Below are 576,716 nucleotides of genomic sequence, written 5' to 3' on the forward strand. Positions count from 1 at the left end.
TTTAAATGAATGAGTGAACGAACATTCCCACATACATACCCCAGAAAAGTGAAAGCTGTTTTACCTGCCAAGAGTTAACCAGAATTTTTATAATGCCTATGGATTTAGAACAGGATAACATTTTGTAGGTGTTTTTACACATAGCAGTAGTGGTACTGTGCTGTGCCCATACATATACACAATATTAGTAGTACCATGCTATCTTTATGAATGCACTTGGAAAAAAAACATTTCTTTAATCCTTTTTAATTTATCCTCCATCACTGTGCCCTCTCTATATGACTATGCAAATACTTTACAGAGCAGTTGTGCAAAAACCACTGTTTTATAATGTTGATTCATACAAACATGGAATAAATGTTTTATATAAAATTTATATAGATAAATACTTAAACTCCCACTAAAAGAACAATTTTGTGGTCTGGTTTTCAAAAACCATGATGAGTTTTAAAATGAGAATAAGTGTTTGTTCTTGTTTATTGACTTTCTTTTTACCCTTTCTGCCTGTCAATAGCCTTAGGCAAATGCAATAAGAACACATCAAAAAGTTTTGGTATCACATATCAGTGATCATATGACAGGACCTCCTGGCATACATAGCTTTTTATGAGTGCAGGCAAATCAATTGGATAAGCAGTATTTCTAAAGCACTCATTGCATTGTACAGTACCTATTTGTCAATATTTACTAGGCTTTATGCAAACGAGTGGTAGCATTCCCTGTATGAATGATACTCGGGAAGCAATGATGATTCAGGCTATGTATTAGCACCCAGCTGCAGGGTAAGCCCTCAGTGATTAAAAATGCATGAGTAGTAAAAATGTATAGGAATATTATTCAAGGGGGATTGCAAACATCTATATTCTCACTCATCTGCATTTATATGGAGTCGGCTCCAGAAGCTTATTATTACATGTTATAGTCTTCAAGTCAGCTTTATGGTTATATTATGTATGATTGCTCAGAGAACTTTGCTTATATATATTATAGTGGATGCTGAAAGGTTTACTTAAATGGAAAGGCAATAGATGAAATGGCAGAGCTGAGGGAACGTCAGTTACTATGGCATACACTATGATTTTCCCCAATGCGGTCCAATATCATCAATGAATGGTATGTAATATACAAGTAATGATCCTCAGCTTTCTATCATATGCACTTTAAACATTCAACAGAGCCGCTATAAGAAGCGCCTTACTAGTCCAGGTTTGGGTTATGGCCTAAACTGTTGTTAGCATTTATAACAATATGGAAAGCTTAGGGAGCAATGGAATACTGGAAATAAGAGATTTACAGTAGGACACAAAATTTCAAGTTGACTGGTCAAATCCTTTTGTAGTAACCTAGTACATTGTTTATCCTGCTAAAAGAAAACTACCAGCAAAGCTGCCAAAAGCTACTGAACTTTAATCCCACCATTCGGCTTGGAGTGGAATTATACTCCCAGCTTCGGTGCGTATGTGGAAGTATGTCACACTATTGCTCATGTCCACAAATGTATATTTCTGTATATTTCGGACATATGCTAACCATTGTTTCCATGGCTAGCAATGGTCCCCATGTCTTTCTATGGGTGCACACACTGATGCTCTGCCATGCACTATTTCTGGTTTCTTTGGTGAAATCCTGCTGACAGGTATCTTTTATGGAAGTTTGTTTGATGACTTAAGCTTTTAGGTTTTTTGGCAATATACATACACTTTAGCATGTGCCTAATGATCGCTCTCTTAACACATCTATATTGATGGCAGTACAAATTTCCGAAAATCTCCATCTGTTCCTCAGCGTCGGTTTACAATTCAGTTGACAACATGAATTAGAGGTTTGTTAATATTTACTTTGCTATTGGCGTGGTGTAAATGATTAATTCACTTAGTGACAGGACCCTGCTGTTTGACAAAAGATGTCCTGTGGTAAGGTTGTTATGGAAACCTTCATGCCCGCTAACTATACATTTCAGCAACCAGTCCTGACTTTATATAGCATGTTCCCACTTATATTTATTCAGACTGAATACACAGAATGATCACAAAAGTGACTGTGACTTATATAGGTTGGGCATGTATTCAGAGTTATGACAGTAAGCTGTATTGGGAGGTTAATGTTATGCTTGTAAATGCTATATTTCCCACTCAGTAACAGGTCAGAAGTTTAGATGTGTCTGGGAGTTGAGACCCACATTGGCGGATAAATACAAATGGCGCATTTCCCTGCACTGTTCTCCTTATTAGTGTTGAGTGGACGCGAACCGAAAACTTGAGGTTGAGTTGAGGAAGTGCCAACTTCAATCATGTTATTACAAGCTCCCACTCCCTTAACCGAATTAACAAATAAGACACGGACATCATAAATGTGGATTACAATAGGTCACTGTGCTACACAAGCAATTTCCTTTAATAATTAATAACTAAATATATAATAAATACCCAATACGTGTAAAACAGACTCCAAAGCTAATCCATAAATGTTAAAAACTAAATAAATGAGTCTACTCAGCAATGACTGGGTGACACTAATAAACACAAGCAACAAAATAAACATGTAATATTTTAAAGGGGAGGGCAGGACACTGATCCACGAAGACGGCTTGACCACAAAGATCTTCCTAGTTATCTAGTTCACACCTGAATGACAGCTGCCAATCAACTTTTAGCCCCCAGATGTTTGCCCAGATACTAGAAGCTTCTAGAAATGGAGGAAACCACTTCACCTTCATAAATGGTAAGATTACGCAAAGACCGTACCATCCTAAAGCACAAGAAAGAGAGAGAACACACCACAGAACAAGAATAAAAAAATGTATCCTTTCATAATTAGTTTAGATAAAATCTGAAAAACTATAGTAGAAATAAGGAGGAAAGAGTGGCTGTGACCACATGTGGGGCATTTATGACCAGGGGCCCTTTGCAGAAGTTCAGATTCAGGCCTGCTCAACCCTCCCACCACCAATAACACTCTGTTATCACTTTAAATACCGTCAGCAGTGTCAGGATTCGGGATGTGTGGACCACCGCGGGAGGTGGTACTTGCCAACACCTGTAATCTAAGTGGCACCTGGTCTTCACCAGAGCCCGCCGCAAAGGGGGGTGGTCTTGCTGCGGTAGGGTACCATCAAGTCGTTCCACAGGTGAGACTAGCCCGCGGTGGCAGCCGAGGTCGAGGTACCTTAGCAGAAGACAGTCTCATGGTCAGGTCCAGGCACAAGGTCAGGGCAGATAGAAGAGATGCAATGTCAAGTCCAATCCGGGGTCAGCAACGGGAGGTCCAGGCAGATGGGAATCGGAACACGGGATACAGGCACACAGGAACGCAGGACACGGGAACTCAGGAGGAGGAACACACAGGAACACGGCAACACAGGACTCAGGAGCAGGAACACACAGGAACACAGGAATATCGCTTGGGAGCTTTCTCTAAGGCATAGGCACAAAGATCGGGTGGGGAAGGAAGGGAGGCGCTGATTAATAAAGGTGGAGGTGTTCAGCCAGCGCACCAATCAGTGGTGCGCTGGCCCTTTAAATTCCCTACAGCTGGCGCGCGCCCTAGGAGGCGGGAACACGCCAGAACGGCAGTCCGCTGGGGAGCAGGAACCAGGAGAGGTAAGCCCGGAGGAGTGGCAGCAGCGGGGGCACATGGAGGGATACGGGTGCTCCCGTGATCTGAGAAAGGGATCACAGGAGCACCCGTGACAGGCAGCATTTAAATCCCAACAATGCGTTCGCACCATTATCTTGGGGAGGATTGCGCCCCGATGAAGCCATAATGACTCCTCTCCAAAATGGAGGCCAGCACAGATCGCAGACGAGGGTAGATTTTTTGAGTTTGCACAAATCCAAACTTTCTTGGGTTTGCTCATCATTACTTAGCTGATGCCTGACCCTAATGAAACAAAATGATATAAACATATATTAAATGAGGGCTTTTATCAAGGAGAACCTTTATGAAATAACCACAGGTCCATGACCTGCCCCCACACAACACTGTTAGAGGTAACTGCACAGAACAGCTGACAGATCCATTGGACAAAGTTATGTGCACAAGCTGAGAAAAGCTCTTACTCAGCACTGCTTGTCAAGTTAGTTCAGCCTGAGTTATGACTCATAATTAGGAACTCAGCTCATTACTGTTCATTTCCTAAATCCCTCTTCACTCATTATATAATTTCAGTCCGTGAAAAGCCTTAGCATAAGGGCTCTTTCACATCCGTGGTTCAGTGATTTCCACAGATGCCTCACAAAGCCATTGATTTCTATAGGTGTTTACACATTGGATTGGATTTTCACTGATCCGTTTTCCGTGCCAAAAATTATGAAACATATTTTTTCACGGATATGGGTCCGCAGGAAAAAAAACTGATAAAACAACCGTTTTATTTCACTACTGAGGTTGAAAATCCAGCCTTGATGCTTTCAAAGCAATGTTAAACCTTCAGTTTTTTTTTGCGAACAAAACAGAAGAAAAACAGAGACACAACTGAGACAAAATGCAACAGATGCGCAACTGCAGCTGAGCACTAGCGAAAGAGCGATTATTCTGCACATTTTCAAGAGATCGGTGCACATTTACTAAGGTGATTACACAAAGTGTAAGTTGGCCCAAATATACTTTAGATAAATGTATCATGTATCTTCTCTAAAAAAAGAACTGATAGATACTTCAGGTAGACAAAGAGCCATGGATTTTGAAGCTTTAAAAAGCTGCAGATTTATAATTGGTGCCTTTTCGGACATTATTTTAAGTTTTTATAGGTAAATGTGGGCAAAGGTCTGGAAACATAAATTGGAGGATAAAAATATACTATTTAAACTTGACAAACAAGTTATTCAAATATTTTATATCACTGCTCAATTAAGTGATGTACACGTTGGGGCTTATTTACTAAGGGTCGCACTTTCGTCAGACTTTCTGACGTTTTCAGGTTTTGTGCAGGTTTGACAGGTATTTTACAGGGGTTTGTGGATTGTGTCGCAGCTGCGCTAGCTTTCATGCAACAGAAATCGGCTGGTGTGCCATCGGACGATCTGACTGATTCGGATTGAGCACGGAATGTCACTTTCAAATTGTGTCGCTAGACAATGCAATTACATGCACCAGGAAGAAGAACGTGAACTCCGGCGGACCTGAGCGGGGAAGTGACACATGCAGGAAATTGGCGCAAGTGAATCGCGGCACAGTGCATTATTGTCGGACAATCACCTTTGTGAACTCCGCAGGACCGGGTAAGTAAATGTGCCCCATTATTGTATTTTGTTCTCCACCTCTGCACAGGTGATTATGTCATCTTTACTTTATAATATATTTTGTAAAACAAATAAACTATTGTTTAAAGAAATATTGAATGGTAAATAAATGCTACAGTAACTTTAGTGACATATTCTCTTCATGATGGCATAACACAAGTGGCTGTCATTCAGCAGACACTGATACATTGCAGTGGGTTTGATCATGAGCTCCTAACCTCTATAGCTTAGTAGCTGAACAAGAGAAGTAGAAGGCAATGCAGGGCCCACATCATTGTATTTGTAGTAGACTGTTTAATACATATGCAGTTGCACTGCTTGAATATCCTTGGTGAATTAAATAAATTGAAATGCCAATGACACAGTGAATTGCCGATGCGGAAATAGCAGGCAAAGTGTTCAGATTATATTTCAAGAGGGACACAATTCAGTGCCGCTAAAAGGATATGGTTGTTTCTTTTGATCTGTGTGCGGGTTAGGTCTAAATGAAATGACAAATTTGCAGGCAAAGTCGAAATCTATTTTCTGAGATAGTGAACACTTCACACGAGCAGAGGTTCATTCAGTTCAATGTGTAATAATTTATTAGTATGTTTGTGTTTTTATTTCTTTACATCTACTCAAATAAGCAAATAGAAATCAACTATAGCCTATAGCTTCCCTTTGTACAGTCACTGTGACCACACAATGGTGGATAAATTACTAACCCCTTTCTATTGTTTTTTATGTCACTAAAACTGTACAGGTTCTCGTGTTTTGAAGTTTTTAATAGAACAATTTTGAGTTTCACATAACCTAGTGATGGACAGGGCCAGGACGTGGTATACAAAAACGCAGCAGAATCAGAGCCTTTCCTGAGGGAAAAATTCAATTTTGTTCAAATTATTAAACTAATAAATTTTTATTTTATACCAGCTGTAGCCCCCGCCGTTGCCTGGCATAGTAAATGACTGCTCTTAGCTATAACAAAATAGAATGAATTAACAAGAAGATATTTTGCAGATAAAGATCAGTCTGACCTGGCGGACTTTTCTACTACAGTGAATACGACTTGCCCAAAGTCACAGAGAGCGATTTGGTGATTGTAAACGTGATGGAGCAGATTCCTTTAGTGGACATACATACACACACATATACTCAGCTTTATGTATTAGATTATTATTATAATAATTATTATATTATGGCTCCCATTCACGGCGAGGTGAGCACTTGACATTGTCGGGTGGCTGTGTCACCAAGTACAGCATATGTCATAAATTTTGGCAGATTTGTGGCTCATCTGCCTATAGAGGGAGGAGGGGTGAGGTGTGCTCACCCCTCCCCTCTCCTCCTCCCAGACAGGTGCTCACCCATGTGAATGAGTCCTAATACTTATACTATCTCTAAAACGTCTGTATTATTATACTATTACTTTTATTATACTATACTTTATTATTATTTACTTTTATGCTTTCTGTTATTTCTGACTAGTGGCAGATTGGCCACAGCAGGATCTTCCAGATGTGCTTTCCCAGTGTGCAGGTGGAGTGCTGTCTGATCCTGTGTTTTCTTCGGCTCCTCTACTGAATCTTGATCTGGAGAATCTTTATCTTCTTTTTCTTCACTTACTTTTTTTTCCCATCTGTATCTAACCATCACACAGCAATCTCACCATGGCAGCTCTTGCTTGAAGGGTCTTATCCATGTTGCTGGGTCTTGGATGTTTTTCATGTGATAGCAGATGAGTTTTTGGGCCTCAGGGTTGGTCAGCATCAGACACTCCTTGAAGAGGGAAGATGGCAGCAGCGTCCTACAGAGGGGCAGATTTCTCTATGCAGGTGATATTGGCAAGAAAGCACAAAACAGAAAATGAGATTAGTAAAAAATGTACATAAAACATATGTTCCTTATGTGATAGGAGACCAATACCACAATTATCTATGTACTTGACCCAAAGCAGTAATGGTTCTTTATACATAACACAAGAGAATAAATATCAGTGAACCTTTCACTGATCACACAGAGCCCCAGCCCTTAACATGGCAGGTGATAGAGGAGCAGGTGACTTGTCCATCAGTGGCCTACAGTGAATAACACCGCACATGACATGGGAACTGACATAACAGCCGGGAACGTCCCAGAACCTGACCCTGGGGTAACTACACATCAGTGAGCGGATTATACTGATGTTTACAACACAATTAATAACATAAGTGAACCTATTATTCCCAATCTATGATATAAAATACATCTCCCATCATTTATATTTTATTCTGGTATCAGATCTTCAATATTGCAGAGACTCACAGTTCTCTGTCTTTATATGCCAATGACGTCCAACAGACAACTCAACTTTTTTATATTTTGAAGTAAAGCCTTGCAATCCTATTGGTTGTTTATCAGTACAATTGCTATATTGACAAATGCAGCAACAAATTTAAAGGGACAGGAGACGCGTATTTCAGTATAGGCAGTCCCTTACTTAAGGACACCCGACCCCTAGTTACAGATGGACCTCTCTGCCCACTGTGACGTCTGGTGAAGCTCTCTGGATGATCCCAGGCTGCAATGATAAGCTGTAAAGTGTCTGTTATAAAGCATGGGACTATCCATGGTCCCATTATAGCAACAAAAAAAATTGTCACTGTGTCAAAAAATGTTTTTGTCTGGAGTTACAATCATAAAAATTCTACTTAATTCTACTTAAGAACAAATCCAGACAACCTATCTTGTACGTAACCCAGGGACTTCCAGTATAGTCAAATCTAACGCTCATACCTTGCTTGCATCTGAAGAGCACATACCCGTCTTTTTCTGACTATGAGACGCTTCTTACTATTGGACGCACCCCAGATTTAGGCTTCCAAAAAAAGGAAAAATATATTTTACACCAATTAAAATATCCCTATACATTTACACACTCATCTCTGCATCATCTTTCCACATACACACTCAGCTCTGCATCATCCATCCACATATACACACAGCTCTGCATCATCCATCCACATACACACACAGCTCACCTATACACACTCACTCAGCTCACCTATACACTCACTCAGCTCACCTATACACACTCACCCAGCTCACCTATACACACTCACTCAGCTCACCTATACACACTCACTCAGCTCACCTATACACACTCACTCAGCTCACCTATACACACACTCACTCAGCTCACCTATAGACACTCACACAGAACCACACACATACACACTCCCTCAGCTCACCTATACACACTCACCCAGCTCACCTATACACACACACACAGCTCACCTATACACACACACACACAGAACCACACACATACACACACACACATACTTCCCCCATTCCTCTTCTTCTCACCCTGTCCCAGCGCAGCATGGCAGTATGAGACCTGCGGTGATGTAAGAAGCATGAGAGCAGATGAGAGCAGTATGGAGGTTCCTCTCTGGGAGATCGGGTGCAGCTCTGTATCAGGGCATCACCCGATCTCCCTTACAGTGGTCAGGAGGGTGTGGCAGTGCTGGATCCTCCTGACCTGCGGACTATAAGACGCAGGGACTTTTTAGCAAGATTTTTTCTTGCTAAAAAGTGCGTCTTTAATGTACTTTAGCCTTAGGCTACAATAAACAGCTTTAACAGTTACCAAAGATGTCTACAATGAAGATTTATTGTTAATTCTGCTTCTTATAACAATCCAACATTGTTAAAATCCAATTGTCACAGAGAACAAAAAAAATTTGGCTGGGGCTACAATTGTAAAATAAGAACAGAGTGCAAAAGCAGCTGGTTGATTCTAATCCAAGATATAGAAAAAGACTGCCTGTATAGTCGATTTGACTATATTTTCCTTTATTATTTAATAAAACATAGAAGGCATAAACATATATAGTATAAACCATAGTGGTACAGCAACAACATGCTGGTAGATGAGGTTTTCTTGATATTACGGTGTAGGGACATTTGTGGTGTATGGTGCAGTAATTCTACTTATAAAGTACATATAATGTAATGTTCAAGGTTTCTTGGTCCAACAGATCTATGATGTTTTCATTTATGACTCATGAATACAGAAGCACATTATAGATACCATAACTGTTATATACTATCTACTATGCTCAACAAAATCCTGGAGCAGACGGCACAGGAAAAATTTCTATGCCTAAGATGCAAGAAAAGATAAATTGGAAAAGTGATTTGCATGTTTTCCCAAAATTCCTTACATGTCTAGAAGTCTGCACACGCCTACATGGCTGCCTTATTGGTCTTACTTCCCGAACCTAATCACAAGCTTCTCACTCAGCCAAACCAGTTTCCTACACTGTACTGAAGAGACCAACCAACCAGTAGTTCTTTGACCTCTAGCATTGCTTGTATTGAGATCCGGAGAACCAGGACATTGTTTCCCATTGCTTTAATTCATATGTCATTGTGATTCAGGAGCTGTGATGTTGACTTTTCCTTTCTGGGCTGTGTTATACAAAGTTTCTATCCAACAATAGCAAACTGGGTGCTACCGTGCTACAATCGATACAGGTTATGATAATTACTATTATAACCTTTTTTCGTTGTTGGAAAGAGTCTATACATATGTCTAATAGAGTTTGTTGAGTTTGGAGTATTGCCTTTGGATTCAAGAGATGGACTTTGTAAGAAGGAGGAGGCATTGAGAGTCTAATGGGTTACTCTATCTTTTCATCAGGAATGTATCGAGCCCAAATTAAACACCCCCAACACGTGTGAACCGACTATTTTCAGGATGCTTTATTCCCAGGAGATGAATTAGTTGCAAACAAATACAAAGACCAAATGTTTCTCTGAATAGTTCCTATCTCACCAAGGGGACGGGTGCTTACCTTACTTATGCAGATAGACAGCTGAACTGATAAGCTAAAAAGCTATATATAAAATTGCACAGCCATACTAACCTATGTGTTTATAAAATTGTGACCCTTGTGGCTAATGTGACACTTCTCTGGTCTCATGCAAAAGTTTGCAAAAGCATTCCTCCAATATTATATTTTTTTCCAAAAACCAACTGCACTTTCCGTGTAGGGCAACGTTGCCTATTACGTTCATCTAATATATAACGTGTGAGTGTATGTGTGTTTGTGTGTGTATGTATGCATGTACACTCACCGGCCACTTTATTAGGTACACCATGCTAGTAACGGGTTGGACCCCCTTTTGCCTTCAGAACTGCCTCAATTCTTCGTGGCATAGATTCAACAAGGTGCTGGAAGCATTCCTCAGAGATTTTGGTCCATATTGACATGATGGCATCACACAGTTGCCGCAGATTTGACGGCTGCACATCCATGATGTGAATCTCCCGTTCCACCACATCCCAAAGATGCTCTATTGGATTGAGATCTGGTGACTGTGGAGGCCATTTGAGTACAGTGAACTCATTGTCATGTTCAAGAAACCAGTCTGAGATGATTCCAGCTTTATGACATGGCGCATTATCCTGCTGAAAGTATCCATCAGATGTTGGGTACATTGTGGTCATAAAGGGATGGACATGGTCAGCAACAATACTCAGGTAGGCTGTGGCGTTGCAACGATGCTCAATTGGTACCAAGGGGCCCAAAGAGTGCCAAGAAAATATTCCCCACACCATGACACCACCATGTTCACCAGCCTGAACCGTTGATACAAGGCAGGATGGATCCATGCTTTCATGTTGTTGACGCCAAATTCTGACCCTACCATCCGAATGTCGCAGCAGAAATCGAGACTCATCTGACCAGGCAACGTTTTTCCAATCTTCTACTGTCCAATTTTGATGAGCTTGTACAAATTGTAGCCTCAGTTTCCTGTTCTTAGCTGAAAGGAGTGGCACCCGGTGTGGTCTTCTGCTGCTGTAGCCCATCTGCCTCAAAGTTTGACGTACTGCACGTTCAGAGATGCTCTTCTGCCTACCTTGGTTGTAACGGGTGGCGATTTGAGTCACTGTTGCCTTTCTATCAGCTCGAACCAGTCTGCCCATTCTCCTCTGACCTCTGGCATCAACAAGGCATTTCCGCCCTCAGAACTGACGCTCACTGGATGTTTTTTCTTTTTCAGACCATTCTCTGTAAACCCTAGAGATGGTTGTGCGTGAAAATCCCAGTAGATCAGCAGTTTCTGAAAGACTCAGAACAGCCCTTCTGGCACCAACAACCATGCCACGTTCAAAGGCACTCAAATCACCTTTCTTCCCCATACTGATGCACGGTTTGAACTGCAGGAGATTGTCTTGACCATGTCTACATGCCTAAATGCACTGAGTTGCCGCCATGTGATTGGCTGATTAGAAATTAAGTGTTAACGAGCAGTTGGACAGGTGTACCTAATAAAGTGGCCGGTGAGTGTATGTCTGCTAAAGGAATCTGTACCGTCGTGTTTAAAATCACCAAATCTTGCACAGTCGCTGCCTGTGACTCAGGGAATGTCATAGACTCGGGTTTGAGCCAAAATTTTCACCCTGCGCTTTCCAAAATCCACTTATTACCCACCATATACAGGAGCCAATGTCTGCTGCTGCTGCGGCAGTCTGAAGCTGAACCGTGATTGGTTGCTTCTCTTCACAGGTCATTAATATGATGGAAAATGTGTTGCATGCCCTATGTTCAAGGTGCACCAGAAAAAAAATGGTGCACTCTGTCGGAGCAGTATCGGGGGTGCTAGATTCATGAAGAATGTGAGACACAGATCATGAATCTGGCGCACCCTGCACATTATACAGGCATTACACAGACATTTACTGTTTTTAGTAAATGTGCCCTATTATCTACACTTCAGGGAAACTTTATCCCTTAGGGGGCATTAGTCATAGTGGGTCTCAGGTGCGCCTATTTTTGCACCTGGTTTGTTCTTTTCTTTGGCTTGTGATTTATGATGGATATAGTTTTGCATTAGTAAATGAGTTTTTGAATTGTCGCATATCCAATTAATTTTCACCTAATTTTGCGCCAAATTCGTCTCAAATTATTACCCTACAAAGTAGATCTCATTTGTGACTAATAATGGAACAAGTTTGAAAAAAGGTGACAGAACATTCAGCGCTTTATTTTTGCACATAAAGTAAGTGCATGTACAGACTAAATTGTATTGTGAGTGCAGAGACTAAAAGTTGCTCAAATGAGTTTCTACCTCTCAAAGTGAAGATCCTATAGAAAATTATGAAGTCCTTACTTGAGAAATTTTACATTTTAAAACTGTGCAGTATTTTTTATGTTGCATAGAGTTAAGTTTTCATTTGGGAAGCGAAAACCTTTGTTTTCAGTAATGTAAAGGGAAGTTTTCTTCAAGGGCACCTGCTCAGAGTACGTGTATTTTTGTGACTTTTTGCAACTTTTTAGGTGCAAAATTGTGATAGATGCCATGCAAACATCTGTATAACAACCATTCACTATGTCAGGTAAGATGTAGATACTCAAAACCACTATGTGCCAGACTTTTGCTTGCTCCCAAAAAAAGTCGCATATTAGAGACAAATTTACTAACTGTGCCAAAAAATTGTGCAAAAAAAAAAATTTGGCAAAAACGGTCTAGAAAACTATACGTTTTTGCAACATAGACTACATACTTCATGCATCTATTTCAGTGTGTTTTCCTCCATGTGGTAGAAATCTGGCAGGCTAGATATTATATAGATACTATGAGGAGCTCAGTAGATTTATTGTTGAAATTTCATTGGATTTGTTGCTAAGTTCCTTTATGAGTCAACACAAGGCATCATGGGAAATAAGGGCTGTATACAATTAGCTCAATTCTCTACGTTATGGAAATGTCTTATTCCTGTTTGGTATATATTGCTTGCAGACCATACTATTTCAATAGGTGTTTATAACATAATGGGGGTCATTTACTAAGGGCCCGATTCGCGTTTTCCCGACGTGTTACCCGAATATTTCCGATGTGCGCCGATTTCCCCTATTTTGGCGCACGCGATCGGATTGTGGTGCATCGGCACCGGCATGCACGCAACGGAAATCGGGGGGCGTGGCCGAGCGAAAACCCGACGGATTCGGAAAAACCGCCGCATTTAAAAAAAGCTATGTGTCGCTTGGGACGTGCTTACCTTCACTCAGCCCGAGCCGGTGAACTCCAGAGCGTTCAGATGCTTTTCAGCGCAGCAGCACCACCTGTTGGACGGCGGAGGAACTACCTTGTTGAATCCCGGCCGGACCCGGATCCAGCGCAGAGAACGCGCTGCTGGATCGCGAACGGACCGGGTAAGTAAATCTGCCCCAATATGTGACCATTTTTTTGATGCAACAAATAATCCTTATCTCATAAGACCAGTAGTAGAGGTGTCAAGGGGCTCACATTGACCATTTAAAAAGGAAAAATAAAGAAATACACTGGATAAAACCAACATTGCAGTTCTGACCCAGTTAAACCTGTTTCTCTACAGCCAGGTCTCTTGGCAATCTATTTTAAGCAGCATGTTATTCCTTATTCTGTTTCTATTTTATTAATCATGTTATGAAATATGTTTTCTTGAGTATTAAATCTTAATCAATACATTTGTTCTTGCGGTTCTTAAACCTACTCAGAAGCCCAGAAGAAAAGTGCTAGAACAGCGTGTGCCATGCTAGAACAGTGTAGGCCTCTGTGTACATGTGCACTACCAGGAATAAGATCTTGTCAAGATTTACTTTGCTTTATAATCAGAAATCCTGCTCTTAATCATATACCCTATATGTCATAGGAATCAGCTTCCTTCAACCACATCAGTCTACATCATCAGAAAGCTTTGCTATTTAACCATTAATATAGAATTACAAGCGGTCCCCTACTTAAGAACACCCGACTTACAGACGACCCCTAGTTACAAACGAACCTCTGGATGTTGGTAATTTAATGTACTTTAGCCTTAGGCTACAATAAACAGCTTTAACAGTTACCAAAGATGTCTGCAATGAAGCTTTATTGTTAATTCTGGTTCTTATAACAATCCAACATTGTTAAAATCCAATTGTCACAGAGAACAATTGTAAAATGTAGAGGCTACAATTGTAAAATATACAGTTCCGACTTACATACAAATTCAACTTAAGAACAAACCTACAGATACCTATCTTGTACGTAACCAAGAGACTGGCTGAACAAGAGTTTTATATACAGTAGCATATAATATTCATGTGTCTTGTCTCCTCTTGCTAAAGACACAAATAATCTCAAACCAGCCGAACAGACAGCTGTGTAGAGGTTCTTGACCTTTATAAGCCCAAAGGTACCATAGACTCTCACTCAAAAGATGCTGATGGCTTGTATTCTAGGTGAGACCCACCAGATACACCTTTTGCAGTAGCCTTGAAATGACTAGTAAAGTTTGTAATAATCCTTCTTCCTTTGGAGGAACCTATGGATGACTGATACAGTACTTTTTTCTCCTCCAACACTGAAATATGCAATTAGGATTTTTTATTCTTTGTGATCAGCAATATATTCCAAGATTCCAATGCAAAGCAAGATTTAATCCAAGCATTTTGTCTTTCAGAACTGGTTTGTAGTTACATGAGCATAAATGCCAACAACTTATTTCAATTTCAGAGTAGGTGACATTTGATTCTGTTTTCTAGATGTAACAGCGCAGAAGGGACTTTCATTTATTGCTCTGCGGCAGAGAGACAAGTTTAATTATTAAAAGACTTAGTTGGCTACAAGCCAGGAAGTTGTATAAATAGACATGCTAAATAATTAAGATGTTGTCTCTCTACCTGTGACCTTCCTTTAGTAATCCCCTCCCAGACCTCCTGTCTCTTCTATGGCCTTTAAGTGCAAGATCTCTACGATTACTGGCATTACTGGTGTAATACAAAAGCCGCAGTCTTCATCACAAAAGCTACAATGCTGCAAATTAATTGCTGACTACATTCCATGAATTACATTTCCCCATACTTATTAATAATATTATCAGTAAGATATCAAAAGTTATAGTGGTAATAAAATGTGAATGAGCAGCATTGATTTGTACAGGCAGCTCTTAAAAACGCCTTCTGGGAGGATAATTAGCTTCCTATGTTGTTGGCTCTCATGTGTATATGTGATAGGAACGTTACTCTGTACAGTCATGGCCATAAGTTTTGAGGATGACACAAATATTATATTTTCACATGAGCTGTTGTGCTTGTCAGATGTTTTTATCACATGCAGAAATACAAGTGCAATCATATTATGAGTAACAAAAGCTTTTATTGACAGTTAGTATGAGTTAATGCAGCAAGTCAATATTTTCAGTGTTGACCCTTCTTCTTCAGGACCTCTGTAATTCTCCCTGTCAGCTCTCAATCAACTTCTGGACCAAATCCTGACTGATAGCAGTCCATTCTTGCACAATCAATGCTTGCATTTTGTCACAATTTGTTGGGTTTTGTTTGTTCACCGTCTCTTAATGATTGACCACAAGTTCTCAATGGGATTAAGATCTGGGGAGTTTCCATGGACCCAAAATCTCTATGTTTTGTTCCCTGAGCCATTTAGTTATCACCTTTGCTTTATGGCAAGGTGCTCCATCATGCCGGAAAGGCATTGTTGATCACCAAACTGCTCTTGGACGGTTGGGAGAAGTTGCTCTTGGAGGACATTCTGGTACCATTCTTTATTCATGGATGTGTTTTTAGGCAAGACTGTGAGAGAGCCGATTCCCTTGGCTGAGAAGCTGCCCCACACATGAATGGTTGCAGGATGCTTTACAGTTGGCATGAGACAAGACTGGTGGTATTGCTCACCTTGTCTTCTCCGAACAAGCTGTTTTCCAGATGTTCCAAACAGTCGGAAAGGGGATTCATCAGAGAAGATGACTTTACCCCAGTCCACAGCAGTCCACTCCCTGTACCTTTTTCAGAATATCAGTCTGTCTCTGATGTTTTTTCTGGAGAGAAGTGGCTCCTTTGCTGCCCTCCTTGACACTAGGACTTGCTCCAAGAGTTTCCGCCCCACAGTGTGTGCAGATGCTCTCACACCTGCCTGCTGCCATTCCTGAGCAAGCTCTCCACTGCGGGTAGCCCGATTCTGAAACACTTTTAAGAGACGGTTCTGGCGCTTGCTGGTCCTTCTTGGGCGCCCTGAAGCCTTTTTGGCAACAATGGAACCTCCCTCCTTGAATTCCTTGATGATGTGATAGATTGTTGACTGAGGTGCAATCTTTCTAGCTGCGAAACTATTCCCTGTTAGACCAGTTTTGTGCAGTGCAATGATGACTGCACGTGTTTCTTTAGAGATAACCATGGTTAACAGAAGAGAAACAATGATGCCAAGCACCAGCCTCCTTTTAAAGTGTCCAGTGGTGTGATTCTTAATCATGACAGATTGATCTCCAGCCCTGTCCTCATCAACACCCACACCTGTGTTACTGGAGCAATCACTGAAACGATGTTAGCTGCTCCTTTTAATGCAGGCCTGCAATGAGGTTGAAATGTGTTTTGGAGGAATAAGGTTCATTTTCTAGGCAAATATTGACTTTGCAATTAATTGCTGTTAAGCTGATAACTTCTAATAACATTCTGGAGTATATGCAAATTGCCATTATAAAACCTGATGCAGTAGACTTTGTAAAAATTAACATTTGTATCATTCTCACAACTTTTGGCCATGACTGTAGACTACACATGTAAACTTGATTACAGAGACAGTAGTTTCTGATCCATGCTCCCATGCAAAATAAATTGGTGCCATGAGAGCAATAGCTCATATTGAGGAATACATGTAAATACTTCATATGGGTATAACAATTTACTGTATTAGGGAACAATAAGTTATTATATATAGTTATAATATGTGGGCTATATATATAGTTATAGCGGGCTGTATATAGTTATAATAGGAGGGCTATATATAGTTATAGAGGTCCATATATAGTCATAATAGGGGGGCTGTATATAGTTACAGGGTTCTATATATAGTTATAGTGGGTTGTATAGGGGTCTGTATATAATTATAGGGGGCTGTATATAGTTATAATTGGAGATCTGTTATAGTTATAAAAGGAGGGCTGTATATAGTAGTATATATAGTTCTAGGGGGCTTTATATAACTAGAATAGGTGGGTTGTTTATAGTTATAGGGCTCTGTATATAGTTTTAATAAGAGGGCAGTATTTAGTTATAGGGGGTGTATATAGTTATAATAGGGGGGTTGGATATATTTATCACAGTGGGCAGTATAAAGTTCTTAAAGGAAGGCTGTATATAGTTCTTATAGGGGGTTGGATATAGGTTTTACATAGGGCTCTATACATTTATTATAATGTGGCTGTATATAGTTATATGGGATGTATATAGTTATTAGAGTGGGCTGTATATTTATTATAGGGGGCTGTATATATTAATTTTAGGGAGCTGAATATAATTATTAAGGGGGCTGTATTTAGTTATAACAGGGGTCGGTATATAGTTATTATAGGGGGCTGTATACATTTATCACAGTGTCTGTATATGTATATGTGTATATATATATTAATGGTACATTGAATATATACACTCACCGGCCACTTTATTAGGTACACCATGCTAGTAACAGGTCGGACCCCCTTTTGCCTTCAGAACTGCCTCAATTCTTCATGGCATAGATCCAACAAGATTTTGGTCCATATTGACATGATGGCATCACACAGTTGCCGCAGATTTGTCGGCTGCACATCCATGATGCGAATCTCCCGTTCCACCACATCCCAAAGATGCTCTATTGGATTGAGATCTGGTGACTGTGGAGGCCATTTGAGTACATGTTCAAGAAACCAGTCTGAGATGATTCCAGCTTTATGACATGGTGCATTATCCTGCTGAAAGTAGCCATCAGATGTTGGGTACATTGTGGTCATAAAGGGATGGACATGGTCAGCAACAATACTCAGGTAGGCTGTGGCGTCGCAATGATGCTCAATTGGTACCAAGGGGCCCAAAGAGTGCCAAGAAAATATTCCCCACACCATGACAACACCACCACCAGCCTGAACCGTTGATACAAGGCAGGATGGATCCATGCTTTCATGTTGTTAACGCCAAATTCTGACCCTACCATCCGAATGTTGCAGCAGAAATCGAGACTCATCAGACCAGGCAACATTTTTCCAATCTTCTACAGTCCAATTTCGATGAGCTTGTGCAAATTGTAGCCTCAGTTTCCTGTTCTTAGCTGAAAGGAGTGGCACCCGGTGTGGTCTTCTGCTGCTGTAGCCCATCTGCCTCAAAGTTCGACGTACTGTGCGTTCAGAGATGCTCTTCTGCCTACCTTGGTTGTAACGGGTGGCGATTTGAGTCACTGTTGCCTTTCTATCAGCTCGAACCAGTCTGCCCATTCTCCTCTGACCTCTGGCATCAACAAGGCATTTCCGCCCACAGAACTGCCGCTCACTGGATGTTTTTTCTTTTTCGGACCATTCTCTGTAAACCCTAGAGATGGTTGTGCGTGAAAATCCCAGTAGATCAGCAGTTTCTGAAATACTCAGACCAGCCCTTCTGGCACCAACAACCATGCCACGTTCAAAGGCACTCAAATCACCTTTCTTCCCCATACTGATGCTCGGTTTGAACTGCAGGAGATTGTCTTGACCATGTCTACATGCCTAAATGCACTGAGTTGCCGCCATGTGATTGGCTGATTAGAAATTAAGTGTTAACGAGCAGTTGGACAGGTGTACCTAATAAATTGGCCGGTGAGTGTATGTATTACTTGGGCAGTTCTATTAATTTATTTCTAACAACATTTACTAAAATTGCAGGGAGGGCCCCCAACAGTCTGTGCCTCAGGGACTCCACCACTATTAATTAGTTAGGATTACAAGTATGTGCTGCTTACCAATGAGACCACAGCTTGTGCATGTTAGACACACACACAGGCGAGTGTGGAGCTTGAAGCTAAGATAATGAACAACATACATATGTGAAAATGTGAAGGTTTATTCAATGCAGGGGGGCGCTAGGTCAAAAGATCTGGGTCTCATGCCCTGAATCTTTTGGCCGGACTCCCGGATCTCACCAGGTCAGCAGGTCATTTGTGCTGCTCCCCGGCATTCCTCCGCTCTCTCATCATGATCCGTGTCCTCAATACACAGATCGTTATGGAAACGTATGCATTACCTTCCCCGGTAGGTTCTAGCCTCCAGTAGAATAATTCTCCCCAAGGCTGCAGGACCTGTGATGTCATGATCACATGACCGGCAGGGGAAAGTAATGCACAGAGCTGCATCTGTGAGGTGATGAGGAAACATAATAGCAGCTAAGGGAAGAGGGAGAACATGGGGGGTAACTGTGTGGGCACATTACTTACTGGGTAGCTGTGTGGGAACATTACTTACTGGGAGATTGTGTGGGCACATTACTTACAAGGGGGCTGTGTGGGTACATTATTAATGTGGGGATATGCAGGGGACATTACTGGGTGGCTATTTGGGGAACATTCCTGAGGGGCTGTGTGGGGGCATTATTGGGGGGCTGTGTGGAGACATTACTGGGGGACTGTGTGGGTGCATTCCTAGGGGGCTGTGTAGGGGCATTCCTGGGGGGGGGCTGTGTGGGGGAATTCCTAGGGGGGCTGTGTGGGGACATTACTGGGAGATGTATGAGCACATAACTGGGGGGCTGTGTGGGGATATTACAGGGGGCTGTGTGGGGAACATTCCTGAGGGGCTGTGTGGGGAACATTCCTGGGGGGGTCTGTGTGGTGGACATTCCTGGGGGATTTGTGGTGGACATTCCTGGGGGGGCTGTTTGGGGGACATTAATGGGGGGCTGTGTGGGGGACATTACTGGGGGGCTGTGGGGCACATTACTGGGGAGAAGTGTGGGGGACATTTCTGGGGGTAGCTCTGTCGGTGCATTAATGGGAGAAGCTGTGTGGGAGACATTACTGGGGGACTGTTTAGGGCACATTACTGGGGGTAACAGTGTGGAGCACGTGACACTAGGACAGGTCTAGCCTCGGTTTGATCACATGTGATCGGTAACAAGCACCTGGTTTTATTTAAATGCAAGGCAAACTTGTGAAAGCAGCCTTACAGTATTTGGGGGAGATTGTTAGGGGCAGCAGCAGTATAACGCTGTCAGGAAACCAAGATGTTGGGACAATGAGGAACATAAGATGTGGTGATGCCTAATGGGGAAGGCAGAGGACATGTCACCTGCAGTCACTGGATGTAACAAGTAGGGATTTCTCCTGTGTTTTCTGGAGCTGTATATATCCTCAGTAAAGTTGTTATTGGCACAACCAATGTGAGGGGGTTATGTACAGGAGTGGGTATTACTTAAAGTGTGATACATATGCATTGGGGCCTGTGCCCCGGATCTTTTACTTCCTTAGCAATGGCCCTGATTCAATGACAAGAAAAGTTTCAATATTATAACTTTTGCAACAAGAGAAGCGTGAACACCGATAGAAGTAATAGGGGTCAGAGACACAATGTACCCCCACAGAGATATTTACTACATTAGTTAGGGTTTCTAGCAGCACATGACTGAGGAAATCGGCTGAGAGCAAGGAGAGAGGTTGTGTGTCCCAAATGTACATTCTCACTCTCTATTCATCCAAGTATGGAAGGGAAGGGAAAGAGCAAGATTCAGGTAACTAATACAATTGTAAAGGGGCTTAAAATTACTTGCCCTACAACAAGAGATGAGGGAACATACTCGTCCGAGCTTGATGCTCGTTTGAGCATTAGCGTACTCGAAACTGCTCGTTGCTCGGACGAATACTTCGCCCGCTCGAGAAAATGGCATCTCCCGCCGTTTTGCTTTTTGGCGGCCAGAAACAGAGCCAATCACAAGCCAGGAGACTCTGCACTCCACCCAGCATGACGTGGTACCCTTACACGTCGATAGCAGTGGTTGGCTGGCCAGATCAGGTGACCCTGGAATAGACTAGCCCCTGCCTGCGCTGCTCGGATCATTCTGTGTCTGGATGCCGCTAGGGAGAGAGCTGCTGCTGGTCAGGGAAAGCGTTAGGCTGTTCTATTAGAATAGTGTTAGGCAGGAGTGATTCTACAAGAACCCAACAGCCCTTCTTAGGGCTACAATAACGTTATACATTTTTTTTTTATTTGCAGCTAGTACCATATTGAGAGGAATTTGCAGGGGGACTTGCTACCGTTGTGTTTAGCTCTTAGTGACACACATATCCACCTCAAACACCAAAGTGGGACAATTTATTAGGGGTTTGATTTCAATTAGGCACAGTCTGCCAGTTTCTTTTTATTTTACGTTTATTTTTTCATAACTCAGCGTCATCTCATCTGGTATAGCAGTGTGCTTTCATACTTGGCTAGAAAATAGCCATAGGAGAATCCAAACGGCTTACTTAGGCCTACAATAGCGTTATATATTTTATTTCTGGTTGATCTGCTGGTGGCTGTCCTTGCTGTAGTGCATCTACTACCATATTGTGAGGAATTTGTAGTGAGACTTGCGACCGTTGTGTTTAGCGCTTAGTGACGCACATATCCATCGCAAAGACCGAAGTGGGACAATTTATTAGGGGTTTGATTTCAATTAGGCACAGTCTGCCAGTTTCTTTTTATTTTACGTTTATTTTTTCATAACTCAGCGTCATCTCATCTGGCATAGCAGTGTGCTTTCATACTTGGCTAGAAAATAGCCATAGGAGAATCCAAACGGCTTACTTAGGCCTACAATAGCGTTATATATTTTATTTCTGGTTGATCTGCTGGTGGCTGTCCTTGCTGTAGTGCATCTACTACCATATTGTGAGGAATTTGTAGTGAGACTTGCGACCGTTGTGTTTAGCGCTTAGTGACGCACATATCCATCGCAAAGACCGAAGTGGGACAATTTATTAGGGGTTGGATTTCAATTAGGCACAGTCTGCCATTTCCTTTTTATTTTACGTTTATTTTTTCATAACTCAGCGTCATCTCATCTGGCATAGCAGTGTTCTTTCATACTTGGCTAGAAAATAGCCATAGGAGAATCCAAACGGCTTACTTAGGCCTACAATAGCGTTATATATTTTATTTCTGGTTGATCTGCTGGTGGCTGTCCTTGCTGTAGTGCATCTACTACCATATTGTGAGGAATTTGTAGTGAGACTTGCGACCGTTGTGTTTAGCGCTTAGTGACGCACATATCCATCGCAAAGACCGAAGTGGGACAATTTATTAGGGGTTTGATTTCAATTAGGCACAGTCTGCCAGTTTCTTTTTATTTTACATTTATTTTTTTAATAACTCAGCGTCATCTCATCTGGCATAGCAGTGTGCTTTCATACTTGGCTAGAAAATAGCCATAGGAGAATCCAAACGGCTTACTTAGGCCTACAATAGCGTTATATATTTTATTTCTGGTTGATCTGCTGGTGGCTGTCCTTGCTGTAGTGCATCTACTACCATATTGTGAGGAATTTGTAGTGAGACTTGCGACCGTTGTGTTTAGCGCTTAGTGACGCACATATCCATCGCAAAGACCGAAGTGGGACAATTTATTAGGGGTTGGATTTCAATTAGGCACAGTCTGCCATTTACTTTTTATTTTACGTTTATTTTTTCATAACTCAGCGTCATCTCATCTGGCATAGCAGTGTGCTTTCATACTTGAAAAACCAATAGAAGAAAAAGAGCCTCATAGGGTGTCAATACAGCTCTCAACAAACAACACAATCAATGACCCAAAAAGGAGAGCCACAAAAATCGTCAAAAGTAAAATAAATAATGAATTTTATTCTGAAAATAATGCACAATATACAAAAAGAAATTCTATCACATAATAGGGAAAGACAATAAGGGGAAACAAGTGGCCCCTGTTGGAAAATGGGGCAGCCACGGAAAACATAAGCCCCTGCAGACACCCCAAAACCTATAAGTAATTAGTGGTATGAAGACAGAAATGCCTAATAAGTAATGGTAAGTAATGCAAACGGGAATATGGGTGAAGAAAAATCCCCTTAATTAGATCCTATGTACGATCGGGGCCGGAGGTACCTTCCGGCTCCCACTTTGCACACAATCAAATAGGGTTCTTACCCGTAAGCATAATGACAGGTGTGATGGGGGTCCACAGGAGGCCAATGAACTACACCCCGACGCGCGTTTCGCTGATGACGAAGCATCAGCGAAACGCGCGTCGGGGTGTAGTTCATTGGCCTCCTGTGGACCCCCATCACACCTGTCATTATGCTTACGGGTAAGAACCCTATTTGATTGTGTGCAAAGTGGGAGCCGGAAGGTACCTCCGGCACCGATCGTACATAGGATCTAATTAAGGGGATTTTTCTTCACCCATATTCCCGTTTGCATTACTTACCATTACTTATTAGGCATTTCTGTCTTCATACCACTAATTACTTATAGGTTTTGGGGTGTCTGCAGGGGCTTATGTTTTCCGTGGCTGCCCCATTTTCCAACAGGGGCCACTTGTTTCCCCTTATTGTCTTTCCCTATTATGTGATAGAATTTCTTTTTGTATATTGTGCATTATTTTCAGAATAAAATTCATTATTTATTTTACTTTTGACGATTTTTGTGGCTCTCCTTTTTGGGTCATTGCTTTCATACTTGGCTAGAAAATAGCCATAGCAATAGGATAGCATCGTTTGGTTTTAAAAACTAAAAAACACAAAAAAAATTAAAAAATTAAAGTTATAACTTTCATTTTCAAAATGTTTAACCCGAGGGCTAGGGGTAGAGGACGAGGGCAGGGACGTGGGCGTCCAACTACTGCAGGGGTCAGAGACCGTGGTCCTGGGCGGGGTGAGACACCACCTGCTGATGAGGGAGCAGGGGAACGCCGCAGAGCTACACTCCCTAGGTTCATGTCTGAAGTTACTGGGACTCGTGGTAGAGCACTGTTGAGGCCAGAACAGTGCGAACAGGTGATGTGGATTGCCGACAATGCTTCGAGCAATTTGTCCACCAGTCAGTCTTCCACGCAGTCCACCCATGTCACCGAAATCGGCACTCCTCCAGCTCCTGCACCTCAGCCTCCTCCCCCCCAGTCTGCCCCCTCCCAGGAAAATTTGGCATTTGAACCGGCATACTCTGAGGAACTGTTTTCTGGACCCTTCCCACAGTCACAAACCACTTGTCCGGTTGCTGCTGAGCAATTTTCCGATGCCCAGGTTTTCCACCAGTCGCAGTCTGTGGGTGATGATGACCTTCTTGACGTAGTGGAAGAAGTGTGTAAAGAGGTGTCCGACGATGAGGAGACACAGTTGTCAGACAGTGGTGAACTTGTTGTCAGGGCAGGAAGTCCGAGGGGGGAGCAGACTGAGGGATCGGAGGATGATGAGGTGACAGACCCAAGCTGGGTTGAGAGGCCGGGTGAACACAGTGCTTCTGAGACGGAGGAGAGTCCTCGACCAGAACAGGTTGGAAGAGGCAGTGGTGGGGCCAGACGGAGAGGCAGGGCCAAAGCAGGTGCATCAGCGCCAAATGTGTCACGTAGTGAAGCTCCCGTGGCGAGGGCTCCCGCGGCGAGGGCTAGATTTTCAGAAGTCTGGAGGTTCTTTAAGGAAACACCGGATGACCGACGGACTGTGGTGTGCAACCTTTGCCAAACCAGGATCAGCAGGGGTTCCACCACTACTAGCTTAACTACCACCAGTATGCGCAGGCATATGAATGCTAAACACCCCACTCAGTGGCACCAAGCCCGTTCACCTCCGGCCGTGCACACCACTGCTCCTTCCCCTGTGTCAGCTGATAGTCAGCCCCCTGCCCAGTACCCTGGCACAAAAACCCCATCGTCGCCTCCACGATCCTCCACAGCATCCACCAGCGTTCAGCTCTCCATACCCCAGACGCTGGAGCGGAAAAGGAAATATAGTGCAACCCACCCGCACGCCCAAGCCCTTAATGTCCACATCTCCAGATTGCTTAGCCTGGAGATGCTGCCCTATAGGCTAGTAGAGACCGAGGCCTTTCGCAACCTCATGGCGGCGGCCGCCCCTCGGTATTCGGTCCCCAGCCGCTACTACTTTTCCCGATGTGCCGTCCCAGCCCTGCACCAGCACGTGTCAGACAACATCATCCGTGCCCTGACCAACGCCGTTTCTGACAAGGTCCACCTGACCACGGACACGTGGACGAGTGCTGCCGGGCAGGGCCACTATATATCGCTGACGGCACATTGGGTTAACTTGGTGGAGGCTGGGACCGAGTCTGACCCTGCGGCTGGTCATATACTGCCGACGCCGAGGATTGTGGGGCCTACCTCGGTCCAGGTCTTTCAGGCCTACTATGCCTCCTCCCACCCCTCCTCCTCCTCCGAACTACCATCCGTGGGCATGGCGCCATCAGTCGCTAGCTCTAGGCACAGCAGCAGTGCCGTCGCTAAGCGACAGCAGGCGGTGCTGAAACTGCTGAGCCTAGGCGATAAAAGGCACACCGCCCAAGAACTATTACAGGGCATCATGGCGCAGACTGATCTGTCGCTGGCACCGCTGAACCTGAAGCCAGGCATGGTTGTGTGTGACAACGGCCGTAACCTGGTGGCGGCTCTGCAACTCGGCAGACTGACACATGTGCCATGCCTGGCCCATGTGTTAAATCTGATAGTTCAGCGTTTCCTCAAGACATACCCCAATCTGTCTGATTTGCTCACGAAGGTGCGCCGCATCTGTGCGCATTTCAGGAAGTCCAGCACAGATGCTGCCACTCTCAGGGCAGCGCAGCGCCGCCTCCAACTGCCCGCTCACCGACTGTTGTGCGACGTGCCCACGAGGTGGAATTCAACATTAACCATGTTATCCAGAGTTTACCAGCAGCGCAGAGCGATTGTAGACTGCCAGATGTCAACTTCCACCAGAACTGGTAGTCAGGTCAGTCAGCTTCCTCAAGTCTACAATGAGGAGTGGACATGGATGTCTGATATCTGTCAGGTGCTGAGTAACTTCGAGGAGTCAACACAGATGGTCAGTGGTGATGCCGCCATCATCAGCCTCACCATCCCGCTGCTTGTCCTGTTGAAAAACTCTCTGATCAGCATGAAGTCGGAAGCTTTGCGCTCGTCACAAGAGACGGGGGAAGAAGATTCCCTTGTTGATAGCCAAAGCACCCTCAGGTCTATTTCTCAGCGCATATCGGAGGAGGTGGAGGAGGATGAGGAGGAAGAGGAGGAGAATGTTGGCGAGACACAAGAGGGGACCATTGTTCAGTCCTTCACTGTTCAGCGTGTATGGGCAGAAGAAGAGGAGTTGGAGGAGTTGGAGGAGGAGGAAATGGACAGTCAGGCCAGTGAGGGGAGTGAATTCTTGCGCGTTGGTACTCTGGCGCATATGGCAGATTTCATGCTAGGCTGCCTATCCCGTGACCCCCGCGTTCAAAGAATTTATTCCAGCACCGATTACTGGGTATTCACTCTCCTGGACCCACGGTACAAGCAAAATCTTTCCACTCTCATCCCTGGAGAGGAAAGGAGTGTGAGAATGCATGAATACCAGCAGGCCCTGGTGCACAAGCTGAAACACTATTTCCCTTCTGACAGCGCTAGCGGCAGAGTGCGTAGTTCTGCGGGACAAGTAGCGAGGGAGAGTAGGCGAGCAGGCAGCTTGTCCAGCACTGGCAAGGGTACGCTTTACAAGGCTTTTGCCAGCTTTATGTCACCCCAGCAAGACACTGTCACCTGTCCCCAGTCTCGGCAGAGTAGGGCTGATCCCTACAACTACTGGGTTTCAAAGCTGGACATGTGGCACGAACTGGCGCTGTACGCCTTGGAGGTTCTTGCCTGCCCTGCCGCTAGCGTGTTGTCCGAGCGGGTTTTCAGTGCAGCTGGTGGCATCATCACCGATAAGCGTACACGCCTGTCGACTGACAGCGCTGACAGGCTGACGCTTATTAAGATGAATAAAGCCTGGATTTCTCATAATTTCCAATCTCCACCAGGTGAAGGAAGCTCAACCTGAATAATTTATGTACTCCTCCTCCTCATTTTCCTCCTTCTCCTCCTCTTTGTACACTAAAGCAGAGGAAACTGGCTATTTTTTGACAGGGCCCACTGGCTCTAGCTATAGTACTTTATGCATTTAATTTTTCTGGAGGGCCACCTACCCGGTCCTCTGTTTTAAACAATTTTTGGGAGTGCCACATACAGGCACTCAATCTATTCAATTTTTCTGGAGGGCCACCTACCTGCTCCTCTGGTTTGAAAACTTTTTTGGACTGCCACATACAGGCACTCAATCTATTTCATTTTTCTGGAGGGCCACCTACCTGCTCCTCTGGTTTGAAAACTTTTTTGGACTGCCACATACAGGCACTCAATCTATTTCATTTTTCTGGAGGGCCACCTACCTGCTCCTCTGGTTTGAAAACTTTTTTGGACTGCCACATACAGGCACTCAATCTATTCAATTTTTCTGGAGGGCCACCTACCTGCTCCTCTGGTTTGAAAACTTTTTTGGACTGCCACATACAGGCACTCAATCTATTTCATTTTTCTGGAGGGCCACCTACCTGCTCCTCTGGTTTGAAAACTTTTTTGGACTGCCACATACAGGCACTATCCAAATTAAATTGTCTCCATAGCAGCCTCCAAACGTTGTCTCCATTGCTACCTCCAAAAGTCGTCCATATAGCTGCCTCCATACATCGTCCCCTTATCAAACGAGGTGTGTCAGGCAGAAATTTGGGTTGTTTTCATGGATTCCACATCAAAGTTGTTAACTTTGTCGCCACCCTGCTGTGTTATCCACAAAATATACTGGCAAACTTTAATGATTAACCGATATTATTTCAGCTCTTCTTGCGCATCTGTTGATTACACTGCTGTGTAATCCACAAAATATACTGCCAAACTTTTACCATTTACGGATATTATTTCAGCGCTTCTTGCGCATCTGTTTACATTCCCCTCACCCGTCATATCCCAAACTTATAAGAACGCTACTACACTTGATCTTATACAAAAGGTTCTTAGAAGTGCTGTTTGGGGAGTAGCCTAGAGACAGGGGCTTGGATTGGCGAAAGCTCGCCTGGAAGCGGAGCGCCAGCTCCATCCCAAGATCCAACTAACATAGTTTTAACTGCAGCACCTTTAATCTACTACTAGTTCACTGCCTCCATAATAATAATAATAATCTTTATTTATATAGCGCCATCATATTCCGTAGCGCTTTACAAATCATAGGAAACAAATACAAATGTAATGTAACAGAGCACAACATTTGTATGGAACAACAGGAGTGAGGTCCCTGCTCGCCAGAGCTTACGGTTTATGAAGATGATGGCGTAACACGAGGTAAAAGAATATTTAATGGTCAAGCCATTCTTCTTAGGGAATAGAACAAAATATAATAAATGGAATTGCTGTCGCTTGAACCACTCAGCCGTCATCTTATATACCAGGTCCAGGGTGAATGGGACTGCAGAGAAGTCTGGTGCCTGTTGGTTGCTGGGTAACAGATGGGAGGACGACACAGGACGGGTTAGTAGAAGAGTTAAAACTTCATGCAGTTAATGAGTGTTATAGGCTTGCCTAAAGAAATGGGTTTTAAGAGCACGTTTGAAACTTTGGAGGTTAGGTATTAGTCTGATAGTCCGGGGCAGAGCATTCCATAGAATTGGTGCAGCTCTAGAGAAGTCTTGGAGACGCGAGTGGGAGGTCCGCACTAGGGTAGAGGTTAATCTAAGATCACTGGCGGATCTAAGAGCACGGGTTGGGCGATAGACTGAGATAAGAGAGGAGAGGTAGGGGGGTGCAGCATTATACAGAGCTTTATGGATGAGGGTTATTATTTTAAACTGTATTCGAAAGGAGACTGGCAGCCAGTGCAGCGACTGGCATGAACTGTAGGCATACATGGTCCCCTTATCAAACGAGCTGTGTCAGGCAGAATTTTGGGTTGTTTTCATGGCTTCCCCAACAAACTTGTTAACTTTGTCGCCACCCTGCTGTGTAATCCACAAAATATACTGGCAAACTTTTATCATTTACCAATATTATTTCAGCGCTTCTTGCGCATCTGTTTACATTCCCCTCACCCACCATATCCTAAACTTATTAGAACGCTACTACACTTGATCTTATACAAAAGGTTCTTAGAAGTGCTGTTTGGGGAGTAGCCTAGAGACAGGGGCTTGGATTGGCGAAAGCTCGCCTGGCAGCGGAGCGCCAGCTCCATCCCAAGATCCAACTAACATAGTTTTAACTGCAACACCTTTAATCTACTACTAGTTCACTGCCTCCATACATGGTCCCCTTATCAAACGAGCTGTGTCAGGCAGAATTTTGGGTTGTTTTCATGGCTTCCACATCAAACTTGTTAACTTTGTCGCCACCCTGCTGTGTAATCCACAAAATATACTGGCAAACTTTTATCATTTACCGATATTATTTGAGCGCTTCTTGCTCACCTCCTTTGGTTCCTCTCTGCCACCCATTGGTTTTAAGCCTGAGTCCATTTGGGGTATGTTGCCAAGACACTCTCTAGCCTGCCGCTGCTGCCGCTGCCTCTGCCTGCCGTCCCCTATAGTGTCAGGGTCAATTATTGGATGTTTTAGATGCTATCTAGCTTCATTCTGTCACTCTGTCATGGCCATGCTGTTGCCCATAATTTTGGCATAATGGTGCGTTTAAGCAGCCTCAGAGGCATCCATGCATGCTGCCCCTGCTGTTTTCTGTCCATTTCCGTGGTGTTTCCATCCTTTTCTGAGGTTTCCAGGTGTTTGGCCAAGCTTCCCTGTGCAGAGCCTTGGTCCCCTTGAAAAATGCTCGAGTCTCCCATTGACTTCAATGGGGCTCGTTATTCGAGACGAGCACTCGAGCATCGGGAAAAGTTCGTCTCGAATAACGAGTACCCGAGCATTTTAGTGCTCGCTCATCTCTACCTACAACATATCAGAAGTTTTTCTAAATGACGGTTACTCTTTAGGGAGCAGTGTAGTTGCCAAAGGATCACCACTGTTTTTTGATCATGAGCTTTTCACCACTCAGATGCCCCGTCAGAAGAAACCACAGCATCTCAGAGGACTTTTTTGACAGCTTTTTTTTTTTTAACTTTTTTGTAAAAAGTTAGTGAGCTAGGTCTCCCGATTCACCTCCGGTGGGAAAGATTTTTGTCAAACACTTTCAGAACAGAAAATACCATAACTTTGGAAAGAAAAGGGCGAGTATCGTTCTGCTTGTTTTTGTAAAGGGAGAATCACAAATGAGAATTGGTAAAATAATAATAACAGTTTAAAGTTGCACTTTAACCCCTAGGGGACTCAGCCTCTTTTGGCCTTAAGGACACAGCCCCATTTTTCAAATCTGGCCTGTGTCACTATAAGTGCTTATATCTTTGGGATGCTATAAGATATCCAGGGGATTTTGAGATTGTTTTCTGGTGACACATTGTACTTCAAATTAGTTTAAAAATTTGGATGAAATCTTTTGCGTTTAGTTATGAAAAAAAACAAAATTTGGAAAAAATTTGGAAAAATTCTTTATTTTCAACGTTCTAAATTCTCTACTTTTGATGCAGATAGTCATAGCACCCAAATAAATTCATAACTTATATTTCCCAAATGTCTGCGTTATGTTACCATGGTTTTTTAAGATTCCACATATTTTACTAGAATGTTATAAGGCTCAGAATTTAGGTATCCTTTTTCACATTTTTTGTAAAATCACCAATGGTAAACCGCCGAAAAACTATGCCTGAAATATCTGATAGGTCTCAATTGGTCTTAACTGGCTTGACCTTGGCCTGAGCCTCTATGTAAATCCAGTAAGCGATCCAAAAATAGGGAAGCAGCACTCCGTGAAACAAGTGTTTTATTCCACCTGTGTGAAGATACAACGTTTCAGCTAGCTCAATGTAGCCATTTTCAAGTACTGTACTTGAAAATGGCTACATTGAGCTAGCTGAAACGTTGTATCTTCACACAGGTGGAATAAAACACTTGTTCCACGGAGTGCTGCTTCCCTATTTTTGGATCGTAATTTGTGGGATCGTGAGTTGGGTCCTTAGAAGCTTTGCACCCATTTGGATTTAAATCCTATATCGCTGTGCCGCCCTTTCCTTTTTTCCTATCTAAATCCAGTACGCAATATGCCAGTGGGGGGAATCAAGACTTGCATTTAAGATGCCAGTCTTAATAAATTCAACTCAATGATTGTATCATACAGATCCAGTAACATCACTTTGTGCAATATGTATTACTGTAATCCTAATGTGATTATACTTCATTGAATTAATCATCCCCTTATAATTGACCATGTATATAGCCTCTTGGTAGCAACATCACTGAACCAACATACCATTTATAACAATTGGGCCTGTGGTCATCTATTATATGCCTGCAAAATACATAACTAGCTTGCAAATAAGATTAAATGCTATAATTGCCCATTGTTACAGACAACCTAAATTGCTGGTCAGGAATATTAACAGAAATGTATATGCTTATTTGATTTACACAGATTTTTTTGTAGGCTATGTTACCTAAAGTGAAACTGTCACCAGGAATGTAATTTTTAGCTGGTGACAGATTCTAATAACCCATCTTATGTTGATTTTGAAAAATGCTTTTGTCAGCATTCTGAATCATTTCAGCATGGGGGAGCACCATCAGAAGCCTGTGTGTGCCTGTGTCTCCTCCTGCATTCTTCCTCTACTCCACACCATCCTACACCCTCTCCTGCCTGCTCTATGCACATGACAGGAAGTGGGGGGGGAGTTGTATGAGTGTTGAGGAGTGGAAACTGACACAGGAACACACAGGCTGAAGCTGCCCTCCCCATTTACCTCTGGAATCCCCACACACTGCTGGCAGGGAGACAGGTAATGTGAATAACACTTATGTAAACTACTTCAGAATGCTGACAAAGACATTTTTATTCAGCATAGTATAAGCTATAGGAACCTGTCACCAGCTAAAAATGACATCCCTGGTGGCAGGTTTTCTTTAAATGTAATCTTTCAAGTAAGAAGAAGCATTAGTTGTCACTGTTTCAACAGGATCAGTTAGACAGATGCAAAATTCGAAATTGAATGAGATAAATTAAACCTTAAATTAAATAAAGTTTTTCATGAGTTGTTATTGTAGAGGAGTGAACTATTGAAGTTATATCAGTAGAAATATTGTCACAAACAAGCTTTCTCCAGGCTCCAGGGTGTTCCCCTACTCAGAGAATTAATGTTTCTCTTCTTTCTCCACTCCTGAAGGACATATTAATTCTCTGCTTGTTTGTTCCATGACTCCTTTGGAACTGAAGGGACTGCTTTGTATGTTTCCAAGTTTCTCCTTGGACAACTGCAACTTGTGTTCTGAGCAATTATTTTAAAAACCTTGTAATGTATCTTAGTAGGAAACATTTTCTAATTATTTTATCACAAAATCTAGACCTACAGTGGCAATGTTTGTACATACAAGCATTGCTGACTTGCTGGGATATACAATGGGGCACATTTACTTAGAAATTCGTAAAATGCACTAAAAGTCGATTCACTAAGATTGTGTGCCAAAAATCATGAATGTGTCGCTTCCCCGAACTGGTCCGACAAAGTTCACCATCTTTTTTGTGGTGCACCTTTAACATAGGGTGTGCAACATAATTTGAAAGTTAAATTTGGTGCTCATCTGATGGCACGTCCCCTAATTTGTGTCACATGGAAGCCAGCGCAGCTGCTCCACAAAAGGGTTGCGTGGGACACAATCCCAGCACAGACACTTCTTAAATACCTGCGCAAGCTGTTTTAGCCATGAAGAATGTGCATGGTCCGACAAAAATGCTCTGTGCGACCCTTAGTAAATGAGCCCAATTCTCTATACAAAGCAGCTTTAATATACCACTGCAATTATGCATTTTACACTTGCAACATCCCCCACCGGGGCCTAGCCTCTTCTTGGGGCCTGGAGACAGCCGGGGCCCGCAGTACCTGAGTGGCTGGCGGTTGCGGCCTAGGCACGCTAGTGTCACGGTGCTTGGTATGGGGAACTGGAGGGCTGTCCTACAGCCTGGCAGGTCTCCAGCAGGGTGGTGTTGGCAAGAAATGATGAGGGAGAGGCTGCTATAGCGGTTCTCCCTGGGGCAACCCTTTGGTGTCTAGAGTATGAGTCTCTGTGTAGTGGACAAGGTGCCCGTGATGGTGACAGCTGTAGTAGCAGGGACCAGATGGAGGCAGAGGTTGAACAAAAATTACAGTTCTTTATTGGAACCGACAGGAACTGTAGCAACGTGCCTTAACAAATGGTTGAATGCTGGAGATGTAGTTGGAGGGAGCCACAGGATGGATTGTCAGCCTGGATGCAATGGCAGGCTGGAAGATAGCTGTGTCCTAGTAGGATGCTTCAGCTTGTCCTGGGTTGCTTCAGATATCACCCTTGAAGGGAGGGTGATTTCCCTTTCCTCTCACTATCTAACTCACTACACTCAGGCAGGGAGCTGGGCTCACCTGCTTTGGTCTGGTGTGCTGGCTGCACTGACTTGCTTAGCTGTACTGAGCTGTGTCAGCTCTAGCCTAAGACTGACTTCTTCTTCTGCTGAGAGAGAACTGAACTCTAGAAGTTTCCTGACCAGGGGTTTTGTTACTCCCACTGGTCAGGTGGTGGCTACTCCTCCAACTACATCTCAGCTCACAAAAACAAAGTATAACACATGTGATTGGCTGCTGGAATTACATCACATGAAACACTTAACTCCTGCCTTACCAGGCAGGTTCTACCACTGCAGTGCTCATCCGTGTTATCTAGTGACTATGTAGTGACATGCTGTGGGGCTGATCAGACCCTTCACAGGCTGCAAGCTACATGGTGGGACGTATTCGCAAACACAGCTCTGCCTTGCATCGGCGAGGGTGTTGCACACTCATAATTCTTCTATTGCCAATGATGCCATTATGGATCATATAAAATGTAATTTCGCAATGAATAAACCAATATAATAGGCCTCTTTTCTCTGCATTACTGAATCTTGCTCTATGAGACTGTAATTGGTATACTGTATTCAGTTGGTCTGTGCTGCTGTATTTCTTTTAATACACTGAATACACTGAATGAGTAGACCCCATGCTAAGTTTTGACTTAGAGCTTAATCACACAACAATGAAAAAACGTCCATGTTTGGTGTATCACATGGATATACTATACACAGTTCTTTTTACAAATGGATCACTCAAAGACTACAGTTTACTGATCCGTGAAAAAGGAAGATACAGCTCATCTGTGAAGAATGGAAGAAAATGCCAGTTTTCCATGCCAGGGAATTGGTTTGGTCATGTGAAAATAGCCTTAGTCTTCCTCCCAGCAAAGTGCACGGAAGCTAATCCCACTTTCCACTGTTGGTTTAATGTCTCCCAGTCAAAAAGTTGTCACATAAGATTAATGTTACAAAACAGTTACAAAGAACACTCTTGACAAATGATATCATAGAAACATCATAGTATAAGGGCAAAATACTACCTATCAGGTACTTTGCTGGCATGACACTTAATACTTAATACTGCATCCTACATTGGAATTCCTTAACCAGGATCTGCAGTAATTAATAGACATGTTATGGATTCTAAACCCGTAGCAGAAATCAGTTTACACTGTAAGTAGATATGCTGCAGCCTTCTATATTATGCTGCTAATTACAAACATGATCCAGTTTTTTTTCTGTACCAAGTTACATTTGTATCTATATTTATATACATTTTAAGGGATTATGCTTGGGATTGTCATGTCCGGGGGTAGATGGGCACAATTCACCAGTACACAAGCAATTAACAATCTACAATGTGTGATTTGGGGACAACTGATCTCAGCCAGTTATTTTATATGTAGTTGGCTTTTGGTGCTGTAGAATCTGTTACCTTATTCTAGGTGTGAATGTATGCAGGGCATTTGCTCCATGTTCTGTTTACACTATTAACCCATTCCCGACATTTGATAGTACTGCATCGCGGGAGGTGCGTTCCCGCAAAATGCAGTACTATTACGTCAAACTTCTGGCCCCGGCTCCTAAACGGGGCAAGAAGCTGCGGGTGTCGGCTATATGTTATAGCCAACACCTGCCTCTAACACCCGTTAGGGGCATTTAAAGTTTACACATCTGTATTACACTGTGTAAAGTGAAGAAGAGCTTGAACAAGCGATCAGTGGATCACTTGTTCAAGCTAACCTGTAAAAGTTAATTAAAAAAGTTAAAAACATTACATAAAAACATTTTTTTAATAAAAAGAATTAAACACATGCAATAAAGTGAAAAAAAAAACACAAAAAATCATCAAAAAACCCCACATATTTGGTATCGCCGCGTCTATAACAATCCGTAAAATAAATTCTCTACACAAAAATGTTCTAAACAGTGATCAAAAAAAGTTATGTGCGCCAAAATGGTACCACTGAAAAGAACAACTCAACACGTAAAAAATAAGCCCTAAACTAACTCTGTCAACCAAAAAATATTAAAGTTACGTCTCCCAAAAGATGGCGATGCAAAAACAAATGAGATTTCCTCTATATTATAAATGAAAAACTATATAAATGAGGTATCACCGTAATCGTAGTGATCTGTAGAATAAAGATACCACATGAACCCAAAAAAATACAAAAAGAAAGTAAACCAAAATTGACAATTTTCTTTTCACCCATACATTCAAGAGTTAATAAAATCTCATCAATAAGCTAAGTGACCCACTAAAATGAAGTATTTGTAAAGTGCATCTCATGTCGCAAAAAATAAGCCCTTATATGTCCAAATTGCCAAAAAAAAAAAATTGTATAGCCAATAAAAAGTGACAATGCATAATCTGCTCCCTTCGATGCCCTGGTGTGTGCCCATACAGCAGGTTACCACCACATATGGGGTATTGTTATACGTGGAAGGAATTGGGTATCAAATTTTGTGGAGCGTTTTGGTATTTTATCCACTGAAAATTTGTGCATTTTTTGAATGATTTTTTTAATTTATGTATGGAAAAAGTAGAACATTTTGAAGTTCGAAAATCAAGAATTTTTCCAAATTTTCAGCAAATATCTGATTTTCTCATAAATAAATTCAACACATACCACCAAAATTTTTCAACTAACATGAAGTACAAAGTGTCATCAGAAAACAATTTTAAAATCACTTCGATATGTTAAAGCGTTCCAAAGTTATAACCATTTATAGTGACACAGGGCAGATTTGAAAAAATGGGCCATGTCAGGAAGGTGAAAAGTGGCTACGGCGTTAAGGGGTTAAGACTTTCAGTAGCTTGGTATGTGTTGTATGCTTAGCTACTAGTTCAAGTGCTGAGCAGAGAGCGACTGACAAGACTATGTACAATGTATTTCAATGCAGAGGTTGAACAGGGTGAGGGTGATCAAGTTTTCATGTAAACTAAAATCGGCTAAATCACGGGTGCACAACCCTTTTTGGGTCAGCGGGCTGGATGCCGCTAAATTACAAGGGGTTGCACCAGTTACCAGCACTCTCTATTTATCAACAACTACAAACAACACAAAAAGCCACTCCATAAATGATATAAACCATATATTTGTGGCTATAAATACAAACCCAAACACCAAATAATGCATTCAGACCCCCAGAACGGACAATATATAATAATACAGACCACAGACTATTCATTAAATACAAGTTAACCAGAAAATGAATAATAGAGACCCCAAAGCAGTCAAACAACAATAATGAAGAACCCCAGAGCATACACTAATGGAGACACTCATAGCAGACAATAATAAAAAAAAGAGTTCCCCGGTGCTTGATAACCTTATAGCCCCCTAATAATACAAGAGTCCCAGGGAGCCCCACTAATGATGCTAAAGACCACCTAGAAACTCCTATTAGTACTGGATACCACAAGATCCCCCCTAATAATGCTGAAGACCACTTAATAATGTTAAGACCCCCCAAAGCCCCCTAATAATATTGTAGACCCCAATAATTCATAAGACCCCTTATAGCCCCCTAATAATATTTGAGCCCCAAAGAGCTCTGCTAATAATGATGGCAACTCCTCAAAGCCCCTCTTAAAATACTTGAGACACACTCAACTAAGACCACCCCTACCCCCGTGCACTGCTCTCCTCTGAGTCCCGTCATCAGCTCATGCAACAGGAGCAAGAATCCGGCGCAAGAGGAGAGGCCTGGAGCAGTGAGTACTTGTCAGTTGTACTAACCACTACCCAGCCCCTTGCACCAACCATCGCTCTCTTTTAGGCGGAAGGTACAGCCTGCAGTGCGAGGCGCTGCATGTTGTGCACCTCTGGGTAAAAGGGAGTTTACTAGTAGTTTTGTCCTTACAAAGCTGCAGATGGTGTTAGGTGGCTGCTCAGTAGATCTGGATAAGCATACAGTACCTTTGTGTTTGTTGTTACAATTAACAAGTCTCTGTGTTCAGCATTTATATTCTGGGATTGTAGCTGGACTTTGTGCACTGGGTGAGTCTCATCATACTGCTGAATTCTTTGATGTCTGCTTTCAAACTGGTCTCCAGCCCTTCTTTTTGCTCTCTTATCTAACTGCTCTTTTTCAGAACAAAAGAGAGGGTTAGTACTGCATTCAGTGAAGAGATCTCACACATAAGTGCACCAGAGTGCTCCAAGTCCAGCTACAATCTTGAAATATAAATCCTTTTTTCCCCAGTCCTGGTGCTGTTACTAGCAACAAATAGTTCTCAAAGGCACTTTGTATGACCTAAACTTCTGATAGACTCCCTTTAATACATTTGTCACAGGTGCCCTGCAACCCATGTCTCGGGTCACAGGTGCACCGATGCTCCTCTGTGTGCTCCTCCAAGCCAGCAGTCTCTCTCACCTCTCCATGATCCAGCAGCGGATCCTGCTGTCCAACGCACGTCCCAACCTTCTGGTGTGCGGACGTGCTGGCTGTGCGAGATTTAAAGGGCCAGCGTCACTAATTGGCACTGGCCACCTGCTAATTTGATATAAAGCCAGCCTCTTCCCACATTCCCCGCTGGATATTTGTGCTCTCATGCCTTTGAAAAAGCTGTGACCCTTGCCTTGTGCGTTTAGACTGATTTCCCGCTGTGACCCCGGTACTGTTCCTGATTACACTTCTACGCTGCCAGCCCTGACCTACTGCTTTGCCCTTGAACTCGATTCTGTGCTGTCTGTCCCCGACCACAATTCTGCCTCTGTACCTCGCCTTGGCTGCCACCGTGAGCAAAGTGGCGCCTCTGTAGCGACCTGGTGGTATCCCGCTGTAGAATTTCCAACCCGCTTTGCGGAGGGCTCTGCTGAAAATCAGGTGTGACTTAGACTCCGCTCCCAGGTATCGGCTTATTTCTTCACTCGCGGTGGTTCAGTGGGTCCTCTACCCCTGAATCCTGACAACATTCAATGTAAAATATTGTATGTGACCTCATTAGATGTGAGGACTACAAAAAAATAGATGTCATTACAAAATGATTGTTGGAAAAGAAGCAGGATTACATTCCTTAAAGCATAATTTCTTTGAAGTATTCATAGGCCTGAGAGCTGAGCAACACTCTTGCCTGTAGCAAATCCGTTAGGGAATTTAGTTAGTGATGTGTTTGCAGACATTCCTCCAGCCTGAACTTCACCTGACCTACAAAACCTCATTCAACTCCCGTGCTATCCTTTTTGCTCTAAGAGACAACAGCTGTACTCAACTCATATGTTTTTTTTCCAGTACTAGTACATATGGGAGATTGTGTAACTGAGCTGTTTTATCCAGACTGACTATTAGATACTTCAAAATGTATGAGCAGAATTTAATCCATTAGCTAAATTAGGAAATAATAAATGTTAATGATAGAAATTCATAAAATCCACTGAAACTGCTCTTTCTAAAGTCTCCAATGATCTCCTCACTGCTAAATCCAAAGGTGACTCTTCTCTCCTCATTCTTCTGGATCTATCGGCAGCGTTCGATACTGTGGACCACCAGCTCCTCCTCAGGATGCTTCGCTCCATTGGCCTAAAGGACACGGCACCCTCTTGGTTTTCTTCCTATCTCTCTGACCGCACTTTCAGTGTCTCCTTTTCTGGATCTTTCTCTTCTCCTCTTCCTCTCAGTGTCGGGGTTCCTCAGGGCATGAGGAGATTTGGTTTCCACTATCATCTTTATGCTGATGACACCCAGCAATATACTTCCGCATATAACATCACCCCTGCCTTACTCCAGAACACTAGTGATTGTCTCCCTGCTGTCTCTAACATCATGGCCTCTCTCTTTTTGAAACTTAATCTTTCTAAGACTGAACTTCTTGTGACCTCTTCTTTTGACCATATATTCAATCTCTTGCTCGTTCTTGCCGGATGCACCTCTTAAACATCCCCAGAATCCGACCATTTCTGACAATTGAAACTTCTAACATGCTAATTGTTGCACTTATTCACTCTCGACTAGACTACTGTAATTCCCTACTAATCGGTCTTCCACTCAGTAAACTATCTCCACTACAATCTATTCTTGATACAGCAGCCAGGCTCGTCTTTCAGACCAAAAGCTACACGGATGCCTCTAGTTTGTGCCAATCACTACACTGGCTGCCCGTCTCCTTCCGTATTCACTTTAAAATAATATTATTCACAGTGATAATAGTGATAATAGATTAATCTCCACAAGCAGATAAGAGCCACGGCTCTCTTGTCATGCCTCACAGGTTTTCAGTGTGTGTATTGCCGTCCTGTTGTAAATAAGATGTCCCTGTATTTATCAATCTTTTGTTTTAAAGTTTTTTTTAAATATCCTTTGATGATCACTGCCTAGTGTGTATAAAATTTTCTGTTTCATGCATAACACCATGTCTGACAAAGAGAGCTAATATTCTCAAATGCTCACCATCAAATATACTCAGTTGGCCTCAAAAAGTTATCGCCTGATTTCTTCACTCATCTTTTGCACTCCATGGCAAAACACAGTACAAATCTACACTACTAGTAATCTCACTGCAGAAGAGGAAGTTTCAGCACACAATAGGAGGGGAAGAGCTTCTGCACAGTGTAAGTTCCAGCACAGAGGACCTCTGGTTACACCCCCAGAGCCCTTCTGGTTCTTTAGCATAATTCTAAAAGTTGACTTTAGAAGGCACGCAACCATGGATGACAAATATAAGAAAATTATCACAGTCACTGTGCTTGGAGCTATGAGTAAGTGCCCTTTGTTCATCATCCATGATTTTGATGCTCGATTCTAGAGCGATTCTCGCTTTCACACAAACCACTGAAGGCCAATCGATTCTTTCCAGCAAGCGTGATGCAGGCTGCATGACCAATCAAAGGACATAAATATATCCTGGCAAAAATGCTAAGTGATCCACCAGCCAGTGCACCGATAGGGACTGCAAAAAAAAAAAAAAAACAGACTCGACGCAATGGGGACTTGATCAGGAAGACAGCAGTAGTATGGCTGAAGTTCCTTGGGCTACCTCTCTAAAGTGTTGCTGGGTTTATAGGTCATCTAAGCCAAATTTAACTGTTTATATTTCAATCAACTCCATATATCAGAGTTAAGATGAATATGTTAGTGTTAACTGGAGCAATGAAATGCAAAACAATAACAAATTTCTTTGCTTGATTTGTGATTCCACAATGTTCTTATAAAATATAACAAGCAAAGAACATTGGAGACAATATGACTTACTGCAGAACAGAGATCCACCTGACTCATATTTAGACTACATAATCCTAGGCCTGACACACTCAAGGAGTTGATATAAATGACCGCTATTCTGGCTGCATATAATAGTGTAAGCAGCAATGTCCACATTCTGTATAATAGTTTACTTTACCATGAGCGAAGAAGCAGCAGTAATCTGGTGAGTATTCGCCTCTGGGAGATGGACAGTGACGCATTGTTAATGCAGGACAGGATATTTCATAGAGTTTGTTCTAGTCAATTGATGTGTCACACAGAGAATGAGAAATGGAGAAGGCCAGGATGTTGAACAGTTTGGCCCGGCTCTCACTTGATGTGCTTGCTTTATGTGAACATAAGACAGTTAATGCTTTCCATTGATTGATCATTCATTCCATCTCACACAACGTAACATACATTAGTCACACTAATAGATACCTCTGTCAATTTACTTTTCCATTAATCAAATCTCATACACAGCAATAACAATTGGTATACCCTACAAGTTTTGTTTTACTAAATTTGTGAAGTTTTTTTTGTAATTATATTTTACTAAACAGCTGACTAATTTTGAGATTGATAAGATATTAAATCATCTAGAACATCAAGATGATTATTTCAATTCTTTGAACATAGTGGCCCACATTTATAAAGTGTCTGGGCCAGTTTTGTGTTGAGCACTGTATCCGACAAGACAGAAAAAATGTGCACCAAAAGGGTCACTTTAGTGTTTAATCAGACCGTGTAGCACAATTCTGACCGACTGCACCACAATTCTGCAGCATGAACAAAGTGCTTAAAAAAAATGGTGCACCCTTCCAGAGCAGTGCAGGGGGCCGCCAGATTAATGAAGAACTACAATTCAGAAATCTGCGTACCCTGCACATTTCACAGGCAAACTGCACTTAGTGCACTTAGTGCTCTATTTTGAATAAATGTGGGCCACAGTATTTTCTTTTTTATGTGACAACAGCATGTCAAATTTTTGCTGCGGATTCCAAATTCCGAAAAATACGGCATAAAAATGGAACACAAACTGGCGATTTTTGCTAAATTACAGCTATATGGTAGCCACTTTGTATTATGTGCAGATAGCCTTATTGTTCAGACCCTGATTTTTACTGATATATTAAGGTGCTCCATTTACATCTTTTAAAAACCACCAATGGCCTGGGGACACACATATCAGTATTACCCTGCCAGCAAAAACATATAATAAACAGCTATTTCTCCTCCCTATTTTTCCAACCCATTCCACATTTTGGCTTCAAAAACTGCAGGCAAAAAGTTGATAGTGTACATAAAACTTTAAATAAACTTTTATGACTACAGGTAGAAGCAAACAGATCTCAGAATATTGGTTTTCCGTTTTTAAGATATTTTACAAGAAAAACAGAAACAAGCAAAAGCTTCAGATTTTCAAATTACGAGGTAAGATCTACAGTTGTGTGCACTGCATAGAAAATCTGTCCTGAGTTCTCCAGGATAATGACTGACAATTCTCAGTAATTTGGCAAACATAGTTACATGCGGTAATCACCTTTTAGCTGACAGTGTAATCACTACACATTATGCAGCAATCAAAAAGAAAATAAGAAACAATAGAAAAATGCTCAAAAGGCTCAATTTCCAGCGATTAAGCTTTTTAATCCTTTCTTACACTGTTAAAAATAAATGAGCTTTTCAGAATTTTCAAATCAGTGTAAATACATTTGTGGCATTTTATCCCATTTTTCTGTTTTTGGTAGGAAAGAATTGATTATAGGAGGAAACTAGACTTGAGGGAAAGTGCAGAATTTAGTACTAATCACTAAATACGGTAGATTCTTTTCTTACAAATTCAGTCTGTTTTTTCTTCTCTTCAAAAACGCTACTTAAAGAGAACCTGTCCCAAAGTACATAATGCAGAATAACATATCTCACGTTGCTGTTTCTTGATCAATTTGGTGGTTTTTTTCTCTTTATGTTTTCTGTTCAAGGGATATGGTCCAAAAAGTTTATATGTGAATAAGATCATATTAGCCAAGGCGGTAGAAACCTTTCAATCTTTATGGGGTTGTGTCTCTGTGTGCTCTATATAATAAAATAAAAAGTTACCTGCACATTGGCTAGTATGAATTAACTCCCCACCCCCTGGTAGCCACAGTATGCCCTCCCCACTCTAAAAAAAACATAAGCCGCCTTCTTGCTTCAGCATACGCCACTGTACGCACCGGCTCTGAAGCCGACACACGTGATTTGATTACATCATCATGTGTGCTGGCTTCCTAGCCATCACATACTGTTTGGAGCGAGGGAAGGTGAGTTTTCCAGATGAGCGCAGCATAGGGACAGAAAACAAGAGAAGCCAGAAGGTGATCATTTGTACCAGTGTCTTAAAGCGGCATGGGTACAATTGGTCCGGGGGCCAAATATTTTTTCAGTGCCTGAGTGTGCCCTTGGGACCTGGCACTTACCCGGGTAAGCTGGGTGTTGGCGTCGGGACAGATCCCAATCCCCAATCGGGCCTGCTTGACAATCTACCCAAAAAAATAATATCCATACTCTATGACTACATTCTCAAACAAGGGAAGGCAGAGGACTTAGCTTTTCTAAAACAATGGGAAAAGGACGTGTGTATTCATATTTCCAGGAAACAACTTAAGTACATACTTAAGAAGTCCCATGGGTTCTCTAGGTATGTAAGAATACAAAAAAATTCCTACGAGGTTATCACAGTTAGTATAGCACACCTGCAGATCTAAAAAGGAGAGGCTTGACAGATGATGACTATTGTCGGAGGTGTGGCAAACCAGAAGAAACCCTGAGTAGCAGCTATATCTAAAAGGCCAACCACCCTTACCCCTGAGATGGTGTGAGTTTGGTTACAGATCGCAAATGGAACCCTTCTAAAAACTACTTGACTACTTTACTTATAAAGACGACCAAACTCTTAATACCCCTGAAATGGTTACAAAAGGAATCTCCAACATAAGACGACTGACTAGGTAAAGTACACAAAATTAGCAGGATGGAGGAATTAAGTACTCTATACTAGGGGGCATTGGGCTGGCTATATACTAGGGGACATTGGGCTGGCTATATACTAGGGGACATTTGGTTGGCTGGCTATATACTACGGGGGCATTGGGATGGCTGGCTATATACTAGGAGACATTGGGCTGGTTGGCGCTATACTAGGGGTCATTGGGCTGGCTGGCTATATACTAGGGGGCATTTGGCTGGCTATATACTAGGGGGCATTGGGCTGGCTGGCTATATACTAGGGGGCATTGGGCTGGTTGGCTCTATACTAGGGGGCATTGGGCTGGCAGGCTATATACTAGGGGTCATTGGGCTGGCTGGCTATATACTAGGGGGCATTGGGCTGGCTGGCTATAAACTAGGGGGCATTGGGCTGGCTGGCTATATACTAGGGGGAATTGGGCTGGCAGGCTGAATACAAGGGGGCATGGGCTGGCAGGCTATATGCTAAAAGGCATGGGCTGGCTGGCTATGTCCTAGGGAGCAAAGTGTTAAATATCTATATACTGTGTGGAGGCAATGCATTCCCTACCCTAGGCTTATGCTTGAGCCAATGGGTTTTCACAGTTTTTTGTGTTAAAATTAGGTACCTTGGCTTATACTCGGGTCAGCTTATACTTTGTCAGACCCAAGGCTGTCTGGTTTCTGCAGTTTCGTTACAATGAGCCAGTGGCTCATTTTAATGAATACTATGCAAAAATGCCATATACTGCAGTACAGAAGTATTGCATTATATGGTAGGCATGATCAGACCATCTAGGGTTAAAGTACCCTAGAAGGTCTAAAAAATAGTTTAAAAACGAAAAAAATAAAAATTTAAATTACCCCTTTCTATTGAACTGTAGAAATTACAAACATGTTAGGTATTGCCGCTACTCATATGCTTGGTCCATCAAAATTTAAAAATGTTCATTGCTGGCGGAGAACCCCATAACTGAAAATAGCGGCCAAATGTCCGAAACCCTACTTTTTATTTCTTTTTTTAAAATGTACTAAAAAGTGATGAAAAAGTGATAAGGTCGCACAATTCTCAAAATGGTAGCAATGCAAAAAATAACAACTCATACTTTGGTGTACTGAGGTACTGATTTTTTTTTTTCATATACATTTGTTTAAGTTTTGCAAATATATTAAAACACAATAAAACTTATATAAATTTGGTATCACTGTGATAGTACTGTACCAAAGAATAAAGCAGAGGTGTTATTTGGAGTGCACAGTGAATGTCATAAAAACTTAGCCCACCACAAAGTGACGCAAATTAGTTTTTCTGCCAATTTCACCACATTTGGATTTTATTTCCAGCTTCCCAGTACACAGCATGGAATAATAAATAACATCACAGCGCTGTTCAAGGAAAAAATAAAGTTATGGATTTTTGAAGGTGGAGAACCAAAAAATAAGCAAAAAAACCCTGCATCCTTAAGGGGTTAAAGGAGAATCACACTTGAGTTACAGTTTATAACTAGAGATGAGCGAACATACTCGTCCGAGCTTGATGCTCGATCGAGCATTAGCGTACTCGTAACTGCTCGTTGCTCGGACGAGTATTTCGCCCGCTCGAGAAAATGGCAGCTCCCGCCGTTTTGCTTTTTGGCGTCCAGAAACAGAGCCAATCACAAGCCAGGAGACTCTGCACTCCACCCAGCATGAAGTGGTACCCTTACACGTCGATAGCAGTGGTTGGCTGGCCAGATCAGGTGACCCTGGGATAGACTAGCCGCTGCCCGCGCTGCTCGGATCATTCTCTGTCTGGATGCCGCTAGGGAGAGAGCTGCTGCTGGTCAGGGAAAGCGTTAGGGTGTTCTATTAGCTTACTGTTAGGCAGGAGTGATTCTACAACAACCCAACAGCCCTTCTTAGGGCTACAATAACGTTATACTTTTTTTTTTTATTTGCTTGTGGCTGGGCTTGCTGGCACTAGTAGGGCAGCTAGTACCATATTGTGAGGAATTAGCAGGGGGACTTGCTACCGTTGTGTTTAGCTCTTAGTGACACACATATCCACCTCAAACACCAAAGTGGGAAAATTTATTAGGGGTTTGATTTCAATTAGGCACAGTCTGCCAGTTTCTTTTTATTTTACGTTTATTTTTTTAATAACTCAGTGTCATCTCATCTTGCATAGTAGTGTGCTTTAATACTTGGCTAGAAAATAGCCATAGGAGAATCCAAACGGCTTACTTACGCCTACAGTAGCGTTATATATATTTGATTTCTGGTTGATCTGCTGGTGGCTGTAGTTGCTGCAGTGCATCTACTAGCAAATTGTGAGCAATTTGGAGTGAGACTTGCGACCACTGTGTTTTGCGCTTAGTGACGCACATATCCATCGCAAAGACCGAAGTGGGAAAATTTATTAGGGCCCGGGGTTGGATTTCAATTAGGCACAGTCTGCCATTTCCTTTTTTATTTTACGTTTATTTTTTTCATAACTCAGCGTCATCTCATCTGGCATAGTAGTGTGCTTTAATACTTGGCTAGAAAATAGCCATAGCAATAGGATAGCATCGTTTGGTTTTAAAAACTAAAAAACACACACAAAAAAAAAAAACACAAAAAAAAGTAAAAAAAAAAATTAAAGTTATAACTCTCATTTTCAAAATGTTTAACCCGAGGGCTAGGGGTAGAGGACGAGGGCGGGGACGTGGGCGTCCAACTACTGCAGGGGTCAGAGGCCGTGGTCCTGGGCGGGGTGAGACACCACCTGCTTATGAGGGAGCAGGGGAACGCCGCAGAGCTACACTCCCTAGGTTCATGTCTGAAGTTACTGGGACTCGTGGTAGAGCACTGTTGAGGCCAGAACAGTGCGAACAGGTGATGTCGTGGATTGCCGACAATGCTTCGAGCAATTTGTCCACCAGTCAGTCTTCCACGCAGTCCACTCATGTCACCGAAATCGGCACTCCTCCAGCTCCTGCACCTCAGCCTCCTCCCCCCCAGGCTGCCCCCTCCCAGCAAAATTTGCCATTTGAACCGGCATACTCTGAGGAACTGTTTTCTGGACCCTTCCCACAGTCACAAACCACTTGTCCGGTTGCTGATGAGCAATTTTCCGATGCCCAGGTTTTCCACCAGTCGCAGTCTGTGGGTGATGATGACCTTGTTGACGTACTGGAAGAAGTGTGTAAAGAGGTGTCCGACGATGAGGAGACACGGTTGTCAGACAGTGGGGAAGTTGTTGTCAGGGCAGGAAGTCCGAGGGGGGAGCAGACTGAGGGATCGGAGGATGATGAGGTGACAGACCCAAGCTGGGTTGAGAGGCCGGGTGAACACAGTGCTTCTGAGACGGAGGAGAGTCCTCGACCAGAACAGGTTGGAAGAGGAAGTGGTGGGGCCAGACGGAGAGGCAGCGCCAGAGCTGGTGCATCAGCGCCAAATGTGTCAACTAGTGAAGCTCCTGTGGCGAGGGCTCCTGCGGCGAGGGCTAGATTTTCAGAAGTCTGGAGGTTCTTTAAGGAAACACCGGATGACCGACGGACTGTGGTGTGCCACATTTGCCAAACCAGGATCAGCAGGGGTTCCACCACTAATAGCTTAACTACCACCAGTATGCGCAGGCATATGAATGCTAAACACCCCACTCAGTGGCAACAAGCGCGTTCACCTCCGGCCGTGCACACCACTGCTCCTTCCCCTGTGTCAGCCCCCTGCCCAGGACCCTGCCACAAAAACCCCATCGTCGCCTCCACGATCCTCCACAGCATCCACCAGCGTTCAGCTCTCCATACCCCAGACGCTGGAGCGGAAACGCAAATATAGTGCAACCCACCCGCACGCCCAAGCCCTTAATGTGCACATCTCCAGATTGCTAAGCCTGGAGATGCTGCCCTATAGGCTAGTAGAGACCGAGGCCTTTCGCAGCCTCATGGCGGCGGCCGCCCCTCGGTATTCGGTCCCCAGCCGCCACTACTTTTCCCGATGTGCCGTCCCAGCCCTGCACCAGCACGTGTTAGACAACATAATCCGTGCCCTGACCAACGCCGTTTCTGACAAGGTCCACCTGACCACGGACACGTGGACGAGTGCTGCCGGGCAGGGCCACTATATATCTCTGACGGCACATTGGGTTAACTTGGTGGAGGCTGGGACCGAGTGTGACCCTGCGGCTGGTCATATACTGCCGACGCCGAGGATTGCGGGGCCTACCTCGGTCCAGGTGTTTGAGGCCTACTATGCCTCCTCCTCCTCCCACCCCTCCTCCACCTCCTCCTCCGAACGACCATCCGTGGGCATGGCGCCATCAGTCGGTAGCTCTAGGCACAGCAGCAGTGCCGTCGCTAAGCGACAGCAGGCGGTGCTCAAACTGTTGAGCCTAGGCGATAAAAGGCACACCGCCCAAGAACTATTACAGGGCATCACGGCGCAGACTGATCTGTGGCTGGCACCGCTGAACCTGAAGCCAGGCATGGTTGTGTGTGACAACGGCCGTAACCTGGTGGCGGCTCTGCAACTCGGCAGACTGACACATGTGCCATGCCTGGCCCATGTGTTAAATCTGATAGTTCAGCGTTTCCTCAAGACATACCCCAATCTGTCTGATTTGCTCACGAAGGTGCGCCGCATCTGTGCGCATTTCAGGAAGTCCAGCACAGATGCTGCCACTCTCAGGGCAGCGCAGCGCCGCCTCCAACTGCCCGCTCACCGACTGTTGTGCGACGTGCCCACGAGGTGGAATTCAACACTGACCATGTTATCCAGAGTTTACCAGCAGCGCCGAGCGATTGTAGACTGCCAGATGTCAACTTCCACCAGAACTGGTAGTCAGGTCAGTCAGCTTCCTCAAGTCTACAATGAGGAGTGGACGTGGATGTCTGATATCTGTCAGGTGCTGAGTAACTTTGAGGAGTCAACACAGATGGTCAGTGGCGATGCCGCCATCATCAGCCTCACCATCCCGCTGCTTGGCCTGTTGAAAAACTCTCTGGTCAGCATGAAGTCGGAAGCTTTGCGCTCCTCACAAGAGACGGGGGAAGAAGATTCCCTTGTTGATAGCCAAAGCACCCTTAGGTCTGTTTCTCAGCGCATATCGGAGGAGGTGGAGGTGGATGAGGAGGAAGAGGAGGAGAATGTTGGCGAGACACAAGAGGGGACCATTGTTGAGTCCTTCACTGTTGAGCGTGTATGGGCAGAAGAAGAAGAGTTGGAGGAGTTGGAGGAGGAGGAAATGGACAGTCAGGCCAGTGAGGGGAGTGAATTCTTACGCGTTGGTACTCTGGCGCATATGGCAGATTTCATGCTAGGCTGCCTATCCCGTGACCCTCGCGTTCAAAGAATTTATTCCAGCACCGATTACTGGGTGTTCACTCTCCTGGACCCACGGTACAAGCAAAATCTTTCCACTCTCATCCCTGGAGAGGAAAGGGGTGTGAGAATGCATGAATACCAGCAGGCCCTGGTGCACAAGCTGAAACAGTATTTCCCTTCTGACAGCGCTAGCGGCAGAGTGCGTAGTTCTGCGGGACAAGTAGCGAGGGAGAGTAGGCGAGCAGGCAGCTTGTCCAGCACTGGCAAGGGTACGCTTTACAAGGCTTTTGCCAGCTTTATGTCACCCCAGCAAGACACTGTCACCTGTCCCCAGTCTCGGCAGAGTAGGGCTGATCTTTACAGAAAGATGGTGAGGGAGTACGTAGCTGACCATACCATCATCCTAAATGATCACACAGCTCCCTACAACTACTGGGTTTCAAAGCTGGACATGTGGCACGAACTGGCGCTGTACGCCTTGGAGGTTCTTGCCTGCCCTGCCGCTAGCGTCTTGTCCGAGCGGGTTTTCAGTGCGGGTTTTAAACAATTTTTGGGAGTGCCACATACAGGCACTCAATCTATTCAATTTTTCTGGAGGGCCACCTACCTGCTCCTCTGGTTTGAAAACTTTTTTGGACTGCCACATACAGGCACTCAATCTATTCAATTTTTCTGGAGGGCCACCTACCTGCTCCTCTGGTTTGAAAACTTTTTTGGACTGCCACATACAGGCACTCAATCTATTCAATTTTTCTGGAGGGCCACCTACCTGCTCCTCTGGTTTGAAAACTTTTTTGGACTGCCACATACAGGCACTCAATCTATTCAATTTTTCTGGAGGGCCACCTACCTGCTCCTCTGGTTTGAAAACTTTTTTGGACTGCCACATACAGGCACTCAATCTATTCCATTTTTCTGGAGGGCCACCTACCTGCTCCTCTGGTTTGAAAACTTTTTTGGACTGCCACATACAGGCACTCAATCTATTCCATTTTTCTGGAGGGCCACCTACCTGCTCCTCTGGTTTGAAAACTTTTTTGGACTGCCACATACAGGCACTCAATCTATTCCATTTTTCTGGAGGGCCACCTACCTGCTCCTCTGGTTTGAAAACTTTTTTGGACTGCCACATACAGGCACTATCCAAATTGAATTGTCTCCATAGCAGCCTCCACACGTTGTCTCCATTGCTACCTCCAAAAGTCGTCCATATAGCTGCCTCCATACATCGTCCCTTTATCAAACGAGGTGTGTCAGGCCGAAATTTGGGTTGTTTTCATGGATTCCACATCAAAGTTGTTAACTTTGTCGCCACCCTGCTGTGTTATCCACAAAATACACTGGCAAACTTTTACCATTTACGGATATTGTTTCAGCGCTTCTTGCGCATCTGTTTACATTCCCCTCACCCGCCATATCCTAAACTTATAAGAACGCTACTACACTTGATCTTATACAAAAGGTTCTTAGAAGTGCTGTTTGGGGAGTAGCCTAGAGACAGGGGCTTGGATTGGCGAAAGCTCGCCTGGCAGCGGAGCGCCAGCTCCATGCCAAGAACCAACTAACATAGTTTTAACTGCAGCACCTTTAATCTACTACTAGTTCACTGCCTCCATACATGGTCCCCTTATCAAACGAGCTGTGTCAGGCAGAATTTTGGATTGTTTTCATGGCTTCCATGTTAACTTTGTCGCCACCCTGCTGTGTAATCCACAAAATATACTGGCAAACCTTTATTATGTACCGATATTATTTGAGCGCTTCTTGCTCACCTCCTTTGGTTCCTCTCTGCCACCCATTGGTTTGAAGCCTGAGTCCATTTAGGGTATGTTGCCATGACACTCTCTAGCCTGCCGCTGCTGCCGCTGCCGCTGCCTCTGCATGCCGTCCCCTATAGTGTCAGGGTCAATTATTGCATGTTTTAGATGCTATCTAGCTTCATTCTGTCACTCTGTCATGGCCATGCTGTTGCCCATAATTTTGGCATAATGGTGCGATTAAGCAGCCTCAGAGGCATCCATGCATGCTGCCCCTGCTGTTTCCTGTCCATTTCCGTGGTGTTTCCATCCTTTTCTGAGGTTCCCAGGTGTTTGGCCAAGCTTCCCTGTGCAGAGCCTTGGTCCCCGTGAAAAATGCTCGAGTCTCCCATTGACTTCAATGGGGCTCGTTACTCGAAACGAGCACTCGAGCATCGGGAAAAGTTCGTCTCGAATAACGAGTACCCGAGCATTTTAGTGCTCGCTCATCTCTATTTATAACATTTCAACTTGGTACTTGCCTTTACATGTCTCTTACTGATGGTAAGATGCCTAAAGTTTCCTTTACCATTTTGTGTATAGCTGATGTCAGAATATTTAGTATTACCAAAGCAATGTAGTATAGTATTCATACGTTTACAAATGCATATTGGTCTGTGCACTATTCAAGGCCTCTTTCACATGGTCAAAAGTTGCAAAGTTTTTATTGTGCTTTTTTCTGCTTAATGTTTGCCATCTGATTTTGGCTTAAGAATGCTGATGGAAAATATTGATAAAAATACACTTGTGCAATAGTAGCTTAATTGCAAACAGTGATATTCAACATACTGTAATGGTTAAACTTTGTAGAATAAGGTAGTGATATCTGAAAACATATGTGCATTTTATAGCTAGGTACATAGTCTGTGAAATATGTAACAGTTAACAACTGATTTATTGCATAGATAGATAAAGCCCTGAGTGCCAGGATTCTATTACACCTGAATGAATAAGCTGAACAGTTTTAAGATTTTACGAGTTTTAAGAGTTTTAAGATTTTAAGAGCCTTCTTTAGATGTGTTTTCTTGATCCTGACATTGATGAATTCAAAGGGAAGAATCTGTCTTGAGGCAAGTAGATTAATGGCAAAGTCTTCTCTATAATGTACTTTGACATGATGGTCACGAGATAATGCAAACTCTAATTCATAAATGCATACCTCCAGTTCCTGATGTAGTGTGCAGGTCGGCCTGCAGTGACCTGAGTTTATTTGTTAAATGACAGCCTCACAATCAGGAGCAGATGAATTGTTTTGCAATAATAGCCCTGCTTGGCCAAGCCTACTGAACAAACCAAATCTGTCACTCCGATGGAAAGTACTGACAGACAAATTTATTACCTTTCATGCATTCAAACAGCAACTCAATTTCCATTACTCCCACAGGCAGCAATGCTGACAGCCCAATACAATGCTGTGCCTAGAAGGTAAGGCTAAAACATTGTTAACAGTTTCATTGCCATGGATGATCACAAGTACTTTTTGGCACAGATTATTTGTTATCATTGTGGAATCAGGAATTTTAATCCCACTAAAATTTAAAGACCGTTTAAATGCAATAATGTTTTATTAAACACAAACCTTCAAATTTTGATACCCAGAAGAAGTAGCTTTTTAACACTGGAGGAGCTACTGACTCAGAGCACTCCCAGATTGGCCAAAAATCTTTACAAAATAACAGTGTTAGTGCTCATACTCCACAATCACAGTCATTAAATTCAAGATTTCGTTGAGAAAGCAAGCAATCAGCAAGGAACTGGGTGAGATCTCTTCTGTGGAAATCTTGAATTCAATTTCTTGTGCTAAAAAACTAGGCTTATACTTGGGTATATATGGGAATTCTGGCCCAAGCACGACTGTCAGCATCGGAGATCAGTCTCCGGAAAGCACTGCCCAATGTTTAAAAGTGGCACACGGCTGTAAGTAAATAATGGGTAGACGGTAATAATCGTCGTGCACCATAAAAATGCTGACATCAATGAGATGTGCGCCAAAATCTTACTTTTGCTCTATGGCCATTTTTTCCCTGGTCTATTCTGCGCCAAAATTTGAGCGTAAAAATGCCGACAAAATACACATAACGGATCATGTGGAAAAGGTAGGCCACGCCCACTTGCGCCAAGAAAAGACGGAGGAGTCGAGACAGTCAAAAACATCTGTTCATCCTGGCTCAAACTCATTATCAATGATCCGCAACAATTCTGCGCCAAAAAACAAAAGCTTCCAGCATTTTTTAGGCACAGAGACGATAATACATCTGCCCCAATGACTGTGATTGTGGAGTATGAGCACTACTATTATTTTGTAAAGTGTTTTGTAAAGCCCCATTAAGTTACATGGTGTGTTACTTTAAAGTGAAAATAAAATAAATTATAAATCATTCATAAATACATTTGCAAGAAGTTTGCACACTCTTTTCCGTGCAAAGTCAGACAGAGAACTGGTGCAAACACTTTAATAAATTAGGCCCAGTGTTTCCTAGCTGGCTGATGTACAAACAGATCTTCTTGGTATCTCATGAGAGGCAGTAGCAGCAGCATCCCTACTTGTCCTTCCCAAAAAGACAAAAATATTGTTAAGCCCCACCCAAAAAATATACCCCACATTCTCAGACTGACTGCAAACAATCACAGACTAGATCTCCAAACACTGTCCCTGTCATAATGCAGAAATACTGTCAGACAGACATCAGTGAGGGCAACTAATATATACATGTATCCCCAGTAACTCTAAGTTTTAATTTCTATGTTTAGTGTTTTTTTGATGTATTACCAAATCAACATTCCTTTTGTAGTTTGATGCTTTAACAGTAGTTTTACCCTGCTAATTCTGCGTAAAAATGTACTTAAATTGTAAAGGTGTTTTACCAAATCTAATTGTTCTCCCCTATTATTATTAATAATAATAGTAATAAGTCTTTATTTATATAGCACTCATATTCCACAGCACTTTACAGATCTTCGGGTATATGTACAAACAAATTGTAGTTTAATAACATGGTGAAATTGAACACCAGGAATGAGTGCCTTGCTGGCAAGAGTAATCTATAAGGAATTATGGGGGGGGGGGGGGCATAGGATGTGATCCAAAGGATAGGAACAATTTGATCAGTGGGGGTCTGCCCAAAGATCAAGAGACCAGGTATCTCATTCTCAATATTTAATTGAGAGGCAGTCCTGCTGCTGCATTCAATTCAAAGTAATCTTTGGAGATTGCTGAGTACAGTGCTTGGGTATCTCCAGCACTCTCATAGACAGTGAATGATACTGCTGATGAGCGATGTGCTTAGCATTTTCCAAGGCTCCCATAATATTTTATGGAGCAGAAGGACAAATGCTGGACCTACCACTCCATCAATCAGTGAGAATGAAACACTCATTCTCATGCTCAGTGGGGACCTGTTCTTGTCATTGGAGGATTGGTGGAGATCCCGGCTATCAGACATACACCAATCAGATTCTTATCCTCTAAACTTTAGATAGAAGACGCCAATTAAACTTGGTACAGCCACTGTAAACTATTGCATGTTTGTTTGCGCACATAAAGACTGTCATCTTACTCTGTGGCATAGTTAGTGACTCCTTTTAAAAAAAAACAGACATGCAGTTTGGTACCAGTATCATTCATGCAATTAAATAATACACCGTACACAATGTCCAGATATGCAACACTGCTACATTTTAACTACAGGAAAACAGCTGTCCTAGATGATTAAACAGGACCTGTCACCAGATTTTGACACCCCCCCCCCCAACTAACAATGCCTGCTAATAAAGGCTTACAAGTCCTCCAAATATCACCTAAAATTGGTTACCAGTGAGGCCCTGTACCTTAATTACAGATGTGTATCTGATATGCAAATTAGCTTTTCTGACTCATGTCTGGTGTTTCTGACTCTTCTCTCGCCTGAGTTGGCAGTGAACCAATCCACATTATTCTGACTGACATATCTGTGTCTCTTCAAATCACTGCTCTGCCTCCATGTACTTAGCGACTGTCTGCTAATATTCAACTACAGACATAAGAAGCTCTATGTACAGATGGGAAATAATGTGTCTATATTTTTTTACACGGTGCCTTGTGTTACATTCATGACATGTGATCAGTGACACCCCCCTTTCCCTAGAACTCATAAAAGAATAAACAGTAAAAATCATAAATAGATATCGCCATGTCCCAAAATGCTACAGGAGGTGCAGTCTCATGAACCAAACTGAGGGCACCCTGTGGGTGTGTGAGGCTGTGGACAATTGGCCAGTTTAAACCCCTGTAGTACAGGTCCATTAATTTAAAAAGGTATTTCCATGAAGACAAGATTCTTAACACATTCTCTAATTCGCTGTTATTAACAAAACCTGTCTCTACTCCAAACCGTCTCTATCAGTCCTGGTGTTTACAATTTTGGTTGTTCCTGGATCTGACCGTAAATCTTCTGACTATGGTTGGATTCTTCTCATGAATAACTTCTCTTTTCTGCATGCTGCAGTGCTCTCTACCCCCCCCCCCCCTGCCTTATAAGAGCAGCAGCATTGTACATCATCATCATACAAAAACAAACTACAGACAAAATAAGGTCTTTCTCCTAGGGAAGCTGTCTGTGTGTGTTATAGGTGAGATAGCAGAGCTGGGGTGTGCATTGTGTCTTATATCCATCTTGTGGATCTCATCATTTCTAATCTTTGATCTGCCTCATCTCTCTTTTTCAACGTGTAAGTTACTTGTAGAATTTTCAGAAGCTAAATGAAAGTATAGACATACCTGTACCCTGATAACCTAATCACATTGTAAGCACACAGCATCTCATAGCACAGAGGAATGATGAAGTGTCTGCTTCGAGAGTCCCTGCCTAAAACTCTGTTATAGGAGCTAAAACTGAATAAAATACTACTTTCTTTCATTGGCAAACCCCTTTACTGGCCAGAAACCGTAATATTCCTCATGTACTGATTCCTGCAAAGATTGCTGCAAGGTGAGCTAAATTTAAGCATTCATAAATATGCTCAGCATATTTGTAAATCTGGATGACTAATAGGTGTAGGATATCCACAGTATTTTTTATTTTATCCATATTATACTAAGGTCATAGCTGTCCCAAAAGCGCAGCAATAAAAAGGCTTCTGTCCAGTAATTCAACACAGCCCATTCCCATGCTGTTCAAAATCTCTTTATGAAAGCAGCTTATATGCCTGTGATTCATCACTGACACAAGGTTGATATGTGGTTCAAAAAGAGTTTACAAAGTTCCAGCACATAAAATAACAGAATCAAGAGCTTTAGAAACAACAGCTGCCAGGCAGTCAAGGTCAGAATCGTGATGTAAACCTGGAAATGTGATTTTAATTGAGCTGCATATCAGATTATGTATAAGGGGAAAGGAAAATGTGCAGTGTACATGTATTAAAGCCATCAGAATCAGACATTAGCAACTATTATCCATGTAAAAGGATCTTGTATACTCACAAGATTGTTACTGAATGGATTATGTTACTAATGCTACAACAATGCAAGCTGCAGATTCTTGAAATAACAATAAACCTGAGTAATGGCAATAAAATTTTTACACAAGGGCAGGAAGGGTCATATACTCAAAAAGAAAAAAAAGAGTAACTAGCAAATTGAGCTGACCAGATGACTTTTTACTGACATTTCCCTGCTGTGTTCAAGAGAACAAAGCTGGTTATGTAGCCATGTAAAAATGTAATAGGTTATCACAATGTAATAGTAACCATTTTCAGGTTCCTCTGAATGGTGTAAAAATTGTTTACAGTGTTGTAAATTCCCAAGGGAGGTTCTTTAAAGTCAAGAGAACACAAACTGTTAATCAAAACTAGGTCCTTCTTTCAACAACACTAACAAATAAGGAAGGAGACAACCAAAAGACTAAAGACATGTCTCTTCATATCTATAAGGAAGCCAGAACAAATCAAATACCGCTTTCCACTATCATCAAAATCAAGCATGATAAACTAGGGACACTTTCCCTCTGGAGTGCTGAGGATGCAGGAGATAGGGTAAGACAGTGTAACAGCCTATGAAGCCAGATCATTATTCATTAGCATAATTTTATAAGTTGATTTTAGAGGTGAGGAGACCATGGATGACAAATATAAGAAGAATACCACAATCATTGTGTCTGGTTTATCATGCTTGATTTTGAAGGTACATTTACTTTAAAGGGGTATTCCCACGATGACAAGATTCTTTAATATACTCAGGATAACAAAATAACACATTCTCTAATTCAGTGTTATTAACAAAAATACAGCATTTCACAGATATATTTCCAAACTGTCTCTATCAGTCGTGGTGTATACAATTTTGGTTTCCCTGGGATTCGATCGTAAATCTTCTATGGTCGGGCAGGGCAGATTCTTTTCATGAATAGCTTCTCCTGTCTGCATGATGCAGTGTGCTCTCTACCATTCCTCCATTACAAGAAGAGCTTACACACAGACATTTATAGATACCTATTACCAGCAAGCAACATCGTGCACACACTTACTCTACAAGCTATAGGCAAGATAAGGTCTTGCCTATAAGAGCTGACAGTGTGTGTTATAGGTGCGTTAGCAGAGTGTCATTGTATGTTGTATGCATCTCATGGATTTCATCATCTCTCATCTCAGGTCTGTCTCATTTCTCATTTACTATGTGTCACATACTAGTAAATGTTCATAAGCCAAATAAAAATGTAGATAAACCCTGTACCCTGATTATATAACCAGTCAGCACACAGGGATCATAATGCGTCTGCTTAGAGAGTCCTCGCCCACACTCTGGAATTTTACACTGACCGTCACTGAGTGATAGGAGCTAAAACATCACTAAAACGGAGTAAAATTGTAAAGTAAGGGGTTAAAATTATCTTTATTGTATAAACATCACTAAGGGTTATAATTTGAGAACTATCTTTCATGGGCAAACCCCTTTAAGAAGATACCAATAAAAATGCAGATGGCAGGTGAGGGGTTACTGGTACAATGCTATGCAATGGTGACCAATGGCTTGGTGATATGAACCAGCAACTGAAGAATAAATAATGAGAAAAAAAAACAAAAATGCAAATAAGAACCTCAGGCATCTTTCTAGCATTTCTTATTAAATTATAAAAAACCGTGAGGGTCACAATCTTACTCCAAGTACAGTCATATGTATTAACTACTTGGAAACTAGTATGTCATTAGATCTATGATAAAATAATCCAGATACAAATAAAAATAGAATCAAAATGTTTCTAAACAGTTTTCAATAATGAATAATTTATTAATGGTGATTTCCATTGAATCATACTAGGGCAGTGATGGCTAACCTATGGCACTGGTGCCAGAGGTGGCACTCGGAGCCCTTTCTGTGGGCACTCAGGCCATCACCAGAAATGACTCCAAGTATCTTCCTGCAGTCCCAGACAGCCCAGGACTTTCTGTGCACAGAGGTATATTAAAGTGACAGTGCTACCTGGGACTATATTCTGCTTTATTGGTGTCCTCAGGGTGCTGGTATCAATGAAAGCTGTGACAGAGAAGGGTTTATAAATCACAAATTAAATTTCTGTGTTGGCACTTTGCGATAAATAAGCGGGTCTTTGTTGTAGTTTGGGCACTTGGTCTCTAAAAGGTTTGCCATCACTGTACTAGGGTAACGTTCTAACATGTTACTTTGGTGAATGTATTTTCATCGGATCAGTTTATATGTCCTATCTAGCATCCAGAACAGGCTGAATTGAAAATGTTCCGAAATATTTCGATTCAAGTTCTGATTAACTACCAGCCATCTCTCCAAGATCAAAACATATAACTCACTACAGTATACGTTGAAATATGATAACATTACAACTATAGCCTTTGGAATCTGATCAAATTAAAATGGCATGTCTGAAATGATAGCTAATAAGACGTCTTCAACATTTAGTGGTGCTTTATTATTATCACACAGCCAAAGATGATTTAATTTCCCTTTAGATAATAAAGGTTAAATGGATATCAAAGTGGAGATTGAAATATCTGCTGCTCGGGGATCCTAAGTGATCAGTCCTTATCGGCACTTACTTCAATAACATTAATCTCTCACCATCTATACGGATCCCGGCTTTATTGGCCACTGGAGGATTTATATGTGCTAACACAACCATGTTCTCATCATCTCCTGACATTTTAAAAGCAACTTGAGACTTGTGATATCCTCACTGATCTCATTAGGAGTGTTCTCCAGTTATTTCTAGGCCTCCATAACCTACTCTGACCAGGTTAATCTAAAGTCTCATATTGCTCTGACAGCCTCAACCGTACTGGGAATTTTTCCATTATGGTATTTTTAAGAAATTGGCCTGCAATTGTTAATGTTACCTTTCTTTCTACAGATTCTCTGTTTGACAAAATATTTCTATAAGGCTAGGTTCATACAATGTACATCAAAATGCGCAGTGTGACCATCTAATAGAGCCACCAAATACCACACTATAAATTGCAAAATGCCCTGGGAGACTATCTAAATACCAAACAGATATCCCCTAATATGTACAACTGTATTTTTATAAAATTCACACACATATGGTCATGAATTTGAAGACTGTGATGGCGTTATATACCGTATATTCCGGCGTATAAGACGACTTTTGAAGACAGAAAAATCTTCTGTCTTCTCTGGGGTCGTCTTATACGCCGGTAATCCCAACCGCCCGCCGTGTATTCACGGTGGCGGTCGGGTCCCGATGCATGGAGAGGGCTCACGGGCTGAGCCCTCTCCACAGCCGGTAAGTCTTTGCTGCATATTGCTAGCACCGATCGCGGGTGTTCTCACAGCGTGGGCTGCCGGCAAAGCTGCCGGCAGCCTCAAAGAGATAGCGGCGCATGGGCGCCGCCATCTTGCCTGGGATCGCCAATCCCCGTGACGTCATCGGGGGCGGCGATCCGTGTCCATGGTAGCCTCGGGTCTTCCGAAGACCCGAGGCTATTTCGTTTTAACCCCTTCATTACAATGTGCTGATAGCACATTGTAATGAATGAGGAAAATCCCCATATACTGCCATACTGTAGTATGGCAGTATATGGTAGGATCGATAAGACAACCTAGGGTTAAAGTACCCTAGGGAGTCTGAAAAATAGTATAAATAAAAATAAAAAAAAGTAAAAAAAAAATTATAATAAAAAACCCTAAAATTTCAAATCACCCCCCTTTCCCTAGAACTGACCTAAATATAAATAAACAGTAAAAATCATAAACACATTAGGTATCGACGGGTCCTAAAATGCCCGATATATCAAACGGTTTTTCAATGCGTTTCTTTCAATGTCATTTCTTTCCATTTTCTGTAAGTATGGTGTGGTCTGGAGTTTTTGCGCCAAATAACAGGAAGAAAAATAAAGATAAGTGACTCCCTATATGTGTTATGAATCATGGAAACATAATAAATATAGGTAATACAACCTCAAATGAAAAATGAAACAAAACAAATGACACTGTGTACTTTAATTATTTATTTAGCAAAATCAGACCAAAATGCAAAAACTATGTATACATTTATCAAGTCGATTCTTACTACTTCTATAGGAATAAATAGAGTGCCTGAGAAGATAAACTGAGAACATGCACTGTGCATGGGAACATAAGAGCAGAACATAGAAGGGACAGCGCTGTAATGATAGAGCTGGCAAGAAGCCCTTTGAATAGCTCTAAACCAGTCAGCATTGACGTGTTCCTGCTGTACTCCCTGTCGCCTATGTCTTCTACAATTTTAAAAGGATGTAAATAAAGGAAAACGGTTTTGCACAAATAGGAAGTGGTGAGTGCCAACTTTTTTCATCTTCTGCATAATATACATGATGGAGCTGCTTCCTGTAATCACTAAGCAGAGACAGAGGAGCGCACTGCATGGCCCACGCCCCTCAGCTTTTCCTGAGCCTCAGTTCCATAGAGTTTCACTCTCCGGACTGTTCTTAGCAAGCTACATGCTTGGCAGAAGGTAGAGAGGCTGAGGGAGGCAGAAAACAGAGAAAGCAGAGAAAAAGCTTCAAAAGGGTAATACATGAAATATATTTCAATTTAATTTGAAATATATATTTAAAAAATCATTAAAGCAATGCTAGCTCATGGAAGGTAACAGATCTCTGAGATTCCTGCAATGTACTTTCTTTCGTGTTGTTTCTAATTTTATTGTTTTTCTTTCTAGTAAAGGATTGGCATGGCATATCTTTGTGGCTAATGTTATAACATGGCAGTCAACTTCTTATCAGGTAGATAATTCACTTCACATAGAATCTCCTATAAGAAGTATGGATGAAGTCATCAGGTAGATAATTCCCTTCACATAGAATCTCCTATGACTTCATCCATACTTTTTTCTCCTTATGACCATTTCTTTGGTATACCAGGCATTTTGAATTTATGGAGATGGCTTTTTATATTTAGTGAATATGTGCTTGTATCTTGGATTTTTTGCTATATACATAAAGTTGTTTGAACACATTCCTACTCTCACTCACCACGTTTTATTTATTTCATACGTTTTTGTACACTAACTTAATCTTTATTATCTTTTAGTCATTCACACATTAACATGTTTCACATTTCCAGGCTCATTTATCCTTTTGGAAGTACGAACAGGAGGGGAGGGGGGCAGGGAAGCACATGACAGCTTGGACCAGCCTCTACTCAGCCCTGCAGTCAGTGCCCATCAGAAACACTGAAAAGTATGTATGTTTATGTGTAATGTGTATGTAGGTGTGATGTCTGATCTATATGTGCATGTTTATTTACATGTATAATGTATGAATGTAGTGTGTGTCAGTATGTTTGCTTGCACAGTTCTATAGTTTGTGTTAAAACACCCATCCCCCCTGCACTGTATAATGCCCCTACTCTGTATAACCCACCCACACTGCATAATTCTTGGCACTTGCTTTTATAAAACTGTTTTGTGGTGAATACCATACTGTTCAGGTTGTTAATAAATGTTAATTTTATGGTTAAAACAAAAATCATCATTTTTTTTCCAATATAAGACATACCCCGAAAGTAAGACATAGTGGGACTTTTGAGGGTAAAAAGAATGTAGGACACTGTCTTACTTTCGGGGAAACATGGTAGTTAGATCTGATACTCCCATTTACTATATTTATAATTGTTGGCCTGCCTTTACAAACAAATATTTTACATAAAAACATTTTTAACATTTTGTAAATTCCCATTTGCATATTTTTAATTAAGACAGAATTTTTTTAAATTTAAGAGTGAAGTTTAATATATAAAGTTGAAATTATCACTTTGTGTTTTTTTAGGTTTGTTTTAAGGACCATGTATTAATTTTTGTGTTTTATTTTTATAAATAAAAACGAAAATAACCAACATGATTTTTAAAAATGGAACATGAGATTAAGAAAATAAACAAAAGAACATAGAACATGGAGAGATTTATCACAAAACTGTTAAATTAGTAAATAGAACAAGGTCTATATCAATACACCATTTCAAAAACAAAAATTATAACATGCCCCCAATACATTGTTTGTTTGTTGTGTTTGTGCTAATCACACTTCACCTCTGCCAGCACCTGTCCAGCAAACGCGCAACCACAACCAGGCTTGGCGTTAGCTCTCAGACTAGGTAAGTGATGGCAAACTCACCGTGCGACGTGCGTAAAGCAGATAAACCGCCCTGATAAGGGCGAACCCACTATCAGGAACCTAACTGACGGTCCCTGGGTGACCCTACAAGATGACAGGGAAACTTACTTCGTCTGGCAGCTGCTGGATGGTGGAGTGGACAGGTAACTGGAATACAGGAATATGCCAGTGTTCTTACTGGTGCACAAAATACTAACACAGGTCTGAGACAGGGAAAGCGGGATAACACTAGGAGGTAAACGATACTGAGGGACAAACAACAGATTCAGGAAGACAGGCGGGATATACACAGGTCAGGACAAGATTAAGCAGTTTATATACAGGTCAAGATCAAACGAATAATATACAGGTCAGGTCAAGATACAGGCAGACAAGGGGAGACAAACAAATCAGGTCAAAACCAAGATGGCTGCAAAGGTACAGACTCAGGGACAAAACACCGAATACCCAGGTCTGATGGGAATAGGCCGTTCCCGGAAATGCCTCCAGCAGCACACTGGGGGAACTGTCAATCAGGCTAGTAACCCTTGCTGGGCAGGACTAAAATGCAAGGAGCAGGGTGTGGCTCAGTTAATCAGAACATCAACACTAGTTCACACACAAATAAACGCCATCTGCGGATAGAGCGAAGTTTAGGCACGGACGTGACAACTTCATTTAATATTTTATTCATTATTTATTGCTGCTTTTATAATAGATGAAATATTATACGTAACAATGTTATGCTTCTTAGTACAAATATCTTTAATGTATCCATTTTTCTATATGGAGAAGTATACCTGTGTATGCTGGTAACACAATCAGACTTGTCAGTGGCATTTTTTATGTTTTTTAAAAATATATTTTACTCATATGAAAAATTCCACTGAGAATTTTTTCTCTTATGGGCATTCTTCTCTTTTAAATGTATAACGTCACCCTTGCAATTGCATTTCCATGTTCTCTACAAAACCTTCCTCTTATGACATGTCACAGGCATGTGCCCGATGCGCATTTGTGTTGTTGCATATTTTTTGGTTGCAAGTTGATGAACCTGATATTGTAGGAGAGGACAATGAGCTCCTGACGGGATGGGATTTTTTAGATCAGGGGTTTGTCTATAGCAGAGAAGAGGAAATCTGGAAATTTAGATTTCAATTTTGCAAGAAAACCTACCATGAAAATGAACCCACCCAAAATAAATACTTCATTAAAAACTATGGTTACAAAGCATTGTCCTTATTCCTAAATGGTTCCTTTTCATGGCTGCAATGTTAAAAATCAGTTTGTATACGCAACTCACTTAATGTAAGTTCAATGTTAGCATCAGGGTTTGGTATATGCACTTCCCTGCCAGGTCTCACTGCTAGGACACGCTACAGTGTGGAACATGGAGAGAGAACTCTGTTACATCATTGACCACTTCATGTCATATAACCAGAATTATGTCATCTAAAGTCATAATTGTCATCTATTTGCAACATCTACCCTATGTATGCATCTGGTCAAATGAAATTACAGCATGACACCATGGATGATGGGGAGGAGTAGAAGTGCATGGTGATTTTTATGTGATCAGATACGTACATGCGTTAGACTTTGCAAACGTAACACGGTAAAGGACATTAGATGACATCACCCTGGTCATATAATATACTGAGAAAAGGCATGGGACATGGGGAGGAGTAGATGGGAGGTTGGTTGAACAGGACTTGCCCCCTCTAATGCCAGGTAATATAACATAAGGGAAACAATTTTTACATAAAAGAAGGGTGTCAGTTAGGGTGTCTATGGGAACCAGACACTAGCTGTATTTTGTGAAAATGTGGTGACAGGTTCCCTTTAACATTTTAAGATGTTAGTTGTAGCTGACAACAAGAGATACCCTATGGCTTCTCTTTTTTTGTATTGTAGGAGCTAACTTCTTGGAATTCTGGCTCTGTTTGGCCGCGGTCACACGTACCGCTAGACGTCCGTTCATAACGCGACGCTAGTGCAAAGGGGGAGGTCCTCGGCCCGAACGCACATGCGTTTCCAGAGAAACGCATGCGATCGGCTTAACAATCACATGCATTTCCCTGGAAACGCATGTGTGTTCGGGCCAAGGACTTCCCCCTGTGCGCTAGCGTCGTGTTATGATGGACGCCTAGCGGTACATGTGACCGTGGCCTTTAGGGAATCCCCAGTGTTGACTCCAGCCCTTATTGCAGACAAAATATCAAATGACCTCTTTTTATACATGCCTATCCTAATGCAGAGTGTTACCTTGTATAGATATGTACAGATATGCTATATAATTTTTTATGACATAATGTAGCAAGAACATGCTTTAATGTACACATTAAATATATAGAATTCACATTTGTTTATAGTGTGTTTGGGGGCCACCATGAAAACTGGTTTTACATTTTAATTATCACATGGAGAGCAAAATGAAAAAAAAAATCTTAAGACAGCATAAGAAGTCAATGGAAATCAGCTGCATTAGCCCCAATCCATTTCCTAATTAGATTGCAGGACACAGAACAGTGAATATCCTATGGGACACTCATTATATAGAGCATATGAATGGGTTTTAATCAGGCGTATTTGTTGCTATGGAACAACACAAGCTGAGTTGCCTCCTGGGTGGCACCTTTTTAAATTATAGCTTCCATAGCAGTTTTCTTTCTTTTGGCTCAGTAAGAAGACAATTTGTAACTAAGTCTGAAACCTAGGGGGGACTGCAATTAATGTAACCATAGCAGAAAAAACAATGGGATGACCTATTTCAAACTGTCCTGAAAAAACAACCACTCTATTAAAAACACATGAAATAAAGAAACCAAACCTACAATTAAACATAGTTGTCCACCTTAGAAGGACCCCATATCTACTACACTCACTACACTACTATACTTACAGAGGAAGAAAATATGCAGAGTCCCTCATTGAATAGCCATCAGGCTCTGGGGTGTTTAACAACCGCCGGACATAACCGTAACCTGTGCATGGTGTCATATCACCACCAGACAGGACCACCTGGGTCTTGTATGAAAAATAAATTGCATCCTGAAATGTGAATAGCCCAGAATAACACTCAGGTGTTAATCACCCATCATTCATTTCAAAACAGAGAAAGCCTGGGGCAGTTATTGATCCTTAGTGTTTCAGTCCTGAGACAGTGTTGTTAGAATTACTCACTCACTATCTGCTGTATGCAGTTCTACTGAAACAAGGGACCAAATATCAATGTAACCATTGGCCAATATCTTCTCCCTAATTTTCATATCTATATGGGCTCCAAGAAGGCTGACAGTACATTATACAGAATCTTTGTGGCTACCTGCGTGCCATAGGACATGAAACCTGTGGAATAATGCCTTCAAAGTGGAGACTATTCTGACCCAGCCATGGAATTGCTCCCACACCATGAAGACCTGCATATTGAAACTCAACAGTTGGTGCAGGCTTAGACAGAGGATTCACAGGAATTTAAGTTGGAACTGAAGTCACTGGAGGAACCAGGCCATAACTCCTGGAATGACCCACTGCGGTCCCGCATACACCCTCCACAGCGTCACGGACCAGTCATCGCCTTAGTGCTCAGGACAAACTGGATGATGATAGGGAGCGCCACCTTGGCAACCTGGGGCATCTGGAAGATCTGGACAACCTGGAATGCCATCTGCGCTAGGTTGAATAAAACTCTGCAAAACGCAATTAGAGGTTGGGTAACTATTCCTAAAGTAGATCTGTGACTTAACAGTTACCATAAATGGAAATCAACCAGTTAAAAAAAAAAAAACTACAAATATTCACCTGCGCTCCTCATTGATCCTGGTGCTGTCACCTAGAAAAGAAAGTTATAATTAGGAACCCCCAAGCTCAGGGACAAGAGATCCGGCTCTGGGTTGCTAATTATGCATACCCCACACCTCCTTCTCCCATGCTCCCAGCCTGGGCTGCTAATTATAAGTTTCTTCTCTAGGTGATGCAAGCATTTCAAGATTAGCAAAGTACAGCGCCAGGATCAAAATCAAGAGGAGCAGAGGTGAGTATTTGTAGGTTTCTTTTGAACTGGTTGATTTCCTTTAAGACTTTGTGGTTTCAGAGTACATAATTTAGGAAACAAACCTATCACAAATAATGGACTTATGGAAAATATAGGGCAGCACGGTGGCTCAGTGGTTAGTACTACAGCATTGCAGTGCTAGGGTCCTGGGTTCAAGTCCCATCCAGGTCAACATCTGCAAAGATTTTGTATATTCTTTATGCGTTTGTGTGAGTTTCCTCCAGGTCCTTCAGTTTCCTCCTACACTCCAAAACATACTGGTAGGTTGATTAAATTGTGAGCCCCATGGGGACAGTGACTAATTTGGCAAGCTCCGTGTAGTGCAGCGGAATCTGTGGAACAGATATTACTAACCACAAAATACAGAGCAACACCAACAATAAAATTACTGTTAACAAAACTGTGTTAACAATAAAGTGCTGGGTAGCGAACACATAATTTTATGTACAAGTATATATTTCATGATCAAAAGTGCATAGTTTAAAATAATTAAATAACCACCTTGCACACCCACAGACTTAAATGAAATACAAATGTGCCAACTGTGGTACAGAGTTATATGCATATAAGTTCACCTCCAATCAGGGTATAACGGAGCGCAAAGGGAGAACGCTGTCCAGTACCTCCCCGACACGTATTTCATTGCCAACAGCTCTTTGGCAAGGAGTGGTACGAGGGAAGTGTTTGGGAGTAATAAACTAAAAGCTGACCAATCAGAAACAAGAATGCTAACATACCCCATCTGGATATTCAGGCTAGCTAGATGCCAGGACAAGTGGCACATGCTCCATAGCATATGAGAGAGTGTGTGAGGTGGCGAGACAAACATCCAATGCAACCATGTCATCTGGATCATGTAATAGCAAGCCGCCACGGTGTGCAGACACGGTGTGGCCATGGGGCATGCGCGCATCCATAAAAAGCACCCAGGCGCGGTGTTAGTAAAGGACAAAGTTTTGCCATGGTGCTAAAAGATGTAAGAAATATGTAAGGGAAAGAAATATATACGTGCTAGATCCATACAATATTAGAAAAACTTGAAATACTAAAGTGCTGTCACTCCAAAACATTCCGATAGATGTATTTAAGAAGTGTGTGCACTGGGATTGTGGCACATGCGACTCTTTGTGGCGCAGCTGCGCTGGCTTCCATGCAACAAAAACTAGGGTCGTTCTGTCGGACAGCCCAACTGATTTGGACTGAGTGAGGGATTTAACTTTAAAATTGTGTTGCAAGCCCTAGCACTTAGATGCATCACTAAAAAGATGGTTAACTCTGTCAGACCTGAGCGGAGAAGAAACACATACATGATATCAGGCACGCGATCTTAGTGAATCACCGCATGGTGCATTATTGCTGGACAATGCACTTTCTGTGAACTCTGGTGACCTTGTAAGTAAATGTACCCTAAAAAGTTAAAAAGAATGAAATTATAATAAAGACATTAAGGTGCACCACAAGTGATGGACACAGAGAATGGTGGAAAAAACCACAGGAGAGCACAAATTAATTATAAGAATGCAGAGAACCCAAAATTCTAATGTAACCCATCCGGGGTCACTGTAGTGTCCATATCCATTTGGATTCCAATTGGAGAAGTCTATGTTTTAAAACACCTCCCCGAAAATCCAAATAACATAATCAATAACCATTACCTTGAATCCTTTCGGGTCACAATCATGAGCTTGTTTGAATGATGGGGGATGGGATTAAGCCTAAGGATGTCTTCTTCTTCTTTTATTCTTATCTTCATTTCTCTTGTTGTCATACCGACATAGATCTGTGTCGGTATGACCAGAGAAATGAAGATAAGAATATGAAAACATGTAACAGGAATTCTGGCTACATCCTCTGTGACCTCAGAAGAATACATCCTTAGCTTTAATCTGATATATGGATACGTGCATGCTGGCCAAGGAGACCAATTTATCCATAAGAATTCTGTAAGAAAATAGTGGTGATTTGACTAAAACCTGTGGCTTACTCAGTACTTAAGTTAGGATCAGCTAAAGGGACCTTATGACAATTCAGGCTTAAGTTGAATTTGTATGCAAGTCAGAACAGTATATTTTATAATTGTAACCCCAGACAAATTGATTAGATTGTGAGCCACATGTGGACAAGGTCTTATTTGGCAAGCTCTGTGCATCGCTGCATAATCTGTGAGCGCTATTTAAATAAAGGAATTATTATTATTAATGGAATTTAAAAATGTTGGATTGTCATAAGAACCAGGATTAACAATAAAGCTTAATTGCATACGCCATTAATAACTATTATAGCCCTTTATTTTGGTCTAAGGCTAAAGTACAGTAAATTACCAACATCCAGGGGTCCGTTTGTAACTAGGGGTTGTCTGTAAGTCTTAAGTAGGGTGTTCTTAAGTAGGGGACCAGTGTAGTGAAAATAACTAGCTACTACCTCCAATTGCTGTTCACATTGATCACAGAAAAAACCACATTGGGGCACATTTACTTACTCGGTCCAGTCGCGATCCAGAGGCGGGTTCTCCGACGCTGATTCGGGTTCTGCTGGGATTCACTAAGGTCCGTGCGCCGATATTCACCAGGTGTCGCTGCTGCGCAGAGGTCCGCCGGAGTTCACTTGCTTTTTTCTGGTGTATGTGAGTGCTTGATCTTGCGACACAAATGGCTTTTTAAATTCTGCGGTTTTTCCGAATCCTTCGGGTTGTCCGGTGGCCATGCCCCCTGATTTTCGCTGCCAAAAAGCGATCGCGTGCGCCACAATTCCGTGAAATACAGCGCAAAGAGGAAATATTCGGGAAAAACCTGACGGATTCGCGGCTGCGGACCCTTAGTAAATGTGCCCCATTGTCTTCTTTATGTTGCAAATGGAACACAATCTGCCCACACTGCTTCGGGATCACAGCAACGAACCTTCTCTATATCAGCAGGATCTCCAAGATTTTAAAACAGGATAAAGCAAGACAGATTCATGTCATAGATGTTACTTTTAATAGTATAAAATTCTTTTTATTATACTCAAGTATTATAGTAAAACAGCGCTTTTCATTTAAAAAAAACTTTAGCCAAAACGGCATACACCCACGTGTATGCCTCTTTGGCTCAAGTTTTTTTAAATGGGGCGTATGCCTCTTTGGCTCAAGTTATTTTTTAAATAGGTTGTATGCCTTTTTTTTTTTTTAAATGAAAAGTGCTGTTTTACTATAATACGTATATATAGTATAATAAAAATAATTTTAGACTTTTAAAAGTAAGATCTATGCCATGAATCTGTCTTGCTTTATCCTGTTTTAAAATCTTGGAGATCCTGCTGATATAGAGAAGGTTCGTTGCCGCAATCCCGATCAGTGTGAACAGGACACGAAAGAAATTATACCGGAGAAGTGTGGGCACATTGGAAACTTGTCTGTGTTCCATTTGCAACATAAAGAAGACACTGTGGTTTTCTCTGTGATCAATCAGGACAGCAATTGGAGGTAGTAGCTTGGTTTTTTCACTACACTGACTTTTAAAGTGATTGTTCTGGACTTACACCCGTGCCGTAGCTCCCTTACTTGGACTGGAACTGCAACTATACAAAATTCTACATATAATTAAGTAGGGGACTGCCTGTTTATGGACAGGAAAGGGAAATGCTTCATCTCAGTTTTCTCAGGTGCAATTGTCAAAATTTCTTCTATGGTTGTCAGGTCAACTTGCAATCTATGTTTATGGGATAATAAAGTAGCATAACCTCTCTTACGGCAGCAAGGAATTACAGTGGATTAATAAATGATGTACTCCGAATCCACAAGGTCTCAACGCTGACTTAACAGTCAATAATCTCCTTTAGGAATGGGTACTCAACCTCTAATTGTGGTTTTGCAGAGTCTGTACTATGTAATGTCTAAGTAAATTAAATATATGTAATATTATGTTAGTTATATTGTTTTCTATTATTTCTTACCTTATATAAAGGACATAAATTGTTCTTCACTCGAAATCCCAGAATACCCAGGGCCCCTGTCCTGCACCTGGTTAATTTTTTATTTTTTTGGTTTGTGCTGCTTAGCATTTTATTCTTATATTATTGGTTATATACACACACAGCCCTATAATATACATAAACACAGGCCGGCTACATGTACTTATGCACACAGCCCAGCCCAGATTCACACGTATACAATCATGCTTTAAAGGAAATCTACCATCAAAATAAAGCAGGATAAATCAGGGACACTAAGGCCTCTTCCCCACTTGCGAGTGTGATGCGATGAACTCGCATCACACTCGCAACGCAAGCTGTCGGGAACGCACGGTCCGAACGCTGCACCGCGGGAGTGAACTGACATGCTGAGTTCACTCCCGCGGTGCAGCGTTCAGGCCGTGCGTTCCCGGCAGCTTGCGTTGCGAGTGTGATGCGAGTTCATCGCATCACACTCGCAAGTGGGGAACGGGCCTTACTCATAGATCCAAGCATCATAACTGTGGTAATCTTCTTATATTTGTTATCCATGGCGTCCTTTCTTCTAAAATCTACTTTAGATGATGGGTGTTTCCAGAGCCCCTCAGTGCTAGGATAGAGATAGCAGGGGGTTGGATTAGACATGTTTTACTCATTATAACAGCCAAGCTTTAACCTCCTGATATCCCTGGCTTCTGGCTGCACTTGTGGACAATTCTACACCAGCGCCCTAGGAATTAGTGCATGAATCCCGAGAAAAGTCAGTACAAATCATTGGGATTACTAGAATAGGAGTAGGGATTACTAGAGTGGGATACTAGTAGAATACACTAGAGCATGGCTGTCAAACGCAAGGCCCAAGGCCTTGTGTTATCCTGGGCCAGCTCTGCAGGATAACTCTGATACTCACCTTTCCCCGCTCCAGCGAAGCAACAGCCATCCTCTTTGTCTACACTCCTGTGTGCATCCATTGTACATGCAGGCTCCGAAGATGGCACACATGATGTAACATCATCACCTGTGCTTGCATCACAGCCGGCACATACAGCGGGCACACACAGGAGCGAATACGAAGAGCATGGCTGCTGCTTCGAGAGATCAGGGAAATGTGATTTTCTTTTCAGACAGTGGGACAAGGGCTGCTAGGGTGGTGTGGGACACTGTGGTTGCTGCAGGGGAAGAGAGGTGTGGAGCACTGTGGCTGCTGCTTGGGTGTGGGAGGTGTGGGGTTATGTGGTTGCTGCTGGGGGGTAGATATGGGGCACTGTGGCTGATTCTGGGGGAAGGTGAGGGGCACTTTAGCTGCTGCTGGGTGGTAGGGGTAGGGCACTGTGGCTGTTGCTGGGGGGTGAGGCACTGTGGTTGCTGTTGAGGGGTAGATGTGCTTCACTGTGGCTGCTGCTAGGGGGGGGGAGGTGTGGGGCACTGTGACTTCTGCTGGGAGGATCTGGCGATTGGTTGCTGTGGGGACATATACTGGCTGTATGAATGTCAGAGGCCACTTTCACATGTGGCTATTGCGTTGTCGTTGCTTTTCATAACGCACAGACTCTTCTTGCAATCACCTGTTGAAATAAGATTGCATTTGCATCACATTTAGTAAATGAACGAGGAGTCTGTGTGTTTTGAAATGCAAAGCAATTACCATGTGTGAACACAGCCACAGGTTATTGTTAGTGGTCAGTACTACAGCCTTGCTGCACTGGGGTCCTGGGGTCAAGTGCAACACAGGTCAACATCTGCAAAGAGTTTGTATGTTCTCTCCGTGTTTCCGTGCGTTTCCTCTGCGTCCTCCAGTTTCCTCCCATACTCCAAAACATACTGGTAGGCTGATTAGATTGTGAGCCCCATGGGGACTGGTACTGATTTTCCAAGCTCTGTGCAGCGCTGCGGAATCTGTTGGAGATATATAAATAAAGAAATTATTATTATTATTTAACAATACATTCAACTTAATGATTGCCCTCATAGTGCTGATTGTAATGATAATTCTGTATAAATTAAAATTATTACAAAATAAAATTACATTTGGCCCCTTTAAGGCCCTAGGTGAAAATGAGTTTGACACCCCTGCACTAGAGGACCAGGGCCTGTTAGTCATTAACCTGGTGATTTTCACATAAGCTACAGGGCAGGCTAAATAGCTAGAAAACCTTGAGCTTCTTATATGGAGGTACAGGGGCGTAACTACAGTGGTAGCAGCCTTAGCAGCTACAGTGTCAGGGGGCCCCGGCATCCGACCTGACACATTAAAGAATGATTGATGTGCACCATTATATACATATTATACTGCACATTGTACATAATAATATGTATATGCAACACCCTCGCCGATGCAAGGCAGAGGAGTGGTTGCGAATACGTCCCACCATGTAGCTTGCAGCCTGTGTAGGGTCTAGTCAGCCCCACAGCATGTCACTACATCACACTACATAGTCCTTATAGGACACAAGGGAACACTGCAGTAGTAGATCCTGCCTGGCAAGGCAGGAGTTAACTGTTTTATGTGATGTAATATGTGTCATCCAATCACATGTATTGCACTCTATTCTCTGTAAGCTGAGATGTAATTGGAGGAGTAGCCACCACCTGACCAGGGGAGTTACAAGACCCTGTCTGGAAACTTCCAGAAGTCAGCAGTCTCTCCCTGGAGGGAGAAGAGACCAGTTCTAGCCAGACCTAGGTGTCTGCGGAAGCAGACTGGAGTAACCCCAGTCTAAACTCTATACAGCTAGCATACCAGACCAGAGCAGGAAGAGCCTAGCCCCTGCCTGAAGAGTGGAGCTAATAGATAAGAGTTAGTGAGGAAAGAGGTATCATCCTACCTTCAAGGGTGATATCTGAAGCACTCCAGGACAAGCTGAAGCTTCCTATTAGGACACAGCTACCTCCCAGCCTGCCCTCTGCATCCAGGCTGGCGATCTACCTCCTGTGGCTCCCTCCAACTGCATCTCAGCACTCCACCATTCTGTTAAAGGCACGTTGCTGCGGTTCCTGTCGGTTCCAATAAAGAACTGTAAGTTGTTTTTGTTCAACCTCTGCCTCCGTCTGGTCCCTGCTAATACGGCTGCCATCATCACAGGCGCCCTGTCCACTACACGGAGACTCATACTCTGGACACCAGAGGGTTGCCCCAGGGAGATCCGCTATAGCAGCCTCTCCCTCATCATTTCTTGCCAACACCACCCTGCTGGAGACCTGCCAGGCTGTAGGTCAGCCCTCCGGTTCCCCATACCAAGCACCGTGACACTAGCGTGCCTAGGCCGCAACCGCCAGCCACTCAGGTACTGCGGGCCCCGGCTGGCTCCTGGCCCCGAGAAAAGGCTAGGCCCCGGTGGGGGATGTTGCATATATAACAGTGCACATCTTCCACAGTACACCGCATGAATTGGCAGTTTGGATAAGAAATGTCGGGAGTTATGAAGGGTACAGCAGAATGACAGGACTAGGAATCTCTCATCTCTAATTCCTGCTGTGTACTTCCTCGATGTGGCCAACAGCTACTGGGACAGATCTGTGTAAGTGTACAAATGTATATATCTGCATAAATGTGTGTATGTGTCTAAGAGTGCATAAATGTGTTAGTAGACAAATATGTATATTTTGTGAGGGGGTAGGGGGGACCCATTCCAAAGTCTGATATGGAGCTCTGTCTCTCTAGTTAGACCCATGTGGAGGTATATCCTCTGTCCATTGTCAGTAGTGGGTTTGCCATTTCTCAATGATGCCCAGTCATAACGGTGAAATTGACAACAAGCACAGCACTCCATTACTTTTTTTGATACTTTAATAAAATATATTAAAAGTTATATTTTATTCATCACTTTATTACAAAGCCAATTTAAACTTTTACTATTCAGCTCCAAAAGGGCCCAGGTGGTGAACATTTAGTTAGTACAGGCGGTCCCCTACTTAGGGACAGCCAACTTACAGACAACCCCTAGCTACAGAGAGACCTCTCTACCCACTGTGACCTCTGGTGAAGCTCTCTGGATGCTTTACTATAGTCCCAGGCTGCAATGATCAGCTGCAAGGTGTCTGTAATGAAGCTTTATTGATAATCCTTGGTCCAATTACATCAAAAAATGTTGAAACTCCAATTGTCACTGGGACATAAAAAGAATTTTGTCTGGAACTACAATTGACAAATTTACAGTTCCGACTTACATACAAATTCAACTTAAGTACAAACCTACGGAACCTATCTTGTATGTAACCCGGGGACTGCCTGTAATTGTGTTTTTAATGTATTTTTTTTACATTTATTGGCATTTACTTTTCAAATATATTATATATACACATTGTATATATTTGTACATTTTTTGGGCATTCTAAAGACTTTAGTGTCTGTCTTTACAAATCTCTGTACACCAACAAAAAAGTCTCTTCTCATGTTGCAATGAAAACATAATTAAATAAAAATATATAGAGCTGGGGGAAAATGAATATATTAAAGGTTTATTAGCATTGTCATAACTGATGGCACATTATGACATAGTCTTATTCAAGTCCCTGCCCATAACTAGGACCACTGCTGTTCCAAAAGAAAGAAATACAATGAGGGGGATTGAGTACTAAAAAGGACACCATTGAAGAGCAACCCCAGGGATTATTCTATAAAATATGCCATCTCTTGGAATCACCCTTTAAGTGGAAGGAGTTGCTGTAGTTGTACCTGTTTCATCTACATTAACAATTCAGAATTGCAAACTGAGGTTTCCAAGATCAGTAACCTCAAAATACATATACATTTCTATTCACTACATAAATGGGTTAATAGACCTCCAGGGACTGGAGTGTTTTAAGTTTCTCCTTGTTGCTGAAGTCTTGTCTTCTATTGTCCTTAACCACTTGACACTAGAACAAAGGCTCTGTAGCAGAGAGCAATTTGCAAGGATTATAATAATGGAGCACTTTACACCCACGCTTGCTGAATTTAAGATTCTGTTTGAGATGGAGTTCAGTTCATTAGATCATAAACTCACTTAAAATAACATTTGCCTTTTCTTTCCATAAAAAAAGATCAGAATATAAAAATATATATTTATACAGAGAGATGAGGTATAAGCATATTTTGAATAATATAACATGTGGCACAGACATTATTAAAAAAAATGTCAAAGGTCAATTTTAGAAGTTTTTTATCAGCTGTTGCTGATGTTATATACTTCTTATATAAACATGAATCATTGTGTAATCATTTTCTACTATTTGCATAAGAAAATCATCATGTGATGACATGATCATTCATAGAAATGAAGGGATTTTAGTATCTTTTATGTATGAAAAACCCTAAAGCTAATGCATGTTCATTTTCCTTTATTGCACTATTATACTATTTTTTTTCAAAGATATCTGTTGATAAACCACTTGCACAGGCTTTGCTGCGAAGATAAAGAAGTTTGTTCTGGGCAGGGGAACATGAAAATAGTGAACCCACAGGAGAGGATAATGTTATCCCTGGGGTGTGCATGAAGGCAGAATAATCAATTGCTGTACCAACCCCCAGCTGTGTATGAGTGATCCAGCTCAGGTTGATTAGTCATGTCTTGACTAACTTCCATTTGTATTTTCAAGCGCTGTGTCTAATGTGTTACCTAGGCAGCCAGCCTGACACAGCTTTCCCAAGGTCCTGAATGTTATAATTGCTTTGTCAGCAAACCACTAAGCTCATGGATTCACCAACATATGATTCTGCATGTGTAGCTATAGCATTCTCATGGTGTGTTTGGTTCATAATGCATCAAATCATATGGTAGGTTTCCTTTAAGCTTCCTGTGTTTAAGAAAAAAGGCTTTTAAGATTATTCAAATAAGCCTGGGGTCTCTAGGCTGTATTTACACATATGGAGCTCGAAGCTCCTCAGGCTCATTTGCATAATTTTAAATGCATTTAGAAAAAAAAAACAGGGCAGAAGAAGCAAAAAGAAAAGCAGATGCTGCCAAAGATGCCGTGCTCGGTTTACAATCCTTCATACTCGTGTTAGTAGTCCTTTAAGTCTTTATACTGTTTTTCATTCAGTTTTTATCATAAAAATTCATTCCTCATATGTTTATTAAATCAATTTTAAAAAAGTAGCTGCCACCTTGCCAGTAGACTCGCCAAATCACAAATGTTTTCTCTTTGGCTGAGTCACTAGTCCACAATTAATAAAAGTGAGGCAAACTGCAGTTTGCTGCACTATCGTGCAGAGTGAGTCTGATTCATAAACACCCGGAACTTGGCGTCCAAAGTGCATGAACTGAATGCACCAGTTTTTCTGGTGCACCTATTATTTGCGGTGCAGGCAGTGGACATGCGCACATAGAAAGGAATGGGGCCTTGTGTGTACCAAACGGCTAGCACATGGGCATGTTACATATTCTTCTGCATGAAACTTAATAGCTAGTAGCTGAACTTTAGTAGAAGATTTCACAATTCAAAAAAAAAAAATATATATATATATATACATATTAAATATGTATATATATATATATATATATATATATATTATATATATATTATATATATATTAAACGTATACATATATACACTCACCGGCCACTTTATTAGGTACACCTGTCCAACTGCTCGTTAACACTTAATTTCTAATCAGCTAATCACATGGTGGCAACTCAGTGCATTTAGGCATGTAGACATGGTCAAGACAATCTCCTGCAGTTCAAACCGAGCATCAGTATGGGGAAGAAAAGTGATTTGAGTGCCTTTGAACGTGGCATGGTTGTTGGTGCCAGAAGGGCTGGTCTGAGTATATCAGAAACTGCTGATCTACTGGGATTTTCACGCACAACCATCTCTAGGGTTTACAGAGAATGGTCCGAAAAAGAAAAAACATCCAGTGAGCGGCAGTTCGGAAATGCCTTGTTGATGCCAGAGGTCAGAGGAGAATGGGCAGACTGGTTCGAGCTCATAGAAAGGCAACAGTGACTCAAATCGCCACCCGTTACAACCAAGGTAGGCAGAAGAGCATCTCTGAATGCACAGTACGTCGAACTTTGAGGCAGATGGGCTACAGCAGCAGAAGACCACACCGGGTGCCACTCCTTTCAGCTAAGAACAGGAAACTGAGGCTACAATTTGCACAAGCTCATCGAAATTGGACAGTAGAAGATTGGAAAAATGTAGCCTGGTCTGATGAGTCTCAATTTCTGCTGCGACATTCGGATTGTAGGGTCAGAATTTGGCGTCAACAACATGAAAGCATGGATCCATCCTGCCTTGTATCAACGGTTCAAGCTGGTGGTGGTGGTGTCATGGTGTGGGGAATATTTTCTTGGCACTCTTTGGGCCCCTTGGTACCAATTGAGCATCGTTGCAATGCCGCAGCCTACCTGAGTATTGCTGCTGACCATGTCCATCCCTTTATGACCACAATGTACCCAACATCTGATGGCTACTTTCAGCAGGATAATGCGCCATGTCATAAAGCTGGAATCATATCAGACTGGTTTCTTGAACATGACAATGAGTTCACTGTACTAAAATGGCCTCCACAGTCACCAGATCTCAATCCAATAGAGCATCTTTGGGATGTGGTGGAACGGGAGATTCGCATCATGGATGTGCAGCCGACAAATCTGCGGCAACTGTGTGATGCCATCATGACAATATGGACCAAAATCTCTGAGGAATGCTTCCAGCACCTTGTTGAATCTATGCCACAAAGAATTGAGGCAGTTCTGAAGGCAAAAGGGGGTCCAACCCGTTACTAGCATGGTGTACCTAATAAAGTGGCCGGTGAGTGTATATCTATGATGTATTTCACTGCTGCCTGGATGCAATTATGCAATAGCCTAATATTCCCTCTCATTTGGGAGGGTAAGATAGGGTTGGGACATAATTTTAAACTCTTCTTTCATGCAAAGTATTCTTAGTAAATCATTACTCATTCATTGAAGACCACAATTTTTGCTCCTGTGGCTCTACACTGCGACAGAAGCTTCCTTAAAGCGTAAGTGGGCAATAGCAGAGAATTCTCCAAGTCCTTTGCATATATTTCCAGTAGGTTTTTACCCATGTGGCTTTTATTAAAATGCCTTTCATTCTCCAGCGTATAAGAAGCCATGGTGTTACTTTAAAAATAGAGAGTCCCTCTCAATACAGGTACATCTCAGTACTAGACATGCCTTCTATAGACACTGTCCATTAGAATATTATGTAAATATAAAAGTCTAGTAACTTGCATTAATATACCAATAAGGGTTGCAGTGCGCACTTTAGCCGGGCTGTGCACCTTTTTCGTGGCTAAAACAGCTTGCACAGGTATTTAAAGGAAACCTACCATTTAGAATGGTAGGGGTAAGCTGTAAGTACCGAGCACCAGCTCAGGGTGAGCTGGTGCCGGTACTTACTTTCGTTAGTGTTATAAACCACGGTATCGCGGTTTTAACACTTTTTAAACTTTAGAGCGGAAGGGGCTTCGGCGCTGCATGCGACCGTGCGCGCGCAACATCTCCGCTATTTCCTATGTAGGCGCGCGCACGAAGCGCCTTCTGCTCTAAAGTTTAAAAAGTGTTAAAACCGCGATACCGCGGTTTATAACACTAACGAAAGTAAGTACCGGCACCAGCTCACCCTGAGCTGGTGCTCTGTACTTACAGCTTACCCCTGCCATTATAACTGGTAGGTTTCCTTTAAGAAGTGTGTGCACTTAAATTGTGGCAGACGCAACCCTTTTGTGGCGCAGGTGCGCTGGCTTCCATGCGACACAAATTAGGGGTGTGCTGTCAGTCAGTTCGACTGATTTGGACTGAGCGCCGTATTTAACTTGCAAATTGTGTCTCAAGCCCTGTGTTTAAAATGCACCACAATATAGATGGTAAACACTGTCTATAGAGTGACACATTTATGATTTCTGGCGCACAATCTCAGTGAATCGCCGGATGCAGCATTATAGATGGACAATACACTTTAAGTAAACTCCAGTGACCAAGTAAGTAAACCATTAAGCCTATATTCTGCACTGAGAAACAATTAATTAAGTTACCGTCTTTACAGTACCGTATATACTCGAGTATAAGCCGACCCGAGTATAAGCCGAGGCCCCTAATTTTACCACAAAAAACCCGGGAAAACCTATTGACTCAAGTATAAGCCGAGGGTGGGAAATGCATTGGTCACAGCCTCTCCAGTATGTAGCCAGCCAGCCCCTGCCCCAATGTATATAGCCAGCCAGTCCCTGCCCCTGTGTATATAGCCTGCCAGCCCCTTCCCCATTGTATATAGCCTGCCAGCCCCTGCCCCAGTGTATATAGCCCCCCCCCATTCCCTGTCGTGCAGCACAACAATACCGGATGGATCGCACAGAAGATCTACGGGTGCCGCCAGAAAGGCGAGTTTTGATTTATTTATTTTTTTGACTCGAGTATAAGCCGAGTTTGGGTTTTTTTCAGCACATTTTTGTGCTGAAAAACTAGGCTTAAACTCGAGTATATAAGGTATTTACTGCATGGGCATCAGTCAATTATACATTTCTCTTTATCATCCGGAGTGCATACAGTAGGGCATGACTTAGGGGTCCTCTTTCTGGTTGAATATCTGACTCATCTATTCTTCCCTCAAGTGCGTCCCAGGCATAACTAATTTCTTATGACTGCCACTTTAAATAAAAATCGTATTTAGTGGCCCACTAGCATAAGATATACAAAGATTATTTAGTTTTCAACTTAAAGTGTAACCGTCATTTCAAAAACTTTTGATATGTTGTAGGGCAGGTAAGCCCTTTTGCAATTGGATTAGTTACCCGAATCTTGCTCCTTCCTCTTTTATTCTGCAGACTTACCCTAGATGGCAGTGACTGCTCAGATAGCTGTTACTATGGACATTCCGTCTTCATAAAGAAGACTATGAAACAGGAGACCCGCCCCCCTCTCTCCCTGCTCACAGCTGATCGCCTCATGGCTCAGTGCTGCAGCAGTTATGTGCAGGGAGAAGCCCTGACTAAGCACCTACATTCTTATCTCTCCTCAGCTTTCCCTACACTTGTGTGTAACAAATAATCCACACTGAAAGAAACTGCAGCCCCCCTCCCCCATCACCTCACACACAGGCAGTGGCAGAAGACAATCTCCAAGTCTACAAGCTGTGCCCCCATGTGCTGTGCCCTCATGTGCTGCACCCTCATGTGCTGTGCTGTGTCCTCATGTGCTGCGCCCTCATGTGCTGTGCTGTGTCCTCATGTGCTGTGCCCTCATGTGCTGTGCTGGAGTGTTACTTAGGTAGGTAGATAGACAGATAAACATGGATAGATATGATAAAGATAGGATATACATAGATAAATAGGAGATAGAAAGATATCAGATAGAAAGATATGAGATAGAAAGATAGATAGGAGATAGGAGGGATAGATAAATATGAGATAGATAGATAGAAAAATATGAGAGAGATAGATAAATGGATACTAGATGGATAGATAGCTATGGTGTCATTGGTCAGCAGCAGACGCTTGTGATAATGTGACAGGAGGCAGGCTCCGCCCCTTCATCTTGATTATTGTACTTTTTTTGAGAGCTGGAAACCCTGGTTGCTATGAGCCAAAACAGGTACTAAATGAGGACCGAGAGGGAAAATACTTTGAGGAATGATTCCCAGGGACACCTGGAGTAGAATTATGTATTTTAGGGTTTTTTTTGCTTAGAATGACGGTTACACTTTAAGTTTATTAAGTTGTATCCCTTTATGCCACCCTCCAGCCAAATGGACAAGAAGGGGATATGCAGGCTACAGCAGAATTTTGTGCCAGGCAGGACCTGGTTTAGGATTCACCCAGGAGCACAACCAGAGCCTGTGATCAGCCGGCTGGGGTGTATCACAACTGGCGCATGGTACACCCAGATGTGATACATCTCCCTTGGCTGAGCATTTAATTAAGCTTTTATTCCACATGTCCTTGAACATGAAGTTACAGAGGCTGCTATGGTCATTCAATGCCATCTCTTCTTATTTTACCAGAAGAACTGGTGTGTCCTACAAGTATAATGCAGACCAAGAGAGAAACAATTTTTAATTCTATAGGAATTTCAATTCAAAGCATATTCCCTTTACAAAGCAATATAATACCATATTAACAAACATGTCATTGCTACATTATCCTATTTTCAATGATTACAAGTAATTCTTAGATTTGTTTACTAGTCTATCACTCCACACATTGCTGAAAACAACATAATTACAAACTGTTGTCTCTTTTATAGTTATTTGGTATACATATTGTTCTAATTTGTTTTTTGGTTTAGTAAAGAACATTTATCAGTTTACTACTACCACTAGTTTTTCAGTGTTAGAGAAATTGGACAGGATTAAATGGAAAGAAGATGTCAGAGCTTCATGTGGAAAATATTTGGCCATAGTTGTAGTGACGATTTACAAATTATTTATGACTGACTGTCCAAAATTACAACTCCAGACTTCCAAACTTCCTCCATGTCTGCTTTATTATTTTCATTACGTCTTCAAGCTTCTTCAATTTCTTTCAAGACATTTGACTAAGAATTGCTTTGACTAAATAGAGTATGCAGAAACCACAGCTTTGTCAGGGTATGGACATCTGACTTGTAAGCCTAGATTTATTGCATCTCATTTCATAATATGATTAACACATAATATATATTTTGACTTCTCCTATACTTATACTATCTATTACCGTATATACTTGTGTACAAGCTGAGTATTTCAACACAAAAAATGTGCTGAAAAACCCCACCCCCGCTTATACACAAGTCTATAAAAAAATAAACGTACATACTCACCCCTTGGGCAAACAGGGGGCCGCCTGGCTATATATCACAGGGGGCCGCCTGGCTATATATCACAGGGGGCTGGCTGGCTATATATCACAGGGGGCTGGCTATATGTCACAGGGGGTTGGCTATATACCACAGGGGGCTGTCTGAATATATACTACAGGGGGCTGGCAGGATATATACTACAGGGGGCTTGCTGGCTATATGACAAGGCTGGCTGGGCCTTGGCTTATGACAGGTGTCTTCTTGCACCTGTCATACATCCTTACAATGCCATGGTTTAAAATTTCCCCTGCAGAACACTGGCCAGAGTATCTTACTGTCTACATTAACTTGTCTTCTTACTATATGCTGGGTCATTTTTCCGGGCAACATGAATGAAAGCTGATCTTGATTAAGCCATCATGGACACTACATGACACAACAGTGGACCAAGATGTATGTTTCCGGCACTCTACACTCTGCTACTTCCAGCAATGCAGCTCTTGCTATTAGTTGACTGGTGAAGGTGTGGGTTGTTGGATATGATACCAATATGATATTGATGCTATTTAATAACCACGGATAATTGATATTTAAACCAGAAAACACCATTTAATTAAGAAACATAGACTTTATTAAGAAACAAAGCGCTGAAATGTGACTTTATTAAAAGCTATGACAATGTCATCAGATATTGCAGATAATTTGCAAATGGGAGCAAGTCACAAATGACATTTCAGGAATTGCCAACAACTACAAATGCTTAAAATTGGAAATACATCGGATCAATTTTTCCAGTAAACAAACTTTACAGCCATCTAATGTCACTAGTTTGAATGAATTGCCATCTACAGTACACAGTAGACCATAGCTGAAAGTGTATCTGCCAGATTAATATGCTGCTTAATATGAGGTCATATATTATGGCCACATGTAGTACTAGAATGTAAAATGACACAGAAATATACATTGGTCTCATAGTATGAGTCTGGCTGTATTCATAAGCAGAGTACAAACCAAAGCTGCAAATTCCCTCACTTGCTGTCTATATGTTTATTTTCAGGATTACTGACAGGTAAAGATACATTTTCTGATAAGATATGTGCCCCCTAATAAATATTGTTATCTTTTAATTCCAATTTGGACTAAGGCTGGGTGATTTCAGAAGCTTTACTTTTGACAATCAGCTATGGTTAATAACTTGCATTCCCTCTTACAAGATTTATTTTCAATGAAAAATAATTTTTAACATGTGCATTATACATCAGGTGGCTTGATATATTTTACTATGTTTTTTTTCATTTGGAAAGGAATTTACATTCCTTATAATACCCTGGAAGAATATGTTTTCCATTCACACAATAGAAATCTTGACCAGTTACAGTTATACATTCTGTACATAACATTTGGCACCAGGATGTGCATCAATTTCCAACATCTATAGAAAGAATTTTATGTTTTTCATATTTTGTAAAATAACTATAACTTTTTTTTAAATTTTACTTTTATTTTTTAATTCTGAAAAAAATAATTCTGTATAGTTATATATTTATATTGTGACGTACAATCCCAAGAGAAATAAAGCTGTCATTAAATGGGAAAAAGTTACTTCACGATTACATTTACAGCAGTATGTGATTAGAAAGAAAGAGATTAGCATGACAGAAATTACTCTTCAAGGGCGTCATTAGAGGGATTACTTATCTGCTTGTCCAGATAGCCTCCCAGCAATGTGTTCTGTCTCTCTAGAGCTCATTTTATGACTACGGCAGATGTAGCATTTGACTAGGCTCCTGAAAAATAAAGGGATAACACTATGTCAGTTGGAAGAGGCTCTCAGCTTCTATAAATACAGACTACTGGGTGATTGCACTTTATTTTAGGCAGTAAAATGTACTTATTAAAAAAAAAGTCGATGTTTGGCAGCTAGCAGAGGTTTTACCTTGCCTCCCAGGCTAATCTCCATTTGCCATGCTTACTGGTTGCCATGGGAAACCCTATAGTACAGCTTGAGATGTCAGAGGCCTATTGAGAGGGGCTGTGGGGCCTGTAGTGATGACTCATCACATGCTTCAGGTTGGCCAATTACAAACAAACTGTTCTGCATCATTTGAAAGTATGTAGTTTGATGCAAAGGACCTTCAGTGATGTCACAAGCAAGTGACTCATCACATGCTTCAGATCGGCCAACTATAAACATGCTCTCTTCTGCTGGCTTTAGTGGGGTGAGCTGATGTCACAATCAGGAAGCGTCCACCCACATCAGGAATAGCTGAATCTGAATCTAATGTTATATGTACTCAGGCTAGGAAGAAGAGTGACGGCATGGTGTATGCCCCGGTCTGCTGTATTTACTATGATCTCTGCCAGAAAACTTTAAACTGGCCTGACCTGGTGGAGATCATGACCTGGTGGAAATCGCTTCCCGATCATCTAAGAGGCCAAAGTCTCTTAGTAGATCCAGGCTGCAAAGCGACAGCAGATGGGTAGTGTTCAAAATCCCAGTCTTCATAGGTTTTGTAATGCTAAAAAAGAATACTGTATTGAATGACCTGTAGTAAATTTAATTATGAAAATGAAATCCTTAGCAAAGGCTTGTATGTGATAATGTTGAGGAAAATAACTACAGAAAAATCTATAGAGGAAAATAATGGGGAAATATCATTGCAGTTACATCAGATTGGTAATTTCATTTAAATTTGTGAATTTTAGTCACGCTGCTCCACTTTTCACATTAGGTAACTTAGCCAAGTGTTTTTGTATCCAGATGTTGCAAACAGATTTAGGAAGTTCACCTTTCAAAAAGTCACAAATTTAGGCTCAAATTTAATCCAGTCCATTATATTATTATTAATAATAATCATAATAATAACAAATCTTTTATATAGCACTAACATATTCTGCAGCGCTTTACAGACCATGGTGTACACATACAAGCAAAATAAGACATTGTAGAGCAGTGATGGCAAACCTTTTAGAGATCGAGTGCCCAAACTACAACCAGAATCCACTTATTTACCATGAAGTGCCAGCATGGCATTTAAAGCAGTAACTTATTGCTGATTGTTCTTCCACATCTTTCAATCGTATCGGCCCCCTGAGGCAACCAATACAGTTGAAAGAAGGAAGGGAAATTTAGATTCTCGTTGTAGCTTCTCTCCAGGGTCTCTCTGTGGTGGTGGTGGTGGGTCCAGAATAAAAACCTCTAAAGATATTGCAGTTCTGTCAACACCTTTTCACTTTTCCCTCCGTTCCAAACAGTCAATGAAGTGTTGCGTTCTTTGGTGAACTCTGTGCTGGAGTGACGGTCGGAGTGCCCACAGAAAGGGCTCCGAGTGCCACCTCTGGCACCTGTGCCATAGGTTCGCCACCACTGTTGTAGAGCATTAACAATGAAACAATTGAAATGAGGGCCCTACTCACAGAAACTTACACTATATGAGTATGAATGGTAGGTGACAATGCTTGTACAATAGCCCAGCCATTCTTTATAAAGGATCAGAATATTAAGTAAATAAATAAGTGCAGCTGCATGAGCTCATCAATTGCATTCTTTATGTAGATAGTCCATATACGATAGGACTGTCAAGTACACTGTAGATTAGTATCTAGTGCTGAGAGAGGAGGAGGAAACAGCGGTCATTAGTGATAAGAAAGTGAAAGATACATGAAGTTAGAGAATGTGATAGGCCTACCTAAAGAGGTTGGTTTTAAGGCACATTTTAAACTATGGTAGTTGAGTATGAATCTCATAGTCCAAGATAGAGTATCCCAGAGATTTTCTGCAGCTTGGGGGATATCCTGGAGAAGTGAGTGGGATGTCTGTGTATGAGAAGAAAATAGTCTTATATTGCTGGCAGATCAAAGCGCACAGGTAGAACCATAGACTGAGATGAGTTTAGTCTAAACTGTATTTGCAGAGTCAGTGGCAACAAGTGTTTTGACTGACACAGACTGGAGGCATCCTTGTAATATCCGAACTGAAGGACAGGTTTGGCATTAAGAATAGATTGTTGAGGAGAGAATTTTAGTAAGTTCAAGAGCACGGGAGTAACTACAAGGGTAGCAGCCGCTATGTCACCCACAGTGTCAGGGGGGCCCCAGAATCTGGGGTGTGTATATATTATGTGAAACCAGATTCATCAAGTTGTCCTGTCACTATAATAAGTCTGATGTGCAAAAGACAAGTAAAGATGTGTGCTTAAAGATAAATCTGCCACTATGTTCTTAGAATAGAAAAGAGATTCAGGCATTTATAAAAAATGTTTAAAAAGTTGCAAATGTTGGTGCTTGTGTGAAAGTTTACAAATGGTTAAAATCCCCAAGAAAATGGGAAGATGGGGAAGGATTAATTGGGGGATATTTATCATGAGTGCCGGCGTAACCCCCCTCACTCCCCACAGGAGTGTAGATGGTGGAGAGGGCAAAATAGCAGAGGCCCTGATAAATATGCCCCATTTTCTCTTTCATTATCTCTTAAGACTAGGGTATAAAACCCTAGTATTAAAAATAAAAATCTGCCCAAAATTGTTGTCAGAATGGAGTCTTGTGACATTTACAAACAATCTACAGTAAGGTTACATCCTTTGAAATGAGGAAATTGTAAATTTAGGTAGATAATCACCCATTACTGGTCCCAGATTAATTCATAAAAACAAGCAGCTGTCTCTGAAATCTACATGAGCTCTCTCCTCGTAACAATAGACTGACAATAAGGGCTCGATTTGTCATTAGTCCCTGTTCAATTAGCTATTTGAGCTAGATAAGATTGAGCCTGAGCCTCCTTGTACCTCTTCATCACTTCCCCCCTACGCTTTCTTCTACCTTGTAAAATGTTCATTATATTTCACATCTCCGGAGAAAAAAAATTAAAAGGACCTTTCCGAGGACACTAACTGACTATGGGTCGTACATCACACAAAATACATCATCATTCATGTCAAGAGGGATGATCAAGGTCTTCCTCATATTAGCGATAAGGCTGAAGAGGGAGAAAGACTTGGCAGTGAACCAAAGATGTTCTTTCAGTTTTCATTCAAGAGAAGTAGCAGGAGCAGTTCCTTACAGTTCATTGATGCCAGATACTTGATAATGGATTTGTCTATTCTTAATGATTATTTATAGCATCCGTCTACATGTCATCACTTTGGTTACTTGACTTGTCAGCAATTTCTCCCTTTTTACTTGGTCAAATTGAAACTACAAGACTAAATGGAAACAGCTAAATGTAATAAGTCATAGGGGTTCATTTATCTTAGGATTTTCTCTTTTTTTTCTTTTAATTTTGAGACTTTTTTGCCACATCTGATTTGCACCTATATCTGCGACTTTTCCACTCACCTAGCAAGGTTAGCCACGCAAGAATTTTTCAGTGTTAGGCAGTGTGCCTAATATATCTTTAAAATCTGGATGTGAAAGGATGAAAAAGTTGCAATGTTATCACAATTCATGGTAAAAAAAATTGCAAACAACAGACCTGGCCAGGCGTAGAGGTACTGTATACTGTATGAGACTTTTGTGCGACTTTTTAATAGAAAGTCGCAAAAACTCCAGAGACTCAGCTGCTTGACATATCAACCCCAAACAAGTTCCAAACCAGGGGGGAAAAAAACAAGAAAAGACACACACAAATTTCCTGACCAAAGATAAATAACCCCCAATGTATTTAAAAATAACAAAAAAACATAAAAATGAATATTTATTTTTTTTCCAATTCAGAGTCACCACTTTGCTGGTTCTATATTCTAGGCACCTGTTGACAGCAGAGCAAGAAGCCTTGAGCCAACAAAGCATGGACCGAATGATGTAACGCTATTAACTGGCCATGGTAGCTGGTTAAATACTCAGGTTGAAAGAGATCTCTGCCATGCCACTTATCATGTTATTGCAGTAAAGTGATTATGTATTTTTTATTATCTCTGGAAAAAAGGATGCACAATGGGGGCACAATGTCGAGCATTCTTCGTGTGAAGGTTTTATAACTGTTCAAGTGTACCTAGCGGGTTTAGAGGAGTTAAAATGCAACCTTTATTTAGAAGTAGGTTAAAATCAGGTGACTGCAAAAAGCAAAGATAGTGGGGCACATTTACTTACCCGGTCCAGTCGCGATCCAGCGGCGGGTTCTCCGGCGCTGATTCGGGTTCTGCCGGGATTCAGTAAGGTCCGTGCGCCGATATTCACCAGGTGTCGCTGCTGCGCCAAGGTCCGCTGGAGTTCACCTGCTTTTTTCTGGTGTATGTGAGTGCTTGATCTTGCGACACAAATGGCTTTTTAAATTCAGCGGTTTTTCCGAATCCTTCGGGTTGTCCGGTGGCCACGCCCCCCGATTTCTGTCGCACGAAAGTCGGCACGACTGCGCCAAAAATCGATCGCGTGCGCCACAATTCCGTGAAATACAGCGCAAAGAGGAAATATTCGGGAAAAACCCGACGGATTCGCGGCTGCGGACCCTTAGTAAATGTGCCCCAATGTATATCTTTTACTCTGCATGTCACAAACATGTCAATAAGTGAACTATTAAACACTAAAATACAAGCAGGAAGAGCTAGTGAGTACATGCTTAGTAATAGACCCCTATTGTAAATTACAAGGTCTTCACTAGATACTGTACCTTTAATCTCCCTAGCCACCTTAGCCTCATATATCACAGACCCCATACCCCTTCATACCTGACATAAAATAATATATCCACCTTCATTCATTTAGATGGGGGAACAAAGGGGTTATTATAACTGAGTATTATTTCTTTCAACATCATTACTACAAATGTTACTGTCAAACATTATTGTTTAGTATAAAATGGCATTTTTCATTTGTAGGGGCACAAATGTGGGAATTATTACTTTGTGGGATATTAAAAGGCATGTATCACCAGGGTGAAGGACTGTATGCAAATGAGCTTGAGGGGCTCCAGGCTCCATAGGTGTTAATGATAACTCATAATTTGCATGCAGTCTTTCATCCTTGTGGTAGATGTCCTTTACCGAACACTATTGAACACTATTACTGTGCTTATCCTATAAGAGGAACATACCTGAAACCAGTGAAAAGATCACTGTTAATGTGTGACAAGTGACACTATAACACCAGGGAAGGCAACAGGATGGGAGTTTGTTTAGGGTGGAAAATGGTGGCATGGATGCCCAAGAAATGTGATGTCTAATGTGTATGGATAAGAAACTGTGCATATATAAGTTATGGCTGGGTGATGTCTCTATGGTGGAACAGGCCAAATGGAATAGTTGGGAAAAGAGCATGACCACAAACAGAAAAGATGTCACCTGTGAGTCGAGAGCTTAAACTATACTCCTGGGGTTTAGGAAATGAGGGGCCCATAGTCAAATTGTGGTTGGGGCCCGCACCCTAGAAGGGTTTTTACCAAAGCTGTTGGGATATTTTCCCACGTAGTGTATTAACTATGGATTTACAAAATAGTAATACAGCATACACACAAAACACAGTACACACAAACTACATGCAGCACAAACGCAGTATATGGTAAGGGATGGTAAGGGATGTAAGTGTAAGTAGAGTCTTAGTAAAGGGGTATAAAGACATTTGTCTTTATCGGGGAATTTAGATGTAGTACTAAACCAGAAAATGTAACTCTCTATACAAGTGAAGGAAATCCTAGTTGCAATATACTAAATTTTGCACTTTTAGCAAAGATACAATAAATAAATATAACTATTTTTACTAAAATTGTAAAAACTTTTTGAAGATTTATTTGCATGGTGTAAATGTCTCCCATCTGTAACTAATGCTGAATCTTTACCTCAGGTGCCCTGTAATGATGGAAAAAATCTGTGCACATAATAAAGTGGCTTACAGGAAAATGGGAGCAAAGTACCAGAGGGCATTGGGGATTCTTAGATTGCTCACTTCCTGTGATTAGGCAGTGAATAGATCAGGACGGCTTTACTCAATGATTAAACCTTGATTTGATCTAAGACATTAATAGCATCCTCTTAATAGCTCCTGGTAGTTTTGCTGCTATTACTGAAGTAGCTAAGACTGATAGGCACTGCCAAGTAAAACACATGTAGACTTCACATTTCAAATGGAATAATATATTATAGTCCAATTGAAAAATAAAATTTAACAAATCAGCCTCAAATAAATAACTGACAAAAGACAAGACTTATATATTGATTGAATAAATTAGCTATTGATAATTCTCATCTGCTAAGGCGGCTTGGAATTGAAAGCAAAGATGGATAAATCTAACAAAATGGTAACTAATCAGGGCAGACAAAAGTCTGTATTGCAGGGATATAAGAGTTAAACGTGTTATTTAAATAAGGAAGAAAGGCAGAGAAAGAAAAAGGACATATGGACATATTTCTTTAATAAAGTATATTAGCAAAATTCACTATTATCTTCTGCACCATTGATTTATGCAATGTTTACAAAGGTTTAGTTACTATTTAAGGGATTGTATCATATTGACGTGTAAATATAGGAAATTACTATAGGGACTCAGGAATATTTCTCAGTCAAGATCTGTTAGTAACTCTCCTGTAGAGAATCTCTTCATAGGTTACTAAGGGGTACGATCCATGATGTCCATATGTTGATAGTTATTGTCATATTTGAAGGTTTCCAAAGAAATCTTTGATAAACAAAATGATAGATCAGAATTTATATTCATATGAATTATCATTTCTCTAGTGTGTTCTTTCTGTTCCATTTCTTTACCAGGTCAATTTGACAACTATAGGGCTATCATTAACATATGTTAAAGCATTAAAGAAACCTAGTTCTTCCTGTACGTGCCCTAAAGGTGAGTCCAATTCAAGCTGCCCACAAATCCCATGATTCTTTCTCAAAGTAATTTAGCATTTAATCCAGATTGATGGGGGACAGGGGAGAACTTGTACCTCACTGTTCTGTTCTGAGACATCCTTATCCACAGTCCTGAATACATCCAACTCTGCTACATACACAGAGAGAGCACTGTCACATGACCTCCTCCTCTGTGAGCAGGGAGCAGCAGCCCCTCCCCTCCCAACAGATAAACAAACTATGGATTCAAAGGTCTTGTGAGCACAGGCAAAGGAAGGAGCTACTTCATCACTGAAGTGATCTGAGGGGTATAGCAAAGAAACTGCTAGATAAAGGTGACAAAGATAATATTCAAAGTTGTTTTACATCCCAAGAGCTATTGATTTGTGGAAAAAAACTTTACATTTGTTTTTTAAAGGATTTTTTTGTTTTTTGGGGGGGCTAAAGTCACAAACAGGGAGAAAAAATTGCATCTTATGCTACATTTTTACATGACATCTAAAAACACATTAAATCTTTTTCAATATAGATTTTTTTTCTTTTAAGCTTTCCACTGTATATTGACCAACTAAAAGAGCACTGGTAAATGATCACCTGTGGGGGCCAATTTCAGACCCAGCAGCTCTGATTATCACTTTAAAACCCAGTGATCATGTAACCGCTGGCTCTTCGATTTAATGCATACTGCTAATTTAGCTAATTTTGCAATGGGAGAAGGAGAAGGCAGAAGCTGTAAAAAAAAATCTTTATTTATCAAAAAATATCATTATATTTTATTTATAGAGCACTATTAAATCCACAGTGCAGTACATTGATTTTAAGAAAGAAAGAAAGAAAGAAAGAAAGAGAAAGTTGAATTGCATTAATAAAACGTAACAAATTATACGGTTATAGCAGATCTTTGGCTCCGTTGTTTTTAGACCACATTCAGGAAGAGTCTGTTCTCTGACTGCCTTCTGTAATGGACTCCTGCCAAAATCTAGTTCACAAAGGCTCACTTTGTACCTTGACAGGATGCATCTAAGTGGGGCAGGAAATGAAGCCATCACTTCAGGGGAATGAGCTGTGGTCCAGAGGAACTCTACAAACTGTGTATGTTTCTTGCGTATTACATAAATGCAGACTGGGGCCTGCTGCATGTCCTCTCTGTGTTGAGAGGTTTGGAAAGTGCTGCCAAATAACAGCGCTCCCAAAATCAATTTCCGACAACACAACTGCTGCAATGTCAGTGATCAAATCCAGACTAAAAGCATCTGCGTGAAGGATTCATTTGGTGAATAACTATTTTGTTTAATATAAGCAGTGGTGTAACAAGACATCAGTGGACCCCGGTGCAAACTTTAGATCAGGCCTGCATATACCTAAAATCGCACTGCCACCCCCATCATGCACAGTTCACTTGGGGACAGGGATCGATTTGGCAAGCTCTGTGTGCACTATATAAATAAAGGAATTATTATTAATTATTATTAAAATACACATATATACTACACCAACATATACTCAAAGCATCATACTCATATACCAAACACGTATTGACCAGTAGGTGCCTCCACTCAATAAAATGTCCAGCAGCAGACTCCACTCAATGAAATGACCAGCAGCAGCCTCCACTCAATTAAATGACCAGCAGCAGTCATCTTTGAAAACCAATTGTATGCATGCTTTACACGCATAAAATTGATTACCTTCCAGTCATGAACACCCTCCTATCTAAGAGCCTGGTAGCAGGCGCAACCTCTTATGTTATAACACTTGACTAATGTGTGTACAAGTACGCACAAACAAATGTCCCGACTTGCAGAGTAGTGATGGGAAGTCTGCTTTTCTTAGCGATCTGGCTCATTAGGCTCTGCTCACTAAGAAGAGGCGGCTCTTCTTGCTCCTGATCGGCTCCTTATTGAATGTATAATAGGGAGCCAGAGTCCAGCCAATCACCCCACACCGCTTTTAGCCCGATTTTATCAGTTTAAAGGGGCATGGTGAGCTGTTTAGGGGCGGGATTAAGTGAGCCATCGGCTCACTGAGGGGATCCGACTCCCGTCATTCACGCGAAGGAACCAGCTCTTTGTGCCTGCTCGTTCGAGAACGGCCCAGCAATATTGCACAGTGAAGAAAGGAGAGAGGGAGTGCAGACAATAATGTTAATCACCCTGCACACAGCACATAGTCAGCTGGTAGGGCACTCTCTATCAGCGAGGTATAGTTCTAGACAGCATGTCTGCAGGATGAATGAAAAAATAATGAATGGCGACATCCGCGGGCCTATCCCTCACATGACATGAGCATATTTTTAAAGAAACTAGTCTGCTCCTATTCCTCCATTTTTTAGATACATTTAGGCACAGTGGGCTAATGCCACACCATATTATACTATTTTACCTCTGCAATGTATGCAATAAAAAGATAATAAAAATGTAGTCTCCTTTCAGCATTTGTACTTTTACTCTTTCATACTGTGGCCTGGTCCAGTAAAGTGCTTTCCCACAGGTGTGTCCATCTTCTGGCTTATGGTGAGTCTGTTAGAGTTCATCCGGCTCTGTAGTTTTTGAGTGTCTCCAATGTATATATTATTATTGAAACCCTCATGCACTATGCATGTCTATGTGGCTTCTATGATTAAGGACCTTAGTGTCTGAAACACGTAAGATTGTTATTCGTTTTTGCACCTTATCCTTGCACTTTGTATTGTCTCATCTTGGATGAATAAAGCTGAACTATTTTTAACGGAGCTGGTGAGTGCCAATCAAACTCCCTTTTTTTTGGACATGTCTATGTGGCTGTATGAGGGTCTATTTTTTGTGAAAAGACCTGTAGTATGCATTTCATCAAATTTGGGGTTCATAAACCTTTTTTTTTTTTTTTTTTTTTTTTTTTTTTATTGTGTTTAATATAATTTTTGTGTGATGGATGGATTTTGTGTGATGGATGGCTGTGACATCATCGCACCCATGCAATTGCTGATGCAGGGTGCCAATGGATGACACTGGGAGCTCACTCCCACTACACCCACTTGGACACCATGTTCCTGTTCAACTGCAGGTGATAGTGCCAGGGCTGTAGTAGGCAGGACGCTAGGTGCCGCATCAGAAGAAGTGCCCTCAATGAGTGTCATAAAAGTCTGATATTGTAATCATTTGGGGATAACCAAGATGCTTTTTGACTTATCTGAAATAACATGTTTGCTTGCTTCAGTATGGTTTTATTAGTTTTATAGATTATTTTGTTATAGTTATCAAATGTTCTATTATTATAAAAGCAGTGTTCGCTAGTATTTTATCCATTTATATATTCCTCTACATAATAACATAATATGTGCTGTCAAAGCAAACATATAGCATTTACCTGCATACAAACAATGGGGCAATCAAACAGTGTGGTGGTAAACATCAAAAATATTGTTAGTTCACTGTCAGCAAATGTCAATCTCCGGATATTTAGCAAATTATCACGTAATGATATAATGACTCATCTATAACAACTATGCTATAGTTTACACTGAGTTACTATAACATAAGCTCTGTAGTTTAAAACTTAACATTATTTAATCATTTAAAAGACATGAATGCAATCATCAGGTTCTTAGTTGACGCAAATTAGAATGTAGACGCCCTTAGTCATAGAATGCTTCACCATAACATGCAATGACTTAGGGAGTCTACATTCTTATTTGCCCAAGATGCATCAGCTAAGAACATGATGACGGCAATCATGCCTTGTAAATAATTACATAAAAGATGTAGTTGTAAGCCACAGTGCGGGTTGCTACTTCTTACTTTATTGGTTTTCTACCATGCAGTCCTTCCAGTTAATATCCAGTTGTACAGTGTATCATGAGATGGACATCAGCCGAGACTAACAGCAATTGATAAATTCCCCCCTCCCATTGTTTTCACTGGGTTTCATTGGTTGAATACAACTACATGTTTATTAGGAGCTGTGCTCCTGTAGTTTAGTTAAACATTTACTTTACTCTTTATGTAAATGATGTGAAAGGTCTCTGGGGGGCCTCTACAAAGCCCCTCCAGTCTCCAGGGATATGGATCTACTCCCACTCCTCCCACTGCACTCTCCCCATACCTCCGCTTGCTGTAATTTTGTGACAGCTTGGGCAGAACATGCTATGTGTGCAAAATTGGGGAGAAAATTGGGGAGAGTGTAGGAGACTGGATGGTCTCTGGTAATGCACCCCCCCCCCCAGAGCCCTTCCACTTAATGACTTGTTACATAATAGTACACCACAACGTCAGTACTGGAATAAGGCAAGTATATTAAGAGTAAGCCTCTAAACCATAAGTTTTATTCACACAAAGTCAAGATAAAAAATGTTACAGACAGACACAAAGAGGTATTAACTACTGATGGCACGGTTTCACCCTTATCTGTACACTGCGGTTACATGCCCTTATAATGCATTCATTGTATGTACACAATCAAAAAAGACAGTGTTCAGACTTGGAAAATGGTTTAGTATTGCCTATGTCTGCCCAGGACTGGATTTTTTTTTCATATGTCTACATCTGGATATATCAGCATATTTTTGTGCTGATATTTAAATGAGCCACTTGTGCAAGGTTTTTCCCATTTCTTTCTTATTTTAAGACATTATTGTGTTGATGCCCTAATGATCTAAATGCTCTTGGCATTTAACTCTTTCAATAAGCTCTATTCTTCTTCACCTTCACATGATGGATGTAAGATTAGTAAAAGTGCTTAATAAGCAACTCTACCTAATCCTTTGGCACTCTTTTAGCTTAATACCAAAACCTTGCAGAGCCTTATGTGTCAAAAAACTAAAACATTTAAAAAAAATGTAATAATGGTCATTAATACTAATGATAGTAATACTTAAAAACATTTCAGTCTACACAAAGACTTTTATAGTTACTATTCAGACCAATAGTAACTATAGTACAAATAGTGTAGACAGGAGGTAGATAATGCAAGACTATTTTTATTGTAGAACAAGAAATGGTATAAAATCAGTAAGATTTTAGTGGAATCAATGTGTGAAAAATAACATTATAAACATAAACTAAATAAACTTTCATATATGCAGTCATATCGGTTATTACATTAAACTGAGAAACTAATTATATGAGGGTGCAGGCTGGCTATATACTGGGGGCATGGGCGGGCTGTATATATACTGGGGGACCATGGGCTGACTGGCTACATACAGGGCGGTATGGGCTGGCCAGCCTTATACTGGGTGGAAGCTGTGCCCAGTGCATTTCCCACCCTAGGACTATGTACTGTAATAGGCAAATATTCAGTGCCAGAGTCATATTTAAAACCCACCTCCACCCTTGATTGAACGCTGTCACCCTTGGGGGAAGTTAAAGGGGTATTACTATTTCAACAACTAATTGATATTGTTTGAATAATGAAAAATTATACAAATTTTCAATGTACTTTCTGTATCAATTCTTTGCAGTTTTCTAGATCTCTGCTTACTATGCTTCTATAAAAAGCTTCATTGTTTATCTGTCCTTCATCTGTCCATGATCACACAGGTGCACGGCTCATTATAACACACAGCTCTGATTACTCTGTATGATACTAACGAGCTGTGCACCTGTGCGACCATGGACAGCTTTCTGTCCTGTGGACGTAAACATAGAAGCTTTCTATGGGAGGATAACAATCAGAGGACTGTGAGGAATTAATACAGAAAGTATATTGGAAAATTGTATTATTTTTCATCAAACAAGCAATAACATAAATTTGCCGATGTGGGAATACCCCCTTTAAGTCTGAACAGTTAGATCCCTAACATTACTGAATAAATCTCAAATGCCAAGTAATAAATACAGGGTGTAGGAATCTTTCATCTTGGAAAATTTTGTCCGTTATCTTTAACAAAGTGACAAGGGGCTTAAAAAGGTGGCAAGTAATATTGCATTATTTTGTATTGCTCTGCTTCATCCATGTCCAGATGGGACATACAAGATACATTCTTTATGATTGTTCTTAAATTGAATTTGCAAGCATAACTCCAGACAAAACTTTTTATTGTCTCTGTGACAAGTGGATTTTCAAAATTTTGGGTTGTCAAGGGATCAAGGATTAACAAAAAATATTCATTGCAGACACCTTTGATAACTTGTAGAGTTGATCATTGCAGCCCGGGGCTAATGTATTGTGCTGCAGCAATCAATGTAATGAATCATTTCTAAAGTAGAATAAAGCAGATGCTTGTACATGTAGTGACAGTAACAGTATGTATGGCATATTATCATTTGTATAGGTAAGACAGCAGGTAACATTTGATCTAAACACAGTGACAGTGAATATATGGTTAATTATGGATGACCAAAACGCAGATTCACAGTTGCCATAACCAGCACTGTTGTTGGCATGCTAGCACAGATGTTTGTGTTGTAATATCCCATCTCATCCATTCAGATTTTGCCTGTTGTTTGTGTTCATCCTTTCTTGAATGTGTTGAAGTCTGCTCGTGGTGAACAATACTTGTCTGCCAGTTTCAGTCTAACAGTCCATGCTGACAATTTGTTTCTCTGGCCTTTCTTTACTTGTGCCTGGAGAGAGAGCCTCAGAATTCATGCTGAGTGGAATCCAGAGGCAGCGCCCAGAGCCAAAGTCTTTTAGGGACAATAATGGAAAGGAGGATGAATGTTCACAGTAGAAGCAAATATTGTAATCATCTGGGCTACAAAGAAAAATGAAATACAGATGTAAAAGAACTCAGCTTTCCATCTCAGTCTAAATGGTTGTATCGTTTGTATATTAGATGATTTCATGAGCTTAGGTGATCCAAAGGGTCCTTTGACAGGGGCCATTTTTTATTTTGTATAAACATAGAGATCAGCCAATAAAGAAGCACTTGTTTATTGTCATTTGTTTGCGGAACAAACATTTTTACAAAAGTTAAAAAATAATATACCATCAAAATTAAGCGTTATAAACTAGGGGCACTTACTCATAGATCCAGGCACCATGACTGTGGTAATCTTCTTATATTTGTTATCCTTGGGCTCCTTCCTTCTAAAATCAACTTTAAAAATCATGTTAATGAACCACAAGGGCTCTGGGGAAGCTACAAAAACCCCTATGTGCTCTGGCTTCACAGTCTGTGTATGAGTAGATCTCCCTCTCCCCTTGATCCTTGCATAGCGAACAACCTGTGGAGCTACATTATGGAGGGGCTCTGGTGATGCCCTCCCAGAGCCCTCCTGGCTCATTTGCATAGTTGTAAACAATGATTGTAGAAGGAAAGAGACCATGAATAACACACAGTCATGGTGCCTGAATTGAGTCTATGAGTAAGTGCCCCTGGTGTATCCATGCTTCATTCTGATTGAGGAGTTCCTTTATTATCCAACTTTTATTGTCATACATTTATTTTTGGAATATTTTCTTATTAAAGTGCCTCTTTCTCCACTCATATCTTCCCCACAATCAAATTACATAGATGTTCTATTCAGAGGGGAGGGGGAGCACTGAGTGATATCGGCAAAGTTTTCATCCACCAGCACAGAGAGGACCACAAATTTATAGACATCTCATAATGACCAGAAGTAATGCTACTGGTTTCTAGAAGTTTTCTTAAAAGGAGAAGTATATATTAAAGGAAACGTGTCAGGTTGAGACACTAAAGATAAGATAATACTTTATTAGTCCCACAGTGGGGAAATTCATGTTACAGCAGCAGTACAAACAATGACAGAACAAAAATATTAGAGATAAATGAAGAAAAGAAGCGTTAGCTTCAATGCCTCAGCACACCGATGCCACCTAGCTCTGAACCCAGATAAGTATATATGTTTGTTATTTTATTGTGGGCACAGCGGGAAACAATATAGGGCAATTGGGGACACAAAGTTCAAATTTTCCTCCGGCTCAAACACGCAACCTGCACCGACCCAGCAGCATGGATTGCCATTTTACCTGGGGCGATTCACGTAATCAAGAATTAGTGATCCAGCTTATTCAGGCAGTTTTTAGTAATAAAATATCTGTTTATTTCATAAGTTTAAAAAGGATACATCATACATCTCCTCCTCCTCCAACGCGTTTTAGACGTGAACACGTTCTTAGTCATCCATAAAATTTCTGTTTACTTCATAAGTTTAAAAAGGACACATCATACATCTTCTCCTCCTCCAACGCGTTTCGGACGTGAACACATCCTTAGTCATCTATACATTTTCTGTTTACTTCATAAGTTTAAAAAAGACATATCATAAATCTCCTCCTCCTCCAACGCGTTTCGGACGTGAACACGTCCTTAGTCATCCATGATTAAGGACGTGTTCACGTCCGAAACGCATTGGAGGAGGAGGATATGTATGATGTGTCTTGTTTATGAAATAAACAGAAATTTTATTACTAAAAACTGCCTGGACCTGAATAAGCTGGATCACAAATTCTTGATTACGGGACACAAAACCACCAGTCCATAAGGGGGTTTAATGTCCCAAATCAACCCTGTATTTAAGTTTAGTTACAGAATTATTAAAGGTACAGCCATCAATGTGATATTGTAATGAATTGCACAAAATAACAGCTCTGATTATGTTTAATTATTACTGTTTCTTAGAGGATTCGGCTCTCCCACCTAACCTTCAAGCTGTGTAACCTAGTGGTGTCTATTACAGAACACTAGAGTGGTGTGCACATGTTGTTCCCTTTCCATTAAAAAGAATAAACAGATCTCAGTGCAAAATCATCCAGACATCGGGAGAGTTGACAAATAGAACTGCATGGTTCACATTACTGCCTTTGAAAATAAATTGTTTTAGGAACAGTACGTGAGCAAAAGATGTACATAGTCTTCCCTGACCTTGAATGTTCAACTACAGGAAAAGCACATTAGTAAAGGTCATTAATTATATCTATAATCCATGTTCTATACAGTCACTAAGATTTTAAGGCTATTTCAAGTGGTATTGAAAGTCAAAACTAGAATGGTTATGAGGTGAAGTTCAATGGAAAGCAACATATACCCTTGTGTTTAGGCTCCATTTCTGCATTTGACTTACAAATACAGGTCCTAAAAACATGAAAAAATGAGAGCACAGGTTAAAATGAGGATTTAACATAAAGGTAGATATGTTTAACAAAGTAGATGTTAAACTCTTTAACCCCTTAATGTCGCAGCAGCGTTAAGGATCTCAGGTGTTAACCTTTTAAGAACAGTAGTCAAAAGTGATTATCCCATGCAGTGAACAGCGTATTATAAAGAAAAGTTTGAATCAGATCAAAAAGGTAACAAAGTCTGTAAAATGGGATCCAAAACATATTTTCTTGCCAAAGTGTTCATCATACAGGCAGTTTACGTACTGGATAGGTTCTGTAGGTTTGTTATTAACTTGAATTTGTAAGTCCGAACTGTATATTTTATAATTGTTACCCCAGCCAAATATTTTTGGTCTCTGTGACGATTGGATTTTAAAAATATTGCGTTGTCATTAGAACCAGGATTACCAATAAAGCTTCATTGTAGACACCAGTGATAACTGTTACAGCTGATGACTGTAGCCTGGGACTAAAGTATAGTAAATTACGAATATCCAGAGGTCTGTTTGTAACTAGGGGTCTACTGTAAGGTGGGTGTTCTTAAGTAGGAGACCGCCTGTGTGGGGTATTTTTATATATTTACTTATTAATTGTATTTAATATATTTTACTTTACCTTTACTATTTTAAGCCCCGCTGAGTGATTGCTCATACATAATTATGAGAGCAGAGGACCAAAATTGCCCAGAACAGAAGTGAATGTAATGCATGTTGAAAATGCACACTTTACTATGCACACATAGTTCTCTGTTACTAAAGCCTATTTCACATTATTCCATGATCACGGCTGTGACGAGTGCAGTAGCATGGACTGACCACTATGCTGGGGACTGAAATTATATTGATATATTTCAGCTCTGCTAGATATCAGGGAAATAAGAACTCTGTGCATCATATATCAATATAATTTCAGTCCCTGGCATAGTGATCAGTTCATGGCACTGCACTTGTCTTGGCCATGATCACAGACTGATCACAGAATAATGTGAAACAGACCTTAGATTAAATAAACTACTTAGTCCAGTGGCTGCAGCTAACCAGCATGTTCAGAAGAAGACAAGCCACTATAGATAATTTTCTTAAAAATTTTTTGTTTTATCTATTTCTTATTCAAAAATCGATTACAAAACGTACAAATATGTCAGAAGAATTTTTTCAATTATTTTCGAGGTATTACCTCTAAGTCCTTTAACATATACAGTTTGGGTTGCAAGCAATTCCCATTTTTTGAGTTTTCACTGTACCGTGGCTTTGTGGAGACTTTTTCACAGGTAGCTTTTAGCAGAGGAGTAGGTCTTTTTCTTTCAGTCACTTCTTAGCAGAGACGGCACTCGCATGATTCTTGTGACGTTTCAGAGGTCACGCCTCCTTCCTCAGACATCCTCAGGAGGCGTGACCTCTGAAACGTCACAAGAATCATGCGAGTGCCGTCTCTGCTAAGAAGTGACTGAAAGAAAAAGACCTACTCCTCTGCTAAAAGCTACCTGTGAAAAAGTCTCCACAAAGCCACGGTACAGTGAAAACTCAAAAAATGGGAATTGCTTGCAACCCAAACTGTATATGTTAAAGGACTTAGAGGTAATACCTCGAAAATAATTGAAAAAATTCTTCTGACATATTTGTACGTTTTGTAATCGATTTTTGAATAAGAAATAGATAAAACAAAAAATTTTTAAGAAAATTATCTATAGTGGCTTGTCTTCTTCTGTATATGCTACTGAGTCTGGACATTCTAGGGAGTCTAGCGTGTTCCACTATTTTTGCAACTTCTGTGCCTAAATAACATTTGTATAAAAAGCTAACCAGCATGTTATCTTTCAATTTATGTCAATACAAAAAAACTGAAGAATAAAAAGAATAAACTTCCAATCACTATTCAAATATATGAAGAAATAAATTATCATGGAATTGGGGAACAAATGAGATGGAAAATTACCAAAAGATCAGAACGTATTGCTTTACCGTAAGGCCACATAATCGCAATTAACATTAGAGCCATTATTAAATTGTTCAAGATCATGTCTTTTGTATTCAGATTAACTCATTGAATATTCAGAAGAACTGCACCATGCATGGAAGGTAAAATACATTTGTGTCTGAATACAGGAAAAGACTATTGCCTGCAGTTATGTATGAGTCATTAATTGCCCAGAGCTGTTACAATAGAGAAAGCTTTTAGCAGTGGATTTTTCATAGCAAACATTTGTATGTATTTCCCTTGCTTTGCTCAAGCAGATGTAGACCTTAATTGGTTGGAAATAGGAAGCCCAGCACCATATTAATAACAGTGCATTCATTATATAATTGAAGTGTGTTTATATGTATTCTTGCATCTCAATGCCTTGTGTTGTCTACTTTTGGAAAACGCACTTGTTGGACACATTTTCTTTTTGATAGATGGTAAAACAAATGTCACATCATATCCAAATATTGATTTTGTGAATCATTGTAAAGGGAAAGCACAATGAACATTTGGGATACTGATGATTTTGGCAATGCAACATAACACTTTAGGAAGCAAATAAGCGCCACGTTTACCAACTCATTTCCTATTCACTAGCTTCTCTGTTTGATCTCTTTATATTCCCGTCTCACAAACCATTCCCATTGTTCTCATCAGCAGCTCAGAATAACTGCCTAATAGCAGAGGCAGCATGTTACAAAGACTGAAGATGTGCGTATAAATGACGAAACGCTAGCTCAATTGGGTAATAAAAATACCCCTAGACCCCTCATTTGTGTTTGTTTGTGCTTTTAGTCTGCTATGCTCATGCTATTACAGTAAAATATCCTCCAGAATTTCAGAATAAATGCAAGAGAAGTGGGTGATGTACATTACTCGCATAACATTCTGATTTACATAGAAGTATTTCCACCATAGGGGAGCATCATACATAAATAGTGGTAGCAATAGTTAACTTTTCAATGCTCACTACATACAACATACCTCCCAACTTTTGGACAAGAGAAAGAGGGACATAAGCCCCTCCCCCTTTTTCTAAACCACGCCCATTGACCCACCCACAAGCATAGTATAATATCAACCTTGACGGTCCCCACATAGTACAGAGCCCCTTACTTTGGCCACTCCCCCACCCCCATGGACCCGTATAATATCCCATAAAGCAAATCTGCAACATATAAAACCCATCTTTAATTTTATCCTCCCTTGACATTTTGTTTTCCACTTTTATTTATCTCCCCAAACTTACACATAATATTACCTGTACCCCTACCCCCACCCCTCCTCACATGGTGTGGTCCCTGTTCTCTATCCTCCTCATAATCTATCCTCCTGTCCTCCAGTTTCCTCCTGTAGCCTCCAGTCCTCCTCCTGTAGCCCCCTGTCCTCCAGCCTCCTCCTGTAGCCCCCTGTCCTCCAGCCTCCTCCTGTAGCCCCCTGTCCTCCAGCCTCCTCCTGTAGCCCCCTGTCCTCCAGCCTCCTCCTGTAGCCTCCAGCCCCCTGTCCTCCAGCCTCCTCCTGTAGCCTCCAGCCCCTGTCCTCCAGCCTCCTCCTGTAGCCTCCAGCCCCCTGTCCTCCAGCCTCCTCCTGTAGCCTCCTGTCCTCCTGCCTCCTCCTTCAGCATCCTCCACCTGTCCTCCAGTCCCACAGTCCCCTCTAGAATCCTCCTGTCCTCCGACCTCCCCCTCAAGCATCCTCCTGTCCTTCAGCCTCCTCCTCCTGTCCCCCAGCCTCCTCCTCCTGTCCCCCAGCCTCCTCCTCCTGTCCCGCAGCAGCCTCCACCTGTCTCCCAGCCTCCTCCTCCTGCCCTTTAGCCTCCTTCTGTCTCCCAGCCTACTCAAGCATCCTCCTGTCCTCAGCCTCCACCTGTCCTCCAGCATCCTCCTCCTGTCCCCAGCCTCCTCCTCCTGTCCCCAGCCTCCTCCTCCTGTCCCCAGCCTCCTCCTACTGTCCTCCAGCCTCCTCCTACTGTCCTCCAGCCTCCTCCTACTGTCCTCCAGCATCCTCCTCCTGTCCTCCAGCATCCTCCTCCTGTTCCCCAGCAGCCTCCTCCTGTCCCCCTGCAGCCTCCTCCTGTCCCCCTGCAGCCTCCTCCTGCCCACCAGCAGCCTCCTCCTGCCCACCAGCAGCCTCCTCCTGCCCACCAGCAGCCTCCTCCTGTCCCCCTGCAGCCTCCTCCTGCCCACCAGCAGCCTCCTCCTGTAGCTTCCAGCCCCCCCTGTCCTGCTCCTGTGCCCCAGCCCTCCCTGTCCTACTGTAGCCTCCAGCCCCCTCCTGTAGCCTCCAGCCCCCCCTGTCCTCCTCCAGCCTCCTCCTTCAGCATCCTCCACCTGTCCTTCAGTCCCACAGTCCCCTCCAGAATCCTCCTGTCCTCCGACCTCCCCCTCAAGCATCCTCCTGTCCTTCAGCCTCCTCCTGCCCCCCAGCCTCCTCCTCCTGTCCCCCAGCCTCCTCCTCCTGTCCCGCAGCAGCCACCACCTGTCCCCCAGCCTCCTCCTCCTGCCCTTTAGCCTCCTTCTGTCCCCCAGCCTACTCAAGCATCCTCCTGTCCTCAGCCTCCACCTGTCCTCCAGCATCCTCCTCCTGTCCTCCAGCCTCCTCCTCCTGTCCTCCAGCCTCCTCCTCCTGTCCTCCAGCCTCCTCCTCCTGTCCCGCAGCAGCCTCCTCCTGCCCACCAGCAGCCTCCTCCTGCCCACCAGCAGCCTCCTCCTGCCCACCAGCAGCCTCCCGCCCCCCCTGTCCTGCTCCTGTGCCCCAGCCCTCCCTGTCCTCCTGTAGCCTCCAGCCCCCCCTGTCCTCCTGTAGTCTCCAGCCCCCCCTGTCCTCCTGTAGCCTCCTGTCCTCCAGCCTCCTCCTTCAGCATCCTCCACCTGTCCTCCAGTCCTACAGTCCCCTCCAGAATCCTCCTGTCCTCCAACCTCCCCCTCAATCATCCTCCTGTCCTTCAGTCTCCTCCTCCTGTCCCCCAGCCTCCTTCTGTAGCCCCCTGTCCTCCAGCCTCCTCCTCCTGTCCTCCAGCCTTCATCTGTCCCCCAGCAGTCTCCACCTGTCCTCCTGCCTCCTCAAGCATCCTCCTGTCCTCCAGCCTTCTGTCCTTCAGCCTCCTCCTCCTGTCCTTCAGCCTCCTCCTTCTGTCCTCCAGCCTACTCCTCCTGTCCTCCAGCCTACTCCTCCTGTCCTCCAGCCTACTCCTCCTGTCCTCCAGCCTACTCCTCCTGTCCCCCAGTCTCCTCATCCTGTCCCACAGCAGCCTCCACCTGTCCCCCAGCAGCCTCCTCCTGAAGCCTCCTCCTGTCCCCCAGCCTCCTCCTCCTGTCCCCCAGCCGCCTCCTCCTGTGCTCCTGTAGCCTCCTCCTCCTGTCCTCCTGCAGCCTCCTCCTCCTGTCCTCCTGCAGCCTCCTCCTGAAGCCTCCTCCTGTCCCCCAGCCTCCTCCTCCTGTCCCCCAGCCGCCTCCTCCTGTGCTCCTGTAGCCTCCTCCTCCTGTCCTCCTGCAGCCTCCTCCTCCTGTCCTCCTGCAGCCTCCTCCTGAAGCCTCCTCCTGTCCCCCAGCAGCCTCCTCCTGTCCCCCAGCCTCCTCCTCCTGTCCTCCTGCAGCCTCCTCCTGCCTCCACCTGTCCCCCAGCAGCCTCCTCCTGTCCCCCAGCCTCCTCCTGTCCCCCAGCCTCCTCCTGTCCCCCAGCCTCCTCCTCCTGTCCTCCTGCAGCCTCCTCCCGCCTCCACCTGTCCCCCAGCAGCCTCCACCTGTCCCCCAGCAGCCTCCACCTCCTGCCCTCCAGCCTTCTTCTGTCCCCCAGCCTACTCAAGCATCCTCCTGTCCTCAGCCTCCACCTGTCCTCCAGCCTCCTCCTCCTGTACTCCAGCATCCTCCTCCTGTCCTCCAGCATCCTCCTCCTGTCCCCCAGCAGCCTCCTCCTGTCCCCCAGCAGCCTCCTCCTGTCCCCCAGCAGCCTCCTCTTGTTCCCCAGCAGCCTTCTCCTGTCCCCCACGAGCCTCCTCCTGCCCACCAGCACCCTGCTCCTGTCCTTGTGTAGCCTCCAGCCCCCCCTGTCCTGCTCCTGTAGCCTCCAGCCCCCCTGTAGCTTCCAGCACCCCCTGTCCTCCTCCAGTAGCCTCCAGCCCCCCTGTAGCCTCCAGCACCCCCCTGTCCTCTTCCTGTGCCCCAGCTCCCCCTTTCCTCCTCCTGTAGCCTCCAGCCCCCATCCCCCCCCCCCCGTAGCCTCCAGCACCCCCCCCTGTCCTCTTCCTGTGCCCCAGACCCTCTTTCCTCCTCCAGTAGCCTCCAGCCCACCCTGTAGCCTTCAGCACCCCCCCTGTCCTCCTCCTGTGCCCCAGCCCCCCTGTCATTTCTGTAGCCTCCATCCTCCTCCTGGCTCCTCTCCCTGTGGCCCCCCTGTCCCCTCAGTCTCTTACCTTCTGTCATTCCATCTTCTCCCCTGGACGCGCGGAGGGGGCGTGGCCAACCGGGGGCGGAGCTCGCTCCTCACATGATTGGTGCAGACATCATGTGAGGAGGGAGCAGGGGCTGGTCCCGCCTCCTCCCGGCCCCCATGCCCTGGCTGCTCTGCAGCTCTAAACTACAGGGGCTGGAGGAGGCGGGACAAAGCGGAAAAAGTGGGCGGGGCCCGGGACATTCTCTCCCCCTTCCGTGGAAGCGTGACAGAGCCCATAAAACGGGACTGTCACGCTGAAAGCGGGACGGTTGGGAGGTATGCATACAATAGTAATCTGATCTGTTTTAGTTGTTGAATCTCCATTTTTGCCTAAATGTCTGAGAGATGTAACATTTTATTATTCTATGTATTTTATTATACAATTTAGGGTTTACTGGATCAACCCTTGACTGTTTGTAGCTCCATGAGAGAGGTGTGCAGCACATAGCTGTATTTTTTTATTTTATTATTCTTTAGATTATTGAGGGCTTGTCTTTTGTGGGATTAGTTGTATATTTTTAACAAAAATTTTATTGAGTATTTGACATTTTACAAAAGAAGGAGTATAAAGATAAGAATACGAGCCTCTGATTAGCAACCGCTCTTCTACAGTATACCTGAATACAGCATCAAATACAATGGAATTACAAAGCAATCATTATCAAGGAGAAGTCTTACAATATTGATCCTATTAGTTGTGAGTATGTGAAATACAAAAGATTTATCCTCCTTTCTTAAGACCTCCAGACCTAGTGACAACATGGGCACTTGAGGACCCCAGGAAGATGGGTAAGAGACCACTCCAGTGATCAAAGGGGAATTTCTTGCCAGAGGGGGGTAAGTACTTGCACGTCCACCAAACAGGAAGGGATGAACAAAGCCAACATAGGGTGGAGGGGTACATTTTTGAAAGTGCGTGGGGAATGAGATACCAAGGACACAATCATTTGCTTGAGGTCTCTAGATGGTTAATGCTGTGTGAGAATTGAGTGCTGGTTTAGAGAGCTACCTGCCATTGACACATAGGCTGTAGAGATGCCTTTCTTGCGTTTAGTGGGGGAATGAAAATAGTTTTCGCACATTTTTTAATTAATCCTCTAGAGTGTGACTGATTCATGAAGACCAGAGCACAGTCTTCACGAATCTTGCGCACCTTGTGGGTGCCCAAATTACTTAAACTGAGTGCACCAGTTTTTTTTCCAGGTGCACTAATTTAAGGGGTGTGCAACACATTTATGTCTGACTTCCAACATAAATGTAGTGTCTGGTGCGAATGTGCACCTGAACGTATTGTGTTGTGGAGTACACAGTGCAGCTGTGACAAAATACTGCCGGAAACATTACATAAATACATGTGCAACCAGTTCGCACATGTTTGTAAAGTCTGCGCCAGTATTCTGCTGTAGACTGCTTGATAAGTGTGGGGGAGATTTAATTGTGTTAGTAAAGGTCTGGGGAGATTTAAGTTGGGACGAAAAGTGTAACAATTGTAAGTCTTGTAAGTAAATGCCTACCAAATTCACACCAATGGCAGTCCAGGATGGGTAACTACTTTCTAATTGGTAACATAGTGCAGGTGGGATACCCATGTCAAGAATCAGGGATTTGATTGCATTTGTCAAGTTATAACTAGGTTCAGTGAAGGGGTATTGTGATTAACCTGTGCAAGAGGATCCTTCATGAACGCAAAAATAATTGGGGAGAAGGGGCACCCTTGTTGCATTCCATGTGTAATCAAGAAGGGATAATAATCCATTGTCGAAAACAGGGGCAGAAGGTGAAGAGCCACAGTAATGAGGGGCCACAGTAATGAAGAGTCACCAAGGCCAAAGGCCTTTAGCGTCGAGCAGGGGTTTTCCCAATTTACCTGAACAAATGCTTTCTCTGCATTCACAGTCAACCGATGAGATCAGGTCAATGAGCTTACCGTATTTTCCGGACTATAAGGCGCACTTAAAAGCCTTGGATTTCCTTGGAAATCCAAAGTGCGCCTTATATTCCGGTGCGCCCTATGTATGGCACAGGGCAGCGGACCATACTTACATAGGTCCCCGCTACCGGAGACCGGAGACAGCAGATCTCCAGCGGGAACTGCAGACCACGCGGCACGAACAACTTCTGCCGCGTGGTCTGCAGTTCCTGCTGGAGATCTGCTGTCTCCGGTAGCTTGGACCTATGTAAGTATGGTCCGCTGCCCTCCTCCACCTCCCCCTCACCTTCCCCACTCACCTTCCCCGCGTCTCGTCGGGTCTCGTCTTCGGGTCGCGTCGCGTCTCTTCTCGTCGGGTCTCCGCTCCGCCCCCGGACCTCCGCCACGTCCCCGAACCCTGCGCCTTATAGTCCGATGCGCCTTATATATGGAATTATTACATATATAAGGCGCATCGGACTAATGCGCCTTATATTCCGGTGCGCCTAATGGCCCGGAAAATACGGTAATAGTTACCCTGTCAGGATATTGGAATAAGGTTAAAGAAGGGAGTTTGTTACCGCACAGTGGACCGTCCTCTCTGTCCTCATAAGCTAAGCAATTTTAGCTGCCACCACTCGTCATACATAAGGCTGGTAAGACACCTTGCACTGAGACAATACCAAAATACAATATTACATTCACTAGTTAAAGGACATCTACCAACACATTTAGGGGTGGTAGGCTATCCCCAAATGTTTGCTCATTACCTTAGAGGTGATGGGGGACCGCTGCTGGCGTGCTCCAGGCCATGGTGTATGCAGAAATATACATATGTTAATGAGCAAGAGGCGCTCACCGTTTGGCTACCCGAGCACCTGCTGGCTTCAGTGTAACTTAATATATGCATGCCCCCCCCCCCACATCTTTGCCGCCAGCGGGAAGAGCTACAGACAGTGGTGGTAGATGTCCTTTAAGTAATCAATTTATGTAACGCCTCTTTCCTGATCAGGAGATCGTTAGAACACAAGAGGGCTTCTTATTTGAAGTTTTTAAATAAAAAAGGACAGTGGTTCCAAACAAAGGGCTATATTTATGAATATAAGATTAAAGTCCCAGCAGGGGGATTGTTCATGTACCGATAGAGATCACATGACCCATTTAATAATCAGGATTTTCTTTCTGGCTGATGAGGTAAAAGACAGGAGGCGGAGAAAGCGGAGCAGAATTATAATAGATGTATATTGGTAAATTACCTAACATCCTTCCCCCCACACTAAGGGCTCTTTGACATTGGTGTTGTTTTTCACATCCATGGTAATTTTCATGGATTCCTTACTGAGTCATTGATTTCAATGGGTGTTTTCACATTGGCTTTTTTTTTACTGATATAATTTTGAATGCCTTCTCGTTGTTTTTCACTGATGTGGCGATAGAAGTCTATGGGTCCGCTAAAAACTGATGACAGGTAATTTTTTTTTCCAATGATGGGTCTGGGGTACCAGGTGTTTTTAAACCAAGGTTAAACCTTTAGGTTTTTTTGGAGACAAAATGGAAGCAAAACGGAGACAAAATGCAACAGAGACACAACAGACATGCAGCACACACGCCAATGTGAATTTACCCTTACACACACATTACAAAAGACATGAGGTGAAGTGGCCAAACCCGTTAATTCTTAATATAAGTTGGTGATTCATTCCTATTAAATATAAGATTTGCCATGGGGTAGAAAAATTAACAAAACAAGCGTCACTAGTTTCAGTTTCCAAATGTAAATGATGCAAATTTAATAAAAATTGTAAGCAATTCTATATTCAAGTATAAAACCATAATTGTTCAATGAACACATCCCTCTTAATATATCTGGAATTCCAAAGAGGCCAGACTTCTCTCTTGTTGGTGTGAGCCTCATCTATTAGTTAGGGAAGTGAATGTTAGCCCTCCCTTGTTTATGAAACACAGAGCAACACACTGACAGATTGCACAGTCAATTTACCCTGAAAGGTGGTGCTTTGCAGAGGCAGCAATTAAATGAAACAGCCTGAAGTTTAGAAGCTGACATCCAATGTGTCACTGCTCAGAAGGATATTTGAAGGAGTCATAATACTACAGGCTGCAAACTAAACAATGCCTTTTTTATTCCTACTAGCTGAGCTAAATTACAAACAGCTGGTGTCGTGTTTGAAGATTTCTGTAACGTATCTCTCAGAGGTATTTTGACTGCTTTCAGAAAACACACAAATCTATAAATAGTGAGCTCTAGTCATCCAGACGCACTGCATCAAAGAAGACGAGTAAAAACAACAACATATTAAAGAAAACCGCCGGCATCCAGCGACTGGTGTTAAGCTCGCCGCTTTGAAGAGGACGCTTTGTAAATTGAAATCAGAATGACTACTTAAGGACTTTGGATGCAATTCATTGAATCCTTCCTGCTGTAGAACAGGTGTAAAGAGAACAACTAAACAATGGGAAAGTAGTTCCTGTGCCTGTCCATTTACTTTCTATTGTAGGCAAGTAAATGATGAATAAATGGATTTCAAGCATCAAATTTTACAGATAAAATACAAAGCAAAGGTATTTCTTCTCTAAAAAAAAAACCAGCATGTAACTGTTCAGAGAGCTGCAAAGAGCAGGGCTTGACATGGAGGGTGCGGCCACACGTTACGTTTAACGCATCCGTTTAAAAACACATTAAAACAGCTGAAAAGAGATTTGCCTAATTAAACAGTTGTTAACACTTACATTTACAAAAGGCAAATGTTAACGCTTGCGTTAACACATACATTAACAATCGCATGCACTAACAAGATGTTAATGCATACTTTAACAATGCGTTAACGCAAGCGTTAATAGCTGTTTATTTAGGCAAATCTTTCTTCAGCTGTTGCAATGCATTTTTAAACGCATGCGTTAAACATGTGACCGCCCCCCAAATTAAATAGAAGCCGGGGGATAATGGCTGATCATTACCAATATGACTGGTTAGATGCCTTGGGAAAATAGGTTTCTGGTTATACTTTATATTCAAATGACAGAATAGAAAAATAATAGAAAATATCTGAAAAATAAGAAGTTTAACATAAGAACTTGGTTAAAAAATAGGTACATTTTTTATGACAATCTCCCTCTATATTTGGCAACTCAAGAAAGATAATAAGAAACATAAATGTATAAATTGCTGCTACTAGGAAAACTTGTATTTTATTTATGTTTGTGTTAGAATAAACAGTAGATGATTCATTTCAGAGCAAACATTTTACATAATGGTATTAACCAATACTATGCACTTGACCTTTCAGAAACCACTGAACCTCGCTGCTAGGATCCCAGCTAGAGTTTTCTTGCAGCGAGCGTGTCATTTAACTTTCCATGGTTGTCAAATAAACCAGTCACCTTTGAGACTTGAAACAACTAACAATTCCCCATCCTGTCATTTCACTGATGCCTCTGGCATTGCACATACCGCTGCAAGCAGTTAAGCTTTTTGCACTTGAATTCTTGATAAAACGTAATGTCTAAAAGTGTGATCACTATTATTCATTTACGTACCATAGTTAATTATATGCAAAATAACTAATCCCACTTTACGGGACTAATTCCACTTTTACGACTGACAAAGTTCATGAAGTTAATGACCAGTAATAGTGTTTAGTGGGCCTGTACCACAAAGTTCTTCTTCATTAGAAGTACAGGTTCGGGTTTGGATCAAATCCCCGCCCCCCTTTTCCGACAGTAACACCTGAGAACTGTTGCAGCACAGTCCATAAATCTAGGGTTTATTAATGGTTGGAGATGAGCAGATCTGTTAAAATTTGTGGTTGACCTAGTCCCCACCAGAAACACCCATGATCAGTGGTAGTTAACTCTTTAAATGCCACTGGGAAAGTCGCCAATGGAGCACAAGTGCACCAACACACCGGTGGTACCACCATTTTGGGAAGGATCCTTGCTCCCTGATGATATCATTGTGAGTGATAACTCTCACCAAAATGAAGAAAATTCTCCAGTGTCCAATAAAGGTATAAAGTTTTATTCCATTACATTAAAAATTGCATCTTCAAGCAACCAAAAACAATACAAGTGGTATGACTGCCTCCCACCTACATGTTTCAGAAACCAATGTCCTTATTCATGGCACAGAGAACTAGCTCTGTTTCTTTCTGTCCTCACAAAAAAGGCTGTACGCAGCACTGCCACCATGAAGGTGCCAGCACATTCGCATTCATTGATTTAAATGGCGTTGGTGACTTAAAGAGTTAACTGGCACAGATCATAGGGTTTATCCTGGGGATTCGGGACAACCACCAGTTTTAACGGGTCCGCTCATTAGTAAACCTTAGATTTATGCGCATTATTATTTGCAAGATTAGTAAATAGGAGATTTTACAGAGAAATTAGACTTTAGAAAATAGAACAAAAATTAGAAAAATCTACCTGACCACAGAAAATGCATTATATTGGTATTCAGCCCCATTTACTTCAGTAGAATAGAATTGTAATACCAGGTAAAACCCATAAATGGGTGTGGCGCTACTTTTTCAAATCTAGCTGAACACGTTTAAGTTTCCAGTTATAAAACGGAGGGTATTTTCCCTATTACAGGCATCTTGTTGAGTCATAGAAGCACCGTATAGAAATTAGGAAGGCCAAACAGCTGTTTTAATCAAGGCTTAGTGTAAATTGATGAGCCATTCATAAATTAATTATACAAATAATTACATGCAACTTAATAAGCTATCTGACCTCATATTGAGAACCGCAGGATTTGAGTTATTGAGTTAACATACAGCAATAATTCCCCACATGATATCAATTATCCTCCCGTAAGAGATTGGCTGGCTATACTATTGCTGTCTCTCGCTGTATATTCACAGTTTACCTTATGTGTGTCTGAAGCACATTTACCTCTAAATTGTTAGGCCGTCCACTGTTCTGTCACAGCCCACCTACCATTTTATCATTGCTGTATCTCCTCACATCCTTTAACTTGTATTAATGGTTCCTCATCACTACCTTACCCAATTTCTCAACTTCCTCAAATGCAAAAAATATTGGATTATGAAGGACAATAAAGTCCAATGAGCCATAGGGAATAAAGATCCCTAAACCACAAAGAATTAAATTCTGAATGTGTAAAGTGCAAGCATGCTGATTTATCAAGAAGGGTCTGATGCTAATGGTACTATTTAATCCCAGGGTCTGAATATTAAAGGGGTTTTCCCACAAAGACAAGTTTCTTTTATGTACTCAGCATAAGAAAATAACACATTCACTAATTCACTGTTATAAACAAAAATGCAGCATTTCACAAATATAAGTCCAACCTGGTGTACACAATTTTAGTTTCCCCTGGACACAAACATGTAACTTCTCACTTAGGGTTGGGTGGCGGCCATCTTGGATTGGTATTTGCAGCATGCAGATGAGATTCCTGTCTTTGCTGTGTGACTGTAGCCCCACCCCCTGCACGGAGCTCAGAGACACTGACAGATCACAGCTTGTCAGCACATGGTGAGCAGAAAGAGCAGTTACAAACTACAAGCTACAAGGAGAGAAGTGATCTAGGGGAAGGGAGAGTGACATGTAGCAGAGCTATGTTTGCAATAGGCATCTCATCATCTCTGATCTGTCTCATCTCTCTTTCTATGTGTCAGTGTGTTAGTACAATGTCAGAAGCAAGATGAAAGTTAATATACACCTTGTACCCTGATAATTTAACCGCATTGTCAACCCACAGAACTAGAGGGATCATAATGGGGCACATTTACTAAGGGTCCGCAGCCGCGAATCCGTCGGGTTTTTCCTGAATATTTCCGTTTTGCGTTGTATTTCACGGGATTGTGGCGCACGCGGTCAATTTTTGGCGCAATCGCGCCGACTTTCGCGCGACAGAAATCGGGGGGCGTGGCCACTGGACAACCCGAAGGATTCGGAAAAACCGCGGAATTTAAAAAGCCATTTGTGTCGCAAGATCAAGCACTCACATACACCAGAAAAAAGCAGGTGAGCTTGGGCGGACCTCGGTGCAGCAGCGAAACATGGTGAATGTCGGCGCACGGACCTTAGTGAATCCCGGCAGAACCCGAATCAGCGTCGGAGAACCCGCCGCTGGATCGCGACTGGACCGGGTAAGTAAATGTGCCCCAATGTGTCTGCTAAGAGAATCCATGCCCACACCCTGCGATTTTACACTGAGCAGCCAGAAGAGTGATAGGAGTTAAAACAGCAATAAAACTGAGTAAATTGTAAAGTAAAGGGTTAAAATGATCTTTATTGTGTTAACATTTATATATATAAATTTGAGTTTATACAACATAATCTCTAGTATATGAGATTATATCCTATTTCGATTGCTACTAAAATGCAAGAATTATGCACAATATTTTTTGTCATGATAATAACAAGAATCTTAAGAAAAAGCCACTAAATCAACATTTGTTTTTTGACATTGTTAAAATCTATTTACAATATATAATTGAGTATAAGCCTAGTTTTTCAGAACAAAAACATGTGCTAAAAACCCAAACTCGGCTTATACTCGAGTAAAAAGAAATATATCAAAACTCACCTCTCCGGCTTCCCCTGCTGCTGGCTATATACTGGGGCCGGGGGCTGGCTATATAGTGGAGCAGGGGGCTGGTTATATACTGGGGCAGGAGCCTGGCTATATACTGGGGTTTTCCCAAATTTTTGTGGTAAAATTAGTGGCCTCGGCTTATACTTGGGTTGGCTTATACTCGAGTATATATACGGTATGTCTTTTAGATTGTATAGAATAATTTAAAAAACCTTTTCTTAATATTCTTAGACTTTAGGGGACATTTAAAAACATTCTTAGGCTAGTTTCTGATCACGTTTTTGAAGTCCATTATAAGGATACATCAAGAGGATTCCCCACATCCCCACATCTTGTAATGGACACGTACACTCAACGGCCACTTTATTAGGTACACCATGCTAGTAACGGGTTGGACCCCCTTTTGCCTTCAGAACTGCCTCAATTCTTCATGGCATAGATTCAACAAGGTGCTGGAAGCATTCCTCAGAGATTTTGGTCCATATTGACATGATGGCATCACACAGTTGCCGCAGATTTGTCGGCTGCACATCCATGATGCGAATCTCCCTTTCCACCACATCCCAAAGATGCTCTATTGGATTGAGATCTGGTGACTGTGGAGGCCATTTGAGTACAGTGAACTCATTGTCATGTTCAAGAAACCAGTCTGAGATGATTCCAGCTTTATGACATGGCGCATTATCCTGCTGAAAGTAGCCATCAGATGTTGGGTACATTGTGGTCATAAAGGGATGGACATGGTCAGCAACAATACTCAGGTAGGCTGTGGCGTTGCAATGATGCTCAATTGATACCAAGGGGCCCAAAGAGTGCCAAGAAAATATTCCCCACACCATGACACCACCACCACCAGCCTGAACCGTTGATACAAGGCAGGATGGATCCATGCTTTCATGTTGTTGATGCCAAATTCTGACCCTACCATCCGAATGTCGCAGCAGAAATCGAGACTCATCAGACCAGGCAACGTTTTTCCAATCTTCTACTGTCCAATTTCGATGAGCTTGTGCAAATTGTAGCATCAGTTTCCTGTTCTTAGCTGAAAGGAGTGGCACCCGGTGTGGTCTTCTGCTGCTGTAGCGCATCTGCCTCAAAGTTCGACATACTGTGCATTCAGAGATGCTCTTCTGCCTACCTTGGTTGTAACGGGTGGCTATTTGAGTCACTGTTGCCTTTCTATCAGCTCAAACCAGTCTGCCCATTCTCCTCTGACCTCTGGCATCAATGATTACATTCATTACTGCCTTTGTCTGAGTTGTTCCATGATAGCTACTGTGTATGAATTACCCAGGGGCATCAGGAGTTGGTCCTTCTTTTTTGTGGTTCATTTCGCTTTCTATAAGGTGATATGTTATAGTGTTACAGTGCTTGGACCACAGTTAATCCTACCTTTCATGAGGTAATTACATTTTTAGCAATTTCATTTTGTTGGATTCAGACTCAATATAACAAAACTATGAAATTATCCCTATAAGCTAAAAATAAAGTAATATTTGAGTGAATTAGAGATACAGTTTTGGATATATTTTAAGGCACACCTGAAATACACTACTTCTTTTTGTAATATTATGGGAAAGTCTAAAGAAATCAGCCAAGATATCAGGAGGATAATTGTGGATTTGCACAAGTCTGGTTCATATTTGGGCGCAATTTTGAGATACCTGAAGGTGCCTAGTTCATCTGTACAAACCATTATACGCAAGTACAAACAAGATGGCAATATCCAGCTATCATACAACTCAGGAAGAAGACTGTTTCCCAGAGATGAACCTGCTTTTGTCCAAATGTGCATATCAACCCAAGAACAAAAGCAAAAGTCCTTATGAAGTTGCTGGCTGAAGCTGATAAGAGTGTGTCATTACATACAGTGAAACATGGGCTAAAAGGCCAATCTACCAGGAAGAAGCCATTACTCCAAGACAAGCAAAACAAAACAGATTAGGTTTGCAAATGCACACAGAAACAAAGACAGTACATTTTGGAGAAACCCTGTGATCTGACCAAAATAAAATTGAATTGTTTTGCCATAATGAGGTAATGATGAAAGAAAAACATGCATATAAAACAATAATGATCTTTATTTATATAGCGCCATCAAATTCTGTAGCGGAAGGGGGCATATACAAATATACTATTACATTACAGATTAAAAAATTCATATGGAACAATAAGAGTGAGATCCCTGCTCGTAAGAGCTTACAATCTATGAGGTTAAATATTGTATAATGTTCCAGCCATTCTATATAAGGGAACAATATAAAATAATTTAATAAATAATTTCATAAATAAAAATTCTGCTGCTGGAACCAGCCATTAGCCGCCATCTTATTTACAGGGTCCTAGGTGAAAAAGACTGCAGAGAAGCCTGGAACCTGGTATATATCTGGTGTTTTCCAGTTAACAGACGGGGGGAGGACACAGGGTGGATTAGTAAAGAGTTGACGTTTCATGCAGTTAGCGAGTCTGATTGGCCTGCCTACAGAGATGGGTTTTAAGAGCATGTTTGAAACTTTGGAGGGTGGGTCTTTTTATATAGTGTATGTAAAGTTCAACTGAATGAATATAACCATAGATGCTTTACAAAAAAAAGCACATATATGCTTATTTGACACCTTAAGTAGGGTGAATGACTCTATCTTAGGTCATTGAATCATCGCCCCCTAAGGCTATGGCCAGAGGAGTGCAGCAACCGCACATGGCCAAACCCCAAGCATAGTTTTTACTATTTAAATGAAATACTGATGGCAATTTTCTCTTGCAGATAGTTCTATAGTGTTGCTGCTCACAAAGTAGAGGACTTCCTTTGTCAACGTAGAACGTTTTCACATTTAGGTGTCCAAGATGCCTCCTTTATTACATAACATATATACATTGAAAAATATGATAAATACAGCTCAGTCCAATATTGTTCCACATGTGTAGGGTAGCAAGCAAATCCAGATGATCTATGGTGAACGGAATCCCTGCAGGATTTAGCAGGCAAAGTCAAACTGTAGATCCAAGATATTGATGAACATGTTGGAGGTCAACACAGATGGGCATGTAAAGCCAAGACGATGAGAGGATGTCAATGTACAGCATCTTTTCACTGGAAGAAGCAGATAGAAACATGGTCCTATATTATTTATTTGTGCTTGTGAGTTGCCAATTCTTGAGGTAGGTTAACCTTGTTTAGACAAAGAAGCAAAATGACAACAATTGTGACAACCATGAGCAGCATAGCACAGTGGTAATAAATATTTACGTACAGGCAAGCAGATGTGACCAAAAAATATATTAAAACAGTAACCTTTATTAGCATAGTCTAATATGAATTAATAAGCCAGGAAATAGACAAAAGGGCAGGAGGTGTCTACGGTGCTCCGCAACTGAACGTTGGTTCACCTGCCCACCCCACAACCTGCCCAGCGACCTTCTACATCCCATGGTGAGAGTCTTCTGTCTCTGTACGCCATTCTAAACTGCCACACAGGCATTCATGTGGAAATACCAGAAGGTAATTGAATTAATTGCAATCACGGTTATATATTTCCATCTTAGAAACTAATTTTAGACTATTCTGGTAAAGGTTACCAGAATCGTGTAGTCTGCTTGCCACATCTGCTTGCCTGTGTGTTACATCTGCTTGCCTGTGTGTTTGCCTTGTTACATTTGCTGAAACATTTTCTTTTTGTGTACATGAACTAGTATTGGTATGAATATATTACAATAAAAAGAGGATACTACAATCTTGTGTTGCATTTTAATTGTGAATCAAGCCATAATCATTTCTATAAGCTAGCATGACATCACTGAGTGTACCACTTCTACCTGTTTGTCTACCCTGCCAATCTATGCTTCTATCCTTCTCTCTCTCTCGCTGCCATCAGAATACTAATTGGACATATAGTTTATTTAAACACCTATCTTATCTTTGTTCTAATGTCAGCATGTCCTGATTATGTGGGTATTATTTACATACACGTCTACAGAGCACTGATGTTGGTTTTATAGGACTAGTTGTCATAATATTTTATAGTTCTGTGCTTGACATGGTAGGAATATGTTATTTTCCTGCACTGAATAATAACAATGTGTTACCTATTGGAGCAATCACATTCCCTCCCTGGAGAAATCTGAATTTTCATGTAGAGGAGAGAGGAGATTTCTACAATTGTTTTCTTTGTACATCTGTATCTGGCAAGTTCATGACAACACCTTTTACATGGGTGACCCTTCCACCCAGTTTGATAAGACTGGCAATGATTTGTGTATAGTATTTGACAGCATAAGGTTACAATTAATATGCAATTGTTTTCATTGGCAGATGCGAAGCATCCTGAGGAGGAGCTGGTGATGCACAGTATCAAACGCTGCCGAGAGATCCAAAAGAATGAGGAGAGAAGAGTCCCCTTTGGATTTAGCAGTGAGGAGATCACTGACTGCTCTTACTAAAGTCTCCAATGTTCATAGTACAAAAAACATATTGTAGGAGGTCAAGCAAGGAGTTAGCTCAGAGATAGTGGGTTGTTCGAGAATAGAACAAGAGTTTTGAAGAGTTTGGAGGGAGATTAGAAACCGGTCGGTAGTTAGCAGCACTGGATGGGTCCAGGGAAGTTTTCTTTAGTAAAGGGGTAATAACAGCATGCTTGAAAGAAGAGGGGACGACACCAGAAGAGAGAGAGAGGTTGAAGATTTTAGTGAGGTGAGAAGTGACTGCTGGGGAGGGAGACTGTACAAGATGTGAGGGGATGGGGTCACTGATACAGGTAGTGGGTTGAGCTTAGGAAAAGGAGCCTGGACACTTCTTCCTCTGTAACCAGCTCAACGTAAGAGGGCAAACAGGGTGAGGTACCGGAAGGATGGGGATTAGTGGAGTGAGTTGATTGAGAAATTATTTCATGGCAGATGTAATCAATTTTATCTTTAAAAGAAATCTTCCACCGGTACATGAGGTTTTATTTTAGCTAAAGGCACTTACTGGTGGACTCTGTTAGGCACAAAACCGTTGTATATCAACTTTGGATGATATTCAAATGAAACCCAAGCGCTAACTATACTTGTTAAAGTGCCACAGATATACACTACATGTAAAAGTTAAAGGAAATCCATCATCAATTTTTACCATTTGAAACGGAGGTAGTGGCCCGAGAGAGCTGTTGAATTATACCTTTGTGTGTTAGTAGTATAAGAACACTGACAATGCATTTATATTCCAGAAATGTGGCACTTTAAGCCCTTCTTGTGTGAGATCTCTTCACTAAACATGGCACAACCCCTCCCACTGAGTAACTGCTGTAGAATAGCAGTACTCATAGCAGAAGGGAGGGGCTGGGCTGTGTTAAGTGAAGAGATCTCATCTGACACATATGTGCAGGGCAGGGACAAGGTGTAGGCTTAGTGCACCACTTTCACCTCCCACGTTGGGGGGGTGCCGACACAGCCCTCAATAGTAATCTACGGTATGTGCGTCTTTCAGATGCACATAATACTAATAAGTGGATGCAGGCAGCAATGTTACCGCTGCCTGCACCCTCTCCGTGACCCAGGCGGCGCTGTCGTCTAAGCAATGACAACGACAGCAAGGGCGCGATTAATGGTGGTGGAGACCGATGGGCGCAAATTGGTGCAGGCCCTTACCACAATTTTTTTTCAATAAAAAGTAAATGTTGCTCCACGGAACTAATACTTCTTCTCCAGAGATTCCAGATAAGGGAATTGCAGTCAAACTGATTCTGAATAAAAATCACAGTACTAGATTAATACACACAGTGACATCAGAGTACAGGGATAAGAAATAATGGGCCAAATGAAACATTTTCTTAGTGCAGTTTACTTCACTAATGATGTATACAGATAACACACACAGTGATATCACAGTACAGAGATAATACACATAGCAATGTCACAGTACAGGGATAATACACTCAGTACTGGGGTAATACACACAGTGTGATGTCACATTACAGGGATAATACAAAGTGCTTGGATAATACACAGTACAGGGATAATACACACAGTGAGGTAACAGTACGGGGATAATACAGTTACACTACTGAGAAGTGCAGGAGAAAAGAGGAGGCTGCAGGGACTATACTTTTTTAATTTCCTGCTGTGCTAAACTACCGTTATACTGGGGACATGTGCTGGGCTATCTGTACACTGGGGGCTTGTCCTGGCTTACATATATATTGGGGGAATATCCCTAGATTTACTGCTGGCGTGCCTGTTTGTAGACGATCCCAGAGGAGTTGACCTCATTTTTTAATGGGGGAGGGAACTGGAATACCTATTTATTGAGGGCATACACTAGTGCTGGGCTACATATATACTGGGGACTTGTGTTGGCTTACATAAATACTGGTTGCATGTGCTGGGCTACCTATAAACTCAGAGCATGAGCTGGCTTACATATATATTGCCTACATGTGCTGGGCTATCTATATAATAGGGAAATGTGCTGGACTACCAATATACTGCGGGAATATAATGGGTTGAGAAAATTGTTGACGTACCGTGTTAGCCAGGAAAAATCAAAAATCTGATGTAAATACTTTTGTGTAAAAACTACAAAAGTTCTTAAGAAATGATACCTTTATTGGCTAACCAGAAAAATTATATTTGGTGCAAGCTTTCAGGGCACACAGGCCCCTTCTTCAGGCATGGGTACAAATGAAGCACTGAGAGAAAAACACAATATTTGAGGGATGTTACAACAAAATAATTGGTACATATGGTGAGACTCAATTAAGATAAGCTGGGGCAATAAAACTAGAGGTTATGTTACACAGAGAAGGGTGATGGGCAGGGGGTGGGGGGCTAGGATGGCAGGGGTCTGGAGTTAGTCTCTTGTGGGGATTGAAGCGAGTCCATGTAATGGGCCATAAACCCAGGTGCAATATTGAGGCCTTGTGTCAGTGACTGGAAGGTCATCATCAGTTTGAACTCCCAGGTTTTCCTTTCTCTGTTGTCCTTAAAGTCACCTTTCAGTATTAGGACCTTTAAATCCTTCACGCTGTGGCCTGGTCCAGAAAAGTGTTTTCCCACAGGTGTGTCCATCCCCTCACTTATGGTGTGTCTGTTAGAGTTCATCCTGCTCTGAAGTTTTTGTTGGGTCTCCCCAATGTATATATTATTGTGTGACACCTCATGCACAGTATCATGTACACAACATTGGAAGATTTACAGGAGAATGTTCCCTCTGGACCAGGCGACAGCGTGAAGGATTTAAAGGTCCTAATACTGAAAGGTGACTTTAAGGACAACAGAGAAAGGAAAACCTGGGAGTTCAAACTGATGATGACCTTCCAGTCACTGACACAAGGCCTCAATATTGCACCTGGGTTTATGGCCCATTACATGGACTCCCTTCAATCCCCACAAAAGACTAACTCCAGACCCCTGCCATCCTAGCCCCCCACCCCCTGCCCATCACCCTTCTCTGTGTAACATAACCTCTAGTTTTATTGCCCCAGCTTATCTTAATTGAGTCTTACCATATGTACTAATTATTTTGTTGTAACATCCCTCAAATATTGTGTTTTTCTCTCAGTGCTTCATTTGTGCCCTGAAAGCTTGCACCAAATATAATTTTTCTGGTTAGCCAATAAAGGTATCATTTCTTAAGAACTTTTGTAGTTTTTACACAAAAGTATTTACATCAGATTTTGGAATATAATGGGGGGAGGGAGTTGGACTACAAGGGCTGGACTACCTATATACTGGGAGCATGTGCTGAGAATAACTATATGCTGAAGGCATGTGGTGAGCTACTTATTTATTGAGGGCATACACTAGCTTACATAGCGCTGGCAAGTGCCGGGCTACATATATATTGGGGATATGTGCTAGGCTTTAAATTGAACTAGATTTACTGCTGATGACATAAAATAGGCCTGATTGCCATAGGAGTTGGCCTCATTTTTTTATTGGGGGGAGGGAACTATTTAATTTTTCCCCTCAGGATCAGGATGCTAATGCGTTTTTACTACAATTTTACAGGGGAGGGGCATTTCTTATTGTATGTCTAAGACACCAAAATACTTTATCCAGGCCCTGCATAAGTGCACCAGCGTGATCCAAATCCAGCTACAATCCTGGAATGAAATGCTGCTACTAAATATGCTTTATTCTCTTCATAAAATCAAACTTGGTACCCAATTCTGGCATGTAGTATTCTATTAAGTTATATATTCCCCCAGTGGATTAGTTTGCGGAAAAAAAACAGTAGGTGCACATATTTTACTTGATTGCAGTTCCTCTGTACAGCATTAAGCACGGTCTATCAGTATCAATTCTAAGATTTGGTGTCAAAAGCTGTTTAACAGCACATACATAACATTCTGTAAACAATGGGGCTTTGTTGCATCAGTTCTTTTCCACCAGGCTTCAGTTTTTGAGTGAGAATAATGTAGCATGCTAAAGTATTGTACCCAGAGTACAACACATTGATACCTGAAGGACATCTGACTGCCTCATTTTAAGTCAGTGGAACAAAAGATGGATCTGTCAAACAGATTTTACCTAGTGGTTCACAATGGAACCATCATATCATTCATAGCTCTGGAGGATAACAACATATATTGTTTTGCTCCACAATACAGTATATTCTTTGTTTTCCTATATGCTTAGACTGACAGCACAGCATATAACTGCAAGATTAGAAAATAGCAAACACAGCAAAAAGTAGAAAAGGTCTTGTGTGAATGATGCTTTGTGGATGGGAGGTAAAAAGCAGACATACCCAGCACACTGGATTCATTATGGAGAATGACATCATAGTAGCACAGACTCCTTCTGAAAACAAGGCTGTAAATCACTCTGCTAACATCATAAAATAATCTGTGTTGTGAAGCAGCAGCCAGCTTGCTTGCCCAGGCCAAGAATGATTTGTAGGAGTTAAGGAAGCCTCAAGGAGTTGGCTGGAAGGAGCAGGAATATATGATAGTAAACAGATAATTTAGCAGGTGTAATAGTATGGAAGACTGACAATTCTAATAGTCCATTGACTGGCACCAGAGAAGCTTCAGAAGTTTCCAAGGGGAATGCTGACTTCTCCAAATTTCATACTATTTTTTACAAAAAAAATTAAGAAATAAAACCAAAAAAGAGACTTACATTCATCTAATTATCGTTAGCACAGTTTCCAAAATACTGCATTTTCTAATTGTGCAAAACATACAATTTTACATTGTAAAACATCCCTTTGTTGTTGCAGTAATTCTTGAGCATTACATATCCTGACACCCAGAATTGTAATAAAACATAATAGTAATAGACAGTATTTTACATAGTAATGACTCTTTTGGGCACTGTTTGTCCCGTCATACACAGAGGTCAATAAACTGGAAGTAATTGGCTTTATGCTCTCTGTAGTAGTCAGAAGCTGTAACTGCATCTGTGGCCCCCATAGAAGTGAATGGGAGTTTCAGCTACTGCTGTTTTAACAGCTGATCAGTGTGGTAGACTGCAGACAGCTTCTTTTTACTATTTTATATTATCCTTCTGGGGACAGATGTTATGTCATCAATCTGGTAACTTTTATATTTAAACTTTTGGCTTGCGGCTACAGGTGCTATTATTATGCGGCATGAGATTGTATTGTACGCCAAGCACACTTACATGCTGGAGTGTGTCCCCTCAAACAGTATCTGCTTTTCCTTTATCTTCTAAAGGACTTGCTACGGAGAAAATAATCTTGTAAAGTTATGTAAATGAGCCTCAGGGGATGTCACATCACAGAAGTCCCTTCTAGCTTCGTCATGTGCTAATTATGATGTCACCGGCTCTCTGGGTGGTGAAGGGAGGCCGGATGTGGGCAGTACTGCCGAACTGAGGTGTGCATAAGAAACAAGAAACAGAAAACTGAGCCAGAAGGGGTTTCTGTTAGATCATTTGCATAATTTTAAAAGAAGATTTTTTTCAGAAAAAGTCAAATAGAAGATAAAGGAAAATGGATTCTGTTTCAGGGGTAGCTCTCCTTCAATGTCCATCATTTTTTAGTTATTTTATTAATGGAACTTTGACCTTATTCTATTTTAAAATGATTAAATACATGAATCATTTGAGTGCACTATTTGCATGGCTTTCATTCTTTCATAGGTAGGTATATATATTTTAGCTCTATAGATAGAGTGGGGGGTTAGATTATCGGTCTCTTCCAACTCAGGTGATAGTCCACCTCATCAATAGGAACACTTTGGCTCACATTTATTAAAGTGTTTGCACCAGTTTTCTGTCTGACTTTGCGCTAGAAAGAATGTGCAAACTGCTTGCACATGTATTCATAAAGTGTCTGCACCAGTTTTATATCACAGCTGAACTGTGTCCGAAAAGACAGAGGAAATGTGCCCCAAAAGGGTCAGACCGAGCGCCACAAATTTGTCTGACGTGTGCCACAATTCTCTAACATGAACAAAGTGCATAAAAAAATAGTACATTCTGCCGGAGCAGTGCAGGGGGCCAAGATTAATGAAGAATGTGCCCCACAATTCATGAATCTGGCGCATACTGCACACTCCACAGGCAAACTGCACATAGTAGTTTGAAGTGTTTTTGATAAATGTGGACCTTTATGTGTACAAGGTAGATAAGATATTTTTTTTAAAAACTCTTATAAGAAAATAAAAATTATTGTTCTGTTCAGTAGTTTTTACTCTTACGTACACTCACCGGCCACTTTATTAGGTACACCTGTCCAACTGCTCGTTAATACTTCATTTCTAATCAGCCAATCACATGGCGGCAACTCAGTGCATTTAGGCATGTAGACATGGTCAAGACAATCTCCTGCAGTTCAAACCGAGCATCAGTATGGGGAAGAAAGGTGATTTGAGTGCCTTTGAACGTGGCATGGTTGTTGGTGCCAGAAGGGCTGGTCTGAGTATTTCAGAAACTGCTGATCTACTGGGATTTTCACGCACAACCATCTCTAGGGTTTACAGAGAATGGTCCGAAAAAGAAAAAACATCCAGTGAGCGGCAGTTCTGTGGGCGGAAATGCCTTGTTGATGCCAGAGGTCAGAGAAGAATGGGCAGACTGGTTTGAGCTGATAGAAAGGCAACAGTGACTTAAATCACCACACGTTACAACCAAGGTAGGCAGAAGAGCATCTCTGAACGTACAGTACGTCGAACTTTGAGGCTGCCACTCCTTTCAGCTAAGAACAGGAAACTGAGGCTACAATTTGCACAAGCTCATCGAAATTGGACAGTAGAAGATTGGAAAAACGTTGCCTGGTCTGATGAGTCTCGATTTCTGCTGCAACATTCGGATGGTAGGGTCAGAATTTGGCGTCAACAACATGAAAGCATGGATCCATCCTGGGTTGTATCAATGGTTCAGGGTGGTGGTGTCATGGTGTGGGGAATATTTTCTTGGCACTCTTTGGGCCCCTTGGTACCAATTGAGCATCGTTGTAACGCCACAGCCTACCTGAGTATTGTTGCTGACCATGTCCATCCTTTTATGACCACAATGTACCCAACATCTGATGGCTACTTTCAGCAGGATAATGCGCCATGTCATAAAGCTGGAATCACTGGTTTCATGAACATGACAATGAGTTCACTGTACTCAAATGGCCTCCACAGTCACCAGATCTCAATCCAATAGAGCATCTTTGGGATGTGGTGGAACGGGAGATTCGCATCATGGATGTGCAGCCGACAAATCTGCGGCAACTGTGTGATGCCATCATGTCAATATGGACCAAAATCTCTGAGGAATGCTTCCAGCACCTTGTTGAATCTATGCCACAAAGAATTGAGGCAGTTCTGAAGGCAAAAGGGGGTCCAACCCGTTACTAGCATGGTGTACCTAATAAAGTGGCCGGTGAGTGTATGTTGATTGTAACCGGAACTGTATTGTACTGAACATCTCATTATTGAACTGGTCTTGACTAATTTATGCATTTGAAATTTCCCCCATTGGTCTATTTTGTAGGTGTATGTTATCTACAGATTAGGAAGTCTTTTACTTAGAGGTTTGTGTTTGGGAACTCTTTGCTTCACTGGCCTTGTACTGAATAGGAGTTATACAATGTTTTTTTCACTCTTCAATTAAAAATAAATGAAATAATTTTTTCTGTCGTTATCCAAATAATATTTAATTACTGTATAACAAAGGGCTTTTTAACTTTCTAATGTACTTTGTGTTTAATTCTTCAATATTTTTTGGATTTCTGCTAGCTGTAAGAAATAAGAATAAATTAATTTATCTCTTAACATGGTAGCACTCTGGTGATATGGAGACGGTTGAAATGAACCTTTCACTATGAAATTGCCCTGCTTTCTGCAATTAGCATGTTATTGAGCAGACTGAGTGCTCTGATAAAAGCTTCAGTATAAGGCCTGCTAAGCTGAGTTCTGAGCATTCGGGTAGGATGCAAGTTTAATGCAAGTTCAGTGCATAAAACTTGCTCGTGGCCTAAAGCTTCCTGTGCATGAATGTCCACCCAAATGCAGATAACAGCAGAAAAAGGCTGCCTGAGCTACAAACTTGGAATAGAACCTGCTCCAAAACTTATGGTTCAAGCAATTGGCTCATACACGGGTTGTAAAAGCCATGGCCATGAAGCCTATAGCAATAAATTTGGAAAACAACATTTGTGTAATTGAGGCCTAACTTGTGAAACGCAACATAATATTTTTGGTTTATGAACTTCTTCTAAAACATTTAGATATAAAAAATAAGTTTTAAAGAAAGATACATTTTTGAGAGTTACTTGTGGAAGTCGAGTATTAAAAAAGCTGATAAAAATATGCTTTGTCCTAAAAACAACAACCCACACAGGGTTATCAAAAATATGTTAGATTTGGAGCAACTGATTCATGTTTTAGATTCAGAATCGAACATTACATTACATGTAACATTACATTACATGAACGTTACATTAACATGTAACACAATCAACTGTTTTCCAATGAGTATGTGTATAATTAAGATCATATATTTCTGTGTAATATGTAATATGATCAAGTCTGTTCAGTACTTGTGGTTGATGTGAATATCCAGATTTATCTGTATTTTATTTTATTGTCAGTGGAGAGATTGTTAACACTACCCACTCAACATAATGGACTTCTCCACTCCTAATCTTAAGCAATTGAATTTTTGTTGCTTCCAATCCACAGCAGCAATTCTAAAGGTATTATTTATATGATAGTTTGAGTGAATTTCTTTTTAAAGCAGCAGACATTGTACATCGAATATAATGGATATAAAGAAAACATACCTGCTGAGCTGCACCACTTTCTTATATATTTACTTCAGCGCATGCCCAACAAAAAGGATGTAGTCTTTTTATTGCATTGATAAAGATGCTTGCTGCTAATATGATCCTGTTGCTTAACATTGTGCAAGATACAAAGACTCCCTGATGCAGTTAAACCAGTGGGACAGGCAGCTTCGAAATGTCAGCCCACACATTCATAGTGCTACCTTACATACAGACATCTGACCCCCAGTGTCATGGGTTTATATGTGTACATTATTTTCTTGACATTGGACAGCACAAAGATCCTTTCTGCCTTCCAAAAGTGATATTTTATCACTATAAACAGTAACACTATAAATATTGGCAATACATAACCAATTATATGAATTTCCTTAGAAATTAGTGTCTACATGTGTTTTCAATTAATTTCAGCAGAAGGCAGTTGCCCAAATATTTGGATTATTGATATAACGCCATGTGATTTATCTTGTGTATATTACAAACAAAAACTCCTAGAGATTAAAAATCTGTGGCAGAAATTCACGCCAAACTCTGCTTAAAACATGGGATTCTGATTTCCTAGCATTAATTTTGTTCTGCTGAAAAGTTTGATATGTGAGCATGACCTAAAATTCTACAATTTTTTTAAGGACCAAGCTCATGGTCACCTTTTACTTACCCAAGTGATTTTGAGAATGTTTTTTCATGACATGGGGGCACATGTAACACACTTTTGCCTTGCCTTTTTCTTTAATTTTCGAGACTTTTCATGGCGCTTGTGCTCATTTGTGACTATTTTTGCACCTAAAACAGTCTCCTTTCAAAGTTTGCCATTGTCTAGTTTTCTGCAGTGTTCCCTGCGTTATCACCTGAATCCAAATGTGAAAGTTGCCACTTTTAAAAAAGTCACAAAAAGTCGCAAGTTCACTACAGACCAAGCACCACATGCACGAATAAGGAAAAAATGCTAAGATATGTCTGACCAAGAGTAAAGCCAAAACAAATCTCAAGAAACAGACAGAAGAAGCCAGACTTATGATGCATGTGCCCCATGGTGTTTTTCCCATAAGTGGGAATTTTTTGTTGATATGTTTAGCATTTATTTTTAAAAACATTCTAAATGTTATGCTTTTCAGAGAGATAGTTCTACCATTCAAATTAGTTATTAACTAAGATGAACCATATGTCTGCTTTATCTTGGTTTCATTATTTTTATGTTATTTTATAAGGATGTAATCAGCGCTACAGAGCAATCAGGGTGAGGACAGACAAGCCATGTGACAGCCTTTAATACAGAGGGGTAAGGAGAGATGGGGTTACATATTAAAATTGGTGCAGTATAATTTCGAATATATATATATGTATATGAATAATCGTGCTGTATTAATGACTCATGAGATTAATAATAATTGCTCTCAATGAAAATCACAGAGAGTTATCTCACATATTAACATTGAACTATTTAAGCTGTGTTTTTTAAACTTTCCACCTCTGCCTCCCCGCAGGTCTCTTCTCTGACTTTAGGGCCTACATGGAGAGTTTATTTTATTCTTATTTATGCAGGCTTTTTAACTGTAAGAGGAAATGCACACATATGTGTGTATGTGTGAAGTTGCTTCTGCAGGTCCCGTGGATCATTAAAAGAAGTAAAAACCATTAAAAATCTTAAAGTGCTTCAAATCTTCAGGTACAATGGGAGGTTGTGGGTTGTGAGCCTTGTGCCCGAATGGCTATCCATATTATAATCCAACACTGAATTTTGTTGTTATTTGACTTCAACATTACATTTTCAATCAAATTATGATGACTGCAGTCATTTAGTGGGCTTAGCCAAAAGACACAAATGTCCAATGGATGTTTAAAGGAATGTCTACTTAAGACAATCCTCTTTTGTTAAAACATTCCATAGAATAAGCTTAACACAAGGGGGCACATTGCTGCAACATCCATTGATTAGCTGTAAACTGCAAAAATTTGGGAAATCTGGCAGTCACCAGTAGATATTAAGTATTGTATAGTACTCAATTATATAAAGTCACCAAACAGGGTACAACAAGGGTACAACAAATAGCACACATATAGATTTTTTTTTTTACATATAGATTTTCTTTATTGATTCACATGCACGAAAATGGTTTACATGACCAATGAGTGAATAAACGACCTGAGCTGCAAAACTCAGAGCTAATCCTATTCTTCCCCATGTTTGCGGCTCAGGCAGTGTTTTCCTCTAACTATGATCTCATTAACAATCCTAATGAGGTGGAATAAGCAAATAGCAGACTAAATAAAAAGTATCTGGTTTGTGAGTCGCCATGACTAATTATAAAAAAAGTCTTAAAAGATTTCTGAGCTGTATACACTGACAATGCTGCTAGGCGGTTCTTATATTAATGTGGCAGAATATTACACACCTCCCTGGATTGCAGTATTGCTTCCAATCCAAACACAAATTCCTAATATTATAAGGCGGCAGCTGAGCCTTTAGGATATCTGGTAACAGGAAGGGATTAGAAGTTCCTGCACTTACTGATCGGATTGGTTTACTAATGTCAGGGAGGCAAGACAGGGAGCGTGAGCTTTCTCTCTTCTGCAGGAGAACTGAGCAAAGTCTCTGACTGTAGAAAGCTGACAGCCAAAGTCAACAGCACTTATTCCCAGGAGGCAGAGCTGGAGAAGGGAAGGGATACTGAAGCCCAGACAAATGCAAAGTTGTTATCACGTCTGTAGAAAAACAGAAGCTAAACATCCGACATGGATAGGCACAAGCTGGTCTAACACATTATTCTATTAGACTTGGTTAAGTGATTTATTAGACTCTAACATGGGCAAATCACTAAAATGTATATTGTGCCATTACCTGCTAGGTTTTGGAAGTATTTATGTATACATTTCTGTTAAAATTCCCCTCAGGTTAGACAGAGGCATAATGTATGCTTATAATGGTACCAAATGAGGCAACTACTGTAGACAGTGGGTAAGATAAACGCAGATATCTTGCAAAATTGACACCAAAAACTCCACAGCATCTTTTACACAACGATCACACAATGATAATAATAATAATTCCTTTATTTATATAGCGCACACAGATTACGCAGTGCTACACAGAGCTTGCCAAATGGTCAAATGCTTAGAACAGTTGCATATTCCAATACACAGCTCCTGCACAATCAGCTTTTTGGCACTGCATAAACTGTGAACACTAAAGCAGATGGCTTCTTACTTTCAATTGTAACCTCAGCTGCAGTAATGCCACCTTGCCACTTCTGGGACACATAGCTCTGTTTATGCAGTCCCAAACTGTCCTGTTGTAAGCAGCAGCAGGACAATGAAAATGCATTTATATTTTGGGACTGTAGCTGGATTTGGAGCACTGGAGATGGTCTTTTCAAAATGCAGCGTTCATTGAGCTATGCATTCAGCTTCTTACCTATAGTGTTATATCTAACTTTAAGCCTGCTACTGCTTTTAGGCCTCTCCAACACCTGCGTTGCAGATCACGTCAGAGTTTGATCAGGGTGCGATCAGGGTTTGTCAGTAAAAAACTGAGATTTTTCATCAGAGTTCAATCAGTTTTCAGTCAGAGTTTGTTCAGTGTCTCAGTTTTTCATGCACATTTTCAATGCAATTGCAATGCGTTTTTCACGTGCAGATAATGCTTGTGAAAGGACTCAGACCTGAGCTCTATCTTTTCTATGGCAATTGATGCGTGAAAAACGCATTGCACTTGCATGCAATGCGTTTTTGATGCATCTCCATAGACTTGTATGGTGCGTTTTTCACACGTGTGACTTGCAAAAGTAGAGCATATCGAGATTTAAACGCGCGTTAAAAAAAAACGCTTGTGTGTGCGTGAAAAAAATGCAATCATGAAAAAGCCCATTGAATACAATGGTCAGAGTGCAATGCAAGTTCTGCACATCAAAAGCACGTGCAGAACAGGTGCATGAAAAACACAAGTGTGGAAGGGGCCTTAGGCCCCTTCCACACTAGCGAGTGTGATGCGATGAACTCGCATCACACTCGCAACGCAAGCTGCCGGGAACGCACGGCCCAAACCCTGCACCGCGGGAGTGAACTCAGCATGTCAGTTCACTCCCGCGGTGCAGGGTTCGGGCCGTGCGTTCCCGGCAGCTTGCGTTGCGAGTGTCATGCGAGTTCATCGCATCACACTCGCTAGTGTGGAAGGGGCCTTACTCAGGGATAAGGAGAGGAGATTTTACATACAGTAGGAGTGCAGCAGATTGCATCAAGTCAGCTACAATCGTGGTATGCTCTCACTGTTGACTGGATTGCTCATTTACGTGAAACTGTTAACTATATTTTAAGACCTCTCATTTGAGAGGCGTTATATAGAGATTTTGCTGTGGATTTAAATTTTTGTGATGTCATTGGTGAAACTGCAGAAGAATAACTATATTTGAATTGGACTGTAATTTGTTGTGAATTACCACTGCGGAATTGAAGCTCAAAATATGAAGTAATTCTGTCAAGTGGAAAAATGTCTTAACATTTGACCTGTATATCCCTAGGTTAACAATTAAGATATTATAATAGCAGTTCTTGTATTGTTGTTACATAATATTTTTTTCAAGCTTGTGTACATTTGTCAATCTTGAAAGTAATTGAGAGAGAGAATTTTTTTTATTAGATCTCATGCATGGCAGGAAACATAATTGCTTCAGCAGCCAACACACCATAATGAGCTGGTTATGTTCCATTAATCTAACAACTCACCAATTTGACACCAACACTATGGTAGCTATTTGATGGCGAGTTCTTTATTAACACAGAACTCCAGATGCAACTTTAGCATTTTAGTGGGTCTGTTCTTGACTCCTTGATGTTATAATTCATCTTAATATTGACCTCCACAATGTTAATTGTGAAATCATTTTTAACTATCTTTAAAAGCTGTACAAATAAAGGCTCTAGTAGCCTGTAGTGAAGTAATTAGCTTAGATCCAAAAGGAGATATGGTTAGGCCCAGAGGTATATAGGTTACTTTTGGTAACCTGAAGTACATTTGACCACATAAGCTGCAGCTACAGCTGTAGATTCTGAGCATTCATAGGTAGCCAAAGTTGTCATCCCAGTTTTCTTAGAAAATCTTAATTGGAGATAAATCTGATGACCTAGAAGGCTAAGAAAGTGTTGAAATCTAGAAAACCCTTTGTGGACATTATTCTTCTAGGCCAGTGATGACCAACCGTTATGCAGGAGGGCTTCCCTTGACACACCGGAAATATTGCAGTGCTCACCAAAACTGAGCATCATTACATGTCAAACAGAACCCAGGTTCTTCAGTGAAGATATGTTGCCTGTCAATAGTGGTTCAGGGTCCTCATTAACCCCTTAATGCTCTGCACCCTACATGTATGATCTCATTCCACAAAAAAATGCTATAAACGGTGATTAAAAAAAAAATAAGGGCTGTGTCCTGAAGAGGTTAATGACACCAGTTTAAATTAAGGCAATGGTGACTGGATGTCCATGGAAGGACATGTAATAGTCACCATTAAATAGGAGTGTGCAATGAAGGTGACGCCTGTATCTGTGAGCTGTTTATGCATGATGGCTAATCAAATAATCCTTTCTAATGGTGGTCTGTCTCAGCAGTCCAGAATCTGTTCATATAAGCACTTTTACCAACAACTCCTAATAGCTGGGTTAGAACAATCTATTTGTTGGGAAATTTATCAAAATAACCATCCTGCTTCTTGCAGTCCAAGGATGATTTCCCTCTCACCTGAGCAATGTGTCTTTGAGTTTGTCGTAGAGGAATTATCAGTTATTGTGCAAGCAGTAAGACTGCCTCTGATCATTGACCATCCAAGGCTTCCAAAATTTCTCAAACGATTCTAGAATGCTCTGCAATTAGGATGGAGGGCATGTTATACGTAAAAATGTAGACAAGATTATTAGGGGTTTCTGCTGCATTGGTAATATTTCCTTTATACCATAAATCTTACAATTCTTTGAAATCTGTGGTGTACTCCACAACACAGTGGCCCACATTTATTATTTATGTACTGCAGTTTGCCTCCTTAATGCGCAGAGTGCGCCACGTTTATGAAGACAGGAGCATGGTCTTCATGAATGTGGTGCATGCTAAACGCACCCAAAGTGCATAAACTGAGTGCAACAGTTTTTTTCTGCATCCGCCACATTTATGTCAGACTTCTGACATAGATGTGGCAGCCAATGCGAATGTGCACTGGAACTTCCCTTTCTGTGTACTGTATTTTATACTACACTATACTAATGCAGACACTTCATAAATACATGTGCAACCAGTTTGCACATGTACTTATATGAAATCTTCGCCAGAAGACTTAATAAATGTGGACCAGTGTTTGTCTGCTCTTTAGAACATGTTTGCACTATATAAGTGAAATTAATATGTTTAATTGTATAGAATAAGACAATATATCATAATGGGTGTCTGTGCAGATGGTGGCTTACATCTTAAAGCTCCCACTTTGGAATGTATTATGCTCAGATGTTAATCTGTAGTGGTATGACATGTTTTTGGTCTGATTTGCATTTAGAATGTACAATAGAATTTATTCTGGCCAGAGGAAGCTTAATATACAGAAAAGCAAATGCATCAATCTTTACAAGACCACAGGATTTTACATATTATTTTGAGTGTGATCTGAAAATAGCCGCGGTAACCCTGGTGTTCTGACATTACTCTTTTCTTGCCTTTACATTGCTTTCACGTGGCTGGGATAAAATGTACCGCTGTAAGCAAAGTAATAGGAGCTGACAGCTAAAATTTAAAGGAAAGCATGCTTATTTTCAGATCAGTTCATTCAGCAGTTAGTCAGCTGGAAATGTATGCGCTGTTAGCAGAGAGAGAGTAGAGCATTACAGAACTGCAAAGCAACAGCACAGTCTGTTCCACTGCTAGTTACAGCTGCAATCCAAGTTAACCCATTAAGCTGAGAGGAAGATTATATAACCACCTAAATCATCAGGGCAAATTGTGTTTTGGTTTTGTTTCTTGTTTCTTATGTATTCATATAAAACTGATTGCTCATTTTTGTGACTAGTTTTCATTAAAAGATTTGAGGAAACTGTGTAGCTGCTTTCGGAAAAACAAAATATCCATAAACATGCAATCACAAATCAAACAGATATGCATTTGGCCATATAACAGGTAAGTTTTAGCATGAGTATGCAAACGGGTTGTCCAGTTTCAGCAAATAAATGTTATAATTTTATAATGAAAAATTGCAATTTTCCAATGTACTTTCTGCATCTATTCTTAAACGTATTCAAGATCTCTGCTTGCTGTCATTCTATAGGAAGCTTCATTGGTTACTTCCTGTGTACAGAAATCTGTCCATGTTCATGTGATATAAAACAGATACACAGCTCATTATAGTACACAGCCCTGATAACTGATGTGCATCTGCATCTAGGTGACATCGCATGACCATGGACCATTTTTTATCGACTTGAAGTAAACAATGGGGGGAAATTAACATGGCTTGTACGAGCCATCAAATGGTCACAATTCCTGGACTTATAATCACTCTACACAACCTCCACTTCAAGTGGGCAGGGAAAGCAAGGGTGGCCTGAAAAGGTAGACAAGTGGTGCAGAATTCTATATCATTCTATACCTGGCATAAAATGCAACCGGGGTGCAGTCTGAAGTTATATCGGTTACATCGCGCGTCAGGAAGGGGGGATCACGACTGACACTCGATGTGCCATAAATCAACTCCATTGAAACTTCTTAGAATGACAGAAAGCAGAGATCTGGAAAACCATGATACTGAAATTCTATATTTTCATTATACAATCAAAAACATTTATTTTCAGAAACTGGATATCTCCTTCAAACCAGCTGACATTTCATTTTACCCAACTTCTATATCAACAAGACTGTATACACCAGGGGTCTCAAACTCGCGGCCCGCGGGCCAACTGCGGCCCGCGGGACAATATTTTGCGGCCCCCACCTGGAAAAGCACCGCCCGCCGTGTATTCACGGCGGCGGTCGGGTCGCGCTGCATGGAGAGGGCTCACGGGTTGAGCCCTCTCCATAGCCGGTAAGTCTTTGCTGCATATTGCAGCAAAGGCTTACCGGTAACACCCGCGATCGGTGCTAGCACCGATCGCGGGTGCTTTCACAGCGATGGCTGCCGGCAAAGCTGCCGGCAGCCTCAAAAAGATAGCGGCACATGGGCGCCGCCATCTTACCTGGGATCGCCGCTCCCCCCGAGGGCTATTTCGTTTTAACCCCTTCATTACAATGTGCTGATAGCACATTGTAATGAATGAGGAGGAAAATCCCCATATACTGCCATACTGTAGTATGGCAGTATATGATAGGATCGATCAGACAACCTAGGGTTAAAGTACCCTAGGGAGTCTGAAAAATAGTATAAATAAAAATAAAAAAAAGTGTAAAAAAAAAAATTATAATAAAAAAACATTAAATTTCAAATCACCCCCCCTTTCCCTAGAACTGACATAAATATAAATAAACAGTAAAAATCATAAACACATCAGGTATCGACGCGTCCGAAAATGCCCGATCTATCAAAATATGATAAAGTTTTTTACAATGCGTTTAACTCCGTTACGGAAAATAGCGCCCAAAGTCGACAATGGCACTTTTTTGCCATTTTGAAAAATATAAAAAAATCTATAAAAAGTGATCAAAAGGTCAAACAGTCCTAAAAATGATATCATTGAACATATTATCAAATTTCGCAAAAAATGACACCATCCACAGCTCCGTACACCAAAGTATAAAAAAGTTATTAGCGCCAGAAGTTGGCAAAATAAAAAAAAATAATTTTTGTACAGGAGGTTTTAATTTTTGTAAATGTATGAAAACATTATAAAACCTATACAAATTTGGTATCCCCTTAATCGTATCGACCCAAAGAATAAAGTAGACATGTCATTTGGGGCGCTCAGTGAAAGACGTAATATCCAAGCCCACAAGAAAATGGCGCAAATGCATTTTCATTGCATTTGGAATTTTTTTCCCGCTTCCGAGTACATGGCATGTAATATTTAATACCATCACTATGAAGTGCAATTTGTTACGCAGAAAACAAGCCATCACACAGCTCTTTACGAGTAAAAATAAAAAAGTTATAGATTTTTGAAGGCGGGGAGTGAAAAATGGACATGAAAAAACAGGAAGGCCCGTAACCGGTTAATCCCCTTCCCTCCGGTACTTGAAGATGATGAAGTCGCCGCTCTGAACGCACTTGGTGCAGGTCAGAGCGGCGACTTCATCTTCTTCGATGGGAGGGACACGGGGAGGCAAGTACCGGGGGGGGAGGGGGGGATGGAGTGTCCCTGACTGGGATCAGTGCGGTAGGAGCTTGGGACCCCTCGGTGCACAGGACGCGTTCATAGAGAAAACACGTCTCCCCGCTCGGGGCTTTCCTTGCGCTGGGAGACGCCATGACATTTGAATCTGAATAATGATATTTTGTAAGAGCATTTTGTGTGGAAAACTTCATGCGGCTCAGCCTTACCCAGAATCTACCTCCAGCGGCCCCCAGGTAAATTGAGTTTGAGACCCCTGGTATACACGCTATAAAATTGGCCCTGTACAAAAGAAGCCCAGATAAAAGTCTGACTTTCAAGACAATGACACATTTACTAAAGGAAATAATTTATTGGAGAATAAAGACAAGCAAATCAATACAATAGAACAAGTTGTTGGTCCCTACATACAACAAAGCTCAGCATTTATTTCTAGAAGTACATCTCAGATGAGAGAGGATTGGGCGCCTACAGATAAAATGCATTCATATGTGAAATCATAATGCTGAATAATTAAATTCAGATTCTTCAATCTCAGTAACATGGCTTCTGGAGAAGCAAAGCCACCTCTGTGTAATATTGTGACCACAGTAATCACCCTGAGATGTGGCATTAGCGGAATTGCTTGTAATCTGTGGGATTGTGGATGTAAACCCTTATCCGACAGGGAGGCCAGGAACATATTACAGATCCTTGTGTACTGTCTTGGTTTATGGGTACATTACAATGTTTTTTTTCCCTGTGTCTCATTTTCTCTTTTATCTCATTTTCTGTGTTTTCTACTTACTATTCATGTAAATACAATGAATGCAGAGCCAACATATATTATAAACTTAAATAAAATATATGAGAGAAGATATCCTATCCTAGAAAAGTGACAGGACATTTTGAGAACATCTGACCGGTAGGGGTCCTGAGAACCAAGAGGCCACAATGATAATTTAGTGTTGTGGTCACATTTAAGTGTTCTCTGCACAGTCAGTGGTCACTAGAGCAGCTTTAAATGGGAAATTCTGTGCTATGTTTAGTGCTGCAGCCACTTCTAAGGATTCTCAGGATCTGTGGGGGTCCTAGCTGTCATAGCTACACCAATAAGAAAATGATTATATATCTAAGCAGTCAATTTCAGTGATGGAAAAACAACTTTAAAAAAAAAATCCAATATCCTTTTACATTTCACACTGCTGTCAACCCAAAGCAATGATGTGGTGACCATCTCTTCCTGACCATAGCTAATCACTGACATTGCCTTCCCACACTGCAGCGCACCAGGATCCGTAGCCGCTATTAAGAGAGAACCAGATACTGGGTGCATGCACTTTACAAATAATTTATTAGGCATAATGAGATCATATAGGCCCATAGTTACAATGTTTGTGGAGAATTAATATATTCAATGAACTGAAGGTTGCAGATTCAACTTGAAAACTCTTCAAAACTGACTAGACAAGTTAACCTTTTAATGCTGCAGTCCTTCAGTTTTTGCATTTCCGTTTTTCCCTCCATACCTGCTAGAGGCCATAACTTAGTTACTTTTCCTTCTACATAGCTGTATAAGGGCTGTGGCTATCTTTACGTTTTTAGCTAACTTTATTTCAGAATATAAAATAGATGGAAACATTCTTTTTAATAATAATGTTAAATAGTTCTAGTGCCTGGGTTCATAATGGAGGCATGACAGCATGGCAAATTATTTTAGAGCATATCCTGATGGATTGCAATGACCTATAAATGGAATCTTTTAGTCTGTATTTAAATTATGCTAATAAATGCAATTGAAGTCTAACAGCGAGGAGCTTCTCCCGATAGCAGATGTGTTTAGCAACAAGTTTTTTGCCACTAAACAATACACTAAACATGTGTTGCTCATTCCTAATCACAAGCACATTCTTAGGCTCCTTTCACACTTGCGTTTTTCACACGCGTTTTCTGCGCATGCTTTTGACGCACAGAACTTGCATTGCACTCTGACCCATTGCAACCAATGGGTCTTTCCAGACTTGCATTTTTTTTCACGCACACACGCGCGGTTTTTTTTAATGCGCGTTTAAATCTCGACATGCTCTACTTTTGCAAGTCACGCGCGTGAAAAACGCACCATACAAGTCTATGGAGATGCATCAAAAATGCATTGCACTCTGAGACACTTGCAAGTGCAATGCAAGTGCAATGCGTTTTTCACGCATCAATTGCCATAGAAAAGATAGAGCTCAGTCCTGAGTCCATTGAAAACCCATTGAAATTGCATGCAATTGCATCAAAAACGCGCGTGAAAAACTGAGACACTGAACAAACTCTGACTGAAAACTGATTGCACTCTGATGCAAAATGTGCGTTTTTCACTGACCAAACCCTAAACGCACCCTGATCAGACTCTGACGTGAAATGCAACGCGAGTGTGGAAGGGGCCTAACACATCAGCGATTGGGAGAATCTCTTCCCCGCTGTACTTAAATTTTATTTCTAAACACAATGCAAATGCAGTGTGTGAATGTAGCCTCCGAATTCTGGTATCCTTTGATTGCAAAAATAGTTACACCTTTGAGTTAGTATTGCTGCAAGAAACACCAAAAGCCATAAAAGGAAGCTAAGGGGTGGCCATACAAATTATCTAACTTTCAGCAAGACCAGCTAGCAATCTAATGCACATGAAAGGCTCCCAAACCTACAGATATTAGATATTAGATTATATTAGATATATAAGATATAATAAAGATTATTATTATATAGTTATTTACATACTTTCCATGCATGCTCTGAAATCTTAGGCTGATTACCATATTCTTATACATTGAGATTGTGAATATACTGCAAATGTGTTATCAAACACATTTTACACCTGTTGAGATATAGGTTCTTCTGAGCGTTAAAAAAGGGTCTTTACTCAGACTTCAGGTAACAGAAGGCTTTGTAGTTATTTGAGCAAAAAAAATAAACAAAACATAGCAAGAACAAAAATGCTCATAATTCAGGGGTCAGGTTGCCTTGAATAGCAATTTTTTGGATTTTCAGAATTGACTATTTTGGGGATAAATACAGTTTTGAATGAAATTTTACATATTTAGCATCAAAACCCCCCTATGTAATCAACCCATTTTCAAATCTGCACCCCTCAAGCTATCATACACAGCTTTTAGGAAGATTGTTAACCCCTGCAGATCTTCATAGTAATTGAATCAAAATGGAGGTGAAATTTAGAATGGTCAAATTTTGTCAGTTATATGTTCATTTATCCCTAAAATGTATACATTTCCAAAAGATAAAAAGAGAAAACCCACCATACAATTTGTACTACAATTTCTCCTGAGTGCAGCGACCCCCCACATGTGACCGTTACTTGTGTTATGGGGGCACAGCGTGGCGCAGAAGGGAAGGAGCATCCTGCAGCTGCCAGGATTTTAGTTTCCTAATTGGCCCCTTTTGTAGGCTATAAAATGTTCGCTTTTTCATTATTGGGGCCATGTTTTTGCGGGATGAGATGCTTTTTCCAGTGTTACCATTTTGGGGTTGGTATCCCCCATTGTTGAAAATTTAGGAACTTTTTTTTGAGGGCAGGAGTAGAAAAGCATTAATTCTGTACTGGATATTTTACTTTTCTTTTGCTGTGTTCACCGTATAGCCTAATAATCATGTTATCTTTATTCTATGGGTCAATACGATAACGGGGATACCAGACATGAATATTTTTTCTTACGTTTTACTAAATTTGTCAAATAAAACCCTAATGTGGGGAAAAATCTATAATTTTTACATTGCCATCTTCCAAGTGGCATAACATTTTAACTTTTTTGGCTACGGAGCTGGTTGAAAGGTCATTTTTTGCGGGAGATGTTGTAATTTGCACCAGTATAATTCTGGAGTACATATGTTTTTTTGATCACTTTTTATTGTAATTTTTGTGGGATTGAATAGGTAAAAATCATAATTTTTGGGGGGTTTATAGCAGTTTTTTTTACGGCGTTTATTGTGCGGGTTCAATAATGATTTACTTTGATTCTACGGGTTGTTACGGACGCGGTGATACTATATGTGTGGGGTTTGTGTTATTATTTAGACTTTTTTTTGCGTTATATGTCTCTTTACATGTTTTGGGGCTTATGGGCATTTTTATTGATTTCTAACTTTATTTTTTATTGAATAACCTTTTTTTTACAGTTTCCACCATGGGACATGAACAAGCAATCATCTGATTGCTTGTTCATGATAATAGCCTGTAATACTCATGTATTGCAGGGTATTAGCAGTGTCAGCCTATGCACTTGCATAGGCTGGTACTCTGCCAGTAAGATGACGCCACAGACGCCATCTTACTGGCAGTTCTTGCAGGTAACTCTGGGGTCCAGATCGGGGGGGGATGGCGATCGTGGGGGAATGACCCCCAGAAGCATGTTAGATGCCGCGGTCGCGCTGACCGCGGGATTTACAGGTTAAGCACGCGTGATCGGAGCGGGTGTTACATTGGGGTGCCGGCTATCAGTTATAACCGGCACCCCATGATCCTGAGCTGAACCGGCATCGGCTCAGCGCCCGATATATATGACGCTGAGCATTAAGGGGTTATGCTCAACATCTCATACTTTGTTTCATTTCCATTCTTATGTTGATTGTTATATTACTTTGAGCCATGTATTGGCTCGATGTGTATTGTTATTTAACCAATTATTGTGGGTGAATGTTTGTGGTTTGCGGGCAATCTGTCATGTTCCCGGCTAGCCTAGTGTACCACCATTTGTGTGTTTTTAATTGTGGTTTGAAAAACAGCGTATAAAATAACTGAAATGTGAACCTGCCTTTTTTGTGATTCATTAACTATGTCAAGAAATCATCTGCACAATGTTTTAATTCCATTTAAAACTCATTAATGTCATTTATACCTTTGTCTATCAGTGACTTCATCAACACCTGTATTGGTTTTGTTTGTTCTGTTCTGATAACTGAGTAAATCCAACCAAAATATGTTTTGTAAGGGCTGGAAATAAGAAACAATGTTTTATATTCATGTTGCAAGAATATTGTACTGATATTTAATCACTGTTTTAAAATACATTTGAAAAGGAACATCTTTACCTGATTCAGTAAAGAAGCTATGATTCCCTTTATGATCTATTTATGATATACACTATATTATGAGTTACTTTTGTAGATAGGCAACATGGGCCCCCGCCAGCATTAATGGATAATTAGTGATAATTCTTTATTATGTTCTCATTGCAGCTTGCTGATGAGAGGGCTCTTGAGATGTATATCAGAAATGGCACACATCATCTATACATGTTTTGCTACCTTTTTTTACAATATAAAATAGACTGCAACATTCTTTCAAATAATAATGTCAAACAATTCTAGTGTTTGGGCTCATAATGGAGGCATGACTGAATGGCAAATTATTTTATGGCATATCCTGATGGACTGCAATGACCTATAAATGGGATCTTTTAAGAAATGCAATTGAAGACTAGCAGGGAGAAGCCTAGCAGATGCGTTTATCAACAAGTTTTATGCCACTTGAGCTCATTCTCAAACTCAAGCGTATCCTAACATACCAGTGATGATTAGAGGCTCTTCGGTGCTATTCTTGAATTGCGTTTCTAAACAAAATTCAAATGCAGTGTGTGAATGCAGCCTCAGAATTCAGTTTTTTTTATTGCAAAAATAGTTACACTTTCTGATTTACTATTGCTGCAGGAAACACAAAAAAACCATGACAGAAACCCTAGTGGTGGCGATACAAATTGGGGCTTATCTAGTAAGATTCTGGCAGGCGCATTTTCATTGGTTTTCGAGACTTTTCAGGGATTGTGTCGCACACGATCATTTTGTGTTGCAATTGCGCCGGCTTTCACGTGATGCAAATCGGGGGTGGACGGTCCGACGATCTGACGAATTCGCACTACGCATGGGATTTAACATTTAAATTTGTGTCGCAAGCCAGGTACTTAAATGCACCAGGAACAAGGTGAACTCTGACGGACCTGATCAGGGAAGCAACACATGCAGGAAATTGGGCCCACGATCTTCATGAATCGTGGCAGTGTTCATCCTCGTCGGACAGTCTGGATCGGGGATCGCACAGGGACCGGGTAAGTAAATGTGCCCCATTATCTCAATTGACCAGCTAACAATTGAATGCACATGAAAGCTTTCCAAACCTACGGATATGTTAAATATAAGGTAAGAAAAAGTTGGGCACGATGGTTTTCAGCATACTCGATCCCCTTGTTTTCACTCTATCAAAAACAGCTACATGCACAGGAACACCAAGCATGCAGATGTGTGGGCATATCACTCAGCCAACTTTATATTGCTAAACGCTTTTTCTTAGTCATTGCATATGCATACATGGTGATGCATATTTGTTTACAGTCAGAAAGAAAAAAGGTAAGTGATAGGGACAGTTGAAATCAGATTCTTGTGAATCCATCTCCATAAAAAATAAACTTAAAAGGAGAGAAATAGACTGTCCTTATTAAACTGTCAAATGTGTATACATTGTTATAGTGGAAATGATATTATCAACTATGTCTCCACAATATTTAGTCATTGTCAAAGTTGTAAAATAACTTTGTTCTAATGCTTTCTTTCTATCCTGTTATATTTCAGACTAGTAACCTGTTTGATTTTTAGACTGGGATCTGCCTTCTTCAAAAGGTTGTCTTGTTCCTTGCTTATCTATTGAATAATCACAGAGGCTTTATTAGAAGCAGGAACTACTTTGTTTATTGTGCCAAACATATGTCCTTGATTCTGAGCTGCATTAAAAGGTTACTGACTTCAGGATTTCACTTTTGAGAAGAACCTGTTTAAAATTTAGCTGTAGAATTGAAGCTTTGTGATGGAAACAAGGCCAAATCATGGTCATTAAAAGTGTCATATCACCTTTATTCTTTTGCTATTTTGAGTGGTTGTCCATATGTCTGCAAGGTTTAGTGTTCAAGCCGTATTCTGCAGCGAGAGCACTTCGTAATTCACACAAGAGAGTGAGTTTGTATGTTCACTCTGTGTTTGCGTGGGTTTCCCCCGGGTTCTCCGGTTTCCTCCCACACTCCAAAACATACTGAAAAGTTGATTAGATTGTGAGCCCCATTGGGGACAGGGATCAATTTGGCAAACTCTGTGCATCGCTGCGTAATCTGTGTGCACTATATAAAGAATTATTATTATTATTATTATTATTATTATTATTATTAGCCAGGCCACAAAAGATAAGGTAGCTCCTATTCATGTCCCTAGAGCGTCTGTGCAGTCATATATAGTTATATACTGTTATCAGCATGTGAGCAGCACGTTAAACTACACACAAAGGGGTACATTTATCATAATGCGGTGTCACTGCCCCCCCAGTTCCGGCCTCCTTATAAATGAGCTGACAGCTGCACTGCACCACCAGTGCACTTCTAAGTCAGGACCAACCCGGCACAGAATTACACCAAAGCCTGCACCTTACCAGACATAGGCTATAGGCAATGAGCAGATGCAGAAAAGCCCTGAAAAATGTGTCCCATAGTGTGCAGGTAGCCTTAGGAGTATAAATGGATCCCTCCCATCAACCAGATAGTGAATAGAATCATACTGATATCTGATCAGTTTCTGTGATGGTAAAACTCCTTCAATTTATTCAGTTTCTTACAAGTGATTCATGTTAGTCTACCCAGAGGACCATAATATAATTTCATATATGAAAGATAAATGATGTTAAGTCCTGGATATTCTCAGGGGATCTGCTGACAATGTTTGTATTAGTCCCAACTATCCCTGAATGGCAGATACCATGAAAAAGGACTGGCTATGTTACATGTCAACATGCTCATTCCTTGGCTGAGAAATAAGTCACTCTTTGAAGTGTTAGCCCAAAGAGTGTTCAAACGATAGGCATTTTTATGTATTCTTTTGTGTAAGTAGGAATCCTTGACTATAAACTAATTTCACTGTGTTATAATACTTGGACCTCTAGGCATTATATAAAAATTCAGGGAAAACCTAGCATCAAGTGCTCATTTTCCCTACAGAACCATGATTAAAGGAAATCTACCAGCATGATCATGCAATATAAACCTTACACAATCTTCTGTGCCCCCCTACCTCCGCACTGAGGAGCAGCCTGCTGTGTACTGAAGAGACAACCGCACATGCGCAGGAATAACCAAGTGGCGAGTGATATTACCATCTCTCTGGCTGGTGGAGGGAGGAAGCAGGCAGTTAACCCTGCAAAGGGTCATACATAATTAAGTGACGCCCACGAGAGCCGTTGGAGCTCATTTTTATATTTTTAACTCTATTTTTGCCAAAACAAGCCCACAAATAAGTTAAAGAACATCAGATGCCAAACAGGGCAGCCCCCAGGATTATGTAAATGATGCTGGTTTGTATTGCACAATACTAATGGCAGATTTCCTTTAAGCAGTCCCTTTTAAAAAAAATGTAATGAAAAAATTAAGCAACTTTAGTATTGCTTATTATCCATATAATTATAGTTATTCATACAGCAGGATAATTGGTCTCCATGATTACAGACTAGAAAATAAACCCTGTGTGTAGTCATATCCATTCCATCTGCACCTTTTTAATTGTCAATATTTAATAAGCTGCAGGGGTCAGAACCAGCAGAGTAATATTTGACTGCATAAACATGCTAAATACAAGTATCAAGTGCTGTTTTGTGTGAAATATTCAGTATAACTCCTGTGTGTATGTGTGTTTTTAATTTCTTTCTATAATGAGAAATCACAAGGATAGTCCTGTATGCTACTGGCAGATATCACTGTATACACACAGATAAATGGATGGCTGGCAATCATTGACTAGTATAAAAATGACTAAAATATAAATAGTAATGCAATAACCATACCATATATAAAACTACACTCACCGGCCACTTTATTAGGTACACCTGTCCAACTGCTCGTTAACACTTAATTTCTAATCAGCCAATCACATGGCGGCAACTCAGTGCATTTAGGCATGTAGACATGGTCAAGACAATCTCCTGCAGTTCAAACCGAGCATCAGTATGGGGAAGAAAGGTGATTTGAGTGCCTTTGAACGTGGCATGGTTGTTGGTGCCAGAAGGGCTGAGTTTTTCAGAAACTGCTGATCTACTGGGATTTTCACGCACAATCATCTATAGGGTTTACAGAGAATGGTCCGAAAAAGAAAAAACATCCAGTGAGCGGCAGTTCTGTGGGCGGAAATGCCTTGTTGATGCCAGAGGTCAGAGGAGAATGGGCAGACTGGTTCGAGCTGATAGAAAGGCAACAGTGACTCAAATCGCCACCCGTTACAACCAAGGTAGGCAGAAGAGCATCTCTGAATGCACAGTACGTCGAACTTTGAGGCAGATGGGCTACAGCAACAGAAGACCACACCGGGTGCCACTCCTTTCAGCCAAGAACAGGAAACTGAGGCTACAATTTGCACAAGCTCATCGAAATTGGACAGTAGAAGATTGGAAAAATGTTGCCTGGTCTGATGAGTCTCGATTTCTGCTGCGACATTCGGATGGTAGGGTCAGAATTTGGCGTCAACAACATGAAAGCATGGATCCATCCTGCCTTGTATCAACAGTTCAGGCTGGTGGTGGTGGTGTCATGGTGTGGGGAATATTTTCTTGGCACTCTTTGGGCCCCTTGGTACCAATTGAGCATCGTTGCAATGCCACAGTCATAAAGCTGGAATCATCTCAGACTGTTTTTTTGAACATGACAATGAGTTCACTGTACTCAAATGGCCTCCACAGTCACCAGATCTCAATCCAATAGAGCATCTTTGGGATGTGGTGGAACGGGAGATTCGCATCATGGATGTGCAGCCGACAAATCTGCGGCAACTGTGTGATTCCATCATGTCAATATGGTCCAAAATCTGAGGAATGCTTCCAGCACCTTGTTGAATCTATGCCACGAAGAATTGAGGTAGTTCTGAAGGCAAAAGGGGGTCCAACCCGTTACTAGCATGGTGTACCTAATAAAGTGGCCGGTGAGTGTATATATCAGTCTACTTGGCTGTATCTATTGCAGACAAGTTAACTTTAAATGCAAGATAAACCTCAACAAATTATTTTCCCCCATGTGGATTATTATGGAATAGTAGTGCATTCTAGTGGAATTATAGTGCCTCACTAACCACTGATTTAGTGATCACTTTGCTTCAGTTATGCAGGTGAGTTAATTTGCATATTACACAAAGCATTGTCTGTAAGCTTTCATAAACTAGCAAGAACTCTTTAATGAGAACCAAAGCCTTCCCATCCACCCCATTCCCCCTGAAGCAGAAATCTCATAAGCATCTTAGGAAGAACACCAAAATGAAACAGCAGTTAACATAAAATTTTCCATAGATGATGGACAGAGCTCAACTTCTTTTCTAAGTTAAAAGCAATTTGAAAAGGTGATCAAAGGGGATGTAACCACAAATTTCATATTATCTTGGGCCCTTGATTGGACCATCCAGGTGTAGCTCCATTGACTCCGGTACGAGAATGACTATTTCAGCAACTTTTTGGGTTTAGCCTTTAGTGTCGCTGAATGTACAAACTTGTGAATATTCCATTGTACTTTGCCCAGTTTCAGGGGTTGCCAACATTTGGAAGTGTATTTTTAACTAATTTTGTTGGGTACTTTAGTTAAAATTGCATTATCTTGTGAATTTAATAATTGATCCATATGTTTATGAACTTGTTTACTACAGAACTTGTGCACATGCCTTGCAAGGTGGTTACCTACAAGCTACTGGATGCCACAGACATTGGTCCTCATCTGGGGAGGGGTGATAGGGAGGAATTGGGGTGGTGGTTTGTCTTCTGGTTTTGAACTGTTTACAAAACAAAATAAAAAATTATCTGCTAAAAAAAAAAAATCAAGGCTGTCCAGTGCCTATACATGGTTTTCTAGACAGTTGATCTAGGTGGAACACAAATATGGCCTTATATAAGGTGTAATATAAGGTGTTGATGCTTGGCCCAGCTTCTTTCACCCCATCACGCGTAGGTGTACTACACTTATATAAGGTGTGTATTATCTCGAAGGTGTGTACCCAGCACTTGATGAGCGATAGGTGCCTTCCCTGCTTAAAATCTAAACTATAGCTAAATATTACCACAGCAGCTCAATTTTTGTCTGTTCAACTTTAACTGTGTCTCATCGCTGTACATGATGTGGTAGAAACAAATCTATTTTCTGCTGTAATGATGACACTGATGCAGTTTCATTTAATGAACGCTTACTTTATTTATCACTGCAAAAAAACAGACAAACATATCATTTTCTCAAATGTTTTCAGATTTTAGATTTATTTTATATTATCTATTCCTGATCATGCAGCCATATTGCAAAAGCTCTAGTAACACCATTTAGTGATATGTTAAACAGCAGCATTGTGGTCATTGCATAGGTAATATAGTCAGGAACCCACCTAGGGTCAATTGAGAGTTTTCCGAGCATGGTTTGTGCTGAGAGAATATGTAAGAAACTTGTATTGTAAGAAACTATGTATTGTCAGCAGTTTTCGGCTACTGTAATCCTGTCTGTGCTGCTTCAAGAAAACCTTTACTGCCGTGTGCTGGAGAGGAGGAGGAGGCGGCCCCTCCTCCCTCCATAGAGAATACCGGCGCACGGCCGCACACACGCCAAAAGATAGAGCATGCTCTATCTTTTTGCGGTGTGCGGGCCGGATCGGTGCCACACATGTGTGGCAACGCATCTGCGCCGCGCCGCTACTGCCGTCTATGGGGACGTACATGCGGCCGCAAATTTGCGGCCACATGTACGTCCCCGCAGACGGCCATGTGAATGTGCCCTAAATCTGTCGGATGTGTCAGCAAGCAAACCGAGCTTAAAGTGTCTTTCTAGATACTCTAGAAAACCCCACAGTGGTTGGGCCCTGCTCTGACGCCCAGGTACAGCATTGCAGCAATTTTCTGGGCTAGCCCTGGTGACGTCATTTGTTTTGCAATACTTGGGCACACTAAGCCTACTGACTAGCCCCAATGGGTCCTATGACCACCAATACTTACAACCCAGTTAGAAATGTCAGAGACAAAATGGCATCTGCCACACTGGAACTATGAGCCATAGCAGGCAAGCAAGCGTAAATTAGTTTTTCATTACACCTGCCCTGGCCCCCATGAGGTTTCCCAGAATACACACATACTGTGATGCTGCCATGTGTTCATCTTTTTATTCCTATATCGGTGTTTCATAGTGTAGGTGGACATGTTTTAATATATATTTTTTGTTGTGATCTACTAGATTACTGTATGATGCAAAGCTACAATGCTCTGTCTACCCTGCCTTGCTCTGCACTAGATCTTTGTGCATGCAGTAACACTGATTCTGTGTCCTGATTGGCAGGTAAGTTGTGCAAGTTGGCCAAATGATCTATTCTGGGAAAATAAAAGTAACCTTTTTTGGCTTTCATAGGTCTCCTCATGCATCAAATTCGAAATTTACCCATTATTGGCCTTATGGTATGATGGTGATGTTGGTCGTGGTGACTGCTCAAAGAGGTTTTCCCCAAATTCTCACATTTCAATCCCCTAGTGATGTTACACAATAACGTTCATTTTCAACCCTTCACAACTTTACTCAGTTTTACTGCTTTTTTAGCTCCTATCACTCAGTGATGGTCAGTGTAAAATTCTAGAGTGTGGGTAGTGACTCTCTAAGCAAACACATTATTATCCATCTAGTTCTGTGAGCTGACAATGTGGTTAGATTATCATGGTAGAAGGTTTATATACACTTTCATTTAGCTTCTGAACATCTACTAGTATCTGAAACCTAGAAAGAGAGATGAGATCCATGAGATGCCTATTGGACACAATGACAGTAAGCTCTGCTACAACTCTGCTATTCAACAACACACTGGGGCTCATTTACTAAGGGCTCCGCGGCCGCACTTTCTTCGGGTTTCCCGACTTTTTCCGTTTTGCAACGAATTCCGCCGGGATTTTGGCGCACGCGATCGTATTTCGGCGCAATTCACGCAGCAGAAATGGGGGGGGGGCGTGGCTGTCCGAAAACCCGACGGATTCAGAAAAACCACGGAATTTAAAAAACTAATTGTGTCACAAAATCAATCACTGACATGCGCCAGGAATAGGATGGTGAACTCCGGCGGACCTCGGCGCAGCAGCGACACCTGGTGGACATCAGGCGCACGACCTTAGTGATTCACCGGAAGACCTGAATCCTCATCGGAGAACGTGCCACTGGATCGCGACAGGACCGGGTAAGTAAATGAGCCCCACTATATCTGCTGTGCCTTCCTGCTGTGCCTCCCCAAATAAAGAACTTATCTGTCTGTAGCTTGTAGTCCTCCTCATGCTGCTGCCGGTCAGGAACTCAATGGGGCACAGGTGTTTAAGAAGTGTCTACACACAAATAACAGGGTGTTCCAGTGTTCAGTCAGACTGTGCACCAGTGTGTCGCACACTCCATGTTAAAGGGGCATAAAAAAAAAGTTGTGCCACAAATCCTGAATCTGGAGCACTCTGCACTATACACAGGTAAACTGAATCTGTGTATCAGTGAGTGTGCTCTGTCCTGGACTGCTGGGGGGTGGGGGGGTCTAGAGTGCAGGGTGCAAAGAGAGAAACTCAGTTCCACAATGGGTTTCCAAGATGGGTTTCCTGACCCCAAGTCAAAAGTTACATTTCTAGGGGCAATTGAAATTGTGTACACCTGCACTGATTGTAATTATCTGTGAAATGCTGTATATTTGTTTATAACAGAGAATTAGAGAATGTGTTATTTTGTTATCCTGAGTACATCTCAATGGAGCTGACTGAAATTGGCGAGCGTCACGCCTGGCGATCTCCGTCAACTTCATAGAGGTGAATGGAGCAGAACGGTCATGTGCGGCTGAGGTACCTGGGACCTCATCGGACCCCCTGTTCTTGTGATCTGTGGGGGTATCATCACTAAGACCACCACCAATGAGCAAGTAAGGCCCTATACTGTGGATAGATCAAGCTAAAATATTGAAAAAAACTGGATCTCAACCAATTTTGTCAATTAATGCTGAGCTAAATTAGTTCTGTCTCCAGGCAAGTACAACAATAAACAAAATATAGTGACAAGCCAGTGCTTGTCTGTACTAATTTACAGAAACACTAAGGTCATTGTCAAACTTACACTAGGAAATACAGAAAAGCATTTAGAGATTTGTGAGGAGTGTGACAAACATTTTAAGCCCAATGCATTTGTTCAGATTTCGTATCTTTCTTTATGTTGTGCAAAAGCCTTACGTTTGGTGCAACTGCCATGTCTAACAAAAACTGTGATCTGATTTGTATAGAACTTATTTATATTTAGTGTTTTCAAACTATACATGGTGTGTTCTATTGTTAGTGTGTATTATCCCAATTATTGACATCACTGAAAGCCATCATTTGTGGTGCTGCCATGTGAAAAAGATGTGACGGTTGAAGTAGTCTTAACTGTTAGGGACTTTCCAACTGGTCACAGGCATCTTAGAAATGCCTACATTTAAAGGGGCTGGCCACTTTTACAGAAATTCACTAGGGTGAGTACAATACCCTGACGTGATCACCCATATTGTACTCACCCTGATGGTTGAAGTCCACAACCTCCTTGATCCACTGGATGTCTGCAGGACTTGGCACGTCACAGGAAGTTCTCAGGAATTTTTCGAGAAAACTAGTTCTTTTCTCCAGGCATGATGCTATGCATCAAAAAGAAAATTAACAGCATTTTATACACAATAGGCAGTGCTCATTAAAGGATATTGTTATTCAGTGCAAGTACACAAGAGGACGCAGCTGATTGAACACTCACATCTCTAAATCTTGTGACTGCCACCATCTTGATTGCACGGATCACAGAGTTTATATAAATAATCTGTGTATAGTGGGAGGCCACGAGGTGGGGATTACAATAAGAAAAATGGGTGGGGAATTTTTTTTTCTTTTACTGTGTACTAGCTGTTATTTCACTAGTTAGCATGAGGTACCATGTATTTCTATGAGCTCATACATATAGTGGTGGTTTCCATCGCAGGTACTATTCCTGTTCAAGATTGTGTATCAGACAGTCTATTCTACTGTTAAAGGTGCATGAGTGGACCTCACACACCAATGACATACTGGCCCATTGTTTATGTTAGACAGCGCACCACAGTTGTGTGGATGTTGCTTCACATTAATATCCAACATTTTCTGGTATTTTACAGTATTTTTAATTTGAAAAAGTTCTTTCATTATTAAAGATGCATAACTTTTAATGTTAAAGGAAACCTACCACTGCTAATGGTAGGTATTAGCTGTAAACACCGGGCACCAGCTCCGGGTGAGCTGGTGCCGGAGCTTAACTTTGCTAGTGTTTTAAACGCTATTTCGCGGTTTAAACACATTTTGATGAACAGACCCGAAGCAGCTTCTTCCTATGGAGGCGGTGAGCACGGCCACGCGCAGCGCCAAAGCTGCTCCGGGTCTGTTCATTAAAATGTGTTTAAACCACGATATAGCGTTTAAAACACTAGCAAAGGTAAGCTCCGGCACCAGCTCACCCTGGTGTCTGGTGTTAAAAATAAATTTTTACTGTAACTTTAACAGTGGATATCTCTGTTCTGTTTCACATAGCCACATAATCCTAATATTATATTAAAGGGGAGATTCTCCTAGCTCTCTAGTGCTTCTAGGTGACTGTTCAGGAGAAATGATGTGTATCTATATCTGCTATCTGTACAGGGAATTTGCAAATAGGACATGAATATAGCCGTATGGCAGTTGTGAAGTGCTTAAACAAGGAGAACACAACCTTTTTTCAACCCAGCCTAGACAATGACAGATACCAATATTTGACATTAATTTTCTTTTATTTATTTTTATGACAGCTACATTTTAACTGGGACACCAGAGAACATATTATATAACCCTGCTGTCCCCATATACTGACTGGTAACATGTCACCTATTATTAGCGAAATTTCTGTGTGAAAAACCTGCAGCATAATACAGTAGAAGTGTAGTGTATAATTGACATGTTGCTTATTGCTGCAGAAATCAACCTCTGCAATGCAAAGTTGCCCTCCCCCCTCCACCACCACGGTTAATTTGTAACATAAAACGCATCAGACATTTTAACTTGGTTTCTGATGCATGCATAATAGCTGTATACTTTACGCTGGAGTAAATCTCACAGGCATTACACTGCATGTGCACTTACCCTTTACAGACATGCAGAGACAATGAACATCACATCATCCCTGCATACCTCTGTTCTAAGAGTCCATCAGTGAAATCATAAGACCCACCGACACACATGTGCACAGTGCTCAGCATGAGCCCTATTTTACTGAACTATTGTGACGGGACTGAGTATATAGGCCCCCTGTCATAGTATAGGATTAGGCTGTCAGTGTGAGAGTCTATACTTCCAATGGCACTGTGTATAGGTGCATGCAGAGATTGCGATAACGCCTGTACAAGCGTCTATGACGCATGCAGAGGCTGATTTACTCTCCAAAAAAACCACTTCTTGTAAAAGCGCTGGCTCTCCGCAGTAGCGATTTGCAGCTGCCGCCTGCTAGTTTGTAAGGAGCAGAGCGGACAGCGGAGCGCACAGAGCAGTCACGTGCACATGGACCCACTACACTGCAGAGAGGTCTCTGCTTCTGCTGGCAGAAGGGAAGATGAAGCCACGCCCCCTGAGCAATCACTGCCGCCGGTCACTGTCTTCTCCAAGCTCATTTCACATATAGGGAGCAGCAGGGGAATCACATTACACTAAAAAGGGGCGGGGCAAGCACAAGCAGGAGGACAGGACATGTGACCTTTACAGGGGTCTCAGCTCCTCCTCCCCTCCTGACCCGTCACTCTAGCTCTAATATATACAGCTGCACATGCACACTAGCAGACTTGGCAAAGTCTGAGAAAGGAGGAGAGTGGAGAAGCGTTTGATTCCAAAAGAGTTTGTTGTCATCTGTGGTGGTGGTCCTGTGCCTGCTGTGGTGGGGGTCCTGTGTCTGCCGTGGTGTTCTCACAGGTTTGTGTGACTGACTTATTCCCAGGGAGTTCAATTGATTAATACTGGTTACCTGAGCCTCATATAAGATGTATTCAATAAAGTACAAAATAGTTATGATTGAAAATTCTATGCATGGGTGCACTGCATGGGACACAGGAGGGGACAGTGATCTTACAATGGTCACAAGAGCTTACAATCTGAGGGGGGAGCGGCAGGAGGTGAAAGTGCTTGTCCAATGGTCACAAGAGCTTACAATCTATGAGAACGAGGAGGGGACACAGGAGGTGACAGTGGGTGTCCAATGGTCACAAGAGCTTACAATCTATGAGGAGGAGGAGGGGACACAGGAGATGACAGTGCTTGTACAATGGTCACAAGAGCTTACAATCTGAGGGGGGAGCGGCAGGAGGTGAAAGTGCTTGTCCAATGGTCACAAGAGCTTACAATCTATGAGAACGAGGAGGGGACACAGGAGGTGACAGTGCGTGTCCAATGGTCACAAGAGCTTACAATCTATGAGGAGGAACAGGAGATGACAGTGCTTGTACAATGGTCACAAGAGCTTACAATCTGAGGGGGGAGCGGCAGGAGGTGAAAGTGCTTGTCCAATGGTCACAAGAGCTTACAATCTATGAGAACGAGGAGGGGACACAGGAGGTGACAGTGCGTGTCCAATGGTCACAAGAGCTTACAATCTATGAGGAGGAACAGGAGATGACAGTGCTTGTACAATGGTCACAAGAGCTTACAATCTATGAGGATGGAGGGGACACAGGAGGTGACAATGCTTGTACAATGGCCATAAGAGCTTACAATCTATGAGGAGGAGAGGACACAGGGGATGACAGTGCTTGTACAATGGCCATAAGAGCTTACAATCTATGAGGAGGAGGTGACACAGGAGGTGACAATGCTTGTACAATGGCCATAAGAGCTTACAATCTATGAGGAGGAGAGGACACAGGAGATGACAGTGCTTGTACAATGGCCATAAGAGCTTACAATCTATGAGGAGGAGGTGACACAGGAGGTGACAATGCTTGTACAATGGCCATAAGAGCTTACAATCTATGAGGAGGAGAGGACACAGGAGATGACAGTGCTTGTACAATGGCCATAAGAGCTTACAATCTATGAGGAGGAGGTGACACAGGAGGTGACAATGCTTGTACAATGGCCATAAGAGCTTACAATCTATGAGGAGGAGGTGACACAGGAGGTGACAATGCTTGTACAATGGCCATAAGAGCTTACAATCTATGAGGAGGAGAGGACACAGGAGATGACAGTGCTTGCACAATGGCCATAAGAGCTTACAATCTATGAGGAGGAGGTGACACAGGAGGTGACAATGCTTGTACAATGGCCATAAGAGCTTACAATCTATGAGGAGGAGGAGGGGACACAGGAGGTGACAGTGCTTGTACAATGGCCACAAGAGCTTACAATCTATGAGGAGGAGAGGACACAGGAGATGACAGTGCTTGTACAATGATCCAGGCATTTCAAGTAAGGGATAAAATAAATAAATACACCAAAGACCCCAATGTTTTCACATTGTATTGAAAAAAATCCTCCCTGAACCAAAACACTTGTGCTCAGTAAGTAACAACTTTATCGCGGCCAAACACATGTTGCTAGTCAGTGAACGCAAGTGCATAGGTCAGAAGGCTTATGTTTTTGGGAAGGATTATCTAGTAAAAAATAAACAGTGTAAAAAAAAGTGTTATGCCCTCAACCCCCAAAAAATAAATGAAATAAATTTACAGGCGGCAGCCTCAGCCTGCTCAGTGTGGGGAGGTAGGGGGTTTGGGGCTGGCTATTAACAATTTATACAACTTGCAGTTATATATTTGTATTAACTGAAAATTCCATACTCTTCCTCAGCTAAAAATACTCCTCAAAAATGGTGAGAGGAGTATTATTACCCTTCTGGAAAAATGTTAGTGCGACCTCTGGGTGCATGCAATGCCATTATATGAACCATGTTAATGAACTGGCTGTAGATACAGGGACCAGCTCCTGCCCCTTCATTTACATGTTATGGACAGGAGAGGTTATTCACCACTGCAGCTTGTGGCCACAATAGAAGGTCAAGACCCTCTATTGGGGCTGCAGGCTGTAGCAGTGAAGAAATATTTTGCTGGCCAAGTAAGAGGAAAAAGTAGTCTCATACACAGTATTACACAAGACCTTTTAAGATATAAACTTGCGTGTAATATGGGTAAATGCAACCTCTGTGGCCTAATGACCCAAAGAAAAAAGGGGATGTCATCTCTTGCCACTTCAGCCCTCCCCCAGACATTCAGTTCCACATAACACACAATTCATCTCAATTTAGCCCCCACCAGACAAGCAGTCCCATGTAAAAAAAACACCCCTTGCCATCTTAGCCCTCACCAGACATGCAGCCCAATGTAAAACACCTCTTGCCACCTCAGCCCCCAATAGACATGCAGTCCCATGTAACACACTTCCAGCAACCTCAGCTCCACCAGACATGCAGTTTCATGTAACAAACATCTCATATAACCTCAGCTCCTACCTGACATGTAGTCCAATGTAACACATACCTCTTGCTACCACAGCCCCTCAAGAAATTGATTCCTGAGTAACATACATCTCTTGTCAAGTCAGTTACCTTTAGACATGCAGTCTCGTATAACAAATATCTCTTGTCACTTCTGCCCCAATCAGGCGAGCAGTCCCATGTATCATACATCTTTTGTAGCAGTTCAGCTCCCCTGACCTTACTTCAAGCCATTTTAAATGCCAGTCTTAATATTCCTCCAGTGCTCTGCTGCCTCTATTTACTAAGGGGCTTTGACCAGGATCGGGCGCAAACTCTGCCAGTCTCGACCTATAATATAAAAGGTTTTCTGGCATAGACTATAGTAAATCCAGTTGGCCAGGTGTTCATGCCCCTTCCCGTGCCCTGCCTGCCAACTGACATGCTCAAAATGATTGCAGAAGCCAGGAAACTGGCAGGAGGGAGAGATTTGTGCCTTCTCCACAAGAAAACTGACAGAGAAGGCATAATGAATCTGCCCCAGTGTGTAGAAGCTCACACTCCAGAGGTTCTGCCCATGTCTGTGACATCACACCCACCAGGAGCAGCTCTAATCTACACAAGATCGAAGGATCAGGACCAGTGTGATTGATGTATCTAGTGCCATGTATCTGGGCAGAACTGAAGGCACCAAATAGCCTTCTCACTAAGAAGTCAGAGTTCATGTGCCTAATAGCACATTGCCATACATAGCCATAGAACTAATTTCTTTTCCTGCCTGGTGCCATGCCCAATGCCAGTTTCAAGCTCATTTAGCCAGGGAGAATCTCAAAATATGTGCAAACCCTATGTATGTTGACAACTTCAGCAGAACTTCATAATACACATCTCTGTAATACATTGTAATACAAAGTTCAACTTCTGCAAAACAACCAAATACATGGGGAGTCTCAAAATAAACAGGTAACTGCTAAAAGAAAATCACAATACACACCTGAGCTGTTGCAGAGTCTCATAATACACAGCTTAGCTGCTACAGAATATCATTATGCACACTTTAGCTGCTGTAAAGTCTCTCAATACACACCACAGCTTCTGCAGAGCTTCAAAATACATACATCAGTGGTGGATTAGTCATGGATTTTATATGTTAAATGATGTGAACCACCACTTTATCTCACCAGAAACTAATCCTCTTGGTACTCATCCCATCATATCATATTCTTTGTCAAACCAATATTATGCCACCCAACTGACCAGGGTGACTTGCACCATGCTGACCCAAAAATCACCCCAAGACCATTTGAAGCCACCGCATCAGTAAAAAGCGGTATGTTGAGGTTGGACACTTTCACTTCCTGATAGATCAACAGACCTCAGATTGACAGATCATCCATCATGATTTTTATCCCTCTGACAAAATTCCTCTGAGATTTAACACCTCTCATCGTTAATGACAAACGTCCGAAAAATCATGACTGCTAGGAAAAATCTTACTGGCAAAAACCAAAAGGCCCAACAATGACTGTAACTGATGGCTTTTTGGCTCTTTGTGTCACCTTAGTAGTTGCCGCCTAACGAGAAGGCTTCTCCACAGGTAACCAAAACATCAATTTAACAGTATTAATTTGTAGACCAAAGAAAGACAGCGAAGTTACAGGTCTTCTCTTCAACTATGGACATCCCAAATTGGGCCATTAATTCATGAAATTTAACAATTGGACACAGACAACGGATGCAACCAGACTGATGAATAGACCGATGTATTACTAACACATAACAAGTAACAAACAATCCACTCAGTCACATTTATAATTCGTGACAAGAGAAGGATCAACTCAACGGCAAACACATATCTACAAAATGAAAACCATCAAAAAAACAATCGGGGAGATGAAAATATGACTAGCTTGGATTGGCAACACTTGGAAAGTGGACTCTGATGTCTGATTTTGCAAGCTGAAGAAGCATCCAAGTACCAGGAACTTTTGTGCCAACTTTGATTCCTGCTGGAGCAGTAATACCTCCTATGGTGTCAAAGGTGGTGCCTTCTCCCACCTATGGTCGTTCTGGTACTTCTTGTGTTAGCTGCAGCAGAAAAGAAACCGGGAACATGAACTTCTGTGAGCGTGGCTACCATCCCTCCTACGACTGTGACCTAACAGTAACATCTCTAGGTATCTTAGCAACTGTAGAAGCTTCTCTAGCTGCAATGTGCCTGTCAGCAGAGAGTCTTGCTTTCACTCTTCCACCACTGGCTGCTACTCTTCCTCACTGTACCAGGACTAGCAACATTATGCTGTGCACTGGCCATGCAGTCATTCTTGGGGCTCTTCATCCTTGTCTTCTTGTCCTACCAGGAAAATAACCTCCCTCTCCCCTTCTCACACAGCCTGAGGGCCATGCAGTGTCCTCCCAGCAATCTATTGCACACTCACACCTGACTTGTCTGCCTTGCTGAGGGTCACCAGCCACAGCTAACCTCCCAGGCAGTCCCCTAGTGCTGGACAGAGGAGGGGTGAGAGGGACTTCATCCTACTCAGCCCCTGCAGTAGTAACGTGTGGACCTGCTCCCACCACTGCACTGCCATATGCTCCAGCAATGCTGCCTGCACCTGGTAGGTCTCTGCTACTTCCAGCTCCCATCTGGGCAGCTGTGCGGAGGAGAGCAGGGGGAGAGCGGGGACCCTCGCTGTGGCCTTTCTTCTATTCTCACGTCTTTGAGGAGAGTCCCCTACACCGTCCTTAGCCCACTGAAGAAACGAACGATAGTAGCCATCCTCTGTCTTCCTCAGCTACACGCTTTTCCAGATGATGAAGGAGCCACCAATAGTTGTAAGCACTCCTGAGGTGATTTCTCCCACGCTGTTGAGTCTCTAAGAGGGAGGGGGGGAGTGCCCGCCCCTCCTTTTATAGTCACACTTAACCCCACCCTGGTGTCTTGTGAACTGACCAATAGGGCAGCACTGCCTCTTGCTTCCACACAAGCAGAGCTTAACCTCTTCAGTACCATGCACCCTTCATTATGCACTCGGGTGCTTCAATCCTTGCCTGTTGTCTAAATCGGCAGTCCATCACAGGGTGATATATACATGAAGCTTCTTCTCCCTCTTTGCCTGTCTGAAAAACCTGTTATTCCCAGTCCCTCCTCCTCCGTACAATTGTGTAGATTAAGCTTGGGACTTCTTTCTGAGCCTGGTGCCGCGGAGTAATTTTCTAGCCTTGCATCGTGTGGAGGTATCCCTTCCGTGCATTTTCTGTCAGCTCATCCCCATAGAGACCGCCAGGAACCGCCGCCGTGCAGTTAAGTAACCGATTTTATGTCTGTCTTACCGGAGAACAGCCCTAACCGGGATTGTTATCTAGTGGGCAGTGATTGGAAAGCTGAGAGGGGGCGCCTTCCCAGATCTCACAGCAGAGGGTGCGGGGGAGGGGAATAAAATGTACGATTAGCTCACACAGACAGCAGTCATACGGCGCTCTGTGAGGTGGATGTCTCTTATGTGCTATGTGGGGGTTAGGTGATCATATCCCTGCTGACTGAGGGGCTTCCTCACGGTGTACAGTATATCAGTGTGTATGATGTGTGGATGAGAGAAAGCAATAGTTACAGTGCTGTGTGCATTTCTATATATATATTTGTATACCAGCTGTACCACACGGCCCTCCTCAAGTTGTATAGATTGACTAGAGAAGTCCAGTCCAGCAGTGACAGATACCTGGCTTTTCTCCCTTGTGCAGACCTTGCACTGCCCCCTGTGCAGACCTGGCATTGCCCTTGTGCCCCCATTAATGGTACAAGTTCCTCAGGACAAGCACATGTTCTCCAATGGTGGTGTGAGCTGGACACTGGAAGGATGACTCACAACTACTAACTTTGTTAGAATCTTTTACATTATTTTGTTACTAAGTTTCCTTACAGGTTTGCCCCTTCTTCCTTGTCATTACAAACTGATAATCCTAAATTTTCTGGTGCAAAATAATCGTGTCAAGGACATGATGGCTACCTGGACCTTTTGCTGGCCCTTGTTTTCTCAGAACAGTTGTTCTCCACCCACTCAGGCAGACCCCACATGGATCTGAAATATGGTGTCTGAACCTGACCTGAGAGTTGCCAAATTTATAATGACCAAGCCTGAAATACTTTATGATCAGTTTGGTGCTGTTTTATGGGTAACTAGTGGATATCACTATGATGCTAGGAGTCCAATTCCCAGCACTGTGGTTGGTCCTTGAAAAATTTTGTCAATATTTGTAAAAAAAACCAAAACTTGTCATATGTCAATTCTAGAAAAATCCAGGGTTAACTGTCCCTGACCGGGGTGTTCTCTTCCCATAGTATTGCTAAGCTATAACTGTGGTAGATACACTGGCAGTAGGGTGAGATTTTGGTATCTACTTTAAATTCATGACTGGGGTATACGGAGCACACACACCTGAGATGACTCTCCTATCCCCCTGTATTCTCTGGATTAGACCTGCTGCGGCCAGGGCAACTCTTGGACACAGTTCTAGTGTTCTCAACTGTCTAGGGGGGGGGTTCAATAAATTTAATGCAAGTGGGACCTCTGGCTTTGCTAACTGCCTTCACTTACGGAGATAAGATGGCCACCATTTGCACCAGCTGTCAGCAGCAGAAATGCCCCACCACCAGATGTTGACGCTGTCAGGTAGTGAAGCAAGAGCAGCAAACATATGGCATCAACATTAAGAGCAACTCTCCTGCTGAGTAAGAGCTCCGCGAACAGTGGCTATCTTACCTCCGATGGTGAAGGGCATCCAGATGCTGTCAGGTTGCTGCATGTCAGCAAAAAAAGTTTTGTCGCTTCACCTTAGACTGTTCTATTCTGTTATGGAATAGAATAACGCCTTACAAGTATGCAAATTTTCTATTAAAGTTACATCAGTTTTCCGTCAGTTTGTAAAGTGCGTCAGTTTTTTACATTGATCAGTTTTTACTGTGTTTTTCATGCGCATGCACCATGCATGGAAATTCCTGTTGCTTTTGATAGGTCAAATAAAGTCACCTTCTTGAGATTGTGATACCTTTTAATGGCTAACTGAAATGTAAGATGTTATAAGCAAGCTTTCAGGACGGCTACGGTCCCTTTATCAGGCATGGTATGGTCTTTCTAAAGTAACACAGATCTTATACACCATGGACAGAGAAGACATACAAACACGCATTCAATGCAGGTGAAAATAGACTGATGACTGTGGTCTAACTTTTCTATGGCAATAGGTCAGTGAAAAACGCATTGCACTTGCAGGTATCTCAGAGTGCAATGCATTTTTGATGCGTTTCCATAGACTTGTGTAGGGCACTTTTCAGGCATGAGAAGCCACATCAGCTGAATATTACTTATTTTCCATAGTGTTTTGAGTGGAAATTACTATGGATAAACTGCAGGATTATTTCAATTGTTAACTCTTGTGGAAAACTGCTGAAAAATATGACCATGATAAGAGCCACTAAGGGTAGCTAGGGTAGCTACACACAATGGGGAGGAATTAATTATGATTTGCGTTCTAAACCCCCCCAGCTGGCGGTCCGGCACCTGTATCCACTAAGAAGCTCTGGCCTCTTAGTAAAAACAGCACAAACTCTGCCAATTTGGACCTGTAGAGCAGGTCAGAACTGGCAGAGTTTTTTTGCTATAGATCTGGCTGGGATTAAAGTGATTTCTCCATGTGATTTCTTTTAATTACCTGTTTGTGTGTTACAAATTTGATTTCATAGTTTGCAGCCACACTTATGTTTGTGAATTAAAAATTCTGGAGCTACATTCTAGCCAATACATGGTTATCAAAAAAGTAATGTAATGTATACAGCAACTATAATGGATACAGCTTGCCTTGTGCCTTTACCTCTTGGGTCATTGGGGGAAATTTAACTGTCCACAAGACAATTCTGTCATAATGTACACTAAAAATATGTATGCACCACAAACTGTGTTTGACAGTTTTTTGGCACCCCTACGATGAGTTCAACAAAAGGGTGTGGGCTATGAAAAAGGGGTGTGGTCTTGCACCAACCAAAATTGATCTATTAGCAACTAAACAATCAATGTTGCACATAATAGGGAGTAAAAGAATGACTTTATGAAAATAATATTTTTACTATGTATATGACTGTCCATACACATTTACCTAATAGACCCCTCTAATGTTCTAATGAGAATATGTAAAATGGTTGGTGCCCCATACATGTCGAACTTTTGGAAAATGCACCACTGTCTTAGAGCATGATAAATCTGGCATTTGAGTCTTTAAAAAAATAAATAAATAGGTGAACAAAAATTGCTAATTTTTGAGCCATGCTCAACGGGTGTGAGACTATGCTGTCACTGCTCTTGGTCATCTGCACCTGCTGCCTTATGTTACTTTCTATATACTTTCCCTGTGATGACATGACTGATTATTTCCTTATTCAATCGCAGGGAAAGTGATGAGGTAAAGGCTACACTTCATATAGTGAGATCAGAGATAAGCAGCTCTATACACTGCAGCTGTTACCATGTGTGATATGCATAGTAAAATTCAGTCCTCTCCTCTCTGAACTCTTAATGTTCCATGCAATGTACCGGGAAGCTGGAAAAAAAACTGACAACAAAAACAAAGATGCAATATTTGTAACTTGTAATGTTTAAATACATTAAAAATATTCAATCTTTCCTACCATTTTTAGAACTTGTTTTGCTCATCTTTTACTGCAATTTTTAAAGGAAATCTACCACAAGGATGAATGATTGTAAACCAAGTACACTCACATACTGGTGTGTACCCCTTCTGGCAGGATCTTTAATTTTAGCTTCTTATGCCCTGGCAAATGAGCCTGGGGGCCTCTGCACTCCAAAGGTGTTAATGGAGCCTGGAGCCCCTCAGGCTCATTTGCATAGTTGTATATCCTTTTTTTCTTAAAAACAAGGGCATAGGAAGCTTAAAGAAGAGTGTATCCTGCCACTTTCCACCGGCGCCAAAGATGAGGGGGCGAGCATATATTAGGTTCAGACGGAGCAAGGAGGCGCTCAGGTAGTCGAATGGTGAGGGCCTCCAGCTCATTTACATAAAGTTTATAAGTGAATATTTCTGCAACATGGCAGGGAGCACGACAGCAGTGCTCCCCGGTCACCCCTAAGGTAACGAGCAAACGTTTGAAGACAGTCTGCCACTCGTAAATGTGGGGGAAGATGTCCTTTTAAGTATAATTTTGTACACTCAGGGTCCCCAAAATTCCTTGATGAACATTCAGCATACACTCTCGATGAAAAGTAATGGTGAGAGCACATGTTTGCAGAGTGAATATTCTTAATCAGATTGAAGTGGACATAAAATAAGTCATATAAATGCAGAAACTCCCTATAAAGAAACCATATACATTAGATAGAACACACGGAACTTGACAGATCTCATACATTATGATTAAGCAAAAAATTACTCCAGGGTCTCATACTATTGGTGGGTATACCTTTACGCCCATAATTTCAAATGTGGTGTCCAATAATCACACACACATACATGATTATATAGACATTTACCCCAAAATGCTGCTCAAGTGGTTAGAGAGTATAGTGGAATATTGTGGCTACTATTGTCTGACGAGGTCTCTGCAATTGACAACATCATAAGAAGAAGTAACCTGAAAGATCTGATCAGAAGAGTAGCATGTGAAGTGCATCTTTACAATTAAGTGAAGCACTACCATTTCTTCTGCATTTTGTTTTAACAGGATATGCCATTTCTCGTGTTAATGTGCACATTCTTGTGCATATGTTTAAAAAACATATCTAAAAAAACACATGATAAAAGCATTGTATAAACCCCCCCCGACCAAAGCTGGAATAGAAGGTGAATTACTTCTACTGCTACTAAGATATGTTTGTTTAATGTAATGCTGTCAAAATATTCAGAAAGTAGTGTAACATAGTGCCCCAGGCAATACATGTATAATGGGAAATAATTCATTCCGTTCAATTGAGTTTGAAACAGGATTGTGGGGTCTTGAAGAAAGTAGTAGACTTCTGATATTCCCAGGGGTGGGAGGCCTGGGAGATGACTGTGATGGCTTTCTCTTGAGAATCCTAGCTTGAGCACTGAAACCACAATCACCGTCCTCTCTTGCTCTCTCTGACTTGCTCAGGCTTCAAAGGAGGCTTTTGTTTAGATAAGAATGAGTAAGTCCCTGCAGCTGATATTTGCTTTTTTTTGTTTGTCACATATCACATTTGAATGTTACCGTTAGTGTTTTTTTGTCTTTTTTTATAGGAATTATAGCAACAGTTGATTTATTTTCTACCCAAATTGAAGGAATGTGTGTATTTAATACACATAATATAATATCAGTAACGCTTTTCCTCTAAGGTTGCATGTAGTTGATTTCATTTTACCACTTGTTTTGAGTTGCCTGATATAAAAGGACTGCATACTTATTGGAGTTAATGGATAAAAGAAATCAATTGGTTTTCTTATCTCAGTGACATTGTGACTTGATAAATTCTGAACTATTTAAGTATAAGTCTTGTGTTATCAGTTGTGTACATATTATAAGTGTCATTACAATACGTGCCCAGCTTGGTCATGGTAATATGAGACATAGAACATGACCGTGCACAATAGAATTCAGTGGCGGCCGTGAGCCAATTAAAACAGTTGTGTGCATGAGCAATCAGAAGATATAGTTCTGCTAGTACATATACTTTACAAGCCTAGAAAAACAAGCCCAGTACAAGATTAGAAAAAGTAAGAATTCCTGGCGCAAGGCCAGGAACTGTGACTTTTCCTACCCTTACTCCACTTCCACGCAAAGCTGCTGGGCATGATGTAGGCCCTGCCTGACAGCACAATTCTAGGCCAGTTGGGTCTGTTCATGTCACTGCAGTGACGCTGGTCATGTTAGGCATGCTCAGTTGAGCTAACTGTTGAGACGGATCTATCCTGTCAGGGTGAGCTCTTCTCTTCTACTAGGTTTATAATTCCAAACTTTTTGGCTAGAGAAACGGGGACCAAGTCTCTTCCTTTTTTTCTAAACCACGCTCATTGCCTGCCCCTTGTCCCACTGTCCCATTGTATGATATACGATTCCCACATAGTATAATCCCCCCAACCCCCTATGGATAATAATAATCTGTATAGCGTCATCAAATTCCATAGCGCTTCACAAGTCATAGAATACCCCATGATGCAACTCAGGAATAGATCATGCTCCCTCTTTGATTTTATCCTACCTTTACTTTTGCTCCCCAACTTTTATTGTGGCCTCATGTTCTCCATCCTCCTCATAATTTGGTACTTTCCCCTCATATTTTAGCCCTCTGTCCTCTCTCATATTGTGAACCCCTGTCCTCTCTCATATTGTGACCCATGTCCTCTCTCATATTGTTGCCCCCTGCCCTCTCTCATAATGTGTCTCCCTGTCCTCTTTTATAATGTGGCCCCCTCCTCTCATACTGTGGCCCCTTCCTATCATAAAGTGATCTCTCATACTGTGCCCCACGGGCAATAAATAAATAAAAACTGTGTTACTTACATTTTCCCTTGTTCCCCTGAAGTCCTGCTTCCTCTTCTCCCGGGCTCAGAGATGTTTGGAGGAGGGGGTGGGGCTAGCACACATCTCTGCTGTACAGCACAGTGAAACATCTGGAGGCAGTAGGATCTGATTCCACCTCCTGCTCCTGGTCCTGAAGCCTCTCTGATGTGTTGGGACTGGGAGTGGGTGTTGTTCTACTGTCCTGAAAGTGTAATATTCTTAGTTATAAGAAGCTAAGAGCTTTTTTCTTTGACAGAAAGCTGCCAAAGAGGAACATGATGGGCACTTCTGTTAGCTAATACCCCATGTGGAGCGTCCAGAGAGAGGCACAGCCATATTACTGTCAAATTGCTCTTACTGGAAAGTAGCAGAACGCTATCCTACAAGGACAAAGGATGAGATGGGATCTATTCTGTGGCCTAAACTAATGGACGCTCTTGGTTACTTCACATTCTGAGATAAATAATATATTATAGAAATCCTCCTCCTTTATCATCAGCAGTAAAAGCAGCCTTAAAGGAAACCTACCACTTGTAGTGGCAGGTTTCCGATGGCAATACCGGGCACCAGCTCAGGGTGAGCTGGTGCCGGAGCTTATTTTAGTTAGTGTTTTAAACCGCGGTATCGCGGTTTAAAACACTTTTTAAACTTTATAGCCGGCGCAGGCAGGTACGCATTCGGCGCTTACCGTGCGCGCGGCTACATAGGAAGTGAATGAGATCCGCGTGCACGGTAAGCGCCGAGCGCGTACCTGCCTGCGCCGGCTATAACTTTAAAAAGTGTTTTAAACCGCGATACCGCGGTTTAAAACACTAACTAAAATAAGCTCCGGCACCAGCTCACCCTGAGCTGGTGCTCGGTATTGCCATCGGAAACCTGCCACTACAAGTGGTAGGTTTCCTTTAAGCTGACTGCTAAGTTGAGGCTCACTGTATGTAGGTACAGCTGAAAGGAGACACAGGATGATTCTTGTAAGACCAGAAGGAAGTACACACAATGCATTTCGGAGCATATTATCTCATGTTATACTTTGCACAATAATCTTCTATATTTACCCTTCAAACAATACGAATGCTAAATTCTCCTAAAATGCTAGTAAAGACAAATCGGAAACTGCTGAACCTCTGGAATCAGGACCACATTAGGGGAAGTACACTATTTTTTTAGTTACACCATCTTCAGCCACCGAGGGGTTTCAGAAAATGCCTTCAAGACTTTCTAATCTAACTTAGCCCCTCTGTTTGTTTTGACTTAGTTTATGCAGGAGAAATGCACCCACATTTTGTAGTAACTTGGGCCCCACCACTTTGCCATACAAGTAATAAATATGTGTAAAAAAATTGTCAAACACTTGCAAAATGGAGCACAAGACATTTTTTATGCAAATTTAGAAAGCTTAATATAGAGAGATTGAGAAAACGCCCCACTGACGTTGATCAGATACATTATTTTGCCCTATCCTTTTCTGCCACGGAGTTCACTTATTTTATTCTCTTATTTCCTTAGCTTCCTTGGTCTACAAAGAGGTTAAGCACAAAATAATGATTTCAGTCCAGAAAATGGAGTACATAGCACAGCTATTTCTAAGAATAAATTCATTGTACAAAGGCTTCTAGCCTTCACAGGGAGATAACCTTTATTGTTAGCAGTGTAATGTAGAAGCAAAAATATACATTACCTGACATTAAAGTCAGAACCCCGGGGACATAAATTGTATAATAAAAAGGTACTGTAGGAATGTTTTATTACAGGAAGCAAATCTGAATTATTCTTAGCAGTGGGAAAGGTTTAAGACTTATTTGGAAGTCTGTTTAAATTGCCTGATAAGTGTAAGTAATGTGAACAATAATCACTGCTGGAGAAAGGTCTACAAGTAGTCAAGATCTGAAGAATAATAGTTGGGAAGTTAATTTGCTTCGACTTAAATAAATTATGGTAAATATACACTTGAGGCACACACATATTTTATATGTTCTTTTGCTCCCCCCTCAGATGTTTTTTGTGGTGTGCTATGGCACAAGCTGTCTGCACCATCTTCGTACACTAGTATTATCCAATCAGGGATTCCAATAGAGATTGAAGCCCATATGGGTACGGGAGTCATGAGTACATTTGACAAGTAGCTATTGCTCAGTACCAGAGCAGAAGAGGAACACAGAGAGTATTTATTGTTGTCTGTATCACTATCTATTGTCTGGTCTAGGGTCTTAATTATTATTGTTTTCTCTGGGGTCTCCATTATAAAGATTATCTGATCTGGGTCTCACGTCTGGTCTAGGATCTTCATTACTGGTGTCTATTCTGGAGACACCATTTTGTATCTGAGCTGGGGTATACAACATTACTGTAGGATCTTCATTATTATGGTCTGGTCTGGAGTCTATTATTTTCCGGTCTGGGGTTTGTATTTATCCTGTCACTACATTGCTTGGTGCATCTGGTCTGGAGTTTTATGTTTATTATATTGCTATGAAGGTTGCTGTTTTTTGGGGCAGTTAGAATTTTAATGTAGGATAGTATGGCAATGTTGCTACTGAAGATCAAAAGGCTGTGCACCCCTACTTTAGAGGAATCGCCTGTTCAAGTGCCACAATTATAGAGAGAGAAAAAGGAAAGTGCATTCTGTGTAGATTGCTTTTTAATATTACTTTTTAATATCTAAAATCTCACCTTGTCCCGTTTTGCTTGCTTGCGCAACTTGTCAAAAACATGTGGTAATTGTAGCCCGCAACCTATGTAGGGTTTCTTCCATTCCACAAGGGTTTGTTTGGTTCAAACAGAATGTAGGGTACTTTGGGTGAATCCCGAAGTGTACACGCTTCCCCTTCTAATTTCTGGCACATGACAACTTAGGATGCAGTTGCTCTTAAAAGCACTTTATTCGTTAAAACATACAACCCAGAATGGACTCTTGATCAGTTGCTTATGCCTTTCAGCATTCAGCAACCAGCAAAGAGTCAGTTGTAGACTTGAAACATGGTTTCATGTATATTCTAACAAACAGCTCCATCCTAAGACATCCTGCATCAGCAATTGAGAGGGTATTCTAGCACTTTAGAATACTTGCCAAGATGTCAGGTCAGCAGACCTGAAGCTTTCTTCAGAGATGTGGACGGCCCATGGCATTAGGAGATTTGACTGATTGCACCTTTTCCCTTCTCAATGCTGATGATCTCTGAGATAAAGCAACAGAAGTTGTTTCAACGTTTGGGCTCTACATGCAGGTTTTTTCCTTTCAAACATGGTGTAGCAATATAAATTATTTTCACATAAGTCTATGTGACTCCACCCACATTGTTTTTTATTTTCTTTTTTAAAAATTTATACTAAAAACTGACATTTTTGAGGAAGTGAACTAAATTGCATGCGTTTTTTTTACCTGCATGTATCATTTATAATTCCTTAAAAAAATGTAACCTGGAATCTGCATCAATACAAAGTTTCTATGCAGTTTTTATTTGCATTTCTTGGAGGAATTTTACTTGCCCTTAGAATTTTATGTGAAAAAAAACAAACAAACCAGAAATCTGCAAAGCGTGACCAAAAAGTGACATCAGCAATTTTTCTTACTTATTGTTCGACAGTGCCGCTGAATCTACATTAGTTTTTCAAAATCCTTTTTACTCTAAAGCTAATATATTATCCTGTGGGATTCTTGCAATAAAATCCATGTGAATTATGTGCAGTTAACAGATGTGTAACAAAGTTGAAGCCATTTACCAGTCAATAGAATCTGGTACAGTTATGTATTGGCAAATTTCAACGTTATTGGAAAAATAAATTACATCTTTAATCTGGTATTTAGATTATTGGTTCAAAATACAAGACAAAATCTGCCCTAATCAATGAAGATTACAGAAAGGGCTTATGATTGAAGATGTTGGATAAGAGTTATCTCCAGCTGATGACATCTGCTGACATCCCAGCATAAGTGGATAGCTCATAGGTGTTTTTTTGCCGGGATGGATTTGCAGTGGCATTTGCCCTTGTGATTGAACAGGAGGTGTAATTTCTGTGTATAGCTTTCTGCTGCATGACGTTGAAGCATTCCTGTTCAGCAAAGTTCATGTCTGAGTTTGCTCCAGACAACAAATAAATGTAACATCAGCGTTTGGACTTTATCCCAATCTGTTCACAATAAAGATTGTGTTCTGCTCCTCCTCCTCGCTGAAGCCTCTGAAAAAGATTTACTTTGGTGCTCAAAGCCAGGCTTTGCTTGCTCTATATCCCAGAAGAAGCTTGGCTGAAAGCAAATCTGAGTTTGTTTTGTTCACAGAGCGATTGCTAGGCATAAGTTTCAAATCCTTTGCTTGGGCTGGAGGTGTGGATGACAAAGAGAGAAGCAGCTGGTAGTATTTACATGTGGGAGGAGTTGCTCTAGATCAATGTGAGGTGTGATGGTACTGAATTTAAAGGGACATTGATACTAGCTTTTACACCACCACCTACCTTCATATAGGGTATGAAATATCCTTTCTAGAATTCCATCCTTTTAGTTAAAACTGGTCCATTAACCTATTTAAAAAACACCCCCAAATTTATATGGAGATGAGCTAACAACAGTGAGCTTTTACCTGAGAAAAGTCACCTTTGATACTGGAGGGGTGACATCACTTCCGATGCCTATATTTTGGGCTATATAGCAGCTACAACCATGATTCTCATCTTTCATATTGTGCCATGACTGTGGTTCTTTGTGCAATAGATACAGAGGTATGAGCAGTTAAAGATATAGACAGAAATCAGTGACTCTTCTCAGCTCATTTTCAGTAGGCTGTGGAGAAGAATTAGTAAGGCCGGTGCCACACGCACCGCTTTGTCTGCGTTTGAAAATGCAAATGCAGACAAAGCCGCGCCTACCGGGGCGGGCCGCGGCCCGATCGCATCGGCGTTTCTATGGAAACGCCTGTGATCAGGAACGAGCCGCCGGTGTTTTGCGTTAATTTAATGCAAAACACCGGCAGCTTATTCCCGATTGCAGACGTTTACATAGAAACGCCGATGCGATCAGTCCGCGGCCCGCCCCGGTAGGCGCGGCTTTGTCTGCGTTTGCGTTTTCAAACGCAGACAAAGCGGTGCGTGTGGCACCTGCCTTTAGGTAAATGGGAGAGTTTAACATAAAAGAAGGATTTTTAATACCCACATGACAGGGCTGGTAGTTTAGTGGTGTAAAAACAGGTTCCCATATCTAACCTCCCTGTAGATTAGTTTCATTCACAGCTAAAACATGTTAAAGAAATGTATTTCTTAAATTAAGAAACTGCACTTAAATTCCTGTCAAAGCTGAATGCAGTTTTTTTATGTAGTTTTAACTCGTGGGGCTGATGATAGGCTGCATTTTTATGGTTGTCTACAATAATTGCCTGTGTAAGGCTGGGTTATATATTTAGGTGTTTGGATGCAATTCCTTCCTGAAGTGAGGAGAAACAGGACAAAACAAAGAAACATTTGTCATTTTTATGTTCTCTCCCTTTATGATCCATTCTTGGCTTGGATATGACTTTAAATACTGCAACCAAAATTCTGAAACTGTATCAAAGTGTCAGTGATCAAGTGACATCAAGCAAAAATCTTTTGTCTGGTGAGGTTATTGTATGTTGATCACCACACATCACCTAGTTGAAATGAGCATGTTGTTTCTAGCCCAAGCAATTTGCAGAGCATCATAACCTGTGTATGAGCTAAGCAGCTAGTATAAATAAGATAGAGCATGCTCTATCTTTCTCTGTATATATGGTCCTGTGGTGACAGGAGGGGTGAGGAGCATTCACTTCTCCACCTCTCCAGCCGAATGTATGCTACCTCAGGGTCCTGGCCCGGGCATATCATATGTTCGTGTGATAGAAGCCGTACAGTGATGATTGATATCATTTTGGAAAATTGCAGCCTTTATCTACAAATTTTTATGGTTAGGAAAACAGTCCATAAGTGCCAATGTTTTCTTTCCCATTAGGGCACTCACAATATAAAATAAATACATTTATAATTTATTGCTTTAGACTTTTTTAGACACCTAATGGGGTTAATGTGACTTTATTGTGCTTCTACGGTATGTAATCTGCAGAAAGGGGTTGATTTCTTTAGTTTAACATATAAAGTATAGAACAGAGGGATTGTCATTTTCTGTCCCAGGGACCTAAATCTGTCCCGAGCTACAAAAATGTGTCTAGCAGTCAGAGAACAAGCTGAGTGCGCTGCTCTGGAGAGGAACAATGGCCGCTGTGGAAATGCATCAGTGGCTGACCTCGTCCGACAGCTTGTCCAGACGGAATTGGACGCCAGAAGGACAGACAGCAGACATCCTAATGTGGTTAGTGTTTTGCCTGAGTGCAACAGCACAGTTTTGTGTCCCTGCTAGACCAAATTCGTTTTGGTCTATTTTCCGCCAGTTTACAGCTCTCAAAAATGGTTACAAAACACATTTGGGGAGATTTATTAATCTGTCCACAACAGAATTCTGTTGTAATTTGCACTAAAAAACGGTCTGCACCACATTCATAAAGAGTTTTAGACAGTTTTCTGGCTCTCCTACGACTAGCTCCACAAAAGGGGCGTGACCTAAGAAAAAGGGCGTGGTCTCTTGCCAAAAAGGTCTGTGCGCCAGAAATACTGTTAACCCGACAGAATTGTGTCTTAACTTTCTGTTGTAAAGTAAGCCAACTAATGGAAGATGCAGAGTACGACTAGACGACTGGGATAGATTTATTATCCGGCATTAGACACTTATATAAATCTGGTGGAGAATAAGACTGTCTAGTCTAACTCTGCCCTGTCTAACCTTAGGACAATTTTTATAAATCTGCCCCATTAAGTTGGAGCAGACGGAAAAAGTCATTTTTTCTGGCGCCGCCAGCTAATAAATGCGGTGAGAGCTCTACAAAACTAGCTGAAAAACAGCGGTGAGAGATACAAAACTAGCTCAAACACCATAGTAAATGTCCCCCAGTATGTTGAGGATGTGCATGCACTAATGTAGTGCATGGTGGATGACGTTAGGGATTATAAAGGACAGGTTTATGAGTGTTGTTTCAGTGTGTCCTATGTGCATACCGCTTCAGACTTTTTCTGGCAATGCTTTATGGAGCTAAAGGTATGTTGGGAATGTTGTTGAGGAGCTCTTTAACACCAAGGCACTAGTTATATAACAGTGGAGTCCCCCCTCCTTGAACTTTACACTGGGTATCAAAAATTAATCAAATCTGATAAAGAATAAGGATCTCCTGCAACAATTCACATAAGCAAATATTTCTTGATTTCCTTACTGTAGATCCACAATATTACTTGAAAGGGTTTTATTTAAACATAAAAATAGACTTTTACCATGCACATTAAAATTCCTCTGTGATTTACTAGCAGGATAGCACTGCAAAAAATATGTAGCATACTCTGTTATATGGGTTATAAAACAAAGTGATAATTGTTCTGAATAGTCTATCTCTGTGCTCTCATGTAAAACATTTCCTCTATGATATTTAATGTTATCATCTTGGTGTTGGGGTTTTAACATTATCTCACATTATATTCATGCATGTGGATTCTAGTAAGGACATGTAGGGGTGAAATTGCTTTACTGGGAAAACTTATAATTTGGCATTCCATATAGTCCATTAATATGTAAAGTGTTTCATGTTTTTGTGTTTATTGTTTACATTTTGTAATCTGGGGCCATGAAACATATTACAAGAAACATAAGTATCCAAAGATTTTTTTTTTACTTTTAGAAAGTAATATCAACCATCAGTTACATGTTCTTATACATGTGGTTTTCCAGGACCCCAGTTGTTTGTGATGGTCAATTATCTGCATCCTGTCATAAAACAGTATAGTTTTTGTGCACTTCAGGAATAGCTTTATGTGAATTATGTGCTGTAAATATCTCATTGGCTAGTTCAGAACATTATAGCTGCTAATTCAAGTCTTTGTTTAACTTGGGATATTGAATTAAATTGTCCAACTAAAACAGTAAAAACCTCTTATATACAATTTTACACATATTTCATTGGTGTAAATGGTGTAAATGCTTAATTAACCAAGTAAAATCTGTAATGTGAGTAATGTACCCAAATTAATTATAGAAAGGCACAACAAGCATGTGACCATTAAGAAATGTCCAACTGTATTTACTGGGATACACTAAGCTAAATATAAATACAATTATTGCCTCAAAATCAATAAAGACTTGAAAGACAACAACTTACAAAAAATTGGGTGATTACATATATAAAACTATACAAATGTATTATAGACAAAAATTCATTAATTTATTCAGAAGCCAATAATAAGACTGTCTAGTTCAAATTTAGTCTGTCTAATTATAAGTCATATTAGTAAATCTTTTTTGGGTGAAAATGTTTTTTCTTCTGTCTGTGTATGAATGTTTAACATTGAATAAACAGGGGCATTACTTTTGGCCAAATGAGCTCCAGTGGCTAAATAGGTTGATTCATGTAGACACTGCTATGGAGCTGAAGGTACAGGTTGTTTCTATACAGGCCCCGCTCCATTCTACTACCAAAACTATCAAAACCCCATATTTGTATTGTGGGTGAAGTTTCAGGATAAACCTAAAATGCACTCTAACCTTCACAGGTGAAGTTAATGATACAAAAAAATAGAATAATAGATTTTGGCTCTGGCTCTACCAACTTCTGCATTGGTATATTGAATACTGGGCTGGGCCAGTCAAGAGACTCCCAAGTACACATAGTATATTCCAGCAACCAGGCAGATTTGTATGGAAAAAAAGGATTAAAACTTTGGTTTATTTCATAGTTTATGAATACTAATGGTACCATTGCAGAAAAAAGGTCTGACGTGTTTCAAACCAAATCATGGTTCTTGATCATAGCCAGATATAAGTTAATGTGTCTTATTATCTAAACTTTTAAATACACATGTCCAACTGTTCAATGTTTCATTGAATACAGTCCTCCTCATCATGCTGTTCACATTTTTAAATCATGAGTCAAAGACTACACCTAACAATTGTACTTTAACATACCAATACATCAAGCAGAATGTACTTACCGCATATGGTTGTGGTCACTGAGTTTAGAGCTTAGAGGTAGAGTGAGATAGCAGTTTGCAACAACTTACAAAAAATTGGGTGATTACATATATAAAACTATACAAATGTATTATAGACAAAAATTCATTAATTTATTCAGAAGCCAATAATAAGACTGTCTAGTTCAAATTTAGTCTGTCTAATTATAAGTCATATTAGTAAATCTTTTTTGGGTGAAAATGTTTTTTCTTCTGTCTGTGTATGAATGTTTAACATTAAATAAACAGGGGCATTACTTTTGGCCAAATGAGCTCCAGTGGCTAAATAGGTTGATTCATGTATGTGATGGAACAAGCTACTCCTACGTACCACTGGCAGAACTTATATCCCAGGGAAGAAAAGTAGCATAAGCGTCTGACATGTAACAGGCCTGATCTTGTTCATCTTTTAAACCCCAAAATGCGCCTAAAAGGACATCTACCACTAGGATGAAGAATTGTAAAGCAAGCGCACTGACATACTAGTGTGTGGCCCCTCTAACAGGATCTACTCTTATTTTAGCTACTTATGCTCTTACTTTTAAAAAAACGTTTTTAAAATTATGCAAATGAGCCTGAGGGGCTCCTTGCTACATAGGTGCTAATGGAGCCCCTTTAGGCTTATTTGCATAATTTAAAGCCTTTGTTTCTTAAAAACAAGGGCATAGGAAGCCTAAAGAAGTGGATCCTGCCAGAGGGGGCACACACTATTATGTCAGTGAACTTGGTTTCCATTCCTTGATCCTGGTGGTAGATGTCCTTCCACTCCACTCCTGTATTACCCAACACTGGGGCTCTATTTCACATAGATGGCATGAAAACCGTGCAAACTCAGAGATGTTTGAGAAAAAAATTAACATTTAAATTTTTTTTCATGGATGAAAGACTAAGAATTGACATTGTGTTAATATTACCTTAGGAATTTCCTACATAGATGGTTGTCATTACCTCTAAGAGAGATTTAAGAATTTTTTGCATATTTTTTTTAATTTACAATAAGGTTTGCTGTTATGTCTGCTGTGATCACATTTTTTGCTTATTATGTACATTCCATAGATGAATACTAGAGGCTTATTTTAGTCATTTGTACTACCAGTGACAGCATTCTATCCCTAAATATTCAGAAATGTTATAAATTCACATACTGAGATAAGTTTTGGATATAACCAGGAGACCTGCTGGACCCCAAGACCGAACATGTTTTGTTCCTTATTCTTTGGCAGCTTTGTGTTTGGAGAGAACAGCTTTGTACACTTGGAGAGTTAAACGGATAAAAGGATAAATTGTTACGCTTCAGCGGCCCAAAGTGTACAGCTGTATTTTTGGTAATCAGATCTTCATAGCGGTAGGAGTTAGGATTTATCAGTTTATTGCTAGCATGATATGACTTTGGGTTGATCTAAAAACAATTTGCTGTGCGTTGGCTGTGACATTTGGAGAGTGTAATAAGTGTCAGTTCGTATGACAGTACTGTGATCTGTGGAGCGTTCTTGTAATTTTACCAGTCTGCAGCATATGCTCTACTGAGAAGACTTATCTCGACAAGTTCACATTTGTTTTGATAACACATATGATAAGGTCACAAATGACTGCAGAGCTGGAACTTGAATACACATTTAGTGGTACAATTGGTTTGTTACACCTTAAGTGATTAAAGTATGTGAATTTGTTATATAGAACATTCATATGAAAACTAATTTCCTTATGCTTTTCAAGATTTCCTTTATGGACAAGGGAACAGCTTAAAATCTGAAGAGCTTTTCTACTTCAACAACCAGATATATGATTATCTATGTTCCAGGACTTTACACCAAGAACTTTGAGGGACACATTCATTCATTCATTATTGTAGAGAAATTGTTATAAATCAACATATCCAGTGGTTATATAGGTGTAGAGAAGCCTGCTTTACTGCTAAGAAGCAAAAAAGCCTGGTCCATTTATCCATAGCTATGGCACCATTGCAATGTAGCTTAGACACTGCTATGGAGCTGAAGGTACAGGTTGTTTCTATACAGGCCCCGCTCCATTCTACTACCAAAACTATCAAAACCCCATATTTGTATTGTGGGTGAAGTTTCAGGATAAACCTAAAATGCACTCTAACCTTCACAGGTGAAGTTAATGATACAAAAAAATAGAATAATAGATTTTGGCTCTGGCTCTACCAACTTCTGCATTGGTATATTGAATACTGGGCTGGGCCAGTCAAGAGACTCCCAAGTACACATAGTATATTCCAGCAACCAGGCAGATTTGTATGGAAAAAAAGGATTAAAACTTTGGTTTATTTCATAGTTTATGAATACTAATGGTACCATTGCAGAAAAAAGGTCTGACGTGTTTCAAACCAAATCATGGTTCTTGATCATAGCCAGATATAAGTTAATGTGTCTTATTATCTAAACTTTTAAATGCACATGTCCAACTGTTCAATGTTTCATTGAATACAGTCCTCCTCATCATGCTGTTCACATTTTTAAATCATGAGTCAAAGACTACACCTAACAATTGTACTTTAACATACCAATACATCAAGCAGAATGTACTTACCGCATATGGTTGTGGTCACTGAGTTTAGAGCTTAGAGGTAGAGTGAGATAGCAGTTTGCAACAAATAGAGGATCAGTGGGCCACACTGCTGTTCAGTGATGAAATTTCATGCAGGCTAAGCAAAAATAATGTGCATCAATGATGTTGGTGATGTCAAGAAGTGTGTTATGCATCAGCCACTGTTGTCACCAGATGAGCCTTTGATGGTTGTATAACAGTGTGGCACATGTTTGCGATCAATACAGGACTGTCATACGTTGTGACAAGGCCAAACTACTTGAATAACATCATAGTTCTAGTCATTGTACCACTGCATGACAACACAGGTCTAATTTCATCTTCATGGATGAAAGGTACCAGCTCACAAAGGTTGCATCATTAGGGAAAGTCATATGGAGACTGGGGACCTAAAATGGAGAGGCCTGCACTTTCTCTAGACCTGAATCTCTTTGAAAAGTTAAGTTGCTGTGTACTCATAACCTCAATGACCTGAGGGCCGCCAGTCAAGGACAGTGGGATGCCATTCCCCAGGAGACAATTAGTCAATTTGTGAACCACATCGTTATCAAGCTGTAATTAATCCTCAAGGCCACATGACAAGTTATTGAGACAATGACATTTTTGTTGGGGTAAAATCATCACTGTTGTTGTGTTTAGTGCCAATAAATTGTTCTGAATTAGGAAATCCCCATTGCAGGCTTCTACATGAATTCCCTACTTTCATGATATAATATTACAACAGTATGAACAGTTTCACCAAAGCCAAATATCCCTAACTTTTTGTAGTGTATATGTAGCTGAAAAAAAATTCCAAACAATTTTTTCCATACTAAGTGGACCATTTCTAGCAGGCCTAGTTTGTACAGCTTTTTACTGTGCGGTTCTGATGACATATCCTATTCATTCTTTAGATCAGTATGAGATTTGTAAAGCGCTACGTAATTTGATGGCGCTATATAAATAAAGATTATTATTATTATCACAGTGCTCTCAAGTGTATACATTTTTGTTATGTCTTTTTACCTTTTTTCAAAACATTGTAACAATATAACTGTGTGAGGTGTCATTTTTTTGCGGGCTAACATTTTCGTTGATACCACTTTGAGAACTGTATAACTATTATATTACTTTTATTTAGTTTTAATAGGTCGGAAAATGGTTAAAAAAGTGGCAATTTGAACATTTAGATGGATCTGGCATTTTGGGATTAGGGAATACCTAACAGGGGGTGTTTACATTTTTTATGGGTCAAAAACATTTATTGGGAGATTTAGAAAAATCCCAATACAAGTATAAAACAGTGTAATTGAAAACCATATCTCTCTTAAAAGGAGCCTAATCACAAAGAGACATAATTCCACAAAGGCCTTTACAGGTGTTAAGTGGCAATACAACTCGTAGAAGTACTTTTTTCAAAGGGGGTCTGATTGCTTTTACAATATACTGCAAATTACAGTATTACAGTATATTGTGAATATACTACTCTTCTACCACTGTAGGGCTACATCTATCCAGTTGGCCGCAATGTTCAAACACTGTGAAATCTAAAAGCAAACCAGACCTTGTCACTTCTGCTCCCGAAGGCTTCTAGTATTTGATGTGAAAATGTTCTAGAATAATGGATATCTGGAGGGAGGTTGTTAATCTTAACAGAGATTCTTTGTGCATCAGTCCACTTTATGCCAGAGGTCTGTCAGTTTGGTTTCTGCATACATCACTATATTTCTTTATACTAAGGTCTTCTGAAAGTTAAACCCATGAGTTGAATAGCCATACGAGTTGAATTGGCCATACATAAATGGCGTTGTTCTTAATTAGTTTTCTTTTTATGTTTCATTATTTTATTGCTGCATCCTGTATTATTATTGCTTTAATATATTTGTATTGAACTGACAGTCATTGCTGTTGCTGTGGTGGGTTGACCACTTGAGGTTTTTTACTGAGAAACAGATGTCATCTTTAAATGTAGCAAAAGTTAAGTGTGTCCCAGAAAGCATGTGTACCTCCTCTTAAGCAAACTCTGACCCCATATCTTGTGATCATATTTAGACCCCAGGAAAGCAGGTGCTTTGCATCTATCCTGTGGTAAGGGAATAACTGTTACTTGTGAGCAACCCCTTTAAATCTGCTGTGGTAGTAGTTAATCGTATTTAGGATCTTAGTACTAAATTATACTTTCCAGGATCTGTTTCTGTTGGCATATTGTGTATATAAAACCGTGAAACGCCAGGTAAATTGCAGCTGTTCATGTCACGTTATTGTGACATAGTGTGCACATTAATGCTGATGTGAATTATAGAGGAGCTTCTTAGTTCAAAATTAATAGTGCGGAAGGAGCTTTGTTGCAAACCATCTGCACTGCGAGGAGAACATGTACTCCAGTGGGCGGCATGTATTTCATGCCCTTTTTGGCTTACAAAAAAGGAGCAAAACATTGGTTTGTGCCTTTTTTGTGTGCAAATGGAGGGTTTTATTGGCACAGACACTACCTTCCCAAAATAGGTGTGGTAAAGCGGGGAGATCGGCCTTAGTTGGATTTACTGATGAATTCAATTGTTGAGGTGTTCTGTGCCTAATTTATGACAAGGCCGTATTTATTAACCCCTTGCCGCCGAAGCCACTTTTCACCTTCATGACACGGCCCATTCTTTCAAATTTGATATGCCAGAAGCATGACGCAATAGTACTGCACACATGTTATTACCATCTGTGCAGTACTATTACGTCAAATGTCGGAAAGGGGTTAGAATCAGAATTTTATCCATTGAGACCATGCTACATGGAAGGCTTCGTATCTATCTGGTCTTTCATTGTGCAGTTTCAGGAGCTTTGGAGGACCTTCAAAGGTTCTGATATGGCTATTTTGCACATGTGTATTGAGAGCAGGAACAGATTTCAAGGGTGAAGGTCATTTTGAGTAAAAAATTTGGTGAGTGGTTTGCATGGCCATGAGCCCCTTAGAATGCTTGGGCCCCAGGCTACCGCCCAAACTGACTATATTATAATTGACGAGTCCACTTGTGAGGGCCTTGTGGATCTCATCAACCGTGGAAAAATCTGTCAAGTTGCTATTATAAAATTGTGCAACAGCCCTTTTTTAACCCTAAGACAGAGCCAGGGATCATGGACAGCAGCACCCATCCAACATAGTGTCAAAAAGATCCGTAGTGGATTATAATACTGGCACCCACCAAATTTGATACTGAGAAGGACTTTCACCCATGAAAACATACCATACACCCATACATCTGTTCATGCTTGTGCATGCTGTTCATAAATGTGTACTTAAGAGCCTTTTCAGGATCTTTCAAAGTCCTCCTAAGGTCCTGAAACCGCAGATTAAAAGTAGATAAAAGGACACATGCTCCATTCCACAAGAAGCTTGATTTTAGTACCATATGTAGGAGGTGAATCCCAGACTTATAGGGGCTATAATATTTATACAGCTTAGGGCCCATGGCAGTCTTAATCCGACCCTCATAAAGATGGTTAATAACTCTGACCACAAAGCCAGTGAATCAAGAGTGTCATTGGATATATCATGTGTTTATTTTAGGGGTACAGTACCATTGTTGTGAGGATTGTTGAGGATAGTTTATTGGTTACAAATATTGGTTACTCTCTGCCACTGTTCTTCCTCAATGGGTCTACCCAGCTCTCTCTTCCACACTGTCTTTATGGGAAAATTTTCATCCTGTGTATCCCCTGCTGTCAGTATTCTGGAGAGCAAGGAGACTGTGTTTTGGTGCCAAAAAGTAGGGATAAAAGAGGCAGAGTGAGGTTCCTGTACTCTAAAACTGTTGTTGTATAAAAGTAGTTATGCAGTTTGATAAACTTCCATTAAGATTGCCTTCTAATCAATAACAGTGGAAGTATATGTACTTGCAAATTCACGATGCAAGTAACAGCATCAGAATGAAAAGCTATAGATTGACCTCTGCCTTGTACAATGCAGCTACGGCTAGTGCAAGGGAAAATCAATAATGGCTTTTTCAAGTACCAGGGTCTATACTATAATCACAATGTAGCAGTTTTTATGCTGATATAAGTCCTAGACAAGCAACGTGTCAGTGTAGGGATATTATAGGAATATCTAAGATTGGAAAGGACAGATTAGCTGATGGAAGATGATTACAACTCACCTCCCCGTCCGGTTCCCGGTTGCACTGATCCTCTTTTATAATAACTTACAATGGCTGCATCTAGGAGATATTATAACATTATAAAATATGCAAATGAGCAAAGGGTGCTCTGCAGAGGACTGCTGTGCTCCGCCACTAATGTATATAATTTCTTCATGCCCCCGACCTTCCTTGATCCGCCTCTCTGCAAATCTTGCACATGCCAGAGTTTTGCACATAGGCCTGGTGACGTCACCAGCTCTCTATACACTATGTAGGTGGACCACGTAGGGCCGGGGGCATGAATAAATTAAAAAGTGGTGGACCACAGCAATGTTCTGCAGAGCCCATTTTGCATTTGCATATTTGGTAAATTTTAATTTCTCCTAAATATGGCCATTGTAAGTTATAATAAAAGAGGATCTGTGCACCCAGGAATGGGACGTGGAGGTGAGTTGTATTCATCTACCATCAGCTAATCTGCAGTGATGTTGCCTTGGCTGTAGTTTATATAGGGAGATAAGTTTTGTGGAGGTGAATGTATGAAGAATTATCGTTTAAATAGAGTAATGTGGAGCCAGTGATCAGCTAGTGATGTGACTTTATCATTTTGTTCCGAGGTTGTCTTTGTAAAGTGTTTAAATAGGTTGTCACCACATGCTTAGGCCTGGGTGAACATATGTTATGTGAATGTACCCTAAAACAGAGAGAAGGTAGACTCTGCATCATGCCATACATATGACAGGTAATGTTTTCTGTCAGATACTAAAGTGTTTTTTACTAATACTGTAAGTCCTCATTCACTTGATTGTCGAACATTTATTATTATTATAATGGAAAAAAAATATTGCAATGGTTCTGAGACTGGGTTATATTTTTTAGGGACTGGTTAAATCGGCCTGTTCCTGCACGTAGCATACATGGTTGCAGCAATGAGATCATGCAGTTTGTTTTTAATATGCATCCCTGGAGAGGAACCTTGTTCCTGAATGACAGGTCTGACTGCTAGGACATGCTGCTGTGTGGAACATTGGGGGTTATTTATCATCAGGCCGGCTCCTTGGGACAGTTCTATGTCTGTTTTTAGAGCTCTGCTCCCCATCAGATTTATTAAAATGGCTTTGGACTTAAATGTACTCATGCTCTACTTGCTGTCTAGGATTAAAAAAAAAAGGTGCAAAATGCATAGTTTTTCACAAAATTTATGTGACTCTTTACAAAAGCTTTGCACAGAAGTGAACTAGTTCTATGTTTATACCAGATTAATGACTTCTTAGCAGCGAATAGTCCCCAAAATCTTCAATGGGACTTTTTTGAGACTTTTTTGAGACAATGTTTTGAGTGCAAACTCTGTTACATCATTTGGCACTTCATGTCATGTGAACAGGGTGATGTCATCTAAAGTCGTGTTAAATTTACAATGTCTACCCCATGTATGTATCTGATCCCATGAAATCACAGCATGCCTCCATGGAGACATGGGGAGGAAAAGAAGTCTATGGAAAAAAACTGTGTTTTCATGTGATCAGATACATACATGGGGTAGACGTTACAAACATAACTGGGTAAAGGACCTTTGCTGACATCACTCTGTTCAAATTACATTAAGTGTTGACTGCTGAGAAGAGGCATGGGACATGGGGAGGAGTAGATGGGAGCAGGACACATCCCTTCTGATGCCAGACAATCAAATATATAAAGCTGAGTGTATTTGTGTATGTGTGCATATGTGTACGTGTGTTCTCCAAATTCTGAACAGCAGCTACCTGTGATTCAGGGAACGTCATAGACTAGATTTTGAGTAAAAATTTTCTAGCCCACACTTTCCAAAATACACATATTATCCACCATTTACAGGACCCATTGTCTGCTGATTCCTGTGGCAGTAAGCAACCAATCACAGCTCAGATTATATTTTGCCACAGGTCATTAATATGAGCTCTGAGCTTTGATTGGTTACTAAAGGCAGTGAGTATAAGACAGCTTATGTGTGAGGTAATATGTGAGATAATATGAGGTGATATGTGAGGTTATATCTGAGGTAATATGTGAAGTGGGTGATAAATCTGGTGCAGTATAAGACTGTCTAGTCGTACTCTGCATCTCCTATTAGTTGGCTTACTTAACGCCAGAAAATTAGGACAAAATTCTGCTAGGTTAGCAGTATTTTTTGGCGCACTGACCATGGCGCAAGGCCACACCCCTTTTCATGGGCCCCTTTTGTCGAGCTAGTCATAGGAGAGCCAGAAAACTGTCTAAATCCCTTTATAAATGTGGTGCAGACTGTTTTTTTAGTGCAGATTAATCCCCCCAATATGTTCTCAAACTTATATCATCTGTGATACTTCAGTCACATTCAGAGCTGCAATCATCATCAAATTAGATCATCTCAGATGCCTACAGCTCTGGCTGTGTCATAAGTATCAATCTGTATAAGGCAGCTTATGTGTGAGGTAATATATATTTCAGTTGCCCCGCTTACATCATATGTAATCTTCCAGTTACATCCAGAGCTGCGGTCTTATGCATGCCATTATAAGGAGTTTTAAATAAAGAACTTCACATTACCGGGACAATTATTTAATTGATCTGTGCTGCATATCTTTAGTGTTGAATATAAGATTTTAAATGCTTCTATTATTTTTCTATTTTTCACAATAAAATGTCTTTGATTTTTGATCTTTATACAGAAAATATTTTTTGTCAACCCATTCTATTTTGTTTTAGCTAAGAGTAATTATTTACTATCCTGGGCTAGGGCAAGTGTAAGATAAAGTTGATTTATGGGATGTAAGGGAAACAATTTTTAGCTAAAAGGAGTGTGTCAGTTAGTTAATAGGGCTCTTTGGGTACCTGTCATTAGCTGTGTTTGTGAACATGTGGTGACAGGTTCCCCTTCAACTGTCACCACTTCATTTATTCTGATTTGCTTGTAAGACCAACTGGTATAATCAAAGTTTGGACTTATATCTCTGATCAGTAGGTTAAGATACCACCACACAGCCTAATGACATTACAGATTGTATTTTATGGTAAACAAAAAATAAAATACTTAGGGTATCTTTTTGCGACATGATTTATTTTAATACTGCAGCATGAATTAAGCATTCACAAATGTTCTTCTATTGAGATTTTCTATGAAAATGTCTCTGACAAATATTTTTTTAATTTCTCATTTTAAAAAAAAGCATGCAATTTTACTACTTTTGTATTCTTCCAGTTAATATGAGGAGAGATAACAATTGCTGCTTTTCCATAATCCTTCTCCAACCTTATAGAGTTTTTAAAAGACTTTTCAGTGTGGTCATTCTTTTTGGCCTTTTCTAGATAAACATATTTTAGCAACAATATTACTGACAGGTGGCTTTTCAGGATGATCATTATTTCTAGCCTTTTCTAGATAAATATATTGTGACTAGCAATATTATAAAAGCAGAAGCACATATCTACTGTATCTTTCTACCAAAATGTTCCAAGAACTGCAAATTTACATGAAACTATTAGTTAAAGGGGTTGGGCACTTTTCCTTATGTTTTTGTAATATGTTTGCAAGTAGGGTGGGGATATTAGATAGTTTACCAACATAGTGTGTCCCCCTGTCTTATACCTCATCAGCCAGACATTCCTGACCATAAAATGGCCACAGATGGAGGGTCATGTGATCTCTAACTGTCCATGACCCATCGCCCTTCCAGGACCTTGATCTCATATTCATTAATACTATCATAAGGTCCTGGGTAGGAAGATTGTTCAAGGACAGTTAGAGATCACATGACCTCCATCTGCAGCCATTTTATGGTCAGGAATGTCTGGCTGATGAGTTAAAAGACAGGAGGCTTCACTTTCCATATCAAGTGGTGCAGAACATTTAATAGATGTGTATTGGTTAACTACCGAATAAGAGAGTAGTAAATAGCCAGTTAGTGAAAACAGAGTGGAAATTAGATGCAGTTAGGGAATGTGACAGACCTGCCTGAGGAGATGGGTTTTAGGGCACATTTGAAGCTTTGGTAGTTGGGTGTAAGTCTGTTAGTCCAGAGTACGACTTTCCAGAGAATTTGTGCAGCCCCGGGGAAGTCCTGAAGATGCAAGTGTAAGTTTAAAATTAAAGAAGAGAATAATCTTAGATCACTGGCAGGTCTTGTGGCATGGGTTGGGGGAAATTAGGTAGGAAAGGTAGTGAAATATAGCTCTGTGAATTCTTATTGTATTGTGTTGACATGGTTTCATGGTTGTAGATAGAAACTTACTCTGTAAATCATGGTTCTCCGTCCTATAGAAAGGCGCAGCAGTGCGTTTTGTCTTCTGATTGTGGTGCAAATGAGGGATCAGAGAGAATCTCTTGCTGGATATCTGCAGTGTTGTTTTTGAGCTGCTTGCCTGGTTCTCTGTTACTTGTAGGACCATGTTCTGATGGTTATCTAGATTATGTACAGAGTTGAAGCAGTAATTCACTGTGTCTGAGGAGCAGGCTTTCTAAGCCCCTGGATAAATAATCATCCCTCTGATACTAAGCCTGCTGTCAGAAGTGCCTTTCTGACTCTAAGTCAGACAAAGTGTACAGCTGACGTTCAGGTAATAACTTCCTCATAGTCCTGTGGCTGTAAAACTCCTTGCTGTCAAATTAACATATTATAAACTGGAAAGCTTTATACAATAGAGTATTAATTAGGCCACCTCTGTCTTTCCCCCCAAAATAAGCTTATTTGTAGCTGTAAACGTTAAGATAAGATAATCCTTTAATGTTCTGAACCGGGCACAGATCTGTGGCATGGCTTATGGCAGTGCGAACATTCACAAAACTTTGGCAATCGGTTAGAGAATATATCCAGACACATTGGAAAATCAATTTACCCATGAACCCACTGATTCTTATCTTTTATGTTGAAGAGGGAGAGGAGGACCAAGGTGACGGATTTAGCATACGCTTAGACTTTTAGGCTCTTGTACTGGTAGCAAAAAGGTGCATAATAAATCACTGAATTCAATCATCAGTGCCCACCATTTTGGAAGTGGTCTCTCAGATAAGATACCTAAACCTTATGACACAAAGAAAAACAGCTGAAGAGGTTTTTCCAAAAATGCAGGAACTTTATCACGACACTCATGACCAGGACAGAGAATTAGTAGCACATTACTATCTGAGTGGTATAACATGGCATTCCTAAAAGGCACCTTAGGAGCTCTACAGTTGTGAAAAGCAAACTAGCATCATGAGTCAGAGCTAGCGTCCTCCTTACAATGGAGCAATCAGTGGGTCCAAGAGACGAGTTTAGGTTCATCTCTCCCCAGGGCATTATGCCATTTCTCTGTATATATGCTCTTAGTATACTATGTTTCCTCCCACACTCCTAAATATACTGATAGGTTGATTAGATTGAGCCCAATTGGGGACAGGGACCGATTTGGCAAGCTCTGTGCAGCGCTGCGTAATCTGTGTGCGCTATATAAATAAAGAAATTATTATAAAAAAAGGAATTATCATTATGTCATAAACTGCATGGTGATATAAAGAGGTCGAATTGAGATGCATAACCAGCAATAGTACATGTATTGTTTCTTTTTCTTTTATTTCTTTAAAATCAAATAAAATGATTATTCCTTTATTAGTCCCAGAATGGGGAAATTCACAGTGTTACAGCAGCAGAGTGAATATAGTACAAACAATGACAGAACAATAATATTTGGGATAAATGAACAAAAAGAAAAGTATTGATAAAAAGGTAAAAAAGAAGACAGCAATGATTGGCAATTTGATAAGTCCCATCTGTGGATGGGACCTACAGGGACTGGTTAGGTGGGGGGGCACTGGTTACTTCCATTTGCGCGTTGTTGGTTGAACAACCTGGTATCAGCGGGGAGGAATGACTTCTGAAAACGCCCCCTTTCACACTCGGGGTGAAGCAACCGATCACTAAAGGTGCTACCCAATGCCACCACAGTGTCATGCATTGGATGGGAGCTATATCCAGAATAGATTTCAACGTGCACATTTTCCTCCTCGCAGCTACCACCTGCACTGTGTCCAGAGGACCCCCCAGGACAGAACTGGCTTTCCTAATCAGTTTGTCCAGTCTGCTCCTCTCCCTAGCTGAGATGCTGCTACCCCAACAGTGCCCCCTCTAAGAATGTTTTAAGAAGTTTAAACCTTATATGGAGCTAGATTTGTCGGCCCCATATAGATGAACGGGACAGCCTGGCTGCTCTGCTAATCTCGGGGAGCGATCAGGGGTCCAATGGGGATACCATGTGACCCCTTGTACTCCTGATCTGTGGGGGTCACTGACACCGCCACCGATCAGCAAGTTAGGTCCTATTCTGTGAATAAGGCCTAACTTTCTTGTGGGAAAACCCCTTTAATAAATGCCTACAGATTCACTCTAAGTCTGGCAGCACCAGAATGTGATTGGCCCATGACAAACAGACCGTGACCTGACTGGATTTCACAGACTGCCCACAGTGCACAGGAGAGGATTCTGTGCATCATATTGATGTATGATACAAGGAGTCACTGGGTTTCCTTTCATCTTCTATCTACATGATGTACATTGTTTCGGCAATGTGAATGGTCCATTTTTCATGGAACGGCTACTACTTCTTTTAAATTTGTCTGCTTCGGCTGGATTCACACGACCGGTGCCCACCATACCGTAGCACGGCGGGCACACGGCAGTGCGCGGGGAGAGGAGGATGGGGAGAGCGCTGCTCACCCCCGCCCCTCTCCATAGGGATACATGGCGCACGGCGCTGTATGCCCTGAAAAAAATAGGACATGTCCTATTTTTTCATGGGGTACGAGGCAGTACGGTGCCGGACATGTGCTGAACCGTACCGCTCCCATAGGGCGCAGCACGCCCATTGACGTCTATGGGGGAAGTATATCGGCCGTATATACGTCGGCCGTATATACGTCCCCCTTGCGGTCGTGTGAATCCACCCTTAATTTCAAGAAAAAAAAGACTTCATACTCCAAATGACTTCATATTTGTACAGGGTACAAAACATTATTTATCTACCAGTAATTGTTATGCATACTTAGTGCTGTGGCACAGACACACTCATTTCTTAGTAGTCTCTTTTTGACATACACCAAACCTTTGTATATTCAGTGAAAACAGTAACAACACAGGACTGCGAATTGTCTGGATAAAAGCCTATTATACTAAGTGTATGATGTGTCTCATTAGAAGCCGGGCTACCTACTACACACCAGATAAACTGGTTGGATGTTTTCGTATGAAGTCACAATGGAATGTATGTAAAATAAATAGTGCTAATGTAATAATTGTTGTAGTAAAAGCTTTATTTCTGTGTACAATTAAGTAAACATTTGGTTAAATGCTGAGTCATAAGGGGGACTGTGAAAATGTCCTACACTTCCCATATTACAAGAATGGCAAGTAAAAAGAATGATTTCATGTTTAGTAACTGTCACTAATTATGAGTAATTGTTTTAGTAGTCATGATGTTTTCCTGAGTAGCCTAAGCTGAGAACTTTTACTGGAAGTATCAAAAAGTACCTTCTAATCTTGTTGTATTAGCGAAGTGGTAAAGTAGTTTTCAGTAACCCTCCCACAGACTGCAAAATATATGTTCTAATTTCTAGCTGTCATGTGTTTTCTAATATGACTGCTTACTGAATGGAAACGTACTGTATTTAGTGATAAGCGCTGATAGAAAACTTCAGTAGGGAAGTATAGGTGTGATTCAAATAATGGGGAGAATTTATAAAACCCTGTATTGCAGAATTCTGACAAATAAAATCATAAACTGAGGGACATGATCATATGCTTGGCCGGGCTGTACCCTTACATAGCATATGGCCAGGTGTGTTCACCACAAGGAACACATAGACCTCTATAGAGTCTCTGTTGTGGCCCCCATACGGTATTGTGGATGGGGCTTCAGGGAATGTGTAGCTTATGAGTGCAAAAATGCTGCAACATTTTAAACTCCTGTAGGTGTGAAAGTATTATTAAATGCGAAAAAAATGCTAGATTTTTTGCAATAGTCTTACTCCAGTGGAAGGGGCTAGAAAATAAAATGATAACATAAAACAGAAGTAACGTGATGTGATATGACTGGTGCAAATAGCAGCAATGCAGCATAACTATGATATAGCCCCATTCAGTTACACATAAGTTTATGTTTTTCTTAAAATTGACAATTATGATAAAATATTATGTACAATGTAACCTTCTGTTTATTATAAGAGTATAATATGTTTTCAGTTCAGAGTACTGTAACACTTGAGAAATAGAAGCAGGAAGTAGAACATTTTAATGTAACTGGATAAACTGTAAACAGCTCAAGTTGGTTTACTTCAAGATTCGGACAGAGTATCATTTTACGGAAAGCTCATAGCGTCATTGAGATATAATGTCCACATTATCAGATGTCTGCTGAAAGCACCATAACCTCTAATACCCAATGTAATCCTGTTTCTCATGAGGAGAGCATCTTAGCCTGTATATGCATCAAATCTACCATTTTTACACCCATGATTACTGGGGTTTCCTTTCTTGTCATGTATCTGGGATATCTATCACAATGAATATCACACATTTTACATGAAATAATGTGCAATTGTAATGTGTAATGACACATATTAATTATACAAAAGTATGGGACTTTCCTTGCTACAATTGGAGGAACTCTACCTGTGCAATACGTTATGTGTGAACTTCTAAATAGTCACTGTCCTGGCACATGCTGGCACCAAGGATTTATAAAATAAGTTGTGGAGCCTTATGGTTCCTGAATGTGGGGTGGAAATTGACAAAGAGAAATTCTCCTCCTCTAATGGGAGAGGTGAAACCCTTCACCAATCTGCATGAAAATCCAAGGATAACCTACAAGCACACGATTGTGAACTGGTCACAGGAGGCTAAGACATGGGGACTAGCTGTTGTTTCGATGTGAAGGAAACCTCTTATCATTTACTCCTCTTAGTGCTAGAAATACACACGTAAACAGCTAGCCGATGTCCAAAAATGCATGTTTGTGTGCATGAGGCCTGGAAATTATGTAAGATCACAAGTATCCAAAAAAGGTTAAAACATGCAGAAAATTGGCATAAAAATGCAACATATAAAACACAAATCGACACATAGAGACGCGTGTATTTCGTGTAATTTTACATGCATTATTGGTTTTCTGGATGATGCCACCAAAGTGGGTCATGAAAGAAGCATGATCTGGAAGGTGTTAAAGGAAATCTATCATCAAAATCAAGCATGATAAACCAGGGTCGCTTAGTCATAGATCCAGGAACCATGACATTGAAAATCTTCTTTTCCTTGGCCTCTACCTTCTTAAATCAACTTTTAAAATGATGCTTATAAGCCAGAAGAGCTACACTAGAGCCCCTGCTTTTGCTTCACAGGCTTTTACACTGTTCAGGAGCACATCTCACCACTCCCTGCTGTCTCTGTACTTGCCTTCTGTTCACTGTAATCTCACATCAGCAGATGAAGTTTTAGGACTCAGTGGTGGGAAGTGCTCCTGCACAGTGAAACTACAGCCTGGGGGTCCCTGGTAGGGCCTTTTTGGCTCATTAGCATAATTCAAAATTTTGTTTTTAGAAATCAGGCCATGGATAACAAATATAAGAAAATCACCACAGTCATAGTGCCTGGATCTATGAGTAAGTGTCCCTGGTTTATCACGTTTGATTTCTTAATCTCATTTAATTTTTTATAGGTTGGACTTGATGGACCTGCATCTTTTTCCAACCTTATATACTATGATCTTGATGGTAGATTTCCTTTCATCTGCTTGACAACATACTGGTAGTGGTTTATTAGGACACTTTCTGCTAACAGGTTCCCTTTAATTAGGGGCGCATGTTCTTGAATGGTAATATATGTGTTAGAAAATGATCTCACACTCTTCTTGGTCTAGTCTTCGGGGAAGTATAGTCTTCATATGGATGACTGTTGTTTGCTTGCAGGCTTGAGCATCACTTTATAGTCCAGTCTTTGCTAACTAGTCTGGAGCATATTTTATCTCTTGTTATAGTGACCTGAATTCATTAATTTCTATTTTATCCACTGGTTTTAGAACAGAAAATGTATCTTCTTCGAAAAATGAAAGTGCTTATAAGAAATTTCAGGTCAGAAGAGAGATGCTTTTATAACTTGTGGATGTATAATGCATTGTAAACCCGCACAAATTGCATTGCTAACGGTTCCCCAGGCATCAGTAGTAATCTCAGTACTTTTCTGTGCTAGAGGCTCGCATCCCTTATCATGCATCTCATTTTACAGCCTCTGATCACTTAGCATTTGCTTAGAATTGTAAAGCATAATGAACACGACTGTGGAAAGCCATTGGTTTCAGCATATAACCCCAGATGTACTTTCTGTTGTGAAATGTGGGATTGATTTGGCAAGGGAGAATGTACATTTCATTCATACAATCAATGTCTAATAGAACATTATTGTTTTTTCTGTGCTCTGTACAAATTGCTTATTATTTATGTTTCAATTACACATTTCAATCCTTTAGACATAATAGGTGTGAATGTGACACATTTCTCAGTGATTCTCATGTTTTGTCTTCTGCCTTAGGCATCTCACTGCTGTCTGTTAAACAGATCTAAACTGATAATAATTTTGGGTTCTGCACCTGAGGTTTTTGGTTCATAATCTGCCAATTTGAAAATACCCCATTTTCTGTAGAAAATAATAATGAAACTTACTGGAGACAAATGCATTGTTTGCAGCCTGCATAAACATACAGCTGTAATATTAGTAGGTTTCAGACCTCAAACCCCAACATACTGATATTCTGGTGCCATAGTGACTCCACACCGGGTGAAAACTCCATTAAAGTTTATTTCTTTTCCTTGGTTGACTTTTGGTGGTGGGACACTGTAGCTTGACACTAAGAGCAGCCATTGAAATTAAAAGTTTGTAGCTTATAAACTATTATACTTAGGTAAGTTAAGCACAGGTGCTTTGGGGGGGGGGGGGTACCTCCAAGCTCTTTGGCTATTACTCGCCTTGTGGAACACATGGATTTTGAAATCTCAAAGACAGAGCTGATACTAACTACTACTGCAGGCAGGCAGCCGATGTGGGAGCGCTCAAGTCTGTTTACAAGAGTTCCAGGGGGCAAGTAATGGCCAGGGAACCCAGAGGCACTCCTGTAACGCCCCCTCCAAAGCACTTGTGCATAAATTTATAATAATAATCTTTATTTATATAGCGCCATCATATTCCGTAGCGCTTTACAAATCATAGGGGACAAATACAAATATAAGAGCACAAACATTCGTATGGAACAAAAGGAGTGAGGTCCCTGTTCGCAAGAGCTTACAGTCTATGAGGAAGAATGGGGTGACACAAGAGGTAAAAAGAATATATAATGGTCCAGCCAAAGTAGCAGTGGAAAGTACAAACATATAAACAGATGTTTGTATTCATTTTGCTGAGAGCTCCCCAGCAGCGTTAATGGTTAATATAGATCTAGGCTACATTCACACCGCCGATGTGTTTACAGCGTATATATATATGCCCTCCATAGATGGCAATGGGCACACGTACGGCACCGTACTGTTCTGTAGCCAGGAGAAAGATAGGACATGTCTTATCTTACCCCGTAATACAGCACAGTGCACCATATATCCCTATGGAGAGGGGCGGGGGTGAGCAGCTCCTCCTCCTCCTCTCCCAGGCGCCGCTGTGTGCATGCAGTGCTACAATAAGGCGGGCACATCGTTGTGTGAATGTAGACTTAATCTGCTTTCAGACTTCCTTTAAAAATATAAAATAGATGACCTGAGATACAAGAATAAGGAAGTGCTTACATGTTCCAGTTATTTGATGTCATTTTCAAGTCCAAAACCAGAAGTGTATTGAAATGTATGTGCAATGTCATGTTCTGGCTACAGCATCTAAATACAACTTTAGCTGTTAACCCAGGAAAGTTTTGGCTTAAACTAAAATGGGAAAATAAAAATTGGAATAATGAGCCACTAAGCCTGACTCCTTGTTTTTAACACGCAAACATATATGGCTGACCTTGTCCTTTAATAAATAGGAGTGACATAATAACATTGATAAATGTTCAACAATTCCTATGGAAATTAATAAGCAACAATGTTGAATTGAATGTGTGATGTATGAAAAGACAGGGACCTTCATCTTAGAAATTGTGTTGCATGTCAGATTTTATTTAATTTAGATTTCTGAAGTCACGCTTAATGTCAAGAGGGCTGCCTTACAAGGTAGCTAAGAGGCAATGTTTTCCTTATTCCATCCTGGCAAACATAATTGCCAGAATCCCTCAGTGGAGCATCAATGACTGTAAATCTCCACACGCCTGCAAGGTATCTTTTAATGGCAAAGTGTCCGTAAAGAGAACTCTGACTTTCCCCAACCTAAATTTGTGTAATCCCTCCATTTGTAGGGACAAATAATTTGTCAGGCACTTGGATAAATGTAAAAAAGTGCAGTATATAGACAACTATCTGTTTTATAAGCATGTGATAATACTACAAATTAATTGTCCACATATTGGTGGGTAATGTGGTAACCTAGCCCACTGTTCTGAAATGTCCCCTTCACCTGATAAATGTGCATGGAAGCATAAAATTTCATGGAGAGTTCTTGAAACATCTAGTAATTCTTCAGATTTTGCTTCAGCATACATTGTAATGTTATTGGCAGGTAAACCTTATCCTAAATCTGAAAAAAAGGAAACTGTAAAGAACCACTTCCTTTTTCTCATTTCACTTTCTGTTTTCATTCATCATATCAGTAATAGAATTCAATTCAAAATGTATAATCTATACAGAACACATGAATATGTTGAATTATGACTCCTGTGATGCTACAGAGCTTAATAATAAATTAACCCATCGGCGTGAAAATATACAGTTGGACATAGTTTTGTCGGAAAACAGGGCCCAAAACATCCCATTGACTACAACAGACGTTGTGTGTTGGGAAATGGGGGGGGGTCATGCTTGGTCATTGCAAGAAAACTGAGGTATGAGTTTACCTTTTTGGTTTAATGTTTCAGAAAGAATGTCCACAACAACTCCATCTGCGGTAGAAACCCGGCAAAAGCAGGCGCTGCTGGTGATACGTTTGTGGCGTTTTTTGCCGCTCTTACAAATGGCTGCCATTTCAGGATTAGTACACCAATTTTTGGGCATACAAGCCCTGAAATAATCGCAATTGCTAAATCCATGCCAAATGAGTTAAGAGGGGTGTGAGAAGGCTGCACACTAGCACCAGTTTATGATAAATGTCCCCCCATGGTCGTGTATAGGAGCCTATAGAACTGCTTGTGTGTTCCTGAACTGACAATGTAGCACATGGGCAAAAACAACATCCATGTGCATAAAACATAGGAGAGGAAAAATTCTTTCCAACGTGCATGAAAATCTGTGGTTCATCCACATGAGCATGTCATCGGAGGGACAGAGGCAGACTGATACAGATCAGCTGCAAAATCTCAAAATACTTCAGTACAGTAGTATTGCAATACAATGGGACCTTGGATTACGAGCAACTTATAAGTATTTTGCATTCAGAAAAAAATGTAAATTTGGTTTACAAGCAAAATGTCATAATACAAGGATTTTGTGAGCCCTCCCACCCTCTACTGTACTGTTCCTCCCTCTCTTACAATATTGTTTAACTCAACTGTATAACCCCTTAGCATATTAATATTAAATAGCACCCAAATGTCTGAATCCCCACATTCACCATTTTTCCATCCATGAATATGTAAATAAAAACTTGTCAAACAGTCATATAGGTCCCAAATTTATATGAAATAAAATGTCAGCATGCACCTCAAAAAATATCACCTTATATAGGTAATTGGCCTCAGAATTTGGCAAAATGGCAAAAAGTCCTGTAAGGTTATAGAAGTAGAAGAAGTAAAGGGGCTTGTACTACACATGACTAAATATTTTTGGGATGTGGAACGAATCATGTGCATTTTAATGATTTCCTATTAGAACGCTTGCTTTGATATACAGGATAAGGGATTCTGATTAATGACAAAAATTCTGCTAGAAAAAGTTATTAGTGACAGAAATAAACAACAATCCTGTATGTGAGCCCATAGAAATATACGTACTAGCTGTTGAAAAAAGCATGTTCATGTGCATAGAACCTTAATCTGATATCAGAACCATGGTTCTAGCTGCTATAGGCACTTAGAATGACACATTTGAGTCTAGACTCATCTCTGGTAAAGACTTCAGTTTTCTATTCTTTTTCACATGCCTTTGGATGAGAATATTTATAGGTAAAAGGCAAAATTTCACATAAAAAATTAAATTCAAGAAAGGAGATTTCATACCCTAGCCGAGGAGGGTTCTAGGTTAGTGATATAAAGGTGGTGACAGGTTTCCTGCTCTATATATGTGACTTTTTAGTTCAAAAGTTGCAAATTTGTCAGAACTAGTTCCTATGTCCAATTGGTCCTCTGCGGGACAGAACCCGGGACACCCTCCCCCACTGGATCTAAGTCCACAGCTATTGGACTCTCACTAAAGAAATATTTCTTTTAGATCCTTAAGAATATTCTGTTATAGAGATCCTATCAACAAACCTATGAAAGGTCTGGTTGTTTGCTTTTTCAGATAGTTCACATAGGCCACATACACACAAACGCATGCCATAAAATTATGGCAATAAATAGTTTCTCCTTTTAAATGTATACAGTGATGGCCTATATAGAGACAAAGCCCTTTCACACGAGGAATATTTATACCTAGTTGTCAATTTATTCATACAGAGAAATGGCGCAACCCAAGTATAAGATTGGATGCTGCAGTATTGAAAGACATAACCTGACCCAATATCTGTACAATAACCATAACCTCAATGTGTCACTTATACTGGGATATTATGTAGATTTTTTTCAAAAGTTTTTTGAATGGGGGGCACACATCTTCACTAAGTGCAATACTTTTTAATGTTATCTTATTGGACCGTGCAACCGATGCATTAAACAGTACATAGGAAGGAATTTATCATGGCTTGTACAGGTATTCCTGTCCGTATGCCGCCCTATGTCAGGTGGGTTGGGCACAACATAGGACACCCTGACCTATTAACCAGAGCCTGACTCAGGTTATATCTGCCATGGCAGGAGTGGAAACTCTTAATATATCTGGTGCGATTTGTGCCCCCATAGCTTAATGAATGCCCGACTGATGCAATTCGCCTGTGAAAATCAGAAGCAAATGTCCGTTTTTCAGTTGTGATTTGACGCATTGGTCTGCAGGTATTTCAATTTTTGCAGATGCCAAGACGTGTATTGTAGGTCGTGTGTAGCTGTTGTCCATAGGAAATGACCTGCTCTATAATTTGTAGCAGGTCACGTGGTGAGACATGGTGCATGCAATGGATGAATACAAGGCTATGGGGCGGTGAGTTAGCTGCAGGACACAGCACACGGGGCTGATCCACATGCAGCGGTGCATATTCCCTATTGGGGTGTGCACACTTCATAGTGAGAATTGGGGTGGCTCCAGGGAATTATATAGGGCGGTTATTAACATCTGAGGGCATTTGGGGCTTCAGTTTGTTGCTGTGAAAGTGTCAGGTGCCACAAGGCCATAACAAGGTCACAGGGAAGCCATGATGAGAGTTGTTGTCTCTCAGGTGGCCCCTTGCCCATCACTATTGCCGGGTGACCCGCAGGGTGTCACAGCTATTGCTTTGCTGTACAATATATTGTATTTTGGTGAACTTTCGTCCGCTTCATTTCTGCATGAAGGGTCACTGGTGAATCCGGAAGAGCTGCCCCAGGACTGGTTATGGTGCGTGTGTGTGTGACGAGAGTATCGCGATTGTTCCGTGTCACGATGTGATTGTGCAGATCCCGCCTCTAGGAGCCCGGAGCCGCCTGTTCCCTCCGTGTCTCCGTACTCTCCTGGTCTACGCCGCACGGGTTACGCCGCCTGCCAGATGTAAACTCTAATAAAGTGGCGACTTCCTGTGGTGATTACAGGCTGCCGGAAGTACGTCACTTATCTGCTTTGGGCTTTTTTTTCTGCTGCACTGTACAATTCAGTGAGGAGAACATTTCCTCCCCCTCCTCCTGTCTCTTTAAGAGCTCCGATCGCTGATCTAACATCTCCCCCATTTGTGTCTGCTTACAGGATCGGACGATCGGTGACCCGGAGGAGCCGGGGAGGCCAGGGGGTTCCGTCCAGCTCCCCATCCGGACCGAGAATGGACGGGATTTAAAGAGAGGAGAAAGAGAAGAGAGAGAGAATGGCACAAGCAGCGGAGGAGAGGCAGAGCCTGGGCAGTCAGTGTCTGTGATTAGGATCTGCCTGTGTGTTGTTCATCTGCCCAGATCTCCCCACCGGAGCGGAGAAAGGGAGAGAATAAGGTTCGTGCTGGTGGAGGGGGTGTCCTGCCTTCCCTCCTCCCTTCTCTCTGCCTTCCAGCAGCAGCAGCACAACATGAGGGATCTGTGCCCCCCTCCTTCTTCACCAGGATGCTGCTGCTGCTAGTGCTGCCTTTAGAGGTTCCTGGGCAGCGCCTCAGCCATGCAAATGGCAAATATTGTGGCAATTTAATGGCACGGAAAAGTTGCAATACAAGTGGTTACTGAGCAGCCCTGGATTTGTGTGCAGGAAATCTTCCCAAGTAAACAGTAGGCAGCATTGCTTGCAGGGATCTGTGGGAAAAGTGGATTCATCTCTATTTATGCTCTATGGATATTACACTAAATATTCCCTTCATGTAAGTAGCCATTGCATCCAGTTTTCCGTATCAGTTGTGCTTTAGTAATTGGATTTGTGGATTCAAGGTCACTCGCTGGAATTTCCCTGTGGATTTATAATTAGCTTATTTGTTATTAAAAGAAGATGGATGTCAAAATAAAACAGCAAAGCAGGAGATCCAGGTCTCAAAGGGACAGGGTAAGGAGAAGAGACCCATCTGTCAGGGATCCCCGAAACCAGAGCCCCTCCTCTGGCTCAGAGGCTGAAAGGGGCCTGGGAAAGGAGAATTCAAATCAGAATGGTAAAAATCCAGCTGCTTCAGCCAGAAATGCCAGACCGCCCAGACGTAAGCGGAGAGAATCCAGTTCTCAGGAGGAGGATATAATTGATGGTTTTGCAATTGCCAGCTTCAATACCCTGGAAGCCTTAGAGGTAAGAACGGGTCATGTCACCTTATTTCTAGTTGATGTGATGTTTATCTGTTTCATATTCATCCTGGTGAACCTTTTGGCAAATGTTCTTTGTCCTATGTTACAGCAGCATAATGCATTGTGTCTTATACTCCAGTTGTACTTAGTGGACACTGGAGTGGAAGTTTTCTTTGAGTCACTTGTCTAGATGGTAAATGATGTCATTTTGTCACCTCTACTGTAATTAGAGGTTTCCCTGTTGCTAAGAAAGTGTTCACATGGCCTCTCCAATAGGTAGGTGTCAGCTGCTATTTGTTATTTCACATAATAATTGATTGCTATAATATGGACAGTGTGGAATAACGGATGTGAAGGAAAATACCTGAAAATATGTATTCTCACTATATGAAATATTAACAAAGCTTCATGCAATTCAGAAACTACCAGTAATACATCCTGTCCATCCTGCTTAATTTTTATTCTAGTAGATTAAAGAACATAATCTCAACCTTACCTAATGCTCAATTTGTCATAAATCTGTAATAGTAGAAATATAATCTACACACTGCTCGGAAAATAAGGATTTGAGTATTTTTGAGGCTTGTTGTGACACTTAGAGGCCTTGTCCAGGGTTTCCAGTAGTTGACAGAGAGCCAGCGGTGATGCGCAATATAAATAATCATTTTGTTTCCATTTTATCGCCTTGTTTTCCAGCTCTGCCACTCTATTGGTACTTAATGGTTTTGTATACATGATGGCATCTTTCTATACATCATACCAGTGCAGCTTGTCAATGTTGTTGGTGGCCACATGTCACACATGCAAGCTTTATCACTGATAAGTCATGTAAGTCATGTGACGTATGTGTCATCGTCAATTCTGGATTGGAATCCCAGACAAGCCCTTTATGTAAATGCATACATTGTAGATTGGCCATTGAGATTGATAGTACACCAAGGAATTGTGTTTACCAGGCTATGGATATGATATGACTGTCATATCTGACAACCCTACCTACAGATGTAATTCCCAGGGGTGTCCATCATTATCCTGGACGATGTACCTTTAAATTGAATCGTAAATTGTCCTTCCTGCCTTGAGATGCTCCTTGGCAACAAAATGCAAATGTTACTTTTCCAGCATTTACTGTTTGTTTTTTTTTTTTCCTTGTTTTTAATTATATTTATTTAAACTGACAGTTTCTATAGAAACATAGAAGATTGAGGGAAAAGAAAGGCCACCTGGCCCTCTAGTCTGCTTTTACACTAGTTTATACCAAGCATGTTTATATGACGGTAGATCCTAACTGTGATTGTGCCCTGGTTTTATTTGGTTTTCTCGGAGGACAATGCATGTGAAATCTAAGTGTCTGGGTGCAGATCATATTGTTCGATGTGTAGTTGTTGCTCTTCAATGTCCGATGTGGCCGATCTGTGACGGTACTCGTTATTGTTATAATGATAAAGTCTGGTGTATTTGCAGTGGAAGTTGGGCCCTCGCTGTGCATCCCACACCTGACTGCTCTCTTCTGTCACCATTTCTTAAGTAAACAGCATTTGCTAAGTAAACGGTGCTTGTCTCTACCTAGTAGAGGGGAATGTTTATTTTTATTAAAGCCTTTCCTCCTTATAAAAGGCAAATGGCTCCAGATTTCTTTCTCTCACAATAATCCTTGATTTGCACAATTTCCGTTGGTGTAAATTATAGGTTACAAATCCTTATCTAAAATTTTTGTAAAGCTGTTAACCTAAAAAGAAAATCCTTTTGTGAAGTGCTCATCCTGAAGTGCTTCTAGTCTTGTTTGGCTACAGTGACAGAGTACATTACTGATGCAAATATATGGCCTCTTGTTGCACATGGAAAAAGAAATCCAGACTTCTCTGAATGTACAAGGTACGATTCTGGACAACCATTCTCAAATTTCATTGGTGGAACAGAAACCTTTTTATTCTGACCCTCATTTCTTAGTAAATTCCTTCACACTGTGCTAAATGGCTGTCCTTTGTCACACTTAATGTCCATCTTGTCTTTATGTTAAAGGGGTTGTCTTATGAGGACATTTGGGATATATAGATGTCCGAGAGTGTGTCCCCTGCTCAGGACCTCCTTCTGTGAACCAGAATTAAAAGTGGATACCATATTATTGATCTTTGAGTCGCTGAAATACAGGGACAGCATTAGGCCTATCATAAATTCCCAAAGAGTATGGTAACGAGCTTTTGGAAGTCTCTGTTATCTCCTAGAACTCGGTGATGGTCAGTGTAAAATTACAGTATGTGGGTGCGGACTCTACAGCATTCCTCTTGCCTATGAGATGCTGTGTGCTGACAATGTGCTTAGGATCTCAGGGTACAAGGTTTTGCTTTTTTGTTTAGCTTCTGAACAGTCTTCTAGTATCATATATAGAAAAAGTCATAAATGAGATGGATACAAGACAAAATGACACAATTGGCTCTGTTATCTCGCCTATAACACACACATCAGCTCTGTTATAAATCCCTTATTTTGTATTTGGCTTGTAGAGTAAATTCTGCATGGTGATGCTGCTTGCTGGCAGGAAGTACCTGTGTCTCAGCAGGTCTTGTAATGCAGTGGGGGAGGGGCAGGAGGCAGAGAGTACTGCAGTGCGCAGACAAAAGAAGCTATTCATAAGATAAATCCAACCATAGCCAGAAGTTTTACGGTTGGATCCAGGGACAACTAAAATTTTAAACACCAGGACTGATAGATGGTATGGAATTATAGATGTGAAATGCAGTATTTTTGTTAATAACATTGAATTAGAGAATGTGATATTTTGTTATCCCGAGTATATTTAAGAATCTTGTCTTCGTGGGAATAACCCTTTCAGCAATTACATTAATCCTATAATAAATGTCCTGATTATGGTGGCATAAAATGTTTGAAGTTGGGCCTAAAATGTGTGTAAATATTTCCGCTCAACTGTATTTTATTTTTTTTATTTTTTACCATAAGTGAATTGTGAAATGGCCCTCTGTACAATCCATGAGATTTAGGCATACATTATCTACACACGTTGCTTTTTTTAATTTTTTTTTCATGCACAGATTTTGGTGTGGAAAATTTGTAGCGCAATACAGTAGCAGTGACGTGAATGTTATTTGGAAAAATTTATTGGTCAATTTGGAAAATAAAATGATGATTATGACACTTTTTGTGCTTTCTCCCAGATTTTTGCATTTTTAAAAAAAAATTTTTTTACAGCCAAATGGCATGTGTTCTGCCACATAATGCGGAATTTAAGCAGATTTTTGCTTGAAATGACGTCGGATCACAATCCAAAGAGGTTAAAATAAAGTTTGCAGAAAAGTGCTTGTAAAACCGCATTAAAAAAACACTTCAAACGCAGATTTTCTTCATGATAATTGGCATCACGTGCAAATACCCCTAGAAGTACCAGGTCCTGCTCTTTTGATTCCCCACTGGCTTTGGTATTACTGTTACTGTTTACTCTAGTGGTTGTGTTAACATGGTATATTATCATATAATCTATTTGAAGTTGTTTTCCTAGAGCTTATATTAAAGCTTTCGCTTAATTAAGGTAGTTGCATTTTTTTTCTCTATTTTCATTTTTGTTTTGTTTGTGGTAGTATTTGCTTTTTCTGAAATGGAATTGAATACTAGGTTAGTAGATTTGCTTGTATGAGTGTATTGAAAGGAGAGTCAGAAAGTCATGTGATCCTGGGGGGCGTCTGTTATTAGCTCGGAGGCTTCTCCTTCATACAGCTTTATCAACGTCATGGCTATCTTTTATAGATATTGGTGACATTTTTGACTAATTATTAACCATAATATTGATTTGCAATCATGCGACATGATTTTATTACTTGTGCTTTCTTACATTATTACAGCTTTACGATTTTCAGCACTACAAGCGCTTGCTACCATGTATGTTTTGCTGATGTGGTTCCCTTTCTTTTCTTTAGTGTACTAGTAGTACAGGCAGTAGTACAGGAAGGGGTTACGTACAAGATAGGTTCTGTAGGTTTGTTCTTAGAACTGTATATTTTATACTTGTAACTCCATACAATTTTTTTTATTTTATTTTTTTTTCTTTTGGGTCTCTGTGACAATTAGATTTTAAAAATGTTGGGTTGTCATCAGAACCAGGATTGACCAATAAAGCTTCATTGAAGGCTGTTTATTGTAGTCTAGGGCTAGAATACAGTAAATTGCTAGAGTTCCGTAACTAGGGGTCGTCTGTAATTCGGGTGTTCTTACGTAGGGGACAGCCTGTACTAAGAAATAATAAGCAGCACTCCAAATGTTAGAAAAAATCAAAAGACAGTGATTCATTCCAAACGCTACTTTTCGGCTAATGAGCCTTTTTCAAGCATGATTGGAAAAGGGTCATTAGCCGAAACGTAGTGTTTGGAGTAAATCACCATTTTTTATTTTTTTTTTTTATATTTTTCAAACATTTGGAGTGCTGCTTATGTTTTCTTGAAATATATTTCCGTTTTCACCACCATAGCTATTTCAGTCCTACAAGGAGTCCATTCATGTCACAAGACTTCCCATCCTTGTTGATCGTCTTTGCTCTGAGCAGTCCCTTTTTGTGTGTGACGCTAGGCCTTTGCATCCATTTATACTATTTCAGTGTCAGGTTATTAGTGATCTGCTTTATGTATACATTCTCTGCCTGCAAGCGATGAAAGGTAAAAGCAGAGTGATCCTAGTTCTTCCTGGCTCATAAATAAATATGAGGATGACCTAAGGAAGGGAGCAGCATTATACAGGCATAGTTTATAGCTGAAGAAATCTGTCATTTGTGTCATCCTGAGAGATAGTATAGTATAATATAATGTTAAGGGGCTTTGGCAAGGGTTGGCACTCTAAATCTAGTCATTTTAAGGAGTCTTGTCTCTGCCTCATTTTTACGTCCCAGTTCAGCCTTCTATTTTTATTTCTAATTGCAGACTTGAGAAACATGTAGTTGGGAGCTGTAACCATTTTGTCTGTATATCAAGTAGTTCTCCTTTTGTTTTCCATTCACTTTTCCAGCAGTCGGTGATTAGGAGAGATCGGCCTTTTCTTTCTTTCTCTCTCTCTCCCTCTCTCGCTCTTTCTCTCCTGCAGTAATTAAAATGCCTATTGTTTTTCTTTTTTTAATACATTTTTAAAGTGGGATTGTAGAAAACAATGGAATCTCGTAGACAGGAGTGTATTATCCTGTGGTAGGCGTCGTGTACTAGTGTAGTACAATGTAAATAACAAGCCACGCTTGTGCCGTGCCAACATCCATCTCTCCTATTATTTAACACTTTCTTTGTCTAATTGTTTTCTATCTTGCCCCGTGTTATTCTTCACCATATTCAACAGCTAGATTGGATCAACATCATGAGTAAATTATACTCGAGTGCGTAATGAGATACAATCCTAGTGTCCCCCATGAGTCCTCTCCACTTGTTGAGGCCAGTTTCACATTGGTCTGTGATTAGTGCCATCAGTGGGGACTGAACTCTGTGTATTAAATAGATATATGATGCACATTTTTTTCCCCTATGTGTAGCCAAGCCGACACTGTACTGTTGGCTCTGCTACATGTTGGGGAAACAATTAACACTGTGCATCATATATCCATCCCGATCAGTCCCTGGTACGGCACTCGGCACAGCCGTGATCATGGACTAATGTGAAACCAGCCTTACAATGGTTTCTCCTTAGCTTAGAAATACTATAGTTATCATGAATGCTACTTTATTTTAGGATTTTTGATAGTTGTTCTGTGATGCCTCTTTCGAGGACAGGTCACTTGTTATATAATCCTCCTACAGGTGTTTAAAGAAAAGGGACAGCTCTTGTGGGGAACGGTAGATAAATATCAGTCCCACTTTTTTTTATAGGACCAAGTCCAGTGCTTACCATATGGGGTTGTGGCCCATTGCTTATCGATACTTGTGAATCTTCCAGAGGTCCGATTTGGGCCGTATCGATTGTAGAAAGTCTTGTAAAAAACTGGATTTTGGATACATTTAAAGCGATCTCCTACTTTTTGAAGCAGAACTATTATGTGACCTGAGGAAACTTTATTAAGTTCTCAAAATGCGTCATTGTCCTGTTGCTATATTAAAGTCCACGGAGACATGTAATTGAGCCGTGATAATTTGACAAAGAAGCAGTGTTGCTTTTTAAGACCTTCTACAATTTGTTTTAGGTGAAGTCGGCAATGTCTTGCTGGACATTTGTGGAAAACGTTTCAAAAATGTACCACATGGATGCAGTATTGTGCACCTAACACAATTACACACTTGTATGTGTGCCTTCAAACCGGATCCGTTCTTTCTTTATCTTCTCATGGCCTTGTTTTTAAGAATATGGTCTTAAAATTATGCAAATCAGCCTCGGGGGCTCTTGCTTTCATCACAGCAGCCCATTCTGGCTCTGTTATCTGCTTTTACTGCCTGCCTACTCACACCGCTCCCCAGCCAGAGAGTCTGTAACTTGAGCTGGTGTGAATGATTACCAGAAGACAGAACCAGAAGGGACGTCTGTGACGTAGTCCCCTGAGGCTCATTTGCATAGTTTATAAATACTAATTTCTCCAAATCAAGGCCATTAGAAGATAAGGGAAGAATGCTGTTACAGGGGATACAGACGCCCCACACTGCTTGGTGTACAATGCTACAGCCATTTGGTCATCTATTAAAATACAGTGGGTGGTGCATGTCCCACATCTGAAGCAATGTCTTTCAACTTTCCTGCAGTTTCTTTTACTCCCGTACTAATCATGAGAGCAGGATGGGGTCTCTGGCTGTCGAAAGACCCCAGGCAAACCGCGAGACACCCTAGGGAGGAGGCAGAAGGGGTTTATTACAGCTTCTGCCTTCTGCTCTCTTTACTGCATTGCCTGGAAGTAGCGCTATGCAGTGAATGCAGGAAGCTGGCTCATGCCCCTGACATTTGAAACAGTTAAGCAGAGTTACTGGATCTAATCAGACCCAGTACAGTTCTGCCCCGGACATTTGCCTGTAATTTTCTCCTGTAACTAGGAAAAAAATAACCTATAAAGCTGTCCCCCATGGGTCAAGTAAAGTAAAAGTAAAAACCAGACTCTATGCATACAATATAAATAAATATTTATTTCCCAATTAAGTAAAATAAATTCCCTGCTACACTATGAAAAACATTGCTGTAGTTGCCCATTTTGGCTTGAGACTATGCATATGATATATCAGAATGACCTTCACACACTAGGGAATTAATTTGTAATGGTCATTTTGAGTTTATTTGAAAATTGAAAAAAAAATTTACTATGCATTACAAAAAGTCTTTTTAACCACCATTAAATGAAAAATCCTTTAAAGTGCTTTGACCATGAAAGAAAATTCCCTAGTAATGTTTGTAGAATAAAGATTATTTTTAAGCCATAAAATTTTACAAAGTTTTTTATTGCTATAACTCAGTGATGGTCAGTGTTCATAATTCCTCTGTGCTATGAGATGCTGTGTGCTGACAATGTGCTTAGATCATCATAGTCCAGTGTTTATCTACACTTTTATTTAGCTTTTGAACATTCTAATAGTATCTGACACGTAGAAAGAGACAGCTGAGATGGATATAAAACAATATGACACTCTCAGCTCTGCTTACTCGCTTATATACCACACACATAGATATCTTTGCTATGCCTCCCTCCCCTGGATAAAGGCCTTATCTGTCTATAGCTAGTAGACTGTGTCTATAGCTTGTATCTGTGTATAGCTTGTAGACACTGCTTGCTGGCAGGAAGTGCCTATGTCTAAACCTGTCTTATAATGCAGGGGCAGAAGGCAGAGAGCACTGCAGCCGTGCAGACAAGAGAAGCTATTCATAGAGAAGTCAGAAAATGTAATCATATCTGGGGGTAACCAAATTGTGCACACCAGGACTGATAGACAGTTTGGAATTATATCTGCGAAATTCTGGATTTTTGTTAACGACTGGGAATTAGAGAAGGTATTATTTTGTTATCCTGAGTACATTTAAGAATCTTGTCTTCATTGGAATACCCCTTTTACCATTTGTTAATTTATAACGCACCCTATGTGTCACAAAAATACACAGCAAACTGTTGAAACCAAAACATATGCAAAATTGCACAAAATGCAGCCAGCATTAAAGCCTTTGTAGCCATCACACTATCGAAACATATTGAAAAGTGTGCAGGGGAAGGCCTCTTTAAATGGGTTATAAAGAGTTTTAAGTTGTAGGAGGAATAAGTGAGGAATGACACCGCTCCAAGTAAAGATGCTTCACAATCCTACACCACTTATAGTAAGTGGATTCTAAGCATTCAGTAAGCTGACATTGTCCAGAGAGCTGATGTGTTGTGTGTATATAAGAGCATGTAAACAGATGTGGTGATGGGTAAACATATTGAAGAAGATGGGAATCTCTGTGCTATTGGAATTTTGGAATGACTCTATTTCTTATGTGGTTCCTCTTGTTACTGGTAGGAAATACTCTCTTGGTTAATACATTTGCATATTTATTGAATAGTTCTTATTTTGCTGTGGTTTTGTGTCTGCTACCTGGAAGGATGATGTCAGGGGAAGAAGTATAAAAATAAAACCATAACAGCCACATATGACAAATCCACAATGACAACTTCATTAGCAGCCACATCTGAGCCCCGATGAGCCATCACACACTCCATATACTTTGGGTTGATAAAGTAGAGAATAAGCCTTCAGCACAGTTGGGTCAGCAAACAATATGTTTACTTCTTTGCACCTGCACATTACAGGTTACTCTTGCATATAGAAATGCTTTGGTGATTGATTCCATGTGTCTAGTCTGTTGGTGCATGTAAGGCTGTGTAACTAATAAGAATGAGCCTCTTTATCTCTGGCGAGATCAGGATAACCTGAGGCTAGCCACTGATGAGAAGTTCAGAGGAACAGCTTGGGGCTTTATCAGCGCTTGCATCTGCCGTGAACTTGTGCGCCTTTTTAGACGTGTAATGTGTGCGGAGACCATGTTCACTCTTCATCGCTCTTCCTGCGTGAGCCAAAATAAGTGGTAATAGGGGCTCAGTGATGGTTATTATTGGGAATTTCTTCTTAATCTGTTAGGCTAAAACTGCTGAGGCAATTCTATGATGTATGATCTATATGTATAGGTGTTGGTAAGGTGTGTGGGCTGTGAAGGAAACCCCCATTATGTTTCTTAAAAGGAACCTGTCACCAGGGACCTCATTTTCATTAAAGACAGGTTGCAGAAGCCCATCACACCTGCAGTGCACATATGTCTTTCTGCCTTCTCTAAGCATTTGCATTACAATATAATTGTGTGCTATAACTCACCTTGCACCTTGACAAAATGCATGGGATCTAAAATACAGTGACTCACCTTGGCTGCTACTGAGATATTGAAGCTGTATTTCTATCCTTTTTTTTTTTGAAAATACATTTGCTGCATTCTATAGATAATAAAGTAGTTATGCCCCTGGTGCACCAAGAAGCTCATTGGCTTTAAAAGCATGGAAAAAGGTCACCTTTTTGGCAACATTTTGCACCTATTTTACCACTTTTATAAAAAAGTGAATAGGACTTGTAGCTGTACCGTTGGATTTCCTGCAGTCTAATCCAGAAAACTAGAGTAGATTGTCATAATCAGTACATGGCTGTTATAGATTTCAATTCTGAAATCCTTTGCGGGTCTTTAAGAGTTAAATTTCTGTACCAAGATTGTGGATACACCATTAAAGATTTTCCTTCTTCCTGTAGCTGCTGCCCAGTGCATTCAATATGCTTCAGAATTGCTAATGCAGGATTTTAGAAGACCGTAAAGACCAGTCTAGACCATTAGCTGACAACCACCAGAACCTTTTTTGTAATCCTAAAGTGCTTGACGACCACCAAAGGTAGAGGTCAGAGAGTACATCTGAGACCCCTGTTTTGATCTTTTTCAGCCATTGTTAAAGGACATCTACCACCAGGATGAAGGATTGTTAATTAAGCACACTGATATATACTGGTGTGTGGACTAGAGAGTAAATCCACAGTACTATAAGAAAACTATGTTATAGGACGTCATTATGTGTTTTTAAACTTTTTTTTTTTTTAATAAAGTTGATTTTTATCCGTTCCATTGGTTGTAGATGGCTGTCGGCATCTACAAACTGGAAAGTGGTGAGCTGAAAATTTATTTTAGTTTTTTTCATACTGGTGTGTGCTCCCTCTAGCAGGATCTGCTCTTCTTTTAGCTTCATAAATCCCTGTTGTTTTTTTTTTTTTTTTTTTTAAAGTGCAAATGAGTCCAAGGGGCTCCAGGCTCTATGGACTTCTATTGAACCTGGAGCCTCACAAGGCTCCTTTTGCAGAATTTTTAAAACCTATTTTCCCGTTTGTTTGTTATGATCCTCTTAAGAAATATGGTATTTACACAAGTAACTTAGAAAATATTAAGAACATTTCTTTTAAGGATTATTCACAAAGAATATTCTAAAACTTGAGGTAACGCTTTTGCACGGTATAATCAAAAGTTGTTGTGTTTGTTTTTTTTTTTTCCAGGATCATGTGTCATTGTGGGATTGTAGGGAGTCATATGTCTTACTGCTCCCTGAGGCTTATTTAATAACTGTGCAAAAGGCCTTAAAATCATGCAATGCAGCAAATTACCAAACTAGAAAAACATTTTAAGATCCCCTTTAGTCATAGAAAGCTGTGTTACAGTTTATTATGTTAGTCATGGAAGAAACTCTTAAAGGAGTATTTGCCCTTAAAGGCCTCCTTTGCAGTTGTATGATCCGCTGGGGATTCTTGGAAGGCAGCAGATATGTTTTGTAGGGTGGAATAAGGAAACTTTGCCTCAGTGATAAGGCAGATCCTTTCCATCCAAATGCCATGATGTGGGAGGATGGTTTGTTCAGATGAGGGTTTGGTTAGTCTTTAGCCTTATCCCACCCTGGAAAATGTATTTGCATATTTTGTTCTCTTTTTTTTTTTTTTTATAAGTCACAACTGCTCATCACTTGCATAGGTACTTTTTTTTGCAGTGAGAAAGCCACATTAGGCGAATCTCAAATGAAGTGGGGTTGGCCCAGTACCGTGCAGTAGATGGGGGTCTTGTTGCTGTTGGTAACTTCAGACTGAAAGTGCTCATAGTTTACATTTTCAGCTGTTGTGCCCTTGGTTTTAATGATTTATTTAAGTTGTCATTTTATATTTTCATTGAAGCTTTTTCCATTGCTCTTGCACAGGAATGTTTACTCATTCACCAATTGTGGCAGACCCCCTGTAGACACTTCAAGGTGCTCGCTGAAATATTCAGACAATTGCTGCAGTTATCTCTGATCCCGGGCTCATTGTGACAACATAACACGGACATTGTGAGTAATGTGCGGAATGTCCGCTACGACAAGCAATGCCCTAGATTTTGGTAGGACGTAGTAAAATCTATTATTTCCTCAGCAAACCGCTGTTGTAACAAAAATCATTTCCCTACGCTACAGTCACGCGGAACAATAGAATGCATCGAACTACTTAACAGACGGAGATAATTCTCCAGTTTAGTTGGAGCGATAACAAATCTTCACATCTTTGCTCAGCTCTATAGATGTTATTTCTATTGCTCTTCATTCTGCCCAGTCACTGTGAATGTGGCATGGATAAAAATATTACAGCATTTCCTATATTCCACAATACATTAATAATACGTATGAAACCAGAAAAATGCAGATCCATTGGAGAGTAAAGATGAATGTCTTCCAGGACTCGAGGATAAAATATTACAACTTTATTAATCCAGACAGTCATCCTGTTGCAAGTGTATAGCATACCCTCACTCATTTCATACCTAGAAAAGGTGACATTGGATTACTTGTCATTATATCTGTAAAGTGGAGTCACAGATTAGGATGTTAATCTTTAGGAATTTGCAGCAAAAATCTGCATAAGAAGTTTATGGCTTCTCTGACCTCTCACCTAGCAAAGTCTGTTCCCTACACTACGCTGAGATACAAAAAAAATAAAAACGTTTTCCTTATCGCACACTGAAATATGTTTTTGTATATTTCCTTCCCAGAATCGCCAGTGTGTTTGAAAGTGCAATGCAAGCACCCGTTTCCAGTGAAATGCGTGTGATTGGGCCGAGCCTGGCCCCTAGGCACTTGAATTGCACTTTTTAAACGTGCTGCGTGTGACCAGACCCTGAGGGTGTTTTTTTTTCCCTGATTTGTTCCGACCAATTGGTACATGACATGATGTACATTACATAGATCAAAAATTGGATTTAAAAAATATTGATATTGGTAAGTCATATGTTTCCGAAATTTGTGTAGAGCTGAAGCATGTGTGGACATTACACATATATAGAAGCACTACTTGAATATCTGGTCATGTCTGTTCCAAACCCCTTCAATCTTTACCACTAGTTTGCAGTCTTTGCCGTTTGCCTGAACACTCATCCAGCAATGCAAGGGGGCACAGATTAAATGCTACCAGAAGAATTGTTACCCAGAAGAATAACAGAGGACAGGGGGCACGTACACAATACATACACAGGTATATGCATACCAAAGGTGGACACAACCCGACAGATGTTTTGCCTTGCTTCGTCTGCGGTCTTATAGCTGTGTATGTATTTACTTGTTTGTAAGCAAATACCTTGACTTGTCCTGAAGACTATACCTCTATACAGGCCTGCTGGTGGTCTTTTTCTGTGTATGTTGTCTTTTAAAATGGATTTTAAATGATTAATGCTCTTTATTTTGGTTATGGTGCAAGGTTAAGCGTGTTCAGACAATGCTGTTTGTTATACATGTGCATTATTAGTTACACGTCAAAACCTTTCAATCCCCTTAAAGGAATCCTTTGCCAAGTTTAGAACAATGCATGCATTGTGTTAGGCTTAAAGAAGACCTGTCACCCTAAAAAAAATGCTTTAGGAGCTGCTGACTAAAGTGAGCAGCTCCTAGCGCTATCCCAGTAATCCCAGTAAAAGCAGTGTTAAACTGTTAGCTTTACTAGCTTAACGGAAGGGTTTATTAAACTCTGCACTGTCATAGCCTCGAACACCTGACCAAGCTTACAGCGGCCTGGCGTATTCATGAGGGAGAGAAGCAGAGGAGAGGGCAGCACCTTCCACACCATAGGCCGGCGGTGACTGGCAGGCTTCATGCAGCAGTCACTGCCTCCTTGGACCGCCCCCTCATGAATATGCCGGGTCGCTGTAAGCTTGGTCCGGCCTTATGAGGGATATGACCGTGCAGAGTTTACTAGCTTACTGGAAGGTTTTAGTAAAGCTAGCAGTTTAACACTGCTATTACTGGGGTAGTGCTAGGAGCTGCTTACTAAAGTGTTTTTTTTTTTTTTTTTTTTTTTTTAGTTTTTTTAGGATAACAGGTCTTTAAGTAAGAATTCAGATTTAAGATGGAAGAGACATAATGTCCAATCGTTATGTATGTCTTTAGTACACAATAGGGCATATTTAAGTGTAACGTTATGTGAGACAGCCTTCTTCCGTGCCTAATATAGAATGACATATCTGCACATATTCTTCTACTTGTTCGTATGCTTCTACATAGTCTCATGCTGCATGTCCAATTAGTTCACCATCAAAAACTGCATCAAGGTTTTTGCATAATTTTACTGAAGCCACACAAGTTGTAAAGTATTTTAATAATGTTTAAACATAATATATTGTAAAAGGCATTTAGACTGTTTTTGGTGCAAAATACATCAGATGTGTTTTCAGATGTAATGAATGATTATCTTCTACTAGTCGGTGTAGATGCATTTTCTTTTTTTCTTAATTTTACATTTGTTGTAATCAAAATAGTTTTTTTTTTTTTTTTTTAGAAGAAATACATAAGTTATTATTTATTTCCATGGTGCTTTACATTAAGTGGTTCACATACATTGCCTAAAAACAAGCACAAAGAAGTACAAATGAATCAAATGACTTTTTTACTCTCTGGGACTGCACCGTACATCCAGTGTGCTATACAAATAAAATGTAGCCATCCTGTTCTAATGTTCAGCGTTTGTGAGTAGCTATGGAAGAGAGATGAGCTGTGTGTATATCTGGTGGAGGGCATACGATTTGTCAGAACATTGAGCATGTTGATTGGATGGTTTTAAGATGTACATCGCTGGCAGTGGTGTGAATTCTGCCTTGGACGTAAATACGGTTCATTTGTTAAATGAAAAACTTGCTTGTAGTGGTTGTATAAAATAATAAGGCATTGGAGTCTTTCAGTGTTGTATCAGGCATGACATATAAAATGATTAACTAATGTAATTGAGGTTCTAATGGGCTTCCATAATAAAGAATTCCAATAAAAATAACCTTGTCAGACAGGCCGGGTATAGAAGTGTGATTCACGCCAATCACACTGTGCTTTTCTAGAGATTACGTTGTGTGCTGCTGAAAGCACCTGCGCTCCCGGCAATTATCGGTGCTTGGTTATGATTTAGAAATGGTTTCTATGCAAAGAATAGTGCAACATTAGCATCCCGCAAAGCTGCCTCCAACCTGCCCCTAAGCCCTCTGTGTCATACCCTGGATTGTATTGTGTTTATTCCCTTGTGATAGGAACTTGTCTGCTATACTTGTGTAGGTGCTTCTATTGGAGGGTTATATAGTATACTTCTCTTTTATGTATTCATTTATCCATGTTTTATCCATCCATCTATCTAATGACAGACCTTCCTATCTGTTGTGTTATTTGCTTGTGTTATAGCTCTCTTTTTAGTTGTCAAAATATTAAACATATTTTTAACCTATTTTTTAACCTTTTTTTCCCTAGAAACATTTGTTAAAGATTTCTTTTATTTGCTAAATGTAGAAAAAAAACTGATTTGTGACGACAAATTTAGCAGAATTGTTCTATAGAATTTTTTTATTCTTGACATCTCGGTGACATTAATATAGTCTGTCACAGCCTGGGACTAATGACGACACTAGAGACTTTCTTTGTGGAAGTCCTAGTCATAACATCCTGCTAGTTCTAAATCACTGCGTGTTGTGAGCAGCTGAAGTAACTGTGTACTGTTATTGCCGTGTGTGGTGTGAAAATGTTCTCATCCCTGTGCCAATTCAGCAAATGGAAACACATGCAGGGCTCTCCTATAAATGTTCACTAATAGGTTCACACAGTTTCTTTGCCAGATAAATGAATGGGGCCATTTGAGAGACTGGTAAAGGTGTATTTTGCTATATTACCAGCAGACTGACTACTGATCTGAGTAGCAGAATTTCATTGTATTTCTTGGTGTTAGAGATTATCTGTAGCAATTTATTACTTTCTTTACCCCCGCCACAATGTAACTGTTACTTACAGTATTTCTTGGACTATAAGGCGCACCGGATTATAAGGTGCACCATCAATAAATGCCTCCTAAAAAATCTAGGGTCATATATAAGGCACACCTGATTATAAGGATGAATGACCAGCAGGTGGCAGACCTGTGCACAGTTCAAGGCAGCTGTTGCCTGTAAGTAGGTTCATATATAAGGCGCACTGGACTGTAAGGCGCACCTTTGATTTAGGAGAAAATTTAAAGGATTTTTTGTGCGCCTTATAGTCCGAAAAATATGGTATATGATTTGTGTGCCATGTCTTAAAATCAAAATAATGCACAATAAACCAGGGACGCTTACTCATTGTCACAGTGATTGGATCTATCTTCTTATATTTGTTATCTATAGCCTCCTTCCTTCTAAAATTAACTTGTGGTTCAATATCTTTATTGAAAAAAGTGCATAACAAAACAACGAGAAGAGCAGGAGGCCCACAAGATGGGCAGTTGTTCGGGCGCAGCCCCATATTGAAGTATGAAAGAAAAACTATTTTGTTCAAGTAGGCATCCAGCTCTAAAAAAATATAAACCCTAAATAAAGTATTCAGAATATAAGGGCAGGGCAGGGAAGAAGGGCGAGGGAAAAGGGGGGAGGGGATAAAATCAACTTTTACAATTATGCTAATGAGTCTGAAGTGCTCCTGTGGAAGTTACCATAGCCGCTATGTGCTGCAGCTTCGCAGGCTGTTAATTATGAAAGTTGATTTCTGAAGGAAGGCCATGGATAACAAGTATAAGAATATTACCACCATCATGGTGCCTGCATCTGTGTCACTGACCATGGTTTATCACTTTTCATTTTGTTGGGAGATTTCCTTTAATATTATATGTATACATGATGAATTTAGGTATGGTTTGGACAAACCCTTATTGGGATTTTTTTGGTTATCTGCGATTGCATAATGGGCTCCTTTTATCCTGAGGCGATTCTGTAGCAATTGCAATACGTCGGCTAAAAGCTGCAGTAGTGTTTGGCAAAATCCCATCCACTATACTGGAAGTGTACAGTACAATGGAGTCTCTTCTGGTGATTTACCCACAGCATTTATGCCCCGTGTAAACAATTGTAAAGTCGGGCGCTACCATGATGTTTGTTCTGCACCAAGACGGAGCAGTACAATAATATAACAACTGGAGGAGTAAACACTCAGAGCCTTCATGTGGCCAGATATGCCTGTGTGGCTCTAGATGGAGGAGTGAAGCCACGTGTAGCCACTAATAAGCCAGCCACATGTAAATCACAACAGCGAAATACTTGACAACCAAGCTGACCTGATGACTAGCTTGTGTTGACATGGATATAAACTGGTATAGCACTTGCAGATATTTGCAGGTGTGTGTGTGTGTGGCCCTGGCAGAGAGCTGAACAGTGTGTCTAGTGTTGGGCAGTTCATTTGTCAGTACAATGGGCATGGTGATTGAATGTTATACCTTCCATCACGTTATATATATGCTATATGTTGTTTTAGATGGAGAATTGCTAATGTAGGCAGATGTGTGAACTCTGCCTTGGAAATAAATAGGATTCATTTGTTGTATGAAAAATGTGCTTGTTATAGTGTGTGTAGCACTGCCACAGAGCTGAACAGTGTGTGATAAAGTTAAGTTTATTTTATACTTAACTTATTGGAATGGTTGGCCACTTTACCTAATATTTTTTTTTTGGGGGGGGGGTTGCAGGATATTAGGTAATTTCCACTATATCTATTAAATCTTTTGCTTTGCTTTTTTGATATGTAAAGTGAAATCTCCTTTCTTCAACCAAACATTCTTGATCATAAAATGGCCGCAGTTGGAGGGTCACGTGATCTCTAACTGTCCATGAATAAACGCCCTGCCAGGACCTTGATCTTGTATTCTTGAATACTATCATAAGGTTGCGGCAGGGTGATTGTTCATCCATGGGAGTTAGATTTGAGACCATTTCAGTATTGGTTTTCAGGAGGAAAATGTTTAAAATTCTGCACCCAAAGAAAAAAAAATCCTTTTAATTTCGCGTTCATTTTGTATCCACTTACATGTTTAACTTTAGTAAAGCCAAGTGATCCCAAGAACTACTGAATGCGGCACATGCCCTTATTCCCTGATTTTAGCTGATCACGTAACATTATATGAGAACAGACTGCTCGGTGTGCCCCGTATGACTAGTGATGGAGCGTTCTGCGGAGCGGCTTCTCCCAGCAGCCACCAGACATGCAAAGTCTTCTAATAAGATCCCAGAGGACTCTGAACTGATGTCAGCATTATTATTGTTTTTCAGATAACTCATTTATCCAAACAACTTGTAACCTCTCAGCTGAGTCTGAACAGCTTCACCCCGCAGTCATGAGCGCAATTCACAGTTTGTAGGGTTATCGCAAATATTTACACTTGCTTCACTGTAAATTATCTGAGTGTTATTACTATAGCAAAGTGGCTTCTTGTTTTTCTTCTTATCAGGGTAGGCTGCAATATTTTATCTCAATAGACCATGATGACTTGTATATTTATAAATTCCCTTTTGCACAGAATAACACCTTTATCAAGGTACAGCATGTTCAAATATTTTTTTAGAGTATTTTAATTGATCATATTGGTTTCCTTTCTACGCACCACTGTCGCTGGAACATCATGTATAAGGAATTTGGAAACCTCTATGTACACTACTCATCGGTGCTTGTGATTTATGCAAAGGAACAGCTGATATCATCGCCCTTAAGTTTATCTCCGAGAGTTAGAGCCATTGAACTATGAAAATTGTATAAGCCCCTTCACTCAAGTTGTTTTCACACACAATGTTGTGACGTGAGGGACTGACATTGAACACTGACCCACTCTATTTAATATTTAAAGGAAATCTACTACTTCGTAAAAATTTTAAAAAATAGAAATACTCGCCTTTGCTCACCCAGATGTTGAGCCCGGCGCTGTCCTCTGCTAGTCTTGAAATGTCGGGGGTCACTTAGAAGCACAGAGTGCAGGGACAAGATGCTGGTAGAGGGAGGGGTGTCGCGTGAGAGGTGTGAATTCACACCTACTGCATGACAAATGGCTCCCTCTCCCATGCATCGGAGTGGGAGGAGGAGAGCACCGGACATCTTGTCCCAGCACACTGGACGGCTGATTAGAAGTCTTTTTTTCTTGGTGATCCCGGTGTGTCAAGACTAGCAGAGGACAGCGCCGGGATTAACATCAAGATGAGTGGAGGTGGGTATTTCTAGTTTTTTGGTTTTTTTTTACTTTTCCAAAGCGGTAGATTTCCTTTAAGGCTTCAGCCTCCTGATGTATTGAGTAGCCATGCTGTACATCGTACAGTAGCGATTTGCACTATTAACCAGCGACCTTTCAGGGTGCAGTCGCACGTTGCAGTTACAACTGCATCGCAATCAGCTTTGAAGTGGTTTTAGGTGCAGTTTTGTTAATTTCACAGATGAAAGACATGAACTGAATGATTTAATTTGATTTTGAAAGGGAAATCTGTTCCACAAATTGCTTTCCCCTGTTAAATCAACAAAACTGCACCTAAAACCCCCCTCAAAGCTGATTGTGATGCAGTTTTAACTGCAACGTGTGATTGTACCCTCAACTTGAATAGTGATGTGCATGCAAAACACCTGATACAAGTCTATGGGGAAACATCCAAAACAATGAATTTCGATTAGTGATAAGCACAATACACTTGCGTTATTCACTGATCCATTACTATACACACATACATTTCATAACTGACACGCTTAAGGAAATCTAGCAGAAAACTTAACAAACTCTGCTGAATTGCTGATGATTTCTGCTACACTCTCTTATGAAAGGCCTCTTATACAACGAAACAGCTGCTCCTTATACAGTATATAGTTTCCTAGAACTATCATCCATTGGCCTTCATAAAATACAATGTACAGCACCTTAAAATGAATAGGATTGATTCCATAAGAAGGCTACCTTGATACCAACATACCGCACACTGCCCGCTTTACAAATTATTATTTGTGTCCTATACTATGTTGTATTCTGTCCGTACTGACTCAATGTGGCGTCTTGTTTTCTAAACTCCATGTATCAAAGATTTAACTCTCGTGTTTCTATTGTGCATAACATTTTATTTTTTTTGCTACTATTGAAGTGGAAGATGTTGGCCTCTACTTGCAGCTGTACCCCGTCCATTGTGCATCAGTCTTCCTTCTGCATGGCAGCACACGGCCCAGCAGCTGAGACAACTGGGAAGTGTGCCCAGCTCGGTATCCAGGAGGAGCGTGACGTGTATGTGGGAAGTGACCACGGCTGTTTTTGTGGATAGGCTGTGTGCAAGCTTTTTGTTTCACAGTGATTAGCGTGACCTCATGTTATTTAATAGCTGCTCCATTTTCATTCTTTGAGGAGTAGCAAACCCTTTCTTCTTAAACCTTACTTATAATTGGCTTGGTAAATCCTCATTGGGTGGATTATGCTTCTTGGTGGATGCAGATTGCTTTTGTTGGACAAATTACACTTGTAGGTTTTTTTTTTTAACCCTTTAACTGTGTACTGCCATTTGGTGGCAGATGATGATGATGATGATTTAGAACTGTAACCTATAAGATACTCCCCTTCATGCAGCAATTGTGGCTTCATCAAAATGCCCATTGGTTCATTTGATTTAACCAGTTCATGGTAGAGGTGTCCTAGTAAGAAGTTCTTTAGGGCTTCTTTTAGTATAACTCTAATAATGTGAAAATATAGTTATAACCGTTATGCAAATTAGCCTGGGGTGCTCAGTAACCGGAGCACCTCAGGAGCCAAGTATTATAATTTATGCACCTCCCCCCCCCCCCCCCCCAGTAGCGCTACCTAAGCATAGATAAGTGCTGGGTGGGTCCGCTAGTGATACAGGGTGTGTGCATACATAATACTAGGCTCCCTGAGACGCACAGATAATGTAGTCTGGGCGCCCCAGGCTAATTTGCATAACTTTTATAACGCTATATTTCCTCGTGATGTAGTTAATGTAAAGAACTTCTTAGTAGGCCACATCTACCATCACTAAACTTATGGCTTGGCTTACATCTGTGATCATTTACACCACTACCATTAGGTTTCTGTTCTTGGTGGAGAATTCAGCGCTATTTTTCTGTCTCAAATAACGGAAGAGGCGCAAATGGATGCTAGCGGAAACCATTAAGTCCTTTGAAATCAAAGGACATTTTAAGAGATCCGTTTGTATTTGTTAATATGTTCCATCGTCAAAATTATAAAGGGAGATTCAAACGCAGTGAGGAACTGGGTCGTGCCCGCACATAATAAAAAATATATGTTGCCAGTTAATCATTTCAGTACCAGAAAATTTACTCATCCGTCCCAATGTTCAGTTTCCAATAATACTGGATCTACTTGGATTACTGTAAATAACTTTTGCCTTTGTTAACCCCGTGGTAACATCCATTATAAAGGTACAGCGATATGCACAGGGGTGGGCTCTGATCCTCTCCAGTGGTATGTTAAGTCCCTTAAGTGAATAAAACAAGAAAAAGTGAAAAAAAAAGTATCAAATAATAAATAATCTGACTGCATCTGTAGAATATTATCAGTCGCATGACTGGTTTGATCATATTGCAATTTTATTAGCCACAATTTTCTGTAAAATGTTTCCAGATGACACCACAAGATGCATTTAAAGATAATTGAGGTTTTGCAGGTAATAATAATTCTTTATTTTATATAGCACACACAGATTACGCAGCGCTGCACAAAGCATGTCAAATTGGTCCCTGTCCCCATGGGGCTCACAATCTAAACAACCTAACAGTATGTTTTGGAGTGTGGGAGGGAACCAGAGTACCCGGAGGAAACCCACGCAAACACGGAGAGAACATACATATATATTAGTTTGATCTTGAGAGAACTTTTTTTTTTACCCCACTAGTTTCTTAAATCAAAATTTAAAAAAAATGTACTCTCTCCAAGGTGTTGCCCCGACCTGCAGTGATGTGTTGGAAGCAGCCAGGCTTGTCACTGGCCACACAGTACAGCGGGGTTTGGTGTATTACAATAATCTCATCAGACGGCACTATAGCTGTGGTGTTTTATTTTTTTGCTTTTGTTCCTAACAGCTAATTGCTTTGCTGTTCCCTGCCAGCGATAAATGCGGCTCCCGCTGCACTTAAGTGGGGGCTGTGGAAGAAATGGATGCAATCAGAAAACTGAATAATGTGTCCTCTCCACCTTCATAATTCACAGGCTTCTATAATTACAAGCACATATTCCATTCAGATATTATCCGTGCTCTGCAAGAATCCAACAGGTCGGTCAGAAGAGTGTCATTTATCTTACTGCTACAAGCAGGCCCTGTGCCGGATGAATCCTATTGTAAATGAAGGGGCAGGAGCCTCACATGCTGCACACAATGCACGTCCTTCATTTGATATACGGTTAGGTGGTGGTGACTTTCTCTGCCACTTTGTGGTTGATCATTAACCTTTTTATGATTAACTCAAAGAGAGGAAGGGATAACATAAAGCGAGTAACCCTTGACGCTGCTTATTACTCTTGGTTATGCCTTTTGGCAGCATAAAAAGATTTACATAAGCTGTTGTAGTGTCACTGCTGACCTTGAAGAAACATACTTCATGTGCTCCTCCTACAACATTTCTAATATTGGATCTCAAATGTGGCTTCATATATTTGATGCAGCTCGCCAGGCATTATTTACGTGATAAAATTTCCCCATTCTATTTGGCCAAGTTAAACTTGATGGATTTAAGGAGTAATTCTCCCTTCTGACAGCGCTGTCTATATATTTACTATATTACTGTAAAACAGTTAATTCTCTGGGGAAATATCCACAATATACATTCAGCAGAGGCTGGTGATGGATGCCATACAGTGGTATCCATCTCCTATAGACTATTACACCCTTTGCTAAACATTTTACTTTAGTGAGAGCCTCATTCTCCTAATCTCATGATTGATGGATGATTAGGAAGTTATCCCCCTACCCCTGTGGATTGGGGATAACTTCTGAAGTTATCCTTTAAATAGGGAAAGAAAGGCAGAGGAAAAGGACAAAGGAACATATTTCTACAATAAAGTATATTACAATTTTTACTAGTGCCTGTACAGTGTGCGACTCCAGCTGATAATGTTTGTTCCACTGATAAATGAGTTTCAGTATTAATGAAAGGCAATAGCCTTCTTAGAGAAGACACAAGTAGTTAATATAGTTTCCTCCCCTGTAGCGCCCCCTCCCAGTCCTGCTCTTCTCTCTGACTAAACACTGTCTACTGTCAAAGCTGTTATTAAGCAGCGGCTCTGATGTTATCCCTCCCTGATCTGTGCAGCTGATTTCTTCTCTCCCCTATTATCATTGTACTGTAAGTCTTTCCCTGAGTGGGCAGTAATGCCATAATCTTTCATGTCTGCAGCAGAGATTGTCTATGATGTAACTGTTTGTTAACTTATTTTATTCTTTTTGGATAGAGGCAAATGACAGTAAAATAGATTGCCTCTGGTGTTGTGAACTTATTTCTTTATAATAAAAACCTAATATAGCATAGTTCAAATGGGACCTGTAACCAGTACCAAAATACAAATCTATACAAAAATAATTGACCTTGGCATCAGCTAAACGGTCCTGTATAAAATCTAACATTGGGAGGGGGGCAGGTGACATGACGGGCAGAGGGGATCTGGGGAGGGAGCTAGATGAGTGTGGAGGAGAATGAGACACAGGCACACGGCTGCTGCACTCCTTCATTACAGTATTCAGAATGAGTCGTAATTAAAATCTGCATAGCGTATCTTCTTGGAACCGATCACCAGCTAAAAATCACACAGTCTGGGACACAACAAAATAGCTTAAAGGACATCTACCACCATGATGAAGGACTGTATGCAAATGACACTGAGGGGCTCCAGGCTCCATTAACATCTATGGAGCCTGAAGCTCTTCAGGCTCATTTGCATACAGTCCTTCATTCTGCTGGTAGATGCCCTTTAAGCTCATTTTATGGTGCAAATTGTATGGTTGGTTGTACAGCGTGAGTCCCACATCTCTTACTATTAACATTTTGTATACCAAATCCCGAGGTCTGCTGGGTATAAGTGTATCGCTAAAAAGTCAACCATGGCTATGAACCTGAAAGCCCAGCATGGTTGAGGTCCTTGGACATGGACCAACCTGGTAGGAAATGTAGGAAACTGAGTTTCCTGGAAGCAGTGGTTCTAAGTGGTAGCCCACTCCTACAAGGTATTTATGAGAGATCCGCTGGATTTTGTAATACCCTGCTATTTTTTTTTTTTTTTTTTCAGCAGAAACACGAATACCTCAAAGCTATAAGTAGAGAAATATTTCTGACATCAAATTTATCATTATATATATATATATATATATATATATATATATATATAATAATGCTTTGATATTTCAGCATTGTCTGGGCACTGAAGGTTTATTTCTTAACCATGTTATCCTCGCCAATACATACTGTGTTTAGCGGCATTTAACCTGTTTATATCTTTAGAATCCCTAGAGAAACCTGTTCTGTAATGTAGCAGGAGTCTCCCGAGTAAGTATAGGCATTGATATAAGGCTTGACGTTGAACATGAAGTGCCACAAGGTCTCGAGGGCTGCCTGAGTGTTTGTAAAGCAAAAGGGAATCCTTTCTTTTTTCAAAGCCTCTTCAAAGCTATCTGAATCAGAGAGTAAAGAAAATCTCCTTGCAGACACGCTGGAACACAGCAAGCTCAAAGGAGGAGAACATCAAGAAACGTCTAAAAGCAACAGCAGTATCGTAGAAAATTGCAGGAAGGATGTAATTACAGCGAGAGGATAGGTGCCCACACGTGTAGAAAAGGGAGAACTCTCAAAAGGACAAACCTTTTTATTAATGTATTGCCCATTTGTTTTAAGCCTGAGGCACGTGCTGAGCTGGTTTTGTAATGAGGAGGGGCTGGATGCAGAGTTCACTGCCTTGCACAGACAAGAGAAAACTATTCATGAGAAGAATCTGCCCTGCCCGACCATAGTCAGAAGATTTATGGTCAGATCCAGGGCCAATCAAAATTGTATACACCAGGACTGATGGAGACAGGTTAGAATGATATCTGGGACCATTTTGTTAATAAACATGACTGGTAATAATGTTTTATTTTGTTATCCTGAGTATATTTAAGAATTTTGTATTCATGCAAATACATAAAAATTCACCTTGGAGGGGTAAGTTGGGATAGGTATAAAGAACAAGGATAGAGCTTCATTGCAGACATTGGACTAAACCTAAAGAAAATCTACCATCATGATAAATCAGGGACACTTTCTCTTATATCTAGGCACCATGACTGTGGTGGTCTTGTTATATTTATTATCCATGGCCTCCTTTCCTCCGAAATCAACTTTTACAATTATGCTAATAAGTCTGAACGGCTACCCCAGAGATCGCGATAACGCCTCTACAAGCGTCTATGACGCAAGCAGAGCCTGATTCACTCTCCAGAAAAAACCACCAAGCGTATAAATACGCTTGGTAATTTAATTGTGTAAGCGCTGTCAGGCTCTCAGCAGTAGTGATGTGCAGCTCCCGCCTGCTAGTGTGTAAGGGACAGAGCGGACAGCGGAGCTCAGACAGAGAGCAGTCACGTGATCCCAAGATAGCAAGTGTTGGAGAAGATGACTGCAGCACACATCAAGATTAAATGAACAACCTGTATTATGTACACAGCATGTGACTACTTTGGGGGTCAAAACGTACCATGATGGGTAACGTAAGTAAATTACCTGCATCCAGAAAGCATTACCAGAGGTCACAGTGGGCACAGAGGTCTGTTTGTAACTAGGAGTCACCTGTAAGTCGGGTTTCTCTAAAGGGGTATTTCCTGTAATAGACTTTTTGTATTCTAGTAATGGAAACAAATATCCACCCTATTCCATCTCAGACAACCATTCTATTATTATTTGTCCTTGTTTACCAAGAAAATGTACCATTTATTTCTGAGAGCATCTTTATAGGGATACAATGGGTCACAGAACAGAAGTGCAGAACTGAATGATTATGCATGACAGCTGCAATGACATTTTTACTTGGTATTGAAAAGGGCTAAATGTACGGAAGAGGTTGTAGATTTCACCACACAATATTACGTTATTATGTAAGAATTTTATGTGCGCCCTTAGCTGCTATGTGTTTCATCTGTATAGAGAAGCAATGAACACATTACAGTCAGTTACTTGATAGTCTAATTGGAAATGTTGAACTACTGTAATTGATAAATTGGATTGCTGCTCTTTGTTTTATAATGTGTTTGAATTATGTTTTTCTCATGTAACGAGGGTCATATCACGGTAACTTGCATATGGTGTAGTTGAACTCGTTTGGTGTTTATTTACAATAAGGATTTAATGAGCCTTTTACCTCTAGGCTCCATTACTATGGAGACCTTGAATGGTATAATCCTCTAACATGCTGCCAGGGGTGCAAAAATCTGTCAGATTTGTTCCCTGTAAATGAAAATAAACAATATTTTTGCCATTTCCCGGGCAGAAGGACTTTCTAAGTGTCTGACTTGAGGCCTGGGAGCTCATTTTTCAGTTCTTGATGTCTGGAGCAGTTCCCAGTCCCAGGCTCGGGCTGACAACTGTAGACTCTTTTCACTGCTGCTAATGTAAGCCGCGCTAATGAGGCAAAATAAGCAGCGCCAATGTGCGGAGCGTAGAGTCTCCTAGCAACTCCTGAGGCTCCAGACACAATCACTTCATCTGTCTGTTCAGTATCTAGTGTAATGTTACAGGCCGGGGCACATTGCTCATGAGCAGGTTATGTATTACACCTTGTCTGTCTTCCTCGACTGTACCTTTGGTTTTATTTTTAACAATAGTCATTTAGATTTTTATAAACTTTAGCATCACCTCTGCTGCAGTTAGCACATCGGATCACTATTGAGGTTTATCTCATAAGAGGCTTCCGCTGTTATTTGTGTAGGGTGCAGAGTCCACTGAAAATAATCTCTTTGGATACAGAGATTGTAGTGCAAGAAGGAAGGTAATGTATTTAGGAGAATCTTGTATAAATGCAACATGTTATCATACTAATCGCACCCATCATATTGAACAGTCCACTTAAGCCAAAAGTCCAAAGGTAGGAGCCATTAGAATTTTTTTTTATCCTTCCGTTTGATATCTATTGATACAACGCAACAAATTTCTTTCTATGGGCTCACACACTGTCATGTTTTCCGCGCACAAGAGCTCAACAAATCCAGGTAACTGAAGTGTGTAAATAAAAAAAAATATATTTTATCTTTGTTGGCTTACTAGCTGTAAATATTCTACACCACGTTTATGAACAATTTGTTTTCTCTTTAAAAAGGAATTTTATAGTTTGAGATTTAGACTTTATATATCAATTCTTTTCATGATGGTTTGGTGTAAAATCAATGTTTACTCAAAACTTAACAAATACAAATGTAAAAGGATGCATTAAAAATGAATGGAAAGCATATGTCTATTAAACTATAAAAAGGCTCTATTGGTCATACACTTTTAGAAATACAAGCGGTCCCCTACTTAAGAACACTCGACTTACATATGACCCCTAGTTACAAACGGACCACTGGATATTGGTAATTTATTGTACTTTAGTCCTAGGCTACAATAATCAGCTATAACAGTTATCACAGGTGTCTGTAATGAAGCTTTAGTATTAATCCTGATTCTTATGACAATCCACCTTTTTTAAAATCCAATTGTCACGGAGACCAAAAAAGTTCTGGCTGGGATTACAATGATAAAATATACAGTTCCGACTTGCATACAAATTCAACTTAAGAACAAACCTACAGACCCTATCTTGTATGTAACCCGGGGACTGCCTGTACCTGTTTAGTAGCACCTCCAAATGTCTTAATGCAACATTTCATCTCATGCAATGGTCACACTTCTGTTTAAGCCTCAATTCTCACTGCCGAAAATTATGTTGCTTAGTTCATCATTTTATTAATTCATCAGTTTTTCAAAAGTAAATTCAATTAATAAAAGTGCACAGAAGTCCTATTTTATTTCTGTTCTTAATACATTGAGGGACATGACTTCATAATCCAGTTCTCTAAAACGTGTCACATAGTCAATCAACCCTTCTCATTATATTACAGCTTTGTATGGCTGCTTTTGGGGATGGGCTGGACCCCACATGCTGTTAGTACAGGACATCTCACATGTTGTGTCAAAACGTTTCTGTTTTCATATTTGGTTACATCCAATTACTAGGTGGTTATTATTACGCTGCTATTACCATTGTGTTTGGCTGGGCTGAGTAAAGGATTTGCCTTCCCTCTGAATTCTGTATGTATCTCATAGGTTTAGTCCGCCTAGTATTAGTGTGGCTTAGTTCTCTAATTCTCCAGGTCTCATAGGGATTCACATTCTTTCCTCATACCAAGTGCAACCTATCAGACTCTCAAAATATTCAGAATCTTTCAATTAAACTTCTGTTTCTAATTTTATTTTGAGCGGTGCGCAGGCCAGCTCCTCAACTTGTTCCAAAGCTAATTTCCTATTTCCAATCAGGAAATTGCTGTGCCTTTTTTCCCTCTTGGCTTTGAAAGAAATCTTTAAATAAAGGCAGATCTCTGCACATATGGGAAGGTGAGATGGACTCCATGTAAACTACAAGGCTGAGGAGAAGCTTATGTGACTCTTCACCACCTCTGTGACTCCTTACAGGCCATTTGCATTCAGAGTTCTAAAAATGTATGGGTTCATTCAGAAAACCTATTGTACATCTGCAGTCCATACAAGCTTTCTCTTAGAGCAGTGATGGCAAACCTTTTAGAGACCGAGTGCCCAAACTTCAACAAAGACCCGCTTATTTATCGCAAAGTGCCAACACAGAAATTTAATTTGTGATTTATACTCCCTTCTCTGTCACAGCTTTCATTGATACCAGCACCTGAGGACACCAATAAAGCAGAAAATAGTCCCAGGTAGAGCTGTCACTTTAAAATAGCTCTGTGCACAGCAAGTCCTGGGCTGTCTGGGACTTCAGGAAGATACCTGGAGTCATCTCTGGTGATGGCCTGAGTGCCCACAGAAAGGGCTCTGAGTGCCACCTCTGGCACCAGTGCCATAGGTTAGCCATCACTGTCTTAGAGTATACACAGGAACCAGGGGATACAGCAGTCTGATATACAGAGTATACTACAGGACCCAGAACCTATGTAAGAAATAAATAAAACTAGAATATAGTATTTCTGTTTGCCATAGAAGTTACCAGATAATAATAACAGATCTTCCTCTCTGTGGCCACTGGAATGTCTGGCCGCTCTCCTGACAGATGAGCCTGTTGGAGAAATGGATTTCTGTTTTTGTTCCTTAAGATGTGATAATGATGTGTGTTTCCTTTTGGCTTCGGCTTTTGTCTGGGAGGTACATTGGGTGACATGCCGCTTGCTGCATCTCATGGGAGAAGGCTTTCAGCTGAGGAGACAACAGAGCACACACCAACACGCACATCTCATGATGAAAGGGTTACTCTGTCACTCTTCCCTCCTCCAAAATTTGTCTTTTTTTTGCTATTGTTGAACATGCCTGTAGGTGTTTACACATTGCTGTAAGTAACAGGATTAAACAGCTTTTGTACTAATCCCTTCCAAATAGCAGAAATTTCCAGCCATATTGATGGCGTTTATGTAGAAGTGGAGCCGTTTTCAACCGCAGGGGAGTCGAGCTGAAGGCGCAGTGAGAAGGAGACAATTGAATAATAGCAGTCAAAATATGCCTCTCCAAGCTGTGTGATCATAATAATACTCAATGTGAATTTATTACTAGTCTGGCCTCCTTGGGGGATGGGGAGCCAAGCAACATGAATTAAATGAAGAAACAATAAATGAGCTGCTGCTGAGTGCTGTACAGTGTGACATCTCACCCCACTAAGTGCTTGACGCATGGCACCAGAGGCAGGTATAATAGGGTGCTGGTATACTTCCAATTTCACATTGTAGGCATTTGGGAGGTGATAGGAGTCATTAATGTTGTGTAGTAACATCATGTGTTCCATAGTATACCAGAAAGGCAAGATTGAAGTTTAGTAGACAAATATTCTCCCTGTCACACAGAAAATACCTCTGTCCTGAAGAGTAGCTCAGGCTTCATGAAGAAGTTCTGTTTCCTGCTGTCACTATCAGAATAAACATTTGTTAGCCCTACTATATTTTGGGTTCAACTAGTACCAAGCTGTTGTGTACTGACCTTATTGCCTTCCTGGGATATGTTGGTCATGCACGCAGGAAATGTCCAATGGTTGAGGTCTCGCATTATTATTTCTAGAGTGGATGTACAGACATGCTGGTAAAACAAGGGTGTAAAGGCCACTCACCTGTGGCATACCCTGGCATTACATATGTGGTATGAAAAGATGCTTTAGAAACTTTTATTTTCAATAATAAAACACACCCTGTCAGGATTTTCACTCCTCATTTTGACATGTGTACTTATGTTAAATTTCTGCTTTGCTGGGGAAATATCATCCTCCTGCATCGAATGGGTTTGTCACTCAGGATAATCTGTCTTGTTCTTAGAATTAGTCCCAAAATTAGACAAAGACAATAGGAAGTGACATAGGTCTTTGCATGTACACTAGAAGAGAACAAGGTTACAGACAAAGGCTTTTATTGTTACTATTTTGATTGATTAGACGGACAAATTGGCACAGCGTTCACTTTCCAGTTGGCCATATGTTTCTCTTTAATCATACATAAAAGCCTTTGTGCTTCTCTGAGTAGCCTAACAGGTGTCGAATCAAAAACTTAACCCTGCCAGTTATGGCAGACACTGCTGGGTTTTTACTCTGGTCTTCAGACACATACAGCATAAGATGGGGGTCATTTTATCTTGGTTTTTCTCCAAAACAGAGAGAGATTTCCAGACTATACTGCATTGACTTTATGTGTCTACAGGTGTGACTTTCCCTGTAGAGTTTTCCAAGATGTAATAAGGAAAACATTGTCTATTAGCTATCTTGTAAGGAAGACCCCTTAACATCAAGGATGACTTTCAGGAAGCCTTAACCTGGGATTAAAACCAAACCAGTATATCTATTCCATAAGGAACAGATTCCCATCTGTAGACAGCAATGTTTTGATGTGTTTGCATATTTTCAGTACAGTGTAGGGAACTGGTTTAGCTGAGTGAGAGAGGCTCACTATATATGTATATATGTGTGTATATGTGGTGGATTTGAGGTCTGCTCCTGCTTTCCTGCATCTGCACTTGTTATTTATAAACATGGAAAGTCCAATTGTAGGCTGACAATGGGAGGTCAACCATGAGTGGTACCAGTGACTGCTACCACAAAGCACCGTTTGGTAAAATGGAAGTGGACAACTTTGCTAAGTTCACTTGTATTGGTCACATGCTCATTACTAACACGTGTAGTATCATGAACAGGGTAATCTCCATAGGCAAGTATTTGCCAATACATGGCTGCCCTTGGCTCTCTGTAACCTGTGCATATGTACAGGCAGTCCCCGGGTTACATACAAGATAGGGTCTGGAGGTTTGTTCTTAAGTTGAATTTGTATGTAAGTCGAAACTGTATATTTTATAATGGAAGTTTTAGACAATTTTTTTTCTTTTGCCCCAGTGACAATTGGAGTTTCAAAATTTTTGGTGTAATTGGACCAAGAATTATCAATAAAGCTTCATTACAGACATCTTACAGCTGATCATTGCAGTCTGGGACTATAGTAAAGCATACAGAGAGCTTCACCAGAGGTCACATGGGGCAGAGGGGTCCGTCTGTAACTATGGGTTGTCTGTAAGTCGGGTGTCCTTAAGTAGGGGACCGCCTGTACAATTATTGACCTGAGGAGTGTGACTCTCCCCCGCCCCCACCCCCATGGGCCATAAATGTGGTCTCCTGTGCCTTCCTGAATTAAACTCATGATCTAAAGGACATGAATAAATACATTTTGTACAAAAGACATACACTGATACATATACTAACACTGTAAATAAACAGACACAACACATCAGTAACAGGTTTTTCCTAGACTAGAACATTCCTAGACTGAGAAGTAATAGACAAGTTTAGATCCTGTCATAAGGCAAGGCAAAAAAGAAAATTGCGGGTATATTGCTCATTCACATTTAGTTAGAGAGAATGCAATTTATATTTGTACTCCAAAGAAGATTGAGTGTATCTTCATTTTAATTTTCAGTCTGGATTGTTATCTATGTATCTATGTGATGCAAGGGACCTGGATAAAGGCAATGTCATTATTGTTTCAACTATATGATTTTCTCTGTATTTTAGTTTTTATATAATTGTGGTTGTAATAGTTAAGTGCTTTTGTGCCAAACAGTTAGTGAATGGGCTGTAAAACACATGTATTATTACCACATCAAGATCTTTCTTACATTTGGTTTAAAATATATTGCCAGAACAATATTTCACCAACTCATTTGCTCCCTTTTTTTCCACCACTTGACATCTAGGTTAGTTCTACAGCACATATCCTTTGGCTTTCTTGTACTGTAAAGCTAGCATGCCATACCTAACTATGTATTTTATGCACTGATACATGGCCCACAGTGGCAAGATCATTCAATAAAATGTATAAACTCCTAAACAGAACAATGAAATATACAACCTTGCCTACAAAAAACAAGCCCTCGTACAGCAACTTTTTTTCATTTACTACGGTGCCATAAACACTTTGAGTGATAGATGTCCATGGCATTACGTTGCACTCTTGAGACTGCTAGAAAAAGCAGTATTTTGTACATCTATTTGTAAGCCAAAACCAGAAGTGGAACCTACAGCGAAGAAAACTATGAAAGTAAAATTGTCATCCTGTTTGTGTTTTGTCTCTACTCCTGGTTTTAGCTCACAAATACTGATGCACAATACAATGGGAAAGTGGTCTAGAAGCAAACACTTGCCTCTGCTTTTTGCATCACTATTATGCTGTTGTGTTGGTTTGTATCATTAAAGGAGGACCTTTTTATATGTCTCTGTAGCCCCAATTATAGTCCCAAATGTTTCAGTTACATCTCCCAACCGAAAGCATAAAGTTGTTTTTTACAGCTGGGAATAGTTCACTTGAGGCTATTCACATGGCTCCTCTCCAGACTGTAATCCTACCGCACAGATCAGTGGCTTAACACCTCAATCGAGAAGAGTCAAACACAAAAGCTCACTTTGTGTAGAAAAATAATAGATGGAAGCAGCAGTTTTCCTCTTCTTTGTTCCCATCATTGCTTGTTACATCTTGAAATGAGTGTGCAGTATGGTATAACGTGATACTTATAGCGGTATTAACCAGAGCAAAGGGTGCAGCACACATGACAAGCCGCGGTACATAAAGGCGTTCATCACACCGACATTTGCCCATCACATACTGTGTATTGTCTGAGAAGCTCTTCTAATGAGAAAAACAATGCAAGTGATTTAAAAGTGATACATTTAATAGCAGCTAACAGAATAGCAAATGTTGTAAGCTTTCAGGACTCGCTGAACACGCAATCGTTCTTCTTTTATGAATTGTCTGGGGATTGTTCTGTAGCTGCTAATTAAATGAAAAGCTTCACATCCCTTTACTTGGATTGTAATCGTAACGAGAAAACCAACAAAAAAAATGGCAGAGCAGAGACCTTTATTTAACCACATGTCACCTGTGTGTTTAGGAGTCTCTGCTAGAAAGGTTGGAGGAATACAATTTTTTTTCCTGCTAGTTTTTCAACTGGTATGTAATAGAATGTGTCAGGTCACACTTCTAAAGCAATAACCGCACTGGGTAGGGGGCAGAAATAATTTGTACCCAAACAAAAAGAAGTTTGTTCAAACAAGGTCACATGTATCTTGAGGATGCAGACGCACGTGGCGTTAAACTGCTGTTTGGGACAAAACGCAACTGTTAATGCACGTGTCAACAATTGTTTAATTAGGTAAATATCTCTTTGGCTGATGCAATGCGTTTTGAAACGTATGTGTTAAACTCCATGTATGAGTGCACCCTGAGGGTAATCCCAGGTTAGACAAGTACCTTATTTCTGCTTGGATTACCATGTCACTTTCTTTGTCACTAAATTCTTAGGGTGAAGACACACGTGGCGTTTTTGGGCCGTTTTTAGTGCGTTTTCAGATTGTAAAAAACACGTGCATTTTTTTAAAAACCCATCCGTTTTTTGAAAACACATGCGTTTTTGTCCGTTTTTAATTGCGCAAATTCAGAAAAACAGATAAACGCATGCATTTTCAAAAAACGGCACTAACTAAAAACGGCCCATAAACGGCCTACAAACGCCACATGTTTCTTCACCCTTAGGTGTAGGAAACTGGTTTGGGGGAGTGATGGCTCTCCTTACTGAGGCCACGATTACGGAGGATACGATTGAATGTTGTAGAAGAACAGGGAGCAATAAGTTGCTGTTTAAATTGTCTTGTTGGCGCTTTATGGTAAATAAGTGGCATGTGGTTGTAGTTTGGGCACCCGCTCTCTAAAAAGTTCACCATTACTGCTCTACGGGAGGCGGATAAACATGCAAAATGATTTTCCTGCATCAGCATGATTACTCATTACAACTTTTGCCAAAATTGAATAAATCAGTATTGCAGATGATGATAGTAAATAATCAAATAATAATAAATAGTATGTTCCTTTGTCCTTCTTTTTTGCCCTGTATTTCTTACGTATTCCTTATTAAGTATAAATTACCTTTTTATGTCCTGTATCCACTGACAGCTGAGAGATGAAGGAACCTGATAAATTGTGTAACCTTTTCTAACCTATAACTGGCCACAGCAGTGACCTTCACTTAAGGTGTGTGTACATACATACATCTTGGTACCTTGGTAAATAGAGGCATATATGGACCACTTGGGAAGCAGCCCAGAAGACAGGTCTTGTCTTTTCTGTATATTTTGTTTAAACAATTTTAAGAGAACCCCTTAAGGCATTTTTTAAAAAACAGAAACTAGATAAGTTCTTTCAAATTATTCTAAACTGACCCATGTAATTTCCAGTCACAAAAAAATTGAGCTATTATCACAGTGACTTTTACTAGGCCGAGCTTCCCTGTTATTGCTGTGCTTGACCCTCCCTACAATGGGCTACGCTTCCCACCGACTGCCTGAGGGAGCCAACAGCAAGTACCAAAGAGGAATGCAGGAGCTCAACTGGCTTTTTAAGTATTTCACATGCCTAACAAGGATCATTTCCACAGCGCTGTGAGCTCCGTGTGGTTATCTGCAGCGCTGTTATCGTGAATGGAATCAGAACCGCACTCCTCCTCACCTGGATTACATTACCCTTTACTCTGTCCCATTACACTTGGAATGTTCTTGCCTTTTTGCCTCCTGGACAACCGTAATGTTTTCCATTGCACTTGCATACAGCACATGCTGTTTGTTATTAAAATTACATTGCAATGGCTCTCATTTGGCATTGTGAAACAACATCTGCAAGGAGAACTGGAACAGCCCAAAAATCCTGATCTCATGCTGTAGGATTGTCACCTGGCATCTCATTGGCTCAGCATAGCTGCTCTGTCTACAGTATAAGCTACATCTGGTCACGCCGGTTCTAATGGGAAGTTTCAGAATATCGCACTCATCACCCAGTGTGAACGGAGCCTTCAGCAGGTGCCTCTTCCAGGTAGTCTCTGAATAATTAGTTGCATACACCAAATGCTGCTTGTGATGAATGTTGAGAAGGTCCTTCAATATAAGCTTATAAAAGCATCATCTCCATCATTACATCCAATCAGCAGACACTATTAACCCCCTGAGCACCAAGCCCAACTCTGATTCTTTGAATCCATTTTTTTTACTTGCCACACTCCAAGTCCTCCGATGCTCGGTCATTAACCCTGTATGGAGAGGAAGTGGGAAAGAAAGCATTTTGTGCTGATAAGAAACATGGGAAGGTTCCTATTAACTTTTAATTACTTACATACTGATTTATGCAAAAATTGTTGAAATGTTAGTGACCATTTAAAATGAAGTGACAGTATAGCGATTTATTTTATAGATTATCAACACAAAATACAAGTTAGAGCCTACATCAGTGATGGTGAACCTTTTGGAGACCGACTGCCCAAACTACAACCAAGAACCACTTCTTTATCGCAATGTGCCAACACAGAAATTAAATTAGTGATTTATATTCCCTGCTCTGTCATAGCTTTCATTGATACAGCACCCTGAGGACACCAATAAAGCAGAAAATAGAAGAAATTTGGATGATAATTGTAGCTTCCCTTAGGGTCCCATAAACGGGAAGAATTGTCAGGGCCAGAGCAGGAGCTACAATGATAATCCAGATCTGTCCACACCTTCCCACTCCTCCAGTAGTCCCAGGGAGTGCTGTCACTTTAAAATAGCTGTGTGCACAACAAGTCCTGGGCTGTCTGGGACTGCAGAAAGATACCTGGAGTCCTCTCTGGTGAAGGTCTGGGTGCCCACAGAGAGGGCTCCAAGGGCCACCTCTGGCACCTGTGCCATAGGTTTGCCACCACTGACCTATATGATTAATTCTACTACAATAGTGTTTATACACATAGATGAGTGGTATTGGGCAGTTTATATGGACGCACAGCATATTTCCTAAGAAATAATGAAAAATGTATTGGTCTCTATGATTTGATGCCTATTTGAGTGTGATGGCCAACCTTTTGAGAGAAGTATCTTATGAAAAAAGGTTTCAAAAAGACAGCAGTCCATCGTCCAACCTATACATTTATATTGGGTTGCTCCAAAAGAGGGTAAAAACCCTGCAAAGTTGATGCCAGTTGGCCCAAAGCAGGGAAAAATTCCTTTCCGACCCCCTAATATGGGAGGTCAGAATAACTCCCTGAAACTTTGTGTAGCAAAATATGTAAATAAAATAAAGCAAAATCCATAATTTTGTGAGATTTAAAGCTCTAATAACAAAAAGTTATATTTTTAATATATATTCTGTACTTATTTATATCAGGCAATTAGGGTTTAACTAGAGTCTCGGGTGAGGTTTCCCTTCTCACAGTGTTGCTGAGCAGTATTGTCTGCTACAAGGTAATGGCCGGGGTGTAATGACCACACACGCCTGAGATGACTCTCCTACCTATTCCCTGTGTAGTCACTGGAATGGACCTTGGGCCAGTCGTCTGTCGCTGGCTGACTCAGGGACACAGTTCTGTCTTCATGCACTCTCATCAAGAGAGTGACCCCTTCGGATGCCCATGCCATAAGGTACTAAAGCAGAGCAGCAAGCATACAGCATCAGCACCCAAAGGCGGGCAGCTATCTCTGAAAGTATGTCTCAGCAGGAGAGGTGCCCCCACCTCTGGGTGCTGTCCGCTTGCTGTGTGTCAGCACAAACCTCTCGTGAGGCGTGTGTCCTAGGTTAGCCATCACTACACTAGGTACACTCAGGATTAAGCTGACTGCAGACAATGCTGTTCAACCATCTGGAAGCGGACCCTATGTTGGTCAGATCCTACAAAGTGAAAACACTGCACAGGATGAGAGGCTTTGAATCTTATAGACATATGATGCAAGGCTCCCCATCTTCTGGTTGAATTTTAGCGCCTGTATTGTAAGAACTGTAACAGTGTGTGGCTACAAGTTATAGATCATATGGTCATGGCTCCATTTTGTGCGGAACTGTAATAGGGCTCAAGAAATGCATGGAGCTTTTACTGTACTCTTCTCCATATCTTTTTGATTTCTGACCGCGGATGGTTAGAGGTAATTTTATGTTGAAACTTCCAATTATTCTGACTAAATTGTGCTATGTACAATCGCACGTTGTATTACAGCGTTCTTTTACAACCAATAGCATTGCAGGTCATTCCCAGACATGACATGGTTAAACAGAATTTCCACACTACAGGTTTGTGTTCCTTCTTATCATGCAAATGGTATTCCTTCTCCCTTCCCCTGTGTGTGTTTCACTCCAGGCTTCCTTTGCCCCGCTCATTTTCATATCATTTATCGGCGGTAGCTGCAAATCACTTGTGCCGGCAGAAAGCATTACAAAGATCACACGTCCACAAGGTGGAGAATCTCCCATCCGCTCAGACCTCTCACAACAATCAGGAGAAGAAATAAAGCCGGCTCTGATGTGCTCTGGATCCCTGGTGGATTTTGTCAGTTCTGCTCTTCAAATGAGCGCTGTGATTTCACTACACAGGAAGATGTTGTCAAACGTGAATTTATTTACATGCCACAACGTGATGTATAAGGAATCTCTTATATGTGACTGCAAGGGCTTATTCTCTTCAGGTTTGTGCCATTTTATACACCGCTAAAGTATTGAAATCCCTAAATTGATCCACCCCTTTTTACTGCATTTATAGGGTGATGTCCTCCTATAAAGAGAGTCTTCTTTTTACCCTTCCAGCATATTATTTGGCTGTAGCTGCTTTGTAAAGATATTTGATGCTGCTATTTCGGGTCGCGAGATCTGTGCTTGGGAAGGTAGTGGCCACCAGTAAAAATTTGGTTTTACAGAAAAAAAGATGTTATATTGTACCTTTCAATAACATGTGCTGTGTGACTAGGCAGTTGCCAAATGGGCGGGGCTGTAAATAAGCAGTTCCCCACCCCCACCCTTGGGGAACTGCTACTCCATGTGACCTTTTCAAATATATGAAAACACCCATCACTTGGCTTAGCGCCGCCCCCTGCTCCTCTACAGCCAATCCAGAGTGTGGGGAGTTATTCATATATTTGAAAAGGTCACATGTTTCCCAAGGGTGGGGGGGAACTGCTCCTTTCCGGCCCCTCCCATTAGGACTGCCTAGTCACACAGCAGATTCTAATGAAAGGTACAATATGACATATCTTTTTTTCTGTAAAAACAATTTTTAATACAAAAACACTTTGGCAGTGTATGTACTATGCTCTGTGGGGACTGGGGGAGTGCTAAAAATGGGTCTCCTGGTGACAGGTTCCCTTTAAATATTTATGTCGGAGGATGCAGGAAATATTTTTTCTCTTTTTTTTTTTTTTTTTTTTTTTTTTTTTTTTTTTTTAGAAAAGGAGGTGGGATCACTACAAAAATGGCCGAAAAGCCATTATAAATGTTCCTCATTGTGCAGCCAATGTTGAGATGTTTCAGTCTCTGATGTGACATCTGCATAATGTGCTGCAGCAGAGGAATGCCAAGTGCAAGAAGCTAGGACATTTCCCAAATGATGGGGGAGTAACAATCTGACCTCCAGGCAGGTTCTCTACCTTTTATATCGGGCCCTTTCTTTTTGTTAGTAATGAACTTCATTGAAATGTGTCATTCTCAGATATCCAACTCTCTACTTGATCTTTATCAAATTGATTTCTGTTAATCTCGCCAAGGAGTTTTTTTTGGAGTTCAATCGAGTGTATTGAGAGAGGTAAATTTTTCCAAGAGTAATGTCCTATTCTGTTCACAGTAATACATACACTTATCATTCTGGGATGTAGGGGTCAATTATAAACCTTTAGGCTCAGGATTATTGCTAGGAATTTTGGAGTTGAAATCCAATTTAAAAGGATAAATATTTGCCCCTCAATTTATAAAAATAAAAAATTCAACTTGTGTCTATTCAGTAACCTAGATGTTTTAAGATGGCCACATAAAACACACTTTATTATTTATTATTGCGTATCTTTTATTTGGCTGCCTACTAGACTTTGTTCTGTACATGTTTGTGTGCTGGGAAACATGGCCCAAAATATTAGCCACATCTTCCAGCTGCACTGTGAGTTGTGTGAATGCCGCACACTGCTATACTTGTATGCTGCGACAGTAGACCCGTGTGGTCTGAGCAAGTCAGTTCAGCTGCTGCGTCAGGAATTGCAGCCAATGACTATATTTTTTGTCCCAGCCTGAATACTTTGCTGCTTTGACAAGTCCAAAACAACTCAAAATAATTATTATATATGATGTGACTTGACAGACGGTTAGGAATCTTTTCCAGGTAATTTTGTGTGTGCGCTCTTGTCGGATGCTGAAATACTACTCTATAATATCAGTTTTAGGTTGATGCTTTGCTTGTCAGCTTGCAGACGAGGCTTCTGCTTCTTGCCACAATCCAAAGTGTCATGGACATTTGTTAAAGACGTTTCTTTTTATGTGTTTGTAAGCTGGGTTGAGCTTATCAAGAAGCTACTTGGCATAAGCATTAGTGAATGAGTCAAAGCTGATTTCCTTCTTATGCATAGTGAGCGGCCCAGAAACTTCAGCTCTGCCCACATCTTCACCCATCAGTAGCTCCTAGAGCAGCTGTCAAAATGTTATTCTTTTCAGCAGACTCCTTTGTTTAGTTAAGAAATGATTTCAAAGCTTTCAGCTGCAGACCTGAGACTTCAAGGTGTCTGAGGACAGACTTCTCCACACTGGTGAAAGTACCCACAAGAATTGCTTTATAATGTTAACTGCTAGATGAAGCTGTGGAATGACTTCTCACTATATAACCAGCTGGAAATTGACTTATTTTCCAAAGTTAAAAAGGGTCAAGCTTCTCTGTCACTGGGTCATTGCAATCTGATGACACTTTAATCCCACATCATGTCATTAGGCTTTCTGGAGTCATGCTTGATGTTAAGGGAGTTGACTTACAAGGTAGCTAAAAGAGGAGTGGTTATCCTTATCCCATCCTAGAAAACCTATCTGCATATTTTCAAAGAATCCGCTAGTGGAGCATCAATGACTATAAGTCTCCACACGCCTACAAGGCGGCCTTAATTGGCAGTCTCCGTAAGGAGATCTCTTACTTCCTGACCCTACGCTGTACTACGTATAGACCCAACCAGGTTGAAACGGTGCTGTCTATGGTTGGGAGTCTGGAACTACTGGTTTGGTTTTAATCCCTCATGTCATTAGGCTTCCTGGAGTCATGCTTGATGGAGCTGGCTTACAAGGTAGCTAAAAGAGACGTTGTTTTCCTTATCCCTTCCTAGAAAACCTATTTGCATATTTTCCCAGACACTTTAAGAAAGCCCAAGGTCCTGCAGTACACTGTTGGAAGACTGCCCTCACATAACTGCTTGTTACCTTGTCTAGGGGTAGGGTCCACACTGGTATCCAGCCAGCTGCACAAGGTAAGTAAGTCTTCTCATGCACGCACAGGACTTTCAGACAACTGGGTGATGTAACCAACTGTCTGTGCACAGGGGGACGGAGGAATGGCTGAATATTGTTCTGGGGGGGTTAAAAAGTTTATAATTGGGCAGAACCAAGAGGAGCTCCAGTGACATCGGCCAGAGTGTCTCTGGCTCATTAGCATACTTTTATTTCTCAGGAATACGCCCATTCCAGGGATAATGAAATTATGATCCTTCCCCTGCACAAGGTAACAAGCAGTAAGTTAAGGGCAGTCTACCATCGGTGAATCTGCTGGTAGATCTTTTTTTAAGGCTGTTGCCCACGAGCAAGTTTGTTTCTACAAACTCGTTCCTTGTACGTGCAGAATTTGCTGGAACGAATCAGCATGTCTGTTCTGTTCAATGATTCTAGGTTCTGTCTGGTAAATCCCATATGTGATAGACCCGATAGACTGTATCACAATTTGGTAACTCCCGTGTGTTATAAAAGACTGGGTCATGTAAAGGGCAAGAATGCATATTTCTGAAGCCAAAACCACCTTGGTGTTGAAAAAAGCCACATACAAGCGCTTGAAATAATGAGTCATCTGTCATGCCTTGTAGGCCTATTTCTGATGCGCAGCTAGGCAATTTGTGTCTTGTTGATAGTCCACCCCTCACACCACTGTTCCCAAAAGTGGACAGGCCAGGGCAGAGACGGCCTTTCTGACGAATTTATTAGAGCCTGTAAGGGAATATTCCAGAACCGGTTATAGCTGAAGTCTATGTCCGGTCTGACCTAGAGTGCAGCACCAGGGTTACTAATAAATCTGGTGCCCTGACGGGGCAAGTAAACTCAATTTACATAAGAAAATAAAAGTTATACAACATTTAATTAGTACAGTTTCATGTGCCATGCAGCAGTCTTAATATATTCCTCTCAATACACATTATTTTGTGATATACAACTGCAGGCAGATGGGATTTCGGCCCCATATGGTTGCTGTAATATCTTCCAAAATGGTTTTTGATCTGTTTTTAACCTAATAAACATTCTGTTCAGATCGTGGTATCAGGGGATGTGTCACATATTTGCTTTCTAAGGAATAATATCCAGACATTCTTTTTTGTTTTTGTTTTTCAGTTTTTTTCCTGATCTATAGATTTTTATCATCTATTTTCTGCCTTAATTATGGATGGGGGGCTACCTGTGCTTGAGTAAATGCATTTGTGCCCTAGGCATCAGTAGTCTAGAGCACGTATAGGACATGATGCCACTAGGAAGTACAGTTTATCTCACAGATGACATGCTCTGTAAACAGAAAATTTAGGTTATGACTTTTGTAAGGTTCGGTGTAAAATCTGAAACACAAACAAACAAATAAAAAGAGGTCCACGTTTTTTAAAACTTGGTAAAAAAAATATGACTGGCTTCCTCTGCAAACCTTCAATCATAATCAGAAAGCCGACCAGAGGAGAATTAGTTACTACACACGATAACCTACCTTGTGTCGCCTTTAGTTCTGCATCTTTTGTACTTCATAACAAATAATGATGATGGGTCTTGTTCGTTTCTTTGGAAAGCATATTTACGCATATTTAAGCTTATTTGGGGGTAAATTTAAAGCATAACTCACAGAACATTGCAAAAGACGTGACTTGTAATTAATGGTATGCATGTATTCCACGCATATAAATTATTCTCTTCCCTGGTCTACTGCGTGCCACCTGCTGGTGACGTCTTGCCTTGACGCTGTGCCCCCGTCACAAATAATGACTCTGCAGGAATATTCCCCTTTAAATTGTATACAGTATTCTAAGATGGTTACATTCCAAGTGATACCATTTTATGTTGCCAATGTATGTGGTCTTTATAATGTAAATTCATTGATTTCCATGTGGCAGTGCCCGTCTAGTACGCCTCTGGCAATAGACTTGTGCGCTTCTATTGAAGGGGTCAGTTAATGAGCAATTAGTGTAAACTTATCCCAGACCTCACATGATAAATGAGCTCAGGTATTCTAATAGTTTTCCATGCATATATTCCCCTCTCAGTTCTTCCTCTTGAATCTCTCGCCCGATGTTTGAGCTATTGTGTAAAGCAGCAGTATTCACTGTAAGAAGTAATCTGTCATTAATTCAGATAATAAATCACACTGCTAGAACAAGAGTCGAGCAAGATTAACATCTACAATCAATTAGGAGTTACAGCATTGCACCGGAGCAGAAGACAGCTGCTAGTGCACACAGCTTTATTTAATTTTTTTTAAGACTCTGTTCACATTAATTTGTTCATCTGTTCATTCTGCTGTAGCCTTTCTGATAAAAAGTTATTCTCTCCATCAGATAATTTAGGACACAAAGTGAAGCCTGACTCGTGCATCAATGAATATTGAAGCTATAATGAAGTTTTCTATAGTCAACAAAAGTGTTGGACCTGGCATTGGCTTGAACCGTGTACTTAAAATTTGGCATTTATACTTTTTTTCTGATGTAGTAGAATGATGTTTCAGTTATGTCAACTATTTTTTAAATTTGTTAATGTGAAATTCATGAGGCTCCAAATGAAGCCAAACCCATGTGGGTGGTGCTTGGCCTGATTGCATATGCGTTTCCATAGGAACACATTTAAACACAGCTTGGGTACTCGTTACTGATCACGTACGTCTCTATGAAAATGCATATGCGATCGGACCAAGCTCTGCCCCGGGGGTTTGCCTAGTGATTCTAAACACAAGGCAGCCTTAAATAATTTTTGTATGCCAGAATACTGGATTAATTTGCATCTCAAATTCTGTGCGCCACATCTATCGAAGGTTTTAGATCATTTTTAGACTATTTTCAATCTCTTCCAAAAAGGGGGCAAACCCTTAGTTTTTGATCTGTTTTTAACCTAATAAACATTCTGTTCAGTTTGTGTTATCAGGGGATGTCACAAATTTGCTTTCTAAGGAATTATATCCAGACATTCTTTTTTGTTTTGTTTTTTTTCCTGATCTATAGATTTTCATCATCTATTTTCTGCCTTAATTATGGATGGGGGCTACCATCTGACCTGTGCTGGCTGAGCTGATGCCGGCATCGGTATACACAGGGTGTCAGCTGTAAACACTCCAATCGAGGGAGTTTAACCTGTTAAATGCAGCATTTAAAAAGGCCTCCTTGGGGTTTTCTCCCTCACGATCTTCCCAAAAAATCCCTGCACACTATTTTTTGGAAAAAAATTCTTAAGTACATTTTTTTTTTAAAGTTGTGTTTTAAATTCTATTATCAAGCGTAGAGAAATAACTGAAAGAAAAGCTGCATCATAGAAGTTCAATAGAAATGTCGTGAAACCCAGTGATGTGGGCACATTCCTTATGACATGCATCCGAAATATTTTTACAACTTTATTTATTCAAAAACAAAAGGTTGTTATCCTATTGAGGTCATACACATGCCATATTTATCACACTCTGCTCTGTCAAAGGTTTGGAATTCTAATTATCACACCCGCAGATGGGTAGCATAGAAAATCATGTAACATCTCTGATAAAATTTACATATTGTGCAATTTTTGGCAACCTAGAACCCATTACTTCATGATAAATGCAGTGCAGACTTTTTTAGTCTGTGAACAGTTCTATCCCTGAAACTTTATCACTGTGTGATGGCCCATGTTTGTGAAGTCTACAGTATGGATGCAGCATTGTATAACATGGATTAGTGTTACCAAATAGGAGCAATTTGCTGATTATAAGGAGCTTCCATTGTAGATTACAGCCCTGTTTATGTTAGCATAACATAAAAGTAACATTTTTGATAACTTGGAGAGAAGTTGACCTTTTGGCTTTCAGTTTGATTTTTGCTGGCAGAGTCCTGCATTGTTACCCCTGGCTGTTGGCACTTGATGGTTAACAGGCCATGCATTGATATGCTGCGCGCAGAGTCTGTCGCTGCCGCCAGCACACTTGACACGGAGAGGCCTCTTTGTGCTTGTAACTCCCATGCGAGTAGCAGGTCAACCAGTGAGCAGGGTCTGAATGAGCGGTCCTTGTGTCTCCTACACTGCATCCCTTCACAGAAATAGCAGCAGAAAGGCATCTTAAATGTCACCTACACGGAGGTCAGAAGAATACAAGTCTTACTTAACTCACAGAAGAAGACTGGGATAATCTTCGATGCCCACTCATTTTTATGCTTGGTGTTTTATTTCAGACCCATCATGTAAAGGATGGCCATGCTGTAGGATATTCCCCCGCCCCCCAGGACAGGGAACTAAGACCAAAGGAAGCCTTCATAATGTCCCTCCTCTCGGCTTACCTCCGTTTTAGTTTCCTGTCCCCGCAATATGCTAGAAGCCGCGGTCGGGGTCCCTCATCCTGAAAATCAACTTTGAAGTGAGATGTAAATTGGTTGTATAAAGTCATGGAGGCGGAGAGTTCAGCATTAAAGTCAAGCTCTCCTCACCTCAGAATGAAGGAGATGTGGTAACTGATGTGTCTGAATGTTTCCTTTACATAAGAACGTGAAAGCCCTAATGAATCTGTGTAGAGATCTGCAGAAGAGAACTAACGTCTCTAAAAAATTTCAGGCGCAAATACCCTTTTGATTTTGTTAAACTGGCATAACATATTGAAGGTAGACGCTGTGTTCGCAAAAATATCAAAGAAAACTTCTCTCCCCTTCAAGGATATAGGGCTGTTGCACAATCTGATGGATAAAAAGGCGGAAGGTTTGTTCTATAAAGGCTGGGAGAACGCAACAGCCATGTTAAGACCCTGCATTTCAGCTGCCTGTAGAGCCCGAACCCTGGATGTCTGGCTGGGTCAGTTGGAAAATCATATTGCTGGGGGTACCCCCAGAGAAGAAATCTTGGCTTCCCTTCCATTACTCAGACAAGCGTACAGATTTATGGTTGACGATTTGGCGGATCTCATCAAAATGTCAGCTAGAACTTCGGCACTGGCTAATTCAGCAAGAAGAATTATCTAACTCCGAAATCCACCTGGTTCCCCCCCCCCCCCGGACCACTGGCTCTTACCCATGGGGGGACTGTTCTTTCTGCAAGCATATGATCAGAAAGAGGAGTTTTACAGACTCGGACGGCAGACAAACATATGACATAAAACATTATATCAACTACGAATCGACAGGAGTGATCTATGTTGCGCAGTGCAGTTGTCCCAAAATGTATATTGGCAAAACGGAACAAGAATTGAGGAGGAGGATGTCCTCACACCTCAGTACCGTAAGGACCAAACTGATGCACAAAGGGGAACCTGGAACAAATAAAATTTGGGGGCATTGACTGTTTGAAGACTGGTATCAGAAGGGGCGACCTAGATCGCAGACTTTTACAACTGGAAGCGGAAATGGATTTATCGTCTGGGGACATTATCCCCCAGAGGTCTTAATGAAGGATTTACGTATGCAGCGTTTCTATAATTTAAGACAAATATCCCATTGACTTGGTCTAGTGCTTTGGCTTGGCAAGAACCTATACCACTGATGGGATATATACTTTTTCCAATAGGCATACCGGACCATTTATATAGACTATGCTAACCTACCTTACATATTTCATATTGATCACTGGGAATCACTGTATCCATACCCTGAGTAAGACAGTCTAGTCAGTATCAAAATACTCAAATTGTGGTCCTAAACAGACATTCAGGTGACTTCTACACCCACTTTATCCGCTGGTGGATACATAGGTGACCTGGCCAATAATAAAGGCAAAGTCCACTATCATATTGAAAATACAAGCAGATTTTCAATTCCCATCAAGGACGGAAATTCTTTGTTATATTGCCATTACGAATTCCAGGTCTCACCTCACCTTTGGCCTCACCTCAGCCCCCAGGATCTTCACCAAGGTCATGGCCGAGGTCACAGCTGCCCATCTTCAAGGCATCAGAGTTGTGCCCTACCTAAATGATCTCTTCATCACAGTCCCATCGGAATCTCTGCTGCTAGCCCATATTCATCTGGTGCCTGGGACATTATCCAAATTTGGTTGGCTTCTGAACTGGAAAAAGTCCAATACTGCACCAAGCGAACAGAACATTTTCTTGGGGATTCTTATGGACTCTATCCAGATGGCTTCTTTCCTCCAACAGGAAAAGATCTACTCTATCTCAGTTAAGTGGATTCATTTCTACAAAGGTCAAGAGTGTTGGTTCGAGACATTAATGAAGCTGCTGGGTGTCAACTATCCCAGTGGTTCAAATGACTCGGGCACAGACCAGACCCCTGCAAGAATGAACACTATCAACTTGGGACAGATCCGATCAGGGTCAGAATCTGAAAGTATCTCTTCCACATCTGGTGAAACTGTCTCTTTATCGGTGGATATTTCACACCATTCTCCAAAAAGGGGTGTTGTAGACTCCAGGTCCCCTTTAGGTAATAACAGAGAACACCAGCACGTCGGGCTGGGGAGCCCACCTAGGCAGTGTAGTGGTTTAGGGTCTCTCTCATTTGGAGATATTGCCAGCTTCTTCCAACAAGAAAGAATTGTCTTCAATTCTCAAGGCTCTTCCGAGGTTTGTTTCCTCAATAAAAGAGAAGCCTGTGAGGATACTGTCTAACAGCATAGTTGCCGTAATGTACCTCAACAAGCAGGGAGGTACTAGATGCCAGGATTTAAGCCTCATTGCTGCAGAGATTTTTCAGGGGGCAGAAAAGAATCTGACCTTCCTCTCTGCCCTGCACCAAAGATCTACCAAAAAGTTTTGAGGACTCTCCTTAAGTTTTCCGAGGGCGTTTGGACTTCTCATCCTCCCCAAGTGTTAATGTCATCCTTGACTTTCTCCAGGCAGGGTTAGGTTAAGGGTCTTAGATCTCTACCTTAAAGGTTCAAATATCTTCCCTAAACGCATTTCTAGACCTGAAGTTGTTCCAGTCCCCATTAATTAGGAGGTTTCTTAAAGGGGCTTCTAAGTCTAAAGACAACCTTCTTACTAGCTAACACCACGTATATGATGGTGGGATAAATTTCCTTCCGAAAGTAGTGTCAAAGTTTTATTGCCAACTGGAGGTTTGTCATTCTGTTGCTTTCCTTCTAATAAGGAGGAGGAGGACTTGCATTGCCTAGATGTGCGTAGATGTGCTCAGATCGTCATTTTTTTTTGTCAGTGTCCAGTGTGGTGGCATCATCAAAAATTTCAACTCTGAAGTGAGATCTAATCTAGCTGTATAAAGTCCGGATGGATCCGGAGAGCTCAGAAATGAAGTCAAGCTCTCCCTGACTCAGAGTACACCTTTCACTGTGATTGATGGACCTGTGTCCAGGGATATAAGTCCAGGACTCTTCCCAGTAGTCTAGTGCATGATGTCAGTCTCGGTGGAGGGTATATTCTGAGGTGAGTAATGCTTGACCTTCGTGCTAATCTCTCTACCTTTTATATAACCAATTTACATCTCATGAGAAAAATAGCAGCAACGAGCATAAAAAAACTTTTAGAATTAAGGTTAACTCCTTATTGGAAGAGTGTTGTGGAGCTGGATTTACCCACTCGGCAACACATAGACTATGTAGAGCACAAGTTTGTTCCACTCCTCTTGATGCCAAGAACGGCGCCCTCTGGATTAATAAATAACCTTTAAACTTCTTCTCATGGTTGTTGACTGTGGCAGCCGCCCATTGTGTGAAGAGGATTAAGAAAGTGTGTCATAGCACTTATAGCCAACTTTGATTTCTGCAAATTGCTGGACTGTAAGCCGTGTACGTTGGCTGTGTGAAGAATTTTGGACATGTTTCTGTTGGGAAACCTCTCACATTTGGACATTTTTCTTTCCTGTACATGAAGTGTGGAAGGGATTCTTTCATTCTAAAAGTTTAGAGTTGATTGACTGTCTTTTAAAATGAGTTGGGGTATGTTTTCAGATTAAAAAATAAAAGCAAAATTGATGGAGCGCTGCAGCAATCGGAGAAGGTAGGCCATTCAAACATGTTGTTCTTGGAGACAGGTCCTCTACTAAGAATATTCAGAAAGTAAATAAATCATGACGGCTGTCATTATCTTTACAGCTTAACCACACAGAAACTTTCATATCACTTTGACATTGTGGTTACTCATATACTTCAATTATTACTGGTATTCTCAATGATTCTGGAGCATTGTGTTACTGCTCAGTAAATAAATTAACATCCAAGTGTCACTAGTCCAGTTGGTGGTATCAGTATCACACGCTGTCCTGAATCTTTTCATGATCTAAAACTATTATGACATGTGCCTATAAATCTCCATTCTGCTGCAGAGTATTTTATATTGCATCCAGTCAGCAAACGTGCCAATTGTTATCTCTTACCCTTTAAAGTTACACTTTTGACCCGTGTAAAAACTTTTATATTGGACATAAGTCTTGTTCTCCCTTATAGGGTAAAAGAAGGATGTTCTTAGAATGGCTAATAATGACCATAATATTCAGCAAAGAAAGGGTAAATGTGAGACAGATGCAGGCCGTAACCTTTTGCTGCCTTGTCACTTACAATACAAGTTGTAACATGCGGGTCTGTAGACGAGAACACAAGCAGCTCTGTCTTTCTGGGCAGCGAACACTGCTCTCCATGGCACAACATTATGTAACCTGTACTGCTCTGACTGTCCCTCAGGGCAGAACATGTTCACTTAACAAAGAGAAGTGTCTTGCACAAGGACTGTTTTCTGCTCTGCTGGCCCTGCGTATTGTATGCCATAGTGTCAATTCTGTGACCGCGCTGTAACAAGCACATAATATCTATTTTACCTGCTGTCACTAAGGGAGTCTGCCGGGTCATTCTGGACCATCCTCTGACAGCTTTCCGCTGTCCAAAACCTAAGTGATTCAAGCTGCCACTACCCGTTACCACTTGCATATTGTAGCAAACACTTACAGGGAGCATGGATTGTGGGTGTTAACTCGTCCATCGCTGGTGGCGCATGGGTGCCACCATCTAGGCTCGGATTGTCGCTGCCTGTGATGTCATAGAGGAGGCGCTATCAGTTGCTATGAGAGCCTTGGTTCACACAAAGACCTGAGGCTGTCTTGTATTAGGTGATTGTTTTGTGGGATTTGCACATTGCAAATATGATGTGCAAAATATACTGCCATACTGTAATATGGCACTATATGGTAGGATCAATCAGACAACCTAGAGTTAAAGTACCCTTGGGGGAAAAATGGCAAAAAAAATAGAAATTAAAGTGGAGCTGTCACCAAGAGACCCATTTTAGCACTCCCCTATTCCCCACAGAGCCTAGTACATATACTGCTAAAGTGTTTCTGTATAAAAAAATAGGATTTTCAGAAAAAAAGATATGTTATATAGTACCTTTCAATACCATGTACTGTGTGACTAGGCACCTTGGCGTGGCTGTAAATGAGCAGTCCCCCCCCCCCCACCCTTGGGAAATCGCTCCTCCATGTGTACTTTTCAAATAAAGGAATAACTCCCATCACTCGGGATTGGGGAGCAGGGGGCGTTGCTAAGCCAAGTGATGGACGTTTTTATATAGTTGAAAAGGACACATGGAGGATCAGTTTCCCAAAGGGGGGGGGGACTGCTCCTTTACAGCCACTCCCAGGTGCCTAGTGCCTAGTCACACAGCACATTGTATTGAAAGGTACTATATAACATATCTTTTTCTGTAAAAACCTATATGCATATATATATATATATTTTTTTTTTACAAAAACTCTTTGGCAGTGTATAATAATAATTCTTTATTTATATAACGCCTACAGATTTGTCATGCTTTGTGCAGCGCTACGTAATTGGTCCCTGTCCCCTTGGGGCTCACAATCTAATCAACCTACCAGTACGTTTTGGAGTGTGGGAGGGAACGGGAGGACCCGGAGCAAACCCACGCAAACACGGAGAGAACATACAAACTCTTTGCAGATGTTTACCTGGGTGGGACTAGAACCCAGGACTCCAGTGCTGCAAGGCAGAAGTGCTACTCACTCAGCCACATGTACTATGCTCTGTGGGGGATGGGGGAGTGCTAAAATGGGCCATTGTTGGAGTGAATCTTTGTCTTCCATGTCCATTATTGTCAGTGGCATATCCTTGATTTGTTTAAGAAGATATCTTTACATCAAACAATGATTTTTATAAAAAATGCAATCTGTGGGGAATGTATGTTTGCTCATGTTTACTGGAGACAAAGATTGGAAACGATCATTCCTATGAGAGGGTTGCCGTATCAGGTATGCTTCCACATTCCTCGCACATGTGCTGCCAATGGACCTATATGAGGGAATATATTCTATTAAGAAGTTGTGCTATAACTATGATGGTGCAGTCTATCATTGGAGGTATTGGGGCCTAGTAACTGGCCTCTACAACTTGAAATTTGTGGTTTGATAATAATAAGCCAGGCCTAGCATTGTTCACAGCTCCAATTACTTTAATTCATTCCCAGTGTGTGTAGAGCCCGCTTCACTTACTGGAGTAGTGCCACAACAGTCCTTGTTCCTTTCAGGCCTCACTATTGAGGATGGGTTAAGAGCAGCTGCTCCTGCCAAGAGGCGAGTGCTGTGGTCAGTAAATCACCCAGGGGAGGCTGCTGTGGCTGAAGGCTCCCAGATCAGCCTTTTGTTGCTGTCACACAGCGGGATTTGGAAATTGGCCAAACCTGCAGACTCTCTTTCTATGCAGTGCTTGGCACATCTGCGCTGGAGGGGCACAGCAGGTCTGCTGAAGTGAAATTGGTGAGAAACTTGGAATAAATGGGCAATGCATAGGTAGACATGTACTTCTTAATAGTTACTTTCCCCAAATATATTGACTGTACTTGTATTTATGATGCTATAAGGCATCGCACGTACCCCATAAACATAGGTGGTGTAAACGGCACTGTATTTGTAGCCAGTCCTGTGTTACTATAGACTTTGAGTTTTCTTGAAAGCCAGAAAAAATTGTAAGATGTAAAACTGAAAAATCTTAGTACAGCTTTATGGACCTGAGGAAATTTTGGATCTAAACTTAATGTGACTTTCAACAAAACCTCATAAATCAATAGTGCAGCTGAAAAAAGCAAACTTTATAATATACTTAAAGGGGTATTCCCATGTAGACAAGATTCTTAAATGTACTCAGGATAACAAAATAACACATTCCCTAATTCAGTGTTATTAGCAAAAATACAGCATTTCCACTTGTCTCTAGAAGTCCTGCTGTAAACAATTTCTGTTGCCCTGGTATACGACCGAAAAATATTTTTATTTTTTTTAATTTTTTTTTTTTTTATGGTCAGGCATGGTAGATACTCCTACCATGATGAGTAATTTCTGCTGTCTTCTTCTCTGCTCTCTTGCAAGCTCACACACAGACACTTCCTGCTGGCAAGCAGCATCTTGCACAAACTTACTCTACAAGCTACAGATAAGATTATGGTCTTTATTTAGGGGAAGGCACTCTCTGTGTTATACCTCAGATGTAGCAGAGCGGATGTGTGTCATTATCTGTTATATGCATCTCATGGATCTCATCATCTTTGATCTGTCTCATCTCTCATTTTCCTACGTGTCAGATACTAGTAAAATGTTCAGAAGCTAAATAAAAGTTGAGATAAAAGTTTAGATTAAACCCTGTACCCTGATGATCTAAATACTTTGCACACAGCATCTCATAGCATAGAGGAATCATGAAGTGTCTGCTTCATGATTTGCCCACCCAATGACCATCACTGAGTTATAGGAGCTAAAACAGCAATAAAATTTAGTAAAATTGTAAAGTAAGTGTTTAAAATGATCTCTATTGTGTACACATCACTAGGGGATTGACATTTTGAGAAGTTTCTTTAATTAAACAAATATTTGCCTGTTTTATTTTTTTTTTTGCCCTGTCATCAGAAACAGACTTGGTAAACAACTGCCAGTATGTTGTCGAGCAGCTTCCCACCCTCCAGATCATGTTTCTTTAATGACCCAGCAAGAAGACATCATGCACCAGACTTAAAGGGAGCTGCTTACTTATGTCCCTGAACAAAAGGGCATCCATCATGGTGGAAGTGGCATTCTGAGGAGGGAAGAGCATGATTTCAGCTCTCTGCCTCCGTGACTTTATGCATCTAATTTTCATCTCTTTTTTTTTTTTTTTTTCTTTTTTTGGATGATGCCACCACACTGAACCATGAAATAAATATGATCTGGAAGGTTTTAGTAGGTCTTACAACATAGTGGTTTATTAAGGCAATTCTGCGGACAGATCCACTTTTGGCAGTTTGTTTAAATAATGTTGATGTCCTCTTCTTCCACTAACGGCTATAGATAGTGTCTAAGAAAACGTACTATTTAAATCAAGCATGATAAACCAGGGTTACATCCAGACACCATGCCTGTGGTAATCTTCATATATTTGTTATACATGCTCTCCTTCCTTCTTTTTTATGATAATGAGCCTGTGGCACTTCCTAGAGCCTCTCCATGCCACAGATTCACAGGCTGTTACAGTGGCCTGGAGTCTATCCCCTCCATGTGTCCTGAAACTTCCTCTGCTGCAGTGAGATGATACCAGGCAGAAGTAGGGGGAAGTGCTGAGGGAACAGAGAGGAAGACAGTGTATCATCCTGTGAATCAGCAGCGTGGAGGAACTCTGGGAACTGCTCCAGTAGCCTTTCAGGCTCATTAGCACAATTTTAAAAGCACTTTTTAGAAGGAAGGAGACCATGGATGAGAAATATAAGGATTTTACCAGTGTCACAGATCTGAGTGAGTTTCCCAGGTTAATTCATTCTTCATTTTGATGTAAATATAAGGATGACCGTATAAGGGTCTTATAAGTACCCTGTTAAGGTTTGCTGTAAGTGACCCCTTTAAGGTACCAAAATATTTTTTCTATAGAATAGGATTTCCACATATTCTAGAGTAACATTGGTATACATTACACAAGCAGCACACCAGTAGCGGTAACATACCGTCTGTAGACCATCCTCTTTATTGTGGTATGCCTTCTTGTATTGTGCTCGGCCGTTTGGTATGTCTGGTAGCATAGCATTGTTTATATCTATATTTATGTCTAATGCTATCAAGTTGTTATGAGATCAGAGGAGAAGCCAATGATACATCCCAGATGCTAATTTATGGCTTTGGCACATATTTTAAACGTATTCTTCTTAATTTTTGTGGAATTCATATATATTGCAAATAAATGAAGGTAAAACTGTTGTCAAGAAATCCTTGGCGGGAATCTGCATTCACCTTTCCAAGAAGTAGCTCTAGCTAATCACATTACAGCTCGCAGCATTCGTGTTATCGCCCATTATATGTGCTCCTGGCAAGTCTTAGATTTGCTAAACGAGGTTACTGTATCTTAGGATTTCACTGGTCTTCGTCATGTCTATGGATTTTTTTTTTCTGTTTTGCACTAGCTCACACGGAGTTTCATCACTGTGTCCTGTTAAATGGTCTCAAATACATTGATAAAATACAGTTTCTTCTGAGAAAATGTTTTCAGGTTATCGGGCACCCTTTTACCGGATGTAAGCGTTTATGGGTGCTTTTGTGTCAGATTTGTTTAGAGAGTAGCTGTAGTACCCGGCGTAACCTAGGAAAGTAAATAACTGCTCTTAGCTATAATAAAATAGAATGGATGATTGCACATAAAATTTTTGTATTTGGTTTGTGATTTTTATATGAAAAATGAAACTGTAAAGTAATAGAAGCATTTAATATCTTATATTCAGCGCGGAAGGTGGACCCTGCAGTATTGTGATGTGTATGGATGTGACTGAAGTATTGGAGATAATCTAATGCCTCCACAACAATGGTGACTAAGCATTGCAATGACGATCATATTCACTCACACAGAAGAGGTCTCTGAATGTCCCATTCATATGTCCCATTCATATGTCCCATTCATAATCATGACCTGTAGAAAAATAGAAGCTGAGCTTTAGACCAGTGCAGGGTAGAAATAGACCGTTCTCTGCTGCGCCAGATTAATCCCTGATAATCTGATTCTGGATAATTATCTTGTGCAGTATAAGGGCTCATTCAGATGGCCGTATACTCGCCTGTACCGGATCCCGGGCAAGCACAGGGCTGGGAGGGATGAGAACCCCTCCGCCCTCCATAGGAAGACGAGCAGCCGCCAGCAAATCTACCAGAATATAGACATGTCCTATATTTTGCGGCGGTCCCGCCAGCCTTGGTGACACACCATGTGCTCACTGCATGTCTATGGGGGGCTGTAATCTGGTTGCAAATTATGCAACTCGAACACTGCCTCTAAGGGCTGTCTGAATAAGCCCTTAGACTGCCGTACTTTGCACCTCCTATTAGTTGGTCTACTTTGCTGCTCCACTATATTGAATTTTTGGCGCACTGGCTGATGTAGATAGCCCTCCTTTTTTGTGTACCTGCTAATGGTGTAAACCCCTCAGAAGAATGAGGGACACAACATTTCAGGTGCAAATTACTCCAGTATTCTGACAGACTGATACACTTCCCCCAAATGGCAGCACTCCAAAGTTGTGAAGCAAAGTACTGGTTTATTCCAACACGTGCCAAACCGCTACTTTTCGGCTCCTATTATAAATATAATATGGGATCCCGTCTTGTTGCGCCATATATAGTTTACACCTTACATTTTCCTTTTCTATTTATGAATTTTTTTATTGTAATTATGGTATTCGCTGATAAAGATTCTATTTTAATTAAACTCTTGGTCTATATTAATATATTTCCATAGGTTTTTGTGGTTTGGTTTATATATTAAATTTGTTTTATAGAATTAGTACCAGGAATCATTTATGCTTAACCCTTTGACAACTGCTATTCAATTTATGTTCAATCATGATGTTGGTGTAAAGAGATATATAAACTGCAACATGCAATGTACTAACTTCTAGACGATAAGACGCTGTCAGGAGACAGGAGGAAGGTCATATGCAAATGTTCTCCATTACCCAGGTACTGGACTATGTTGCAGTGTGCTGGAGTTACCATCCACAGGTTTTGCCAGTGCTTAGTCAGTTTCCACAAACAAACATCTTTTTACATTTTGATAAACTGTCTGTCAAAGCTTTCATTTGCATTGAAAATGGAGTTGGCTCTCTTCATCTCTGATGGGATAGGATCACATTATATTACTATGCACCTGTATACTACGTACTCAGCATTACCCATCTCTGCAAACGTGACTCTTTAGCTTGTGTCCATGTGACTTTGGAGGGATTTTACTTTTTGTTCTTATCACTTATAAAAGGGAATGCTACAAAGTATATTTTATTCTCTGAAAAAAGTTTCCATTTTCAGGTGAAATTGTTGGTGACCACATCCTGGTGAATGTCCCATGTAGATTCCACGCTGAAATCTATATGGAGGTATGGAGTTGAATTTCCAAAAAATGTATGTATTGGCTAGATTTAGAGAGCACAGATTTTCAAGTCCCCTCCATTCATTTTTAATTCAGATTTGAACCCTTTTAATTGTCTTCAATGCGAAATCTAACACTGTTGGTAAAAAAGTTTGTAAACTGTGGATACAGCCCTAGGCTGGAGTCGCATATGCACAAAATCATTATGATGTGTGAAATGGATATTCGGTTCCATAAATGTCTAATATGGAAATATATAAAAATTCATCAGCAGATTATATACCATATCATGAACTACAGTATTTTATTTTTTTTTTATTGTAATTATTCACAAAAGGGGCATAGGGAGGAAGGAATTTATAACCGCTTATAGACTTGGTTATCGGCGTCTATGCTGGTTTGGTGGGGAAGGGCAGTACCCGGCCATGGTGTGGGGCAGAGCCCCCCCAACGTTTGCAAGCTAACTATACCCTGCTCCAGGTTCTGTGCCAATTTTGGCACATTTTTCCCAACAAATACATGGTGCTGACTTCATTTGGCTACCAATGGCCAAATCCACATATATAAAAAAAAGTCAAAACAATTCAACGTATGCATGAAACTAGGTCATAAAATAATTCCTGTATGTACAAGACAGGTATTGTGTGGGATGGGAACAATCTGTATCTGTGGCAGTATATAGCCTAAGGACAAGTAACTAAGAAGTACTGAAGCAGTAACAAAAGCTCAAGAGAGCAAACATGCCCTAGGCCATGTATAAGCATACATACTTAGATAATGGTCACATTACCCAAACTAATTACTATTGAAGGTCAGTAATATACCACCCCGACACATCACAAGCCTCTCTCACAAATGTGTCATCTTGGCTTAATTGATGTCACATTGTTCCTTATCACAAGTCTGAGTGGCATCTATTTCCAATGTTGTCCTATTTATACAAAGTCTTCTTTTTTTCTGTATAATGAGTAATCTACCATAGTGTAGAAGGACATCATTGTGAACCTTATTACAGGTTCCCTTTAAGAGACTTCTGCTGTTAGTAAAGACTGTTTACTGCACTGTATTGGATTATTTTTTGCCTTCTATAGGTGTTCTGTCTCTGCTGGTTATGTATGTGTACATATTATTGTTGGTATCGATGTATCCTCCTTTTATGTCTGATCTGTACATGGCTGTATTCTATATCCTTCCACTTGCTTTGTGAAAGATAGAGGCTGCAGCCCTTGTAGACATGCCAGAGGTTGCTTCGAATCTGTCCCTTTTCATTATGGCGTTGGCCTTGACATAAAGCGTTCTTTATCCCTCGTGCATAGGCTTCCTGTTTTCATCTTTTCCTCTGAGCTTTGATGTAATCCAGTTTTCTGCACATGGTAAAATGATCCCAGCTTCACAAAGTAAATATTGTTTTTTGTCAGTCCGCTCAGACCTTTGTGCATGTCAGTGCAGTAGCACCCGGTCTCACCAGCTGGGTGACACGGAGGGGTGACGCTAATGGTTTGTTCATACATCGCTTCCAACTCATGATCGCGTGTTTGAGGTTTTTTTTCCCCATTGTGTACTAATCAATACAGTGCTGAAAAAATGTTTTTTATATTCACATGGTCACATTGCATTTGGATACAATTTTACTATATTTTGTGTTTTTCGGGTGATTTTTCACTTGATTGTGCTGTTTGCCAGGTCATAAAAGCATGACAAATGAGCGTCGCACCTCAGATTATTTGACCCTTAAATAAAATCCTGGGAAAGTGTCATCCAGAAAATACTTTTTTAATTACATTTTTTTATGTCAAACATAACACAGATTTTCAAGAATTTTGACTATATTCTTCAGCTCACAGTGGGCTTTATTAATAAGCGTGTCACTTACATATTCTGTACAGCAGGGACTTCTGCACAGCGTTCGCCTCCTAAACATCACAGATAGTATCTATTCTAATCCTATCTCTGTAGAACACACAGCATTACATCTCTGCCTTCACCAACAACAATGTCACAGTTTTTCTGCACAAAGCATGGCTAGAAAAGCTCCATACACCTCAAGGAGACCACTCCAGACTATAGATGCCTATGGCTCTCAGGCTGCTGTAAAGCACATCACTAAATGCTGCAACTAGATCTCAGGGAAGATGTCATCCACAAAAATCATTGAAAAAAATGAACTAAAAAGGCAACAGTAAAACAACAAATAAAAAAATATATAATATTATCTGGTTTTGCGCAGTAAAATATGAAATTGGTGACCCATTTTTCGAGGTTGTATCTACTTAAAGTGTAGCATTGTCTGATGCCGTACCATGACCAGGAGCGAAATGATGTTGTAGCGTTTAAAGAGTTGCTTGGACTTGTCGCAAACTGAACCGTCTGCCAGCAAACTGATGTGTTCTGGATGTTTACACTTTTATACAAGGTTTCCGATGGTTCAGGTTTCCTTTATTATTCCACTTTACTTGGACAGTTTTTTGTTATCTCTGTTTTGCATGAATGACCTGCAGGACCTTTGGAAATGTGTTACCTTCTCACAGTTTGTTCCCTTTTCAGCTTTTCCTATAGTGTTTGTGTGTATGTTTTTTATGTATTTCTGTGTATTTTTAATATATATCCTATATCTCTAATCAGATTATAAAGATGGGTCCAGTTAAAATAACAATTCTATGGAGCATAAAAGAGGCACCATAATAGCTACATATAGCTCATCTGGGGCTTTATGAAAGGGAGCATACTGCACTTTACAAAGGAAGGTAGTAACAAAGAAGAGAGAAAATGGATCGCTTCTTTACGGTGCTCATATATAAATTAATGAATTATGGTGATCTTGCACTTTAGATAACTGTACTCCAAATGCTTGTTTAGCTGGCAGCTATTCCTCTGTTCATTCCTGTACTCATTCACATATGGTCTGACTATACATGTTGTGTTTTTAATGGAGAAAGGAAAACTGGATGCCAGGCAGTAGCTTAGGAATAGTAATGGTAGATTCCTATACATGCTCAATGGGGGAGACGTCCATCTGTCCACACCAGAATACTAGAGTAATTTGCACCTGAAATTTCATGTACCACATTTCTTGACAAATTTAGACCATTTTCACACATGTCCGAAAAATGGTGTGTCCGTGGTAAAAAGGTCTCTCAGGAAATAGACTTTGCACCAGTGAATTTAATATTGGTTGCAGCAAGCTAGATCAACTAATAGGAGGTGCACAGTACAAGGCGTCAGTTTTATACTGCACCAGACTAATCATCCGGCATCAGGGATTAATCTGGAGTAGCAGATAACGGTAAACCCTGTACCCACAGATTAATACTTCTCCCCAATGACTAGTGCCTAAGAAATTGAATAACCGCTAAATACAATGTGACCATTCACCAATTATGCAAGCCCCAGGCCAATATTCACCCCTCCATCCCAGCCGGTGACGTCAGCCGACTGCAAATCTTGCGCATGGGAGAGACAGCCGGCTGAATGAGAAGAGCAGGTGGGACGGAGGGGTCCTTATGTGTGGATTTTGCACATTAGCATTCGGTTATTTAGGGTGGTATATGATTCCTTATGGAGGTCTGGTAGATTAGGCATAATGCAGGAAAATAACTCCTGAAAAGTCTTAATATTTTGAGGGGGTGGAGCCACTCTCCTGAATAGTCACAATGGGTATCCCACAGACTCAGTTTGTCATCACAAGCTCCCTTCAGGGGATCCAGTGCATCCAAATTGGAACAATGCATACAACTCAATTCATCAACTAGACCAAGCTGCAGCAGCGAATTGTGAATTCCCACTCATTGACATGCATCACACATACTTGTCGTCATCAGTGAAATACATGTACATGTACAGACTCTCTGTTTGCGGTCACACATTGGGGCACATTTACTAAGTGCGCCAGTTTTCTGTCGGACTTTGCAAATTCTTTCAGGTGCAAACTGCTTGCACAATTATTTAAGAAGTGACCGCGCCACATATGTGTCACATGCGACCCTTTTGTTTTGCGGCTGTACTATTCTTCACTCAACACATATTTCGTCATTGAAATGGGTTTTCTGGTGCTCCGCTGGAACGTGTGCCACATTTAACATGCAAAGTCCGACAGAATTGTGTTGCATGTAAAAGGTGCACCAAAAAAAAAAAATGGTGCACTCTGTCGGAGCAGTGCAGAGGATTGTAGGTTCATCGTGTTAACATTGAATTAACGTAGCATTTCTGTAAATGTGATATTAACACAATGATAACCTATTGTAGACGTCATTTAATTCCGTTTCCAATGTTCCTGTGTGTTAACCATTGTGACGGGTGAACGCAGCATTAGTGCCCATATACCTGTAGTCCTGTATCACCAACCAGGCATCACAGCCACTGCACTGTCTTTTACCTTGTACCCATTCCTGTTTTTTGCAGACTCTTATATTCGTATCGTCTTAAAAATCCAATTAGTCTCAAAATGGCTTTTCATTTGCCGATTAATGAAGCTTATTAAAAAAAATCTTAGGTAAAAGATGAGTTCAGAAGCCGTGTTGTTGTAATGAAATTACCTGATGGATGTGTCGGGAGGGATGCCTGGTGTTGCTTTATAATAAGAGCCAGTCACTGGAGAATCGCTGCCAGCTCGTAGGACTCTATTTTTTTTCCTCTCTCCGCTTAATTGCTTCTCATTATTTTTCTTCAAAGTTCTGGACACTGTAATACAATATCTGAGGATATTTATAGACATCTGCCATTTTCTGACAGGTGTTAGATTTTTCAGTGTTTGGTATAGCGTCTGCAGTACAAGCCATGTGGTTAGTATCAGAAGGCATTTGGCTATCTATGGGTTGTATCACTTACCTGTGCTGAAAATTATATTTGCCTTGCTGTTGGTTGACATGTTTCGTGTTATATTGGAGGTAGTTTTGAGGATGTTTCTTACGCAGGTATAGATAGGGAATGACAGGGCCTGACCACTACCATGGTGCCTATTGTCTGTACCGGGCAGCTTTGAGCTTTGGGAGAGACTAGAAGCTATTATACTCTTATAAAGCTCAAATGATTTATAAATGTGGTTGCCAGGATTCAAGAGCATAGCAGCCAGTCTATGGGATATTCCTAACCAGCACATATACCCCTATATCTTATTCTTCCTTCAGGTCTCGTAAGTAGGCTAAGGTCATCCATCCATATATGAGGTTCCTCAATATTTAACATAACATAGACCAGTGGTTTCCATCATAATTGTTGGGTTTCTGTTGAGTTGTCCATTATTTTAGTTCTACCGGCAAGACTTTAATATAGTTGTTTGGAGCATCCACTGTAGATTTTATTCCCATTGACTTTTGCCTTACCCAAACATAGGGATAGGGAAAAGGTGAATTGTGTTAATAAAAGGGTCACTATCCCATATTACTTGGCATTCACATGCCCACTGCTTGCAGAATGATATATCTTGTGTACTTGATGGTTGGTATCCAGGTGAGGCACATTTGATATGCCGGTTGATTTTGGTAAGATACAATATTGGATCAATAAATGTGATTTGCATCCTCAACTTACACTTGATCTTATTTTATCTTTGCAGAAAGACCTGGCCTTGAAACCACCTGAACGAAAAGAGAAATGGGAAAGGCATCTTCCCAAGAAGCCCCGAGAGTCAGGGAAATACATTTGTGCTGAGCCGAGCGAGAATGGACACAACCATGATGCTGGCAGCTCAGAGAGAGAGATGGAGAGAGGAAAAGAGCGGGACAAGAAGAAATTTCCCCTGAAGGCATTCAATCAGGTACGGCTATAGATTCCTTCTCCTCACATATCTAGTGGAGAAACATAATCTATGAATACACTGCCAAAACTATTTGGCTTACGTAAAAACACATTTTCCAATGTAATGGTTTACGTTACTTTCTATGATGGAGGGTATAAATCAAACGTATCTACAAAAAGGCAAAAAGAATTCTGCACTATTATTGTACTTTTAATTATTGTTCTATTGTGGTTACTGTTAACCTACCTCTTGTATATTGGAGCCCATATCTAAACTAATAATGTAACTTCTACATGCCAGATATTTCCAGCGTTACACTAGTTAATAATCTCCTCCAAATCTCCTCCAATAGACGGCATTCTCGGCTCCGCACAGGCATGACCTGCGTCACATGATTCTTCTCAGCCAACCAGCTCTTACCATGGCCCAAATAATAATTCTTTATTTATAGAGCACACACAGATTATGCATTTGACAAAGCATGTCAAATTGGTCCCTGTCCCCATGGGGCTCCCAATCTAAACAACCTAACAGTATGTTTTGGAGTGTGGGAGGAAACCGGAAGACCCAGAGGAAACCCACACAAACACGGAGAGAACATACAAACTCATTGCAGGTGTTGACCTGGATGGGATTCGAACCCAGGACCCCAGTGCTGCAAGGCAGAAGTGCTACCCACTCGCCCTATATTTTAATATGTCTGTCTGTCGTAGTGACAGATTCTCGTCAGTTGTGTTATGTGCCTTTTAGAAGTTGCTGCTTTATTTGCGCTTGTTTCTGTGTAAACATGTCTATTCTGCTCATTTCATCCCATGGAAGTCTTGTCAGGGTAGAAGAATGCTGTTTACCATCATAGTGATTTTCATGTCTGGTTTTAGCTTTTTCCTCTTTTCAAAGCGTTCTATCATTGTCTGATCACAAACATATGGTGTCTACATTATTGATGAGAGAAAATGGCTTTTCCACAGAAATCTGTCTTGTTTAGCATTCTCCAGTACAAGATGGTAGTGTACGCCAGTCGTCCGAGTGCAAACACTTGTACATGGATTTTATACGGCTAATGAGAAGATCTTCCAAATTGAAACTAACACATTGTGGCCACTGCTGTCAGTATGCTGAATTATCTGTGTCAGTCCTGTAATGGGGGAGGCTCGTGTGGGACTGTAGGGTCTTGAGTAAAGGAGCACAGCACTCTGAGAAGAGGGCACAGATGGCCGTCCCTTCTACTGCAACAATAATCTGTGACTGCAGCGAATCCACAGCTGCTCACCCAATCCACAGGGGGATCCCCGGCCCAGACAGGAGCAGCCATGCTCCGGATACACACCATGCCACCTAGCTCTCCCTCCCTCTTGTGTTTATTTTATGCTTATAACTATTGTTTTGTTTTTTTTTGTATATTCTTTAGCTGACTTTTTTTTTTTTACACAAAGACTATGCCATATTTACAAATTACAATATTGCTTATACGCAGGCTGACATATAGAAATTTGTACATGGGAAATTTTTGGTTTTGTATTGAGTGCCCCTCTCATAGCATAGTGGGCTTTAAGTGCCTTCGAGTGGCAATTTAGGGCAGCCAGCATGTTATTGCTTTATATTGCTGTCTATGCAACAGGGCTGCAGAAGGAAAAGGTCACTTGGGTGCTAATGCTGAATGGGTATTGCACTTGTGTTTAGGATAGAGGATCAATAGATTAGCAGACATTCAGCAGCTTAAATAGACTGCAACTCCTTCACAGTCTACCAGCCACAGCCCTTTATACACTATAGTGGCTGTGCCTTGTGCTTGGTATTGCCGCTTAGCCCTATTTACCCCTTTTAAACTGTGTAAGATTGCACTAAGGTTGGTTTCTCCACCTCGCAGAGTAGATATTTGTTACTAAAGGCAACTGGTGATAAATAAGTGTTTAAAGGGCGGTACAGTCAAAATGGCACAGTGAAAGCCGTAAAATCCAAGCCCACAAGAAAATGGAGCAAATGCATTTTTTTACCAATTTCACTGTTTTCCTGGTTCCCAGTACACGGCATGGAATTAAATACCATCCCTATGAAGTGCAATTTGTTACGCAGAGAACAAGCTGTCACATAACTCTTTACATGGAAAAATAAAAAAGTTGTACATATTTGAAGGTGGAGAGTGAAAAATGAAAAGGAAAAAGGCCCTCGACCTTGGTTAACTCTGCCTTAATAATTAATTTTTAAAAAATATAATTATGGCTGATAGGTTTGGCTAAGTAAAATAATTGTATTTCTCATTATTTAACGTTGAAGTTTTTTTCCCTACAACTTTGTGTTGTACCATATTTTAGTATTCCCACTATAAATTCTGCAGTGCATTAACAGCTGGTTGGTAGAAGTTGTGAATGGGTCCCAGGACACTCCTTACATACAAAAAGTTGTAGATAGCCATTGTGTTATGACCTGTCCATTTTATCAGGAGAAAAGTAACACCTAGGTGTCAATTTGTTCCTAAATTCCTGGGAATTAGGGCTCATTCACAAAGAGGTGTCTGTATGTAGCCAGCAAAAAACGCATCTGTTTTGTGTCCGTATTGTTTCCGCATCCGTTATAACTGGGCTGGATTGTTGGTGAATGAGGGCGACAAGGTCCTTAGAAAATGGAAATTATCAGTGCGCTTGGTAGGACTGGAGTCTCCGGCTAGCAGGAAGTTCCAGTGGCAAGGAACAGGTGCGGGAGTCACTCTCTCTGCCCGGAAACAAAGAGCGATCATTTCTCTGTGAAATGCTGTCTGGCAAGCGAGGTCACTGGAGAGCGCTCTGGCCTCAGGCGCAGCCCCTGGCAGCCGGCGGACATGCAGTAAAGATGTGCAGCCTGTTATAGTGTATAGTAACACGCTGTGAACATTCAGCATTCTCGCTTTGTTTTCATTTAACCCTTTCATCTCTGCAGCCCTGAGAATCCAGCTTTGATTTAATATCTGGAGGCAGCTGTATTGATCAGCACATGTCTTGCCTTCTGCAACCTATGTTGTAACCTGGCTCTGATCGGTGATGCCGCATTGATCCTCAGTAACCAGGTCATAAGTTTAGATATTCTGTAAGGTCATTACATTAACCTTATCTCTGACTCCAATACAGGAGATTACTACATTGTATGTGGTATTCTCTCTACAGTTTAGTGTAATACTAAATCTATGGAGAACCACATCCTTGGTTATCTATGAGATTGCCTGGATAATAATAATAATTCCTTTATTTATATAGCGCACAGATTATGCAGCACCGCACACAATTTGCCAAATCAGTCCCTGTCCCCAATGGGGCTCACAATCTAATCAACCTACCAGTATGTTTTTGGAGTGTGGGAGGAAACTGGATAATCTGCTTCAATTACGATAGCTTGTGACTTCACTCTGATTATTCAGAAAGTTAACCGCGTCTACATGCTGTATTCTGAAATATGGCCGCTCTAGATGGCTTGGGCTACACCAAGTGCTAAATGTTGAACCTTCATTGAACTGATATTGTATAATCCTATACATCAGTGATGGCGAACCTTTTAGAGCCGGAGTGCCCAAACTTCAACCAAAAGCCACTTATTTATTGCAAAGTGCCAGCACAGCAATTTAAGCAGTAATTTATTTCTCCTTGTTCTTTGACAACTTTCAATCGTTCAGCCTCCTAAGGACACCAATGCAGCTGAAAGGAGGAGGAAAAAATTGTCCATCATTGTAGGAAGATTCTGCAAGAAGATTCTTTGAGTCCTGTCTGGTGAACTTCATGCTGGGGTGATGGCCTGGGTGCCCACAGCAAGGGCTCCGAGTGTCGCCACAGGCACCTGTGCCATAGGTTCGCCACCACTGCTACACATGATGCCTGCATTTATTTATTGCACCATATGTACAGGAATATTATAAACGTCCACCTGGTAACTTTTCTGCATTAATAATACATTTTTAACTATAAGGAGCCATCCTATTCCACATCACTTGTACAAAGACATTAGAGTAATATCGGGAATGAAGAATAGCTGAGGCGCCAGCAAACTGGAAACAAAATCTCATAACGCAGATTAAAGTTGCCCGTCAGGGGACAGTAAAGTAAATTCAAGGGATAGACAAGCATATTGTAGCTTCTGGTTGCGCTCGGTGGGTGGGAGTCTCCCTTCATTTATATGTATATTACTTTGTAATAGTCACAGGTAAGGAGGTGCCTGACCCTGTGAAAAGCAGCATTATGGTTATATACAAGATAGGGTCCTTTGGTTTGAACTTAAGTTGAATTTGTATGTAAGTTGGAACTGTATATTTTATAGTTGTAGCTCCAGACGAAATGTTGTTTTTGTCCCAGTGACAATTGGATTTTAAAACTTTGTTGCTCTCATGGGACCAAGGATTATCAATAAAGCTTCATTACAGACACCTTACAGTTGATCATTGCAGTTTGGGACTGTAGTAATGTATCCAGAGAGCTTCACCAGAGGTCACAGTGGGCAGAGGGGTCCGTCTGTAACTAGGGGTTGTCTGTAAGTCGGGTGTCCTTAGGGGACTGCCTGTACTGTGAATTGGTATACCTCTTGAGGAATCTTGGTAGTCTGGCGGGCTCTGCTGTAGGTCATGCTCATTGCAGACTGTTCATCTGACGCATGAGGACTTCCAGCAGTGAGTGAAACTTTGAGGAATGTGCTGGGAAAGTCTCCCTGCATTTCCCCGGAGCGGTGCGCGGCTTCACACCACCTCCACTGTCAGCTAGTTAACAATGTGACATCCTTAGCTCTCTATTCTTAGGCAGCTGTTGATGTAAGGAATCTGTCGTAAGTCATTTAGATCCTTGGAAAAATGTCCTCTCCCTTTTCCCGATAATAATAACGTGTGCACTACAAGGTGTGAAATAATTGAATGTGACATTTGTTTGCCTGCACTCCTGCTGTGTTGAAATCTTTGTAAATGTGTTGAAAGCAGATTATTTAATGGCATTGTTAGAATAATTATAAAGTCCATGGGCGGTATCCCTTCTGTATTCATGGGATAAAATTGTTTGGGCGATGCCGACAGATATTAGAGCGCATAACAGAGAATGCATTGTATTTATTTAGGAAGGTGTGAAGATACAGCTCAGTTATTATTGCACTTTTTACATCATATGTAACGGTCAGTGATTGCAATGATGGATATAAGAGCTGTCCGACCATAGGGTTTTGATTCTGTTCTTGCATGCGTTTTCAAACCCAGCACAATGGGGCAGATTCACTTACCCGGTCCATTCGTGATCCAGCGGCGCATTCTCTGCGGAGGATTCGGGTTCTGGCGGGATTCACTAAGGCAGTTCCTCCGACGTCCACCAGGTTTTTTTTTGTTTTTTTTTTAAATGTGGCGGTTTTTCCGAATCCGTCAGGTTTCCGTTCGGCCACACCCCGATTCCCGTTGCGTGCATGCCGTCGCCGATGCACCACAATCCAAACGCGTGCGCCAAAATCCCAGGGCGCTCCAAGAAAAATCGTCGCAAATCGGAAATATTCAGGTAACAGGTCGGGATAACGCGAATCGGGCCCCTAGTAAATGACTCCCAATATCTGAGAAGAGGAGATGGGCTATGGTGACCACACCCTGAATGTTTGCGTTTACAAAGTGCGAAGCTAACAAGGCGTAATGTTAACACCGTGTAAACAGAGGTGTTAACATTGTGTGTTTTTAGAACACAAATGTTAACAGTGATTGTATTGTGCTTCTAAACCCTATGGGTGACATTTATTTAGAGAGTTGTTACCTCCACCAGTTTTGTTTTCCTACTAGCTGTCAGTAATGAGGTACATATTTAATTTTGGGGCGCTTAGCAGATAAGTCATTCTGGCACTGGTACTATTGTGTCCCGAGTGCCACAAATGTGTGCAGTAGTCGGAGAGTTTTATGAGCAGGCTGCCCAGAAGCCATTGCAGCCAAAATAAATGCGTCTGTGGCTGACCTGGCAGCTAGTCCAGTCTGAATTGGACACAAGAATGGAGGGCGGCAGACATGTCGGGGTACACTCACATGCTGCTTTAGTGCTGCGTTTCCAAGCACAGGATGTGCATTGGACTGACTTCATTAGTGTTTCCGGTGAAAAGAATGCGATTTGTTTACCGATCACATGCATTCCACTGCAAACTGAAATGCGTTCAGCCCGAGGTACACTCACATTGCGCCACCCACTTGTAAATGCAGCACAGCCTGTGACCGTACCCCAAGGGTGATGCCACACATGGTGTTTTTAACCCATTTTTGGTCCGTTTTTAAGCAGTCCGTCCAAAAATGCATCTGTTTTTGACCAGTTTTAATTAAGATAATTGGTAAAACCTGTCAAAAACAGATACGTTTTCAAAAAACGCATGCACTTTTTAACGTACCACTTAAAAACAGCCGAAAAACGGGTTTAAAACGGCATGTGTAGCATCACAAACGCAGACAAAGCCGCGCCCACCGGCGGTTCTATGGAAACGCCTGCGATCGGGAATGAGCCGCCGGTGTTTTGCATTAGACTGACGCAAAACACCGGTGGCTCGTTCCCTATCGCAGGCGTTACCATAGAAACGCTGATGCGATCGGGCTGTGGCCCACCCAGGTGGGTGCGGCTTTTGCAAACGCAGACAAAGCGGCATGTGTGGCATCACCCTAAAGCGGTGATGGCGAACCTTTTGGAGACAGAGTGCCCAAAATCCAATTATTTAACGTGGAGTGCCAACATAGCATTTGAAACAGTAACTTATTGCTAACTGTTCCACATCTTTCAATCGTATTGTCCCCCTGAGGCCACCAATACAATTGAAAGAAGGAGGGCAAATTCAGACTCTCATTGTAGCTTCTTACTAGGGTCTCTCTGTAGAGGAAGAATGCTGGGTGCAGCAGGAGGACCTCCATAGATAATGCAGTTCTGTCAACACCTTCTCACTTCTCCTGCAATTCCCAACAGCCAACAAGTGTCGCTTTAAAATAGTGCTGAGAGCAGCATCTCTTAAGTTGCCTGGGACTGCAGGAAGTTTTGGTGGATTTGGTCCTATTTGGTGAACTCTGTCCTGGGGCGATGGTCTGAGTGCCCACAGAAATGGCTCCGAGTGCCACCTCCTGGCACCCGTGCCATAGGTTTGTCACCACTGCCCTAAAGGATTGGGATCCTTTTATAGGACTGCAAAAGTGTAAACAAAGAAAGCAGTGTCATAATATAGATACCCCATAAACTAGATTTATAAACTGCTATAAAAGAACATTCCAAGGTATAAATCACACAAAAATGTACTGCCCTTTGGCTATACTAGTAGCAAAATTGTTTTCATAATGTAGCTCTTGTGCGTGGGGATAACACAATAGGGTTTTTAAAAAATGATAGTAATGCCTATGGGGACCCTCAAGAGGCGGCTAATCAATGGAAAAGCTAATTGCAAACATGATGTTCTTTTACAAGCTGAATATCTATTGATCACCTATAGGAGATTTGTAAGGGAACAGCACCCCCTGTCTAGTCCTCTGCTGCGCTGGAGCAGTCACAGATAGCTGAGTCATGAGTGCCCTCTGGTGGACAAACCTGTGAACTCCATGTCACATGCATGTAGCTGAATGTTACCAGAGATGTTATCCTCACATGATTACTTTGACAACGATAACATTTTTATACAAGTCACACACCGGACCAGGTCTATGTCAATCTTATTTCTTAGTAGCATGAAATGCGCTGTAGGATCTGTAAGGAAACTGAAGGACTGGAACAGAATCTGTGCAATATGCAAGATGATCTTTATGCCTTTAACCACAGAAAAACGTATCAAGTGCCAGCGAGACTTCATTGTATTGGATGGGCTTCTGTTCATGCCAATCGCCCATCTCAAGCACATTGAGGAGATATGCAGAACATGATACAGGAGTCTAATCCAATAGACCGTCACTTGTGCCCCTAGGATAAAGCCCATTGTATATGCAGCAATCAGTCCAAACATTTACATATAACCTTAGGGCGCTGTCCCACGTTGCGTTTTGGCTGCGTTTGCAAACACAGACCAAACTGCACCCACCGTGGCGGGTCGCAGCCCGATCGCATCGGCGTTTCTGTGAAAAATTACTTTAATGCAAAACAATGTCCCGATTTTATCTTAATTCAAACCTGTCAAAAACTGATGTATTTTCAAAAAACGGATGCATTTTTTGACACATGCAGTTTTTGACGGACTGCTTAAAAACGGACCAAAAACACGTTCAAAACGCATACGTTTTTGAAAGTTTAACATGCATTTGGCAGGTTTTAGGCCGGCGGCACACGTGGCGTTTTGAACCCCGTTTTCAACGGACGGCTTAGAAATGGCCCAAAAAACTTGAAAAACAGTTTTTACGATCTGAAAACATACTACTAAAAACGGCCCAAAAAAGGCCTAAAAACGCCATGTGTGCCACCACACACTGGTTCCACACATGACGCTTTGTCTGCGCCCTGGTGGGTGCAAACGCAGACAAAGCGTCACGCGTGGCACCAGCCTTACACTCAAATTGAACAGATTCAAACCAGCCAAACACATGGTAAATATATTAAGGGTAATGCCACACATGCCGCTTTGAACCCGTTTTTGGTCCGTTTTAAGCAGTCCGTTAAAAATCGCATCTGTTTTTGACCAGTTTTAATTAACATAATTGGTAAAACCTGTCAAACGGATGCCTTTTTTCAAAAACTCATGTGTTTTTAACGGACTGCTTAAAAACGGACCAAAAACGGGTTAAAAACGCCATGTGTGGCATCACCCTAACGGTGATGCTACATGTCCATTTTTTAGCATCCGTTTTTGACCATTAACCATGCATTTGGCTGCTTACAACTTGTTGGGAAAAATGGACTGAAAACGCATGCACTAAAATGGACTAAAAACGCCATGTGTGGCATTGGCCTAAGGCCGCCGGCACACGTGCCACTTTTTTGGGCCCTTTTTAAGCAGTCCGTTAAAAACGCATTCGGTTTTCACCAGTTTTAATTATAAAGGGGTTGTCCGAGAGTTCCGAAAAAAAACTATAGGTGGCCGGGAGCGGGCTGCTTAAAACAATAAAGATGTACTTACCTTCCGGTGCCCTCCGGTATCAAGCACTGCTGTCGCTCTGGTCCGGGCGCCATGTAAACAAACATGTCCGCCGGAGCTGCATTCGGCTTCCGGCCGCCCGTGGCCGGGTACGCCTATCCGTCCCTATACACAGCATTGTCTATGGGGGCCAGAAGGTTGTCGGGTCCCGCCGTAAGCTGAATGCAGCGCTGCTCTGGCGGCCATGTTTGTTTACATGGCGACCGGACCAGATCGACAGTAGCGCTGGATACCGGAGGGCACCGGAAGGTAAGTACATCTTTATTGTTTTAAGCAGCCCGCTCCCGGCCACCTATAGTTTTTGGGTTTTTTTTTTTCAAAACTCTGACAACCCCTTTAAGATAATTGGTAAAACCTGTAAAAAACTCATACAGATTGTAAAAAACGTATCCGTTTTTAAAAACCATGCGGTTTTGAAAACTCATGCGGTTTTGGAAACACATGGATTTTTGGCCGTTTTTCATTGCGCAAATTAAGAAAACCAGACAAAAACACATGCGTTTTTAAAAACCAGATGCGGTTTTTTAGCTCATGCGTTTTTTTACGATCTGAAAACGCACTAACTAAAAACGGCCTAAAAACGCCATGTGTGACATCTCTGTTGAAAATGCCACGTGTGCCGCCGGCCGATGGCTGCGTTTACGTTCCATTTTGAAAGGCCATACCACAGCCGAGGAGAGGAGATTTGCCTAATAATTTGGCTTTGAACGTTTGCGTTTACGAAGCGCAATGTTTAATGTATTCATTAACATCATTACAACATTTGTGCTTTAACACATTAACTCGTTCCGTTAACATGATGTTTTATAAACTCGAATGTTAATAGCAATGTAATTAGTAAATCTCCTCTTCTGAGCTGTTGTATTGCTTTTCAAAACGCAATGCAAACGCCATGTGTGAACGCAGCCTTAAAGTTGTGCTCAGTAAATCTGTAGTATTGTGATGTCTTGGATGACGGCTTCACTCTCCATCTGTTCTGCGAGGCACAGACACTCGGTGAAAGTAGTTACCACAGATCTGTTTCTGCCTGGGGCACCCGTGTCGTTACACAGCGCCGGTCAGGAATTGATGTCGGTTCAGCACAGCTAACAATCCTTGACAGTCCATGAACTGTAAGGAAATGATAATAAAGAAAGACAAGGGATCGGATTCACCCACTGGACGCAGAATAGTTCTTTGTATCCTGCATCTGCCTCTAGCTGGAGAAGCCGTGTGCTGACATAGTCATGGGGAAAGGTCCTTATCCCAGGCATGTACCTGAGATCAGCAGCTTCCGTTATGCCCTGCCATTGTTGAACTATTTTTCCCACTAAAAACAACCTGTGTTCATTCTTTACATTGTACTTTATTATGAATAAGGTCTCCCGTTAACTCTCCGTATATCAGTTCTGTTTACTTTCTGCTAATATATAGAGTGTGATGGCCGACGCAAGCGTAAACTGGGCCCAACAGATCTTCTCGTGAGTTGTTTTTTTATTTTTTAAAATAATCTCTCTGGCCTCGGGCCACAGCAATTGCAATGGTACAATACTACTGTACCAAATGACGACAAATTGTATCACTTTCCAGTACACATAGTGCAACCTGCGAGCAGTCATTCCTACCGGATCCCTACGTTGCAGAGGTGGGTAATTAATTTTCCCATGGGGCCACATGAGAAATTGGAATGGTTTTAGAGGGTCAGACTAATATACTTAACTCGATTCTACCCAATACCTATATATTGTATATAGTATATATACAATCCCTATATTAAAAAAAACTGTAAATAAAACATTACAATGATTCAATGCAAATATGGAGAACCTAATTGCATCATTGATGGGGAGCTTAAATATTTCAGAGATGGATAGATGGCCGGACTTCTGTAGGCAATAATGGCATTTACAGGCGGTCCCCTACTTAACAACACCCGACTTACAGACGACCCCTAGTTACAAACGGACCTCTGGATATTGGTAATTTATTGTACTTTAGTCCCAGGCTACAATGACCAGCTGTAACAGTTATCAAATGTGTCTGAAATAAGGCATTTTTTGTTAATCCTGGTTCTTATGACAACTCAACATTTTTAAAATACAATTGTCACAGAGACCAAAAAAGTTCTGGCTGGGATTACAATTATAAAATATAACCTATTTGTACGTAACTCGGGGACTGCCTGTAATGTTATATGGTCAATGTCTAGCCATATCCTTATTCTGCTCGGCATTTGTAAACCACATCACAACCATTTAAGTACAAAGTAGATTACTCCTAAAGGTAGATTGCTGCTATCCCAATACTTATCGTATATACACGAGTAAAAACCCAAACTTTGCTTATACTCGAGTCAATAAAAAATAAAGTTTATAACTCCCATTTTTGGCGCCCCCGCATGTACTCTGTGCAATAGCTGGTGGTAGCCGGCACACACTATGATGTCACCGGCTGTGAGCAGCACTGACCTGCCGCTGCCGGACTGATTGCACAGAAGACTTGCATGGGGCCAGAACAGTGAGTTGTTGTTGTTTTGTTTTTTTTCATTATTTCTTTTTTATGGGGCTGGCCGTGTGCTGGGGGCAAACTGGGGCTGGCCGTGTGCTGGGGGCAAACTGGGGCTGGCCGTGTGCTGGGGGCAAACTGGGGCTGGCCGTGTGCTGGGGGCAAACTGGGGCTGGCCGTGTGCTGGGGGCAAGAGGCTGAATAGCTATATACTGGGGGAGGCTGTGATTAGTGCATTTACCACCCTAGACTTATACTCGAGTCAATAGGTTTTCCCAGTCTTTTGTAGTAAAAGTAGGAACCTCTGCTTATAATCGGGTCAGCTTATACTCATGTATATACAGTAGTTTGATTATTTTTCTCCTTTCTCTCTCCATTTTTCTTTCTCTTCTTGCTTCCCTGCTTTCTCTCCCTTCTCTTTCCTGTTGTCGCTCTTCCTACTCTTCCCTTTTTCCTCTCCCCTCTCTCTTGTGGCACCTTTCCTCTCTGTATTACACATGCCTGCTCTCATACTTACTATCCATACTATGGTCTACACGGAGTACATGCCACCAGGCGCCTGCTGTCTTTACATAAACACCGGCCATTATTACTACATTCCTAGATAGGAATGAACAAAGTTCTTTGCTCCTGACATTCTGTAATCAGACCCTTAGCTGGGACAGATTAAAAGGGGTTGGGCTCGTGATTTTGGCTGGTTAATGTTACACACGGAGAGATAAGATAACAGATACAAATGTCCCTGAATTCTGGCTTCTTATCACTTGTGGCTCATTAATACTTAATTGTTGTGCGATTTAATAACCCCGTATTGTGAGATGGGTTTCTCCTCTATGTGGAATAGTCTCCTCATGGGTTACCAGCCTCACATCCTCAGCAAACAAGCCCTGTATAAAACAGGTAGGTAGTTCCTGTAGGAATTTGCACATGTGGAGCTGTCGGAAGCTGCTGCACAGTGTTGTCTTTGTAGATAGGAGTTTCTAATGGACATGATTGTAGGAATATATTGTTGTTGTCTGAAGCTTTATAATGTTCCGTGTTGAGGCATGTTATGTCCTGCTGTAAAGCTGTGATATCTTTGTAAGAGGTTATTTACCCGGCAGAGTGATGTAAAAGTTTACTGCGTTCACAGATTGTAAAAGTAAAAGATTACTGGCAAAATCAGTTTTCAGATAATGTCCCTGGTTTTACAGGTGAATGTGTTTTCAACTCACTGCAATACTGGACATGGCAGCTGCATATGGGTGTTCCTATATAGGGGATTGATATTATAATTCACTTGTACTTGCCCCATGTGACCTATTTTCTAAGTTTTTCATTAAGACTGGGAATTCCCTAGCATGAAATTTGTTAATGTTCAGGAAAGAATTACAGCTTTTATTTCTTGATTCTGGTTTTTACTGTGTGGGGTCCAGATTTTTGGCTTTACAAGCTATGAAAAAGTAGCAATTTGTGGCCTAAACAACCTCCATGCCAACTGGGCAGAAAGGGGCAGTTGAGGCGTTGTGAGTTTGGAGTCTCTAAGTATATTGGGCGCATCATCTGACAGTTTTTCTCTGACACTCTTGATAAATCTCCCCAAAGTGATAACTCCCCCCCCCCCCCCCCCCCAGTGTGTATATTGGCTTGTCCAAGGCATGGATCAAAATTAGGAGATCTCTTCCTTGATGTGGACTAACTACCGATTGTGGCTTACAAATACTGATGCAAAATATTGATCATACAACACTGGCATGTAAAAAGACCTTAAAGGTGTAGTGTTTTAAGCACCAGAATGCATTGTTATATTCTTGGGCTGAAGTATGGTACCACATATAAATAAGGGGTAAATTCTAGGCTGTTGGAGGACATCATTGGATGACCCCAGATACGTAGTACCAATGCAATGATGGAAGATGCCAGTGGCTTTCTATGGATCTCCATTAACAGATCTCTAATTTTGATGAAATCCCTATCCATTCAAGTTATTTGAAAATATATAAAACAATACAATCACCATTCACAAAACTGATGTTTGGACTTCGGAAATCTTTGTGTGAAATTCTACTTCTCTGACCTCCACATAAGCATATGCAAGGCCAATGTGGTATTTGATGATTATATTGTGTTTGCACATTGGAATCCCTGCCCTTAACAAGCCAGGACTTGGGATTAACATTAGAAGTAAAAAAAAATATTTTACATTTTATAGCTTGAAAGTATGATTTGGCTAATGTATTCCAAGGCCACGTCGGCTGCCTATAACTACAGAAAGGACCTTTTAGCCGAGCAGTAAAAATAAGCATTGTGTGATCACTGACAGCCACACCGCTCTATGTTTCCAGATAGAATTGAGTTCTGCAGTAAACACGGTTTAAGTAAAGAATAACAGATCTATCAGCAATGTATACTGCCAGGGCAGCAGTAAAGTCAGGCATTATTACTTTCTTATCATACAAGGATGTGTTTACAAGTTCACAGAGTTACAAGTGCATTGCATTAGAGCTTGGCGAGATAACGTATTTCATACAAAGGCTGCACAGTATCCCATGCTAATCTGTGCTTGGAGTGGCTGTAGAGAGGCAGCCTCTTGTATTGAGGGTTAGAGAAGGACATTGAAGGTGAAGCCTCAGTCCTTCGGAACATTCCCTGTAAGAAAGCATTATAATGTACGTAGCCTCTCAACAAAATAGTAGTCTAGGGACATTATGTGACCTGTAATCTGCAGGTCTCTAGGGGACCTAACAGAGCATGAACGCCAGTGCCTACACACTAGCTGTAGCCTTCGCTAGGATCTGGCACAGGCTATAAGCAACTCTACACCATGCAGGAGCTGGTGTAGAATGGCCCAGATGCACAGCGGACCACGGGCAGAAGCCTTTAAATAAATCCGGCACGCTGGTGCACCACGTAGGTTTACATATGCTCTGCTTACATAGACTTCTGTGTTATCTGACATTTCAATGAGCCTCTGTCTGTCTTACTAAAAAGAAAGACTTCTGTAGAAATTTACAGTAAAAAGTACATTAGAATAGAATTAAAGCCAGAGTGGAGAAAGAAGAAATTTTATCAGATTCATAGTTTTTGAAAAGTTGGAGACCATTTAAATCTTTCTAAAGATGCAATAAAATTGAAACTGACTATTTTTCGTCCGCCATCTTATGGGGTGATCACTGGAAGATGCAGGATAGACAAGAACTTTTTGTGCCATCTAATAACTTTAAACTCTTAAAAACATCAGATTAATCATAGTGTCAAACTGTACTGGCATGACCAATGGATATTCCAATGAGAAAATATTTATGGCTCAATGTGACTCAATATTAGTACATGCCAAGATGTAAGCAAGATGTCAACACCTCAGTGAAGTCCCAAACATGGAGTTTACAAGAGGTCTGGATCTCAGATGTGTGAAAGGCGACTTATTTTTTTGCATAAAAACCTAAAAATGCTGCATACATTTAGTGTACCTACCCGTGCCCGTCACCATTGATTTGAGACCATTTCTGGTACAAATAAAGCCGGAATTCTGGAACAATAGGCTTGGTAAATGTGGTTATACTGTACAAAGACCTGCAAATCATTAACTTGTTTTGTGCTGGACGTGACACTTTTACAGTTTATTAATAGCTCTAATATTCGCTTCTAATCTTAAACAAGCGTTCGCTGGAATAGCATTGTTGTTTCAGACCTTTGACCAGTTGGTGTTGGCAGGTAAATGCAGCGACTCCGATATGAAGCATGTTGGCTGCCTGACTTATGACTAAAGTTTATTGCAACCTATAAAACTTTATTACTCTGACATTTGTTTTTTTTTTCCTCTCTCTCCAATGACTTACCTGTAAAGTTTATCTTTCTCTAAGCTTCTTCAACTGCAATAACAAATCCATTCACAAGGAACTGCGCATCACGCGTTAGGGGAATTACACTATGGTAGAACATATACATGATACTATATGAGCAGTTGTACATAAATCTATGTATTTACCACAAATAGATAAATTGGAATGTGTTTTATTACCTTGATATGCAAATCTTCGTTCAGGACTTCTTAAAAAACGGCCCAAAAACGGGTTCAAAACGTGACGTGTGCCGCCGGCCTTACTTGCGTTTAGAAACTCAAACAAGCAATTCAAACGTATTGGGGAGGAGCTTGTACTGATTGCAGATAAGTTAGACCTAAATGCGGTAACCAGACTTTGCTTTCTTGGTGCGTCTTTTTCTTTTTTGCGTGTTTATCATGCGTTTGGCTGCTTTAACGAGCTGTGAAAATGTTAATGCAGCTGCTTTCTCGTTCCTTAAATGAAGAAAAACAGATTCAAACCTGCTAAACGCATGGTACACGTGCAAAAATGCATGTGTTTTCAGTGAGTTTAAAAAAAAAAAAAAACGCACCAAAATCTACCTGAAAATGCACCGTGTGACCGCACCCATAGCAGCATCCATCACCTTTATACCATCAGTTCCTTCCTGCTCGCTAATATGGTTTAGTTTTATTGTTTCTCACTAGGTTAACTCTTTGCTATATGTTTCTAGATGTGCACTTGTATATAGACCATCTGGAAAAAACCCTTATAATATATGAATATGCAGTAGAGTTATAGGAAAGTTGCCATTACAAAACCATCAGAACAACTGTGTAATTTACACTACTTTTTTATTTAGTTTTAGTCTTTGCTTTGCTGAGCGGGCAAAGAGCTTAATTAAAATGCACCACATTGCGCCTATAATGCATTCTCTTGAAGTTAAATAAGCCACCAAACTGGTTTAAAGTTGGCGTAGAAAGTCTTTAGGGTGATGCACACACGTGGCGTTTTTGGTCCGTTTCAAAGCATGCGTTTTCAGTCCATTAATGTTTTTATGTTCAGTTTTCTCAATTATCTTAAAACTGGTAAAAAACGGATGCGTTTTCAAAAAATTTACACGTTTTTTAACGGACTGCTTCGAAACGGGCCAAAACCTGGCTCAAAACGCCACGTATGCCGCCCGCCTTAGACTGCAGCACATTTGTTTCAGTGGTCAGTGCCCGGTGATCTGGCTCCTTTTTAAGACTCTAGTTCCACTGTTCACTGCCCAACTTTAGACAATATTAAGAAATCTGCCACCTTGTCCTTATAACTTGATGACTAACCAAGGGCTGGTACGTTATAGGGGAAGGGTCTTTAACCCTTCTGTAGGGCCGGGATGTGTTGTTCAGCTTTGATTGCTGATACTGCTCTGTGGGGCCCGTCTTATCTGCTGCTGTTTCAGTGATTGTTTGGTTTAGATAAGGGCTGGAGAGCGATAATAATGTGATAACATTCTGCAGATAACCGCTCTGTGGAAACTGCCAACAGCTGATAGGGACTGCATTCCCTGTGGAGTGGCTTAAGAGGCCCTCAAATCCTGTGTTCTCTGGAAAGGGGGGGGGGGGGGCTGGTAGCTGTTTTTATAAAGACCAATATTCATAGATAAAAATTTCTAAAAATTCAGCAACCCGAGTTCTTGGCGCCATGATGAAATAAAATTCTGCTTCCTACCATGCGCTTCTAAAGGAGTGGCTATACCTAAGATAAGAGTATAGGGAAGAAACCTACTCTAAAACGCCCAATCCATAAATTATCTTTGTGTGGCTTGCCTGTGGCAGCTCGAGGGTTAAGACCCCCTAGGATGAAGCAGCGCCTGTGACAGGACCCGCAGCTGGTGAATCCTAATCAGCGGCAGATGTGCAGCAGGATCCATCCTATCGCTGGCAACATTTACACAGAGATAAATAGGTCTTAATCATCTATAAATAACAGCGTGTCGTGTCTGAGGATCACTAACCTTCTGTGCATCTCCCCCGGGACCCAGGGCAAGACTTAATTACTGTAGCCTAATGCATCAGGGCAATGCAGATGATCCCCCTGTGTTTAACCCCTGTCGTACTGCGCCCACTATCATGTCTCTGCGGATAGAGCCAGGTGTCTGAGCACCTCCCTGTATCTCTGCATGCCGGGGTGGTCACATGTGAAATGCAGGATGCATATTTATGAGCTCTTTCATGGCGGTGCATTGGTGCCACACTGTGGGGAAAGTGGAGAACAATTCAGTCACAGAATCGCACATGTAAATACAGATTTGAGATGCAATAAACTGATGAATAAGAACTTATGGGCACAGGCACCCCAGATGTTTATGGGGAGAGCCTTCATCATGGAAGGATTTTATATTTATAGAGGTCCAATAGTGTACAATGTCTATATATCTTACAGAAAGGGGTAATAAAAGTGCTGGATGCTGACATTTTTTTTTTATACATGGCTCAGAAATTTCCCCTTATTTTAGCTTCTTCTTCTTCTTTGGTGCTGAATCAACATTTCACACAGAGTTAGAACGGTGATCATATGGCGGGCGCCCAACAGCAATATGTGAGCTTTGTCTGGATGTCGGGGTCAGGAACAAGACATACGGGTTTCTCTTGAGGGAGGTCAGGAATGTAACTGGTGTCTGGGGTGACATCAGACTTCCAATCCTTCTGTCTGTGTCTAAAGCCGGGCTCAGCATCAAGGAGATGTGATGTCCTCAGCTTTTCTATAGAGGAAGAGCCCGCAGACAACACTGGAATGTCTTATTCCCATATGTGTAGTATTAAACGCTTTCACAATTTGATTATATTCATTTGTGAGAGATTAAAAGTAAAGAATTGGTTGGTACATAAAGAAGACTTGGTACCTCTATTGACACATAATCTTTACATGGGTTGTCCGACTATTAGAAAAGTGTAACGTGAGCTAGGGAGGCCTTTTAAAAAACAAAAAAAAACAACCCTTTCCCAATCTCCTGGACACTCCTATTGTCCTGCTCCAACGGATTGCAGCACAGGGCAACGGGAGCACTTTAAAAAGCCCACCTCTGCCCACCTGTTAAATTCTTATAATAGTCAACCCCCTTAATAATATAATAATAGTATGACACATAAACAGTTTTTTTTTTCATACCCTTCATATTTTTTTTCATAATTGTTAACAGAAATGGAGGAATAAATTGACAGCTGGTTGTTACCAGGGTTGGTGAGTCCCAAGGCATTCTGATGCAATCTTATAAAAGTTGAATGTGTGAGACTGTACACTTTATTGACAAGTAACATGGGAACACCAAATTGATAATGTGTTCATTAAAGGAAACCTACCATCTTGGATCTACCTATTAAGGTAGATCCGGTGGCAGGTTCAACTAATGTATGACATGGGAGCCCTTTTTAGGGCCGATCCTTGAGTGGCCTGTAACTTTTATAAATCTTTTATCACCTAATATGCAACTATCTGAAAGAGGCTTCTGGGGCATGCAGTAGCGGGAGCTCAAGCTACACGTCGCGGTTACTCCACGCCCCCAGTAAGCAGCCAAGCATGTGCAGCCGCCAGCTATGCCTAGAGAGCATATGCAGAGCACGGACGAGTGCATGCAGCTACCAGGAGCTGCGCGCTGAAAATCTCGTAGTAGGAGGATCCAAAGAGGCTACTAGGGCGTGGAGGCCCTAGCCCTTCAGACTCCTTATCATTTTAAAAGTTCATTTGAGGAGGAAGGAGGGCATGGATAACAAATATAAGAAGATTACTACAGTCACAGTACCTGGTTTATCATGATGGATTTTGATGGTAGATTTCCTTTACTAACCGAATAACAAAACTAATATTAAGATATCACAGAAATAAATTGAAACGTAACCATCTGTGTGGTCACTTGTAGCGGGACATTTATCTTAAGTGTGTCTAAAAACGTATGTCTAGATTTTGGGATGTTTTGAGCTTGCTTGATTTATCTTAGTGGTTGATAAATTAGGCAGGTGAGTCTTTTTTGGAGACTTTTATCTGAAAAGTCGCACAAAAGTCTCCAAGGTTTTAAGCAATCTCTTGCCTACACCTGCTCTGGACTGAAGGTTATTTGCACAAATTTTTTTTCAGATGTCCACATCTGTATTTTTACAATAAATCAGGTGCTGTAGTGTGAAACTCTGAAGTAGCGAACTTTTAAAATGAGTGTAAAAGTTCCAAATTTAGGAACAATTCTGGTAAAATGTTGCCAAAAGGAGAGCGGAAAAAAGTCTGATAAATGACCTAAAGTGAATCCTCTTGTGTTTGGTAGCTGTGCACATCTTCTATTCATCGCCTTTCTATATGTAAACATTTAGCAGAGCTGAAGTGAACATTCACCCATTTTTATATGTACAGAAACCTGATATTACAGTGTTGTGTGTGCTAAATAAAGCTTTACCGCAGCTGAATGGATGGGTTGTATTCTTGGTTCTCAGTAGTGCAGGTAACCATAAATGTGTGGCGCTCCCTGAACCATAGCGTAAATGCTTCCATATGCACTGCTATAGCGGCACGCTACAGGCTGACAAATGTTTTTGTATGGCTTGTAAAATTATTTGTCTTCCCTTTTACTCCCTGATGTTTCCAGCACCTGGGACAACATCCCCTTAATTGAATAAAGATGTGATCACAAATGGCTGCATGCAGATCCAGACTGTAACTAATGGTTATCCTGAATATCGGTGACTAGATATCTGTGTTTAGAACACCAAGGGATGCGTCTACTTCCATTAAGCCTCGGCTGGTACCTCGCCTCCTCGTCATTACTATTTGCTAGAGGGGCATAGAGCACACATTGCTGGATGGCTAAGTGCAAACTTTAATTTTACACCTTCTCATTCTGTACAGAATTAGAAAAACATGGCAGCTTTCTTCTAGAAACAGCGCCATAGCTGTCCATAAGGTACTGAACATCAGCCACATGGAATCACCCATCACTCATTCTCTATCATGCTTCCTTGTAATGTCTCCTGGAGTCATTGACAGCTGGATGGTACCTACCATTGGCAACCTGTCGGCCATGTCTGGCATTCTATTTCTGTTCTTTGCCATGTTTCATGCCAAGAAGGCCTAATACTCTGTTGCATGGCTCTTTACCATACACCATACACCATTACCATATACCATACACATGTTTTGGCCCAATCTCCTGCATTGTCTATCTACATAATTTCTATAGGTGGAAGCATTCAAATCCCACAATACAAAACTGCATTTGCTATTGTGTTCATATGAATAAAGCAAGGGTCACCCTTCTTTTTCCTCATATTGGTATGTTATAATATTTGTATTTGATCAAAATATCTAATACATGTGAACACTTTTAACCTTTCATTTGTTAACCATCACATCTGGCTGCTCATTGAAGCTGCCTATGGAGCATTGGAAGGAAACAAAGCAGCATATTTTTGTTGCTGCCGACCCGTCTGTTGCCTTTTTTTTTTAATCATCTATGTTACAGCACATTCCCAAACTACAATTAAAATGTTGACACCTGGCTCGGCTGGGCCGATTAGGCTTTGATTCTCTGTAATTATACGTTATCGCTCACATCCAGTGGCAATATTACCTTCTGTACTGTACGATAACACTTATTAATTCAATAAAAGAAATCAATTCACAGGCAATTTTCGATGTAACACCTTGGAAACAGTGCATTAACCAATCTCAGTATGCATCAGAAAGCCTTTCTTGTCATTTAATCAGGATGGACTGATTACAAAGCCGAGCCGTGTCGCCAGCTAATTAAGACTAGCACAATCCAGGCTAGGCTGCTGAAGACTATGCATTGTATGTTCCTGCCTGCCAAACAGCACACTGGTCCCTTTGCCTCGATCCCTAAGGGCTTAATGGGGTTTTTACTTAGTAACTTTACAGAGAGCAGGACTTGGTGTAGCATAAAAGAATTGCCATTACAAAATCCACTGTGTCTCCCCTGAGCCCCTCCTATAATAAAATCACATACCTTGTTGAGCAGTCTGCTGGAGCCATTTACTGACAATATCGTACTTGTAAGGCTGGTTGATCAGGAGAGAAAGTTGCTCTGGACGTGGTCAGGATTTCCTGGACTGAACCTTGTACCACTGGACTGAACTCACCATTTCAGGGTCAGTCATAGAAATCCTGCAAGAGCACAGAGTATTTCTCTGACAAAACTGGTCCTAAGGCCTGATGCACACAGCAGTATATAGAAATTGTGAGCGAGCCACACAAATTTGGTAGAACTTGTTGGACGTGTCTTTTTTCAACCGTATAAACTGTATAACTATGTAAATTGTGGCTATATGTGGCGCCGGTAGAGGACTATTGTGAACATTTACAGTGCGGTGAGCCCGGCAGCTGCTGCGCATATTATAGGGAAGGTCCTATTCCTGCCCCTATTCCTACTCGCCCCTCTCCTCACTACCCAGCTGGAGCAGCCCGCAAACTTTCCTCTGTGGGCAGCCCGTTTCGGCGCAAGGCCGTGTGCATGAGGCCGAGGTGTTGTAATGTGTTACCCTATAGTAGTTAGGTAAAGGATGTAGCCACAACACATGCCCCCATGTGATGATGTTACTATAGAGTTACCCAGTAGATAGGTAGCCACAGCACATACTCGCAGTAGATAGGTAGCCACAGCACATACTCGCAGTAGAAAGGTAGCCACAGCACATACTCGCAGTAGAAAGGAAGCCACAGCACATGCCCCCAAGTAGAAAGGTAGCCACAGCACATTTTCCCAGTAGAAAGGTAGCCACAGCACATTCTCCCAGTAGAAAGGTAGTCACAGCACATACTCCCAGTAGAAAGGTAGTCACAGCACATGCCCCCAAGTAGATAGGTAGCCACAACACATACCCCCAAGTAGATAGATAGCCACAGCACATGCCCCCAAGTAGATAGGTAGTCACAGCACATGCTCCCCAGTAGATAGTTAGCCACAGCACATGCCCCCCAGTAGATAGGTAGTCACAGAAAAAAAAAGAATATTCACTTATCAGTGCTCCATGCAGCCAGCTCCTCATCGCTCCCACGCTCTTTGTCCCAGGCTTAGATGATGGCGGCGATGACGCCTGGGTCGTACAAAGGACATAGGCAGCAGTAACATTGCTGCCTGCTTCCAGTGATCAGTCTAAGACACACAGCAGCCATCACTATTTATTAAAGATCTGTCTAAGAGCCAGATGCAGCCAACAAGAGCCATATCTGGCTGCCGAGCCATAGGTTCCCTACCCCTGTTATAGAGTTACATAGTCAGTGTTGCACATAGTTCTTCCCCGGAGCGTGTAATTGGTGAAGTCAGAATAGATTGGAATTACAGCTTCATGTTTCCTCTTTAAGTTTAGTATGAAATAGTCAGATATTGTTCTACACATTAAAGTAAAATGGCTCTTTGAAATTATTGCTATTTCCTTAAGCCACAAACCATTTTTTTCCAATACGTTTTAATGCTTTACACCTTTTTTTTTTATTGTCGGCTTCAGCACAGACTACATAAAGTACTACTGAAGCTTTTAAAACGCAGATGGCGTCCAATAATCCCAAGTGTAAGAACAGACTTCTGTCTTCTGACTCGGATTGTGTTATTTTTTTCTTCCATCTTCTGGTTCATGGCAGGCTTTGACAGATCAGAAGAAATTTTCACAGCTTGATGCCGCTGGATTTCTCTCTTGCATGAAGGGGAAACATCTGGAGCAAAATCGGGGAATTTTACCAAAGGGCTCCAGTAAAGTGTTCTTGCATCTGTTGTCGTGACACTTGTCCCACCGCATACTCAGCTGCCTATGACTTTGCTGTAAGACATTGCTTATGGATCCCGGGCCTCCTCATATTAAATGTTCTGTCAGTAGATTTGTGATTTGTTGTTCTCCTCCAAAGTGCAAATAACAGAAAAAGGAGTGAGTAGAACGCCCAGCTTAAATGGGTGCCAGGGGAATTGTACAGGTAAAAATTCGGAGAGATTTTTCAGCGGTTTTGGCCAGAATGCAGTCCTACATTACATTTGTTTACTAAACATATAATTGATTGCTACTTTATTGTAAAATAAACCTGTGCAACCAATAACTAGATGAGTTACTACAGACAGCCCCTTCAAATGGGAGCCATCTTTTGACAAACTGATTTTGTTACACAAAAATCAGTTTTTTTGTGATATTTTAATTTTTTGGCTGCTGGAAAGAAACCTAAAAGTGTTGTTTTTTTTTTTGTTTTTTTTTTCATGATGGTTACAATTTACCCATTGTATTGTAGGAATATGATGTGTATTGTTTTCCCTTGTGGAAAACCTATTTGCACCTCCACCACATTCCCAGTGAGCATTCGGGAAACTCAGAGTTACTCAGTGGGAGTAACGACAATCAAATACTTACCCCACCCCAACCACTAGATAGAGTGCAATTGTAACATGCAGGACTTGTGGTGTACTTTCTAGATATTTTTGAGTAAATTTACAGCTGGGTGTTATCCGTTAGGAGTTATGTCTGTGTGTAATGCAATTGTCCAATATACCATTGATCAAGAGGCCTGGGAGCCATTACAAGGCTTTAGTCTTCCTGTACTATGAAACTGCTCTTAAAATCTGCACACAGGGCTTGTGTTTCCTTACAATCATTATGTATGAAAGTGAAAGTAATCCCCCAAATGTGCAGTGATATAATTTGATCGCTATAATGAAGCCGGGCTCTGATCCGTTGTTTTTGGCATCAAAGACCTAGTATTAAGTCTGTTGCCCACAAGTGACGTCTGCTAAATTACTAAACTGAAGGGACCTGCTCATTTCATTTCTAGGTTTGGTCTAGTAAATACTGTTAGTGCATGGTGGTACTTATAGGCAACAGACTTTACAGTTATTGTACTGCCAGGAAAGCTCCCAACATATATACTGAACTTATACAGTAGGTATGAAAAGTATTCAGACCCCTCTAAATTTTTCATTCTTTGTTTCATTTCAGCCAATTGGGAAGATCAAAAAAGCTCTTTTGCTCATTTACATGCACTTTGCACCACATCTTGTAAAAAAAAAACCCTGAAATGCAGATATTTTTGCTAATTTATTAAACTAGAAAAGGTGAAATATTACATGGTTATAAGTATTCAGACCCTTTGTATTCAAAAAACTTGCATTTCCTTCTGATCCTTCTTGAGATGGTACTACTCCTTCATTGAAGTCCATCTGTATTTAAACTGATTGGATTTGATTTGGAAATTTGTTACCTAACTTATTGCTCCCTGCTCTGTTTCAATCATATTTGTGTTCTGAGGACACCAATACAGTAGCTAGAAGAAGGACTAATTCAAGGTCCCCAGAACAGGAAGACATTTTTTTGCCAGGAGAAGGAGCTACAATAATATTTCTGATCTGTCCACACCTTTCCACTCCACCTCTAGTCCCAGACAGCACTGTTGCTTAGTAATAGCATTGAGCGTGACAAGTCCTGGGCTACCAGAGAGTACAAGTAGATACCTTGAGTTTTCTTTGGTAATAGCCTGGGTGCCCAGAAAGAGGGCTCTGAGTGCTACCTCTGGCAGCCTTGCCATAGGTTCGCCACCACTGCTCTAGGACCTATTTATATAGTTCTATACTCTTGGATGTCTTTTGTTCTGTTCCATATATGTAGACCTCCTGTGATCTGGTAAAATTCCTCTACGAAGTCTCATTGACATAATTTTCATTGTAACATTGTGCTTGGCACAGGGGTTGATGGAAAATGTAAAGCACATTATACCTTTATGAGATCCTGTAGTTACAGTAACCCACCACAAGCCTTAGATGTAAGCAGAATGCGTTGTATGTGATAAGACATTGCTACCCAATATATACTATTCCTATAAGCTAAATTGTAGAAAAAGGGTTCAAATGACATAACAGTGCAGCATGTAGCTTTAAGAGCGAGCAAAACCAGCCGTCTAGATAAATAAACGTTCAGCCTGTTTGCAGCAGCTGTAGCCGCGGTTCGTGCGGAAAATGAAGGCAGATGATTCAATTTGGCCTGTGCCCCGAGTACATTTCCAAATGCTTCTGTGTGTGCGCAAGATAATGAACAAATATATTGAGATGGCACAAGATCAGTGCGAGTTTACCGCTGTGAAAGCATCTCTCTCTCCCCCCACTGGGGGCAAGCAAACTCTGCTGGGTTAATGGGGGTGAGGGTCCCTTCGCCCGCCACCTTTCAGAACAACTTAAGAAAAGAATTTGTCTCCTTTTGCCCCAGGCTCCCTGTTGCGCTCAAAGGGAGCTTTTGATAAATGGAAGTGTATTTATTAATAATGAGCCGGGGCTGGCTGTCTGTGATCTGAAAAGTGATGCTTATCAGACACTCTTTTCCTGTGGCATTCGAAGGCTATGAGCACTATAGGGTATTGTAAATGTGCAGCCAGGCGAAATCTCTCACCCAATTAACACCCTTTCTCCATTTTTTATTTTTCCAGCTACAATTATTTTGCATTTAGCAGAAAATTAACATTTTCACCACCGGTGGGGAGAAGTCACCATATTAACCTACTCAGTTGACCAATAGAACATTGTCCTGCCTGCAATACCTGGTTACATCATGGATTATAAACTACAGGCTTTAACTTCGACATTGAATGGATTAAATGCACAAAGTTGAGGGTGCTACTATTCAAGTGTTGGTGTCTGCTGCTAACACTCATACTTTCCTGTAAAATGTCATGCTGCAGATAGATGTGCGTTATTTCTGCATGTCAAGCTACAATTCTGTAACTTAAAGAAAAGTTAGAAGATGCCATCGCTTGTGTAATACCCCTCTAAAGTTACCAGTACACAGTGTTGTCCAGTCATAGCAGTAACCTGTAAATTGCAACAATCTAACTTGTTAAAAACTTTATTTTAGTAATATGTAAATTAACAAGTTAGGTTCCAGGATAATTAAATTGCAGGTTAGGGCAGAGGCAGGCAGGAGGAATCTACTGTCAGATCGACTTCTGAAAGTAGATTTCTCAAGGTAAGTTTCCTTTTAAATGTCAAGTTATAGTATACATCTGTATCTAGTCATTGTGTATACACAATTTCTAAATAATTATCATTGTAGAAATATGCATAAGAATAAATAAGGAAACATGTATGGAATTTTTTAACCCATTGCTCATAAGAAAATATACTTTGTATAAAAAATTCTTCCAAATGAGCATTCCCCACTGACCTGAATGTGAGATTCTTATATGTAGTGGAGCCCTTATGAGTAATCCCTGTCCCTCAGCTTTACTCTGGTTTTGGCTAATTTTCCCCTGCTCTTTATCGTCTGTTTTTTTTTTCCTGCACATTCGCCATTTATTCCCAGTACATGCGCATTACTCATACCTTTAAAGAGAACCTGTCAGGAAAATTAACCCCGGAAACTAAATATATTTTCATAATCTGCCATTAGAAAGCATTGCCTTTATCCCTTCATTGTCCCTCTACATGCATGTAAACTTAAGCAATCAGGTCCTAAAGCTGTATGAAAATGACCTGAGAGATGTCCAATGAGTCATTTTCATATTCAGCTGTCCAGCTTATTCATGAGTGGGAGGCTCAGCCACATCCCTAGTGGTTGACTGACAGCCTGTATAATGGTGTGCTGTATAATGGTGAAATGGCTCCTCCATGTGCTTCCTGGTACTGGCAGCCATGCCCCCTGCAACCTGTGTGTATATAAGATACTCCTGTATACATGACTGACAGCTTGTATAATGACTGACAGCCTGTATACTGATGCGACAATCCTGGTTCTGGCTCCTCTACGTGCTTCCTGGTGCTGGTGCCCATGCACTCTGCAGCCTGTGTATGTATGAGATACTCCTATACACATGACTGACAGCCTGTATACTGATGCGACAATCCTGGTTCTGGCTCCTCTACGTGCTTCCTGGTGCTGGCGCCCATGCACTCTGCAGCCTGTGTATGTATGAGATACTCCTATACACATGACTGACAGCCTGTATAATGATGTGACACTCCTGGGTCTGGCTCCTCTACGTGCTTTCTGGTGCTGGCGCCCCCTGCAGCCTGTGTGAGTAAGATACTCTTATACACATAACTGACAGCCTGTATAATGATGTGACACTCCTGGGTCTGGCTCCTCTACGTGCTTCCTGGTGCTGGCGCCCATGCACTCTGCAGCCTGTGTATGTATGAGATACTCCTATACACATGACTGACAGCCTGTATAATGATGTGACACTCCTGGGTCTGGCTTCTGTATGTGCTTTCTGGTGCTGGCGCCCATGCAATCTGCAGCATGTGTATATGAGATACTCCTATACATATGACTGACAGCCTGTATAATGATGCGACACTCCTGGTGCTGGCTCCTCTGTGCTTCCTGGTGCTGGCGCCCCCTGCAGCCTGTGTGTATAGGAGAGATACAACATCTCCAGGCAGTTATGTTATAGCAGAACATGTCAGGTATTTGTGTAGCTGATGTCTTTGTCTCTCACATGTGTATTAGGAGGGCACAGCATGTCATCAGATAAAGCACACACACCAGCAATGCTTTACTATACTTTACACACAGACATGAGCACGGGGAGGAGAGGGGAAGGGGAACAGGGGTGACATCACTGCCTACGACCATGTGACAAGCCTCATTTACATAATAAAGAAAAGATGATTTTACAATGATCAAGGTATGAATTGACAAGATAAAGGCTGGGATGGAATCCTTTTGGGCTGCTCCAACAGGTAGTGGTGACAAAATTAGTGAAAGAAACCTGATGACAGGTTCCCTTTTAATGTTGAAATATGGTATGTAAGCCTAATTTGCACGGATCCAGATCTGTTACTGTGACTCTAGCACTGATTTTCACTTTGCTGATGCTATCTGTTCTGTTGCACAGCATCTCCATTAATAGCCAAGGATAAAAAGCTATGTATTGTGTTGGTTTGTGGTAATTCATACCTGTGTAAGTTGCTTTAGGGCTCCTAGCATTTATAGAGTATTTGCTCATGATTTTAGGCAGGCATCACCCCTACTCATAAGCAGCAGGTGTAAATGAAGATGATCTATCATTGCCACTGGCAGTGCTACTTAATTCTTGATAACAAATAGGGACCCAGAAGCCATAGAACATCCAAGAATTGATATTCATTCAGGCAGGTTAATAATGACAGCCAGTCTCCTAATTTGATTTCCTGTGCATCGAGCCATTAATTCTGAAAGGTTTCCTTACAGGTTACCTTACCAAAACATCCCACTGGTGATTTCTTAATCAGATTTGTAAAAAAGCAAAGGAATTAATAAAACAGATAACGAAATCAGCTCAAACCTATGTTGGTAGGTAATTTGTAGTGAAAACAAAGTGAAGGATGCTTTAATGATGGCTTCAGTTGCGTTATATATAAAATGTACAATGTAATATATGTCCCCATTGTGGTATACAGTGAATATTATCCTCCAGAAGTAAAACCACATAAGCATGGATTTACTGAAGGACTTGCTTAGTATTCTTACATTCACAGGAAGGCAGCTTTTCTAGATCATTGTCAGAGGAAATAAAAACTGAATGGGACATGCTGAGTGGTGAAATTGGCCAAAGAGGTTGTAGCGGGCCTCCGCTTCAGCTACTCCACGCCCCAGTAGCCTCCTTGACCCAACTACCCAGAAATCTTCAGCACTCAGCTACGAGGACCCGAGACCACGCAGCCGACAGCCTGCATTCTGCACATACTCAGAACGCCGCTTTCGTGAACGAGGGCGCACAACTCGACGTAGCAGCACGCTGAAGATATCTGGGTATCAGGATTAAGGAGGCTACTGGGGCGTGGAGTAGCTGCGCCATGTAGCCTCCGCTCCAGCTACTCCACGCCCCAGTAGCCTTGTTGGTAAATTAGCATATTATCTCAATTAAAGATTAAAAAACATAAATGGGGCTAAAGGATCTATCCTTACATACATTAGAGGCACCTATCACCAGATCTAACATAATAGGAAGATCTGTGGTGGTAGGTTTCCTGTAAGAAGTTTTGATTAATGGCCTTTTTAATGTTTAAAGCTCTTTATCTTTTTTTTTTTTTTTTATATCTGCCTCACTTTATTTTTCAGCTCAAAGTATCCAGAAACAGAAATGGCAGAAGCAATGATGACAGCAGTATCAAAGAAGCCATGAGTTCTCAGCGCAGCAGCTCCCATGACTGCCTCAGTGATGTAAGTATTCATGTTATGTGGGATTTTATTTGTGTACTTGTGTCCCCAACTTAAGATCTCCTGACTTACAGATGACCCCTAGTTACAGACTGACATCTCTGCTCACAGTGACCTCTGGTGAAGCTCTCTGGAGGCTTTACTTTAGTCCCAGGCTGCAATGATTAAGATGTCTGTAGAGAACTTTTATTGATCATTGGATTTTCAAAACTTTGTGCTGTCATAGGAACAAGGATTGTCACAGGGACAAAATAAATTGTCTGGAGCTACAAATATAAAATATATCCTGAACTACCTGTATTAAAATGTTACAAGAAAATGGGAAGATCTCACATAATCCTAAACATTAGTCTCCCATACACGTTGCTTTGCTGAATAGAGCATGGAAAAGAATGTGGCCAATCACGTATAAAGTAATATAACAAGTGTAAGCCATTGCCATTCAGGAACCTCCATCTGTAGCCACCATTTATTTTGTATATTTTCTTTTGTGAATTGAAATTTTGTTTCTCTTAAAAGTTGTGTCCTATCAGAACAGTGACTGCCCTCATAACCTTAGGGCCATCCTTGAGAGGGGCGTCGCCCATACTTAAAATGTTAAGGAAGCTTATACTAATGCAATACAGCTGCATTTTTTTTAGATTTACCATATATACTCGAGTATAAGGCGACCCGAGTATAAGCCGAGACCCCTAATTTTACCATCAAAACCTGGGAAAACCTATTGACTCGAGTATAAGCCGAGGGTGGGAAATGTATTGGTCACAGACCCCCCCCCAGTATATAGCCAGCCAGCCCCCTATAGTATACAGCCAGCCCAGCTTGCCCCCAGCAGTATACAGCCTGCCCCCAGTAGTATACAGCCAGCCCAGCCTGCCCCCAGTAGTATACAGCCTGCCCCCAGTAGTATACAGCCTGCCCCCAGTAGTATACAGCCTGCCCCCAGTAGTATACAGCCTGCCCCCAGTAGTATACAGCCTGCCCCCAGTAGTATACAGCCAGCCCAGCCTGCCCCCAGTAGTATACAGCTTGCCCCCAGTAGTATACAGCTTGCCCCCAGTAGTATACAGCTTGCCCCCAGTAGTATACAGCTTGCCCCCAGTAGTATACAGCCTACCCCCAGTAGTATACAGCCTGCCCCCAGTAGTATACAGCCTGCCCCCAGTAGTATACAGCCTGCCCCCAGTAGTATACAGCCTGCCCCCAGTAGTATACAGCCTGCCCCCAGTAGTATACAGCCTGCCCCCAGTAGTATACAGCTTGCCCCCAGTAGTATACAGCTTGTCCCCAGTAGTATACAGCTTGCCCCCAGTAGTATACAGCCTGCCCCCAGTAGTATACAGCCTGCCCCCAGTAGTATACAGCCTGCCCCCAGTAGTATACAGCTTGCCCCCAGTAGTATACAGCTTGCCCCCAGTAGTATACAGCTTGCCCCCAGTAGTATACAGCTTGCCCCCAGTAGTATACAGCCTGCCCCCAGTAGTATACAGCCTGCCCCCAGTAGTATACAGCCTGCCCCCAGTAGTATACAGCTTGCCCCCAGTAGTATACAGCGAGCCCTGCATTAAAAAACAACCTCACGGTGGCGCCTAGTATGACGCGCCGCTGCTGACGTCATACTAGGTGCCGCCTGGGAGAAAAACAATGGCGGCGCCCGGCAGAAGAAAGAAGACGGGCGCAGAAGCCTGAAGAGGACCCGCGCAGACATCGGGGGAGCAGCGCTGAACATCGGGGCTACCGGAGGGTGAGTATATATGTTTATTATTTTTTAAATATTTTTTAAGTATGCATGTTATGTATTGACTCGTGTATAAGCCGAGGGGACGTTTTTCAGAACATTTTTTGTGCTGAAAAACTCGGCTTATACACGAGTATATACGGTATTTCCATTCCTGAAACAGATAAAATTGTGCAGAACTTTTTAAAATAACATTTTTTTCAAATATATGAATTACTACATTTCTGTATTGCATAAAAAATGTACTACTAATTAAAGCAAGTATAGTTTAGTGCAGTTAGGTGCTGTCCTTTGCATCTAAGGGATGGATTATATTATACTCATGGATTTCTTGAAGTAGTAATTTTTAATAATGCTTCACTCAGGCCCTTTTGACCACCATAAGAGCAAATGAAATAACCTTTTTCCACCATGTTCTTGTTTAAGCAATAATGATGCATGGAGTGAAGGGTGAGCCATATACCTAGACGGACCTAGTCTTACAGGTGATAACTTTTACCGAAACCTTTCAGCTCCTACAGATGTATGATCACATGTGCTGTAAATGGGTAATCTACCACAGGACACCTCTGCTGGTGCCTTGTATCTAAGAACGAAAGACTCAACAATGTTCATACAAAGGCCCCTGATCTTGCCTCCTCCCATTCCCATTTCTGCCAGTATATACATTAAATGGTCATCCATTGCCACCAGTGTTTTTGGCTGATATACATCTTTCTGTTTATGTCCAGCTTATTGTTATCATTATTATTATTTCATCTGAATAAAAAATTCACCCATAATGTATAAATAAGCCGCATCAAAGAGATGACCTAATCCCAAATATATTTTCCACATTGTTGAAATATCTGTGTGATGGTGAGTGTTTCTATCAGCTTTGCATTACTAGCTGTACAGATAACTTAACTGTGGTCAACGAAGGAAGCATGCTTTGTAAGTAAGACTGTATATATAATATATTTCTAGGACCCCCCCCCCCAAATTAGATGGCCTGAATTATGTTTCCCCATCTTATATTCTAATGAATTGCAGTGCCTTGCCTGTTATTCTGCAGAGCTACAGCGAGAAAAAAAAAAGTAACATTTCTGAGATATTGGATTTAACATTTCAATAGCTATGCACGTAACCCCCTCCTTCTACCACCCTACACGTGGGACTCATGTTGAGTTCTATTAATGTGAAATATGCTTCATAAGTACAGCCTGTCACAGGGAAAGCTTTGTGCCAGCTAGATTCAATTGGACAGCTAATTTAGGTTTTAAATTGAAAACACTGCCTCTTTTTTTTTTTTAAATGCAAAGCAGTGGGTGGAGAGGTGGAGGTCTCCAAGGTTTTCATAACAATAACATTTGGCATTAACCAGCTCATGCCTGTCGTGATGAGATGAAGTGCCCTGTGCGCAAATCTTTCCTCTCCACATAGTATAAATGATCTTTTACACGGTCAGATGGCCGATTGACAATATAGCAAGTCAGATTCTCATGTATAGTTACATTTACATGCTGCATATATTGGGGGTGTCTTAATAATAAATAATTAATAATAATTCTTTATATAGCGCACACAGATTACGCAGCTCTACACAGAGCTTGCCAGATCAGTCCTCACAATCTAATTATAAAAGACTCTCCAAAAAATACTGGTATGTTGAATAATCAATCCCCACAGATTGCCATAAGCATAGGATATTTCTCTATCCTACGTACAGTATTCTACTACAGTCACTTCATCTAAGTTGTCATGACTAGCTGTATATTACCCCCAAATTTATGTGATTACTCCTTATAGAGGACAAGATCCTTAGGACGATAATCTAGACAGAAGAATTTCAGTGCTTTAATAAATCTTCCAGAACCTGTGAACAGGTTATATAGTATTAAACGGTCATTATCTCTTACTGACCCAATTATTTCTCCATGTTTGTAGACATTAGTATTATTTTTTTTAATCGATTTTCATGTTGACTATATCTCATCAGTCGAGTCATCTTGATATTGCTATATAGGGATATAAAAGTTTCCTGCACCATATAATTGTGCACCCTAAAATAGCGCTTGAGATGTTACTCTGTATCAGTTTACATTGCAGCGCGATCATTTACCATAGAAGTTGGATCCCAAACAGTATTTTCAGCTTTTGGTCTCCCTGCCTTTTATTCTGTAGGGAAGGAGAGGGAGTACAGGGGGGAGGCGGGAAAGGAGATATCTGCAGCAAATGTGTTTAAGAGCTGAAAGTATTTATTAAAAATGTCAGGAGAAAAGTGCTCCTGGCAGATTAAAGCTGTATTTGAGTTGACAGCTTTGACAGGCGAAAGTGATGGGAGGGGAGGAAGAAAAAAGGGGCAGGGGGGGGGGCTGTAGCTGCAGATTTCCTCTAGTGTAGATTCCTCAGATCAGAAGCAGAGTCGTTCTGATTCAATTATGGGATGTTAATTAAGAAGTGTTACTGGTGGGAGGGGTACTAGTCTTCTGCAGGTAGAACTTTGTCAGATTTTTCCGTAGGTAGACGTCAACAGAACGTGTAGTACACCAAATGCAAAAGTTGTTTCTTCTGTCATATTAGCAGAAGAACCCCCCCTACCCTCCAGGAGGTGGAAGAATGGAACATCATAAAGAGCGGTGGAGGCCAGAAGTGTTACTATGGCAACAGCTTGAACCTATCCTAGTTCTACGTAATGATGTGCTCAATTCCAGCTCGCCATGTGGGGCATTTTGATTGGTGGTAGAAATGAATTATTAGACCTTACAGCCAATGAGGCGTGATTAAATCTGTGAGCAAAGCAGCGACGTGTTTATCGGGCAAAATATGCTTATTATTATTCTCACTACCAGCTCCAGCCTATTTTATCTAGTGTCACAGACTTTCCATCTACTAATGATTTTTATTTCTCTGCCATATATTAACAATGATATATATATATATATCCCCATAGATATATATATAATATAAATATATAATTATTAGGCCTGTCAATGCATTTATGTGTAATTGTTCTCTTAATCTATAGAGATGCTATGACCTGTGTTACAATCCATACATGGTCGTGCATAATGGCTGTAAGACAACAGGGAAATTTTTTTTTCTTTCTCTGTTCATGACCCAGCTTAAGAGCTGCCTGTGTTCTAATGGATTTTCTCCCTCGCTCAATTGAATGGATTGTCCCTCATTATCATTTAAATAGAAGCTTCAGTCCCTGTGAACATGGAAAATTTGAATGTGGTTGTAAAGCTGTGATAATGTGAAATATTCTGAAGGTGAAAGGAGGGTGTGAGGAGGGATGGAGGGAGCGGAAAGCGAAAAAAGGAAAGAGCTAATGTAATTGTTGTAGATTTCCCTAGCACCACCCACTACATGATGGGAAATAGACCAATAATTGTCTCCCTGGCCTTGCCAAACGGGATGCCCTAGTTAGCTGGAGCTAACACTCTAATTGTCAAGTGCGCCCCCCCTAGATGAATGAAGATGTATTCAGGGCACAGCAAGGGCTAAACATGAGTGATACCAAGAGGCAAAGATTAAATTGGCAATTATTGGCTTAGCAGGAAAGGTTGGCAGGTGCACTGTGCTCCTCTGACTCACCAGGGAAAATAGGAAATGCAGCTGCATTATTCACCCGTACACTGCTTAACTCCTTCACTGCCGCGCTACTCACTGGCACGTATGCGTTTGATGATTATTGGGATTATCACACAACTGTGTTTATCGGATGAGCCAACGCCAGGATTGCTTAAAGTCCTTTATTTATAGAGTTGTATTCTGAAGATTTCATAATCTTTGTATCCTAAATGTTTGGTTTTTTTGCCAGTCAAATAGACATATTTTGCCATTTACTGTATGTTTCTTCTGTAGAATGTTTTCATTCATTCACAGCAAACACAAAGAATATAATAACATGGCACGGAAGCTGATGAAGTGTGTGGACTTTGCAGACTATTGTACGACCAGCATCAATATCCTTCTGTCTGGTAGACAATCTCATGTACACTGGGTTGCAAATGTGTTGCCAACACTTGAAATTTTCGTTATTTTTAAACATTACAGCCACAAATTTAAAGATTTGATTTTTCAATATATTTGTATTTCTCCAGTATGTACAAGTAACTGAGTGTTACCTTATTTAGTTATTTGGTAAAATTCCTTATCACTTGTGATCTCCGTATGAGCAGGTGACATTACATGGGCCAGAGGGGTCTATCACACTTCCCATGACACACAGACTCTCCTCAGATGGGAGCAGAGAACATATAGCTACTGCTAATGATGAGAGCCATACACTGCTAGTGATGGAGGGGGCAGTGCAGTCTCCTGATTATATATACTGAGCGTCTCTTACATTTTGTAGGATATTTAGTGAGAAGTATTTAATGCACTGTCCTCCCAGCAGGCAAAGGGAGTACAGTCTGTAGCTGGTCATGTGATTCTCACTGTGTATCATGGATGCCATCATAGAGAAAAAGAAATCTACTAGGCATAATGGTGTCAGATGCAGACAGGAGGTTGCAAATTTGTTAACTGTGTGTCATACATTCTGAACTTCTTATTTTATATGATACCGCAATACAAAGTATCCAATATTCCTTGTGTGTAGATGTATCCAGAACCCTGTATATCTACAAAAAATCCATGTGTCCAATTAAACTAGCACGGGGGGCACACGGCAGCGCGCGGGGAGAGGAGGAGGGGGAGAGCGCTGCTCACCCCCGCCCCTCTTTTTTTTTTTTAATCCTATTTGTCCTATTTTTTTCACGGGGTACGGAGCGGTACGGTGCCGCACGTGTGCTGCACCGTACTGCTCCCATAGGGTGCCGCGCGTCCATTGCCATCTATGGGGGACGTATATCGGCCGTATATACTTCCCCCTTGCGGTAGTGTGAATGCAGCCTTAAGGTGTGTCCACGGGTTGCATTCAAAACTGTCTTATTATCAGTTTTGAGATGCGTTCACACGTGGTGTTAACGCATTCTTTTTTAAACACATCACAACAACTGAGCAGAGGAGATTTGCCTGATTACATTGCTGTCAACATTAACACATAGACTTGTTAATGAATGCATTAACCCCTTAAGGATGCAGCGTTTTTTGTTCATTTGTCGCTCTGCACAAATCCATAACATAAAAATTTTTCTTTTTTTTTTTTCCCAGTGTATGGAGCTGTGTGAGGGCTTATTTTCTGCGTACCAAATTTTACTTCTCAGTGACATTGTTTATTATTTCATGCCGTTTGGAAAAAACTCCAAATCTGGTGAAATTGCCAAAAAAAAACGCATTTTCTTGTGGGCTCAGTTTTCATGACTTTCACTTTGTTCTCAGAATTACACCTCTGCTTTATTCTTTTGTTTGGGACGATCATGGTGATACCAAATTTATACAGGTTTTATTGTGTTGTAATACAGTTTCAAAAATTAAACGAATCTGTACAGAAAAAAAATATTGTTTCAACATCTTCTGACGCTAATAACTTTTTCAAGCTTTGGTGTATGGAGCTTTGTGAGATGTAATATTTTTTTTTAAATTAGCTGATGTTTTCATTGCAACCATTTTGAGGACTGTGCGATCTTTTGATCACTTTTATTACCTTTTTTATGTGATGTAAAATGGTGTAAAAGTAGTGTTTCCGACACTTGGGCGCCATTTTCCATTATGGGCTTCACCGCTAGGAATAATAGTTTTTATATATTGATTGGGCATTTTGAGACACGGTAATACCTAACATGTTTGTGGTTTTTACTCTTTATTACTCTTTGTTTTATAGTAGTTCTAGGGAAAGGGGGGTGATTTGCATTTTTTTTTTTTTTTAAACTTTTTTTTTTTTACTATTTTCTTTTAAGCCCGCTAGGGTACTTTAACCCTAGATCGTCTGATACTGTATTGCAGTATATGGCATTTTTACAACCAAGGCTGTCATGACAGCCAATTGCCGCTCCCTGATGACATCCCAGGGATCGATGATCGGAACAAAGATGGCGGCACCATGCACCGCTGTCTTTTAAAGGAACACGTGATACTTGCGATTGGTGCTAGCACCGATTGTGGGTATTACCGGTGGGTATTTGCTGTGATATTTGCAATATATCTGTATGGAGAGGGTTAATCACATGAGCCTTCTTCATACAGCCTCAGTACCTCTGTGCCGTACTTGTACGGTAAAGATTGCGAAGAGGTAAACATTGCATTAAAGAATACATTAACGTCGCATGTGAATGCACCCTTGGTTGCAGTTTTGTTAATTTAACAGGTGAAAGACATGGACTGAACTGGTGACTGATTCTGAAGGGGAAACCTGTACAACAATCTGCACCTAAACCACCTCAAAACTGATAAGGATTAATTGCAATGTGTGGACATAGCCTGTCTCCTGGAAGCGCTCCCAGCTGTGAAGGCAATACTTTTTCACCCCACTGTATATGAACACATTCCTCATTTTCCCACCATTTTTGTCAGATAAAACAAACATTAGGGCTGAATAATGTGGGAATAATAATGTATTTGTATGAATTGCATGCATCTTTGAGCTATCTTTCCATGTACTACTTGATAAAACATCGAGGAGAGTCGTTTGCAGATTACCATTAGCAAATTATGCATTTTACTGGCTAGGACTATGGCTCCAATATATTTTCCTAATTTTTAGAGTATCTAACCAACATTTTACCTTCCTGGGAGTCTGTAGTAAACGGCTCATGAACTGACGAAGAAGATTTGTGTTTGGCATTTTCAAAGTTTGGCAACATGGTGAGTTTGTCTTTGCTGACCATGCTCTCTTTCCTCCACAGAGCTCAGCTCAGTCACTCTCTGGACGCGGCTACTCAGTAAGTGTTTTCTTTCCTTGTTATGCCTGTTAGTGAGTAGATCATTTGCTTTGAACAGAAATTATGCAAATTGGTCTGGACTAATCTTAGGAAAGAAAGTACTTAAAGGGAACCTGTCATCAGAAATTGGCCTAGTAAACCAATACCAGGATGTTGTAAAGCAGCTGTACAGCTTCCCGAACATGTTTCTTTCATGGCCTGGTGTGGTGGCATCATCCTGAAAATCAATTTTAATGTGAGATGTACATTGGTTTTATGAAGTCAAAGAGGCGGAGAGTTTAATACTGAAGTCAAGCTTTCCCTGCCTCAGAATGTCCCCTTCACTGTAATTGATGGTCCTGCATCCACGGACATCATTGAACAGGTTTCCTGAAGTCCTTCGCATGAAGTCAATCACATGGGAGGAGGTGTTTAGGGGAAGGGAGAGTTTAACTTGCGTGGTAAACTCTCCACTTCCTTGACTTTATATATATCGAACTTACAACTTCGCTTAAAAGTTGATTTTCTGGATGATGCCGCCAAACTGGGCCATGAAAGAAACGTGATCTAGAACCTGCTTGACAACATACTGTTTTTGTTTTATCTGGCCAATTTCTGATGACTTTCCCTTTAACTAAAACAGCAGTCCTTTTTGTGTGTTGTGTTGTGTAAGTTTTAATGTCCTTTAGCTGCATGGGGCTGATCGATGCTCAATTGTTTGCATTTTTTTGCTACTGATCTCATAAACATACATGGAAGTATCAGGAATCCCTTAGGGGAAGAAGGAAAAAAAATATTTGTGTGATATGTAATTTGGAGTCGGAATGCCCATTTAATTTTACCTATAGTTTGCATTACTTTTTTTGTTGTTTTTGGTTCTGTAACTTGTGTGGATTGTAAACCGTGATGATCAACAGAAGATGTATCTTCGTATTTTATTTTCATGAAATGTGCCTAGGTCAGCGCTTACATCATGCGGTATATTGATATTAGTCAGACCATAACTAGTAACAGGTTACCAACCAACTTTCAGTCTTTTTTGCCCTGATATGTATTGTACCATATTGTTTGGTGTGGTGATGTAAGTAGTTTTGTAACCAGAGCCTTCTAACTGAAGCATCATTGGCTTGCTTTAACTATGGCTGACAATGGGCTCTACATGTAATAGGCTGAAGTAAAGAAAATCGGGAACTTATGAGGAGCTAAACCTCGGCAATTGTTCCTCTGCTTATATATGTGGCACAAAGTAAAAACCCGTATTCCTCGGCCCTCATCAGTAATACAGGACTATAGTGTAGCAGACCTTGAAGAGATAGAGATTGGAAAGGATAAAAGCAGAAAATGGAAAATGAGCAGCTCAACCATAAGACATCCGGCACATCTTTCTGTAGCTGCTTGTCATTTTAATGGTTACAATTCTACTTCTAGTTGGAAAAGAAATGCATTAAGATCCTTATGTTGGAAACAATCTCTTAAGCTGTTTAAGTTTGGTAGTGTGTTTAATACCCATAGTTAGAAATGCTTTATCATATTGCCCATTTTAAAAGATATTTCATGTACAATTTGGACAAATGTCATGTTTCCCCCTTGGCTCATAGATCTCATATTGATGACCTATCCCAGTGGTGGCGAACCTTTTAGAGACCAGGTGCCCAAACTTCAACCAAAACCTACTTATTTACCATCGAGTGCCAACCTGACAATTTTAACAGCAACGTATTGCTCTCTGTTGCTCTATATTGCTCTGCTATTGCTCTCTGTTGTTCCACAACATGCAATCGTATCAGCCACCAATACAGTTGAAAGCAGGAAGCCAAATTCAGACATCATTGTAGCTTCTCTCCAGGGTCCCTCTGTACAGGAAAAATCGTGTTGCCAGTAGTAGTACCTCCAAAAATATTATGGCCCTGTTCACACCTTCTTACTCCTCTTGTAGTTCTAATCAGTCAAGGATACGTCACCTTAAAAGAGTGTCGAGAGCTGCATTTCAATTGTCGAGGACTGCAGAAAGATTTAAGTCCTGACAGGTGAACTTTGTTCTGGGGCAACAGCCTGGGTGCCCACAGAAAGGTCCCTGAGTGCCACCTCTGGCACCCGTGCCATAGGTTCGCCATCACTGACCTATCCTATGGATAGTTCTTTACATGTATGTTGTTAATCCAATAGGTACATCCTGTATTACCTTTGTGTATTTAATTGCAAAACAACTACAGAATTATTGTACATCGTAGGATTATTCTGTGAATATTAACAATAGTTTGAAATTATCAACTGTTGGGATAATTTGCATTCTAGGTGTGCATGAAATGGCTTTGCCAAATACAGTTCACTCACCTTTTACTTAGACGTCTGGATGACGTGTAAACCCAGTCTTATGATCTGGGATTGTAGAAATGGCCTCATCAAGCTGAATGTTCCTTTCTTGGCCATTGTTATTGTTGAATGTTTTATCTATTTGTTTTGTTCATTTGTGGCACTGTTAAATGTGGTGAAATACTTTTGGTTGAGCTATTTTGGACAAATACAGTAACACAATTGTGTCTTACACGTGTAGCATGTCTTACTCTGCTTGTAAATTGTCCCAGCTCCAAGATAGGCTGAAGGGACTTGTGCGTCTTCTGTGATCAGCTACTAAACCTACAGTGAAAGTAAAATCCAGTGGGATCCCATCTCCTTTGTGTGTTACAAATACCTTAAGGAATAAATGCTCTAAGCTGTCTCTTTGAAGCACTGTCACATGGGATAAGCGCGCTTACCGGATCTACACATTGTGGCGGTAGAGGAATAAACAGCCGTAAATAATCCGCCACTTGTCTACGGAGATGTGAAAATTGAGTACAGGGGGATTTGGCTTCTGTGCAGATGCTAGAAGCGGAGGGAGGAGAGGTTATGATCTGAGCTGGGATGCAGGCTACAGAGATAACTGGATTTCACTCTGACACATTGATGTACGTGGCAGGATTTTCACTTTCCATCACTCTGTTGAAAATAAAAACTCCATAGCAGCGTGAGAAATTATCTACATTTTCTTAACTGTTTGTAGATGGTAGTGAGTTTTTATTTTTGCAAAAGTTGTGTAAAATGTGTTGGAGACCATTGTTATGGAATCTAGAGAAAGCAGTCACTTTGGAGAACAATTTCAAAATGTAGATTGTGTATAGTTTGGACAACCCATTTTCAGTTGGACAAGCAAAGTGTTTAGAACCAAATACATTAAGAAGCAACGTATTGGGATTCTATGGCTCGGATAAGTTGTAATGATAGTGATGTCAATAAGCATAAGTGATTGCTTATTATTATTACCACCGTAGTTATCATGTACTCTCCTCTATTAGCTTCAGGTAACTAGAATTAGATGTGGAAAAGTATTACCTAAATTGAGTCTCACTTTGCAAATTCAATGTCCATTTTTATTGTGATGATCAGTGATAACATACTAGTAGGCATATTTTGTGTTACAAAAAAAAAATTCTGTGTTACAGAAGCAAGAAGCACTCAGAAACCATTTCTTCTTTCCCTGTACCCAGGCTAGGGGAAGGCATTTTGGTGCCCCCACACTGCACATTCTGTCGATCCTAGCCTTTCTGTTGCCTGATGCAAAAAATTAAATGGTGCCCTCCACCTCTTCATCATAAGAAAGAGATATTAGCAGCCAACTGCTATCTGATTATTCATAGTTAAGTACATATATTTGTACTGAACGTATATGTGTGCCTGCAGTCGCTATACCACACCCAATAAATTGTACCTCCCATGAATATACCACAATAACTATATAACTAATTGCTTTACAACACCTACAAAAATGTACCTGTAATGAAAAGGCTTCACCAATAAATATATACATGAAATGAATTAACTGCCTTTATAAATATATAATACACACTTAAACGAATACCAACAATGAATGTCTACACATATATAGCAGCAGTAAATGGATTGCACACCAGTTATTCAGTATGTAGAGTAAGTACCCTGCACTACCCCTTGAGGATGTTCTCCTTCATGCGTACTTCTCCGTTATGGAGCCTGGGCTGCACTTAGGTGGTGCTCAGCTTGCAGATATAACGTAGAAGAAATAATTCTTAATCAAAGAAAATATGAAGCGGCACTCACCAAGTTTGTGCGAAAGTTTATTAGGACCAACAGAGTGATGACATGGACAGAATGCAGACCGTGGCAAGTGACGGGCCGTTTCGCGCCTGTGTGGCGCTTTCTCAAACCTAGGTTGATTAAGGATTGCACACCACTGCTGCCATTAGCCACAGTCATCATTTCTTTGAGATTGCACCCCTTCCTTCTCAGTCTGTGCTAGCCTTTTCTATCCTGGTATTTGCCCTGGTAGACATGTGACAGTATTTTTCTCCATCATGACTACTTCTCCCGTCTTGACTTCTGCTTCACAATTGGCCATCCTGACCGTTTGAGCATAGCTCCACACTGCAATCCTAAAAATACCACAGTTACTTACAGGATAGTATACCTTGGATAACATCTACGTCCCACACTGTGCTCCTAAATAATATATACCCCTCACAACGTACCATGCTATACCCTGGCATATATTAAAAAATAAACAGTGATCCTTCAATATATTGATGTATGCAATAATTCCCTTTGTGTTGGCCCTATGAATAACCACACCTACCAGTTTGGGTGGCTGGATGGTGCTCTAGAATGAGATTGTGGCAGATGGGGCATATGCTCAAATGCTTGTTTTAACAAACCCCTGAAATCTCTAACTAGTAGATCTGTATTATGAGTTTTTAATTTGTTATTCATCTGTTTTCTCAATGGGTAGCTTGAAATCCTGAATATATGGCAGCTATAGTAATTCTTACTTATCCCATTAACACTTGGAGGTTTAACCTAAGTGACATGTAAACTGTTAGTCGGGAGGAGGAAGAGGGACAGAAAGTGACTATGGCCTCAGGCTGCACAAGGATTCTGACGACGTGCTAGAAATTGCAATAGAGAAATGTGTTCATCTGTATTCCTGAGGTGAGAGTAAACCGTGAAGGAGGCTAATGCTGCTTCCTTAGGATTTATTCCCATATGACGGGAGCATAGAGAGGCATATTATCTCGACAGGCAGTATCTTCTGGCAGGGACATAGTTAATGGATGCTAATTTTTAGTTCCATCTTCCATTATATAAAGGAGAAAACTAACTTTTCATCACACAGGAAAAGATGGCCATCTAGAAAGCATGTGCTGTGTTATCATCGCGCTCGCTGTGGTCATCCTACCATAGTCTGCGGCCGGCCAGCCTCGGCTTTGCTGCACTCTGAGTCACTTAGCTGTGAATACATTCTCCTTCCTGCTGAAGCTAAGGGTTGTGTGGGAAGTCACAGGAGCCCAGGCCTTTTCTCTGTGGTTTCCCCCTCGCAGTGTAGCGGAAAAGCTTAGGCTGACTGAGACGGAAATCACTTGGTTAGCAACCATGCTTTCAGATAAAATCAGCTTAGCAGGGTTTGTGTGTATGTGTCTCTTAGAAGGATTGAAAAAAAGATGACTATGATGTGTAACCAGAAGTGGTAGTCTTAGCTTCAACCAAGATTTTCAGATTTTACCAGGCCTGATCAAAGTGGTTCAGGCAGGATAATGCATTTTATGAGTTTACTGCCTGTTGCCACACCTCTTTAGGCATATACCACTTTACATGTTAGGTGTTCCAGGCCAGTGTTCCCCAACCACCGGGCCGCGGCCCTAGACTGGTCCGTGGAACACCTGGTTCCAGGCCATAGCCGAACTCTGTAAAAAAATAAATAAATAAATACTCACCTTCCCTGTTCACCTACAGCAGTCTTCTCTTCTTTTACTTAATTCCCATGTTATTGCACTGCTCATTTGACGGCGAGCATAAGGGGACATGGGAGAAAGGCATGATGCAAAAACGGAGACCTGGGAGGGGGCAGGAAAGGGGACTTTAGTGGGGGGCCTGCTACAGGAAAGGGACAATATAAGTGGGGCAGGTGGTTCCTCAGGAAATGGTACAATATAAGCTAGGCATACAGGGAGTTATGGTGGGGCATGCAAACATACAATTTTGGCAGTGAATCCAGACTGCATCCTTCCACCCAACTGTCCCTAGTGATAGTTAGTTTGTTTTCAGCCAGTCAGTCCCTGGCAAAAAAAGGTTGGGGACCACTGTTCTAGGCAATTCAAGTATGGCACATTTTGTTTACGTGCAGAACATGTCCTAGTTGGAATCCTTTTCACTGACCTGTGTGTACAATAAATCCTCTCCGTCTGCACTTGGATGGCATTAAAGTGTTTGTCACTCTCAGTCTCAGTTATCCATTTAACACTAACAAAGTGCACTTTTAGCTATGTACTTTATTAGGTCTTACTCAGAGTTTTATAATTGTCAAACAGTTCACCATATTAAAGTCAGCAGGACTCTTGGTTTAGGGCATGTGTTCTTTTGCACAGTATCTCCAGACGCCCAATGAATTGCGTACATTACAATCCCCCATTGCCAATATCCAAATTCTAGCATTACAAAATATGTTACATTTTATGAAGAAGGGAATGTTTAATTGTATTCACATTCAGTTTTTTGTCGCCAACTTGTGTCATATTTTTACTTTTTCGGCAACTTTTGCTAACCTACTCCACTTTAACACTTCTTCCTAAGGAATGCCAGATTCATCATTTATTAATTTGTACCCAAATCTGCAACTTATGAGCTGCACGCCAGCTTTCTGGTGGATTTTGCATGTTCTTTGCAAACTGCTTACACACATATTTATTGCGCCACATTTGTGTCACACGTGGTGTCCGTGGTGCGGCTGCACTATGCTACACGAGATACAAATTTCTGCATTGAAATGTGCGTTCTGGGGCTCAGTCGGACCATGCGCCACATTTAACATGCAAAATCTGCCAGAAGTGTTTCGCACGGCCCATGGGGGCCAGATTCATGACGAACGGGGGCTACAAATCCTGAATCTGGTGCCTCCTGCACACTACAGAGGTAGTGCATTTTGCACTGTTTTTAGTTACTACGGCCCATTGTTTTCAACTGATGCTTTAGGCAATCTTGGATTTTCAATAAGATTTGTGTGAAACTCTGATATTTAAAGACAACCACCAGCTACCTGTATCCCTTGCACAGAGCATATGTTAGATCTTTTGATATGTTTTTAGCCATAGCCAAGGGCAATAATGTACACCTTCTATAGTGTCAGTCTCCCAATTAAAGTTTCAAAAGATGAATCTCGGGTTTGATGGTACTCTGTATTCCTGCTTCAGGGTCTCGGACATATTAAATCCATGCCGCAATGAAGCATTCATTTTAATCCCTGAAATATTTATTCATGCAGCACTGTAGCCATAATTCTCCTGCAGGCAATGTCTGTTAATATGCATGTGACCGGCAATTACGTCTGCAAAAGATTTCTTGTCGTCTGAAGGAGGAGGGAAAGAGTAATTCATTCTGATATTTTCACATTTTTACTATTATATTAACAAATCTTGTAATTTACCTAAATGCAGGACCTGTGCGTCTGTGCAGTATATGTGTTTTTCTTTGTTTTTGTTTTTTTGTTTGCTTTTTTTTACTTAAATGTGTGTCTTTATGGGCACCATATGCCTATACCCATTGTAGGTATACATTAGAAAACCTTCCAAAAGCATTTTTGTAGTCAAAAACCAGAGACTGAACCTCACCTGTTTGCTGTTGGGCCTAAACTGTATATTGTAATTGGTTGCATTAGATAAAGCTTCTAAGAGACTGCTATAAAATCTGAATGTTTCATTAAAACACAAAACAAACCCAAAATAGTTAGGAAATTGTAGAAAGAACAAAACAATTGTGCAAATTAAACTTATTATTGTTGGATGCCTACAATAATTGGATTCATTACAGAGAAATATCCCGCTTTATTGCTCTAGTATGACCTACCATATACAGTGCTTCATGAAATAAGTGGAGCGGGGTTCAGTAATGATAACATGTCTGTCTCTCCGGAAAGCCAGCGTAGATGGATCATGGCTTTGAGAGAATTTTGAAATCTTGGGTTGGAGCCAGACAGACACAGTGTAATCGGTCTCGGGGAAATGAAGACATATTCTCTCCATTATTTCATTTGCTGGCTACAAACATTAAAGGCTGGGAGCTAGTAATGATGCTCGTGGAAGAAGAAAGGCATTCTGGGATTCTGACGGCATAGGAATAGTGATAATCTGCATGAGTCACATTTTCTGTGGGACAAGAAAACAAATTGGGAGAAGAGTCTGGGGAAACTTACCAAATACTACGTTTAAGCAGCTGTCAGAAGTTGTGTGATTAAAAAATTGTCATAAAAGTAAGTTACAAATGAGAAAAAGAAAACGGATGACACAAAGCAGCTTTAGGTCTACGGTGGGAGGGCTATAAAGAGTTCTTTATATACAAGAGTTTTTAGCATACTATATAGTATAAATAATAATACATAGAAATAATATTAGATTTCCGGGTCTTTTGTGACTTTACACACATACAATATCAATGATCCAATGGCATCTCAATACAGGAGCATGTGACCACCTTAGCTGATCATTGGGTGCAGTTGTACAACATTATGGCCGCAGCAGTCACATGACCCTGTGTGCCAGGGAGATTGATCCACATTGGCAGCCGAGCGTCAGGAGATGGAGGTAAATATGATTTTTTTTTTAATATAGTTGGAAATCCCTTCTTACCTGGAATTGCTAAATTTGTTTGAGAATAAAAATAAAGGATTTTCTCTTGCGGGAAAAAATATCTTTTTTAAAGTGGACAATGCCTTTCTGGCGCTTACTAAGTAAATGAGCTGTTCCCACAATGCATTGCATCACCGCTCGCAGGTGTTCACGCAGCTCAGCCGCTTACATCCACAGCAAATTAGTAACAGAAGCTAATGGCCCAGCATGAGCCCATCACACGACTGACAATTCCAGCCTTTCTAAAGGGCCCTTTATGTCAAAACCTCCCTAGGAGACCTGTCCACTTCTAAAGCCTATTTGTCTGTCCTGGTGTGGGGGCCTGAATCAGCAAGTAGACCTGCTGCTGGACCCCATGCTGGGACCATGACTGTTACCACTAGCAACAGATAAGAATCACTGTTCTCTGCTGCGGGGATGGAAACACATCACTCATGTGCTTAGAATAAAGGCACCGAGCTCTTCAGCCCAGCTTTAGTTGTCACGAAATAACTTCCAGTGGTTGAACATACTATGGTGTAGGGTGGGTAATTTAGTCCACAAGACTTAATTTAACTGAAACTCTTTGATTCCCTTTACTCCCCCATTTTTCCAAGACCTTTATCCTCTTTGACTAGCCTGTTTCTCCCCCAAAATAATATATGAATAGCATTGTAAAGCAGAGAGACCAAGTGTAAAATGCAGCCTTCTCAGAGTAAAGAGAAACTTGTATCAATGTTCTATGTGGCCACTAGCAATTCCTCTTATAATAAGAGAGAGATACTTTTATACCTAATGCCTCATACACACGACATGTGCTCACCTGGGCCACAACCCAGCCGAATCGTGAAGCCTGGTGAAGTGGGGGAGGGTTTGTGGGGGAATTCTTTGTCTTTAGTGTGTAATCTCTATATTATACTGGGTATAAATGTTTATCACTGCCATCATGTGAAATAAGAAATGTTTTTTTCTATTGTTGAAGCCTTCTATCCTGCGGGGTCTGTGGGTACAATAGACATTAGATAAAATGTATTTGATTCCCTGCTTTATCCAAAATATAATATCTTTCATGTCTTGCTCCATTGATTGGGATGCACTTAGACTTGTCTTGTTGTGCAGTCAATGGTAATTGCTCCATGTGCCTTCACCCTGATACGTGAATGAATTCTCTTTTGGCAGCAAGCATCACGTCAAGAAGAGGTTAAAATCCAAACGCAGAACTGAATTTGCTTAATGAGTAAAAAATGTACAGTGTATTCCATTAATCATATTAATGCCAGCGGCAGGTTATCATAAAGCTATTTTTTACCTTTGACAAGGACATAATATCTAATCCCATCCCCTCCCCAAAATAGCTTGGTGCCAGAAAAGGACCCTAGTCACATACATAAACCTCCCTTTTGGCTTTAACAAAGAAAATAACAGGAAACCCATAGGCACAGTCTCATCCTTTGATCCCTCCTCATGACTTTATTTCATTAGACCTAAAGTATAAGGAGGAAAGTTAATGACATCATAAAAGCCAGGACTCCATAAAAGATGTTTCTGCTGATTTACTGCCCGTGTACGCACAGTGGGTCGTATAACTGCCCATTAAAGATGCTGGGTCCTGCTTTGCCTGCAGCTCTCCTTATCTGCAGTCTTTTATTTATGGCCAGAATATTGAGACTGGCTGTGCACCGTAAATCATAAAACCTATTTTATTGCCTGTGTAATTAACCCCTCAATTATCCGCCTCTGCAAGGGAGCTGGCGTCCTTCACTAGGTCTTTATTAAAGGCTGCAAGCTGTAAGCAGCTATTGTCTTTCTGAAAGGTGCAGCCCTTCTTGCCTATATACTTACTGTGGTAGCAATAAAGTGGAAACAATCAGTGCCTTCTGTTTTGTTTAAACACCAAATTATATTTACAATGTGTCTTTCTTTTCCAAAGACCGAAGAGCAGTAGAATGGAGCACTCTATCCTATCTCTATCATACCGCTACATCACTATTTATTTTGCACTGTACATGATGGTACTCACCAGGGGTGTTGCTTAAAGAAAACCTGTTACCACCACACACAGTGCCTTTTAGATGTTTTTATACATGTTCAACTGATACCCCTATGGCATTAGAGCCACTATTCTTATAAAAAATTATTTTATTGATGTCCTCTCTTCCATTCATGGAGGCAGCGAGCTCCACTATACAGCAAGAGATGTATTTTCTTTATGTAGCCAGATCTCTCTTAGCCCCCACCTTCCTGAGGGAGTGGTTAATGATGTAGCAGAGTTGTCACACACAACACCTTCTCTGTCTGTCTTTCTATCTCAACACCCTGCAGGGGAAAGTACAGGGGGCTGTATATGTCTATAGTTTAATTTTGGCAGACGGTCCCTATGTACTAGTTCCATGCCAGCAGTATGTTGGTATGTGAGGGAGGCAGTGCAGTGAACATTGAATATGCAGGACTCGCTTACTGTGATTGGACTTACAGCTGGTGGGTTGTGTATAAGTATACAAACCAATTTATTTATTTGTTTTTGTTTTTTTTACATTGCAGCCATCACAAGTAACCATTTAGGGATACTTTTTAATCATAGTTTTTATTTATGTATTTATTTTTTTGGGGGGGGTCATTTAAATAACAGGTTCCCTTTAAGGTTCCTAGCCCAAGAGTCCCCTATACCAAATACCTACCCATGGCTACCTGGCCCATTTTTAGGAGGAAGACTTGACTTATTGAAACTCTGTAAATGAAGCTACATATACCAAAAGTTAAATTGTACACTAGAACAGTGATGGCTAACCTATGGCACTGGTGCCAGAGGTGGCACTCAGAGCCCTTTCTGTGGGCACTCAGGCCATCACCAGAGATGACTCCAGGTATCTTCCTGCAGTCCCAGACAGCCCAGGACTTGATGTGCACAGAGCTATTTTAAAGTGACAGCTCTACCTGGGACTATTTTATGATTTATTGGTGTCCTCAGGGGGCTGGTATCAATGAAAACTGTGACAGAGAAGGGAGTATAAATCACAAATTAAATTTCTGTGTTGGCACTTTGCAATAAATAAGCAGGTCTTTGTTGTAGTTTGGGCACTCGGCCTCTAAAAGGTTTGCCATCACTGCACTAGAAGGTTGCTCAGTGACTATAGTACAGAACAGACACATTAAGAAAATGCATCTTGCTACTCACAGGTAATTATTGTGCTCCATTGGCTCCAGAACTGCATGGGAAGTTCTCCAAACCACAACATATCACTGTAGAATTTGCTGCGCAGGTGTCTTGGGCACACTGCCCAATAAAAATACTATAGTCACTTACTGTATAGCATTTCTTGGATAATAACTTTGTCCCACACTATGCTCCTCAATAATATATACCCTTCCCAACACTACACTGTGCCCCAGTATATATCATATAGATATATACAGCTAGCATCACAAATGATCACAGTGTGCGCCAACAACTAGTTGTCATATATAATATTACATATTAGGCATCCCCTTCATTATATTATATAACACAACATCTCAAAGTAATTATTCTATGTAGTGTCCCCAAAAATTAATATATTATATAAGTCATGCTCATAAATTAATTTTAGTAGGTACCGCATCTCTGAATTAATAATGTTAAATATAGTCCCTCATGAATTTAATATACAGCATCTCTTATTTATAGTATATAGAGAACTAGCTTCGTAACATAACATCCCTTACAAACCTATTATAAATAGTGTCCCTGCTTATACATGATAATATATCCAAGGTTAATGCCTTGTAGTAAATTATATACAGTGCCTTAAAAAGTGCCTAGTTCCATTTTTTGGTTCTTTATCTCTACTACCCCAATAATAGATAAATAAAATAATATATAATTATTGATAATAATAAATGTGCCATACCTGTACTTGATATTGTATACAGAGCAGCCCATAAATAAATACATTGCATTCAGTAAATTTTAATTTTCAAATTGCAGCCCCTAAATAATTAAAATGGATACTGTGGCTTTGGCCATTAAATACAAATATCAGTTACTTACCTGCTTGTGCTCGCATCAACTCTCAAAGTGTCTTTGTCTCTGCTGGAGGGCTCATGTGCAGTAAGATAAATGGCACAATGATGGTGCTGTCCTGTGTCACTGTGTGCACATACTAGCTTTGCAATGCCAAGAGTTACTTTGTTCAATTGCTAATGTGTGTGGTTCAATATTGTGATATGTACACCTATATCTTCTGGCCACAATGTGTACCATTACTAGCACAGCCAGATATTACTGTACTCTGTTATACAGTTGGTTGAACAATTCAAAATTTGGTTAGAAATTCAAAAATGGTTTGGCTTCCACAGAAATCACCTTTTATCTTATATTACCTGGCATCAGAGGGAGATGTGTCCTGCTCGGCCGGCCCCTCCCATCTAATCCTCCCCATGCCTTATTCCTCCTTACTGGTCACAGTTCAGACTCTTAACAATAGGAAACTGTGGCTCATGCATGTATTTGACCACATGAAGTCACAGCAGTTTTATGGACTTCTACTCCTCTCCATCCTCAATGGAGGCTGCTGTTATTTCATGTAATCACATACATGGTGTACAGTTGGCCATTTTTAGAAGGCAAAATGACCTGCGATGTCACTGGTCACATTTCAGGAATGTTACACAAGGCACTGTGTATAAAAATGGACACAATATTTCCCATCTGTACATAGAGCTTTATATGTCTGTAGCTGAATATTTGAAGAGACACAGCTGTCGGTCAGAATAATGGGGTGTGGTTGACTGGTATCTCTGACTCTTCTCCTCTCTCAGGCTGCCAGAGATGAGTCAGAAAAGCAAATTTGCATATCAGAAAAATGGCTGTAATTAAGGTATAGAGCCCCACTGGCAGCTCATTTTAGGTGATATAGGGAGGACTTGTAACCCTTTATCAGTAGGCATTGTTAGTCAGGGGGGTCAAAATCTGGTGACAGATCCTCATTATTGCCCATGTAGAAAGAATTAGTAGCCAAGTAGACGTCTGTGAAAATCATAAGCAATTCTAGTAACTGTGTTCAGCATGTTTCACCAGGGGCATCTACATTGCTGGCATAAACACCTGCTTTTAAGTCTCTGGCTTTCACTTCACAGACAAGTTGTTCTTGGAAAACAAAATCAATGTAAATATCTTTCTTCTGCTGTTTGGGTAGGATCCAGTTCTCACAGGCAATTCTAAAATTCTTAAAAGAGATTGTATCAGAAAAAAAACTGTTAATGCATTTGGTGAATTTGGTTTCCACTGCAAAGTTAGGATGTTCAGCATGGTTTTTATAGCTTCAGTTTAAGGGTAATCAGTAATCTAAAAATATGTATAATTTATGCAATACTGATCTTCATTTCATTCTATTCAGTATTATGGAACTATAAAAGTCCCCAGAATGTGTTGTGATATCAACACAACAGTCATTTGACATGGGGGGGAGTAGATTGGAGTGTCCCGCTGAGCAGCACATGCCCACTCTGATGCCAGGTTGGAGAACATAAAGTTGATATTATGGGGCTTTGATTGAAAACATTTTTAGCTAAAAGGGTGGCATTTAGTTAATTGGACACTATGGGAACCTGTCACTAGGTAAAATGTGATGACAGGTTCCCTTTAAGTATATTGTTTTCTTCACTGTCTCCCCAAATATACTTACCTGGTCCAGTCGCAATCCCCGATTCGGACAGTCCGAGGATAAAGTCTGGCGCGATTCATGATGATCATGCGCCCGAGTTCCTGCATCCGTTGCTTCCACGCCCAGGTCCACCAGAGTTCACCTTCTTCTTCCCATTGCTTGTAAGTGCGTGTCTTGGGACACAATTCTAAATGTGAAATCTTGGGCATTGTCCGAATCTGTCGGGTTGTCCGACGGACCGCCCCCCCCCCCCCGACTTCTGTCGCATACAAGCCGGCGCCGATGTGACAAAATCTGATCGCGTGCGACACAATCCCTGGCGCAAAACCAAAATAGTCGGGGAACCTGACGAAAGTGCGCCGTGCGGACCTTTAGTAAATGTGCCCCACTATGTCTAAATGAATCAAAGAACAACAACAAGCAAGCCTCACGGGGCTGTAAGAGGGAGGGTAATAGAAGTGTTTCTGAGGGGTTTGCTTGGAACCATGAGGCAACATTTATATTACTTTCTCTCCATATGGCTACATATATTCTGGATCAAATCTGATAATTTGATACAACTTTGACAAATACATTGTCCAATTTTACAAAAGTACTTCAAACTAGAATCTACTTGTGTCTATGTCAAAATACTTCACTTTTAGACATGACATTATCCCATTAAATTGCTGCGTAGAGCTTACCCGTTTTCCTTTGCTTACATAATGTAAATAGGTAAAAATGTGATTTTTTTTTTTTTAACAAATATCTTTTTTGTGAAAAATGGGCACACAAACTGTATAGTTTTTAGATGTATGTATTAAATTAGGGTATCCCTAAATATGAATTGGAACAAAGTTTTGTTTTTTGTTTTTTTTAATCCATTTTCTTAAATTTAAAAATGATCACTTTGGATTCTCAATCACATTGCTCTTTCTATGGTTGATGGATGTTATTAGGCTGAAGTACACATGCAGGTGTAGTAACACTAGCTGCCTGTAGGAGTTGTGGTTCTGTGATTTGTTGGGGTGACGTGTGAGACTGAAGTGAACAAATTGTAATTATTTAAAAACGGATGTTTAATTCTCCCAACACATTATTATTTCTGAGTAATGTTTTATGTTCTCATCTATAATGTGCATACTGTCTGCCAAGACATAAGCTGAAAGGTGCTGGTGTCTGCCTTTCCTGTTTTGGCAGTCTCTATAACACTGATAAATTCACGTACGGATGTAGAGCAATGGGAGCTTTTTATGTGATGGAAATCCATCATAGTTACTATAAAATGCTGGTGTTCAGCTGCATCCTCCAGCAAACAGAATATCTGTCATCGTGCCTTCCCTGTGCAGCATCTCATCTACAGACCAGTAGCTGCTCCTCCATGTGTCTGCAGGCAGGTCCTGCTGGGTGACATTACAGAGCTCCAGGCATCATTAGCTCAGACAAGTGGATTCCCAGCATCACTTCTGCATCTTTTAGACCATTTAAATAGTCTAAATGTTGTCTTGATGGTGGTAGGAGGAAAAGAGAAAACATTTCTCTAATGTGTGTATATAGCCACTTTATTTGGTAGCTAATAAGGGATCTCAAGCAATGCTGTGCCTCGCCAAGTATAATAGGTACTCAAATCACTTGTGAATAGTTTCAGATATTCCTTAACCCTTTAATAATCAACATGAATAACAAAAAATACCAAAGTGACAATACTGACACTTGTTCTTTCACCAGATGATTAGTGCTTCCTCTTCGTTACTACCCACATTGTAGTTTTGCAGGGAGTTACAGCTATTTCCCTTCGAACTGAAGGCAGTGTTATCCCTTCATACAGGTGATGGGCGGTTTGTACCTGTGTCTTGGGGCACATTCACATGGCCGTTTGTGGGGATGTACATGTGGGCGAAAATTTGCAGCCGCATATACGTCCCCATGGACGGGGGCGGCACATGTGTGGCACCATTCCGCGACACACACCGCAAAAAGATAGAGCATGCTCTATCTTTCTGGGAGTGTGCAGCCGTACACTGCTGTTTCCTATGGAGGGAGGAGGGGTCACCTCCTCCTCACCTCCAGCACACGGCGTGTGAACGAAGCCTTACTGCTATTGAAGACCCAATGGCAGTGATTGCAAAGCGTTTTAGAGATCGAGTGATCAAAATGAGACCCCCAAACACACTCGCTCTTCCCAAAGTGCCCTACAGCAATTTAGGCAGTAACAAACTTATTGCTACCAGAATCTTTGAGCTCCACTCTAACCCTGTCCACATTTTCTCACTCTATGGACAGGACCAGGCAGCACAGGATGGGTCACTTTGAAATAGCAGGGCCCAACTGGACTGCCTGAGACGGCAGGAAGATGCCATGTCTGGCAAACTCTGTGCCTGGGCGACAGCCTGCATGCCCACACAGATGTCTCTGAGTGCCGTCTCTGGCACCAGTGCCATAGGTTCGCCACCACTGCCCTATAATGACAATCGCACATCGGGAAACATGCATCTGGTAAAACTCCTTTAAAAATAACTAAACAAATAATTTGTTGTTTGTGTCGCAATTCTTGTACTTCAAAACACATTGTTCCTCTTTGCATTGTTGGCCATTCAGAATTGCTGATAAAGCAGTCCTCCTTGTAGAATATTTTCACCTAGCAACCTAGATGGGTAATATAACTTCTAATCAACAGATCCTATTATAAGCAATGGAAATCCCCCAAGTTCTATTGATGGTCCAACAAAGAATGGGTCCGCTTGTCAGTTATTATAATAATATACAAGGGCTATAATAGTCATACAGCCCAGTGCCGCCATTGGTGTGTGTAATTTCTTTATTCTTTTGGACTGATTCCATAGAAGACCAGTAGAATGGGGAAAAAATATATGCTTTTTTTTTTTTCTTTTTCTTTCATTTGATGAATTGTTTTACTGCATTAAAGTGCATTTTGCGAGGTGTAACACAAGTGTGGGACATTTTTTAAGGAATAGTCAGAATTCTGGGGCATCTCCACCACTGTTTTATACCCTGTCTCTAAATTATAGCACAGCCCTAAAGTCAAAGGCAGCCCTTTTCGCCACCGATAAATTGGGGTGGTGAAAGGGTTAAGTGACCAGAATCAAAGTTTTCCATCCATCCTTTTGATTTTCTGCCGTACAACTTCACCATCATGTCCATCAGAATGGAGCCACCCTATAAGCTACATGTAAATGTATATCTTTCTATATAGGTATTTAGGTAAAACCTATCTATACAGTGGGGCGGAAAGTATTTAGTCAGTCACCAATTAAGGGAGGCCTGTGATTGACATCATAGGTAGGCCTCAACTGTAAGACACAAAATGAGTAAAAAAAATCAGGCAATGAGATTTTCTGGATTTTTTTTAAGAATGTATTTGGAAATTAAAGTGGAAATTAAGTATTTGGTCAATAACAAAAGTTCATCTCAATACTTTGTTATATATCCTTTGTTGACAATGACAGAGGTCAAACGATTTCTGTAAGTCTACTTAAGGTTGGCACACACTGTTGCTGGTATATTGGGCCATTCCTCCATGCAGATCTCCTCTAGAGCAATGAACTGGGCAACACAGACCTTCAATTCCCTCCAAAGGTTTTCTATGGGGTGAGATTTGGAGACTGGCTAGACCAATCCAGGACCTTCAAATGCTTCTTACAAAGCCACTCCTTGGGATCATTGTCATGCGTAATGACCCAGCCATGTTTTATCTTTAATACCCTTTCTGATGGAAGAAGGTTTGCATTCAAAATCTCATGATGCATTGCCCCATTCATTCTTCATGTACACGGATCAGTCACCCTGGTCCTTTTTGCAGGAAAATAGCCCCAAAACATGATATTGTTTTTTGGTTGCAACTCTTCCAAACCCACCGAGTTGTGTATCTACCAAACAGTTCTACTTTGGTTTCATATAACATTCTCCCAATAATCTACTGGAACATCCAAATACTCTCTAGCAAACTTGAGATGGGCCCAGATTTGTACTGGCTTGAGCAGGGGGTCACATCTGGCACTGCAGGATCGGAGTCCCTGAAGGTGTAGGGTGTTGCACTTGCCTTTGTTACGTTGGTCCCAGCTTTCGGCAGGGCATTCACTTTTTGCTCACTGGTCTTGTCATCGTTTTGACCCCAGCGGGGTGAGATCTTGTGTGAAGCACCTGGTTGAGGAAGATTGTGGTCTTGTATGTCTACCACAGTGGATTTCTTCACACCAAGCCTGGTGCAGGTCTGGTATCCTTCAGCAGCTCTTTGCTTTTCACCATAGTGGAGTTTGGAGTGTGAGTGTTTAAGGTTGAGGGCAGGTGTCTTTATATACTGATAAAAAGTTCAAACAGGAGCCATTACTACATGTACAGGTAATAAGTGGAGGACAGAGGAGCCTCTTAGAAGTTACAGGTCTGTGAAAGTCAGAAATCTTGCTTGTTTAAAGGTAACCATATATTAGACTGACACTTCTCATTCTGTAGAGAAGACTTACTAGTTGTCATCTCATCAACTCCTCAAATAACACATCACACATGATAGGTGATAACACTAGATCCATCATGTACAAGGTGACGGTCACAGCTCATCTCCTGCCTCCTCCCCGCAGTGACCTTTTTGCAGGTCCTGGGGCATGCTCATTACCTGCAGTCCTCTGCATCATGTCATCAGAAGACTGTCCACGGGCTCATTGTAGCTAAGGTATATGGGTTGTTAATTCACAATTCAGCTTGCCAGCATTTCTCGTGAACCTTCACTGGAAACAAAAAAAAAAGTTTTCCATTCCCCTGTTCATCACAGTTTCATTATTCACACCACTGACTTCATTAAGTTAACGTGTCTGCAGTATTACAGCTGAAACCGTAATATGACTAGGGGGAGAAAAGTACATCTCCTTTACTTCCAATATTTTCTAGCTGCTTCTTGGTTGACTTCACTCATAGCTTGTAATGTGGTACGACTTGAGGTTTCTGTTCGAAGGGAACCTGTCATGAGGAAATAGACTCACACACCAACCTGTTACCTAGGGCAGTGTCAACATTGCAATGATGTCCTTCAATTTTCTAAGAGATTTGGCATCATGAAATATTTCTTTGAATGTTGTATTTAAATGTGTGGAAGGGGGGAGAAGAGTCATGCTGTGATGTCCTCTTCTGGCTTAATTGATAACCAAATAGTCTATGTACATAATCCAAGTCTGGCTGGGAGCCGCTGAAGGTAACTTATCTTGATGTACTTACCTGAATTACCAGAACTTTTTCAGAATATAGATCACTGTCGCTGTCCTGCAGAACAGGTTGGTGCCAACTTTTGGGCCTAAATCTTCTTCATGTATATACTTTAATGTATGTATATCGTTTAAATAAATATGTTATTCTTGTGAATGTTGGGAAAACATCTAATAAATATTAATAAATATGCTGCTCCTGCTTAAAAGAAGCTTTCTCTGGTGGTCCGGTCCAGCGCTGTGCCTCCCATCACCTCCAGTCTCTGAATGTATCGGCAAAGAGTTTGTATGTTCTCACTGTTTGTGTGCATTTCCACCGGGTACTCCGGTTTCCTTCCACACTCCAAAACAGACTGGTAGGTTGATTAGATTGTGAGCTCTGTGTAGTGCTGCGTAATTTGTGTGTGCTATGTAAATAAAGGAATTATTATTATTATATGTCACGACCATAGTGCACTCCCGCTGTAGCCACTGTCAGCAGATGGCATAAGCAACCAAATAATATGTTTTAGCAAATGAATGCCAGTAGAGACATAAGATCACGAAATGTATGTATTCTGTACAGTTATTCTGAAAACTAAGATTGTTATCACACTTGTTTCTGTGCTTTTAACTTTAATGGGAAATCAAGTGATACGGTAGCCTTGGTACGTCCACAGAAGATGGTGTGAAAAAGTTGTTGTTGTCACGCACTTCTCTATTAGAAACCTCACACCTGATTTGTCTTACTGGAAATGACTGATCGTATCTGTTGAGGTTCGCCACAGATGTCACGTGTCAGAAAAACTGCTGTGCATCTACAAAAGTCTACTCATTCGAGGGCTCATTTGATCCTCTATGTGGGCTGACACTCACATTGCCAGATTTGGTTACGAGTTTTCACAGTGATCTCATAGAGTGGTTTTCAAAAGGCGCTGGCAAATAGTGAACAAAAACATATCCTTATTGCTGTAGAAAAGCCTGTGCTATATTTATTAAGCCAAGTACTATTGTCCACAGAAACCTTACAATATCACTGTAGCAAGGATGTTGCCACTGTGATTCTTTTAAAATACAAGCTCTTAAAAATGTCCTATGTATCAAAAACTCCCTTTAATGAGAGGGTTTTCTTTTATGTTGTGTGCAGTGTATACTACCCATGCTGAGGGTATTGATGTGCTGTGAAGCCTTTTAGGTTAAGATCCATGTAAACAGAGGTTTGTAGTACACAGCTTGACAAACAATAATTGTCCAGAGATCTATACTTTGATTTCTATGTTTTTACCATTGACTATAATAGCTGCAATGCCTTCTATTCTTTTATTTGAATTTGTAGTTGTCAAAGAAGTTCCGCAGTAGTCAGCCTAATGGGCAGGCTCTGTGGTATCATTGTTATTAGGTCAGACAATGGGTCAATCTTCCAGGAAAAAAAAGTGTCAACTAGAAAAAAAGCTACATCGCATCTAAATAATAGAAGTTGTCCTTGGTAAATGATATTACAGGTAGCTGTAATCAACTAATATGTGAATGTGCACAATGTGCCTACTGCTGATAAATTCCTCCAATGGGTTTTAAATGGGTTGTCCCGATGTGAAAATGGAATGGAGGTTGGAAATTGTATTGGGTAAAAAATTATTGATGGAAATTTATCAGATGGCAGCTGTTCCTGGAGCATTTCCCCCTGCGCCACCTACACGCCTTGTGAATTAACTACAGCGCAATTCAACAGCAGGTGCAGGATCCGGGTGCAAATTTGACAGAAGCTTCTTAGTATATCCTGCACAAGATGACCTGGGGGTGGGGGGGGGGGGGTCATGGTGCACTCGCTTAATGATGAATGCAAGCCATATTAACCCACTTGCTGTCCCCTCTTTACATGAAGCCCACTTTGGGAACCATTGTACTTGAGAATTCAAATGTGCAGGTGTATCAAATTATTTAAGAAACTATATAGAGTAGTACAAATGAGAATGTAATAATAATAGTTTGGATTTTAATGTGAGAGAGAGAATATCTAATTTTGACTCAAAATATGACTTTAAACATAAATGCACTGAACCATTAAATTGAGAACATGTCCTGACCAGCACAGCAGCCTTCGTTAGCAGACTTGTCATTACAGATAAAACTTTACAATTTTGTGTTTCAATTATCATTTCATTGCAATTTACATTTTCGAGGAGATAATTTTACAAAGGATTATTATTCATATTTGCTCAAACCCTCATTAGTTTACATTTTCTGCGCATTTTAAAGAATTTACCTGTACATTTATTTTTTTTAATTCTCAGTTGAGCCAAATACATTTCATGTAACACAAGTATTAACATTTTATAACAGTGGTTCTCAACCTGTGGGTCGGGACCCCAGTGGGGGTCCAAAACCGGGGGTCGCTTAAAGCCATCGGAGCCGCAATTTTACTGTGTTTTTACTGCTAGTTGCATGGTGTGGGGTCACCACAGCATGAGGAACTGTATTGCGGGGTCACAGCATTAGAAAGGTTGAGAACCACTGCTTTATAATAAAATAGGAAAGATGTATCCAAAAATGACAGAAATCAGTAGTACTAGCAGATGTTTTCTCGATGGGCTGTGTATGGGAGACATCATAGCACCCGACAGCTTTGAGAGGGAGCTTTCAGAGGGAAAAGGCCTAAAATCGCAAAATGCAGTTCATATGATAACCACAATGTAGGCTTTCTCACGTTCACACGCCAAAATAGACAATGCAACCATGAGGTAGACCAGCTTATTGACATCTAAAGCCTGAATGCATGGCACATGTCTATACATTTTCATGGGGTTGCCACTTCATGTTTTTTGTTGTGCGTATGCAAGGGGGGGGGGGGCAGGATATTAGCTAATTTACTAATATGCACCTATTAAAAGTTCTGCTCCACTTTCTTCATATTTAAATTGAATCCTCCAGTCTTTTTCAGCTTTAGCCAGACATTCCTGTCCATAACATGGCTGCAGATGGGGGTCATGTGATATATGTCCATGAACAATCGCGCTGCCAGGACCTTGGTATTATATTCATAAATACTATCATAAGGTCCCTGCACGGCAATTGGGTTGAACTTTTAATATCTGCATATTGGTAAATTGCCTAACATCCTGCCATCCACACTTACACACACATTACAAAGAACATGAGGTAAAGCGGTCAACCCCTTTAAGTTTTCTATAAAATGCAACAGGGCAACATGCAGTCTCCAGTAATGACATTTGCATCAGTAATGCTACCATACAGCTTGAGAAAATCCAGTCTATTTTGGTTGTCGCATCAGTGACTACAGGGTTAGTTAATCCATGTTAGATTGTCCTACTTGGTTTCTGCCATCTCCAGTCCTTCCTGCTCTGTTCCTATTCATCATCATATAACCAATGCAGAGATATTAAGGGCTTGGCAGGGGTAGTCTGGTGGCCTGGCAATAGCCAGAACGGAAGACCTTTTGTCTCACCTGTAGGGTTTAGGATTGGTCCTCAATGTTACTTTGGCTCTATCAAGTGCTGATTAATGCCTGTTTTGTGTATGTTGCTCTGTAGTGCATCTTTCATGGTGACTGTAGTGTTCCTTCTATCTTGAATGGGAGAAAGTGGTAATGCCAGGCACAGCTACTTCTAGTCATGAACTTAGTTTGATCAAATGACCAATCACAAAAGAAAAGTAATTTTGTATCACATCTCCATTGAAATACAAACTCATGAAAAGGATGACGGTCTATTCCAAAGACTGTATACTCTCCAGTCCAGTGTTTTACTTTGACAACATGACAATGAGGACTATGATGATTTCATTATTAGACTTCTTACTCACTATCAGGATATACATAAAACATAAACTCTGAGGATCATTGATGGCATTGATGAATGGATATGAAGCTCTTAGATCATTTGTCCTGAAACGGTCAAATGTCAAGCAGTGTGAATTGCCTACTATATATGTGACCTTATGTAGTCTACAATTAAATTTCAGCTCTTAATCCTCTGTGGCATCCGGGTTGTGCCCTCATGACCTTTCTAATGAAATATCTAGGTCTGATGGAGGTTTCATCAGTTGTTGTTGAAAATGTATGCTGTACTTCGTATCTCAGGGGAGGTGTAGCAATAATTTCTGAAATGTAAATGTAATCTTCTGTACTTGCGGTTTCAGGCAGGGACCTGGTTGTGAGGAGGGGGGCTAGAAATGTTGTCTTTATGCTCCCACTGAATGGGAAGAGAGTATCCTTGAAAGCAGAATGGAAGCTCATGATGGAGTATCTGCTGCTCTACTCCTCTTAATCCACGGAGGAATCTTAATCAGGGGCTGAGAGGATAAATGTATCATTATTACACATAGTCTCTCCCTGAAAGTAGAAAGAATTAAAAGCTGGATTCTGCTCCGAGTCAGTAATTATTCTCTTTGAAGTCTCCCTGCCAATGGTTTTTTTCCCCTTCTGAATTAAATGAACTCTGGGTGTTTGTCATTTTGACCTGGTTTTATAGAGCACACTTACGAGCCATTTAATTTTGTAAAGATTAATTCACTGTAAATTACCACATTTTTTTTTCTCCTACTCTGCTTGTTCGTTCTAACGGCCTCGTGCATTGCGTGAACAAAGGGACGCCATTTGTTCTGATATCATGAACAGGCAGGATCCAGTGTTAACAAGAGAATGGGGATTCACATGTGATTGACTTTCGTGGCTAGGTACATGATAACCTTAAAGGTCACCAGGGATCTCATTTTCACTAAAGAAAGATTGCAGAAGCCCATCACACCTAGATTGCAACATGCCTTTCACTCCTCATCTCTCGATCCCCATCTTTGTGTTCCTGTACAGCTCCTCACTTATGCTCCTTCACAGGAACAGAGCTCACAGTGTGGTGAGCTGACATCTCTGGGACAGGGAGGAGCTGTACAGGAGAACGAAGGTGGGGGCCAAGAGCTGAGCAGTCTGCAGCACAGACAAGTCACATGTTGTTTTTGAAATGCATGCAAAACCAAAGCCCAACCCCTAGGACCACGCAGATTTTGTTAGGAAGCGAGGAAAGTTATAACACACAATTATATTGTAATTAGAGAAAGCAGAAAGGCAGATTTGCACTGCTGTTGTGATGGGCTTCTGAAACCTGTCTTTAATAAAAATGATGTCCCTGGTGGTACCCTTTAAGTTATTGTCCAAGATGTCCAAGATACTAAAATTCACATTGAATATTAAAAGGCATTTTTTGATGTTATTTCTACCTTCATTAGTAATTGCTAATGGCAATCACATCCTCCCCCCACTCATCCACTCTGGTCACGCCACATTTGGAAGACAGAAAAGGCTCACTAAGACTCAATGGGGGACATTTAGTTTCCCCCCACCGCACACATATAAAGTTGCCGCTTACCCCCTGACTGCCCTAGGTGTTTGGTACTCTGCAGATTACTTTGATTACATCTACATACAGGTTATATACACCTTTTTGTTGATTCACTTGAATTGGTCTTATTGACAGCATTGGCCTTCCTTTCAAAGGTGCTAATCTTGGTTATCATTTAATTGTGTGTATATATTGTGTAGGGTGGTTGAAGATGAATATACTCTACTCGCCTCTTTCAGTCTTTTTTGTGTACTTTGTTATACCTTTTTAAGTGTTTTTAATTGTATTGTCTGGTCTTGGATATTGTGTTTTATGTATTTGCAACAATAAAGTTTGTACATTGATTATAAATTTTGTGGTTGTTATGACACAACTTCTTTGTTTCTAGTTGTATCTGGTTTTGTGTCTTTAAACCGCTAGTAGTACCGTGCGGTGCAGATCCCATATTTTTGCTTTGGCCAAAACCATGTGACTGATCATATGCTTCCTACATCTCTCAAGGCCTTCATGTAGCCAGGAATGGAACAGAGAAAAAAATTAAAGGAAAATTTCAAAGCATATAACCACATTTTTCAACATTAAGTACAGTGTATTACAAGAAAAAAAAAATTCTCAAAATCTCCTGGATATGTTTAACTAATCCAAAATTATAACCACTTATCGTGACACATGTTATATTCAATAGGTCCGGGTCAAGAAGGTGAAAAGTGGATTTGGCAATAAGGGGTTAAAACAAAGACAAGACCTTCATAGTAAATTACCGTTTATACTCGAGTATATGTCCTGAAAAAAACTAACTCAGCTTATTCCGGAGTCTATTATTTAAAAAAAACCCTGTGTACTCAACTTTCCGCCACCCTCCTGCAGGTCCTCTTCTTTCTTGCGATGCTCCGGCTTTGAGTCGCTGCGCGCGGCTATTGCGCACACCATGACTTCAGCCGCTTATACGGTAATTCACAGTTTATTTCTGGGAAGAGTTTAGAAACGTTTTGCTTATCAGTAAATATAATGTATACACAGAATGATAACGGGTAATTGGTGTGTGAAAGCTTTGCTTTCCTCTGAGGTATGAGCCGCAGCCTGGTTAATTTCCATGATGTAATCTGCCCTTCCAGGATATAATTACCTGATTTACTTGATTGCCTTGTGGGATATTTTTTTCTTTCTATATTCACCTCCGCTCCCAAATTGACTTAAAATTGTTTATACCGTGGCAGTCTGATAATTTCATCAAGCTTTTTGCTGCTAATATGCTTGAAGGTATCTTTTCACCCCGAGGAAGACGGAAAAACAAGATTCTGATTAGTTCCTTCCTATTTCAATATCCTGTACAATAAGGAGAAATACTAGTGCTGGACATAGTGCTGAATTACCTGTACCAACATAAGGTTTGTAAGTCTCAACTGAGCATTATAGAAATACTTTATTTCTCTGGAAAGCACCCTTGCCTTGTCAACAGAAATCGACACAGTAAGCCACTACTCATTCTGGATCATGTTTCTTTCATTGCCCTGTGCTGTCACTTGGAGTTTCATGGCCTCTGACTGGCAAATTTTTTGGTACCCCCCCCCCCTTTCCCCTTGTGCATTAGTTTCCCATCTTAAACTTCTATACTATATTGCAAACACTAGTTAAAACTATCATGGGCTTTATGTTGTAAAGAGATTACGGTTTTAAGCACTAAACCAGATGTAGCCCTATAGGAAAGCTACAATCTTACTACGCAGATACAGTACCAGAACCAAAAATACATACATACATACATACATACATAAGTACGTACATGCAGTACCAAAACCAAGATGACTACATAGAGGACCTGAACCAAGCAAACTGAGACAGCCTTATACTGCAGCATATTTATCACAATGTTTAATGCTGGATGAGAAATCTAGTATAGTATTGGGTTGTCTCCATGTAGCTCCTTCTTATAGGAAAGGATAACAGAGTGTCACCGCAGATGCCGCAGAATTGTGAACTCATGGGCAATACCAGGAGAAGAACCTGGTGACCCACAGATCATGACTTGCATTGATTGATTTCTCTTCCATCATCTTTTTCTACCTGGCCACAATGTCCGCTTCTTCCAGCCATGACTCCTCTCTTTAGATCCTGTTCTTTTGTTCCCCTAGAGATCAGTATTGTGCTTGCACAGTAGCCAATCTAGTAAGAGTGTTTTGTACACTAACCAATATAATAATAGTGTCCCCAACATAGTAAGTGTTTGTACACTAACAAATAAGTACAGTCCCCACCTGACTCAATATACTAACAGTGCCCCACAGTAGTGCATATAGTAATAGTGCTCCTACAGTAGCAAATAGTCACAGGAACCTCACAGGTACCCTGTATATTAAAAAAGTTCCCAAAGTATTCCCCCACAGTTAATAGTCAACAGCACCCACAGTAGCCAATAGTCTCAGCCCTGCTCCCCACACTAACAATACACTCACTCCCTCTCCCCTACTCACAGCAGACAAGCTCCCGACTCTCCTACCGCTTCTAGCACAGATGAAGGGTCATGTGATCTTATCTGTCCATGAACAATCCCTCTTCCAGGACCTTGTTCTTCTATTCATGAATACGATCATAAGCGATTCTTGGTAAACAGTTAGAGGTCACATGACCCTCCATCAGTGGCCATTTTATGGTCAGGAATGTCAAATCTAATGTGTCACTTTATGTGGTTATGACTTTGAAATGCTATATGCCTTTGAAACATATGCATGTGTTTTTGAGAATGTCTTCTCATGACACTGTACTTCATGTTGGTTGAAAAATGTGCGTGACATTCCTTGCATTAATTAATGGGGAAAAATTTTTAAATTTAGCAAGAATTCTTAAAAAATATAATTTTTTTTTTTGTTTTTCAGTCATGTAGTCATGTCACAAAAATAACTTGATAACATTTCCTGAATGTGCGCTTAATCTTGGCATGTTTTTTTATCCATCATCTTTATTACTGTAGTATGTTAGGGGCCTTTGAAGTTTTAGGTGACATTTTTCACTTTTTCATAAAAATCGCCAAAACTCATGTTTTGCGGGGTGGCTCAGTGTTTATTTGAAATTGAGAGGGCTAAATAATCGTAAAATACAATAATTTGCCCCATTATAGAAACTCTAGCCCTCAACACATTTTAGGAAGTTTGTTAAGCGGCTAAAACAAAATTCGAGGTGCTGTTTTGAAACGGTCACATTTTTTTTGGTAGGGGTTAAGGAGAACCGATTGATTTCCCTGGATGTAGGGAAACTTACATCCAGGGTGTATTCTTAACATGACTTTAGTGCTAAACCCTTTGCTTCCGTGACTTTATACATCCAATTTACATCTCTTCAAAGTTGTTTCTCTGGATGATACCACCACTCTGTGCCATAAAATAAACGTCATCTGGAAAGTTGTTTAGCTGCTTCATATCATACCTTTGTTAGCTTAATTTCTACGGACAGTTTCCCTTTAAATAATTGTCTAATTACTCCCAAGAATAGTCTCTCATACACAAGAACCTTAAAGTTGGGCTCAGCATCTTTGAATTCTGGAACCAAGAGAATCAGTAGACTATTTTGTGTGTATGGGGCTTTTACTCTCTATCCCCTCCCAATTCTCAGGGCATATTTATTCCAAGTGACCACTTACTTGCCTCTCCCCATTCAGAAAGTTTATATTCACTTAATAAACCAAGTGTGAAGTGGTGGGGCTCAGGAAGAATAGCTTGTGGTTGAATGAGACAGAGCTGTTAAAGGTGTTGAGCACCTTTTCATTTGAGCCAAACAATATAAGAAGCAATGTGCTGCTTATAGAGGACAATATTACTTTAGTTTCTAGAGTTTTTGGGCACTGCAGTATTTCTGAGCATGTATCCATCAGGGTACAGAAACAACTGGTTGTTGGTATTTGAGTTGGAATTGTTGTAAACTCTTGATATTTTAGTAGGAACACTAGAGTTTGGACCAATAGCACATCTGGAAAATAAAAACTGATGGTCTAATGTCAGTTGATATCTTTTTATGGTATCTCTCAGATGATCAATGTTTGGTGTACAGTTGGAGGGCTGTACTGGATTTCCTAGTGATATTGCTTCAGTTTTTAATTTAAAAAAAAAAAAAGCAAAATACTGTATTTAAAATTGGAATCTTAGAAAAACTGTAGAAAATATACAAAAAAAATTACCATTCTTGGTGATATATCGGATAATTATCCCTCTGTGTTTACCTGTATTCTTTACCACTGGTTGCCTTGGTTGTATTGGTCCAATTTATGATGCATCGGTTTTTCAAAATGTTTTTCTTACCCGAAAAAAAAGGCCAGACTTGCCCTCAGTCTTTAAGTTGCTGTTATATTTTCAAAGTGATTTAGCATGGACTTTTATCTGCTTTTATACTTTGTTTTTAAATGTGGCTTTTTTTCCCCCAAACATTTAAATTCTCTTTGGAGACTAAACTTGCAAATTCCTGCTTTCCGCTTCTGAATATGTCTCCAGCAGATGAAATGACACAAAATCAGGCTTTTTAATATACATTTACAAATGCATATTTTGAAAACAACTTAAAAAACCCTACAGGATGGCAAGTACTCATTAGCATGTGCTATAATGCGAGCTCAAATGGAGTCTAGTGAAAGCAAGTTCAAAGCCATGTTGGGCTAAAGGCTTCCAGCAGGCATGTTTCCAACAGCGGGGAGATCTGGCACAGAGAGATGAGAAATAATGTTTGTTTCCCTGCTTCCTTTTAGCACCTTTCTTTTCCGACATCAGACAGCTGTGAACGCATACAATTAAGGAACAGAGAACAAACCACATCAGCTACCCCTTTAATTTGTTTGGACTAAGTGAAGTTTTTATTCACAAATGCCTTTATATGCAATGCTGTGTAAGGTGGATAGATATACAAGAAGTCTTAGAAGCCATTTTCAGATATTGGCCATATGAAATAGAAATAAGAGCTTGCACTTAAAGTGGTATTCCCATCTGGGCATTTAAATTTAATTAAATTAATTTGCCTTATGTAAACATTTCTTCAATTGGATGCTTTTAAAAAAAAAAATTCCTGTGTGAAGATAATTTCTTATAGATGTAGCCATGTTGTCCCTTAGAAACAAGAGAGCTTCCTTGGATACGACCAAGTCACACTCTGGCAGCGGTGGCCAGACTTACGCTATAGAGTCCTGTCTGACCGCCTGGATTCAGCAATCATTACCACAGGACGGCTGTATTATATGCAGTAACTCCTGGACATTTTATATAAAAAAAACTTTTTGTTTCCTTGTGCAATCACTGCAGCAAAGGTGGCTGTATCCAGGGACACAGTCTTGTTTCTAAGGGACCATATGACTACATTTATGATAAATTATCTTCACACAAGAACATTTTTTTTAATGACATCTAATGGAAGAAATGTTTATAAATGGCAGATTAATGAATATGGATGTTAATGCCCAGATGAGAATACGCCTTTAATGGAAGTTAAAGGAAGTGTGATATGATACCGATAGAAGTATTTTGCCGCCCTACTGTACCCCCATTTTTCAATTTTATATAAAGATATAGAATTACAGAGAATTTAAAGCGACACAATAGCCTATATAAAGTGATAATGCCACTCCATTCATTGTTCTGGGCCTGTCAGCGGTATTGCATGAGGCCACTGAGGCCAGTGATGGACAATGTCTTGGATGAGGTGTTGTCACTACAGGACAAGTACAAGACAAGCAGTTACCTACACAGCAATGGGTATTTAGCTGTACAAATCTTATTACATTGTTTCCATCTCTCAATACAAACTTCACAATCCTCTGTAATAGTTTCTTCACCTGTGTCCATTTTTGCATATGTAGACACATAGGCCCACATTTATTGCGACAATTTTCTGCCTGGCTTTGCACTGAAAAGAGCGTTCAAACTACTTGCACATGTATTTATGAAGTGTTTGCGCCAGTTTGTCTGCCCATGAAGGGGTGTTCCGGTGCCAATTCGGACCGTGTGCCACATTTATTACTGCAACTCAACAGAATTGAGCCACACTCTCTATGTTAAAGGTGCACCGGAAAAAAAGTTGGTACACACTTCCGGAGCAGTGCAGGTTGCGCCAGATTGTTGAACACTGAGCGCCAGTATTCAATAATCTGGTGCACTCCGCACATTAGTGGGGCAAACTGCACATTTTGCACTTGTCTTGATAAATGTGACCTATAGAAGCAAGATGTTACTCTATTCTTCTGGCAGCTGGGTGGATGTGGAAATTTTTTTCCTTACTGATCTACCAGACATACCAGCTATATAGTGGTTTCATATGGTTTTTGGGACATAAATGGCAATCCTATAATATGCACAAGCCTTCAAGATACCGTAACTATTTATATTGTGTTAGACCACATGTGTAGAATATATGGGGTGACATTAAGCTATGAGCAGAGGCAGATTAAGACTGCCATGTGCCCTGGCTGTATATATTGTAGCCCCTAAAATTCTGGAATCCACTTCCTACATATGGGAGAATCAAACTTCTTGGCAAATGGGGGAAGTGTCCCTTCTGTCTGAATTTAATCTGTGGTTACAGGACCTTTAGAGAGGACCTTCAAAGGTCCTAAAATGGCTCTTGTGTATTGAGAGCATGAACAGATGTATAAGGATTTCATGAGTAAAGGTCCTTCTTGGTATAAAATTTGGTGGGTGGTTTGGACGTCCATGGGCCCCCTAGAAGACTTGGGGCCCCAGCCTACTGCCCAAATCCCTATATTATAATCCACTACTGGTTATGGGACATGCTAAGTTGACAAGATTTCTCTAATACATGAACAGAACCTATAAGGGGGCTAAAGACTGTGGACATTCCCTTCTGCACTAGTAACATTACATAAATGTAAAAGACTACAATACATAACTATCTATGTATCATGTATGATTCTGCATTTTACTGGTATAGTAAGACTCGCATCTATCAGCCGTATCTTGAAAATCCTTGCTTGGGAGGAAGGTCTGCAGTGCACATCGTTGCACTCATCATAATGGTCTACTGCTGTGTTCCAAGGCATTTACATGTCATTGAGATTCAGTGTGGGCAGCTCCAAACAGTTTGAATTTTTATAGAGCAGAAAGGTAGTTTTGATATCAATTCAGAGATGGAATCCGTAAGGTGACCTCTGAAATGAGACTGGCAAATCTCCCGGTGTCTCATAAAGTTCTGTGGGGAGGCAGACACATGCACCATAAGATGAAAATAATTGCTGGATCTTAGCAAGTGGAAATCTTTTCATATCAATCCATCATTTATCAAAACGACAACTGTTCCTTCACTCCGTTGGCATTAATTCTGCGGAAGAGCTGTAAAGCCGGATAAAACTTTGACTTTAAAATCTCATAAGGTGAAAGTCCTCTTGGTGAACAAATGTAGGTGAGCCTAACTTAGAAATTTTAACAAAAAAAATAGAGACTGAACAGCTGCTGCTTCTTGGTAGGCAAGTACAAATGTGGATTCCTGCAACATGGCAGCCATTATATATATCATGTTCTGGGGTTGCACCTCTTATTCTAGGACGTTTTTTTTTTTAAATATTTTTATTACATATCTCAAAAATAAGTAGAAGACATTGAGGTCATAGCTACCACAGTGGGCTGATGAACTCTTAGAACATAGCATGATGGACATCGGTCAACAACCATTCATGATGGACCAGTATGGGGACCGCAAGGCAAAGTTATAGTTAAAATGTAATTTAACCGTAATAGTTCTCTGTTAAAATGTTATAAAAACCAATAAAGAAATATCTGATTAAAGCAAAAAGTTATTAGAAGGCACAGAGTTCAAGAATATCTTTAAACAATCTTAAGCCCTTCATCTATAAACTAAAGGGGATTTAGAGCATTTTTTTCTACTAAATTCCCCTCAAACAGTGTTTTTGTGTTCCCCTGCTGGTTTATTGATAAAATCCTAGGACCAGTGACGTGCCATTATATCTCCAGTGATGGGTTACAGACTGGTCGAGTGGCAATAGAGCCCTTCATTGCTCCCAGGAGCATTTCTACTGGAGTGAAAAGAAATGTAACGCATGATTCTGTGTGGTGTTTGTTTGTGATTCCCCAATTAGCAGCATAATATAGAGCAGAAGAGGAGTAGATTGGTATCTAGTTTTGTTAGAAAATATTCAGTATAAGTGGTGGTTCACTTGGCTGTGGTGGGTTCTTGAATCATGGACCAATCACACTGCTGGGAACGGGACTACATGCGGGAGGGAATCCCTCCTTCCTGCCTAAATAACACCGGACATGATATAGTGCAGCACTACTGATGTTAAGATTGGACTCCTTGCATCATATATCATCATTATGATGCCCGGAGTCCCATCCCAGTACATAAAACTGGACTGGACAGCCTTAGGACTGCTCACTGCACGCCTAAGAAAAATTATAATTAGTCATTGTCATTACATCCTCCTGCTAGAAAATGATGCTTACAGATATGACTACATACACAGGAACCAGCAATTGATAGCATGTAAAATTACAAATAAACTCCAGACTACAGGCTTTTGTAAACAGTTCAAAGTCTGCTCACACTAGGGAAGGTACATTATCGAAAAATACAGAGCACAAGTGTAGCAGTTTTATGCATGCATGGCCTACTCCCCCTTCAGACATGTTATTGAGACCTCCCCCCTCATTTTTGTGATAAGTTAGGGTGATGCCACATGTCATGTTTTTAGAGCGTTTTTAAGCATGCGTTTTTGGTCCGTTTTAAACAGACTGAAAGTGCATGCTTTACATCACTCAAAGGACTGAAAACGCATTCTTTAACCCCTTAAGGACGCAGCCTGTTTGCAGGTTAAGGCTCGCAACTTTTTTTTGAAATTTGACCTGCGTCTCTTTATATGGTTATAACTTTTGAACACTGTTACTTATCAAAGCGATTCTGATATTGTTTTTTCCCCACATGTTGTACTTCATTTTAGTGGTAAATTTTGGCTGATACGTTTTGCGTTTATTTACAAAAAAAAGAAAAAAATGATGAATTTTTAGAAAAATTTGCCATTTTCGAAATTCAAAACCACCGCGTTTTCAGGCAGATAGATTTACCACCTAAATAACTTGCAGAATAACATTTCCCATTTGTCTACTTTACATTTTCATAATTTTTGAAATGTTTGGATAATTTATTTTGACGTCACACGGCCTACAAATCGAATAGCGATTTTCCGTATTTTCGGAATTGACTATTTTGGGGATAAATACTGTTTGAAATCAAATTTTACATATTTAGCAACAAAACCGCCTATATAACCAACCCATTTTCAAATCTGCACCCCTCAAACTATCAGAAACAGCATTTACAAAGATTGTTAACCCCTTGAGATCTTCATAGTAATTGAATCAAAATGGCGGTGAAATTTAGAATGGTCAAATTTTGTCGGTTATACGTTCATCTAGCCCTAAAATTTACACATTTCCAAAAGATAAAAAGAGAAAACTCACCATAAAATTTGTTCTACAATTTCTCCTGAGTGCAGCGACCCCCCACATGTGGACATTACTTGTATTATGGGGGCACAGCGAGGCGCAGAAGGGAAGGAGCACCCTGCAGCTGCCAGGATTTTAGTTTTCTGGTTGCCCCCTTTTGAAGGCTATAACATTTTCGCTTTTCCGTTATTTGGGCCATGTGACAGCATTTTTTTTGCGGGACGAGATGCTTTTTCCAGTGTTACCATTTTGGGGTTGGTATCACCTATTGTTGAAAATTTTGGAACTTTTTTTTGAGGTCATGAGTAGAAAAGCATCAATTCTGTACTGGATTTTTTACTTTTTTTTTTTTTTGTGTTCACCGTATATCCTAATAATCCTGTTATCTTTATTCTATGGGTCGATACGATTACGGGGATACCAGACATGAATATTTTTTCTTATGTTTTACTAAATTTGCCAAATAAAACCCTAATGTGGGGAAAAATCTATCATTTTTGCATCGCCGGCTTCCAAGTGGCATAACATTGTTACGTTTTTGGCTACAGAGCTGGTTGATGGCTTGTTTTTTGCGGGACATGTTATTCTTTGCAACAATATCATTCTGGAGTACATATGTTTTGTTGATCACTTTTTATTGCATTTTTAGTGGGATATAATAGGTAAAAATCATAATTTTTGGCGGGTTTTTAACGTTTTTTTTTTTACGGCGTTCATCATATGGGTTCAATAGTTATTTAGTTTTATTCTACGGATTGTTACGGACGCGGTGATACTATATATGTGGGGTTTGTGTTATGATTTAGACTTTTTTGAGTGTTATATGTCTCTTTATATGTTTTGGGGCTTATGGGCATTTTTAGTGATTTATAAAGTAATTTTTTATTGAAAAACATTTTTTTTTACATTTTTTTACATGATCCACCATGGGATATGAACAAGCAATCATCTGATTGCTTGTTCTTGATAATACTCTGCAATACTAATGTATTGCAGGGTATTATCAGTGCCAGCCTATGCAGATGCATAGGCTGACACTTTGCCTTTAAGATGACGTCACAGACGCCATCTTAAAGGTAAACGCTCCAGGCTTCTCTGGGGTCCCGATCGGACCCCAGAGGTGCCAAAACAGCAATCGGCCCCCCCGAAAACGGTGCGGGGGGGCCGATTGTGATGTAAAGACCCCCAGAAGGCATGTTAAATGCCGCGGTCGCGTTGACCGCGGCATTTAACGGGTTAAACACCCGCGATCGGAGCCCACTCCGACCGCGGGTGTTAGCCGGGGATGTCAACGGTAGATTACCGTTGAAATCCCGCGGCTAACGATGCCGGTTCGGCTGCTATACAGCGCTGAACCGGCATCGTCTCTGCGCAGTAGCTGTACTGCGCTGAGCGCTATTCGCGGGACTCAGCGCAGTACAGCTACGGCGCAGAGCGCTAAGGGGTTAAAACGCTAACGTTTGGCATCACTCATAGGGCTTCAGAGGTTGGATCTCAACTACTCAGCATGCATCTCCTGTGATATTACAACTTGGCCTAAACCCTTTAAATGTTCTTTTAAACATGTTAGTATGAGCTCACTATTAAATGTTAGTATGAGCTCACTATTAAGCATGGTGGTGTGAGCTCACTATTAAATGTTAGTATGAGCTCACTATTAAGCATGGTGGTGTGATCTCACTATTAAACATGTTGGCGTGAGCTCACTATTAAGCATGGTGGTGTGAGCTCACTGTTAAACATGGTGGTATGAGCTCACTGTTAAACATGGTGGTATGAGCTCACTGTTAAACATGGTGGTATGAGCTCACTGTTAAGCATGGTGGTATGAGCTCACTATTAAGCATGGTGATATGAGCTCACTATTAAGCATGGTGGTATGAGCTCACTATTAAGCATGTTGGTGTGAGCTCACTATTAAACATGTTGGCGTGAGCTCGCTATTAAGCATGGTGGTATGAGCTCACTATTAAGCATGTTGGTGTGAGCTCGCTATTAAACATGTCGGCGTGAGCTCGCTATTAAGCATGGTGGTATGAGCTCACTATTAAGCCTGGTGGTATGAGCTCGCTATTAAACATGTTGGCGTGAGCTCGCTATTAAACATGTTGGCGTGAGCTCGCTATTAAGCCTGGTGGTATGAGCTCGCTATTAAGCCTGGTGGTATGAGCTCACTATTAAGCCTGGTGGTATGAGCTCACTATTAAGCCTGGTGGTATGAGCTCGCTATTAAGCCTGGTGGTATGAGCTCACTATTAAGCCTGGTGGTATGAGCTCACTATTAAGCCTGGTGGTATGAGCTCGCTATTAAACATGTTGGCGTGAGCTCACTATTAAGCATGGTGGTGTGAGCTCGCTATTAAGCCTGGTGGTATGAGCTCGCTATTAAACATGTTGGCGTGAGCTCACTATTAAACATATTCACGTTTACAACTAACCATGTCCATATTCTAAATCTACTCTCTCTGTTTTAAACCCACTTACTTGATAAAAGGCGATTTATAGAATTAATAAACGTGCACTTTTAATAGTTTACATGCATAAAAGAAAGTGTTTTGCAGCCTCAGGCATCCTTTTCTAAAAGTATTTTGTATGAAAATCAAAATTGTAGGAATGTAATAGTAGATCACTGGCCTTTGTTCCTTGGCAGAACCCCCACCACCGCTGCATGTATACGCTCAGGTAGCTCATTAGAACAGCAAGGTTACTGAGCGATTTCCCATTTTCCTGTAAGTTTTCTTTGTTCTCCTCCACACATTGTCTTGTTATACATATTCAAATACATTGTTTTGTGTGAAAGACTTCATCATGCATCTGGACTCTGTGTTGCGGCATTCTTCAAGACCTTCTCTCTTTGCACCTAAAGCTTGCTTACAGACCAAACTTGGGAGTGGTATAACCTTACATTTTGTGTGGTATACATCAGTAATGCTACAGTTAATAATAGTTTTTTGTTAATGTTTTTTAATCTAATCTAAGTCCATGGCAGACATCTTAGGGCTTATGTTTTGGTCAGACTCAGATACTCTATGTGTAGTGTGTGCCTTGAGTGCTTGGTAACTGCTGTCATGGTAAGGACAAAAAAAACATAAATTGTCAGGGATTTTGTATAGCTGTAAGCATAGCTCCCAACCGTCCCGATTTTGATGGGACTTTCCCGTTTTTCGTACCTCTGCCCCGCGTCACGGGCAGCTATGATATTGTCACGGATTCTCCCCCCAGGTCCCGCTGTGTCCCGGCGCTGTGTCCGCATAGTAAATACTTTGAAAGTCTCAACTCACAGTACAGAATGGCTTCTACAGACATCGGCAGGGAATCCTTTTCAGAGAAGTGTCGGGCTTAGCGCAGAGCAGAGACCACGTCATCAACTTCAGATCTGTCCATATATGGTCACTGTTCCCCAGAGCAGACATCGGGCAGGGAATCCTTTTCAGAGAAGTGTCGGCTTGGCAGAGAGAGCAGGGACCACGTCATCAGCTTCAGATCAGCATCTGTCCATATATGGTCTCCAGGTCTTCCCCAGACACAAGCTCTTTATATAATTAAATTACATAAAGTTTTGCCCAGGCTGAGATTCGAACCTGGGACCCTCTGCACCATAGACGGGAGCTTAACTAACTGAGCTATAAGCCCAGTGATACAGAGCTGAGGATTTCTGGTAACTAAGACATGTTATCTGCCATTTACACTGACACAGACTAATGCACTGATATATAGAGAGGGATCTTCTCAGAGATTATTATTGTAATTATTGAGACTATTATTATTATTATTATTATTATTATTATAAATTTTATTATTATGGAGATGATTATTAATAATGGTAAAAATAATAATAATCATCTCAATAATAATAATAATAATCTCCATAATAATAATAATAATAATAATAATAATAATAATAGTCTCAATAATTACAATAATCTGAGAAGATCCCTCCCTATATACCAAGGCAGTATATAGTTCTTAGTTACCAAAATTCTCCACCTTGTTAATCACTGAGGTTATAGCTCAGTGGGTTAAGGTGCTGTGTTATTATTGTACATGGACACTGCAGGTTCTGGGTTCAAATCCCAATGAGGATAAGTTTTTTTTTTTTTTTTTTTAAATGATGATTTTTATTATTTTAATATGGCTAAAATTTGGGGCGTGGCCAGGGAGTGATTGGGGGTGTGGCTTAGGGGGATCGCCGCGGCACGCTACGCGTGCCGCCATTTTGTCCCTCTTTCCTTTTCCCAAATGTTGGGAGGTATGCTGTAAGTATGCAAAATAACCCCAAAACGAAATATATCTTCATAAACTGCCTGTACACTTAAACAATCAGGTACTAAAGCTGTATGCAAATGACGAGAGAGAGGTCCAATAAATCATTATCATATTCAGATGTCCAGCTTATTCATGAGTGGGAGACACAGCCACATCCCCCAGTGCATGACTGACAACCCGTATAATGATGTGACACTCCTGGTGCTGGCTCCTCTATGTGCTTCCTGGTTGTGGTGCCCCCTGCAGCTTGTGTGGGTAAAATATACTCCTTTACACATGACTGACAGCTTGTATAATGATGTGACTCTCCTGGTGCTGGCTCCTCTATGTGCATCCTGGTTCTGGTGCTCCCTACAGTCTGTGTGTTTGAGATACTCCCATATACGCGGCAGGCATACCGCTTGTGAATGCAGCCTGAGATAAAGGAACCTGATAAAGTGTCTGATGACTTAAAGGAAATCTACCATCAAAATCAATCATTGATAAGCCAAGGGGCACTTACTCATAGATCCAGGAACCATGATTGTGGTAACCTTATATTTGTTTTCCATGTCCTCCTTCATTCTAAAATGAACTTTTAAAATTATGCTAATATTAGAGCCCCCTCATGCTCTGTCTTTGCAGGCTATTACACTGTACAGGAGCACTTCGCCCTCCCACTGTGTGAGATTACAGTAGGCTGAGGGAGAATGGAGTATCAAGAAGGGAGGATGGTAAGATGTTCACCTGCACAGTGTAACTAACTCATGAACACAGAGCAATTAGGAACTCTCTTAATGTCTCCCAGAGCACTTCTTGCTCTTTAGCATAATTTTAAAAGTTTATTTTAGAAGGAATGAAACCATATATAAAATATAAGAAGATTACCACAGTCACAGTGCTGGTATGTATGTGTAAGTGTCCTTGGTTTATCATGCTTGATTCTGATAATAGATAGAGATGAGATGAATCATCAACGAAAATATTCTCTAGATATCAAAAGAGTAAATCATTGTCTGAACTGGACAGAGCTCAGAAAGCTTTCAGATACTTTGCTCACTGCAAGAGAAAGAAGCAGAAAAATCCTATGCACAAAATGTTGCTTCATGTTGGTGGTTTGGCAATGCTCTAAACTAAATGTGTAAATATGGATGCTTTCTAATCTGCCCTCCTTCGTTACAATATGTGCCTATAAGCTTTCAATATTTGCAATTTTGGCTCGGAAATATTACGGATATCGGTTAATAATAAAAGGCAGATATGTGCTTGCTCCTGCTTTTTTTTATTCTTGAAAGGTTGTAAGTCAGAGCTCTGCTGATTGGGCCAGAAAGGGGTCACCTATCATGAAATCAGCACGCCATAGACATGAGCATGTGAAGTGCCTCAGCCATTGACCTTGGTCCACCTCAATATTTCCACTGAGAGGTAGTGACGGTTCCCGCACAGCACAGCCAACTGCACTGCCTAATAAGGTTGTATCATTCTGATATAACGGCCCAGCTCTGTTGTACTATTAAAGGTTTAAAATATTAATGCTTATTAATGGTGTCATTCAGCCACTTTATATGATTAGTTTTAAGCCTCTCTTGGGCCAGAAAGAAGGAGAATTTTTAATGAAATGTTCCCTGCACATCTGACCTGCTGTATTACAGCATGAATGCCATTTTTATGAGGCAGGTTTATAGCGTTCATTACTCTGCTCTTTGAGCCACTTCATGGCTGCTGTAATTTTTAAAGAAGAGATAAAAATAAGTCAGTACGTTCCTTGCAGTCAAGACACTCTGAGTTCTGGCATTGACCTTTAAGCTGTCATGCATGGATTAATCACATTTCTTGTGGAGATTGTCTTAGGCTTAATACAAGCTGCGTAGTGATTAGCTGACTCGCCTAGCCCGCCTTGTGTTAAGGAGGCTTGTCAGTGGCGACAGAAACCATGTTCTCTTCTGCCTCCCCCTTTCTGCCCTTTGACACCCTGTTATCTGCCGCTTGTCTGGTGATTTGTGGAAACAAATCGCCTATAGAGACACATAAGGCGCATGCATGTTGATGGACTCCAGTGACAGCTCTGTCCACACCATATACACTAGGGCTAGGCTTTCAGTATTTTAAATATATCTATATCCTATTCACTTGTTATGGCCATAATCTTTATATAGCAGCTGTTTGGATGACTCCTCTTCATGCATGCACACCCAGCTAAGCATTGTATATGTAGAGAATGGGTGAGGGGAGAAAAATGTTTCCTGAAGCCGTTTATTTCCCATATGACACCTGTATGGGGCAGATAAAATCCAACTGTCCTCCACTCAGGGAAAAGATAGGAGGACCCTCGTTCACATTAGGTTGGCGGTTGGCTAAACCTGTCAAAACATGGAGGTTCAATTGATACACATCAGCTGTGTGTAAATAGCTTAAAGGGAACCTGTCACCACATTTTCACATATACATATGACAGGTTCCTATTAACTGACACCTTTCTTTAAGCTAAAAATTGTTTCCCTCACATCCCCATAAATAACCTTTTATCTTATATTCCCTGGCATCATGGAAGGCTTGTCCTGCTTGGCCGACCCCTCCTATCTACACCTCCCCATGGCTCTTCTCAGCATGCCATATGACCAGGGTGACATCATCACAGGTCCTTTAGCCTCTTAACAATAGCAAACTGTATCTGTACTGTACTGTATGTGACCACATGAAGTCACAGCAGCCTCCATGGACTTATTCTACTCCTTTCCACCCTCCATGGAGGCTGTGGTGATTTCATGTAATCACATACGTGGTGTACAGTTTGGTATTCTTAGAAGGCTAAAGTACCCGCAATGTCACTCTGCAGAGCAGAGATTTGAAGAGAAACGGAGCTGTCAGTCAGAATAATGGGGTGTGGTTCACTGCCAGCCTGAGAGCCACAGATACCAGACATGAGTCAATAAAGTTAATTTGCATATCAAATTTTCTGTAATAAAGGTACAGTGCCTCCTTGGCAGCTAATTTTAGGTGATATGGGGAGGGCTTGTAACCCTTTATCAGCAAGCATTGTTACGCAGGGTAGTAAAATTCTGGTGACCGGTTCTCTTTAAAGTCTTTCAGGGCTATGTGGGACAAATGACTACTCTTGGGTCTTTAATGATCTGTGGTATGGTGTCCTAAAATAGATCTATGCAAACAATCGAACCACCATTAATAAACAAACCCTCATTCACACCTTTAAGCATGTCCAATGATCTGTCCACAAAATCGTACACCTTTCTTTAACTACTTGGCGACAGACAGAATTTTTATGGCACTATTTAGAGGTTCCTGTTAAATTGAGCTGTTACAGACTGATGCATGAATCGGTTCTAATATTTGTTAAAGCAAACCTGTTACTAGGAATGTTATTTTTAGCCAGTGACGGGTCCAAATATCCTATGCCATGCTGATTTAAAAAATGCATTTGTCCACATTATGAATCATTTCAGTACTTTTTATAATTATAATTCACCTTACCTGGCTCTCTGCCAGCAGCGTATTTTAGCCCCGGGGAAGGGGCAGCTATAGCCTGTGTATGCTTGTGTCTCCACATGCATTCTTCCTCCACACCATTCCCCTATCTCCTCTACCTGCTCAATTCACATAAGGGCTTATTCACATGGCAGTCAGCTATAGCGGCACGGCCGGGATACGGTGCCACAGACCACAAAAGGATAAAGCCTGATCTATCTTTCGGTGAGTGTGCGGCCGTATGCCGCTGTTTTCTATGGAGGGAGGAAGGGTCACCTCCTTCTCTCCAGCACACGGCGGTATGCCACGTGTGCATGTACCCTAACAGGAAGTGAGGAGGGGTGAGGAAGCAACATGAGTGTGGAGGGGAGAAGACTGACACAGGCTGCTGCAGCTGCCCTCTCTCCCAGGACTCACAAAATTCTGCTGGCAGTGAGCCAGGTAATGTGAATTAGACTACTGAAATGCTTCAGAATGCTGATTAAGGCCTTTTTAAAATCCACATAGCAGAGGCTATTGAAACCTGTCACAAGCTAAAAATGACATTCCTGGTGACCGGTTCCCTTTGAAGCTGCTTCCTCTGTTGTGACTATGGCTAGATTTTCACTTGCATTTCATGGAGAATCCATACAAAATGTCCCATTGTAAGGTTATAGAACTATATAACATGGCGCTGTGAGCAGACACTGCCTTTGTGTAACACCCTTCCAGTTACCATTGTGTTATTGCCCATGGTCTTTGTCACTTCTGTTGACACTTGGCTTTAACAGAAGTTGCTGGATGTTGTAGAGTAATAACTACACAAGTATATGTTGTACTCGTAAGGTTGTAATCCTTATTTATTGTATTCCTGTCTGCACCAAGTTCATTGGGTCAGAGGCAGAATGTTGAGCATCCTCTGAGGCCTGAAGACTTCTGACATTTCATGATTTGGTGATCAAAGAAAGCAAATAAAGTGGAAAATAGGGAAATGCCAGTGTGAAGCCTCTAGCTACTACATGTTACTAATGCTCTATTAAACAGGTGAATTTAACAGAAATTACATTAGTGTAGTCCTCGTCAGTAGGATTATTATAATATTGAGTCTTTAGTTTATTTGTAAACATTTGAATGGAGCAGCATCCTAGCAGCTCTATTGCTTCCACTAGGATTTGGGGACCAATGATCGATATAAATTAGTTCTATTGACTTATCAAAGCTTTATTTTTGTTTGTGTTGATATATTGTATCATCCAGCGTCCTTGGGGTTTTTATTTTAACCATTAAAGCCTTACAGAAAAGGAACAAAGAATTGTAATTGTTTCTGACAGTACATTTGTGGTCTCTCACAAAGTTGAGCCTTGATTGTAAATGAGTTTGGTAAGCGACTACAAATCCAGGTTCTAAAACCTCTCCTGATCATTGTATATTTCCCCTGGATCAGTCTCTATTTTATATCAATATACTGCAGGACCCACCAGTGCTGATACCTAGCAGCGCACACACTTGCTCCATCTGTTCTAATAGGGGGTTTATGAGTAAGTTGTCTTAGTCAGACAACCCCTTTAAAGATTTCTTTATTAGGCTCCATCCTCACTTTACTTTTAAATACCTGGGGAATAGAAATCCAGCATTATTACAATTTTCTGTTTAGGATCCAGTCCTGGTTTTACTGTTCTGTACACATGCCCAAAGCAATGTTTGCCAGTAACATATTATTTTTGGCAACTTGGTTTTAGTCATTTCGGTTGCCAAGTCCTTAACAATGGGAGTAATTCTTCCTGCCACATTGCTTGCATCTTCCAAATTATCAGCAGTTTTAGGTGCAAATTGAATTTTGGATTCTGTGGTTAGAGGTACGTACATGTATGCACATTATCTGACCCCTTTTAACCACAATGGACCATGTCACTTCACACAGTTCTTTTATCTGTGTATTCTATTTACCTTCTGGCCTTCCTCTTCTTAACATTGAGGTCTGTGTCCGGGCCACAGCGCTTCCCTTTACTGACAGAAGGTTACAAAAACATGACCCTCATGTCTATCTATTCTGGGATTTTGCCAAGTCAAGGAAGTTTTTAAACAAAGACCCGCAAAAAGGGGGGCATGGAGTGTACATTAATGTGCTTATCACTATTAGATCCTGTACAGGTCGATTACAGATGTAGGCAGCGCGAGTCCTGTAATCTTTTTTTGATCCCACATTCCTAGCTAAGTGCATCTATTTGTTTTTCAGGGTCTGCGTTGTCCAAGATGCCAGCATTAGTAAAATGGATTATTGTTTATTTTAGCAAATATTGCTGTTATGTTAATATCCGAGGAGCCACTTCATAAGCTGGATGTTTAGAAAGCTGAATTTGATAGTTCCCTTTTGGTGCGGCGCTATGTTTGTGCGCCTGTCTGCTTTATTTATTGGGGTTATGGCCAGGTTAATTTGGAGCTGTCATGATTAAGTATTCGCACTGCAGCAGCTGCTTTCAGCAGTAAATATTCCATTGATTTAATTGATCTAAATTTGAATTTAATTACGCCCTGCTACCTGGGATAACACATTCCGACTGTAAACACCAGCCACTGCCTGACGTGTTCCCTTTAATCAATGCGCAAATTGAAAATTATATTGTTTCAAAAACATATTCTTTTTTTTTTTAATAGTTGAAAGCGATTCTTGACTGGTGCTGCCAATCCCCAAATTCTAGATCATTTTAAGGGTAAAGTAAGGAGGACATCTGATACTTCAACTTTACATTCCACTCTTCATGGTAAAATTTTCTGGTGTACAGAATGGTCACTATTAAATAGCCTGTGTGGACGTTTAGGAAAACCTTTTTTTCCCCATGGCAAACCTCCACAGGACTCCATCTTCTTATGACATATGCATATGAAGACTTGTTTTTTGCTCTAACAGTTGGATTTTCCAGTGGATTAATTATAGGGTAAACATTTTAATGAAAACAATGTTTCTTAATGCTTTAGTGAAAAAAACAAACACTTTCTTAAGAAAAAAAACTAATTTGTTAAGCTGTAAAACGCTATGTAAGTTGATGGTACGATATAAATAATGCCCATTATTATAATTCTGAGAGCTATAATCTTTTTAGTGTTCACTCAGAAGACTAGTTTTAGGGCTTGTTTTTGCCAGATAAGTTGGCCTTACACATGTGCCACCTTGATCGTTGCTATAATATTCTGCAGTAGTTCTGTTAGTGTGTGGGACAAATGAATAAACTACAGATATCACTGGCAGCAAAGGAACAGGACATTTTGAAACTCAACATGCCAAATACTTCTACTCTTAAATTTGTAAGGACGTCAGACAATATTATGTGGGTTCTGATGAGTTTCATCTATAGGCATCCTGCCTTTTCAGGATGTTCTTTCAGCGGAATGTCCCTACCTTTTCCATTGTGAAGCAACTCAAGGCTCTCCTGCAGTGCAAGTCACATATGTATACTCCAGGATTTTTCCTTGTGTTGGCTATATGTCATTGGAACTGTTATAGGCATCATTGCTCAATAGGGTTTTGCAACTTATTGATATTCATTAACCTGTCCATAGAGGTCATCAATATTAATGAGGTGGAAAACCCCTTTAATGTTTCACATTGTGCATTTAAAGCAAAAGAATATAGATAAATCGACCTTGCCTGCAATTGCTATGTTAGCATTTATTGCCTGTTTTTTTTTTTTTTGTTATTCCCACTGCTGAATGTGTAAGCGTTCACACTTCCTGCCATAGCACTTGTTTAATTACAGCTCCAGGAATATAAAGCCTGTTATTATTTTAATGGAAGGAACTGAGAATGAAATAAAACCGAGCTGGGCCCATGTCTTCTCCTGGCAACTGGCAATTTCACGGATGAAAAAAACACCTGTTCAGAGCTGAAAATCCTTATCATTATCGTTTTTATATTTGTCTATTAATTTATTTTTCATTCCCTGAGGAGAGTGAAATGAGCAATCTTCATATATGGTTACCCTCCATAACATTTGGATTTAATAGACAGCTATAGTAAATGGATGGTTTTTTTTATTATTTTATTTGAATGCATATTAACTTGTTATTTTTTTTGCCGTTTTTGTATTGGAAGTATAAATATTCCCTTTACGAGCGGCGGCATTGTCAGATTTTATTTTTTTTTAGATATAGATGATAATATGAAAAACAGATATTCCTAAACAAAGATGTAACATAAAAAACATGGTATAAAAAGGGGAATTTTCTAGTGACTTATTCCATGTGAATTTACTATTAGTAAAACACCCTTTTCCCAATTAAGCTAGAGGGCTTCTACCTTTCCATGCAGCCCAGTAGGAGTATTCTCTGCCAGCAGTGACAATCCATATATTACATGCAGTGGGCAGGGTTTGGTTCCTCCTCTTTTATGACCTTGTTCTACTGCTGCTCCTGCCCCACCTTGCAGTTCATGATATTGCCATCCCTGCGCTCTTATCTGCTCTGGGCTTCTCTCGCTTCACTTTCTTGTTGTCTTCCTAATGTATATAAGCGCAGGGGCTTCTCTATCCAAAAGCAATTAGCCTACCCATGTATCTTATTATTTTTCTACTGCAACACATGTTCTTACTGTTCACGAGATGCTTTCCACCTCTTGCATGAAGCTATGGAAAGATATGTGATCACAATGAGGATCCATAAGTTCATAGTGGAAGAGACTTGGCAGGGAACACGATTTCAAACTGTCCATGATAGTTTCTAGTCTGTGCTCTGCTGCAAAGCCTCATGGGAGAAGAGGAACAGGAAGTTAGAGCACTGGGTCACATTGCCATACTTCTATGTACACAAACTGATCAGACTACAAGAAAATGTTAGACATAGGGCAAGGTGAAGAAGAAATGGGATAAAGGAAATCAGCCATCAAAATAAAGCAGGATTGGGGAAACGCACTTATAGATCTAGACACATTGATGCACATTTACTTACCCGTCCTGTCGCGATCCCCGATGTGCGTTGTCCGACGAGGATCCGGGTCTGCTGCGATTCACTAAGATCGTGCGTCCAATTTGCCTGCATGTGTCGCTCCCCCACTCAGGTCCGCCGGAGTTCACCTTCTTCTTCCTGGTGCTTGTGAGTGCTGATCTTGCGACACAACTTCGTTTTTAAATTCCGCAGTTTGTCCGAATCAGTCGGGTTGTCCAACGTCCACGACCCCAATTTGTGTCGCATGAACGCCGCCGTTGATGCGCCACAATCTGATCGCAAACCTGGGGTAAAAGTTCGGGAAAACCCAACAGAATTACCCTTGGTAAATGTGCCCCATTGACTGTGGTAATCTTCTTATATTTGTAACCTATGGCTTCTTTTCTTCTAAAACCAACATTTAAATTATGCTAATGAAGGGCTCCTGGGGGTGTTACCAAAGCCTCTTTATACTGCAGATTCACAGGCTGTAAAAATGTCTAGCCTTCCCGCTCTGTTACCACAGCACTTCCCCCCTCCCCAATGTCACTGTAGCAGAGGTGGTTTCCTGGAGCTCAGTGCACATTGTTACAGATTGTGTAATGCCACAGCACCAAGGAGCCCTTCAGGATTTTGGCGTCATTTTAAAAGGTAGATGAGCACCAACCATCATTTTTAAAGGCCATGGCTGACAAATCTAAGAAGATTACCACAGTCACAGTGCCTGGAGCTATGGGTAAGTGCAACTGGTTTATCTTGATGGATTTTGATGGTAGATTTCCTTTACGCTGCCTTATTACGCTTTGTGGCAGGGTGGCTGCCACTAGAGAAGCTTTTGGGCATAAAATGTGCATTTTGCCTTATGAAAAGCTGAGTAGAAGACAGACCTGGAAAAGTTGGGTCTGTCTAATTAAGTTGATTAGTTTTCAGCTGGAGGGGCTGCACTAATACATGGGGCAGACTTCACACTGGGCTCCACCCTGGGGAAGAGACAGGCTATGGCAAAGGCCTGTGGAGCGGTGGCAGTGAACTGTTACTGTGTTTTTGGGGTGGCTGGCAGTAGGCCAGCACCTGGTGAGGTAGGGAACCTCGATGTATAGTAAGTGCCGGAGAGGCTTAGGTATTATTTTTATGTTTTGAGTTTGTGTACTGCCAAATAAAGCTGGCTGAGGCCAGTTTTAACCTTACTCACATTGTGTGAATTCCCTGTGTGTGCTGGTCGTCTGCTTAGGAGACGACGATCCCCGGAGCTAATCCCTTACATATGGTGGCGGTATGCTGTGGCATGGAAATCAGCACACACAGCGAGATTTAAAGGGCCAGTAACCCTCATGTGAGAGACTGTTGTTCCTGCTGCTGGAGGCGCTGTGGTCACGGGAAGATTTGTCTTGGTGTGAGAGATATACAGAAACTGCTTGTTTGCTGTGGGAGTAATCACCATGGGTCCGATGGATGAGTTCCAGAGACGCTGGCGGCAGATGATGTGGGAGGACCTTGGAATGCCAGAAGCCATTCGGGTTATGGAGACCCCAACTGCCAAGGCGAGCGGATCCCAGCCGATGGTTCGAGATGTCTGTGATCGGTCTGCAGTTCCTGAGGAGAGGTTGCTATGTGCCGTTGCCGGGGGCAACCGACGGGAGCAGCTTTGCAGATGTCTACGGATGAACCGGTGTGTGGCGGAATGTCCTGCGGCCAAGTGGCCACGTGTTGCAGCGTGTATGCAGCAGCGCAGAGATGTGGTTGCTAGGGGCAACCAACGGCGACAGCATGCGGCTGTGCCATGTGAGGTCAGTGCACCTCATTGTCCTCTGGTCAGGAGACCAGAGAAGTTGCCAGTCAAGACCTGTGAGATGATAGTGGGTGGAATCCCGCTGATGGTGGAACTGGACTGTTCTCAGGATGTCTCCAGAGTTAATCCGGACATCTTATTGTTCCTGAAGTACCAGCCATGGAAGGGTAAGACTGTCTGGATTGACTTTGAAAGTGATATTGCGATTGTGACACATAAGCTGGAGATTTGTGCAGATCTGGAGGTGGAGTTCATCCTGGGGAAAAACCTCCCTTTTTTCTAGGACTTGTGGGAAAGTATTCCAAGTAGTGGGAATAGCTGCTTTTCCTGGGAGACCCCTCTGACATCGGGTACAGTCCCAATCTCCCCAAAGGACGATCTGGAGAAGTCTCAGCGACCTGAGGTGATGGTGGGTGGAGTCTCAACAGGTTGCAGTCTGAACTGTGACCAAGGGGTCTTGATCCCACAGAAGGAGACTCTGCCACTGAGACTGATAAAGTCTGATGGACTATGTGATGATGATAATATTTCTGATGCCTTAATTTCTGAAGTTAAACCAGAAAAGTGTAATGTTGTGCATAATCTGCCTCTAACCTGTGATTATAGTGTTAACTGTGATTATATGACACTACCTGTAACATGTGACAATTCTGCAATGCCGATAACATCTGATAGCGTTACAATGTCTGTTCAGAATTATGCAGAGTGTGAACTAGGTGCAGCCCTAGATACTGAGAGAGTTAGCTCAGAGGTGCCCCTAGAGGTTGTGAGTTGTAATGACACAGGTAGCGAGCCTGAGATGTGTAATGTAGCTAATGGCAGTTCAGATAGGGATACCGCCATAGCAAGAGCAGGTGAAGATAATGAGATCCTGATTGTTAGTGGTTTCCCTTCAGCCCAGAGTTACACAAACAGTGAGTGTGAACAGAGCCCTAGAGAAGCAGCTACTCGCTCAGAACCTGCAGGAGGTGGGGATAGCCTGTGTCAGTCACCTGTGGAGGAGTCTCACATCAGTGTTCAGGAAATGTCAGGGGGAAACCAGACATCTGATACACCTGAGGCTTCTGAGGAGATTGATGTACTGAGTTCGTGTGTGAACAAGGCCAGAAGAAGCATCAATAAACTGAAGCGTCATGTGAATACTGGTTTGCGGAATAACTGGTATAAATGCTACAATTGTCACGTGTCTTATAGAAGAAAAGATGACCTAAAGAGACATATATTACAGAAACATGAGTTGAAGGTTGATATCTCGTACTGTCCTTTCTGTGATACAGTGTTTGCAAAGAAAAGTGAATGGGAGGTTCACATGTGTACGTGTTCGGGGAACAAAAGAAAGTGCCAAAATGGTGATGCCGACCTCCAGGTGTGTTCTGTCGTGATGTGGCACCAGAAGTGTCCTAGGAAGGAGACCAGGCGTAAACCAGACCCCTGTACACCTGCTGATGAACCGCAGAATACGCATGATGGCGTGCTGACTGAAAGTGTGTGTGAACAGGGTGGAAGCGCCACTCTTAATCATACGCCTACGGATGAGGGGACCCCAAATCCCCAGAAGGTGGTGGAACATGTGATGCACCAGCCTTTTGGTAGTTCTGCCTGCAGTGTGGTGAGTGCAGTCTACAACTCTGTGAGGGAAGGTCGCCCATGCATCCGCAGTGATTGTGATGTCGCTGAGAAGGAGGAGAAGCCCTTGACTGACGTTACAGTGACTGGATCAAGGCCTCTCATAGGCATTCTGGAGCCACCGGTCGCCACAAGTAATGACTTTGCTTGCAAAGGTTTGGGGAAACAGGAGTCCAACCTGGCTTTTCTTCAGCAGCCAACGGGAAAAGCCGTATTGAAGACAAATACAGTGACTGGTGCCCGAGACACTATTACAGGTGCGACGTCCTGTATATTGGGCTGGGAAGCTGGTGCAGGACAAGGCGGTGTGGGTGTGACTAAGTCTGTAGTCTCAACCGTGATGGCCACCCAAGTGGGATCGCTTATAACCGGTAGTCTGAATACAGTCTTGGGAAAATCCGAAGAATGGGTTAATGGTTACCCCCCGAAGACAGATGAAGAGCGGTCTCAGCCTGCTGAACCTGTGGAGAAGGTTGAAGTGGCGCCAAGTCTACAACAAAGGGACCAGCCGAGTTGCTGTGTACGTGTGGAAGCTCTGTCGTCTCGTCTCTGTCATAGTGCATGCCAGCATTCTCTGGGCAAGTGGAGGAATACCCAGATGGGCCCTACAGAGACTCCAGCACAGCTGCACCCAACGGTAGATCTGCCTGATCATCTGAAGAGCGAAAGTGAAGATGGTCTGGATGGTGAGAAGTGCCTTGAAGATATACCGGGTGATGACTGCAGTGGATGTGAGGAGAAGGTGTCTGATATAATGTCAACAGAGCCCTCGAAATTCCTACACAGGAAAGACTCGGTGAAGACTGTGGTGTTGGCCAGCAAGGTGTATGAAGGACTGACCGAGGAAAAGGTCAGCCAGGAACCTAGTGCAAGCCATGAAGAGCTTAAGGCTGCCATTGTGGAAAGTCCATGCCAGGACTTGGGTCCGAAGTCCAAAGTGTTAGCTGGAGGTGATGAGGATGATGCTGATGTTGAGATGAGTTTCACCTACACCGAGAGCGGAGGTTGTGACCTCAGAGGTAGCAAGCGCACAGCTTTGCAGACATGTGACCAGAAGCTCACCAATGTGAATCGTGCCCTGGTTCTGAACGGTAATGCCCCCTTCAATGACAAAGAAGGTGCCGAAGCTGAAGACTGGAAAACGGGCAAACCCGTGCGTGTCGTGTGCAATGCTAAGGGGAAAAAGCACAGTGCATATGCCTCAGTGGATGGTAACCGGTGTGACAGCATCCACAAGGTGATGAAGAGATGGGGCCTAACCATGCCAAGCCCTGAGGGGTATGTGGAGTCTCCAGTAAAATGCAAGAGAAAGAGGAGAAGAAAATCTATCATTGTTAATAGAGACATGATTGAAGATGATCAGTTGTGTGAAGGAAGAGATGCTGGGACTAATTTTGAGCTGTCTGTGTCTCCTGCAGTTAAGGAAAAAAGCTGTCATTTTCCAGGTATAGAAGATGTAGTAGATAGTAGGGTCTCTACAGTGCTTCTAGGAACCGTAGGGATTAGACCCCAATATAGGAGCTTTGACCCCGGAGGGAGAATTAAGTTTATTGATCAGGCCTACGGCCTTGATCACAGGGGGAGGATATGTGGCAGGGTGGCTGCCACTAGAGAAGCTTTTGGGCATAAAATGTGCATTTTGCCTTATGAAAAGCTGAGTAGAAGACAGACCTGGAAAAGTTGGGTCTGTCTAATTAAGTTGATTAGTTTTCAGCTGGAGGGGCTGCACTAATACATGGGGCAGACTTCACACTGGGCTCCACCCTGGGGAAGAGACAGGCTACGGCAAAGGCCTGTGGAGCGGTGGCAGTGAACTGTTACTGTGTTTTTGGGGTGGCTGGCAGTAGGCCAGCACCTGGTGAGGTAGGGAACCTCGATGTATAGTAAGTGCCGGAGAGGCTTAGGTATTATTTTTATGTTTTGAGTTTGTGTACTGCCAAATAAAGCTGGCTGAGGCCAGTTTTAACCTTACTCACATTGTGTGAATTCCCTGTGTGTGCTGGTCGTCTGCTTAGGAGACGACGATCCCCGGAGCTAATCCCTTACAGCTTCATGAGACTTTTTATTTCCAGTTACTTTTCAAGAAATAATATTTGCAAAATTTCACTCAATAGAACGGGTAGTTATAGATTTTACACTTTACAATTATTCCACTTTTTGTTGTGTTATTGTATTAAAAAATCTGGAACTCCCAGTGCTGTTCTCTCTGCCAAAGCCTTGACTGTTTTACACCCTGAGAATGTCATAAAAAAGACAATCTTATCTAATAAAAAAGAAAGCCTGGTAAAAGTACTATTACATTGTATTTTAAACACCTTTTACTTGTTTAATATGTTACAAAACTGTCTCATTAACTTAAAAAGAGAAGCTATGAAGGTGCCATCATCTGAACATATGACACAATGTAGATTTCCAAGCCCTGGCAGAATAATCACAAGTGAAAACATCAGTCATACAAAAGGTGCCTTACATTGTCAGTGTTCTCGTGGATCAGAGTGCTCACGTCCCCTTGGTCTTCTAGTTTCAGTCTGCTGCATGGAATCGACAAGCTTTTATCACAGTTTAAACAAATGTTTCCGTGGAGCACATGAAAGGATCACTGGACCAAGAAGGAGTTTAATGTTTTGATGATCGCGCCTCTAAGCTTTAGGGGGAAAAGAAAGAAAGACGAGAAAGAAATTCAGCTTGTCGGGATGCCTGGCGCAGACAGATGCTTTGCATAGCTATTTATTTAGCTTGTAAACAAGCCACCAAAAACATTTCTCATAATGACAAGGAGACCGCAATTACATTGTTGTGGGGATTTAGAAAGGATTTGGCACACAGCTCCATTTCACAGAGCAGAAATCTTTCATTCCCTGTGAGTATTGAGCAAGATGCTCCTTGTACCCTGGGAATCTAAGGCCTGTGACAGAACAAGACAGAACTTTAAAAAAGCATATGCTGAAAACTTAAGCCTTTATTGTTACCTTATCCCTACCTACATTGAAGTTATTTTCCAAAGGAAAGGCTAGGCTTTTAAAGTAAACACTGTGAGCGAGGATTAATCTTCTGGTTATCTTTATATCCTTTTCAACATTGCATTCTTAATGTGGGTATTAGATACACTTACAAATATTAAAGGGATTTTTCAAGAAGACAGGCTGTGGTGCCTGTGCGGGCTCTGTGGCTTCTTCACTGGTCTGTGGACCGGTCTGTGGACAGTATGCTGTCAACTCAGTACTTAGATAAATGGGACAAAGCTACAACATCCAGAGTAGCCACTACTATGTGTACAATGTTCTATGTATAAATAAACAGTGAAGAGACCACAGCCCATTTACGAGCACCACCAGCCAAGCCTCGTACCCAACTTCGGACCCCTACCAAGAACAGGCAATCCCAGGGTTACATACAAGATAAGTTCTTTAGATTTGTACTTGAATCTGTATGCAAGTCAGAACCGGTATATTTTATGATTGTAACTCCAGGAAAAATTGTCCCTGTGACAATTGGATTTTCAAACTTTTATGCTGTCATGGGAACAATTATCATTGACACGTCAATACAGATGCCTTACAACTGATCACTGCAGCCTGGGACTAAAGTAAGGCATCCAGAGAGCTTCCCCAGAGGTCACTGTGAGCAGAGAGGTCCAACTGTAACTAGGGGTCACCTGTACGTCGAGTGTTGGGGACCGCCTGTAGATATTATTAGCCTGCATAAGGATATATCAAAAACTCCTTTAAGGGAGTTTGGTAAATAAAACACAACGCACAAACCCATTGTAGTCACTAAATCCATTTGCTTGCCTGTTTTTTCTATTTTCACGGACTGGAAATCTGAGGGAAAAAATTCCCACATGGACTTTATTTTATACAAACACCCTATTAATTTACTGCTTATTTACACTACTTTATCTGACCAAGGTTATTCTACAAACCCTTCTAATAAAGAAACCAGAACTTTCCTTTCTTCTCTTCTTACTCACACCATTCAATTTTATTCTTCTGTGGCTGAAAAATGATTGTTTACCATTTCCATCCATGAGAGGTAACGAAGACTCCAAAATGCTTTCCCCTGGGCCATGGAGAGGGCTTTGATTCAATCTGCCAGCCTCATTCCACTGAGAGTCATTGCACTGACTTTCTGAATTTGGACCACGGCCTCTCTCCTGGGGCTCTCCTGGAGCCTCTCTTACACTTGTCTGCTTGATGAAGAGAAGCAGTCAAAGCCTTTACTCTTTCACCTCATGCACCTTCCCCAAAGCGGTTTTAAAAGGTATCCTGAGGTGGTTTATACAGAGCTCCCTTCTCCGGAGCTGATTGAATCCAGATGACACAGACCCCAAAACACAGTTCCTTTGTTAACGAAAACAAAGGCTCCGGTAATTGGATTCACATTTAGGGAGGCACTTAAAACAGTCCAGTAACAAGAACAGTCTGCGGGGTTATGTCATAACTGCCAGAGATGGTGTCGTGTTGTTTTAAAAGAGCATAACAGAGTGATTTTTACGAGCGTAGTCTGATGTATTGCAGAGGGAGATTAAATAATAATAATAAAACAAGATCCAGGCTTGCGGTGTACACGTTATGTGAATGCCAAGCAGGGGCATATTGGACATATTGCCTTTGAGGGATTTTTCCCTAATCCCTTTGTTATTTTCTTTAGCAGTAACATGGTTGCTGCTTAAAATATATACAATTAGAAGCGGTGTAAAGCAGGCCTGGCCCAGTGCTTTGTGACCTGAGCGCACGCTTGCCGCAGCGTTGGTTTGCATCCTCTATTAGCGTTATGATCCGACGTCTATTTTGGCAGAAATCGCCAATTTCCATCAGGCTGCCTCATCCTTCTGTAGTGCAAGCAAGTCTTTCTTTATTCACCTCTTACCCCATGAGTAAGGAGAATTAGGCAGAACATACTGAAAGTGGGTTGATGGCAGTTAGCGGTTTCATTTCACTTGCCATGTCTTGTGATTTGTAATAGGGGGATTAAGTCTTCTGCCGAGTCTGGTTGGCCTGGAAAGTCTGTCCCAACATATCACTCATTTTAAGACCTAATTTGCTGTGCCGCAGTATAAACTTCTCAGCTTCCAGTTGGCTTTGCCACCAGTTTTCCATTTGTGCAGCCGCCCTGGACAAATCAGCTGGGGATCAGGTCGTTTCGGAGTGTGCTGGAGCCTCCTGTAAGTGCTTAACCTCTCTCCTGCCGGAGCAGCAAAGGAGCTAAGGACAGCTAATAAATTCCAGTCTTGGCAGGAGATTTAAGTGAACAGATGGTCATTATGTGAAAGTGTTTCCAGCACTTGGAAAAAGTCTGCTTCATGGAATTTAGCACTGGAAGGTGGGGACATTTTTAAAGCCCCCCTGTGCCATGGTTATCTCAGGCTTTGCAGGGGTAACATTTACCCTCTGATAATTTGCAGCCAGTGGATTTGTTCCCTAAACCTTATTTTGCAGACTTCACTAAGACCTTTTCATAGCCGTATTTAGTGGATTTGTGCGTTGCTTTGCAGTTGGCAGCTGTGCAAATTTTTATTATACATATTTGAAATATGTGCTTGGGGAGCCAGAAAAAGGCGCTGCCATTAGTCTTGAAACACTATAGTTTGATGCCTCTTAAGCCCCTTAAGCTGTTCACTTTTATGTTGACTATTCGTTCCAGTCTACTACTTAAAGGGGCAGTATCTGTTGCATTTTGTCTTAGAACTGCTTTTTTATAAAGCTGTACCGCTTAAGTAGCTGATCTTATGTAGCGTCTTAAAATGCTGATATCTTCAACAGAGAAAAGGGTGACTGTTTAAATGTTCTTATCCATAAAGGTGGGGGATATCTACAGGGATGGGTATGCACAGATAAAATTCCTTCACCTGTTTAGCTCCATAGGCACCTTTCTTTTCTTTCTATTGATATGTAATTCTTTGGACTCCATCACAGACTTTAACTGCACATCTTTATTGATGAGAGCCAATATTGTTAGTGGCTTATCTCCCACTTGGACAGAGTGCGTTTTTTTTGGTTCAACCTTTACCTTACACGCATGGTCAGCATGCAGTCTGGGATTGATTTACTGTTTAGAACAGATTTTTATCAGAAAAAAAATATATAGTGGGTCAAAATTTTGGAAATCATTTCAATGTACTCTAATTTCTATGTGTCTTCTCAGCACAACACAAACACAGCCTGTGTTTTCATAGTTCCTTTAAGCAGAGGGTTTTTTTATGAGGGATACTTAAGGATGAGTTAATATAACATGTCTTGGTAGCCCAATACTTAGTGATTACATATGGAATATATTTTGGAGCAGAAACTGTATAGTCTGCTAACTCCTGCATCCGTGATGACCTGTGCTAGATTACCTACAGTAAAATTCATGCTAAGTATAGAGCACACTGGCTGATGCCATGCTTAAATTTGCACAAAGGAGAATTAACTACCTGGCATTACATAGGGGGGAGGGGAGGTTATGATGACGTTACCCAAGCCGCAGAGAATTGTTGCTGCTATTAATCTTGGCCACTATAACTTGTATAATCATTGTGACCAAGCAAATGTATATAGTTATCATCTGTGCGATATCTGGGTTTTTTTCCGCACATAAACATGTTTTTCATGGATCAAAATGGAGGCTGTAGGTCCTATTCCTTCTGTTTTGTGGCCAGCACCTACCTATAGTAGTTCATGGGAAGTCCTTAGCAGGGCTGTGGAGTCAGTAAGCCAAACCTCTGACTCAGACTCCTGAATGGCTAGCTAGAGTTTCTTTTTACAATCGGCTTGTTCCTACCTCCCACATTTACTACTGGTTTCAGATGGAAATGACCTTTTGGCCATAGCACCATATTCTTTCCCCTTTGTATGTGCTAGGTTCCTGGACAGCCATATTAACATCCATATAAAGTGTTGTTGTAATGGGGATGTATTTGTTTAGTCTGCTCTGTAAGATGGATGAGGCGTTAGGTCGCCTTCTACAACCCCCCAGATATAAGCTCGGAGGTAGAGCTGCTCCTGCTGGCAGGCGTCTTGCTGTAGCACCACCGGCTTTCCTGATTACATGTCTAAAAGTAAAATTCAATTATGAGGCGCAGGCGGCTTTGCTGTGACACAGAGGGTTAGAAATTAATGTTAACACTGTTTCTGGTTAAGACTTTTTGTGTTTATAAATAATTCATGAGGCAGTTAGCTCTTTGAATCTTGACAACACAAGAATATATTAATACAGTAGACACTGTGAAAGGTCAGCCGCGTACAGTGAAGCATCAGAGGCATCTTTTATTCATTTTCTGACACAGACTCATTAATTATTAGCGCATTTGAAGGTCTACATGGGAAATGTGCTAATGAGGAAAAGAATATTGCATTCACAATCTGACACTCGCTTCTATAGCAGCTTAAACAAAAATCTGATTCTCATTATCTTGCAGGTACTTTCTAAAAGTCTTCTGTGATTAGGCCAGCCCAACGCCTTCTCATATGGCGACTACCAGGAGAAGGAAACACTGCTTACTGTGGTTTTTGATCATTATTAGGATTGTAATGACTCCACGACTGACAAAAGGTGTATCGGGCTCTATTCACATCAAGAGCCACCCAAATGCATCCACTCTGCTCACCTGATGGGTGCTGTGTTCACACGTTGTACTTGATGTTTTTGAGCGGAATTTAAGTACATTAGCGAGGAGTTACTCCCAAATGTAGATGCGTTTAGAGCTTAAATGCTTTGCGTTCGGGGATTAACAACACGTTTTGGATTGTTTACCAGCAAAACTGAAGCATTTACGGTTTAATTTGCAGATATTCTCCCCAATGTGCTTCAATTGCGTTTACTTCCATGGTCATGTGATGTCAGGAGCACGGCTCGTTATATCACACAACTCTGATTACGCTCTGTGATATAAAGGCTTGTGCATCTGTGTGACATCACTAGACAATAGAACTATTTCTATCCAGTGGAAGTAAACATAGGAGTTTTTTATAGAAGGACAGCTTGCAGAGATCTAGAAAACCGTGAGGAATTGATACAGAAAGTATACAGACAACCCCTAGTTGCAGACCTCTCTGCCCCCTCTGACCTCTGGTGAAGCTCTCTGGGTGTTTTACTTTAGTCCCAGGTTGCGATGATGAGCTCTAGGGTGTCTGTAATGCAGCTTTATTGATGATCCTCGTTCCCATGATGGCACAAAACATTGAAAATCAAATTGTCACAGAGAGCCAAAATTTTTTTTCTGGAGTTACGATTATAAAATATACCTGTTCCTACTTTCATACAAATTCAACTTAAGAATGAACCTAAAAAACCTATGTTTTACGTAACCCAGGGACTGCCTTGGAAAATTGTCTAACTTTTCATTACACAAACTATATAAAGTTATTTGCGTAAAGTGGATAATCCCTTCAAACACATCAAAACATCCACTTCCACTAATAGGGTTATCTTCCATTCAGCTTTATGGATCTTTAAAAAAAAAAAAGCCTACCTGCACACAGATATGCTGCTTTTCATGGCCCACAATCAATGGTTCCGTGTCTCCATTGACGATGGAGAGGACATTTAATAGGACCTGCTCCATAACTTGTGGCCTAGTTGGTGCTCATATGTGGCTGTAGAAACTATGGCCATGTGTATGAGCTCATAGAAACATATGGGGAGGTGTCCTAGCTGTTGAAACAAAGGATAGCATGGAAAACTCCTTGTGCAGTGTTTTATTAGTCTATACCCATGTTGTGGCATCTCTCCTTTACTCCCCAGTCGTATGGGAAAATGTCATTGTTGTACCAATACATAATAATAATTTAGATCAGCTCAATTTCCATCACCAGGGTCTTTCTTGGATGTAAATTCCTGTTGCTTTCAGTGCCATTCCCAGTTGGAAATTTCTGATCTAAGCTTTGCTTGTAGCCTGTAATGAAGGGTGTGGGGGTTTGCGTACATTAAAATGTAACTAGTCTCAACTCCCCCAGTGAAGCAGGCTGCCGAGTGAAGAAAAAACCCAGAGCATAATGGAAGATCTCTTGGTATGTCGTGCCTGCTACAGCTGTGTATAAATTTGTTTAATGGGTCTCTAACTCACCATCAAGCTCATAAAGGCAGCCACTGTACAGGCTATTAGGCTGCAGTAACTTAATTGCTCGTTAATTGGGTAATTAGTGCTTTGTTTTGCTTTAAAGCCTAAACACTCATAAAAAGTGAATTAGCTGAGTAAACAAGAATGGGATTTTCATGATATGCAGTCCCAGATACAGTGCATAATTAATCAACCTTTTATTATGAAGCTTTCCCCAAACCCCCCACCCCGGCTCCTCTTTATTTCATTGGGGGGTGAACATTGGAACAGAAGGAATCCCAGTACACAGATACGTGGCGTTCTGTCATTACAAGTTCCCTGGATTTTATCTGTGCCTCTTGCTTTAGTGACTTTGTTGATTAAACTTCGGGAAACATTGCTTGTGGCTATTTATTTGTAATGTTGTGTGACTTGATTGTCTAGCACGTGGGAATACAACTATCCAACCATTTGAGTGGCTTTTACATTATGTAGTAATGAGAAGACTTCATTTCTGAAATTGCTTTTCCTACCTGCTTGCTGTATCCAGTAACCTGGGCTGATTCAAGTCTTGTGTTACCCCAGACTGAGGAGAATAGCCCTTACGACTGCGTGTATAGGGAAGTGCATGTCATGATGTTATTGTATGGACATCTGTGCACATTCTGCATACAGATTATTCACAGGTATCACCCTATGGGTGCGGCCACACACTGCACTTTTGGTCAGTTCTTTGGTCGTTCTTTGTGTGTTTTTAAACCATGAAAACTGGCATGGAAGCCCTAAAATAATCGCAATGTCTTGCGGACTGCCAAACATTAGGATTATTATCCCCTTTACGCCAGCTCCACCCAACGTGAAGGGGACGCAGAGGGCAACAGAGTGGAGAGCATTACCTAAACTATTTGAACGCTCACTTTTAAGCGTTTGCCCTTGCCTGCCGATGCTAGGACCAGGGCAATGCCCATGCCTGCTGATGCTAGGACCTGGAAACTTTCCGTTCCTGCTGATGCTAGGACCTGGGAAATATCCGTGCCTGCTGATGCTAGGACCTGGGCAGTGGCCATTCCTGCTGATGCTAGGACCTGGGCAGTGCCCTTGCCTGCTGATGCTAGGACCAGGGAAGTGTCCGTGCCTGCTGATGCTAGGACCAGGGAAGTGTCCGTGCCTGCTCATGCTAGGACCCTAGGACCAGGGAAGTGTCCTTGCCTGCTGATGCTAGGACCAGGGAAGTGTCCTTGCCTGCTGATGCTAGGACCAGGGAAGTGTCCGTGCCTGCTGATGCTAGGACCAGGGAAGTGTCCGTGCCTGCTCATGCTAGGACCAGGGAAGTGTCCGTGCCTGCTCATGCTAGGACCAGGGAAGTGTCCGTGCCTGCTCATGCTAGGACCAGGGAAGTGTCCGTGCCTGCTCATGCTAGGACCAGGGAAGTGTCCGTGCCTGCTCATGCTAGGACCAGGGGAGTGTCCGTGCCTGCTCATGCTAGGACCAGGGGAGTGTCCGTGCCTGCTCATGCTAGGACCAGGGAAGTGTCCGTGCCTGCTCATGCTAGGACCAAGGAAGTGTCCGTGCCTGCTCATGCTAGGACCAAGGAAGTGTCCGTGCCTGCTCATGCTAGGACCAAGGAAGTGTCCGTGCCTGCTCATGCTAGGACCAGGGAAGTGTCCGTGCCTGCTCATGCTAGGACCAGGGAAGTGTCCGTGCCTGCTCATGCTAGGACCAGGGAAGTGTCCGTGCCTGCTCATGCTAGGACCAGGGAAGTGTCCGTGCCTGCTCATGCTAGGACCAGGGAAGTGTCCGTGCCTGCTCATGCTAGGACCAGGGAAGACACCATTTTTTTTCTTCATAATATGCCAATCCTTGTTCATATGGGTGCTGCTGGTTGGTGCCTGGAAGCCTAGGAAGAAGAGAACAGGTGCAACTACAGGCGTCCAGAGAAACTTTTTTGCATTTTTTTGTCATGAGAAATCACTGGAAAACTGGAAAGGAATGGCTGGAAAGCCTTAAGTGCTCTACACAATGTTAGGAGATGATCGACTCCCTTTAAAGCCAGAAATGCCAACTCTATACCTTGTTGCATATGTCTATCATTTGTAACCTGTCTAACCGTTTAGGAGCTGACACCTCGGCTCTCCGGGCTATGGCTACTGTTACATAATCTTTTTACAACTAGTATTTCACCTAATGAACAAAAATGTTTTTCTTTCCATATTGAGTGTTTTTACTTCCATTTCACAGTAAGAAACCAAGATACTAAATTGTTAGTTTCTTATCTATAAATACATTTCTATTATAATTAAAATGCCTGGAGAGGCCTGTTACACCTAAAGCACTGCTTTACCCTACACACATTACCATTATATCATGGCTGTATTCCTGCTTCTTGCATTGACCATGTCTACAGTGAGATTGGATCCTGGTCTTGAAGATCGGGAAAGTCTTTCCTGATTTCCAGAAATCTGATCTGATCACGTCTTTGGCATAAAATACATAGTATCCGCATTAGTCTGCAATCCTGTTCTTACATTTTTGTGGTCCATGTATAATGCATTTTCATTTATCATTCACATATTAGGAAGATGTCAGATAAAACCCTTTCCTTCTGTTTGAATAGATCTAATTTACAGGACTAAGGTAGGTGTAAAAAGATGAGAAATGACCTTTTCTACATGACTCCAGATATTAAAATGATCTTACAATCTTATTATCATGAGAACATTTCACAAAGTATTAAGCTCAATAAATTACCTTTTCCCCAAGCTTCTAACCCACCATCCCCACGGGCTGGAAGAGGAGCTCCGCTGATTCATGGCCTCCTTATTTTAGCTGAATTGCTTAATTGGTATGTGTTCTACATCCCCAATTGAGTATTTGGAGCACAAATGAAGGTTAGAACCTTTGCGCTAGTTATCGACTAAAAGAAAATTGATTCAAGCTCAAGAGTACAGGAGAAGCATGAATGTCTCCCAGGACTGAAGGGTTTTTTTTTTCTTCTTTTAGTTATTAATGTGCCTAATGTAAAATTGTTCCATCTTGGTTTTCTATTGTCCACTGGAATATGTTGGAGATACAACTTATAACTTGGTTATTTGTAAAGGTTTCCTGTTTCTCAGTTGCCTCAGTTGAAGATTGTATCATTTCTAAAATCTGCTTCAATTTTATTAACCTTACTCACGTTTTTTTTATAATTCTTCTTTTTTTAATCTATTTATTGTTTTTGCTGCTGAACAGTGCAGATTTTCTTCCAGGTCCCATACACAAAATAGGTTAAATTCTTTTTCTTGTATAAAAAAAAAAAACTTATGAGCTATGATAACACTTTTACTAGGTTGCTTCACCTGGTGCCACCTGTTTCCTAAAAAGAAGTGTCACCAGGTTTGCTACATATGTAAAGTCTGATAGTTTTGTGCAGCTTTTCTCTTATGGCATCAGCATCTGTCCATGCGTTGTTTGTGGTATTGAGTCAAAGGAAATCAACCATTTAAAAAAACAGAAAAGGCTAGAATTACTCACCTCTGCTCTTCTTCATCTAGATCCCAGCACTGTCGGTTACTAGTCTTGACACGCTGTGATCACCTTGAAAAGAGAGTTATAATTAGCAGTTCAGATAGCGGGGATTCGATGTCCGGTGCTCCGGACTGCTAATTATGTGAGCCCTCGCCACCTCCCTATCCCATGCTGGGCAGGTGCCGTCAGGCAAGAGGTGTGAATTTTTGTTTTTTCTAAGTGCTTGATTTTTCTGCAAATCTATACACAGCCAGGTCAGTGTGTTTTTTTTTTCTTTTGCCGCAACCATGTGTTTCTGATCTTATACAAACTCCTTCATGTTAAGCGTGTGTCACACGGTACGTTTTTTTGCACGTTTACCATGCGTTTTGGCTGGTTTGAAAGTGTTAATGTCTTCTTCGCTATTTACACTTCCAGAAATTAAGAAACACTGCTTTAAACCAGCCAAACGCGTGTTACACATGCAAAAGTGCATGCGTTTTCAATGTGTTTAAAAAAACCTCTCAGACCATACCGCATGCCTGCACCATCATACAGTGAATACAAGACAAGATATTGCATGGTAATTATAGCTTGTCTTAAGTAGTATTGGTTCTGCTGATATTGTGTCCAATGAAATATTACAGATAATGGAATCACTCAGAGATCTACCAAAGTGTCATTTAACCGTTTTGTTATGACAGTGTGGCATGTAAGTAGCAAAGGTGCAAATGTGTGGATATATTTATTCACAGATAGTGGAGGAAGTGTGTGCCTGGTAGGCCAGAAATAAGAGATCATCTGTCAGAAGTGTCCACAGATATAAAACACATACAGATCCTCATGTGGCTTTTCTAATGGCCCATAGGTGGTGATTAGCAGAGGCCAGTAAGCCTTATATCCTACTGTTTCAATGTGTCATGGTGGTTTTTAATACCTGATATTTATGGTAATGGTGATAACATATTAACATGAGACCAATGACTTACAACACAGATACTGACGTGTGTGTGTGTGTATTATATATTATAACAATTCCACATGTAAACTTAAAGCTTTACTACCTTTTTTTTTTTTTTGCTTCGTTTTTTTTTTTTTTTTTCTTGTGTCTACCATCTACCTTCCTCTCGGCCATTATCCGATTTTGCTTGGAAGACATGCTATGTCTATAGTAATCATCGCTTTCATGAAACACTGCGGTAATAGAGAAATTCTCTTCTTTATTGACCTTTGTAGCACGCTGCTTATACCGATCAATACAGAGGCGAGCAGTGGGAAGCGCTGCAACATTAGCCGTTCAGGCAGTAAACAACCCGTAGAGCTTACACGCCTTGCACTCTGCATGCTCCTGCTACAATCAGTTTGGCAACTCTCGTTCTGCCTAACAAATAGCATTGTAACCCCTGCCCTGCCAGAGGACTCACAACTCTGAGCCAGAGATGGGGGGGGGGGGGCTTTCTTGCAAGAATGCCTAAATGTTAACATGAAGTCCAGGGTCTGGCCCATGTACTTGTTTGCTATGGTGATATTTTGAAAGGGATGAGCCCTGAGTAAAGTGGTGCTTGCACTTTAGGCTCTGCTGTCCCCAGTCTAGACATTTCACGCTGTGTTAAAATGAATTTCTCCTTCACCTGAAAGCACCTAGAATTCATTAACAGTATTTTACCTGAATTGTGGATACGATTTTCTAGAAGCAGCAGGGAGTCATATTGAGGAGCAATTTTATGTATAGCAATGACAAATGAAACTTTGTATCTTTTTAGGCTCTGTTCACACCAGCGGAACAGAAGGTAATCTGTTAAACCTCCAATCCCCATTGATTTCAGTGTATATTAGGATACGCTTGCATTATTAAAAGTAGAAAAAGGACATGGTTTGCATTATATTTGTTGAATGGAATGGAACCTGCTACACGCAGGACTGAACTAAGCCTTATTTTTTTAATTCAAATGAACATGTATACACGTGTCTTCAATGAAGGCTTGTATGCAAGAGGAAGAGTACATATTGGTTATAATGCTGACCTTAGACCTGGGTCTCCTATATGGCGTACAAAGGTAAGGAGATGAAGCTGCAGCAGAGTCATCCCCTCATTGTCTGTATGAAGCATGCTGTAAGAGGGGGAAAGGGGTGAGGAGCAGGGATATGGAGCAGCAGCAAGAGACATAGGATAGCGATGACATCACATAGGTAAGAACTGTATAAAGCATGTTGAGAGAAATCATGTAGGGCAGTGGTGGCGAACCTATGGCACGGGTGCCAGAGGTTGCACTCTGAACCTTTTCTGCTGGCCCTTGGGCCATTGCCCCAGGACAGAGTTCACCAAACACTAAATTTTCCTGTAGTCCCAGGCAACTTAAGAGAAGCTGCTCTCAGCGCTATTTTAAAGCGACAAATCATCAACTGTTTGGAACTGTGAGAAGGTTTTGACAGAACTGCATTATCTTTGGAGGTCTTCCTGCTGGACCCACCATTCTTCCTGTACAGAGACCCTGGAGAGAAGCTACAATGAGAGTCTGTATTTGCCCTCCTTCTTTCAACTGTATTGGTGGCCTCAGGGGGACGATACAATTGAAAGATGTGGAAGAACAGGTAGCAATAAGTTACTGCTTTAAATTCCATGCTGCCACTTCACTGTAAATAAGTGGGTTTTTGTTGTAGGTTGGGCACTCAAACTCTAAAAGGTTCACAATCACTGATGTAGGGCCACAATATGGAGGCTTTGTCAGCAATTATTATAGAACTATAGCGGTCTCTGATTTAGTTTCTGCCCTATTTGATCTTGGGTAAAGTTTGCTCGATGCTGGAAATTTACAGACCTTTATCCCCAGGCTAGGATGGTAGTAAGTTATCAAAGGCGTCAGCCATCAAGCTTTGTTAATCCCTGTTCCCATGGCAGGCTGAAATGTTGAAAATCCTATTGTCACAGGCCCAAAAAAAAATATTTGTCTTGGGTTACACTTACAAAATATACCAGTTCCAATTTACATACAAATTCAACTTCTACCAACAATCGACCGCTGAAACTAACCTCTACATGGCACCACCAGTGCTTTCTAGAGGTTAAAATCTTTATAGAGCGCATCCCTTTATTAGGGATATTAGCAGGCGGTTTTTTGTTTTTTTTAAGACGTTTATTTTTATGTAGATTCGGCCGATGGTTTGCTCTGCCCCCCACCCCTCTTGACATCTGCTACTTCCTGAGTAGAAGACAGCAGTGCATTGGAGGGGCAATTATCCCCGAGAGCTGGTGACCAGCTCTCCAATGCACTGCCGTCTGCTGCTCAGTAAGTAGATGCCTATCTTGTACTTAACCCAGTGCCTCTATACATGTCTTTGGTAGTTGTGTTACAAGTACAGGAGGGCAATCGTCTCCATTGAAGAAGTGCACCATAGCCCTGCACTAGATGATGTGTGTGTTTCATCATGTGATGATCCACTGATTTTATATTGATTTTGTCTTACTTATAATCCCGCCCATTTCCTACGTTATATCATAAACACTAATTATGCAAAACATACGTTGAGCTAAATGTTCGGAATCTGATGCCCTACGAGCAATCATATTTCTAAAACCTACAATATGATCACTGAAACTAAAGGTCTTGCCGGTGTCTTGGCAACGAGCGTGTAGTTTGTAGTGCAAATTTGGCACGCAACAAAATTGGAACTTCTTCATGCTAGTTCTGGTATGTAGTTCCCCAATTCATTTTATTTATGGTCTATTACTGACCCATAAGAACAGTCCTAGCAAATGTTATTTTTGTCCACAAGCTCCAGCGAAATACCTTATGATGGTTCCTTATCATATACTACTAGAACATCAATGGTCAAGTATAAAAAAAGGACTTGTTTCCCACAGTAAATATACTTCCTCTTCTTCGTGGTATGTGGCAAAAGCGTTTCAAAGACGAATGTATTATGTATATATCATTTTTTGTTTGAGTTGAATTTATTTTTATTTTATACTGCCCCCTTGCATAGTCCACTAGTGAGCCGTAGTAATGACAGTGTTCATATTTACCGGATGAATTTTGACTGGATGGCGAGGAGCACTTGTGTCACAAGAAATGTGAATGTAGTTCAAGTCGAACAGTAAAATTCCTCTAAATGATGTACAATTTTGCAATGGTTCATTTTTAGTCCTGAATGTACTGTTACCGAAATGCTAACTATGTACTATGATAAGTTTTATGTATACAGCAGACTCCCTGAAACATACTATTGTAGGATCATTTTGTCCTCTGCAGAACAAATATTTCCTATTATTAAATCTAGTTCAGCTTGGAGCCATTTGGCTGACGGTTTTCCCTTAGTGAGCATTTGAAATGTCCTCTCTTAAGTCTGCTTTCACTTCCCGTTTCACCTTGTCTGTACTGTTCCCTTAGGCCCTTTATGGATAATCATAAATTCCGACGAGAACTTTTCAATTCTTTTTATCCTTGCTTAATATCCTGCTCTGTTACCGTTCTCCAGGGAACTTCTCTGGAGACCTATTTCAGGCTGATTACAAGGTAGTGCATACTACGAGGAACTGCATAGCAGGAAATACCATTAAATCAGCACACCTGTAAATCATATTAAAGCCATAGCATGAACAGAGTACAAAATTAGCATATTCTTGTGGACAACGCAAAGAGATCAGATGAGGACACTGTAGAGTTTGCAATCTTCAAAGCTTTATTGCATTTTCAGATTGGATGTCACACAGAAATCTGACGGATACTTGCACACAAATGTTTTGTTCAGTTTTTTGGGAATTTAAAGTTCAAGAATGCTAGATATTCCTGAGGGTACAGTCACACATGGGTGCTTACAGTGTAAGTGTTAAGGGGTGGACCTCGGCCCGCTCACATGTGCCTTTTCATGGAAGCACACGTGATCGGTAGCAAGTACTCGGTGGTTGCACGCTACATATGCAATTGGGCTGAGCCCTGGGCATTTGCATTTTTGTTTGTAATTCCAATACAATCATCATGTGTGGCCGCACCCTGAAGGAGAAATATGATTTTGACTTCTTTCTTACATTTCTGATCAGATCGAATACATATCCCAAACATATGAGGAATAAAACTCTATGGCATTGGGCACATTTTACATGGGGGGGTATTTCAAGGAATATACAGCAAATGTACATGAGCAAACTAGATGACCATTAACCCCCAGTACCAGACAGTATTTTATTCTGTCTTTTTCATTTCAAGTCCCTCTTTTTTTTTTTTTTTTTTTTTTTTTTTTACTGGTTGTAGCTGAAATAATCCAAGCACTATCTGATAAAATCGTTTCATGATCTCAAAGAAGAGATGAATATTTAATACTACTATATGCACTTCAAAATTGCAGCGGCTGCTGGAGGTATAGATATTGATCTAAGTAGCCTTTGTATAATTAATGCTGCATAATCTGAGCTCTTGATTCACAATGGTCTGGGTTATGCCATGGTCCACCAATGGAAATGGTGCGGCCAAGTCCTAAGAGACTGGTCTTGGTTTACCCCAGTCTTGTATCTTCTGATAAATGAATTTCTCTGATTTATAAGTACATTCTATGAATCCTTTGCAAAACAGAATATCAATTCCAGTAGCATATATTTTATGCTGGAAAGGTCTATTGTATTGATTGTAGAAATAATTGGAGAATGAAGGTTGTTTTATCCCAGCCTTGGAGACTTGGAACAACTCAGTAAAGACATATACTTGTCATCTCATGAGAGAGCGCCAGATACTTGTCTTTATTTCTTTAATCCCCAAGGTTGTTGTGTAGAAGCCAGAAGCTATATCTCAAGGAAGGGAATGGCAAGAGATCAGTGTTCTGTTGTGGAGGACAGTGATCTGAAAATTGAGGTCTATGTTCTTGTGCTGCACCATCAAGTGTTACCGACAATGACCCTCTATCCACTATTACTAAAAAGCTGTTCCTCTGGGATCACATGTAACTGAATCAGTGTCCTCAAATGGATTTTTATTTTTCTCTGCAAGAGTTCATTCCAGTTTGGTCTATTTTTTGCAGTCCCAGGATATGATTACAGCTTTATTCATAATGTTATGGACAATCCTACAAGTATCTTAGAATCATTACAGAGGAGGAAGATTTCAGGGCAAATTTTGGACAGTAAACTCTCCATGGATCCTTTTGGTGATTTAGTGTCCAAAATTTCCCCTTTTGATGGTCGAGTTAATGAAAAAAACATTTACTTGCCTAGATATGAGTCCAGTGAGCTGCATCAGATCCATCTCTGGGGCTCCTGGCCGGGGGTGATCCTAAACTATCGGCTGCCTGAGGCAAACTATAGAATGACACCCCTCTGCCCTATCCAGTAGTAATATATCATCTTGACATCAGGGGTGAAGAGACACTATTTTTAAGAGTCATATCCTGCTTTGTAGTAGGTGACTGCACCCCTTATGCTGCCCCTCGCTTTTCTGCAGGTGGTACTGCCTGAGGCAAGAGGCTCAACTCGCCTTATGGCTGGTGCAGCCCTGCTCCTGACACTTGGGCACAGGGAAGTACATAATATACCTTTAGTGCCTTTGATGTTTCAGTCAAGCCTCACTGTGCCTATGCACTGGCACAAGCTTTTTTATTTTATTTTAATGCCGCTCAGGAAATTTTCATATATGGTGCATTTTATTAGTGACAGACCCGAAGATGCACAATTGTAGTTCTTCTTTCTGCTCTTATCTGCCTAGCTATAGAGCAAACCATCTCATAGTACAGACTATGAAAGTTCACTCTGGTTTTGTTTTCTATAAAAAAAAAAAGTGAACAGTTGGTGAATGAGTAAGAATATGATTTCTCTGTCCCATATATGAGTTGTCTTATCTTCCTAATTTACCAAGAACTGGTTAATATCACCCAGGTCACAGTAGAACCGCATATTAGTCAGACTGAAAGTGAATGAGGAGGGCAAACATGATTCACTTTATGAGACAGTCAGTCTGAGGATAATACACAGTGTAAGTTTGAGGTCTTCACTGCAACAGCATTGGGCAATATGTTGACATTTGGGCTAATAAATTTATAATAATTTAACTATTGGATATTTTAAGTCTCCCGATGAGTGACGGCGGTCCAGAGCATGGCCGAGGTAAGTCAGTAACTGCATTTGTGGCTAACTTAATACAATTACACTGTTACCTTGATTCAAAATGACAAAATACAGCCTTAGAATCAATAAAACAAGTAATAGTATTACGTAGAGGGCTAAAACAATTGTTCTGTTATGTAAAAGCCTCCTTATTCTTTGCTGGCACTTTGCAAGGTGTTAAACATTGGCATTTATGGTAAAGTTTTTTTTTTTTTTGTCTAAATTTGTAATGAAATGTAAACCACATGCATAAACTTTTTTTCCTATGCTTTATTTTTGAAATAATTATTATTTTTGAAACCAAGAATTGCATCCAGCAACAAAAGTCTTTACCAAATGGTTGGAGCCATGAGTAAGGTTTAGTTAACGAAACTACCATAGCTTTTTTCCATGCTGGACTACTTTATACAAGTTTTTTTAAGCAATGAAATAAACTATAAGAGTTTTAAATCATATTCTGCCTGAATTGGAGCGACTTTGAGCTAAATCGCACATTGTTTTATGCACATACTTGTACTTGTGGCCCAGGCTTGATCCATGTACAGAGCACTTCATTCAGCATGTATAAAACAACCAATATTTATCTGTAACATCCTGTGCCACACCAGAAGCCCCTGACAATCTTTCTTTAGTGTTAGTGGTCAAATGAGTAGATGGGGAAACAGTCATTGGCTTCATCAATCTTGTGCTGTACACTGCTGAGGTCTGTAATATGGGTGTTATGGTCATATGGGTAAATAGTCCCGCAGATAACAAGCCCCCATAAAGCTCTGTAAATGGAAAAATTATATATGTGTGTATGTAACTTTTGGAATGAGGCAAGTTAAAAGTGGAAATACAAAAAATGGAAATGGGCTTGTTAAGAAAGTAATCTGAGGCAAAGCTGGATGTTGGGTTGGATCTGCTTACTACAGCTACAGCATATGCCTGGGCGTGTTCATGAGGGGGCGGAGACTACCGCTGGCCTATGGAGTAGGAGAGCGGTCTGGGGGAGTGGCAGCGCCTCAGCGCGGTTCAGCGTTTTCAATTGTACAGCACTTGTTGGCGTTATCGGAGGTTTCCGATAACGCTAGCAGTATAACACTGCGGCATATGCTGTAGTACTACTAGGAGCTGCTTACTTTAGTAGGTGACAGGTCCTCTTTCAGGTTTTTTTTTTAATACATTTTTATTTTTTCATTTTATTACTAATTACGAGACATTTTGGAAGTCTTGTACCATGTGAGCAATACAAGCAATACACATGGGTATAACTGAAAATGAGTGCTTGCGGAGGATGCATAAGCAAATTTTACATTAAAGGCATTGGCCAACTGCATTATAGCTGCTTTGATTTAAAGGGAACCTGTCAAGGTGATTTGGGAAACTGAACCACCCACAGGTCCTTATGCAAGTGCCGTAGCTATGGTGCGTGCGGAATGAAACTGGGATACTGTCCCAGCTCCACGTCTCGCATCCGAGAGGTGCCAGTGTGGTACCTAAAGGTGTGAGTCCGAAGTGCCTCTATGGACTCGCATGTAGATGAGTATAAATGTTTATTTTTTAAGTGTAAAGACATCAAAAAAGGTTGATTTGGGGCCCTAAATCACAGGTCCTGTAGTTGGTTTAGGGTCCCCAGTAGACCTGACAAATAGACATTTATTCCTTGTTGTAAGTATGGAAATATGTTTTCTAAGATGGGACAGGGAAAACAATGCCTCTTTTAGCTACCTTGTAAGACAGCCCCCTTTAACATTTAAAGCCAAACCAGTATATCTATTCCAGAACAGATTGCCACCTGTAGACTGATCTGCTTCCATGTGGTTGCTTCTCTTCAGTACAGCATAGGTAACTAGTTTGGCTGGTTTAGAAAATGTATTTGCATATTTCCCATAATCCCGTAGTGGAACATCAATGGCTATAAATCTCCCTACACCTATAAGGCGGCCTTAATTGGCTTAGTTGTCAATAGCCTCTCGCACAGCCAAACCAGTTCCCTGCACAGTACTGAAGAGATGCAATCGCATCGAGTGGTGCATTAATGGGTATAATTCTCCACCCGCCTACAAGGCAGTCAAAGTCTCTGTAAAAGTATGTTCACACGTGGCATTAACGCATGTGTTTCAAAATGCACTGCAGCAGCCGAAGAGAGATTTGACTAATTCAATTGATGTTAACTTTGCGAAAACAATCATATACATTAACGTACTGTTAACATGTGTGTTAATGCCTACTTTTATGGGGGCGTTTTGTAAACGCAAATGTTAATATCAATTGAATTCAGAAAATCTCTCTTCAGCTGTTGCAGTGAGTTTTGAAATGCATGCAGTAATGTGTTAATGTGTGAATGCGCCCCTAGGAGAGAACTCTTATTTCCTGACCTTATTGTAAGTATTGCATGAAGTACTTGAGATCCTATTTCTCCCAATAAATACATGACTCTGGCACATTGCTATAATCTGGTTATGTGTACTATCCTATGAATGTATATAAAGTTACGGAACACTTTTAAGTGTAAAACTTTAAATTGTGCAAAAATTTCTGTGTGAATGACCCTACTCATTGCACTAGTTCAATATGTGGGATATGGCAAACATTCTACTGGCCTTCCCCGGGTTACATACAAGATAGGTTTGTTCTTAAGAAAAATTTGTATGTAAGACAGAACTGTATAGTTAATAATTGTAGCTCCAGCCAAATATTTTTTGGTCTCTGTGACATTTGTATTTTAAAAATGTTGGGTTGTCATAAGACCCAGGATAAAGCTTCATTAGACACATTTAATAACTGTTATAGCTGTTTATTGCAGCCTAAGGCTAAAGTACAGTAAATTACCAACATCCAGAGCTCCGTTTGTAACTGGGGGTAGTCTGTAAGTCGGGTGGTAAGTATGGAACCACCTGCACTGGGAAACATTGTTTATTAAATACAAATATTGTCATCCGGAGTTTAGTAAACCCTTGACTATTCTCCTCTAATCTCTTTTCTGTGATCGCTTACTGTAATTCATATTCTATCTTTCACACAAAGCCGTCTGATCATCATAACCGCCACTAGTTTCACTCTCAGAAGTTGCCGGTGACTCACATCGAGATTACTGAGGTGTTGGGGATAATTCGGTCATTTCATTTGTGGGATTCCACCTTGGGTGACAGATAAAACAGAACAGTTGAAACTTCCGCTCCTCTCTGTGGAAAAGAAGATGATGTAGGCAGTCAATACTTGGGTTTATTTTCCTGCCCCTATAGACTAGTGTCTTCAACACAGTTTTACTCTGATAACTTATGCCACTAATAGAGCTGTGTAGTAGCCCAGCACCTGAGATCTGTACTGTTTAGGATCACTCGAGGAAGCCATGAACCTGAGTTGTTGAATGACTTGTATGCTCCTAAGCTAGCTGGTAACAGACCCGTTACAGATGGAAAGAACCGATGTATGATCATGTAAGCATATGTTACCCATAGTGCTCTATTGTGGGGAAAAAAAAAAACATAAAAAACCCCATGCATCCTGGCTAGGCAGAAACGAAAAAGCGATGAGATAAATTAAACCTCCTGGATATGTTAAGTAAGAGGATCTAATGCAATGTGCATGAAGCCTTACATGGACACACTTACATAAATGTGCATGAATTGCAGTGCAGAATAAGATTTATTATTATTACAATTTATAGATATAATATTTGAAGAAAAAAAACACCAGTCTCTGCTAGCATCAGCCAAAGGGTTAGATAAGTAAAATCCTCCTGTTTGGTCCTCGACTGCATTCCTTTGCTATGGGTCAGTCAGGCCCCACAGATGTAATTTTGGATCCAAGCTAAACGTTCGTGTAGAAATGTAAATGAGATCCTCCATGTCTCTTCTTGCACACTGCGGCACCTGTGAGGCTGTCGGACATCTAGTGAAGGTCGCTGGGCTCATTTATTCAGAATGGGAGAAAATCAGAGCCGCTATTCCCCCTTCTCTCCTGCCGCTGATTAATTGCCTCATTCACTTCTGACTTTATTGCGGTGAAACATTAATTCAGCAGAACCTAATATCGGATGCTGTTATGATCTTGCTTTTGCATTAATGACGGCACTGGCTCATTTTTTCATTTTTTAAAGGGATGTACATAATATAGCTTACTCCAAACTAGCTGCTTAAAGGAAATCAAAATCTAGCATGGTAAACAAGGGGGGCACTTACTCCTAGATCCAGGGACTGTGAGTGTGGTAATCTTACAGGCAGTCTCCTACTTAAGAACACTCAACTTACATACGACCCCTAGTTACGGACCACTGGATATTCGTAATTTATTGTACTTTAGTCCTAGGCTACAATAATCAGCTATAACAGTTATCACAGGTGTCTGTAATGAAGCTTTAGTGTTAATCCTGATTCTTATGACAACCCAACATTTTTAAAATCCAATTGTCTCAGAGACCAAAAAAGTTCTGGCTCGGATTACAATGATAAAATATACAGTTCCGACTTACATACAAATTCAACTTAAGAACAAACCTACAGACCCTATCTTGTATGTAACCCGGGGACTGCCTTGTATATGTGTTATCCGTGGCCTCCTTCCTTATAAAGTAAACGGGTACAATTATGCTAATGAAGGCTGTTGCAGAGCCCCTCCCTGTGCTGTAGATTCACGGTCTGTTACACAGTGCAGGAGCACTTCTCCCTCTCGATGAGTGCTGAAACGTCCTCTGCTTCAGTGAAATTACACGAGGCTGAGGAAACAGAGGGGGAGACAGTGTAACAGCTTGTGGCCCTGGTTTATCATGCTTGATTTGGAAGTTAATTTCCTTTAAATGTTTTCGTTGCTTTATGCAAATAAACTAAACCAAAACTAAACCATAATTCAGACTTACCCCCCATCGCACACAAAAAGTGATTTGGATGTGACACACCATCACATACACAACAATTACATGTTAATGCTACTTCAGTACTACAATCTCTGGCCAACATATACCTACCATCAGGAGTAATACGATGGTAGGTTCCTTTTCATAACCTAAATCCTAATCTATGCTTGCCTAACCATATAACAATGTGTAACCTAATCTAGAGTTTCTCTTTCTACCGTATATACTCAAGTATAAGCCAAACTTTTTCAGCCAAGCATTTTTTGTGCTGAAAATGACTCTCTCGGCTCATATTCGGGTATATTAAAAAAATAAACTGAGTACTCACCTTTCCAACACCCGGGGCAGGTCCTCTTCATATTTCATGTGCACCAGTTCCCTGCACGCCATGCGGTGTACACACTACTTTGTGAGCCGCTCATAGTTTGTGCACCAACCGTGTGCACAGACCTGTCATTGACCTGGAGCTGGCACCAGCACACATGAAGTAAGAAGTTTACTTATCTAACTACAAGGGGCTGGCTGGCTCTATAATTACAGGAGGCTGGCTGGCTATAAACTACAGGGGGCTGCCTGGCTATAAACTACAGGGGGCCGGCTGGGCTATAAACTAGAGGGGGCCGGCTGGGCTATAAACTAGAGGGGGCCGGCTGGGCTATAAACTACAGGGGGCCGGCTGGGCTATAAACTAGAGGGGGCCGGCTGGGCTATAAACTAGAGGGGGCCGGCTGGGCTATAAACTAGAGGGGGCCGGCTGGGCTATAAACTAGAGGGGGCCGGCTGGGCTATAAACTAGAGGGGGCCGGCTGGGCTATAAACTAGAGGGGGCCGGCTGGGCTATAAACTAGAGGGGGCCGGCTGGGCTATAAACTAGAGGGGGCCGGCTGGGCTATAAACTAGAGGGGGCCGGCTGGGCTATATATTGGGAGGCTGTGCCCAATGCCTTTCCCACCCTAGGCTTATACACAAGTAAATAGGTTTTACAGGTTTTTTTGGTGGTAAAATTAGGTTCCTTGGCTTATGCACGGGTCAGCTTATACTTGAGTATATACAGTAATATGCACATTTTTGGAGAAGCTAGTAGGGGCGTGGAGCCTCTCCATGGAACGGGAGCAAAGGCTACTCCATGTCGCATTAGCCTCTGCTGTATCTGCCTACATGCGCGCTGATGGAGCTCTGTACCTGCACAATAGCTTCAGTGCCAGACGCTGAAACCGGGGCTACTGCGCATGGTTTATGTAATTAAAGGGAGTTTACCATTAGATCTATTTTAATAAGTAGATTCCTGATGGTAGGTTTCATTTAACAACCAGTTGCCATTTACCTGCAGGTAAACTGTACTGATTTTTTTGGTTGAGAGATTTGTAGCGTCCTAGCCTTAAAAGCACTATATTCATATCTGAGAAATATGGCAGATATTGTAGACTCTCAGTGATGGGGAAATATTTGATCTGCTCTAGTTATTCAGTTTATGACCAACTCATCCTCAAAAATGACGTTGCCGCGTATCTGCAAATCGAGGTCTCCAATGAATTTTGTGGCTGTTAGGAGACTGAGATAATAAGAGATTTACTCCCAGATCACACATTAAGTTTTGATCAAATCTTTCTGCAAATGCATAACTGAAGGGTCCCCGTAGAAATCCCTGCCTTTTTATTCCAGTAATGACTATTGTATAATGCTCAGTCACATACATCTGATTTCCCACTAGTTATTGGATATTGTCTGCATCATGTTTCTGTCCATCCAGTGGAACTTTAGATGATAATTTAAAAGCGCTAGCTAAATAGAGAATACATGATGCATCAATCAGTAACATGATGGGGTCATCACAAACTATGACCATGAAGGCTAAAAAAAAGTGTGTGTGTGTGTGTATATGACTTGTGCACTCTATCATGGTGTAATGTATTGACATTTTACCAACCATGCAGTACAGGATTTTGGTCCTTTCACCTTTATATGTGTGGTTTTGGAACCATACATGTTTACTGACTCCATGGAACATTCTGTACTTTTAATTTGAGTACAGTGTGCAGAATGCACCCATTTTAGAGATCATTTTTCAGTTAAAATTTCAGTATTCTGGTTGTCTTGTCATAGGGTTTTAACTATATATAGAGAAATTAAGAGTGCACTCCTAAACCCCATACAGCCCTGTGTGGTTTTCCAGAATTAGTGCAGCCCCTTGAAGTTGGCTGGTATGACAGTACGGCCACCGGACCAATAAAGGTTGTGCACTCCTGACATAGGCATTAATGAGAAATCTTTAGTAGACATTAAAAATAATCACCTTTTACAGAGTATACTATTATTATTATTATTGTGCTTGCCACAGTGGTGGCTGTTTCCCTTTAATTTTGCTATACTCCTGGGAACAAATTTGTTATACCCTGGAAATACCAAAAACACAAACAAACAGGGGCAGCGCAACTGGCAAATCTTTTCGTGAACAATAGGATCTGTCCCTGAGCCCTCACATCATCACTGTGCTGAAAAAAATGTACAACCCACTTAATAACAATTATTAAAGACGAGGCTTTGTAGAACGTTTCACACTAATTAGAAGGTTTGCTTTGTTGTGGCTTCATTTTGTTGGATTCTTTTCATTAATTGTCTGTTCCTTGGTGCTTAAATATGGCTTCTAGTCCATGAGCACTTCATACCATTGTTTAAACACTATGCACAAATTCCTAGCTTTAAGAAAGCTGCCTCCTTGGTTCACAAGAATGTCAAGCCCCTACACCCTTTGTACCAGAGCCACCTTTCAACCCATCAGTACTGTTAGAGCAGAATACCATGTATTTTCACATAACAATGCACACGATCTTTCCACTCAATGTGCACCACTATCTTCCTGATTTGCAAGGTGAACAGCTGTAATACAATGGATTGAATGCAATTATAAAAAAGAAAGAAGGATCATTCCCTTAAAATCCCACATTCTGGCTATTAGTTAGCTTTATAAACGTCATTTATGGCTTTCAAGTAAACAATGTGAAGTCTTCAAAACCTATGCCTTCACTTGTGTGCCTACACTAGGCATATTATGTGATTCATGGAGGTATTTTATACAGTATAATTGTTCACGTTTTTAATAATTGTTAAAGTTTTTTTTTGGGGGGGGGGTTTGCACAGGCCCATAGAGGTGTTCTTGCCTCCATTATTTACAACAGAAAACATTTGGGTTTAGGGGTGCTATTTGTGATCTAAAGACAGTTCCTGCTGTTGTCACTGGCTGCCGTGGTTATATCTATAGTTGGACATCATCACTGAAAGCCAAATTACAATGGGGAACCAGGATTGGTTTGACTAACTATTAAAGGAAATCTACCATCAAATTCAAGCATGATATACCAGGGACACTTACTGATAGGTCCAGAAAACTGGCAATGTGTTGATCTTCTTATATTTGTTATCCTTTGCCTCCTTCCTTCTAAATCAACTTTTATAATTATGCTAATGAGCTGGAAGGGATTTTTGCAAGAGCTGCTCCATTTTGTAGCTTCATAGGCTGTTGCACTGTTGAGGAGCATGCTCCCTCCTTCTGTTTTAGATTACAGCATGACGGGGTAAATGCAAAGGATGCAGAAGAGACAGACCAAACACATTGGCAGAACAGTACTCTGTATATTTTATATATCACCCTGCTTCCCCTCAAAATAGCAGCACAAACTGTAAATTGATTACATGTGGGCAAAAATGGATTCCTTATACTGTATATCAATATGAATGAAAGCCAGCTAGCTCACGGTCCGTTTATCACAGACTGACCACGGTCTTGTGCAGCCGGCCTTGGGGTTCCCGGCACATTCTTGTTGCTCTCGTGCTTGGCACAGCTTTCTTGCCTTTGAAGTCAGTCTCGCAGCCAGGGTATGCTCAATAATGAAGCAACCCTGCCAATCAATGGACTCTGTTTTATATTTCTTATTACTAAATTGAAAAGGGTGTTTTACTACTTCAATAAAGAGCTGATACGGCATGAGGTACATTTTTTATACAACTCTATGAACTTTGTCATTGAAAACATTATAGCCCTGAATGTGAGAGCACAGAAGAAAGCAATATAATTTGATTACCTATATTAATCAAGTAGAGTACAACATATAAAACCAGTAATGTGAATGTCTGACTGGAGCCAGATAACCGTCTTGTGCATCTTAGGAAGATTTATTTTCTGTAATATAATTCATTTGACATGAACGGATCATCATAATTGCTGTTGCCATGCATTTTTTTTCCTTTTTTTAAAGGAGCTGTCTGTAGTAAAGCATCGCTGGATGGAAATTAAAAACAAGGATTTTTACAGGGCAATTATTTTGGGTTTTCATTCAACATGTAAGCTGGAAGGGTAAATGCTCCCAATCCAGCCACGGTGACTTGGATCTATTGAAGAGGGTTGTACACCCTCGAAACGTAATACTCTGTTCATAATAAATAGACATGACAAATGTTATCCCTGCATGATGTGGTTTGTTTTTGGCACCTATCAGTCCATATTTTCCTACCCATTTGCGATACTCATTAGGTTGATGTGTTGAATCCCGCATGGCCGGCTCCCTGGAGACTAAAAATAACAAAACTTTAATTAAGCACTTACTAAATGTATTTAAAGCATCAAAAGTAATGATTGTTGGCACATGCCTAGTAGCTGTGTCTGTCACCCAAGTTGATGTGTCAAATTGTACTGTTTTTGTGCTCACATCTTAAGACCACAAAAAGCCATAGACTACATTCAAAGGTAGACAACGTCCTGGCCACTGCATCTCTTACATAGATATGCACTGCGCACCTGATGTTCTTCACTGCTACTGATCCCTTTAACCGGATTGTAACTCTCCAAAAATGTGAGGATCAGTAGTTTGTGTTTTGCGGCTACAATTCAACAAAACGCCCCTTGCATCATGCTTTAACTTTCACCCACAGATAATTTTTGTCTGCAGGTGTTTGCTGGTCTTTGCATATAGAGTTGGGATTAAATAGACCTTGACCCCGCCATCCACTGAAAAACATGGATCGCAGACACCCTACCGGACATGCTCTAACAATCTCTGCCATGTCTGCCATATTAGAGGTCTACCATATCAGCACTAGTATCAGCTGATGGCTGGTGGTCAAGAAACGTGTAACTTGACTATGTAAAAGAATTGGTTTTTCTACCTATATAATCCACCCCATGTCTATATAATGAACTTGATGAAGGCAACATTATACATTTAGTTTTATGTATTTTAATTTGGGTTAAAAATGTAATTGGTCATGATGTCCATATATACTGGCTAGGCAGAGCGGAGGGCTTCAAAAGGCTATAGAACGCCTTAGTACTCTCCTCTGTATTCTCTGCTCATGGGCACTCCAAAAAATCCACTTCTTGATTGCTACTTCACAACAGGGGCTCCTGAGAGCTCACAGCAAACAGACCAGAAGATGCTTCATTGCCTCTCGAAATGAGCTCTGCCGCTCAGGGCCATCGGCAGCTGACAGAAGTAATACACAGTGTTTCTCCAATGTTTTCCTCCTAACTTGCTATCATACCTTCTTAGTCCCCAAAAGCTGTTATGTCAAAACCTGCAACAGTAGTAATGCAGGCAAGAAAAAAAATCTCACTTTTCAGAATATTGATGCAAAATGTATTGGTAAGAAATAGAATTAAAACGTAATGTGAAAGCTGGAATACAGTTTTATGAAATAAGCCTTTACCTGAATGGTACAGCATATGCATAAAAACATAAAATTGCTAGGATTTGTTCCTATTGTTACAATAAATGGAGAAATGTTTCTACATTGATCCATTCGACTCATTTCCCCTTTTCTTATGTGCACAAACATTGTATACATAGTTTGTAAAACAAGGATTTCCTGAAAACCTTTTTTTTTTTGTTTTATTATTTTTAACTTTGATACAAAAAAAAACTGCCTGGTCTTATTGAAAAATGATGTTGGATAAAAAAAAACAATCTTTTTTGCGTTTCTGTGTTAGCTCAAGATAACATTGCTTGGTACATTTTGTTGTGGTAAATGTAAGGCAGCAGTTATCAAGACAATTTGGCCAAAATAAGAAAAATTGTAAGTCTTTTGCCAAGCTGTACTGCGTGACATTGAGCCTTCTGTCAGGCTGGTTTCACACATGAGTTACAGAAATAGTTTTATTGGTGAAAAACGTTTGATTTTCCATCAGATTTCAATCTGTTTTCTGTCAGATTTTGTTCAGTGAGTTATTTTTTAATATCAATTTTGCATTAGTTTCATCCGTTCTTCATGCGTTTTAAAAAGATTGTCTATGCTATTTAAAGTGAAAAACTGAATGTACTTGGACAATGTGCACTGACGAATCGAAGACTTTCCAAGATTATATCTGCATTCATCATGGTCAGGGAATAAACCTATTAATAAATAATAATAATAAATATTTTTAAAGCGGCATCATGTTCTATAGCGATTTACCTATTCAGTTTCATGTTCAGTCAGTTAAAAACATCCAATGAGTGGCGTGTTGAAGGGCCTTAGGTGCTCCATATCAGCAGACTCTTTGGCATTGTCCTATTTGGAGCATATAGCAAGACCGCATTTATGTATATAAAAAAGTTATTTTGGAAACATGATTAATAGATGAAATGTGTTCCTTTTCAAAACCAATAGTTTTATGCGCTGCCTCGCGTTGGTAAGATGCAAACATATGGATTGTTTTACCACTTCATAAGCAACGGTATCGGGTAGTTATTTCTGTCTGTTTTGATCTACAATATCACTGAATTGTTTGCTATGTGTGAAGTGTAAACTCCTAGAAATCTCATTAGAAACCATGCAAAGGTGCAAAGCTTTGCCATATGGTGACCTGCATTGTAAATCTGTACAGGTTTTCTTTTAAAATGATAAATTACATCCTGTAAATGATAAGAATGAATGCGGGAATGGGTTGAATTTGAAAGAAATCTTATGACAGATTTTCTGATCTTTCGTGTTGCTGTCCATCCCATGACTTTAGACACCGACCGTGAAATGCCTGTATAAATAAATAAAAAATAACATAAGGGCTGCCTAAGGCTCAATCTGTTCCTTGTAGCTCCAACCCTGCTCGCTTCATCCTGTCTGTTGTAAGGCCACAGGGAGGCCCAAGCTCATTTTATCAAACTGTCAAGGAGCCGCTAGAGCTAGGAGAAGCCCTCTCCTGCCTGGGGCGAGATCGAGACTGCATTCAATTTCCAGCCCCGTTTCATTTCCGTGTTGCTGCCGGGCAGCTTTGGATCTGAACTCAGTGGCTCTATGCCATCCAAAAATGGCTTGTGGGACCCTCCAAAGGATAGAGTGCTGAAATTGCTGCTATAAATCAGCATCCCCTCCTGACTTGGCAAGAGCTGGAAGTTCTGGCACTGTGGCTCTGCGGCTGCTTTGAGTCCCATTAGCAGGTTTTGCTGTCAGCTTGGCTCCGGATAAAACCCTCCTCTCCTATCATCGTCTAGTACCCCTGCAGACATGAAATCTGTGCCAGGCTGAACAAGTCTCTCCACCTTTATGCAATCCCATGCCAAACTCAGAAGGAATGAGATCCGGAAAGAGAGCAGGAGAATGTGGGGGAGTGCCTAGAAAATATGTAACAAAGGATTCTAATTACATTCTTTCTCTTTCATTTAATGAACGAAAATTGCAATGGCATCTACAGGGCTGAATAAGAAGCCCACGGAGCTGATGTATAGGCCTCACACCGGATCCTTTCCCTGTGGAGAAGTTTGAACGGAGCATTGTTTATAAGCTTTTGACACAGAGGTTTTGTTTACAGCATACAAGGGTGCTAATAAAATGTTAAATTATAGCTTTGGCCTTTCATGTATTTGAAATGACAGAGTTTGCAGAAATCTAAAGTACGACCTGCAAACTACATTTCTGTATGGACAGCTACTTAGTTACAGTTTTTTGCCTCCTGTTTTATAATGTCCAGATTAAACTTGTGCACAAAGGAATATGGTAGTCTCAATCAAGGCCCAATGTGTCATTTGGACCACACAGTAAAAGCCGTAAAAGCAATGCCAGCGATAAAATAATGCGATTGCAATTTTTATTTTATAGTTACCACTGCATTTAGATTTTTCCCAGCTGTTCAGAGCATTGCTTGGAATGTTATATTGAACCACTAGGAGGCCCAACTAGTACTGCAAAAAACAAGCCCTCATACAGATCTGTAAATGGACAATTTTAAAAGGTTTTCACTTTGGGAATGGAGTGAAGTGGAAATTGGAAAAGGACCTGTTCCTGAAAGGGTTAATGGTATCACCAGGTGTGAAGCTGTGAGATCTTAGACTTTCAAAATACTTCTAATCCACCTCACAAGACACCTTCATATGTGTCAGTCACGTTCCATACATAAAGCGTCCCAACTTGAACCTGCTAGGGAGGGTCTTGTTTACAACATGAGGGGCAATTAGCTTGTGCTTTCCAAACATTCTTGGGGGAATTAAAAGGCAATTGGCACAACTAAGCAAGTAATCCTTTTACAAGCTTTGTGAAGGAGGCCCACCGGGCTGTTTACTGTTTAGCTTCTCCTCCGGGAGTGTTAACAGGGCCCTTTGGAAACTCCAGGTAATTGAGGCTCTTGTCTTTTACGGAGAGCTCCCAGAGCTGTCATCAGTTCCTATTCTGTAGATTTCTTTACCTCGATATTTTGACAAGGGCTTTTGTCCTGATGACAACAACTGCGTGGGAGGCAAAGCTGAAGGTCTTTTTTTTTTAGTTTCCTTTGTGCAGGTCCTTTTCTCCATTGTTGACATTCTTTTGGGCAAAGCTTGTGTGCAAACTTGTTGTGTAACTTGTGTTGTGTTCTCAGACCTCTTTGTCCTGTAATGAAGCACATGAACCTTTACTCATCTTTTTCTATAATATAAATTCCAGTATAAAGCCATGGACAACCATGCAGGTCAGCTTGAGAGGGGTGGTTTTATCCTCCCAGCTAAAATTGTGATCTTTGAGTTGTTCAAAGATAGTTTTAAGCCAGTGTCGCTATTTCAGACTAAGCTTTATGAGTATTTGGATCTCAGATCTGAAGAATATTAACATCCATGTAATAAGATCCATTCTACCGATATACTATAATACCTTAACGGTCTTTACAAATTGTAAACAATTGAAACTATTGATTTGTGATTTTGGTGTGTACAGTTTTTTGTTGTCAGTTTATTGATATCTATAGTTGCACAATGCATCAAAACTTAGATACTTTTTCGATACTGTAACGCTTAGAATGGTTCAGTACTAGCGTCTTGCCATTTCCAGTTCTAGGGATTTCCCTAGGTATAGATGTCGGACATTGTTGGTGCCTGCACTGCTTAAGGGAATTCTCTCTGCAGGAATCAAGGTCATTGGGGAAATCGTAACACCTGTCCATATATGGCAATTCCACATCTCAGAGGGTTCCCCTTGACATGGTGGGGGAGATTTAACAAAGTGTCGGTAAATAGAGGGCAGAGGTAGACTCCACAGTCTTATTCAGTATTAGAAATATCATGCTGGAGGATGTATCTGGAAGTGTTTAGAGCTGGAGAGTCGTACTTTAGACCCAATATTAGTTGCTGTAGTTTTTCAGAATTTTCTGGATACTGGGCTAGACCATGTCTTCTTTTTGGACAGGTTGGAAAACTGCCTGAAAATAGTATAAAACCATCAATAAATGTGACACAGAATTTTAGGCTGACATTACTCCTGAATTCTGGCTTGGACACATTGATACGTTTCCCTTACCTTTCTCTAAATTACTTAGTTATTCATTTCATTTGTTTGTAGTCAACCAGGATTTGACTCACAGACCTGACTTTTATAGGCAGTAGTCTTATCTATGGTGAGGTATAGACTGTCAATGGGAGGATTTTCTTTAAGAGCTTCAATAATGCTTCAATACTGTTATACAGTACTGGTACCAGTACTGCACTGGTATATAGAGACTTATCTTCTGTATACAGGCAGTCCCCGGGTTACGTACAAGATAGTGTCCGGAGGTTTGTTCTTGAGTTGAATTTGTATGCAAGTCGAAACTGTATATCTTATAATTCTCGATCCAGACAAAACATTTTTTAAACATTTTTAAACATTTTTTGCTGTAATGGGACCAAGGATTATCAATAAAGCTTCATTACAGACTCCTTACAGCTGATTATTGCAGTCTTCAATAAGCTTCACCAGAGGTCAGAAGGGTCTGTCTGTAACTATGGGTTGTCTGTAAGTCGGGTGTCCTTAAGTAGGGGACCGCCTGTATACACCTACATTGTACTTTTTTCTTTCCTATTTTTATAATGCAATTCAATTTAATTAATACAAATTTATAAATCAAAATAGTAAAAATATTTATTGCATTTTTTAAAAATGTAACATAAAATAAACTGTCATTAAAACTAAACTGCTTCTAAAAACTAGATCTCACCTTGCAAAACATGCAAAGTCCACAAAGGGAATCTGTACATTGCTTATTATCTGCAGATTGCAAATCCACCCCCAAAATCCAGTGGCAGTGTAGTGTGTGGGATTTGTGACAATCCCATGTACACATTGCAGGGAAAAAATCCTTATTTGCTTGTTTAGTGTATTAGATGCTGATAATCTTTTACTTCACTGTTCAAGAATGGTAACCAACCAGACTTTTTTTATTATGTTAATATTAAACAATAATGGCAAAAAAAAATAATAGGCCGCTTATAAAATAGAAACATTGGCAGAAAGAAAGGTTAAAAAATATGATGTCTTGATCAGAAAACTTGATCTCCCCATTTAATTGCAGTCATCCAAGTCTTCTGTTAGTTTAGCTGTATCTATTGTGGTTTATACGCTGGCGGTTTTTGTTGCTTTTCTGTCACATTCGGGTGTTGGGAGTAGTTTCCTACCCTCCCCTGTATAGAGTGACTTGTCTTTGTCTATCAACACCATTTAAATAAGAAGTGAGATGAGGGGATTTCAGCTGTTAAGGTAGTGGTGGCAGAGCCATAGATTATAGGGAGGTGACAAAACATTTTGTGTTGGATCACAACTCTAGACCTGCTCTTTTACTACTACATTCTCTGTCATGTCTTTTGACTGTTCTGCCCCATTCACACTGCCATTGTGGGGACGTATATATGGGTGTAAGCTTGCGGGTGTATATACATCCCTATAGACAGCAACTGGTTTCGGACACGGTGTACCGTGCTGTGGCCGCAAAAAAGAAAGAGCCTGCTGTATCTTGGGCACAAGAACGACCGTGCAGCCCTCTCCCACGCACCGACTTCGTCAGGGCGAGTACACGTTAGGCTACATTTACACAAACGTAGCCTAACGGTCTATAAAATATAAGTTATATTTTTTTTATATGTCATTATTTTTGTTTATTAGTTATCAATTCGTTACAACTCTACTTTAGCATGGAAAATTATGGTATTTGATCTAGATATGTGTATGCATTCAGCTTACTGAATATCATTTATTATCATGGTGAACGGTTTAAGAGAACCTCACGCTATAAGGCTGCGTTCATACACTGGATTTGGGTTTTGAAACTGATTTCAAAGGCAGTAGAGACAAGCCTGGCCTGATTTAAACAATGGAAAACAAATGTCCTACCCGCTGCCTTTGAATTGCCATTTTTAAACCCAATTCAAATGCATCATTTGAACATGACCTCAAGGAAATGGAGTTTTGAATGGAAGTGCAATTGGGAAACTGCTAGTTACGGCCAGTGTTCTCCAAAGATAATAGGTGATTGTCTTTAATCCTAGTAGGAAGATACTTTGTGATCGTCAAGTTATTCTCAAGGGTTTCTAAACACATGTAGGGATTGTCCCCAGTGATCATTTTCTTTTGCAGAAATGCCAAATATCCAGTGTTTGTTTCTGACCTAAATGTCATTCTCTGGCTAATTCACTACTTCACAAAGAAAACATATGTAGGTGTACCACAAGTTAATTTGAGGGGCTTTGATATTTAGTACACAATGATAATAACTTAAATCCCTACTTGTCTAGTTTATAAGCAAATACCGTATATACACGAATAAAAGACGAGTTTCGTGCTTGAGTCAAGAATAAAAAAGAAGTAAAAACTAATTTCTCCAGTGCCCCCTGCTAGACTTCTGTTCTTCTGTTGGCAGTGGCAGGTCTGTGCGTGCCGGCCGCACAGACTATAACATCAGCCGCCGTAGTGTTCGCTGGCCAGCGTGCCGCTGCTGACAAAAGAAAAAACCTGCGGGGGGGGGGGGGGTCAGAAATTAAGTGCCACTGGGGCAGGAAGAAGGCTGTATACCTGGAGCTGGGTGGATGACTATATACTAGAGACATGGGACTGGCTGGCTATATACTGGGGGGGAAGGGGTTGGCTATTTACTAGGGGCTTGTTGGTTGAGGGATTTGTCTGGCCATATACTGGGGGGGACTGGCTGGCTATATTCTAGGGCAGTGATGGTGAACATTTTAGAGATCGAGTGCCCAAAGTGAGACTCAAAAACCACTAGCTTTTCCCAAAGTGCCAACACAGCAATTTAGGCAGGAACAAACTTATTGCTACCAGAATCTTTGAGCTCCAATCCGACACCTTTTCACTCGTTGGACAGGACCAAGCAGCACAATAGCAGGGCACTACTTGGACTGCCTGAGACTGCAGGAAGATGCCATGTCTGGCAAACTATGTACCTGGGAGACAGACCGTGTGCCCACAGAGAGGCATCCGAGTGCCATCTCTGGCACCAGTGCCATACGTTCGCCACCACTGTACTAGGGGAATGGGCTTATTCTCGAGTCAATAGGTTTTCCTAGTTTTTTTGTGGTAAAATTAGGTACCTCGCCTTGTATTCAGGTCGGCGTATACTCTAGTATATACAGTATATAATATACACCTACAAGCAAAACACTAAGCCAATTTAGCCAAAAAATACATGAAATCTTTATTGCATGATTAATTCAAATAAAATGTAAAATCACAAATTCAACAGGGGGGGACACGAACGGTCAATGAGAATATCACATAGGAACATTAAAAACATATATGACGGGGATGAGAAGCAGAGTATTCAATGGTATAAAGTCACATAACATAATCCATGAGCAGTTACACTTCTAAAGGTGGACTGTTTGTGCAAAAATTTGCAATAAAGTGTACCAAATGCTAACAGTATCAACCTAGGGTATCATTACATCCCTACTGACACATAAAGTGCTCAGTGCATGTGCAAATGATGCAATGTTAACATACCCATAGTTGTGTTGTGCCTCCCGTCTGCCATGAGTAGATTCCCCTGACGTGCGTTTCGGCGCTAGCCTTCGTCTGGGGGGTCAATAGGTTTTCCTAGTTTTTTGTTGTAAAATTAGGTACCTCGGCTTCTACTCTAGTATATACAGTATATAACTACACTTGAGTAAATTGTGTAAACACCAGTATAAAAAAGCATGTATAAAGGCAGTCGGGGGACTTAAGGACACCTGACTTAGTTACAGACAGACCTCTCTCCCCAATGTGACCTCTGGTGAAGCTCTCTGGATACTTTACTTTAGTCCCAGGCTGCAATGATCAGCTGTAAGGTGTATGTAATGAAGCTTTATTGATAATCCTTCTTTTCATGACAAAATTTAGAAAACCCAATTGTCTCAAAAAACATTTTTTTTTTCCGAGAGCTACAATTATAAAATATACAGTTCCGACTTGCGTACAAATTTACCTTAAGAACAAACCTTAAGAACCTATATTGTATGTAAATCGAGGACTGCCTGTTCTGATTTGTACTGTTTGTTACTTATTGTTGTAAAGTTGCAAATAATTGTGCAAACCACTTTTAGATATATCACCTGTATTCTAACCAATTCCTTTTCTTCTTCTCATTACAGTGTGACAGTGAAAGCGATATCGATGATAAGGTAATTCTGCAACCAATTATTCTGTTTCAGTTGACAATTCAACTACTGTATAAATGGCCATAAAAACCAACCATTGTCTGGTGTCTCCTTCCCACTGTGGTGCGGCCCAGTCACCAGCCTCAGTGACACAGAAGCGGTGATGTTCTGGGCCTCAGCCTCCAAGTGGTTTTCTAGTTAGCCCTGATAATGGACCGGAATGCCTAAAGCAGTTCTATAGAAAGAAAGGTGTTCTCAAAGCTGTGAAAATGGCTTATCTAGTCTAGATGATATGTGCATGTGCATCTACATAGACTTGTATATTTAGTGCTCAGGTTATGTGTATCTATCAGCCATAGCTACACGCACAACACCTCTGCACAGCTTCTTTTTTCCCCCATCATCTTAATAACATGTTGTTCTCGTGATATAATTTCACAGAAGACCTTTAAATTGTATATTCACAATTCTGTCAGATATAATGACGTGTCCATGTTATCTACTCATCTCTATAAAGACATGCAGATGTATGAGGGGATTATCACCTGTCAACAGTGCAGAACAGAATTTTTAATAGTGACTGGCAGCTATTGGGTGATGTAATGAGGACTGACAATCATTCTTTCTATTTAGCCTTGTAGATATGCGCAACAACAATTTCTCTAATGCATGTGTTGTCACTGTGAATAAAAGCCGGAGAACATGCATTTCTAAGATCAGTCAGAAAACTAATGATGATAATATGTAAACTAATACTCTGGCAAAAGGGTCGCTGATTTCTTCCTAATTTCACAAAGCCCTGTACTATGCCTGTGTGCATGGAAGCTAAATACAGAGAACAAGAATTGCTTAGGATGTATTTAAACACAAGCCCATCAGAGAACCAAAGGGACCTCTGGTGGGACCAGGCTGTAACCCAGTTTCGTACCCCAGCGAACCAAGAGAAGAAAACTGTAAAAGAAATGTGTAGGCTGCTAGGGTATATTTTCAATGGGCTTAAAGAGGAATAATTTTATCTGCCAGGCCCAAAGAACAGAGTGGATTTGCATTTGGAAAACCCCTTGTGTAATACAATACTGTTAACATCTCATGTACATTGTGCAGATTTTACAGCAAGATATGTTTACGGCATGAGATATGTTTTGTTAATTGTAGATTTGGCCATGGTGTTAATTCAGCAACATCCACACGGAGGGCAAGGAGCCTAAGAGTTCATTCACATTTAATTTTACAAGTGAAACCTATGGGGCACATTTACTAAGGGCTGTGCGACAGTTTTCTGTCAGACTTTGCACGTTCTTTCTAGTGAAAACTGCTTGCACAGGTATTTAGGAATTGTCTGCACCAGAATTGTGTAGCACGCTATTCTTCATGAAACACAAATTTAGTCCTGGTGTTCAGTCGGACCCTGCGCCAGATTTGTGTTGCATGCCCTATGTTACAGTTGCACCAAAATAGTGCAGTTTACACTTTAGTAAATGTGCTTCTATGTGTATATTGTGGTTAAATGTGTATCCCATTTAACCACAAGAAAATTTAATTTCTCTTTTATGGTTTTATTCCAAAATGAACCTTGTGAATACACGCTTAGGACTTAGAAATGAATGTTGGGTCTTGTCAGGGGATCAAGAAATAGCTTCTCCATTGTCACATAGTATGGCTGATACCAGGCATATCCAATTAGTGTATTCTGCTATCTTCAGCAGTGCCGTAGATAAAATGTATGGAATGGCAAAGCGCTTGATTCATTATGGAAAACAGAATCAGTGGGGTCCTGATCAGCATGTTATCCCATTAATATAGCTGTGGGATAAAAAGAAGCAGCCCCTTTAATGAAGTGAAGAAGGATCCCTCCTATACTATGCACTGTGCTAGTCAAGAGTAATAGCTAGTTGAGCCGGTGTCCTATAATCCTGATTGAAGAAAAAGCAAACACTTCAGCAACTGCTAGTGGAAGGAGCATGTACTGTCAAGAACATGGATCTGTACTAGGATATGTCATTCATTCTGGAGACATTTTGTGTACAAGCATTGTCATCTGTATTGGAAATTCATGTAAAACTCTAGATACTGAATATTTTCTTCCTTCATCCTGCTGGGGTTAAAACCTTTTTTTCCCTTTCCTTTACAATCGAATGGACTAAAAGCAATTGCTCAGAAGGCTGTTTAAAGATCTGCCTGTCAGAGTTGAGATGAAGTTGTAAGTGGCATGTAGTTTTATAATACAGCTCTGCTATTAATGATTGTCTAAATTACAGCGGCAGGCCCAGCCAGCTGCATTACATTGGAGACTGACGTCCGCTAGATTAGGTTTGACTTCACCTTGTAGTGGAGAAATTGAAATCTGAACAACATTGATTAGCTTTCAGAATGCGAGATCGGAGGTTACCTTCAGGGGAGGCTGCATTGTGTGTGACTGCTAGGTTAGTGTCACAAGCCGAGCACACGGTAATAGAATTCCATATTGTGATTACTCTATTTCCTTGCCTTTTTGCTTTACAATTGTAGACTTTCTCTCTTTAGCCCAGTCCCAGTGTCGGGGTTATAGAAATGCAGCTTTTTGTTGTATGCAACAACTTGACAATCCTCCCAATATAAAACACTTCCATTCATTCCGCTTGCACTGAATAGAATGTGAACAACGTGCTGAGAATAAAGACAGGTAGATTGTTGCCCTCAAGGGTTTCTATGAACTTGCCTTTTGTGTTGTCCTGTGCCTATTTGACAACCTTCAAATTTAGGATATGTTTGGAAACATTTATTATTATAAAAAACATGAACATGCATGCAAACTAGACCTCTGAAACTCTATCCTCCTAATTTGCTAGTTTAATTCCACCATTTTATCCTAGCCTATCCCTCCTTCAATTCCCATGAATCCTTTCCCTAACTATCCGCTACTCTGACAATACACATACTATATTATTTCAGCCTGCCTACCCTACACATTCTTTACACCACCCAAAGTACATCTTCCTCTCTGCTGAGGAAATCTTCTCTTACCTTTTAAACCTCTTCTTCATATTGTTTCCTTCAGGCCCTTGATGAATAACAATATTGTAGATCCTGCCAACGGCCCAACTCTTTATATGTAACATTAATCATGCAACCTCTTCCACTAAGTGTATATAGGCAATGCTTTATTTAGCCAGAGTCCCTATCAGACCAGGTTTGTTCCTTGCTCTCCAAAATGTATCCCACTCCTCACCAGTTGTCCGTTTCCTGGTGATAGGGAACGACGTGCTGTAATCGAAATACCACTTCTGGTTCTGTGAAAACAACATCTTTGAAGTCTATGCAGCCAGAAAACAACTAGTTCAATGTGAATGTATCAAATATTAATGTATCTGCCAGTATATTTTGTGATTCTGTGGTTATCCGTACAGTTTCCTATTATGGACACATAAGTATGCCTTTGCCTAGAAACCATACTTGTTGGAAAGTTTTTCCATAGCATGTCATGCAGTAGACTTAATGCATTTTTTATTGCAGCATCCACAGGGTTAACCTCTTTCTGTCTATGTATAAAAAAGAAACGCATAAGTTTTGTGGCTTATTCATACAACATAAATCTGTATTATGACCATGTGCAGGATCCTGGCAGATTTGTTTAGACCTTGAAATCTTCTGGAGCCTAACAACCACCCTAGCAAAGCCATCACAGTGTGTTTAATGTTTGCTACAGTCTGAATATTAAAAATAAAATGAGAAGGTCTCTGAGTCTTGCTAAGATGCATTGTGATTCTTCTACCACTTTGGCCTCCTGCGTTCCAAACATCACTACAGACAGTATATACTTCCTTTAATAGCAACAACAGCATTAACAGACAGCAATTACCCTTCATTTTCTGGAACGATAAAGTCTCCATTAATTCAAGATTTATGTAGTTATAGCATTTAGCTCAGAAATAACACCGCAGAGAATTGGGTTATACACATGTAATGAGAGAGCTTATGGCATACTTTAGTGAACATTAACATAATAGAGTAATATAAACCATCAACACTTCCACTTATTGTCTCTTACCTGCTTCAGAATGGCAGAGGAGAGGAGCCTGAAATATATTTTATTTATCAGTTTTTGATCTATGCTGAACGGTGTCTATAGGTGAATTACATAGCAGGAAAGTTGTAAAATTTTACTTAATTAATTTGCTGTCCCTCATGCACCACCCTTGCAGTTATTTGGTAAGAAGTTCATTATTCAATTATTGTTTTACATGTAAAATCTAAAATGTAACTCAATTATTGAATACTGTGGATCCAGAAGAGGTTCACATAAAAATGTGAAACCTAAAAATATATACCGTATATACTCGAGTATAAGCCGACCCGAGTATAAGCCGAGGCCCCTAATTTTAACACAAAATACAGGGAAAGCCCATTGACTCGAGTATAAGCCGAGGGAGGGAAATGCATTAGTCACAGCCTCCCCAGTATATAGCCAGCCAGCCCCTGCCCCAGTGTATATAGCCAGCCAGCCCCTGCCCCAGTGTATATAGCCAGCCAGCCCCTGCCCCAGTGTATATAGCCTGCCAGACCCGGCCCCAGTGTATATAGCCTGCCAGACCCGGCCCCAGTGTATATAGCCTGCCAGATCCTGCCCCAGTGTATATAGCCTGCCAGACCCGGCCCCAGTGTATATAGCCTGCCAGACCCGGCCCCAGTGTATATAGCCTGCTGCAGCTGGCGGACAGATCGCACAGAAGATATTTATTTTTTTGACTCGAGTATAAGCCGAGTTTGGGTTTTTCAGCACATTTTTGTGCTGAAAAACTAGGCTTATACTCGAGTATATAAGGTAAATGGGGTAAACAAGAAACACAGTTGCCCTCTGTTTGTGTCAGGACCACAAAAAAATGCTATCCTAAATGCTACTTACTATCAAACACATGGATCAATCTTGTCCTAGTCTGTTCATTGAGGTTTGGGAGTGACTAGGGGTATAGGGCTTAGTTAAGAGAACACAATATTTCAATATTTACTGCAGTTCAGCTGCCACTCTATCCAGTTATCTTACAGACATAGACCAGTGCAAAAGAGTAGGTGGGGTCATGGCTTAGTTACTAGGATGTATAAAGGAGATTTCTTTTATATATATTTTCAGTTTTGATTGGAGTCTACCACCTGAAATATGGAGATCAATTAAGCACCAATATGTTTTAGAACACATTACCTGCATGTAGCACCTATCCATCATAGTATAAAAGGTTGGAGAAAGATGCAAGTCCATCAAGTCCCTTTTTTAAGAATTAAACAACCTATTTTTCCCCATAACCCGTGATATTTTTGCTCTCCAGAAAGGCATCCAGGCCTCTCTTGAGCTTGTACGAAGAGTCCGCCATAATATCCTCATACGGCAGAGAGTTCCACAGTCTCGCTGCTCTTACAGATACGAATCACCGTCTATGGTGATGGTAGAACTGCCTCTTTTTTTTCCAAGCTGAATAACCTTTAGTTTTGTAATCTATCTTTGTATTCTAGTCTGCTGATTCCCCTAATTATCTTGGTTGCTCTCCTCTGCACTCATTCCAGCTCTACTATGTCCTTTTTATACACTGGTGCCCAAAACTGTAGACAATATTCCATGTGTGGTCTGACCAGGGATTTGTATAAGGGCAAAACTATGTACTTATCATGAGAATTTATTCCTCTGTTGAAACCTCCCATAATTTTATTTGCTTTAGTGGGCACTAAAATTAAGTTTATCATCCACCAAAATCCCCAAGTCTCTTTTAGCTGCAGTTTTACCAAGTAATTGACTGTTTAGAACATAATTGTACTCTTTTGTTTCCATGGCCCAAGTGCATAACTTTACATTTATCTACATTAAACCTCATGAACCATTTCTTGGCCCATTCCTCCAGCTTCCATAATTCCCTCTGTCGTATACTATCCTCCTCTGTATTAACTACTTTCCAAAGTTAATTATCATTTGTAAATATTTAAACTCTACTGTGTAAATCCTTTACGAGGTCATTAATAAAAATATTAAAAAGGGGCCCAATACTGACTGCTGTGGCACTCCACTGGTAACGTCAACCCAATCTGAAATTCTGCCATTTATGACGATCCTCTGTTTTCTATCACTAAGCCAGTTGCTTACCCAATTACACAGATTTACCCCTTGTCTCAGCAGTCTCATTTTATGTACCAACCTTTTATGAGGCACTGTGTCAAATGCCTTGGAGAACTCCAGGTATACAACATCCACAGCCTCCCCCATGTCCAGTCTGGAATTTACTTCATAGAACCTAATCAGATTAGTCTAACGGTACCAATTCCTCATAAGCCTCTGCTGAGGCTGGGTTATAAAGTAGTGTGCACTGAGGTACTCCACCCTTGTGTCACATTTCTGTAGAATAGTGGCCAAAAAAAATGTATATTCTATAAACACCTAGGACTTGCTGTAGCCGCCAGAGCACCACAGTCATTGCCTGTAACTCTCCATACCCCCCCCCCACCCCATTTAGTTTCTTCTACTACATTATGCCAGCCAGCCCTGCCCTACAAATCTTGCAGTAATGTACAGTGCTAAAAAAGGATTCCATTCCGACTGTAATGAGCTTGTTTTTGGCCACTGTTTTATATCAAAATGCAAAAAACATGTATATTTAATATACATCACTCAGGTACTTGTTTAATATCTTTTTACTTGTGGTACATTCACACATCTGCTATGGCTCTCTGCCACAGCGTGGTAAGAACATGGTGCTGTAAATCTGCCAATGGAGGGAGGAAGGGTGAAGAGCGCTCCCCCTCCTCCTCCCGGCCCTGTGCTTGCCCAGGATATGGTCTGGGTGAGCACCTAGCTGTGTGAATGAGCCCTTAGGTGTTAGACAGCCTGTGTTTAGAGTCTCTTGTTAAAAAAGGGTCTTAACCCTACTGATCTTATTCTTGCATCAATGGTTTGATTTTTTTACTTTTCCCACTGCTCATAGGTATAAGGACCATCATACATATGACACTGGTTAATATCCAACCTGTCCAATACCTGTTTCTTGTACACTAGGCATTGGGAACTTTTGTTTCCAAGCCGGATAGACAAGAGTTTATCAGTGGGAACAAAGAGCTTTTCCTGTAGCCATCTCTTTTACCATTATCTATTTGGCTATAAGTTGATAAATGAGACCTTTGCTCCAATATCTGTTACTGTTTGAATCTGACATATATACTTAGGTTTAGTCATATCAGAAAGGCTTTCTATTGTAACAACATCAATCCCACTGGATGGTGAAAACCCCTGTTCCTTCTATAAAATGAACAAGTGGCCATTATTTTGACTTTAACTATGTCAGCCCATTGTGACATTATTACCAGTTTAAAACGAGCCATGAAAGAGGTTGACAAGGTTTAAAACCAAAGCAATTGCTCTCCATCTTATATAAGGCTCCGTGAACATGTAACATGTCTCATAGTCAGCAGTTGTAGATGCAATTAGCTGTGATACAGAGTACAGTCGTGTACTGACTATTTTAAAGGCTATTGGTCGAACACTTACCTGGGTTCAAATTTTAAGGGAGGTACAGAAAAAAAGTGTTAATAGATTATTCATTTACAAAACTCGTATCCAATTTCCTTATCAGGTCTTTGGCTTGAGTAACAGCAGAGTCTGTCACTAAAGAAGTGAAAGCGTGATACAGTGTAGTTCTATGGCGATTCCACGTAAATTATTGCTACATTTGTTGACACCTGCCTAGGAGTAGAAACGGCTGATGAGGGGAAGTAGCCATAGCCATAAATGTCTTGTAGCCCCTATAAATAACCATTTTATGGATAAACTAGCTAAAGAATAGAAAAGGAATTTTTGGGCAGCTTTGCCCATAAAAATGAGTGAAATCTACTACTACACAGCTAAGCCTGTGAGTGAATAGGAATGAGTTAATGCCTGCCGTCTGCTAGAAGGTTCTTTGCTTCAGCATTTGACAGCAGCTCTGCGATGTGCTCGAGTGATCCCGACAGCTGACGGGGGAAGCAAAGCGCGGCCTTCATGTGCAATAATAAAGAGCCCACCCGCAGACGCCATGACAGGCTTAATGGCTTTTCATAGAGAAACGGACAGACTTAATGTTTGGACCGTAGCGATCATTCGTTCTGATCTTCTTAATGAAATTAGATTAGGCGCACCTGGGAAATTGCTGAGACGGCACATTGCTTTCATCACCTTCTTTAATTTAAAAGCAATTTGCAGGGAAAATATTCTCTGAAGTAAAGAGACGTGAAGAGAGAGGAAAATCTGGTACAAAGTGGAAGAAAGACAAAAAGGAAAGGGAAAGAAAGTGTGCACAGGTCTGTAACCAGGCGAGGAATTACAGAGAACAAGTGTAGGTGGAGATGGGGATGAAGGATCTTCTGGAGACAGTAACCAGGCCCTTACCATTATGTGGGCATACGAGAGAGGTTATTGAACCCCTATTATGGCCCTGTGGGGTCTCTTGGGTACGGCAGGGATGATTCCAGTTTTGATATTGTGTGGCTTCTAGTTACATTACAGATACAGAAGATGTGATGGCTGAATACCATATGCATCTTGTACACTGGGAAAGGTGGGTGGAGGAGCAGCGTCAGGACAGATACACGAGCAGCAAGCTATGTGCCAGAGCAGGAGTTCAGCGAGAGTGCAGGCTTATTGAGGAACATTAATGCTAATTAGAAACAGCCCGTGGAAATTAAGTGCTGCTGCGATTAGCCACCAAATTTATGCTTCTGTGCATCTCCAGATCTCATCACTGCTTAAAATGATTTTAATTGTGCCTGCAGAGCTGTAGAAAATCGGAGGGATCGCTTTATGAGCATTGCCTCCTGATGTCTCTCCGCTGACACATAAAGGGAAGACACTGGTCAACGGGGCTTCAATTAGGATAGTGTGTGACCATTCTATTAGGGGTGGGGGCTGAGCTTTAATTTGGTGAAACTGTATACATGGTCACAGAAATATCTATTCAAAATTTCATATATCTTTTAAAAGGATATATCTTAAAGGACATGTACCACCTGTATGCAAATGAGTCTGGGGGAATCCAGGCTCCATTGACACCTATTTAGCCTGCAGCCCCTCAGGCTCATTTGCATACAGTCCTTCATCCTGGTGGTAGATGCCCTTTAAGTGGTCTGGTGGAGATGAGCTATGATATGCAGTGGCATACTGGGATGTTTACCTGGTGCTTCATACTCCCTTGATGAGCCTTACTATGGAGCAGTTGCCTAGGTTTTCTCCGCCACTAAACCTTACATGAAACATGGAGAATGTTGCGTTGGGTGATCAGATTCCTGGGGCAATTGTCGAATGCCCACTGGGTTTTTTTTTTTAATGAAGACCAGTCGTGATAACCACTGAGGCAAGCTTCACATAATATATTGTCTTTTGGCTTCAGTAGGATACCATCGATAAACCAATGAAAGTCTGTGCCCCCCCCCCCTAAAGCACACCTTTCTTTTAAAATATTTTTGTGTATTTCGGGGAAGGGGGTTCAACAATCTAAGGTTTGTACCCTTTTCTATGCAAAAAACATTGATTAATTTCTCCCCACTGCGTGTTATATGGAGGCCAAGGCAACCAGAAAACCTACTGTGATGTTGTGTCTCTCTCAGTAAATGTGACTTTCAAGGGGGTTTCCATGATGAAGATATTGATTTCCTTAGAATAGATCAATATCAGGGTGGCAGTAGTCCAACACCTGGCATCCCCACAATAAGCTGTTAAACAGGAATAAAGCACTGTGGTCTCTTTCCCGCTCACCAAGCACAGCGTTGTACATTGTATTACACCTGTGTCTTGTATTACAGCTACACCTTATGTTATGATCTAATTACTTTAAGAATAGGTAATCAATATTTTTTCTTAGAAAAAAAAGTGTTCAATATTTTTAGTATTTCATGTATTCAATGCATTAATCACTACCTATATATTGGGGGTTTTTTTCGGGGGAGCATTTATATGTAGAGCTATGTACATATTCTATATATAATTCCCAAATTATTGGCAAGTGAACCACATACAGTAGGCTAATGGAAAGGGAAGCCAAAGAGACTTTGCTCCGTACAGCAGCATTCAGTCTTATGCCATTTGCAAACTCCAGTCCCATGTCCTCTAGTGCTGAAGAAGACTGGTTGCCGGATATTTTGCGTTCTCTATAGGAAGCAGTGACAGCACCTGAATACTTGTGCTAAACCAGTTTACAAAATTTACAAGAGACAAAAGTTTTATCATGGTAAACTTTGTCTTTCTCCAGGTTCTTCTTTAAAACAAGTGCTAACATCCTTACCTAAAGGCTCTAGCGAAATTGGGTATTTGCCTGAAAACCTTAATATTAAAATGATATGCTGTGAACATTATACACACATGTAGCATTAAGGCAATGATGAGGTTTGGATGTTTTCGGTTTTCCCTCTATCCCCACAATGTATATAATCAGACAAAGATGAAATCAAACCAAGTCATCCGTAGTCTCCCACCAACACGGGTTAGGGGATTCCTTCGAATTGTTCTTTTATATCACTGAGTGATTCTCCAATGCAGCAGCTAAGTGTTCTTTATTATGGTCCCAACAGTAATTGCTTTCAGGTTTTTTGGGTAGCAGTAAAACAGAGATTTGTTTGCTTTGCTTTCTCAGGTTTTAGAAAAAATTTTCACACATAATGGAGGGGTTTATAACAACAAGGAGCATGGTGCACCAGTTTTGATACTCATCCCGCCAACGCACATTTAGCCTTATATACTTATTGGCTGCTTGCACCCAAGGAAATACTACCCAAGATTCCTGACACAGCCCACTCTCTTCCCCTGCACACCCAATGATGGTAGCTTAGGATGATAACAAAAAAAAACCTTGATGGCTTGTACACCAAAAAACTTGCATGCAAGCCATGATGAAGTCCCCATTTTATGTATTTTAGTGTTAATGAATGTCATCTTTTCTATTTTTTATGTACAGTGGGATAAAAATATAGCTCTGTAGTATATAATTTAGAGTTCAAGTTTTTATGTTCATATTCACCACTAGTGATTTTTACACAATAAAGATATTTTTTAACCATCTTACTTTACAATTTTACTCCGTTTTATTGTTATTTTACCTCCTACAACTCAGCGATGGTCATTGTAAGATTCCAGAGTGTGGGCAGGGAATCATTATGATCCCTCTAATTCTATGAGATGCTGTGTGCTGACAATGCGCTTAGGTTATCAGAGTCCATGTTTATATACACTTTAATTTAGCTTCTGAACATTCACTAGTATCTGACACATAGAAAGAGAGATGAGACAGGTCAGAGATGAGAGATGGTGAGATCCATGAGATGCCTATTACACGTCACATTCTCATCTCTGCTGTAACAACCATCTGCCAGTTGCTTGTCGATTTACTCTCCTCATGATGTGTTGCTTGCCAGCAGGAGGTCCGTGTGTGTGAGCTCATCCTGGAATGCAAGGGTGGGGGCTAGAGGCAGAGAGTAGCTCAGTGCAGCGTCAGACTAGAGAACAATCTGTCCTCCCGACCCTAAAGTCAGAAGATTCAGGGTTGGGCCCTGGGTTAACCAAAATTGTGTACACCAGGACTGATAGACAGGTTGGAACATATATATGAAATGCTGTAATTTTGTTAATAACATTGAATTAGATAATGTATTAATGTCTTATCCTGAGTATGTTTAAGAATCCTGTCTTCATAATATAAAGATCTACAATTACAACATAAAATCAGGTTAGTCAAAATGAAAATTGTTGATAAATTGGTTAATCCAGAAAAAAAAAAGATCTAATAATATAATAACCATTTAGTCAGCACAGTTTTATTTCCATGAACAATTGTGCAGTATCTCCTGTTTCTTCCACAATTACTAGCTGCCAGACTATTTGTAGGTCTGCATTTTAGGACCAGTGGCAGGCTGTGGATATGGGATGGACAAAAGCTGTAAAATTGCACCTTTTCTAGTTTAAGAAAAAAAATTGTTAAAAAAAAAGTCTACCCGCCTATAATATCCACAACTATTTGAAGCTCCAGTGTGGTAAAAGTATTATAAAGATCTGAATAATAGATGATTGAAGAAAAGGTGTGAAAGAGAAGTCAATTAGAGGTGTAGCCTGAAATCCAAAACATTCTCGCACTGCCATAAAGAAATAAGTGCCCTCTTCCCAATGTCTATCAAGATAGTTGCCGTGTGTAAAACGGAATTAGCTGCTGTTAATAAGAGATTCCTTTTAATTACTACAACACTTCATTCCTGTAATCCTCCCACGGCAGAGGTGTAAAGTGCTTTAAACAGTGGCGCTTCCACTGATGGTTATGAAAACAACACTTACCCCAGCCATCTTCTTTAATGACCAAATCGCTGTTGACTATGTAAACAAAAACACACCACTGGTTATTTTGTGTCACTCCTGCGGTGGGGAACTTCCTTGACAGGAGCTGTGAATTCAGCCGCAGGCACTGTTCTCCTTTCTTTGTGAAACATGACCCTGGGCATTGACCTTTCTGCTGCCTGTCAGTTACAAGCCAGACCGGCTTCCCTGTAACCCTGCTCCCAACGTGTAGAGTACCATGTCTTCTACAGTCGACTTGTATGTATGTATATGTATTTACACATATAAATATACTCTCCTCCAATTTAAGCACTGAAGAAGAACATGTCTGGACCTCTTATAAAAATCATAGTGGGCCATTTTTTTCAATTATTGCTATACATCACAACAAATGATATAAATGGAATCCCATAGGAGCTGCAGATTACAGGTAGCTTGACACATCCTCACTTTACCAATTTTGATATTGCAATAAATGTACTAATTGACAAATGTGTCCACTTGTAGCCTATTGCTCTCACGTCTAACACCTTGGCGTGTCCTGCAGCGTTAAGTCTTTTGGTACAGTATTTGTTTGTCTGCCTCCATGACAATAGAGCAGTCTCTTTTCTCAGGGATAAAGAAAGTCATTCAAGTCATTTGTTAATTGATTTGTTGTTTATCAGTAAACAGGCTGAATTGACATTGAAACCTTTAATAGGAGGCTGAGTGCTTTGCCTTAGGGCATATGATTTAACATCCGCCTGCAGTTCTTTGCCTTGTTCTGTCTACTCGAAAGTGCTGTCCCACTAGCAGTGAGTAATGGCCATTACAGGTGCAAATACAGGGAAACCCTCTGCATAATAGATTGATTGCTGGTGTTTGATGGAAATACAATGAAGGGTACAATTGCTTTTCACACCACAAAAAACTGAGCAAAATTCTAGGGGGAATGCACATCAAGGGAGTCTATGTTTATATCCCAGTGTTAGGCACCTCCCTGTGGGGCAGGTTTGTTTTTATGCCTTTGTACTTAGTGAGGAGGGTAGTTGGGGACCTTAAGGCTACTCTTTGTCTCCTTCTCTTACACTGGCTGCTCCCTTTGTCTTTTGTCAATTAGTCTGGTCCTATGCCTTTCTCTCAGTACCCTCTTGCCCCTATTTTTTGCTTGTACAGTACAAGTTGCTATCCATGGTGCCCCCATAGTCTCCTCTCTACCCCTGCTCTAGCAAGCATTCGCCTTACATCCAGAGACAGATCTGCGTGGAAAATGGCTGATCTTCTGGGACACATACAAAGACATTTATATTCTTCTCACATATTTTGATGCAAAATGAGACTGAATAGATTCAAATGGTAAATTTGAGGGGTTTTCCCTTCCCCCTACCTTTCCTGTCTAGGCATCTATGTTCCCTGCAAGGGATATTTAGTATTATGGTGGCACCATAAACAGCTGTCCACGTCAGCCATGGAGGTGATGCTTCTTGAGTCACCTATGCTTCTTTCTGTAGCTAGAATTCGTTACTACTGTACAGTCATAGCCTTCTTTACTTCTCACCAATGCCTACTGATAACCCTTTACGTATAATAGGGCCGGAGACTAATAGTGTATTATTTATAGTGTGTATTTCCCTCAGCCGCTTAGAACACAGCCCCAAAACTTAGCTGCAGTCTCTGCCCCCCTCCCTATCCCCCGTTTCTCTCTCCACCCCTCCTTCCCGTTCTTGCTCTCTCCAAAGAGTTGTCAGAAAATTCGTTCCACATCTGTAGAGAGAAAGAGAGGTGTAAACTGCCAAGAAGTGTTTTTAATGATGGCTGGAGATAAAAGCTGCCAGATGGCAAGCACTGCTGGGGCTGCGGTTGGTATTTAACTGCTTTTTTATTGGAAAAATATGGGGTGAAAAATTGTGTGGGACTCATTAGGCAGCCTGCTGTGATTGTGATCAGCCCTGCCAATCTGTTCCGAATGGCACCGTTCCAAGCAGCCACACATTTTTAGCAGTGTCTTATAATCGTCAACTTGGAGCGGGGGTTTTTTTTTTTTTTTTTGCCTTTTGCTTCTCCGTCTTTCTTTAAGTCTCATGTACTTTCTTCTGCTCGTCTCACGTTACCTGCCAATCAGAGTGAGGAAGCAAAGACATATGTACTCATTTTATAAGACTGATCTGGGCTATTATACTGTTTATTTCTCTTTTGAATTGGAATTCCTTTCTTCGAGAAAGGGGAGTGCACATTTTTTTTGTTCCGCTTATATTTTTTTCTGAATGTTCAGCTTTCCATCTTCCTATTTGCTGGGAGCAGAAAAGTTTTATTTGATTTTGGACAGAAATACAAGGCCCTAAGCTGGTATTGACCCATTTACCCTTTAAATACACAGATCTGTTTTGTATTTTGCCATTTGTTGTATGTGAACTGCTGGTTCAGAGTCTGGTAGATTCATAGAAATGGAGTAAGGAACAGTAAGTTGTGTCATTGAAATGTACAGTTTCTAGCCCATGAACAACTCCTCCCGCCTACCGCGGGCATCCCAGGAGAGCGCTAAGATTATGAAGGAATTCTCTGAGGCCATTACTGGGAAGAGGGAAAAGGCTTCGCTACAGACAGCTTAATGGACTAATTTGTAACTCGAAGAGCAGGAGAAATGAGTTGCTGGCTGCGTTTTAATTTGACAGCGAGAGGCAGAACGAATGTGAAATGGGTTGACAGAGCAGGAGGATCTCGGAGAGGGAGCACCAGCGTGGCATGGGGGCAGGGCTGCTTCCACACCAGGCAGGAGGAGAAATCTGACTGCACATATTAACCCGTTCCATCCGAACGCCAGAAATGAGGATTAGTACAATGCGGTATAACAATTTCTACATATATAAGCACCGTCTGATTCCAGATTAGAGAACTCCACAACACATTCCGGTACAATGGTTTATACAAGGTCCAGCCAACATTATATGGTCATGTTTTATTATCCAAGTAAGAAACAAAAACATGGCATTTGTACATTTTACACCAAATTTAATTAATCCTTAATTTGAAGTAGACCTTTATTGTAAGGACAATATATTCCTATTCAGCGTAACATAATGAAAAATAGAGAACACCGGCATAGCATGGGGTGATTTTATCTGTCATAATAAAAAGGTGATCTCCACAAAAGGAGAAAGAATAGACAAAAAAAACTCCTTTAGAGTTTGCATTCTGTTCTCCTTGTGAAATGTCCTCCCTCAGAATGGCATGAACTGCATAGATAACATTTATATAGAGTCTAATTCTTCTGAGGTCACCATGGTAACTATTGAAATGTTTTACTATTCCAAAGTGAAAGGACAATGACAATGAACTAGAATTTAGATATGTTGGTTAAGGTGATCAGACCCTAAAGCACTGCACAGTTGTGCTAGTATGAAGTGCCCATGAATTCTGCTAATACCTATATTAAAAGATGGTTACAGGCCTCTACAACACAACAATAGAATGAGGGCAGTGTCCGCTGTGCATTGGAAATAACAAGAAATAGAAATTCTGAATGGCAAACTGTTAGGTCGGCTACACACATAGCTTATTACGTGTGTGTAATATGTGTGTGTATAGATTTATAAATATATGAAAACCCCATTCACACATTGCAGAAAAAATCCTCAGACGAAGACGCTTTCCACTGCATATTTCTGTTCCCCTGCGGACCATGGTACAGGACCCTACAGATAACACATTGGAATTCCCATTGGGGTAAATTCCACAGCCATTACGCTACTGTACAGATAGCCTTACAGTGAACCTAACAAGTGAGCACTACAGTTCTGCCATAAAGGGCCCAAAAATTCACAATTTCTATCTTATTGCCAGATAATTTTGTCTTAGTGAAGGTTTTACACCTTGCACAGCACTTTTTTGAAAAGTGAGCATGAGGGCTACAGGTGGGCCATATTAAGAACACCCCAAGTCTCTGAATTTGATTAGAAATCTACCCTTCTTTCTGGAAATCTAGATAGCATTCTGGCGCACAAGAGCTGAGCCAGAATTACTTAGACGTTGGAAAAATGTACGGTAGTGAATCCAGGGTGTTGTGCATCAGTATGGGGATTATTCTCCCCAATGTCTATTTAGGGAAAAATGCAAATAAGTTTTCCAAGGTGTTAAATGGAAAACAATACCTCCTTTTGCTACCTTGAAAGGCAGCCCCCTTAACATCAAGTATGACCTACAAGAAGTCTAAAAACATGATGTGGGATTAAGCCAAACCAGTATATCTATTCCATAAGGAACAGACTCCCAACTGTAGACAGCACTGTTTCGACCTGGTTGGGTCTCCTCAGTACAGTGTAGGGAACTGATTTGGCTATGTGAGAGGCTATTGACTAGGATCAGACAGTAGGTGTTCTCCTTAAGGAGACAATGCCAATTAAGGCCACCTTAAAGGCATGTGGAGACTTAAAGCCATTAATGCTCCACCAGGGAATTCTGGGAAAAATGCAAATAAGTTTTCCAAGGTGTTAAATGGAAAACAATACCTCCTTTTGCTACCTTGAAAGGCAGCCCCCTTAACATCAAGTATGACCTACAAGAAGTCTAAAAACATGATGTGGGATTAAGCCAAACCAGTATATCTATTCCATAAGGAACAGACTCCCAACTGTAGACAGCACTGTTTCGACCTGGTTGGGTCTCCTCAGTACAGTGTAGGGAACTGATTTGGCTATGTGAGAGGCTATTGACTAGGATCAGACAGTAGGTGTTCTCCTTAAGGAGACAATGCCAATTAAGGCCACCTTAAAGGCATGTGGAGACTTAAAGCCATTAATGCTCCACCAGGGAATTCTGGGAAAAATGCAAATAAGTTTTCCAAGGTGTTAAATGGAAAACAATACCTCCTTTTGCTACCTTGAAAGGCAGCCCCCTTAACATCAAGTATGACCTACAAGAAGTCTAAAAACATGATGTGGGATTAAGCCAAACCAGTATATCTATTCCATAAGGAACAGACTCCCAACTGTAGACAGCACTGTTTCGACCTGGTTGGGTCTCCTCAGTACAGTGTAGGGAACTGATTTGGCTATGTGAGAGGCTATTGACTAGGATCAGACAGTAGGTGTTCTCCTTAAGGAGACAATGCCAATTAAGGCCACCTTAAAGGCATGTGGAGACTTAAAGCCATTAATGCTCCACCAGGGAATTCTGGGAAAAATGCAAATAAGTTTTCCAAGGTGTTAAATGGAAAACAATACCTCCTTTTGCTACCTTGAAAGGCAGCCCCCTTAACATCAAGTATGACCTACAAGAAGTCTAAAAACATGATGTGGGATTAAGCCAAACCAGTATATCTATTCCATAAGGAACAGACTCCCAACTGTAGACAGCACTGTTTCGACCTGGTTGGGTCTCCTCAGTACAGTGTAGGGAACTGATTTGGCTATGTGAGAGGCTATTGACTAGGATCAGACAGTAGGTGTTCTCCTTAAGGAGACAATGCCAATTAAGGCCACCTTAAAGGCATGTGGAGACTTAAAGCCATTAATGCTCCACCAGGGAATTCTGGGAAAAATGCAAATAAGTTTTCCAAGGTGTTAAATGGAAAACAATACCTCCTTTTGCTACCTTGAAAGGCAGCCCCCTTAACATCAAGTATGACCTACAAGAAGTCTAAAAACATGATGTGGGATTAAGCCAAACCAGTATATCTATTCCATAAGGAACAGACTCCCAACTGTAGACAGCACTGTTTCGACCTGGTTGGGTCTCCTCAGTACAGTGTAGGGAACTGATTTGGCTATGTGAGAGGCTATTGACTAGGATCAGACAGTAGGTGTTCTCCTTAAGGAGACAATGCCAATTAAGGCCACCTTAAAGGCATGTGGAGACTTAAAGCCATTAATGCTCCACCAGGGAATTCTGGGAAAAATGCAAATAAGTTTTCCAAGGTGTTAAATGGAAAACAATACCTCCTTTTGCTACCTTGAAAGGCAGCCCCCTTAACATCAAGTATGACCTACAAGAAGTCTAAAAACATGATGTGGGATTAAGCCAAACCAGTATATCTATTCCATAAGGAACAGACTCCCAACTGTAGACAGCACTGTTTCGACCTGGTTGGGTCTCCTCAGTACAGTGTAGGGAACTGATTTGGCTATGTGAGAGGCTATTGACTAGGATCAGACAGTAGGTGTTCTCCTTAAGGAGACAATGCCAATTAAGGCCACCTTAAAGGCATGTGGAGACTTAAAGCCATTAATGCTCCACCAGGGAATTCTGGGAAAAATGCAAATAAGTTTTCCAAGGTGTTAAATGGAAAACAATACCTCCTTTTGCTACCTTGAAAGGCAGCCCCCTTAACATCAAGTATGACCTACAAGAAGTCTAAAAACATGATGTGGGATTAAGCCAAACCAGTATATCTATTCCATAAGGAACAGACTCCCAACTGTAGACAGCACTGTTTCGACCTGGTTGGGTCTCCTCAGTACAGTGTAGGGAACTGATTTGGCTATGTGAGAGGCTATTGACTAGGATCAGACAGTAGGTGTTCTCCTTAAGGAGACAATGCCAATTAAGGCCACCTTAAAGGCATGTGGAGACTTAAAGCCATTAATGCTCCACCAGGGAATTCTGGGAAAAATGCAAATAAGTTTTCCAAGGTGTTAAATGGAAAACAATACCTCCTTTTGCTACCTTGAAAGGCAGCCCCCTTAACATCAAGTATGACCTACAAGAAGTCTAAAAACATGATGTGGGATTAAGCCAAACCAGTATATCTATTCCATAAGGAACAGACTCCCAACTGTAGACAGCACTGTTTCGACCTGGTTGGGTCTCCTCAGTACAGTGTAGGGAACTGATTTGGCTATGTGAGAGGCTATTGACTAGGATCAGACAGTAGGTGTTCTCCTTAAGGAGACAATGCCAATTAAGGCCACCTTAAAGGCATGTGGAGACTTAAAGCCATTAATGCTCCACCAGGGAATTCTGGGAAAAATGCAAATAAGTTTTCCAAGGTGTTAAATGGAAAACAATACCTCCTTTTGCTACCTTGAAAGGCAGCCCCCTTAACATCAAGTATGACCTACAAGAAGTCTAAAAACATGATGTGGGATTAAGCCAAACCAGTATATCTATTCCATAAGGAACAGACTCCCAACTGTAGACAGCACTGTTTCGACCTGGTTGGGTCTCCTCAGTACAGTGTAGGGAACTGATTTGGCTATGTGAGAGGCTATTGACTAGGATCAGACAGTAGGTGTTCTCCTTAAGGAGACAATGCCAATTAAGGCCACCTTAAAGGCATGTGGAGACTTAAAGCCATTAATGCTCCACCAGGGAATTCTGGGAAAAATGCAAATAAGTTTTCCAAGGTGTTAAATGGAAAACAATACCTCCTTTTGCTACCTTGAAAGGCAGCCCCCTTAACATCAAGTATGACCTACAAGAAGTCTAAAAACATGATGTGGGATTAAGCCAAACCAGTATATCTATTCCATAAGGAACAGACTCCCAACTGTAGACAGCACTGTTTCGACCTGGTTGGGTCTCCTCAGTACAGTGTAGGGAACTGATTTGGCTATGTGAGAGGCTATTGACTAGGATCAGACAGTAGGTGTTCTCCTTAAGGAGACAATGCCAATTAAGGCCACCTTAAAGGCATGTGGAGACTTAAAGCCATTAATGCTCCACCAGGGAATTCTGGGAAAAATGCAAATAAGTTTTCCAAGGTGTTAAATGGAAAACAATACCTCCTTTTGCTACCTTGAAAGGCAGCCCCCTTAACATCAAGTATGACCTACAAGAAGTCTAAAAACATGATGTGGGATTAAGCCAAACCAGTATATCTATTCCATAAGGAACAGACTCCCAACTGTAGACAGCACTGTTTCGACCTGGTTGGGTCTCCTCAGTACAGTGTAGGGAACTGATTTGGCTATGTGAGAGGCTATTGACTAGGATCAGACAGTAGGTGTTCTCCTTAAGGAGACAATGCCAATTAAGGCCACCTTAAAGGCATGTGGAGACTTAAAGCCATTAATGCTCCACCAGGGAATTCTGGGAAAAATGCAAATAAGTTTTCCAAGGTGTTAAATGGAAAACAATACCTCCTTTTGCTACCTTGAAAGGCAGCCCCCTTAACATCAAGTATGACCTACAAGAAGTCTAAAAACATGATGTGGGATTAAGCCAAACCAGTATATCTATTCCATAAGGAACAGACTCCCAACTGTAGACAGCACTGTTTCGACCTGGTTGGGTCTCCTCAGTACAGTGTAGGGAACTGATTTGGCTATGTGAGAGGCTATTGACTAGGATCAGACAGTAGGTGTTCTCCTTAAGGAGACAATGCCAATTAAGGCCACCTTAAAGGCATGTGGAGACTTAAAGCCATTAATGCTCCACCAGGGAATTCTGGGAAAAATGCAAATAAGTTTTCCAAGGTGTTAAATGGAAAACAATACCTCCTTTTGCTACCTTGAAAGGCAGCCCCCTTAACATCAAGTATGACCTACAAGAAGTCTAAAAACATGATGTGGGATTAAGCCAAACCAGTATATCTATTCCATAAGGAACAGACTCCCAACTGTAGACAGCACTGTTTCGACCTGGTTGGGTCTCCTCAGTACAGTGTAGGGAACTGATTTGGCTATGTGAGAGGCTATTGACTAGGATCAGACAGTAGGTGTTCTCCTTAAGGAGACAATGCCAATTAAGGCCACCTTAAAGGCATGTGGAGACTTAAAGCCATTAATGCTCCACCAGGGACTGAGGAGACCCAACCAGGTCGAAACAGTGCTGTCTACAGTTGGGAGTCTGTTCCTTATGGAATAGATATACTGGTTTGGCTTAATCCCACATCATGTTTTTAGACTTCTTGTAGGTCATACTTGATGTTAAGGGGGCTGCCTTTCAAGGTAGCAAAAGGAGGTATTGTTTTCCATTTAACACCTTGGAAAACTTATTTGCATTTTTCCCAGAATTCCCTGGTGGAGCATTAATGGCTTTAAGTCTCCACATGCCTTTAAGGTGGCCTTAATTGGCATTGTCTCCTTAAGGAGAACACCTACTGTCTGATCAATGTCTATTTAGGTAGACCTACTGTCATGGATTGGGTTTATCGAAATTTAGGATGCCTAAACCTTTTGTTTCCTCAGACATGGCGTGAAAACAGTATATCTCCCTGTACCAGCAGATGTATATGTTTGGTCTGGAGTATGATGGTATTTCTGATGTACTGGTGGTAGTAGGTTATATTTACTAAGTTCTCATGCCAAGGAGACAGGAGGAAATACTATATAAAACTGGGCATTACCTCCTCTTGCTAAACCTGAAATATTAGAAGTTTTGAGTGCTCATGGTGTACAAATGTGCTACTGTGAAGTGTATAGTACTTCTTTAACTGCAGCCCTGACATCTGTCACTGCCATGACACAAATACTGATGGCTATAAGTGAATGCTTCTTGTTTTTTTTTTTCCCTTCATTTGCTGCAACCCCCAGGGTTCTTCCCTTCATCTTGTGTGTGTATGGTATGTCTAAATCCTCAGTACAAATTGGTGATCTCCAGGAAGTCCCAGTGGGGCCTATTACTGCCTGCAGGGCAGGGAAGATCATTAATAGCGCTGTCAGCCAAGGCCGCCAGTTAAATTAATCCATCTCCTTCATTAGCACAGCCGGGCGGGTGGGGTTGGCTTTGTTTGAAAGCAAAAGCAGGGAGATCTGGAAGCATAAGCTAGGGTGGAGCATACACCCTTTATATTCAGTAACATCCGGCTATAGGTAGATTATATTGTAAATTACAGTGATGCCCACACACCAGTGATCAGAGATATCACTATGGTAAATTGTTGGTGTAAATTGTTGGTGTAAATTGTTTGTCATTGTAGACGATGACCTCTTTAGTTATATTAGAAAAAGCGTCAGCCGTAGCTAGATTGATGGGTTTTTCTTTCCTGTAATTGGTGTATGCCAAGTGGGCTGATCTGACTGAATATTTGCCATTGATCACAACTTGTCACCCTTTGTAACTATGTGCAGTTCATAACTTGATAACCTTAGGCCTTCCTTTACTGTAATATTGATGGTTATCATTAGGATATGACAAAAATATCTGAATTGTGGAGGTCCAGCTCCGAGCTCTTCTACCAATCACCTATATAATGGATTGGAGTGGCAGTACCAGCTACACACAAAACCAAATGAATGGCGCCTGTAACCTGGACATGGCACTAAAATGAGAGCCTGTTGATTAAGCTGAGAGTAGGATGGTAGGATGGAGCAGGAGTTATATACACACTCTCATAAGTTGTTGTTGGCCAACTCTAAGCACATGCCATGACTAGTGTAGCCTTGGAAAACTATTTTTATTGTACCTCTGAACCCCCACGTCTAAAGGGGTGGCTTAGTTTGTAGCACTACTGCCTTGCAGTGCTGTGGTCCTGCGTTTGAGTCCCACCCAGGTCAACATCTGCAAAGAGTATGTTCTCTCCGTGCTTGCGTGGGTTGCCTCTGGGTTCTCCGGTTTCCACCCACAATCCAAAAGCTACTGGTAGGTTGATTAGATTGTGAGCCCCATGGGGACATGGACTGATTTGGCAAGCTCTGTGCAGCGCTGCGTAATCTGTGTGTCATATATAAATAAAGAATTATTATTATAATAAATGCCCAGGCAGTATTGTGATTTCACAAAAATGTTACCACAATTGCACTCAGTCTTTTACACACATACCGGAGCTAAGAAAATTGTTTAACTTTAGTGTGTCTAACAAACATATTAAACAAGCTCTTATCTGTATGACCATGTCTATGAGATTGCTGTGCATTTTCTGCTGCAGTGGGGTTCTAGGACTCCCTGCTTCCCTTCCCTCAGCATTGAGCTTCTATCTAATCTGACATCTCAGTGAGCTTCTGTCTTGTTTCCTGCAAGATGAAATTCAGCAGTAATTCTGAATAAAAATCAGATGAGGAGGGAGGATTAGCGGCAAAGGAAGTAGTTTGCTCAGATAAGGTATGAAGATTCTATTCTATTTCTTGAATTCTCTTATACAACTGATTTATGGAAATTTTGTTGAAAGGTTAGTGACTATTGGTTTAATGTAGTAAAATATTTAGGATACATATATAAATATATAGCTTATGTTCATGTCTTCAATTCTTTTAGTTCCTCTATAAATGGTAAATATACAATTGCAGGCAGTGGTGCCATGATACCATTATTGCCATTATGTTTTCTGATGTAAAAATACTGTAAAAGGCAAGAAGTCAATAGCCTTCTTATGTACATTGTGGTTTGAACTGGCAGACATGGATCTATACTGGTAAAGTACAGGAAGGGTTGTGCCCATAACATGTGTTGAAGGCTTTTCTACATCAAAGTGTATGCCTTCTGACCTCATTTCCCCTAAAATCTTGCTGCCTGTCTCCTTTCCCTCCACAAGACCTGCTATAAACAAGTAATTGTTTTCCTGAAGGAAGTAAGATAAAATGCACAGCTTTATTTCTGAGCCAAATCCTCAGCAGGAGGAAACGCATATACACATTTATCCACAAAGAGCCCAAAGCCCATGTCCGAACAAGCTTTCACATAGCTTACAGAACTGCTCTTACTGGTGCCAATAAACACAAACGTAAGGATTGTATTTATAAATACTACGGAGGTTCTCAACTGGAAAATAGAATATTTTCTTCATAAATTGAAGGAATTGTACTCTAATTACTTTTTTTTTTATAAAAAAAAAAAAGTACAACACTTATGAGCAGACTCTATCTTTGATGCGGGCATGGCACAGAACAGTGAGCACATGTTGCGCTTACTATACCAAGCCCAGGTGCCATACTTGTCTATGGGGGGGCATATTTCCCTCTGGAAATACATGCCTCAGACGGTCGTATGCATGGGGCTTTAGTCTTCCCCAGAGGCGTATTTTGTCTAAGCTTCATCAGAAGAAGTGGTCTTGTAACAAATATGTAACACATTAATTACAAAGTTAATATATATTCTGTATATTTCTGGTTTCTTTGGGGCCTTGTTTGTTTCTGCTTAACCAGATGTGCAGATGAGGCTGGAGCTACAAATCTACACTCACCGGCCACTTTATTAGGTACACCTGTCCAACTGCTCGTTAACATTTAATTTCTAATCAGCCAATCACATGGCGGCAACTCAGTGCATTTAGGCATGTAGACATGGTCAAGACAATCTCCTGCAGTTCAAACCGAGCATCAGTATGGGGAAGAAAGGTGATTTGAATGCCTTTGAATGTGGCACGGTTTTTGGTGCCAGAAGGGCTGGTCTGAGTATTTCAGAAACTGCTGATCTACTGGGATTTTCACGCACAACCATCTCTAGGGTTTACAGAGAATGGTCCGAAAAAGAAAAAACATCCAGTGAGCGGCAGTTCTGTGGGCGGAAATGCCTTGTTGATGCCAGAGGTCAGAGGAGAATGGGCAGACTGGTTCGAGCTGATAGAAAGGCAACAGTGACTCAAATTGCCACCCGTTACAACCAAGGTAGGCAGAAGAGCATCTCTGAATGCACAGTACGTCGAACTTTGAGGCAGATGGGCTACAGCAGCAGAAGACCACACCGGGTGCCACTCCTTTCCACCAAGAACAGGAAACTGAGGCTACAATTTGCACAAGCTCATCGAAATTGGACAGTAGAAGATTGGAAAAACGTTGCCTGGTCTGATGAGTCTCGATTTCTGCTGCGACATTCGGATGGTAGGGTCAGAATTTGGCGTCAACAACATGAAAGCATGGATCCATCCTGCCTTGTATCAACGGTTCAGGCTGGTGGTGGTGGTGTCATGGTGTGGGGAATATTTTCTTGGCACTCTTTGGGCCCCTTGGTACCAATTGAGCATCGTTGCAACGCCACAGCCTACCTGAGTATTTATGACCACAATGTACCCAACATCTGATGGCTACTTTCAGCAGGATAATGCGCCATGTCATAAAGCTGGAATCTCAGACTGGTTTCTTGAACATGATAATGAGTTCACTGTACTCAAATGGCCTCCACAGTCACCAGATCTCAATCTAATAGAGCATCTTTGGGATGTGGTGGAACGGGAGATTCGCATCATGGATGTGCAGCCGACAAATCTGCGGCAACTGTGTGATGCCATCATGTCAATATGGACCAAAATCTCTGAGGAATGCTTCCAGCACCTTGTTGAATCTATGCCATGAAGAATTGAGGCAGTTCTGAAGGCAAAAGGGGGTCCAACCCGTTACTAGCATGGTGTACCTAATAAAGTGGCTGGTGAGTGTATTTTGGCTCTGATTCTCATTGCACAACCAAAGATCCCCATGTCACACTGTGACTCATTGAGTAATGTAAATGAATGGAGAAGCATTGCAACCTACCTGCCGCCATCACACACTGCATTTCAAGTGTGTTCAGAAACGCAATTCTAGCGCAGTGGGGAGGAGCTTCTCCCAATTGCAGATATATTTAGACCCAAGTGCTTGCAATTGGGAACGAGCAACACATATTTTGTATTGTTTACTTGCAAAACATGTGTTGATCATTCCCCCCTTGCATATTTAGTTTCAATGGCTAGTACTGGGCACAATGTATTTCAGTGGGCTCACACAGACATGGCTCCCATGGCCCCATGTGTGAGCCAAATGCTAGAGCAACAAATTTTGGAAAAGGTTGATTATCTGTACATTTTAATAATGTCTAAGACTGAATTCCACAAGTACAATTTTTTTTTTTATAATTGAAATAGATTGTACAACTGTGAAACTAGAAAACCTGATGTTATCACTTGTGGTAACACTTCTCCCTGGTGTCTTCACCTCATCTACAATTGTTAAGAGAATGTTGCTATCACAACTATCGGAAAAGCTGATAACATTGCATTGGTAATAAAACTGGTTTTATAATAAAGAAACCCTATCAAATACCAATCATGTGGCTTTAAACATATACTGCTTGTAAAATGTAGTTATACATTGAAGCTATACTTACAGGGCATAGGTGAGAGGCCCATTGTGCTAGCTAGTTGTAAATTGCACATTTATGAAATTTTACAATTTCTGCAGCATTTTAAGTTAAGTTACATTTATACATCAGCTTATCTGGAGTAAGAGTTATAAAAATGATAATTTGAATTGCTACAAAAATAAATCCTCTGGTGTTCTTTCGGAGGCCCCAGGAGTTTGGTTTTGGCATGGGTATATTTGTTATGTATATGAAAATGAGCCCCTAGACTACATGCCTCCAAAGTACTGATCCACTTGTGAAAGTGAGTGGAGAAATAGAAGAAAATAGGGATTCTTTACATATATAGATTAGATATAGGGCCTAACTGTTATGGAGTGCCTGCCCTCCCCAGATGTGGAGAAAACAAATCAGGCATCAAATGAGAGCCATATGGATGCTAAGAATTTATAGTTTTGCCATTGTTAACACCAGAGGCTTGTCCTTCCTGTCTGGTTAGTGGAGGAAGGATACAAAATTGGTCTCACAAAAAGAAAGCAGACCAAACGTGTCTGAGAGATAGGGCCTTCAGTTATTTAGCTAAGGAAATAGTGAAAGATTTATTAATAACCTCGGGTGGCTTGAATAACTCTAGTGATTTCCATATGTGACCCGGAGAACAGCTCTCCTTTGGCCGATTAGACTTCAAACTTGTGTTGACCTTGTTGGTTTTTACTGCTCCCAAGGATAATTCCCAAAGGCAGTCCTTGTAAAAATAACAAGACAAAGATATCTAGAGAGTCTGTGCTACAACACGTGTAGCCTTACCTTTGACCCTGCCAGGACATGATGTGCTGCACTAAATCATAGTTTTTTTTATACTTTTACTATCTCCTATCCACCCTGAATGTTGCATCCTGTACAGACTAAAATATAGGGGCATTGCATGGCTCAGCTCTTTCTCTCTAGTTGGCCATACTCTTGTGATTTTAGATGACTATAAATGCCTGTCCATGACTTTTCATGACACATAAGAGTGCCAAGGATGCCGTTGATGAGTCTCATGTGTTTAGATCTTTTTTTTTTCCCCATTGTTGGTTGCAGTTATTGTCATAGTTGGAAAGATATTCATGACATATGTGACTGTAGGGGATGTTCAGATCGATTGTATCATGACTTCATAAACCTATCACACAGCATTGATCAATCTTACAATTGGTGTTGATTTAACATTTTAGCCCATGTTGTCCATTTCAACAACCTTCTCAAAGAATCTTTCAGGAAGTGGTAGTCTAAAATCTCTAGTCTTTGACCGATTGCTGTTGTGGTTGTATACATATGATCCATGCATAGGCGAAGTTATTATCTTCATTATTTCTGACCATTATACTTTTGAAAGGATCAGCAGTGATGGAAACATTCAACACGTCTGTTCTGTAGCATACAAAGAGGTGAATAAGAGTTACAGAAATGGCATAGGACAGCAAGGTATGGGGGCAAAGAAACCTTTAGCACAGGCAGATGTGGCAAGTCCTTTCTAACTGTTCAGGGGCTTCATGACTTCAACTAATAGAGGCAGGACCCCAATAGTAGACTTCTGAATGGGCCCCTCTACCCCCTTAAAAACATATATTTTTACACTCACACAAGTGATGTTACAATCACATACATTTATTCACTCACTCATATATACACACATTTATATTCTTATATACATACACATACAATACAAACCTACATACAGCATACATATGTGTGGTCCAGGCGTTCATGTAGATGTTGTTATGGCATGGTGTTGTTTGAGGGTAATGTTCCAGAAGGAATTTGAGGATAGAATGTGAAATTCTATTCCTCATAACCTGTGTTGTTATGTTTTTAAAATAGGGTTGTGAAGTATCTATGTATCTGGAGAGAGCACTGAGGTTTCTCTGACTGCTGTATTCAAGCCCTCAAGTCTAGCAAGCAATATCCTTTCCCCTCTATCTCCTCCTTTGCTCCCAGCATCTAATCAGGTTTCACTTCTTGCCGACTGTATTGATCTTCAGCTCTGGTAGATGCAAATGACCCCAGCTGCCAGGATTCAGGGTGTTTTATCATCAATGCAGAGTAATTATCTTTGGCTGCACTGATATTGGATTGTTAAGCCCGGGGATAATGCACCAGGTAAAGACATTTAGAAAGCAGTCCACCAAGGGGATTTGTGTAAATTTGATGGATAGAGTGAGAGAAGTGTTGCTGACGTGCAAGCCCCAGGGAACATATAAGGCTTCAAAGGGGTGCACACAGAGTATGTGCTGGAAACAGCGGGAACAGATAGCAGATATGCCTAAGGCCTGACTATTCCGGGTGTGTAAAGAGTACAATACAGCTGCCTTTACAGGTTTCCGCATGGTAATAACATACAATCAAAGGTGCGCTAGTACTAGTGCACAAGTGTAATTTTTTTTTTTTGTTTCCTTTTGACATATTACAGCATTTTTGAACTCCAAACTTGCATCTTAATTTTGGCTATTTTGAAGGTATTCATCCCCAGTATTCTCTGACCTGTAGGCCCCTTTCACCCTGTGTTGGCCAGTCTGTGTATGGTGGAATGCATTTTTTCTTGGTACTGATTCTAGACAGACAGAAACACTGGCCTCAGTACCAAGTACACTGACCTATCATCAGTGATATGATTCATGCACATGTCTTCTCAGGCCAATGTTTGTGCGCAGTGGCCATAGGATCCTCTCCATTTTTGGACTGACTGATATATGACTTGGAGGTAACATGGACTATACCACTGGAAAAGAAACACTAGGATTTGTGTATGTGCTGCCTTTAATTGTTTTACATCTTCACAGGTTGAAAGTGGTTTTTCTGTTAAATGTAGAAAATCCCTATTAAGCTCACCTCCCTCATAAACCGTACATATACACCCCTTAATGACCATTTTTCTACTGGGACCTTTATCCAATGGAAGCAGTCCTGCTCAACATGTGACTGCAGAATAGTGGAGACAGCAATCTGCCACGGAGTTGCCAAGCATACATGCCAATAGTATAAGACCACAAAATGGGTGGGGTGAAGCAGGTCTTAACAGTTTCAATTAAACTGACGAGAGTGAACTGCCTAAGATTATGTGTGTTTGCCTGGATGACTTGTGTACAGTATAATTACTGCGTAATGTGCCCATGTGGCGCAAGATCACGAGAGGAGGGGTCCCATTGTACTCTAAAATAAAGGGAGCAGCTAAAGTACACATGTGCTTATGTACATAAGAATATGTAGCTGATAAGGAAATGCATCAATAAGCATGTATGTCAGTGCAAAGACCACTTGTATTTCCCATCACTGTTGTAGATAATAATTCATATTCATTGGTTACATAGAATAAAGCTGGAGGCTGCTTGAGATAGGATGCATGGTACATGGTTTACTCAACCTGATGCTACTGATATTTTTGGATTGTCCATGTATGAGCTATGGTTTTTTACTTTTAATTTATCTTGGCAGCTTAGTGTAGAATGGTAAATTAAAGGCTGCACCCTAACCAAAGGGTATGGGGACCAATGATAGAATTCTTGTAATTGGAAAACTGATGGAATATATAGCACCATAAGTTGATGTACTATCCATTGTAAACATGCACCGCATAGTATGCTTGTCTGAGTAATTCATACAAGCCTATGTGATAAGGTCTATGGAGCAAGCCGTGAAAGCTTCACCATAGTCTTCATAAATGTACCATTCTACTGCTATAGTCATAATCTAGAGATCATTTATGTTATGATGGATGGGGAATTCAGGCAAAGATTTTAGACCATAATGCAATGTTTAAGGGCTTCATACTGTGAAAATTCCATCAGTTATGAGGATGAAAATGTGCCTTTTCTTTAATAACTAGGGTTAGTTCTTTTACATTAGTCTTATTATGTGTATACACCATGTGTGGCTTGAGAATTTCCAGCAGATTTGCATTGTATTTGGCTCAATATATCTCCATTGAAAGAGATATGAAGGAGTTAAGGCTGACACATCTTCCCAGGCACCCAGTAGCACAAAAACACAAATGAACACTGATGCTGTGAAATGACAGGCGAGAAAGGCCACAGTTAATACATTCAAGAGACAATGGCATGATTTGATTCCCCAGGATCCATACATACTGCTGTTATTTAGAAGGATTTTGCTGCCCCAGGCAAAAGCAATCAAACTGGAGGCAGCGCCCTCCCAGATCCTTGTTCCCTTTAATTGGAGACACAGCCCGGGATGCCCGCAGGCGACTGACAGTGTTTAAATGCAGCGTGTGCTGCGGAGGAATGTTCTGGAGAACAAAGCCGAGCACGCTCCTTTGTGTTCTTGTTTTATTAGATTTTTTTCCCTTCTGTAGCGTTTGAAGGAAGATGGAAGGGTGTAGATTCATTATTACAGTATCTCAAGTGAGAAACATTGAGTATCCATTTTGTGTCTTCTCATTCTGTTACATGTACATACCTTCATATTGGAATATGTAATGTGGGTACTATATCTGGCATCCAGTACCAATGCCTTAGTCTAGCTCACAAGAACATTTATCATATCTATGACACATTTGTTACTGGTTTGCTAGAGTATATTTGTTTATTGGCCGTAGTGATACACACTTCTGGAGCTACCTCCCAGGCCTGTGCTGGCAAAACCATTTTAGAATCCTTTAATTTTAAAATCTTTAATTTTAAGTCTCTGACAAATTAAGATCTTAAGATGACCTTCACTGGAGTCATACACATTTATGAATGCATCCCCTCCCCCCTCCAGTCCTTAACTTTGGATTGGGATATGCATCTTCTCACCATAAGGACTGGTTCTATTCCATAATTCAAACCATTTCTTCTTTTTGTATCGTATAGACCTGATGTGCTCTGTCACATTAGACATATTATTTATAAGATGCAGGAAATGCATTTAAAATGGTTTTCCTGCCACAAAAAGATATTTCCTCTGTCATGACCTCTATACAGTACAGAGCCATAAAGCCACCCCTTTCTATCAGGTATCGACACTGCCTGTGGTCACTGCGAAATATGCAGTTACATTTTCCGGTGGGATAAGGAAAACATTGCCTCTTGGTGCACCTTGTAAGGCAGGCCGCCTCAACATCAAGCATGGCTTTCATGAAGGCTTATGACATGGTGTGGGATAAAAACCAAACCAGGAGGTGAGAGTTCTCCTTAGAGTTAGCCAATTGGACAGTCTAGTTCAGTCAAGTTGGTGTACAGTCCATATAAAGTATCATTTGCATATTTCTAAAGTTACCCATTGTCAATTGAAGGAGCAGCTGGAAAATAAAAATAACATGGGTGACATTTGTTGGTTCAGGTAGATAAATTCTGGTGACTGATTTCCTTTAAAGGGGTATTCCAGGAATAAGCATAATTCATGTTCAAATGGGTCATTAAAATATAAGCTTATATTTAATTACCGTATATACTCGAGTATAAGCGGACCTGCATATAAGCCGAGACCCCCAATTTTATTACCAAAACTTGGAAAACTTATTGATTCTAGTATAAGCCGAGAGTGGGAAATGCATTGGTCACAGCCTCCCAGTATACAGCCATCCAATCCCTCTTTAGTATACAGCCATCCAATCCCTCTTTAGTATACAGCCATCCCCCTGTAGTATACAGCCAGCCAGCCCCCTTTAGTAGCCAGCACCCTTTAGTATGCACCAAGCCCCCAGTTTGCCCAACACTTAAAAATAATCTTACATACTCACCTCTGGGGCGGTCCCAATGTTCGGGTCCCCGTTGCTCCTCTTCTGTGTACTGTAACAGCCGGCCATGTGCTCTGCCGTCCGGTGCATACTATAACGTCATCAGTGGCGCCATCATCATGTGCTCCGGCCGACAGAGCCCATGGCTGTTACAGCACACAGAAGACAGAAGAAGAGCCACAGGGACCGGAGCATCGCAGAGAAGACCGAATAGAGCGGCGCCGAGCATCAGGGCTGCTGGAAGGTGAGTATGTACGTTTATTTTTTTATTGTGTATAAGCCGAGGTGAGGTTTTTCAGCACATTTTTTGAGTATATATGGTAGTTGTTGTTGTTATGCACTGTAATGAAGAATTAAATGCTACTGGCCCTTTAATCTATCCCTGTGGTGGAGCCACAGGACAGAAGACGGCCACTGGTCGCATGTCCACATCACCACATGTCCTGCACCTGCCTGGGCAGGTCATGTGATCACTACTATGTTTTGCTGTAGTCGGTTGGTTGCAGTGCATCCAGTATGACCAGTGTTGTGGTGTGATGGCAGTTACACATCAGCATTACTATGGTAACAGAACAGGACAGTCTTTTACATCATCACTGGGAGCAGAGTATAAGAGAGAGACGCTATTACTGAGAACTAAAGGATCATGGGACTTGCTAGTTGTAGAAGACGGCCATCTTTGAGATAACTCCGCCTACTTTAGAAAGCTCATTTTGTGAATCATAAAAGCTAACTATTTGATCTCCTCTTTGTGCTTAATAAGATTGAGTATTGTTATATTCATTTATTTATAGTAATTGGTTTTTTTTTAGCAGACATTCATATTCCTGGAATACCCTTTTAAGGCAAAGCATTGTATTTCAGTGGCATGCAGTTCTATTACAGTTTAACGATTATTGGCCACATTGACCTACTACAATGCCTGAATAGAGGTTTTTGTAGGTAGTAGTGTTATGGCTGACCATGGACAGGTCTTGCTCCACTATAGGGGTACCACTAATCTGTTTCTGATATGTGCCTATACACCTTGCATCTTTTTAACATAACACTTTTCTAAATGGTTTAGTTTATTGTACACTATGATGTGTTATCGCTCTGCTTTTCTGAACCCATTGGAACCTGACTTTTCCCAAGCATGCCTGGGGCTGTACAAGGTGCAGTGATAAAGTACAGATCTGCAGACAAAGATTAGAAGGGGAAAACACCATCTGGAGAACTAATTGTTGGTTCTGCACAAACCTTGATAACCCCTAAGCAAACAATTCCAGGCTTGCTGATCTATATCTTTCCAGAGGAAAACGTTTCTTCTGGCTGCCAAAATTTCCCATCAGGTATTGTACTCCTGCTGGTTACTGGAACTTGTGTGAATAGATGGCAAGATGTGGATTCGGTTTTGTTGATTGTGCCTTGTGAGGACACTAGAAGAGAGTGGACATGTTTTAGGGACCTATGCTATATACTTGACCTCAGAAAAGCTTGAAGCAAAGATGTGACTACTACTCTATAATGATAGGCAGTGTCTGGCTGGCCCACCAGAGAATCGGAGGATCCTCCAGAGCAGGGCCCAGGATATTACCCATTACTCCAAAAACAATGTTATTATCTGGTGGGCCTAAGGAAGCCCTGCCTGACGCTGTGGGCATGAGGTGGCACCTGGTTTTTCACAGAAGCCATAGATGAAAGCAGAGGTGCTGCCAGCTGTCTGTAGATGGATGTAGGGCAGCTCTCTATAGACCTCTAGGTGTAGAGCTGCCAGCCAGTGATGCCATCGCTTGCCACATATGACATGTGGTGGGGATCTACCTGCATGCTTTGGTTTAGCTATACAATAATTGCATGACATGGGATGGAAAGCGCCTGAAGACCCCGCATACACCGCATTCATGAGTGTCAGACGCTTTGCGAGTCCCGGCACAGAAGCGGTTAATTCCTGTAGCAGCTCATCCAGCCTGTGAGACTGCTCATGCCTGCCTCTAGAGTACGATCGTGTTATCTGGGCTGGATTGGCCAGGCCTGCAGGAGTGTGCAGCCAGCAGTCAGAGAGCCGCACACATCGCGTTCGCCTGTGCTCGAGCAGTGCTGGGAGCTGCGTCCTCTGTGTAGTCCGGAGCCATGGAGCCTAACACGTAGTGGATGTGTAGCCGTGCGCTGGGATATGTGCGCTTGTGGATTTGCTGGAAGTCCTGCGATAAGAAGCCCTGACCGGCTCCCTCCCTCCTGTACCGGGGAGACCAAGTTTGGATGTGATTGTACGGGAGAGGAGCGCTGCGGGGCGTCGCGCCCAGGGATTTATTGTTTGGGATTTACCTTGTCGCCTGGGGATCGCTCTGTGGATTACTGCCTGTGATCTCCTGCTGCTGGACTGTACGGTAAGTGATCGGACACCACCTGTGTGTGAATGGGGACAGCGTGCGTTACTTGCTGCGATCTCTGTCGCCATTGTGTGCACGGGAGGCCAGCTCCGCTATCTGTGCTAGAAGTTTACTGCATGTCCGCAGCCCCCCATGTCCTTGAGCTCTGTCCTCACCCCATGGCAGAGGAGGGTGAAGGGACCCCAGACTGGCATCACAGGGCGTCACTCCCCGGGCATGCCCCTGTACCTCCATAGATCAGCCGCAGCCCCCATTGTGTGTGATCCCCCATACACACAGCAGGGCAGTGATAGAGAAGCAGTAGATTGTTGTATTCTGCAGAAATGGCCGTAGGGATGTGATAATCCACCATCATTGGGGAATGAATGGACTGGATGCATTTCGCCATTGCTTTCTACCTTCTGGTTTATTGAAGCAGCAAGCTACAGGAAAGAGGCCTGAGGGATGTTACTAATTTAATACGATCCTGTTGACCGACCAGACACTCTCTGGCTGTGTGCCAGGGGGTTAGTGGGTTGGCAGAAGTGAAGCAGCCCTGGTGTCATCACTCCAGATGAAGAGAGCAGCACTGTTTTGGCACATTGTCTGCTCAATTAACCCTTGCCGGTATGAAGTGTAATCCACAGTGGCTAGGTCTGAGAAGCAAAGTGTCTCTGTTCTCCAGTGTGGTTACTACATGTCTGGACACCACTATTTCTGTTTTTTCAGGGTTTCTTTTCAGCCTTGTAGCATAGGTAATGTATGCTGCCAGTAAGTGCAGAGACTCCAAGAGCTGATGGATATCAAATACAGTGACACCTCTCGCCTTCCTGCTCAAAAGCTGCATGAGCACAAAATTTTATACCTCTACATGAGCCTGAAATCCAATCCCCTTAGTCTCCCGCATATGAGCATGACATAGTCTGTGTGGTATGTAAGCTGTTATATTCTTACCTCTCCCGGAATCTTATTTACTTACAAACACTGCGTTGTGAAAAGGGATGTAAACCTAATTTATCCTTCAATTGGCTGGCGGCTGAATTGTCTGCAGATCTGATAATTGCCCTCTTCTATGGCATGAGATTACCCTGACCATACACAGGACCTGCTTTTATTCCTTTTAAAATAAAGATTTTTTTAATGTTATTATTGTGAAGCTTTATAATTACTGTACTGTCCAATTTTTACAGATTGAATCGTTGTGTAAATAATTCAGCCTTTTTTCAATATCTTATATGTAAATATTGTATATAATAAAATATGTGAATTTACACGCATCATTTTAGCTATTCATATCACATCTTACAATTGTCATTGCATCATCTTACATTTGTCATTGCATTGTTCTTTTTCCTTTTTATTTATATAACCATCTGTATTTAAGTAGAAGAGCTCTTCTGTATATACTACAGATTAATTTCATATATTACCCATACAATTCTGCAAGGAAGACCTAGACCGAGCACCACTGTTTTGCAGAGGAGCTACTCAGGTCAAACCTTTATAGGCTTGTACCAAAAGACACACTAAATGTTTAAGCTGCATAATACAACATTGTAAATACTGAACTGATAATTATAGGAGTCGTGTTGCTAACATATGGTGAGTGTCAGATTTATGACTGTGCCCATGTTTAAATGTGGAACCTGTTTATGCTCCCACATATCCTGGTGTTGCATGCCTGTGTGAGGTCTTATCTTTCCGACCCATATAAAATCATTTCTGGTTATCTTTGACAATGTTAATGGTTAACCTTTGTTATCTGGATGGGGGAATGCTCGTAGTGTTACTATGTTTTCTGTGGAGGGGAAAAAAAAATGTATGTTTGGCTTTGGGTTAGTACCTCTAAATGTCCTGTGCCGAACCCGCTTTATCACATGATGTATGTCTTGTTTTAGTATCCCATCAGTAAAATTGTTTTTAACAAAATTTGCTGTTACTGGTGGAAGATTTTCTATGGTAAAATATGTTCCTTCCCCTTAGCTAGCACATGATCAATTATGTATAATGTTAAATGTGCTCGGCTCTTTTCTTGTTTTTGTGGCGCATACAGTATGAAAAGTGTCTGTGCAGCTGCCCTCTGGCTTTTGAGGGGTTAAACTGATCCTCTTTTAGCCAGCACTGCTAATCCCTTTATATCCCCTCTCCTGTGCAGATTACCCAGCAAGGAATAATTAGCAGCTTACAGTTCACCTGTCACAAGCAATAACTCCAGCCTTGATTTACTGACAGGTCTGGCATGCGGGTGATCAGCTTTCTCCAGGCCTCCTTTAAGACTGAGTCTTTGAGAGACCATCTCCTATGGGCACTTGAGGAACTGTGAAAATGCTTATTAAGACCTAGATCTTTTTTAGGATGCTTGCCTAAACATATAGGTTATAGTTCTGCATTCAGGGCACTTCATGTAGTAAGAATCTTTCAGAGCATTTGTCCATATATATATTATATTTATATGGGGGTTATCCATTGTTTAGGGGCAGTATTATCCAGATAATAGCAAATCTCAATATCCTGTTGTCCGCAGTGTAGAACTAGAGATGATCTTTTAATGGTTCACCTGGATTTCATTTATCCAAACAAAGTGGCCATTTTGCATCTTCATCATTATTATTATTATTATTATTATTATTATTATTGAAGTTATTTTAGTCCCATAATTTCAAGGTGGATATTTTTCTCATTGAGCTGCATAAGCTGGACTTTTCTACCTTTTGTGTATATGTTGATTTTAGAATCTTTGCATAAAGAAGAATCCTATTTAAAAAAAAAAAAAATCAATATAAAAAAACTCTATATTTTCCCCAAGGGTCTACATTCCCGAAGCAGTCCAGTTTTGTCTCGACTGCCATTTTTGAAGATATCAGTGGAGAGCTGTTTTGAATTGATTCTTTTCTTATTCTTTTGTTAACACGACTGTCACGTCTTTGCATCTTCCTTTATTACCGAGATTGGCTATAATAATAATAATATATAATAATTCTTTATTTATATAGCGCACACAGATTACGCAGCGCTGCACAGGCATGTCAAATTGGCTAGCAAAATTTCCATTCCCTTTAAATGTCCGCCACCAGCAATACTGCTTGTTCGGTACCGATCCTTCCACATTTGATATACGTGTATGTAGTGTGGATATTTGTGTTATCTGGAAAAGGTTCTCATAGCTTTATCAGCATAAAAAGTCTGACAGAATTTTTCCTGACCGGGGCATTCAACCTAAACACTGCTGAGCATATTTATAAAGGTGTTGTTATTTTTAAAGCACTAGGTATATGAAAATATCTAATGATGAATCTGTCGTAGTTTAGGGTCCACAAGTGAGTTTGTTCCACCCAATTTGTGTTTAAGAGTTCAAGGCTTGATCTGGTTTTGTTGGCATTGGGCCTTAGACAGTTTTTTTTTTTTTAAGAAAAGCCAATTCTTTTTCTAATACTAATTGTAAAAATCTCTAAGACCCTTGAGAAAAGACATTTCGGAGGTTTTTTTTGTTTTTTGTTTTTTTTGTGCAGGTGAAAATAGGTTTCTGTCATGAACAACAATAAACTGCCATGGTGTCTTCTACTAAATGCAGTATGTAGCCACAACACCTGTTGGTTAGTCAGTGAAAGATATCAATAATATTTGCAACCTGCCACAAAAATATGGTTGTCTGCATGTATTTTATCAGCATAGGGATGGTTCACTTGGTTCTTTGAGCCATTTTCCAGACGTTTACCTCTAAAGGATTCCTATTCGGGCTAAAGCTCCATGCACACGTCCGCAGCAAGCCCATAGGAGAGGGGAAGGGTGAGCGCTGCTCCACAAATCGGGGTTGGTATAGGATGGCTGCAAGGCTCAGACACCGTGCAGTGAGACAAAATGGGGGAGATGTCTGAGGGCAGAACTGTTCTAGATGCCCATGGAAATCAGGGCTCAGCTTTCATTTTCCCACAGATGTTTATAAAATGAAACCTGAGCTCTGGTCGGTTTCCGTGGGCAACTAGAAAAAATTTGACCTCAGACGTTTCTGGTAAAGCTCCCCCCAATGTGATCACCGGAAGGTGGCCGCCTCTCTGACGTGTAATTGAAGCCTCGCACATTATGGGGGAGATTTATCAGAATGGTGAGCTTTCATTTTCCCACAGCAGTTTATAAAATGTAAGCTGAGTCCTGATTGGTTGTCATGAGCACCCAGAACAGTCTTGATCGCAGATTTCCCGCTACGTGTTTTTATAATGCATGCTTCTTAAACTGACGGATTCTCTTCTGGCTGACATCAGATGACTGGGGGCCCAAGAATAGGTTTGATGTATGAGCCAGGAGGCTTCCTAGACAAAATGTAGTGTGAAAGCCGCCGTAATGGCATGAATCCTGTTTGTCTTTTGTTATGGGCTCAAGATTGTACAGAATGGCTTTGGTGCTCTGGCCCAGTCACAAGGAAAGACTCGCTCTGCTCTTCATGCCGCTTTACATTTTATGCAGAATTTTCCATTCCATGTTTAAAACATCCCAATCACCTCCCAAAATATAATGCGATAACTATGTTTGGTTTATGCATTTTACCTCTTCCCATCATTTAAATCCATTCCCGGGGGAAGGAGAGCCTGGCACACTGAAATATTGGCTGCTTAAAATGCAGGCACTTTTACAAGGATTTAATGTCCTTGGGAGCTGAGGTGTAGCAGTTTTATAGCGCAGTGTTGTGTTCTGGCAGACTCCACGAGCCACAAAGTCACTTAAAAATGATATGCTATAAAATGAAAGCTTCCTGGTAGATTCATAGGAGCCGGACTGGTCAAGGTGCCACACAGATTCATCATGGGGCACAGAAAACCTGTATTGTGGCAACCAAGTCCTGCATCTTCTATTCTCGACTACTTCCTCTATTATCCCAACTTGTTGCAATGGTAAAATGCTAGTAGCATTGTATGTCCATTATAGTCCGTGGTGTTGAGTTGTAATAGAGCCACAAACACAGTTGGGAATGTAGCGTAAGAGCTCTTTCAGACTAGCGTTTTTCACAGATGGCATACTGACCTATTGTTTTCTATGTAGTTTTTCTTTTCTCTTTTTTCCTCCAAGAATCTGTAGTGCATGCTTAAAATTGTAAGGGTCCACAAATACCTAGATGAGGCACCGTGTATTTTTCCATCTAAGACCCACCTGCATTTGGGCATCTGTTCTTAAAGGGGTTGTTTTCATTATTCCTATACAATCATGATCAGTGTCGTTGAAACCGTTGGATACTCACCAATCAGCTAGTTATCCCCTATGACAGTGATGGCGAACCTTTTAGAGCCTCAGTGCCCAAACTTTAACCAAAAGCCACGTATTTATTGCCAAGTGCCAGCGCAGCATTTTAAGCAATAATTTATTTCTCCTTGTTCTTTGACAACTTTCAATTGTTCAGCCTCCTAAGGAAACCAGCCCAGTTGAAAGGAGGAGGGAAAATGTATCTATCATTGTAGGAAGATTTTGCAGGCAGATTCTTTGAGTCCTTTCTGGTGAACTTCATTCTGGGGTGATGTCCTGGGTGCCCACAGAGAGGGCTCCGAGTGCCGCCTCTGGCACCAGTGCCATAGGTTCGCCACCACTGCCCCATGAGATAGGGCATAACCTTAGTACTTTGAAAAACACCTTTAACTTCCAAAATTATAATGGAAGACTAACAGATCTAACTAGTAGACTTTTAATGGCTACCATAAGTGTGCGTTTGCACCACTTCCATTAGGTTTCCATTATTTGAGAGTAAAATTGGATGGAAACTGCAGAACTTTTTTAAAAATGTAAATTAACATGAAAGGATAGGCAAGAACACAAGACACATGTATAACTCGGACACCACAAATGGGTTCCTTTATTTTGTGGGGGAAGCACCACAGATGCACTAGTTTGAAAAAGTCCTAGTATTCTCTGGTCGCAAACAACGGATTGCGGCCTGTGCAGTCTACTCACACATGGGTCGGTGAGTGTGAGCCCATAGAACAGCATCTGTCCTTGTGTTATACATTGATCAAAAGGATGGCACAGACAAATTCTATCTCCGCGTGCATGTATCTTTAGTTTTTTTTTCTTCTAACAAAGTGCTGATGTCTTGTCAGCAGTACCACACAGGCCGGGTATATTGAGTACAGCGCCAGCATGTGTTGGTCGCGGCAGTAGCGCTGTGAAGTATGTTTCATTTTAATCAGTTGACCTTTTTTAGACTGAAGAGCATTTTGCTGAATTCTCTACAATTGGAGAACAACGCTTCTTTTCTCCTCTGCAGTGGCAATGTGTCTGCATGGAATTTTGTGCCATTGTGTTTTCATGCTGTGCCCTTTGCAGAGACAAAAAGAGGCTAAAATGTTAACAAAAGGTTTTTATATTTTTTCTGCCTTTTGTCATTAAAAGCAACAACTATGCTTACAGCCACAGTGTAATATGTGCTTCATTTTTGACCATATGTTTTATCACAGGCATTCCAGGAGGCTGGATAAATTTTAGCTAGTTTATATCCTACTGTTGGAGATGTGTACCACGATATGTGTTTAAAGGAGATCTACCATCAAAATCAAGCACAATAAACCAGTAGTACTCATAGATCCGGGCACTATGATTGTGGTAATCATCTTCTACTTGTTATCCATGGCCTTTTTCCTTCTAAAATCAACTTTTAATATTATGCATATGAGCCTTAGGGGTGACCCTAACCCCTCTGTAATCAGGATTTACAGCACTTCCCGCTCACTGCACTAGTGCTGAGGACGGCAGGGGGAGGGTTAGACAGTGTAACAGCCTATAAAGCGAGATCAGAGAGGGGTAGAGTAGTCCTCCAGGCTCATTAGCATAATTTTAAAAGTTGATTTTTGAAGGATGGAGGCCATGGTTAACAAATATAAGAAGATTGCCACACTCACACTGCCTGGATCTTTCAGATATCTCTTCTTTTATTCTATTTTGGTAATGTTGATAGGAAAGTTGTTAAAGTGAACATTGAGTCAGGAAATACCGTCAACTAGTCCACTAGAGTGTTAGCACTTGTGCCAGACATGTGTCCCCTTCTATTGTTATAGTCATGCATTGACCAAAATATTTGATTGTGGTTGAATCTTGCCAGTAGTGCCAGTTGTAATCCTCATAAGTCCTGGGATCGTAAAAAAAAAAACCACAAGAACTACAAGAAAATATTTGCTCCTTTTAGGATCTCTATCTTGGTGTAAAAATTCTTGATATGTGATAAGAAAGCTATTGAATCCTGTGCACAAGGGTGGTGCTTTTTCCTATGCCTCAGAGCATGTGTTATTGCCGGATCTCCTGATAAAACCATCTGGACAGACCTCGAGAGGACTATCTTTGTACGTTAGTCACACATGTGCTACAAGGTGACAATCCATTTAATCTGTTCACTGCAACTCAAGAGCAGGCTGGAGAGTTCATGCTTCTCACACCTGTTACATTGCCGGGACTGTACAGCGCTAGAACACAAACTGTGCGGGCAGCAAATGCCACTTTGATCTCTGGCAGTCTTACCAAATGTTCATTTACTGATTTGTCCAAGAAACTCGGTCCATTAAACACAAGTGTGGTGACACGGGCAGATTAACAAGCGTTCAGCTGTAGACTTTTGTACTTACCAAAAACATTAATAATGGTTACACTTAAAGGGGTACTCTCATCTTGGCATTCATATTTAATTAATCTACCATATAGATATACACATTTTTACAATTGGATGTTAATAAAAATAATCTACCCGTGTGAAGATAATTTTCCATAAATACAGTAATATAGTCCTTGGATACGACCCCCTCCTGCACTTGGTGACCACCATTCAGTGTTCATTACCACAGTATGGATGTGGGACATGCAGTTACTTCCAGCCATTTGATAGGGAAAAACTATTTGTTTCTTTGTGCACCTCCAGTGGTGTTCGTATCCAAAGACAACAATGTTGTTTCTCAAGAACAACCTGGCTGCATTTATGAGAAATTATCCTCACACAGATGCATTTTTTGAATTGAAGTAATGTCTGCATATGGCAGATTAAATTAAATGTCAATGCCCAGATGTGAATACCCCTTTAAATGCCCACTAATGAATACACAGGTATTGAATGTTACTCTTTATTCTTTTCAATTCAACCTTTTTTTCCTCGTATTTCAATCTTTTGCATAGATTTATTTCATCAGTGCAATCTACATAGAAGCAATGGTGTAAAGTATTAACAAAGCCTATCTAATATTGATGGCCTATGGGGTAGATATTCGTATAGATAGTCTGTCTTCATGGTGGGTGGGTGTTGGGTTTTGAAGTCTATGTCCTGTAGCATTGGTCATTGACGTGCCAGATCAGCAGAGGATACAATAGTGAGTGAAATGTTCTTTTAATATGATTATGTCTTTTTAATGGGGACCTGATGTTATTCTGCTGGGGATTGGCTTTTAAAAGAAATTCCTGTCAAAGACAGCTGGGTTTAATCTTTGGGGTAATGCATATGGTGCTGATGAACCAAAGACTGTACAGCTTGTTCCTGTGCATGTATGCAGTGCAGTCCTTGGCCTTATGTGACTGGTGTGCATGCGACTGATGCTGTCAGATTGACCCAGGTAGCTAAATCCCATGCCAGCTTCTCCCAAGATGAAAGCCTTCTTAATACCTGGAGTGGGTTCTGATGAATTGCGTTATCCCACTATCTTGACTCATTCCCAGTCACTGTAACCTAGGTTTTGAAGCCCTTTCTTAGGAAACCCTGTGATCTTTCCAGTGGCTATGTGTTTTATTGATGTTCCTGTGTCAAGCAAAGTCAGTGACAGCAGTGAATTGCTTGCATTGGTTTGCCTTCCCCTTTCTTTGTCCTGGATAAATCTACTGGAACAAACGATCCTCAAATGGAATGGAGATCATTATCCAGTTACAGGCTAAAGCCCCAGGGTATCTCGCAAAGGAACATCATTCACCTCACTGCACCAGGAGGGTTAAAGTCCGGGACGCAATCCAAGCAGCACGAAGCATCTGGGATGACATACTTTCCAAAATGAGCACATATGATTTTATCTGTTTTGGGCTTTTTTTGTGTTATTTTATCTATTTACACAAATACATAATCTGCCTGGCTTTTGGCTTTTTTTTTTTCTTTAAAGACCACAAGCATTATACAGAAACTGCAATTTCTTCTTGCGTGTATTCCACTTAAAAGCTTACATTTGACAAATGTATTTGTATTAAGCATTTATATGTTGAGATAGCTGTGGCCATTACATTGCAATTCATACAGAGACATTTTGGCAGATTTACGATTACTTAAAAATATATGCAAATATGTTTCCCAGATGCAATAAGGAGAACACTGACTCTTGACTATAGATATTTTGTCTATACCGCATATTATAACGTGTCACCACCATAATTTGGTGCGTTGTCACACCGTAACCTGTGTCACTTCCCAGTAAGCTACACCCCTTTTCATACAAGTCATAGATTATGTCTTGACCTGGGTCAGGAAGAAAGATTTCTCCTTATGGAGACTGACAATTAAGGCCACCATGTAGACGTGTGTAGTCTTATAGCTATGGATGCTGCAGGGGATTCTGGGAAAATATGCAAAGTTTTCAAGGATGGGATAAGCACACCTTCTTTTAGCTACATTGTAAGGCAGCTCCCTTGACATCAAGCATGACCTACAAGAAGCCTAATGACATGATGTGGGATTAAGACCTGACCATGTCTTGACCTGTGAAGACCAAGGCCTATTATTTCTTTTTGGTAAAGATTATGCTAAATAAATCTCCCCCATCATGTTTACAACGTGCAAGCTAAGAGAAATACATGTTTTCTTTGCCAGTTATTCAAAAAAACCTTTTTTTTTTTTTTTTGCTGAAAAAAAATTAAATTTCAGGATCCTTGGCTGTAAAGTTTGTTAATGAAAACTGAAGTCTTTCCTGTAGGTAAACCCTTGTTCATTTATATGGCTCTTACAGTGACTGGCTGTGACTATAAAGATCTATTGATTTTTCCACTGCTTATATATTTTTTTATAATTGGCTTCCCTCTTACTGTATAGCAGGGTGAAAATTAAAACTGGCAACCCAATAACAGTGATTATTGCCCAGTGACAGGAAGATTCCTCCCTATTAGCAGATAACTGTTATCTGCTCCATATTAGAGCAATTATCACTAGTACAGATTGCTGAACATCTGTGCAGTTTAACTTTGAGGCTGTATCATGCAGATTAAGCAAGGTTGTGAAGCGCCAAAGTGGAAGTAGCATGGAGAGATCCTCTGAGGCCTCCTGACTGGAATGTTTCACTCTTGTTAGGGTTCTGCACCTGTTCCTCTCTCTAACAGACCGCATTGCTTAGCATTAAGTAAAAAAAAGTGCATTTTTTGCTTCTGGATTTGAAATCTGCTGTGTAAAGCCCTTGCATTATGCATGACCATTCTCCAGAACCATCGCTGAAGGTTTGACTGTGTTGTACAATATCCGAAAGGCAGATTATGAAGAGATTTGCTCGAGAATACTCAGAAGAAGCAAATCTAGAAGATACCGACAACCCATTTCTTTTTATTGTCCCTATACATTTGGAAAAAAAACTTTGAAGTTCTGTTTTGTGCCCACTGATATTATGTAGATCTGTGTCTCTATGGTAACAGACTACAAATGTACATTGTAGTCCTCCGAGTAGTCCAGCAAGACTACCTACTATCTACACGGGTCACTAACAGTATAGATGGTGCTGTTAGTACAAAACACAACGCCGTCAGGTAAGGCTATTTTGCTTTACATTGAATTTTAGACAAAAATGATGGTTGCAAAAGCGAACCTGTTATATTGAAGTTACCAATTATATTTTTATATTCTAATAAACTGAACGGGCATATATCCCCACATATACAGTCCTGTCATTGGTTAGCATGTTGTAGAATGTGAGTAGATTTGTACATACTATCATACAGTTGCACCTTATGCTGCATTGATTACTGCTGTATTATGTCCTCCATGCTGCTGCTGCTTTTGATGGTGGAAGGCAAAGCTTGGTCTTCTTTTTTTTTCTCTTTATGTAGCGAAGAAAAGACATGAGTCTAGTTTCTTCCAACTGAAGCAAAATAGCAGATATATAATCACATATGTTGAATGCATGCACATGATGGCATGTTTTGCACAGCTAAATGAAATGACAGGTATGCTTTATTCTAGGGTAACCACTGCATACAAGAGCTTTCCATCCTTTGTATCTAGCAACTTTGCACAAATTATATTGTATGTTTTATATTCGACTTCTCTAAAATATATTGTACTTCCAAACCATTGTCTAAAGCCCATCCTGTGTCCCCTTATGTTGCATGGAAGCATAATTTGTGGATTCTGCTGCCAGATTGTCCTCCTGAGATGTGACATAAGACGGAGGCGCTGGGAGGGAGAAGATAAAAAAATACGATCTGTTTGAGCTGTCTGACTCGCATGCTCATTAACAAGGACAATAATGGTGCAAAAATTATTGTGCGGATGACAGGAAACAGATGAAACTGCAGCCTGGAGACCGCACCAGCACTGAGATCTAATTTACTTGTTTTCTTCCCTTTTGTGTCAATGATTTCTGCAATAGTAGTAGTAAGAGGAGGATAATGGTCGGCCTCATGCACATGGCTGTATGTTTTTGCTGTTCTGTATATACAGCTGTATTTTGGTCACCGCTGTATATAGGGCTGACAGAATGCACTGGCTCCGGTCTCCCTCTACTTATACATGGCATCATACCATGCAAAACTATATGCAGCATTTATGCAACGCGTATTTTATACATTCCTATTCTGTGGACATTCTCTATATTTTGTTTTTACATCTCGCTCACTGTGCTGTACGTTGCACAAAACGACCATTAAAATGGATGGCCATACGCTACACCTAAATACAGCCATGTATACAGCAGTTTTATCAGTTTGTGTGCATGAGGCCTAAATATGTGACCCCCATAGACTGTATTTGGGTGGCATTACTTACACATTGCAGAAAGCTGGGGTCCATTATTATTATAAAAACATGATGGCTCTTTGGTGAAACTTTTATGAAACGTGTAGCTCACTTGTGCACATGAGGAGGAATCACCCCTGGCAGCACTTCGCATTCCCGCTGCATGGCTAGGATAGAAAAGGCACTGACTAGCAGGGAAGCAAAAAAATTATTTTGTGTGCAACTGGGGTGGAACAGCCACCCAGGGAGACTGATAATGCAGCCGGATGGAGAAGACCTTCAATGTGTGGACAGGACTGTATACTAGCATATCCTGTCTGCGCACTGCAGGCATATTTATTACAGTGATGCCAAAGAGCACAGGGCCAGGTCAAACAACCAGAAGTCTTTCTATGACTTGTATATTGTACCTATACTGTCATGAAGTCCATCAGGGCAAGGTAGAGTTTGAGGTCCTGAGACAATACCCCCCTGCTTTACAAGTGTTAATTGGTCAGAATGTCTGCATGGCGCCCACCAATGTGATGCTCCTTCTACCCCTGTCCCCTATTCCTATGTTCCCAGCATGGCTCAGGACCACTTTACACGCTTGAGCTGATGCAGCCATTGAATGTTTCAGCAGGACGGCCATCTCCCGTGGAGACTGAGGGCATTTGACTTTGCTCCCATCACAGCGTGCTGCAATCTACTCCTGTCAGAGGAAGCCACCATGCAGAGCAGAATCAGAGAGATTAGCCCAGGCCTCCATTCTTTCATCTCTGAGGGAGTTTTCTTCAGTCTGAAAATCTGCAGCTTCCAGCAGTCCTAACACGGATCCTGTTTTATTGATTGATTGTGCATGCAGTGTTTGGGAAGCACCAGGCAATGTTTCAAAGAGAGAACAGTGCGTCTTACAAAACTTTTCCACAAATAATTTGACGATCTTGTGTATTGCGATACCTACAAATTTTTGCTCGGAGCATTTTTTTTTTTCAAGAATTATCTTGCGAACTATAAAACAAAATTTAATGTTTAAAAATCCGGTATAGAGTAGTGAATTTACTTCAAAGTTTGATATTTTATGTAATTTTGGAATGGACACTTCGCTGTTAGGCTGGCTGCAGATGACTGCGTTCACCCCAGGCTGCAGGCTGGCTGGCAAACGAGTAGTTCCTGCATGATGTTTCTGTATGATGCAAGGACTTCCAGTCTTTGCAATGTGCGACCCTGTGGGATTGAGCCAATAATACAGGTCCATTTTCACGGGCTGACAACGAGAGGCATAACTGGGAGACATCTGCAAGGGGCCCCTTTTCCCCTTATATATTATATATTTGTATACTTGCACATACAGCATTTGCACACCATATATACAAACATACAGCATATACACACATACAATGCCATATGCACATTACATGTGTCCACACATGCAGCAAATTCATACATACATACAATACCACACACCAAAATCACACCCATTACCTCAGATGCTGGGGCCCCCTGACAGAACCATAGCAGCTGCTATGGGGCCTGATCTACCTCTGTACAAAGTTTGTGCAGGGAAGCCTAATCTGGAACTATAACCCTGCAAATCACAACAGCTCAGAGCAGTCAGTCTATACTGAAGTAAAGCATGTGCATATGTTAGAATGTATGGTACAGGTGAAAAATAAAGGTCAGCTGACTCGTACGCTAAACCGTATTATGGAGCGTAAGTGATGCTTAAGATCTACCTGGAATACATTTTTACACGGACTTAAACATTTAATGCATGCCAAAATGGTCTGGATGAATTTGTTTACGTTTATTCAATAAATCTTTTACATTTGAATTTGAGATCAGAAAAAAATCTGTTGCAGGGCATGTTTGAGGCTACAATTCCCATGAAGCTTTGCACTAATGTCTGAACTTCAATCCCCTCTCTTCCTAACTCTTGCAGTCCCTACTCCTTACGTGAGTCCCAGACTATTTCCTGCGTCAGCTGCTTGTTCTACCTCTCTGCACATTGCTGACAAGTAGCCTGGGAAGCAGATCATTTCAGCTACCTCCTGCTGGATGATATAGTATATATTTTGTGTGCAGGCACAGAGCTGGTACGCCTCTTGCTCCAGTCCTTCACAGCCCGACCTGTGATGCCTGGCACCATGTTATGGAGTGCTCATAGTCAGGTCGTGACATCACAGGAAGATAGAAAAATCACACCCAGAAGAGGTCACATGGTGGATAAGCGTCCTGTTCTTCTTTGCCTACGGAGATTGTTAGCTCTGCATAAGAGCTGCACAGAGGCTCTCGAGTGCTATACCCGCTTAATTAAAAGTTAAAGGGTGGTTGTGGATTTTTCTTGATCACCTAAGCGACTAAACCTTTATCCATTCTACTGTAAGCTCTGTGCCCAGACCATGTGTAGGACACTACTGGTTTTACAAAGCTTTCAGGCACATCCATTACTGGCCGCTTCGTCTTCATCCCTTGACCAAATATAGGGTTTCTTTCAGTGTTGGTGGTGTTTAAGAATAAGAGTGTAAGGGAGAACAACCTTCTATCCAGAGGAAAACTCTCTGTATATTGTGTTGGTCTAGGCTCATTTATATATAGAAAGGAAATTTGATTTGGGGAAGGATCTATTCTCCGATTCTTCTTCATCTCCTGGTGGTGATTGACTGTGACCCATCTATTATATTGCAGTATTAATGGCTTTCTTTTGATGTATATGTCTATATAGGGACATATGTATTTGATGGTCCGTGCATATGAAATGAGCGTTCGTGTTTTCCATCCACTCTCATTTTTCTGCATTCTTAAACCTTAGGGCCTCCAGATTTTGAATGACTTACATGACTACGGTAGAGAATAAAAATCTTGAATCCAGTCACTTCCAGCACTTAGGCAGTTACATTAGGCGAGATGTTTATCCTTTCTTGTGAAGCTGAAAGAAAATTGAGAAGCTCATTTTCTAGCCCAGTTGGAATCCTTGATATGATTTCCTTGCACTATGGGCTTGGTTTTCAGTTCAAATCCATTACTTAACCCATTCAGCACTGTGCTGTGGTATTGCGGCAATATCGGACCGGGGCAAATCATTAGCAGGTAGTTTTTCCCCAGGAGCTAATTGGAACTTCTATATTGTGAATTATACATCCTGTCACATGGTGGCTGCTGTGTACTGTATAAACGTTATATGTATATAAGGATGATGACATATTCATAGGTAAGCCACTAATTGCAAATCGGTTATTCTCAACTGGAGACAAAAACACAGCTCTGTTTTTTTCTTTAGTGGCCCGGCTAGGTGATTTTAGCACAGATTTTTATGTGTGACCTAGTTTTTGAGTCAAAAATGAAACCGCATATCCTTGGAAAAAATTTTAAGGTGCTCTGGAAAGGGACCAATCCCTTCTAATGGAAGTAGTAGAAATCCCAGTCACACTTACGAGATTGTTTTCTTGCATCTTCCCATGTGTATTTTTATTATGAACCAGAAGTAGGGTTTATCCTTTCATATGTATAGAAATATATAAACAATGAATGTTGGATACTGTAGCCTAGATGCTGCACAATATTACAAATTCAATTTGGCAATCAAATAAAATTATTGGGGGTCTAAACTCATTCTGGTTTTTAATCATTTTTGACTCGCAGCCCCCTCTGGTTGGGTCATACGAACATTCATGCTGCTTAAATATGACTTGTGCAATCCACATTAATGGGAAATGTTACATCCATATGTGGTTTTCAGTTTTACATCACTTGCTCATATGACAGCAATTTTGCATATTAGGTGTAATTGACTTAACAGTGACTAAGTTCTGTTGCTCATCTGTCACTCTTGTGTGACATTATTTACTGGATCTGAATGTAAAACAAGTAAAGCATGGAGGCTGGCAGCGTGTAGTGCTGGAGCTGCCCGCAGTCCAGGCCTCTATTGTCACAGGTGCACTGGCACAGACACGCACATTCATGCGAATTCACATCCTGCAAAGGAGAGTAGCGAGCACAACAAGGGGAAACTGAGCCATCTGTATTATATGCCACATACTGCAAAATGCCAACTGCTTCCACTGCATGCTCCATACCCCCCTGCTGCCGGTTCCAGCAAATGTTATTTTTCTGCATGTGATGGAGACGATCTAATTGAAGCCGATTTAAAGATAATTGATAAAATGCTCCTTTACATTATGGGCAGCATAACATTCCCTACAACTGTTAGATCTGAATGTATATAAAATGACCCAGCCTGAAACCTGTGTGCCTTGCCTTGGAATTGTCAACTTCTACATTTGTCTTAAGCCTACATCCATGTCTGGGACTTCATTGTGTCAAAGATAAAAGGAAAGAAACCTACATGGAGGACCTTTTTATCCTGCAACATGAATGACGCCTGAATGGAACCTCCCTTCTAGATCCTCCTATAGCCACGGGGATCTTTTTGGCTTTAGATGTGTCTATTATTTTAAACATATGTCTTCCATAGTTTCATAGGTCTTCTTGAGAGTGTGTTGCCACAAAAATGAACATGCCAAACACAGCAGTTTTGTGTATGTGCGGGTGGTGGTGCCAATATTGTGGGGAACCTTTGCCAGTTGCAGAAGAATGCTGACCTCCTTGCAATTGTTGCAAAAAGTTTTTACCTGTCATTACACGTGTCCTCCTATACCAGTTTACTTCTCTTTGGGCTCTGTTTTTCTTGATCCTAATGGTTTAAGTCTATCTAATACAGTGATCCTTCTACTGGATCTTTCCCACTTAGAGCAGCATGGAGAACATCATAAAGAGCAGAGCAGTGTTATAAATCCAGTGCAAAGAATTATTGTTTCAGTTTTTTTCTGCAAAATTCTATTAATATGATTTATAATAGAAATCTATAAACCACCGCATTTGTTCTCAGTGTTTATGTTAATGGGGACATATCATCAGGAGTGATTTGTGCTTGTTGATATCCAGCAATATGTTTATTGCCTAAAAACAGCAGATTTGGGCGGCACACATTAAGGAATGGCTGCAGAACTAATCAAAGAGCTAATCCCACAGCCATACCGCAAGCATCAGAAACCATCTGAAATCAGCCACTGTGATGTTTCTGATGCATATAATGCTGCAATTTTACAGTAGGGCAAAGGAGCTTAACCTTTGAATTTCAGTGGCTGATTTCTGTAGCAGTAACGTGTCTTATTTGCTGCGGATCCTAAATCGGCAGCAGAAAGAGTTTTTATTTCCCCCATGTGTCTATGGGATTGTCACTGCAATGCTTAAGTTGCAGTTGTTTGATGTATATTGGCTAAATGTGACCATTTTGAAGATGAGACAATCATTGTATGCCATGGTGGCTTCCCAACTCTGCCACAGACTGCGGATGGTGCTGATCGTATAGTTGGATTTTAGCTGCCACATCTTTTTTGTTGTTGCCACTGCTGAAGCGATCTTTCCTGTGTATCGGGATGGATGGCTGCAAAGCACTTTCCAATGTTATCTCTACTGTGATTTACAGACCTTTTCCACTATGTAGAAGGAAGCAGCAAGGTAATAACTGGGGATGATTTGTCTAGACCTCACTTCAGCTTATGAGGATCTTTATCTTTAACAGAATTCCAAAGCCTCATGGATGGAAATCTGCTAAAGCCATTGGGTCTGGGGCCAAGAGAATAATCATGTTCTGTTGCTCGGTGCACAGCTCCTGCTAATGCCTTAAACAGTGTTATGACTTTCCCAGTTATTTGTCTAAGACTAGCCCTTGAAACAAGACCTTACTGTGACAGGGTGGTGGAAGGAGGCTTACAACATGGTGTTTTGGATGCTGAGACAAGGCCCCATCCTTTTCTAGCTGGCACAGATTCTTCGGTGGGCATCCATCACTAACGCTGCACCTCGGCCAGCATTGCCAAGAATTTCTCGCACCTGGTATTAAATCAGCCGGTGCCTTCCACCTCCTGCTGCCTGCAGTTATGCTCCACGCAGCACAGTTCTATGCTTGTTATTGCAATTTTGTGGAGCTCTTTTGATTTACAGCTGTTTTTACGACCGTTGAGACAGCCACAAATTGAGGAAATCTCATAAAACAGAGAGCAAACGTCTCCTTCACAGCTCAGGCAGAGTTCTGGCAACACTACTTTATTCCACTGAGCAGGATGTGTAAACAATATTGAGTCTCCCGAGTGACTGTATCAGTACAGTTAAGTGGTAACAGCTTGAAAAATGCCTTTCCCCGAATTAGAGGTAAAACTTTCAATGGGCCCCCAGGCTAAACTAAATTGGTGACATTTTGCAGAAGGAAGAAAGGGATAATCTTATGCATATAATACAGAGGGCAAGAGCTGGAAAGTTGTCAGGGCTTAAACTGAACTTGGGATAAGCAGTGGGAAAGGGGCCAGTGCTGGATTTGGACCCTTCTGTAATGGATCCTGCACATTTCCTTCCAACTCTGATCTTCTGCGCGTCCAAAACGCCTTTTATTAAGTGTCCTGGGACCGAAGAATCAGAAAAATTTCCTTATTCCCCGTTTACTATACAGTGGACAGATTATATGACATATTTGTGCTACAGGCATTCAACAGAACACTATTGATATACGGTTTACACATTTTCTGGGGAATTTCTCATCAGAAAACTTACTGGCTCTTTTTTTTGTTTCTTTTAACTTCATGATCTCTTGCCAGATCTCTTTATGGCATTTACAGGTTGACACTGGATTTACTGATTTTTAAGGAAAAGGGCTTGGTTTTTCAGGAGTCTGCACTGTTCAGATTTGCTCAAAATGCACTTGGAAACGCTGCCAATCTGAATTTTTAATGCATGCAATTGCAAAAAACATTTGCATTGAGTCAATTCTTATAACTGAAGCTTATAAACCCATATGTTTCTTTTAAAGCACTGACATTTTTAATGCCATATAAATCCATACTGAAAACACAGCCTCGGCTGCTTAATGGTTGCCCCACAATAGATTGTATTATTTAATGGCAATAACATAGGTTAGTTGTCTATGTAACTGCACTGTGTTTGGCTGTATAGATTTTTTTTTTATTAGTTTTTTTTTTCCAATTGTGTTTTTTTTTATTTCAATACAGTGTGTAATTTTGAGGGGGCGGTTATGCATGGATTAGGAACCTTCTGTTTGTCCTATGGCTATTTCTTCCTCTGTTGTTGGAGCTCTTTTATTTATTTGGTGGTGTCTGCTCGGTCCCCCCCATGATTAATCGGCTCCCATGTGGCACGGTTAGGGTGTTAATTTGTACAGGCAGGGGAGAGACAGCCATGATAGAACGTGACAGCTGCTATATGTTATAAGGTCACTGGAGACGTCTAAGCAGTAATATTAATTGCTGCATTGAACTGAGAGGAATTTCCTTTTCACTGTACTCTGTAAATTATATAAAATGCTATTACTGTGTACTGCTCCAGTGACTGAAAAAACTGGGGTACTTTTAGATTTATTTAGAAAAATATGAATATATTTTTCATAAACTCAAAATCCACATTCAGATGTTTGCAATTTGTAAGAAATAAGTACATATCACAGGTTTTTACTCTTGTACGTGATTTGTCATGTTTTGTGAATGTTCTATATTTTGTTGATCAATATATTTTTCCTTTAGACTAGATATACACAACACCAAGTATATTCCCGGCTGTTTCTTCCGGGTTTCTTTCTCCCTGGCCGATTTGCTCCATTCTGGCCTCCTCCATTTGTCAGGATCTTTATAGCCTGAGTTATCCGTGAGAAATCGTTCCCACTAAGACATACTCTACTTTTTAACGGAACAGTAGGTTGATTCCATTAAAATAATAGCTGGGCACCGATCCATAAAATGTTTTGAAATTAATGCAGCCCTGTGCCGTACGTTATCATCTAGTCCCTGTTAGGTGTGTCAGACCAAATTAAGAGATCCCATCGTAGTACCAATCAACTTTCTGTATAATTCTGGAAATGTACATAGGTGGTAGTAATACTTTTAGGAAAAAACAGCACATCAAAGTAAAAAAGATTTCTTTATGCATCCGTTTAAAATTTTCTTTGTATGCATCATGGCAGGAAAGGTAGGAGAGACCAACGCGTTTCAGCTCAACAGAGCCTTACGCATGATATTAAAAAAAACTCAAAAACACATGTGTGCCATTGGTGCATCTTTACATCATAGCCCCAATACAAGTTATTCATACAAAACAGAAAAAAAGAGATCAAAAAGGAAAAAACGATACCAAAAACATAAATGTAAATATATGGAATTCATACAACAAGGAAATCTACAAATAAGATGCAAAATCCATGAGACTTCCCTTTGGAGGAGTTGTTTTCCTCCAATCGCCTCCAAGGGCCAGTTGATAAACCTTCTCTATACCAAAGAAACATGATCTCCTCCATGTACTTGAAGAAATTGTTTAGCCCCCCCCCCCCCCCCATGCATTTTTGTCTTTATTTTTAATGCTCGCTATACGTTCTGCTGTTCTTGTTTTTAATATCCTCTACAACTTAAAATCTTATCTAAAGTTTTATTGCTGAATATCTACTACATCATCTTCTGTGCTTGTCTTTGATTTTATATTCCATGTCTTTGCCAAGAGTGTGCTGGGAAGTTTCTTGCCAAGTCCTGTCTGGTACTCCGTTGGTGCCGATGTTTACTTATTGACTTCAGCTTCTTGTAGCCAAACCCAGAAGAGCAAATTAATGATCAATGTCTTCTGGGAAATTTGACTGCACACTGTTCCCCTGAGCAGATCTGGACTTTCACTAGTATTGCTTTTCGACCTGAAATATCGTGGGGCTTCCTATTTCATCAGGGTGCAGTCTTGCGTTTAGGCTAATTTCACATGTGGCCTCTTGATAGCGTTTTGGAATGTGATTCAAAGGTCGTGGCCGACTTGAAACATTGTGATATAAATGGGTGTGCAAATGCAGGGTTCCAATACGTAGTTGTACAATACCTACTACACACACTAAAAACAATGACCCTTGTGCCAATAGACTATGTTCTGATCTAGTTTTTCAGCCACATCTAAGTGGAAGTAACTCACAGACCTAGTGTTGCACTGCTTCTACTTTTTCTTCTATAATTTTGTTATGTCCTTGATAAAACCATTTTTTATAAATGAAATTAAAAACTTGATTAGAAGGGGAAAGAGAAAATTGGAATAATTGGGGTTATTGATAAGTTTGGCATTAAAAAAAACCTTAATGGGAGAACTGAGTAGTGTTCTTACTGTAGGTCCTCTAAGGTGTCCTTGAGGGATTAATCGACCTACCACATAGCCATTATTGTACGTTTCTAGTAACCACTCTACAACACTATTAAGTGGAGACAATACACATGCAACCTAAAGTGCCATTTCTACCTATTACCACGGAAGCCATACAATAATTATTCTGTATCAATTTCCCTTGTGTTCTGTGTTTTGGTTGGGGAGCTGCAGCACTATACACACAATGTTGTAGAACAACTCCCATCAGGTTAATATTTCACCATTGCTAATTGTCTTCTGTTTGATAGCTCAATGTTGCACCCTTGAGGCCAACAATAAAACAGCAGCTGCACACAGCAGCCTTTGTTTTTCTTTTTAGAACAAAACTTTACCAATTAAAGCGTGAATCTTGTCCTAATCTTGTATTTTACCAATGAAATCTGTGAATTACCTAAAATGAATTCATTGCATGTCGTGAACTCTGATGTGTAACTCCTTCATTTTCTTTTGTTAGGCCTCCAATGTTGGCTCTGAGATCCTCTTCTCCCCAGCCGCGACCACAGGTAAGAATGCCTCAATCTAATTTACTTTTAACAAGTTTCATGCAAATCCTAGTCCTGTTTATTGTGTGTAATTATCAAAACCTCTTTTGGTTTTCTTATTGCAATGTAGTGGCTGATGCTTTTATACTTTTTTAGTTGTTACTAAATGAAGTTATTCTCTGGAGATGAAGTTAAATTAGGGTTCTTCGGTGGAGTGGACACACATAGTATTTTGGGGAGTTGGCTTTCAACCAACGATTCTGTAACAAGTGGTCATATGATCGTCCTTGAATGTCCTGCAGCCCCCACACACAGCAGAGGCTATGTTTGTGTTGTAGCTGCTTCCCTTCACAGGTCAGGCATTGATCCTGGGGTCAAAGAGTTCTCTTTGAACTTAATAAACTTGGAAGACCCAGGGATGGGAGGAGCGTTTCCACCCACATTAGAAGTGAACTCTTTCCCTAAACACACCATTCATATCTATATGCTGAATTTCACTAGAAGGGCTTCTTTTTGCACTTTACACTGTGATGGCATTGCTGGCATCTTATTGTTTTCTAGACCAGCTCTATTTTTGTCGTCCTTAAACCTGATACGGCCTGTTCTATGAAAATCCAATTTATTTCACTGCAAGGCCTTATATATGCTGGCGTCAAAAAGCATAACTTGCAAACACTCGATAAATGATACCCCAGCGTTTGCAATGCCTTTACAAAGCTTCGCAAATACTCTGAGGAACGATTGAAGTAAATGAGGAAACTAGGGCTGACTGCATAAAAATGTCACAGTCTGTATTGGGTTTTCCTAGACACAAGTATTAACTCATAATAATCTCCACAAAGTGATCCAGAATACTAATGCGTAAAGATGTGTATGTTTGTCTCTTTGTCCTGTATAGGATGTCAATTCTGTTAGGGCTCGGGTTCCAAATTCTGTTCCGCCTTGTTGCTTAAACATGTTGCCGCCTCTTACAGAAATTCTATGGCTACAATCTGTACTTCATTGACGAAAGCCGCAGCTCCTGGCCCCGCTCCCTCCTTGTCTCTAAGAATTAGTCAATAAGAGAATGATGAGCAATGCTAATCCCTCTCCGCAGTATCCCAGGCAGCAGGAACCTTATTGATTTTCAGATTAGTGTTGTTTTCAGAAGTGCCAAACCTTGCTCTGCCTATGAAAGGACATTGCTTCAATACCCGGGAGATAATGGCCCGTCCGGTTCAGCAGGTTGCAGTAGTTACATATTACCCTGCGTTCTTCTGTTGTCCAAGTAGTATATTCCCTACATTATTGCTCACCAAACAAGACTTAAGAAATAAAGAAGAGCAGAGACACCCTACTAGGGATGCATCACTATTTCTTAAATGTTTATTTCTCCAATGGCAACAAACCGCACCCATTCTTACTGATATTGGTCACTTTATACCTTGCCCACAACATACAGTCTTTCCAGAAATTGTGGACATTGTGTGACCGCTTTAAGTGTGATCTCTAATGTGCATTTGAAAGTAAAATGGAAAAATGAAATAAATTGTGCACATGTTCGCCAGCCTATGTATATATTCCTTTTAGGCAGAGCAGACCTCCACATGTATCGCATTGTATAGTAGTGAAGAGGTTAAACCATCTTGACTGCTTGCACTGCTAGACTGTGTTTCCATGGGAACAGGATGTATGGGACACTTGCCATACAAATCAAGGGTCTTAATTAGCAACTGGTATCTTATCTCCTCCAGGTTTTCAGGTTGCAAACCTTCATTGTGGTCACAATTGTCTTGTATTTCCCCAGTAGAAGCAGAACGACCTATTATGTGAACAATTCATCAATGATTAACACTAATTGCCCCCCCCCCCCCTCCCATTTTCCTATAGAACATAAAACGTGTTTTGGTGTTTGAATATTATTTTAATTTAAGCGAATGCTAATAGTAACGGATTATGGTTCAATCAAGTCATAGTAACTGATTGTGGGTTGATGTGTCAGCTGGAAGTATACATAGTTAAAGCCCCCGATTTCTGCTGGATCTCCTCCCCCATTTGTGTAGGGATAGAAGGAGAATGTCTTGCTTTAGCTCATCAGCAGGTGTGGGGGGGGGGTGGTTTAAAGATGGATCAGATTGTTGAAATTCAATGTGCCCGATCTGTTTGTTGCATTGGAAATCATTTCTCTACAGAGGTACCCAGTAGCAGCTTATTTCCTCCTCCATTTCTGAATTTGTATTACACACGGCATAGCAGAGAGGGGGGGGAGCAGTAGCTATTACCTGATCTAGCATTTAGCATTTTACCCTAGAATTGAGGGTAAAAATACTTTCATTCTTTGGCAGAATTTTTACATTTGTAGGTGAAGGGAATTTGTCAGAAGCTGTGGAAATGCGTGTAAACATACCTTCTTTGTGTGTGGTGTTCACAGGAGCAGGACTGTGAAAAATGCATGTATATTACAATAGTAGCTTGATTAAGAGCACTTGGGGTCCCTGGTGTGTTAGAGCACTTCAATGTACTGCCACACAGCTCATCCCCCTGCTGTAGCAGCTTCTGTTTGAATACTACAGCAGTTACTTAAGAGAGAGGAACTGTGATGTGTTCAGTGAAGAAATCGCAAATAGGAGTGCACCAGAGTGCTCTGAATCCAGCTACAATGTCACATTTTTCACATGGTTACACATCTCCTAAGAGCTCCTACCTAACAGCCTTGTATGGGCTAAAAAGGCTGACCGATTCCCATTTAATACACAGAAGTTTCCATGAATTAATGCAGGTCGGTAATTAGTTGCATATGTTTTATCACTTGTAATGTGATCATTAATACATTGATATAGTGTTGCAGTTGTCCAAAACGAAAAAGTTATGGCTGCTTTCCACCAATCAATGATGTGTCTGTCCACAGGTTGTATGGGATGATATTCCTGCTCCTCTACCTTTCGCTTTATGGAGCTGAGCTTATGGAACAGCCTATGGACACTGTCATATTGTTTTTGGAAGAAAAATAAAGCCATGTTTTTCTGTACTAATAGAAATAATGTAACAATAGCATGAGAAAAATCCTGTTGTGCATCCACTAGTGCAGTGTATTCCAGAGACAAATGTGATCCCATTGACATATTCAGTAAGTGTAACCTGTATGGATTCCCTTCCATTGGCTAGTAGACGGCTGCCATCATTCATATTACATGTATATAGTCTGCGGCCTAGTAAATGATGGCTTCATGTTTTGGACGCGTTTCCACCATCATGTGCACTTGTTCTTTGTCATTCTGTCATTGTGTCTCTTTTTAAGCTATTGTAGCCTATTATTCCAGTGCTGTGACCAGTGACACATACGGGTCCACACTTCTGTGCAGTATTTTACACAATGATCATTGGTAGACAGGACTTAATAGTGAAATGTATGCAGTATTCCTGCTTCCGTCTATGCTCTAAATAATAGGCAGCCGCATTACAGTGAGCAGTAATTGCTTCAGGAGGTTTTGCTGCTATCGATTTGTTGGTAGGAGCTCAATATGTGCAGCCGGGCCGTGTTCATGATTTAATTGCTGTGATTAATAACTCACTCAGAGGGCTAGATTACAATCAATGTGAATAGTAAGTGACAGCCGCCCAGCCCTGCTCTTTCTATACTTTGCTGTGGTTTATTCCCTGGTAACCCCTGCATTACGGAGTCCACTGATGGCTACATGTGAGTGGTGCCACATCATTTAACCTGTGTAGACAGAACATTATGGATCACCGGGATGCCGCTCTTGTAATAGGGTTAATGATTTAGAGTCTCCTGAGCGCGGCAGAAACACATTTCATGAGTTGTTTACTTCTGTGGATCAGATCTAGCTGAAGGAGCCAGATTTCCTCAATCTACTTAATCTAATGCCTATGGCCCTGGAAGGGATAAATCCCTGTATGTAGCTGTCAGAGGAGTCCTCATGTGGCTCAGGCTGTCACAGGCTTTCACGGTATGGAGATATATATACACAGTCTCAGATGTTTCCGCTACCCCAAAGCATCTTCTCCCTGTCCCCTGACGTGCTGCTTAGCTGCCTCCATCAATTTATCTCTGTCTGCAGCTTGTCCTGGCCATCAGCCTCACACCGCAGGTGCTCAATCCCCAAAGTCTCTGCTGAAAAGCAGGGGTGCTGGGTCTTCAGAGGGGCTCCGTGGAGTATGCCATGAAATATGGCAGTCGTATTGTGCTAAGAATGCAATGCGAGGTTTTCTTGCCTTAAAACAGTCTGTAAATTTAGGTTAATATAGATTTGCAGGAGAGAATAGTTTACTGTAGGCACACTACTGTACTACAGCAGGGAGAGTACAGGCAGAAGATTTGCTGTTACTCTGTGTATATATACCCTATATCAGTGATGGCGAACCTTTTTGAGCCTTAGTGCACAAACTTTAACCAAAAGCCACGTATTTATTACAAAGTGACAGCGCAGCAATTTAAGCAGTAATTTATTCTCCTTGTTCATTGACAACTTTCAATCCTTCAGCCTCCCAAGGACACCAACGCAGTTGAAAGGAGGAGGGCAAATTCACCTATCATTGTAGGAAGATTCTTTGAGTTCTGTCTGGTGAACTTCATGCTGGGGTGATGGCCTGGGTGCCCACAGAGAGGGCTCCGAGTGCCGCCTCTGGCACCAGTGCCATAGGTTCGCCACCACTGCCCTATATTATATAATAGCTGTATACACTGACAAACAGGGAGGCTGGGCAGGAAGTGCTGTATTCAGACCTGCTGGAGTGGAGGTAAAAGCAGATTTTGTTGGGTGTAAGGTGTGTGTTTATTGACTATGCCTCACTGCAAGAGCTTAGAGGGAGGATGACTTCACTTCACACAGCTTGATGTGCGAGGCTTCATGGGAAATGTGTGAACACACACTGTGTACACAATGGGGCACATTTATTAAGAATTTGTGCAGTTTTCCTGTGCAGAGGACGCCAGATTCGGAATTTGTGGTGCTTGTTCTTGATGAATCTCGCACCTCCCTGCACTGCCTGTGCCATGCACCCCTTTTTCCCACAACCACAAAAGGGTTGTGTGAGACAGGCCATTTCAGGGCGTGAACTTGTTATACCATGTTATGTGTGGTACAGATTTATGTTCAGTGACTTTGAATAGTGGCTATGTTATAATTTAGAGCCCCTATGGACACCACCAGAGTACCATACTTTTTATTTGTTTTTTTTTCTTTTGCCAGTTGGTTTTTACTGCTGTGGAAATCTGGAAAATCCACTGCTAGTTTTATGCAATGGGAAATCTGCAACCGATGTTGGCCAAATTCCATCTTGCTCAAATTTAATAAAGGCTCTATTTGAGCATTTTTGGCGGCCCTATGACAACACTTTAATGTTGTCTGTCAACTTGTGTGATATCTTGCTGATATCTGTGCTGAAATCTTGTCTTCAAGTAATGTAATATAAAGCCTGAGCTGTGGCAGGGACTAGTTGCTTCTGTCATAACCATGTGATACATATGGGTTGTACTACAAATTATGTATTTATTGTTCAACATGGGCGAGTAATTGTTGTGGGTTTAGGTATTTCTTTGCTTTTCTTTTCTAAAGTTTTAGAATGCTCTAAAAATATTCTTGTAAGCTTATGTGTAAATTTAGGTATATACCTGCATGAGTTAATGGCATACAGTTTAACGCCATTGAGTTGTTTCCTGCCTTATAACATCTAAAGTTGTGTCAAAGTGATCGAAGACTGAGCAAGTTTAGGTTTAGTGGCTGTCAGACCTTCTTGACTCCTCTTTGGAGCTTGCTAGGCCCATGGCGTTCTTACAGCTAAAATCACCAGGCCCTTGTTTCTCTAATTACCTTAACAATCAAGGCAGCCGAAAAGAGGAAATGGACAGTGATAGCTGTTATAAGGGTGCAGTTGTTGTGTTTCTCTTATTGTCCACGATCTTTGTGGCATACATACATATTTCATATGAATGTTTTAATTTTTTTTGTCAAATATTACTGTAGACTATGCATTGTTTTTTTTTGTTTTTTTTTTACCTATTTTCATCATATATATCGTACTTTATTCTGTCCTGGCCACCATAACACAGATGTCAATTATTGTCACTCCCAACTCCCCCAATCATATTAGCCAATAGCGTTTATATTTTTGGTGGCATTTCAAATAAGGTTTATCGATGTGTGTGGTTTTACCAGCCTTTTAAAATAAGGAATATATGGGTGCTTGTTTTGCTATAACTTTTCAGCATTATCATTCATTTTTCTTTAGCAGTTTAAACTTATATATTTGTGTTCTTAGGTGCACTTTTGAATGACAAGACGGAGTCACAAACAACTTGTCTACCTAAAGTATCTGGGCTGGAGCGCAGCCAAGAGCTGAACACAGAAGTTCCATATATTCCTCCTGTGCATAGTCCACAACCACCTCCTGCTGCTATAGTCACGTCTGCCTCATCCACGCCAGCCTCGAGTACTCGGGCCAGCCCTCTAGCAAAGAAAGAGCCAACCCTTGTGGCTCCTGCTCCACCACGGCTTACACCACAACCCCAACCTCGTCCACAGTCGCGGCCTTTGTCTCAACCTCAGTTGTTACCCCCAGAACTTCGAACTCAAAATCATATCCCTTCACACCTAAGTTACCCTATACATCAGCAGCTCAACCCGATCACCAGCATCAGGTAAAAAAGAATGAAACTGATACCAAGCCAAATGTTCTGTTCATTTGAGGTTTCTACATAGAAATATAATCGTATAGAAATATTTTTTCATAACCTTTGATGTTGTGATGACCTTTAAAATATTATTGCAAATACTGAATTTTTTTTTTCTGTTGTCGCTTGTTATGCAGCCGGAGCAGTAGTGCTAGCAGCGCAGCAAGCATTGGCCTCCCCAAGCACCTGCCATCTTCCCCCCATCTTCCTCCTCATCACCCTGCCGGACCGGGTCTGCCCCTCTCCATACCCAACCTTGCTACCTCGCACTTTGCTATCAGATCTCAAACTCAGCACCATCCGGCCATGTTTGCAACCCCTCCTGCACTGCCGCCACCACCATCTTTACCCACTAATGGCCTTGTAATTCCCGGCCACCCTGCTGGAGCAGGATATTCGGGTGAGTATAATTATACTACTGTATGATTGCAGTGTAAGATGATAGAGAGATTAGGCAAAATTATGAGGTTCACTTGACTCCCACTGGTTCTCATGTAGCAACTGAGAGGTGTTTTTTTTAAATTTAAATGACGATAGGCAACAGGGCCAATCTGAAAAATACTGTTTGGTATATAAGATTAATTGTTTGCATTGCATAGAAGCTATACTGGATTGAAAAAATACTTCTAAACAACTACATGACTACTACTAGACAACTACTAAACACCGTCTCACTACTGCTTCAGTTCTACTTTTGGGGTGTGTTCACATGGACATATTTTGACACAGAATTTTCTGTGTTATGAATCCTACTTTGATTTCCACAATGTGCAGTTTTTTTCCACAAGCAGAAAAACTCATTTGTGGGGAAAAAATACTGTGACCCATCTTCGGCCTGACCCTAGACTGGAAATCTCATTGATGATTAGGAGGTTGTTTACCATTGCACCCACAATGCACAACTGCAACTATAGCCAAATAGATTTCAATGGGTATTGGGTAATACATTAAACTAATGCCACATAAGAAAATGTGTTTGCCTTAAGACCTTGCTCTTCAGTCTCCTGGGGGCTGTACACGATCATTAACCGTAAGGTGTAGAGGTTTATGAGAAATAAACCTTGGTCCGTGAACTTGGAAAACCTTCGGGAATGAGCTGCACACGGGGCCATGTGATGGATGGATTTGATGTCACAGGCCTGCGAATAAACTGATTGATGGGGTGTAGAATGTCAGATCTAGTAAATCGCAGTATACCCCTTTTAAATTTCATATATGATACAATAAAATAGAATAATCTGAAGAGGTTGTTTTCAATGACCTATTTAGACAAATATGGCTCGTATAGAGAAGTGAATGGAAGAATGCTTTGCATGTTTTTACTTGTAAATTAAAACATGTTTCACCTTTTTGTTTCTTTGTTGTTTGGTACTTTATTAATTAGCACCAATTCCCTAAATTTATGTAATGATTTTGGCCAGGATAGTCCCACTGTCCAGACCATTATTTGGGAGGAGGGTTAGAAGTAAATGGGGGGTGGCTTGTTATACTGCTTTATAAAAAGCCCCATTGTGTTTTCTCCTGAGATGACTCATGGTGTTCTTTCTTGTCTTTAGATACCAGCCTGTTGATATCATTCAACCAACCAATCATGTATTGCCAGCCTCATTCGGGGATTCTGATTGGTACTTTGTCACAGGCATCTCTCTTACCTCCACCAATGAGTCCTCATGTAGAAAACCACCACAGCATGACCTGCAGAAACAGGGAATGCCAGGTGAATATCTGCGCTTTTTCCTACTTTTACTTTGGGGAAACTGATGGGCCGATGGGCCTTTGTGTTTTTTTGTCTTTCTGTCTCTTATAGATCATGAACTTCTCAGGCAGGAGCTGAATAATCGTTTTCTGGTTCAGACTTCGGACCGTGCCGGTGCCCCCCTTAGCTCTGTGCCGCTGCTGAGGGCGGAATTTCACCAGCACCAACACACGCACCAACACACGCACCAGCACACATTTACCCCCTTCACATCCAGCCTACCCCCGACGCAGCTTATGCCGCCAAATGCACCCCCCATGGTGCGTACCCCAGCTCGAAATGTGAGGATAAGTAGAGCACCAAAGTCCAAACCCACTTCCCTCCCCCTCCACTTGCTTTATTGCTGGGGAAATCTGGTCGATTTGGAATGGCTACCTTGTTTCTGCACATGATGTCTGGTCTTGGATCAGATTTACCACTTGCACAACATTAACACGTCTTTCCATAGGAGATGTACTAACTTTTACAAATGTCACTTGTCGTGTTGTTTATTTGCCTTACAAATGTAGCTATGCAGGTTCTTCTTCTCAATAAGTTTCATTTATAGACCATTGTTATTCAGTGACTTTCTAGACCACAAGTGAATTCAAGTGGTTGGAGGGAAGTGGTTATTTTTCATGGTTTTCCTTCAGTGACACACTTTTTTTTTTTTTTTGGGCATATATTTGATTTATGCAACTTGTAAATGTATATTGGTAAATTATTTCCAAGTGTGTAATATATTGTTTTGCTTAGAGGTGTATTTAAGTGAGGGAGATGTATCCTTGAATGTTCCCCATGAAGCTCTGTCAGAGTTGGTTTATTGGGATATGGGTTACAGTCAATGGTGGATATGATCTGTATTTATTGATCACTGTTGGTACCTACATATGCTGAAGATAAATGCTATTGCCTTGTTACCCATTTGCTATTGTTTTCTCTTTCATTTTAGTTCGACAAGTACGCTCCCAAGTTAGACAGCCCTTATTTTCGACATACCAGCGTGAGTGAATTGTTTTTTTTATAGTAGTCTGTAGTACTTGTACCTAAAGCCTCTACACCAGTGATGGCGAACCTTTTAGAGCCGGAGTGCCCAAACTTAAACCAAAACCCAATTATTTATAGCAAAGTGTCAGCACAGCAATTTATTTCTCCTTGTTCTTTGACAACTTTCAATCGTTCAGCCTCCTAAAGACACCAAAGCAGTTGAAAGGAGGAAGGCAAACTCGCCTATTATTATTGTAGGAAGATTCTGTAGTAAGATTCTTTGAGTCCTGTCTGGTGAACTTCATGCTGGGGCAATGGCCCAGGTGCCCACAGAGAGGGCTCTGAGTGCTGCCTCTGGCACCACTGCCATAGGTTCGCCACCACTGCTCTACACTATAGAGCAGTGGTGGCGAACCTATGGCACGGGTGCCAGAGGCGGCACTCAGAGCCCTTTCTGTGGGCACCTGGGCCATTGCCCCAGCACACCAGACAGGACTCAGAGAATCTTTCTGCAGTTCCAAGCAACTTAAAAGATGCTGCTTTCAGTCATATATTAAAGTGATAATAACTTCGCTACTTGGGACTGTAGGAAGAGAAAGAATGAGTAGACAGGGCTGAATTATCTTTGGAGGACCTTCTGCTGCCCCACAATTCTCTGTGTACAGAGAGACACTGGAATGAAGCTAAAATGATGCAGATTTTCCATCTTGTCCTGAGACGGCCAATATGATCAAACGTCGTTGAGGAACAGGGAGCAATAAGTTACTGTTTTAATTTTTGGTTGGCACCTTGCAATAAATAAGGGGGGTTTTGGAATGCAGTTTGGGCACTCAGCCACTAAAAGGTTCGCCATCACTGCTATAGAGTGTCTGGGATTTTGTAAACTGCCTCTCCTACTGTCAAGGCCTAAACCTCTGTACATTGCAATGCTGAGCATATCTGTTCCCTACTCCTGCAGTGGCCACCATACTCGCTGCTTTTATAGGAAAATCTCATCACATTTGTTTGATACAGAATATAGGTGACTCGCTGTATTCAGTCCAGACAATGCAGTTTACACACAGACCTTCAAAAAAATGAATTTGTTATTACGAATGAGCCTGAAATTTCAAAGATTTTTACTTTGACATGGACATTGACAAATTTTCCACAATAGAAAATATTTTAGTCAAAGTATAGCCAGTTTTTTGGGGCATCCTAATAAGCACTGTTCTAAGCTGGATATCAAAATGTTATTTGTAGCATAGTCCTAGTATAGGAAGTTTCCACATACATTTTCTTGTGTTATACCACATATCCATGTATATAATACTTTATATACACACAAAATTTACGTAACCATAAAGAGTTAATGTTTCTTGAAACCACTTTTGGTAAATAGATTCATACACAAGTAAAACCTGGTTAATCCTGGAATCAAACATGAATGATCAATGTGCAATTTGTATGCGTGTGGTTATATTGTGCATATGTGGCACTTTTTTATAGCGTAATATGCTACTGTTTAACATGGTTACTCCATCTTTATAAAGAAGGATTTTTTGTACAATCGAATTTAACATTTTTTAAGGATTTTTGTTAGCTTTTAATAATCCTTATATTACATATAAGTTGTATATATTAATTGTCCTTTTAATGAGACAATTTTGACGCATGTTCATTTTTTATATGATTATTCAGTCACTTAATGTGAAAAAAATTGCATTATGTTTTATATTTCAATACTGGCCGTAAGCTAAAATATGAACATTTAAAAATAAATGGTACAACATAACCAAAAATGCTTCATACAAGCACAGTAATGAATGAATGACTAAACTTCCATGTTTTTACTTCATCTGCTTTGATTCTGCTCTTCACATTTCCACTGATGAACATTTTATCTGTCATTTAAAAATATTTTCTATTTCCTTACAGTTCTTCCCATCATATACTTCTCCTATGCCCGGAATGCCCACAATGCTTCCACATTCAGGTCCATTTAGTTCTCTTCAGGGAGCTTTTCAGCCTAAGGTGAGATCCTTGGTATATTATTTCTGTCTTTTTAGTAAAAGTAATGAAATAGTTTAACTTGCAAATTAGTCTTTGGGCATATTTGTGAATCTGCATAAATTGACCTTTTCCTTTTTTTTTTTTTTTTCTTTCTTTACCCACAACAGACTTCTAACACCATTGATGTCACAACTAGGCCTGGAGCAGTACATCCTACCCTTCTACAGAAGACTCCAGGGGTTTGTACAAACGCAGTGCACATATGTCAAACTCTCCTTCCATTGCAGTCCTTTCCACATTACCAACATATATAGTGGTTGAAGTTAGAAGCAGAAGGTTCCTTCCACCTTATAACTGCCTCTGAGCAGTTGCTAAACAATGAATCGACCCTTCTGCTTCATCCACAATACCACATGCTTGGTGTGTTGAAACGGACCTGTGTGCTGCTTAGACTCCTGGCCCAAGCACAGTGCTTGCATCATGCTGGACTCCTTGCAGTATACTTCTCTATGATGCAAGAATTCCCATCCACTGCACTGTGCTTGGCCCTTGGACATCCGACCAGTATACTGTTTCCACAGACTGAGTGCATTTGTGTGCAGGTGGCCTTGTCCTGAGGTAGTTACTCTGACCTAGAAATTCCGTACAGGGCAGGTAGTGTATACCTGTAAGAATTAAAATCGCCCACCCCCACACTTCCCCTAGAATTGATATAAAATTACCATTTTTTTTTTAAAAGCATGCAGGTGTGTCCCCATGTCTGAATGTGGAGATTATCTATTTTAAATTTTAAAATAATTTGCCCGTAAGTGGTAACTTTTTTACTGCATCTGTGTGTTTGTAGGGAAATAAAAACAAATTTAGGAGAATTCCGTAATTAAACCAGAGAACCGTAGTACTAAAATGATGTCATAAGTATGATTTGTAAAGTGCTATGAAATATTATGGCACTATATGAAGATTATTATAATATTACAGTGGGTGAGATTTCCTTTGTAACTTATCTGTAATGCATAGCGCACTTCTCCTTGCTTCCATAAAACACATTGGCCCACATTTACTAAGGGCGTGCGCCAGTTTTCTGTCGGACTTTGCACATTCTTTTTAGTGCAAACTGCTTGCACAGGTATTTAATAAGTGCCTGCGACCCTTTTGTGCCTCCTAGTTATCATGCGACAAAAATTAGGGGGTGTTCCGGTGCTCATTTGGACAGTGCACAACATTTAAAATGCAAAGTCCGGCAGAATTGTGTTGCACACCCCATGTTAAAAAGTAGTGCACTCTGTCTGAGCAGTGCAGGGGGCGCCGTATTTGTACTGTTTGCACTATTGTTGGTAAATGTACCCCATTTTGTCCTGTTCAAAAACGCCCAATTCCCTGTTGTAGGCAGTCGGGTTACAAAATTTTTGATAAATGGAGATTTAAACATCATGTAACTCGTAGCCCATCTAGTAAAGCAATCCTGACAGCTGACCCCAGTCCAGACATATGAATTGTTCAGTGTTTTATATCTGTGTCTGTTTCATGCACTGACCAGAGTAATATAGCATTCGATATGTAGGCAAATTTTTGATAATTTTCATAAGCTTTACGATGGAAATATTGGCTTTCCTAGCGTTTACCTGTTTGCTGTAAGAGTTGCAGCAGAATTTAAAGACTGATATATGTATTTCTCTGGCAGGTAACAGACCCATACAGGACATCTGTAAGAGTAAGTGTATTTATATTGTAATACTATTATTATTAATGTTAAAGAAACAAAAATGCACTCTCCTTCTCTTACCTCTGGTCTTAGAAATACACACTACCCCTCCTATGAGCGGTAACCCCCTTTTACAGACCCCAGACCCACAACCAACAATCCCTCTACAACAAAATGTCCCCAAGCATGTAATGGAGCAGTTACCTAAAATAAAGGCTAATTTACTAAACTGAAGACTTCCTTTTTGCTTCTATCTAATATTGATTCAGTTAAAGTCCTTTTTGTGGCCCCAGTGAACAACCTTTGGCACAAAGCCTTTCCCGTGCTCACTTGCGTTCTCCTTGCTTTTGCAGAAACCAGGCAAGTGGTGTGCAGTACATGTCCAGATAGCGTGGCAAATCTACCACCATCAGCAGAAAATGAAGGTAAATGCCATTTGTCAGGATTTATGGTTCTGAGGTTATTCTGATGGCGAACCCTTCTTAAGACCTTCATCTACTGAAAGCAAACACAGAGATGTACAAATGTCATTCATGTATTATGCTTTCCAAACAAAGCTTACACTGAACCTAAAAGCAAGCGATTCTACATTAGCAAACAGCACCGGCAAGGGTGGGAATACAGGACATCTGTAAACTATAAACTACAAACATTTGGGATTATTCTACGCGTCATGCCAGATGACAAATGTGGAATTAACATAATTCAATTGTGCCTAACACAGCTCCTGTTTTAAAGGTAGAAACTCCATGTGGATGGAGTATCCTATAAGCTCTGTTTACCACAGAGGCTTCATTTCCTTCTGTATTTCCATATAGAATAAAAAGTGGCAAACCATGCAGGGATAGTTGTTTTACAAGGTGTCTTATGGTGGTTATTGTGTCTCTTGGCTATTATTGGGCTTATAAAAGCACATAATCTGTTGTCTAGAGACTACAAATAAGAGTCTACTGTTGTAGGAACTTAATGCGCTTCAACCATACGTCAGTCCATACATCAAAATACTAAGAATAAGATGGAGTGGATATTTGTTTGAGTCCTTATTCTCATAGTGTAGATTTGAATCCAGGATTGTATGAATAGAGACCTGCATTGATGGGTAACATTAGCTACATATTCAAGCATTCAACATTATGCTCTTATTTCAACACGCAGGAAATGTAAAATATTTGGATTCTTTGATTAACGATCTTTCTGGGCCTAGAAATATTGTGGGAAGTGCAAGATATTTGCAAATAAGTGCAAATATTTTACATTCCCTTTGCTAAGAGGCTTTTATCGTACAACTCCATCAATATTGTAGCGCCTGTCGAGGATTACTGCAGGCACATCTCTTACTGAAGATCATAAGATCTGTGTCAGCAGTGAACCTTGATGACCACATACTATGGAGAGCACTGTCTGCTCCTGGCCGCTGATGGCTGGGGTGACCAGTGTGTGGGCCCTTCAGACATATTGCCTGAAAAACCTCTTTTAACATTAGAGCAGTGGCGGGGATCGGGGAGTTCATGTTTTTTTAGTTTAACACATAATTTTGGGCTCTTTTTGACCTTTAATGACCACCGGAGTTTACTTAACACTTAAATTACCTTTTTGTGCTGGAAACTAAATTACCTTTGCTTACTTGGCTTCTAAAAACATTTTGGTGCATGTTGCTGTCAGGCTATGATTTTGCAATAGTCGAAAATATTAACTGGACAGGGCTTTTCTGTGAGCGCTCCAATTAAGTTCTATAGTTATTGTCTTGTACAAAATCTAATTATAACAGATAGCCCACGGGGAATAACCCAAATAATGTAGTAAAGCCTCAGACCTTGCTGGCATAGTTCAGTGCATTGGTGGGGGATGGTGCCCCTAGGCTTACTTTGAAACCAAGCATAAGTATTTAATACTGCTCCGGTGGATCAGTAACCTTTTCACAAGCCCATTGATAGAATTGAGTCTGACAGAGCCGGAGGTGTTAATCAAAGGATCTCTGGGTCAAATGATTGTCCAAGGGCATATGAATTTGTAAAAGCACAAAATAAAGTACATGCAAGTATCTATACACTATAGACTTACTGTACTGTCGCTAGTATGAGACATCACAAGATTAAAATAGGATTCTCGAAACAGCAAATTATACATCAAAAAGCACATGTCATACACGGGTTGTAGGAGGTTAGACTGCAAGAGGTAAGAGAAGGCAAGGATGTGGAAAGTGATTGAACTGTTCTTGGCCTTTCTCATCACTTATCTGCTGGTAAAGCAGAGTTAATGTGGTCGTTTCACAGAACTCGTTTTTCTGTGATACTCGTAAAAGGTTAAAAACAGTTGAATTTTTTATGAATCGCCATGACTTTCAGTAGATCTGGTAGACGCTGATGCCGTAGTAGCTAAGTCTTTCTCAGTGTGGTCATTTGGAGAAATATACTTACCTCTTGTGGCGGTTTTTTCTTTTGTTTTTTGTTCCACCAGCAGATGCAGATGGATCCTCATAAGTTGGACATCTGTGGCAAGCTTGATTTGTTCAGCAGACCACCTGCCCCCGGAGTGTTTCCAGGGTTTCCTTACCCACATGATTTAGCCAGACCTTTATTTTCCAGCACTGGTAAGTATTCTACAGCAAAAAAATAGTTGAGTACTCGAAACTTAAGGCTCAGGTGATAGGGATTGGGGGTCAACAGATCTAGTACACAAACACTGTTCTATTCCTTCTCTATCAGTGTTGTATTCGTCTATTTCCATCACTGTCTTGAAGGGTTTGTCCTGGTTATCCCCTATCCATTTATAACCTTATAAACTTGGGACAAAGCCTTTAAATCATAAGTGAAGTGGCAGGGTAATGGGATTCCTATTCAGAGAAAGCTGAAACCAGAGCTATAACTTTGGTCCCAGGGCAAAATCTATACCAGGCAATACCAACAATATGTATAATATAGGACCAAAGTGTTCTCAATAAAGTAATACTCATAACCACTTAATTATAGAAAATATTACGCAGACTTTATTGTTCAATATGGCCATCAAAAAAACATTAAAAGCATAGAATAAAATCCACAGGAACAAGAGTGTGGCAATGGTCAACAGTCTCTAAATACATAACAAGCATTATCAAATGCATGTCAATCAGTAAGATAACAGTATACTCAATTTTGGTTGTAATCCAGCATATTACCCACCCGGGTGTTGCACAATACCAAAATTGCCAGCCAATAAGTTATGACCACCGCCACAGCAGGCCCTGTCACTGTTGTGGATCATTTATAGCAATGATCTCTGCATATGATTGAAAAGACACCTTGTTGGCGCTGTAAAGGCTCCTAGGCCTGGGAATAACTGCACGCTATCACGTTATGCTCCTGGCTGAAACGTATTCTTCTATGGTTATTGACAGAAGAGGAAACACTTTGTAAAATATTGTGAACAATGATACAGTTCTAGCTGAAGGCAGGGTGTCTCGGCACAGGAGAAGATTGATTTATCATTAAGACTACATCGCTGTGAGGTAGATCCCACAGAGAGCATAATGTCCGCAATACAACTTCCAAAATATTCTTTAAACATTCACAGAGCGTGCCAGCTGTCTGCGGGCTGCATAATGAAAGCCTAGATGTTAAAATGCATGGTTTTGTCTGGTCGTGCTTGTAACAGTCTGTCACTGAATAGGAAGGCTCTTTATGCTATCACTGCTCCTTAATGGGAAAATATCATATGGATATATGCTTTATTAATATCGCCTACATTCGTGAAAAATAACAGCTTTCAAAGGACATCTTTTTCCTAACAACCATTGATATTCTCCATTTTAAACTCTATTGAAAGCAAATTTGGCAGACTACAGGTAGTAAACGCTGGGCTACCAATTTAGATAGCAGAGCCGAGGCGTTACAGCATCAATCAGGGAATAAATAAAATGCCTTCCGCACAGTATCTGTGTCATCCTTCTCTCCTTATCAGACAGGAATGTCACAGCATGAACCATTGCTCTGGCTGAGCTCCCTTGTTACTCACGGGTGCGCCATCTATCTCCAGACTCTCCGTCTGTAAGATGGATGTGCAGCCGCTTGAGAATTGTTCCATTTAATAAGCACAAGACAGCTCTAAGGGCTCTGCTGCCGTCTTCACTTGGAGAAGGCTTATTTTATTTTATTTTTTTTCCACAAGCCTTGAGTGAACAGCTCTGGGAAAGCACTCCCTGCACTGAGCAAATCCCCATTATTAACAGTCTGAAATCTTCAGGGAGCAGAATAGCCAGTTTCTGGTGCAAACACTGCTCTCTGAAGTGGAAAATGGCTGTTTAAAGCCTTTACCAGCTCGGTTTGACTTTGTAGAGCTGCTTGTCCTTGACCTAGAAGAAATCATTTCTAAGACAAAGATGAGCAGTTCCCGATACTGTCCTAAGTGAAAAATAACACCTAGCTATGAAATGCTGCTTTTCTACTGAAGCCTGAAACGCTGACTATTTAATATAATATTATAATAAAGCCTATTTTCCCGTTAATACAGATTTAAGGGTGGTTTTAAAGGGGTATTCCCACGAAGACAAGATTCTTAAAAATACAGCATTTCACAGATATAATCCCAATAGGTCCTGGTGTTTACTGGATGGATGTCCATGGATCCGACCGTAAACTCCTAAGGTTGGCAGATTCTTCTAGCTTCTCCATTGCAGAAGATGGGGGAGAGGTAGGAGGCAGAGAGCACACTACAGGCACTTCCTGTTCCAGCAGCAGCTGCTCTACACTTTTCTCAGCAGTGTGTGAAGGAGAGACAGCAGCAGCACTTCAAACAAGATAAGCTCTGGATCTGTTTTATTGATTAGGTGAAGCAGCAGAGCTGAGTGTGTCATTGTGTCTTATATCCATCTCATTACTCTGATCTGTCTCATCTCTCTTTTTCAGTGTGTCAGATACTAATAGACTGTACTAGTAGACGATGATTATCTAAGCACATTGTTAGCACACAGCATTTCATAGCACAGGGGAATTATGTAGTGTCTGCTTAGAGAGTTCCCATCCCCCACACTCTTACACTGACTATCACTGAGTTATAGGAGCTAAAACAGCAGTAAAGCTGACTAAAATTGTAAAGTAAGGGGTTAAAATTCTTTATTGTGTAAACATCAAACTTTCTTTTATGGGAAAACCCCTGTTTTTATAATTGTAAAAAAATGTTAAATAAAAAAAGTTTAAGGTATTATAACATATAAAACCTATACAAATGTGGTGATGTGGATCATGCTGACCCAAAGAATAAATGAAATGTGTAATTTGGTCTGCAAAGTGAAAGACATTAAAACGTAGCCCATAAGAAAATGGTGAAGCTTTTTTTTAATTATTATTATTATTATTAGTATGCATAATAACTGATGCCACTAGGAAATATAATTTGTTTCAAAAAAGACAAAACCTCAGACAACTCAGACAAAAACTCAGATAAAGACAGAAATTGAGAAAACTGATCAAATTTAAATCTGCTGCATCCATCAAAACGTCATCAGTGTTTCTAGGTGCTATAGAAGCCAAAATAGAGACTTCAGTAGCTCCTCCTCCAGCACCATGGTCCGACTCATCTCAGACAAAATGTACAAAAATGTTATCCCCTAGTGATGTTTACACATTACTTTTTATAGTCTTACTTACCTAATCAATACAATACACAGTCAGCTCTGCTATAAAGACCTTATCTTTCTGTAGCATGTAGAAGAAGTCTCTGCAGGAAATGCAGGAAGTGTCTCAGTCTTGTAATGCAGGGGAAGGGGCAGGAGACAGACAGCAATGCAGTGTGCAGACAAGAGAAGCTATTAATGAGAATAATCGGACCATAGTCGGAAGATTTACTGTGGTATCCAGGGACAACCAAAATTGTACACACCAGGACTGATAGACTGGTGAAATGCTGTATATTTTGTTAATAATATATGAATGAAGGTGATCCTGCTAGGCCTTGTATGGACTAAGGTTATAATTATAATTAGATTTATCACTGAAATAGTAATGATGGGTTATTTTGTGTATGTCCAAGGCCCAACGCACCCTGGAGCCACAGCGTTTGGACCATCTCCACATCACAGCGGCTTTATACCCACAAGCCATCTGGCGGGTAAGTGTAAGTAAAAAATCCACTCTTCACTTTCATATGTTTTGTAGCTGTCAATACGGTGCTATAGATGATGGAAGAAAGGTAGGTGAGAGAACCACAGGGCACTAGAAACAAACAATGTAAAGTCACCCTTTAGCTATATAACCTTTATTAAGTGAAAATTCTTACTTCACTTTCCGTTCATGTCATTTTTGCAAATGATTTTTTACTGAATTTATTTTCCAGTATTACAGCGTTGGGGATGTTATACTTTGTAGGACCAGTTACTATGGCCCACATTTGTTTGGTCAGGATCTTGTTGACATTTTATCATACATGTGTTAACCTCACATTCTTAAATTCATAAAGTCCTGGAACTCATGAAACATTCACATTTCGTAGTCAAGGCTAAGTTTTCTTTCACAGATTTGTATTTGCCAATTTACGTCCTCTGCCCGCCCAGCGAAAAAAAGCTAAAAAATGACGCAGTATTGATAGAAAAACCATAAAAACAATGAGCCCAAACGCTACATCTAGGACATAGTGAGAGGGTCAGGAGCGCGTTTCATTCTCTAGTGCTCTTGGATAAACGCCTCTTCAATCCCTGTTTGCCTTTCCAGATCCATTTAGCAGGTCAAGCAGCTTCAGCGGCCTTGGGAACTTAGGCAGCAATGCCTTTGGAGGATTAGCCAGTCATGCTCTAAGTAAGTACTGGCTCAGAGTTTTGCAGTCAATCGTAAATTAGACTGGGTACGTCAGTATAAATCCTTGCATTATGATTGGTCACCTGGTGCCCCAGGGTAGATGAGTAGGAATCATTTCTGGGTCACTCGGGTGCCTTTCATTTGCATATCCGCTGAAGTGCTGCAAGGCAATTCTAAATGTGCTTTGGTGGCAGTGGTGCTGTGCTTGTGATTTGCATAGTAGTGCAGCCAGAGAAGTATTGATGCTGTTCTTTATTGTACGCACTTAAGACATTGGGTTTGAGTAACTCTGACAATCACCTGCTAAGCAATGCAAGGGCAACTAAGTGTGACGTTGAAAGCAGCAGTGCCTTTTCTTATTGCCATTATCTAGAAAAGGAAATCTTCATACATGGTGATTATGTCCACCACTAAAAATCTTCTCTGCATGAGCACAATACCCTAAAAGGCTCACGTGGGCTGTGTAAATACACACATGCACTGCTCATACTGTAGTCGTCTTCTGGATCTTAAAAGCTTTTAGCCCTACTATTACAATTATTACACGTTTGAGCACTTTTATCTGATTTCCAGCCGGGCAATCTTGCTGGCACTGCTGCTTTTAGGCCACGCTGTTTGAAGTCTTTTTCTTTCGTCAGTCATAACGTAGTTTATGTTCCCAAACAGCTCACAACAGCTTGTTCGCTCACAAAGAAAGTCCGACCCTCCAGAGCTTCACCAGCCCCCATGAACCATGGAACAGACTACATCGGACTCCACCATCTTTCCCAACACCACCACAGTGGTCTAAGGTGGGAGACCCAGAGAGGAGTTCATCTGTGAACAACCACGAGAGAGACCGGGAAGACGAGAGGAAAATCTCTCTCACAAAGGATGAGAGGGACAAAGAAAGGTAGGATTTTTTCTATTTGTGGTTATACTGGAAGATGCTTTTAGGCCTCATTTGGTTTCACTGTTCAATAAATATAATATATTGGAGTTCCGTATGGAGGAAAATGTTAAAGCATAACTGTAGAACCTTCCAACCATACCTGTATCATGCTGCTCTCGCTTCTTCCTATCCTGAGATATGTCTATTATATATTTTTTTTTTATTATTTTATTTTATCAAATCTTTTTTTTAAATTTTTTAACAATTTTTACATAAACACAAAGGATTCTGGTAAAAATTTGTTGGGCTAGGAGAGGCTTCATAAAAGTAGCATGGAGGTGCCGAGAGAAGGGGGGGGGGGATTCACATGAAAACTATTACGGCTCGTTTTTCTCTTGGAATACAATAACTTGCTGTCACTGTGTTTCAAGGGCAGGATTATTAAGATTAGCAGTTCATGCCCTTGAATTTGATTCCTTTGATTTGTGTAACAAAACCTGTTTTTTGTTTTTCCATTTTAGGGACATTTTGGATAAGAGCAGACATCATTCTAACAGATCCTCTCCAGCTTCTGCCCCAGTCAGTCACCAAATAAGTAACCTCATCCGCAGCAATAGCCAGACCCCTAGTGATTCCCTGAGACAAGGCAGTCTAGGGGACAGATCCAAAGATATTGATCGGGATAGTGTAGATCGGTTACGAGATGTTCCATCTACAGAGCACAAGATCAAGGAGAGTCGTTCACCAATTAAGGAAACCTCAATTCATGACAAAAGGACGATGGAAGATGGCGGAAAACCAGTCATACAGTCTGTATCACCTTATGGTAAACCAATCCTAAGCGAAAGCTTAAAACTTGGCAGCTTAGGGAAGGACACTGAACGAAAGCCTGATCTGCCAGCTGATCTCCAGAAAATAAAAAGTGATGTCAAGGTCAAGGAGGAACGCAAGGAGGATTCAGATGTATTAGTAGTAGGCTCCGAACCTCCTCATCCCATCAGGACAATGGAACATCAGCCACCTCACCCTCCAGCTTCCCTGCATGGGTTATCTTTGCACCATTCAATGGCAGCCTCTATGCCAATCCCAATGGGTAGTGTCCACCAAATGAACAACTTGAATATGCTTGACCGCAGTAGGGTAATGACCCCACTTATGGGTATGAGTCCCCTTGCTGGCAGAGAAAGGCTACCACATGCAAGTTTTGCCTGGGATCCTGTGAGAGATCCATTACGTGACGCTTACCGCACCCTGGACTTGCAGAGAAGAATGGATTTTCACTTGCGTGCTGACAGCATGCATAGATACCCAGGAACAGCTGCTGCCAGCTTCTATGACCATGAAAGATCATACCGGGATCGTGAGCCTCATGATTACAGCCATGAACAGCTCTTAGAGGCCAGGAGAGAACAGGAACGGTTGCGCCATGCAGATGAGCGAGAGCGGATGCACCTAAGGGAAGAGATAGAGAGGGCACGCATGCACCACATTCACTCCTCTCCACTAGAGAGCCATCTGGCACATATGCCCTCTTTCATGCCACATTTGAGCAGTGTACCCTATCCTAGACTCAGTCCTTCAAGCGCCATGCACAATGGGATCCTTAATCGGACCCCACCCACAGCAGCACTAAGTGCACCCCCTCCCTTGGTGCCGGCCAGCAACACAAGACCCGCCTCTCCCCGAAGGACTAATCCCCTCACAAGTTCAGAATCACGGGACTTCTCACCCTCCAGAAACCCTAAAGAAGTTGAGGCTCGATAGTCTGCTCTTTAGGAAAGAAAAGTAAAAATAAAAAAGGACCCACAGGAATCAAATACCATGAGTTTTAAACTTGTATATAAAATCTTTTACGAAAAGTGCACTGCTCAAAACCTTCTCTTTTCTTCTCCTGTTTTTGTAAATGTACATTTGTAGGCTAAGCACACTTTTTTTTTTCTTTTAGCCAGGGGGACAGTTCAGGGGTGATAAATGTTCCAACCTGGAAACCAAGGGTTCCACTCTAAAGGTCTCTGGTCATGTGACTTTTTTGACTTGGGAGGCTTAGTAGCTTGTGGGACGGGTTTAGAGAGGGGAGGGACTTTTTAAATGGATTTTTGTAGTTTTTACAGTATTTTGTTTTTCGCTACGGTGTTCCTAGTCTCCTCTGGAAAAAAAAAAAAGGTAAAAAACACACAAAAAAATTTCTTTAATTTTATATTAGTTGCATTTTGCCTCTGTTGAGGAAAATAATAAGTAAATCTGTTCTTTCCATTAAATTACATAAGGGGTTCCCCCCTGTCCCCTTCATTACAGGAGGTGTCCTTGATACACAGCAATGCATATTTATACCTATGAACTGTTGACGACACCTCCAGCACTGAAGGGTCATAATAAATTACAATGTTTTTCTTTATTCTACAGCTAACAGATCAACAATCTTGCTATGATTTTGAACAGAAATCACAGATCTATTATTAAAATAATAAGATTAATGTACAAAACAGTTGCTTTTTTTGCCTTATTTTATCATAAAATTTTAATGTTATTTTTTTTTTGTGCTGTTTTTCTGGAAAAAAAAAATGGAGGTTCTTGCAGGATTGTATATATTCATTTAAGATGTTGCTACGCCTCATATAAATTGGATCCACCACAGACTTTGTGACATCCACATTCGAGCTGAATACACGGATTTCAAGGATCACACTCGCAGCTTCATGTACACCTCGTCATCTTACTATGCAATCAGTGTGAGGCGGATCCTGAAGAGGGAATTCTACTATCTCTCCAAATTCTGCCCATCTAACCCCTCATTACCCTGGCCATCAAACTTCCCCCACCACTTTCCAGAATTATAAAGGGCACTTGTTGACTTGGAACACTGGAAGAACCAAAATGTATCAAGCCGAGTTGGTGTGTTTGATGGAGTGGGCAGTACAAAGACTGAAGCGACATCTTCCCTTGCCATTGGAAAGGTGCGGGCAGCTTCCACCTTTAATTGCCGCCTCAGCCAGGCCAGCAAATGGACCTTATTTATTTTCCTGTGAACCCTTTGTGCTTTAAACCTGTGCAGTGTTTTCATTGAAATCTGTATACAAGAGCAGTAGAATCTTAGGAGTGCACAAAAGCAAAAATATATAAATATATCTATAATATCTATATATATATTATAAATATAAAATGGCGGAAAGAAAAATGTTTAAACATGAGCAGCAATCTATTGGTCCCTTTTTATTTTCTACAAACATGATCCTGCAGTTTGGATACTTTGTCTCTTGTTTTACTCTCCTTGACAGTTTTTTTTGGTTTATTTCATATTCTGTATGCATTTGTTCATAACTAGAGAGAAGAGTGAGATTGCTATTGTACAACTAGTCCACTATCCAAATGAAGGCATAAGGGGGTTGTCAACTTTTGACCAAATAATATTGTTTGTGTAATGAAAAGTTACAAAAAATATATTGGAAAATTGTATATCAATTCTTCACGGTTTTCTAGATCTCTGCTTGCTGTCATTAAACAGGAAGCTTCATTGTTACTGATAAAAATGGTTATGTGATGTCACAAAGGTGCACAACTCATATCACATAGCTCTAATTTTGGCCCTTTTCATGTTGTGGGGACAAATATCCATCCACAAGTTGGCGTGAAACTGTTCCATACCATAGAGCATGCTGTATCTTTTCTCGTGTTTACGGCGGGAAGCCATGACTCACTATGGCGAGGGGAGGGGTAAACAGCGTCCACCCCTGCTCCTCTAAAGTGCACGGCCGGGGAGAATATAACTGTGAGAGAAGCCTTAGGCCCCACGCACACTTACGTATGACCGCACGACATACGTCCACCGCTATAGGAAGATGGAGGGGTGACTCCTCTCCATTGAAATGCATGGTATACGGCCCGTAACATGGGGAAAGATGGGACATGTTCTATCTCTTTCCCATATACAGAGCGGTAGTGTGGCACCGTGTAGCCATTGCCGGCTATGGTGGGATGCATGTACGGCCGTACATACGTAACCCATTCATTTGTGTGCTTGGGGCCTTACTCTATATGATACTAATGGTTTGTGCACCTGTCGAACAACACATTACCATAGACAATTATCTATCCACAGGAAGTAAACTGAAGTTTCCTGTTGAATGACGGCAAGCAGAGATCTAGGAATTAATATAGAAAGAATGTTGACAAACTCCTTACACAAACCGTATAAATTATTTGCTTAAAGTAGACAACCTCTTTAACTTCTAGTTGATATATATTGGAATAGTAAAGAATTGTACTAACATGGAAAGTCAGAAGTGATAACAGTTGGTGCATTCCAGTGCAGAATACATAAAAAATCCACAGCCCAAAATTTCTGTGATGATACCTTTACCTTATAAAAATTATATTCAGTCTATTCTCTGACAAATGTGGGTGACCCTTAAATTGAACCTATGATGAGGAAGCTCATTTTTACCTGATGGCAGGTTCCAATAGTCTCTCCCTTGCTGATTTGAAAAATGGCCATGTCTGCATTCTGACTAGTCAATTTATTTAAAAAAAAAAAGTTTATTCACATTACCTGGCTCCTTGCCAACCACTTCAAGTTAGTCCCAGCTGGACACGGCACCAACTGATCAAGTCCTTGTCTCCTCTCTGCTCTATGTTCATACCCTTTCATCTAGCTCTCCCCTGTTCTCACGTTCCCCAGTCCCATTTCAGCTCACCACTGCATGTGAGAGCTGGAGGGAGATGTAGGAGTGTATTAAAGGAGAGAATAGAGGAGATGGGGGGACTTGGTTCCCCCTCCTCATGACCAATGGCAGATCTCCTTATAGGTGGTATGGGCAGGCACCCGAGGCCTTTGGCTTCCCATGGGCCCTCTTCCGCTCTATCTGAAGAACGCTGCGGCATCAGGTTAAAAAAAAAATTCTATACTCACCTTTTGCTTCTTCTCCCTGTGGCTCCGTCTTCTCCTCTTCTGGGTCGAGCGCATCACTATGACTTGTCAGGGTCGCAGCAGTGTGAAGTCATAATGTTGCACACGGGTCAGAATAGAAGACTAAGCTGCTAGGAGAAGAAACCTAAGGGGAGTATAACGTTTTTTACTCAAGGGGCTCTTATGTGGACATTTCTGGAGGTGGAGGGGGCCCTGCCGTGGTGTCGTCAGGCAGAGGAGGTTAGGCCTTAGTGGCACGAGGTTGGACACACTGTGGGAGGTGGGAAGCTAGTTGTGTCAACAGTCCAGGGCCCATGGGTCACTTAATCTGCCACTGCCACCTGATGACAGGTTCCCAACACAATCTAAATTTATTAGTGAAGATCCACGAGGTACTGTTCCGCTCTTGTGGGCGCTGCTACACTCGGTGAGTAGATGGACTCTTGTAATCATAAAATATTTTCAGCTCCAGTCCGGAGCCTTAGTCAAGTGAGTAATTACATACAATTCTAAAAATACATTGAGCAATGTATATATAAAAAACTCTACGTCACAGATGACGTTAAACGGAAGTGACGTGTAAGAAGAATTAATAAAGATTATGTAAACCATAAGAAAAAAAATAAAAAAAACAGCTCAAACATTAAACTGTTTGTTATTTAAACACACACATAACTCACAGTTTAATGTTTGAGCTGTTTTTTTATTTTTTTCTGGTTTACATAATCAGTCTTTATTAATTCTTCTTACACGTCACTTCCGTTTAACGTCCTCATCTGTGACGTAGAGTTTTTTTGTATATACAAGTGCTCAATGTATTTTTAGAATTGTATGTAATTTCTCACCTGACGAAGGCTCTGGACCGGAGCCGAAACGCGTAGTGTTTCCTATTAAAATATTTTATGATTACAAGAGTTCATCTACTCACCGAGTGTAACAGCGCCCACAAGAGCGGGACAGTACCTCGAGTACCTCGTGGATCTTCACTGCACTGCCAAGTCCGTCATTGCTAGATGCTCGGACCAGGAGTCCCGTCGGCAGCGGCTCCTCGCCTTTAATTGACTTATGACATGCTCCATTCTCTACTGGATAAGGTGAGAGTCACTCTTTTATACATATCTCACTCCCAGTAGAATACACTTGAATCTCTCGCGCTTTTGTCTCCGCTCCCCTTCTGGCAATATTGGTGCACATCCGTGGATCTCCACACCTACGCACCCAACGTTAGCATTTTGTCTAAATTTATTAGAGGTACACTTTACAAATTAGAATATTTTCTTTAGCATTGCATGCAGCTCCACGTCTTCATACATTTCCCACTTTAGTTGTCAGGGTTTACTGTGGCAACTGTTCTAATACCTGGCTTTTTAACCAAGCAAAGAACATGATCTCCATCATCATCATAAACTGCATCAATGCAGCCAGGAACACTGGAATATTGGCGCTGAAGCATGGAAACTGTTGGCCAGCTCTGGATGTTCTATTGATCCCAACTTTGGCATCGCTCTCTGCACTGTTTTCTTTTCCCGACAAGTAACCGAAAGTCTTAAGACCTCCCAGAGTTTCCTTGTGGGTGGTACTATTTGGTTCCTGGTGGTGTCTTGTTGTAGTATTTATTTCTCCCCTGGCTTTTCAGTAAAAAGTCTAATTTGTTTATTGTACGTTGGACCTCCTGAGAAAGGATAAGAAATATCCTGAATGATCCATGAGAAACCATTTGTGTAACCCTGAACTGAGAGGTTTGTTGTGCAGGCACAGCCTTTCCATTCATTATGTTATGCTGCTAATAGCTGAATGCAATACTGGAGGAAAAGGTTCACATAAATATCAAATTGATCAATCTTTATTTATGTAGCACCATCATATTCTGCAGTGCTGTAGTGATTATGGGGTACATATACAAATAAAATAAGACATTACAGAGGAATAACATTGTCATGTGAAACAATAGAAATGAGGCACTACTCCCAAGAGTTTACAATCCACAGGCAATGGATTATTACATCAATATGGATTTAACCTCCACAGCCAATAACACTGCCCTCACATTTTTGAAAATTGAAGTCTTCTCCATGATGTCCTAACAATCTTGGTTACCACTGCAGGTGATGTTCAGTTCATCCTTGAATATTTAATATATCACGTGCCATCGTGTTTTTAGATAGAGCTTGTACTTAATAAAACCAGGTATCAAAAATCAAGAGAAAAACTAAATTATGGCATGTGATTGGATAACAACGAGTCCTAATTTTCCAAAGGCCAAATCCATGCAAGCAAACATCTTAATGTATTTCTATGTAGTAGTTTTTGCAATCCACAAATGCGGGTGACATACAGAACGTATTTTCCTCCATACATCTGGGTTACTGAAGAAATTTAGGACTGATACAGGACTCTATTTTAGGCTATGGACCTGTCGTTTACGCCCTGTATAAAATAACGTCTTGTGTGCACGTAGGCTTAAAGCCATCAGTATGGTTGTGCAAATTAGTGGCTTTCATGGCTGCCATAGATGTCCATCGTGTACAGGGGGCCATACCGCAGAAGATGGGGCAGGTTCTATTTCTGTCCTGCTACAGCCGGCTCATGTCACATATCTGCTCATGGGCGTGTGACTGGACCCTAACCTTGTAATGTGTCATTCAGTAGTTTAGTTTTTACATAAGATTTTGGCACATGCACCCAGAGCCCAAACTTAGAGGCTCAGTGGGTTACGCAGCCAATATACAGAGTTTTGTAACGTGCATTTTTCCTGTCTGAAAATACTCCAGGGCCTTTTTCTCTCACTATGAGTAGCATCTGCTCATTGAGTAAACCCATTAAGGCATATGTTATGCAGGTAACTGTTTCTCAGTGGCAGCTATCATCCATAGGTGGTCTGGATGCTTCTGTATGAGATAGTATAATAAGCAAATACATTTTCAGGAATGGATGGAAAAGTGTGCTTTTAGTTAAATAAGGCAGCTCCCTCTACCTCAATATCTGGCTTTCAGGAAGTCTTAAGTATGATTTCGGGTAAAAGCCAAGTTTCTTTTAGATGGTCTGTATTTCCCTATGCTCCATCTCTGTGCTACATTAATGTTACACCATGGAAAGGTAATCTGTAGAAGATGGTGTTTGGTCAAATTAGCCTTTAGCAGTGGTTCTATTTTTGATTCCCATAATATAATTCTGTCATATTTTCTGGCAAAAGTAGCAAAATATGTTCGGCAGATTTGCATGTAATTACCTGTTCCATTGATTTTCACTTTCTGCTCTGCTAATCCCAACCAGTGTAGCATTTTAGTTCTTAGGATTCTCTTACTTACTTACCAGTCTAAGTGCTCCAATCAAATGATGGCGCATGGGCACCACATCTTGGATGACATCGGTGCCATTTGGTTGCCATGCTTCAGCCTGATCTGTGATGGACTGCTGCAATCAGTTCCCCTGGGGGTTCAGTAACTTGTAAAATATTTAGTTAAAAAAAAAAAAAGTGATTATTCCCACCAGCCAACCCCGTGACATAAAGAAGGTTCTAAATGTCGGAATCAACACTTTTTCACCACAATTGATATTCAATTTTTAATTACAAAAATGATTCCCAAACATACAGTCCCCAAATTGGTGACACTTAAAATGTCAACTTGTCCTACAGAAAATAACACCTTAAAGAACTCCATACCCCAAAGTATGAAAAAGTTCTAGACCTCAGAATATGGCAATACAACTTTTTTTTTTTTATTTTAACGTTATTAAAACACCAAATTTATATTTATTTTATTATGTAAGTGATTGTACTGACCCAAAGAATAAAGGGTAGGTGTAATTTGGACTGTATAGTGAAAGCTGTAAATACAAAGCCCCTAAAAATTAGTTTTTGTCAGTTTGGAAAAATTATTACAGCTTCCTAGTACACATCATGGAATATTAAATACTGACAGTATGAAGTACATAGTAATGGATTTGTTTTCATTTACTTTATACAGTGGGGAAAAAAAGTGTTTAGTCAGACACCAATTGTGCAAATTCTCCCACTTAAAAAGGAGAGAGGCCTGTATTTGACATCATAGGTAAACCTCAAATAGCAGAGACAAAATCATTAAAATCTTAAGTATTTAGTCCTTAACAAAAGTTCATCTTAATACTTACTTGTTATATATCCTTTGTTGACAATGACAGAGGTCAAATGTTTTCTGTAAGTCTTCACTAGATTGGTACACACCGTTGCTTGTATGTTGGCCCATTCCTCTATGAAGATCTCTTCTAGAGCACTGATGTTTTGGGGCTGTCGCTGGACAATACAGACCTTCAATTCCCTCCAAAGGTTTGCTATAGGGTTGAGATTTGGAGACTGGCTAGACCACTCCAGAACCTTCAAATGCTTCTTACAAAGTCACTCTTTTGTTGCCCTGGCGGTGTGCTTGGGATCATTGTCACTCTGAAAGACCCAGCCATGTTTCATCTTCAATGCCCTTACTGCTGAAAGGAAATTTTCTTTCAAAATCTCACAATACATGGCCCCATTCATTCTTTCATCAGTCGTCCTGGTCCCATTGCAGAGATGCAGCCCCTCCTCTTGATGTTGCCACCCCCATGCTTCGCAGTAGGTATGGTGTTCTTTGGATGCAACTCTGAATTTACTCTCCTCCAAACATGACGAGTTGTGTTTCTGCCAAACAGTTCTACTTTGTTTTTTTGTTATGGTTTTTTTAAGTATTTTTTTTTTATTTATTTTAACAAAACAAAGTTACATACAGTAATTTGTGTTGCAACCTAACAACATATTTGATTGCATAGTGATCAATGGACATATATGTTGAACATTACAACTGAGTTGATCACTTAGTCGTACATTAGGTAGACCTTTATTAATGTTCAGCTAAATTTTGCAGGTCATTCACTATATTCCCCCTTGTGGTTCTGGGATTTTTGCTCACTGGTCTTGTGATCACTTTCACTCCACGGGTTGTGATCTTGGAGGGAGTTATCAGTGGTCTTTTCTGTCTTCCATTTTCTAATACTTGCTCCCAAAGTTGATTTCTTTCGGGTGTCTGGCAACAGCTCTTTGATCTTCATCCTAGTGTAATTTGGAGTACGACTGTTTGAGGTTGTGGACAGGTGTCTTTTTATAAAAGAATTTAACAGAATTTTTAATGTGCAGGTGTGTATTTAGAAGTGAATGTGATTTAGGTATGAATACAAGTATGAAAAAAATATGAGTATATATTAAAATATGAGTCTGTAGGAGTTGAAAGAACTAAACATGAGGAATCATTGTAGCATACATTACCCTAGACTAGGGGTGCACAACCTTTATCTGTCAAAGGGCCAAATGAGAACCCTAGATGTACTAAAAAAAAACACAACATGGCTCATGGTAAACAAATACTGCATTACTATAATCACTAATACAGCCCCCGGAGGAGACTACAAATACAGTGCACAGACAATAATAACTCTGGAGAAACCTGGATCCGACATATAATACTGGAGACCTCCCAGAGCCAGACCAAAAAAACCTCTCCTAACTCCTCTTCTCCTTCCTACTGCACTATTCAGGGTGGTTCTATGTGCTGGCATTAGGGCCGCGAGCAAGAGAGGACACAAGCGGTGAGTACAGTCAGCAACACATACTGCTACCCAGCCTCCTGCACCAATGAGTGCTGCCATCAGTGATCTCTGCGGGCAGAGGTGTGTGGGCCATGGGTTGTACAACCCGGAAAGGGACAAATATTTGGAATGTGGTAAAAATCAAGGCTGCCCACCAGAATAGAGTCTTTCACAAAGCATGGAACAGCTGATCACCTCCTCACCTGGTAGTACTAAATGCACCCTGAGATTGTGAATATTTACAAGGAACAAATTGGAGTGTAGAGGAGGACTGCTGAAATATCAGAATTGGGAACTCAAGAGGTACCAGGTTTTGCACCATATGTATTAAGGGTTTTGGATAGGTTTTAGATAATTTTCCAAATATAAGGGCTTCGTCTTGGAAAAGGGAGCACTGCTTCACAGAAAAAAGTCCATGAGGCAACATTTTGCCACCACAATGCTATGGTTTGTTTTCGCTTTAGTATTAATAATGCTTTATTTAATTGTAACCCTCCTTTTCTATTTTGTTTTCGATTCTACAGATTATGTATTATGAACTGTTACCCCCCCTTCTTTCCCCTTATTGGTGAATGTATGTCTTAGATGACTCTATGCTATTATGTCTATTCACATTCATCCTCTTTTCCCTTTGTCATCATCTCCTATCAACATCTTTACCCTTGTATTTGTCTCACTAAACCACTCAGGAAAGATGACCGATCCTTTTACTGCACCAGAAACATAAACTGGCTGTTCCTCTGCTAAACCGCAAAGGAGAGTTATTCTTACAAAGTGAGCAATCAATTAACCTAACACCAAAATACACTCAATATAAGTACAGACTTTAAATAACTCCAGACTGAATCTCAAATTACAAACTCAGAAAAAAACTCAATAAAGACCAGATTGCAAAGTGATATAGACCCACAATGAAAACAGATCCTAGGATGAACACAGATTAAGTGGGGGGAGATTAATCATGTATTAGTACTAAACCAGCAGATGCTTCTTACCCGACTCCATGTCTGCTGGTGGCAAACTCTTTAACTCGCTCTGATCACAGCACCTGGAAGAGTTTTCCTGTAGAGGTAAGTGTTTTCCTCTGCCGGCATTCCACAGCTTGATCTTCAAAGGAGGGCAGTCCTGGGCCGACACTGCAAAACATTAGTATTGCAGTGTATTACTGAGATAAAGGATCATATGTTCCAGTCTTTTATGAGAACTTAAAGTAAACAAAAAAAACATACACTGCTCAAAAAAAAATAAAGGGAACACAACCAACGCAATGTAACTCCAAGACAATAACACTTCTGTTATTCAATTTTTCCTTCTGTTGTGCAAATCACATGGACTGCAGTTAGAAATGATAAGCAATTAACAAGATAACCCCTATAAAGGACTGATTCTGTAGGTGGTGACCACAGACCATTTCTCTGTTGTTTTGGCTATTGTTTCGATCACTTTTTCATTTTGTCACTGCCCTCACCCCTAGAAGGCTCTACACGCATTCCACCAGGTAATGAATAAAGAATTGCTATGGCAGTTATTGAGATCTAGGACGTGGTATTTTAGTAGTCTCGTTATTTTTTTGAGCAAGGCACACAACACATTAGGTATCGCCTAATCTGTACAATAAAAATAAATCATTATTGAACCCGTATAGTAAACACTAAGTAATAAATTCAAGACATATCATGCATGTAGACCAAAATAAAAAGTGATCAAAAAAATCCAAAATGGTAACAATAAACAGTACAACTTGTCATGCAAAACAACAAGGCCTAACACAGGCCTGTATTCACAAAAGTTTAACTGTTATGTTCCACCGAATACAGCAATGAAAAATCCAGTGGTCTTTCTCCAAATTAGTTTTTATACTGGACAAAAAATTCGTTATGGTTGTAATTATACTGCCCTGTGAAGGAAACCATGACATTTTGGACCTCTGAAGGGTACGCAAGATCCCTCAGTTGTCCTTTTATAGACACTCTCAGAATGCACAGGTTCTGAGAGGACCAGGAAGTGATTTAAAATTGTCCACACAACTTCCGGTTATGGCACAGCAACCCTGAAGCCAAGGAGCTGCCACCTCTAATATAAGCCCGGACCCTGTCGAGATTATAGAGGGTGAGGAACCAACCCGGTAGCATGTATATAGGTAAGACTCGGACGTGGGGATTCGTGGATTGAGATACAAGAGCAACACAGGTTAAATTTTATATTTAATTGCCTTAAAGGCACACTAGACAACAGTTCCGTAAGTTAGTTACCTTGTGTGTGGGCCAAATGGAACCTGATAGTCCACACCTTAAGGCCCGTTCCACACTTGCGAGTGTGATGCGATGAACTCGCATCACACTCGCAACGCAAGCTTCTGGGAACGCACGGCCCGAACGCTGCACACCGGGAGTGAACTGACATGCTGAGTTCACTCCCGCGGTGCAGCGTTCAGGCCGTGTGTTCCCGGCAGCTTGCGTTGCGAGTGTGATGCAAGTTCATCGCATCACACTCGCAAGTGTGGAACGGGCCTAAGATCTTTCTCTGCTCTTGATGTTAAATGGTCCCAGACAAAAGACGATGCAGCCTTAGAAGTGCCTGATTATATTAGGTGCAGACACACCTCTGACTACCCAACAGGAGGGGTCATGGGTCCCTCCTTCCTGGTACTACAACCAGAGCCCTGGAGAAGCCACAGCTTTTTAAGGGGAAGTCGTAAGGTCATAGTTCTGGTATCATTGGATCCAGGTGAGTCCCTGGATTGCGTTGATACCAAACCTGACCCATTTGCTATCCTATCCAGAGATATTGATTGCTAGTGCCCCCAGAATTGGACCGCTGTGATCTCCTGAAGATAACAATCCAAAAGTGTATTTTCCCTTTGGGTGAGATGGACCATAACTCCATAACTGTCCCTATTCAACCTATTGGTTTAAGAGTTTTAATGGCTCTTTTTCTGTTTAAAAATTGAAGGGAAAATCAGCTCAAGTCTTCAGAGACAACACGGCTGCAGAGATCCTTTGAAATAACCTAGCTCAATTAGGACAATTAGGCTGTGGCTGGGGGTAGGTGAGGGATATGGGTGGCTTAATGAATAGAACAATAGAAAATTTTAGGGGATCCACAATGAGAAAAAATTAATAAAATTTTAATCATAAGGTCTGGCTGCCCCAATATGCTGTTGCTAAAAAGTGTCTAATCCAGCAACTACCCTAATTTGAATAAATTAACGGAAACATAAAAAAAAGTATTGCTTGCAAAGTGCACCAATGAAAAACTCAACAATCGCCACATGCTTCAAAATAAAAGTACCTGGAGCAAGGAGAGAAATTAAGTTAAGGTTTTGCCATAATGACACAAAGAGGCCAATGGAATGATCTGGAAAGATCATAGGTAGAGGGATTAAGCTAGCAATTTCTTTAATCTACACTACAGCCAACATGGCTCTGCCTTTAGATCTTAAAACTCATTCAACTAGAGCAGCATCTACTTCCTGAGCAGGGAAGTCTCGAATAGACCAGATTTGTAAAACAGCCACTTGGTGTTCTCCTCACATTTTTTTCATCACTACTGTTTGGACGTTGGGGGGGGCTTCAGGATTTGTCCCTTGGTTGTAGAGAGTTATCCTCAGTTGTCCCTCCCTAAGTGATGTTCCTATTTTATTCTCTCAACGTTGCTGTTCCGGTGAGGGGTTAATTGATAATTATGTACTGGTAATTTTCTTTCCCTAATCCATGACATCACCGCTTAATTCCCTTCGTATGTTAATGTTTAGGTGCTTATTTTCACGTTGTGAAGGTATGTAGTCACTTGGTGGTTATGGGAGTGGTTGTTTAACCCCTAGGCGCACCAGGACGTTACAGTACGTCCCCGGGGCTAGATGCTTAGCGCACGGGGACGTTCTATAACGTCCTGCTTCTGGCACCGGCTCACGAACGGAGCCGGTACCAGAAGCAGCGGCTGTCAGCTGTCTAGTACAGCTGACAGCCTGCGCTAACACCCGCGATCGGAGCCGGCTCCGATTGCGGGTGTTAACCCCTTACATGCCGCGGTCAAACATGACCGCGGCGTGTAAGGGTGTTTGCGCTGTGGATCGGATCCCCCGTGCCGCTTACCGGGGGATCCGATCCACTTCTGGGCAGCTCCGAGGACTGGCATGTGCCCCGGAGCTGCCCGGTCTCCATGGCAGCCAGACCCCTTCCAGGTCTGGCTGTAAACTGTCTGAGCATGCGCAAGCTTGCTCAGACAGTTTACACTGCTCTACAATAAAATAGTATTGTAGAGCAGTGTATTGAACTTAAGTTCAAGTATGTATAAGTAAAAATATGCAAAAACACTTAACACTACACATTATAATAAATAAAAAATAAATACATAAAAATATAAGCCCCTAAAATGTCACTTTCCCATAAAAACACTTAATAAAGTATAAAAAACACAAAAAACCCCGCATATTTGGTATTGCCGCGTCCGTAACAATCTGTATAATAAAACAGAATCGTTACTGGACCCGCACGGTACACGCCGTAGAAAAAAAACCGCAAAAACTTTCCGAAAAAAGATAATTTTTAATTATACCCTATCAAAAAATGCTCTAAAAAGTAATTTAAAAAATGTTATGCACTCCAAAATAAGCCCACTAAAAAGAACAACTCTTCTCGCAAAAAATAAGCCCCTAACCAGATTTGTCAGCCGAAAAATAAAAAAGTTATGCATATGAAAAGATGGTGATGCTAAAATTAACAAGATTTTCTCCAAATTGGTTTTTATTCAGTACAATTGAATAAAATACACAAAACCCCCACATATTTGGTATCCCTGCGTCCGTAACAATCTGCATAATAAAACAGAATAGTTATTAGATCCGCAAAGTGAACCCCGTAAAAAACAAAACAAAAAAAAGCTCCAGAAAAAAGATCATTTTCAATTAATACCCTATAAAAATGCTCTAAAAAGGGATTTAAAAAATGTTATGCACTCTAAAATAAGACCACTAAAAAGAACAATCCTTCTCGCAAAAAATAAGCCCTTAAACAGATTTGTGAGGCAAAAAATAAAAAAGTTATGCATATGAAAGACGGTGATGCTAAAATTAACAACATTTTTGCCAAATTACTTTTTATGCAGTAGAAATGGGAAAAAAATAAAAAATCTATATAAATGAGGTCTTTTTGTAATCATGGCGACCCATAGAATAAAAATAATATACTATTTTTATGGCATGGTAAACGGGCAAAAAAAAAAAAACCATAAAAATCTTCCTGAAAAGTGATGATTTTCATTTCCTCCACCAACAAAGAGTTAATAAAATCTCACCAATTAGCCTATAGATTCCCCCAAATTACGTACCAGAAAAGTGCCTCTCATGTGGCAAAAGAAATAAGCCCCTATAGGTCCACATTAAAAAAAAAAGAAAAAAATTATAGCCTGTACAATGTGACATAGAAAATCTGCTCTGGATGGCGCCTCCTTCCCTTCTATGCCCGGCCGTGCGCCCATACAGCAGGTTACCACCACATATAGAGTATCCGTGTACTCGGGAGAAATTGGGTAACAAACTTTGTGGAGCCTTTATTCATTTAATCCATTGTAAATGTTTAATTTTCCACCCAAAATGGGTGTATTGTGAAAAAATATTACAATTTGCAGACTGCACCTCCATTTTGTTTTAACCCCTATAAAACACGTAAAGCGTTAACAAACTTCTTAAAAGTGGTTTTTCATACGTTGAGGTGTGTAGTTTCCACAATGGGGTAATTTACGAGTCTCACTATTATTTAGGCCTCTCAGTGTCAATTAGAAGTTGAGCAGGTCCATCTAAATGCGGGTTTTGGTGATTTTACAAAAAATGTGAAAAATGCCTAAATTCTGAGCCTCATAACATTCTAGTAAAATATGTGGAATCTTAAAAAACCATGCCAACATAAAGCAGACATTTGGGAAATGTAAGTTATGAATTTATTTGGGAGCTATGACTATCTGCATCAAAAGTAGAGAATTTAGAACGTTGAAAATAAAGAATTTTTCCAAATTTTTTCCAAATTTTGTTTTTTTTCATAACTAAACACAAAAGATATCATCCAAATTTTTAAACTAATTTGAAGTGCAATGTGTCACGAGAAAACAATCTAAAAATCCCCTGGATATCTCATAGCGTTCCAAAGCTATAACCACTTATAGTGACACAGGTCAGATTTGAAGAATGGGGCCGCGTCCTTAAGGCCAAAATAGACTGTGTCCCCTAGGGGTTAACAAAAATTGTTAAACAAGTCTCATGCAGCTCTCTGAAATACACTGAAGCAATGGAGAAGGCGTGGAGTTTTAAAGTCTGGGTTTCCTGTCCCTGGGGGCAAACCCTTGGTGGTGCATAATTACCGATATCCCTCCTATTTTAGATGCATGATTTAGAGGTTCCTTAGGGTGGGGAAACCAATCCTCACTGGCCACTCGCAGACACAGCTCTGCAGAGAGAACAGTAAACTTTCATGTAACTTTTCTTTTTATTGGAAAAAGACAGTTTAATTATAAAAAGAGATTTGGAAATCTGTGCATTATTCTCTTTGAGGACATGGGGGAGCCAGAAAAAGGGCTCCCTTCCCTTGTCTAACCCACACCAGGATAATGGTGCAGGCTGCAGCAGTAGGAAGGAGCACAGGACAGGGCAGACGCTTAGAGAATTTCCTGCTCTCTTTTCTGTCCCCTTGCTCCCTCCTCCCCTTTCCTCTGTTCTGTCTTCTCCAGCAGATAATGTCCTGGAGCAGAAGCAGAGTCTGTTAGAGGAACTGCTTCCTCTGCATATGAGGTGGTAAGAGACCCCTGGGAGCCACTGACTGCACTTTCCTGGTCACAGCGGCCCGGACTGGTGGACAGGAGCTCATTAATGAGCGGTGGAAGTTGACTAGCAATTAAGTCATAAGCGGCACCGCATGACTTAATAGCGTTCTTCCACGCTTGCTATACTTTGAGATACGCTAATTGTGTGGAAAGAAACATATCCAAGGACATGCCAATCTGTATACAAAGTGAACTTCCCCAAGGTAAAGAAAATACACTTTATCGCCCTTGGAAGATGCGAGTTGTGGGAGATTTTGCACTCAACAGAACCACAATGTATGATGGCGCAAGAGTTAGGCCCCTTCCACACTTGCGTTTTTCACGAGCGTTTTCTGCGCGTGCTTTTGACGCGCAGAACTTGCATTGCATTCTGACCCATTGTAGCCCATTGTAGCCAGACTTGCATTTCAGACTTTGCACCATACAAGTCTATTGAGATGCATCAAAAACGCATTACACTCTGAGACACTTGTAAGTGCAATGCAAGTGCAATGCGTTTTTCACGCATCAATTGCCATAGAAAAGATAGAGCTCAGTCCTGAGTCCATTTCACACGGATTTTCTGCGCATGAAAAACTGACACACTGAACAAACTCTGACTGAAAACTGATTGAACTCTGATGCAAAATGTGCGTTTTTCACTGACCAAACCCTGATCGCACCCTGATCAGACTTTGACGTGATCTGCAACGCAAGTGTGGAAGGGGCCTAAGTCTCCAAGTATGCACATCCAAGCAATACCATCCTTTCTTAAAAACTAGAATCAGCGGAGCATTAAGTGTGGCAAATGACACTTCTTTCTCATCATACATAGGGACCCCCAGAACTAAATGTTTACTGTCTACATATTACAGGGACCTCAAAAAGCTCATTCTAAAAGATACAGAACACACGATCTTTAAAACAAATGGGATATAACATTTACTGATCAGGGCACAATAGCTTGCAGCCTCAGGGGTTAGTCTAAAGTGAAGAGTGTATAGCTATGGCTTTGACCTACCTTTTACACCCAGAAATAATCGTAGTTGTCTCTGGCATGGTCTGTGCCAGTGCAACTAAATACAATTATTCTGGACTGAGATCACACACTGTGTAGCATCACATTGGCACATGTCCATCCCGGCAGACCCTATGTTGCTCACCTTTCATATTGATGACCTTAGGGGGGCCAATCTGAAGAGGAGGAAACACTCACTTACTTTTAGATGCACATTCATTTCTTCTGGTAGCCAAAAGAAGTATGATGGTCACAAGACATACCCACCAAACGACTTCATTAATTTAGCCAAGTTAACGCGGACCCCCTTACAACCTACAACCATGGTCGGGAAGTAAGAAATCTCCTTATGGAGACTGCCAATTAAGGCCACTATGTAGGCGTGTGGAGTCTTATAGCCATAGATGCTCCAGTAGGGGATTCTGGAAAACTATGCAAAGTTTTCCAGGATGGGATAAGAAAAACCATGTCTCTTTTAGCTACCTTGTATCATGTCATAAGGATTCCTGAAAGTCATGCTTGATGTCAAGGGAGCCGCCTTACAAGGTAACTAAAACAGGCGTGGTTTTCTTTACATATTTTCCCAGAGCCTACAACCATGTGAATCTTGATTCCATCCTTCCATCACTGATTGAAACTTCACGCCCAATAACAGGGAAAACTTAAGACATCACAATAAGGTCAAGGGTCCAGGTCACAACAAAGATGGCAAATATAGGCCAAAATCAGAAAGAAGTCGTCATACAATTAGTCCCAATACAGTTAGCAACCTTAGCCACAGTTCACACTGCAATATCAAGCAAAATACACAGAGGAAAGTCACTGCATCCTAAGCCACATTCTATGGATAGAAGACACTGACATGTGAGCAGAATGTAAGAAATTGCAAAATAAACATTTTCATTGGGTATAATTTATGGACTTTAATATTGATTTCTATTTTAGAAGGTAAAACAATTGCTAAAGTTGCGGATTTCTGGACAGGATATCTATTTGTGATCTTATTTGGACTTAAGTAAGCAATCATAGACTTTATCTTACCATAGACAAGCAGTTGGTAGACTTAAGACAGTTCATCTTATCTGCAGGAGTTGGTGTCAAAGTTTGAAAGCTCTAAATTGCTCAGCGTCTGATAAACACTAATGACACTGATTGTGGAAGTCATATACCAAATTGTGGTGGACAAGAGGTCATTAACTTGTTCAATACATTATGCACTGCCTCATTCCAATTGATAGTGATAGCTACTCTTTTCCAAACACATCTAACCGCCTGTTGAAAGTTCCCGGACATTGCCTGATAAGCAATCACTTGAAAAAGGCAATGATAACTCCCTGAGCCAAGTAAACCTGGATCCTTTCTATATTTTATTATATATCAATAGACTTTGATTTAATAGGCTATAAAGCAGTTGATTATAGAACTAATCTAATTTGTTTGTTATCTCAGGAAACAAAGATTGCAGCCATAATGAGACATTACTATGAAAGAGTTTGTTTTACAACAAAACATTGAAGATAGCATGTTTCATTAAGCTACAATTGTGATAGGGTGGCAATACTAAAGCTTGTGTACTGTTCACCTTGAGCGCTAGCCAGATCAGTGAAGTAGATTAAAGATTAAAGGGGTTGGCCACTTTACCTCATGCTTTTTGTAACGTGTAGAGTTTGGGGGGGGGGCAGGATATTAGGTAATTTACCAATATAAATCTATTAATAGTTCTGCTCTGCTTTCTTGATATGTGAAGCCTCCTGTCTTTTACCTCATCAGGCAGACATTCCTGTCTGTCAGGATTCGGAATGTGTGGACCCCCTGAACCACCGCTGGAGGTAGTACTAGCCGACACCTGGGACCGGATTCTAAGTGGCACCTGGTCTTCACCAGAGCCCGCCACAAAGCGGGATGGACTTGCTGCGGCAGGGTACCACCAGGTGCCACTAGCCCGCGCTGGCAGCCGAGGTCGAGGTACCTTAGCAGGAGACAGTCTCGTAGTCAGGTCCAGGCACTGGGTCAGGGCAGATGGCAGAGATGCAACGTCAAGTCCAATCCAGGGTCAGCAACGGGAGGTTTAGGCAGATGGGAATCGGAACACAGGCACACAGGAATGCAGGACACAGGAACTCGGGAGTAGGAACACTCAGTAGCAGGAACGCAGGACACGCAGGAACACGCAGAACAGGAGAACACAGGAGCAGGAATGCAGGATACACAGGAACGCAGGAACACCCAGGAACGCAAGAATACCCAGGAACGCAAGGGGAGCTTGCACAATGGCGTAGGCACACAAAGATCTGGCAAGGCAGGAAGGGAGGTGCCAGATTATAAGGAGAATGTTCTTTGAATTTCCTACAGCCGGCATATGCACGCCCGAGGAAGGCATTCTGCTGGGGGACCGGAGCTGGGACAGGTGAGTCCGCACCATGGCCCGGAGTTTGGGCACACGGAGGAATATGGGTGCGTACGCGACAGGGATCACGGGAGCACCTATGATACTGTCCCTAAAATGGTTTAAGATGGAGGTTCATGTGATCTCTAACAGGTGATTTCTGTTGGACAGTTAGAGATCACATGACCCTCCATCTGTGGTCATTTTCTGGACAGGAATGTCTGGATGATGAGCTAAAAGAGAGGAGGCGTCAGAACCTTTAATAGATGTATATTGGCCTAAATAACATTGATGGTTATGCTATATATTGAATTGTTTCCCCTGAATCCCTTCCTCCTCCAATAGCTTCCCATTCTTGGTTGAACTTGATGGACATGGGTCTTTTTTTAACTGTATAAACTATGTAACTGCTTGTGTAGCCCATCTACTCCATCTGCTTTCATACTCTCTCTAACCTCCAAGTGGTGGTCATCTACCAATGCCCAGGCTCTGCTTCTTCTTTTATTGACCACTCTCTACCAGGCTTCCTCACTTGCTCTCATCTGACAACCCCTCAATTATACTGGGTGGCTTTAACATCCCCATCGATGTAGCTCATTCTTCTACTTCTAAACTCATATCACTTAGTTCCTCCTAAGTCTCTCTCACAGTGGTCTTCTAAAGCCACTTACAAAGAGGGCCATAAGCTTGACTTTATTTTACCTACCTCTGTTCCCTATCCAACATGTCTAACCCTGCTCTCCTCCTATCCGACCCCAATTTACTCACTTTCTCTACCACTCTGGCTTCAACCACTCCTGCGGTCCACAAGCTTATACAGCCACATAGGATTCTCAAACATCTGGACATCTGCAAACTCTTTGAGACTCTCCTGCCTCTCTCTACCAAATCTTCATGCAAGGAGGTAGAAACTGCTGTCACCTTCTTCAACGCCACAGTTTCTTCAGCCCTGGACCCAAAGTGCCAGGAGTTCTTAACAGCATTGATAGAAATCCCTTTGCAAGGAAGAGCTCCTGTCATACAAGCAGGTGGTCTTCACTTACAAATCTGCACTCTAGTCTGCTAAACTAAATCTTAAATTTTTTCTCTCTTTCAACACCAGACAATAAAACCTTTCACTCCCTTCTACGCCCTCCCACCCACTCCCTTCCACCCACCTCTCTCATTTCAGCCTCACACTTCAAAAACAAAATAGACCGCATCAGAAACAGTTCCAATTCCATCACATCTTGTACCCAACCTCAGCACTGCTCATCTCCTTAACCTGTCTCTGTCCACTGGTATTGTTCAAGCCCTTTTTTTCGTTTTTGGGTTTATTTTTTACTCCCCCTCATTCCAAAAGCGATAACTTTTTTTATTTTTACATTTACAGAGATGTGTGAGGGCTTGTTATCTGCAGGACAAATTGTACCTTTTAGTCGCGTAATATAATATTCAATGCAATTTACTGGAAAGCTGGGAAAAAATTCCAAGTGCGGTGAAATTGACAAAAAACACATTTGCTGTGTTTTCCTGTGGACTCCTGTGCTCCAAATGACATTTCCTATTTTCTTTGGGTCGATACGATCACAGGGATACTAAGTAAGGTGTCATTTTTTGCGCTACATGCTGGCGTTTTAATTTATATCAATTTGTGACCTATATGACTGATTGAAAATTTTTATTAAAATATTCATGGATAGAAAATTGGCAAAAAAGTGGTGATTCAGACATTTTGGGCGCTATTTTCCGTTACGTTGTTCATGGCCGAGAATAATCATTTAAATATTTTTAAAGAACATTTGATAAGTATCGCCGCATCCCAAAATGCCGTAATATGTTTATGATTTTTACTGCTTCTAGGGAAAGGGGGGTGATTTACACTTACTTTAACAAAAAATGTTAGACTATTATTTCAGACCATCTAGGGCAGTGATGGCGAACCTTTTGGAGACAGAGTGCCCAAGCTACAACCAAAACCCACTTATATGTCGTAAAGTGCCAACATGACAATTTAAGCAGTAACTTATTGTTCCCTGCTGTATCACAGGGTTTAATCGTATTGGCGTCCTGAGTTCACCAATACAATAGAAAGATGATGGAGAAATTTGGATTGCAGCTTCCCTCCTGGGTCCCCTGAAGAGGAAGAATCAGGGGACCCAGAGCAGGAGGTCCAATAATAATCCATCTCTATCCACACCTTCTTGCTTCTCCATTAGTCCTGACAGCCAAATAGCACTGAGCATGGCATGTCCTGGTCTGTATTGGATCACAGGACAAAGCCTTTAATCCTAGCTGGCAAACACTGTGTTGGGGTGAAGGCCTGGGTGCCCACAGAAAGGGCTCCGAGTGCCACCTCTGGCACCAGTGCCATAGGTTCGCCACCACTGATCTAGGGTCTTTAACCCTGCAGGGGCTGACTGCTCATACTATATACTGAAATAGTACTGTATTGTAGTATATAGCAATTTTACTGATGATCTCTGCCATTCAGAGGCTATTGGAGACTGTCGGCTGCCATGGCAACCGATTGCCACCCTCTGATGACGTCACGGGGGGAGGCGGCGATCGACCATCGAAGATGACAGCGACCATCGGCAGCGATGATAGGTGCCGTGACTGGGTTCAACCATAGCCACCTGCTAACACATCCCTCCCACCAAACCTAATTCTCCCTGATGCATAAAGTCTTCCTAGAGTCATCTTTTACTCTGCTTTATCCTCATATCCAGGCCCTTACTAACCCTGCCGCATCCATCTAGAGAACATGTCTTGAATTTGCCCCTTCCTCAATCCGTGGTCGGTATTTTCTAACCAATCAAAAGTATTATATACTGCATCCGACGCTAGTTGTATTTTGGAAAGTCTGGGATCCCTTCTTTATCTGTGTTTTAACACTTATAATCTATGTAATTTTTAAGTAATGTATTAATAAAAATATACTTTTTCATCTTTTTAATCATAGTGCTGGTTTAATTCATCCCCAAGGGTTTAGGGCACTATAGGTTTTATATCTTATTCTGATAGCCAAGCAACTTGGTGTAGATACCACATGGGAATGCATTGTGCCTTAAGAACTGTAATTGTGCCACGTTCTCAGGACATATGGATCGACTCACCTTACCCCCCCCCCCCCCCCCCGGTTCAGCACCCCAGGCAGTGAAGGTTCTAACTTTAGGCCTGCGCCGCATAATTCACAGACACTCACTGCATGATCTGTGGCGGGTGAATTTACCTCAAACATATTGCCTTATATTGGTGCAGAAGAAGGGGTTTTTCTGCAGGTAGGGGGAGCTGGGGGTGTGCAGAGCAACCAACACTATTATATGCTGGGTTGCTCTGCTTGTTGTACTTGTGTGCTTTGCACACTTTTTTAAGTGTTTTTATTGTTTTCTGTTCTTGTTGTGCTTTTGTATAATCAATAAAATTGTATATACTTTTTGGGCATACAGCATAAATCTATGTGTTTAGTCATATTGACATGATGGCATCACACAGTTGCCGCAGATTTGTCAGCTGCACATCCATGATGCGAATCTCCCGTTCCACCACATCCCAAAGATGCTCTATTGGATTGAGATCTGGTGACTGTGGAGGCCATTTGAGTACAGTGACCTCATTGTCATGTTCAAGAAACCAGTCTGAGATGATTCCAGCTTTATGACATGGCGCATTATCCTGCTGAAAGTAGCTATCAGATGTTGGGTACATTGTGGTCATAAAGGGATGGACATGGTCAGCAACAATACTCTGTGGCGTTGCAACAATGCTCAATTGGTACCAAGGGGCCCAAAGAGTGCCAAGAAAATATTCCCCACACCATGACACCACCACCACCAGCCTGAACCGTTGATACAAGGCAGGATGGATCCATGCTTTCATGTTGTTGACGCTAAATTCTGACCCTACCATCCGAATGTCGCAGCAAAAATCGAGACTCATCAGACCAGGCAACGTTTTTCCAGTCTTTTTCTGTCCAATTTCGATGAGCTTGTGCAAATTGTAGCCTCAGTTTCCTGTTCTTAGCTGAAAGGAGTGGCACCCGGTGTGGTCTTCTGCTGCTGTAGCCCATCTGCCTCAAAGTTCGACGTACTGTGCGTTCAGAGATGCTCTTCTGCCTACCTTGGTTGTAACGGTTGGCAATTTGAGTCACTGTTGCCTTTCTATCAGCTTGAACCAGTCTGCCCATTCTGTTCTGACCTCTGGCATCAACAAGGCATTTCCGCCCACAGAACTGCCGCTCACTGGATGTTTTTTCTTTTTCGGACCATTCTCTGTAAACCCTAGAGATGGTTGTGCGTGAAAATCCCAGTAGATCAGCAGTTTCTGAAATACTCAGACCAGCCCTTCTGGCACCAACAACCATGACACGTTCAAAGGCACTCAAATCACCTTTCTTCCCCATACTGATGCTTGGTTTGAACTGCAGGAGATTGTGTTGACCATGTCTACATGCCTAAATGCACTGAGTTGCCGCCATGTGATTGGCTGATTAGAAATTAAGTGTTAACGAGCAGTTGGACAGGTGTACCTAATAAAGTGGCTGGTGAGTATATATTACTGCTATTGGGGACTATATTGCTGCTATGGGGACTATATTACTGCTATGGGGGACTATATATATATATATTAGTAGTGTGTGTGGGGGCTAATTATATTACTGCTATGGTGGACTAGAACTCAACTAGAGGGGGTAGTATATAAATAAATTGGAGGGGATGTATATATATCAAATTTAGGGGGCTGTATATATAAAATAGTGGAACTGTATATAAAAGGGGTGGTATAAAATAAGAAGAAGACACAATATATTAATGGAGTTGCTCACATCGTGTGTTGTAAAACACATTGCAAACACATCAGACAAAACACATCACCAAATGCATATTACTTTTGTAAAAAGTATGGTAATGTGTCTTGCATTGTTAATAATTATTACGAATGTTGAAGGCCAAAACACATGTTGAAATTTATATAAAGAACGTACATATGTATGCATTTGGTGATGCGTTTCTCCTGATGCATTTTCACTGGGTTTTAAAACAGAATATAAAAGCAATTAAGTAGGGCTGCTGCATATAATCAGTTAAGGGTAGTCCAATATGTTTAATAAACTGGGATTCCTATATGTGTACCATAATTTGATCATGGGACTATATATGTCTATATATGGGACTTTATATATGGAGCCCAGAGTGGTCAGTTGTTATCCATGTGACACTATACAATAAGTGACTACTCATAGTGTGTGAGACAGCGTCAGCCTGTATAAAAGCAGTCCCAGAGCATCGGCGAGCCCCATCAGTTTTCATAGGGCTTTACAGATTGCCGGGAACATATACAAATACAATAAGACATTACACAGTAGCAATAGTCATATGGAACAGTAGGAGAGAGGGCCCTGCTCACAAGAGCTTACAGACTATGAGGATGAGGGGGGTTACAAAAGAGGTATATAATGTAAGAAGCTTATATAACGGTCCAGCCAATTTTTTTTTTTAATAAGGGAATGGAATAAAAATAATTTAATAAAAATAAATAAATCCTGCTGCTTGAACCAGCCATGAGCTGCCATCTTATATACAAAGTCTATGGGACTGCAGAGAAGCATTTTCCTTTTTTGTCTATAAATTAAATGGGCTGAATATGGAAGGGGATCAGGGTATAGAGTGCAGGCGGGTGGCAGCATTAAAGGGGTTGTCCAGGTTTTGTAAAACATGGCTGATTTCTTCTTAAAAACAGTCCCACGCCTGAACTTAGGTAGCGTGTGGTATTACAACTCAGTTGCATTCATTTCTATACAGCTGAGGTGCAATACCAGCACGAACCGTTGTCAGGAGTGGCGCTGTTTTAGGAAGAAAGAAGCCATGTTTTTCAACCACTGGACAACCCCTTTAAATTTTTCGCCTCAGGTAGCTAAAAGGCTAGAATCTGCTCTGGCTATGATTGACAGCTTGCTCTGCAGAGTTAGTTCCCTTGGCTCAGCTGAGTGTGGTTTCTGTGGAAGGCTAATTGTGCGTGTTAGGTGTGGATTGGTTCATGGACAGCTTAACCAATCTGCTGCTGGGGAAGCGTTCAGTAACTCCTCATATTCCTGCTCCTGCTCTTCACCCAGTTGCAGGTTATATTAGTCTCCTGATCCCTGTGACTATACCTTCTCTAGTCTGCTATTGCTGTACTGTGACCCGTTTCATTTTGGACTACTCTTTGCCTCACGGTTACATAATCTGCCTCCATTTTGATTTTGACTCAGCTATGTCTCTCTATCTCTTGAGTCGTTTGTCTTCTGAGCACTTACACAGAGTAGGGGCTGTTGTCTAGTTGTCCCCTGCAGGTTAGTGCAGTAAAGGCAAGTAGGCTTACCTCTCAATAATTTCATTGTTAAACACACAGAACAGGTGAACATTTTTCCTGGATACTATCTCTGTGTAGTATCCATACTTGGTTATAGCTCACAATAAGTGATGCAAAAAAACTGATGAAATAACGGATGTGAACTGGCCCTAACTGCACAGCAAACAAAGTGAAGAGGAATCTCAAAAAACAATTGTTCCATTATTGAATTTTTTTGTAATTGTAAAACACAAATATTTCTTAGTTTCCCGTGACTAATCAATGTCCATGAGACAAACAAGCACCAGGGGCGTAACTTGAGGGGGTGCAGAGGGTGCGATCGCAACCTGGCCCATAAGGTACACAAAAAATGGGTGAAGAGATAACTCAAAACCGCATCTCAAGCAAATAGGTACATAAAGAACAATGAAAAAGAGGATGCGTACAAGTAATTTTATTGAGCACCAAAAAAATGGAATAATAAAAACAATTAAAAACACAACTCGTGGTAAAAATACCCACTGTGCATGGACGAGTGTACATGATAGAAAAAGCCAATACAAAATGTGTGCTCCATGTACAAAAAAAGGTAACAGGTATAAAAATTTTAATTGTGTGAAGGGAAAGACCTTGTAAGTGTATAAATGGTAAGTATTATATAGGGATAAATGCCAAACAGTACATTACCCCAGTAATTGTGACCCCACACAATTTCAGTAACACACTTATGGATGGAAACAACACATAGACAATAAAACTTTGCTATAAAGCTTAGTACATAAAAGATGTTACCAGTGATCGGCCAGCACAGAGAAAACCGCCCCACGCGTATCGCCTGTCTCGTAGGCTTCATCAGGGGGCCCATAAGGTGTCACTTTTCAACATGAGAAGACTTGTACTATAAAACATACATTATAGACAGGGGCCTGGCACAGACTTTGCACTGGGGCCCATCAGTTTCAAGTTACGCCACTGCCGAGCCCTGTGCACACTAATTTCCAATCCTCCCATAGTACTGAGGGGAACAGCAGGACACATCCTTGACATTATGGGGCAGATTTATCAAGCTGTCTGAAATTCAGAATATTTATAGTTGCCCATGGCAACCAATCACAGTTCCCCTTTAAAATATTCATGAGCACTGGTAGAATGAAAGCTGAGCTGTGATTGGTTGCCATGGGCAACTAGAAATATTCTGACTTTCAGACAGCTTGATAAATCTGCCCCTATGTGTCATTTATCAGTGAAAATGGGATCCCTGTTTTCATGATCGGTGGGGTCCCATCAGTCAGACTGATCTCAGCTCCTTTAAATGCGAATGTTTATGTGTTATTCTAAATACTAACCACTAGATGGCAGCAAAGTAGAAAAAATGATTCTCCCCTTCTTTGCTTAATGCTTTCTAGAGACGAATGTTACATGCTGTATGTATCATTGCAGCAGAGGAAAGAAATGTTCATTTTTAGATACCGGTATCTGTTGGTGGAGTCTGCCAGCATCGAAGTGGCAGATGTAGTGAGAGTGGTGTCTATAAACTGAAGTCATTACCAATGCACTAATTGTCATTAGCTATGTAAATTACCAATCACAAGCCTTTGTTCTTTTATCACTCTTCCTTTATAACTTATAATAATACATTTAGAAAAAGAAACACGAAAAAAAATAGTTTTTAACTTTTAAAATTGTACATATCTTATTCTCCCTGAAATCCAGACTATGAGTTATAGAAACAAGAATTGAGTAACATGTTCTATTACTGTTTTGTTTTCAAAACTGTTCTTCCGCATCTCTATTTAGTGCTAAATGCCTAATAGTCAACTGTTGTGAATAGGCAGAGAGTCTGATTGGCTCAATAACACTTCAATACCCCCTGCTATCATGGGGATTAGCATATGAATGCATAATACCACTATTAGGCATTCATATGCTAATTTGACTGGATGTGCATGTGTTAATGAGCATCATGGATTTGTACATTACTAAGCCTGGCTCTCCTTGTGTTCTGGTCACTCATAATAAGACTTAAAAGCCAATCTTTACAATATTATTTCATTGCTATAACCGACATGAAATTACAAAAAAAGTAAACTTTTAAAAATGTAATATTGCGGGTTTCTTCAGCTCCTAAGCTGAATCACGGGTCTCCATTGAAACAGGGACTCAATGTTTCTCTCTGGAGTTTTATCATGGTAGCATCTGTCACTGAGTGCAGATTATGACTATATCTCTGGATCAATTGTAAGGACTTTTTAGAACTTGGAGTATCCCTGTTTTTGTTTAACTACAACAAATGTATGAAAGAATGACAGTCCAATTATATCCACACTGGATGTGTTAGGAGTAGCATCTTAACCCCTTAGTGACCACCCTTACGGCTTTCGCCATTGGTCACGAAGGGGCCTTAGTCTAGACCGACAGGTTTCTCCATCGGCCCAGCCTAGGTCTCCTGTGCAGGGAAGAGCAGTGACTCGGTTGTCATATGACAGACAGGCCCCTGCTCTATCAGTTCTGATCAGAATGGCATCCGATCTGGACTGTTTAACCCGTTAGATCTACATACCTGGTGCGGAAGGAAACTCCCTCCCTTATTCTAATGGCAGCCCGTGATGCAATCGTGGGGTGCCATCTTCTTTGCTAGACAGCCGGGGGCCTAAGGAAGGTCCCCTAGTATGTCCTTGGCAAAAGACTGCCCCTGGCAGGACCGAGAAGTCTGCCTATTAGCCTTCAAAAGTGCATTGGATGAAATTACTAATGGACAGGAATACATGGTTATTGCAGTTCATTAGTATAAACTAGTTTGTCACGTTAATGTACAAAGAAAAAAATAAATAATAAAATGTATAAAAATTCTCCAAAAGCCCACAATACATATAAACAACATGTTTAAGTAAAAATAACAACTTAGGACCAATTTTCCAAGCATTATGCAGTGCTGCGTAATCTGTGTGCGCTATATAAATAAAGGAATTATTATTTATTATTATTAGGTATCACCGCCTCCCAAAATACCGTCCATAAAAATAAGGTTATTCCCAGCGATTTGTTGCGCAGAAAACATACTCTTATTCAGCTCTGTGCGTGGAAAAATAAAAAAGTTATGGATTCTTAAGAGTGGGGACCGAAAAGAATAGAAACGTAAAATGTAAAAAAAAAAAACATTGGCGGCAAGGGGTTAAAATTCTTCCTACACCCCTTGAAAAAAAAGTTTACAAAATGGATTAGTTTACTGGGGGATGGGTTTCTGGTACCTCAGGGGCTCTTCAAACATGACATGGCACCTGAAACCTAAAATCAAAATCTGCCCTACAAAAGTGCCCTAAAAGTACATCTACGACTAAGAATCCTAATGGATTTGAAACGCGTCAGACCTTTTTTCTTTATGGCCATGGCAATGTAATGTTTTTAACTCGACTGAAATAAATTTTGGATTTTTTATTGATCTTTGGAACCGACATTGCTGGATTTTCTTCTTTTTTTTTCTCCTATTGACTGACCTGGACACAGCTATATCCGTGCACTGGAAGTATACCAGGACATATTGCTGAATGGGTGAGCTGTTTTTTTCTTCCTTTTGGTCTATACTGTACTTTTCCTACAAAAGTTTGATGGTGCTCCCTTTCTGCATCCCGCCATGTGCCCAGACAGCAGGTAACATCCAAATGTGCGGTGTCTTCATACAAGAAACTGCATAATATATTCATAGGTGCATTTTTTGCTTTTATTCGGCTTAAGTTGGTTAAGGGCCTGCTGCGGCTACCATGAATATAGGTTATTTTTTCCGGCTCCATTGGCAACAATTTAGGGCTCTCTCGCATTGGTGTTGTTTTTCACACATACGGTTCAGTGTTTTCAAAGATGCATCACTGAGCTATTGTTTGCAATAGGTCCTTTCACATTTACTTCATTTATCAATGCACTATTGCCGATGGAAAATATTTTAAAATCTGTACGTTGTATTTCACTGAGGCTAATCAGGGAAGACAATACAAGTCTATAGGTCCGCAAAAAAAACTGATGCCAGGTCTATTTATTTTTCACTGATGATGCTAAGAATCTAGGTGTTATGCTTTCAACCCAATTTTAAACCTTCATAAGGCCCCTCATTTTACCACAAAAATCTGGGAAAACCTTTTGACTCGAGTATAAGCCGAGGGTGGGAAATGTCTTGGTCACAGCCTCCCAGTATATAGCCTGCCAGTCCCCTGTAGTTTATAGCCAGTCAGCCCCCTGTAGTATATAGCCAACCAGCCCCCTGTAGTATATAGCAAGCCCCCTTAGTATACAGCCTGCCCAGCCCCCTTTAGTATACAGTCTGCCAGCCCCCTTTTGTATACAGCCTGCCAGTCCCATGTAGTATACAGCCAGCCCCCTTGTGCATACAGCCTGCCAGCCCCCAAGTAGTATACAGCCTGCTAGCCCCCAAGTAGTATACAGCCTGCCAGCCCCCTTTAGTATACAGCAAGCCAGCCCCCTTTTATATACAGCCTGCCATCCCTCTTTTGTATACAGCCAGCCAGCCCCCAGTTTGCCCAGCAGATGAAAAAATAAACCCACATACATATTGGGGTCACCAATAGGCAAGATACCACCTATTATGTGGTTTACTGTCTATACTCGTGTGTAAGCCAAGTTTTTCAGCACAAAAAATGTGGGTCTGTATGATCACAGTGATACCAAGTTTGTATAGGTTTTACACTGTTTTCATACATTTACAAAACTTAAAACCTCCTGTACAATTTTTTTTTTATTTTGCCATCTTCTGGCACTAATAACTTTTTCAGTGTGCATAGCTGTGGGTGGTGTCATTTTTTTTGCAACGTTTGATGAGTTTTTCAATGCTACCCCTTTGAGGACTGTGTGCTGCCCATTTTTTACTTTGGGCGCTATTTTTTCGTTATGGGGTAGATACAAGCATGTGAGGAAATCCCAGAAAAAAATTCAAAGGTATGTGCATGCCATCGGCACACACTATGATGTTAGCAAGCGGCTGACGTCATGGTACGTTCAATGGCATTACGAGGGACACGGAGCCAGCACATCACAAGAAAGTAGAGGACCTGCACGGGGTAGTCGGAAAGGTGAGTAGAGTTTCTTTTTTTTATAGGCTGGGCATACCTGGGACAGGGGCTGCAGGCTATATACAACGGGGCATGGGCTGGCTATATACAACGGGGCATGGGCTGGCTATATACTATGGGGCATGGATTAGCTGGCTATATACTATGGGGCATGGATTAGCTGGCTATATACTATGGGGCATGGATTAGCTGGCTATATACTAGGGGCAGAGGCTGTAATTATCGTTTCTCCGCTGTTGTGTTGCGTTTCAAACCGCACGTAAATCCTGCTTGTGAACGCGCACGTCTTTGTGCTTCACATAGATTAAAAGAAAAGTTGGAATAAGGTTATTGTATACATGGATATGTGTGCAATGTCTCACTCGTGTATAAGGTTTACATACATAAAAATAGCGGCCTCTAAATGAACTGGTTATAAAAATACAGTCAAGGCCACAAGATTCTCCCCAACAATGCCCACTTCTTGGGGGAACAACCCAGCCCTGACACCAGAGGTGCCCCGCAGTGACCGCACACCGGGCAGCGGCCACCACTAGGTTTCACTTTCTACCACTGAAAGGTTGGTGTCGCTCGCGTGAAACAACCAATGAGGCATCAGCTTTCGTTTTCCTGCAGCCAGTATAACACAGACGCGCTCATTGGAGATTCGCTCTTTTGGCCGCTGTAGTTTTTGGAGCCGTCTTTTTGCCCATATTAAAAATGGCTGTCACAAGCCGCGCCCACTGTAGGTTTTTCCTAGGAGACGCCACGTTCCTTGTAAGCCCCGCCCACTGATCAGCTGACGCTGCCTGGTTTGTGTTGTGACAGGGAGGCGGCCGCGGATGAGACGGTGGAGACAGAGGAGCCGGTAATCTGCCCGGGGACGGGGTGTGCGCGGTGAACGGCTAGTGGGGGGGCACCGCAGCTCATGACTGGGATATAACGTACAGCTACGTGGCTGCAGAGAATGAAGGGAAAGCAGTGGCAGGCCCGGGGCAGAAGCCAGCCGCCCCCTCCTACACACACACAGCCCTGCTTCTCCCCCACCTACACACAGCACAGCCCTGCTTCTCCACCACCTACACACAGCACAGCCCTGCTTCTCCCCCCACCTACACACAGCACAGCCCTGCTTCTCCCCCCACCTACACACAGCACAGCCCTGCTTCACCCCCACCTACACACAGCACAGCCCTGCTTCTCCCCCGCCTACACACACAGCACAGCCCTGCTTCTCCACCACCTACACACACACAGCCCTGCTTCTCCCCCACCTACACACAGCACAGCCCTGCTTCTCCCCCCACCTACACACAGCACAGCCCTGCTTCTCCACCACCTACACACAGCACAGCCCTGCTTCTCCACCACCTACACACAGCACAGCCCTGCTTCTCCCCCCACCTACACACAGCACAGCCCTGCTTCACCCCCACCTACACACAGCACAGCCCTGCTTCTCCCCCGCCTACACACACAGCACAGCCCTGCTTCTCCCCCGCCTACACACACAGCACAGCCCTGCTTCTCCACCACCTACACACACACAGCCCTGCTTCTCCCCCACCTACACACAGCACAGCCCTGCTTCTCCCCCCACCTACACACAGCACAGCCCTGCTTCTCCCCCCACCTACACACAGCACAGCCCTGCTTCTCCCCCCACCTACACACAGCACAGCCCTGCTTCTCCACCACCTACACACAGCACAGCCCTGCTTCTCCACCACCTACACACAGCACAGCCCTGCTTCTCCCCCGCCTACACACACAGCACAGCCCTGCTTCTCCCCCGCCTACACACACAGCACAGCCCTGCTTCTCCCCCGCCTACACACAGCACTGCCCTGCTTCTCCCCCGCCTACACACAGCACTGCCCTGCTTCTCCCCCGCCTACACACAGCACTGCCCTGCTTCTCCCCCGCCTACACACAGCACTGCCCTGCTTCTCCCCCGCCTACACACGCAGCACAGCCCTGCTTCTCCCCCGCCTAAACACACAGCACAGCCCTGCTTCTCCCCCGCCTACACACACAGCACAGCCCTGCATCTCCCCCGCCTACACACAAAGCACAGCCCTGCTTCTCCCCCGCCTACACACACAGCACAGCCCTGCTTCTCCCCCGCCTACACACACAGCACAGCCCTGCTTCTCCCCCGCCTACACACACAGCACATCCCTGCTTCACCCCCGCCTACACACACAGCACAGCCCTGCTTCTCCCCCGCCTACACACACAGCACAGCCCTGCTTCTCCCCCGCCTACACACACAGCACAGCCCTGCTTCTCCCCCGCCTACACACACAGCACAGCCCTGCTTCTCCCCCGCCTACACACACAGCACAGCCCTGCTTCTCCCCCGCCTACACACACAGCACAGCCCTGCTTCTCCCCCGCCTACACCCTGAACACTGCTATGTGCTCAATGGACAAATCAGCAAAGAGTTTCCATGGGTCTGATCCAGAGAAGGGCTGATTCAGGGATCTGTAGTAATAATGGTCCATAATGTCCAGACTGCATCTGAACCATCTGGATGCAGCTAGGTCCTTCTCCCTGCAGCCAGGACTGGACTGGAGATACCTCAGCCTTTCATCCTTCTGAAGTAGCCCTAAGAATCTGCTCAGTATACCTAATGTTCTCATATGCTCCTAGACAAGGACTCTGCACTTGTCCTGGTTTGTCAGATTTTGTTCACTTTTTTTACCCTTCCTTCCCCAAGAGAAAAGTGGGGACATGATTCCTGTCATGGCCTTCTGCCTGTTTAGCTGCAGTGACCAGCCTATAAAGAGAAGGAGCCAGCTTGTCCCTCTGCTGCTCGGGTTTAGAGTCCAGAATGTTTGCATTTTATTGTATTTGTCTCTTTGCAGCAGTTATAACTATTTTGGAGTCCTGGGCTCATCTCTTGCAGACCTGTTGTATGTGCACTGGAGTGTTGAAGCTGTGGACAGTAGACTTTGCTTTATTTTGCAGTTATGTCTATGTCCTTCGTGGGCATTGCTGCCACATGGACATGTGCCCAAAGCTCTTACAATCCAAGTTAAAGTCCTTAACAGAGCAATGGAAGGAACTCAAATTTGAGAACATAACTGTGGTCGGTCCATGAATCGTGGACCTGCGAAGGCCAGATTTCAAAGACTGACCACGGCATAGAGGACAGGACTCCATATCTGATGCAAGGAGTCTCTGCTTCACTGCAAAACCGCAGCGGCACCTGCACTGTGGTGGTACTGCACAGTTATGACCACGGGCGAATGCCACTAGCCTAAGGGTAGTCTGCAACCAATGCAAATCTAAATCTGCTGTGACGTGATTTGTAATCCATTCACTGCAGACTTTGAGGATTACATTGTGGATTTTACTCAGCATTTCTCTTCTTAAATTGAAATAAGGAAATTTTGGGTGCAGTAACTTTGGTTCTCATTGATTACAAATGTACTATTATATGCAAGAAGAAGAATTTTAGCTCCCAGTTCAGTGCGAAAAATCCAAAGAGTCGGCATTTTACCTTAGGTTTGGCCCATGCTTCAGACCAGATACACAGGAAAATCTGATCAAATCTGCAGTGATCTGCATCTGATCTTCATGGAGGATTTTCCTTTGCTCTTAGAAAGGACAAAATACACCGTAGACCCTCAGTAGATTATTATGTTGTGAATTTGAAAATCTGCAGCTTCCAGCAGAAGCGCGTTACACAGTGTGCACAATTTCACAGCTATAAAAGGAGATAAGTAACAAACCACTGATCATACAGAAAAGAGAGAAAATAAAAGGTTAACGCCCACTTGGCTAGTACAAGCTAATTTCCAGGGGCAATATTTTTGTAAACATGTGGATTTTACCTAAACAATTGGCCACTTTGGCAGTCATATTGGGCAATGCAGCATCTAGTACTTGGTGATGAGTGTTTTATGAAAAGTGCACCAATATACAATAAGTTGGGGTCTTTTGTGGTGGCTACATGTATTTTTATAATCATAATTCCTTTATTTATATGGCGCTCACAGATGAACATCCGGTTTCAAGTGGTTCTGATTGCTGTTCTCGATCCTCCATATTGGACAGTAGTGGGATATGAGCTATGAGTAGCAAGCTAGAGGGCTGTTCTCTCTCCATCATTCGGGCATGTTCTCTACTTGGTTGTACATGTGTTTAATGCTACCAGGCAGGGGCACAGGAATACAATAAGATAAGATAACTCTTTATTAGTCCCACAGTGGGGAAATTCACAGCGTTACAGCAGCAGAGACAATATAGGGAGTGCAGTACAATGACAGAACAATTATATTAGGGATAAATGAACAAAAAGAAAAAGGGATAAAAAGATGTGAAAAAGAAGACCAGCAATGATCGCCAGTTTGGTATTTAGTCTGTGGATGGGGTCTCCTGGGACTAGTTATATGGGGGGCACAGGTTACTTCTGTTTGGGTTTTGTTGAACAACCTGATCACAGCGGCGAGGAATGACTTCCGATAACGCTCCCTATCACACTCTGGGTGAAGCAGTCGGTCACTGAAGGTTCTCCCCAATGCCACCACAGTGTCATGCATTGGATGGGAGCTATATCCAGAATAGATTTCAACGTGCACAGTTTCCTCCTAGCAGCTACCACCTGCACTGTGTCCAGAGGACCCCCCAGGACAGAGCTGGCTTTCCTAATCAGTTTGTCCAGTCTGCTCCTCTCCCTCGCTAAGATGCTGCTTCCCCAACAGACTACACCAAAGAAGATGGCTGATGCCACTACAGAGATACCTAAGGTTTATGGCCTTTCACTCCTTTTACAGCAGTGCTGTCCTCCTGACCAGGTCAGACTATGATAACCAGTCTCATCATCCCTCTCTCCTCTCTGTTCCCTACGCCCAGTTTTGTCTCTGCAGTAAAGTAAACTTTATCTTTTTGCGTTTCCCCCACATAATGAAGTCTTCACAACAAACCCCCCTGCTCCTGCACCTCCCACTGTAGACTGAAATTCCATGGCACCTCATCGGCCAATCACACAGCAGCGTTCACAGACAGCTGCCTCCAACCCCCCACTCCCAGCACCGGCAGGACAACCTCCCAGAATAATACAGCAGTAATATCTTTCTATATCTGCTCTGTAATTTATCCCTTATGTTAGTAGGATCTCGCCATGGGCTAAAGACAATCTCTTACCTTCTCTTTATTGGGGTTCTGTGTTGCTTTTCCATATTTCATTCCCATGACTGCCTCTTTTGTCTGAGTGCAATTGTGTTTGTGACATAGAGAGCCTTATCTAGTTTCACACTGCTCTCCCATTTTCTGTTTAATTTTTTGTAACAACCAAATACCTGTTATGGAAACACAAACTTATGAGATATTATTTTTCTTCCTAAGTTTTAGTCTTTTGTTATATTGGGCCTGCAAAGATGTCCCGATGGTGGAAGGGTTAATGCTGTTCCGCCCATCTCCAATACCTTGGATATTAGCTCCTACCATAATAGCTTGTATTCTAGTCTGAGCTGCTGCTACTGTTGTGTCTGGTTGGTGGGGAGGGGACCTCTCCTGTCTCCCTGATGTATAAGTTTGGTTCTCCCTGCCCCCAACTCATTGTGGTTTTCTCCCGATTGTTTCAGATGTGAATTGAGATGGAAGGCTTAGGGGAGAAGAAGCCCTGGGGGAAGCTCAGCAGACTGCTAGGAGCTGAGACAGAAGCTGCCTCTGAGCTTTTTCTCTGCAAAAAGGAATGGACGATTGGAAGGAAGAAAGGTAATGCTTTCCATACATGTATTGTGCTGGCTGAGAGGGGAGATAGAAGGGCAACAATGGCTGTCTGGCCATACAACATCCATTTCTGCTCTTTCCAGATATGTGCACTCTGACTTCCTACACACAGTGACCTCTTATCACCTCTGAGAGACGCTGCTTCCTGCACCCCTCCCTTCATTTATGCCACAAGCGTCCTTACCTGTTATCCCCTTCTTCAGAGCTTGACCTCTGACCAAAAGCTACATGAAGTTTGGTTGCTCATTTAAGGCTGAGCAGTCTACATTGTACATTTCATGTGAAAATACATGGAAATATACACAGGCAGTTCCTGGGTTACGTACAGAATAGGTTCTTTAGGTTTGTACTTAAGTTGAATTTGTATGTAAGTATATTTTATAATTCTAACTCCGGAAAAAATCAACGAGGATTATCAATAAAGCTTCATTACTGACACCTTACAGCTGAGCATCGCAGCCTGGGACTGTAGTAAAGCATCCAGAAAGCTTCACCAGAGGTCACAGTGGGCAGAGGCGTCCGTCTGTAATTAAGGGTCACCAGTAAGTTGGGGACCGCCTGTATATCAAGCCTCTGTTCTACTGATCTGTTTTATAGTGATAAATATATATGTATATCCATCTGTCTCTGTGCAATATACTGTGCTCCCTCCATGCTATGCTTTTTGACTGACTGTAAGATATTATTGTACATATTTACAAATTGTTTACATGCAAAACACATGGTGCTCAATGGAAACACATATTGGAAAAGGTCGCTCCCCGTGACGATTAAATAGTGTTTCAAAGCATTGTGCGACTGCCAAGTGTGACGGCGGCCTTAAACTGTGATGTATGTATTACTGTATTGCATTACATCTTTACCAAAATGAAAAATATCTGTAGACTATCTTTTTAGGCTTCAATACTAGAGGCCTATGGTTTACAAGGACCTTTATTCTTTAATACTATAAGGTTGTGTTTACATGTGCAGATTTTGCTGCAGCCTTTGACTCCATTCCATAAGTGGTTCCAGCAGGAAGTAGAAGTATGAGTCAGTCTTTTATATTTTCCTTCTAAATTCCCCTCTAGCTTCAGCACAAAAAAACACCTGCCAACTGTGTTTTTCTAATGGTTATTGAATAACTAATGAGATCAATGACAATTGCAAGTTTTCGAGACTACCCAGGTCTCTTCATCAGGCATGGTACAGCAGTATCTGAAGAAATATGAGACAGAACCATTATGTTTTGGAGAAGTATAAATGATTGTAACAGTAAATATTACTGCAGTTTTAGGATAAGAATGACCTCTGATATAAAAAAAGGATCTAGAAGCATTCCACATCATACTTAACTCTTATAGCATGAATTCTACCTGATAAGGAGAATAATCTCTTACGATTTGTGACTTTTTAACATGTGTTATGAATGAGGTGCCCAAGACCAATAGTTCTTAGGTGTGATCCAGGAAAGATCAAAGGTGTATAATTGTAATATGTGTGGAGTATGAAGACAGCACATGGGAAATGTAGCTACAGTCTTCCTGGAAGCTTGACAGTAGACCGATTCTTATGTTTTCTGCTTCACAGGTTGTGACCTTTCATTTCCTGGTAACAAATTGGTGTCTGGAGAACACTGCAAGATAACAATAGATGAGGCTTCTGGGGTGGCTTCCTTAGAAGATACCAGGTAACTGGTTTAATGTGTGTTATTGCTTATTTAAAGGACATGTACCATCAGATTTAGGCTACATTTACACACATGTATGGGGGACGTATGTACGGCCGATGTACGTCCCCCATACACTTCTATGGGCTGACGGCATCGTACGGGAGCAGTACGGTGCGGCACCGTACCGCTCCATAGCCCTGGAAAAGATAGGACATGTCCTATCTTTTCCCGTATTACGGCGCCGTTGCCCATACTTTCCTATGGAGAGGGGCGGGGGTGTGCCCGCCGTGTGCCCTGAGCTCCTCAGGCTCATTTGCATATTTTTATATAGTCGTTTTTAGAACAATGCCAATGTCCCAAGACTTCATAAAAGCGAGGTCATCAAATAAGTTTGGGACATCTACCATCCGTAAATCTGATGATATGAAAGCGTACAAAACTAGCTTCTAAGTACAATTTGTAAACTTTAGTTTAATGCCTCTTCCTTTCAACCTTTCCATATGGCTTACTATTGCAGATTTAGTGATAGAAGGGGCAGTTATCCCCTCTAGTAACCAGAGCAGTATTCACTTTATAGGATTATTCATATGGTCCATTAAGCACTTGTTCTGCTTCATTTTCCCCTCAGAGAAAAGTGATTAGTCAGCAGTTGCTTGTCTTTGGAAAAATAACAAACCAATAGTGATCCCTGTCGCTGCATCCTGCCTCAGCTAAGGGGAAAGCTACAGGGGTTGTATAGCCTCTTACTAAATAGTAAACTTTTATTTTCGGTATCATATTCCGATATTTATAGAACCAGATCTATTAGTGTGGCACATGAGAAGATCACTAAAACTTTTATATTCAGGGTCCCCTTCTGGCACATACTCCATGCCTCTGTGCTGTTGTCATGGGGGAAGTTTTCAGAGGCTGTGCTCACCCCGCCTCCTATGTCTGTCAGTGAGACAGACAGTGAAAGAAAGTGGCACAGTGGGTGATGCCATTAGGACGCACTCAAGGAGTGACAAACAGGAAGTTGTGTATATATGCAGAGGGCAGCATGGTGAGAGCAGGGAGCGGCTGAAGCTATGTAAAGAGGCAAAGACACAGGCAGATATATGTCTAATGGAAAACATTTAATGAAAAGTGTCCAAGTCCTTTTATAGTTAAATATTCAGACATTTCTTTAGACAAAATTACACTCATTCACACGACCACAAGGAGACACATGTACGGCCAATGGCCACACAGAGTGATACGGTGGTGCACACCTCTCTGTACTCTGTGCAGAGGTCGCCTCTCCTCTTCATGGCGCCAGATATATGCCAGGCCGTAGCCATGCGGGCATACGTCAGTTTGAATTCGCCTTAAAGGGAACCTACCACCACGAAACTACCTATAAAGGTAGATCGGGTGGTAGGTAGATCAATAGGACGTGAGGATAGCCCTTTTAAGGGCTAATCCTCACGTCCCCGCAATGTTTTGCAAAGTTTTATTGCCCCAATATTCCAATCTGCTGTCTGCGCATGCGGTCACTGCTCCGAAGCCGGAGCTACACAGGCACAGGCCTGCTGTTCTGCGCATGCGCAGACAGCAGATTCGTCGGACGAGGGCGCGCAGCTCCTCGTAGCTGCACACCGAAGATTTTCGGTAGGAGGAGAAAAGAGGCTACCGGGACGTGGAGTAGCCACCCCGTGTAACCTCAGATGCGGCTACTCCACGCCCCAGTAGCCGCATAAGGAAATTTGAATATTGGGGCAATAAAACTTTTCAAAACATTGCGGGGACGTGAGGATTAGCCCTTAAAAGGGCTATCCTCACGTCCTATTGATCCACCTACCACCCGATCTACCTTTATCGGTAGATTCGTGGTGGTAGGTTCCCTTTAAGTCAACTAATAGAATAGAATTTTGAATCCTAATGTGCTATATACATTTGTCTCTACAGTACAAATGGCACTGTGATTAACCAGCAAAAAGTGGTGAAGAAGCAATCCTACACATTGAAGAATGGGGATGTGATCTATGTTGTTTATAGGAAAAATGAGCCGGAACAAAGTAAGTTATGACTCTATTGTGTATGTACTTGTGTATGTTGGTTTTTGAAAAGTACAAACATTTTTAGTAGGTTTCATTTATAAGAGTTACTCTAAACTGATGCAATTTTTTTTGTAGATGTTGCTTTCCTGTATAGATCATTGAATTTGGCACAAGACAATACCCCAGAGCCCGCAGGTGTGTTTGATATTTTTTTTTTTTCCACATGGGAATACATGTTGGAGGGGAGAGATTTTTACTTGGAGGGGACTGAATGATGATGTATATGGTGGTAGTCCGCAGATGCAGGTCAAACTGATATATAACGCACTGGAGCATGGTAGACCGGTAAAATATGTGACCCATTCAATACGACCAGTGTTGTGGTGAGACGTCATCTCAGTGGAGCAATCTGCAGTGATGGCAGTTACACATCATTACTATGGTAACAAAGCAGGATGGTATGTTGGATCATCAGTGCGAGCAGAGCATAAGAAGCAGGAGTTACTCAGAAGTGAGGCCTCATGGGAGTTGTAGTATCTTGTGGTGGCCATCTTGGAGATAACCCCATAAAATTTTATGAATCATTAAAGCAAATTTTAACCGGTTCGCGACCGCCCGCCGTGTATTCACGGCGGCGGTCGCGTTCCGATGCATGGAGAGGGCTCGCGGGCCGAGCCCTCTCCATAGCCGGTAAGTGTCTGCTGCATATTGCAGCAAAGGCTTACCGGTAACACCCGCGATCGGTGCCGGCACCGATCGCGGGTGTTTTCTTGCAGAACGCCGCCGGCAAAGCTGCCGGCGGCTTCAAACAGATGGCGGCGCATGGGTGCCGCCATCTTTCCGAGGATCGCCTCTCCCCGTGACGTCATCGGGGCTTGGCGATCCGTTGCCATGGTAGCTTCGGGTCTCACGAAGACCCGAAGCTACTTCGGGTTAACCCATTCATTACAATGTGCTATCAGCACATTGTAATGTATGAGGAGTAAAATCCCCATATACTGCCATACTGTAGTATGGCAGTATATGGTAGGATCGATCAGACAACCTAGGGTTAAAGTACCCTAGGGAGTCTGAAAAATAGTAAAAATAAAAGTTAAAAAAAAGTTAGAAAAAAAAAATTATAATAAAAAAACCTAAAAATTCAAATCGCCCCCCTTTCCCTAGAACTGATATAAATATAAATAAACAGTAAAAATCATAAACAAATTAGGTATCGCCGCGTCCGAAAATGCCTGATCTATCAAAATATAATAACGGTTTTTCACTGCGTTTAACCCCGTAACGGAAAATCGCGTCCAAAGTCAAAACTGGCACTTTTTTGCCATTTAAAAAAAAAATTAAAAATTCTATAAAAAGTGATCAGAAGGTCGTATAGTCCTAAAAATATCATTGAAAACATCATCAAAAGTCGCAAAAGATGACACCACCCTCAACTCCATACACCAAAGTATGAAAAAGTTATAAGCACAAGAAGACGGCAAAATAAAAAAAAAATTTTTGTTCATGAGGTTTTAATTTTTGTAAATGTATGAAAACATTATAAAACCTATACAAATTTGGTATCCATGTAATCGTACTGACCCAAAGAATAAATTAGATGCGTCATTTGTGGCGTGAGGTGAAAGCCGTAATATCCAAGCCCACAAGAATACGACACAAATGCATTTTTTCACCATTTTCACTGCATTTGGAATTTTTTTCCCGCTTCCCAGTACATGACATGGAATATTTAATACCATCACTATGAAGTGCAATTTGTTACGCAAAAAACGAGCCGTCACATAGCTTTTTATGTGTAAAAATAAAAAAGTTAAAGATTTTTGAAGGTGGGGAGTGAAAAATGGAAATGAAAAAACGGGAAAGGGCCCGGTCCTTAACCGGTTAAATTTCCATTTTGTGATTAATGACATTGAGATTTGTTGTATATATTTATATATAGCATTATGGGTTTTTGTATCAGATGCTCCTATTCCCAAAATACCCTTTTTAAGTCTAAGAGAAAAAAACATGAAAACAGATTCTAACAGATTTATACAAGTTTAATTCACATTACCTGTCTGTCAGCAGTGTCAGTCCCAGGGATGGGGCAGTGGCAGCCTGTGTGTGTGCCTTTGTCAGTGTCCTCTCCTCTTCCTGTTATGTGCACTGAGCAGGCAGAGGCGGGTTCAGGATGGTGTAGAGGAAGATTGTGTGAGGAGATACAGGCACACACAAACTGCAGGCATGTGTCTCACCGCATGGTGAGCCAGGTAATGTGAATCAAATTATTATTAAATACTGAAATGATTCAGAGTGCTGACCTAGGCTATTGAAACCTGTCACCAGCTAAAAATCACATTCTGTCATAAAATCAAAATGGTCCTGGGAGTGTTAAACTAATTCCATTTTTGTGTACAATGCAGACAGACCATTGCACACCATTGGGCTCCTTGGCTGACATTTAATGTCTTGCAACCCACAATCACATTTGTGGGATGTCAATGTCTTACAGAGGGAAACTTTTTTCTCCTTAACCATTTGGAACACAGGATCTTGAGGGTTAGGCTCATTCACACTAACGTGTGCTCACCCAGGTGAGGCCCTCTCCATAGGAAACAGCGCTGCACGGCTGTAAACACTGGGATGTTCTATCTTTTCCCTGTGTATGGAAGAGCCTCCAGGGGGCCTATAGCCTATATGTCCCTATATGCGCAATGTGAAAGGTTTTTTTTTTTTTATCCACTCCACTCAGCCTGAGCACTGTTCTCTCTCCCCTCTCTTCTAAGGAGAACAGTGTTAAATACTTTTGATTCTGATAATTGCATGAACCCTTTGCATTTGGTCCTAGGTGAGTGCTCCATGAGTCTGAATACCAGCAGGGTGTAGCCAACTATAAACTTGTGAAGAAGGTAGTCAACGTCTCTTAGTATTTAAATGTATATTCCTTATAGTTACTGTCATATATTCCTATTCCTGTATATTCCTAATTGTTACCATATATACTCGAGTATAAGCCTAGTTTTTCAGCACAAAATTTGTGCTCAAAAACCCTAACTCGGCTTATACTCGAGTCAACTAAAATCTTCTGTCTCTGATGCTCCGGTGCCACCTTGGGTCCTTCGGATCCTCTTCGGGTTCTTTGGCTCCTCTTTGGGAAGTTCCGCTCCTCTTCGGGTCCCCTCGCGATGCCAGCAGCTCACAAACAGTGACATCGGCAAGCGGCTGACGTCATTCTGTGTGCTGTCCGAGCACGGAGACCGGAAGAGGAGCCGAAGAGGACCGAAGGACCCGAGGTGGCACCAGAGCATCAGAGACATAGAGGACCTACGGGGGATGTTGGAAAGGTGAGTACAGTGTTATTTTTTTTTTTCCCTACTACAGGGGCTGGCAAACTATATACTGGGAGGCTGTGACCAATGCATTTCCCACCCTCAGCTTATACTCGAGTCAATAGGTTTTTCCAGTTTTTTGTGTTGAAATTAGGGGTCTCGGCTTATACTCGGTTCTGCTTATACTTTAGTATACAAAATTGAAACAAACCAAAGTAGGGAGGAAAATGTAGTATGTAGTAATACATACTCCCTACATAGTCCCTCTCCCTACATGGTACCATGTGGCTAGTTGGAAAAACTAATATATGACCTATTATTCTTCCCCTTAAAAAAGAGGAAGAGAAGATCCAACACTGTAGCACAGTTAGAAACAAAAAAAACAGTAATGATAAAAAATAGATACTTTATTGGGTTCCCCCGACGAAGGCTGTAAACCAGCCGAAACGCGCGTCGGGGCGTTGTCATTCCGGGCAACGATTATCTTTAATATGGGTAAGTTATATTGCACTTATGTACTACGCATGTTCATGCATTCTGTTTACCATTAGGTTCCATCAAACTGACAATTGTCCTATGCTTCCCATATATACTTAAGGCCATTGGCGCCTCCAACTCATATTTGATTTCTTTCGATAATCTGTTGTCTGGAGTGCAACCTCATCTTGTGTCCCCTTTGGGGTAGAATCATTTTAACCAGTGTTTGTCATTTGTCACTTGTTTTTTGATTTAAATAAAGTATCTATTTTTTATCATTACTGTTTTTTTTTGTTTCTAACTGTGCTACAGTGTTGGATCTTCTCTTCCTCTTTTTTAAGGGGAAGAATAATAGGTCATTTATACTCTAGTATATACGGTGCTCACTATTCTTTAAAGTGCAACGCAATTATAATTTTTTACAACTCAATAGCTATTTGTATGTTGAACAACTTTGCCTTTTATCTTTGTTACCTATATTCTGCAGTTTCTTTGCTATCCTCCTAAGTTTAGCAAGGCTCTATACTAGCTGGGTCTCCTGCCTTTTCTGGTTATTCTTATGAACCGTTTATTTGTAAACATGATGGGGAGTGACTGCTTATGGAGGACGAAGGAGGGGGAGGTCCTGTGTTTGGGTGTGTGTTCAGGACTTTTGATACAGATGTCTCCATAATAGTTACAAGATCTCCCCTGTTCCCTATGAGTTTCTCGATCCCAGTCTGTAATTCTACAGGATTGTCTCTTCCTCTCTCTTCACCTCTTGCTGCACCCCCAACCCCACTTTGTACTCGGGACTTTGTGCAGAAAAGCTATTAACCCTTAGTGCTCACACAGCACAGACTAGACACTTCATATAAATATTTTACTTCTGACTTTTAGTGCTTATTACATGCTCCTCCATGTGATGAAAGTCATGCTAGTCACCATATACATCCTGTATGTACACTGTGCAGTGTTCACTGGATTTGCTGCTAGATACCTTGTGTTCCCTCATTAAGTAATCATGGAAACTGTGGACAGAGTGAATTGGACTCTGCATCATGGCAGGTACAGGAAGACATGAGTGTCTGCCCACTTCACCTCTGGTGAGGAAGATTTTTGTCAAATATTTTAAGAACAGAAAGTGCCATAACTTTGGAAAGAATAGGTTGATCAGCACAATATGGGCATCATTCTGGAAAGCACATATGCCAGTTTTGTAAAATCTTTATAACTTTGCAGTTACGCTTTATGATTGAATGAATGATTAATCCATCCTACAGTTTTTCTAGTTTAACCTAAGCTACTATCAATTTTACAGATACCTCAGGAGAAGCCGATGCAACTCAGCCATTGTCTCCCTTACAAGACACTTCACTGACATCAGAGGAGCCTCAGCCATCCACCTCCACATCTAACCTCTATAGCGCACCCACTACCTCTTCCCAAGAGCCACTTTTTACCATGCAAACTCATCCATCCACAGCAGGTTTGTGAAAAAGACTGGATATTCATTGTTTCAAGTGTGTGTCCATAACTACCCTGCAGTCTGTTTACTTTATGTTTGTTCCAGATGCTGGAAAACCACAAGAAGAAAATGAATCCAAAATAGGTTATGGTGAACAAAGTTTCCCAGATGTAACAGGTGACACAGAGCAGAGCATTAAGAAGTCTGATAATGACCAAGATGATCATCCTCCTCCTAAAAAGAAGTTGAAAGTTGGTTAGTTTTTTTCCTCCTAAAATTCTAGGACTGATGGCTGCAAAGTACACATTTGTAATCTGAGTAGACGTGATAAAGAAGTGTATAAGTGCACAAAACCACCACTATATAGAGACCCCTGTGTGTTCAAGCAATAAATAGGAATCCATTTGTAAATATACATTTTTTATCTAGAAAATGCTGTTATAATTTTTTTAGAAAACTCCAACAGAGGGTATAAAAGGACAAAAGAATCATTACTTAGCTGTCCATTTCCCCATAATTCTGCTCCTCCTTGTGGGCACAGCAGTTTACTTTAATTTTTTTGTGCAGTTCATTTCATCTATTAAACCATTACATCTGTTTGTCAATGAGCATATCATTACCATTTACCAATATATATCATGTAATTTCCTTTTAGAAGACTGTTCAAGCTCCGCTTGTCCGAGTAACTCAAAAGGAGCATCTGAAGATGCTAAATCGGCTAGCGTGAAGCCAGACAAAATGGAAGAGACCCTGACCTGCATTATCTGCCAGGAATTGCTGCATGATTGTGTCAGGTAAGTTAAAGGGAACCTGTCTGGTGCAATTGGGAATATTAAAATATTATAGGACCTTTGGCATCCCTATCTGGGACAATACACCTCAACTTTACCTCCAATGCACGGAAATTCAACCTTTTTCTGGATGCCCTTGTTTCCTATTTAGCATGTAATATCAATAAACACCTGTCACTTGGGCAGGGCTTTTACAAGCCGTATTTATTTCCCCAGTATTTAAGGACCTCTTGATTTAGTCTATTTCGTTTCAGGTTTTACACGTGTTAAAGCTCACTTTGCTTGAGCATATTTTCCTTTGTGCTATCTCCGCCTTTTTATATGAAGTAAGACCAACAATATGTAAAGGAAAGGCAGCATTCGCCAAGTTAAAATCATATATCCTTTATTGAACACTGCAGGTGTAAATGAGGACGCCAAACACGCTACAAGGCTTGAGGAAGTGCTGATGACATCAAACAGGAAGTCTTCATTCCTTGTGGTGTGTTTGGGATCATGAACACTTATCTGTGGTCTTACGGTCTTTTGCATTGTACTGTATCCCAAGGTTTCCCCTCCATATACTCCTGCTCTCCTACCATATCTAAATATCTCATAAGTCAGCCATATCAATCTAAAAATTTAATCTTCATACTTTTTGCATTGCACTGCATTGCTACTTTGCTTGAAGTAAGTGTTTTGTCTTGTTATATGTGTAATGTTGGCATCCTTTCTTAGTTTGCAGCCATGTATGCACACATTCTGTGCTGCCTGTTACTCTGGTTGGATGGAGCGCTCTTCCCTTTGCCCTACCTGCAGATGTCCTGTTGAACGAATTTGTAAAAACCACATCCTCAACAACCTTGTGGAAGCGTATCTGCTCCAGCACCCCGGCAAGTCTCTCTTTATTTTTCTGACACGTGGCAATCGTCTAGAAAAGAAAGTTATAATGAGCAGCACAAAGAGCAGGGATAAGATGTCTGGCGCTCCAGGCTGCTAATTATGCACGCCCCCATACTAGGACCATGAGGTGACGTCACGCGAGAGGCGTGAAGTTACCTCCCTCCAAGTTGAAATGTAAACATTTAAAGGGATTGTCCGACTCTTTTCAAAATCTTACAAGTGGCCTGGGGAGGTAAGTTTTAAAAAAAGAAAGCTGTACTCCCTTCCTCCCGTGCCAATGTCTCGCTGTTCCGTGCCTCCACTGAGATCGACTTCTAGCAAGCCAAGGTGGCCGGCCACACTTACCCTTCCCCATATCTCAGCACATGATACAGCGTGTCGGTGGTGCAGGATACCAGGAGTGACAGAGGAGGTGAGTACAGCTTTCTTTTATTAAAACTTGCCTCCCCAACTCACCTGCAAGATTTTCCAAAGAGTCGGACAACCACTCTAACACTTTATTACATGTTGTCCAAATTTTATTATTTCTGTACGGGGATATGTTTATAACATTTTAGTTTTTTCCTGCTAAATCCAGAGAAGTGTCGCAGCGAGGAAGACAGACAGAGCATGGATGCTCGGAATAAAATCACTCAAGATATGCTGCAACCTAAGGTGCGACGTTCATTTTCTGATGAAGAAGGAAGTTCTGAAGATCTACTTGAACTATCAGATGTTGACAGTGAATCCTCTGACATTAGGTTTGTTTTTCTTTCACTCTTTGCTTGTGATGGTTTTCCATTACACAACATTTTAAAGATTACAGTTTTGATGGATTATGCTTAGGATAAGCCATCTACTTTAGATTGGTGGGGTTTCACCTATGAGCAGCCTCGCCAATTAGTTACTTAAAGAAGCTTTTGTCTTTGGTTCAACTACAGCTGTGGGTATTTCAGCAATACAATTTAGAGGGGGTTTCCAGGAATCCTGGAAATCTTGCTGTGGACCAGGGCAGAGGGGTACCGATCGTCGCCCGCACTGAAGTCTTGGCCAGAAGTGTCATGGGACCCACATTGACCAATTATTGACCTTCTTTGTCCAGGGGATATACGAGGAAGTGACATCCAGTGGTCTAAGGAAACCTCTGATTGTTCAAAGTGGATACAGTAACTTCCAGCCAAGCTCTTGGTGCAAAAGATCGGTGTTTTTTACTTTTTCTTATTTTTTACATTTTATATTAACCTATCCAAGGAGGAAAGCCCCTTTAAAGCGGTCCAAGTAGAAAAACAGGACCAAGCTGCAGTATTCAGAACAGCCATAACTAAGTGTATGCTATAATGTTGTATGGACCAGTCTAAATAATTGGCCACTAAGTATATTTGATTGTTGAGGTTCAACCATCATTTTACCTCTTTCCATCTAATTGTTCAATGATGTATTATTTGTGAATGTTGTCTAGAAGTAACTTTTTTTAATCTTGCATTATACACTTTTTAAACTTACAGCCAGCCCTATGCTGTGTGCAGACAGTGCCCCGGGTTTGGAAGACACAATATGCAGCCGCATCCCTACCCGCTTCCCATTGAAACAGAAGCAATGAGGACTTTAGGTGATGCCCCTTCTACCTCTGCCAGCTTTCCTGCAGGTTTGTTTTCATACTTCTTCATATAAAAGCCATAATACCAGTAATGAAAATGGGAAACCTATGAAAGTAAGCAATACCGTAACATCTGCACTCAGCTAGTCTTCAACTTTTTCTGCATTATTTTAGAAATTTTGCAGAGCATAGGTGGTTTTTCCTCCCCTCTGCTTTTTTATTTTCATCTATGACTACGAGAAAAAATTGTTCCCTAGAAAATTTCTATTTGCTCTTTGGCTAAACTCCCACTTTCCACCTATAACTAGTGTCATCTGTGGGGTCAGATCATCTCTGGGGCATATGTGCAAATCAAATTATTATCTAGACGATCGGCAAATTTAACTTTCTTTGCAGTTGCCCAGGAATATGTATGTTCTTCCCAGCAAAATCATGTGACATGTGCATGTTGCTTCCAAGCAATGCCTGATAGAAGAAGCGAACGAGAGCAAAACCCACATGTGGCACCCCAGCAATGTAAGTCCCAACATTTGCCCATTCTATTACTGCTTTGTTTTAGCTGTATATCTATAATAGAGTGACTCTTCAAAACATATTTCCAGACTACAAACTAAGGCACCCATTTCACCTTGTAGACCATCACCAATTTAATTTTTCCATCAGACTTGCGCATCTTGTTGACCTTGGTTTATTTTCACAGGCAGTGTATGTTTGCAGTCTTTCTGTCATATGTATTGGGGATGCACCAGAATGGGCTGCTTAGGCTGTCTGGCTCCATTTTGTGGTAAGCTGCTTATGTCTGCTCTGATAGCCATGTGTCTTGTTATTTAGTTATGCTGTAGCAGTATCTGTACCATAGCATATACCCACATAAATAACTTATATCACTCGAAATAAGAGTATTATTAGTCCTTCTCTACCTGTTTAATTTGTGTGAAATACTTAAAATAAATCTGGATAAGTTAATGCCTCAATTCCATTTGTTTTGCTCAATATACCATACATACTCGAGTATAAGCCGAAGCACCTAATATTAACACAAAAAAGTGGCAGCCGGCTGCCCCCCCCCCCCACCCCACAGTAGACAGCCGGCAGCCCCCTGCCCCCCACAGTAGACAGCCGGCAGCCCCTACCAGAGGAGCCTAGCCTATAAGAAAAAAAAATGTGTACTTGCCTTCCAACGCCCCTCCAGCAGGTCCTCTTCTATCCATCAATGCTTCGGCTCCGTACCTCTGCGCAGTGCCGTCACTCGTGTCATGACGTCAGCCACTCGCTGACATCCTAGCATGTTCCGATGGCGGGGCACACACTAAAATGTCAGCAAGTGATTGACGTCGCTACGCGAGCGATGGCACCACACAAGGGCACGGAGCCAAAGCCGTGACATTGATGGATATAAGAGAACTGCCGTTGTTATTGGGCGTCGGAAGGTGAGTACACTTTTTTTTTATAGACTCAAGTATAAGCTGAGTTAGGGTTTTTCAGCACACATTTTTGTGGTGAAAAATTCAGCTTATACTTGAGCATTTACGGTACTTGCTTTTCAGCATTATTTACATGTTACCATATAAAATGTATGCAGTTGCAATTTTATTTTTCGGATCCTCTGGGCATGCTCATTGTTCTTTTTCTACTGTTCCCTTCTCAATTAAAAATTATAAAAAAAAATAAATTTATGCTGACAAACTGAATTGTTTGTAGATTTTGAAGATCAGTTAAACCTTCCAATGACATTAAAGGAAATAAATGCTTTTCTAAATTCTATAGACTTGAATGTGCTCGGCTGTAAATTTACATACCAAAATCCAGGCGTAAAATCTTCACAAAGTTTGGACTTTGTGTGTTTACTCTAAATGTCCAGCTTTACAAGTTGTGTTGTCCTAATGTATGATCATCTTCCTCAAGTAATTGAGAATAAATGTGGAGAGGAATGAGGCGAGTACATATTCTACAATATTTTCTGTCCTCAGTGTTATACTTCAATTCCCCATTTTGTATATAGGAAATAACTTGCCAAGGAACTTGTATCTGACACATAAGTCCCACTCAAGTTGATGTCATTTTGTTTTCCTTCAGAGTTAAATCTTGGAGAAAAACGTTTGGACTCTGTGTTAAACAACAACAACTATGAGTCTGACATCCTAAAGGTAAGAACTGTTCAGCGTCATGTAACTGTTACATTGCAATGTAAGATACCTGTATAAAAGTTACAAAGTAAAAAAAATAAACCTTCATTAGATTTTTAGCTAATTTATACTTAAAGAAATATGTTCCTGTGTCCTTATTTTCCCCTGCTTTTTTGCCTTATTTAAGCAGTGTGTGTAAATCCGCTTTCTGTCTTGTATCCTCTGACAGCTGATAAATAAAGGAACCTGATAACATTTCTAATTACTTAAAGGGGTATTCCGGTAATATGAACGTCTGATACAAAAACCCATAATGCTATAAATAAATTAATATAACAAAACTCAATGTCATTAGTCATAAAATCAAACTATTTTAGATCCATTTTGTGATTCACAAAATGTTATGGGAGTTATCACCATGATGGCCATCACTGTAAAAACTACTAGTCCCATGATCCTTTAGTTCTCAGTAACCCCTCCTCCCTCTTATGCTCGGCTCCCAGTGATAATGTAACCGTCTGTCTGTCTTGTTTTTTGTAGTGTATGTAATTTTGGGGCAGAATATTGGGCACTGCTTTCTTGATATGTATAGTGAAGCTTCCTTTCTTTTACCTCATGACTCAAACATTCCTGTCTGGCTGCAGGTGAGGGTCATATGTGATCACTAACTGTCCATGAGAAGTCGTCCTGCCAGGACCTCATGATAGTATTCATAAATATATTCTTAAGGTCTTGGAAACGCGATTGTTTATGGACAGATAGAGATCACATGACCCCCTATCTGCGTTCATTCTATGGACAGGAATGTCTGGCTGATGAGGTAAAAGACAGGAGAAACCCTTTGCTCAGGGCTGTCCTCCTTCAGCTCTGCTCAGCTTTTTATGTATGGGACAGAGCAGGTAAATCCTTTCTCAATGGTAGCAAACATACTGCCTGAAATGTATTCTTCTTTATTCCCCTTCTACACCGCCAGTACAACATCTGTCAGAATGTGTAAAATCTATTATCACACATTTTTTTAAAGCAATTGCAAGTCCTTTGAGAAGTTTCTAGCTTTGAGCACTAGATGGGGCTATGCAGTCGATAAACCTAAAGAACACTTGACGTCTTCACCAAAACAACAGTTTATGTAGCGCCTTGTTTGTTAGGAAATTTCCCCTTCAAAATCTTGAGTGGCCTCTTTCCACAGCTCTTGGCTTTTCCTTTTATAGATGTTACTATGGATAGTCTTGTTCGGTTACAGGGCTGAGACTCTTGTCTTTCTATCTGTATTATTTACATGAAACAGTTTCGAGCAAATGATTTTTTTTTTTTTAATAGACAATATTTGTAAGTTGCCATTTCTTTAATGGGTTTTATGGGATTGATTCCTACGACTCCTGGCAGCAGAACTCCTGTGACATGATGTTTTCAGTCACCTGACCTGGTTACAGTCCCATCCCTTTAAAGTGACACAAAGCATGGCTATAGTACAGTACATGAAGCTCTACCCATCCAAACAGGTGGGGAGGGCCCACCAATCTGATATTTGGAAGGGAACCTTTGACAACCCCAAAAATGGCCTGTATATTGCTGTCATAAGTTTCAATATTGCAATTCCACTGATCCATTTAAATGGGATTTGTCTCCTCAGAATTACCTGGCATCCAGGGGTTTAACATGGAAAGACTTGTTGCATGAGAGTCTTGCAGCGGTTCAGAGAGGTGTTTTTAAGCTTTCTGGTAAGATATCAGATTATTTTATGTTAAATTTGTTAATGTAATTTGTTTATGTATTTCTATCTGTGAATTAGCAACCTTTATTCCCATTTCGTTTTTTTTTTTTTTACATTAGTTTATTAAAGCAAAACAGGTACAAATATTTCCATTACATTTTCTCTCTGTGATGTATTCCAGGTATTCTATACACAGTATTTACAGTGCATACTAGGTAGCATTATTTCTGTCTATACATGGGGAGCACTTTTCATCCTAGAAGTTAAAGGGAAACCATCAGCAGTTTTGGCCATACAAAGCTACAGAAAGTGTTAGGTATTGCCCTTAGAAAGGCATGTAACCATGTGTTTGTACTGTTAGTAGCAGCAGAGCTGTGCATCAATGCATTTATATTCCATGATTGTGGCTGGACTTGATGTGTAAGATCTCTTCAGTTGTAGCAGGCTTCTGTTTGAAAACAACAGTGGTTACTCAAGGGCTATGTAGTGAAGAGCTATTATACAGTAGAGTACCAAATACTGCAGGTTCCACGACAATCCTGGAATATAAATGTGTTTTTTGTAGTTCCTCTGCTTCTAACACACATATGTTGCAGGCTTATAAATCTGTGTAATCATACCTCTAACACTAATCTGCTGAGAGACTCCCTTAAATTGGGATGGTAGCAACAAGCCACTGATTTTCTTAATTTTCACACAGGAAAAAGTATATAAATTACATATGTGGTCTCAACATTGCTGTACTTAAAGGGGTATTCTCATCTGGGCACTCACATTAAGTTTCATTAATCTGCCATATGTAAACATTTCTTCAATTGGATGTTATTAAAAAAAATGTTCCTGTGTGAAGATAATTTCTCATAAATGTAGCCGTGTTGTCCCTTAGAAACGAGATAGCTTCCTCAGATACGGCCACGTCTGATGGATTGAGTGCACAAAGAAACAAAAAGTTATTGTATATAAAATGTCCGAGAGTTACTGCATGTCGCACAGCCACCCTGTGGTAATGATGGCTGGATCCTGGTGGTCCGGCAGGACTCTATAGCGCAAGTCTGGCCACCGCTGCAAGAGTGTGACGTGGTCGTATCTGAGGAAGCTATCTAGTTTCTAAGGGACCATATGACTACATTTATGAGAAATTATCTTCACACAGGAACATTTTTTTTAATAACATCCAATTGAAGAAATGTTTATATATGGCAGATTAATGAAACTGAATGTGAGTGCCCAGATGAGAATACCCCTTTAACTTTGTCAGATGAAAGGTAGAAAAATATTGGTGTTTCCCAACCCCCACCCCCTAACGTAGCTTGAAAAATATTATAAAATTGTTACTTATTTTATGGCGCTTAAAAAATAATAATTCCATACGTTTGCACAAATTGACCTATTAAACCAAACGCCTTTCAGATCATGTTTCTTTCATGGCTTGCAGGATTTTTATTTTTTTATGAAATGATGCTGTTGGTATCTAACCTCTATGGAGCAGAAACACAGAAATCAAATAATATTGGTAAATGGAAAAGCTTTGGGTTACAGTTGCATAAATTAAGGAGTTCCTTCCGCCATGAATTAAATTCCTTCATAGAGGTGAAATTTGACCCTTAGTTGAGCAATAAAGGGAAAATCTATATCGCCCTCTTCCTTGTCAGGATCTGGAGGAAGAAAGTGCTGTGTAATATTTCTGTCATTTGTAGCCCCTACTTGTGCTATTTCAGGTTTGGGTAGATCAGTGCATCTATTATTTACATGCACTCTTTCCATTATAAGCTGCATAGAGTAAAGGAAAAACGGTGCACAATGTAAATAAAGCTTATATTAACCCTAATCATCTTTAAAGGGAATCGCCAGCAGTTGTGACCATACAAAGCTTTAGACCGTGTTAGGTAGAAGTCCTGGAGATCTGTTAACCATACCTTTGTGTGTGGTGTTAGTAGCAGCAGGACTGTAAATTCTGCGAAAGCAATGACTCTGAGCACAAAGGAGGACTTGTGTTATGTCAACTAAGAGAGCTCATACAGGAGTGCCCTGTGTGCTCCAAGTCCAGCTACAATTCTGGAATATAGAATTCATTGTTTACATTCCAGCTGCTAAAAACTGCACACATAAAGGTTATGTGTACACAGCTCCACAGCCCTGCTACCTAATATTGTCTGAAGCTTTGTATGGTCTACACTCCATTTAAATATAAAAAAAAGAAAAGCTCCTTTAAAGTGGACCTGTCACCAAGAAAGTCATTTTTGAGTACATTCACACACGGTATGCCCGCCGTGTGGGCATACAGCCGTGTGCTGGAGTAGAGGAGGAGGTGACCCCTCCTCCCTCCATAGAGAATAGCGGGACACGGCCACACACACGCGGAAAGATAGAGCATGCTCTATCTGTTTGCGGTGTGTGGCATCGTATCTGCACCGTGCCGCTATTGCCTTCTATGGGGACATACATGCGGCCGCATGTATGTTCCCGCAGACGGCCATGTGAACAAGCCCTTAGCTGGTGACAGGTTACAATAGCCTAGGGTTTGCAGATTTTAAAAATGCCTTTGTCAGCATTCTGAATCATTTCAATAGATTATATTTGTTTATTTTACATTAACCACAATACCAAAAGTGTGTGTTAAGTCCTGGGGGAGGGGCAGCTGCAGCAATTTAAGTTCTCTCCATGCATTCTTCTTCTTCACATCACCCCTCTCCTGTGCCTGCTCAATGCATATGACAGGAGATTGACTTACCCAATGCTACCCAATCCCCCTTCCTGGGACTCACCACCTGCTGCTGGCAGGGAGCCAGGTAATGTGAAATAAACTATAATAAACTACTGAAATGATTCAAAATGCTGATAAAAGCATTTTAGGTTCCTATACCCTATGCTATGCTGATTTTAACATTTTTAATAATAATTTTTAAAAATAAGTATAACACAGGATACTGGAACCCATCACCAGCTAAAAAAGACATTTCTAGTGACAGGTTCTCTTTAAGAGCAAAGACTCCTGAGTCACAGTGCATCCTATAACAGAACTATAACAGATTTGGTTTCAAAAGTCTCTTTCTGGGGCACAGACGTGCTTTCAAATTAATTTGAGATGTGGCTGGACGCTTAAAAGATTTATGTCTTTGATCTAAGCATCAAGCTTTTTTTTTTTTTTTTTTTTTATATAATGCCTTTTTTAAATTTGTCATTGTGTGCATCATGCAAGTGTTACGGGATTCCTGGGATTTAATGGGAACCTGTCAGCTTGGGACACTAAGCCACCCAGCGGTCTTTATTGACCAAATCATCATATAAAACGATTTGGGTGTACCTATGTGTTTACTTCTACCATTTGTTTAATATTTTACTTTTTCGTTTTGTTCAGATTACAGGATTAACGGTAATACTGTGCTTTGCTACTTCTGTGGTCTACGCAACTTCAGAGATCTTGCCTATCAATACAGACAGAACATCCCCCCTTCTGAATTACCAGGTATTAAGGGAATTTGCTTGTAATGTTCATATTACATGCTTGGTTTTAAATGTTGATCTTACGAACGCCTTTAGGGAGACAAACTGTTCTTACATTCTGCACAGATGTGTCCAGATGTCACTGTTATTTCAGCTGCAGTTGCCACCTATAACCTGAAGCACTGCTTGCCATCTACTTATTACTTTTGCACTTAGGTGTCAGAATGGGACTGTCACTCACTGACCGGTACAAATGGATATGTAGAGGAGCTTTACTCCATGTAATGATAAAAAAAAATAAGTGAATATCTTTTGTGTGTGTGGACCGGGAGGACACATATAAGGTGCACAGCTATTCAATGCAGGATAAGATATGTGCAGTGTGTTCTGTACAACTATAGACAGGCACAGGACTGTTGCACATATACTTTGCTTACAGAACAGCAGTATTAAACACATCGGCTGAGGACACATCTGATCAGTCAAAAAGCAGCATAATGTATGTCAATATTTTAGTCCTATAATGTAATGTGTTTTATGTTTCTTTTTAAAGCTAAAAAAAATCCTAATCTCTTTAATCATTTCAGTGGCAGTGACCTCAAGACCAAATTGTTACTGGGGAAGAAACTGCAGAACTCAGGTTAAAGCACACCATGCTATGTAAGTATTGCACAAAAGCATAGAATCACATTCTGTTATGGGCATTGTTCACACTGGCATCTCTGGCCATACCCTTTTGCTTCTATAATTCTATCAGTAATTGGAGAAGAGTCCTCCTTATTTCACTAGGTGGTTGGTCTGATCAGCCAAGCTTTAAAGTATATGGCTTTAGCTCAGAGTTTTTGATTGGCGTCTAATGGTAGTGTGCAGGGCCGGATTAAACGAGGGGCTCATGGGGCTCGAGCCCCAGGGCCCCCACCACCTTCACTTTTTAAGGGCCCCCCACCAGTTTCCAACAGTCAGCAACTCAGCTCAGCTGAGTCGCTGACTGTCTCTGTGTGCAATGCGCAGCGGCCCGTGGCCACCCGCAACACACATAGGGGTCTAGGATGACAGCTGTGTCAGTGAGACACAGCTGCCTTCACTGGGGGAGATCGCCAAAGTCGCCATTTTCTACAGAGGACTGGCAGCTAAAGTTTACAGGTGGCTGCATACTACAGGGGGCTGGCAGGCTATATACCTCCAAAAATATTGTTGGAAGGGCCCCCACCACCCTTAATCCAGCCCTGGTAGTGTGACACTGGTCTAGTCATTTTTTTTTTTTCTAGTTTTGGTAGAAAACTTTGCTTAGGATAGTAAAGTTACAGAAGGCTAAAAGGTCACTTGTTTTTTCCAAAACAGTTTTTATTTATTAAGATGCTTTTCAGGCGTCCCACCCTATTTTGATACAATTATATGCATCAAATTTCAATTGTTTGCTTATATGCCTGAAATTAGGTATTCAGCACATCCGATGAACAATAGCCCACATCAATAGCAGTGCAGTTTGCACTATGTGCTGTTTACCTGTGAAGTGTGCAGTATGCGCCAGATTCATGAATTGTGCTGCACGTTCTTCATTAATCTGGCGCCTAATGCACTGCTCCGAGAGAGTGCATCATTTGTTTTGTATTGGATAGTGGATCTACTAGAGCTAAAATGTGCAACTAAATTCTTTCATTCCAGGAAATTTAACCACATCTGTGAACAAACGCGCTACAAGAACTAAGGTTGGTGATACTTGGAAGAAAAGCCATCTCCTTGGATCGTGTGGTTACTGTTTCATAAGAGGCGGCAGAAGAGCTCCAGAAGGACGTGAAGATGACTGTGACCTCATTGTGTGCAGCACCCCCTTGTTCCTGGCTGAAGAGGGTGGCTGTCTCCTTCACACCAAATATTTTTGGTGCACAATGATGGTTGCCAGTTTAATTGCTGTTGGGTTTGTTTAACATGTTAAGCTATGGTTAGAGGACAGATTGTGTCAAGTCATATTATTCAATGCAAAATGTCTTTCTTCCAGTTAGGGACAATGATTGGTGTAACAATGATGGGGTTTTACTATTTAAGTCCCCCATGCACACAGCCATAGATCTATCCGCAAAATGGTAGTGCATGTACTATTTTATGGAATAGTTTGCACAGACTGATTTACCTATTGAAGTGAATGGGTCTGTGAAAATAACTAGGCACACACTGGCTGATTCTCGGTGCAGAGAACAAGTGTGCATGTAGCCTTATGCTGCATCACTCGATATTACTGTTATTGATGGACATTATAGTATTGTAAAGGACCAGTTTTGTTCATCAGTTGATTCATTTTATTTAAAGATTCACACGGAATATATTGCAGGTTACCTGCTATTCTGGTGTGCTTTCCATTCAGGGAAATTGGTTCACTTTACAGCCATTGGTTTGTTATGCACATGACTAGTCTGCCTCTCATTACTGTACAAGGGCTAGAATGAAGCAAAATATTATTTTTCCTGACAACCGAGTCCTGGAAAACCTGCTCTACACTGTGGTTCCTGTGTATGTGATCTGCATCACTGAATATTTATGTTGCTCATGGAAAACGCCTGCAACACTGAATGTTCACTTCTGGGACAGCTGGTGTCTAAGTAAATTGTATCACCTTTGATACATAGATTCTTCTTTTATTGTTATGAACGGTCCATATTACCAGAAAATGAATCACACACTGTATAGCACAGGAAAGTTTAAGCAATCATTCTAGTAAATGTTTATACCTCAAACGTTGGATTACATTTTGTTGCTTATCTACTGTAGTCAGTGCAATGCATAAACCTGTACCATACCTGTTTTTGTAAACTTAAATTTGCATAGACCCCTGCAGTGCTGATGTTTATTTTGGCATAACTTGTACATTTGGGACAATGGACTGGTACTCTTCTAGTAATGAGAGAATAGTCTCAAATAACCTTTTAAAGGGAACCTGTCACCAGGAAGCCTGCAGAAGCCCATCACACCTGCAGTGCAAAAATGCCTCTCTGCCTTTTCTAATCATTTGCATTAGAATATAATTGTTTGTTATAACTTACCTTGCACACTGACAAAATTCTGGGGTAATCACAGGGGCTGGGCTTTGGTTTAAATGCATTTCAAAAAACATGTGACTTGTTTGTGTTGTAGACTGCTCAGATCTTAACCCCTTACCTTCCTGCTCCTGTACAGATCCTTCCTCTCCCACTGATGTCATCTCACCAGGCTGTGACCTCTGTGAAGGAGCAGGAGGGAGGAGCTGTACAGGAGCACAAAGGTGGGGGCCAAGAGCTGTGGAGTCTGGATGCATTTCAACAAAACATCATGTGACTTGTCTGTGCTGCAAACCGAAGCCCAACCCCTGTGACTACACCAGAATTTTGTCATGGTGCAGGTTAAGTTATAACACACAATTATATTGTAATGCAAATGCTTATAAAGGCAGAGAGGCATAGTGCACTGCAAGTGTGATGGGTTCTTACAACCTGTCTTTAGTGAAAATGAGGTGCTTGGTTCCCTTTAAAGATGTTCATGCGAATTAGGATGTGTTGGGTTTACTGTATTCTGTATATAATATTCTTATTGTCTTCCAGCTCAGACACTTGTGTTTAAGATTCTAAAAGTATACAGTATGGAGACAACCAGAGAAGATTCTATAATACATACTACACTTGTAGATGAGAAATCATTGAAAAACAAATACAGGCGGTCCCCTACTTAAGGACACCCGACTTACAGACAACCCGTAGTTACAGACGGACCCCTCTGCCCACTGTGACCTCTGGTGAAGCTCTCTGGATGCTTTACTATAGTCCCAGACTGCAATGATCAGCTGTAAGATGCCTGTAATGAAGCTTTATTGATAATTCTTGGTCCAATTACACCAAAAATTTTGAAACTCCAATTGTCACTGGGGCAAAAAAAAAAAATTGTCTTGAACTTCCATTATAAAATATACAGTTTCGACTTACATACAAATTCAACTTAAGAACAAACCTCCAGACCCTATCTTGTATGTAACCCGGGGACTGCCTGTATACATATAATGCAACCAGAGGCTGACTCTCTAGCACTAGCAGAATTATCTTGCAGTCTTATTACATGGCCTAAGTCAAATCATAAAGAATAATAATATAGCTACAAACCCCCCTCCAGCCACAGCTTTGATTTCCCCATTTTATTATTGTGTGATTACACATATTTGGTAAAGTTCACCTCTCCATTCCAATACTGATTACCTGTCCCTGACTCCTGCAGACTGTGAGTACCGAGGACAGGGATTGGTGGGAACAGTGACCTTCTATGGAAGCTGCAGGAGCTTGCCCCTGGCACTTTTATTTTGTTTTGAACTAGCACTGCATATGAATTGGACAACACTACACAATTTTAGGACCTCTTACTGAAGTTATTCCTCAGTGAGCAAGGTTTACCCCTGCTGAATTTAAAAAAACCTGTCCTGGTCATCTGATGCACAGAGTTGTCTGTTAACTGTAATGAGTTGAAAGTTTTATCCACTGAAAGTACAAGATTAACATTTTGGAATCAGTGACAGGTAGTAGGGTTTATAAGACTAAGAAGTTGATGCTTTATGAAGCTGGCTAAAATATAAAATTTTCAACTTTAGTGGTTGAAACAATGCCCAGCTCTGTAGCAATAGGCATGTAGCTTACAGACTAAATAAACCCTGTGTTTGGCCTCCTGCACACAGGGGCCCTGTGGTGCTGTAATAAGAAGGCCAAATAAGTACCCCTTGACCCCCGCATGATGCCTCATGTGGTGCTGTATTTCAGAGCGATTATCCGTAGTTGCGTAATATAGCCACTGCACAGTTAAAGGACTACAGGAGGACAAACAAAACATCACTATATACCCTCCACTAAGGCAAACAGGGAAGTCTAGCTTTCTGCAGAATAGAGGTTGTATAAGTGCATTAGACACACAAGTGAAAACTGTTGATCGGAAATAGTAAGTTCAACCTACTGAACAATCGCATGCAATTTCGTACAATCCCAAGAAGAATGCATTAGACAGAATGGGGCACACTTACTAAGAATGTGGGAAACTACACTAAAAGTGCTCTGTGTATAATGCTGGGTGCGACAGATTCATGATCCCAAGAAGAATGCATTAGACAGAATGGGGCACACTTACTAAGAATGTGGGAAACTACACTAAAAGTGCCTGTGTATAATGCTGGGTGCGACAGATTCATGATTTCTGGCACACGTTCTTAATGAATCTGTCGCTTCCCTGCACTGGCCCGACAGAGTTCACCAACTTTTTTGTGGTGCACCTTTAACATAGGGTGTACGACAGACTTTGCATGTTAAATCAGGCGCACGATGCAACAGAGTGCCAGAACGGCCCCAAATTTGTGTCGCATCGAGGCTAGTGCAGCTGCGCCACCAAACTATCGCACTCGACATATTTGTAGCGTAAAGACTTCACACCTAAAAGAATGTGCAAAGCTCTTAGTAAATGTGATCCAACGTAATCTACTACTTTCACATTCATGCAATAATCAGCTGCGTTTTGAGGCTGATTTGATTTGTTTTTGTTATTAATGGTTCAGGAAAACATATGAGAAATCAAATTATTTTTATTCATTAGACACACTTGCAGATATTGCATTGCAACATGGCTACATTTAACTCCTAACTACAGACGAGATCTACACAAGCCAAAAATAAGCTAAATAAACATTGTATAATTTGTGTACTACTGACAATTATTAAAGGGAACCTGTCATCAGATCTAATAAACCACTATCAGTATGTTAATAAAGCAGCTGAACACCTTCCAGGTCACGTTCGTTTCATGGCCCAGTATGCTGCCATCATCCAGAAAATTAACTTTGAAGTGAGATGTAAATTGGTTGTATAAAGTCAAGGAGGTGGAGATTTTAACACTAAAATCTCTCTCTTCGTCAGAAAGCCAATTTCACTGTAATTGATGGTCCTGCGTCCAAATAATCACTAACCAGATCTCCTGAAGTCTGATGCATCATGTTAGTCACAGAAGGCGGATTTCAGAGCTCCCCACCTTGACTTCAGGGTTCAACTCTCCTCCTCCTTGACTTTACATCTCACTTTAAAGTTTCTTTTCTGAATATATGCCACCACCACGGGCCATGAAAAAACAAAAGCTAGAAGGTGTTATGCCACTTGATTAATAAACCACTACCATTATACTGTCAAGTTGCTGATGACAGGTTCCCTTTAATTCCTCAGGAGTCCTGCAAGGATGATTGTGCCTACACAAACTATGGATGATCACACATAACTTTAACCAGCTTTTCAGATGTGATCGAGTTGCACACAGAGCAGAGCAAGGGTTGATTTCTATAATCCTCTTAAATTTACTTAAAATCTAATCAGGATTAATTACATTTTATTTTTGGCCACAGCTAAAATATCTTGTGTGATTGAATAAGATTAAAGGGGTTATTATCCAGGACGTTAACATTTTCAACCTAACTGTATTAGAACAGCAGTGGTTCCGAGTATGTGAACCCCACAGATTATCAGCTTGAAGGGAGTACGGTGGAGTATGTGCCAATTCATTGTTTAAAAGGGACACTGTTTTGGCATTATCTGCTCAACAGCTGAAAAGCCAAGTTGACGCTAATCTAATATTGACAATTTATCCTAATAGTTCAACAGTTCATGAAAACCTTTCAACTATTTGATACAATTAAAATATGTAATGCTAGAAGCCTTATTTCAGTATTATGTACCCCCAGGGTGCCGTAACACTGAAGAAACCATGCATCAATGTCAAATTCTTCCAGTGGGTAATCTTTTTGTTTGAGGTGTCACATTTAGCACATCACCACATGTCCCACTGAGGTGACCATCAGCGAGCAGCTGCAATCCTTGCAGCAGCGCTGCAGCAAAATTGCAATATATTGCCTACATAAATAAATGAAGTCTTGATCATATGACATCAGATAAAGCTAAAGATATCGAAGGAGCGTGGCGTTTTGGATAGTTTTTTCCTTTTATATTAGTTTTTTAATTTTAAGCTGTCACCAATGAAGCTTCGTCAACAAGCTGGGATGCAGCACTAGAGCTGAACAAGGAAAGCCGGGCTAAGTACCCAAAACTGGACACCCTCTTACATTGAGGCATGGTTCACAACTTTAGGTTCTATTGTGACGTACAGTAGCAACAAAATGATTTAGATTAAACCCAAATATATCTACTTCCTGTGGCTAAACGTCTCTAAAATCTGAGTTTCTGCTGCAGGTAGTATGAAAATGCCTCTGGGAAATAGGACAAATGTGAACATAGCCTAAAAGATGCTTTAATTATCTTTACACATACATCATTACAGTAAATGACTGTCCAGTCAGTGAGAACACACATACAAGAAGGCATGGGAATGTATTTTAGTACTTAACCCTAAAGGTAGTAAATATTAGATACCCAAGTAGTTGACCCAAACATGACAAAATACAAGTGAACTACATTTGTGTGTGTGAGGTGGAGGGGGGTGGATAGTTTTCTAGAAAAGGTGCAGTGAAAAACTAAAGTTCTGTGCAAGCGTGACTACTGCACTATGTAAGACATGGTTCATCATGCGTTGCCGAGAAAATTCCTAGTGCTGTGCCTTATGACTTAAAAAAACAAACAAACATTGTGCGCTGTGTACACCCTATACCCAGATGGTTTTAAAAAAAAGTCGGTCACTAAAACCTTCTGAAACAAATAAATATTAAGCACTTTAGATAAATCAGTTTGATACAAAGACAAGATAAGACAAAATTACTATGGACAGGACAATCTTGCACATTTCTTGCTGCTTTGTTTCTGACCACATATAGAGAAAAAAACAAAAAACTGTAAAAAGTATTACTGGACAACTATTAATATAAAAGACACACTGGAACAACTATACAGACAAAGTGTGTTTGTCGTTAACTGGTAACCCGTCATGATGACCCATCACGAAACAGTTTGCTCCAAAGATGTTTGTTTGTTAAGACTCCCAGAAAAATCATATAATCTTTTCACCATGAAACAAGACCAGATGGATTGAAAGGCCACTGGTTTATTACAGGTATAATAACCCCTGTTATATGCACCAAATTGCAGTCATTCAGTAAGTAATCTGACTGGTTTGCACTGGAAATCAGATTCTGCAGGAAGCACAGGGCTACCCACAGTTGAAGTGCAATGAGTGCTCTGACACCCATGTGTACCCAGAGATGCATTCGTAGATTTCATCCAAGGATTTATATCGGTGCAATACCTTTTGGATATAAGGGAGCAGTTAGGAGCTTTGCAAGTATGTGATTCACACTCTGTTGGGGAACTCAGCTGGTCATCGAATACCAAAGGCTGCTGGTCATCTGCCTCTTCACAGATCACAAAAACTGTGTTTGGCTTTTCAAAGTCAATTGACAGCTCCTTGGCTCGTATTCCATTGGTCGAACTTATTTTGAGTGAGCTTGAATACTCCGAGACAGGCATTTGGCACATATTGCGGTTCTCCTTTCCAAAGGCAGGTGCTTGGCCGGAGCGGATACAATCAGAGGAATCATTCAGCAGTCCAAAGTAAGGCCGTGTCCTCTTGAGGTTACCTGATGGAAGATTTCTGTGGAGGTGTGCAGAGTGCGTAAGAGGATAGGAGGCATTACTTTCTGAGGATTCAGAGTATAAGCGATTTTCCCCAATCTGTGCAGCAGACCCAGCTCTCCTGGGGGTCTTTGGGCTTAGGGCCTTTCCTGTTCCAGTACAACCCTAGAAAGACAAAACTGTCAGTTATTGTCATCACATGAATGTGTTGGAGAGACTACGCAAAATAATATCCACTGCTAGATTTTCAGAAGTTTGTAACATCTCATATAAATGATAAAGACACCGAAGCACATGGCTTACCAAAGTGGAAAGTTCCCAGTTTTCTTCATAGTTAGACCAAGTGGGTGGCATATTTTACAGCAAAGGGGACAGTAGAATATTTACGAAGGAAGAATGATCCTTGGGTCTTCTTTACACTAAATTATACACTGAGATGTTCCACTAAAGAATAACCAGTGTGTTGCCCACAAGCAAGTTTGTGCACTGGACCAGACCATTTTTTCAAACAGAGAGTTTGTCAGAACATACTTGCTCATGGCCAACAGGCTTAAAGTGTTTAACTGCCCTGTTTCGTTAACAATGTAAAGATCTTAAATAGAAGGTTCAGGTAGTTGTTTATGAACTACTTAAAGGGAACCCATCACCACAGATCTCTCCCATACACTAACAGTACCTATTAGTACCTATGTCATTCTGATGATGCCCTTGTGTATATTATTGCTGCCATCATTCCTGAAACTAAGTTACCCTACTCACATTACAGAGTCCTCCTTATTGGAGCTCACGCACATGGCGCCATCGGGGAACCCAAGTTGCACCACTTCAGATACTGCAATGTAGTGAAGCAGGTCGGCACCAAGGTCAAAGGAAAACTGTATGTGTTGCTTCAATACAGTGCAATTCAGTGGATTGCAGGAGCGAGTAAGAGAAAGTAGAATCGCTCCCACAATGCACAGAAATGTACCTGCCATCTGGATGGGGCGGTCTATAATTCTATGGAGAGAAATTGAAAGAGTTCCGGCAATGAAATAAAAAAAAAAATCTATGACTAAGGCTATGACTTTCACCCGAAACACTTCAGCTTGTCTGTATGTATGTAGTCACATTTTTAATTTAATCTAATAAAACATTGAAACGTTTTTTAGTCCAGTGACAGAACTCCTTCAATTTTTCTGCTGTGTTTGTTTTGTTGGTGTCCGGACAACTTGTTCCATGGCACGGACCTGAAATGTGGATCTCCAGGGTGAGCTGTATGGGACTTTTTTTTTCCAATATATTTTAGTCTGCCCATAATTCCATAACCAGCATATGAAGATGGCCACATTTCCTTAGTCTTTCTTGGAGGGAATTCTATGAAAACTCTCTGTGTCGCTGAGCCTGCTGAGGAATGAACTAGGAATTTGAAGTTCTCTCTCCCAGAGAGTTAATTAACCTATTCAAGATAAGGCTGGGGTAAATGAGGCATAGTGGTGACATGTGTAAGGCACTGGTATACAAGAAAAGGACTGACATGTGCCTTGCTATATACTTCTATATATACTTCTATATATACTCATATATGGCCCAACTCCTGGACATTACAATAGCAGCAACTTTTGCCTTTAAGTGAACAGAGAGTGAGACAAAATTCAACAGCGTATTGCCACCTGTATAAATATGTCTGGACCATTATCAGCTAAATTAGGTTATATCCATTGGCTGTCTAATGTTTGAAGTGGCCAAACATATACCTATAAGAATAGATCTTACTAAAATAAGTTTTACCTTTCAATGATAGCTATTTATCTCACATCTTTAGCCAGCGTCATACATGGCAGGTCTGCTCCTCAGGAGAAATAGATGGGGGGGGGGAGGGTTTAATGGAAAAACCTCTGACCCAACTAATGGATGACGGTTCTGAAGCATTGACCCTTTTTAATTCAAACTGAATCTACGAAATGTTTTTTTTTAATTCAGAAAAAAAAAAGAACTCACACTGTCTACCAATTTTGTGAAGGAACCACTGGAAGTACGACTCCGCCATTTCATCTGAAGATGAGGTAACAGGCTGTTAAAAGTGCGAACACTCCAGGCTCGCTGTCTGGTCGATTCTATGTCTTCACCTTCACTTCCTTTTTCCTCTCCAGTTAAATCCACACTTGTATAATCTGATGTAAGCCAGTCAGATACAGAGGCAGGGCTGGTTACACTTCTTTTTAGATTTCCTACCTAGAATGAGAAGACAATTTAATGAAAACATTACTGAAACAGTGGTGTGGCTACCTGTCCAGGAGATACCACCATATGTGGATCCAAATCTGATCACAATAGACTGCAAAGAAAAGGAAGTTGAAAAAAAGCAACAGTGCAGTTTTGTTTTTAGTGCTGAAATAGACATAAAACTTTTGACAACCCTGAAGAATTTAGTCCTACACATCCACACCATATTGTCCAGGTTTTTTGTGTGTGCATTGACCCATATGCAGTTTCCGAGAATAAAAATCAACTGTCTACAACTGTGCAGTTTGATAGATCAGGCATTTTGGAATGTGGGAGATACCTAACATTACCCAGGGACCTATCTTGCGGAAACAAGTACCTTAGCTTCTCCCTCCTAATTTCTTGCACACACCACCTGCTGGAGACCTGCCAGGCTGTGGGACAGCCCTCTGGTCCCCATAAGAAGCACCATGACATGAGCGCATCCTAGGCCACAATCGCCAGCCACTCCGGTATGCTAGGCCCCGGCTGCATCCAGGCCACAAGAAAATGCTAGGCCCCGGTGGGGGATGTTGCACAGGCTTAAAGAGTCATTATCAGTCATTATCAGTTTTAGTACATACTACATGCTGTCCTGGCAAGAATGCAGCCCCTGTAATCATGGACAGGAAAGAAGGATAAAAGCAATACATTTTGTTACCAAAATTGGTGACACAAATATTTTAAAACTTTAAGTAATATGATTGCATCATAAAGTTAAAGGGAGCTAATCAGATAATTCTACATTAGGAAATTGCTATTACAGGCTAAATCCGGATCATTGTCTCTAAACCATATACACACAAACAAGAGAGGTATTCAGATCAGAAAACTGAAGGATTGTCCATTTAGAAGAGTACAACCTTTATGAACTTCAGTTGAAAGAATGATAAGCAGAACAGACTTACAAGAAGCTTATGCTGAATACTACTAAGTAGTGTGAGAACAATTATGCCTTACCGGGGTTTTAGTAAAATCATATTTTCAGTTTAAAAACAATATTGTTCTTTCTTTATTTTTAACGTGTGTAATAAATCAGGAGGCATCTTCCTTATATAATTACCAACTAGTGGACGGAATATCCAGTACATGAAACAATAAACAAAACTAAATTAATCTCATGAATATGAATAGATAATCCTCCAATATAAATTAGGTTTTCAATTTGTAATACCCCTAAAACTGCTAAATGCATTATAATATCAATGCATATGCGGATGCAGAATGAAAGCATCTGATTGAGTTTATTTCTCACACAGAATATACTGACCCGCATACGGGAAGAGCCAAAGTTAGGACAGTTTGTGTGATTTCCAGGTGAGATAACAAAAACCTCATCGCTGTTGGAGTCAGACACCGCAATAGTACACGAGGAAGGATCTTCCTGTTGCGACTGCTGAGAAACATCTGCGACTGTATCAGAGAACGTAAGCAAGAAACAGAAAAACAGGAAGATCAGAATGTGCCTTAGGAAAATGTGCAAAATCTTAGGATTCTTACACATGGGTGATAAATGATGCAAGCTGTTAACTGATACAATTTACTTAAAGGGAACCTGTCATCAGGAAGGTCACTTTTGGGTGGTGACAAGTTCCAATAACTTTTGGAATGTGGATTTAAAAGATGCCTTTGTTGTGCATCTGAATAATTTCAAAGCTTTTTAATTGTTTTTTTAACATTACCTGGCTCCCTGCCAGATGTGTGCGGCGAGTCCTGGGAAAGGGGCAGTTCAAATGAGAATCACATTCAGTGATTAGCTGACATAAGTGAGGGGAGGTAGAAGGGGAGAGGCAGAGGGAGGGCAATGAGTGAGGAGAAGGGAGACACTGCAGAGAAAAATCATGCCATTTGAACTGCCACTCCATGCACTCACCACACACTTCTAGCAGGGAGCCAGGTAACGCTAAAGAAACAATTTAAAAGCACTAGAATTATTCAGATGGACAACAAAGGCATTTCATAAATCAACATACTGGAGCTATTGGAACCCATCATCATAAAAATGACCAGTCTTAATGGCAGGTTCCTTTTAATAAATATCTTAGAAAGTTATAAAATAACAGCAAGAAAAACACGTTTTACTATGCCCAAGCGGCAGGACAACACACATCTTAAGAAATGTGGTCCTTCTCTGGGCTGCAGTAAGTCACAAACTAAAATTAAACTGTAATGAATTGTCTATGCCATAATTTTTCCTTCTCCACCACATTTTTTTGTTTACAAAAGTATAATAAGCAGCATAAAAATATTAAAAAAGTACAAATATATCAGAGTATTAGGCACCAAAATCACATGTATGCAGTATCTACCTACAGGTAGAATATATAGGATAAAAAAAAAGAAATTAAAAAAGAACCAAAAGCACTTACCTCCCTCTCCCTGACCATTTTCCAACTCCCTGCATTGCAAGTTTTCATCTGACATGACCAACTGAAGCTCATTGACCTCTAGGGCTGTATTCTGTATTCCAGTCTATCAAAATCACATGGAAAAATATAACATAACATATGGTACAACAACAGCATTCCGGACACATAAAAGTACGGTAAATAGATACTATTAACAGGTAGGATTTCTGTAAATGGAGGTACTACATATTCCGCTACTGTCACAGCAAGGTAACCTTTCTATACAAGGTTTTCACTGTAGGAATGCACACAGTAGACATGTTCTATACAGATTATACACAGCGTAGTATAATCACAGATGCTAGAACAGGCTCATACTTACCACTTGTGTAGTTATCTGGCCGTCACTGTGTTCTCTTTTATGACATATCTTCTGCCTGAATGGCCCAACATATAATAGGAGACATTAGATTATATGTAACAAAGTTAATATATATTTTTCTATACATCACTGACTTTTTATCCACTAAATAGAAATATGCCATTGTCACCATTGTCTGCTCATTTATTCTGGAACTTACACAGAACTGTTGCCTCTTCCTCTATAGAGAACAGCCAATATTTTCTACTTATTCCCTTGTTTCTGAAAGTAACCACCTCGCAGGGATGTCAGTAAGCATTCAAAAGGGCAACAGTCTATAGTATTTGCCACACCCAATTCCAAAAGTATTAAATTGAGAACTATAATTCTTGGCGATGTATGGCTTATTCCATATAAACCATTCTTTCGATAAATGACATAAAGAAACTTTATGACAAGGGGTTATACATCTAACCAAAAAAAAAAAAAAAAAAAAATTATAAACCCATCTACAAATGCCATAAAATTATAAAAGAGAATCAAGACTCTCTGTTTACCACAATGTTCTGGAGTTTTCTCTCCAATGGACTTTCTAGCCCCTTTTATAGGTGGATAACATTTAAATACTGTAGCCAATCAATGTTCAAGATTGCCATGTGTGGTCCTACTGATGGGATAGCTTCCAACACATCGTTTCAATAGGACACATGGCAATATCAGCCAGTACTTAACTAACCCAAAGACTGAGAGGCATGTGACTTTTTTTTTTTTTAAACATTTAACTATAGATTTAGAATATCTTTTAGAAACCGAGAGTCTACCAGCTCTCAAATATCTCCAAGAGTAAAAACAATATGGTGAACACTATAAGCCACCTGGACACAATTTTCAAAAATTTTAGTTTTATCTTCATGCAAATTAGCTTTTCAGTGAACCAGTGATAGAGTCATGTCCGCTGGTGTACTGGTTTTGCTATTTCAATGTGCCCAGCAGCACTCATCACTGCCACCAGGGATTCTAAACATGATAAACAGAGAAGATAATTTGCACAATTATTCAAAAACTAATATTTATGAATTTTCTAGAATGTGACAGATATAACAGGGCCAAACCACACCAAACGACTAAGTCCTGGATCCTGTGCTAGTGTGTATTATCACAGGGACTTTGTGGCTTTGACCCTTTATGTAGGATGTGACCAAGTGGGGTCTAACAATTGATTCTGAGGCCCTTCCCCTCCTTTCTGTCCCCCACCCCAGATCTTTTGACCCAATACAGTATTTATGTTGCTTGCTTTATATTCCTAAAAAAATTCAATTAAACACAGTTTACAAAAGAATTTTCCATCTATACACTACTACAAGAACATGCTCCCTCCATGTGTCCTAGCTACTTTCCTGACTCATCCCTATAGAGCTCTTCTCGCTATTTAGAGTTTGTATAGACTGTAATTATTATTTCCTTCTGCTTGTGAAACAAAAACATAACAAGGGAATTATACGCCTTTCTTTTAGGCAGCAGCCCAATGCAAAAAAGGAGGGGAGGTAGAAATTCAGTCCCTTCAGGCTGGAACAGATCTATCCTGCTGTGCCCAGCAATGTCCTAGAAGCTATGAAAAATGCAGTATGTGTCTCCATGTATATATGTGTCTGCCTGCCATATAGAGGTTATGTAAAAATATACATGCGTGCCATAGAGTGTTTCTACGTCTATAGCGGGATTTATCATGGGTTTTTCACTACTTTTCTCCCCATATGCTACCATCATGGAAAATGGGCCGAGAGGGGGTGAGAAGCGGTGGGGAGAGTGCCGGCACAGGATTCGGATGTAGGTTCTAGGAGAATCTACACATGTATATGTGCCAGTTTGTAAATGTGCCTAAGGTTATGTACCTGTGGATCAACACTGTAGAGGTTTAGAAATAGTGAGCGTTTGTGTGGAAACTCAGATCCTATGAAAGTTTATATAATAACAGTAATAACAATAAATAATAAACTATATAACTATGTACATTTTACCCCCTAAAGCCTTCAATAAATGACATTCAGAATGACCAAAATTATACAACCACCACATTGCAAACTTTTTTTTTTACAGAAAACATCACATCATAATAGTATTTCATTTGTGGAATACAGTTGGTCCTGCCTAGAAAGGATAATTGGAAGGCATTTCCAGACAAATCACACTGACCGAACAGGGTTTGAATTCCTGGCTAACAAATGACCCTTTCATACACAACAAGCAGTAAACAAGGCATACAATCCAGTATCTCCCAGTGGCAACTGAGAAGAGCCAGCAAAGACAGTCATTGGCAGCACGCACTGTGCCCTCCCCGTGTCTGCTTGATGGCCCACAAAAACCCTGGGGCCTGTGAAAAAAGAACATAGACAAGTGGAATTGACACTGTAGAGCGAAGAAACTATAGTATTCCCTACTGACAATTCTCCATAAACATCATGGAGCTATGATTTCCTATATTATCTAGGGCTCTGAAATTGCTTCTGAATTGCAGTGCATTGCTGCAAATGGTTAGGTTTTAAAACCTATCAGGAACATAAAAACTTGTAAAAAATTATTACTGGCAGGTAAACGCAATTAAATCTATAGTGTTAGAAAAAAAAAAACTTAAAATACTCCATAATTTATATAATTGTTTACTGGTTTAAAAGAAGCCTGAACTCTTTTTGGGAAGATCCATTAATTGATTTAACACACATTAAATAAACACAATTGACAGATAAAATTTATAGTTTGACAGTATACAGCCAACCAGGACATAAGCTAGCCTACAGTAAAAAGGCTATGTAAAATTTTAATAGGACTAAAAACACACAAAAGGTTATAATTTGCCAGAGCACTCCGAAGGAACAGGCAGCTACTTAATTCTTCAATTACATAATTATGTAAATGGCTCTTGTTTCCTGGGCAAAGGACAGAGCATAAGGGAGTCAACATCAGAACAAGGAGGCCTGTACCACACCATACAATTCTATATGATTGATGCATGTATAGAGTTATTCTCTTATGCTGTTAGAGGAGTAGTAAACCTCCAACCTAAGGGCATCTAATGGAACGTCAGCATTTTCATTAATTTAGTGCAGGATCAGGTTTCTGCAGGAACAGTGAACACTCATACATTTCTATGGGCAATATATTTTGATTCATACAAATTTGTATAAAATAATATCCATGTTCAAGGTAATCAGCCGACAGATTTGCCAAGTTGTCAGCTGATTTGATCTTTAGGTTAAAATAAAAATTATCCTTTTGGAAGAACATCTCTCAGAGTAAGCGTGATGTGATGAAAACATTCTCATTCACTAAACCAGCAGAAATCTGTCTATGTAAATTAACTTATATAGTAGTCAATGAGTCAGTGGTTAAATAAAAGTTAGATCTAGAGCTACACATGGCTTTTACTGGTATGAGAATCAGTTTATCGTTGTCCATATCAGAGCACATTCAGCATTTTAAGTTTTGAAAACATTATTGAAAGAGTCTTACCTAAAAGTTAAGCAAAGTATCAGCAGAAGTACCAAAGCAAATGAGATGGTAGCAGCAATGACAGCCAGCAGCACTACACCTTCCCTGCCCCGTCTTTCCTGCACACCCATAGCGGACACCAAAGACTGGTTATGGTAAGATAAGAGGATTGCAAAACCACGGCCACGATTGGTGATTGTAATTAGCTCCAGAATCACCTCGGTCATCTCAACAGGGGATCCGAAGGTCAGACTTTTATTTTTTGGAGAATTAGATCCACAAAACCGAACAGAGTAAGTGACAAGGTCAGTGATATAGAGGACATCAAGCGGGCAAATTTCCGGTACTGGAGTTGTTGTAGTGAAGGGGTCAGTTCCAAAGCTTGTAGAGGGTACACCTTCACTCACCTGTTCATAGGGGACTGTTGCCATTCTATCTGTGGCTGCTGCTAGAGGTTGCATGGGTCTGTTGATTTCTCCAGTCAAGCTTTCATATTTTCCAGAGGTTGCAGAAGGTGTGCTTGAAATTTGACTGATATAGTCTTGAGCTGTTGTCAACTCTTGTAATTCTGTAATTGTTTTATTTTCTTTGCCACTCATAGACCATGTTTCTTTTGACCCATCTTGATGACCCAACTTTTCTACTGTCGGCTGTGATCGTATTTCCGGACTATTTGACAAATCACCCTCTGCTGAAGTGTCCTTTTTCTCTCTAGTGTACTCAGGTTGAGAGCTGAATTCGGAAAATGCATAGCTAGTTGCAGATTCATCATCAAATACATCAAAATCCAGAGTTTCCAGCATAACAGTGGAACCTGCAGGTACTAAGATCTGCCACAGACAGTGTGAGCCAGGGAGGTAATTGTTGGGAAATCCTGGAGATAAAATAAGGTCTCTGCCCGATGGGTTCAGTACAGCTCCACAATTATAATAAACCTAGCATAAAAATAATGTAAATACAAAATTAAAACCTTCAGAATTTGCAAATTATGATTTATGCACAGAGAACAGAACATCAAAATCTACAATCTGTCAAACCATGTTACTACCAATGCTAACCTAAAAGCACCATTGAGATGGTTACACAGAATTTTAGCATTTAATGTACATTGCTAGTGACATTGCACATGCCTAACACAATTCCACAACATTAAACATGGAGATCTGTAAGTAGCAGAGCATTCATACACATTCAGATCTGGATATTAACTAAAGAAAATTCTTCTTTCATATAATAAAAGTTAAATCTCCTTGGCAAAGCTGAAGAACAAAATCACATCTGGTTAATATATACAATATGGAAAATATCTTTAAAAAGATACACTGGTGGTTATCTGCAAGTGGAAAATTGGCTCTACTACAGAGAAATTCTGAAAGAATCCTAACATATTACCCTACATAATACTCTTCCTGCTGAGTCTTAATGAACCAAAACATTCAATGTACAAAGCAGAAGGCTGCAGGGGCCAGTAGAAAACATATTAGTATGGCGAGATTACTTTTGTATAAATAGACTCGTTTAAAGAGGACCTGTCACCCACAAAATAGGCACTACTAAAGTAAGCAGCTCCTAGTGCTACAAAAGATGTAGCAGTGTTACACTTCTAGCGTTATCGGAACACTGTTGCACTGTACAATTGGAACGACGCACCAAGCTCACAGAAGCCCGGCATATTCATGAGGGGGCTGGAATAGGAGGCCTTGGCAGTCACCGCCGGCCTATGGAGTGGGTGGGACGGTCTGGGGGAGAAGTTGAGCCTTGGCCGCCGCCTAATGAATACGCCACACCGCTGTGAGCTTGGTGTGGCGTTCCTATTGTACAGTGTCCACTAGCTTTATCGGAGGGTTCAAATAAAGCTTGGCTCTCTCACTTTCTATTCTGTGACATTCCATCCATCATCATGGGAGACTTCAACATCCCTGTTAACACTCCCATTTCCCCTCCTGCCTCTCAGCTCATAGCACTAACTACTTCTCTAGGTCTTTCACAACTTCGCGATTCCCCCACTTATAGTAAGGGAAACATCCTCGATTTGGTCTTCTCCCGACCATCTTCAATATCCGATTTTACCAATTCCTCCTTTCCACTTTCAGACTATAATCTCCTTTCTTTTACTTTCAATAATCCTTCAACCCATCATTCGTACCGGAATCCACGCACAATAGATACTCGCCAACGTCTATTTTACTAATCGCATATCCTCTCTAACAACTCCAAAAGGCTCTTTGATACTCTTCACTCCTTACTAACACCAAAGGCGCAGCCACCGGTCACAGACCTTGGGGCTGAAGATATGGCCACCTACTTTAAAGATAAAATTTATTGGATTCGCCAGGAAATAATTGCTCAATCCACTCACCCCACTAATCCCCTTCCCTCTGGTACCTTATCTTGTTCACCCTCTTCCTTTGAGCCAGTCACAGAGGGAGAAGTGTCCAGGCTCCTCTCCTCTGCTCGCCCCACTACCTGCATCAGTGACCCCATCCCCTCACATCTGGTACACTCTATCTCCCCAGCAGTCACTTCTCACCTCACTAAAATTTTCAACCTCTCTCTCTCTCTCTCTTCTGGTGACGTTCCCTCTTCATTCAAGCATGCTGTTGTTACCCCTTTACTAAAGAAACCTTCACTGGACCTCCTGCAATCTGGTTTCCGCTCTATGTATTCCACTGAAACTGCCCTTTCTAAAGTCTCCAATGATCTCCTCACTGCAAAATCCAAAGGTGACTATTTTCACCTCATTCTCCTGGATCTATCGGCAGCGTTCGATACTGTGGACCACCAGCTCCTCCTTAGGATGCTTCGCTCCATTGGCCTAAAGGGCACGGCACCCTCTTGGTTTTCTTCCCATCTCTCTGACCGCACTTTCAGTGTCTCCTTTTCTGGATCTTTATCTTCTCCTCTTCCTCTCAGTGTCGGGGTTCCTCAGGGCTCGGTCCTAGGTCCTCTTCTCTTCTCCCTCTTTACTGCCCCCATTGGACAAACCATCAGCAGATTTCGTTTCCACTATCATCTTTATGCTGATGACACCCAGCTATATACTTCTGCACGTAACATCACCCCTGCCTTAATCCAGAACACTAGTGATTGTCTCCCTGCTGTCTCTAACATCATGTCCTCTCTCCTCTTGAAACTTAATCTAAGACTGAACTTCTTGTCTTTCCACCATCTACTAACCAACCCACCCTGACCTCTCCATCTCGGTCTGTGGGATCACTATAGCACCGAGGCAGCAGGCCCGGTGTCTTGGGGTTGTGCTGGACTCTGACCTCTCCTTTTCACCATATAATCTCTTACTCGCTCTTGCCGCATGCATCTCAGAAACATCTTTAGAATCCGACCATTTCTGATGTTTAAAACTTCTAACATGCTAATTGTTGCACTTATTCACTTTCGACTAGACTACTGTAACTCCCTACTAATCGGTCTTCCACTCGCTAAACTCTCTCCTCTTCAATCTATTCTTAATGCAGCAGCCAGGCTCGTCTTTCAGGCCAAACGCTACACGGATGCCTCCAGTTTGTGCCAATTACTGCACTGGCTGCCTGTCTCCTTCTGTATTCACTTTAAAATAATAACCCTCATCCACAAATCTCTGAATAATGCTGCCCCTCCCTATCTCTCTTCTCTCATCTCAGTCTATCACCCTTCCCGTGCTCTTCGACCTGCCTCTACCTTAATTCGAACCTCTCATGCACGTCTCCGGGACTTCTCCCGAGTTGCTCCAATTCTCTGGAATGCCCTTCCCTGGCCTCTCAGACTAATACCCACCCTCCAAAGCTTCAAATGTGCTCTTAAAACCCATCTCTTTAGGCAAGCCTATCACACTCGCTAACTCCATGAAATGTCAACTCTAACTTTACTAATCCATCCTATGTCCTCCTCCCGTCTGTTATTTGGCAAACAGCAGATATTTACCAAGCTCCAGGCTTCTCTGCAGTCTTTTTCACCTAGGACCCTGTAAATAAGATGGTGGCTGATGGCTGGTTCAAGCAGCAGAATTTTTATTTATTATTTATTAAATTATTTTATATTGTTCCCTTATAAAGAATGGCTGGACCATTATACAACCTCTTGTGTCAACCCCCTCATCCTCAGTCTGTAAGCTCTTGTGACCCCTCACTCCTGTTGTTCTATATGAATGTTTGTTCTTTGTAATGTAATATAGTTGTATACGTCCCCTATGTTTTGTAAAGCGCTGTAACACTGCTACATCTTTTTACCTCTTGTGTCACCCCATTCTTTGTCACAGACTGTAAGCTCTTGTGAGCAGGGACCCAACTCCTTTTGTTCAATATGACTGTTTGTGCCGTGTCATGTTTTATTATATTTGTCCCCAATGATTTGTAAAGCGCTACGGAATATAAATGTGCTATATAAATAAATATTATTATTATTATCTGTTGTAGCACTAGGAGCTTCTTTACTTTACTTTTTATGGGTGACGGGTCCTCTTTAATGAAATTGAAAGACAGATTATTTTCTGCTGTCTACAGTATTGTCCTTTACATTATATTTTCTGCCCTTCATTTACATGTGTTGTCAAAGAGTACAACCTGTTTCCAGATGTAGCAGATCTGCTTCTGTATTTTCTGTACATTGACTGTGCAGGAACATGTGGTATTGATATATTACATTTGACAGTACCTGTACTTCGGTTCTCTCTCAATCACAAAAATGAAGTCATGACTAAAAGGCACTGGCATGAAGCACTGGTAGCAAGCAAGAAAACATATCATAGCTAAAAGAGGAACACTGGAAAAACTGATCATATAATTATTAATCATTTAGCAATCATACACATAATGTCACTGACCACCAGACCGGGGTAATAATGAGACCCTGTTACAATGTTACTCTGTTGCCATTGAGTTTTTACAGTAACAACACTTAATATTTACAAGAGATCTACCAAGGATACTTACTTACTGTGGTAATATTCTATATTATCCATGGCCTCCTTCCTTCTAAGGTCAACTTTTGAGATTATGCTAATCATAGTGCCTGGATCTTTGAGTAAGTGTCCCAGGTTTATAAAGCTTGATTTTGATGGTACATTCCCTTTTAAAAGGATTTTCCCATGAAAGAAAATTCTCAAATTTCAATCCCTTACCGATTTATGCATATTTACTCCTTTGCACCCAAAAAATAGTTAAAATTACAATTTGCAATTACAATTTGTAATTGTTGAATCTTTATTGTTTTAGTTACTCTGCAGTGCTCAAAGGGTTAAAAATCTTCCTAAAAGCAGTTTGAGGGGTGTACTTTTAAAATGGGGAGGATTCTAATAATTTATATTTCAAATTCATTTTAGAAAATTTGGTGATTTTTTTTTTTTAAATCTCTGTTCGATTTGTAAGCTATCTATCATCATACATAGATAAAAGGGCTTTTTAAAAATGTTAAAAAAAAAAAAAGTTGAGCTATGAGAAGAGTAAGCAACTCATTTTGGTGGTAAAAAATATCTAAAATGTCTCAAAAGCAGATAATTTAAAATTTAGAAAATGCAGAATTTTGCGTTTATTTAATTATTTTTTTAATAAATAAACGCAATCAACCAAAATTTCAAAAGTTATAACCATATAAAGCGACACATCAGATTACAAAGCCTTAGGGTTCATTCACACGCGGTATACCCGCTGTGTGGGCATACCGCCGCGTGCTGGAGAGAAGGAGGCTCGGAAAAGGATAGGCCGACATTGCCACATGTACGTCCCCCCAGACGTGAATGTTTAAACTGGCTGCTTCCTGAAGGGTCTGAGATCACTGCAGAGGTCTGTGAATGCAGAAACGGAGCTGTAACATTGTAACTTGTAACAACCCTCTCCTGTGCATCACCCTCATACTAGGACATCACCGCTTTATTATTCCTGTACTGTGACATCACTGTGGCTATTATCCATGTACTTCGACATCAAATTGAGTATCCTTGTAATGTGGTATCAATGTCTTTATTATGCCTATAATTTAACATCAGTGTCCTATCTCCGTACTATGACATCACTGTATTTATGATGCCCACACTGACATCAATGCATTGATTATGTCTATATGGTGACATCACTTTCTTTTGTTAATTAAACGTTTTGAAATGTGCTGATGATAGCGTTAAGTCGTAGCGAGGGCCCTATTTCAAGTATTCTGATGGGGCCCCATTGTTGTTACGCCTATGACAATGACTTCAATGCTAGACAGATGTGCTGCTTTGGGCAATGTATGAACTGTGAATTCTAATTTTGTGGTCACCAACAGAGAGCTCTTGTTTTCTAAAAATACATCAAAGATATTGGACTTGAGGCAGGATGCAATGAGAGTGAAAGAAAAAAGGGCAGCTGTCTCCATATTTACTGATATGGGTCTTATTTTGCTCCTTCACCAAAAGCATTATCCCATATCTGCATCTGTCTAAAAAAAATGCTCTCCAAAATGTATTATAGTTATTGTATTTAGTTCAGGGAAAGTCAGTTCAATTACATTCTGCAATATTAACCGTTTGGCTCCCCACATTTTTCTTGATCTACTAACCCCGATGTGATGAGTCCCAGCGGCACAATTTAATACTTCACTAATTAATTGAAAGTGGAAATTGTTTACTAATTAGACAACATTCCTGACTAATTGCACAGTAGAAGTGCGCATTTTTTTTCAGGTAAAAAATATTTTTTAATTAAAAAGAATTTCTGCAATTCTGAGTCCCCAGTTCCTCAGAGGTGGTAGCAACACTAAAGCAGAAGCCGGGGTTTTGTTTTTTCTTTTTGTAACTATTATTATTAGAAACATTTCAATAATGATGTCTCTGTAGCATCAGCTCATTTTTTTTATATACTGCCATTTGGCTTTAACCCTTATGCATTCCTGTTTTTTACTTCTAACCTTCAAAAATCCATAACTTTATTTTTTCTATTTTTAGAGATTTGTACTTCCCAATGTCAGTATTTCATTTTCAATGCAATGTACCTGGAAGCTGGAAAAATACTTTTGTAAAAAATACTGCCATTTGCCATTTTCCGACACCAATAACTTTTTCATAGTTTGGCATACGGAGCTGTGCAAGCAGAGGTGCACCTAGCCTATCTGTTGCCTGAGGCGAACTATAGAAAGATGCCCTTAACTCCTCCTCGGTCTAATGGTCATATATTAGACCATTAATCTATGGTTCTGCGAGAAACAGAACTGAACTTACAGTTAGATAATATGCAGGAAATAGATCTTTACCTGCAGCTCACATTTCCGATAATACGTCTTTAAACACTGCAAACACTAAACTTGACTCATCTCACGTGAAAATGTGAAGAGAAGCATCATATTTACCTGACTATGGGGGAGATTTCACATAAAAGAGGGAATTCTAGAAAGGACATTTCATACCCTACCTCATGGGGCTGGTAGTTTCATAGGGGAAATTCTGGTGACAGGTTCCCTTTAACAGGTTAGCTGCCAGCAGCGATCAAGGCAGTTAAAGGCAGATGTCAGCCCATGAGCTCTCTCCATATAGTCCCTACTGCAGCGCAATGTACTATATTGTATTGGTATAAAGAAGTGATCCATTGAAGGACATCTACCACCAGATGGGGGGACCATTTTTAACAGGTTTTCTGGCATCTTTATTAATGAAATAATAACTTTGCAAAACAGCCAGAGCCACTCAGGCTGTCGGTGCCTGAACGACCCTCTCGACTTCTCCGGCTTTTGAGTTATGCACGCCCCCGCTGCAAGCCTCCTCCTGCTGCCGGCCGGGGAATTACAATCTGGCCGGTGACATTCGAGCCAGGGTTTGGAGAGAGCGTGCGGGTGCTCTCTCCTAGTTCCCCAGCTGGGAGCAGGAGGAGGCTTGCAGCTGGGGCGTGCATAAATGAAAAGATGGGAAAGCCGAGAGGCGCACGGGCGCCGACAGGCTGAACACCTCCAGCTGTTTTACAAAGTTATTATTTCATTAATAAAGATGCCAGAAAACCTGTTAAAAACAGTCCCCCCATCCCCTAGACCAGTGATTTTCAACCAGTGTGCCGCGACACATGATCGGGTGTGCCGCGGGGAAAGTTCCGCAAACTATGGTGCCCCCTGTGTTTTGTTTCCTGGCAATGCGCAGCGATGTGCAGTCACGGCTTCTTACAATGTAGGAGACGTGTACAATAACACATGCACAAGCTTTGAACCTCGCGCGACAAAATGGCGTCACCGAGGCCGGCGCATCATCCTGAGAGCGGAGAGACTCTCGCATCTGCCCACCGCCAAGATAATGCCCACCAATAATGCTGACTATATGAGCTTTTGCCTGAGTATATGAACTGTTGGCAGAATACTCAGCATATGAGCTGGTACTTTTAGTACTCCAGCAGTATACTGCTTATAACAATGAGAAATTTAAAAAGAGAAATACTATAGTCATGAGGCTGGAGTATATGAGCTGGCATAGCATGGCCATAGTACTTCCTTCTCATTGTACCCCTTTATTTTGCAGTATATGAGCCACATAATAATCAGCACCATATACTAAAAACAGGGAGAAACTGAGAACTGTTGAGGAAGAGCTTTGTGTGTGTCTTTCCACCATTCCTGCCAGGAATCCCTTTTGTGTTTATCGAAACAGGCCCAGGTTTCACACTGAGTAAAATAAATGTAGAATCTATATTATTAACTATATGTATAATATGACTGTTTTAGTGTTATTTTGTGCTATTTTGGTTGCGGCTCAAAAAAGGTTGAAATTCACTGCCCTAGACGAAAAGAGTAGTCTAATTCAGACACTCTACCACCAGTAAACTGGTGATGTCCATTAAAAATGATTGCATTTAGTGTAGCCATGTACTGTCAGATGTTTTTCAGTCCCCCACATACAAGTGCTTCTTAATAAATCAGAATATCAGCAAAGTTAGTTTATCCAGTAATTTAATTAAAAAAAAAAAATATATATATATATATATATATATATATATATATATATATATATATATATATATTATATGGAGTCTTTATAAACAGAATGAACATTATATTGATGATTTGTGGGTTGTAGCCAAAGAAAACCCCGAAGTCATTATCTCAGAAATTACAATAATTAACGCTAAACACCTGCAAAGGCTACCTAAGCGTTATAAAAGGTCTATTAGTCTGGTTCAGTAGGCAACACAATCATGGGGAAGATTGCCTTCTGGATATCTGTCAAGTCAGCAGTCATTGACACACTCCACAAGGAGGGTAAGCCACAAAAAGCTAACGAAGCTGGAAGAGTGCTGTATCAAAGCATTTTAATGTAAATTAAGTGGAAGGGAAAAGTGTGGTAGAATAAGGTGCACAAGCAACTGGGATAACCACAAGCCTGGATAGGATTGTTAAGAAAATGCCATTCAAAAATGTGGGGGGAGATTCACAAGGAGTGGACTGCTGCTTGGCTAAGGCCGGTTCCACACTCATTGCATGCTGCTCGGATCGCATGGTCCGAACGCTGCACACCGGGACTGAACTCTGCATGTCAGTTCACTCCCGGTGTGCGGTGTGTTCGGGGCCGTGCATTCTGAGCAGCATGCGTTGCAAGTGTGATGCGAGTTCATCGCATCACACTCGTGAGTGTAGAAGGGGCCTAAGTGCTTCAAGAGCCACCAAACACAGAACATTGACTACTAGTGTTGCATTACATGTGTCAGGCAACTCCTGACCAATAGACAACAGCAGCAGTGTCTTACCTGGGCCAAGGAATAAAAAGAACTGGACTATTGCTCAGTGATCCATGTGTTGTTTTCAGATTGAAAGTGAATTTTGCATTTCATTTGGAAATCAAGCACCCAGATGCTGGAGGGAGGGAGAGTGGCAAGGCACAATCCAAGCTGCTTGAGGTTTGCTTTAGGGAGCCATCTCATCTGCTAGTGTAGGTCCCACTGTGTTTTATCAAGACTTCATGGTTCCCTCTGCTGATAAACTTTTTGGAGATGGAATTTTCATTTTCCGGTAGGACTTGGCACCTTTCCACACTGCCAAAATTACCAATAACCACAGTATCACTGTGCTTGAACGACCAGCAAACTCGCCTGACCTTAAGACCACAGTAAATCTAATAATGTTCAGACCCAAAAATGCAGAAGGCTACTATCAATGCAACCTGGCCTTAAATAACACATTGGCTGTGCCAAAAATTGTATAACAAACACTTGAGAAAGTTCACTTTGTTTGTATTGACTATATAATTTTTGAATTACTGAAAAAAAAGAAGATTTGGCTGATATTCGAGAAGACTTAAAGTTACATGTCCACGTGCTGGTGAGGAGGAGGAGGAGGAGTGAGCCCTGCTCTCCCCTCTCCATTAGGAACAGCACCGCACGGCCACAAACACGGGGAAAGATAAAGCATGCTCAATCTTTTTTATACCCCTGTACGGTAAAGCGCCGCTGGGTTGCCATAGTCGTCTATGGGGACATTTGCAGCCTTAGGCTACATGCACACTGCCGTTGCCCGCCAGACCGTAGCACGGCGGGCACACGGCAGTGCGCGGGGAGAGGAGGAAGGGGAGAGCGCTGCTCACCCCCGCCCCTCTTCATAGGGATAAATGGTGCACGGCACCGTATTACGGGAAAAGATAGGACATGTCCGATCTTTTCCCCGGGTACGGAGCGGTATGGTGCCGCATGTGTGCGGCACCGTACCGCTCCCGTAGGGCGCCGCGACCCCATAGAAGTGTATGGGGGACGTATATCGGACGTATATACGTCCCCCATACAGCCTAAGGTTGTATTTAGAATTCTGTTCCATCATAGGAAAGCAAAAATGCTTATGTAATCTATGTTAATGCTCATGGTATTTTATTTTATGTGAAAATAAAATTATACTACCAACATTTTTAATTTTTTTTTTATGAAGCACAAACTTTTGACATCAGCTGTTTGAAGGGGCCATGATACTTGCAAGGTTGCTGCAGCTGTAGTATGGCCTTATATGGTAGGTTCAATCAGACAACCTAGGGTTAAAGTACCCCAGGGGGTCTGAAAAATAGTAAAAGTAAAAAAAAAAAAAAAGTTCCAAAAAAAAAAAAATTTAAATCCCCCTCTTTCCCTAGAACTGATATAAATATAAGCAGTAAAAATCATAAACACATTAGGTATCACCGCATTCGAAAATACTCAAAATATAATAACGGTTTTTCACTGCGTTTAACCTCGTAATGGAAAATGGCGCCAAAGTTAGAATGGCACATTTTTTGCCATTTTGAAAAATATTAAAAATTCTATAAAAAGAGATCAAAAGGTCGTACAGTCCAAAAAATAGCATTAATAAATGACAAAAAATGACACTACCCACAGCTCCGTACACCAAAGTATAGTATTAGCGCAACAAGATGGCAAAATACCCCCAAAAAATTTTGTAAAGGAGGATTTAATTTTTGTAAATGTGAGAAAACATTATAAAAATCTATACAAATTTGTTATCCCCCGTGATGGCAACGATCCAAAGAATAAAGTAGACATGTCATTTGGGGTGCACAGTGAAAGCCATAAAATCCAAACCCACAAGAAAACGGTGCAAATGCGGTTTTTCACCATTTTCCCTGCATTTGGAATTTTCTTCCCGTTTCCCAGTGCATGACATGGAATATAAAATACAGTCACTATGAAGTGCAATTTGTTACGCAGAAAACAAGCCCTCACAGAGCTCTTTACGTGTAAAAATAAAAAAGTTGCACGCTCCTGCATCTCCTAATTATGCACGCCTCTGTACTCTATACTCTGCTCCAGAGCCGGTGACGACATCCATCCCTTTGGAAGACTCGCACATGCGCTGTGTTCATCCCTATCGAGTAGCTGCACATGCCAACTTACTTTTGCGATACTTCCTGAGAGCAGATGACGTAACCGGCTCTCGGGCAGAGGGGTGGGATGGAGTGGCTGTAAATGGAAAGCACGGGGGAGTGCATAATTAGGAGATGAAGCAGCAAAGGGCAGGTAATTTCATCCTCTAACACACATTTGGGGGAATGTGTCATTGTGGTCACATCAGATTTCTGTTGTTTAAAAGTTGCAAAACTGTTGAATCAGTCGTTTTTGCTCCAATACCTGTGCCTTTTTTATGACTTTAGCCTACTAACTTCAATTATACCTCCTTACACCTTATATCAAGACAATTCAGATTTATGACATGTAACTTTCTGAAAAGCAGAAAATTTGGGTGCAAAATCACTCTATTCCCCTTCTGGCAAGGAAAAAAAAGTATAGATCTAGTTGCACCATAATCTGCAAAATCGCAAAATCACTGCTGCCATTAACACCTCATATACCAGATGTATCAAGCGATCTAAATCACTGTAATACATCTGACAAGCAGCAGAGCTCCTAAAACAGTCTAAAAACTATCAAAGGTGCTTGCCTTATGATAACCCCCCCCCCCCCCAACAGATGTATGTAATACTTACAGATGTTGCTATAAAGTCATAGTGGATTTAGCCACAGATTCTCAGCAAGATTCACATAACATAACATATATGTGTGTAATGTGTACATGCAGAATATTTGCTGCAAAGCTCTTAGATTTGATCTTTAAAAATATCTACTACTGAAAATGTGTTTCATTTAGGATAGTTGCTGCCAAAAATACATGGATGTCACCTACCTTCTATTCAGATGAATTGAAAAGTCACAAAAAAGTATCTGATATGTCTAATCTTAGCCTAATGTAGCCATATAATCTACTAATGTTGATAAATATAATCTACCTAAACAGCATTGTTATTATCTATTTGTAGAGCACCATTACCGTAATTCCACAGCGTTGTACAATCAATAAGTGATTAATAATATCAATAAGAATTAACATATACATGCTCTGAAATAATCATGAAAAGTGTCTCAAACATAAATTGATTCAAAATGGGGATTTTCATTTAGGAAAATATGTATATTTAATTTTGCCACCTTTACTCTCCCAGCCAGGCAATGCACTTTTAATTAGATTGAGCTGCAGAATCAATGCAGCCCTGTGTCCTCAAATAACTGGACTACATTCCAAAGGGGGGTGCACTTCTCTGGCTAAGGTAGGCGTGAAATTGATTAAGAGCAGCAGCTATAGGCAAGCAGGAGGAAGAAGGGTCTCAGGTTCCAAAGCACCACTTCATATATACGACATAGGCTCAAGCCCCAAAATATCAGCTTTCTATATATGTGGAAAAAAAATGCAGATGTGGGAGACACAAATGGTCTGAATACTGCCATTGGGAAACATTGATAAACTTTATATACAAAAAAAAATAAATAAATAAAAGAAATAAAATATTTGCTTCAGTTATACCCATGACTGAAAAATGGTGGATAATGACAAATAATGCTAATATTATTAAGCCCACCACATTATAGGTGACAACTTTGTTACAATATAAACAGAATGTTTATACAGTGGGGAAGCTCTGTACTTGTCTCCACATATACACATGTAGAGCTGCTTTACAACATGTGGGGTCAGGTTGTAATGGCTACATCTACAACAACCCCTCCCCCTCCCTTTTGCTTACACAAATGGATTTTTCCCAATAAAACCATTTTTCTATATTTGTACTATTGGTCTACAGCACTTAATAATCTAATATGTATGGGCAATGTAACATTGTGGCTTAGCTAGGAATAGTTTCCATAGACAGACACACTTAGCAATGCTGAAGCCTGAAATATTCAGCATTTCATGTAGTTTTTCCTCCGTTGGGAAGTCACATGTAAAACTCAGCTGAAGTCATAAAATAAAAATGCATTTAGAGTCATCCAGTTTTACTGCAAATAGCATTAGCAAATCCTACAAATGCTGCAATTTCTGACACCCTGAATTCCACTATATCCAGAGATTACCTGGGAGTTACAATTACCTTGCATTCCCCTGGCTTGGTGATCCCCAGCAGTAAGCTTGTCAGTAAGATCCAGGCTGCAGGAGGGTTCCCCATATCTGGAGCTGCAGCTGTTTCCAGATAGCCCAGCAGTAAGTGATGTGAGGCTCTTAGATCTTGGCTTCCCCACCGTGGACCCCTCTCTCTGTCTGTGACTCAACCTTCCTCTCTGGTTTTCACTCCCTCCCCACATGGGTCAATTACCTGCTGTACTGGGATAACAGCTGCAGCGCCCTCTGCTGGTCTCACACTACATTGCTACACATTTTTTCATGTGTTTTTCCAATTCAAATGCCAAAAGCCAATGTTACAAAAATTGGTACAAAATAGAAACTGTTGTTGTGGATCAATTCATGGCATTTGCAAATAATACTGCTTCACCAAAAAAAAAAAAAAAAAAACAATTTCGACCTATACTACTTCTATACTACGTTTACTTCCATTCTATGGCTAAAAAAAAAAATCACTGCTTGAATGTACTGTAAGGTTTCCTGTAAAAATATACACATGAAATAAACCAATTTTATACACATATACGATACTAACAAATGGTTATTCCATACAATAAATATGATCCTGTAGAAAGAGAAGTAGATAGCAATTAATACATCAGTCCGTATTCATTCATATATTACTGGAGAAATACCGTTATTCAAAATTGTCCAGAATAGAAAGGCACTTTATTTATTTACTGACATAGGGAACATAATAGAAGTTCCCTAATAAAAGTAAATACATATAATTATATAAAAAGGGATGGTCATTAGTGCATCTGTTATTGTAAATGCACAAGGTCCTTGCAAAGAGATAACATTATCTAATAGCTGCTCAAAAAGCCTACAAGGAGTATAGATGGAAAGTAAATTTAACATAGTAAATGTTCCCTCCTGAGGTGACGCCAATAGCACATGGCTGATAACGGAAATTAAAGTTGTCCTTAGGTTTTTGACAGTATTGAAATCTATTTATATTTATTTCCTGTATTTATATTATATTCCTGTATTTGCACAAGTTGATATTGATCTAAAGGAAAATCTTAACGAAAACCGCAATTAATGTACATTCAAAAGAGATACTGTATAAGAAGCTAATATGTATCTTATATATAAAGCTGAGTGTATATGTGTGTGTATGTATATAGGTATGTCCGCTAAAGGAATCTGTACGTTTACAATCACCAAATTCTGCGCTTTCTAAAACCCACTTATTAACCACCATGTACAGGAGCCATTGTCTGCTGCAGCTGTGGCAGTTGGAACCTGAGATGTGATTGGTTTCTGTTCTTCCACAGGTCATTAATATGAGCTCTGAGCTTTGATTGGTTACTATAGGCAATTCCAAAATGCACTGTTGCATTTACAATCACCAATTTTTGCAGAACCGCTCTCTGTGATTAAGGGTTTTGAGAAAAAATTTGCGTAACGCACCCGCTGCGTCCGCGACCGGGCCTGGCGAAGGTCCGGGACCCGCAGACTACCTTCAGATGTGAGAAGAATCAATTGTATGCATGTCAGACAATTTATTACAATGGCGGCATGGGCAGGCACCTTGCCTGCACACACTGATGATGTCATCAGCAGCGCTACCGCCGCGTCATTGAGTGTGTGCGTGGATAAGGTGCTCGGATGGAAGTGCATTTGCTTGCACTGCTGCCAGAGACGAGAGGAAGTAGTGGGATCACTGGGTGAGGGGAGTACAGAGTTTCTTGTTTTTGTTTCATTAAGGGGCCTCTGCTGCCATTTTTTACGGGACCTCTGCTTCCATTTCTTAAGGGGACCTCTACTGCCATTTCTTAAGGGGACCTCTGCTGCCATTTCTAAAGGGGACCTCTGCTGCCATTTCTAAAGGGGACCTCTGCTGACATTTCTTAAGGGGGTAACTGCTGACATTTCTTAAGGGGGTAACTGCTGCCATTTCATTAAGGGGGCAACTGCTGCCATTTCATTTAGGGGTGACCGCTGCTATTCCATTAAAAGGGCGACCGCTGCCATTTCATTAAGCGTGTAACTGCTGCCATTTCATTAAGGGCGCGAATGCTTCCATCTCATTAAGGGGGCGACTGCTTCCATCTCGTTAAGGGGGCGACTGCTTCCATCTCGTTAAGGGGGCGACTGCTGACATTTTATTATGGGGCGACTGCTGACATTTTATTATGGGGCGCAGAGGTTGCACTAACATTTTTCCAGAAGGGTAATAATACTCCTCTCACCATTTTTTAGGAGTATTTTTAGCGGAGGAAGAGTATGGAATTTTCAGTAATACAAATATATAACTCCAAGTTGTATACATTGTTAATATCCAGCCCCAAACCGCCTACCTCCCCACACTGAGCAGGCTGAGGCTGCCGCCTGTAAATTTATTTCATTTATTTTTCGGGGGTTGATGGCATAACACTTTTTTTTATTTTTACACCGTTTATTTTTTACTAGATAATCCTTCCCAAAAACATATGCCTTCTGACCTATGCACTTGCGTTCACTGACTAGCAAGATGTGTTTGGCCGCGATAACGTTGCTACTTACTGAGCACAAGTGTTTTGGTTCAGGGAGGATTTTTTTCAATAGAATGAGTTTCAATACAATGTGAAAACATTGGGGTCTTTATTTATTTTATCCCTTACTTGAAATGTCTGGATCATTGTACAAGCACTGTCACCTCCTGTGTCCCCCTGCTCCTCCTCATAAATTGTGAGCTCTTGTGACCATTGAACAAGCACTGTCACCTCCTGTGCCCCCCCTCCTCATAGATTGTAAGCTCTTGTGACCATTGTAAAGCATTGTCATCTCCTGTGCCCCCCCCCTCCTCATAGATTGTAAGCTCTTGTGACCATTGTACAAGCACTGTCATCTACTGTGTCCCCTCCACGTTCTCATAGATTGTAAGCTCTTGTGACCACTGGACAAGCACTGTCCCCTCCTGCCCCTTCCCCCCTCCTCATAGATTGTAAGCTCTTGTGACCATTGTAAGATCACTGTCACCTCCTGTGTCCCATGCAGTCCACCCATAGAATCTCAATCATAACTATTTTGTACTTTATTTAATACATCTTATGACAGGCTCAGGTAATCACTATTAACCCCTTAGCGCTCCGCGCCGTAGCTGTACTGCGCAGCTTCCGACGATTAGCGCTCAGCGCAGTACAGCTACGGCGCGAGCGCATAGGATTTTAGAATTGTCACCACGTCTCGCGACGTGGTGACATCGGGACGAGATTTGGGTGACAGAGGCAGGAGGAGTTCCTGTCTTCGTCACCCGACCAATCAAATCGGTCCCGTCCGCCGATCGCCGTGATTGGCCAGTCAAACCTGACTGGCCAATTACAGCGATTTTGGGCTAAAAAACGTGGTTTTAGCCCCTTCCTCTTCCTCCAGCGGCACCATTTTGGTTTGGTATCGCTGGAGAGAGGAGAGAGCGTTACTATGTGCACCAAAATACACTTTTACACTATAAATAGTGTTCTGATCCTTATCTGATCCCTATTGTTCCCTACAAATTCCCATCCCTATCTGTTTTTTCCTGTGTCCTGTGTGTTCCCTGTGTGATCGCCTTGTGTGATCCCACGTGTCTTCCGTTTTTCCCTGTCTGTCCCTTCTGAACCCAAACGCACTTTTCAGTGCGCTGTGTTAGCGTTGTTCTGCACTGGACGCACTTTTCAGTGCGCCGTGTGAATAGCGCTGCACAGAATCTTTAGCAGTCTTAGCAGTAGTTAGTTTGTCTTAGGGCAAGCTAGGTGCATTTGTAGCACCTTTTTGCGCGGTGCACATAGGTTTTTTTTCGGTGCCTGGTAATATTTTTTTCCAGAGCGCCGTAGGTGTACCCGTACGTAGCTACTTTTTGTGTGTGCCATCTGTGCGGCTGGTCCGTGTGGTTTGGTGTGCATTATCTTTTTTTTTGTGTGCTATCTGTGCGGCTTGTCCGTGTAGTTTAGTGCGCATTATTTTTTTTGTGTGCTATCTGTGCGGCTTGTCCGTGTAGTTTAGTGCGCATTATTTTTTTTTGTGTGCTATCTGCGCGGCTTGTCCGTGTAGTTTAGTGCGCATTATTTTTTTTTGTGTGCTATCTGTGCGGCTTGTCCGTGTAGTTTAGTGCGCATTATTTTTTTTTGTGTGCTATCTGTGCGGCTTGTCCGTGTAGTTTAGTGCGCATTATTTTTTTTTGTGTGCTATCTGCGCGGCTTGTCCGTGTAGTTTAGTGCGCATTATTTTTTGTGTGCCATCTGTGCGGCTGGTCCGTGTGGTTTGGTGTGCATTATCTTTTTTTTTTGTGTGCTATCTGTGCGGCTTGTCCGTGTAGTTTAGTGCGCATTATTTTTTTTGTGTGCTATCTGTGCGGCTTGTCCGTGTAGTTTAGTGCGCATTATTTTTGGTGTGTGCCATCTGTGTGGCTTGTCCGTGTAGTTTGGTGTGCATTATATATTTTTTTTTTGTGTGCCTGCTAGACAGTTTATCCGTGTAGTTTGGTGCACATTATCTAATTTTTCTAGTTCTCTATTTTTTTTGTGTGCAATGTCTCAGAAGACGTACACCGTGTTGGAGGCATATAACATGCTTGCCTCTGACACCGAGTCAGCTAGTGGGGATGATGGTCCCTTTTACCTATCATCATCCTCCTGCTCATCTTCCAGTGACCTGGAAGGACCCCCAAGAAGGCGCCGTAGGGTTCCAGGGACTTCTGCAGGAGAAGTGCCTGGGACTTCTGCAGGAGAAGTGCCTGGGACTTCTGCAGGAGAAGTTTCTGGGACTTATGCAGGAGAAGCGTCTGGGGCTTCCACTGACCCCACATGGGTAGCCCCAGATAATTATACCCCTCAGGTCCCTGACTTTTTGGGCCATCCTGGAATTAACTTTGACACGACAGGGCTCACAGCTGTGGACTTTTTTAAGTTTTTTTTTGATGAGGCGCTGCTGAATATTATTATATTTCAGACAAATCTCTACGCTGCACAACATATTGCCCAAAACCCCACGTCCTTTTATGCACAACCCTACAGGTGGACCCCTGTCACTGCAGCAGAGATGCACAAGTATTGGGGCATAATACTCCTTATGGGGATAGTAAAGAAGCCTTCAATCAGGGACTACTGGAGCTCAGATATACTGTACCACACCCCCATGTTCCGCATGGCAATGAGCAGGATGCGCTTTGAAGCCATCCATAAGTTTTTGCACTACACTGACAACACACAGTGCCCACCAAGAGGTGACCCCAGTTATGATCGGTTATTTAAGGTCAGGCCCATATTAGATCATTTTAGTGCCAAGTTTGCCCAGGAATATACTCCCGCCAAACATGTGAGCATAGACGAGTCCCTGGTACAATTCAAAGGGAGACTTCACTTCCGCCAGTACCTGCCCAATAAGAGGGCAAGGTATGGTGTGAAGATGTATAAGCTGTGCGAAAGTTCATCAGGGTACACATACAAGTTCAGGATATATGAAGGGAAGGACTCCACTATAGTGCCCCCAGAATGCCCCCCCTTCCTGGGTGTTACAGGGAAGATGGTGTGGGATTTAGTGCACCCACTGCTGGACCAGGGCTACCACCTCTACCTGGACAATTTCTACACCAGCACCACCCTGTTCAAGTGCCTCACTTCCAGAAATACTGCGGCATGCGGCACTGTACGCAGAAATCAGAGAGGTCTCCCTAAGTCGCTGCTTGGGCAAAAACTTAAAAGGCACGAAAGCAGGGCACTATGCAGCGACTCTGTATTGTGTGTTAAGTACAAGGACAAGAGAGAAGTCCTTGTATTAGCCACAATACATGAGCACACCACCACCCCTGTCCCAGTACGAGGTGCCAGTACAGAAACCCCCAAGCCAGGCTGTATTTTAGATTATAACAAATACATGGGAGGGGTGGACTGGTCTGACCAGGTGCTTCAGCCGTACAATGCCATGCGGAAGTCGAGGGTGTGGTACAAGAAGCTGGCCGTGCACATGATGCAGATGGCATTGTATAATGCTTATGTGCTGCATCGATATGCCGGCCAGAGGGGAACTTCCCTGGAATTTCAAGAGGTGGTAATAAAGTACTTTCTTTTTGGAGACCAGGAAGGGGGGAGTGCTAGCACATCTGGAAGTGAGGCCCCATCACGTATTGTACCAGGGCAGCACTTTCCAGGAGTAGTTCCCCAAACAGCCAGCAAGGGAAGGACACAGAAGAGGTGCAGGGTGTGCTCCAAAAATGGCATTCGGAAGGACACCATTCATCACTGTGAGACATGCCCAGAAAAACCAGGGTTATGTATGAAAGATTGCTTCCGAATTTATCATACATCCCTGGATTTTTAGAGTACTCTGTTGTTACCCTGACGCACAGCTCATACATCATGCCACATGCCGCACCTTCCCTTCTAAGCCCTGCCATGTGCCCAGCCTGTAGATTACTGTCCCGTATGCTTTACCCGGGAAAACATGCATCATGATTTTTAGGGTGTTTGTCTCCCATGGCAGCAGCTGGGCACAAAATGACATAATGGATATTTTTTATTATGCACTATCCATTATGCACTTTTTCAGGGGTCCACCTGTGGGGTTAAAATGCTAACTATACCCCTAGATTAATTCATGGAGGGGTGTAGTTTCCAAAATAGGGTCAGTTCTTAGGGGTTTCTACTGTACTGGCCCCTATTGGCATCTACAAATCTTTCATGATGCCAAAAAGAAAAAAAAAATGTACAATGTCTGTGCTCCAACAAGTTATTCCCTTTTGAGCCCTGTCGTGTCTCCATCCTACAGATTATTGCCTCCTATGGGGTATTGCCCTAACCGGGGTAACCCGCAGAATGATTTTTGATGTGTTTTTCCCCAGTGGCATGAGTTGGGCAAAATACTTTTGTCACTTCAATGGCATATTTGATAAATTGCAATACAATTGTTTCTCTGCACTACTCACTTTGTATTAAATTTTAGCCAGCACCTTAGGGGTTAAAATGCTCATACAAGCCTACATACATTCTTTGAGGGGTGCCCTTTCCAAAATGGGTTCACTACTTGGGGGTTTCTATTGTACTGGTACCTCGGGGGTACCCCCCCCCATTACCAATCTAGTGAAAACGAAGCTTGAAAACCTAAATTGTGCTTCTTTTTTCCTGACCCCTGCCGTGTGCCCAGCCTGTAAATTATTGGCACATGTGTGGTATTGCTGTATTTGGGACAACCCGCAGAATGATTTTTGGGGTGTTTGTCTAAAGTGGCATGGGTTGGGCACAGTACACGAGGCACTAAAATGACATTTTTGAGATAAAAACACAATTTTTACTCTGCACCCTTTACTTTGCATTCAATTTTGGCCAGCGTGTTGGGGGTTAAAATGCTCATACAAGCCTACATACATTCTTTGAGGGGTGCCCTTTCCAAAATGGGGTCACTACTTGGGGGTTTCTATTGTACTGGTACCTCGGGGGTACCCCCCATTACCAATCTAGTGAAAACGAAGCTTGAAAACCTAAATTGTGCTTCTTTCTTCCTGACCCCTGCCGTGTGCCCAGCCTGTAAATTATTGGCACATGTGTGGTATTTCCGTACTCGGGACAACCCGCAGAATGATTTTTGGGGTGTTTGTCTAAAGTGGCATGGGTTGGGCACAGTATATGAGGCACTAAAATGACATTTTTGAGATAAAAACGCAATTTTTACTCTGCACCATTTACTTTGCATTCAATTTTGACCAGCGTGTTGGGGGTTAAAATGCTCACCACAACCACCAATAAATTCTTTGAAGGGTCTAGTTTCCGTAATGGTATCATTTATTGGGGGTTTCTATTGCACTGGCACCTCACAGGCCCTGCCAACATGACATGGCACTCCAAATCCAAACGTGTGAAAACGGAGCTGGAAAATCAAAATTTCACTCCTTCCGTTCTCATCCCTTCTGTGTGCCCAGTCTGTAAATTATTGGCACATGTGTGGTATTGCTGTACTCGGGACAACCCGCAGAATGATTTTTGTGGTGTTTGTCTAAAGTGGCATGGGTTGGGCACAGTATATGAGGCACTAAAATGACATTTTTGAGATAAAAACGCAATTTTTACTCTGCACCATTTACTTTGCATTCAATTTTGACCAGCGTGTTGGGGGTTAAAATGCTCACCACAACCACCAATAAATTCTTTGAAGGGTCTAGTTTCCGTAATGGTATCATTTATTGGGGGTTTCTATTGCACTGGCACCTCACAGGCCCTGCCAACATGACATGGCACTCCAAATCCAAACGTGTGAAAACGGAGCTGGAAAATCAAAATTTCACTCCTTCCGTTCTCATCCCTTCTGTGTGCCCAGTCTGTAAATTATTGGCACATGTGTGGTATTGCTGTACTCGGGTCAACCCGCAGAATGATTTTTGGGGTGTTTGTCTAAAGTGGCATGGGTTGGGCACAGTATATGAGGCACTAAAATGACATTTTTGAGATAAAAACGCAATTTTTACTCTGCACCATTTACTCTGCATTCAATTTTGACCAGCGTGTCAGGGGTTAAAATGCTCACCACAACCACCGATAAATTCTTTGAGGGGTCTAGTTTCCATAATGATATCATTTATTGGGGGTTTCTATTGCACTGGCACCTCACGGGCCCTGCCATCATGACATGGCACTCCAAATCCAAACGTGTGAAAACGGAGCTGGAAAATCAAAATTTCACTCCTTCCGTTCTCATCCCTACTGTGTGCCCCGTCTGTAAATTATTGGCACATGTGTGGTATTGTTGTACTCGGGACAACCCGCAGAATGATTTTTGTGGTGTTTGTCTAAAGTGGCATGGGTTGGGCACAGTATATGAGGCACTAAAATGACATTTTTGAGATAAAAACGCAATTTTTACTCTGCACCATTTACTTTGCATTCAATTTTGACCAGCGTGTTGGGGGTTAAAATGCTCACCACAACCACCAATAAATTCTTTGAAGGGTTTAGTTTCCGTAATGGTATCATTTATTGGGGGTTTCTATTGCACTGGCACCTCACAGGCCCTGCCAACATGACATGGCACTCCAAATCCAAACGTGTGAAAACGGAGCTGGAAAATCAAAATTTCACTCCTTCCGTTCTCATCCCTTCTGTGTGCCCAGTCTGTAAATTATTGGCACATGTGTGGTATTGCCGTACTCGGGACAACCCGCAGAATGATTTTTGGGGTGTTTGTCTAAAGTGGCATGGGTTGGGCACAGTATATGAGGCACTAAAATGACATTTTTGAGATAAAAACGCAATTTTTACTCTGCACCATTTACTCTGCATTCAATTTTGACCAGCGTGTCAGGGGTTAAAATGCTCACCACAACCACCGATAAATTCTTTGAGGGGTCTAGTTTCCATAATGATATCATTTATTGGGGGTTTCTATTGCACTGGCACCTCACGGGCCCTGCCATCATGACATGGCACTCCAAATCCAAACGTGTGAAAACGGAGCTGGAAAATCAAAATTTCACTCCTTCCGTTCTCATCCCTACTGTGTGCCCAGTCTGTAAATTATTGGCACATGTGTGGTATTGCTGTACTCGGGACAACCCGCAGAATGATTTTTGGGGTGTTTGTCTAAAGTGGCATGGGTTGGGCACAGTATATGAGGCACTGAAATGACATTTTTGAGATAAAAACGCAATTTTTACTCTGCACCATTTACTTTGCATTCAATTTTGACCAGCGTGTCGGGGGTTAAAATGCTCACCACAACCACCAATAAATTCTTTGAGGGGTCTAGTTTCCGTAATGGTGTCATTTATTGGGGGTTTCTATTGCACTGGCACCTCACGGGCCCTGCCAACATGACATGGCACTCCAAATCCAAACGTGTGAAAACGGAGCTGGAAAATCAAAATTTCACTCCTTCCGTTCTCATCCCTTCTGTGTGCCCAGTCTGTAAATTATTGGCACATGTGTGGTATTGCTGTACTCGGGACAACCCGCAGAATGATTTTTGGGGTGTTTGTCTAAAGTGGCATGGGTTGGGCACAGTATATGAGGCACTAAAATGACATTTTTGAGATAAAAACACAATTTTTACTCTGCACCATTTACTTTGCATTCAATTTTGACCAGCGTGTCGGGGGTTAAAATGCTCACCACAACCACCAATAAATTCTTTGAGGGGTCTAGTTTCCGTAATGGTGACATTTTGGGGGGTTTTCTATTGTACTTTTACTTCAGGGGCTCTTCAATTAAACTGTGGCACCACAAAATATTTGCAGCCTAATTGGCCTTCCAAATTCCCAGTATCGCTAACTCTGTTCTGGACATCACTGTGCGGGGAAACAGCAGCTGACATCCACATGTCTGGTATTGCCGTACTCGGAAGAAGCAGGGCAAGAAATTAGGAATATGTATTTACCTCAAATTCCTTCTGAATGTATCCATTTTAGGGCTAAATTGGAAAGATTGAAATCAAAAATTAAAATTTCAAAATTTCCACTCCATTTTCATATGCTTCCGGAAAAATAATTAAAGGGTTAACAGACTTCTTAAATGCTGATTTGAATAGGTTGAGATGTTAGGTTCATAAAATGGTGTTACTTGTGGGGGTATATAGTACATAAGCCTTTATAGGGCACTTCCAAACTGAATTGATCACCAAAAAGTTCGCGTTTTTCAAATTTCAAGAAAATCTGAGAAGTTGCTACTAAAACTTCAAACCTTCTCACATCCATAAAAAAAATGGAAACTTAAAACAAATAATGGATATAAAAAGAAGACCAATGGCAAAAGGTTTCTATCAAAAAAAATTTGTGGTATCACTTTTTGTCTAAAAAGTATAACATTTGAAACTTTGAAAATAGTCATTTTTTTCAAATTTTTCCTAAATTTTTGAATTTTTACCCCCCAAAAAAGGAACGGATCACCTAAATGACACTACTAACATAAACTACAATGTCTCACGAGAAAACAATCTCAAAATCACAGAGATATCTTAAAGCGTTGAAAAGTTATTACCATAGGAAGAGACACTGGTCAAATTTCAAAAAAAAGTTGCGAGCCTTAACCTGCAAACAGGCTGCGTCCTTAAGGGGTTAATCAATTGAACTCCCTGGAAATAGGTCAGTCACACAAACATGTAAGAACACTACACCAGGCACAGGACCACCACAGCAGGCACAGGACCACCACCACAGATGACAACAAACACCTTTGAAATCAAATGCTCCTCCACTCTCCTTCTTTCTCTCGGACTTTGCCAAGTCTAGTGTGCATGTGCAGCTGTATATATTAGAACTAGAGAGACGGGTCAGGAGGGGAGGAGGAGCTGAGACCCCTGTAAAGGTCACATGTCCTATCCTCGTGCTTGTGCTTACCCCGCCCCTTTTTAGTAATGTGATTCCCCTGCTGCTCCCTATATGTGAAATGAGCTTGGAGAAGACAGTGACCGGTGGCAGTGATTGCTCAGGGGGCGTGGCTCCAGCTTCCCTTCTGCCAGCAGAAGCAGAGATGTCTCTGCAGTGTAGTGGGTTGGTGTGCACGTGACTGCACTGCTGACATTTCATTAAGGGGGTCTCTGCTGACATTTCATTAAGGGGGCTGCTGTGAGCATAGTATTAAGGGGGTCTCTGCTATCATTTCAATAAGGGGGCTGCTGTGAGCATAATATTAAGGGGGTCTCTGCTGACATTTCATTAAGGGGGCTACTGTGAACACCTCTTTAATAAGGGCTGCTGGAATAAGGTAGGCTGCTGGAATAAGGTAGGCTGCAGTACACTACCTATAAGTAGGTTCTATGAGTATAATTCTGTGTCGCATATATATGTATGGGTGGTGGAGTGAGTAGCACTTGAGTGAGAATCCCACCCAGGTCAACATCTGCAAAGAGTTTGTATGTTCTCTCTGTGTTTGCGTGGGTTTCCGCCGGGTACTCCGGTTTCCTCCCACACTCCAAAACATACAGTTAGGTTGTTTAGATTGTGAGCCCCATGGGGACAGGGACCAATTTGACATGCTTTGTGCAGCACTGCGCAATCTGTGTGTGCTATATAAATAAAGAATTTTTATTATTATTATTCTCAAGTGTAGTGTGCGGGACAGAGGTGGTAGTGAGAGTTTCGGTATATGGGGGCCCTGATCCAAAGTTTTCACCAGGGCCCAGTAAAGTCTTGTTACACCACCATATACACAAGCCAGTTAGAAGCTGAGCCGTGATTGGTTGCTATTCTGCCACAGGTCATTAATATGAGCTCTGAGCTTTGATTGGCTACTATTAGCAATTAGTATTAGACGCTTATGTGTGAGGTAATATTGATAAGGATACAGTGATGTGGGAGATTTATCAGAAATGTCTAAGGTAAAACTTTTCCAGTTGCCCATGGAAACAGAGATCAGCTGTAATTTTATAAACAGCTTTGGGAAAATGAAACTTCAGCTCTCATTGGTTGCCATAAGCAACTGGAACAGTTCTACTCTCAGACACTTCTGATAACTCCCCCAATACACAAGGTCACAGCTATAGACAAATACAGAGGTGGTCAGAGACAGTCTGAGAAATTCAGAGACAGTTTCAGAGACAATCCGAAAAAAGTCAGAATCAGAGACAGTCAGAGACAGTCCAACTTGCAGGAACAGAGGCTCGATGCGGTACCGGATCAGAGAGGATTTGGCTACTGACAGAGATGATGACCAAGGGCTTCTCGAGACGGACCACAGGGAACTGATTCTGGGAGATCAGAGTAGCATCCACAAAGTTTCCTGCAGAGCTAGAATCCAAAAAGGCAGAAGTCTGGGACTGGCTACGTGTCCCAGAGCTAAGCAAAAGTGGAATATTCAGACATGGAGAAGCTTTGTTCTCACCTAGGGACGCTTCTCCCTAAGGGCTTCTCGAGGCAGACCACAGGGAACTGATGCTGGGAGATCAGAGTAGCATCCATAAAGTTTCCTGCAGAGCCAGAATCCAAGAAGGCAGACGTCTGGGACTGGCTACGTGTCCCAGAGCTAAGCAAAAGGGGAATATTCAGGCATGGAGAAGCTTTGCTCTCACCTAGGGATGCTAAGAATCCTAGGTACGTGCATTTCCCGGACGCTGAGGATGGACAGTAAAAATCCCAAGAAAGTGCTCTGGGCTGTCACAATAAAGACAGAGGTTCTCCTGTCTTCGTCTGGAACACTCTTGGGTGGTCAGACGAGCTCCATCGGTTCCTCTGCAGCTGACATGGAAGGTGGCAGACACGGTCTTTGGAAGACAGGAGCCAGGTGGGGCAAACGTTGAGTCCTGACTTGCATTTGTTCCAGACGCTGCTCCTCAGAACGCTCAGCAAATCATATGTCAATCTAAGTGGCCAGAGAGATTAGACCACTCAGTGTAGACGGCAGGTTAAGTGAAGCCAGTGCATCTTTAATCGGCCCAACAAAATGTTGCAGCCAAAGTTTCTTTGTTCCAGGTTAGTTCAGAAGCCAGAGTACAGAACTAGTCCCTTGACGCAGGTTCAGCAGTGCGGTCTCAGCAGAAGATGCCCGTGCAGGTTCCTCAAAGACGGACCGGACTTCAGCAAAAGAGGTGATAATGTTAGCTGTAACCGGGTCTTTACTCTCACAGAGGGGAGTACCCCATGCCAGGGCCTTCTCGGAGAGGAGGCTGATGATGAAAGCCACCATAGACCGTTCTGTGATGAACTGTGTCGGCACTGGGTGATAAAGTCCCTGCACAACTTGGGGTGTTTATTATACTTGGACAGCATGGAGAGTCACAGCCTAGGTTCAGTGGAGGGTAGGCCAACCAGAGTAGCAGGAGGTGCCGTGGGAACTTGATGCTGCTGCTGAGCAGCCATCAATTGCTGCAACATGGCGGTGACTTGTCCAAGCTGTTAACCTTATGTGACAATCTGCTGGAACTGCTGAACCACGATGGTGGTAATATCAGCCAGTTCAGGAAGCGGGACCTTGGCGGGATCCATGGCTGGATCTTACTGTCATGCTCTAGGGGTAGTGGACCCACTGGACCTCCACAGACCATGAATAAGCCAACACCTGAGACTGGATTATAAATGGTATCCGGGTTTTCACCAGAGCCCGCCGCAAAGCGGGTTGGACTTGCTGCAGGGTGGTACCACAGGTGCAACTTTGTCTGTGATGGTACAGAGACGTTGAGCAGAATTGTACTTGGGTACAGGCAAGAGGTCAGAACGGGCAGCACGGAATCAGAGTCCGGGACATAGCTATAGGTCAAGGCAGAACGGATCGAAGTCAGAAACAGAACCTGGTCACAATGTTAATACAGAATAATAGCACAATGCATCCACCAAGCTTTTGCTAAGGCTGTAAGGCACAAAGATCCGGTGGGATGTGCAGGGAGAGGCTGGGTTATGAAGGATACTGGGATTGGCCAGCACCAATCAGCCCTTTAAATCTCCCCGGACCGGGGAGAGGAGAGTGGATGGGTGAGTCGGAGCCGCGGGGCACAGGGGCAAAGAGAGGGGCAAGGGTGAGCCTGGGACCCAAGACATGGGTCACGGGAGTACCTGTGACAGTCCCTTAGAAACAAGATAGCTGTCCTTGGATACAATCACACCCGGACTCTTCCAACAGTAGCCAGACATGCATGTTGAGGCTCCTGACCACCTGGATTCATTGTTCGTTACCACATGATGGTAGTAGCCCCAAGCCATGTCATATCCAAAAATAATGTATTACTTTATGTTGTCCACAATGAGCAGAGCACGGCCTTTGTGTTGTCCACATTGAGCAGAGCATCACCTTATGTCTCACGATATTATGTTGACAGCATCCTGGTTGCCAAGGGTTTGTGTGTCCCGTCATTAGGTTGTGCTCCCATTTTTTTTCTTTTGGATGTTTGTTGAGACAGTGGTTCTCCAACCTTATTGTAGTGGACCGTCTGAACCCCAATTTTTTTCACCATTTTTTTCCCGGAAAAAAATAGTGTGCCCTGCAAATAGTCTATATCTAAACCCACTCCATATAACGTCCCATTTCCTGCAGCCCCTAATCTAAAATGCCCACTTTCCTGCAGCTCCCATCGATAGTCCCCCTTTTTCTGAAGTCCCTTTTAAATATCTTGATAAGAAGACATTATAAAGACCTTTTCCACCACGTTCCATGACGGCCCCCACCTGGAGGATGCTCCTATATCCTGTAGGGACAGGAAGTTGCAAGAGATTAAAAGCTCCTCCCTAGCACCCAACACCAGTGTCTTCCTGTCCCTACGGGATATAGGATGCAAGAGAGTCTCCTTATGGAGACACAAGAGATTTTTTAAATTTTTACCTTTTTATTTTTTACTTTTTACCTTTTTTTACTTTTTATCTTTTCTGATAGTTCCGCCTCCACAACCGAGTGGAGGGGAACAAGAAAACACCTCCTCCCCACCCCCGAGCCATCTGGCCCATCCAGCGGTCCCGGGAGACTAATGCTGGGCCGGATACGGGGGGGGGGGGGCAAGCAGCAGAATGGTGATACCTGCAAGCTGGAGCCTTTTCTTCTGTTCGGGGACCGGCGTTCGAGTCCGGGCGTCGGTCCTCGGCAGGTGGAGGGTTCTAGCGGACGGGCAGGTTATGGTGGCGCGCGCGGCTCAGGTGCGTGGTTCCGGAGTAGCCGCGTGCCGGAAGTCGGGGCGCGTCATCAGGTGATGCGACTTCCGGTAGTCCCGTCACCAGGGCGCCGGGCACGTCATCATGGGCGGCCCCGAAGGCCCGACTCCGGAGGACTCGGCCACAGTCCAGGAGTCAATCACTTCCGGTCAAACCGGAAGGGGGAGGAGGGAAGAGCCTCTCCAGGCACGCCAGATCACTCATATAAGCGTCCCTGGTGAACCCTATCTCGGGTGGCTCTGGTGCTTCCAGCAACATGGCTGATGACGCATCCAACCTGTTCCAGGTCCTGGTACCCGTAAGTACAAGCCCTGGGCTGACCGCTTCTCTCTCACTCATACATTTCATACCTGTCTATTGACTGTTATCATGTATGCTTCTCTTAGGGAAAAGAGCAAAAAGAACCTAAGGAGAAAGAACAGAGAGAGAGAGATAAACCCCTTAAAAAACCCTCTAAAAGATGTGGCCTATGTAATTCTAAATTGTCCGAGGATTATAGAAAGAGTCTATGTCCAGACTGTCTAGCTAAAATTCTAAAAGAGGAAAGATCGTCATTAATGGATGAAATTAGATCCGCAATAAAGGAGGAGGTATCCTCCTCTATTGCTGCTCACTTACCCGAACCACCTAGGAAAAAACCTAGATATATTCAGTCGTCCTCTTCTGATCAGGATTCAGATTTTCCTTCCTGTTCTATGAATGAAAGACTGGAAGAAGACTTAGAGGAGGTACATTCTAAGGATCAGGGGCACACAAAATACTTATTTGCGTCCGAAGATCTAGACAACCTATTAAAAGCCCTGAGAAACACATTAGAAACAGAAGATGTGTCAGAACCTACTTCAGTTCAGAATGACCTCTTTGGGGGACTTAAATATAGAAAGAAAAGTTTCTTTCCAGTAGTTGACACGTTAAAAGATTTAGTGTTAGCAGAATGGAAGGAACCAGAAAAAAGAATTTCGATTCCTAGAGAATTCCGAAACAGATTACAATTTGAGGATAATGCATTATGGGACGAAATACCTAAAGTTGACATCCAGGTCGCTAAGGTAGTTAAAAAAATGGATCTCCCATTTGAAGATAGTGCTCAATTAAAAGACCCCCTTGATCGTAAATCTGATGCCTTGCTAAAGAGGGCTTGGGAGACGTCTTCATAAAATATTAAGACCAACATTGCCTCCACTTCTGTCGCAGGACTCTATATTTCTGGCTATTAGAATCCCATCTTGTAAATAAGACCTCAAGAGAATCCATTATAGAGTCTTTACCCCTCCTCAAATCTGCCACAGCATTTCTAGCGGATGCTTCGGCGGAGGCTCTAAGGTTTTCGGCCAAAGAGGCGGCCCTAACCAATTCTGTCCTTAGATCTCTCTGGTTAAAACAGTGTGTGTGTGTGTGTGTGTGTGGGGGGGGGGGGTGATATAAAATCTAAGTCTATGCTTTTTGGTATACCCTTCCAGGGCGAATTTTTGTTTGGCAGCGAATTAGACTCCATTCTAGAAAAAGCTGCAGACAGAAAAAAGGGGTTTCCGGTAAATAGACTTCCCCCTAAAAAACCCTCCTTTCCCTTTCGTACTTCCAGGGAAGAGAAAACTCCCTTTAGGGGCAAAGGGAAAACAGGGAGATGGAGCTACGCAAAAGGAGGGGAAGGTCAGGGTTTTTCTCTAACCCCGACCACAAACAGAGAAAACAATGACTTGCAGGTAGGGGGGAGACTTTCCTATTTCAGGTCTGAATGGGAAAAAATCTGCCCAAACCCTTGGATACTCCAGACCAGCCAGTCAGGTTACAGGTTAGAGTTTCTCCATATTCCCCCACAACATTTTCAGAACCCACCAAAACTTTAAGAAAAACAAATTCTCCATCTCTGGACCAACATCCAGCAGTTACTTCAGATGGATGTGATTGTTCCAGTCCAGGAGGCAGAAATAGGGGAAGGATTTTATTCCCCTCTATTTTTAGTAAAAAACAAAACAAAAAAAAACAATGGGTCTTACCGTCTAATTATAAACCTGAAGAAATTAAACAGGTTTATAAAATACAAACACTTCAAAATGGAATCGATAAAGTCAGCAACCCCCCTAATAGGTCAAAATTACTTTTTATGTACAATAGATCTAAAAGACGCGTACTATCACGTCCCTATTTGTCAGGATCACCAAAAATATCTCAGATTCACAGTTCGTTCCCCGGGGGGAAAAATACTTCATTATCAATTCAAGGCCTTACCATTTGGGATCTCTTCGGCCCCTCGTATTTTCACAAAAATTATGGTAGAGGTAGTGGCCCACCTAAGGTTGAGGGGCATAGTCATAGTACCTTACCTAGACGACCTACTTCTAGTTGCAAAAACCAAATTAGAACTAAAAACTCACCTTCAGGTAGTCATAGGTCTCCTCCAGGACTTAGGTTGGGTCATAAACGAGAAAAAATCAGATTTAAAACCACAGAAAGTGAAAAAGCTTCTAGGGGTGAAACTAGAGTTCTTTCCTACCGAAAGAAAAGATCCAAAAAATAAAGAAAAATGTGAGTCTCTTCCAGAAAAAGGAGTCGTGCAGCATTCGAGCGGCTCTGAGTCTTCTGGGTCTTCTGACGTCCTGTATCCAGTGCGTGGCATGGGCTCAGAACCACACAAGGACTATGCAGGCTTGGACAATCCGGGTATGGGACAAAAACCCTCTACATCTAGACCACAAGGTAAAAATTCCCCTTTTAGTCAAACATTCTTTATCATGGTGGAAGAATCCCATAAACTTAAAGAAAGGAGTTTGGTGGAATCCAACCCCGGTCTTGACAATACGAACAGATGCAAGCCTGACAGGTTGGGGGGCTGTGTTAGCAGGCCACTATCTTCAAGGTCAGTGGGACAGCCAGACTCGCTCTAGGTCCTCAAACTTCCGGGAGTTAAAGGCAGTCCTAGAAACCTTCAAACAGAGCCACTTACACATAAGAAATCAACATGTAAGAATCCTTTCTGACAACACTACTACAGTAGCTTATCTGCGCAGACAAGGGGGCACAAAGTCAAAATCTTTGACAGTTTTATCACATCAGATTTTTAGGTGGGCGGAAACATATCTTCTATCCCTCTCAGCTATCCATCTCAAAGGTACAGAAAATATAGAAGCAGACTTCTTAAGCCGGGTTACATTAGATCCACATGAATGGTCGCTAAACCCAGAAACCTTCAGGGAAATCTGTAATATCTGGGGGACTCCAACCTTAGATCTTTTCGCGACCCACCTAAATAATAAATCCCCTAAATACTTCTCCTTAGACCCTAGGGGCTCTCCTACAGGGCTAGATGCCTTCAGTCATGCATGGGGGTCAGGGTTAGTCTATGCCTTTCCTCCCATACCCCTGATTCCCAGAATCTTACAGAGATTGAGAACAGAACAGGTATTAATGGTTCTTATTGCTCCATACTGGCCAAAAAGAAGTTGGTTCCCGGTTATTCAGGAACTAGCTATAGATAATCCTGTTCATCTACCTTATCGTAAGGATCTTCTTATACAGGGTCCACTGTATCATCAAGACGTACGACATCTAAAACTTACGGCCTGGATCCTGAGAGGGCATACCTAATGACCAAAGGCCTTTCTACCGAAGTGATCAGCACTATTCAAGCAAGCAGGAAACCAGTGACTAATGCTATTTATGCCAAGATCTGGAAAAAATTGTGTACTTGGTGCGGGGACTACCCCCCTTCTCCAGAGAATCCAAACTTAGGTCAAATCTTAGATTTCTTACAAACAGGGTTTTCTCTTGGCCTTAAACCGAGTACCCTTAGAGTCCAAATTTTGGCCTTAAGTTTATATTTTGATTTCCCCTTAGCAGATCATAGATGGGTCAAAAGATTCATTAAGGGCTGTTCTCGTATTAAACCTCATATACACAACCCAGTCCCTTCTTGGGATCTCTCGCTGGTCCTAAATATTCTCACAGAGCCTCCCTTTGAGCCTCTTGATTCTGTAAACATGAAAATCCTCACATTTAAAACGGTCTTCCTAATTGCTATTACCACAGCTCGCAGATTGGGCGAAATTCATGCCCTCTCGCGCAGGAAACCCTTTCTAAGAATCTTAGACGACAAGATAGTTCTCAAACTAGATCCCCTCTTCCTCCCCAAGGTTGTGTCTGATTTCCACCGTAGACAGGAAATTATTCTTCCCTCTTTTTGTTTAAATCCTAAATCTGAACGTGAAAAAAAGTGGCAGACTTTAGATGTTAGGAGATGTGTTCTCTTTTACTTAGAAGCCACAAAAGAGTGGTGTAAAGATTCAAATTTATTAGTCAACTTTGGTGGGAAGAATAGAGGGTTGAAAGCCTCAAAAGCGACCTTAGCCAGATGGATAAAATCCACCATCTCTCTCTGCTACAAAACCGCAAACACCTCCCTTCCGGGGGACATTAAAGCCCATTCCACTAGGGCCATGGCAACATCGTGGGCCGAGAAAAGGGGTGCATCTCTGGATCAGATATGCCGGGCAGCAACGTGGTCAAGTTCCTCGACCTTTGCAAAGCACTACCGCTTGGATATTGCCTCCCAGGAAGACTTGGCGTTCAGCAGGAAAATCCTGCAGGCGGTGGTCCCTCCCAAATAATGGGGTAATCTGGTAAGTATCCAGGTGGGGGCCGTCATGGAACGTGGTGGAAATATGGAATTAGACTTACCGGTAATTCGGTTTCCACTAGTGACCATGACGGCACCCCATTATTTCCCTCCCTTCCTTCCTTCCTTCTTGGAGGTGGTTCTATGTAAATTTTTTTGCACTTGCATCCTTCTGGGTGGTACTTTGGTAGACACTGGTGTTGGGTGCTAGGGAGGAGCTTTTAATCTCTTGCAACTTCCTGTCCCTACAGGATATAGGAGCATCCTCCAGGTGGGGGCCGTCATGGTCACTAGTGGAAACCGAATTACCGGTAAGTCTACTTCCATATTTTTCTATAGCAAACACAACACACCTATAATGTCCCCTTGTCTTTGGCCCTTTCACTGTGAGGAAAAAAATCTACATGTCAGGGCTGGGAGTCTGTGGACCCTCTGGACGACAGTGGGAGATGGTACTAGCCGATTCCTGGGACCAGAGTGGCACCTGGTCTTCACCAGAGCCCGCCGCAAAGCGGGATGGACTTGTTGTGGGGTACCACCAGCTTGTTCCACAGGTGCGACTAGTCCAGCGGTGGCTGCCAAGGTAGTAATGCAGGAGACAGTCTGTACTTGGGGTGACAGCAGGAGAACAGCAAAGGAAGGGAATCACAGGTGCTGTCACACGGATCAGGAACACAGCAACGGACTGGCACACGGATCAGGAACACAGCAACGGACTGGCACACAGGAACGCGGGATACACAGGAACGGACTGGCACACAGGAACGCAGAATACACAGGAACACAGGATACACAGGAACGCAGAATACACAGGAACGTGGCATACATAGGAATGCTGGATACGCAGGAGAGCTTTCTCTTCAGGGGATGACTCTTTGGGACAGAGACTGTCCGTTCAAGGACTCTCTTTTCACATTAAGGACACTTTGGGCGCTTGAGACCGTCTAATCTGAGTGGTCTCATCACCACTCGGATTGACGTGCGGTTTATGAAGCGTGCTGAAGAGTTAAGCCATGAGCAACCTCAAGTCTGTCCATGACATCTACCTCCCCTGGCTCCTGCTTTCCAAAGGCCGCTCCATCCTCCGGCCATACCATCTGCAGAGGAGCCTATGCAGGTGCACAGAGACAGACTCTCCTCTTAGGAGTGTTCCAGAAGACGTCAGGGGAACCTCTGCCTGTATTGTGCCAGTTCTGAGCACTTCATTGGGTCCTGTCCGTCCCCAACGTCCGGGAAACTGCAGCACCTAGGATTCTTGGGAGAAGCATCCCTAGGTGTAAGCAAAGCTTATCCATGCCTGACTATTCCTGTGTCGGGTGTACCCTCTCTCCATACCTGGGAGTATGTTAAGGAGAACTTGTAGAGAGGGTTTATACATAAGGCCTCCTCTTCAGCTGGTGCAGAGTTCTTTTTTGTGTCCAAGAAGGATTGCTCCCTTATTCCTCTTGATTATCACGGACTTAACAAGATCACAGTTAAGAACCGCTGCCCTCTGCCGTTGATCACAGAGCTCTTTGAACAGCTGCGCGGCTCCAAGAGTTTCTCCAAGCTGGACCTTCATGGGGCCTACAACCACATCCGGACCCGCATGGGTGACGAATGGAAATCAGAATTTAACACCCGAGATGGACATTTTGAGTACCTTGTGATGCCATTTGGACAAGCTGTCTTCAGAGATCTGCTGTATACGTGTGTTGTGGTTTATCTAGATGACATTTTGGTGTTCTCCCCAGACCTTGAGACCCACCAGTTTCATGTACAGCAAGTAATCATCTACCTTGAGCTATTGCTACATCCCCGACTCTGATCCCGTGCTGCCCGTCCTGACCTCCTGCCTGTCCCCGACTACGAGATTGTCTGCTGTTCCTGTACCGTGGCTGCCACCACGGACAAGTCACACCTGTGGAACGACCTAGTGGTGCCACGTCGCAGCAAGACCATCCTGCTTTGTGGCGGGTTCTGGTGAAGACCGAGTGCCACCGGTCCCGGGTGTGGGCTTGTGTCATCATTCGCTGTGGTTCTGAGGATCCACTACCTCCGATCCTGACACCACATATGCAACCAAGGCACCTAATTTTACCACAAAAAAACTAGGAAAACTTAGCCTTGAGTATGAGCCTAGGGTGGGAAATGCAGCCGCTATTCTTTAATAAAATGTCCAGCAGTCTTACCGTGAAATATCAGCAGCAACCTCCCCTCACTAATAAAATGTCTACAGCAACCTCCCTCATTAATTAAATATCTGCAGCAGCAGGGCTGCATCTGCCGTGAGGCGAGATGAAAATTTCGCCGCAGGCGGCAGATGCATGAGCCGTGGAGGGAGTGGAATGTTCCCTCCACGACTGTCGCCCAAATATCCTTACAAAAAATTTTATTGCGCCTGTGTCTTTAAGGCATAGACGCGATTAATGGACTGAGTGGCAGAGCTTCTATGTGCAGCTCAGTATGTAGTGCAGGACATACCTGTGATGACATCAGAAGAAGCTAAAGATGCCAGAGGAAGACCCGGGAGAAGAAGCGGCTGTCCCATGTCGTGGGTCGCGTGCTCACCCGTGCCCCTCTGTGTGCCCCAGGACGAAGGCTTGCGGCGAAACGCGCGTCGGGGACTTTACACCAGACGAGGGTAGAACATTGATCATGGGTATATGCAATATACTTCCTCACGTATCATGTATTTAGACATGTAATAATGCTATTGGGTATGTGAAATATGCTCTCTCGTACCATTATACAACAGGACTAGACCTGAGTATGAGTCTGTTTACAGGCAACACAGTAAGCAGTGCATTTTTGGAGCACGGTATCTGGGAATTACATAATCTGTACAATTTTATCCACTTCACACTTTCTTTACTAAACTGCAAGAAGAGGAGAGCTGGAAGTAAGTAGTGATTTTTTTTTTCAGGTTTAAGATTTTGGGGGCATGGCTGCGGCCTAGCACTTGAAGACCGCTGTATTAAAGGAAACCTACCACCATGGATCTACCTATTAATCTGGTGGTAAGTGCCTCAAATGCAGTGATGGCGAACCTTTTAGAGACTGAGTGCCCAAACTACAACCAAGACCCAATTATTTATCGCAAAGTGCCAACACAGAAATTTAATTTGTGATTTATACTCCCTTCTCTGTCACAGCTTTCATTGATACCAGCACCCTGAGGACACCAATAAAGCAGAAAATAGAAGAAATTTGGATGATCATTGTAGCTTCGCTCCAGGGTCCCATAAACAGGAAGAACTGTCATGGCCGGAGCAGGAGCTACAATGATAATCCAGATCTGTCCACACCTTCCCACTCCTCCAGTAGTCCCAGTTAGCACTGTCACTTTAAAATAGCTCTGTGCACAGCAAGTCCTGGGCTGTCTGGGACTGCAGGAAGATACCTGAAGTCATCTCTGGTGATGGCCTGAGGGCCAACACAAAGGGCTCTGAGTGTCACCTCTGGCACCAGTGCCATAGGTTAGCCACGACTGCTCTAATGTATGTAAGGATAGCCCTTTTAAGGGCTAATCCTTTAGCCTCCTTTATCTTTTTTAAGCTTTAATTGTGGTAATATGCTAATTTGCCAAATAGGCTACTGGGGTAGCCGGAGCTGAGGCTACATGGCGCGGATTAGGGTGCGCAGCTCCTCGCTGAAGATATCTGGGTAGGAGGATCAAGGAGGCTACTGGGGCATGGAGTAGCCGGAGCTGAGGCTACACGGCACGGATTAGGGTGCACCGCTCCTCGCTGAAGATATCTGGGTAGGAGGATCAAGGAGGCTACTGGGGCATGGAGTAGCAGGAGCTGAGCTACACGACGCGGATTAGGGTGCGCAGCTCCTCGCTGAAGATATCTGGGTAGGAGGATCAAGGAGGCTACTGGGGCTATTGATCCACTCCCCAGTAGCCTCTTTGGTAAATTAGCATATTACCACAATTAAAGATTAAAAAAAATAAAGGGGACTGAAGGATTAGCCCTTAAATGGGCTATCCTTACATACATTAGAGGCACCTACCACCGGATCTACCTTAATAGGTAGATCGGTGGTGGTAGGTTTCCTTTAAGGCCAGTCAAAAGGAAAAATAATATTTTATTGTTTTATTTGTACTTTTTGCAGCACATATGAATCATGTGAAAAGAGTTTTGGAAGATGGATGACACCGAACCGCATTATTATTTAAGGAATCAGTGCCCATGGATGGTTATTTTAACGGACCATTTGCCCAACCTCTTAAAGAGTAGGGCATATTCTAGTTTGATCGACTGTAGTTCATTTCGATCATTAAAACGTGGATTCCATGCTGTGAAAAATGGAAAAAAGTTTTCATCACAACACTATGTTACATTATTTTTTTACATTTAGACAATGTCCAGGTTTTAAATACATTTTAGAGGAGTCAGGCAAGCCCTCTATAGGTTTAGGAGTACAATTTAAATATGTTCCCCATCCATAGGATAGGGGCTAATTGTATAAACCCACATTTAGGCACTTACCGCCTATACTGGATGTAAAGGATAAACTTGTGAGATACAGGATAATTTGTGAGACATCCTTTTTACTGTGGAATGGAAACTTCATGAATGTGAAGTTTCCCCACTACAGAAGGTAATGGGTGGCTTCATGTTGGAGGCGTGGCCTTAGTATTCGGGGGCAGGACAAGAGATGTATAGCGCAGGTGTATCTGCTTCTCTGTTACGTATATAGTCTGCATTTAGTCTGTGTCATAATCTTTCTATATTTAATAGGCACACATACAGCGAGCAGCCCTCAGAGCAAGGCATACGTTCTATGTTCTCTAGTGTCAGCGAACAGGTTAAACACAAAACCCTCCTCTGGTTTCAGGTGGCACCGGAAGCTGTTCGTGTAGCTGGCTTAGTCTTCCTCCCGGAAACAT

General features: G+C 41.2%; 4 protein-coding genes and 1 long non-coding RNA gene across 21 annotated transcripts in view; 3 read left to right on the forward strand and 2 right to left on the reverse strand.

The window, feature by feature from the left end:
• Window positions 1–147,966: 147,966 nt before the first annotated feature.
• Window positions 147,967–159,692, reverse strand: LOC140124832 (uncharacterized). The gene is made up of 3 exons (XR_011854657.1): window positions 158,777–159,692; window positions 151,825–151,941; window positions 147,967–148,068 (listed from the first exon to the last, which is right to left on the reverse strand). It is a non-coding gene; the product is annotated as an uncharacterized lncRNA (long non-coding RNA).
• Window positions 159,693–159,916: 224 nt separating this feature from the next.
• Window positions 159,917–465,822, forward strand: FBRSL1 (fibrosin like 1). Of its 15 annotated transcripts, none has more exons than XM_072144436.1 (20): window positions 159,917–160,055; window positions 198,133–199,137; window positions 260,254–260,454; window positions 289,802–289,903; window positions 298,412–298,447; window positions 386,997–387,026; window positions 442,869–442,917; window positions 449,155–449,533; window positions 449,704–449,966; window positions 451,374–451,603; window positions 452,254–452,304; window positions 454,206–454,301; window positions 454,448–454,519; window positions 455,962–455,991; window positions 456,336–456,407; window positions 458,440–458,572; window positions 461,989–462,072; window positions 462,666–462,749; window positions 463,416–463,641; window positions 464,142–465,822. In XM_072144436.1, exons 2-20 carry the CDS (start codon window positions 198,850–198,852, stop codon window positions 465,382–465,384), a joined length of 3,669 nt encoding a protein of 1,222 aa, XP_072000537.1. In that variant the 5' UTR covers window positions 159,917–160,055; window positions 198,133–198,849; the 3' UTR covers window positions 465,385–465,822. The 15 variants fall into 15 exon arrangements, with proteins under 15 accessions (XP_072000537.1, XP_072000541.1, XP_072000540.1 ...); XM_072144440.1 differs by having other exon boundaries at window positions 461,989–462,066; XM_072144439.1 differs by having other exon boundaries at window positions 458,443–458,572.
• Window positions 465,823–496,417: 30,595 nt separating this feature from the next.
• CHFR (checkpoint with forkhead and ring finger domains) lies at window positions 496,418–523,681 on the forward strand. Of its 2 annotated transcripts, none has more exons than XM_072144451.1 (18): window positions 496,418–496,548; window positions 501,276–501,408; window positions 502,993–503,092; window positions 505,001–505,110; window positions 505,228–505,287; window positions 510,178–510,345; window positions 510,430–510,579; window positions 510,980–511,118; window positions 511,833–511,987; window positions 512,575–512,737; window positions 513,482–513,621; window positions 513,970–514,089; window positions 514,274–514,357; window positions 515,650–515,720; window positions 517,333–517,420; window positions 520,772–520,879; window positions 521,445–521,517; window positions 522,523–523,681. In XM_072144451.1, the coding sequence occupies exons 2-18, from the start codon at window positions 501,288–501,290 to the stop codon at window positions 522,563–522,565; spliced, it is 1,893 nt and encodes a 630-aa protein (XP_072000552.1). In that variant the 5' UTR covers window positions 496,418–496,548; window positions 501,276–501,287; the 3' UTR covers window positions 522,566–523,681. The 2 variants fall into 2 exon arrangements, with proteins under 2 accessions (XP_072000552.1, XP_072000553.1); XM_072144452.1 differs by lacking the exon at window positions 496,418–496,548 and adding an exon at window positions 498,272–498,359.
• Window positions 523,682–526,417: 2,736 nt separating this feature from the next.
• LOC140124869 (uncharacterized) lies at window positions 526,418–551,899 on the reverse strand. The gene is made up of 7 exons (XM_072144454.1): window positions 551,686–551,899; window positions 537,873–538,786; window positions 534,387–534,441; window positions 534,026–534,128; window positions 532,927–533,069; window positions 531,393–531,626; window positions 526,418–529,580 (listed from the first exon to the last, which is right to left on the reverse strand). The coding sequence occupies exons 1-7, from the start codon at window positions 551,758–551,760 to the stop codon at window positions 528,933–528,935; spliced, it is 2,172 nt and encodes a 723-aa protein (XP_072000555.1). The 5' UTR covers window positions 551,761–551,899; the 3' UTR covers window positions 526,418–528,932.
• A 24,799-nt stretch (window positions 551,900–576,698) lies between these two features.
• GOLGA3 (golgin A3) overlaps window positions 576,699–576,716 on the forward strand; it is a 43,299-nt gene continuing 43,281 nt past the window's right edge. Inside the window, exon 1 of one of the 2 annotated variants that reach the window (XM_072144455.1) lies at window positions 576,699–576,716. This exon is cut by the window's right edge and continues 294 nt beyond it. The gene's annotated coding sequence lies outside the window, so the exon portion shown is untranslated. The other variant, XM_072144456.1, reaches the window with a different exon arrangement.

The sequence above is a fragment of the Engystomops pustulosus genome, chromosome 1 (genome assembly GCF_040894005.1).
Source record: "Engystomops pustulosus chromosome 1, aEngPut4.maternal, whole genome shotgun sequence".
Taxonomy (NCBI): domain Eukaryota; kingdom Metazoa; phylum Chordata; class Amphibia; order Anura; family Leptodactylidae; genus Engystomops; species Engystomops pustulosus.

Bases quoted from the DNA above. Each gene is read 5' to 3' on its own strand.
- FBRSL1 (XM_072144436.1), top strand. From the start codon at position 198,850: ATGGATGTCAAAATAAAACAGCAAAGCAGGAGATCCAGGTCTCAAAGG. The intron at 199,138-260,253 runs GTAAGAACGGGT...TTATCTTTGCAG, and splicing joins ATACCCTGGAAGCCTTAGAG to AAAGACCTGGCCTTGAAACC. The intron at 289,904-298,411 runs GTAAGTATTCAT...TTTCCTCCACAG, and splicing joins CCCATGACTGCCTCAGTGAT to AGCTCAGCTCAGTCACTCTC.
- LOC140124869 (XM_072144454.1), bottom strand. From the start codon at position 551,760: ATGGGGAACCCTCCTGCAGCCTGGATCTTACTGACAAGCTTACTGCTG. The intron at 538,787-551,685 runs GTAATTGTAACT...TTTTTATGCTAG, and splicing joins CCAAGCCAGGGGAATGCAAG to GTTTATTATAATTGTGGAGC. The intron at 533,070-534,025 runs GTAAGTGCTTTT...TCTCTGATACAG, and splicing joins AAATGGTCAGGGAGAGGGAG to TCGCAGATGTTTCTCAGCAG.
- CHFR (XM_072144451.1), top strand. From the start codon at position 501,288: ATGGAAGGCTTAGGGGAGAAGAAGCCCTGGGGGAAGCTCAGCAGACTG. The intron at 510,346-510,429 runs GTTTGTGAAAAA...TGTTTGTTCCAG, and splicing joins AACTCATCCATCCACAGCAG to ATGCTGGAAAACCACAAGAA. The intron at 517,421-520,771 runs GTAAGATATCAG...CGTTTTGTTCAG, and splicing joins AGGTGTTTTTAAGCTTTCTG to ATTACAGGATTAACGGTAAT.